Source organism: Pieris napi, chromosome Z (genome assembly GCF_905475465.1).
Source record: "Pieris napi chromosome Z, ilPieNapi1.2, whole genome shotgun sequence".
NCBI classification, from domain to species: domain Eukaryota; kingdom Metazoa; phylum Arthropoda; class Insecta; order Lepidoptera; family Pieridae; genus Pieris; species Pieris napi.
The window spans coordinates 260,935-837,650 of NC_062259.1; the positions used below are offsets into that span (position 1 = coordinate 260,935).

Here is a 576,716-nt window from a genome sequence, read left to right on the forward strand (position 1 = left end):
TTAGCCAAACGTACAAGTAATTTCCATTCATCTGCTGTATAAATTGGTTTGTGTCAGAAGTCCTTTCTATAACACTGTGGACAGAATTACCCTCGTTTTGGGTGTGTTTCAAGAAATCTATGTGTTATATTATTATATTTTGTGTTTAAAAGTAAATAATATGTACTTTATTATAATCAATAATAAATATATAAATAAATCTTATAATAAATTTTATTTAATGTTTCTCGACATTATCGTACATTGGCATAGCCCGTAAGGATAATTGTATGTATTTCTGTAATAAATAAATTATTAAATTAATGTATAGTTATCTTTTGGCAAAAGAAACTTGTGTGTGAATTGACGATTATGCTTTAAATCTCTTTGCAGATCCCTTTTCTTCAGCTGTTTTGTACTAGGTATAATTCGCAACATGCAACGATTGTTTCTCAAGAACACTTAATTTCCAAAACATATCAAATGCATCCTGTGTTTGTTCAAGTGTTGACATAGTGTAGCATTTATTTTTACTTGGGCAAATCCTACCAATAGTTTTTTCAGGTACAATAACTCGGAGGAGTATTCTTTTCCACCATTTGTTAAGCGCTTTCTAGTAACGTCTTTCCAATCATCATAAAGAGGCTGGAAACAACTGACATGAATACACAACTGAGTTGATAGAGGGACAGTTGCTCTACTCCTGTACATCATCATCATCATCGTGAGTGGGACAAAAAAATCGTTACATGCTTCACCATACCATAGGAATTTGCTGGTGATGGCAAAGGTGTTGGTCTTTTTTTGTCAACAGATCGATTGTGGAAAAAGTGGTAGATCTGATATCAAGGTATTTAAAGGGTTTAAAGCTGAGCTGATATTGACGGTCACGGCATGCAGATTTTCTGACGAGATTAAATCTGATGAAGACGCATTTTGATATTCGACCGATAAAAGGATCTTCTCGAAGAAAGCAAGTACGATGTTTGGCTTAAAATCTCTCTTAAATTATATGGCTAATATTAGCCCAGTACTGGACAGTGGAAAGCAGGTGGACGCTGCCTATTTCGATATTAAAAAAGCGTTTGATTTGGTCGATAACGACGTGCTTTTGCAGAAGTTTGCACAGGTAGGATTCACTCCACACTTATTGAACTTCATGGCTAGCTTTATGGAAGATCGAACGCAATACGTGGAATACGCTGGGTGTAGGTCAGAGGCTTACTTTACGAGATCAGGCGTGACACAGGGCAGTAATTTGGGACCGATGGAATTTATGATAATGCTGAATGACCTACCAAAAGTTGTCAAGAATGCAAAGTGCTTGCTCTTCGCTGATGATATCAAACTTTGCATGCCCATAGAAAGTACAGACGACTGTATGCGGCTGCAGGAAGACATTGATCGAGTGGTAAATTGGAGCGGGAGAAATAGATTAGAGTTTAATTTGGCGAAATGCAAAGTCATATCTTTCTCGAGAGCTCGATTTCCCACTCGATACAATTATACTATTAGTGGTCTTACGTTGGCTAGAGTATCGGAGGTTAAGGATCTAGGAATATATTTTAATGCCAATCTTGGGTTTGCGCAACACGTCGATAAAACATGTAAAAAGGCATACAGAAATTTGGGGTTCATATTGCGAATAGCTTGTGGCTTCACAAATATGAGTGCGATTAAAATTTTATACAATGCGTTAGTCAGAAGTCACTTGGAATGCAATGCAATGGTGTGGGCCCCATATGAGGCTAAATACAGTCTCATGCTAGAGCGAATACAAAATAAATTCGCCCGGTACCTCTACAAGAGACTGTACGGAGTGTATCCTATGTATCCACTTATGTACCCGACCCTGTTTGTTCTGGGTATGGTGGGATATGACCAGCTACGCCTCAGAAGAGAGCTAGCCTTGTCGGTGTATATATTTAAGATACTTACGGGTCGGGTTCATAATCCGGACATAATGGAGAGACTGAGTCTACGGGTACCAAGTAGAAACCTGAGGCGGAAGTCTCAACTTTTGGATGTACCGCGCGCACATTCCAACTTGGTTAGCGAAGCACCACTCACGCGAGCAATACACATATTAAATAAGATTTCTATAAGGTAGACTTATTTGTTTGCACACTGGCTGAGTTCACAAGAGTTGCTTCCTATATTATTAGTTATAAGATTTAGGTACATAAATATATTTCTGTTAATGTTTTGTATTTAGGTTAATTGGTGTGGGTAAAATATTGTGTCGTTCTATCGAATTAGTAATTGCTGTAAAGATAGAATAATTATATGGAATAAATAAATAAATAAATAAATAAAAATCGTCTGCATAAAAAGACATTCGCATAAAAAGTCTTTATTTTTTCTAAAACTTGGCGTGCTTCTGGAGGTAATGTTGAATGGAAAAACGTATCAGTGTGTAAAAAGTAAAATATAAATTCTTAATATCCAGCGGTTCCCCTACCTATATGCAATAATATCTGAAATTATTAGTAAAAACTGTTCCCTTGGAATCTACGCAAAATATGTTGATAAGCACAAAACTCGAAGCTGTACCAATTCGTTACCAAACTGTTATTCTTATTCTTGAACTCTGAGGAAGGTTTTTGGAGAGAAAAATTGATTTTTCTTGAGGAAAAGCAAACAGTCTCTATAGCAGAAAGTTCCATATGTTTGTACCTACTTTACTTAAAGCTTCGTAGCTTGTCGTCTAAGTAAAAAAAACATTAAGGCGAAATATTCGCGGGGGCTGATAGATATTTATCTTTAAATAAAGATATTTGTACGTTTTTGTCAAGCAATTTGTCAAATATACTAATAATGATAATAAGTCGTTTATTTGCGTAGAAAGTGATCAATCAGATTGATTAATAATAAAAACCGCTCAATCAGCCATATCAAAATAGACACGCAAAGTTATTTATAACTTGTCAAAATGTATAGTCTAAATACTCTCCCATTAAAGGCACTTTTTGAAATTTGCTTTTCGCCTTCTCAACAGCGTCGTGCAATTTAAAATTGGTTTGAATTAAGGTTACTCACGGAAGGGGCTGGGAGAACAAAATGGCGGATACCTGCCCACCTGTGGAGCTCACCTCTCATTGGTTGTTTAAAATATTGATTTATAGTTTAGGTATTCGCGTAGTGGGCTAATCAATAATAAAAAATATGTGCCTTTCTGGTACCTAAACCGTTGTTTGTAACAATAAGTAAAAAAATACAAGTAAAATCTGAAATTGGAAGTGTAATATTTCTATTATTTGTAACGTAATTGTCATGTATTTTAGAAAAGATAGCTTGTAACATATACTGTTGATATAGCATTATATATATGATGATAATAAATAAACAAATATAGCCTAAAGCTTTCGGTAAATAGACTTTTAAATGGAAAAAGTATACTTTTTGTTAAGTAAACGTAACATTTATAAAGAAAGAGGAAGGCTTTAGATTTTGGCGTAATCTAAGTTATTAAAAATTTTATATTACAGAGGGAAAACGGGCTGGAGGTTCACCTGATGTTAAGAGGTATTGCCGCCCATGGACACTCTTAATGTTCGAGCCCGCGAGTGCGTTCTTTTAATATTTCGTACGCTCTTTTCTTGTACAGCCCAAAGTCGAATTGGTTCGGAAATACTTCTATGTTCTGGTTCCACATAGTGGTGGTCAGTTGTGGACGTCGAGGTGATACAGTCGGAATTTCGTATTCTATCTCGATGTCTGATGAAACTCAGCTGCAGGTAATCCGAACAAATACCCCGTGTTATGCGATTTTTGAGTTTGGAGTCTTTTTGATCACTGCTCGCATCAGAGTGCCTTAATATAAAAAAATAACAGTATTTACAATATTCTTAACCTACGTAATACAATAAAAAATATAAAATAGAGATTTAAAAAGTTTGGTCCCTGTGGCAACATACCTTTAACGCTGGCATTTCTTGGCTTTATTGCGATACTTATTCGTTGAGGAAACCTCCAGCTCTGGGGTCAGCTACCAGGCCGCAACTTAAATCTTTAATTAGCTGTGCACTTGAACCCCATGGCCCAGACTAACTTTTCGCAAGCAAAAACTTTTCCGCCTGCTCTGCGGCCGCGCCAGCTTTTGTGCTAATCTGAGGCCAAACAGCATGCTGGCGGTAATAGCGGGAAGTCTGAATTGCCCTGACATGGGCCAACGGCTTACTTAACAGTCCACAGTGAGTCTCCGTCGCGTTCGTGAGCCTCGCTTTTCACCTCGCTCCAAGTCCTCTCTTTGCCTCATAGCGTCCGCTTCCCTTGCGGGTTCCAATCAACCTGCTTGGGAATTGGGATCCCTTCGGAGTGTATGGCCTATCCATTTCCATTTACGTAGCTTGATCTGCTGGCTCATGGGTCAATGAACTTTGTCCTTTTTAATTTTATGACTTAATATAAGGCAAACCTACTAATATATTATATAAGTATAATATTGTAACCCAATAATAACGATATGGACTTAAGATTGTCTGGTTTAATAAAAAAATATTATTAGCCACTAGGCCCCTGGTGTCAAGTTGAATAGCCTCGACATTCACGTGTCGGTAGAGCCGTTCGTGGGCTCCAGCTATCCTTTTAATTATTCTGGCGACATCCTCTACATATAAGTCCCGATGGAGGTCATGACGACGAATATACCAGGGATTATTGACTGTTCTCCTGAGGATAATTATGTGGATGTAGCTTTAAGTCAGCCCCACAGCTGGCAACCATAAGTCCATACAGGCATCAGGTTTGTCGCACATTTTCTGAAGATGTGCAGAGGTCTTTCCGGGCCTTTCGTGGACCTTTCGTGGTCCTTAAAGGGTACACGCTTGTATACCTTTTCCAGGTGTCTATTTTTTTATGTAAACCTGCCGGTTTACATAAAAAAAAAACCTAAAAAGTTTTCATTCCAGAAAACTGGGTATAGCAAAATGTGGCATGTTGGTATGCACTAAAAAGTTAGGCTAAGTAAAATCACATTAAGGATAAACGAAGCTCGCAGGGACACCTAGTAACATGAAAGAATGCTTTCAAAGAAAAAAAATACCATAAAAGTCGTTAAAACTTGGAGACGTTTTCATCTCTTAGCCTATAATCAGAGCTTTTAAAGAATAATACAAAATTGTATCTTTTTCATTTCAAAGATGTTTATGGACTAATTTAAAATACACTTTTTATGTTGACTACATTCATGTCTACGCTTTGAATCTAATGAAGCAGTTTGAACTGGTGAATCTCAGGGAACGAACCCAGTATTTAGTTTTTTCTTTGTAGAACAGAGGGCAAACGGACAAGAGGCTTACCTGACCAGTTGTGAAACAACGAGGTGATACGGATGCTAGATGGTAATTTGTATTCTGTCTTGACGTCAGATGGTGACACCCGAATGCAGGTATTAGTCCGAACAACTCCTCTGAACACTCTCCGTGTTAAATGCGGTAGAAGATGCAGAGAGACCCCGCATCTCTACGCAACACCAAGGGATCAAGCCGCTCGGTACGTCAGCCCCACAGCTGGAAATTATATCCATACAGGCATCACGACTTGTTTTGTACTTTTTGTCGTGAACTTTCTGAAGCTGAATAGTTCAAGAACAAGGTAAATACTTGCAAGAACCTTAGACCACACGCTTGTATATCTTTTCCAGGTGTCCATGCACTTCTCTGAGCAGCTCATTTGTCGTGTAAAAAGTCTTCATGACGGTATCTTCTCAGTTCTCTTCATTATCAAGTGTTTATTGGAATGGCGTGGAACCAATTTCGTTGAAATTAATTTTATGACCACATTAAATTGTCTATATGTCCGTTTGATAAGGATCTGTCTGGGGAGCAGTTGTTCCACCCTCGCTCCGAATTTGATCTTAATTGTATCATGGATTGACAGGAGATATACCAAATAGACATTTTACCAAAATATATTGTCTGGTGAACATTAAACTCGGAGCGGGGTGTTCTTAGTTGCAGATTGGAGTTTTTAGATAAAAAAAAGCATTTTATAAACAATAACATAAATACGGTCATTTTGTTTGTTAAAATGTTGCTCAATTGTAAAAAAATTGTCATCCGTAAACAAAATTTTTCTGTGACCCCCCTTTGCGTACCGCTTCAGAAGTGGTTTCGATTTTACCTCCCTATTATTTTTTTAAATTATCAGTTAAGAAATACTGATGTCTCTTATAGCCTATATAATATACAAGTTCTAAGTCATCTTTTAAAATACGCGACATGGTTTTAGGTGCTATCTTCATCTCCCTAGATAAAATCTTTTGCTTTCGGACAGGATTTCATCGAATTCTTTACCTTAGTGCTTTGACCACCTTTTCCTGCGTACACTACTCTGTCACAAACAGAGGAGGTCTCATTGTACCTATTAATAGCCCGGTACACAAATATTTTAATAATACCAAGCGTATGGAGAGTTTTGAAGCTACTTTGTGTAATGCAATCACAGCGGTTCTCTTTATCACCCCACTGCATCTGCCAAAATGAGGAAACTCAATGAATAATCATGTAAAAGTGACAGATTCCAAAGTCAAATGTAATATTTTGTTTATTTTTAATTGTTACAGTAATTATGTTGTAAAGAAATACGTGAATATATAAGAGACGAATTATAATGATAGAAATAAATTGTAAATTGAATTTAAAACTTAGTGTCCGATAAATCTGTGTAAAAACTTTCCCTTTTTGTTGTCAGTTAGAACGCGGGCAAAGTGATTGGGGGAAGAATGCCATAACTCAAAACCCTCGCAAATCAATATTTATATGTTATTTTATTTGATTATCTAGTATTATAACGAGAGGGGTCGACTGTTTGCGTAATTAAGTTTTCCCTAAGTGCTGTGATTCGCACTTCGTTAAAGAAACAAGAATTATATATAATAAATATTAAAAACATAAATAAATCAGTGGCGCTACGACCTTTTTATTTATTATTCTTATTTATTTATTACAGAAATACATACATTATCCTCACGTACTATGCCAATACGACTATGTCGATAAAAATTAAATATAATATGATATTAAACACATCATATACACAATGTCGCTACTGTGAATTCACTTTGCGAACATATAAATATGTTCGGCGTCGGAGACAGCTTCTCTCAGAGTGATTCTCGTTCTGGTTTTGCTTTTAGGTCGCCTCAGACATATTATGTATTTAAGTTTATATATTTAATTTTTTTCGACATTAATGTATCGGTTTAGTACTAAAAGTTAAATATTTTGTTCCACAGTTTCGAACTGGCAATCATTGAAGTGCTACCCCATATATGTAAATGTGTTGAATCAATTAGGCGTAAAGAAGGGGCAGACATCGATTTATATCTTCATGCTCTATTGAGATGTCTGATTTGTTACCCGCAGCGGATTTTTGGCTTTTTATTATCTTTATATTTCTATCAATATATGTAAAACTTACTTGTTGTACCTATTAAACTATTAAAAAAAGCAATATTCAAGATAAACAAACAAAAACACAATATAAACCATTCAAAAACATAATATCACGATGATATGTGAAAAATAATATAAGTTAGTCTGTGACTCTATGATGAGTAACTCCGTCGGCCATTTTGAATTGAGGAACTGTCAGCGCACTGCGGTCGTGACGAATCACAATTTGTTACTATGATCGATGTTCAAAAATTGTTGTGTTTTTGTATGTCGTTTTCCAAACATATAAAATAAACAAAGAACTCGTTATTATAACGTGCCTTATTTCGGCGTGCTCACAGTTAATAGGTACTTAAAACAATTATTATTAAGATATCCGATAGAAAACTTTTTCGCTACTCAACTTCAAAACTGTACAATGAAACGAAACTTTTAACGGTTAGAAAACTATAATGCAGACTGGAAACACTCACCGACCACCGCTTGCCCAACGCTTGTTCTTCTTCAGAGGTCCTTTCTTTAACCACTTTCTTGATTTATACAATCACTAATAACAATCATAAACAACATCTTTGAAACCCGTCCTATGATGAAACTGAAAGTGTTCTTCTTGTTCAACTTTTAATTATAAAATTGAAACTGTTCAATAGAAATTAATATGTAAAATGGCCACGACAGGGAATCCTAGTGGGGGCTGGTGCATTTTCACTTTAACTAAATATAATTCATTGACCAAGTAAGTTCCTTGCTTAAAAAATACCTGCCCTAATTGGTGTGGCCCATAGTTGACATTACACATCAATTATCCAATAAAGAAAACATCGTGACTTTAGACTCACGTGCCTCAGAACGCTGATCACCCACTTGCCTTTTAAGAAATAGCCACAGAAATCTGAGATACGGGACGGCCGTTGAGGAAGGAGCTCTTCTTTTGCTGGCTAGCTTTGCATTGTTCACCACATGGATGAACATAGCATTTTGTTTTTATATAAAATGATTGTTGACAACCCCACGCCCAATATGCACCCTTCGTACAAAAATCTTACAATACTATATAAAACCAGTGAAGCCTCACGGATGTGCCATTACGGGAACAGATGATCGCACTTCCGGTGCGCCGTTTCCGCTGACGTCACTTGTACAGAATTTTTTGTTAAAATAAACATTATTTCGAAAAACTACAATTATTGTATTGATCTGTATGTTATTGCTTATTGGAGATAAGGCCGTCTTTTGTGTGTCATTTGAGTTGAACATGATTTGTGTGTTTTGTCTTAGCTTTAACTTAAGATTATTAAGTAATTTAATAAAATGGATATTTGATTTAAAGGGAAATATTGTTTTTTCTATGAAGGGGGCAAACGGGCAAGAGGCTCCCCTGACGTGAAGCGATACCGCCGCCCATGGACGCTCTCAATGCCAGAGGGCTCGGGAGTGCGTTGCCGGACTTTTAAGTCGAATTGGTTCGAAATTACTTCGGTGGCAATTACATAATGGTGGTGTGCGGCAAAAACTGCCTTAAAATCGCTCCGTTGTGGAACGACGGACGTTGAGGTGATACGGATGGTATTTTGTATTCTTGTGTAGGTACTACATATTTATTCACTTACTTAAGACTAATTCAAATTTGTCCTTTTAATCTTCTCACCAGGCCCCTGGTGTTAAATTGAATAGCCCCGACATTTACGTGTTGGTACATTACATTTACTTTTAAGTATTGTGGTTAAGAATATTGTGAATACTGTATATATTTATTTATTAACACTTTGTTATACAGAAATACAGTACAATTAAAATAATTAAACAAGAAAAGAATTGGCCTTGTTGCTTTCGAGCAATCTCTGTCAGGCAATGTTTGTGAGAAAAAAATTATGTTAGATAAGGAGAGCGCAAGAAAACATAAGACATTTAGACAAAACTAATGGAACAAAGAAAAGAAATTAAAACCTGTAAACAGTAAATGGAGAAGGGAAAGTTCATTGGTGCACAGCCGAGGTTCTAACTTTTAAAGTACATTTAACATTCGCTCGTACGAAGGAGAACATCGTAAGGAATCGTGCTTTAGACCCAACACGACGGCGTGTGTCAGGCACAGTAGGCTGATCACCAACTTGTCTATAAGATTGACAAATCATGAAACAGATTTGATTGTGGAATATACTTCCGGTGGGGGTCTTCCCTGAGAGATACGACCTCCAACTATTCAAAATTCGAGTGTACTCCTCCTTTTTAAAGGCTGGCAACGCACCCACTAAAAATGGGTATCTATGGTCTGCGATGACTGCCCTTTTTGGCCGTCCCGCAGGCTCGTTGGCCCCCTCCCCCTATTATATAAAAAAAATATACAGAAATCTGAGACCCAGAACAAAAAGAATGTAGTCCCTGATTTATTTTATTTTTAATTTATAAATATGACTTTTGTGTTGGAAATAAATACAATTTTTACTACGTCAATTAATTTTTTTCTCCATTCTCCATTATCATAATTCAAACTAATAAAACAATTGTTTCAACGCCATTGCCCGCCCTCGCTTTCCGCCCATCATGAAGACAATCCCTCGGTGACGGTTAGAATTAAAATATAATTATCAACTTGCGAATCATCTCTCCCAAGTGCATTGTTTAGGTTATTTTTAACCCCTAACAGGGAAATTAACGAGTTGGGTTCGATGGGCTTTTTTATTATCACTACACTTGTCTACAACTAAATTAATGAATCCTTATTTACAACATTCTTAACCTGCATAGTAATAATAATATAGGATAAATAAAAAAGAAAAGCTTTTTAAGAATTGGTATGCTCTTTGAAGGACCCTTGGTTCGGAAATACTTCAGTGGTCAGCTGGTTCCACATAACGTCGAAACGTCGAGGTGATACGGATGGTATTTTGATTTGTTTAAGAGATGACCGAATGGTCCTGTTGGCCTAGCGGCTTCAGGGACTTTATTCCTGAGGTCGTAGAAGCCCGGCTCTGCCGGACCAATGGAGTTTTTATATGCGCTTTATAAAAGGAATAAAATATAAAGAAATACTTATATTATTTGTAGTGATAAAATATCACATTTTTAAAATACATTATTATGTTATTAATAAATATTAATTGTAATATTTCACGCAAATAATGATTTACAATAATATTTTTCCAAAAGTAGTACTCTTAGTCGACTTAATAGTCGATTTTTAATAACTCTAATAGGAAGATCTTTGAATGTTTTTGGTAAATTATAAAAACCTTGATTGCCTTGACGTGGCAATAAAGCTATCACTGTTTTGTATCACAATGTCAGACGAAATAGAGGGTTGCGTTATCTTTTATTGTGTCAAACAAAATTGTGAGACGAATTGGAAATTGTGGGGAATGACTTCAAATTTTATTCCCCGAACTTTGGTTCTCCTTAATATGTTTTTACTTAGCCTACCTTTTTAGTAAGATAGCAACATATGTAATTGCAATGCTACCCCATAGGGACTGGAATTTAGGTATTTCCGTGCAGTTTTCCAAATTTTTCTCTTCCTCAGAGTTCAAGGTGTAAATAAATACTCGAATTTGTCCAGCCAAAAACAGCAGTACTATTGATTAAAAATAAACTTGCCTTAAAATTCTTCTGTTTCTTAATAGTCAAGTAGGTGACCAGCCTTGGCCTGTACCTTCTGTGCCTGACACACTTTGACGACTTGGGTCTAAGGCAAGAAGATTTCCTTACGATGTTTTCCTTCGTACCAGCGAATGTTAAATGCACACTTATAAACTCCATTGGTGCATAACCGGGGTTCGACGACCTCAGAGATGAGAATCGCACGCTGAAGCCACTAGGCCAACACTGCTCTTGAAGGTAAGAATCTTCTTATTCAGTCGCACCCTTTGTTTCTCGTAGTGTTAGTGGCGCCGCACAACTTCCTCCATTCTCCCTTGTCTTCAACAAGCCTCTGCGCCTGGGTGGTGGTAACCTTTACTTGATTGGTCCAGCGAGGAGGGGATCGGCCTCGAGGTCTGGTGCCCTCCACTTTTTGTGCCGATTGAAGAGGGATTGCAAATTCAAATAGTTCAAAGAACTTAGTAATTTTTATGTTTATCGACACAATCGAATTACAAGTTCGACGATTTATCTCAATTTATAGATGAAGGGATGATACGGGGAAACGAGACAATCGTTTGATAGATGTACGAGGGGACGATGAAGCCAGATAGATATTTTCTTTTTTCCGATCATGTTTACAATATTTCCAACACAAATATACAGTATTTACAATAATGTTAACCTACATAGTAATAATAATTAATATAAAATGAAAGAAAGAAAGGATACCGGTACTTTCTACCAGGCGTTAACTTAAATCTTTAATTAGCTGTGCATTTGAACATAATTAATTTAATTATTAATTATTATCTATTTGTTAATTGTAATTATTTTTATACATTTGATAGTTTTTGAATGTGTTTACAACATTTCCAACACAAATATACAGTATTTACGATATTCCTAATCTACATAGTAATCATAATAAATAGCAAATTGAAACAAATTAAAAAAGTTTGGTCCCTATGCTAGGTTCCAATGTTTTACCTAAAATGTATGACAATTTAGGTTAAGATAAATGTTAAAAAAAATTAAAAATACAATTAAAATGCTTTCTTTAAAATCGATCAGCCCACTACCAAATCCAGCTCCGGATAAGTACCTACTGTAGACCAGTCAGTCAAGACAATTAATTCATAATAATTCCAAAAGTTTTCAAATTTTAATGTAAGGTCGGGAGTGGTATTAAAACAAACTATAAAATTTTGCAACCTGCTCTGCGGTCCGGAACATTATTATTTTTAATTAATTTAATTTATTATTTTTTCCCCTACTATTATTATTATTATAACTGTCTTTTTCTTTTTTTGCGTCTGAAGCGCAAACTAACTGTTGTGGTCTCTGGAAGAATGACCAGCGCTGTGGAACACGTCTGCTCTACAGCATAGTTACAACCATATCATTATTATTGTTAAAATGTTGTGTTTCGTAAGTAATAAATATTATGTTATGATATGATAAAAGTCCTTTACTAAAAGTATTTTAATCTTATGTCTATTGATTTCATGATTTGATTTATTTCCAACCCACAAGTATACCTGGAATTGGCGCCTGATGATAGCGGTGACCCCGGAGCTGGTGCTTTCAACGAATAAGTATCGCAATCCAGCGAGGAAATGCCAGCGATAAAGATACACAGGGAGCATTTTTAAATTCATTTTAACTGTCTATTTATCGTAATAAATATTATTATTACTATGTAGGTTAAGAATATTGTAATACCAGCCATTATGGTATGTAGCTGCTAAAAAGATAGGTTATGTAAATACATATTAAGGCAAAATGAAGGTTGCGTTTGTATCCTTAGTAGTAAGAACTTCTTCACGAGAAAAGGCTTCCTTAAGACCACTCCATTTTTCTCTATCCTTCTCCATGTCTATCCAGAACTCTTCCCCTGACTTATCCATGGCTCAAGTGGCCTGTGCTTTTTCCAGATGGACAAGCCAAACCGATATTTTCTTTAAAAAAATATATATTTTTGTGACATTTCATATTTATTTAAATGACAATCAAAAACGACTTCTATCTGTTTATCGACTCTTTATATTTTATAATACTCTTGTTAAACTTGCTAAAATAAAAACCTGCAAAACCAAATTCCCTTTGTCAATACTTAAGGACTGTATTACTTAATTTGATAAGTAGGGATTACGTAAGGGTGTGTAGGCGCCGCTGTCCATAAACAAAAGCACTTACAGTTATGAAATGCGAACCATTAATATGACAATTGTCATCCAGTGTTCTCTATTCATTTGGGGTTGAAGTTTTATTGCCGGGGGTGGTTTCCCTAAGACATAACAGATCTTAATATATAAGAGAAGTTATAACTCCAGAACGGGTGAACCAATTCATGGTTCTTTGTCTAGGAGTTATAATATTTATATATTTACGATTATTTAAAAATACTTACATTTAATAATTTAAGAAAAAAAAATCCAAAGCAAAATGGTCACAGGTTTCGTAACTGTCAAACATTTAATGTTCATTATGTCGATTCGGTAATTTAAAGAACTTATCTTGTTTAAAGAACTGTGTTGTATAACGGCGTTTAAGTAATAATAATTAAAAAATAATAAAATTAAAACAAATTTAAAAATAAAACACTATTTTGACCGGATTGAAGTTATTTATTATTATAAATTTACAACTATTTAACATAATTTTAAATTTATCCGACGGTCAAAATAGTGTTTTATTCAAATGAATATAAGTTATGTTAATCAAAGACAATACTAAATTTAAAAATAGTCCCTGTGTGCCTTTAACGCTGGCATTTCCACGCTGTATTACTTATTCGTTGAAAGCACCAGCTCTGAGGTCATCTACCAGGCGCTTAAACCTTTAATTAATTGAACCCCAGGGCCCAAGAGTCCATAGGGAACAAAATCAAAGTTGGAGAAAAGGCTTATATTTGAGCCGTTTATTATTTTACATTAGATTAGGTATAAGACAGCTACTTAACAATGCTTTTTTAAATTTGATCAGCCCACTACCGACTATATTAAGCTCTGGATAGGTAGATAGTATTATATCCGCCAAGAATGAGCCTGAACACCTATGTTGGTTTTTGATGACGGAATTTGAAAATGAGAATCTGCTGTTGGGAATCTTTAGAATGAATTAGGGCAATGATGATGAACGACAATGTTATATATTCTGTATTTGACCATTTAACAATTTGTACAAGAACCTAACACCGTCTAGAGATCTCCGTACAGTCGCATCATATTTAGTTGCCTAAGTCGCTGGTGCTACGGATGCCTATGAGAAACACCTGTAAAATATAGAAATAGGCGAAAGATCTTGTCAATCTTCTGATCCAATCAGATCCATGGACAGTGGAGGTATGTTTGAACTTACACTGATCAAGTTGTGTAGCAGGAGTTTTACAATGATAGAATAGAGGAAAGATTTGATTGCATTAAATAGAGTCCAACAGCTGGACTAATTTGAAATATTCTTTCAAAATCAGAACGCTACAATGAGTTCATCATTGTAGCGCAGACTGCAGAATATTTTCAAGGTGTGAAACTTTCAAATAAAGATTCCTATATGCTGCGGAAACTGTTGACAATAGAGCTACTAAAAATTATATTTATAAGTTTTTAGGGTATAGAACATCGTGCTATCGAATGAATACGTATGGTTACAGTTAGTTATATAAAATATAAAACAATTGTTATCTGCACAAACTTTTTAATAAATTGACATCTCCCCCAGAGCAATCGGTTAAAAGGTTCGTGGCGTCATGTGTCATAAAAATTATTTATGATCGCCAACCCTCTGCGTTGCAACAGACAAATCACTGACAGTCATATTTAAGACGATTATTTTTATTCTCGTCTAAAACTATTCAGAGAGCAGTGTTGGCCTAGTGGCTTCAGCGTGTGACTCTCATCTCTGCGGCTCTCAACGCTGAAGTCGTAAAGCCCCATATGTGCACCTTTTAATGCGCATTTAACACTCGCTGGTACGAAGGAAAACATCGCGAGTTGCCTTTGATCCAACACGACGGCGTGTGCCAGGCACAGGCCGATCACCTATTTGCCTGTTAGGGTGCGTACAGACTATGTAACATGTTATATAACTTGTGTTTTATAACACGTCCACATTATGTAACCTTGTTATTAAACATTATAACATAAAACAATACTGTACACATTAGAATAACAATGCAATATAACAATGTTATATAACCATTTTAAATAACAAAAGAAAAACAAAAAAACGTAGATGCTGGGTTAACATGTTATTATAACATGTTTTATAACATTCAGTGTCCACATTATCTGAAACATGTTGTATAGCAATGTTGTATAACATGTTATGTTATACAGTCTGTACGCACCGTTAGATTGACAAATGAAACAGACACAGAACTCTCATATCAGAAAAATCAGAAGTCCCAGACCTAAATAGTTTGTAGCGACACTGATTTTTATATGATACTATTTAAATTGATATTTTTAGTCAGAATCTTTGAAAAATTCAAATCTTGTATGAATACCTACTTACAATTTTATATTCGCTATCAAAGTATTTCTCGCTAAGTATACCTACAACTTCTCGATCTAAGCGGGCAAAATGAGATTAGGGTAAAAAACCACCTTCACCGGGAAAAGCAAAGTCTCTTACTTCGTACTTCGCTCACTCTAGTGTGTGCCCTTCAGGCGATTGACCACCCTGCGACGTCCCAGCCTTAGGTCCGAGTCTCGCAGGAGACGCCCTTGCGCTAGTCGTGCCGAAAATCTGTTAGAGCTACGCTCACCAAAATAGCCCGAGTTGAGCTGTCAAGATCCTTCAAGAGAAATTAAATTTCAAAAATTGTCGACAATATACGCCTCATAACCCCAGCACATTTTACCTGGAATTCGAACCTCAGGGATGAGCCACACGCTTAAACCGCTAGACCAACACTGCTGCTGCTCCTCCGACCTAAAGAGATTCTGGACCAGTTTTAATGACGGACGGAAGGCCTCAGTGGCTGAAGTGTAATTTTTTTACGGATGAAACGCAATAATAATAATATTAGCGTCACGAAGATGTGCAGCGTTTTTGTCGAAGAAAAGGGAGAGAGCGATTGAGACCGATTGAGAGAGAGAGTAAGAAGGGCGAATAACTTATAGAAATCTATTTTTAAAAATCAAATTTCGTAATAGTAGTTTATGCAACTGTCAAATAATAGAGGGTATTAAAACATGAGAGTTCTTATTGAGAACAAAATAAGATTACACGAGTGTTTTAATACCTAATTAAATGCAGTTGCATACACTATTTTATTTAATCTCATGGCTATAGGTTTCCAAGTCATAAAGTCTTGGTAACATTTGTCCTACGCTTTTTTTTATTTTTCTGGCAAAAGTCTATTCGTCAGTTTCGTAGCTGTTTCTAGAATGTCAATTTTCATCGGTATCGTCGGTGTTGCTTGCCATTTTTGCTACTAAACTTTTAACCAACAAAATATTACTCAAATTCGTATGTACGAAATATGGCGCCAAAATGGAAAAAGTCTGTTATTGGTATATTGGCTCGGAACCAAGGCATTGCGCGCGCAGCGCGCTCACCACAGATTATGTGTACTTAAATTGAATTGAAACCTCCCTGGTCGGGACACATTGTACTTTAATAATTTAAAAAATATTTTAAAGCATTGTTTTGTTAGGAGAATAATGCTTTAATATAATTTTTTAATTTCCTTAAAGAAGTATGTAAATGAAATATGCCAATAAAAGTCTGTACTTATTTCATTTCATAATTAGAATATTAACGAATGAGAATATATAAAGAGAATTTATGAAATATAAGTATTTTATATTTTATGCAAAATAATTTATTGCCATCTCAAATGACGAATTGTAAATTTAAATGCCACGTGTTTTTATTATAGAAGAAATATATAAATTTAAAAAATAAATTTGTATCAATTTTCGAAACTTTTAGTATTTTACTGACAGTTAAATTCCTAACATATCTTCCTTTTTCCCTCCCTCTAAGTCTCAGAAATCTAAAGTTTTAGATTAATAAAAATATGAACAAGACTTAAAAAATTAGTTTGTCAAAGAACTTTCACTTCTGAAATGTGTACTTTGTACGCACGCACTTTTTTTCAATTACAAAAGTTTGCCAACGCTCGGCACACGTACCTACCTACACAGTCCGCCTTATCCGGAAAACGTGTTCTTCTATAAGGAGGGAGAAATGGTTAAGAAATTCTAGATTCTAACACACTTTATTTATATACCTACAGAACTGAACAGAAGTTTGGCCACAATAACTCCTGATGTTAAGTGAAATGTGGTCTATTATTATTTGATATAGAATATATTTAACAATAGAATACTGTCAAGGGGATATGCCTTCCATCTCCAGGCAAGGAGTTTCTCTCCTTTGCTGTTTTTAAAAGGAACAACGAACTAAATCGTTCACGGCACCTGGGGATGTCGACAACGATGGGGTGAAATTCCAGCATTCTTCTAAATGAGCGTTGTTTAAAAGGGGATGACGGAATCAGGTTGTGTGGAAGCATTCTCGAGAGTGCAATCTATGACTGAAAGGCAGGCAACTGAACGGCAACGGTCAAGACTAACTGAAACTAATTAAGGCAAGCCTTTTAAAAATAAAAAATATTTAAGGAAACCCTTTATTTCACCCATAAAATGTAGTCTGCGTCAACTTCAGCACCCACGTCGTGTAATACGACACATTCGTGAACACGGCCAACTTCACCTCGCAGTCCTTCGGGTGAAGCGCCAAGACACCAACCAATTTATCTTCATAATACAACGGCCCAAACTCATGTATGAAGCAGTCCTCATAGTCCGACATATCAACACAGATTAAACTCTCATCCAGCTGTACACCATAGGTTTCATAACATCTGTTCCCGCTTGCCAATTTAAGCGGGAACCTGTCAAAGTCATTAATCAAATACACGCGGCGGTCCATTGTCGCCACAGTTTTCCAAATACTCGCTTCGACATCTGTCACAGGCCGATCATCGAACGTGGAAGATCGTGAAGGATAGTCTATATTAAATTTAGCCACCGCAATATCGTTGGATGGTGTCGTGCTGTTCGGATTGTATTTCTCATGAATACGCCAGTAGAGTATTGGGTAGGACGTGCTGACATTCCGCGCGAAATCATGCAGCAAAAGCACTCTGTGGGTCGCGCCTTTTTGCCGACAGTGCGCGGACGTTACCACCCATTTGACGAGTACAACACTTGCGAAACAGGCGAAGGACCACGTGGAGGAGGAGTTTCTGGCTATCGCAGCCACGTAGGGGAACCTTTCGGAGACGGCAATGGAATTGTTTTCGTTTAATGCGATCACAGCTATGGATTTCGCGACGTGATAAACGCCGGAGCCGGGATAGTAATCACGTTTTCGCTCCTCGACTGTTATTTCTGTGGCAAACTTGACCATGACACATACAGCCATTATAGCCACGAGAACTATTGATGTAAGAATAATACACGCCGCCTTCATCGCCATTTGGATTAATTTTGTAAATTTAGATATGACATTGTCGTATCAAAGAGTATAGAGCAGCTGTCAAAATCTTTGGACTCGCCTCATCTATGTCTATAAATAAAAAATATTGCCATATTAAAAATCAACTTCGCAAAGATTTGTTTGTAAAATATTTTAAATATATTAGATAATTTAGTTAAGTGATACCGCCCGTGGACACTTAAATTTCCAGAGGGAATTGCGTTTCCAGCCTTTTAAGAATTGGTACGCTCTTTGAAGGACCCTAAGTCGAAATGGTTCGGGCATACTCCAGTGGGTTGCTTCTCTATATCCATAGAGCTGACGCAACCTTGAATGCCAAAATTGAGTGTATATTCCAACTTAGGCAACAGTCCAAGTTCCATTAAAATCGCTTCATCGAAAAAAACTCATGATGCGCTGGCGATTTTTACCAGTATCCGTCTTAGTATGGACAAGTTTGCGTTAGCTCTCCAGATTTACCTTAAAATATGTCATTGTAATCCAAATCCATGCCATTTCTCTAGACCAGTGTTATCCAACCATTTTTGTACCATGCCCCACCTTACCCTTTCTAAAATTCGCAAGACAGTCCCTTGTGAAGAGGCAACCAGGAATCAGTCACCCACGTAGTCCTGGAATGCGTGGCTGTGGCTTCCCAACGAACAGAATTCGGAGCAATCTCGACCCTGCGAAGTGCCCAGGAAGCCCACAACGGACCTAATGACCGTCTAAGTATGGATATAGAATTCACAGTACCACTACTGGACTTTCTTTGTGCACTTGCTCGAATGAAGGAAAACATCTTAAGGCATGCCTTAGACATGTGTCAGGCACAAAAGGCTGATCACCTTCTTGTCTATGAAATAAAAATGATCTACGAAATGCTTCATGGTTCGAAGTTAAAGTGCCACAGAATTATTATTATAAGACATTATGAGTTGTGCGGATTAATACCTGCATCTGAATTTCATCAACGGACGTCAAGGCAGAATACAAAATACCATCCGTATGACCTCGACGTCCGTCGTTCCACAATTGAGCATTTCTTAAAGCAGTTTTTGCTGCCACCGCTATATAGAACCCAGCTGCCCACTGAAGTACCTATATCAGAACCAATTCGACTTAGGGTCCTTCAAGAAAAGAGTGTACCAATTCTTAAAAGCCCGGCAACGCAATCACGAGCCTTCTGGCAATGTAAGTGTCCATGGGCACTTATCACTTAGTGTCAGGTGAGCCTGCTGTCCGTTTGCCTCCTCTTAAATAATAATAATATTAATAATAAAAATTATGAGACTCGATAATAAATTGAGGTCAGGTCGTGTGTATTATTCGTATCAATACAATTATTCATGAATGGTGGAACAGGAAAACTAGATAATGTGAATCACAGAATTTTATTACGTAAAACACTTTATTTATATCATAAACAACACAAATATTAATACACAATCTTGCTTAACTAAATGCATTGAAATAAATAACTAAACTTAACATATAATAACTAAAATATATCAGTAAAAGGAGTCCCTTGTGGACTAAATGTATAATATAATAATAATTATAATAATGATATAGTATACTTAAATCTGTGGTCATAGATCAGACAATGATAAAGTACATTCATTCATGTATCGAGTGTTTCATATTTTAATAGAGCCTTCAAGATTTCTTAATAATATTTAATTGCTTGTCCTGTAAAGTAATGAAATTGCATTTATCATATTCTGACCTATGGTGTCACAATAAAATAATAAACTTAAGTGAATGGGCGGGTCACATGGTAAGAGGATCAGAAAAGTTGAGGAAGATAGTACTAAACTGGTGCCCAAGGTACAATAAACGCAAAAGAGGAAGACAATAGAAAGAGGATGGACCACAGGAAACAGATGATACATGGCAGAGACTGGCACAGTGCAGAGAGGAATGGCGGGATTTGTAGGAGGCCTATGCCGAAGGGCACCCAGATACCTTCAAATAATAAGACGATAGAAATAATAATAATTTATTTGCAAGAATATGGTATAAAAATGTTATGGTGGTACAATCTAAAGTTCGCTTATTCTGCATCACATAATGGCGTGCAAATTACAATAGTAGTTACTATATACATTATGAGTCATTATATTATATTAAGATAAAATATCACATGATTAAAACATATTATTACGTTATCAATTAATATTAATTATAACATTTCACGCAATTAGTCATTAATAGAATAATAAGTTATTTTCAAAAGTAGTACTTACATGAAGTCGATTTTTAAAAACTCTAGTAGGAACATCTTTTTTAATGTTTTTGGTAAATTATTATAAACCTTGATTGCCATACAAAAGGTATTTTTCCTATACAATTCCAGATTAATTTTTGGCACAGCCAATTTCTCCCCATGTCTACTTCGACAGATGTCTATTCCCGTTGACTTAAAAATATTTATGTTTTTGTGAACGAATAAGAACATTTCTAAAATAAAACGTACATACAGGGAAGAGATAAAATTTGAATTTGAGCTTCTTAAACATAGGTATACAACGATCAAGATAGTTTGCTCCACTAATTGCTCTAATACATTGTTTCGAGCCTCAAATACCATATTATTTTAGAACTTCGACTGAATTTACCCAAACTACAATAACTCCATATCTAAATATAGATGAAACATATCATGCATACATACATCATGCAGTTAATACCGTATAATGGTTACCAGATTCCCCTACCTACTCGTTTTAACACATAAACGAAGCTGTCTACTTTGCTCTGTAATTTTTCAATACTATTATGTGCTTTCCAATTACAAAATATTATATCCAGTGTTTTCAAAAATACGCGATCGTTCATTATGTCTAATTAATTGTTTTTATATTTGGTCTAAGATCCCGATATACAACGACCCTCACCGAGATGCTTATTTAATGAAACGTATTTTATATTTAATTTAATATGTCAATAAATATAATCCATATGGGTTGCCTAGCAAATTTCAGTCCAGAGTATTTTAATTAATATTTAAAAAAATATATTTTATATTAAATTAAATATAAAATACGTTTAATTAAATAAGCATCTCAGTGAAGGTCGTTGTATATCGGGATCTTATACTAATTGTAAATCCATTTGTGTTAATATAAATGTATTTAAGTATCGGAATTAAAAAGCTATTATTATTATTAATAACAATTATAATTGATTAATAGTTGCTTCATAATAGTGGTCCTAAAGATAAAGGATATTTAAGTGTACAGGGTGTAATATAGTCATATACCCCGTAGGTTGGAAAACATCGATTTTTAAAGTTTTAACAAAGTATTACACATAACGCAAACCAATTCCATTTATCGCAATTATATTCTGAAACATTGCCCTAGCTCAAGAAATAATAGAACAAAAATATAGATGAGTCAGCTTGGCTCACGAAATGCGCGAAATCGCCTCTCGTAGTTGTACGATGATTCAGATGCCGACAAAAATCAATACTTCAGTCCAAACTTACAACTGTTATTATAGCCAAACGACACCATTATTATTGAATGCATTTAGTGTTTATTGTAAGTATGGTGTTTATTTTATTGTAAAGTAAACTAAAAGTAGGTATGTTAATTATCCGTAAAGTTTATTAATAGCGAGGGAAATTTCAATTAATTTGACATGAATGTAGCGTCAAGTGACGTTTGACTAATTTCACGCCAGGGGGAGCAGTGTGCTCGTGATGTTGTTACACACAGAAGGGCGTGTGAGTGCTTGTGCTAAAAATTAAGTGCAAAGTGGTAAAAAAGAGTTTAAAATCAACAAAATCGGTGAGTAGTTGAAGATAATAACTTAGTGTATATTGTGATGTAATGTCGATTATCAAAACTTAATAGTTTTCCAATACGAAATGAGAATCCATACATCTGTCTGATCAGAAGTATAACCCGACCGAATTGAGGTCGGGTCATTAGCGTTGGCGCTCCACATATACCCGTTTCACTTGATTTGGCCGGGTTATATTCCCGCCATCTTGACCGAGCTTTCAGGATTTCCTACATATAAAAATATCGATCGAAAATTTTTAACACCTTGTGATTTCCTTATTATTCTCGCTATTAATATACATTACGTAAATATAAATATTCCTTCTCTGAAACGACTAAATTGCTATTCGAACCGTTATTAGACTTAATTGTTGTCAATTATCGATTACTGCAGTATTTCAAATTTGGGCGTAAGATGTATGGTTTCGTACTTCGAAATGCGTTAAGTATTTTAGCATTGAATTTACGTAAAAACAACCAAGTTTCGATCGGCCTTGTAGCGCCTACATATACCCATATAGAAATGACATCACAATTTTTAAATAGATCTCTCATAGATAAATCAGGATATTGACTTATTTCAATGAAATCAGCAGTTCTGGATGAAGATGACCACAAACCTTGCAAATATCATTAAATGTTATAGTTCTTATACCAAGTTAAATGAATTCATAGGCCATAGCTCTTAAGATGCTATGCTGGTCTTACCTGATGGTTAGGTTCTAATAATATAATGTTACGGATATAAAGACTTTTAAGAGAAATGTATTAGATACTTACACAGTTATAACTTATCCACTAACCTTTGTCTTTTTACCATATAACAGTTACAATTTATCAGAAAAATATGTTAAATTGTGTTATAACTGTAATAGACCTAATTTTATGTATGATCAAAAGGAATACTGTATATGTCTTTATGCCAAAGACTTATAAGTTTGTCATATTTTGCCCTAACCCTTGACTCTGAACCCTTAAGTTCAATATTCTAATTACCATTTGACAGAAATGGCTTGAATACTATATTGGAATTACTAGAAAATCTAATGTAATAGTTATGACTTGACACAACATAAAGTATGTATGTATAATAAATACTGGTTAAGACTCCCTATAAACCAAAAGGGTATGTCGATGTCAATTTGTCCATTGAATTAACATTTATCACATATTTGTCTTATTAAAACAGTAGAAATTTTAACTGTAGGACAGGGTGCCATAGTCAACTTTAGCCTGGCTGGGAGAAAAATAATAATCATTATCTGACCTAGTTTTGGGTTACTTTTATAATAAATCCTATCACATTGACTACATAATTAAGTGTGTGTAAAAATTACCAGTGGTGCTACAACACTTGGTCTTGGCTTCAGATTTCTGTTTAATGATCATTATTTTTCTTAAAGACAAGTAGGTAGACCCTACAAAGGCATGCCGGTATTCTCAAATTGGTTTTCTTCACCATACAAGCAGATGTTAAATGTGGTCAAAAATTTATGCAACCTTAGGTGACTATAACCGATTGAGCTTACTTATGAATAATTATTAAACAGGAAGCTAACATGTTGACAACTAAACAGATCAATTACACGGGTCAACACGAATTTTGAGTCTGCGTTCTGTACCTCTGATTTTGATTACTTATGCCTAACTAATTAAAGAAAAAATATTTTTATCTATTAAAGTTTGCTTTTGTAGTTACTACAACGAAATTTATTTTTTATGAAAGAGCTCTATTTACATTGTATTGTATATACATTGTGTAAAGGTACAAAAGCAAACTTTATTTATTATAAATAGAGTTTCTGCTTCTTTTTCGATGTATACAATCAGAAAATATTCACTAAATAACAGACTCAAAGAAAAATATTTTTTTTGTTGACTTGTGTTATATAAGCAAAGGTATATAAAATGCCTTTAGTCTTATATACACATGTAAAACACTACTATGCTGAGTATTATATAATATTGTATTTCGCTAGAGTAAGGCATTCATGGTAAATGCAAAACCTTTCTTGATTAATAATACCATATAAGGTGCTGGCTACATAAATAAATGCTTAGACAATGTTATTCATTATTCAAACAACAGAAGTTAGTTTTTGCATACTTTGTTATTGAAATACAGTGTAAACTCTATTTTGATGTTACAAAGAGTTTCTGTTAAATGGAAAGAAAAATCTATTTTAGATAAAAAGTTTTTTTCAGACTAGTGTTAGTAATAACATAGTATTTGAATGCTATTGCATTGTCTGTTATTTTTGTACTGTAGCAGTAGTTAGGTTGTATTTTTTACTTATTTTATTAATATCAACCAACCAAAGCCGAGTGATTTTGACGCTTTTGGGAAAAGGGGAGGGAAATCGAGGGACATTACCTGGAGTTTATAATATATTTATAACTAGGTGTGTTCTGCCATTTAACCAGCATTAATTTGGTTGATGATGTTCCTAAAGCATTTTTTTTTTTCACATTTATTAAGTGTTGTGTGATAGTGTAAGTGAAGGTGAAGGTGTGTATGTGGGGTAGATGTTTAAATGTAAAAATAATGTTTTATTTGCTAGACATGGTTACGGACTTTTTTGTAGATATTGATGTCTTCTATAAAACTGTATTACATCACTTTGCGCTATTATCAATAGTTGCCGCAGCGTAGGCGATTGAAAGCGTATAGCCCGGTATGTGAAGGATACTTGCTGTGTCAAGTATCCTCACAAACCAACATTGGGCGTGGAGAGGCTGAGGCACCGCCGCATCGCATGTCGGGAAGCGGATAATGCTCTGCTGTCTTGGGGTTATAGTGGGTATGCATAATCGCGAGTCCCACATAACCCTCCCGCACTAAGCAGTCGCATGCGCAATACCTTTCCCTAAGTTAAAAAAAAAAAAGTAAGCGGTTTAGGATTTAACTTAGTCTTCTTCACATCATAATTTCTTTCAGAACCATAAAATTTAAAAAATATTCTATACCATATGTTCATCAAGGATAATGTACGGTTCTACTCGTAAAGGATTCATTAAATCGGTCCAGTAGTTTCGGAATCATTTCAATGCAAACAAACAATGAAATCTTTCCCATTTATAATATTAGTGTAGATAATTGTGAAGTAGTATTTTTTTATAAAAGCCCAGTTCCTAAAGGTTAACGCTGAGGTTGTACCTTCAAATAGAGACAGTGTACAATGGATTGAATGGATGAAGAAGGCAATAATGTCGGGGCGCATGCTCTTTAACCCCATAGAAATTAATTAAAAAATCATGATATGTAAAATGAATGAAAGAAGGTACAAATTTTTGGTTTTAAACTAACCTAACCCGATCACAAACGCCACTTAGAATTTAAAAAAAAGCCTAAGCTAATGTAATTCACTAGGACCGACAATATCATTTACCTCATGCATACGTAATATTATTAGTTTTAAAAATTGGTAAGCACTTTGAAGGACCCTAACACGAATTGGTCCGTAAATACTTCAGTGAGAAGCTGGTTCCACATAGTGGTGGTGCTCAGTTGTGAACGAAGGACGTCGAGGTGGTATGGGTGGAATTAGACCACCTACTTTGACGTCCATAAGTAATTTACCATGAGTTGATTTTAAGTCATAAGGAACAGCCCAGTTTAATGATTACATCAGCGGACGTATACTAAATATAATATGTAGGTCGGTTTCACGTTCGCGTCAAACTGTGTAATGATTAAAAGCTTCATTGGTTAACGGAGCATTGTTGGCCTAGAGGTCGCAAGTTTGAATCATGGCTGTGCACCAATGGACTGTGCATTTTGTAAAGAAAGAAAAGATATGTTACAAGCTATCTTTTCTAAAATATATATATATTATTAGAAATATTTTGTTCTTTGTTTAGCAAAAAATTACGAGTAAAACAGAGTAATTTTCAAATAAACCAATTACAACATCAAACAAAAAGTATTTCCCTAGTTTAATGCCATTTGTACCACTGAGCCCCTGAGATGCCGTTTTGTTTACACGTAATGCGAGATGTGGAATTAATTCCGCGAAGTAACGGTGTTTGGTTCCTGTCGATACAGCGTTGAGCTGATTAATGCGTCAACATATAAATAGAATTCTTTTTAACTACTAATTATTTGTGATGCAGCAATAGCAGTGTTAGCTTAGTGGCTTCAGCGTTCGACTTTCATCCCGGAGGTCGTAGAACCCCGGCTGTGCACCAATGGACTTTCTATGTGCGCATTTAGCATTTGCTCATACGATTAATTGTGCCAACACGACGGTGTGTGTCTATTAGATTGTCAAATCATGTAACAGATACAGAAATCTGAGGCCGAGACCTAAATAGGTATAAGGTATACGCATAGGTGTTGGCCTATGTATCTCCGATCATGTTTGTGGACAAGTAGGTAATCAGCCTTGTGCCTGACACATGACTAAGACCGGTTTCCTTCATATGCTATATGGGCTTATATAAAGAACGTCCTCAGGGAAGAAAGCCTCGTACGCTAAAGCCACTGGACTAGCGTGCCTCAAAGTGGGGCGAGATAATTTGAAATATTGTTAGTATATAATTTAAAAATTTCCTTACTGTGTTTCGTTAACAAAATACAAGTAATTTCTTCCTAAAACCTATCATTAGTAACATTTGGTACAATGCACTGGATCAGCACAGCTTCTTATTTTTTCGTTGCTATGTTGTACGAATAATTTTAATTATTAAAACACCGACCAGACCTTGCGAGCCCTCTGATATCACTTAATATTGATCGGAACCTCTTCACGAGTGAAGCTTTTAGCTAACGCTTCTAAGAATATATCTTCCGTCCACCTTTTTTTAGGGCGCCCTCTTCTTCCCCTTGCTCCTTTTTATGGAAATAAATACACAACAGGCAACCCAAATTATGAAAATACGTTTTAAGCATCTTCTAATGAAATATTCTGATGACATGTTATATATGTTTGTATGTCATGGTCACTTTGAATAAACAAGTTTTGTTTAAGGTGAACATACATCTCGTTATAAAAATGGTATATTTAGTAGTGAAATTGAACCTGAGATAATTATTTGAAAGATTTGTGATAACAGGTCATCCTAATACAGAAGTAACGTTTCGGTGGCCGTGGATAACCAATTTTAATTTAAAATATATATTTTTTTAATGTAATAGTAGGCAAGCGGGTAGAAAGCTCACCTGATGTTAAGTGATACCGCCGCCCATGGACCTTCTGGCTCACATTTCCAGCAGGCTCTCAAGTGCGTTGCCGACCTTTTAAGAATTGATATACTCTTTTCTTTCTGATTGATACAAATTTAAAATTGTTGGTTTTGTAAGAACCGTATACGTTCTGTTGGACTAGAAAGCAGGTTAATGATGGATTTTGATAATATTACCGGAAGTATGTCAGAGTGGGCGCGCCCTCGCAACACCTTAGGGTTTGGAAAGTTGTTTTTCAATATCAGCTCTTAAAAAGTATGTAGGATGCAATTGCTGTCATGCACTATTATTATTTGGAAGTGTTTTGCTGAGACGGGCTAAAGACTGCAGCAATAATTATTTATTGAATTAAGCCATGACTTGTTTAAGCTATCGCGGAATATGCTTAAAGAGTACTTAAAATACCCATAGCGCTATCACTTAACATAACGTAACAGAATTGACAAGTAAAATGGTATCCAGGTCATCACAAACGCTACGAAGGTTTTCTTTCCGCAATTAAATTATTATAAAAAACTTCAATTAAAACTAATTTCAAGCTTGTACTTGAATTATATACTAATGATAGGTGTGGTGTCTGCGAAATACGGAAATTGTCAAAACAATGTCTTTAATGTTATGTAAGCGGCGCCGCAGTGGCGGCAGTCGGCGCCCGACGTCTGGGCGGCGCCCGCCTTCCAGTCGCCCAAAGCTCGACCCGGGCTGTCTGATTGATGGTTGTAGTGTTTTCAAAATTTTCTCTATGTTTTGAGAGAGGTTTGTTTACATTGAATAGGCTCCAAAAACACAGGATTTGAAAAATTCTTACGCTATTAGAACCTTACTATGATGAACATAGGCTATAAAATATTTTCAAGGAGGAAAGAGACCAATAAAGAAACCTACCTATATGCTGCGGAAATTATTGACAATAGAGCAATGTACTACTAAGAATAGGAATGTATAAGAATATAATGAACTATAATAAAGCATGCCCTCTCACAACATTGCTGTGCCTAGCCAAGGTCCTTAATCATTATTGTAATAAATTATGTACATAAGGAATGCAATAAAGTTTTGAGTTTGAGTAATACAGTTTTATAAAAGACGCCATTATCTACCCAAAAATATTCATTTTGTATTAAAAATTCTAAATGAAAACAATAATAAACCCGCTTTGTGTTTATTTAATTATTAATTATAAGTACTTATTAATTTTCAATTAATCTCGTGGCATATACAGGGTGTGGCGTAATTAATGGATAGAGATAGATATGGCTAGAGGCCAGGAGAGAGGAGGTTGTGAAAGTTTTCGAGATATTTAACAACAAAATTCAAAAAAATACAGCCTTTGTCATTATTTTCGGTGGCAGGATTGTTGGGGCGTTCTAACTTAAATTTAGTTTTTTATTATCCAAGCATTTCTGAAATCTGAAGATCTGAGAAAAACCTGCATTCAAAAATTTATCCATTTTGATGAAACGGACGTCTGGAGAGCTATAATAGGAGAGATTTTTTTTTAAATTCATTGTAATATATTTACGTCAAAGGCTGGAACACAGTTTACTAGGCTGCGAAACTAGCGACCTGAATCTCCAGGAGATTTTATTGCCAGTTCTTCTCTTCCGTTCTACGCACTTGATTTGAGAACTGGCACTAAATGAAGTTAAACTAGTTCACTAAGTGAAAGTTAGAAGCATTTCATATACATTTCTTTTTTTTGACGATCATAAGTGTACAATGTGTTATCTATATGATTAAATGATTTTTGAATGAGGTCACAGCAGTAATTAAAAAAGAGTTCCTAAATCTGGTGACGCACGCACCCATCAACATAGCTATCCATTGGTGCTGGGAGCTTTTTATAGCTGTCCTGTAGATCTTAGAAATTAGAAAATGAATTGTATTATTTCACATTTTTGCAGATATTGAGATGTGAAGAGTTGGACCACCAAAAGTGCCTTTAAGTGTTCACGAGATCGCATACGACACGAAAACGATAACGAAAAGTAAGGTAAGATTTATTTCTTTAATATATGTCAGCCAATTGTATCTTACATAATACATAAATATACTACTTTGGCGGCCTTTTAAGAATTGGTATACTCTTTTCTTGAAGGACCCTAAGTTGAATTGGTTAGGAAATACTTCAGTGGGCAGGTTCCACATAGAGTAGGTGCCCAAAAACTGCCTTTCAACGCTCAGTTGTGGGAAGGGACCTCGACGACTGATGAAACTCTGCTGCAGATATTAATCCGAACAACTCCTGTGAAAACTCTTTATGGTGAATGCGGTAGATGATGAGAGAACATCTTCGCGGAATCTCTGCAGCCGAACCTTGAATGAGCTATTGCCAGGATGCGTCCTATATCCAAAATTAATTATTTGTTTAAGTAAAGTTCGATTTCTACTGAACAGCTTTCGAATTATGTTAATAACAAATTAAGGAAAACCTCCTCCGAGCGAGTGTTAAATGCGCACACAAGTTCATCGGTGCTACGCCCTCAGGGTAGTTAGTCGCTGAAGCCACTAGGCCAACGCTGCTCCACGGATAGAACACGAAAGAAATATACTCGGTTAAAAGTGCAGTATAAAAACAAAACAACGTAAAAAGATTTCCTAGCTCACGCAGTGGGGGTTTAATGTTGCTTAAAAGCACGCGAGGGTTGTTTCTCTTCATCTCTGACTTACCCCGCATAAAGATAAATTATCATGTGGCGTGATAAAAAATTCTGCTACATGTAGTGCCAAATTTAAAGTATACAGATATATAGTTTTATTTAAATATACTCACGTCTGTCATATAGTTTTAAATACCTGTATTTTATTGTTGCTCCCACTTAGAAATTATTTTATAATTTTTATCGTCTTTGTGTATGTTATGTTTGCCTATAATAACTGCTTTTCACATTAGAAGTTGTATATTATTATTCATGTTATCAGTGTGCCGAGCTTTTGCAAGCTTTTATAAATAAATAGTTTAAAGCCTTGAATGTTTAATACAGTTAAAGCTATTCGTTTAAATGAAACAATAATATAGGTGACTATGAAAGTAATATTTTGAGTGAGATTGGTATCTGTTTCCATAAGTATTACAGCTAATATAAATTATATACAAGAAACGAATACTAAACATATAGCCAAAGATGGAATATAACAAAACAATATATATGTTTGTAGACAATATATACAAAGTTAGACTAATAATAATAGTTTATTTAATTTTGAATTACAAGTTTATACAAAGTCTTGTGTGAGGTGCTTATAATAATAGTAAAGAAGTCTTACACTCACTCATTCTGGTAGGGTAATGGTGCTCATAAATACCAGCTTCTTTCTTTATTTCAGCGAAGGGCTGGACGATTTCAATCTCCTATGTATTTCTGATCGGCTTGATTCTTTCTCCCCACGCAGACATTGCGTCTCTATGCATATTCAAAGTGTTCTGAGGAGTTGTTTGGGTTGATCCCTCCTGCCTCTTCATCAGCGTAGGTATTAACTCAAAATTTCGTGCGCATCACCTTGATGGCCTTAATTTTAAACTTTACTAAAAAGTATATTTAACATTAGAAAGTGTCCAATAAAACATACTACTTACAGTCTCTATTAAAGGGAAATCACTTTCCCTAATAATATTAACAATATACACAATTAGGAACCGTACAATTGGGTGTACCCTCATTTTTGCAGGCAGTTAAGTGATTTATCTATCTGGATTGTTTATGAACAAGTCCACAATTAACCTCTTTCCATCCCCAATATTTTCTTTGGAAACTATGACAACTTGGAACCCTTCCTGTCAACACCCTCAAGTCTTGAAGCATTAAGCTCGCATCGTCGCACAGAATATGCATAATTGTTGCTACCCTCTGAAAATTGTGATTCGTTTGAGATAGTGTTAGCATAATAGTTTATCCCGCTGTGGCATCTACCATTTTTAGTCATTGATTGACGGCTTTGGAAATTTTGACAAATGATTTAACATAGAAAAAATTTGGCGCTACATTGATTTAGGTCTGGGACGCTTTCTGTCAGAGATCTATTTCGTGACGTTTTGTTTTTCTAATAGGCAGGTGAAACAGGCCGTCCGATTCCTTCACCGTACAAGCGTGTGCTGAATACATAGTCAGAAAGTATTGGTTGACAGCCGGGGTTCAAACCTACTACATCCAGAGATTTTAAAGGATTTCAATTAAAATGTAACAAGTGACTTTTAACTACATAAATGAAAAGTAATACCACTAGGATTAAAACTCATAATACCTACCCAGAGAAGGATTTTTAATCTCTTGAGTTGTTTTAATAACGATGTTTTTTTATATTCTCAGTTAATTATAAATATGAAAAAGGGATTTTATATATTTAATACTTTTAATTATCTGCTAAGCTTTGATCAATCTAGAATCCTATATTGATTTATTATGACATGGGAGTCCCGCTTAGCGCTAAGTCACGGAACGACGATTTTTAGTCTTATTAGATGATATTGTTGCTATCTATTCATTTTGATGGTACTTAAAGCACATTTAAATCTATTTTACATAGAGATAAAGGTCAAAATAAAAGCTGCTTCACCTATGACATATAAGAACATAAAATAGTATGTCTTATCTTATATTTGTTGTCGAAAATGTAGAGTTCGATTCGAATCAATAAACAATATCACAGGAAATCCGAGAGTTGGATGCATTTCCATCTTTCAGCGTCTTTTCACCCTCCGAATAACATCCCCTTTTGTGTGAGGGTGATAGAGGATAGTCAGCGCGCATGCGCGACGCAACCCCAAGCGTTTTGCGATGGTCCCCGTTAGATAAATCAGGCTTGTTGCTGGGGTCTTAGAACATTCCTTCGTGGACCGCCCGTGTAGACGGAGGTCCCACTCTCTCAATCCCGGGTTACACTTAACACATCCTTAGAACTTTGAAATTTATACCCGGTGTACATTAAGGTTCTATATTGGGACCTTAAGATTTTCCCTTATACGCCGTGGCTAAGTAATATATAAGTTGCCATGGAGTGAGAGAGTGAGGGGGAATGTAGTATTGTTTTAAGTGGGAACGAGACAGCAATATGAGCAGAACGAGGTAAGTGCCACTCGAGCCCCGTGTTCAAAGTACTCGAGAGTTACGATTGCGTTTTATGAATTATTTTATTTTTGTTTTATCAAGTTTTATTTGACAAAGTAGCAGCTATCCTTTTTGTAGCGGTGATAGCTCAATGGCTAGTTGCGTTTGTCAATACCCTCGGTGTCGAGCATTCATTCGATAACGGTTGCACCAACTTACAGTAGAAATATTATGAATACTTCCTCAGAGTGCAAAGAATAAACAAATTACATGAAATGGTCCAGCCGTGTTCGAGTTTTGCGCTTAGCTTAATCATGTTGATTTGCGAATTGCCATTTGCGAATGTGTTTTTTTATTTATATTTAGCGAATGCCACAATACCACCATGACTCCTCCCACGAACAAAACTTTATAAATAACGCTGGCGCAATCTTTGATTCCAAAGACTCATTATACTCAGATAGGGATTAAACACATGAGTGTAACTTGTACTTTCAATAGCTCTGGCTCAAATAATTGAATTTTTAACCATCTGTTGAGCCAACACTGATTCTGGTCACTCACACTTTCTTCATAAGTGTGGCGATTACCTAAAATCTAAATCGTCGGTATGCCACTCTCTTCGACATAGCATTTAGACATGTGTTTTACGTGAGTGGTTAAAATGGATTGAAAATAATATCTTGGCCATTTTAGACTCCTATATTATGACTCCTTATGTAAACCTAAAACACTAATTTGAAATATACAGTGTTAACTATATTATTTATAAATTTTAAAAGTTTGGACCCTGGCTGCACAGCACCAGCCTTGGGGTCTCCTATCAGGTGCCAACTTAAATCTTTTATTAGCGCCTGTGCACTTGAACCCCACTTTAATATTTTAAGTAAATGAAATAATAATTACTTCTATTTAAAACATGTTTTACGTGTGAGATACATTGTGTTAATAATAATTATTATTTATTTATTGCAAGAGTATAATACAAAATCATTCGATGGCTAAGTCAATTTATAACAAAAAAGATATGGTCACTATAAGTTACGTAATAACTTGAGAAGGTCCCTCAAGTTGGAGCTGAATTGGTATTACTTGGATCTCACTGTTTATGTTAGTATTGACAACACTTTTTTAACGGATTTGAAGTTATGTTTTATTATAAATTCACGTTCACGGTGACTGAAGACAAAAGGTGTTGAATGTCGAAAAGTATCACAGCTGTAGAAAAAGTTGTGTTATCTGTATTTATATCCCCGGAGTTGGTATCGACTAAAAGATGGAGCAAACCGTACGCATTCAAAAGTCTTTGTGTTGTATTTATAACTAGCGGACCTGACAGACGCTGTCCTGTACACACATCTTAAATACAAAATTTCAAACTTAAAAAAAACAAACAAAAATCATCTAATTGTAAATAATCGAAACTATTAATTTGTATGGGGTTAAAGAGCACGCTCCACCACATTATCGCATGGTAAACGAGTGATGAAATTATGTAGAAGAAAATTTGGAGCTGTTTTAAGGTGGAGCCGTGATTTGACAAATTTACCAAAGCTTATTTCCCTTTGTGCAATCAATATTCATTCATGAATGGATCTTCTAATACCCATTGACTGAACCCCATACATCATGGGACAATTTGGATTTAATTGCAAGGTTTGATGATAACATAGGTTGCGGCCGCGTGTCTCGTGCTTTGACACGTTTTTTGCTTCACAAGTTTAGATGAGAATGAATGGTAACAATGTTTGGTAGTGTGAGTTTTTAAATACAAAACAGGGGCAAAGGGGCAGGTGGCTCATCTGATGTTAAGTAATACCCTCATAGACAATGCCGAAGGGCTCGCGAGCGCGTTGACGGCCATTCTCTATATTATGTTACGCTATAGGCTGCCCGACTCTATACGACTGGCTCGTCCCTAGCATCTTTCAAAACTCTTCTTCGTTAACATTTCTTAATGATATCCTATCCTGTTCCATCTTTTGTATCGCATAGCAACTCATGAGTGTGATATCTTTTTAGTTTCTTTTATTAAATGTTTTTGTATTATTATAATTAAATATTATACATTTTTTTTAATGAGATTTGGTTATGAACTTTTTCCACTACACAAGCCATCTAAAAAAATATGATGGATAATAGCGGTAAGGCCGCCCGTTGCATCCCTTATAATTTTTATGTATTATGTTATTTGTTTTTGAATACATGTAACGAAATACAAATAAATAAATAACTTCTTTGTGCCCTATCATCCGATTAAGTCTTGGCGTTAACTAAGGGTACACCCTGCATTGAAGTTCACTCTGTACAGCTTATTACTGAGACAAAATATCTTGTCACAGTATGATATTACATTATCCACCCTACATGAGGCCATTATGTTAAAATCGACGTCCACTCCACCCTAATTCGCTAATAGAAAAGCGTATCCGATATCCGCTGACGACTTCCGGTTTCCGTTCCAATATTTCATCTATTTTTAAGAAGCAGTGGGAAATATACAAACATATTACCTACTCTTGATTGACATCGAATGGAAATAACAATAACTAACTCAAAATAACTTTATTCATAAATGTAACCAAGTACACTTCACGTCAACAGAAAAGATATTAAATTGATTCTAAATTTACATTTACTACCGGTTCGCAAGCCAAGGGCGTAGAGCAGGCAAGAAGAACTGGCAAGAAACTCTTATTAATCACAAACTTTTGAGTCATACAAATTGTTTGAACCATTTGATATGTATGTTTTTTAACAGTATGGAATTAAAGTGGCTTCATTATTATTATTATGCATTATTATATATGTAGACAGTGTAGAATTGTCTTATTCTTGATGAAAAAAGCGTACGAATTCTTAAAAAGCCGACACTTGCGAGCCCTCTAGCATTGTCCATGTCTGTGGGCGGTATCACTTAACATCAGATGAGCCTCCTTTTCTATTAAAAATTGACATAACAAGACGTCTGGCCACCAGACAGGACGGCGTCGGCGTCGTTGACAGTACGCATGCGCGAATTTGCGAATTAAATATCGACCAACAGTAGTGGCTGAGCGTTTATCAAATCTGGTTTGGGGTAAGGTTAAGAGATGAACTGAATATGATCTTATGTCAAATTCATCACTTATTTCCATGATAGAGGCGCTCCCAGACATTCTTGGGCTTAGTATGTGCCAATATGTGTGTGGGACAATTATGTCATTAAAGTATATACAATACAGATAAAATAAAGAAAAATACCAATAAATATTCCTATATGCTGCGGAACACAAAGACAAAATAATACATTATACAAAAAACTAAAGCAACCGATGACCTACCAAGCTTTAAAAATAAATTGGCAATGGGCTGGTCATCTGTCACCTGGACATCAGGTGGACATTAAAGAGACACAATAGAAAAAGAAAAAGAGTGGGCAAGCAAAACTGAAAGCGGTGAACTGATGACTGAAATAGGGATAGCAGGAAAATACTGGCTATTGGCGATATATCACCCAGTATTTTAGTGATAAAGAAAGGGTTGGAGGAGGCCTTTAAGAAGGATCCATCCACAGGCGAGCAAAATATTACTAATAACAATTAGCTATTATAATTATATGCTGCGGAAACTGTTGACATTAGAGCAATGTAATACAGTTTTATGGAAGACGTCTATTGCTCCCCAAAAGTTGTAAGTATAAAAGCTTTAGGTAAAGCTTTCCTCAGACAGAACATCGTGCTGCCGAATTAATGCGGAACCGTAGAGCACAGCTCATATTATTTAAAACTAAACCCTCATGTCTAATTTTATTTGTGTAAATTAATAAAGTTTCCATACGCACGCTGATACGCTTATCGCATCAGTGCATTGGCCTCAACAGATTCCAATGAATAAGAAAAATTGTTAAATTTAGAGTCAAGGGTCTTCAGATGGTCCTATGTCTTGGCCATGGATTAAGCATATAAGGCACTCCAACAAATAAGACCATACGAAAAAGAAGTTACACAAAGAACCAGTGGCTTTGATAATAGGTGTGGATGGCGTAACAGATTCTATAGTCAGTATAGTATAGTTAACAGGACCAATCCAATACGATAATATTGAAAAAATTAAGACAAATAGATAAGACATACAATATCGCTACTGTGTACTCTGCGAACATATAATTCAGAATCAACGTCTTAGTAAAATCAATGCAACAGATTCTGGCCCTTGGTCTGACAACCTCGGCCTTTGTATATCCCCTAGAAAGGAAAACGAGTGATAAACACTTGGGTTGCTCAACAGCGAGACTTTAGATAGTAGGCGAACTGTCCCGTCTTGTTTCTAGTTTATTGTACCCCACCATCCCTAAGACAAATGTACGAACCCTGTTTACGCTGTCATGAAGAGACAAACACGTTTGACTTGTGAAGAGATTAGATGTGCACAGAGAAATATTATACATGTTTTGACAGACGAAACACGAGACGATAATAGATTTGATGTATTGACATTGGACATCTTGACAAAGAGACAAATTGAAGTTTCGTCTTACGATAATTGATACTGTCTCATGGGGCAAGGCGCTGCAGAGATTCTATCTCCATTTATTTATATTAATGCTATACTCATTCTAATTCTCGAGAAATTCAATGAAAATAGTTTTACATGTAAATTGAGTCAACAAATCGAAATTGTTTCGAAACGCGAACTTCATCATCATTACGTAACATCTTTTCTGTTGGCGTTCATAGGTGTACTTGGCTACCTATATGAATAAACTTTTGAGCTTGAGTTAAAACAGGCGTAGCTGAGCGTAAATGGGCGAGGCGATGTTTTATACATAATACATAATTAATTTCTTTATGACCCAACACCCCAGTATAATAAATACTTTTATGGCCTATATTAAAATGATATAACCGGAGTTATGATCTTCCTTTGCATATGAATTTAATTTTAAGGGGGAATGCAGTCGATAAATTTTTATTTCTTGTACGTGTAGGTCTAATGGGTTTAGGGTTTAACCAGAAACGAATTTGCTCACGGATGGAGTTGCATTTAACTTGTAGAAGACTGTTTTTTTTATTAACAACCTTTGTGGTCTGGGACTTAGGTTTCTGTATGTAATCATTTCTAATAGGCATGTAGGTGATCAGTCTTCAGTGTCAAACACACCGTCCAAGGGTGTAAAGCCGGTTTTCTCATGTCCTTAACAGAAGTTGACAGTTGTATGGGCACATAAATCCATTGGTGCAAAGCCGTGGTTCTCCCTTTCAGAAATGAGAGACCCACGCTGAAGAATAGTTTTTTGTTATATATAATGTTTGTTAGCTGTAGGAATACGAACTAAATATATTTTTTTAAATAACAATCTCATTTCAGGAAAGTGACGTCGCATACAAAGAACTACAGTCAAACAGTTGAAGTTAGCTGACATATGTAAGTATACAGCACGGATTTTGATATGGTTTCCACCAATAGATAAGAGGATTGTGAATAACGTGGTGATAACGAATTGGAATGCTTAGATATGCCTATTAATGAGGAGCGGTTAACAAGTAGGATATAATATAATAGTTTAATACTGGCAACGCACCCGCGAATCCTCTGGAATTGATTGAAAGTGTCCTTGAATTAATAATAATACTTTTACGAAGATTCTGGTTACTTACAAGTAATTTTAGTATCATGAAAAGTAATAAAATAATGATGCTAAATATAGCTTGCGCGGCCTTTTGTGTTGTGAAATTTTTGTGTTTATTCGTTATAATAATTCATTACAAAATGTAAGATTTGGGAAACCTTTTAAGCAAAAACACCTGCGTCAGGGTTCCCAGCTCTTCCATAACAAACTAAATTATTTTTTCAATCATAATTTAATAATTTTTTAAAACTATTTTTAATTACTTTTCTTTATATTTTTTTAAAACAAAAGCATTACTCACGTAGGACATGTAGGAAAAAATTACAAGTTTTTAACTTCGAAAATCGAATCCATTAAAAACTATTTTCATTGTTAACACAGGTACAACAATGGCGACTCTGTCGCTGAAAATCTCGATAGAGGATGGTAAAGTGGTGAAGACCATCCAATTCGATCCGAGCAGCTCTGTATACGATGCCTGTAGGATCATCAGGGAGAAGATTCTGGAGGCCAACATTAATGATGGTAAGTACTCCTGCTACTCCTGCAGTTGATTGAAATACATACATTTACAGTATTAAGCCAATACGATAATGTCGAACAATATATAATATTAAATACTTAATTACACAATATCCCTACTCTGCGAACATATAATGATTCAGTAGCAACGTCTTTGTTAAATCTGTGCATCAGATTCTGGCCTTTCTCTCACAACTTCGGCCTTCGCACATATCCCCTAGGTACTAAGAAACCAATTGAAGAGCTGGGTTGCTCACCAGCAAGACGAAGTAGATTGTAGGCCAACTGTAATACCCGCTGAGTGTCGCCCTATACCCTGGCAACAATGGCATGTTTGATAAACCCTGTTCAATAGACCTTTGTCTGAATGTAGTGGCGGTTGCTTTGTGACTACTTCTCAAGAAATTTATTGTATTAAATTTCGTACTTTGACAACAAACTCGGAAACTTTAGTCATAATAGTTCAATTTTCATCAGAATATATATAGGTATATATAATAATCTGGCCACTTTTTTTAAATCACGTTCATTGTCTCTACAGCAAAAGAATATGGACTGTTCCTCGCATCTGAAGAAGATAATAAGAAGGGAATTTGGTTGGAGTCATCTCGGAGTCTGGACTATTATATGTTGAGGAATGGGGATATGTTAGAGTATAATAAGAAGACGAGGAATCTTCGGGTTCGAATGTTGGATGGTGAGTTTGTTTATTATTAATAAATCTTAATTTCATACAATAAATCCATTCCTGTTCTTCAGTAGTCCCCTTTTGTTACGTGTTTGATGTATAAATATTTTTTATATTTAATATATAATTCACTGAAGGAGGAGGAGGTAGCAATTGTGGGGGATCCAAGTGTCGTGTGTTTTTTTTAATCCACCTTTTGTTTTATAGGTACAGTCAAGACTCTGCTGGTGGATGATAGTCAAGTGGTTGCCAATTTGATGGTGGTCATCTGTACCAAGATTGGTATCACCAACTATGATGAATATGGATTGGTGAGTATTTACATAAACTAGTTTTAAAGACACCCGTGGCACCCCATTGGTGCACAGTGATTCGAACTTATACCCCCTGGGCCTGATTGCAATAAGAAAAAGAAAAAAGTCAAATTATAAAAGAAATTCCTCTATTGACATAGTGTATATTTTCTCTAGGTCCGAGAAGAGCAGAAGGAAGAGGCAGACCCATGTGAGAAGCCCAACTATGGGACTCTCACACTTCGCAGGAGACATCACGAGAAAGAGAGGGATGCGAAGATGGAACAGCTCAGGAAGAAGTTGAGGACTGATGATGAGGGTGAGTCTGAGATTGAGATAGCGTACCAATTCTTAAACGGCGGGCAACGCAATCACGAGCCTTCAGGCATGTGTCCATGAGCGGCGGTAACACTAAACATCACTTGTGATCCTCTTGCCCTCAGCTTTTAATTTCTGTCACCGGCACTGATTTTTAGTGGTTCTATACTTTATTACTCTCTTCTCTCATGTCTTCATCACGAAACATCAAGTCTGATCCTATTGTGTAATTGTATAGTATAGGCACGTTAGAGCTGTTAAAACTTAGTTTATTTAAAAGACCTTTCATAGATTGCTCTGAAGATGCTTGCAAATAGATTTTCTTCAAATTTTTTTGAACATCAGTTGTAAGACTCCTTTTGTACCACGGAATAATTGTAATTTAAACGCACAACACAGGGGCTTCCAGTGGGGACTAGCGATCGATGACCATATTTCTGTCATGAAGAAAGTTTTCTTTTACAGTTAACTGGGTGGAACCGTCGAAGACATTACGCGAACAGGGCATCGATGTGACGGAGACTCTTCTTCTACGTCGGAAACTTTTCTTTTCTGATCGGAATGTGGACTCTCGTGATCCGGTTCAACTGAATCTTTTATATGTTCAGGCGAGGGACGCTATCTTGGATGGGACACACCCTATAACACAAGATAAAGGTAAACAGGTGTTAATTTATTTAATATATAGTGCTAACATTTATTTACAAATGTTGAATTTAGTTTAGATTTGATATAATATACATTTTTCTTTTATAATAATATACCCATTCACGGGTAAAGGCCTGCTGCAGCTCCTAATATCTATATTTATCTATATGCCAACACTGCTCTCCACACATTCGCTTTCACTTGACAATTATGGTGAACATAAATTTGAAATTGATCTGAATTGATTCAGCTCTGGAAAAGAAGTATTTATTCTAGTAAAAAGGAATAAGACGTGGCAGACAGAATTTGGAATATTCTGCCGATTTGAACCTCAACCGTAAGAGATAGAGAGATCTCTTATCGCACAGTGACATCATTTTAAATTAATAATAATTTGTTGCAGCGTGCGAGTTTGCAGGCTTACAATGCCAGATACAGTTCGGTGATCACAAGGAAGACAAACACACGACTGGGTTTTTGGAGTGAGTCAATTTTTTATTATTTTATTGCATTGTACATTTTCAACACTGTCAGATAAGAAGAACAATAATTTTGAAGAATTTTTGTCTAAATTTTCTGGGTTTAAAAACTACCTGCCCTATCACCCAACTCCAGCTTAGCGATAATTTCTGGTACACCCTGTATAGAATCTAGTAGCTTCCCTAGTTTTTATCTTCCTATTTATTTTCCAGTTTAAAGGAATTCCTGCCGGCTTCGTACGTGAAGGTCAAAGGGATCGAAAAGAAGGTCTTCAAAGAGCATAAAAAGCATATAAATCTGAGCGAGTTGGATGCGAAAGTACTCTACACGAAGAGCGCCAGGGACCTGCCCACTTACGGCGTGGCTTTCTTCTTAGTCAAGGTGAGTTTGTGGATTCGTATTATATGAAGATGTAGACATTTTCCACCTTACCAAAGAGTCTTCCGAAGAGGGAATATTTTGGGAAGCGAGACATGATTTTATTTAGCAATAGTAACAATTCCTTTTCACCTTGTTTTTTACCTGGACAGCAAAATGATTTGACAATTCTGACAACCAAAAGTTTTCGTCTTCAGTGGCATAAAGGATCCTGAGCAAATGTTTTTTTAATAGTATTTGAGTTACAAACATACTATAATACAAATTATTTTTTAGGAGAAAATGAAAGGAAAGAACAAGTTGGTGCCTCGACTGCTCGGTGTGACCAAGGACTCCGTTCTACGTCTGGATGAGAAGACCAAAGAGATCCTTCAGACCTGGCCTCTGACCACTGTACGGCGGTGGTGCGCCAGTCCCAACACGTTCACGCTGGACTTTGGAGATTACAGGTATGTTCAGTTCTATTGGGGTTCCTTTTTTGTAGCCCAAGAGGGAAAACAAGCCTACGGGATGCTCATTTAAGTTGCCGGATTTTTACTTCTTTTCCATTTTGTCTTCGACCTCAGGAATGAGAAACACACTTTTTGAATTTCAGTGATCAATACTACTCGGTCCAAACGACGGAGGCCGAGCAGATCTTGCAGGTGATCGCGGGATACATTGACATAATAGTCCGCAAACGGAGGGCGAAGGACCATCTCGGGATCGAGGGGGATGAGGGTTCGGCCATGTTGGAGGACTCGGTTTCGCCTTCCAAGTGAGTGGAATGCATCCATTTAATAATTATAAGATTGTATTGTTCGGTAATTTTTAGTATTGGCAACGCTAGTCGGGTTGCCAACATTCAGCCCAATCATAAATATATTTAATGGAGAATAATAAAACACGAAAAAGATGGTTAATTAATATTTATTCTCCAGGGCAAACATAATACAGCACGACACATTCAAGTCGGGCAAAGTCAATACGGAGTCTGTCGCGAAACCAGCTGTGCTGAGACCTGGAGCTGAAGGTGAGATTTATTATTAGTTATTTATTGAAATATACATTTTGACTGGTTACATATCCAATTTCGTAGTCAATTACATTTTTAGTTAAATACTTCGTAATCAGATTATTTGTAGTTAAATACATTTGTGATCACTTCCTTAGTTACCTACGTGTGTACGTACATTAAATATTAATAATGGAATATAAAGTAATGGATGTATCATTTCCTTTAAAATTACTTAAAATGTATTTAAAAATATTTAAATGCCTATTTTATACATAACCTATCTCTAATCAATTGCCTACTACAACATTCATTTAAATATATTTAAAAAAATATATATATGTCGAAGTGATATCGTCACTTCATCGATATGGACGTCGTCCTTAATGGGCGTCCTGTGGGAGTATTTAATTTAGATTGATTCCTTCTAACCTAACACCAGCTTTAATTATAAAGAGGTTGCACCGATTTCACTTTTGTTCACATTGACATAATATATTAATTTACTAACAAATTACTGATCAACGAAGTTATTTAGATATACTTAATAAATTAGTTAAAAAACTGTTTCAATTCTAATAATTTATTAACAAATTACTGGTTCGACAAAGTAGCCAGTTTACTCATAAATTAGTTGTTTTAAATTAGTTAAAAACTGTTTTAATTCTAATTAATTCGGATTAAAACAGTTCAATACATAGTTGTAGTGCTTCTTTTCATTTATGTTGCTTACAAATCACAAAGGGGCCAAGCCGTTCGCAGTGGGCCACATGACGGGGGCCCAACAGACGACCATCTCGGGGCAGGCCATTACGGGACACACCCCACCCGCTGTCAGTATTTTTTTGCTTCTTTTTTTTTATTTTTAAGTGTAATTTGTTCTCATGGAGATGTTTTTATTTCACGCGTTCTATGGATTAGCAGTTGTCGAAATGGGCTGTGTAGGTATTGATACAAATTTATTGCGATTTAATTTTTATTTTCAATTATAAATTATTATAAAAAATACCTACTAATGTTAAGTGCTAAAGAACTTAATGTACAAAACAATAATTGTAAAATTAAACAATAATTATAAAAATTATTTAATGAATTATTCAATAATTCTGGTAGATTTTAGTTTAGTAATTATATAACTTTTTTTGCTTCTTCTTTCATTACTAAAGTTGCCTGGAAGAGTAGCTTGTTAGCGATAAGGCACTCAATTTGTATCCCTTATGATTTGTTACTATTTATTTTTTAATTCACTGCATTTTTAACGTAAGAAAAAATGAATTGAACAATTATATTATCAGGCGTCTCAAGTACAACAGACCAGAATTACATCGATTTTGAGCGAGCCGCAGCGTGCGTTGCTGTCCACAATCACTTCGGGAAGAGAGGTCATTAAACAGACAGAAGAAAGGTTGACCAGGGTGAGTGAAAACACGTTACTCTTAATACTGGAGCCAAAAAACGGTACACACATTTAAACACACAAATACAGTTAAATAAAAAAAACAGGTTTACTATTTAACAACAGTGCCCTTACTCTAACTCCTTCTAGAAATGAGCGTACGAATTCTTAAAAAGCCGGCAACACACTCGCAATATGTTTTTATTAAAATTACAATGTTTTTTTAACAACACGAGTGAGTGCATGAATGTAATGTGTTGTTGTTTGAATCTCTTAATTATCTTAATAAATTTTAAACTAACGTTTGCCAGATTTAAAAAAATCCAATTTGAAACTTTGGAATAAAAAATAATAATACCATTTAGATTTAGTTAATGTGATCCTGTCTTAACATGAAATATAATTTTAGGCGGCACTGCCAGCCCTCGGATCGGACGCGGGTTCGATTCGTTGGAAAACATCCACACTGGACAGTAGCAAGCAAGTGGTGACGTCACACATCGCGGCCATGAATGCTGCGACTGCGCAAGTCGTTACCTTGACGGCTGGTAAGTGTTAACTTTCACATGACATTACTTATTTCTAACTTTTTCACTTTGATTTTGTACTAAATGAACAAAAAGTAGTACGTTTTACTAACTTCATTAAAAAAGTCGTGTGAGGCACAGGAGGCTGATCTTCTCAATATTTCAGGACCTACAGAGGAAGTGGACCATACGGCCGTCGGAGCAGCTATCACAACTATCACAACCAACTTACCCGAGATGACGAAGGGTGAGTAATGATGTTTATTATTAGCTCCCGAATCACCTGAATTGAAGTTTGCGTTTAAAGGCAGTTTCTGGCAAATTCCATGGTCAGTATCATTTAAAATCAGGTGTGCCTCCTGTCCGTTTGCCCCGTTATAGGAAAAATGCTGTGGTAGCAGTTCCAGCCGCATTCATTCTGTTCTGTTATGTTCTATAACCTAAAGCTTTACTTAAATAAACTTTGGTAGATATTGATGTCGTCTATAAAACTGTAGTACATCACATTGGTCTATTGTCAATAGTTTCCGCATGTGGATATGGACCCCTCTCGAAGGCCTTTCAACGCTTTCCAGATGTCTCCATCTTTGCCAATTCAGAAATTTTGCGTTCTAGTGGTGAAAAGATTTTTCATCTCCTCTCTTCAATCAATCCAGTTTTGGAACCTGGAATGCAATCAAATATTTCCTCTCTTTATATTTCAACATTCTTCTAATGATTTTATAGAGAAAGCTCTATATCAATGTTGCTAGGCTTCAGCCTGTGACTCTTCAAAAAGGACGTAGAACCGATGGACTTTCTATGTGCAGACAACGTTACGCCTCTAATGAGATATTAATATTAATAATAATTGTAGGTGTCCAAATGATTGCTGCGCTGATGGAAGACGACAATGGTGACAGTCTTCTGGACGCGACGAGGAAATTGTGCAGCGCCTTCACTGATCTGCTGAGAGCTGCGGAGCCGGAAACTAAAGAGGTGTTTATTATTTTATTAATAGTTGACAGGTCAAGCTGTTTTAAAGTATTATGCCTAAGAAGTCTCTTAAAGACCCGTCCTAATTCCATATGTATGTTACCAGCCGCGTCAGAACCTACTAAACGCAGCGTCTCGTGTCGGTGAAGCTTCGACGAGCGTTCTTCACACAATCGGCGAAGAAACGCCCCAAGACAAGGAAACCCAGGTAATTAATGAGAGGAAAGCGAAAAAAGCGTTTTTGTATAGAAAATTGAATTATTGTTATGAAAATTTCTATAAAGTGTTCTTTGGTAGGGATAAGAATGAATACGGTGCAGATTTTTATGTCGATAGAAGTAATGATGAAATTAATGATAAAACTAGTGTAGATAATAATAATGATAAAAGAAGTGTAGTTCTAGATAACAATAATGACAAATATGAAGATGATGGAATTTATGAAGATATAAATGTTAATGATTGGGGAAAGTTAGATGTCATACAAGAGGAGTCGGAAAGCGATTATTATAGGAGTCTAGAATATTCGAATATTAATATACCAATTTCAATTAATAAACCAAAAACATCAGTTAATAATAACGTTGAAGACATTCTTAATAATTGTAAAGATTATTTGGATAATGAAAAACCAAAAATCCCTCAGAAAAATATTGCCGATAAAATAAACAATATCAAAAACGACTTTTCTAGCCACGACTTTTCTAGCCACGACTACGCTAATATACGTAAAACTAAAAACCAAATACTTCGCGAACAATTCTTTATGTCTAAAAAGATCGAGTGCGAAAGCATCAAAAATGACGTCACTAAAGCGGGAGATAATGTCAAAGTGGCCGGTGCGTTGAATATGAAGGTTGATTTGGATAAATATAATCGCGTTCTAACTACGACGAACACGTTTCTCGAGAAGGCCGAGGCCAGTTTCGAGAAACGCGGTGTTACAGATGGAAAGAATTTCGAGACTTTTATCAAAGAGAGCGAGAAATACTACAGCGAGAGAAATATAGGCAAAACGGAAATTAGGATTTTCTATAACCCCACGTTTGCGAAGCGTAATTGCCCGTTTTGTAACAAAAAATGTCCGAGGACGGACACGAAATGCTGTCCGGAGTGTGTCTGTCTCGAGAGGGAGTTGCACAAGGCGTTCAAAGATAATTGGTTAAATATTTTCCTGATTTTGGCTTTAATTTTGGTTTTACTAGCGGTTTTTATACAGTGGCTGATAACAAAGATGGGATGTGCTGATGATGAATTTGTAGGGAGTAACGAAACTTGTCTCTACAGTGCTCTATAATCTTTGGGGATGACGTCGCTTATATGGGGTATGGGGCTGGTATTTTATATTGGCACTTCTTTATTCTTCTGCATTTCGTATGCTGTCTGTCAAAGATGTTTTAAGCATACAATAAACCCTGATCTAGAACGCTTTTAGTTTTTTGGACATAGTCTCTGTCGGCGTGAAAAATACACCGTAAAGCAGCACAGAGATGACGAAACATCACGCAATACGCTAAATTTTGGCGCTTGTCACGAAGTTACGCGCTTGTTCAATTCTACAGCGGATTTCGATGATATGATCATCCTTTTCATCAAGGTTAAATGTTGGTGAACCCAGTTTCCGCACTTAGACTCTCATTGGGTCCGTTGTGCGTTAAGTCCTGGCGAACTAAGCCAGCCTAGCTCCTTCCAGAAGTCCTGGGCACTTCGCAGACGTCCTGCTAAGCGACTTCACTGCTCAGAGGATTTCTGTTCGTTTTTATTAATCACTGTGCTTAGATATCGTATTTTCGAGACACGTTCCAAGGTCTGATTGGTGAGGTGTATTAGTTGCGTGAAAAGCTCGGGTGTTCTGCTTGACTATCATATTGTCATAATTTAGAAAATTGTAATGTTTTCCATACCTGGCACTTTTCGAATTGAATTTTTACAAATATCCAAAATATTGAAAAGGGCACTGGGTCCATACACTTTCTATGCGTTTAAAAATAATTCAATTTAAAATCTAGTGGCAAAAATTTCCAAATTTAATTAATTGTATAAACAGTGCCTCCAGCTCTTGTTTTTATTCATTAATAGGCAGGTTGGTGATCAGCCGTCTGTGCCTAAAACATTTAGGTCTAATGACGTTATCATAAAACACCTAGAAAGTCCATGGTCCTAAGTCGAGGTCACCTCAAGACATATTCTTGGTTAATATATTCTTGATACATGAAAGCTGCTCTAAAAAGTAAACTAGTGCAGGATTAAGATGTTTATGTTTATAAATAATCATTCCATTTTATTATAAATGGAATTTAATAATATATTTTTACTGGTTTAAAATATTTATTTAAAAAAAATTCACGGCGGTAAATTCGGCGTTCACATATTCACGTCAAAAAAATCAGTGGCGAGTTAAGTTCGGTGGCAGTTGTTGTAGATATGTTTGTTTGAAGCTTGGTGTCCACTGGCTTTAATCGTTTAAAACATGAGCTTATAACTAACATAAAATTAGGGGTAATGGTTACGACGCTAACAAAAATCTAATTTGGCTTATCTAAGGGTTCATAAATCTAATTGACACTTCAATACAAGTGTAGTCGACCTTTTTGAACATTAACGGAAACAAGATTGTTGTATTACAATTTGTAAGCGTGGGAAAAACTAAAGGGCTCATTTAGGCTTCAAGTAGGCTATGATTGCTAACATTTGGTTAACGCTTCTAATTACTTACTAACATATAAGTATAATATATATATATGTAACTTAATTATGTTAGGTTACATAACTGGCGCTAGAATCTTGTAGGCCTGGTCAGATTTCTGTTTATAGGCAAGTAGGTGATCAACCTTCTGAGCCACGTGGGTCTGTCGGTATTACGATGTTTTCCTTCGAGAGAGTGTTGGACATAGAAAAATCATAATCATTCCTTTATAAAATCAACAGGAGAATATTGAAATATACAAAGGGGAAAGATTTGATTGCATTGAATAGCTTCCAAAACTGGACTGATTTGAAAAATCTTTTAACCATTAGAACCCTACTATAATGAATTTAGCGCTATATTTTTGAGATTCCGACAGTAACCCAAGGTGTGACCAATAAAGATTCCTATATGCTGCAGAAACTATTGACAATAGAGCAATGTAGTGTTATAGAAGACATCAATATCTACAAAAAAGGCTTTAGGCTATAGAGCATAGTGCCACCGAATTAATGAGGGTGGAACCGCAGAGCACAGCTAGTGTTTGATGGAAAATTTCGAAAAATTCTATAATTGAGCTATAATCGCGAAATATACATGCTTATTATTTGTAGTATTTAGTCATAAGTGGTAGCGGGTCACGATTATAGCTGCCGCTTGAAAACTCTAAAGACAAAAGTCAAAAATGACATTTTATTTAGTATTAGTTGTTAAATTGTTTTAGAACGTTAAATACTCGCTATTTAAATTTGTAATCTTTGAAATTGTATTCACCAATTTCTTGATTTTTTACCCGTGAAGAATGAAAGGTCAATGACACAAGCTAGGGTCGCTCACCCCGTTTGAGCTGGGGTCGTTCACCCGTGTTTTATAATTTCTAGTAAATAAAATTCGTTTAATAAACAATCAAACACGACACGCAAAATTGGGACGAAATTAAATGAATAGGTCTATTAAGTATGAGAGTGTGAAGAGTAATCCCCTATATAACGCGATAGACCCGGCTTCGTTATAAAAAAACGTGTTGTAGGAGTATTCTCATAAAACCGTTTGAAAAATTCAAAAACTAAGAACACGAATTTAAGAAGTTTAGTTTAATTTTATTCACACAATTAAAACAGATGCGCACGCAAAACTAATCACGGACAACAGAAATATCGAGAAATCTTCGCGTTATAATAGGAAATACAGCGTTATATGGGGGCGGAATTTGCGTTATAGGAGAGATTACTATGTTTAATAAATTACCTTCTAAAATTCGGAATATAAGGCGTTTAATCAATTTGAATGAGCCTAGAAGACTAAAATAGGGACGGCTCTTTGGTGGCGGCGTTCGTCTCTTTCGTATTATTTTTGTAATATTACAGCTACGTATATGTATATATATATTATAAAAGAATACACTTAGACAATATCAAAGCTTACATATGAAACAGAAAACATAATTCAATTAAGCATATTAATAGTTAAAAAGAAAACTGAAGTTAAACTAACGAGAACTTAATATTTTAAGGGAAATAAAGTGATGTTCCGCTTCCTAAAATATTTCCTCACTCCCTCTTGAGTAAGGTGGAAAATGTCATAAATGATTTTTTAATTTATTACTTATCATAACAATCAAATAGACAGTATTCACAATTTTCTTTACCTACATGGATTGTGTTATATTCGGCAAAAACCCGAAACATTGGCGAATTACACGTGTACGAAGTACATGGAACAATTGTGAATATTTGTCATGTAAAATAGATATCAATTTGTTTTGAGAAATGGGAAATAGCAAAACATAAACAAATTTGTATACTGTATACAGCGAGTATTACATTTGGCAATTAAAAGTTCCTTTTGAATAAGTTTTCATAGGCAGCTCTCTATTTTGTTTAGTTGTAAAACTTAATCTAAAAATACAAATATACAAAAGTCTTAAAAACATAACGAATTTTTTGTCTCTTGACAAACGAAAAGAAATAATAAAAATAAATCAGTGTTGCTACAACCTTTTTAGGTTTGGGCCTCAGATTTCTGTATCTGTTTGATGATTTGGGTTCTACGAGATCAGGGATTAGAGACACGCTGAAGCCAAAACTGCTCTCGGTCGCTTTATATTAATAAAGCTCGTTTATTTCCAATCTTTTCAAATGTTGAATATATCCTAGTAATAATAGTAATAGTTATCCTAACTTCCTTCAGTACCATTGGAACCCCGTAAAGTTATGGAACGGTATAGTTCCCTCAATAACTCTAAAATATCTTAAGACTTTTGTGTATTTGAGGGTTTAATTAATTAAAATGTTGCCATTTTTACGATAGAATATCGCTTCGGTGAAAGTTAGTACAGAGGTACCTCAACATACGAGTGAACTCGTTCTTTGTATGTCAAATTGATCGTACCCAAAAAAATCACCTCAGTTGGTTTTGTTAAGTGGTTTTGAATAAGAAAATGATTTCACGCTTTAATCCAATAGACACCATCTTCTTCGGACCCATGGTTAAAAGAGCAAAAACGCGAACACAACTTCAGCAGACAGGTCTGAGTTGGGAGGAACTGTTAGGGTAGTGTGTGATTCCTCCACATCTTGCTCTCATCTCAAAGCATAATATCGCTCAAAACACTCGTATATCGAGGTACCTCTGTCTTAAATATTTATAGAAAATCGTGTGTTATGGACCAACAAATATGTGTCTAGAAGAAAGACATTCGTATACCATATCGTAAAAATGTTTACAGTGTTTTTGTACATATTTTTGTTAATACATTTGCTTTATTACATACATTGATTTTTTTATTTACGACTAACTGTGAATGACAACAAAGTGAATGTAGTGACAAGAATAATAACTAACCATCCCTGTAGTGTATTTATGGAACTTACGAATGGGCTGACATGAAAAACAATGTTATTTTATCAAAAAAATCATAATTGTCAGTTTAATACTGTTTTGGAGTTTAATTTTGTTTTTGATTGAAATTTTTGTAATTTAAGAATTTAACACGTAAATTTCTGAAAACGCTATATTGTCTAGAGAAAAAAAAACGGAATTTAAAATTACTTTTATAGGTAGTTACTAATAAACCTGTAATGGTCAGGTCACATAGTCTAGCATTATATGACAAAAACTTTTTAGGCTAAACAGTAAACTCAAACTCAAAATATCTTTATTCAAGTGGGTAACCAAGTACACTTTTGAATCGTCAAGTTAAATTAATCGTAAATTTACATTTACTACCAGTTCCCAAGTCAAGGGCGTAGAGCGGGTAAGAACTGGCAAGAAACTTTCCGCCACTCTTTTTAATCGCCAAGCAGGATACAATACAATAATAATTTATTTTCTCCCATATAACATTTACAACAAACAATAAGATTACAGTTGAGAAGGCATTGGGAGACTGGTTTCCAAACTAGAAAAGTTTTAAGTCACTAAACACTTCTATTCAAAGTATACAGCACACTAAAGACGACGAAGTTAATAAGAGATATAAGAAAGCAATTAAGAGGAGACAGGTTTGAGACAAGAATTTGAGATTCTTTTTGAAGACAGTATGAAACTCTGTCCAATTATGTTTTTTTTGTAAATGATTGTACAGATTACTCTTAAAACACTTTCGATCAAAAATAGTCTCTAAAATTACTGACGCGGTGGAATAGAGGTGTTTCCGAAACATAGAAGTTGTATGTCGCTTCTAGATTTTTGTTGATTCGATAAGTTAAGTAGTAAACTACTAACTGCCGTCGATAGCACGCCCAAGTAATAGGAATGGGAAAATGTGTATATTAATTCGGCATGTCTTAGACAGGAATTTCTTTGTCTATAGAAATGAATAGGACGTAGACAAGGAACCTTTTCAGCTGGATTCAGGGGCAGGGGGCTCTGTCTATATAAATGAAAATACGTTGCTATGTGCAAAACTCGAAGGATGGACAAATACCAGTTTTATTTATTCCTAGAACTCTACTAGGTTTTTATGGAGAGAAAATTTCACGGAAAAGCCTAAAAATCTGTTTTTATTCGGGAAAAGCGAACTCTATGGGGTAGCATATCACTGTTCCATATGTTGGTATGTACTAAAAAGGTAGGCTAAAAAAACGTTAAGGCGAAACGAAATTCCTGAAGCTAGTAGTCAATAGAATGGGTGCCATATTTTACCACTCGTGTGTATAATAAAGCTACTTGATTCCATTCCATAAAAATTACAAATCAAATAGTCAAGACCGACTGCAACATGTGGACCGTCTTATGGCCCGCTTTAGTCTACGTTAGTTATTACTCTTTCGTTTATTTTGTGTATTTTGTTTGCCGATATTTTAATTTTATGTTAAGGACTTAAAGTAGCATTTGGAGTGTAAGGCTCAAAAATAACATTCTGCCAACGCTGATCAGCTTGCCAACAACACGTTTTAATACACATTTCGGTTCCTATCGTCTGTTGTATGACATCTAACAATATGTAATTTTGATAGATTTTTAAAGATTATTTATATCTTGACCTAGCCACCATTGTTATACTATTTGAACTTTTTAGGACATACTTCTATCCCTTGCGAAGGCTGTAGCGAATACAACAGCCGCCTTAGTACTAAAGGCCAAGAACGTGGCTGCACAATGCAGGGATGAACAGCCTCTGCAGAATACGATCATCGCGGCCGCTACTCACTGCGCCTTGGCGACCAGTCAACTCGTCGCCTGTGCTAAGGTACATTCCTAAGACCACCTTCTTCAGCCCCTTTCTTCTCCGTACTCCTTTTTCCTCCATCTCCAAAGCAAAACTAACTTAAGTAGCTTCTTTAAACCATGATTCGGCTGCGTCTATATGTGTACGATGTTCAACATCAAAAGGAAGATAGCAATTAAAATCTAAATAAATTGTACCTCATGATTTCCAGTTGAATGTCGAAAGTATGTTAAAATCTACTTACGATCAAACTAGGTTGTCGCCCCGACCCTCCACAATCCAGCGTGCAGGGAACAGCTGACGAGCGCAGCCCGACTGGTTGCACAAGCGGTCGAGCGATTGGTCGGAGCGTGCCAACACGCGCCGGAAAGTGCCGGGCCGGGAGTGGAGCACCTGACTCTCGCAGCCCAGAGGGTTACAGAGGAGCTGGAACGACTGTTGGCGCATTGTGATCTTGGTAAGAGCTTTATAAGCCTTGTATGCAAAAGGCGCTATGACAGTTATATAAAGTGTTATTTAGAGTTATCTGTATAAAACATGGATTTAAATGTTTAAACAGATCGTCGTGGTCAAGCAACAGTGATAGAGCAATCCGTGGAAAGTGTTCTAACAGCGAGCGAAAGGCTTGGATCAGCTGGAGAACCGGCAGAGATGCTGCGAAGAGCTAGAGTATTGGGACAGGCTACAGCTCGGCTTATCGCTGATATTAAGGTAATAAATGGAGATCGTAAAGGGTAGAAAAGAATGAGAGTGAAAGTTAGTATGTATATGTGTGTGATTAGTGGAGAAGAGTGTGAAGAGCAGTGGAGTGAGATTTTTTTGAGGATTGATGCATGTTTTATTGAATATGCATTTAGAAGAGCAAGAGTGAAAGTCACTTTAACTTTGAGAAACTTGTGGACAAACAAACAGCTTACATCGTGAAATTTTCAGACCGAAGCGGAGAAACAGCCTTCGGAGAGTCAAGGCAAGCTGCTGGCTGCTGCTAAGCTCTTGGCAGATGCCACAGCGAGGATGGTGGAAGCAGCCAGGCAATGCGCTTCAGAACCGCAGGTTGGACTTCAGGATGTTTAGCTATTTCTCAACTTATCAACGCTGGCGCTACCTGCCTTATGTTCTCTCAAGTTCACTCTAGTTAATTCATGATCCCTCTAGCTTTAATGTCAGCGTTGTACAGGAATGTAAATTAAAAAGGAGTTTGGATTTCAGGATCGCGACAAGCAAGAGGCTCTACTCCGTGCGGCTGAAGAGTTGAGGTTCATCACGGCTGATTACGCGCAGGGGCAGGACATAGTCAGCTCACAAGTCGCGAGATTATATGTGAGTAAAGGGAAATGGTCAAAGTATCATTTTCCTCCCAATTGCTCGGTGACTTACAAACTAAAATACCTGCCTCTTGTGACTGTTCTCTAAGCTCGTTCGTGAATAGAAGTATTTATTTCAGGAAAGCGCCAGACAAGCCGCCTCCAGCGCCAACCAGCTCGTCGCGTCGGCCCACAACGCGACGCAATACAACACCAACAAGTATTCACAGGTGAGATTCGGATCCATAGACACGAGGTTTTTAATTCCATAGACAATTTCATTTCTAGATGAATGTTGCAATAACCGTATGTCGTATCAAAAGTCGGCTACGTACTTGCGAGCCACCTGGTTGTTTATTATTTTAAATATATGAATTTCCTTATAGGAGGCTCTTCTCTCGGAATGCTCCATCCTCAGTTCCCATATTCCGAGATTGTCGGAAGCGGGGAGCGTCTTCAGCGCCAGACCCCACAACCCAGCAGCGCATTTGGACTTGGTCACGGCCTCGGAGACTTTCTTACAGGTGAGAAACGATGTTGTTATTTTACTCACCAGGTTATACAGGGTAATGGGAACCTGTGATGTTCTTTCTTTTATTATCCGACCGTTTTTTTATGTAACAAGAGGAAAACGGGCAGGAGGCTTATGCGATTTTAAGTAATATCGCCGCCCATGGTCACTCACATTGCCACAAGGCTCGCAAGGGCGTTGCCGGCCTTTTAAGAATTGGTTCTTTTCTTGAAGGACCCTAAGTCGAATTAGTTTGGAAATAATTCAGTAAGCAACTGTGTAACAAAACGTTCTTTGCAAGTAACATTAAAGATGGCATTACTTTTTTGTTGGGTAAATCACTAATTACGCAATTTTGTTCAGCCAAGTGGTCACGTGGCCCAAGCATCTCGTGCCGTCCTGCCCACAGTGAGCGAGCCGGCCGCTAACAAGCAGTTGGCTGACACTACGAACCAATTCACGGCCAGCTGTGCGGATCTTAGGTATGTATTTCAATAAAACTAAATTGCCTGCGTGGATATCATTGGTTTAGGAGAAATTTGTGGACAAGCAGACACTTGAAAATTTCTAACTGTTCAGGTCAGCCGTGAGTCGGGCCCGTGCCTCGTGCCGTGGGCTGGAGCTGGATGCCGCAGCGGAGATTTTGAGAGATCTCAAGGAGGAGTTGGACGAGATGGAGAGGGCCTGTGCCGCGTTCCAGCTCGCCCCCTTGCCCCAGCAGACTGTAAGTATCTTACCCCATTGCCCTAGTCCCTTGTTCTAACGAGCTAAAACCTTAATTTTCGCAACGATTTGAACTATTATTTAGTTTTGTTGCCAATAGGCCAATCGAAAATATGGCATACGAAGTATGTAAACATTCAGGAATTGTTTAAAATATTATTGTATCGGATCCGAATAATCCAATTCCCGTAGCTAATGATCAATTAAAAGCCGTTCGCGCAAAGTAATTGTCAGGCTAGAGTTAAAAAAAAACGCTTCACCGGGGATGTCGTGGACCTTTTCGTATTCGCTCACTCTAGCTTCCGTCCTGCCCTTCAGGCGATTAACCACCCTGCGACTGCCCAAGCCACGCCCTTGCGCTAGTCGCCCAATACCCAAGAGAAGCCCAATCGAGCTGAGCTGTCAAGGCCCTTCAGGCCAACAGCGGTATTAGATTTAAAAAAAAACTTACTTGATCTAGCTGACCACTTACTTGCCTATTAGATTGACAATTGATCATGAAACAGAAATAGAAATCTGAGGCCCAAACCTAAAAAGTTTGTAGCGCCACTGATTTATTTTATTTAAATATTGCGAAGACCAAACCAATCTGGGTTTTAGGTGGAATGGGCGTACTCCAACCTGCAATCATCCGGTCGCTCAGCGGCATCGGCCAGCGCGGCTCTGAGCGCCGGGGCCAAGCGCCAGGACTCCGCCGGCTGCGGCAGAGCTGCGTTGGACCTGGCCTCGTCTCTGAGGCACTTCGCGCCGCCCCTCAGAGCCGCTATCGCGCACGCGCATAAGGAACAACAACCCAGGTAATGTGAATGCTTCTTGAGGTTATAAAGGTTTTCTTGTTATTTTTAGTAAATTAATGCCTAAAATAAATATGTCCAAACTAGGAAAAGTATAGTTTTGACAAAAATTTATGTCGGAGAGATATCGTCACTTCATCGATATGGACGTCGTCCTTAGTGGGCGTCCTGTGGGAGTATTTAATTTAGATTGATTCCTTCTAACCTAACACCAGCTTTTTTGTTTCAGAGTTCTAGCGTCCGGTCGTCAAGTTGTGACCTCGTCTCTTACTCTTGTCGAAAATGTGAAACGCTTCTTGAACAGCTCCGAAGAAGTGGATTGTGCCAATGTCGTCAATATGGCGAAGAATGTCTCCCAGGTATCAAGGATGTTTTTTTTAGCTTAGGTCCTATAAGTTTTTCTTGTCACTATGAGCGGGTCATTCATTTTTGGGTCTTCCCTGGGAGATACGACCTCTGTTATAAAAGGCATTTTCCGTCGTCAAAGGCTGACACCCACTAAAATGGGTGCCCATGAGCTGCGATGACTGTCCCTATTGGGGCGTCTTGTAGGCTCGTTTAAACTGACCAAAGTTTCGAACCGGAATTTTACCAATGATCGGCAAAGAGTTGCTTTTAAGTAGCTGCCCATTTTAATTTTCGTAAATAGGTCGTTTAACAAAGTCGTAATAGTGACTTTCCAAATTATGGTTAAATTTTAACTGAAGTTTATTTTACAGAGCGTCGAACTCACTCTAGAGTCTGTTCCGAGTCACGCAGAACTGGACTCGGCGATGGAGGACATCAATCAGACGCTGCATATTCTTGACATGGACGACCTGCCACGGACGGACAAGAGTTACAGGTATTTTGGGGCATGGGGCAGAACATGGACTTCACTTGTGTTTCCCAAGCATATAAGCCAAAACAGAGATTTTTGTTAATTTGGAATATTGTTATACAAATAGGTGGTCAGCCGTCTGGTCCAAGATGGCCGCTACAAAATTGCGGATTATTTTATCATAACTTCCTTAATATGGGTATCAAATGACAAATATAGATATAGAGAAATATATGAAAGGAAACTATATTTCATTAAGTGAATTAAAGTACTTACATTAGATTATACTGGCAATACTTGTATAATTTAAAAGCATTTGTCTTCAGCGAACTCCAAACGGAGTTGAACGCGGCGGCTGTGGGCCTCAGTACTGCATCATCGGACGTGGTCTCCTCCGTGGAACAGGGCACGCTGAGCGCCAGCGGAAGACACTTCGGGGATGCCTTCAATCGCCTCATGGGAGTGTCTCTGGAGCTGGCCGGCCAGACCGAGGTAGGATTTTGTTGACTCCGGGATGACGTAGAAATATATAGACAATAGACTATCAATTGTCAGTAGTACGTCGCAATTGGAATTATTGTTATATTATTTATATTTACTAATATGTTTTTAGGCTCGGGAATCTCGCACTGAAATGATTCGTTCAATGAAGACGGTGACCGTGAACTCTTCGAAGCTCCTCGGAACTGCGAAGTCTGTGAGTCAGGTCAGTGTATTCGGATCCCATCCCGTTTTCAATATACTGTAGTCTTCGATCTGGATAATAAGTCATTTACTTAGATTATTCTGCTATATCTCGTTAATCAGTTATGCCAACCTTCCCCTAAAATTTGGAGGCAAAAAATGTACATTTATTTAGAGGGTTTTAATCGATATTTAGGGGTATTTGAAGTTGGTCCTAGGGCGGACATTCTGTAGGACTTCCCATCACTAGTTGGGGAGTCATTCCATAAGTTGGGGCAAATTATTAAACAATTCCAGATAGATTTAGAAGTAATACAATAATTATTGACTAATGGTGGGAAGTTGAGTTTTTTTATGTTTCCCGTGAATGTAACGTGTATTCATTATTAAAATATAACTCTGTGTGAGTATACCCAAAAAAAAATATTTCCTAATATTAACAAAACTGTAAATGTGTCATATTTTTCTTAATATTTCTTTTTATTATTTCTAAAAAGAAAAATCGTCGTCGGCCCACATTTCCATACTTAATAATATTTTTGATTTTACATTTTAGGACCTCACTCGTCCAAACGCGAAGAACCAGTTGGCGGCGGCCGCTCGTGCCGTTACAGAGAGCATCAATAATTTGGTGAGTTTTTTGTATTATATTGAAATCAATTTGTACCGTCAAAAGAACTGTCGATTAATGAGTTTTTTCTTAATCCCCTCCAGGTGGACGTGTGCACGGAGGCGGCCCCGGGTCAGAAGGAGTGTTCGGCTGCGATCAGAAGCATCCAGAGCACCAGGACCCTGCTGTCGCAGCCTTCGCAGCCGATCAACGACATGGGCTACTTTGCCTGCTTGGACGCCGTGGTCGAGCAGAGCAAGGCGTTGAGTGAGTGTGCTTCGTTACAAAATTATATTATGATTCATTATGATTCAAATAATATTAAATAGTAAAATAATAATACACTGTGAATTGTATTTCGTTGGAATGAGATGCATCTGTGATTCCAGGTGAAGGCATGTCGGGGATGGCGAGCTCCATCAAAAAAAGCGACACGACACAGTTCTCTCGAAGCGTATCCGCTGCCGGTTTAGCCGTTCAGACGTTGGTCGAATGTACCGCGCAGTCTGCGTATTTGGTGAGTGTTTTTTTATTGAATTTATAATTTATTAAGTAATTAGAATCTCATCCGCATACATATACGTACACACAGACTCCGACGACTTAAAGTATTCATATAAAAACACACACTAAATTTTATTCAGAAATAATGATATATATATTAGGCACATATTCGCCTTTAATAAGTTTGTGTTACTCAGACCGCGGTGTCCGACGAGACGTCGGTAGCCGGTCGCGCCGGTCTGGTGGATCAGGCGCAGTTCGCTCGGGCGGCCGCTGCCATCGAACGGGCGTGTGCCACCCTCAGCGATCCGAGGACTGATCAGCATCAGGTGTGTACTCAGGGTTTTACAGGAAAATAGTTAATTATATGGACTTTGTAATCTATGTTCTTTACTAATAAGAATTAGGTAGTAGGAGCGTGTTAGAAGGAGCACGATCTCGTCATCGGATATCTGAACGGCAACCGAATTGCAGGTGCTGTCGGCCGCCACGGTGATAGCGAAGCACACGAGCGCCCTCTGCAACGCGTGTCGCGTGGCCTCCGGCCGTTCGGCCGAACCGCAGAGCAAGAGGCACTTTGTGCAAGCGGCGAAGGACGTCGCCAATTGCACTGCGGCTCTCGTGAAGGAGATCAAGGCTTTGGATTTGGATTATAGCGAGGTATACTTTGTTTAGGAGTTGTTGGCCTATTTTGATGATTCTTTAACCAATATTTGTGACATAGGCTGTACACGAATGAAAAGACTGTCGTGGTAGTCGGATTTGCAGTTTCTTTCTTATAAACGCTGTCTTAACGATGAGAGGTTAAGGAACTTTTATTTTGAGGAACTCCAAAAGTTCTGGACGGAATTTATTTAGGTTTTCAGCAATATCTCGAATGGTCCATGAGGGAGGTTTAGGTGTTGAAGGTTTGCGGAATACATAGTTAGATAAACGTAATCTTTAAGGCGAATCGGGAAAGGTGCGCCCAAGCGACGAGTCCGTTGCAAGAGGCCGTGCGCAGCCTCTGTCAGTTCGCGGACAGTCCGGAGTTCGCAGCCGTTCCCGCCAGGATCTCGCCTCAGGCCAGACTCAGCCAAGAGGCTATTTTGGATTGTGGCAGGTAAAATTATTTCTGTAGTTTTGTTAACCCAATTGCAGAAACGCTTTTGTTTTATCGAATGTTTTCGTAATTAGCATGACACGAATTTACAAGTTCCTTAACCTTCCTTGTACAAAAGAACCAGAAGTTGGGGGCGATCCTTCTGCAGCATTGACCAGTACAGGTCATACAGCGATTCCGCTCTTTTGTATGTGGCAAACGGGCAGAAGGCTCACCTGATGTTATTGACCCATGGATACTCTTAATTCCAGAGGTCTGACGAGTGCGTTGCCGACCCTTGACGAATATATATTATAAGATATGAATGTTACAACACACTTCCCTTGTGATTTTTGCTGATCAAGTTTCACAATTCTTAATATTGAACCTAAACAGCTGTCATAAGTAGCTCAATTTCCAGGAGCATAATCTCTGGATCCTGCTCCATGCTGGAAGCAGCCAGAGTGTTGGTGCTGGCACCCTCGGACCGACCCCAATGGCAGGCCTTGGCCACTCACAGCAAAACTGTCTCAGATAGCATCAAACTTTTGGTCACCAATATTCGGTAAGTTAACTGTGAAATTTTTGTAGAATTTTAGTTCTTCCCTAATTTTTTTATTAATTTCATTTTGAAATCTATAGATTTCAGGAAAATTAATTGTTCAAAAAAACTAAATTACAAAATATTGTTTTAGTGAAAAGGCACCTGGGCAACGTGAATGCGCACGCGCATTGGATACGCTGAACTCGCAACAGCGGGAACTGGACCAGGTTGCGATACAGGCTGTTGGACAAGAGTTGAGGTCCAGGCAGGCTAATACTCTGCAAGGTAAGATTTTACGGTCTTCTGAAATTGAGACCTACTGCTATTACAGAAGGATTGCGGTAGCTTACAGTAGGAGTTTGTGTCTTGGACTTTGAGCACTTCCCTTTTCCACAACTGAGCATTTAAAGTCGCTCTCTGGCATTGAAAGAGTCCATGGGATGAGAATTATTAATAAAGAACTGTAATATATATTATTAATAATTTAGGCTACTGTGAACAAGTGGAGAACAGTGCAGCGGAGATGCTGGAGAAGTTGGAACCGGTGAAGATCGCAGCAACTTCTGAAGCGGAGAATTTGGGGCACAGCGTCTTGCAAATGGTGAGTACAGTCTGCCTCCTATTACATTAAAAAATGATAATTTTTTTATTAATTCATAGGTATGTACCTAATTTTATGTACTGAATAATTTTTTGGCAGGTATCATACGCCGAACCGCTTGTCTCCGCTGCTAGCGGGGCCGCGTCGAATCTCACTGAATCGGCCTCACAATCCGGACTGTTACAACACACCAGGACGGTGTTGGAGACTCTGTCTCTGCTCGTTCACGCCGCTAAGCAGAGTGGAGGGAATCCTAGGGTAAGTCAATATTTTAAAAAAAAGGTTTTTTTATCAAATAGGGGATTGTATTTTAGCTTACCATAAAACTATATCAAAGTTTAGTTTAGTAGGATTAATGTTTTTTTTATCAGGATACTTACTATCGATGCATCGATAAATATTAAAAAAAAAATTATTTCTATATTTCTTGCGAAAATGGACTTGTGTTTTGAAAGCAGTAGATGTGGTAATAAGAATTTTACACCGAAGTTACCACATACATATTTCAGTATTGATATTTAGACGTAAAACTAAAGCTACCAAACAAAAAATAAACAGTTTCAATGTTAATTGAATCAAACGTTGAATGATTGAATTTATGTGGTAAGCTAACAGGTCATTGTATAGATGATCTAATAATGAGGATTATGAAACAGTACAGGATTTATTTAATGCTTGGAAAAACAGGTAAACAGGTTACCTATTCATTTAAAAAAAATACACTTAGGACTCTCGTCTCTTTCACTCGTATTTTGTTTACACTGTGAAGAGAAGAGACGAAAGAGAGAAACAATTTCCATGAATATTATTTACATAGATGATATTGTTATAGGCGACATCGGCTCATAGCGAAGTCGAAGCGCAATGCTCGCTTGCCCGGGCTGCTCTTAACGAGTTGAGTGGCCAAGTGAGGGAGTTGAGCACCCAAAGAGGTGCCGTTGGACCTCTGTTGGACTCTGTCGCACGGGCCGTGGCTAGGCTCACTGAGCATAGGTGAGTACCTTATTTTTATTCTGCGGGAGGCATTTTATGTCGAGTCTAATATCTTTTTAATGTACAGGACACAGAAAATCTAATACGTCTCGATTTCGAATATCGTATATTTTATCGTACATCTTCCTTACCTTCGACGTCTCGATGTCTCGACCAAAAATAACTATCTATAAATAAATAAACAGATGCTGGGTTAAGGATATTCGTTTTATGAATCAGCTCAGCATTCAGTGATGAGGAGCAAAAATTGGATAAATATACAATTAAAAATGGCAAAACTATAGGCACGAATGTTTATTTACCGATAAGATAACCTAGATTAAAAAATACTGATCCGTAAGCGGTTAGGCTGGTTACCCATTCGTTAGCGTGACGTTCACGTTCTCCATCTCTTATATTTCTGATCAATCCCAAAACTCATAGCTTAAGAACGGTTTTTTGAAAAGTATATCCTTGAAATCCCACATAACTCTTGCTTTCTTGACGTAATCTTAAAGTCTCCACAGTGAGGCTATGGAATTCTCTTCCTGTCCCTATTTGCTAAGCTCAATCTTTCTTCTCTGCTGTACAACTTTCGTGCTAACTGATGGAATTTTTCTAAATTTCGTATTAACATGATTTTATTGGCGTTCCGCCAAATTGCAGTCACTGTATATTGATCCGAAGTTGGCGAACGTCTGACAGTGTTCAGTGTATACTATATTAGCCAGTGCTTAGTTAAATCACACGAAAGGTAATGTTTTAAAAGCCTGATTTCTTTAAAAATATTCTCATTGTTATTTTATTTATACTCTCTAACGATTAAACACTTTAAATGGATGAAAATACACGTGAATGACTTGAATCGAACCAGACACAGCGCTTACCGTCCATGCAGCAACAACTTCCTGCAATCAAAGCAGAACGAATTGAGGAATGGTTTTCATTTGGTGAAAAAGTTCAGCGTACCTCTCACTCTACCGGTTATCACAAGCTTCTTCTTCTTCGTCGGGACTACTATGATATATGTCCAAAGAAGCTCAGGATCTTTGGTAACTCTCTAGAGAAGCTTGTAATTGGCAAATTCGTCCTTTTCGCTGGAATCCCGAGCATATGCCTCCTCCTATTTCAGAGGCATCTTTCCTCCGTTTGAATGCTCGCACAGTCCAACTTTCATTGCCATATAAAAAATTGGGAATCTTTAAAAATGTAACTATACCGGATACACATATAACAGTATAGCTACTTTCATAGCGTTATGTCGTACGGCATTTTACTGTGGGGTGCTGCTGCAGAGGTTCAATCCATATTTGTGCTGCAGAAGCGGGCTGTTCGGGGTATTTGTTGTGTTTCTCCGAGGGAGTCGGTACGGGATAAGTTTAAGGAATTAAATATTATGACACTATCTGGTCAATATATTCTTGAAGCCTTGTTGTATGTCCAAAAAAATATAAACGATTTTAAAACAAATGGTGACTTTCACCAGTATAATACGCGAAATAGAACTAATTTGAGTGTACGACCAACCAGGCTCCAAAAGATAAACCACTCCTTATATGGAAATTGTATTCGTTTTTACAACAAACTCCCAAGCGAAATTAGAGAATTATCATTAAATACATTCAAAGCCCTCGTTAAACGAAAATTAATCAACAAAGCTTTTTATAAGTTTGAGGACTACTTAAATGATCCTAATCCTTGGGATTGAATTGCTCCAGTTCAAACAATTTGTATGACAATACTTGGCGATTAAAAAGAGTGGCGGAAAGTTTCTTGCCAGTTCTTCTTACCCGCTCTACGCCCTTGACTTGCGAACTGGTAGTAAATGTAAATTTACGATTAATTTAACTTGACGATTCAAAAGTGTACTTGGTTACCCACTTGAATAAAGATATTTTGAGTTTGAGGTTGAGTATCATTGCCGTCCCTTATTAATTCCCGACGTCCAAAATCAGCAGTTTTCCAAAATCCTAGGAGGCATCTCTCAGTTATATAAATATAAAAAAAGGAAACATTTTTTGTAACATGGTTACCATAATTGTCATGTATTTTAGGAAACATAGCGTGTAACATTTACGTAGCACATATAGTATAAAATATTGTATATGATGTGGTGAACTTTAAAAAAATAAATAGGTACAATTTTGTTCCCAATACGCCTATATATATAATGAAAGGCGACGCTTCTGAGGAAAGAAAAGTTTCTGTATTTAACTAAATAAAATATTTCAGAATGTCCCTCATCGGTAGCTATGACGAGACGGAATCATTCGTGGATTACCAAACAAGAATGGTTGCAGCCGCTAAGGAGATTGCCAGACTGGCTTCCGACATGGTAAGGATTTGATCTAAACACAGCCTTTGACAGGGTCTAACACAATTCAGAATTCTCAACTGCCACCTATCAAATCTAATAATTATTTTAAAATTCCATCAAAATATAATTTATAAATTAATTAACACAATGTTCACTGATGAACTTTACTAATAAATGAAAAGCTCCTATCCTAGAACATCACACTTTAGCAGTCAACAAGAGCTGTCAGATCATGTTTGACATTGACAGTTTACAGTTTCTGTCAGATCTCAAATGACGGGTGCACGAGTAAATTTACGAGCGCGTTTTAATTTTTTAGACGGCCAAGGCTGCCACAGAACCGGCTCGTTTAGTCGAACTCGGGAATGAGATGTGTCAGAAGTATGAGAAGTTGGCGTCGGACAGTGTTGGGGCGTCGGCGACCACGCCCAACGCGGACGTGGCCAATCGGTGAGTGATCACGTTCATTATGAAAATCTTCAAACCCTTTTCATTTTCAAAAATATAGGTTTAGTCCATTATAAGGAATACAAATAGATTTACTTGAAATGTCTAAAAACAATTAAAAGGTGAGTATCCATGGCCAGGAGGCTCACCTTATATGAAACCCCCGCCCATGGACACTTTATTCTTACGTCTCAAGTCTAGGTTAAGGCCCTAAAATTCTTTTTTTCGTAATGTTAACACGACAATATTTAAATAAATGTATTTGTCCTTCAAATTTGACCTTAATACCTGGTCAGGCCTTTGACTATTCGTTCATTTTCTTAAAATGGAAACTCTTGACTGGGATTTTTTACAATTAATAAATCTGAATATACTACTTTCTTTGTAAATAAACAGTCATTCGAAAATACCCAAATCAAAGCCTTGAGCGGGTGAGAAGAACTGGTAAGAAACGCTTCGTTTTTGGGTAACAAGGAAATCGTAAGGAGCTGTATTAATACACAATTTCAGTATTCGCGTGTGTGCCGTGGAAGTCGGTGAAGGTGTCTCCGAGCTGGTGAGGGCCGGTGGCCACTGTCGTCTAGCCGCCATTTCCCAAAACCAACGGTCCGTCGCTGATAACGCGAGAAAGTTGAATGAGAAGGTGAGACTTGATATGTTATGATGGGACGGTCTTAAAAAAGACCTAAAAAATAATATTTAAACTATCAAGGTAGGCTAAATACTATATGGAATATAAATTTAAAGTCAAACCAATGAATATCCTGGATCGGATCGAAGGACCAAATCACTTTAGTCCACAGGCGCTGCTATTTTTATATTTAGATAATTGTTCAGCACTTATTCTGTTGAGAGAAATCTTAAAGCCGCTTGATAATAGGTGGTCTCGCTGTTGAGCGCCCTTCAAGCGGGCTCCCGCGGCACTCAGGCCTGCATCGACGCCGCGGCCACCATCGCCACCATCATTGGCGATTTGGACACCACCATTTTGTTTGCCAGCGCTGGTGAGTCTTTACAAAATAATTATTTCAGATAATCAATGACGCTACAACATTTTTAGGTCTGGGCTTCAGATATCTGAACTGATTTTTATGAAATTTGGACTTAGATTATACATGATTCGAAAAGTTTATTGTAATTTATAAAATACCGTCTCAACGAAAAAGAAACATTAAAGATATAATTTACAGTATGTCTAAAATGCTGGACCAATTTTGATGAAACTTAGAATAATCTCAATATATGTCAACATAGACGGTTTGGTTGGTGTTTTTTGAAGTGGGTTCAAAAGATTATTCTACTCTCAGGCACACTTCAGTCAGAGAAGGAAGGCGATACATTCTCAAACCATCGGGAGAATATTCTGAAGACCGCGAAGACCCTGGTGGAAGATACCAAGAGCCTGGTGGGTGGGGCCGGTGGAACACAGGAGCAGTTAGCTGCAGCTGCCCAGAGCGCTGTTGGGACTATAAGTAAGTTACTTATAGGGCTATAACGTGTACGCGAATTTTTGGCATTGCGAAGACACTTCCAAAATATTTATTTTATCAAACTGCATTCGATATTAATAGGCCGATAATACACGCGCGTGTAAATCACTTAATTATAGACACTTCAATATATTATTTATACCCGCGCTCTTTGCGTATAGTGGTGTCTCTTAAATTTTAAGGAATCTTTAATAGGCTAGCAACGTATTTTAACGTAACTTAGTTTCATTTTATATTGACATATTCAAAAAACAGTTAATTAATATTATTTGCTCCGCAAAGTGCAACTTTGCGAAGTGGTGAAGCAAGGGGCCATGTCTCTCGGGGGCGGAAGTGCGGAGCCCCAAGTGCTGGTCCTCCACGCTGCCAGAGACGCTGCAGCCGCGCTGCGGGATCTGGCTGCCGCGACCGCTGCAGCCAGTGGCAAACACGTGCAGCATCCAGACATGGACCGCTTGAAGCACGCCGCCAAGGTAGGATGTGGGTTGGGGAGGAACCAGTTGAAGTTTTTTTTTTAATGTGTGTTTAAACCCCATTAATGTAGAAAAGAAATTTTCGTGAAGATATATGTTATTTTTTATGTCTGTCCCAAGACCCATATAGGATTTAATATAATTTCTTAATTAATTGAAAATTTTGTTATTTTTTTCAGCATTCGCTTTTAGATTTTATGTTTTTTACCAAATCGTGATTTTTTTTCGCTTTTCTGTGTGTCTATGTTTGTCTATGTCGATATTGGACTTTCTATGTCGTGGGCAGATTGAATCTGTCAATCGTCAGATAACTGTCAAATTGCTCATTAAGAAAAAGGATTGACGGATTCGATCTGTCAGTTTGACGTCTCAACTCCATTTTAATGTTTATCGGGTGTTTCTAGCGCCTCTCAGACCCGAAGCGTTGGAGCCTCCCGATCAAAACCAACACAATCCCAAAAGCAAAGAGACGTTCCCTTATAAAAGACTACAATTCGTGCGATTCTGAAACTGATATCTTCCAATCTGATCAGGAGGATGAGCTGATCAAGCTCTTGGACTATTCCAGTCAAGATGACGATATCTCACCCAGCATTTTCCACGATAGTTGCGAAGAACTAATCACTTATATAGAGGATTTAATGACCCAGCCCATTTCCAGAGAAATAAATGACGATGTCAATGCTAGATACAATATAGCAGCCAAAAATAGTCTATTCGACATGGACTGGAGGGTGCTTAAATACGGGGAGGGTATTTTCTTAGCAGAACTACGAAAATTTATCGATGTATGCGTAGATGTTGCTAAAAAAGCTGATAATAGAAGGAAACGTAATGCGAGGCAATTCAAAGTTGTTTCATCAGATTTGGACAGTGAGATGAAACGTCTGTCCCAAGTGGTCGAAGATTTAGATTGGCAAGACACTGTTAATACAAATTTGTCAATAAAAATAACCAAAATTGATAAACCAAATTTAAAGAGTCCGGTTTTTAAACTCAAAAAAGTAAAACCAGTCAATTTAGTCGTTAACACGGAAAATAAAGATGTTACATCTATAGAACCGTCGCAGAATAGTCCTAAAACACCTGAAAGTGGACTTAATACAATTAATAAGAAACAATTTTGGAATATGTTCAAAGATGATACAGAATGTTGGAAGGCGTTAGCGCAAAGAAATTTAGAAAGAATGGAAGAAACGAGACTGGAATTGGAGAGATTTAGTGGACACGAACTCGTTTTAGGTGAAATAAAAACAGAAATTGATAAATACGAGAAAGAGAAACATACTCTGCGTAGTTTTATCGAAGAAGTTGATCTATCAAAGACGATTAATAAAGATTTAGAATATAACAAAAAGTATGAAGATATAGTTTTAAAATTAATCGATTTTGCCAAACGAGACTTCAATTACAAAGGATTTGATCCACTGATTTCGAAACTAAAGGCGTTATCAAATATAGAAATAGAAAGAAAGCAAAAAGACTTGGATATCTACACAAAGATAGATATATCAAAGTCTACATATGAAGAATTGTGTCTACTAGAGAGATACTATAACAAGATTATCAGAACATATATTCCCAACGTAACAAATGAAGGTCGAAATAACAAAAACATCGAAATATATGACATAACACGAACGTACCCAAAACAGTACTATGCCAACAATTGGTGGACGATATATGAAGATGTGATAAAAAATCGGGAAAAACAATTCGGCAGTTTGGATGGCTGGTGGGATTTCTACGAGTCCATGATGAATAGGAAAGATATGAAAGTGATAGTCAAGGAACGCCAAAGGCCGAAGAGTCGTATGGAGGAACAGCTAAAAATTCTTGATGAAGTGGATAATACGAGGTTTCGGGAGACGGAAGCGGTTGAGAACAGTGGCAATGAATCGGTCAGAATCAAATTCGCATGGTGTGGATGGAAATATTCAAGTCCAATTTAGAAAGACCACCCCTCGTTCCCATGCCCCACCTTTGCCTTTCCAAAATTCTAAATCATTTTAATTAATCGAATTAACTTAACAAACAAGTTGCCCCCCGTGGAGCGTGGGTCCCATGTTGGGTAACACTGATCTAAAGATACCTCTGCAGTAGTTTCTAAGGTGCGAATAGCGTCTCTTTGTTTTAGAAATGTACCCGGAGAGCGTTAAAACTTCGGCTTCACATACAGACTATTGATTCGCAGTTATTAGATTTTTGACATTTTTTTTTTGTGTAATCTATTTATCGGTCGAACACGTGTTAGTGGTTTTTGTGTGCCCAAAAACGCCTCATTCAATAGTTATGTGGATGTGATTTTAATATTATTGGACTTGAATATTTTCGCAATTATCGTGTCATTGATTTAACTTGTCAGCACCACTTACTGTTATAAATGGTGTAACAAAATCCCTGTGAAATATATAGGGGGTTATAATTTTGCACTAACACTTTAAAACTTTTTTTGACATATCGGAAGTCGGTCACCGACGTGTCACGACTCTAAATCTTATCTGATCGCCTATGGGTACGACCAGAAAGCTGTCGATTCTGGTTTAGAATCGATTCTCTTCATAATATGATACCATCTGACCATATTTCTCATTTCCTTCAAGAAAATAGCGTAATTCTTTAAAACCTAGAAATTGTTGATTTACAATCCAGAAATTCTGACCCGTTATTAATTTCAAGGGATTTTGGTTATTCCATCATGTCACTATTAAACCAATGTTGTGATGTCATTTCATGTCATGGGTCGTGAGTTGGGACTGATTTTTTTAAAATTTATAAATCAGATATCAGCTTATAAGCCCGAAAAGCTTTCATCGGAGGTTAACATCGCTTCGAAAGTCCAATATTGTACGAATTTTTAAGAGCGGATCTTGAACGTTACATTATAAAAGATCTTCAAGAACAACGGGAATTTATATTTTCATATCTCGACGCTTTGATAGATTGATTTTCTACGTTTTGACCGATCCAATTCCTTGAAAAAGATTGTTTAGTTACGTTACGCTAATAGGAGAGTTTTATTAAAGCGGTTGGAAATACCTTCGCGGCAATAATATATATGATTAAACTCAAAGCTAATAAATATAATTATTTTAGCAAGAAGAACAAGCAATTAATATGTAATTGATATCGTTATTTTCGAGAAGGATTTTAATCGACAAATTGGCAGGTTCTTGTAAAATGCGAACAGACATTCCTGCAAATAAATGATTCTGTTCAGTTATAGTAAAAATTTAACGTATGAAAATGAATTCGCAAAGACGCGACGGTTAGGTAATGTACTAGTTCAAATTCAGCATGATCTATTTGGCGGGAATGTCGGGAACTCAAAAGGATGATCCTTTGGTGGGTTTTCCGGGCACTCAAAAAACCCAGACTTCATCGCTAATGGCAGATATTTGATAAAAAAGAGATATTTTGTGCATTTGACATTGATATTAAGACTATTAGTCTGGATTATAAAGGCAGGAGTTCGTGTGATCTTCCCGTATATAGAATTTTTACATATTTTCCATCGCAATTGCAGTTTTTGTATTACTCAATACACTCACTACTAAATATTTGTTTGCGTTCAAGATTCGCTTATTGAAAGCTTATGGGTTGAATCACGGAATGGATGAGTGGCAATTTCGTTTCAGTTTTTGGAAATTTTATTTAATTTGAAGTAATTCGCTAGGGTTTAATTCGAATTCGACTTTGAATCGTACCCTTACCCCCTGTCAGTTCCGTGTTCACGTACCCTCAGTACTGACTATACGTAAAATCGAATAGTTTTATGGCACATTTGGAAGTTATTATTACTAGATTCTCCCATAAATAGGTGTAAAAAGCGTTGTGGATCGAGATGGTTTGATCAAGCGATTCTTGATCATACGTTTAAAATAAGAAATTTTACATGATTTTCAAATATTTGACACATTTGGAACATCATGTTGGTGGTGGTACTCTTGGAGTACGAAGGTCGTCGATGGTTAATCAAAGTGTATTATATCAAACTCTTGAGGTGGAAAATCCCGGCTCGTTGTGTGCGCGTTAAAAATAACTTGCTGGCACAAGGTTGATCACCTACTTGCCTATTAGATTTTTTTTTTAATTTTTGACATATAACTATTCGATTGTATAAATAGTTTGTGCTACTTGCATTGGTGTTTATTTTTTCCATAGGTATCATGCGATCGTTCACGCTTGCAGGCTTTTTATTGGTTTTTCTGTAAAAAACTTCAAATTTTAAACCGACTTCAAAGTTTTCATTTCGTTGGTTGGATTTTGAATTTAAATTGCTTGGAATATTGTGGAAATAGGAACCATAAAGGTGGTCATTTTGAAGTCGGTTATTTTTGTGAAATCATAGACAAATGAACAATTGTTTGTAGGTTATGGTGACAAATGTGACGTCACTGCTGAAGACTGTTAAAGCTGTTGAAGATGAACATACAAGAGGCACAAGAGCCCTGGAATCCACGATTGAGGCTATATCACAGGAAATCGAGGTATTTATTCAGCTACCGTAGCTGCAACTGCGTCTATTCCTGCAAAAATATTTCAATTTACATAAAACCACAATGAACTTTTACCTCTCTCTATCTCTCCTTTTACACCTCAAAAATTACACTCTTGTGTCTCTGCCACACCCAACATGGTAGTAATGTTCATTGTCTTTGACACATGGAATAATGATTCAATCCGATTTTTATGGTTGACAAGGAAATCACAAAAGTCATTCTTGTGTTAGTAATAGTTAGGAACCGTTCAAGAAAAAAGCAGATACAGATATCTTAGGGCAAGGTTCTAGCGTCGCTGGTGTAAAAGTAAGGTGTTAAAAATCTGAATTAAGCACAGTTTCGCTATCTCTGATTTCAGGTCCTAATGTCCCCATCGCCCCCCAAAAGCACGGGATCACCTGAAGAGCTGGTCCGTTGCACTCGGCTGATGACAGCTGCGACGGCCAGAGCTGTGGCGGCTGGTGGCATCGCTGGAGCAACGGGGCAAGAGCAGTTGACTGCGGCCGCTAATCTGGGACGGAAGACTGTTCTGGATATGATGGCTGCTGCAAAGGTAAATATTTCAGGAGGGCAAGGGTTTGGGGCAAATCGTAACTATTTGTAATTGACCTTCGTGATTTTGCCCCATACACCAACAAAATAACGTACCATACGTTATTTACAGAGCGCAGCCCATTCAGCAGAAAGTGAAGAGCTGAAACAGCGTACCTTAGAAGCGACTCGAGTCGCAGCAGAGTCCTATCGATCTCTGCTTAGCGCTTTGCTATCTGCGCCCGCGTCGCGTCACGCATTGCCGGAGTTATCTCGGAACGTTGCCCATGCAGTCGCCGATATGCTGGCGGCCGCTGATTTGCTTAAAGGTGAGTTCTGCTATTAGAACTTAACTACTTACTATTAAACTTATTTTTGGACCCAAGACCCTCCATGATTTGAGTCATTATTTCTTATAACTTTTACTTATATATAGAATAGCAGCCTTTTAAAGACACGCTGTACCTTGATACTTTGCACGGGGGTAAAATGTTTATTCTTATATTATTCTAATTCCCGTAGGTTCAGACTGGGTGGATCCAGCTGATCCAACAGTCATAGCGGAACAGGAGCTGCTGGGCGCCGCTGCCTCCATCGATGCCGCAGCGAGAAAGCTGGAGAAGCTTAGGCCTAGAATGCAGCAGGCTCAGGTGAGCACCACTGATTATTTCTAGAAGTTTTATGGATTTTTTTCTAGATTTAACAAGAATATAGAAGATGATTAGTGTTTTTTTTATGATTTTCTGTATGTACTGAATAACACAATTTTGTTGTTGGAAATCTTTCTAAGAGACTTCTTGGAATCAAACCTCAAATCATTTTTGGTTATAGTTTCGAAATATATATATATACTTTTTCAATTTTTAACTTACTTACGATGACTCAAATAGAAACTCTGGCTACCTTTTTTTGTGTAAATCTTCTTTCTGGTATTGTTACTATACTGAATATAGAAGAACTATCTTTTGCCTGGTTACCTAAGACTAGGATTAATAATGAGAATTCCTGCCGTTTTGTACGATTTTCACACACCCACCATGTCTACACCCATCTAGAAGATTGAAGAAGATACAGAAGATGTCACGTGTCGGTGAGATATGTTTGATATTCTTGGTTGTTTCTTTGTATCACCCGGGAATCAAACATATTACACATCGATCGTGACTAATTCTACTGAAGATTTTGAAAGAAGCGATCAATTTACTGAAACAGAGTTTGGGAGTAAATAACAACACTTGTACAAATTCTCTGTAATTAAATGAATACCCTATTAAATAATATGTAACATAAGTGCTTGGACGTAAAATTAAATCCTCAAAGCTGTTAATCTTTGTTGATGTTTTATTTTCCAATGTTAATTTCAGTTCAAGGGGTTCACAACCCATGGTTTTGGCCTCATACTTCTGCTTCTGTTTCGTGGTAATTTCTCTTAATAGGCAAGTAGGTGATCAGCCTTTTTTGCCTCACTCGTAGATTTAATTCTTTACCACGATACCTTCATCAAGAGAGATCCATTGGTGCCCTGCGGGGGTTTGAACCTTCGACTTCTCGGATGAGAGTTGCAGGCCCGAGACTCTAACACAGCTCTTTCAAAAGTATAGATCCCTTTGGTCGTTTAGAACTTTGTGAACCATTAAATTAAAAGAAGAGAAGATGTACTTTAATGCTTCGATTTGACAAAAAATTGTAAAAGACAGTGTTGCCATTCCAGTGTTGAAAAAATTCTCAAATAGCTTGCCATTTTCAGGAGACTGATGAAAACCTCAACTTTGACGAGATGATCCTGGAAGCTGCAAAATCTATTATAGCAGCAACATCGGCTCTCGTCAGAGCGGCATCAGCAGCTCAGAGAGAGCTCATCGATCAGGTGAGTTTCGACTACCAGTCACATTTCGAACGACTTGATCCCTGGACGTTGTGAGATGTGGGGTCTCTCTGCATCTTGTATCCCATTTACCACGGAGGAGAGGAGTTGTTATATATATATATATATATATAAGGCATTATTTTCAAATTTATTTCGAAATAGTTTGAATACTGGAAAGTCTTCTTCTAAAAGTTCTGCATGTTTATAATTTTCAGGGAAAAGTCGCTCGACGCCCGACGTCGTCGTCGGACGACGGGCAGTGGTCCGAGGGACTCGTGTCCGCCGCGCGATTGGTAGCAGCCGCTGCGCACGCGCTCGTCGAAGCAGCGAACGCGCTCGTACAGGTATACGTTAGTTTAATACTGTTTTTTTCTTTTCATTTTATTTCTTGTTTATTAATAAATACGATTGATTTCAGGGTGCTGCGTCCGAGGAGAGGTTGATTTCGAGCGCGCGACAGGTGGCCTCTTCGACGGCCCAACTCTTAGTCGCTTGTAAGGTAAGATAACAATGATTAACAAATCATGATAAAGATACAGAAATCTGAGGCTCAGACCTAAAAAGGTTGTAGCGCTACTGGTTCTCACGTATCCCATCAGGCAATACATCCTCCTATATAACTTCAGGTAAAGGCCGATCCCACATCGGAATCCACTCGACGCCTGCAAGCAGCGGGCGCGGAGGTCATCCGGTCTACGGATGGCTTGGTGCGAGCGGCCAGAGACGCTATCCATTGCGACGACGAACGGAGTCTGGTGCTCAACAGAAGAATGGTGGGGGGCATCGCTCAAGAGATCGATGCTAGGTGAGTTTTTTTAAAGAATTGATATGGTACCCTCGAGTTTTCGCGAGTGTGTTGCCGGTATTTTAAAAATTGGTACGCTCTTTTTAAACACCACCGAATTAAAAACTTAAATGGCAATGGGTGGGGCATATTGCTCGAAAAACGGATGGCCGATAGGGCAAAAAGGTCCTGATGGAAGAAGGTGAGAAGGTCCACTAGGTGGACAGATGACCCGGTGAGGGTAGAGAGAGAGAAGGCCTTGAATGCTGAGCGCGGGGAACGGGTCGTATTGGAAGTTTAGGAGAGAGGCTTATGTGCAGTAATGGACATAAATCTCCAGACCGGAACTGTGGAACATAAAAATCGAATCAGCCTTTAATAAGTCGGTTAATACGAAAAGGAACTATGCCTCAACATTTCTATAAATTTTTAATTTATTCCAGATCCGAAGTCCTTCGCATAGAGAAGGAGCTGGAGGAGGCCCGCGGACGTCTCACGGCGATAAGACAGGCGAAGTACAAACTGCGTGGAGACACGTCCGGGGACGACACGGACACGGACGGACAAGACGTGCAACATAGGTATTGGACGAACTATCTATTTATTATAATTAAAAATAAATAAATATTCTGCTACAAATTTACTACGTACACGAATGTATACGTTAGAACGTATGTTTTTATACGTAAAACATATTTTTGTGGATAAATTGTCTGTAACACTTTCGTGAATTAAACTTAGTCTTGAATTCCCCAAGCCCCATTTGAGACGGGATCAACGACGCCTAAACTGAATCAAATATTTCAGATTCAAATCGCCGACCAGTAGTTTCGCGAACACCACTTACAGTCCAAACAGCACATACACAACGCAGAACACCACACAGAATCTAACACAGAACACAAGTGTGACACACAATACGACACACAACCTTTCGCCCGTATACTCGCCCGGGTATAACGGGTTCAAGGACAAGGGCGACAAGAGTCCGTCCTTTTCGAGTTTTCGTCCGGACGAAACTCCGAAGCAGAATTATGAGGGATTTACAACTCGGTAAGTTTTTTAAAATTCATTTGATTAATTATTAATAATTTTTAACCTTATTAAATGTTTAGTGACAAGTGTCAGGTACCCTCAACAAGAATAATTAGTAAATTAAGTGGAACAAAGTCAGTGCTACCAAAGAACATACACACAACATGAGCAAAATATTGCCATATAGTCCTCTTTTATTACCCTGAACAGTTTGTTTCCCACCAATTTTGGGGGGCAAAACCCCCTGAACATCTTATTTCTCACAAAAATTGGGGAAAACCCCTAGACGTCGTTTTCCTTTTAAATTTGTAGAGAAAACCCCTTACCGACGTGTCAAGTTAATATGTTCGTTGTGGGTCTTTGGTGGCGCGGACTCTTAACAAATGTATGGATAACTTGAGCAGCGCTTTGTAGACCATTTTGGAACTAACCGGAATACATGAAACATGTGTAACAAATTATATATTGTATGTGTGTCGAGATATACTTTTCAATAAGCTCAAATGAATTTGTGAATTTCCATGTTTTTATTATACATATCCATTCTAAACTGACCACAATCTTTTTTTTACATGCTGCTGGAATATATAGGTAGAAGGATTAAGTGCCTTTGACGAAACTTATGAAATGTGCCTATTTTAAAAATATATTTTCCTAATTCGTGTAACACATAAATGTTCTAATTCACAAAAGCCTTGAATTGTTTCGTAAACTACTGAAACTGTGATTAATTTAATTTTTAGCTCAGTAAGGTTTATAGTACTTTATATTAGACTTATGTTTAGATTAACTAGTAATAAGAACTATAGCTCTGTGACCGCTATAGACGCATGAGCTTTACAGGCAATAGATTAACCGCTTCTCTATTGGCTGGGCTCTTTGGTGTGAATTTTTAGGGAGATTTCAAAAATTTGGTATCCATTTTTGAAGTTTCTCTTAAAAATGTGTATTTTTTTAAATTGTTCTACTGTAAGCTTGCTTCGGTAGATGGTATTTTCAATTAATATTTCATTTACAGAGAAAAATCTACGAAACTTAATGACAGAACGATGAGAAACGAGTAAGTCCAAATGAACAGCTACAGATGTAAATCGCTTGCGCCCGCGTTTTTTGATCGACTTTAAACCAATGTTATTAATCGATTTGGATGATTCTTTCAAAATCTCTTTAGATTTTTCTATTTTTGTCAATATTACCATTTATAAACATTCACTTTAATATTGGCCCCAAATATCTACCTTGGTGGAGCACATATTTATTTTCTAAAGATGCTTCAAATTTACACTCTTAAGCGTCATAGTATATTATTACCGTATTTCATAACCGCACGACCATAAATGGTTGTCCAATAGTTTGACACAATTGATTTGACCTTTGGGTTTATATTATAGCTAATTCCTTCTATAACGGGGTAGTTTTTTTACAAGCGTGTAATGGCCATTAAAGTGTTATGTTTGCGTCGTGTTTGTTAACTATCTATGTCAAGCGTTTGACCCGGTCAACCAAGAGACAAAGTAATTCCAGATTGGTTCTTTGAAGTCGAATTTTGTGAGTTCAAACATCGTTCTGTACATATTGATTAATATTGTATTTCAGCTCTACTTGTGGTTTTAATCATCTCTTTAAATGCTATGAAAACAATATTAACATTTTATATTTTGCACGAATTTTGTAATCTTTATTAATTGTTATTAGGGCTGAAACTATCAAGACTGTCACTTTTAACAATGACAATTATAACATCTCGATAAACGTTTAATTAATGCTATATATGATTAATTTTTGATGTACCAACACTAGCCTGGACCTGTCCTTGAAATTTTTCTGTATAAAAACTATTTAATTTAACCACCAGACTAAAAAGTTAATTTTCTAGAAAACTTCTAGTCTAGGTCTAGTGAATTGTACATCAAATGCCTTGCACTAACGCATGGGGGTATATAGGATCAGCATGACAACAAAAAAGGCCGAGGTCCGAAATTTGATTGATGGGGAGCGAATAACGTACAGACGGGAAAGGCCGACGCCGCCACCGCGAAGGGTCTCTCTAAAGTATGAGGACAAGTAATTGGTTCGTTTTTTCCTTTTACACGGGGGTCGTCATCAAGCTAGCTTAACACCTGATGTATTCGTCTAATTACGGCTTATGTAAAACCAGCGGACTCGTTGTCCTATACACACGTATTAAATTATTTAAAAAATCATAATTTCAAATCTAAACCATTCTCGAAAATACTCCCAATTTCATCAAAATCCGTGTAGGCGTTACAAACTAACGCACAAGTTTTTTTTATTTTTATTCATTTTAATGCGATTAATTATGAAGCAAGTGTTTTAGTGTCTCTAATTAAATCCTAAATCAAGTACCATTTATTCATTAAAAAATCATATTAGGGGAAATTTAAAGGTCGGTAACGTACTTGCGAGCCCTCTGGCAAACAAGTGTCTACCTATGGTGTTTCTTAACATCCGGTGAGCTTCTTGACCGTTTGTTCCCAGTTACATTAAAAAATATCTAAACATCCTTTCATAAATGCAATCCTACCCTTGGATGAAACCTGTATAGTTTTGTTAATTCATATTCCTGCGAATAACTTTAGACGATAAATTAATATTCATTTATAATATTAAGTCTCGAAGGACCAAAATGGGGGTTGCTTAATAACTATTTGTTTCTTTGGTGCTAAGCTAGCTTGATATTTGAACATATTATACATGACACGGAAAGTATATCTATATTTTAATTGTAAAATAAATTGTTTAACTTTAGTCTGGAAAAATTGATGAATCTGTTCGTTTTAAAAAGGTTTTGTGTGTTTCCTTTTACAATTAACTTTGGTGGAAGAAGTTTCTTGTAAAAGCCCTATGCATTTATGTACATTAATGATCCTAAAGTGTCAGTGGCCTAGTGGCTTCAGCGTGTCTCTAATCTCTGAGGCCGTAGAACCCCGGCTGTGCACCAATGGACTTTTAATGCGCATTTAACATTCGCTCGTACGAAGGGAAGCATCGTGAGGAATCGTGTCTTAGATCTAAAATGGTGCGTGTCAGGCTCAGGAGCCCGGTCACCTACTGGCCTATAAGACAAACGATCATGAAACAGATTCAGTAATCTGCCCAGACCAAAAAGGTTGTAGCGCCACTAATATATTTATTTATTAATGTTGATAAATAAATCAGCAAAATAATGATAAATTTTGATAATTTCTTGATTCTTTCATAATTATTATACAGTCTGCTACATTCCGTGTTAAGTATAATTAATAGGGTTTAGGGCAAGCAGTTGCCAACATGTGTGTTAACGCATGGCATGGTGTTGGGTCCTTTAACTTTCTTACCTAGCTATAATGAGTTATGCTTAAGTAGAAATTTTGATCACTAACAAAGGCTCTCAGTTTAGATTGTCTGTCTCACTTTGAGGATTTGACCGAAATGAAGACATAGCCATCCCTTTCATAAGACTAGAAAGAGACGAATCTAAAGTGAAGACTAAAGCTAATCGCTGTCTCTTTTATTTGAATAACGGTAGATAAAGATACTTATATCAATATATAACAGCTAATCGGTAGTGGTGGTTTCAGTTACGAGACACGCCTATACGACACGCCACGCCCTGTCAACGAATACTATGACAAAAAAGAGAGGGTCGAAAATTACAAAACTGAAAATCAATATTATAAAGAAGAAAAGTACGGTTACGACACACCCAAAGCCCCAATGAGTCCCAAATTTAACGCACGCGAACTCAGAGACGATAACGAACCAATATACTCAACATTACGTAAATCACCGTTGGATGGTATCGGTGAAACGTTCAGCGAACACCAGAAGTCCACTGAGGCTATCCCCGGTGGCACTAAACACTCGGAATACTCAATCAAAAGCGAGTCCTATCAGAGCTACCCCAAAACAGAATACATCAAATCATTTGCCACATCGACACCGACCAAATTCGACTTCAAACCCCTTGACGCCAAACAGGGCGACGTCGGGAAGAACTTTCTAGAAGAAACGACCACAGAGGTCAAAGAAATCCCAAATGGTACACAGAAGATTACAACAACGAAGATCTACAGCTCGTCACCGGTTAACCTCACAAGCACGAACACAAAGTACGAACCGATCAAGCTGGACGGTATAGACGAATTGTCGAAATTTGAAGATTCTCGATACAGTACACTCGATTCACGATACAATGAATCGAAGAGCGATTCGAGTCGATTCCTGCGGCCGTCGGAGTTCAGAGCAGATGTTAAAAGGGAAATGCTGAAGGAGATTGATGGAATGGATAAGAAATTCTCGAAACAAACCATCACATCCGAGATGGTTGAGCGGAAATCTGTAATGACTAGCTCGCACAAGACAGAGTCCAGCTCCACAGTTACGAAGAAGTTTGGGAACTTTTAAAAGGTATTTCTGGTGCTCGGCTAAGAATAGCAATGTTACTGCTGTACGAATTTTTGGTGCTTTTTTTTAAACACTAAAATTTCGTTCATTATTCTAATTTTTTTTATTTGTCACTGACCTATTCTTACTTGTAGTACAGACGTCAAAAATTTGATAACATGTGCCTTGTGTGTGTCTTGTTATTATGCCAAAAATGAACAGCTGATTTTGTAGTTGCTTGGAATGATTAGACAGACATGTCCGCTATACGGCTATTAGATATATGTTAAAACATATTTAAGTATATATATTTGCAGCAGTATAGCGGACATATTAGATTTTAAGCATGTGAGCGGTGCTAGATTAGATTATGTAGATCACAAAGTGCCAGCACTAAACGTGTCCTTAAAATGCCTTAAATACAGGTTGATTCAAAATGTACACAGTCCCCAATTGGGGCATGGTCACTTATATAAACCTTTCAAATTGTAATACAAAATTGAATTGAACTCTCTTAAACTATTAAGTATTTGATTTTTCCATTTGGCATTTACAGAATATTACCAATACAGCTACAGACACACTTAGAATATTGAAAAATTATATGTTCAGACTGAAAGCTGAACATATAATTTAATAGTATATTAATAAAACCGATATCTGTGTTACAGACCGACCAGAAATCTTTGTTACAGACGCATTTATAAAATGTAGGTATAAATGTCCACGCCCCATCTGGGGACATGTCGTCAAGTTGGAAATCACCTGTATTAAATGCCATTGCATATAGTGCCTTTATTTTATACAGTATTTATATACAGCTAATATACAATATATATAACATTTATGTTTTTAAAGCATATGGAGTGCCATAATGTATAATAATAAAGGGTATTTTTATGGTGCAACTAAACTCTTAACAAAAAATAAATACTAAATTATTAATGTTTTAATATGTATAATATATTGTGAAATTTCAAATGGACCGTGTCATGTTGACTGTTGACAGTGTCATGCAATCGACAATGGATGGCGCTCATATACTACTGTTGTGAAACGTCATCATTGTTTTATTTCAGGTTAAACTAAAATCTAGGTTCTTAAATTACAACGAATTTTGTGTTTATTATGATATCAGAACCATCTGAGATTACTATTGCCACCAGCTATTTGGATTGATTTAAAGTAATTTTTACAAGCATTTTGATACATTAGCATTGTTACTTTTTAGCGTGGTTGGGTGATCGACGAACGAAGTCTCGAGAACTTGATATTTTTAGCAGCTATTTTTTGTGAACAGCCTGTTGATTAGAGCGGCTTTTAAATATTAAGATGCCCACGTGAGCACGTCCACTCCAAGGTATTAACACCAATTAGATATATTTTATATAAATACAGTGGTAATTGTAATTAAGATCCACTCTGTATAAGATTAATATAATGTTGACAGCTAATACTAAATGTCTATTTAATAGTTATTAAGATATTAGTGACTTACAAATTTGTTTTAAATTAATCGTCTAACAGTTATTTTACGACCTCTATTGATAAGATTGTGTAATACAACATGAATTTTATATTCCCTTGATTGGATTATTTAGTTAAACATGTTCATTAAACTTTGACAATTTGCTAGTTCAACAGTCGTTGCCTTTGACAGTTGACGCGATTCGCATTACAAGGGAATAATGAATTCATTATAGATCGAAGTAATGGCTTGTTCGACTAATTTATAAATGTACGAAGCTTTTATTGTAATTAATTAAGATTAATCTCATAATATTAAGCCAAATGATTTTATATAGTGATACGTGTTATTTTTATTAAATTTTATTTTATTCACATGTATTTAACATTTAATAAATTGTGTAACTCATGGCGTTTTTTACTTTCGTTTAAAACCTACACCTGCAAATTAAAAAATAACTATCTCGAGTAATTGAACTGATTTTGATGAAACTGTGTTTCCTTAGCTGCAATGAGCCTCTCTGTAAATAAAAATTTGTGACTTAACATACATAACAAATCTTCAAACAGTTATGGCGAAAACAAGTAATTAAAAATTGTATTATAAAGAGAAAAGATGTATGCCATTAAAAACATAACATGTAAAATAACAAGTCTCACATCTCGGTTCTATAACCGACAGATCCATGTAATCAGTGGCGTATCAATAGAATGGCAGGGCTGGCAAAATGCCACGGGCTCCCGACCCATGAGGGCCCCTGTCCAAGAGATATTATGTTCTACGGATGAATGTGAAGTCTCCTAGCGGATATTGGGCTAGCGTGGGAACTAGATACCATTCCCTCTCGCCTAAGAGAGGAGGCCTATGGGCCCCAAATGGTATAGTTACGCCACTGCATGTAATACCAAGTCGGTTATTTCAGGAACCTTCTGTCTTAAGTTATTACGTTAATAACCTAACGACTAAATTGTATTCAAAATGAAGATTCTGTCTGCTAGAAGTGTCTTAGGGTGCGTCCACATCTGGCGAATGTGCAGCTCGCAAACTGCTCGCGAGCTTTAAACTCGCGGCGTATTCGCCAGTGGACTTTTAGACTTTTGATGATCGTTCAGTCAGTCAGTGTCAAAATTAAGAAACTTTGACTAGTTATAATCAAATTGAATGAAATTTCCAATGCCTGCTCGGTTAAAAATTAAAGCATCGGTCCATTTATTTTTCTCGAAGCAGTTCAGGCCTTTTTCGACCTTATAACTTCGTTGTGAGATAAAATTAGAAGCCTGAAGTTTCACTATACGTCCATAAGAGGGCGAGATGCTTAGCTCCATCACCCAATGGCGATGATGAGTCACAATTAAATTTTGACATAGAGAACAACTTCGTTAGCGTAATACACAGATGATAGTTGTTGCTAGAAACAATTAAAATGTCTACTAAATTCTCCTTTTTTAACTTTAGAAAAACCAAATGTCATCGTCACTGATAGCTTCAAAATTTGTTTTGTGTTTTGATCGCAATGTCGTTAAGCTACGATAATTTTTGAAATCACCGTGACACATGCCTCTACCTGGATGCTCATGCACCAGCAGCGCAGCGGCGACAGTGCTGCTCGCCTTGCTCCTGCTGCCGGCGGAGTTCTTTGTCCCAGACCTCACACCGAAATTGCCACCTACGGCGCTGCCGCAAAACACGATCTTCGTACCGGGCACAAATACTTGGTTTTTCCTTGATTTTCCGCCCCTTGATATATTTTTAACGTTGGTTCTTATCGTGTGGGCGACCACGACCTACCTCTGCGCTTGGATACAAAGGAAAATAATGGAAAGACGAATATTAAAGGTAATCTTTAGACTGATATATTTATTTCAAAATACAGTACCTACTAACCTAAGTCGAAAAATATACAATAAATTCATAAGATACACAATATCGCTACTGTGTACTCTGCGAACATATAGAGATGTCGATAGTGCAATGACAGTAGCAATTAGCCCCTCATTGTTCCGATAGTTGCTTATATGAGAGCCTCTCAGGCCACAATATTCCGAGGATTTGACTACGCCAGTTGAGCAACAAGCAAGCAAGGCGGAAGGCATTTTCTTTTTAACGCCAAATTTATTTATTTAATAAGCAAAAAGCAGCTTTAATATCATGAGAATATTTCTCCAGTAGTTGCCTTTTAAGCAAATAGGTGCCTACGTCACTCTGGTCTGCCTGAGGCTACTATGTTTGTCTATCTATAAAATATAATAAACAAAAAGTTTGGAAATCCCATGACTGAGAATTATATATAATTTTAAATGGGTACTGAGCCCTTACACAATAGCTTCCCATAGCAACCCAGATCTTGAGAGAGTTTAAGATCCGCGCGATCCCAAGTTTATTGTTAGATCATTCACAGCTAAGGGCGTCATTGCAAGACTGTGTGAAGCGCGCGCGAGGATTGGAGGCGCAACAGGAGCAGACGGAGACCAGCATCAGACTCGCGCGTGCAGCGGCCGCGGAGTACGGGCTGTTGATGCATTTACTGCTGGCGCGCCGACGCCCTTCATCGCAATTACGCACCTAATACGTTTTACCCTTGTTTTCGTAGTGCGTTTGTTCTTTAAGAAAAGTTTTTTTTTTTTTTAGTAATTATATAATTTTTATCGCCTTTTTTTTTACTTTTTATACTGTAATAACTGCGGCAAAGACAGGGAAGTAGACCTTGGGTCTAAGGTAAAGATATGGAAGCTCCATTCATACTTAATCCTCCGTCTTGTATCCGGGGTTCCCTGAGGTCCTAGAGCCCCGGCTGTGCACCAATGGAGTTTCAAGTGCGCATTACATTCGCCCGTACGAAGGAAAATTCGTAAGGAAGCCGGCGTGCCTTAGACCCCACACAACGTCGTGTGTGTAACACTGGAGGCTGATCACCTACTTGCTTATTATACTGACAAATTATCATGAAATAGATACAGAAATCTGAGTCCCAGACCTAACGTTTAAGTTAAGTTTGTAACGGCAAATTTTTTCAACGAAAACTGCATATTTAATACTTTATTCTTGTAGTAATCCTCTCCGACTCTAAAATAAACTTCTCGACAAAAGCCAAAAGTTCTAGTAGTTACACTTAAAAGGGTAAATAAAACATCACATTCAACATTATTTATTGCAATTTATACAGTAGAAAAAAAAGACCAATTCCGTTCGCATTTTGACATCAGATGCTTTTTTTATGGAGAAGCAAGGAGGCAAACGGGTAGGAGGCTCACTTGATGTTCAAAGTCAACATTATTTATTAATTTAGGTAACACTAGGTACGCTTATGAACGTCAATAAAGAAATATATATGTTTATTAAGTGGACTTGGTTCGGAAATACTTCAGGAGGCAGCTGGTTCTTAGTGGTGGTACGCGTTACATAACATGTGTTTAATATTGTATTCATGTAAATTACAAAATTTCCGCTATATTCTCAATTTTACTAGATAAATTTCGGAAAGTAAATTTTCTTTTAAAAAGTCCTTATCTATAAACAAAGCACCCTTCACAATACAAACAGACATACAAAAATACATCAAAGCATTGTGCTATTTTTGTAATATATGAAAAATACTGACTATGATATATTTGCATAAGTAGCACAGATTTTGGAAAAAAATTCACTCGAAAAATGTATTATTTCAAATACTTAGATAAAACACCAATTAACAATTCCACTCCGCTTTTAACCTGACTACTGAGAGCTCACGGCGGTGGTTTAACATTAGTGTCCCGAACAGGCAAATTAAATACTAATTGTGGCTAAAAATAAATTTGACATGACAAATAGGTACTCAACAAATCTAAGAATAGACGAAAAATTATTTGTTAAAAACAGATCGTTAACTTAACGCATGTTGACGTTATATAAATGTGTTGGCATTTCAAACACTATATGGCCTTGACCTCAAATTGCTCGTTTTATCTCCCTCTTAACTCAATCTTCTCTATTTTGTCGCTACCCTAAATTCGTTTGATGAAAAATACTTCCGTGGCCCCTGTACACTAGCCTAGCACAGATTTTGAAAAAAGAATATGCAATCGAAAAATGTATGTCTTTTCGAATATAAAAAAACTATTGTTTAGATTTACTTTAAAGAGAAAAATAAATGTTACTCCAAAGCAGAAACGCCCAATCCATAGGTCCAATACCCCAATATTGGACATTAAGAGACTCCACAGGATCGCGTAAGTATTTATACTTTGGCCAAACGGGCACAAGGCTCATCTGATACGTGAATGGACACTCTCAAAGGGCTCGCTACAGGTCTTAATCCTTTGTAAGGACATTTCTGTATCCCCCCCCCCTTTATTCGTAAGCAAAAATGTTTTGGGCAAAGTAATTCAATTAAAACAACTATTTTTCATATATCACAAAATTATATATAACTTGTATATATCTTACATTATGTGCGTCGGTGGCAGTAAAAATTCTAATGCTATATTTATATATGTTCGTTAAAAACCTCAGTTGAACCTTCGTATTACGGGGCATATATACATATAACATTATATATGTGAAAACTACACTTAGTTATTGCTGAATACACAAGATTGTTGACTTATATTTAGACATTAAAAAATTCGCTTGCTTAAAATTATGAAAACTGTAAAAACAATACAAAAATAGCAAACGGAATGCATCACAGCGAATCTCCACGGCAAAACCACTGCGTCAAGTGGATCCTAACCACTCACCGAAATACTGAGTGAACCACTGCTATCAACTACTTACCGCGTAAACTACTGGCCTCACCGTTACTGACTTAACCACTCCGCTGTCTACTGACAGCGAAGTGGTTAAGTCAGTCAACCACTTAACTCTACTGACTCAACGCCTCCGCTACAGACTCCACCAATCCGCTTCTAACGTACACTCATCACTAAACTAACTACTGACAACTCACGGCGGTGGTTTAACATTAGTTTGCCGAACTGGCAAAAATTAAACACTAAATTGGGCTAAAATTAATTTGATATGGCAACAATATTAAAAATACTCTAAAATAGGCGTAAAAATATTTGTTTAAAAATAATCTTTAAATTAACGCCATCTTGTGTTCGAATTTTAAACACTTTATATGGTCTTGACCTGAAAATGTTTTTTTTATCTACCTTCATAACTCATATTTTGACGCTACGCACATTTTTCGTTTAATACTACATTTTTTGTAAGACGTATTGAAACTAAAAACATACAAACCATACAAATTTTATGGAAAGCCGGAATTAGATGTGAAGAAAAATTTATAAAGACGTGTTGATATCTCAAAAACTACTGCACGTATTTCAATGAGATTTAAACCGTCCTAAATTGGAATATAACTGATTGGAAATAAATGCAGGTTATCAGCTTGAATAACCTCTTTTTTAACTTGGTTAAAATCTAACCATGAGGTGGTAAGATTTATGCTGACGCCTTTAAGTAACTGTGTCCGAAAGTAACGAGATCAGGAACGACAGTTTTAAGCATTCTAACGCAAACTATTAAAAAAATGACTACACCACAAATTTTCATGCCATCTGGAGGCAAACATGTTCAAGCGCCATCTTAAGACAGAAATTCATTCAAGCACGATCTTGATTCGCGAATTCATTTAAGCGCCCACTTCAGGCAGAAAATCATTTAAGCGCCATCTTGAGACAGAAACATGTTTAAGCTATCTAGACACACAAATTCATTTAAGCGCCATCTCGTGACAAAACAAGACATTTCACATCTATCTACGATGTATGTCAAAGTGTTTGACGCTCTCGGGTATTGCGTTGGGCTCGACGGGCACTTTTCTGAACAGCTCGCCCAGAGTTTTTACATAGTTCAACTTGCGAAAGAATTTTGAGCTGAAATTAAAGAACGGATTCAATTAATCATTTTAACCGAAATAAGTATTTAACTAGTAGAGAAAGTACTGTACAATATAGGGAATATAGTGGACATAGTAAATATAAAATGTAATAGTGAATGTTAATTGTTCAATTGTGAAATTTTTAAATTGTGAGACTATATAGAAAATCTAAAATCGTTAAAATTTCAAAAAATTGGTCAATAATGATTATAGATACTTACCTAACGAACGGCTTAGTTATAACGACGAATGATTTCAACCAAAACGTTGGATGCACGAGATAAAGATGTTTCAGATTTTTTCGTAAACTGGAAAAATAATATATATTATAGAACAGTGGACAAACGGACAGGAAGTTCATCTGATTTTATGTGATACCAGAATGCAATTGCCGGCCTTATATGAATTGGTCCTAAGAAACCTAAGTCGAATCAGTTCGCAAATACTAAGATAGGCTGGTTACACATAGTGGTAGTGCCTCTAAAGGCATAGAAAAAATTAGAAGAAAACATAAGAAAAAGAAAAGATGGAAGGAAATAGGAAAAATGTAGAAGCAAACAATATAAATAGAAAAAAGATAGATGAAAACAAAGTAAATAGGGAAAAGGTAGAAAGAAACAAAACAGAGCATTAATAAAAATACAATAACGAGGGAAGGAAACAAAAAGAAAAAAGAAAAGGCAGAACGAAAACAATAGAAATACTAAAACACAATCAAATAAGAAACAAAAAGAGAAGTAAACAAGAGAACATTTACCGCCTGTCAATCAGTTTGTAACACTCGTGCAGCCAGGCGAATGTCGGCATCCGGCGTTTGCCCGCACTTCCGTGGAGGTATACCAGTATGTATTCATCGGTCACGAGGCGTTCCAGACTCCATATCACGTACCTGAATATATACAGGATGTACCAAAAGTTATCATCCACCTGCAGTCTGATGATAGGCCAGGTGGGTAACCACAGAAAATTAAAAAAAAATTGTGATGTTCTTCCTAAAACTGTGTAAAAGAAATATATGGCGCATTCCAAGTTGAATTAATTTTTTTTAATGAATATGATGAAATATATATATTTTCTGCGCTTGACACTGTCCAGACTACAGCTTGACGATCTGTATAAAAAATCATTCATGAATTTCAAAAATGAGGGTAGATCGGACGAACGTAAGTATAAGCGAGTCATTCACGGTTGAACCGTCATGCTCTGCGGACGTTCCTATGCCGCAATTGATAAATTTGGTAACGGATTGTTCTAAATATTACTTTGTGCAGAATATAATTATTATATTAATTAATTTTACCTGCTCCTAACAATACAATCATACGTTTGCACTGATTTAACTGAAGCACTCATTTCTCGCTTGCCATCACAGCGTAAACACAATGAGACACAAAAAGACGAAGGAGTAAATAAATAAAAATTGTAGGGTAACAATCAAAATCAATGAAAATTTTTATAAAGTTTTGAGAACTACCCTCACATTTGAAAATATCTCGATTAAAATGAAAGTATCTTTGTGTCAATTTAATTTATACACCTTTCTCGTGTCTACTCGTTTCAAAAAATAGAGGGTACTTACAAAAATAAATTATCCATAACATATCTATAATCCGGTCTTGCATTATCTGGTAAATAGCACGCGCTGAACACAATTATTGCTGCGCCGTCGGCGCTATAACCCCCATGTGATATAACGCGTTTAAACGGTTCGATAACCTAAAAAAAAATTAAACAATTTATCTATGCCCACATGGTCTTTATCATACGCATTGCAGTTTAAGTAAGTTATTTTTTTTGTACCCGGTCCCATATCCCAAAACCCCACACTACAATTTAATCACTTTGCTACACTTAAATAATGTTTCACTGTTGCCCAATATTTTTTTGTCCCATACCCCAATAGCATGGGCCCCAACTACCTCTATATTAACCTACAATTAACTTTAATGCCCTGATATAATAAGAGTTGTATTATTTTCTTTTTGAATAATGGTTGACCTTTGCTGTAAGAATTTTCGTCCCTCGCCCCTCGCCCCTCATCCTTAAAACCACAATATCCCTCACTACCTTAATACCTTTATATTTCAGCTCTACAAAACCTTTACATAACGTTCTACATTCAAAATATTTAACGAACTTGTCGCCATGCCCCATACCCCACTCACCTTCATATCACAATTAGCATTAACCCCACTATGCTGCACATGGAGCCACGACCTCTCATCCCGATATTCTTCACTCGCTGAATACTCTGGTATTTGATCACTACACTCACTAGCGGTTGCTGTGGACTTGGATCTGAAATCGTGTCCGAAATGTGAGAAGAGTTGAAATCAAAATCAATGCCAAGTTTAAATTTATTACAGGACCATACGAGCGTACTGGACACCCATAAAGGGCACTACATGGTCACCCATTTTAGTGGGTGCGTTGTCGGCTTTTAAGGTAGTTTGCTCCTTTTAAATTGGTGGTCGTATCTCCCAGGGAAGACCAATAGTCTATTACACAGTTCACAAATGTCTAGTGAAGTGCACCGTAGACAAATTCCAGCAATAAAAGCGTCATTGGGTTCTAAATTGATTCCAAATTATATTTTATTCAATTAACACTTTTGAATTATTAAAACACCGTGAATATTACGATTATACATGGTCATCCTTGACAATATAATTGGGTTGTTAATCGGTGCCAAGACCCATTTAGTTGAAATATTTACTTATTCATTTTCAACAGAGTTGAGTTCTGAATCAGTGCTAATCTGTCGAATTAACGTTAAATTTTTACGGTTAAAAAACATTTTTGTATGTTTATATAACTTTATATGATAAAGCAATGGAAAGAAGAAAACATAAAATAGAAAGCCAAAAAATAGCCTTGACCTGAAAAAGTTCCGACCAATATTACAGAAGGACTGAAGTTTTCTTGTATAAAAATCTTAAAAATATTTTTTTTAGTACTCCTTACCGCTGTGTCTCATCTTCGCTTGGTGGGTCTACGATATCCTTTTCCGGTTCAGATTCTATGGAACAATCACTTCCTATACTACACGTGTCGTCCAAAGGCGGCTGAAATCAATTCAAATAGGCTGTTTGACAATATATTAGTGACCCAAACATATACAAATTGATATTTTTCAGCTATGTCATCTGTCAACTTTATGTATATAAACTAATTCCTTTGACAATTCCCTGATTAAAATCAAATCTTAAAGTAACTTGGATCTGAAAAAATCAAATCTTCTGACCCACAAAAAATTTCTATTTTCTCAAAATCTGTTGAAAATCTCTCACATACTCACAATTTGAATTTTTCGCTTCGGTGGGGGGTTAAACACCGCCGGTCTTAGGGCTACAGACCCCGAATACACATCCATTAGAGCAACATATGACTTGTCATAACTCCATATTTCTGAATTGTGACCCTTTAAATAAAGATTAAATTAAGTAAAAATAATTGGCTCCAACCCTTAAATATTGACCTTGTGACTTCAGCATGCAACTCTTCTTTGCACAAGTTGACGTACTATGGCTATTTAACACCCTCTCGTATGAAGGTAAACATTAGACCCATGTGCCTCAGAAGGCTGATCCCCAAATGACAAATCAGAAAAATCTTAGGCTAATATCCAGAGTAGCCACTAGCTACTTGGTAAAGCATATTTCTGTATCTAATGTAATCTTGGGCAAGTATTACCAGTAATAATAGTGTATTACAGACAGGGTACAGTTAAGAGACCTGAACCAAGACCCTGAACCCTGACCAATTCAAAACCATTTACTGTGTCTACTGTCAGACAGATGCCTACTTTTTAATAATTGCAATTTCGCCAAAACCCTATACTCACATTCTGAGCTTGACTGAGATTGATTCCACTCGACATTTCCATTGGTAAATCAAAATTTGGCCGAACATTTGAGGGTGAATCACACCATTCCGTTGCCTGAAATTAATTATAACATCTATATCAGGGCAAAATTGTGGAAAAGAGACCAAGGGGAGGCAGCCCAACGTCACAACCGTCCAGGTACCACAAAACATGACTATATATATATCTTAAACAAATGTCAGACAAATCATCACCAAGCCAAAGTTAGATGATATGCCAGCTAGTGGTTAAGGGAGCGTTCAAGTATAGCCCCAAAACATTATTTAATTTTTATTTTAATTATTGCCATTCAAATGTAAATAAAATTTATACAGCCTAAAGTTATCTGTTAAAAAAGACAAGTGACAAAAAGATGGCGCATTTATTCCAAATACCAAATTGTAATATATATATATATATAATCTTTTAAGTACAAATTGACGCTTTGATTTGATAGTGTACAGGATGTTGCACTAATAATATAAAGACATAATTGTGTTTTTAGTAAATAAACTTTAATAATGAAAATACTTTATCCCTAAATTCCATCTGACATAAAGAAAGTCTAAAATAAGATTTAAAAAATAATTAATTAATTAAAATGTATTAACTAAATTTGAAAAATAATAATTAAAATATAAGTACGTAAGTTAAATTTAAAATATAAGTACTAACTCAAAAAAGAATATCTTATTTCTATTGATTCACTTTGACCAAAAAAAATTGTCTACTAAACAATAATTCATTTAATTTGAGGTGTTATTAAGTGGTATTATTTAATTTTAAAAGCCTACGCTCAGTTTGGTTGCAGGATCCCATAATACTTTAAGCAACAGTTTCAATTTGAAAAATCCTTTTTGGGCTGTCATTTTATTGAATAAGACCTAAACCAACCAAATTAAAGCAGTTCTTAGTAAAATACATTTGCAAATATATTGAATAAATACCCTTAATAATGAACACAAAATTTGCTTTAGTTATTGAACTATATATACATCATAATAATACATTGTATAATTCTATATCTGTACATTCCACAATTTTTATAACAAACAATAATTGTAATGTCAATACCTCTGAAAAACGCTCCTGTTCCATTTTCGGTGTACTCCGATTTCCAACCCTACTCTCAAACCTGGAAATAACATTGTCTGGAATCTCCGGTGACATTGCTATGTCTAGTTTAATTTTCCTCCTCGGCTTTAAACCATTAAACAAACTGTTGGTGTCATTAAACTCAGCCGTCACATATTCTGACACATACAAATTACTTTTTGAACTATTTTCTTGCGGTGAATATAGGCTATAATAATTTTTATCTGCCTCTATGCTTGATAGACTATCTTCATATTTCTCATCCTTTTTCTCATCTGGACTCGCAAGACCCATTAGGGGATGATTAGTTGTTAATGTTAAAGTGCATTTGTTTTTATTTATGGATGTTTCCAACATTTTTGTTGTTAAACTATTCATTGTGGAATCTTCAAATTCTGAAGAATTTGAGTTTGATGTACTGTATTTTGATGATGCTGTATCCATCTTTTCATCTGAATCTTCCCTTTGGTCACTGAAAATTTTAAAATCACTTTGTTTATGAGCACAATATGCGAATTCCTGGGGATGCACCTATAAACTTTCTATCTATGTGCAAAATTATTATCTTGGACTATAAAGGAGGAAATTAAGGACACGGGCATGCTTAGGCCCAAAACAATGGCTTGGATTGCCTCCAGCCACAATTTGCCTATAAAGAAAAAAAAATGAAACAGAAATAATTCAGCTCCAAGGGCAACTTCACTATGGAGTTTATTTTATTTGTTTATTAACACCTAATATTGCATTAACATAATTAAATGAAAAGGAGGGCAACTGGCAGCCTTATCCCTTTTTTTTAGTTTCTCTTATTTTAAACGTTGGGAACTAACTAAAATGTATAATTTTAGTTTGCCACTATAACTTAATAATAATAATGCAAGAATATGGTACAAAAACGTCTAAGGTCGCGCAAATGGCGCGTAAATTTGTCTTTAAAGGAATTTTACATCATTAGTCATATGAATTGGTCAATTCTTATATTATTTGAATCGTACATATCATATCATACTTATTTTTACTAAATTTAATTCAACTACAGTGTCACAAGCAAATAATCTTTTATTGACTTTTTAAAAGTAATACACCACTTCGATTTTTAAAGACTCTAGTAGGAAGATCTTTTAATTCTTTTGGTAAATTATTGTAAACCTTAATCAATCTGGAACTGTTTAGGAAAAACAAAAGGTGTTTTTCCTAAACAGTTCTGATTGATTTTTGGCACTGCCAATTTCTGCCTATGTGTCTTCTTACTTAGACTTCTACATTCGACTTAAAAATATGTATGTTTCTGTGCATGAGTAAGGACATTTCTAAAATATAAATACAGGGAAGAGACAAATTTTTGAGCTTATTAAATAATGGTACGCAACTATCAAGACAGTTTGCTCCACAAATTGCTCTAATAGATTTCTTTTGAGCCTTAAATACCCTATTTACTTCAAGTGAATTTCCGCAAACTATAATTCAATATCTAATATAGATGAAGTATATGCATGATAAGCAGGTAATATCGTATCATGGTTAACAGTTTCCCTTAGTCGTTTTAACACAAAAACGAAGCTGTCTGTTTTATTCTGTAATTTTTCAACATGTGCTTTCCGACTACAAAATTTATCTTGCATTATAACTAAAAATACACACTCATTAATTATGTCTAGTTTATTGCTTTTATATTGTAAGTCTATTTGTGTTTTTGAGTTATATGTCTGAAAATGGATAGTGTTAGTTTTGGTCATGTTTATTTGTAGATAATTGGAATTCATCCAGTTAATGGCGTCGTCTAGAGATTTAATAAAGTTGTTTTTTAAGTCTTGTTCGTTTTTACTTTTTATTATAAGTGTAGTGTCATCAGCAAATAGTATACAGTTCTGGTGAATTCATTCATTCATTATTTATTATGATGTCATTTATTACGTTAGAAAAAGTAGTGGGGCCAAAATACTGCCTTCTATTTTCAAGGTAACTTTTTACCCAGTTATAAGCATTACCTCTTATTTCAAAGCATTCAATTTTTTTTTAATGACATACAAAGTCAAAAACCTTTCTCATCTAGATCTAGAAAGATGCAACCTGCTTAAATGATAATGCATTTTATCATTTAAGCGCTCAGTAATTTGTTTGACTAGGGATAAGCACGCAAGGTTGGTAGAACATTTTTTTCTGAAATTGTAATTTTTTAAAATATCAATAGTCAATACTCTATTTTACTATACATTACTTTTTCAAAATTTTCAGATATTATAGGAATTAAAGTTATTGGTCTATTAGTCATTTGGGTTTTTGCTCCTTTTTTATAGTTTGATGATTTATATTTTTAGTTTTTAAGGAAAGATCCCTTCTACTATCTATAGATTAATTATATATGTTAGTGAATCAATTAGGTATAATGCATATGATTTCATTGTTTTGGTACCCAAATTAATGTATCCTGTAGATTTTATATTTTTCAATGATTTAATAATTTTTAATATATGTGTTATTCATGGGGGAAAGAATAATACTTTTATGATTTAGAGGGATTAAATCATAAAAGTATTATTTTAATTTTGGCTCCTGGCAAATTTTTTGTTTTATTTTTAGTAGGCAGTGAGGTAAAATAGTCATTAAATAAGTTGCATATTTCACTTGGATTCATATGTTCTGTTATCAATATTAATTGCTTCTATTTCTGAGTAAAACGTCATGTCTTATGTATTCTGCAAGCTGATGGGATTAATGCATATATTTTTTAAAAATAGATGGGTATTTATTAATGTAAATAAGATTAAAAATATAAATAATAAATGCATATAATTATTCAGATTTATTTTGTTTTTTATTGAGCTTATTAAAATGATATTTTACATAACATTCTTTTTTTTATACAAAACTTTTTTAGCGCTTTAATAAAGAATCTATTTTAGATAGGTTTGAATGTATTTTTAGTTTTTAAGATCAGAAAATATAAATTGTGAAAAGTGTGTAAAGTGTCATGGAAGTTTTTGAATGCTTCATTTGTTATGGGGGAGCTGTATGTTATACATACATATGTATTAATAAAAATAATTTATTTATTGCAAGAACATGGTATGATAATGGGTACAATTGCAAGTTCGCATATTCGCCACACACAATGGCGTGCAAATTTGTCTTTTATTAGTCATTTATAAATTTTATATTATTAGCCAAAGTCAATTCTTATATTATTTGTATCGTTATATCGTACATATCATATCATGCTTTATTAAATTAATATCAACTACAGTGACTCACACATATGCATGTAATATATGTATCCTACTTGCTATGCCACTTATTTAAGTTGCAACAAGTTCGAAAATGAAAGTGAAAACCCATGCCATAAGTGCCCAAGTGTATGATTTTAGAACTCTCTTAAATCTTGCTAATTGTGATCATGACTAAAGAGTATGTTTATAATCGAAACATTAAGTCAAAATTTTTTACTTATATGTCAAACGTGAATTGGCTTTTCATATAATATAGGAGTCCTTAGCAGCAAGTCTTGGCTCTTTGGAATCTTAATGTAAGACTGAATTAGATTATAAACAAATAAAAGTTCACAAGAGTAAAGATATGATTGAAAACACACGTGATGGGAAAGTAAGACGGGTAAGATTTTGATAGAAAGACAATCTTCTGCAGGGAGATCAGGAGTCAGGTCTAGAAGGCAGAAATAGGAATATAATATAATATTTGGCACCTAAGTTGGAAGGCAAAAAGTATTTTATACACAGACATATATTTATTTATGTAATATTTTAATGGTGTTAAGATATAAAAAATATGTCTGCCTCAAGTCCCATTGAGCCTTGAAAAGAATTTAAAAGAAAAAATATTTTTAAATGACCGTTAAATAAATAAACTCGATACTATGCTATATCGAATACGCCTACTTAATTTAAACATATTAACATGCGCAATATTGTTTTCATGTAAAATGTTCATGTTTGTAATTCTGAGTGAATAATGCGACCTTGATAATTAAACGAAATGGCATTGAATGCAATTTTCATATTTATAATAAGTGAGGGTGGTTTGGTCATAACACGTTTAAATATTTTAATACAAAAGAACTTTATATTCCATATACAGTGTAAATATAGACAAAGACAAAAGCATGCTAAACGGCTAAATATATAGCAAATAAACTGCAAAAAATCCATGAAATTACGATAAACAAAATTGATTTATAACAACTCACTTCATCGGTACTTGCAGAGTTTAGGTAATTTACACATTAAAGATGCACACGCTCTAGACTTTTACACTACACTAGTTTTTTTTTACTTTGATTATTGTAGACTTTTAAATTATTTATTGATATCTAAAGAAATACTGAATTAATAACATTTTCAACTCAACCGACGCTCCTTTTTGCAAAAATCAACACAATTGACAAATGACAAGTAACAAATTAGTAGTTACATTACAGACTGAAAAATGAAAATGTCAATCATTTTTAAAACTTTGAATTTTGACAATTGACAAATTGGATATATTTATAATATAATATGAAAATAACATTGGCTTAAAGGTCTCGTTACCAGGCCATAAAATTATAAAAAAAAAATATATATGAAAATAACATTTGAAAAAGCGCGGGAAACTTCGTTCATGGTAGACGTATTTTTCACGGTGGTGAATATTTAATTTGACTAGTTAAAACGCAGAGGATAAGCTGTTAGTTTTAATTTTTGTATTATATGTAATCTTTATATCATATTTGTGTATAGTGTCATCGTGTAGTCGGTAAGTTTTTGTAATTTCTGTAAATATTGTATGAACAAGCCCCCCGATCTAGGTCGGGGGATGATGGCCTTGTTGGCTTGAATCTCCCTGTGGGATCAAATGTATCTGTTGGTTCACAAGATGAATTTGACAAAATGGATACCGATTGTTCGGTATCATCTCAAACAGGTGAAGGAAGTCGTAAACGAACACGTGCGCGTTGCACGTTGCGCCTTAGTCGGCAATGTACGAAAATTAAGAAAAAGAAAGGTAGTGGTTCTAGCGGTGATTACTGTCAGTGCGAAAGCTTATGCAATGTAGAAGATGAGTCAATTTTAATTAATAAGGTTACTTTAAAACCTATATCTCAATTCACGTCATCTCCACACTTGCAAAATAATAATAATTCACATAGCACATCCTCTCGACCATCAACATCTTACACGGAAAATTCAAATATCTCTCAGACTCTAACGCGGGAAATTCAAACAACACCACAGCTTCAGTAACCAATACGGACCCCCGTTCGATTGGCCGTACTGAATATGGCTCTACCGATGTTTCCCCTTATTTAATACATGTTCAACGTATTCAAAGTTCACCTGACGACGGGACCATTCTCCATCCAATAACATTTGGCAATTTTTTAAAGCAGAACAAATTTAATAATATTATTCCCGGAAGTGTAAAGCGTATAGGAAGAAACAGGTGCGTAGTTGGCTTTTCCGATTATAAAGACGCCAATAATTTTCTTAACTGCAATCTTTTGGAAACGAAAAAGTTAAAAGCCTTCATTCCCACTTTCAGCATAACAAGAATGGGTCTAGTTCGCGGGGTCCCTATAGATTGGAGTGAAGAGGAAGTTCAACAAAATGTATCCGTACCTATAGGCTGCGGCAAAATACTTAAAATAAGACGTTTGAATCGCAAGGTAAAAATTAATGACTCGGTTTCTTGGAAACCCTCTGAATCAGTTGTAATAACATTTGATGGGCAAGTTTTACCAAAAAGGATTTTCATGTGCTATAATGCTCTTCCAGTAGAAATATATATTTATCCTACCATACAATGCTATAAATGCTGCCGTTATGGTCATACCAAAGTTCATTGTCGTTCTAAGACTCCAATATGTTATAACTGTGGAGGTCAACATGCAGGTGTATCATGTAACAGGTCAGATAAAGATCCTCTGTACTGTGTAATGTGTGAAGTCGAAGGGTCCCATTCAGCGATAGATAAGTCTTGTCCAGAAATTGTGAGACAGACAGAAATCAAAGTTAAAATGGCTCAGAGCTGCATGTCTTATGCCGAAGCCAGTAAATATTTTTCTTCTGTTAAGCCTTCATACGCAGATGCATTAAGTTCAACAATTCCGGAAGTACCAAAGCCCGTATATTCTTCCACAGCGAAGTCTGTATCTCGTAATAATTCTACTAATGCCTCATATAAAAAGACAGTATTTTTAAAACCTCACTCTCCTCCTAAACCACAACATGGTTATGATCGTGTTGCTCATAATAATATATTAAAAGACTTCCAAGTTCCAGAGCCTAAAAAGGCAGTGCTCTGGTTGGTCACAAAAATAAAGAAGAACAAAAGTCTTGATTTGATGATGTCATTTTGATGTCTTAGAAATGATACTAGCATTATTAACTACTTTAATAAACTCAAACTTACTGAAACCGTCCCACGTTGCCTCTATTAATGAAAAAATTAATCATTTAATGTTATTAAAAATAATAGATTGCAAGATAATTCAATGGAATTGCAGGAGTGTTGTTCCAAAGAAACATGATTTAATATATTTGATAAATAAACATTCTCCCGTTGTTGTTGCGTTATCTGAAACGTGGTTGAAGCCAGGGTACCTATTTAGGATCCCAGGATATACCTGCTTGTGTGATGATAGATTTCATGGCCATGGTGGCGTAGTATTACTTGTCAGGAACTCAATTAATTTTTCTGAAATAGCGTTTTCTTCATTTATCTCTAATTAATACCATTAATATTGTCGGCATGAAAATTGATAATATTTCTATAGTTTCCATTTACCTAGCTCGTTCCTCTTTTGTAATTCTCAATAGCGTTAATAATTTACTTTCTTCACTTAGTCGTCCATTCCTTCTATTGGGTGACTTTAACTCTCATCACCAAATGTTTGGTTGTGGCACTACTGACTCCAATGGTGTACGTTTAGTTGAAATATTAGATTTACATAATTTGTGTTTACTTAATACTGGCTCACCAACCAGACGTACAAAGCCTAATGAAAAGCTTAGCGCGGTTGACTTATCAATTTGTAGTCCAGATCTTGCTTTTTCTCGTTCTTGGTACACTTCAACATCTACTTTTGGCAATGATCATTTCCCGATTATCATATCCTCACCTATTAGACGCTCTCCTTATCAAAAACGACAACCTCGTGTGAAATAAATAATGCTGATTGGCTTGCATTTAAAATCCTTGTCGAATCTAAAATAAATGATATGCCTGAATTAGTTAGCGGTGGTGAGACCAATTCTTCTAAAGCTTTGGCTACATGTTTAATAGAATCTGCCAATCAGATTTTTTTTGTCAAACGAAATCCGTCTAATAAGATTCCTTTTCCTCCATGGTGGGATAGAGAATGTATGGTTGCTGTAAGTAGAAGAAAGGAAGCTGAGAGAGTCTATGCTGAGGACATGTCCAATGAAAATTTAGATATTCTCAATGAAGTTATTAGTACCACACGTAAATTCCTCAGAGATAAAAAGCAGGCAGGCTGGAAATTTTTTTGTACTTCTATATCTCCTTCTACGTGCCCTTCAGAAGTTTGGACAAGTATTAAACGTTTTCGATCTGCTTTCAAAGAATCTTTATCATCGTCTTCACTTCCCCCTTTTTTAACAAATGCCTTTTTAGACAGATTAGCTCCTCCATCAGCTGCTGAATCGATCTACTTTGGAATCGTCTTTGACAGATGACTCTTCCTCTTTAAACTCTCCTTTTTCATTACATGAATTGAAAGGTGTGCTTTCACATGTTAAAGATTCATCTCCTGGTCAGGATGGTCTTATGTACTCATTTTTATCTCATCTGTGATACTGCCTTAATGTATTTTTTAAATTTAATAAACTCCGTCATGGTCACAGGTAATATTCCTGAAACATGGAAGTCTCAAGAAGTTATAGCTATTAAAAAACCTAACAAACCTACCAATGATGTTGCCTCATATAGGCCTATTGCGCTGTCCTCCGTTTGAACTATTTAAAATTGCTGAACATCTTGTGAAGAATCGTTTGGAATGGTTTATAGAAAACAATAATTTAATAGCCAATAGTCAATACGGTTTCCGGAAGCCAAAATCTACAATAGACAATTTAGCTATATTAACCACGGATATTCGCATAGCTTTTTCGCGTGATGAAGATATTGTAGCTGCCTTTTTGGAAATCTCTGCCGCCTATGATAATGTGAACATTTCTATTCTAGAACGAAAATTATTAGAGCTACAGGTTCCTACGTTAATAATATATTTTATCATAAATTTACTATCCTGCAGATACATATCATTATTCGTTCAGAAAGATAATAATAGTACCGAGTTAAAGCGTACAGTTTTTAAAGGCCTTCCCCAAGGTTCGGTACTAAGACCACTTTTATATAATATTTACACATATGATTTAGAATTATCTATAAATTCCCATAAACATGTGCTACAATATGCAGATGACCTTCTTTTTTATTCCGTTGATAAATCTGTGGATAAGGCTTGCAATTCCATGTCAAGTTCACTTAATTGTCTTAATATCTGGGGGTCTAGCCATATTGGTGTCGAAAAGTATTCTACATACACTACCGCTTTTGCGTAATTGTACTGTCGAAAACGCTTCGTTCGTAGCCAAGAGGCATGTCGATACATTACCGCAAAGTCGACAGCGTAGATGCGAGCTGCTGTTCGTAGCACCTTATTCCGTCATATTGTCTCTGGATTTAATGTATTCCTAATGTCACTTTTATAAACAAATAGAAGTTAAAACTTTACAATATTTTTGTAAATTTGCAATTGGAAGCTGCAAAAGGGACATTAGAATGTCAGCAAGGTTGGAACAATTTTCGATTTAAGTGGAATTTACGGAAGGTGCAAAGTGAATATATGAATTTTAATTGCATGTTTAAATTAATTGTTTTGCTTCATGTTTTCTCAGAAATTTAAGGCTACAAATAAATACAATATTTTGAAATTGCAAAATCGCGATATATAATAATAATTAGTAGTACTCATACTTTGATATTTTTAGGATTTGACGGTTGACCTCACAACTAATCTGCAAAATGAAGAAGCAACATATTTTGTTACCGCTTAGAAGAAACAATAGAAATAGTACTTTGGATTGATAAATAAAGAGTGAAAATAAGGTTGACTAGAAGTTGATAAAGTCCAAGGAGTTAAAAAACAATAGAAAAAAAACGTAGACTAGTGTGAACACTGAAATAAGAAATTAGAGTTTGATTTAAGCTTTAATTAGGTTTGGTGTTTGTGCTTGAACATTTTTAATGTCAATTTGAAAGCAGATTTTATTAGTGATTTGCTACTAGTTGGAATTATCTCTGTTTATGTCCATCAAACAATTTCAGTTTAAGTTAGAGTCATAAAGGTTGATTGTTTATAATATATTTATAAAAAAGAGGGATTAATTAAAATTATAAAATAGAAACTTAGTCTTAAATTATAACCCTTAATCAACCTTTGACTCCATATTGATGCTCCAACATCTTAGATATAAATTTAAGTTTGATGCTTATTTTAAGTTAATATTTATTATGTCAATTAACTTTTGGTTATATCAGTGATTTGCTACTAGTGAATATGTAAATGCAAAATCTGTTTAAGTAAGAAATGAATAAACATTGTATGTTATGTATTTGTCAGTTTTATTATTGGTAATTTACCTTTCTTTAGTAGGAAAAGCCAATAAAGTGGTTCACAATATTAGTTTATTTTACAAGAATATACAGATAATGCATATATGAATGACCCGTACCTACTAATAGTTAGGAATATTAAACAAACAGGTAGTAAAATAAAAATGTTTCAGTTATGGTTATTTTTTATTAAAATAAGGCACCAAATATCTTCCTTAACATAATGCAGTCTACATAGAAAAATAAGCATAAGTAACAACTTATTAAACAAAACAGAACACACACAGGTGCATCAAATTAAATGCATTACTACCTAATGTAGATGTATTCATATTTATATATGTAGATAATTAACTAATAAATGTAAGTGTTAGTTTGCAGCAATGTCAATATCTTGTTTGTGTGCTGTTATACCTATACAAAAAATTGTTCAATTCATAAAACCTAATGTTAGATGTTGTGATGATTTCATAAAATTACTATGATACCTACAATTACTATGAATACATCCTGGGCGATTAAAAAAATAGTGATTGTTTCCTTAACACAACAATTGTAAATAATAATAGTTATTGTAAAGATATAATTCTTCCCAAAATCTACAAATGCAGTTTGTTTATGTCTCATTAACATTCAAACTGCTGAACTTATTAAGATTAAATGTAGAAGAACATAGTTTCAGTTACTGTTTCCTGTTCTTGAGGTAATGTTACTTAACCAACCATTATTTCATACTCCATAGCTTCTCTTTTTCTGAAAAGAAAATATTTTAGTTAGTAGTTTGATCAAATAGAAAACTGACAAACTAAACTGTAAGATCGGTCCAAGGTTTGTTCAATAGGTAACTTTAGTATTAAAACTCTTTACTTAATTCTAAACTTAAAAATATACTTAATTTGTCACTGCTGCTTATTGTCAATTAAAGTTCTTAATAACCAAACAATGTCAGTAACTCCCAAAGGACTTGAATTCAAACTTCTCATTCATTAACAATATTATAATAACTTCTCTAGTATATTAACTTAGTAAATAATTAAAGAAAATATCTACTTACCATTCCTTAGTAATGCTCACTAGATTTTATATTTCCAAAGTTCATGAAGTATAAATCCACTTTATTTGATTAATATAATAAATATTATATCATTAGCTTCTATTATAATTACAATAAAATATATTTAGAACTTCTAATTATGTTCATTAGTGACTGCTTTATCATCTGAAATATACAAATAAAATGTACAATAATTTTACTTTGTGATTACATAATATATGCAATATTAAATGGTATATGTATTTTTTAAATTAAACAACAACTTACATGCAATATAAATATCAATAAGAGATATCCAATATAACTAGGATTTACCTCTACTAATTTGCTGATTTTCTTGATATTTTCATATTTATCTGTGTCTATTATGTTATCCTCGCATTGATTCATAGAAAAACTAAAACTCTTAACTTAAAAATATGAAGTCTAGTTTAAATTATTATAATTACACGAGAACGTTAAAAAAAGACAGATAAAAAATTAAAACCATTTCGTTAAAACGTCCAAAATATGAGATGTTTTTAAAACGGTAGTCATTAAAGATGGCAATAGTTGTACTGAATTATTGCAAACAGCTTACAGCAGCTTTTGAGATCACGCTAAAACATGGCGGAAAAACGCCGTTTTTTCTACACTGCCGAAACATTAAGTGGCCGTTGGCTACCGAATAGCGTAAGCGTTAATGTGTGTCTTTTCGTAGCACTGTCATGGCGTCGCTTATTGTATCCCGACTCACGCCTTTAGGGCCTAGGCTACCGACTGTCGACACGAGCTGTCATTTTCATACAAATTTAGTTTTCGACTTTCTACATACACTACTGTTAAGCCATCTTGGCTAGACCCCCTGGTTGGTTAAAAATAACTTAGATCTATCAGTTTCCCAAAGTTCAATAGTCGTATTTTCCAAAAAACGCACAACTCCTATAATAAATGTGACCTTCAATGGTCAACCTTTGCCACTTCAAACAAAAATTAAATTTTTAAGAGTTATATTGGATTCAAAATTGTCTGGACTTACCCATTATGAACATGTTGTTATGAAATGTGCACAGCTGCTTAACATCCTGAAGTGCCTTTCAGGTGTATGGTGGAGTGCTCTTCCGTTTTCTATGAAACTTGTGTATAACGCTCTTATAAGATCTGTTTTAGATTATGGCACATTTCTATTGGATGGAGGTAGTGTCTTGGGAAGTCAAAAACTTGATGTCATTCAGTCAAAAGCTTTGAGAATTGTGACAGGAGTAATGAAATCAAGCCCATCCAATGCTTTACAAGTAGAATGCTGCGATCCTCCTTTAAAATTATGAAGGCAATTTTTAAGTGATCGATTCTTGTTCAAATCTATGCAGTTTTCTAACTATCCTCTACATAGAAAACTGCATGAATTGAACAATATTATTCAAACATCCCGTTACTGGCGTCACAAATCATTACCATGTCTAATAATAAGCTTTCGTAAATTTCTAACATCTAACACAGCCGCATTCATCGATCTCCATCATTACCCATATTTATGACACAATTCAATTCTTTAATTCTTGATCCGGATATAAGATATAATATAGGCGTCCGTAAGCAAGATATTCTGGAAGCAAATATTCGTTTCATGAGTAGCGTTGAGGAAAAAAATTGGGAAGGTTGGGATTATATTTTTACAGATGCCTCTTAAAATCTCTGCTGGTGATTGTGTTGGAGTTGGTCTAATTCATTGGCAACATAAAATAATTCAAATGATTAAACTTCCTCCTGAATCCTCGGTTTTTACTGGAGAGTGTTTTGCTCTTTTAAAAGCTTTAGAACTAGTTATTTTATTAAAATCTAAAAAATAATCATATTTTCAGACTCAAAAAGTGCACTACAATCTCTTGAAAAATTTCCTTTCCAAATGAAACTTTGTTATCCTATTATTTGCGAAATACGTGATAAGCTTTTAATATGTTCTCAAAGAAATTAAATCGTTATCTTTGCATGGATTTCAAGTCACAGTGGGATTAAAGGAAACGAGAAAGCCGATGAGCTTGCTAAAGAAGCTATAAAAGATGGAGACATAGTCCCATACATTAATTATTGTCATGATTTAGCCAATATTCTTCCCAAAACCCATCTTTGGGAGTCATGGAATGATGTTTGGTTGAGAAGCAGCAAGTTCAAAAGCAAACATTATGCTGAAATTCAACCCAGGATCCCCAGTAGACCATGGTTCTTTGAGGTTAAAAGTTCTAAAACTGTCACTTCTATCATTTCCAGAATGCGTTTAGGACATGTTTGTACACCTCATCATTTAGCAAGGCTTCGTATTGTTGATAGTAATATTTGTGAGTGTGGAGAAGATATTGGTGACCTCGACCATATTTTCTTTTCTTGTTCCCAATATGACCGTACCTCCTTTCTGAATTCCTTACAATCACTTCATGTTCCGTTTCCGACTAAAATCTCCTGCCTTTTGCTTATCCTTTATTGTATTATAATGTATTATCTTCTTTCATAATCTATAATAATATTAAGATGTAATATGTTTGTGTACATATTTTGTTTTTAACCAGCTTATCCCTTTAGGTATTTCCTTTTGATATCTTTGTTTATTTTTTCTCGCGTGTAGTTTCCCAACCTTTTACTTGAAACTGGCATAAAGTCAAAACTATTGCCATAATAAAAAAAAAAAATAAAAAAACATTTATTTTAATTTTTCATGTTATTGGTATACTTTCTTAAATTTAATAAAACTTCTACAATATTATTAAAATGATAATATTATATCGTTAGTGTGACTACTAAATGCACAGTATTTTTATTGTTGGGAAATAATTAATGTTGAAGATGAAATTTAAAAAGTTACATTATTTAAGTACCAACTACCAACCTAAAATTTTGTCAAAAACGCATAATATCTAAATTTCGTACGATAAATTAATATTTTTCTATTAACGGAAATAAACGTCATTTACGTACAATCAGATAATTATTACCAGACAAAAGTATTTCTTGAAATTTTGAACAATAGACTATTTCTTGGAATCTTATTTAAAAGCATTGATAATTACTGTTGATTTCTTCATTTTATCAAGTGCTATCTATTGAATTCTTGTCTGGATTACTAGCTGGTTGGTTATTCCTAGCAAATAAATTGGCAAGTTACGCTCTCACAACCATTATTTTATAGCATTTTGTTCTAACAATATAAATAGCCACTTTCTCTACCTCGAAAATCTTATTTATTTAAGTGCTGAAACTAATATTTATAATAGCATTTTTATCAAACGTTAAAAGTTAAAACCTTTTTGACTATAATGTTTCACCTCTACTACTATTAGCGTATTTTCTAAAACACCTTTTATTTTATAATCTGAAATTGAAAAAAATAATAATTAAATAATCTATAGTAATATGACAAATGTGCTTGAATGTATGGGAAATCCGCTGTAAAGTGGAAATATTTAATATTTTCTTGGAAAAACAAGTGTCAACTCGCTAAAGTTTACAAAATAAACATTTCGCGGAAGAGTATTTGAGGGGCCGATTCGTGAATTTTTAATCAGTGTGAGGTTTTGGTTCGAACATTCGTGTAAAAATTAAATATTTTTTAGAAAATAATGGATTGCAAAATGTTCATTTTCTTAATGGCGTTGGGAATAAATTTAATTTTGGCAGATGACGTGAGCTGTAAGTACCTATTAATTTTAGTTGTTTTAAAATTACATGCCTATTCATTTGAAAATATGTATATGAGTTTTTTTTATTACCAGTTATTAATCTATGTATCATTGAATGATGAATTTATTATTCATTTCCTAAAATGCCGCTGTAATGAACAGAATATTAATATCGTCAAATCGCAGCATTCTTGTCTTTGTCATTGAATTAAATATTACTGTATTAGCCAGTCAAAGGTCATTTTCCCTTAAAATAATATTTGTTTCGGGTAAGAGAACACAACTCTGCCAAATTAATGAAACAGAAATAAATATAATAATCTTTAATATTTGTTTTTACAAAATTCATCTCTTTTAACAAATAAATACAGTAATATGTATTTATTTAAAATATACCTTTGCTTACTCTGTTTTTCAAAAAGAATAAGATCTTTAAGTCATTTAGTCATTCAAAATAAGTGTTTATTAAAAATAAATTAAACAATTATAACCAATTCCAAGTTCCAAAGATTATTAAAAGATATACAACCTCTATAAAGGTCTTATTACATATTATTCTTCATATAACAAAACATAGAACATATAATATGATTTCAGATCAAGCTTGCGTCGATAAATACTCAAGGAAGGGATACCAGCCGTGGCAGGAATGGTCAGATCATTACACCTGCCACAGATACCGATGTGAAATACGAGACGGGAAATATTTTATTGCTGCTGTCGGGTAAGAAAAGTCAGGAGCCAAAAAACTTTGAGATAGATGTTACGCCAAACAAATTGAAAAATACCAAGTTAGATCTTATGCCACTAGCGGGTCTCGCTTGTTTCTAAGTATCTATGTCTAATAATCTATGGCCTAGTTTTGGGTGCGTAAATAATTACAGTAAATGTAAAAAATAATTGTAGGTGGTAAAAAATTAAGGATTTTTATTCGTATAATTACTAATTTCCAATTTGTTGATGCTTTCCGTAATTGGATATTATTAAAAACCAGCTCAATTTTAGTTGCCGCAAGCCAAAGATACCTGAAAATGCCCTCGAATGTCACGAATATATTGAAGACGAGAACGTTGGTATGTTTTTTAATAATTTTTAGTCTCATACACACATAATAATAATTAACCAAAGATTTCTTAGTAAAACAGTGTCTGCTGCTCCTCCTTATACCTCTAATTTGGTGTAGTTTTTTATATATTTATTTTTCACCCTCTCATTTAGTAAATTAAAAAAAATGGACGAAAGCTCTTTTATTTTTGATCTTTATTTTCCACAACTGACATGGACATTATTACGTAATTGATGCAAAAAATCCGTGACAGAATTTCCAACATGCTGTGCTCGCTTACGTTGCGTTGTGGAACTCAATGGTGAACGAATTGTACAGACACGTGGACAACCTGGTGAACTTTTCCCTGACAAGTATGTATAATGCAAACTGATTTTTTAAAAATAGTAATCATATTAACTTTGTGAAATATAACACTTTCTATTATTAAAGCAACAATTCTAGAGACAAGATAGAAAAATTGATTTACCACAGTTTGAAACGGATAAAACGAATCTTAGCATTGTAATAATGGATATGGCAAATAACAAAACAAAAACAATATTTTTTTATTTTTAAGTCCACATATTAATTCCCGAAGTCACAATCTCGCGCTGTCCAATGTCAAACTCTATACAGAAAATTATGGTTTGACAGCTGTAGTTTGACTGACCTAGTATATTACATTCTTCTTCTTGTGTTATAACACTTTTTTATTGCTGCACAGTAATTATTCAATAAGTATTCAGCACTTAACCTGTAGTTTTGTGTAAATTATATTTATAATATATTTTAGGCCATGGAAGGGCCAACAAAATGAACCAAACGCAGCGGTAGTCGGCATGGGACCAGTACAGCAGAACCCAGGTGGTGAACCCCAGAGCCAACCAGCTCCCGGCATGTTTAACAACAGAGGCGCAGGCAAGCCAAGTAATTTTTGTTATACAAACTTAGCCGTTAAAAAATATATTTTTTCTTTTAAGTACGAAATATAACCAAGTCACATTTTGTAATTAAATGTTAAGAACTACCAAAAACATATTAAAATTAGTTTAAGTAAAAATTATCCAAAAAATAACATAGCTAATAATATGTCTGCCTGTCTTACTTTACAGCTTCTTTTTATGAGACGTGTAAAAGAGACAGTACGATCTACGAAACACATTGCTCTCTTTCTATCAATTTTTATATAATATATTATAAACCGTTAACCTGACTATTTTAATTTAGCCAACGATATTCCCGACAGCGGATGGCAGCGATATTAATGGACGCCGTTACGTAGACCCATATCCATCTCAACCAATGCAAGATTCACCAAGAAAGAAGAGATCTACCACCCACCCCCTTTTTGACCGTGGATTCCTACAGGAACGCGCCTATGCCCCACATCAGATCAAAATTCACGGATATTCCCCTGAAAAATATACATCATACTTTACAAGTAGCGTCAAAGGCATTTCTAATCCTAAGCTTCACATTAATATGTCTTAATAACAATCAATGCATTATTCATTATCTATTTGTGGTTTGTTGATAATAAATTTGTTTAATGTTTATTTAATTTAATTTATTTCATTATTAAAAGTAACACTGAACATTTAAATTGAATTTTTCTAAAGGTAAACCAAAACATTCGTCAAACATAATAATTCTAGAAATGATATAATAGGAAAATAAACTTATACGTTTTCAAATAATTATATAAAATTTGAACGCATCTTTGACTTGAAAGTGAAAGAACAAATAAGTTGACACCTGACATATCGCATATTAGTTGATACGATGACAATGATGTCATTACAAAATGGAATAAATTGATATAAACACTGAATTTGAGGATAAAACAAAAATTGCGTAAATAAATAATAATAATTATATTCTAAGTATGTAGATAAATTATTTAAATTAGAGTAAGAATGAAATAAATTACAATAAACAAACATTCGACGAAATATTAGCTAAGGAATTCTTTAACTGTAAGTTTTTATTTATTCTTTTAAAATTACTAATATTAAGTAGACTACGGTATTTCAAATTATTGTTAAGTTGCAATGTAATCTACATTAGTATCTCTAAGAACCACAAAATCTCCCGTATACACTGGACTACAGCCTCTCCACAATGAATATAAACCATTTTCAAAACATGTCAGCAACAATAAACAACCAAATGTTTTATGTTTATTATTTTCGCTGTTACTATACATTATTACTGGACCTAGGCTCTCAAAGCTTTTTTTACCCCTTCACTAGGATTTCCTTAAAATATATTACATATACTTAAGTTGATGTTAAAAGGATTAGGATCCACCAACTCACTCATTATAGTAAAGCATAGTTAAAAATCAATTATTAAAAAAATTGGGTTCTATTTAGAAATACGTCGCCTGAATTTGATACTGATTATGTAGGTGTCTCAGGGGACTTTAATTGGAACCCCTCCAAGTAATTTTAGCTGCCGGAGTTGCGTCTAAGTATAAATAAAAATTAAATATAATTTTGTGTATTGTATTTAAATTTGTTAAATAAAACATACAATTTATTCGTTTCTCTTAATTATTATAATATTTCAAGCAGCGTGTATTTCAAAATATGTGAAACGAAATGCAAATGGCAGTAGATTTTGACAGAAATTACACTGACAAATTCAATCTGTTATATGATAATTGATAACTCTACCCCTGCCCCCAAATCGGGCGACATATTTCTAAATTGTTACCAAACAATTTTTAAGATCTACATAACAATAATAGAAACCATAACACTTAAAACATAGGCTGACTTTTGATAAGTGTTTAGTAAAAGTAGATTTATGCATTGATGCTCATTCCCACAGTTGGAACGAAGTTGAGGTTGTGGATTTGAATACAATTGACCTGTTTAGTGATACTTCGTTTAAGGTAGTAAATATTGTGAGTAGTCCGCTCTGTAGGAGAGGTTTATGTTTATATTATTATATAAGTGGATCTAGCTTTTTATGTCCTATAGCATTAAACTTTTTTGATTGATCTGTATTGCATATTAGTTTTTTTGTATCCAACTTCAATAAGTCGCTTTTTGCATATCAAGTATACATGTATGTTGAAATTGGATAAAATTTTAGTTTGATAATCATGTTTGACTTCCAAGCATGTATGCCTATTATCATACATACATATTATATTAGTAAGCAGTGTTACGCTAGTAGTTTAAGCCCTTTCATCCCTGAGTTTGTAGGACTTTCTATCTATGTTCACATTGAACACTCACTCCTACTGTGAAGGAAAATATTGTGAGGACATTGGCAAGCATTAGATCTAAAGAGTTGTTGGTGTGACAGACAGAATGCTGATCATCTTGTTTATTAAGAAACAAGATGAGGTACAGAAGATACAGGAAGAGCCCCAGTACTAGAAGATCCTAGTGAGAAACTAGGATTTTTTACATGTTTATGGAGACTAAAATCTAGTATATTCCAAGTTGTTTTTTGTGATATTAACAAATTTTTGCATAACATGGGACACATGACTTAATAAATAAGAAATTAAATTATAGTTCTTTTCCATTCATTTAATTTTGACAGAAATGTCTTTGAATTCTTTAAATTACATGTTACAGATGGAGCCAGAAAAACCATTTGCGTGTACAATACCGGATTGTAGGATGACATTCACAAATGAAGATCATCTTCATGTACACACACGAAAACATGATATGGTTTTACAGTTGGGTATGGAGCAGAAGGCGGCATTTGCTGGTATGAATTCTCCACATTATGTAAATGCTTTTTCTTTGTTGATGAAATTTAGACTTAATTGAATCTGCTCATTATATTTTCGAATCGTTGGGAACTTTTCACTGTTTACATATGTTTTAATTGCTTTGCTTTGTTCCATTAGTTTTTTCCAAATAACTATATTTGTCTTATCATGTATTTTTGCACTTGTGCTCACCTTATCTAATTTAACAAAAATTCTCAGTGGTTGGTAGGGATCGGTCAATAAGGCCGCCGGTTGCCCTCCTATTTTCTTAATTATTTTAATTACACTATATTTCTGTACTTGCAACGAAGTGTTTAAATAAATAAATGAAAGATTAATGTACACAAATTTTATTGGTACTTATATAAAAATAACTTTGCTCTCTAGTGTCGCAGATTAGCACTTATTAAAGTCATATATCTGCTTGTTTGCTTGTCGCTTTAAAAAAACTCTCCAATTTCACACTCTTAACTAAAGTAAGTAATTCGAGTAATTTTATTTATTCCTTAAACTCTAAGGAAGGTTTTTATAGAGAGAAAATTTTAAATTAACTTGGCAAGACTTTCAAATCAGTTTCTATTCTGCAAACAGTCTCTATGGGGTAGCATAGCAAAATATTCCATATGTTGGTATGTTGTAAAAAAGAAAGCTAAGGCTAAAAAATCTAGCTAACGACTGAAATATATCTGTTAATATATACACATATATTGCTAATTTAGTCCCAATTTAATTTCAGCTGACCAGACACCAACACCCACGCGATTTATAAGAAATTGTGAAGAAGTTGGTCTGTTTCAAGATTTGCAAAATGTTACTGTTAATCCGTTTGATGAAGGATTCAAGAGGGCCATGGAAGCCAAGTAAGTGGACATGTGTGGGGCCGTTTTACCGTTTTGCTGCTCCTCATACTTATCACTCTGATTTCCTCTTCAGGCATACAACCCTCGAATCATCTACAGAAGACGTTCTTCATACTCCACACCTGACGTTTCCCTTGGATGGTGACTGTACCATGTACACGGCTAATAACCAGAGAAATATCACAATAAGCAGGTATTTTATTTATAACATTATTCCTACTTTGACTAGGAATTTTGATGCCCACGTCTGAAAACTTCAGGATACCGCATACCTTAGACCCAAAACGTCGTTTGTCAGACACAGAAAGCTGTTCTTCTGTCCTTATCGCACCCATTCCCTAAACACCACTCGGTCTCTCTTGCCATACCCAAGTGTAGTAGGAGGGGACCATTATTCATGATCCCGCGCTGCAAAGAATACTCGTACAACCGCCAACGCGAAGTTACGCTTCTTGTGCTTATCCTTTTTTTACTCTTCTCCAACGGGGACAGGTGAAGAGTCGGAGGACTATCGGTGAATGGTGTTTCCATATTTTTACGCCGCATTCCACTTCCCCTCGGTCTACTTTTCTTTTTCTTCGTTGCTACAAATACCGAAACTGTTTTTCTTTCAATCAATCAATCAATCAAAATACGTTTATTCAATTTAGATGCTTCTTAGAGCATGCTTATGAATGTCAACAACGTTTACAAAATTCACGAAAGAGCAGGACTACGCCATCCGTTCGCAAAACTACCAGGAGGCCTTGTTCTGAGAAGAACGGGCAAGAAACTCAGCAAGTTTTGCCCTCCCTTTACATTACAATTATTCAAAGGAAAATGTCATAAACCACAACGTCATTAAAGTTACATAAGTAAAAAAAAATAAAAATCTGTTCTGTGATTTACCACATTCACCATTACACTCATATTCATACATAATTAGAACTATTGCCAAGCATTTTTATCTTCCAGGTAGTCATTGACTGTGTAGTAACCTTTACACATTAAGGTTTTTTTGATATGTGTTTTGAATCTGTTTAAAGGCAGTTCCAATATTTCACTAGGAATCATGTTATAGCAGCGTATACTTAGGCCCATAAATGAAGTATTTATTTTCTGCAACCTGTAAGACGGCTGGAAAAGTTTTCCCTTATTTCTTGTATTCCTATTGTGAATGTCGCTGTTCTTTAAAAGAGAACTAATATTACTACGCACAAAAACGATACAGTTGTAAATATATTGGGAAGGTACCGTCAAAATATCGATTTTCTTGAACAAATTTCTAAGTGAAGTGGCTGGTTTCAAGCAATAAATTGACCTAATAGCAATATTCTTCATTAATATTTCAGATCGTCAAGTGACGAATCGGGAGCTGTCAAAGAATACGAAACAACGACAATATCAAAGCTAACAAACGAGGTCACAACAATAAGTCGGCTCGTGAAAGACGAAACGAAATCTGACAAGAAAGACCACAATACAGTCTCATACAGAAACAACGTTATAAAAATACAGGAAATACGAAAAGACGGCATCGTCAACATCGAGAAGAACGATAAACAAACCGACAAAAATTGTAGAAAAGACGGGGTTGACCGGAAAAAAGACAGCCTTGACGGGATAAAAGACGGCCTTGACGGGATAAAAGACGGCCTTAATGGAAAAAAAGACTGCCTCGGCGGGCAAAAAGTCCCACCAATAATGAGTCAACAATCTTTGGATTTTGTAGTTGATAGCTTAACAGCAGAGAACGAAATTGAAAATGATTTAGAAGTGATTGTCAAGTTGCCAAGTGGAAAACGTGTGAAAATGAAGTCCGTTCAAGAAAATGCGAAGGAAAAGTTGAGAAATGTGATTCAAAATAAAATGAAACCCGTCCCCTTGATACCGTGCGGCACTTTAATACCAGTAACAATAAAACCAAGAACATTAATGCCAATACCGAGAGTGAATAGTGTTAGTGACAGAAGTGTTAGTGAAGTGAAAAAGCCTGTGGATGTGTTGCAAGAGAAGAGGATGTCTTCATCTGCAGCTTCCAAACGATATAGGTGGGTTGATTTTGGGTTCCTAAAATGCATTTTTTAAGAATTTAAAAGTATGGGAGTTGCTTAAGTATTTTTTTTAAAATATGTTTTAGTATTTTAAAACGTCTAGGCTTTGCCTAAGTAATTTTTGATTTTGAAACAAATTAGTTAAAAAATACTAAAGTAGTTTAAAACTTCTAGAGGTTTGCCTAAATAGCTTTTTTATTTTAAAATATTAATTTTTAGGTCATAATAAATTTGACAAGAATTCAAAGTAATGTAATCTTTTTGCTAGTTTTATTCAATTGGTTAAATAGTTAACATTTTATAATATTATTTTTTTAGGAGTTGATAATTTAACGACAGAGCAGTGGCTTTAGCGTGTGTTTTACCCCAAAAGTCGTAGGTTCAAACCCCGGCGGCACCAATCGACTTTCTGTCTATGTGCGCATCTCGCTCTTACGGTGAAAGAAAACATCGTGAGGAAACCAGAAAGCTACTTGCCTATTCAGACATGATCATGAAATAGATTTAGAAATCTTACACCTAGGCCTAAGAATGAAGCGTAATTGTTGTTTTAATGCATAAAGAAATCTATTTTTTGTCAGAGATCGTGTAAAACAGAGGAAGCAACGGGAATATATTGAAATGCAGTCCGAAATTCAGAGACTAAAAGACGCGAATCTGGAATTGAGCGCTCAAGTTGATTTGTATGATCAAATAATTAAAAAACATTTAAAGAAATGCCCGGCCGCTGATGATTTGAGTGAGTGAAATGTGTTTTAATAATTAAATGTGTTAAATTAAATGTGTAAATTAAATGTGTTTAATATCTATGGTGCCAAACTTAATTTAAAGGTGTGTTTTTGTTGAATTGAATGCATATTTTGTTTATCTATTTCGTATGTGCTTTTAAATACGCTGGATAAGTTAAAAAAATGTTGTTTTAAAAACGAAATTCATTGGTTTCAAAATAAAAAATTGCTTCTAAGGCAGACGAAGAATGATACTATTAGAAAACGAAATTAATTTGTTTCGAAATTTAAATTTCGTTTTCTGCCTCGAAATTAATGAAATAATATTAAGTAAAAAGCACATGTTTTTTACTTAATATAAAAATACATTTTTTTTTTCAGAAATCTTCCAACAAGAAATGGAGAAAATTCAACAGACTTGAATGATACATCCTTATAAATGAGGGATTTTTATACGGTTCTCAGCAATCAGCCCGTTGCCTAATAACTTATGTAACCTACTTACTTTTTGTTTTTTTTTCCTATATGTATATATGACGGTGTTTGGGAAGCGAAAAATCTTGCCATATGAAACTATTGTTTGTGAAACATTCCAGAATTTTATAATAAATGGATATTTTGTTTTATTTATCGATTTAAATCTCTTTAAATCACAAAACTAAACTATTTATAGACATTCGCAGTAAAGATTAACGCTTTATGTCAGAACCTTACTCGATCTGACCAGGGGCGGATTAACACATTTGCCGCCTCTTCTGACCTCTTCATTTCGATACCCTACACGGACAAAAAACGGTGGACGAAAATATTTTAGAATTAAAAGACTAAAAAATTATTCTTTGTTTTTATAAAATTCTTATCTTATGAAAAATTAAGAACTGATTACAGTCATTCTAAACCAGTTCAGTAAATTTTCTGAGCTTCTAAATAATGTAATCAATAACTACCCACATACAGCAGCATACGAATCTCTAGTAATAGTCTAGTCAACAAGTTCAAAAACGTGAAAGATAGAGGTCCTAAAAATATGAGCGATGGCTCATTGGTCTAGTGGTTAGTACCCCTGACTGCGAATCCATGGGTCCCGGGTTCGATCCCCGGCTGAGACAAACATCGATGTGATGAGCATTTGGTGTTGTGCTTAAGTCTTGGGTGTTTAAATATGTATTTATATGTCTATCTATCTATAATATGTAGGTATATCCGTTGCCTAGTACCCATAACACAAGCTTCCCCAGCTTAGCATGGGACTAGGTCAATTGGTGTGAATTATCCAATCATATATATATCATATCATATATTCGATTCGGAATCACCTCTAGAAAAATGTTTTTTGCTGCAGGTTAAAAATTGCAAAATTCCCCACTTTGATAGGTTCAGTTAAGTGGTGAAATCTAATAACGTTTAGGTATTTATTTATTTCTGTAAGACAATAAAATCATTTTTGGGATAAATTTTCCGCCCCCACAAATCGGCCGCCCTAGGCTCAAGCCTATTCAGCATGCTGACGTCATATTTAACTTAAAAAAAAAAAACTTTAAAATATCACAAATTTTCTGGCTATTCATAGACATTTCGACGGTCCCTACGTACAAAGCGACATGTCAAAAATAGAGGTTTTAAGGAGAGCGTAATGAATGTTTGAATCTCTCTAGAAATTTATCTATTCACTTTTTGATATTATTTTTTTCTCAAATGATTTATAAGATATTTGAAGTTTATGATTCGATTAACCATTTGTATATTTATACTAGTTTTCATAAAAAACTCGGTAGATGACTGTTTCTACATTATAAATTTTATATAAGCCAGTCGGTCAAGGCTAGGTTAACCGTTTATACGTAGGAGATATCAAATCAATAATATCGACAAGTTTATTTTAAATTTATTTTATTAATGATTTATTACACCACATAATTTAAATACATGAGAGAGTTCTTTTTAATCACCCTCGCTATACTGGAGAACGCAGATTTTAACCTTGTGAACCTTGGACTGGCGGCGCGGACTCTAAAATAGGTTACATTGTTGCTACCTCAAATCCCAATGACATTTTACAGAAACTTTAATAAAACAACACATTATTGTCAGCAAAATAGCTTTATTCTGTAATCTGCTGGTACATTGTAGCTATTGGCTATGAACTAATACAATACAGAGTACACATATATCTAACTATAACGCTTGAGAAATGTCAAATAGCGTGAATGCAAAATATACGGAATAATATTACATTTTATAGTTTCTATAGTTTATACTATGGACTTACCCCAGCTTTAATAGCTTTAATTATATAACTTTTTCGTCCATTAAATCAAATACGTATAGAGTAACTATTCCCGCTTTAGTGTAATAAATGGAAATTTGTATGAGTACTACAACATCTACCTATTCATAAAATGCATGACGTTTATCAAGCGTTTCCCTTTCGCTTAACATCTTTATTGATATGATTAAAATGTGATTTAAAATTAATAAAGCTGGTAGACTATGTCTGACAGGCTTCTATGTACAACTTAGACAATTGTCAAAACAAATTTCACACCGATAAACTTGAAAATTTTATGGCGCACTGACAGGCTTCGCGCATTGCGCAAACTTAAAATTAACATTGACATAGATGACAGTCTACGCTGATTCATTAATGTCACACAGCCTTATAGTCTACACTCCTTAGACTGTTGACTAGACGTAATATTTATTTGAAGCTTAGCGTTAAGTATGACTTCAGTATGTCAATACACACACGTTTTTGAAATACTATAGGCATATTTTGCGCTGACGTCATCAAAGAAATCAATCATAGATCAGTCTTACTGTCACAAAAGATTCCAAGTTGAAATCGTCAATGGCTGATTAAGTCAATTGTCAGCCGAGTTATTTTTATTGTTATTAATAAATAATATTAATTTTACAATCTTGTTATAGTAATCCAAAAGCGATGTTTAGCAAATAATTTGTCGGTCCTCTTGCAGAGTTCAAAAAGAAATACAATTTTATTAAATAGAGCGACCAATGTATGTTACCTTTGCTTAATTATTAACTAAATAGGCGAATTTCTTATAGGATTCTTTCTATTTACATGCAAAACCACACGTCTTGCCCTTGACCTATGCCGTAACTTACTTGAAAATGTAAATAATTGTTTTATGAACAAAAATCCTTAATTTAAAACAAGCGTTGAAAGTCATTTACACATAATAAAATTATTGCTGTTACATTACTAATCACAAACTATTAAAGATTAACACATCGTTTGACAGCTTCAGAGGCGAGCTAACACTGTCAACTGTCAGATTTCAATTTGGCGCTTCTACCTTAAATTTACTTAATAATATTTATAGTATAAAAGAATATCGTGAGCGTTTCACAACTATAGTACTTTTTTATTTAAACAATTGTAATACTGTCTTAAATAGGTAAGTTAATAAAAATTTATGTTGTTAATGTAATTAATGCATTTACGGAGAGCTGGAGCGCCATTTTCATTTGCAGCGTTGTATAAATTATTGGTAATGACAAGAAAACTTATTAATAATAGTTTGAATAAAAAAATATTGACACTAAAATATAATTCGAAGTTTCAACTATAAAATTAGTTTCAATTAGTGATCGTAAAACTAAAATAGTCCCGTTCAAATTTAATTTAAAACGGTGACTAATTTTGTTTTACAAACATATAAAACTAATAATAATATTAACATATTTTATGCATTTTGAACTTAAAATTTAGTGTAATAATTTCGACCTATTTTTCTTAGACACATTGACATACAAACATGTTTGACAGTTGACAGTTCCGAAATATCAAATAATCCTTGGCGCTAAAAGATTGTCTTTATTACATAGTTATAAGAGCTATTTCAGAACGAAATGATTTAGCAAGATGGCGTCGTCTCTCAGTTGTCAAAAACGTTGACAGGTAGACCATGATTACACAAGAAAAATAACAAACAGGTCACATTATTTCTTTGGAAACTGATCGGCTATTTTCATCTTCCTCCATTAAAATAAATCTATTCAGTAACCCTTTTGTTCGTAGCTTGCATTTTATTTTATGCTATTTTTCATATTCTGAAGGCCTAACTAAGTACACCAGTACATAAAGTTTGATACATTATATACAACATACAACTTCTTCACACTTAACCACGTGACCAGAACAGAGAAAAATAGCCGATAGCAGTTCCCATTTCTTTACTGTCTTTTCAAGCGAAATAACAGTGCAGTTAAACGTAACAGTGAAATTATTAGTGAAAGCTTATCTGCTACTTTAATGCTATTTTCTGTTGATCATGACATTAAATCAATGTTAGTAAATATTAGATTTTGAAGGTATAAATGACAACTACAGATAACTTATAGAACTTTTTGCAAAATATTAGGAGCTGTCATAATTTAATGTCATAAAAAATTAGTTTTGATCAACGCATTCCGCTCATGCCGACAGTGCTCTTGGGCAATCTTTGTACAAACTCAGCACTTACAAATGGGATTAATAAGAACTGCTGACTCTGTCATTACATAGCCCTTAAGATATGTTAAAATCTAAATAGAGAAAATCTAACGCTACGGTGATATGAATGGATGTACTGTAGCACCAATCAAATAATCAAGACAAGATCTCTTGACATACCTGTTGAGCAAACTGCGATCAGAATTCACTTGTCAAACTAAATAAATATTCCGACGCCTTTACAAAAATATTGGTAAAGTTATTTGGTGCATACAATTTTAATGGTTTGATATGTGTCCACCCCACTACAGTGCACGTCCATGCTTAAAATAAACATGCAAACCAAGACCCTTCGGATTAAATTATAGAAGAATTTATCTATTAATAATAATTAACACTAATATTGCATCTTTTAGAAATTTCTTATCACCACAAAACACGGAGTTGTTAAATGTTAACTCGACGAAGAGCCGATGGAACGGCATTCAATTGGTTACGACCACACTTGAGCAGTGTATCAACAGGCCCTGGTTGACCTGGGTCTTTAGATTTTTCAGTCAATTTGTCACATAATTGTCAACAAAGACCAACTACGCGAGTGTAGCGAAAGTTTTTAAATCCGTTAAAATAACAGTGAAAAATAACATCGTATAACAATACTATATCTATGAGCAACTGTTAAGTTTATGTTAGCGTCCTGTTCTAATATGCACCGCACTACTCCCCAAGTTATGCTGTATTTAATCAAAAATTGTAACAATAAATGGATTTGAACAGTTTGGAGCAGAATAATTTATTATTCGTAGCAAATAACGAAACGATATCAGAATGGCGGCTGATTTTCTGGCGCCAAATGCTTGTCATACAATTTATTTTCAATGTTAAAATTGGCAGAACATTATTGCTTTTGGTACGCTGTGCGTAGTATAGACAGAGCGAGACAACATGTTCCGTCCGCCACTAAAAGATTGTTTCGTTAGAGGGTATTAACAGTTTTTATATAAACTAAACCTGATTATATAAAAACTGTCAGAATCAGACATTATATTAGTATATAATATAACTCTCGCTGTATTCATTATTTGGGGCCAAATACTCTTTGCTCAAATTTGCCATCCATTCATTGTATTGTTGTAACATGTACCTACTAGTTGCTTCTGACAACTTCGTATCAGTTTTTGACATGAACGAAGTAGCGCGAAGTTTTCTCAAAAGTAACTTTAGGAGTAGTGTAGTGTGTAAATGCGAGCGAGAGACAAAGTAGAGGACTGATTAAAATGGAACTATTTTATGACTAAATTTACAATCGAATTTACTGATTAATTGGTGTTTATTTTCCTAACTTATGTGTAACCTAACTAGCGATCAATAGATATATATTAAGCGAAAATTATTGCACCGTGGTACTACTAGTACTGGTGTTAAGTTTGTATTTGCTTCGAAACTAAATCTTTCGAATTGTGTAGGAATATCAACTGACTATTGCCCTATCCGGACGCATGACGAGAGATAGCAGGTTGAAATGGACAAAAAAGGAAAATACAGAGCAAGAGATGGGCAGACGATATAAATATAGGAGGCACAACAGCATAAGAAAATAATCGAAGCAGCTGGAAGAGGCCTATGTGTCCAGAACACGCTTATCACCAAAACCGGCACATCTGATGTATTAGATTGTTAGATTATGTAAATTAAACAAGTGTTTATGTATATTATACTGGGTGTCAGCAATTAACACTTAATAATAATATTAATTTCCTAAACTATTAAAGCCGAAAATAAGTCTTGGCCTCCCAATACATCCCTGTAGTGTCATTCCGCCCTAGGATAATTAAACGTTAAATGTTGTGACGGAGTGGTACCCACGAAGTAGGCAACGAAAGAGGGGCAGGTAGATAGGAAGATGGGAGGACTATATAAAAGGTACCGGGCCCAATGTGCATTCAAACCTATAGAGATGCCACGATTCGAAAAATTTAGAGGAGGCCTTTATCGAAGGCTGCAAGCTGTAAATAAATAAATAGCCATTTTCCGATAGATGATAAGCATAATAAATATTACTTTTGGTACATTTACTTCATTTGGGATATATTTTAATATTCACTTCCAATTCTGCCATAAATTTGTCAAATATATTATATCAGAAATAGCACAAGAGTAACTCCGACTAGCCCATAAATACCATACCCTTTTAAAAGGGAGATTTGACATCTGACTCTGCTGATTTGACTCTGCTGCCTAGTCTCAGCCGCAATCTGCACGATCGCGTGCCTGATGGGCTTCTAGTCTAGTGAAGTCGATTATCTTTCATCACTTTTGAATGAATTCAAAAGTGCTTTGTTAATTGAGATTATATTTCCCTTAAAATATCTCCTGGGACCGAAAATCTAAGGTTTTCGTTATCAAGGTAGAAATGATTAGAACAGTCTAATGTAAGGTACGAATGTTGATGAAAACTTTGATACTAACTTATTGTATGCTTCAACCGTTTATTATTCGATCCCTCAGACACTCCAATAGATTCAGAAGGCCTTCAATCGCAGACAAAGATTGTTTCAAGAATTTTAATACAGCCTTATCCGCTTAGTATGTAGGTGGTAATACCAATAGTCAGGCTTCCCTTACATAAGTATAGCCTATAATAATTGGTTTATTTCTCACGCTTCGGCAATGTAAAACATATTCAGTGATTTCAATGTACTTTTAGATTATTGGACCTAGGTCACGCTTATTTTCATTACAACAATAGATTTAGACGTTAACTTTTAGCATATCCCACTACATTCTGCTTACTTCGTAATAATAATAGCCTTTTAATTCAGATACTTTTACACTTAAACACATTTAAATTTATTCCTTCTTTTAGGTATCTCTGTGCCCTTTTTTGGCAAAGGCCTCCTCCAAATCCCGCCTCTGTCTGCATAGTTCCACTCTCTGCCGTGTATCAGCCGTTTCCTCGGTCTATCCACCTAAATGTAAATGGTCTCCATATTATTCGTTTATTGTACCTTGGGCACCAGTTTAGTACTTTCTAACTCCACTTTTCTGTTCCTCTCGTCATGTGCAACCCAAACATATGTTTATTTATTTTTATTGTAACATCTGCTACCTTAGTTCTCATTAATGTATTCTTTATTTTTTTTTATTCCCTATCACACATCGTTCCATCGTTGAGACACCGTATGCTACGCTTTAGTGAGCGCCCAAGTTTGAGAACCATAGGTTAGTAAGTATACAAGTATTCATAATAAACAAAGTGTTCTTACACAATTCGAATCTGATTTATAATTTTAACTTCGCTCTATCGAATATAAGTACATAGATTCACCTACAAATCGGCAGTTCACGCTAGTCCATTTAAAAATTTCTACCTAAAGTGTGTCTATGAGCAAATCTTTTGGTCTAGATAAATTTAAGCGATTATTCCATCACTAAACTAATGTATTTTATCGTTTTCTATTCGTATATGCCTCAATTAGCTAGAGAATAGTAGCTAAGGAATATGTATTGCTTAAACAATCACTAGGAACGAAGGGGAAAACTCAGTAGTTACGAACAATTCAGTTAGAGTGGCCCTAAGCCTCGGTAGCTAAGACCATTTTGACTTTAACAATAACTTAATATTTATGCAGACACGGCTAAGGAAGGACATAGCGATAGCTATTCGAAGCATATATCAAGAGAATAGTTTCTATTTTGTGACATGACAACTGTCAAATGACATTTGCATAACAACGCATTATCGTTGAAAAGAGAAATACTGTATTAAATAAATCGTATTGTAAAGCGGTGGCTAGGCAACGTCAGCATTCCCCCTTCTATTTACATTCTATCTACGTATATTAATTGTCTTTGGAATAGACAAATTATATCTATAATCTATACACACTTTGTTAAACGAAACACTCAAAGCGATTCTTGGATATAAGTCCACTAAGCCTGATTAAATATGTAGTTTTCAATTTACTTCTAGACAAATATAAGTATAAGAAGTTAATAGAGATAACAGCAATAAGAGACTTGATTGACATTTAAAAACAGAAAAGTGGTAAAGTGTCAGTGTGTCTGATTTCACAAGATATGTCTTTTAGCTCTATCGATCAAAACTATGAAAATGCAACGCCAATGACTTTGACAATTGACACTTCCCATGTCAGAAATTGTTTTCACGACATGTGTTGTTACCCTAATGCAAACGAGAATGGTCTATTTACAGATAAAAGTAAATTGTCAAACAGACATAAAACTTTGACGTTCACTTCTGACGTCTTTTACGTGTACACTTTCTGTCACGCTGTGTTCAAATGTCATTTGTTTAGTGTCTAGATTTTGGGTAGAGTTGTAAATGGCCTAAAACTCACTTAAGATTTGCCAAATTACGCGCGCTTAGATTAGTATTTCGTATATCAAGTACAGTTTACTTGTACTGTATGTATGTATACTGTAAACATAACTGTCAAATAGTTCTTCATCTTTCTATTAACACTCTGTCATACAACCTTAAAATAAATATATACATGTTTTAAAAATTAATATGAGATAAAATAAGTATTAAATCCAAGAGCATCTATTCAGTTGACAATGAAAAATGGCTATGTAAAGTGTAAATTTGACAACTGATCACTTGACCGATGTCTTATATCTGTCAAAGTGTAAATTACACAGATGACAACTGATACGTTAAATCTATGTCAAACTGTAAATTTGATAGCTGACAACTAATCCCTTGACGGATACATTAAATATGACAAAATTTAAATTTGACACATGATAAATGACCACTTGACTTATCAATGTGAATGAATCGAAGTGTAATTATAATATTTAAGTAATGTTGAATGCAAGCGATTGTTTCTGAGAAATGAAGCAAAGCCTAGTCCTTAGGGAAAATGCGTTTCCGTGAAATTTCACGTTCTACATCTACATTTGGACGAAAATTAATTAAAACTAGTGTTGCAGCGTCGATCGACTCGATAAATCAACTTATTTATCGTGACTTACACATCACTTATACAATGACATTCGTACCTAATTCGAACTGTCGCATAACCCTAAGTTTAAATTTCAAAATTGCTAAACGAAATTCAAACACATTTTTACACTTCCATTAAATTTAATCACACTCCTAAATTAGCTTACTCTGGAAATATTCACAACAATCATAAATTTTGACAATTAAAATCTATATTAACTAAAGAACTCTTTTGTCACAATACTCTGGAGTACTTCAGTTAAAAGACTGGTTAGATATAACAGGGTCAATTTCCAGCCTAAATTTAAATTTCCTCTCTAAATTTCTTATTTCCCACAAAATTTCCTTCGAGTCGACCGATCCTAGCTACTTCACCTACATGCACATGCTATTATGACCAGTGCGAATGCTAAAATGTTAGAGACAGTTGCTGCGCCGTTGCACATATCCTCCTCACAGAAACACATGTGACCATTGCCTGTACTTTCCATCATGCAAACGTGGTCCACCATGAAGAGGTTTATCTGTAAATGCGACGTGCATGTTCGACGGACCACCTCGTACGCTGAAAAATAAAATATAATTCTCCAGTCCAATTGTAATAATAACAGTCTCAATACGATGTCACAAAAGAGGAGAAATAATACAAAAAATGGGCGGTCTTACTGCTCAAAGCAGACAACCAGGGTCCTGGGGTTAACGAGCTTTGGTTCAGGAGCTTGCTTGATAACTTAGCAAGACTACCTAACCTACTGCACTACGTGATGTTTTACCTAATTTGTCACTTTTTATCACAGCCTAAACACATTTTGCGATGGGCTGATCGACATAGTTAATTCTGGGGAGAAATGTATGGAAGAAACTAAGAACAGATCCAAATGGAAAGTTCAGAAAGCCTTTACCTAAAAGGGTAGATCCCTTTTAGGAAATAACAATAACTAACGTACACTAAGTGTATAATAACAAAACATTCCATTCATATGATATGTATCTTTTAACAGAATGAGTTTAAAACTTATTTTAAACACATTTTGTTTAATCTAGTAGACTATAAAATGTGTTTTATAGTCAAGAGAAAGATTTATTTTGTTTGTTAAATTAATAATAAGAACGGGTGCTTTCGTTCAACGAATTAGTATCGAAATACAGCGAAGAAATCCTGCCAGCGTTAAAGGTATACTGACATATATAAATTTGTTTTAGTTTTCTACTTATCGTATATTATTATTATTACTATGTAGGTTAAAATACTGTAAATACTGTATATTTGTGTATTTGAAATAAATATTTTATTAATTACGTTAAAAAATACTTACGGCTTTTAGAATACCGAACCATTTTGACACAGCATCCATTGCAGGTCTGCAATGGCGGCTGATCTCGAGGCAACGCCGTGTAGTTGAATGGATCCTTGCATCTGGGATCTGTCCAGCTGTCGCACTCATAACAGTATATCGTGCGTGCTGAAATCAAGATTATATTGTATGAATATAATTAAGACTAAATGTAGGGTGGAAATTTATTGACAGAGACTCAATCTTCGAATTTAGGGGGAAATTATTTGACGAACTCAATTTAAAAGTAAATTTTGTGCATCAATCTTGGACTACATTTAGGGGACGAATATTTAACCAACTAAACCTATAACTAAATTTAGGAGCCAATTGTGTGACGGCCGCAATCTTAGACTGAATTTAGGGGGACTATTATTTGACGGTCTCAATCTAAGACTAAATTTAGGGGATCAATTATTGGACGGACTGAATCTTAAACTAAATTTAGGACGGGTTGTCTTAATGTTATTTAATTCATATACATTTCTGCTACAAGAAAATAGGGGACTCTAAATATAAATATAATGATTATTAACCAATTTGAGCATTCAGCGATGGTACTCTGTACGATGTCCACTCAACATGGAAGTTGTGATCGCAATCATTATCGCTATGACAGAGTAGCGAGGCTGGTAACATTGTACTGAATCTTAGTTCAGTTTTAACTTACCTTATGAGAAATATGTCTAAAGTTATGAAAATAACTAAGTAAGCTCTTAGGGTCAGCTCAGTCGAGACTTAGACTCACGTGTAAACTAATTTTTTGACAGACGGAAGTTAAGTTTCGACTTTGAACCACCCTTTAACCAAGCATGATGCAATGATTGGATTATAAACATTATTTAAATTAAATTTAAAATCTTCTGCTCTTTTTATTCCCGTTCTATATTGCTTTAAATTGTGATTCTTGAATCTTAAGATTAGCTTTAACAACGTCTAATAAATTGACGGCTGCCCGCACGAAAAAGCATCACTCATTGTCCCGATACGCTCATTGTCCCGTTATGCTCATTATACGCTTGTACAGCATCTATCTATCTTCCACTCGATTGGCCTATGCGTCACAGGACTCACTCCTTGTATCTCCTCTTTGTATTTATACAAAATAGTAATAATTCAATAAAAAATAAAAGTGATTCAGTTTTATTCATAAAAGTATGCAACAACAACCATGTTTTTTTTAATTTTGCACTTTATTTTTATTTTATTTCCCTTACTTGATAGCCTGGAGGAGGTCTACCCCTTGCATTACTAATAATTATTAATTTTAATCTGTTAATTGACGAAGTTTTAGTATTTCCTTAAATTCTAATTGCCCTTCAAGGATTTTATATTCTAACGCCTTTCAACTGTTGGATTTAATGAATAATAATTAATGATAAAATGACAAATTGTTTGAAGTTTTTGAGTCTTGAAATAAGTCTCTCAACGCATTCTTCTAGCGTAAGTGAATCCATTAATACCAAGTTGGTTAATTCAGTGTCTACTTCTCAAGTTATTACGTAAATAACTTAAGCACATTTTCACCATATCAATATTAAACACTAATTATATTCTTGAAGCTTCTATGTCTGCTAAAAGTGCCTTAGAGTTTTGAGGATGAGTCTGAGAGTTGAAAGTATAAGAAACTTTGATTATAATTCTTAAACAACTAGGTCAAATTCAATCAAATTTCATATAAACCGTGTTTATACAATTTTAATCTTCTATTTTATCGACAACAATAGGGGGTCGAAAATGGCCTGAACTGCTTCAAGAAAAGGATGGTACGGCCGTTCTGCTTTTTTGTTCGACTTGGCGAGCGCACTGCCGTACCCCCAGATACCTGCGTCGTGTTGTCAATGTAATTTACATTATTGCCTTCTGAGGCACGTGGGTCTGACGCCTGTATGTTTTGCTACGAGTGTTAAATGTCACAAGTCCTTTGGAGCCGGGCATCTACGACCTCTGGAATAAGAGCGCTGAAGCCAGGTCAACACTGCTCTAACTGTTTAATAGTTTATAACATAATTACCATAAAATCTAAAACCGGCAAGTGCTTTGTGAACTGAAATCGATTTGTCTTAACACGCAAAGGTTAAAAGCATTGAAAAGCTCACGAAACACGATAAAAATGTAATTACATTTATTTGTAAACAAAAAATTACCTGCTTTAATGTACTAAAATGAATAATTATTTTTATTGTTCAGTGTACCAGGATTGATTCATTCAATCAAGTAGATTCTTTTAGTATTTTATATGTTTGTTAATATAAAAATATATCAAATTATAGTTGTTTATTAGTGTTTACCAGTTGGATTTTTTTTCCCGAAGTCTCCTCTGTCATGGTGCCCCCGGGGCCCTCCCCTTAATTCGGTCCAAATCGTGTATGGCCAGACCAAGAGAATGAAATATATTAAACGATAATAATTAATGTTTAAATTAGACTATATTTGGGTAAAAGAACAGAAGAAATAAGATATAAAGATAACGACTAAAATAGAGGACATTATAAAGAAAATAAGGCAATTGAAATGGCACATGACGAGAGATAGCAGGCTGAAATGGACAAAAAATATTACAGGTTAGCAACCACGAGATGGAAAAAGGAAAAAAGGAAGGCACAACTTGGACATTTCTGTCTTGACTTGAGCATAAGAAAATAATCGAAGCAGCTGGAAGAGGCCTATGTGTCCAGGACACGCTGATCACCAAAACCGGCACATCTGATGTATTAGATTATGGAACTTAAACAAGTGTTTATGTATATAATATATCACTATGCCCTCAATTTGACAGCAGTAAATGTAAATTAAGAAACAATTTTACTGATGCCCATAAGTGTACAGCCTCACACACCAGCCAAAGGACAGTGAAATTTAGACATAGAATTTCTAGAAGACGGTTAAAAAGAGAAATATGTACTAGATCCGGCCGGCAACATTGGCATTGAGAGTGTCCAGTGTATTGCTTAACATCAGATGAGCCTCCTGCCGAAAAAAGAAGTCAAAAGTAGCGTCTACCTATATTAATAAGTTAGCATTAATCTGGATGTCTTTTAAGAAGCTGAATCACTACAACTGAAGAAACTTTCGTCTGTGTTTAGGCTGTCATGAAAAGAGTTACAACTTCTTTAGTATTTTTTTTTTTTTTTTTTTATATAATAGGGGGGCAAACGAGCTTGCGGGACGACCAAAAAGGGTAGTCCACGCAGCCCATAGACACCCATTTTAGTGGGTGCGTTGCCGGCCTTTGAGGGAGGAGTAGGCTCGTTTTTTTAAAATTTGGAGGTCGTATCTCTGAGGGAAGACCCCCCCCGGGAGCCGATTCCACAGTTCGCTAGTTCGCAAAAGAAAATGCCTTGTGAAGCGGACCGTGGAGAGATATTGTCTTTGGTGCACCAGTAAAATAAAAGTTCTGTAATGAAAATCATAAAACTTAGAACAGTCTTCGATAGATGATAGATAAGTCTGGAAGCTTTCTCGTGGGGTGGTGGGCATTATCAAGGGTGAGAAGGTAGAAATTATGTTAAGCATATAAGGTAGGTATAGGCTTATGAATCCAAAAGTAATCAATAAAAACATAATTAAATTACTTCTTGTGTGGACATGTTTGCCCCGTCTGACCTCCTTCGGACAAGCAAAAAAGCTGGGGCGGCCACAGAGCAGACGAAGAATATAAGAGGCTTTCCTCCAAATTCGATTTTGTTCCCTTTGGAGCCTCTTGGGCCGTGGGAATTGCGATTCAAGTAAACAGGCGCTCATTAAAAATTTAAATTACCCCTGAGCTTATCCTTTTCTCGCTCAACGAATACAGTGAGGAAATGCTGCCAGCGTTAAAGGTAAACTGCCACAGGGACAAAACTTTTTTAATTTGTTTTCATTTTAATTTTCTTTTTAATTATTATTTAAGGGCTGATTGTACAAAAAAAATAATAATTCATTATTAAATTGAGCAAAAAATAACCTTAAGTATTTATAATTATTCGGCAGCAGAAATAAAAGATGTTTCCAAAGTGTAGATGTTACTCGTATTAGGTTAGCTATTTACATTCTTAAGGCCGATTTACATTATCTTAGTGTTTAGGAGAGTGCTTTAGGATAGTACTTTAGTTGAAACATGTTAACGCTACTTGCTTTAGTAAACGCTACGCTAAAGAACTTGCCTTTCAAGTTGTACTAAAGCACCCTCCTAAACACTAAGATAATGTAAATCGGCCTTTACTTAAGACAGAAACTCTCTCAAGTAGGGACTGAATTAACCGACTTTGTATTACATGGATCTCACTTTTTACGGTTATTTACAAGTTTTAGATGGCATTGACTAGAACTGAGCTCTAAAGAGTAAAAACTTTTTGTCTCCACCTTATTTCACTTAGAACGAGAGATCCACTTGAGGATAGCGCTATAAACTTAAAAGTTGGCCTAGTGGCTTCAGCGTGTCTCTCATCCCTGAGTTCGTAGAACCCCGGCTGTGCACCAATGGACTTTTAATACGTATTAACATTCCCTCGTACGAAGGAAAACATCGTGAGGAACCGTGCCTTAAATCAAAAAAGTTGGCGTGTGTCAAGCACATGAGGTTGATCACCTACTTGCCTATAAGACGAATGATCATGAAACAGATACAGAAGAATCTGAGGCCCAGACCTAAAAAGGTTGTAACACCACTAGTTATTATTTAAATACTATTTTATAGATGAATATGCTAGTAATGATACACCTTTCCACCTACAACTATTCTCTAACATACAACATACAAAAATCAATGGAATTCAAGGAGATTGGTCTATAGTTTATGAATTAACTAATAGAGGCAGAAGGTTCAAAATTATGCCATGCATAATTTTGTCTGTGGTAAAAAAACAGTAACAAATTGACAGCTGTCAATTGTCAAAACTTGGCGGTCTTCGGAGCGTTGTTCGGCGGACGATTTTTACACACTAATGTTTGCAAAATAATTAAACTGGCGACATAAAAACATAGTATGGTATAAACTCATCTCAAGTCACATCAGCGTTTAAAACAACTTCATATCGACAAACAAAATGGCGGTGTATCTGTCAAATGAAATATATTGAGTAGAATTTTGGACTTTTGTTAATTGAGATGTGTTCAAAACTAATTACTTAAGGCATTTTCCAAGAGGTTAGGGTTAAATTCAGAAACCAATGCATCTTCGACATTTCGCTTGCCCCGGGGAACAAAGTCGTAAAAGCAAAAGAAAAAAAATTTCAGGAAAAATAAAAGACAGTAATGCTATACTAGGATACTAAGTACATTACATATACAAATATAATATATTTAAAATGAAAGCAATTTTTTTCTATTTGACGATTTAATCATTGTTATGTATTTAGTGTAAATAGTTAAAAAAATAACTAAATGTAAATGTGTTTAACTGTTTAAACATAATTACGGATGACACAGTAACCGCACATTACAACGGTAATTTTGACGAATGTCGAACGTAATAGTTTATTACCACTATATATTAATACAACTCTCTTTTTATATTAAATATGTCGCATTTACTTGTATAATTATTTAGTAGAATTACAAACATCGTCGTATTATAATAATAAAATGTTCTGCAAAAATTCTGAAAAAAAATACAATTATCATCCCAAAGAAGCCAAAAATTAGAAAAACATTCGAATCGACTGTGTTCCCCGGTAGCAAGCGATTTGACGTTTCTGAATTGTAATGCAGGATACGTCGCCATTACACTAATACTTGACAGCTCGTCACACACACAACTTTTTACTACAGATACGGAATAAGCATAGTAAATGTATACTTACATCTATCGCATTCAGCTTGTATTAGGGGAGTGAGTGTTATAGTCCATAATGCTGAAAATCCATGCTACCGTTAGTTGGGAACAGGTAACAACATTTTTGTGAGTACGTCTTATGGAATTGTAAAATTGGACCGCGGCGAAAAGACTTGTATCCAGCTCACGTCATTACAGAACGATTGACTAAAATTTACGTGTTAGAGATGTGTGATACTCGTAACGAATATAATATGTAAATTTTCATAACTGACATTATTCTACATTAATATATAGAATACGCCATAGGGAATCTTGGAGTACAAGTGCTCACCTAATTAAATATTTAAATTAACGCCGATTTGCTCCAGTTAAAACAATTTGTATGACTCAAAACTTGGCGATTAAAGAGTTGCGGAGAGTTTCTTGCTAGTTCTTCTTGCCCGCTCTTGACTTGCGAACTGGTAGAAAATGTAAATTTAGAATCTTTTCTGATGATATTAAGTGTATTTGGTTACCTATATGAATTAAGTTATTTGGAGTTTCAGTTGAGTTTGAGAGTACTATGATAGAGCGTTGAAAAATGTTACATCAGCCATCGTAGCCAAAGTAGTCGCTACGTTTTCATTACAAGAATTAGAACACCAAGTCCATTTCTAAATTCAAGGTTTTGTCACACAATTCACTATTCTAGCGTTTAGTATGACCGATAAAGGTTTTAAATAAAAATGCATGTTTACGTCAAAGGCCTTTGAAGACTGACCTCATTTCGAATGCGCTCGTTTTTGTTTCACGACAAACGGTAAATATTTAAATAACACTGATTACTCTTTTGATGGTACAAAACTGTCCCAAGACCTCGACACTAATAGGCTAGCGTGACTGCAAGGGCCACGTGTTGTGTGATGACCGCTACCACCTCCTTCTATTAATTATAATAGGTAAAATCCATGGTAAACGGCATGGTGGATGGAAATCATGGCTTCGCAACGTTGAGGTATCCGGTATTGCGACTGCGGAAGTGTAACTGCTTCTGGCACAAGACAAGACACGATCCAAGAGACTGACGGCCAACCTCCAGTTATGGAGAGGCACTGAAAGGTGAAGAAAGAAATAATGTTGATGATTAAACCTCGTGTTACTAAACTAAACATCCATCAGTGTCTCGGAGTTGTGGAAGAGAGACACCTGTGTCGCAATTCAATGTAACTTTCAATATAATGAGACTTAGTATCGGATTTTTTCAGTTACTTTGCAAATCCGACTACTAGGACAGTATTTTAACTCGGGTTAATACAGCTTCCTTTTGGTAAGAGAATTTTCAAAATATCTTCACTAGATCCAGATATAACCTCACAAAGTTAACCTATAGTTTCGTATATCCTCTAGGCGTAGAGGGCGTCCACAATGCTCCACCATCTCGTTCTTTCTTGAGCACTTAACTTCGGACCACATCAACCTTGCATGTCTCTGCCACATCCGAGCATCGCCAGGATTGTTTAGGGTTACGTTTTCTTTCTCCTTCGGGAGGCCAAAGTGCCTGTTAGATGTGTTTGGGTGTTGTAAGATCTGGTAGCAATTAGGCGTTTTCAACACTGGTAGTATATGAGAAATCTTCCCAGGTCAGTAGATTCCCAGGATCTGTATGACTGGGTTACCATGACCTGGATTCATGGTGAGTTTAGTGGGTCTCCACGATTCGCACCCAAACAGCAAAACACTCTTCAATGTTCACACGAAAATTCCAATGTTCACCCCTCGTGTGAGATTTTTCGATAGTATCCTCATCATTCCACCGGACTCAGACACGATACTTCAGAAGTAGACGCTCGCTTAATGGACTCCGAGGCGAGTATAAGAGCATTTTGATTCCTCCCTTCCCGTACCCATTTCCTGGGTGTCCCCATATTTATTTTTAGTCCCACCGTAGCTGCATCGCTCTCCAGGTCAGCTTGCATATTAAGCTTGTACTCCCAAATCCACTTTATTATTAGTATCTTAATTAGCTTACAGCAGAGCTGGAGGAAAATAATAAACGGCTCAAATATAAAAATCTTTCCTTCAACTTTGATTTGTTCCCTTTGCAGAAGAGACTCTTGGGCTCTGGGGTCCAAGTGCACAGGCGTTAATTAAAGATTTGGAGCTGGCGCCTGGTAAATATCGCAATACAGTGAGGAAATGCTGCGAGCGTTAAAGATACACTGCCATAGGGACTAAACTTTTTAATTTTCTTTTAATTAATTTTATTACGTAGGTTAAGAAATTGTAATTAATATTTTAATATTTATAGGCGAGTGGGGGACCGTCGCCTCTCATACGCTCTTGTTGCAGTGAGTGACGCATTTCACTATCTTACTGCAGAAATTCATTTGCTTCTTAATATGTATTTCGATCGATTTTTGCTCCTGATATTATTTGTTTAAAATTAACCATTACAAATGTATTATGACGACGTTTCAATTTCAGCAATCTTTGACGAGATACGATACCTGGATTCGAGTCTTTTCGCCAAAATTGGATACGAGTTTTGCGTACGTAACGTACATCAAAAATACAAAATAACGCCATTTTCCGCGAAGTTATTGCCGTTAATTCAGTATATAATTTGGTTTGATAAAACGTACTCACTTTGGAAGAAACAAATCTAAATAATGAATTTTCAAGAGGAAATTTAGAAAATTCTGATTGTAACTGAAATTTTTGTTTCGTTATAATTCATTAAATTTAATATGATGTTATACTAAACCCTCCTCAGAAGTCTATTAATAATTAAAATAACCATTAAAATGTTTCGTCTTTATCAATAGTAAAGTTATAATTATATGTATCCAAGGGCTTAGCTCTCGATATAATCTCAGTTACCAGCAGAATGGACCAGGTGTTAAAATACCAATCTGTGTTACTATACACATATGCATGCATATACCCATTCCTTACGTCACACGCATTCCCGTGAAACACGTGAACAAACACATAAAATATCGATAATTTTACATCACTAGAGGCATATCAGTACGCACCAACGAGGCAATTTTCGATCGATAATACGATGTTAATAGTAAAAGGTCCCCTAAATATAGACATACACACAAATATTAAGTTACGAGAGGGTAGACTAGAAAATCTGCTAATTAACAAAAAGGTGTGCCCTCCAATAGGTCACACCTCAACATCTGGTGGGATTGTGGCCAAACGTCGTTCCCGTCCTAAAAAAAAGTTTGAGCAATATTTAATTATTAAACTTGACAGATGCTGTTGTGGACTTTGACCTATCAAAGATATTGCTATATAAACTACAGTACTAATATCCCTAAAAGGGGGGTTAGTAGACCCATACCTCGACATCCCTTCCACTACTGAGCATTTAACGGCAGTTTTTGGGTACCACTATGTGGAACCAGCCCACTGAAGTATTCGACTTAGGGTCCTTCAAGCGCACTAATTTTTAAAATCCGACCAGCATGCATTCTGGCAATATCCATGGGTGAATATATAAAGATGTATTGTTTCATCTATCTTTCATAATGTTAAAAGTTCAAATGTGTATTTAACCACAAAATTAATAAAAATTACGTATTTTTTTCAATTAATCAAATAAATGTTTTTATTCACCCTGTGTTACTACGACCGAGTTGAAAAAAGTACTTTACACGCAGGTGACATAAATATATGACGCATTGAGCCAGGATTCCAAAGTGATAAAAAAATACTAACGACGTTGATTTATGGGACACCCTGTATAGTCGCCATCAATAACGCTTCAACACCAACGCTTTTAAACAAATTCTTTTTACTACTTTTATTTAATCTATACCTTAATGACTTTCTCCCGAAGGGGTGGGCAGAGACCACGTATCTCCACTTGCAACGGTCCTGGCATACCTATCTCACTTTCATAACATTCACCACACTCTAGTACCTCCTGGATTTGGTAGATGTTCCTCATTCATCCATTCATGGCAATACCTAAGCATTCCCTTTCGCATCCCCATCTTCTCTTTTAATCCACACTGTTCACTATTACTACTATTAAAATACAATTAAATCGCGCATTCGTATCTGATATTTGCCTCTAACGATATATATACCGATGATCAGACATATAAATTTACATTACCAGTTCGAATACATGAGTTAGCCTTCACGTCGTTCACTCCAAACCATGACATAAGGAGGACTGTAAAAGAAAAGAGAATTCCTTATTATTACACATTTACAGCCCAGCTATCGCCGCTTCTAAACTTTCAGTAAAAGTATTGAGCGTGAACTGAGTGTGAACACAAACTAGAGACGATATTGTAGAAATTCAGGGCAATATTTCAGCAAATTCCACCTCGAGCTTCTAAAAGAAGTTTTTGGGTACCACCACTATGTGTAAGCTTCAATTCGAATTAGAGTCAAGATGTGGAACCAGCTGCCTACTGAAGTATTTCCGAACCAATTCGACTTAGGGTCCATAAAGAAAAGAGCGTACCAATTCCCAAAAGGCCCGCAACGCACTCGCGAGCCCTCTCGCATTAAGATTGTCCATGGGCGGTATCACTTAACATCAGGTGAGCGACCTGCCCATATGCCCCCTGCTCTATAAAAAAAGCGTACCAACGATCGTGCATTCTAGTAATGTCCATGGGCGGTATCACATAACATGCCCAGTCCGTCTGCCCCCTGTTCAAACACCTGTATAAATAGAGGCACGCAAAAGATATATAAATAGAGACATAAAAAAACTCACCCGGTACAGGAAAAATCCAGCGCATTTTCATCCCGTTGGTTTCACGATTCAGAAAACCATCACACAAATAACAGATTAATTAACCTGCAAATAAATCTATCCACTTTAAACAGAACATCAGTTAGAGAGCATTTAATTTACAGGTAGTTTGTTCATATTTACGGACCAATTTAATACCGTAGACACTAACAAACACCCTTTTAGTTTTTTTTTATTGCACCGAAAACGGATTAAATTTCGCTTTTTTTTAATTAAATTTTGGCTTTCGTTTTGTTTTGGTTAAATTTCAAATTTGTTTGATGTGATAACTATTTTTTCTATTATTCATTAGTCCCTTTACATAGTAAAAAATATAATATCAATCGCCCCGGGGAGCAAAGTCGTAAAGCACTATTACAACTGTTTTAACGTTTTTAGTTTTTGACTTTCTTGAAAAATTGTAAATTTTTACAGAATTTTTGCAAAACATTTTATTAAACCACGGGGATGTCTTTATTCTACAGAAATTATTTTACCTAATTTTACTTACCTGAAATTATATTTCTATATATATTATTATATTATTAGATAGCAAGATAGTTATAGTTTTGATTTAAATTCTTCCAAATAATCATAAAAGTTAATGCGACAGTTTAAAAACAAATAAAGAGTGCTAATATGTTTTGTTTCATCAAATATTTTACGTCATCGGTCATAGTTTTTTTTAAATTCATCAATCTGAATGTACCACTTTCATTACAAATATACTATGTATTATTAACTTATTATTTAACTTTCTAGCTCCTCCGAAAATTGAATTACTCTATAAAGGAATGTATAAATGTCATAATTGCATAGTTAGTGAATGAATGCAAGGCGCTAATTAAATATATAAGTTGGCGCCCCAGAGCTGGTGCTTTCCTCTAAAAATGGTAAAGCACAGGGACCAAACTTTTAAATTTGTTTTAATATTCTATTTATCTTTATTTTTTATTTTTTATTACAACGTAGGTTAAGAATATTGTAAATACTATATATTTGTGTTGGAACTAATTGGTAATGCTAGGCTTTTAATAGAAGAACTATAATAATATTACAAAGAGGAAATGTAAAACAGAAAAACAGAAGACGGCTGGACCAATTGGAGTAAGGTTTTTATGGAGAGAAAATTTGGTTTTTATTCAGGAAAAGCGAACACTCTCTATAGGGTAGCATAGCAATGTTCCATATGTTGGTATGTTACTAAAAAGGTAGGCTAAGTAAAATCATATTAAGGCGAAATGACGTTTGTTCGTTTAGTAATGAACTTGAGTGATGCCACTCATGGAAATTTCCAGAGGGCTCGCAAGTGCCGGCCTTTCAAGAACAGGTACGCTCTGAAGGACCCTAAGTCGAATTGATTTGGAGATACTTAAGGTGCCTGGTTCCACATAGTGTGGAAGGGACGTGGAGATGGACTGGAATTTCGTATTCTGCCTCGAACAGGGGGCTAACAGGCAGGAGGCTCATCTGATGTTAAGTGGCACGGCCGCCTATGGACACTCTATAGTTCCCTGGTCTATAAATACTTCAGTGGGCAGTTTTAGAATGTCTTCTGTCCGATGATGAAACAGCATAATCAAAGCACTTCTACTAGCTAAGATGTATAACAAAAATAAATTTATAATAACGCGTCCCGAAATTGTGTCACAAATCGTTGGAAAAACTTCAAAAATAAAATTGGTGACGCAAGAAGCAATTTCTAATTCTGGATTATTATTTTTGATCAATGATTATGACAGTCGAGTTTATTTTTTTCTCTGCCATATAGGATTTATATCGAGGTAGAATAATTTGTTCGTGCCGAGTTCACAAGAGCTGCTTGGTAAAACAGTAGCAGTGCAGTGTTGGCGTAGTGGCTTCAGTGAGACTCTCATCCCATGGACTGTCTATGTTCGCATTAAAAAGTCGCTTGTACAAAGGTAAACAGCGTGAGGAAAACTTGCCTAATGATTCTAAGGACACTATTAGGTTGTTTAACGATAGGATTGCTTTTTATTATTAAAAAAATAAATATTTATAAAAGGCCGATAACCTAATTGCAAAGCGCAAGCGAGCTGTATCTCTGGTAAGTCGCGGAAGCGCCGAAACAGCAGGTGGTAAGTGGAAAGCTCGATTGTCCATTGCAATGCATGTGCCTTTTAATAGTAATATAATATTTAGGACAACATTGTAACTGTTCAAAGTAGGAGAGATACTCTTCCCTCAAAGGCCGGCAACGCACCCACAAAAAATGGGTTTCCATGGGCTATGATAACTGCCCTATTTGGGCGTCCCTTAGTCTCGTTTACAACTACTTTGTCTATTTAAAAAAAAAACTAACTCTATATTTTATATTGTAGTACCTAGACTATTATATATCCTTAGAAAATCTATGTTAGACGTCACCAATAACATAAATTAAGCCAATTTCTTCACGGACTATATGAGAGCCAAGTGGTTCATTCGAGATGTAATTTCAAATTCTGTCCAAGGCTTGCCAAGGCTTTGCCAAATTTCAAGTACATTAAAAAGTTTTCCGAGTTGTCAGGGGTCAGGAGATCGCAATGATTCATGGCGCGTTGCCAGTTCCTTTTGAACTCGGCTGGAGATTTAGGCATACTGGATAATAGCTGTGCTCTCTCTTACACGGATAATACGGCCAAATTTGGACCTACCACCAAAGTTAGAAGTGTTAAGATTAGGTTAGAGGAGTCAAAGAAGATAAGGGACAGGAGGCTGGTCACATTGAACAAAGTGATAACCGCCATGGACACTTGTACATGGGGCTAGCGGGTGCGTTGCCGACCATTCAGGGAATGGGCATTTTTACCCTGAAGCCACTAGGCCTGCTCTATTGCTCCATATAGCTCTACGTCATTCACAAATTTAATCACAGAAGATGAAGAGACCTTTAAACACGACTTGTGTAAAGGAAGTGGAAGTCTGGGCTATGTTCAAACAAGCCTATTTAGAAAATTATCAAACTAAGCTCGTTCTGTTAACAAAATAAGTTTAAGTTAAGTTTTTACTAATCTGTGAAGATATATATATGTTAAAAATAAAAAAAAAGTTGGCATACGAGTCTTTGAATACATGCCCCCGCGAACTGACACAAAAGGTTGATTTTATTCTGAAAAGGCCGGCAATGCCCTCAGATGAGCCTCCTGCGCGTTTGCCCATGTTATATAAAAAATATATAGACTCCAATTGTGCACAGAGATCAAATCTACGTCCTCAAGGATGATAGTTGTTCTCTAAAACTACTTTAAATTATTCAAGACAATTGACAGTTATTACTTTTTCTAATAAATAAAAATGATTAAAGAAGAATCAAAAGATCAGCAAAGGAGCGGATCTCCTTGCCCCCTTCTCTAGACAGTATTTTGATAGGCATCTCCCGCACATCAGGTGAGATTCTGTCATTTTCTGTTAAAAAAATAGGTCTGTGGCGCCACTGTATTATTATTGATAATCCCTGCCCCCGCAAACTTCGTTTCGCCTTAATATGATTTACTTAGCCTACCTTTTTACTAACATACTTATATATGGAATTGTTATGCTGTCCTATAGGCTGTTTTTTAGGCTTTTCCGTGAATTTTTCCTATAAAAACCTTCCTCAGAGTTCAAGAAATAAATAAACTTACTAGAATTGCTCCAGCCTAGTTCGCTTTTCCAAAACAAAGGGTTTGGCTTTAGAAATACGTCGCCTGAATTTGATGATACTGAGGTCTCGGGGGGTACCTAAGGGTCTCGGGGGACCTTGATTGGAACCCCTCCTAGTAATTTTGACTGACGGAGTTGCGTCTAAGTATAAAAAATTTTAAATATAATTTTATGTATTAAATTGAAATTCGTTAAACGAAACGTACATTTTATACTTTTCTCTTAATTATTAAAATATTTCAAGCAGCGTGTATTTCGGAACATGTGTAACGAAATGCAAACCGCCATTTAAAATGTATATTTTGACAGAAATTACACTGACAGATTAATTCCGTTGCTTTCAAGTTTACGTGATTGTGCTTCTGCGTTTATTTTATTTGAATTTTTTGGAAACTTGGCTATATTTTTAGGCTTTGTTTGAATTGCTTTTCTGTACGACCTTGGCATACATACTGGACACTAACTACTCGCGATCACAGCTTGTGATGGCGTCTGGAAATAGTGGATGTGGACATGATCCAGAACCTGAGCTGTCTACGAGTTCTAGGCTTGGTAGACCGGCTTTTGTGGATGACTAAGGGCCCGTTATCGATCGTCACCTCTGTACTGAAGTGGTCATGATGTGGAATTTGACAAAAATTTGAGTACTAATGAGCAGTGGCATTCGCTGAAGAAAATAAATTAGTGCATTCGCAAAAGCAATGTAGAACACATAATAAATAGGCGAATAATAATTTGGTTCTTGGTGTTCTACGAAAGGAAATCGCAAAGCGAAATCGAAAGTTCTTAGAAATACAGGAACGTTTTTAGATAATATTAAAATAGATTTAGTACACGAGTTCTATTTGTTATATACATATTCGCAAAATTGGAGCTACAACACAGCCATTAATGAAGACCCTTATAAAGAAAACGGACAACAATGCAAAAGCCGAGCCACCATAAATGATTGGAATAATCATTGCAGGGAAACTATAGTTATTTATCAAATTTATAAAAATCAAGTAGTAAGAAAGATTGGTAGCTCAGGGAAGATAGTCCAGATTGATGAATCAAAATTTGAGAAACGAAAATGCAATCGAGATAATTGTTTTATAGCACTATTAATCAATATTTACTACATGTTAACTGTTACATTAATATTTATCTACATGTAAACTAGATCTTGGTTAAGTTAGGTCCGCATATTTTATTTAACATCGATTAAGTCAACCTCAACTGTTGTGTTACTAGCCTGTTCTACCCCTAGTGTTATTTATAACCCGTAGGGGCGGAGGGAGTGCAGCCCCCACCCACTGGAACAAAGCACAGGCATTATGCAAGCTGTAGCGCTAAGGCTGGCCGAAGGCGACCAATAAGCCAGAGCTGCAGGGGCTGCATTTCCCGTAGCGCCGGAAATGTCCAAAAAAACCTATTATTATCACCGTAACGTAATCGGGTTTCCCCAGGTAAAAAAAAACGAAATAACCATCCTCCTCCCCCCCACCCTACTCGCAACCCCCAATAATGGCGACGTATTTCTATATGTTTAGCGTTTTGCGCTGAATTTTTATTAATATAGGTACATCTAAGCCTCGTTTCTGAATCTCACATGTTAATTAGATATTGTGGGGTTCAAACGCTCAATGTGAGGACGCTTAAACACCCTACAATGATGTCAATAAATGTTACGTAATGCTTGCAATATGGTTTATGGTTTTCGTTCAACGACGCAATTTGTTTTTAATTAAAACATTTTAAAATAAAATAATATTTTTGACTTATTAACGTTGTTATTTTTAAAAAATCTCTTTAAACATTGTTATAAGATATTTTTATAATATCTGTAGCTATTTTTAAACAATTAAACACATGATCGTATTTGTTTGACTAGTTCTTGAAAAGAAAATTAGGTCACAAATGATAAATCGCGATAAACAATTTCTGACAAGAATCTTTATAAATACCTGATATAAATTTATTATTGCACTAATAAAATGCTCCTTTTAGTTCATTTGTTGTTAAATTTATAGATTAAGTAATAGTTAAGTCACAAGCCAACGTACAACTGCGCAGAGAATATTGATTTTACACGAATGTTACCTAAGAGGCGGGCAACCAAACATTTTAGTTTTTGAATAAAGACGTTTTATAATTTAATAGTCTGTACAAATATTTCTTTCATTAATTTCGTAGATTTTTATGTTTTGTATCATATTTAAATTTTTTTTATTATTAAACTATCTCTTACCGATAGAAATAACATTTTACACACCACAATTTAACACTGTTATTAGCGTTAATAGATTTTTAAATATAATTTTTTAATTTTTCATAATGATTTTTTGTTTATGTGATTTCATGATTTTGTTCAATGCGTGCAGCGCGCTCGGGGCACACGAACGAACTGGTGTTGTTAGTCGCGGCATACGAATTACCTACAAATTTCAATATTATTTTATGGATGAAGTTGAATATTAGTTTAAAAATATTATATATATATATATAAATTCAATTGTATTAACAAAAAATTATGACTTTTGAATATTAATTATAGTTTTAACATAACTATGTATATACTTTTTCATATTTTTTATTATGGTAACAAAAATATTTTTCAGAAAACTACTAAAGATTACTCTTTGAGTTAAAAACATGTTTTTTTATGTAATAGAAGGCAAATGGGCAGGTTGCTCACCTGATGTTTAGTGATAACGCCGCCCATGGACACTCACAATGCCGGTAGCCCGCAAGTGCTTTACCAGCCTTTCAAGTTTTGGAACGCTCTTTTTTTTCAAGTGATAATAATATATTTAAGATTACTTAATGTAATACAGCACGCGAAATTATTTTTGTTAAATTTAAATTATTTATTAGTATTTTAGTTTCAGGGACATTGGCATATTTGGGATTACGATTATAAGTTATCTAGGATTTTATATTACAACTAAATAGCCGCATACGTTTACGTGAATGCATCAAAATAATTATAGTTTTAGTCATCAAAATTGTATTTTTTAATCGAATAATTTTTGTATAATTTGTGGGAATTTTTTTTTTTCTGGCAACACTGTTCTCTCAGCATTGGTTGCGCTATGCCGCTATGCGGATTCCGAAATGTGTGTCGCAGTACTTATGGTAGTGCGTTAGGATTTACTGTAATTTCTGTAGATATACCGTTATTACAGTAGACTTTATTGGCTGGTTAACGTGGTACTCACAGTCGTCTATTAGTATTAATATATACTAAAACTAGCAGACTCCGCCAAGCGTTGCTGTGGATAAGATTTTTGATATATTACATAGTAGTAAACTATTCATGGGAAACGGCAGGAGAACACCAGTCCACCATGCTGTTTTGGTGGTTATGCCATTAAGTTGTAGCTTATGTGACACGTTGGTACTTTCAACACAGCGACACACACGGTGTGTAAATTTGATTGAAATCGGTTAAGTAGTTTAGGAGTTCATAGCGGACAAACAACGTGACGCGGAATTTGTATATATTAAGATTAGATCAAGAGTTTGTTAATTACATATTGATTCGAATTTCAAGTAATTTTCTTAGAAATGCAAATAACTGCATAATTCTGGTTCAAATGACGTTGCATTTTTTTTAGTTTTTAGGACAGGTATTAGAAATAATTAAATATTTATATCGCGTTATCACAGGAAAATGTTTCAAAGAAATCTTTTGGTAGAATCATTCTTCAAACCTATTATTAACTAATTTACTAACTTATTCTAACTTAATCTAAACGATGTATATAGTTTGACAATAACAGTTTGACAATTGACTTAGAAGTCTATAGAATTCCCTGCGGTTAAGTCTATCTCAAACAGAACAGATTATAATACGGTATTTCAATAAGGAAATAATTATTTATTTACGCACAAGAAATTGAGTATACAATTTAAAAAAAAATTAACAAAAATGTATAGCTCCAGTTCTATTGACATTTGACACTTCTGTCATGTTCTATTACAGTTACATCGACATGAGACATCTATATTCTACACGTGCGGTGACGAAGTATTTCCGACTGCGAATAAAACATGTTGTTATTATTATAGCCTATTTATTTTCATAATAAATAATATATTAAACAAGTATATCATGTGATTAATTATGACATAATATGTGCATTGTGCGTGCATAAAAAATATTACTTAGGGCCAGTTTTTTGATCCGTAGTAAAAAATGGTTTTACCATTTGTTACATTAACTATAGTCAAATGAATAACCATTGGTAAAATCGTAAATGCGTTTTTCAATGCCTTTTTTAACTATAGTTAAAATTAACAATTTGTCAATTTGTTGCCAGTGCAATGAGCAATGACATCCCAAAAAATGTGGTTCTTTTTTGTGGGGAACATTTATTTTGTATGACAACACTAGACATATTGAGTGAATGAAATCCATTTTTGCCATCTTCATTCGTTATTTGCATTTTGAAAGTGTCAACTGTCAAATTAATCTAAATAACACGATATAAATAAAGTTGTTTTTCTGTTTTTTAATACGGTTTACACCTTTTACGATACTTAAATATATAAATAACGATGTCCGCAAACAGCCAACGGTCAAATAAGTAAGTAAAAACATATTTTCGTGTTATTTATTCCGGTTTATCTTGTGTTTCGTAATAGAAAGTAATACATTTATGTTTTGTTAAAGGGACCATACTGCTAACTTCGCCAAAAAAGAAACTGCCAAACTGGTGATGCTTCTCAAGGATTACACAGTCGTAACCTGCAAACAACTGATCACTGCAGCAATCTACAAAAAGATGCAGCTTGGAAATCTCTGTGACGTTTTCAACTCAGATGGGTCTAGACACCGAAGTGTTAAATTTAATATACATTTAATGAAGGTGTAGGCACATTTTTATATTTATTCTTGTATAGCTGTGTCCTACAACAAAAAGAAATTTTTTTTTAACCCTTTGAAAACAAGGAAGCGGATTATGATCCACACGGATAAAAAAAATTGAGTTTTTGAAACAAAGACAAATAAGAGAGGATGATTTGTTCAATTATGCTAAGGAAGAGCATCAAAAACATTTGCTGCACCAATGAGAGGCCCACCAAAATGCATACTGCATAAAGAGGAGGTGCACCAAAAAGTGATGCAGCAGATGGAAGAAAGGCACAATAAGTATATGTAGCAGCAAAAAGAGTTGCATCAAATTGAGGTGAAATGCAAGAAGGAACAATTAGAAAATATTTAATTGCTACTTTAGGGTTTCATGTAAATTTTGTAATGTTTTTTTAATAAAAATGGTTTGTATTTAAGTTATAATTAAACAGTTTATTAATCAAGTCACATGTTTTATTTATAAATTCTTGTAATAAAGTAGGTAGATGCTAACTCACAAATGTAATAAAAGCCCTAAAGAATATCATAGGTCCCTAACTAATGTGTAGCTGTAGTTTTTAGTATAAGTACATACTTGTATATACTTATAATAATTATAAGTTAATATTATTAGTAATATATAAATAATATTAACTCTAATTCATTATGTATTTTATTGCCTATAATATTAACTTATAATAATTATAAGTTAATATTATAGGCAATAAAACACGTCATAATGAATTAGTAATATACTTAATTGTATACTGCTGCGGTTCTGTAGCTAGTAATGAAGCAAAATAGGTTTGTATGAGCTGCTGTCTATATATACTCTTGTTCTTGTATTTTATTTAATTATAATAATTAAAAGTTAATATTATAGGCAATAAAACACATAATGAATTAGTAATATACTTAATTGTATACTGCTGCGGTTCTGTAGCTAGTAATGAAGCAAAATAGGTTTGTATGAGCTGCTGTCTATATATACTCTTGTTCTTGTATTTTATTTAATTATAATAATTATAAGTTAATATTATAGGCAATAAAACACATAATGAATTAGTAATATACTTAATTGTATACTGCTGCGGTTCTGTAGCTAGTAATGAAGCAAAATAGGTTTGTATGAGCTGCTGTCTATATATACTCTTGTTCTTGTATTTTATTTAATTATAATAATTATAAGTTAATATTATAGGCAATAAAACACATAATGAATTAGTAATATACTTAATTGTATACTGCTGCGGTTCTGTAGCTAGTAATGAAGCAAAATAGGTTTTCTATGAGCTGCTGTCTATATATACTCTTGTTCATTGGCAGTTTAAGATCATTCCCAATTTCAGTAACAATCCAGAGCACTGTTCCCTTCGATAGGGGGTAACAGTGACAAAAATCTACATCATCCCAGGTTTCTAATGGCGGATGACATTGCCTAAATATTTTTGGTCACTCATTAACACATTCTCATATAATATTATCGTCTTCTTCATCGTCTCATTAATTAAAGTATCTCAATATGTCTAAATTCATCATTAGATAGTAATAAACGTATTTATCATAGTTTGATTTCTGTGACAAACAGCTGTTACTATATAAATTACCAGCGGCCATCTTTTTAACCCTCCGATACTGAGTAGTTAACTTTTTTGACAAATGGTTAGATATTTTACCATTGGATGCTGTTACCACGGATCAAAAAACGCATTTTGCTGATATTTAACTATTAGTAAGGATTTTTAACCAATAGTTGAGTTAACTACGGATCAAAAAACCGACCCTTACTATTAATAATTCTTAAATTTTAATACCAATTATTATTAATAATTTTAATGTATATTACATTCTAAATGATAAATAAATTAAAAAGAATCAATATCAAAATCATTTTTATAAATCATTATGGACCCCTCTACGTGTAAAAGCCTCCTCCATTTTGCTCCAGATCGCTGTCTTTTGCTTTGGTGAACCAATTTTCACCAGCTTCTCTTTTTCTACCTTCTAATCTTTTATTTGTTGCCAGGTAGTTACCCTTGGTGTCCATTTTCCTTGTCCATGCGTGCAATTCCATTTTTGTTTTTGAGAATATTCTAAAGCGTCTATTATTTTTGTTGTTTTCCTTATTTCCGTATTTTTTTTCCGGTGTTGTCTTTGTATGTTTAGTAGACTCCTTTCCATCGCTCTCTGCGCACTTGTATTTTGTTTTTGGTGTAGTTATTGTAAATCCATGTCTGGCCATATGTTAGACAAGGTAGGAAATATGAGTCTATTATTTTTTTCTTAAGTAATTTTGATTGATGGGTTTCTTTATTGCTCCAGAATTTATTCCAGGCTATGTTGACTCGTCTTTTAACCTCATCTTCGTGTCTTGTCGTTGAGAAAGATAATGACAAGGCCGGCAACGCACTTGTGAGCCTTCTGGCAATATGACTGTCCATGGGCGGCGGTTAACATCAGATGAGCCTCCTGCCCGTTTGCCTCCTATTACATAAATAAAACTTGTTGACCCAGGTAAACAGATAGGGGGTCACCCTGACGCCTCTACTGATATTTCTTTCAGGACCTTGGCTCTCTAACTTTACACGACTTTTGCTTTTGTAGTAAATGTCTTTTATTATAGTACGGGAGGTAGCAACGTTTTCGAGAAAGAATTTCAGGTCAGCTGATTTTGTGATATGTCTTCCTTCTTGCACTTCCGGTTAGAGTCTGGGCAATCTGGCTGGCGGTAGCGGTTGCGATCCTGGATTTTAAAAGCATTTTAAGAAGCGTAATTTTTAATTTTTCGTTTTTAAATACGTCTACCTGACATACTTTTTTTACTGCCAGACATTATTCACGTTACTAACTATGTGCCAGACACGATTTTAAGTTTTATTTTTATAAAAATTTCAAAGTATTTTAGAATGTCTGTAATTTTAATATTATGTTATTTAAATATAAGAAAAACTGAAAATGAATTTGCCAGACATTAATTCGATTGTTAAGTCTTGAATTAAAATGATAAAGTATTGCAGTATGATGAAGCATTGCATTTTAAGAATCATTTTATATATAGGAATCTTTATAGATTTTTTAATTTGGGTTACACTGTCGTAATTTCATTTTTTTTTCAATCTGGGAATGTGAATGTCCATGAGTGACGGATATCATTTAACGTGGTCCTTCAAGAAAAGTACAAATTCTTGAAAAGCCGGCAATGCATTTGCGAGCCCTCTCACCTCTCTCATAAAGATTAAAGAGTCTCCGTGGGTGCTCACATCTGGTAAGACGTTTGCCCCCTGTACTATAAAATATCCAAAATGGTGACTACGGATTAAATAAAACAATTTTAAATCCACATAATATATATATTTACAGTAATCTAATATACGAAACATTACGTGATAAATAATTCTGTTTTCTTTGAATTCCTTCAACATATACAACAACTGATCAACGAAAAACTTTATAATATTATAAATATTGGCCTAGTGGCTTTAGAGATCGTAGAACCCCGATTATGCACCAATGAACTTTTAATGCGCATTTAACATTCGCTCGTACGAAGGAAAACATCGTGAGGAAACCGGCTTGCTTTAGACCCCACACGACGGCGTGTGTCAGGCACAGGAGGCTGGCTACTTGCCTATTATATTGACAAATCATGAAACAGATACCCATCTGAGGCCCAGACCTAAAAAGGTAACGCCACTGATTCATTTTATTTTAAGTGTTTTCATATATTGATTACAAATAATTAACCCAAATACAAAAATCAAGTAATTTTAATTTATTTATCGCGTAATGTAAACCAATTTTATTGGTAACCTAGTGCGTAGTGAACACGAAATGTGGTTGTACAGTAGCAAAATAAATATCACAGTGATAATGATACTGTCCCGTGGGGCATGGGAAGTGGCGAGATTGTTAAGCCACTTTTGGTGTATATAATAGTTTATTTGATGCAGAGGAAAATATATAAATAAAAAGGAATCGCAAAACTTAAAAGACCAATTCGAGTTTTTATTTATTCCTTGAACTCTGAGAAAGGCTTTTATTTATTCCTACAGACTCTTGGGTCGTGGGGTACAAGTGCACAACTAATTAAAGATTTAAGTTGAGGGCTGGTAGATAGTGCCGGTGATCTGGTGCTTTCCTCAACGAATAAGTATCGCAATACAGGAGGAAATACAGCTTTAAAAGGACACTGCCACAGAGCTAAACTTTAAATTCGTTTTAATTTTCTAATTAGCATTAATTAAAATGTCGAATCTTGACAGACAAAATGGCGGATTACGATCAGCTGTTTTATTAAAATTGAATTCAAGACAATTACGTTATGTGAATTTCTTAACTAATATTGGTTGTTTGTAAAGTAGGTTTACGATCGAGATGTTTACGTGATAACGTCTTATTGGTGATATAAGTTTTTGGGAAGTAAGGAATTAATGAAGATAACAATTTTTTCAAATTTTAAATTACATCTATCGTTTTATTCACACTTTTGATGATAAATTTCGGGTGTAAAATGACAAGTTTACTTATTCGACTATGATATACATTTTTCTTCATACATTCACGGAATGACTGGCAGCGCTCGAGATGAGACGGGAGATCGGTCCGTCTCTCTCTCGTTATACCTGCGATCGCGCTCGTGAGGTTTTGGTGTGACACAAGTTTCTGAACATGTCACCCGACTAAAACGATTTTAAAGACGTTATCACGTCAATAATTTTATCCATAGACCAGAACCAGACATTTTTTTAATTGGACTATTTTATTATATGTATTAGTGTAAAATTTATGGTTTTATAGATTTTTTTACTTGCAAAAATAAGTACAATTATGGTACGCAGTGAGTACATTATATTACTTATGTTTAATGTGTAAATTAGCCTCCAACCTCCCAACTCCGTATAGAAAATAAAAGGTTCGTTCGTTCTTTCAACGTTCAAAATTTTAGAGAATGAATAAAAATAATAAAACAAAAAACAAACATAAAATGCATCATTTATTTCACTATTGTAAAAAAATAATTATAAATAGAAAAATATGTCCCATGCCCCCCCAGGTTATGGGGCAGACCGCATCTGCTTAAACGTTACCTCTTAACCATTTTTACCGGAAGACCCGGCCACTAATCACATATAGTATTACAGTATACACGAAAAGATATATTATAATATATACATAAGCATATTGTCGCCTTATTTTACGTTAAACTTATTTAAGATCTGACATTGACGAGACAATTATGACATGTCATTTCATAGATTCATAGTCAGAAAGAGAACCATTAATGAAAAAGTAGCAATTTCATTTAATGACAAAAAATTATTTTTCTGAGTATCAAGATGTCGAACGATATAATTACTTATCGTATCAGGTATCGTCAAAGGTGTTTTAGCATTTTCAAATCCCAGGCACTTCTCTTTACACACAGATTTCAATTGTCAAATGTCATCGGTAATGTCAAGTTTTAATATTACTCAACATTAACAACACAAGATATCACATGTCATCGCCAATGTCAATTCAATATAACTTCTGACAGTTGTCAGGTTTGACATATACATTTATTTTACGTTTGTGTTTACAACATTTATACAACTCGCTTATCGTACAAAAACGTGAAATGATTATTTTATTATTTACATTTCGAAGGAAGCTATTGTGTTAAACAACTTTTTACTATATATAAGATATAATAGTTTTACAACTAAAAAGTTTAAGGCCGGCAACGCACTTGCGAACCCTCTGGCATTGTGTGTCCATGGGCGGCGGTATCACTTAACATCAAATGATCCTGTCCGTTTCCTCCAGTAATGTAAAAAAACGGAGATTTGGTAAATTAAGAATCACACTTTTAATTCACACCCAATAAGAGTGCGCCTTATCGCTTATAGGCGATGTTTCAGGGCATATCTCTTATGTTACAATCTCGTCCTGAGCGCTGTCAAATATGTCAAACTTCATACGGACAATAATATTTATGTTTGACGATACACGGGCCCTATTTAAAAGCGGTGTCAATTACAATATTTTTTTTTTAAATTTCAAATTTTGACCTCTCCAGCCTCTTAAGTTTGTTTTAAATATATTAAAACCAGAAAAAAAAACAAATATGAGATAGAAAAAATATTAAATTTTGCCAAAACAGCAACCACTTAAATCGTCAAAATATATTAAAAAAAACCCGCTAGGGTCCGACAGACGTTGTCCTGTACACACGTCTTACATACATAATGTAAATCATTCTCGACTCCACTTGAACACACAAAAAATGTCATCAAAATCTGTCCAGCCATTCAAAAGATTTATATATAAACCAGCTGTTTATTTGCTGTAAAGATAAATAAACTAGATACCGACTATAACGCCATCTGACGGGCAGATTTGTGAATCTAAACAATCCAGGGCGCAACCCAAACGCATACAATAAAATTCATTCAAATCAGCCCAGCCATTTTATAAGAGTTCAGTGACATACACATATACAGTAGAATTATATATATATATATATATAGAGTTTATAAGGGTTAAAACAGTTTTATAAATGTAATAATTATTATTAAAAGCATTTTAATCCCGTAATTTAATATGAAAATTTCATTTATGTCATATTATCTTAGATATAGATGACAGATTAAGCACTAAACTACAATTGACATGTGTCAATACAGTCCGTGCTACCAATGACATATAGCAATATATGTCAATTGACGTAACAATAAATGGTCAATGCCTGACAAACATCATAGTGACTAATGAAACATGTCAATTACCAAAGTGACTTACAAATGTCAAAAACCAAAGTGACCTATGACACAACATATACCAAAGTGACTATAGACACGTCATGTCAAATACCAAAGTGACTAATGAGATATGTCAGTGGAGTTGTAAAGTCCTTTACCTAAACATACGAAGTATGTTTCATATGATGTTACAACAGCGGCAGTAGCGTGGCCTCGCGCCGCCACCTGCCACCGGCGGAGTCACGGGCGCGAAATAAGCGTGCACCTTGATGTTCGGTAGGTGATTCTGAAATAAACGATTACATTTAAACAAAAATAACAAAAAAACAAATCAGTGTCGCTACAACCTTTTAGGTCTGGGCCTCAGATTTCTGGATCTCTTTCATGTGTCAATCTAATAGGCAAGCCGGTGATCAGCCTTCTGTGCCTTCACACGCCATCGTGTTGGATCAAAGGCACGATTCCTCGCGATGTTTTCCTTCGTACGAGCTAATGTTAAATGCGCATTAAAAGTGCATAGGTGCACAGCCAGGGTTCTAAGACCTCAGGGATGAGAGTCGCACGCTGAAGCCACTAGGCCAACACTGCTTTGGCAAAATATCTCTTACAGCAATGCAAATTCCACTACATTTCTGTGTATGTAACAAGTATAAAAAGATGCCTAAAAAACAAACCATCCCGAGCGCGAATTAAATGCGCATCCTTCTCTACCCTCTATTTATAAAATACTTACCCTCAATTTTCGTATCGCGTTCCTCGTCACCATCTGACAGTCGTACAGCTCGATGAGCTGAAGATTGTGACACGAGATCAAATGCTCTAACGCGCCATCCGTCACCAACGGGCAGTTATCTAGACCTGTAAAATACCATTTTAAATGTCCCATACAACTTGCATCTAATACTGGCATTAAAGTTACGAGTGTCAGGCACAGAAGGCGGATCACCGGGTCTATTAAAAAGATCACGAAATACAGGAATCTGTAGGCAAGAGTGGTGGTCCACCTCTGTTACACAAATTTATGAATAACTGGATCATATATTTTCCATCTCCATAAGAAAAATACAAAGGCGATATCATCCCCCGCGGACACATCTACATTAAAATTAAAAAATATCTATGAAAATGAATACATACCTAACACGGTGAGGTGTTCCGCTGCGCACGGCGACATTGACAGTTGTTTGATTCCATAATCCGTTATTAATTCGCAATGTGATAATGTCTGAAAATATTTGATTTACACTACTGACAATGTAACTTCTGACAGTCAATACTGACACTATAAATGTCAATACTCATGAGATTTAGTGTAAATTACAGTGTAACTTCTGACAGACTGGCAATACGGACTCTATATATACACACTAAAATATTTTGTATAATTTTTCCCCCAGAAATTCTACCCATCCACCTCTCTAACAGTTCACTTCAAATATTACCCCAACTGCTCCTCATTTAAAGTGCTGCAACGTTTTCTGTACCACCTTTTTCCTAGTGTAACATTACGTAACCACCAAGTGACCATTTTTACATAACGCGTGGTTCTAAACCTCCCCCCTTTTGTCCCTAAAACACGGGAAGCTTCCAGGCGATTAAAAAGAGTGGCGGAGAGTTTATTGCCAGTTCTTCTCTTCCGTTCTACGCCCTTGATTTAAGAACTGGTAGTAAATGTAAAATTAGAAGTATTTAATATGTATTTCTTTATTGTGTATTGTGTACATTGTGTTACCGAAATGAATAAATGATTTTTGACTTTGACTTGGAGCTACTCCAAAGTTTATGTATAAAGCATACTTTGCCAAAGAGTATTATTTAAACTTTTTTAAAATAAATGCATAAGAATACTTACAAGTTTCTCTAGTCGCGGACAGCCCATGGCCAAATGCACCAAGGTGGTGTCAGTAATGAGTACACATTCCTCTAAGTCCATTCGTTCAAGCATTCGACAGCTCTGCAAGAAAATTACAGGAGAAAAACATTAACAGGAGGCTCACCCTAATGTTATGTGATACCGCCCATGGGCACTCTCAATGTCAGATGGTTCACTATGAATAGCCGCCTTTAATCACTAACATTTCTCGAGGGCTCACGAGTGCGTTGCCGGCCTTGTAAGGATTGGTTACGCTCTTTATCTTGATTGACACTAAGTCGAATTGGATGGGATAATTCAAAATGGCGGATTGCAGCGTGTTTTACCGGCAAAAAGCAAAAGGCCGGCAATTCATTTGCGATCCCTCTGGCAATAGTAATAGGCGGCGGTATCACTTAACATAATCCTTCAAGAAAGGAACGTACCAATTCTTAAAAGGCCAGCACTTGCGAGCCTTCTGGCTTTGCAAGTGTCTATGGGCGGTATCACTTAACATCAGATGAACCTCCTGTTCCATAAAAAAAAACGATTTTCCAACAATACAATATAAAGGTGATATCTCTTTCTAAGAATTCTACATATGAACGAGCAACCGAACCCTATCACCAGCTTGGAAACCAAAATGGCAATGGGCTAGTTATGTCACCTGGACAACAGGCGGACATCAAAGACAACACGATACAACACCCAGGAAAATAATGGGCAGGCAAAAAGACGGTGGCTTTATAGAGATAGAAGAAACGACTGGCTATTGGAAAAGTGAGAAAAACATTTAAAATAGAAATGTATCATTATTACTCACCCTAGCGAGAGCCTGGAACCCCGCATCCGTCAGCTGGGCGCATTGGGCCAACTCCAACGTGACCAAATCTGGACACTTGGTAGCCAAAGCGCAGAGAGACGTGTCTGTCAGACGGGTACAACCCGACACGCATAGACGACGCATGGCACCACCGAGCTTCGATATCGAATCGTCTGTCAAGTTCTGTTTGACATTGAAGTAAAGTGTTTAATTGACAGTTCCCTTTTAAATGTCAAATCATGTCAGGTCTGTTTGACATGGTTCCGTGTTTAATTGGTAGTTTAAGCAAAATGCAATGTCACACAGACGTGAATTCTACATTTAAGTCAGTGCACTTTTAAATGTCTAATTACGTCAAGTGTGTTTGTCATTAAAGTTAAGTGTTGATACAACACAATTTGAGAGAAAGAAACATTATATCAGTATTCCCATTCAATTATTTTACTACTAGCTACCCTTAGCTCATGAACCATTCTAGATATTGCTAAAAACCGCACTAAATTCCGTCCAGCACTTTATGAGTTTCACGAAATAAAAGGCATTTTATCAAGCTCCACCTCTAGAATCATTTCTCATCGTCAAGCGTACGGAAGAAACTGCAAATCCGACTACAACGACAGTCTTTTCATTTGTGTTCAGCCTATAACACAACTCACGCTGTCTATTGGTAAAATAATTTTCCCCCTAAACATAACATAAAAATCCTTATAATATACTTACATCGCATCCCTGAACATTAAGCACTTCCAGATCTACACAGAATGTCGCCAGACAGGACACGGCGCGATCGTTAACATTTTTACAACCTGAAAATATTAATTGGCGCTTTCATTTCTTTAGAGCAGTGTTCTTTAGCGTCAGACTCACATCCCTTAGGTTTGAACCCCGGCTGTGCATCAATGGTCTTTTCTATAGCACTCGCTCGAAGGAAAACATCGTAACACCGGCATTAGAACCACGCGCCTCAGACGGCTGATCACCTACTTGCCTATTAAGAAACAGATACAGAAGAGAGGCACAGATATAAAAATACTTGGTCACGTGACACAAATGACCACAGACGAATCGAAGATGATGTGTTTTCACCTATCCTGATAATATCTATGTAAAAATCGAAATAAAAAATGTTTGCTATGAATACGTTGACGTATATGTGTTTACAAGCATGATACGTCATAGTCGGCGCCATCTTGTTTGCGTTTTGGGTTCTTGAAATTACGAATTTTTAATTGGTTAGTCATTAGTAAATCTGTTTTTTTATTTTGTCAAAGTGCCTCTTCCGTTACTGCTAATACATTGGGTACACATATAAAAAATATATATCTTATGTCAAGTAAATACCTCTGCAAATAAAACTCTTCAATTTCGGACAGCTCCTCGCCAAAGCCTCAACCCCATTCTCCGATATCGACTGACACCACGACACATTCACGTGTGTCAAAAGCTGGAACACACAAAATATTAAACCTCCACTTAATCAATTTGTTTATTTTTATTTATAATAAATAAAATAAGTGTGTAACTAAACAAATAAAAAAAAGAGTTAACAATAATGTTAATTAATGTATAGTTTTATACAATTACTATATTTAAAAAATTAACAATTTTTTTTAGGTTCATTAACTGGTACTGCATATCTTTGTTTTTATAGTTTCGGCGAGAATCGAACCCTTTTTTTAATAGCAAAGGAGGCAAACAAATCGCAAAAAGTGCAGTTTTCACCTATGGACACACATTTTATTGGGTGCGTTGCCGGCCTTTTGGAATTTAGGAGTATGCTCTGTGTTTCTGGAGACAAGACATTTTACTTACTGGACATCCATCTGATAGCGCCTTCAAGGATATATCTGTTACACTTGGACACGAGTCCAGGTTTATTCTGAAACACGATAAAGTTTTCTTTGAAATAAAGGAATAAAAAAATGGTTTTTTTTTTTCATAATATTCCCGGGTTTAACATAATAAAATTTTCAGTTTTTCGATTATGGCAATATTTCGATATTTTTGTGTGTTTTGAATAATTTTGACTACTAAAAAAAATCCAGTTTTTGGTAGAGGTCAAAATAATTGATTTCTTTAATTTTTTTCAGGATTCTTGGCAATTTATCCATATTTTTTTGTATAAGTGTTCCCTTTTTTCATTCCAAATTTTTGAAGGATTTTATTATATATGTATATAGAGACTCTTTCGAATAGGCTGAGCTCTGCAGCATATGCAGTAAAGAAAATCCGACAGTTTACTGATGAGGACACGGCTAAAATTGTGTACCATAGCTACTTTCATAGCGTTATGTCGTACGGCATTTTACTGTGGGGTGCTGCTGCAGAGGTTCAATCCATATTTGTGCTGCAGAAGCGGGCTGTTCGGGGTATTTGTTGTGTTTCTCCGAGGGAGTCGGTACGGAATAAGTTTAAGGAATTAAATATTATGTCACTATCTGGTCAATATATTCTTGAAGCCTTGTTGTATGTCCAAAAAAATATAAACGATTTTAAAACAAATGGTGACTTTCACCAGTATAATACGCGAAATAGAACTAATTTGAGTGTACGACCAACCAGGCTCCAAAAGATAAACCACTCCTTATATGGAAATTGTATTCGTTTTTACAACAAACTCCCAAGCGAAATTAGAGAATTATCACTAAATAAATTCAAAGCCCTCGTTAAACGAAAATTAATCAACAAAGCTTTTTATAAATTTGAGGACTACTTAAATGATCCTAATCCTTGGGATTGAATTGCTCCAGTTCAAACAATTTGTATGACAATACTTGGCGATTAAAAAGAGTGGCGGAAAGTTTCTTGCCAGTTCTTCTTACCCGCTCTACGCCCTTGACTTGCGAACTGGTAGTAAATGTAAATTTACGATTAATTTAACTTGACTATTCAAAAGTGTACTTGGTTACCTACTTGAATAAAGATATTTTGAGTTTGAGTTTGAGTTATAGTCTAATAAAAATCCATTATTTTGTAAAGATTACTAAAATCATTTTTCTTTAATTTTTTAAGCTTTCTTGGCAATTTTTCTATATTTTAATAATTTTTTGGGTGTGTTTAATGATTTGTTGTCTTTTTTGGGGCACGCTTATTCTTGGCTATATATATCGGAGAATGTCGTTTCAAAAAAAATAGAATTTCTTCAATTTTAAGGCAATTCCAAATATGTATAAATATTAGGCCCTCACCTCTGCAGCTTGCTACACCTCCTGCCAAGGGCTTGACATGTGTGGTCCGTGACCTTCTTACACTTATTCAAATTCAGATCTTCGATATTGGGGCAAGACTGAAAAATATCAACAAATATATCACCGACGTACTCGGTCTCATCCAGCATCCTCTTTGGACACTTTTGGCACATTTTTATAAAATGTAATCAATCCCAGAGGACTTGCGAGTTCGTTGCCGGCCTTTCTCTTAATCTTTTAACAGAACGGGGCACACCTGATGTTAAGTGATACCGCTCATGGACCCTCAGTGTCAGAGGGTTCGCTAAGTATCCTCTTCGAGGGACCCTACGTCAAAGTGGTTCTGGTTCCGCATAGTGGTGGTCCCCAAAAATTGCCTTTAAACGCTAGTGGCATACGAAATACCATCCGTATCCCCTCCACGTCTGATGAAACTCAGCTGCAGAATTGGAACAACTCCTCTGAACACTCTCTATGGTACATGAAATAAATTACCTGCGCAAGAGTCTTCATAGACCCATCTGCAATGCTCTCGCACCCACGTAACGACAATTGACGAAGGAAGCCCCCGCATCTATGTGATATATTCTCTATAACAGACCCCTGGAATCAAAAACATCGATTTATTTTCTGACAACACATGTCACTTACACGAGAAAAACTTTATTTATTTATTTATAAAAAAACATCGTAATTTCTTTAAAACTTTTTTTAAACAGCCAATATTATCATAGTAGGGTTCTAATGGAGCCCTATATAAAAATTAAATAAACGCTCACCTCAACATCCCTCTGGAAGTCGAAAAGATCGATCCTCTGCCAATTGGAGCCATCGAGAGCAAGTATATTCCATAATTTAGATACCTAATACAATAAAATCACATTAAACAAATTTATTTATTTAAAACAAAGTCCTGTTCGTCCGATTTCCATGGTTTGTTATTTGATTATTCGTTTGAAAAGATATCCAATACAATCTTTCGATTCAACAATATCTAATATATATAAAATTCTCGTGTCACGGTGTTTGTAATTCAACTCCTTCAAAATGGCTCGACCGAACCCCTATTTTTTTATATATTAAAAATGTTTCCTAGAAATAATATACAGTGTAAAGTCTTTATAACGTCATTCGTTGTAGCTAAAAACTCTTTATAACGTAAAGATTTAATATGTTTGGTGTAACTCAAAACCCATACATTAATTCACACTTTATAACGCATCAGCCATTCTCTATAACGAAAACATATTTTCATATTTGACATCAACAACATACTTAAGTGTAATTGTTTTTATAATCAGCTTACAAAACTAAACTTTTGAGGTGGGGTCATAAACAGCCGTCTCGCCTTTGTTATTGTTAATTGCATTAACTCTTGTGCCATTATTCTTAGATTATATTGCCTTTAGGAAATTTTGGTCTCAGTTACTAAACGCACCACAGTCACCTATCGTGTATTATCAGTCGTAAACAAACAAACCTATTGATAGTAATAAAATTAGAAATTATTGTATTTAGTTACATTTGTTTGTATAATCCCTATAACGAAATAACTGCTTGCTCCCTTGAAATTCGTTATAAAGAGTTTACACTGTAAATGGCTAAACAACGTTTGCCGGGCCAGTTAGTAAGCATATTGTATTTTAGATTTTAATTTGTCAGTAATGAATAAGACATAAGACTCTCGACTTGACACTTAACAATTTAAATCTCTCGATAAGTTTCCAGTATTTAGACTAGACTGCAAAAATATCTACTAACCTGTGCACAGCGACATAGCGAGACCACATCCAAATAAGACAATATTCGGAGAAGCAATTCTTTTGGTAATTTTTTATTTATATGGCTCTCATCTTCGCCCGAAAACCGCGCGATCTGAAACAATACATACCTTTTATCACCACACAGCGCCAGTACTACATATGCAATGGTGTCGCAGTATAAAGACAAATATTGAGGTTAATCTCTATAAAACGTGGCGTTAGTTTATTAGAAACAAGATGACCAGCCTGTGCCTGACACACGGCATGGATTTCTGGGTGCTTCATGTTTTAGTGGGTGCTTTGCCGGCCTTTATAATATATCATGTTTTCCTTCTTACTCAGGGATGAATCACACTATTAATCCTCGTAAGTTTTTATATATAACAAGTCAGTGCAAGAATCTCTTATCGACAATACATAAACAGATATATAATACTTATACAGTGATACCGCCCATGAACATTGCCAGATAGCTCACTTGTTAAGAGGTACATTTGAAGGACCCTAAGTCGTGTGCATAATAAATTTTATGTACCTTTATTTAATAATTTTTCTGTCTTATTGATAACTCATTTCATAACTTAATTTGCAATGATATAAGATCCAAGTTGTTTAATTTTCTATGTTTTGTTTATTAATTATTGTTAAGCTGTAATTATAGAAAACAAATTCAAATAGGTTAAAAGAACAACAAGTGCTTGCAACGTCACGTCAACAACACGTCTCAATAAATAAAATAGTTCCTTTTTTTTTTAAAAAAATCCGCACAATCAGCCATATATAAATAGGCGATGCGAATGTCATAATAAGAAGTCATTTATAAGTAATTGTTAAACTTCTGGTCTAAATACTCGGTCTCGCTATAAAAGCACCATGACTATAAAAACCTAATCACCTTCCCCTTGAAAACATTACATGGCAGCGATCTATAACATCTAGGAAGGTGATTAAATATTCTCATAGCCATGGTGTAACAATTTTTGGAATATAGCGCGGTGCAACATGCAGGCACCCGCAGCCGTGATGGATCACTGCTTCAAAGATATACAACCTTTTGTAAGAAATAACTGCTTTTAGTAGTAAGACCACCCTTTTACAAATCACTAATACCTGTTTGGCATTGGTTTGAGATTTAAATGTTCATGCTAAAACGAATACAACATTATTCTATCAATATTTAATATCTATCAGCAAACTATTATTCATTAACAGCTTATATTTCATCAAAGGTCATCCAATTGTGGTGTTCTCTAGCAGTGCAAATCCACATTTGTTTATTGCTATACATAGGTACATCCGAACAAATCCAGTAAAGAGATATTTAAAACAATACAATATAAGAATGAAAAAAGAAAGGTCCAAAGAGTCGGTAGACCAAAGAAAAGGTGGAACAACAATCTAATTGAGGTAGGTAGGTTATTTGAAAATTTTCTTTTCTTTGGTCAACCGACTCCTAGATGATAACAGTTGTTTTTATGGTGTAAAAAATATTACTACGAAGATAATATCACAGCTTGTGACAGCCACAGAAGGCTAATTGCCTACTTGTCAATCAAAGAAACAGAAGCAACCTGAGTTGTCTTAGTCTTTTTGTGGTACTAATCAAATATAAACTATTAATTTACACAAGTAGAACTACGTTGTAAATCGTGTAAAATAAAGGACTGTTTGTAAACATAATTATCACTTTTATCGCTTTATAACACTTATCTTATCATAAAGTTGATTATTTAAAACAATGTATTGTTATAGCTTAGACAAAAACTAAAAATCAATGTATACTTGAGTTTGTAATGCACAAGGTATTTTTTTACGATTCTGGCACTTGCTTACTTGGAATTAAAACCTACATGATCAATAAATGGGTACAGAAATATTTTCCATTTACCCATGGATGATGAATGCCACCAAATTTTTAATTTGTGGTAGGAAAAATAATATAATTTTACCCTCATGCGCCTAAAGAAGTTTCACTTCAAAAACAAACAGATTTGTTTGCCTTATACTATCATATTATTTACATTTTTATTAAAAAATATTCTTGATAATGCAATGCAATATGTAATATTTATAATGAATGAATTTCTGCACTATTTAATTAATGTCTATTACATAAAATTATGTCAAGTTCTCACACAATTTGGTGTAACGGTTGACTCGAGTTGATTGAACTTAGGTCGTTACACCGGTTAAAGATTAATTATATATATAAAAGATGTTTTTATAAGACGAAAATATCCTTCCCTACTACTTCTATACGTTTATTACGCAATTGTGAGCTATATAAATAAATAGCGGTGATTTGCGTTCAAAGGCAGAATTGTCTTTAAAAAAAAGCATGTGGGAACAAAGAAAACTGGATGGGGTCAGCTGTTATGAAAATACAAACAAAAGAAAATCAATGGCTTACCTCGAATTTATTCCGAGTGGAATAACTCATACTGGGGTATGGCGTCACTTTAGCCACTATGTAAGAAAATCAGCACGCTTTTAAACACTAACACAGGGAACAAGCGAAAAATTTAGCAAATATGGGCGATGTTATTAATTTTTTCACTGTATGTTCTTCGGACTTCGTTTTACTTTGAAATTCGTTCGGAAATTATTCGAAAGTAAACATGATTGTCATTTAAAATACAACTTATTTTAACTCAATTGAGAATCAGCTCCATTAACTATAACAAAACAGAAGCTTACAATTATTTACATTTACAACATTACAAATGTTCATTTCGATTTGTTTTATCAAATATTATTATCTGATATATTGTGATCGTTCAGAAACGCAAAACAAAATTCAATTTCAAAGTCAGATAATAATAATGACATTGACAATAACAACTTTGCTTCATACTGGCATTGTAATTAAGAAAATCGTGAATACAGAAAAACTATGTCAATATAATTATTACTAATATAATATTTTGATTAATGTGTTTCGCGAAAACATGAACATTGCTGATTATAATGTGGTAATTATTATTCGTTCATATCTAGTTTGTGGTTTATCATTCGTTCATATGGTCCACAAACCATACCATACCATACCATCATATCTAGTTTGTCAAGCAAGCACAGAATACAGATGTCATACGGCAGTTTAGCGCGAATTCAAAATTTGGTGGATAATTTCGTAACTTCTTGCTAAATTCCTATATCTGACTGCATGATTGAATCGTGAGAAAAATTATGTATATGATATAAATATAGCTAATTTTTAAGACATTCGATTATACCCGTTATATTTTATTTTTTAATTTTAACACTGCTATAATATGTCTAACATAATGACAAGGGACAAAAAATGGATAAAAATATATTATAAATTCTTGGGAAGTTTTATTGAATACGATGTTGTACTTACTATGTATTTTATAAAATATTTTAAATGTTATTACAATGTAATTGATATTATTAGGTCCTATCAAAAGGCAATCAAAGTAGAGAGCAATTATTATATTTGGGTCTTTTCTAAAATGTAAAAATGTTGCTAATTGTTGCTCTTATATATGAGTAACTTTTGCGGTTGACTAATATATTCAAAACATCTAATTAGATGTCATTCATAGTATAAAAATTAAAAAGGGCGAAATCTGTCGCAGCTGTGTTGCTCTGTATTGGCGCGCAAACTAAAACTGCATCGCACCACTCGCTATCGTTATTTACATTTTATTTATAGACAAGTCTAATCGCACTCTTTTGTCTCTCTTTCCGTTAAATTGCGTTTGAAGCGTGAAGTGTCGGATGAGTGCGTCACTAAAGAGTATAAATAAATAAAGTTATATAGGCAAGAATTTTTAACTATTTCGCACGGTTAAATAATTACACAGATCTTATACGATTAGTTAAATAATGTTTTGCATTTATTTAGATGGAACTTAACAAGGGAGAATGCTTAACATTGAATAACTATATATAAATATATAAATTAATAACAAATGTTTAGACGTATGACAATTATTGACACAGGATACTTGACAGGTCACTGGATACTTGACGCGAACTATGAGTGCCGTTTGTCAACTTTCTGAATCTTAGACAAGGACTTGCAATCATTGTTATTTCAATCTTTGTTTCATTCTTTTCATTGTTATTTTTTATTATTATTTATAATGTACAATGTATCTTTGCATAAATACTTAAACTTCCTGATTAATTAGTTAAATTTTTACTCTTTATTGCTACAAATGGATTTTGAACGGGATTTTCTATTTTCTCGAACGGATAATTTGGGTTATCCTGCCAAAAAGATGGTATAGTGAATCTTTTGTGTTCGTCGAATTTGTTGATTCTTGCTATTTCCTCGGCTGTCAGTGAAAAGTCGAAAATGTCAATGTTTTCCTTCAGACGCTTGACTTTAACAGTTTTCGTTACAGGAACGAGTTTTCTGTCGACCTAGAATTAGAAAAATATGTATATGTTTAGTTTTATTGCACCGTTTAAGCTAAAGTATTCGCCTGTCTGAGAGCAATGTCATCCCTGAGGTCATAGGAGCCCCGGCTGTGCACCAATTGACTTTTTATGTGCGCATTTAAAATTCGCTCGTATGAAGGAAAACATCGCGAGGAATCGGGCCTTAGACCCAACACGACGGCGTGTGTCAGGTACAGGATGCTGATCACCCACTTGCCTGACAAAAGATCATGAAACAGATACAGAAATCTGAGGCCCAGACCTAAAAAAGGTTGTAGCGCCACTGGTGTTGTTTTTTTATTCATCTGTCTGCCATTCTTAACAGAAAGAGATAAAAGAAATTATATGACTATAATTTATGACTTCTAATATATGACTTTGACTTTGATCTGCTTATTAAAAAAATATCTGAAATCTGATTCTCCAAGATACATACCAACCACCTCAAAACGACTTGAGGAACGGTCTTCCCATACTTCCTAGCAATCTCCACCAAGATGGGGTCATCCATCTTTGGTCCAGGTAACTGCATACCATATCTTGGAACCAGTGAACCGAGGGGTGAATACCCCATCACGGTAATTCCTTCTTTCTGGGCGAAGTTCACCAGGTCCTGTTCGGTTATTTGAGGGTGGTTCTGTAAAGAAGCATTAAAACGGAAATTGAGAGTAGTTTCAAATAACGCGTTGTGTATGCGTCTGCGCAATACTCTAAATATTAATAAATTCTAATCTTATGACTGGTCTGAATTTCATGGTGCAAGAAGCAAATGGGTGGGACTATAACCCATATAGCATAGGGGGGCAAACGAGACTACGTGATCCCCAAAAAAGTCAGTCATGGCAGCCCATGGACACATTAGTGGGTGCGTTGCCGACCTGTCAGGGAATGGTTCGCTCTTTAAAGACTCTCTTAAATCATATCGGAAATATCTGTACTGGCAGCTGGTTCCATAAAGAAGTGAATACTTACTTCTATCTGAAGTACTGCAGGTCTAACACTCCCTTCATCAAGCAATCGAATCAGCTGGGTCTGATTAAAATTGGATACACCGATGGCCTTAGTCAGCCCGAGGTTTTGTGCGTCTTCCATTCCCTTCCAGGTCTCCATATAATCCACATCATTATAGCTGTAATCCTCCTGAAATTATTACTTTAATTCAGAAAAAATTTCTATCACATTAATTTTGTATAATTGTCGCCACCGCAGCCCATGGACACCCACTTTTAGTGGATGTATTGGTACCTCTTGATTAAACTAAGTACAGTAAGTCACCGTCGACGTCGAAGGTGAATAGAGAGAGCAATGGAGCGAGAGCATCCTAAAAATAAAAAAGATACACAAAATACGAAGTGACCACATCAGGGCGAAAACCAGGGTCAACGACGCGCTGACATGTTGGTCAGCGCGTGACAGCTGAAATGGGCAGGACATATTGCAAGGTGCACAGATAAAAGATAGACCGCCGAAGCCATCAGCTGGAGCGGGCCTCCAGGAAAAAGAAACGTGTAGCCTTCCCACGTAACGATGGGCTGACCACATCGTAAATGTGAGGGTGAAATGGATGGAGGAAGCTAAGGATAGATCCAAATGAAAAGTTCAGGGTTAGGCCTTTACCCAAAAGGGGTCCCGCAGAAGTAACTAACTACTAAGGTAGACTACGAATTAAATCTTATTTCGGTCATACAATTCGCAGAGGCGATGAGAATTTCGAGGCCGTTCACCAACCAGTTGGACCGATCAAGTGAAAGACTCATCATCCTCATAACTATACACTGTCAAAAGAGAGGCGCTGGACAGAAACCGGTGGAAACAGATTGTCCACTTCAGATGCTTCCTTGCTGACCACGACGCTCAGACACGATCTGCCGACTGAAGCGAGAGAGAACGTAGACTAAGTGTATAAGAACAAAACTAACACCCATCAGTGGCGCTACAACCTCTTGAGGTCTGGGCCTCGGATTTCTGTATTTGTATCATGATCATTTATCAACCTAATAGGAATAGTGATCAGCCTACTGTACACGTCATGTTGGGTCTAAGGCAAGCTGGTTTCCTCACGATGTTTTTCTTCGTACGAGCGACTGTCAAATGCCCCCATAGAAAGCCCATTGGTGCACAGCTGGGGTTGAAACTCAGGGATGACAGACACGGTGAAGCCACTAGGCCAACACTGGATTAAATTTACCCAAATGAAAAGACTTTCGTGGTAGTTGGATTTGGTAAGTCGTTTCTTACGAACGCTGCCATAACGATGGGAAATATCTATATGGTTCTAACTTAGAAGCTGGATAATGCCTGCAAAAGTCCAGCCTAACTTTTTTTTTGTCAAACTCAACTGGTACGGAATTTATTGCGATTTTCATTGATGGTTCATGAGGAAGGTGCGAAGTGTGGCACGTGCGAAGATGGGGCGGGAAAGAAGAAATATCACATTTTAATACTTACATTAACTGCAATTGGCCAGTGCATGAGATACAAATCGACATAATCCAAACCCATCTTCGTCAAGCTGGTCTTCAAAGCTACAGGAACTTGTTCTCTTCTGTGCTGTGTGACCCACAACTAAAAACACACTTAATTATATTATCTTGCCTTTTTCCCGAGGTAGGCAGAGACCACGGATCTCCATTTCCCACGTTCCTGACATACCTCGCCTCGCTTTCATGACATTCACCAAGCTCGGTTAGGGGTACTTTTGACCTGTCTCTTCTCTAGTACGTCCTGGACCTCACCATCCACGGTTGCCCTGCACATTCTACTTATTTTCGTGTCATTCATCTTTTCCTCTTTTAACCCACACTGCTCATTATTGATTATATCACACACTACACCACACATTCTTCTTAACGCTCTCATTTCCACAGCATTTATTCTTTCATTCTTTCTCTGCCACACCTAACATTCACTACTGTATGTTAACGTGATAAGCACTCCCCTATGGCCAATCGAGCCTCGTTTAAGATGAAGAAGAAAAAATTCACCATTTACTCTATTTCCAGCACTAACTCATCTCTCTATATCATCATACTTTCCATACGAAGAAAACACTTTAGCCCAAATTTGGTTCACATTAGTGGACGATAATTACAGATATAAGAAAGAAAACATATTTTTAATAAGGTTCCTCCTAGTCAGCTTCCGACCTGCCAGACCTGGAGTGAAATGAAATCGACATACATTGTAGAATTGTACATCAATTTACTTTTATTTGCACTGATTTATTTAAATATGTTTATGAGCGTAGCGTGACAGTGATCGTAACGGGACAATGAGCGTAACGGGACACTAAGTCAAGCTTTTTAGTGCGGCCGGATTATTAGACGTCAGGTCAAAAAATATTTCATATATTAAGTTATTCTTTTATTTAAGTGAACACATAAATATTATTCAAGAATATACCTTAGTAGTAACGAACGCGTCCTCTCTACTTATTTCTCCCTCTTCAATCTTCATACGGATCGCTTCGCCAATTTCGGGCTCCGTCTCATACAAGGATGCGGAATCAAAATGGCGGTATCCCAGCTCGATGGCTCGCAAGACGACATCTCGAAGTTGCTTATTAGAGGAGCGGACTATTCCTTGCTGAAAACATTGATATAGTGCTATAATCTATGGTTATAATCTACCTTACAATAATAATAATATAGAAATAGCCAGCTCTGGGGTCATCGGTACTATCTACCAACTCAACCAAGTGCCAAATTAAATATTTAATTAGCCCAACCCCTTAAACCCCACGGCCCAAGATTAAATCAAAGGGAACCAAATTAAAGTTGAAGGAATTTAAAAGTTGTTATGATTTACACATAAAAATGCCCAAAATCAGATTAATTCAAAGAATAATCAATGCTTTTAACACACAAATATAAAGTATTTACAATTCTTAGCCTACTTAGTATTAATAATATAGGATAAATAGAAAATTTAAACAAATTTAAAGAGTTTGGACTGTGTGTTTAATGCTGGCACTTCCTCTAAGACTAGGCGCCAACTTAAATCTTAAATTTTTAAAGGAAGTTAAGGTTACACTGCCACAGGGACCAAAGCTTTTAAATTTATTTATATTTTCTATTTTCCTATGTTATTATTGCGTTTAGAATATTTAAAAGTCTGTATATTTGTGTGTTGGTAATAAATAATCGTTTTAAGTTTTGATGAATGTTTCAAGAAATAAATTATTTAATTATTATTACCTCGTCAAATCCCAAATATGATCCGAGAGCGATCGCTGGCATATCTCTTCCATTGTTTAATTTGTACTTGAGCACAGCAGAGGTAGCTCCCATCTGTAATTATTCATACATTTCAATTGTATAGCGAAAAATATATATGTCGGGGAATGCTCGGATTATCAGGAAATGATGATGATCATGGAGATCAAAAGATCGATTTAATTGATTGATAATCGAGATTACTGCTATTACTTTTTAGAGTCACGATTTAATTAGTTATAGTTTGGAATCATTAACGAATAAAAGTACGAATATTGTTACGACCAATCAGAGCCGAGCAAATGCTTCGAGTGGGGTCTAATCTTCATCTTGACTTTGGACAGTACGTTCAGGGAACGCGGGACAGTACTGATAGAGTATTCAGTGGAGCATTGCGGTGATGAGGCGTCGGACCGAGTTGGGTTAAAAGTAAGATCGGTGCCTTGAACCCACTGCTCGTTATAATTTGTGTGTGTAAATGTATTTGCGTGTTGTTTCCACGTGAATGTAAGTGCTTGCTTCTCTTGCACCATGCCTCCTGCTGATAGAGGACAAATTAACAATTCAAAAGGTAACAGTTTCCCTTAATCCGTGTCAAGAGCTGCTTTACTGCGAGTCCAACATCCGAGTTGCCCAATCCGGTGCGAAGGTCACAGCATGTACACTCCCGAACCCTCTCCGCGTTCTCTTTAAGTGATACGACGACCTCACTTGAAAGTGATAATGAAACATCACTAGCCTAACTTAAGACAATTTGTATTCATAGCAATCAAATATAGACTAATAAGTAATTTAAAACCTAATTTCCCATACATTTTTTGGTCCTTCGGGAACCAAGGGACAATTATTGTGGGTCAAACAGCACAAAAGAGAACAAGTTCTTGTCGCTTTAAAGGCCAGCTTAAAGGAGATGGGTTGGAACTATGTCGATATATCTCATGCAAGTGGAGATTCGTAGTTTCTGCTGACTCCAGAAAGAAAAAAAATATTTTACTCGTAATGAAACACTTGTATATTTTTCTGTTTGATTAGTGTTAAATTGCTTGAAATAAAAAAACTTACCATTTTCAACATTGTAAGCACAATTCACGAACGAAATCAAAGTCCGAAACAAATTTTAAAATACCGTCATTAGAGATTTTAAAAGTGATATTTTTAGTAGGCAGGCAGTAGGTTTTGGACCATACCTTTAAAATATTTAAAATTAATGATTTATCTGAGCATTACTTAATAATAATAAAAAATCGATGAGAAAAATTGAGCTTCAATGTTCCTGCTTACCAGACTCGTACGCTTTGGTTCACGTTCCTCACATCAACACCAACTATGCAAAACGCAGTTTTACGTCCGGACATATAATGACTATTTAAATTTAAAGCTTGACTTGTCTGAGCTATCGTGGAAGTTTAAAAGGAGTATTAAGAATATCCATGTAGCGCAATTTCTGCATGAATTGATGAGCATACCTCACGTTCATGTTCACGCTCACACTTACTTTCATACCATCGCACAACACACCCGATTTATGAATTACTTAATTTAGTATTTAATAATTTTTATCGATATTTTCCTTTCGTGAATGAACCTTTTGTCTATATCTCTTTTAATCTTTAGTATTTTTTGTTACAATTTATGTTAGCTGTTGGGTTTTTGAAATAATTAGTCAAAAATACGAATGAAAGGCGTAATTTTCACTACCTTAGTGGCCCGTTAAAGGAGAATTTGCAATGCAGTCATGAAGTAATAAAGAAATGAAAAATAAACATCGCTTATCTATGGTTTTTATAGAAAGAGAGAGAAAATAATTAATTAATGCGAGATTAAATGGTGCCAGCTGCATAAGAAATTATTAAGAAGTTTTTCAAGTAATTTTTATTAACTTGTTTGATACAGCGCCATCTGTGTTTTGCTAATTGAACTTGACATATTGACGCGATATATTTCCTATTGTATAAAGGTGTGTTGTCACGGGTTGTTTCTTTTTTGACAGAGCAATGAGTTTCAAAAACTGTCCTGGGGCCTTAGTCAAGATGCCTTAACAGTATATAATAAATTAAATTTCAATATGTTGCTGAAATAATAATAGATTTATTCTTTCGAATAATAATTTTATTTGTTACAGCGCCATCTGTTTTCTATTGCCAGAAGTTCTTCGTATCAGGTCTAGTTCTGTTAAGTCCTATTAGGACAATGAATAATTTTCGAAAATATTTTACAAAATGAAACCGTTAGTATATGTTGCTGAAATAATTATAGATTTTTCCTTTAAAATAATACTGTCATACAACATAATTACTAACATGAAAATATTGAAACAACGAGCTTTCTACTTACCGTAATTTTGTGTATCGCGCTCATAATGAGTTATGAGGTTTAAGTTTCTATTTAGCTTTTTTTTATCTTTGCTTGTGTATAATTGATGTGTATGTGTGTAAAATTTGTCACATTTTTTTCATTTTTAACAAAACTACAAAATATTGAATAATTAATCCTGAATAAATTATAGAAACAACATTTAAAAAAATCAATAGCGCACAATACAACCTTTTTAGGTAACTTATTAATCCAATAGGCAAGTAGGTATCAACTATCAACCTGTGCGTATTGGATCTAAGGCACGATTCCTCACGAAGTTTTCCTTTGTTCGAGCGAATGTTAAATGCGCACATAGAAAGTCCATTACATCCGGGGTTCTACGACCTTAGGGATGAGAGTCGCACGCTGAAGCTACTAAACCAACACTGCTCACTGATATTATAAAGAGATATTTGAATCCAAAACTACAGAATTTGAAAAATTATTTCACCTTTAGAACCCTACTATGATGAACATAATATTATGGTTGTATAATATTTTCAGGTGTGGAAAAGAACAATAAAGATCCCTATAAGCTGTGGAAACTGTTGACAATAGAGCAATGTACTACAGTTTTATAGAAGACATTAATATATACAAAAAAGTTTTACATTTAAAAATCTGAGGAAAGCTTTAGGCTACACAACATCATGCTACACAATTATTCAGCGAAGCATAGCTAGTAATGTATTATAACTCACTATTAACAATATTATTAAACTTCTAATCATTTTCACTTTGCACTAACAAATTACATCAAAGCACTTATTACAGTTAATAAAATAATATTTTAAATGATATTGAACTGTTAACCGAGATATCCCTTATCTACAAATAACAACTTTAGAGTAATTTAACTGAAGGATGTTTCAATTACATTTATCTATACATTATTTTAACATTATCTGTGCTCTGCAGTTTCCTTTAATTCAGCAGCATGTTCTATAGCACAAAGCTTTAAATAGGCTTTTAAATGAAAATATATTTATTGTTGGTATTGATGCCTCTGTAAACCTGTACTATATTGCTCTATTGTCAATTGTTCCCGCAGCTTATAGGAATCTTTGTTGGTCTTTTTCAGTCCATTTATCTTTAACAACTTTCTCTTTATAATCTAAAACAGCAAAACCTGTCTCATGCTCAAACTGAAAGTATATTTCTTGTACAACAGTAGTACCTGTAATCATAAGTATCATATATGGAACCAACCTACAACGAAGCGAATCCTTGTGGGATGCTGCACTTTCTCATTTTACTTTATTGTGTCATAAAGTTTATCATCTTTCTTCCTTATTAAATGTATTAATTGACAATTCATTTACATCTGCAGTTTCCATATTAATTCGGTTTTAGCATGATGTTCTTAAGCCTAAAGTTTTAAATATACTTTTAAATGCAAAGCTTTTGAGTACATATTGAAGTCTTCTATAAACTGTAGTACATTGCTCTATTGCCAGTAGATTCCGCAGCATATAGGAATTTTTATAGGTCTTTTTCACACCTTACACTATCGTAATTTCATACAATAACTTTTTTGAAATTTATAGCCTATGTTCATCATCATCATTCTAATGGTAAAGGATTTTACAATGTTTTGAAGTCTTACTTAATACAATCAAATCTTTCCTCTTCATAAATCATAATATTATGTGTTATGATTAAGATTATATGGTAATTTTTTTTAAATTTGATATAATATTTTGTGTCTAAAGTGCCCTGTAAACGATCAAATTGTTTGTCAAATTTTACGTGTTTGTCAAATTATTTGATAGTGTACTGCTGTGTTTGACGCGTTTGTCAAACATTCTACGTGTTTGTCGTGTTTGATGAAAATCTGGATTGATGTCGAGTTTGAAACAAGATCTCACTCGTTATATTGACATCAAGGAGGACGCTACGCTCAGTGACAATATGAGTGTCAATATTACTAACAAAGAATTTATGTTGCATTTCATATCTGTTTATCCTGATTTTTTGTAAACCTATTTCTTTTTAGTAAACCTATGTTATTTTGTATATCTTTTAGCAAGAAATAAAAGGCTTTTTATTTTATTTATTAAATAAAACCGTATGGTGTATACCGGTGTATAGTCAGTAAATCTTCAAAAGTTTTATGGTCCATGCGCAGGAAGTTTGCGTAGTCTTTAGGTTCAGTGCGCAATATTTCCCGTAGCAAATTCTCGTATTTATCTCTTAATTTCAACCATTCTCGACTCCATCGTCTTCTTTTTTTTGTCTTGATACACAGTGCTAGAGTCAATGCCAAAAATGCGTCATCTGAATTACTCGCGCTCGGCACGGCGACGTCACATCCCGAAAGGAGAATCTACTAGAAATTTAACAAATTTGATAGATATTTGGTTTGATCGTCTAAGCTATTGTTTGATGAAAACGTGAAGTTTGACAAACAAGTTTGTCAAGCAAATTTGATCGTTTACAGGGCACTTAAGGATTATTAAATTTCTTACACAATACTTATCATTCACATCTAAAAATATGGTATTTGACAGAACTATTGTGTTATTGAGTATTTTATCTGTGTAAAACATAGGTTTAGTAGTAAGTATTATTAAAAATTATATGTCAACGTCTGTCTAATGTCTAATAGTAATAGTGACCAGTGTTTCCCAACGTGACGCCCACGCCCCACAATGGGACAATTTTTATTGTTAAGAGGGGCAATCGAAATCAGCTGGATATTACACAACGTGGAAACTGGACACTGAAGCTAATCAAATTGGAACCTAACATAAAACCTCTGTGCAGCAAAGATCTCACTAAATTAATGTAGAAAAATCTTTATTAAAATTATTTGTAATTTTAAATCCAGTTTTTCATTATGTTTTTGAAATTTACTTATTGTTTAGTTAACAATTCCCTGGTGATTTCTTCATAAAACCTTAAATCTTAAGTGAACAATTAAATTTTTTAATATATAAATTATGTATGTTACATGGGGGGCACACAATTTTTAGGTAGGCTAAGTTGGGGAATGATACAAAAAAGTTTGGGAAACACTGGTCCAATTGAAAAACACTCAGTATTTTTATTTCAGTCATTTTATTTCATTCATATAACAGTTAAATCACAAGTAATAGATTAAAATATTAACAAAAATACTATGTTTAATTAAATAGAAAAAGACGAGAGCAGTACTCAAAGAGCAGTGAACTTGATAAAGTGTTGACATTAAGATTACAAATTGCCCTTACAAATCACTTTAAATTAACACTTGAAGGAAAACATCGTGAGAATTAGATATTCACGGACACAGAAGACCGATGTATGTACTTGCTTGTAGCGCTGGACATCGTCAAACGAATAAAAAATAAAAATAAGCGTGTGCGTGGCAGTGGCGTTACAAAATTTTTAGGCCTGGGCCTCAGATTTCAAGTTCCTCTTTGCCTGACACACGCCGCCTTTTTGGGTATGAGGCAAGTATTCCTCACGATGTTTTTCTTCGTACGTTAAATGCGCACATAGACAGAAAGTCCATGCACAGCCGGGATCGAATCTACGACCCCAGGGATAAGAGTCGCACGCTGAAGCCACTAGGCCAACACTGCTTAGTGCTTATGCTACCCTATAGACTGTAATTTTTCTCTCAATAAAAATCTTTCTCAGAGTTCAAGGCAGATCAATGAATAAAACTCGAATTTGTCCAGCCGTCTTCGGGTTGAGTTTAGCAACATATTTTGCGATTCATTTTAAATATATATTGCTATTAAGTAGCTATTTGACAAGTATCCTTTTCAGATTTATTAGTGACTATAGAACCTATACAAATTGTTATTTTTAAGCATTTGCTATGCAAATTCAATTAAACATAAATTCAAGAACATTCGAGTCGCTCTGACTGTGCTTCTTTACTCCAAAGGGAATAAAATCAAAGTTGGAGGCAGGACTCTTATATTTTTGCGCTTTGCTAACCATGTCGGGGAGTGTGGGCCTTTTTTTGTATGGAATCTCGCTGTTGGCCCCAAAGGCTTACCTCGGGCTGGTTCGGCGAGCGTAGTTCGGCCGGAATGGGCGTTTTCCCGCGACTAGCGCAAGGGCGCCTCCTGCGAGACTCGGACCTTGGCTTGGGCCGTCGCGGGGCGGTCAATCGCCTGCAGGGCAGGACGGAAGCTCACTGGAGTGAGCCAAGTACCCAGTAAAGGTCCTCGTCTTCCCCGGTGCAGGCGGTTTCTAACCCTAATCTGATTTTGACAATTCCTTGCCGCGCGGGTTTTCTATTTGTCGTTAGCTACGGTGATTGGAACATCCGGATCCGATAGAACATATCGGGGCCTCCTACGGGCCTTATTAGTCGGGATAGGATAATAATTGGTGATTTTGCACCAACGGGTTGGGATGATTGTCGAAGTGGCGTGTGGACATCCATTGGGCTATGGTAAAGAGTTTGTGGTATATCGAAAAGTTGTCTATATTATATCCACGTCACCCGACCCGTAATCCTATATATACACTGATATAGCATCAAGTACTTACTGTCAAATAAAAAATCACAGAACACTAAAAAAAAACTTGAACGACTCCTTTGCACTGCTTTTGTTAACTGCCACCGGACGCTGTTACAATCTTTTTGTAAACAAGATAAGGTACTATGGTGTTGTAATGCGTTTAGGTAAATTAAACTACGCCCTATTCACCATTATTTTGTTATTAATTCATATTCCAAGACATCGGTGGAAGATGCAGAGAGACGCCACATCTCTACGCAACGCAAAGGGGTCAATCGGAGTGACTGGACGTCGACGATTCGAATCTCTCTTCGTTGATTACGGTCAAGTGGAAGGAGCTAGGGAGTTCCCGCCCAGAAGTGATAATTGTGGGGCTGAATTTGCGCGTAATAGAGTTTCTAGCGGTGGCCTGGAGTGAAGTACCATCTCGCCTTCCTGAGCACACCAAGCTTTTCAGATGCTTCGCATTCTGCGCCTTTCGAAGACCTGTTTCCTTCACCTTCCTTCCATCAGGTCCTTGATCATTCGATAACCAGCCTCGCTCTAAAGAGTTATGAGTTCACGTTTAAAGTTCAGTTAGCACCTTGGGGTTCTGCCATTGTACATGTCTACCACTTGAGCCTATTGCATGATTTTACGTTAACATATATATGTATGTAGTGTGGTCTAATTATGCCCAGCTCCAGAAGCTTAAAAGTTTCCTGGCCACTTCGCAGGCGTTAGGGAGCGTCACTACTCCGAGGATTTCTGTTCCTTGGAAAGCCATGCAAACCAGAACTACGTGGGTGACTGAATGCTCTGCGCTGAAACAGCCTGACAAAGAGATGTTTATTAAGGAGACAGTGGACGGTACAGTATAATACCCGAAACAGAACAAATCTAAGAGTACCACCACTCCTTGTATTCGTTTTTACAACAATCTCGCAAGCGAAATTATAGAATTATCACTGAATATATTCAAAACTCTCGTTAAACGTAAATTAATCAATAAACCTTTTAGAAATTTGACGATTATTTAAATGATCCTTGGGATTGATTTGCTACAGATCAAACAATTAGTATGACTCAAAACTTAGCGATTAATAAGAGTGGCAGAGAGTTTCTTACCCGCTGTACGCCCTTGCGAACTGTTAATAAATGTAAATTTCGAATAAATTTAACATATTTTTTGTTGACGTTCATAAGTGTATTTGGGTTACCTATATGAATAAATGTATTTAGAGTTTGAGTTGCATCAAAGATAATTGACTTAAAAAATGTAATTGCTTCAAACGCTGTTACAATTTAATGTAATATTCTTTATAGCAATATAATATTTTAAAACGTCAAAGACAATTTTGTTTAGTAACCAAAGATAATTGATACAAATAAAAATGAATCGCAAATGTTTCTAAGCGAAAATGGTCCACAATTTGAGTTTTATTTATTCCTTGAACTCTGAGAAAAGTTTTTATGGAGAGAAAAATTGCAAAGAAAAATCTAAAATGCCGTTTTTATTTGAAAGCATAGCAAAATGTGCAACAGTGTACCAGTGTTTCATTCAATCCTGACCTTAACTAAACAGTTATCATAAATAATAATAATAAAATAGTATTTAGTTATAGCTAATGTTCGCTAACGCAACGCAACGTTAGGAAACGTTTTTCCAACGTTAGTGGACCGGTATTGCGACTGCGTAAGAGTTGCTGCAACTGGCACAGGACAAGTGACGCTGAGACTCACCAAACGACAAACCAGTAATGGAGAGGCACTAAAAAGAGGAGCACCTGGACTGTCCATCGGTAATGGAAATTAACTTAATATAATATTTCGTAAACACTTTTCTTTCCGACATTACGATGTTATTACCACCTTAAGTAGAAAATCATTTCAGTACATTAAAAATCTTCAGATAGCTGCCATGAAAATTGTTTTTATATTCTGTATATCAGTGGTTGTAGCCGGGCCAACGAAGAGCTACAAGGATCAGTGTAAGTGAGATTTCTCTAACTTTACTCCGCTGAAGGTACTTCCTACAATCCTCTACTGGCTCACAGTCGAAATCGTGGTCATCTATTGGGCTGAGGAGCGATGCTCGGTCGTGTCCGGAGGATCACGTTCGGTGGTGGGGCGCCAAGGAGTAATCTCGACTTGCGCCTGTCGTGGCGGTGACTGACCCTATTTTTTGGGAGTGGAATCTCGCTGTTATCCTGAGGAGCTTCGACAGCTCAGACAGCTTCCTGACATTGATATTCAAATTATGACGCTGAACTTAGTTTAATATTTTGGCAATAATTCGGATACACGCGATTTCTTGTATAAATCGTGAATACTTTGAAAATCAATCTTGTTCGACACATTATTAACAATGTAATTTTTAATATTTGTAATAATATTATTAGTTCGCTAAATATTTCTTACAGACTGCACAGACCCTAGAACCATGGAGAAGCATGAAGTGTACCAAGAGTGGGCTGATGCATACTCCTGTACCAGGCATAGGTGCCAGCCTGGAGGAAGGAATCTTGCTATATATACTGTTGGGTAAATATCTCTGGCCCTGCCCTTGGTAAATGACATGATAGACGCCCTTGAAAACAATAATATTATCTAGAGATTCTTATCAATTTTAGCCACACCCAACCCTTTGAATACATTTGCCCCCGTAATGATAAAAGAAAATAGTCCCAATTTTTACTAAAAAAACTTATCAAATTGTGTTCACGCTGTGTAAAGAGGTATTTATTACTTATTTTATCAATAAAAGGGTTACATGTTGCAATAATATATTTAAAAAAAATATTGGTTGTTTGTAAAGTAGGTTTACGATCGAGATGTTTACGTGATAACGTCTTATTGGTGATATAAGTTTTTGGGAAGTAAGGAATTAATGAAGATAACAATTTTTTCAAAATTTAAATTACATCTATCGTTTTATTCACGGAAGATCGGTCCACTCACTCGAACGCTATGCCAGCCTCCGCTCGTGAGGATTCCGCGTGACAAGTTTCACGGAATGACTGGCAGCGCTCGAGATGAGACGGGAGATCGGTCCGTCTCTCTCTCGTTATACCTGCGATCGCGCTCGTGAGGTTTTGGTGTGACACAAGTTTCTGAACATGTCACCCGACTAAAACGATTTTAAAGACGTTATCACGTCAAAACCGTGAGACATACTCTGTATAAAATACAAAATCATACATATATATGTCGTGGGCTTATCGTTAGATTGGCCAGATCGAGATATGCCCAGGCAGAACGTGATACTCCGGCACATCATGATCTGGCCATCCAACACAGGGCATATCGTTCAACACTTAACGTTTGGCGATTTGGCCAGAGATACTTTAGGCATATCGATTATGTAGGGTGTCCAAGGTTTTAGCAAATAAAAATAAAGTTAAGAATTAAAATGTTTATTAAAATTGAAAATAATTATTGTTATGAAGCTCTAACTTAACATTATTTTTTAAAATTCCAAATGTGGCACATAGAATCACAGTTCTTTGGAGAGAAAATAACAAAACGCCTATTTGAGGCAAATAAAATATGTAAATAAACAGTAAGGTTTAATAAAATGTTAACACAGCCATCACGTAGAAAACGGCACGTACGAGCAACAGCTAGAATTAAATGAAAATGTTAAAAAATAATGAATAACATTAAAAATGAGTTATTTAAATAATAAAGTGTAACTAAATAATCAGACTCATTAATCAGTTGAAAACAAACTTATATTAATAGGAACGTCAAATAGTTTTTCAAAGAATAGTTACCTATTATTTGTTATTAAATATGACAAACATTAATAACATCGTCAAAAAATTCTAAAAATGGCACATTCAATCACAGCCCTTTGGTAATAAAATAAGATAACAAACCAAACGTTCGTAACATTTAAATACCTAAAAAATCTTTAGAAATAGGTAATACAACCCGACAACCGCCATGCAGAAAGAGAAATTAAATTATAAAATGTTTATAAACATTAAATAGGTACCTACTTAAAAAATGTTCCTCAATCAGACTAACAACAGACTTAATCAGTTGAAAATAAACTTTGTATTGAATATTAAAGGAAAGTCAAATATTTTTTGAGATATCTATCATTTGTTGATGCATGATATACTTTGATGACATTTTGAAGTGCAGAGAACATTATTCTTATAACATGCACACCTTTTGGTGTGACATTGATTTCTGGCAGGCCTGCAGGAGCATTTCTGGAAACCTTGACCTCCAAACATGGACTGACATGTGACTGCATGACGCAATGTTATAAATGATTCAGAAATGTCTCCATTATAATCTTTGGCTGAAATTTGTAATTCTTGTCTCGGGAACCAGTTTTTTATTGTTCCAGAAGTAGTACCAATTTTAAATACACCATTCCTAATGTCAACAATTTTACCTGCGATGTTCTTGGTATCAAGTGGTCCACGATCAAATTTTGGAACATTTATCAAGACGCTATTACCAACTTCTAATAACGGAAGCTTTTTGACTGTTTGGTCAATCATTTTTTCTGCAGCCCGTTTGGTACCTTTAAGAGTTTGTGCTTGTAAATCAATAAGGTCTACCTGACCTCGTGAGTTGAAATCTGGTGATATAATTGGTTTTGTCACTATACCTTTTTTTGGCATGGAACGTTTCATTTCACACACTGCACACAATTTAATGTATATTTCTATAGCTTTTTTCGGTATGTGAAATTTGTTTTTAATACTATATATCATTTTTTCTCTGCCACCATGCCCAACAGCTTTGTGAACTTCTGTTAATATATCAAAATATTCATCTACGGCGACTATGCGCACTGTAGGATCATCGGCAGTTTTTCTTTTGAAAATTAAGTAATCTTTGTCAGAAGTTTCCATGACATCATATTTTGCACTCCAATAATAGTCCGAAGAGACCCGCTGCATGGTCACCCTACTTCTTTTTATTTGTTCAATAACCTAAAAAATAAAATGGAACTTTAGCGTACAAACATTAGTTACTTAATCAATCTAAGAATTTTAATACATAATGACATGAGAGAAACGCATCACCTACACATTATTATGCAAAAATAAACACTTGTTTATCAACTAAATACTAACCTCTAAAATACGTTGAGAAGTCCATGGTTTTTTTACATTGTGCGAAGAATCTTTATGTCCCTCATAGAAATCAAGTAACTGATGGTAATATTGTTCTTTAAATGCACTTTTTGTTTCGTTTTCACTGTTCATTTTGATAATATCAACACCATATTCACTTGTTTGTAACGCCGCCATCTTCCGCTCGCGTAAACAAAGCCGAGCGCGCGAAGACAGCGCCACTATCGGCGCGAAATGCAACTATTTCACGATCCGCCGTGTTGTTAGCTCGGAATATCGACAAATACGTTATTCTCGTCGATCTGCCCAACCTTTTACTTGGCGCATCGCGATATGCCCGGCCGAATCATGATGTGCCGGCGTTTCAAGAAGTGCCCGGGCATATCTCGATCTGGCCAATCTAACGATAAGCCCACGACATATATAACGATAGAATTTTAACGGTAGAATAAAACCAATTTAAAAAGTTTTTTCCCTGTGGTAGGTAGATCAATAATTTCTTTTAATGCGATACTTATTCGTTGTAAGCACCAGCTCTGGTGTCACCTACCAAGCGCCAACTTAAATCTTCAAGACACTTGAACCAACTAGCACATGACTACTTCAAAGGAAACACAATCGTTGGAGTAAATTCACTTATTTTGCCATATGCACTACGGCCTGGCCAGCTTTTGCTGTCCGAGGAAGGTAAGACGGAGTTGTGTTAATAACATGAGTTATTTTGTTAGTTGCAAGCGTGTAGAAGCTCCAGAGTCAGCGATTGAATGCGAGGAGGTGGTGGAAGATACCAACATGCAGTTCCCATATTGTTGTACAAGACTTAGGTATGTAAAATTATGTATCACCTTTTTTTTGACGTTCATAAGCGTATTTGGTTTGAACCGAGTTTGAACACTTGCTCGAAGGCATGAAGGCATGAAGTAGTCATGTTATAAATCCCAAAAATCTACAAAATAATTATATATTGCAACTTATCAGATAAGTAAAAAAAATTTAGTCAAACCAAAAACAATAGAAACCAGACGAGATTGACAAGAATCACCCCGAACTGCGCAATACTTATTAATGTTTTGTTATATACGTATTTCTTTTTTAATAAGTGGAACTAAACTTATTTACAATATCTGGGGGGACGGCAGTGTCGATCAAAAAAGCGGCACGGACAGTAGGGAACTTCTCTCGAAGCAGTTCAAGCCATTTTTGACTCCCCATAACTTCGTTGGGGTTATAATTAAAAGCCTTAACTTTCAGTCACCAAACAGGGATTGTATAAACATGATATATTTGATTTAAACAATTATTATAATTACTAGTCGAAGTTTCTTAATTTTGTCACTCACCGACTGATCATCAAAAGTCTAACGCACTTCTGGCAGATATAGAAGCTTCAAGAATACAATAATTGGTGTTTAATATTGATGTGGATGAACTTAAGATAGAAAATTTTAAGTAACTGAATTAAACTTGGTATTCGATTTGGATCTCACTTTTTATGGTAGAACTGTGTTGCGAGACTTGGTTTTTTCCAAGGAATATGTTAGATGGCATCTTGTTTTATGGAACAGGGAGCAATCACGAGCTTCACCTGATGTTAAATAATACTCCAATTAATAATTAAACATGAATTACAGATGCCTCGTCGTAGTACGCGGTGAAGTCTGGACCAAAGTGCTGGGACAACCCTGGGAAAATCTGCCTGCAGCACCCTGGAGTCACATGTATAAGATGAAGAAACCGGCTCCTGCTGAACAGCCTAAGTAATAATTATAATATAGAAATCTTGACATAGACCACCACTATGTGGAACCAGCCCGCTGAAGTAATTCCGATCCAATTCGACTTAGGGTCCTTCAAGATAGCGTAGTAATTGTGAAAAGGCCGCCAACGCACTCGCAGGTCCTCTGGCAATGTGAGTGTCCATGAGCGGCGGTATCACTTAACTTCAGATGAACCCGTTTTCCCCCTGTTACATAAAAAAAAGGGTGCGTGTACTTATGTACGCGCGTAAGAAGTTATACTTATTTGGCATTATTAAAAATAGTTTTTGATTGCATGCAAATAATTAATTACAATTAAATAATCAAAGACTGGAAAAGGAGTCATTATAGTCAATAAAGTTCAGTTTAAATTTGAAAAATTAAATAATTAAATATTTATTATTATTCTCTTACATTAAGTGTAACATAAATTCTATTATTATTCGAATGTTGTTTTTAAATTATGTCCAACGCCGTAGCATCTTCCGTGGGCACCTTCATTCTGTTAATTTTGTGTAACGGTGCGCGCGCATCGTAAAATTTCACTCTCATCAATTTTTCATAACGCGCCTAAAGAACTATAACTTCAATAACTAGAGTTACATGCTATTGGTGTTGTGAAAGACGACCTGTCTTCTCTTTAGTGGCATTTCGCTGTTGGCCTTAAGGTCCTTAACAGCTCAGCTCAGGCTGTCTGGTGAACGTAGCTCGGCCGGAACGTGATTTTTCGCGACTAGTGCAAGGGCGTCCTGCGAGACTCGAACTTCGGCTTGGGCTGTCGTGGCATCAGATGAGATCTTTAAGCCAAGAGCGAGGTTCCATTGAAGAAAAGACAGGTCGTCATTTCGAATGAGCTGTCTAACCAAGTAAAAGTGGACTCTGACGAATTTAAAAGGCTAAGTATCTCTTTCATTCCAGGGGTATCATACAAGGACCGATATACGAAATACAATCTGAGAATAATGAAGATAAAGTTCTGCGGTCATCAAAGGTATCCACCTCGAAATCAGATTGCCAAGACATAGCGATAGCGCCTAGAGTAGCTGTATCACCTGACTTTGTTGTAAGTTTCTCCTCATCGGATTTAGTATAATGATAAAAAAAACAGTGGCACTACAACCTTTTTAGGTCTGGGCCTCAAATTTCTCTGTATCTTTTTCAAGATCATTTGTCAAGCTAATAGGCAAGTAGGTGATTAGCCTCCTGTGCCTGACACACAACTTTATGTCTATGGCAAGCCGGTTACCTCACGATGTTTCCTTCGTACGTGCGAATGTTTTTTTTTTTGTTGTTAAATACATATATGTAAAATTATAAAATTCTTTGTTCATAGATCGCATTACAGACGACAAATGATGAAAAAGAAAAGAAGCAATTTGAGAGTTTAAGGTTAGTTACCCCACATTCTTAAATAAATTATAGATTAAGTAACTCTCATATGTTATAAGTAAAAGATTTTTAATGTTACAATGGTTACCTGATTTAAAGTCATATGTTCCCCAAGTGGGGCAGAAAACCAGCCTGATCGGTCCTGAGCAGCTCTCTTTATTTCACTTCACGTCATTCCTGCCTCCTCTGCAATGATGTGTCGTTGTCAGGTCTGCTTTGGGCGGCCATGTTTCCTTTTTCTTGAGGATTCCAGTGACTAACTTGGCAATGTGACTTAGATCTCTCCGGAGCGTATGCCCACCCATTTCCACTTTCGGCGTTTTCTAGCCAATTGGCTTATTGCATATCTCCCATAGCTGATGATTAGAGATTCTCTCGGGCCAGAATGGTTACTGTTTAGGTATTTTAATTTAAAGGAGGAAAGATTTTCGTCGTTTGTTCTGTGATAACGCTATGATTAAAAGAGTTTTTTTATGGTATTTCAGACGCAAACACAGTCGAAGAACGACACCTGTTCCAGAAGAGAGCGACAAAGATCAGAATATAGATGTAGGGGTTACGGAAATGGTGAGTTTGACTTTTATTCGATAGTAAAAAAAAATAAAAATGAAGTTGTGGTTTGTGATACCGTTTCTTAATAGGAAAGTAGGTGATCAGCCTTCTCAGGCACGTGGGTCTAATGCCTATATTACGATACCTTTCTTCATACGAGCGAGTGTTACGCTACTCTAAGTCAAAGGCTAGATTGTATATCTTTGCTGTAGAATGATAACCTCGTATGTCCAGAGAACCAAACATTACAGGAAACGAAAAAAATGTTTCATTTCGTCAATGTTCGTTAAAATAAATAGTTTTAGACAGTAAAAAAGACTAATGTTACTTACCAATCCCTTACTTCATTAGATTATACCAGTTAAATGACATTAGAGTCCCAGAGCAAAAAATAAATGGTTTTTTGACATAGGACGTTATCATTCTACAGTGACGATATATTTCTTTATATGCATGTCAGTCTAATGCCACACCACACCACATTACATCACATTTTGTTAATGTAATTGTAAAATGGTAATATACTGAAAAAACAAGAAGAAATTCCGTCACACTGTCTGCCTTAGTGTACGAAATTGGTTATAACGGTTCTAATATATAAACTTTATCTTTGCAGATACCCTCAGAATCAGAAGAAAAGTATTACAGACACGGGGTGACTGAAAAGGGTATTAAGGTATGATATTACTCACTAGATGTTAAGTGATAGCGTCTTCTGCCAGAAGGCACGACCACCTCCGGTTTTTTTAAGAATTGGTACGCTCTTGAAGAAGCCTAATACAAATTGGTACGGAAATACTTCAATTACCAGAGGATTCGCCACATTGTCAGAGGTTTCACCAAATTGCCAAAGGGTTGGCCACATTGCGTTGCAGACCTTTTAGGATTTGGTGCACTATTTTCTTGTAGTATCATGTTAAGTGGTACCACCACCCATGGACACTCACATTGTCATAGGGCTCGCAAGGGCGTTTCCTTTTAGGATGTGGTACACTCTTTTCTTAAAGGACCAAGTTAAGTGGTACCGCCGCCAATGGACACTCTCACATTGCCAGAAGTGCGGTGCTGGGCAGGTTTTAACCAACCATCAACAATAGTCTATATGTAAAATAGGTATTTCTTTTATAGAATCAAGAATGGACAGAAATACCCCAAAGCCAATGGAATGACCATGAAAAAGATGACGCGCTGGTAGTTATTGTGAGTTTTTTCTTTGTACCTGCCCTCCAAAACGGCCGTCCATTATTCAGAGACTAAATCAAGGTGACATCGGTATCTTAGAAATTATTTATTAGAAGTTATAGTGTGTGCAAGAACTAAATATCTTGCTAACGTAAATATATTAAACATCTTTTCAAGTATTTTTACACGTTACAGCTTTAAAATTATCAGAATAGTAGTTAAGTATTTCTGTCAATTGTTATTGAAATAGCCATTTTGAACCTCTCAACGCTAAAGTAAAAAAAGACTGGGAGAGAAATGCCTATGCTAGGGCATCATCATCATCAATAGATGCATTGCACCCTATGGACCTAAGCCTCTGCAAGTATCTATCGCCAATCTATCTCGTGCTTCTTGCATCCAACTTCGAACACCTGTTTCGAGGTCCTTGACAATTCCATCACAGCAGCAGTCTGGTTGTAAGTTCAGTAAAGACCGTGGGTGGCTCTGCTGTTGTCCGCCATTTGATGCTAACCACATGAGCCTATTGCATTTTATGAATTGATGATGTTGGTGTCGTCATTGATGTTATAATGTTCTTCATTCACAAATATGTACCGCAAACGAGGCCAAAAATTCTTCGAAGAATCTTCCGCTCGAAAGTAAGGAGAGCAAGCCGTTTTTGCTAAGGACCAAGGTTTCAGAACCACAGCAGAGTTTTGTATAGAACAAGCTTGGTATTCTTTTTCTGCGATTTCCTATCATGATGCATCTACTGATCATTTAAGAGCATTTTCTTCTTAAGTTATTAGTACAGCTTCTAGTTTAATATTTTGATTTATGACCCAGGACACAGCAGATGCTGAGGAAAAGCAAGAGAAGCCGGCTCTGCAGGCCTTGGTCGATGCAATTGGAAGTCGGATGAGAGATATAGAAAATGTCGTCCAGAAGATGAGTGAGAAAGTACAGAATAAAGTCGAGCCATTCGCAAGTTTGGAGAACAGGTAATTGATAAATCTTCTTAACCTGCAAAGTAATAATAATAATAATTCGAAATTGATAAACATAAAACCTTTAATACTGGCATTTCCTCGCTGTATTGCGGTACTTATTCCTTGAGGGTTCACCGTTGTCACCAGGCACCAACTTAAATCTTTATTAGCACCTGTGCACTCGAATCCCACGGCCCAAGATTCTCTACTCCAAAGGGAACAAAATCGAAGTTGGAGAAAAGACTCTTATACTTGAGCCGTTTATTATTTTCCGCCTGCTCTGCGGCCGCCCCAGCTTCTTTTCATTCATCTTCTTTTCTTCTATTCTCACCACGTTTCTAACCAACTTTATAGAATTTCTAGGCAATCTGAAAACGACGGAAAAACAGAGCAAGAAGAGAAAGAGTATGAGAAGGATAAAGCACCGAATAAAGATGATCACTACAAGCGGTAAGTGTTTTACAATTTAAATAATAATAATAAATCATTTTAATAAAAGATACACAGTACACACACTTCAAATTGTATATAGAAATAATGTTTTAGTTTTATTTTTAATTATTTGAAAAGTAAAATATTTTTTTTCGGGGTGGACACCCCTCATCACTTAGGGGTTTGAAAGGTAGTATAGTATAGTAGTAGATCCTCAGACTTACTGAATATGCATAAAATTTCATAAGAATCGGTCGAACCGTTTCGGTGGAGAACATTGTGACACGAGAATTTTATATACAGGGTGGCCAAAAAGTCGTGGATCAAACGCAAATAGGGGATAGATGAGGTCATCAGCGGCAAAAAATTGTTCTACGGGAGGTCTCTAAGGTCAACCCTTGCAGAGTTATGATTTATTTTGGTTTTTATATGAAAATTGACTTTTTTTACTAATTCTTATTGAAATTCGAAAAAATCTACATCCTGTATCTTTTTCATTATATCCACTAGATTGGTACTGATGAGTTCTTGCATTAGACATACTATTTATAGTTGTTTATTGAGTGTATTGAAGATAATATTAAGTTATACGATGTAACATTTTTTCAAATCATAACTTTTTGTTTATTTCGGACCCCACTGTGAAAAAAAATTACTCTACCGAAAAGTGACCCTGTATTACAAGTTTGGGCGCATTTAATATGGATTCTGAAAAGGTATTACACATGGCCATGAGTCGCTCTAATATCTTTCTAGGACGAAAAAACAACAACGATTCGGACTTATGATAGATTATTTACCTACCTGTGACCAGTACTGTGTGAATCAGACTAAATTCAAAAAATTGGACAGATGGCTGGAGGGTTACGTAGGAATTTGATTAGACGGTGCAGATTAAGTATTATGGTCAGAGTCAGGAATTTTGAGCATATTTTATTGTAAAATATTTTGTTTCCTACAAACAACCATTGAGAAATAATTGTTTTAATACAATTATTATTTCACAATCGTTGTTTGTAATTCTTCCTAGAAAGATATTAGAGCGACTCATGGCCACGTGTAATACCTTTTCAGAATCCCTATTAAATGCGCCAAAACTTGTAGTATAGGGTCACTTTTCGGTGGAGTAATTTTTTTTCACAGTGGGGTCCAAAGTAAAGAAAAATTTGTGATTTGAAAAAATGTTATATCGTATCACTTAATATTATCTTGAATACACTCAATAAACAACTATAAATAGTATGTCTAACGCAAGAACTCATCAGTACCAATCTAGTGGATATTATGAGAAAGATACAGGATGTAGATATTTTCGAATTTTAAGAAGAATTAGTAAAAAAAAGTCAATTTTCATATAAATACCAAAATAAATCATAACTCAGCAGGGGTTGACCTTAGAGACCTCCCGTGGAACAATTTTTTGCCGCTGATGACCTCATCTATCCCCTATTTGCGTTTGATCCACGACTTTTTGGCCACCCTGTATAAGATAGGTCTCAACCGACTGGCTTCATCTCTCTCTAACAAGCTAAATATATTTAGCTAATATATTTTTTATAGGTTTTCAGTGAGAAATCGAAGTAGGTACCTAGGAGGTACGACGGAGACGAGTGATCAGCCGATATTCGTTGATGATGGGTACTTCAGTGATGCAAGCAATGTTATTAGGCGTGCTAATCCACCAAAGGTATGCTTTTTCGGTTTTAAGTAATACTTCCAAACTAACCGTGACCCAGGACTCATCCTGAAGCGTCTGGATCTGGAGAACACTACTGTTCCACAACTTAAGGCACTTTTAGCTGTGTATATTCCACTACTAAAAAACAGGGTATCACTTGAGAGCTTTTTGTTACCCTGTTCTATAAAAACCTTGCAATATTGTAAATACTGACAGTCGAGATTCAAATGATATATTATAGGGACACAAGATGTCCCACAAATCAACGATAATGGTTTGTGTTTATGAACATAATTGTGTTACCGATGTACAATACAGACTAAATGCGCCATATTTTTGTCACATGAACAGTCTTTTCAGCTACATTGCGTATCGAAGTCGCGCAGTGTCTAAATTTTAAATTTAAATGGCAATAATTTTCAAAATACATTTAATTTTAACAAAAAGCTACCATTACAGATTGACCCAGTGCGGCATAGTGACTATTTACATCACATCAGAAACAATAGATACACATAGAAAAATCAATAAAACATTAATATTATATTAAAACTAGCTGACCCGGCAAACGTTTTGCTATTGTATATTATTTCTAGGAAACATTTTTAAGTTCAATAACTATATATACAATAAAAAATAGGGGTTGATCGTAGAGGGGTGACAATTAAGGGTTTGCTGTATCATAAAAAAATAAAAAACTTAGGGGCGGGACCACCCTTAACATTTAGGGGGATGAAAAATAGATCCGATTCTCAGATTGACTGAATATGCATAAAACCTTTCATAAGAATCGGTCAAGCCGTTTCGGAGGAGTATGGGAACTAAAATTGTGACACGAGAATTTTATACATTAGATACTAACAAAAAGATTAACTATTTCTTAATAGGAACTGGGAATCAGACAGTCAGTATCAGTTCATTAAACGGACAATTAAAAACGTCGGTTAATCATGTTCATTATTTCCATACATTGTCTGCCTTTTCGAGAGGTTAGTTTTCGCTTTTCACGAACCAGGCGGTCCATGTCGCCTCCTTACGTAACCCTGAGACCTAGGCACTATTTTCCTTACCATATCATAAATCAATAATTCAGTGGCGCTACAACTTTTCTAGGTCAGGGACACAGATTTCTGTATGTTTCATAATCATTCGTCAATCTAATAGGCAAGTAGGTGATCAGCCTCTTGTGTCTCAGACTCAGGGGTTAGAACACTACAAGACAGCTTAACATTTGTTGTGAAAATTTCAGGAACCACCCACATACATGGCCCCGGTTGAAAATCGTCGCCACCACGAGATACTTGAAACCAAACATAAAAAGAAGCATCTTCATAAGAAACATGGAAAGGTAGCTTATAATTTAAAAATAGCCATATTACATACCCATAGCGCTATAACCTTTTAGGTCTCGGCCTCAGATTTCTGTACCCCTGATCTAATAGGCAAGTGATCAACCTTCTGTGACACACACCGTCGACTTTTGGGTCTATGGTGGGTTTCCTCACGATGTTTTTCTCCACCATACGAGTGATAAAAGCGACCATAGAAAGTCAAATTTCATAGCCAGGGATCGAAACTACGACGTCGAACCCTAGGGTTGAGAATCGCACGTTGAACACTGCTACTTTTGAAGTCAAAAACGGAAAGTAATGGGTCGGTATTTTTTGAGTGTATGTTGTAGTGTAGTGTGTAGTTTGTGTATATTTTCTGAGTTTCATCACCGGACCTCGAGAATACGAAATTCCACCCGGTCTAAGGCAGTTTTTGCCGCGCACCACCACTTTGTGGAACCAGCTGCCCACTGAAGTATTTCCGAACCAATTCGTCTTAGGGTCCTTCAAGAAAACATGGTACCAATTCTTAAAAGGCCGTCAACGCACTCACGAGCCCTCTGGCATTAAGAGTTTCCATGGGCAGCGGTATCACTTAACATCAGGTGAGCCGCCTGCCCGTTTGTCCCCTGTTCTGTAAAAAAAAAAAGATCAAGCGTGGGGGACCGATTTGAATCGAGGTGTCAATTAATTCGGATTTACGACTACCAAAGCATAATATAAATAAAATATTACTAATTTTAGTAATTAAATATTTACCCAGAACCTAACCACGAAAGAAACCCCCCGGATAGATATCCGGGGGGTTAAAAAGTTATGGGGAATAAGGAGATCCTTATTCCCCATAACTTTGGGGCAAAACCAAATTGTAATCACTAAGCCCTCTAACATTTTAATTTCCCAGGGCCACAAGAAACATCACAGCAAAGACGACAAACGAAAACACAACAAAATAACTTCAAATGAAGAGAAGAACATTGTTTCGTTGGAGGACACAAGTGACAATAAATAGTTAATTACCATTTAAGAAAATAAATTAATGATTATTTTTATGCGTTTATTACGCATTTTTTTACAGTATTTAAAATTTTCTTAACCTACATAGCAATAAAATTAATAAATAGAAAATAAAGCAAATTTAAAAATGTTGGTCCCTGTGTACCTTTAATGCTGTATTATTTGAGCGCACGAGCTCTATGTTAAATGTACCTACTATCTACCAGAAGCCAACTTAAAACTTTAATTAGCACCCTACGGCCCAAGTCTCTACTCCAAATTCAATTCAAAATCATTTATTCATATAGGTAACACAATGTACACTTATGAACGGCAAAAAAGAAATACATATTAAATGCTTCTAATTTTACATTTACTGCTCACTTTTCAAATCAAGGGCGTAGAAATTAATATTAATAAAACAAATTAAAAACAAAGAATAGTCCTCTATCAGCAAGAGGCATGGTGAAATGGGGGCACACACTTACATTCTCGTGGGTACAACACGCAAATACATAGTCGAAATAACTAACATCCCCGCATACACGAATTCGAGAACAGTGACCACAAGTAGCACCCGTTCACGAGTATGACGGTCCAAAGTGACTTAAATCAAAATTGGAGGTTACTCTTTTATTTGATGAGTTACTTATTAAGGGTATGTTCCGATATACACTGCGAGTACTGTATAGTGCTCCCACTGTTCAAAAATTCGTTCCGCTATGGACTGCCAGTATACAGCCGCAGCGTCCTAGGGAAATATATGACGTCACAAAGCCCCGCTATACTTCTACTGCGAGCACTGGCGTTTTCGAGGTAAGGTACTCACAGTGCTTTGATCACGTGAACAATCAAAACCACTTGAATGCCTAACGGCTGATATAACTTACAGTTTAATAACAAACATTTAAAATTCTAACTTACTTTCTTTGTAGTATTAATTCAATTGACAGTTAATATTAATATAGATTTTTTTAATGCGATAATACTCCAATAATAGTTTTTCTTGTTGAATTGAAAAACTTTAATGCACTCATTTGAAAACTGTGTCGAAAAACGAAGCTGACTAGTATACTGGGACTGCGTTCCGTTTTAAATTGTAACCAGTATAGCTGGCTATAGAGAAACGGTTTCACAGTATACTAAATTGACGGTACTCTGTACAGTGGTCGCAGTGTATATCGGAACATACCCTTAATCATATTACGTTACTTTTTATTTTTTTTAAACATTATTCATTTCTCTGTAGGACCAGTGTAAGGCTTAAAATAAAAGATTGAATTTTAATACATATATTTTACACTGTTAAACTATTTTATACATAATTGGATTGATTATATCATTTAATGTAAGTTTTCGATTACAAGCTTGTCTGTCTGGTACATATTTCCAATTATTGTCTGAAACAAATACAATAAATTAATACACAATTTTTTTTCATTTTTCATTTAATTGTATTATCATATTTAATTGTATAACAAATGAAATCATATAAGCAAGGATACAAAGTTCCACAATATATAAATTAAAAATGGTTAGAATGATTAGTTAGCTAGATTTGTCTCTTTGAATAGCAGAATGAAAATCTATTAAAAATATAAGATTATAAACCTTGGATTGCCAATATAAATAATAATATAGAAAACACAACAACTTGGCATTTGCATAGACATTTCCAACATCATAGACTCGAATGACCCTATGACATTTTCTTCAGAGGCTCTTAGAAGGTACAAATGTCAAAGATTGACAAACTTCACTATGAAATAAATTACCTGTCTCTTTATAATTTCAAGATTTTCTTTGGCAAACTTAATTTCATTGTTTATAGCTTTGCCATCACTTAATGATTTATTTTCTTTGAATGCATCTCTCACTCTTCTGATTGCATATGATCTGTAAATGAAATGATTTTTTATTATTGCCAGCTCATTAAATATGAGTTGTGAGATCCTTAATAACGATAAGGCATGCAAATTTAGGCAAAAATGCATGAAAAATAACCAGTATTAACCTTCTTATTATATTAAACTCCTTAAGCACCAGATGGAACATTCTAACCCAGTCTTTGAGTCACATATTATCTCAAAAACATTACACTCACAAGTCATACTTCATTATACTCATTACTAGACTATTTAAAGTTCTTTTTTGGGAAAAGGGATACTCTTCTTTAATAAAAACCCAGAGGCTCTTTTATCTCAGCCTTTTAATAAATTTAAGAAATGTATTAAAGAAAAACTCCGTAAAAAGCCTTACTATAAAGTAAACAATTATCTAGTTGATAAAAGGGCCTGGGACTAGTGCTAGACAGGCTATTTCAAATTAATATATGATAGTTGTTTTAAAATAAGTGTTGTTTGATGATTTGCTATTTTAAAACAATACTGAGAGTTTTATACGCTGGCTTTTTCTCTCGGCCTACACCCTCTGTCTTCTTTGCCAATGAGTAGAGATGCCTACAAATTCAAACTTAATGACGTGGAATAAGTGATACATGTATCTTATGTTCCGTAATAAACATTTTTTTATTTATTTATTGTTTATTTTATTATGCTTGGTTACTAAGTTTCAACTCTAAATCTGAAACCCTTCAGACAAAAATTTAGTTTGTCGAATTAAGCATTACATACTTGTTTATAGAAAATTTTACAATAAAAATACATAGAAATGTGTCTGCTACATTTTTTTATATAACAATGCTCTGTTATTGAATGTATCTTTAAACATGCTTTTACACAATGACACTGTTTAGATGTAAAAACCAATAACATTTATATAATATTAATGTAATATATGTCTTTGCTTGTGAACCCAATATTCATAAAATGGGCTTACATAGCAAATAATGGTCTACTTTATACACCACTTACTGCAATGCATTAGCACCATGGATTTAATAATCATACATATAAATACTTTACTCAATATTAAGTTACTTCATGTGAACTCATATGTACTGTATGCATATTGGTAATCTCTTTACTAAGTGCGTGATTAGCAGCAATAATTAAATCAGTAAAAACTTGAAATTTTTTATAGGTTACGTAAATTTAACAACAGACCTTATATTGTAGCTTGAAAACTTTTGAGATTCCCTTAGCAAACATTTATATAACGCTAAAATTTGAGATTTCGGAACAATTGCACTCATTTTAAACAATTTTTATAACATTAAAAACAAACGACAATGATGAAATTGTTTTATTTATTTACGAAAATCTAATGTCAAATGTCAATCTGCGATGTGCGAACGATATTTGTAACAATAAATTTTAAACAGCTGAGCTGACCTATATCAGTTGTCAAAATGTCAGTTCATATTTCAAATGTTGGAAAGACAGGTAATGTAAATGTCTATTGCATAGACTTAATATTCAGTTTTAATTTTATTAACAATACTGAAAACAAAACAAGAACTTTATTGTTATATATGATATTTCAAATTTCTAAGAAATTTAATTTTTAAAATATTTGGCTAAACTAATGAAACCTAATTCACAATAATAAATTAGTCTCATAATACTGTCACAAATAGAATTCAAATTAAAACCAACTAAAATCATGTTTGATTTCACTCGAAAACCAATACGGAATGAAATTAATATTTTTATTTAACAAATTATAATTAATTGAATACAGTAAAACTATCAACTGTTAAATTTTGTAAAAATATTAGCAGCACAACACTTATACCAAATTACTTCATTATGGTTTACTGGATACCGTTAGAAAATAAAACACCTTTTCAAGATCAGATATTCGTAGCCACCTTAATTTAAAACATCTTAGAAATGTTCGCTAGTCTTCAGAATGTATTTCGTAAATCGTAGTATTAAAATTATTATTCAGTGGACAAACGTCATTTTTATGAAAATACAAACTGACAAATTGACAAATGTCAACAATTCATAACATGATTGAATCTGACGGCTGACTCAAGTCAAGTAATCAACTTTCGATTTCACAATTCACACTTCAGTATCAGCAAGTTTTCAGGCTATTCATGTTAATTAAATAAACAGTCCACCTTCAACGTAAATAATTAAGAACCAATGAATTAAAGTGAAGTTTTTGTTGTAAAAGTCCGGCTACTGTACAGAGTAAGTAAACCTTTTTAATAACTGGAGGAATGTACGCAATCAAAAATTAAATATTCTATAAGATTTTTCAAATAATTACCAAGCACTTCGTAAAAAATTCATCAAACATTATTATTGAGCTATTTTGAGACTTTAAATTGGTTTACAGCTTAGTTACGTAAAATTCGTACTTTAGACGCTTCGTAAGTATTACTACTTATGTTGTCATGTAATGCGCTCAACGCTCTAATAACTAATTAGTAATTATACCATAGTTACGTAAATATTAACTGGACAAACATCCTTGGATCGATCAATCATTAACTATGCATGTTTTATTTAGAAGCAGACGTTTTTTTAATGTTTGACTTTATATATAAATTATTAGACCTTATATATAACATGAAGTGTATTTCAAACTTACAATTCAGTTCTAAGTAAAAAAAAGTTGATGAAAACATAAAACTTTGCCCATACCGATAATGCTCTTTATATGAGAAAAAAGTATACTTTTTTGATTTTTTCAAAACATTTACTGCTTAAGGATTGTTTTGACAAGCTATTTTTATATCAATTCCATTTTGAAATGTAAATTCTAATTAGTACAGTTATATTAAACAAAACTGAACAGGCACTATATCCCACCTGCTGTTTAGTGAAGGTGGGAGGTGGCTATCTAAGAAAGATTTAAGAAAGTAAAAAGCACTCTTTCTCTGCATTGACAAGAAACAACAATCCAAATTATCCAGTGTGGTACTTAATATTGGCAAGAAAGGGTGGAAATTGAAGAGTGAAGCTTTATAGTGGTCATTACAAAGAATTCTTATAATTAGATTATGCTTAGGTTTAGATTTTAAAGTATTTTTTTTTAAATTTGGTCTCTTGAGCTCATATGGTATGGTTGGTGGACACAGTTTCGCCACAGCATCACATTTATCATTCATCGATTATGTTTGTGATTGATTCCTTTGTGCTAAAACAGCCTTTGCACATGGGACTGTTTGTTGCGCCTAGGACAAAATAATGTTTATTAAGGAGACAATGGCCTGTAATTGTCCCTATCATTGGTTTGAGATTAGTTCTATTTAAGCTTAGAAGTCTTACCACATAATAAAAAATAAAAAATTATCCAAAAAATAATATTTTTTTGGGGTGGACACCCCTTATCACTTAGGGGTTTGAAATATAGATAGTAGGCGATTCTCAGACTAACTGAATATGCATAAAAAAATTATGTCGTTTTGAGTAGTATATGATAAGAGTAGTACGGGAACGAACATTGTGACACAAGAATTTTATATATTAGATAAATAATTTTTTGAGGGCCTCTTATAGATGATTGGCTCCATCTCTCTATATCTTAAGCATTTTTCTCCCAAACTTCTCCACCAAATTCTTTAAGTTTGTTAGCCCACCATGCAAAGGGGTGACCACCTACCTCTCTTTTCCCTGGTGGCTCTTTCCACTTTGTTACCCTCTTTCTCCAAGGGCCATTGTTTGTGCGACTGGTGAAGCGCTTTTCTATTTAATTTTTATGCAATGGGATAATGCAGTGCATCAATAACTTTTATTTCATATAAAATATTAATGAATATAATGCGAAATATACTTTTTGACACACAGAAATCATATTTAGCACTAAGTTTCCTTAAGAAGGAACAGATGTGTGCAAATGATTATCACTAATTAACAAAAGCAAAAATAAATGTTGTAACTAAATGTCAATGTCTTTTCAAGGTTTATGAGTCATATGAACGGTGAAAGGTTTCATTGTCCCAAATAATTGCCAAGTGTTAACTTTACATAGAGGTTGTGTTCCAACCCCGGCATTACAATGGATTCTTGTTTTATTTTTAATAAAATTTTTGATGTAAAAATTAGTGTTTTAATTTTTCATTAGGGGACAGGCATTTGAATATTCTTTTGGAATCTCAATTGGTTGAAAGGGTCAAATTGTGTTTTTTATTGTCTCTTCTGAGACATCATTGGGCATTAAAATCTAAGCTAAACTTAATAATCCAATAACACTACTGATAATCTATTTCTTCCACTTACTATCTTAAAGTTAAAGAAGAATAAACAAAATAAGAAAAGTAGCCAAACTTATAGATCTACTTGTATCCAGGCTAAACCTTTAGAAGTTATATATCCCAAAACTCAAGAGAGTGTTTCGGGATGTATATCTTCTAGGCAATTCTAGGCAATTCGTTAAGGATCTCCGCCATTAAGTTGTGGAACAGGCTGCCCAACTCCATACGATTAGCTACCTCCCTAACGTCTTTTAAAACTCTTCTCCATAAACAATTCTTAACCATATCCTATCCTGCTCAATCGTGACTTTGAAATTTTAGTATTTCCTTTTCTTTAATATTGCATCGCAATTCATGAATCTGTGAGATTAGGTTTTTAGTTTGTTTTATTAATTTTTTTGTATTATTTTAGATTACTGTTCTATAATATTTTTTTTATAAGATTTGGTCATGCACTTCTTGAACTTTATCCATCATGCATGAAGTGTGAATAAATAATTAAATATATCATTGCCGTGTAATGCTTTCAAGGGTAAGGTGATAAGACTCCAATTATAAACAACTTTACGGTTCTTATTATTATTATGACATTTTCCTCATTGAATGTGGCTGATTGTGCGGACTTTGTTTAATTAATCAATCTGAAACAGTAGTAATGGCCTAATGGCTTCGGAATGCGACTTTGAATCCTGAGGTCGTAGGCTCGATCCCCGGCTGACCACCATTGGACTTTCTATGTGCGCTTTAACATTCGCTCGCTGCGAAATATGAGCTTTGTACCGTGGTTCACATAATGTTGACGAAATCCTGAACCCCATAAATATATGGGAATTACCACTGTCTAGGTAGACATTAAAAGATAAACCGAACAATACAAAAGGACTTCATCAACACGTTAACCCATCGGGATTCTTAGAGACGGCGGTTTTCGGCTGTCTCTAAAATTTGTTGTATGCATTAATTAATTTAATATTGATATATTTTCCAGCATTGATGGCCCGCGATGATACACAATGGGATGATGATGTTGGTCAATACTCAAGCAGGGAGAGTGATGACAGCCCTCTGTTATACAGGTGAGGTTGGAACTTCAGTTGTGACACACTTTCACTCGTAACCTAACGGTTTTTAATGTTTCATAAGCTACTCTCATACCTGAGGTCATAGAACCCTGGCTCCAATGAACTTGTGTGCATTTAACACTCGCTCGTATGAACATCGCTATACCGGCATTAGACCCACGGGCCTCAGATGGCTGATCACCTACCTACCTACAGAAATATGAGGCATAGACTTAAAAGCTTGTAGCGCCACTGTTTGTTTTTATTAATAATTGTGTAAATTTGCTGAAATATAATGTAAATGAGAAGTTGGGAAAAATCTCCGTTTTGCGATTTTGACCTGCTCTGCAAATACTGTACCCGAATGTATTTAAAATATTATTCATTTTACCTAGGAACAGAGAAGTTTCGTTTTAATAGGCAAGGCCAACTGACACTTCTAACTTTATTGCCGGTAATACGAGAGTTAATATTTGGAAATGCATTCATTCGTAGACACGACTTTAAGGTGCCTTCAGGAACTGTGGTGAACATTGCTCTCAAATACTACTGAACTGGTTGATGAGTTGTTCCATAAGTGGTACACTTATAAAGTAACGTAAAAATCAAACATTGTTTCCATGAGATTTATGTGGGATGAAATTTATCACGTATTCCAACAGCATTAAGTTTTTCAGTCGGTTAAAATGTTGATTGTTTTTCAGACATGACAGAAGTCGACTGGTTAGAGAGAAAGCTGATAGAAGATGGCCGGTGACAATTATAGCGAAATTTTCACTTTTCAGCACCGCCATGATATTGTTTTGCGTGTTTATGTATATCCCAGTGTACAATAGAGCAAATGACCAGATGCCAAAAGGTATGTTTTATAGAAGGGGGGGAAGGGGTCGGGCAGGAGGATCTGAAGTTAAGTGATACCGCCCATGGACATAGAAAGAAGGCACGCCAGTTGCCGAATATTAAGAGGTACACTCTTGAAGAACCTAAAATCGAATTGGCCCGAAAAAAAAATCCAACCACTAATTCTTAGTGTAAAGGGTGTTGCTAGGGTGTAGCAGCTATCAATTGCAACTACGAAAAGAAAATGAACATTTCGATAGAAAAATCAATATTAAACTTTGCTAATACCTTAGTTCATTAGAAAAGGGCGTGGCCAGGGTGAGGCAGGTCATCTACTACTCCCTAGAAGACCATTTTAATTTGTAAATTTTTTGTATGTTCTTGTGAAGTTCGTTAAAATCAGTTTTGCCAATGTCAAGGGTGTTGGTGGTGGCAGGGTCAGGTAGGGGCTGCTGGGAATATTTCAGGGTGTGACCTGGTACTTATTTGATGAAGGTGTAGCAACAGCATGATGTATAATTTCAGTTGCGGTAGCAGGCTGGTCCGTTCATACGAATCGCGATACAAAAATCTATGTACAACCCAATAATGTTACGACGATACACGAGCCCATATACATATGCCCAAAGAAAAATCGGGAAAAACTATTTCTACTCATCGTAGTGTGTTCGTCGACAACGAACTTCGAGAGGCGGGTCGCAATACGGGAGACTTGGGGTAATTCGACAAACTTTGTGGAAAGTGCGAAGATATTTCACGCGGTACACGAGAAATTTAAGAATTATAATTATTCGTATGACCTGTACGCGGAAATGAATTACACGGATCGGCGGAGACGGGATGTGGAGGCAGAAGAAGGCGTCAGTGTAACGGAAAGTGTTGGTAACAAATCCACTAATGATTTTGAACTTAAAGATGAAGTGGGATTAGATAAAACAGATTCAGCAGTAATTGACACTGCAACGGTGTTTCCGCTTCTAGAAGATAAAGATTCTGTTAATCAAGAAGAACTACAGCGTACAGTTATAACAACGAAAAACATACATAGAAAGAGAGATTTAACCAGTTTCAATCGGATACTACCGGAACTGGCTAAAGCGTTAAGCGTTACCATGACAACGGACGACAAAATGCTGCCAGAATTCGATATGAATAAAGAAATTGGCGGACAAGAAAACGAAGTAGATTACAATAATTATGATTACGACACAAATATAATGAAAATACCACCACGAGGCGAAGAGAACTTCGATCTGGAGAATGTTATAGCAAAAATCAAAGAGAATTATCCAAAAAGTGATGTAAACTTCAAAGTTGTGTTTCTTTTGGGGTTGCCAGCTAACGACAATAGTAGCGAGGTTCAGGATAAAATTGACGAGGAAGTGGATAAATATGGCGATATTATACAGGAAGGTTTTATCGATTCATACAATAATTTGACTTTGAAATCTATAATGATGCTAAAGTGGGTGACAAATAATTGTGGTGATAGCGGTAAGAAAAAATCCAAATTTTATAACTAGAACTAAACTTTTAAATGCAAAACTTCTTTGTAGTTAACCTATGTTCATCCCTGATGATTTAGGACTGTAGTGGTGATATAATTTTTTATAGCAACACCAAATCCAGACATTTGACATTCATAGGGTCCTTTAGACCTTCTGTAAATACATTCTTTTGTAAAAATCGAATCCACTGACAGATGACAGTGACAATCAATTATGACATCATAAATGTTGCAATTTAAAGAAATTAGTTGTCGCAATATTTTTATTTTATTTGTCAGGTTTTACAAATAATAACTTTAGTGAAGGTAAAACGAAGGATATAGTATATAGAAGTGGGCAGTTCTGGTACCACCATAACTTCCTCCGATATCTCCCATGGTACACCATTCTCTATCCTCTCTTGGTCCTGTATACGACCTTGGTGCCTTCCTGTATCCAAATTTGTCTCCTTCATTTATCTGCCCTTGGCCCCCTCCCGTATCTGCCCTTGGCACCTTCCTGTCTCTACCCTTAGACCCCATCCTGTATCCGCTATTGATGCTCTTCAGTATCTCCAACTTTGGGCCCCATTTTCTGTTCTCCCTTGAACACTTGCATATTTTTATGAGCGGCCTTTCATTGTTTTTTTTTTCCAGTTCGATATATATTAAAAACTGATGACGATATGTATATTAATGTACCGAATTTGATGACGAACCTTCAGAATCGTTCAAAAATTCACGACCAAACGAAAGAGAAGGAATATCTGTTAATTGGTGATTTGATTTGTGGAGCTCGTCCCGTCTTGGATACGAGTAACAAATGGTAAGGAGTCGTTATGTTTAGTGCAGAGAAATTGTCATCTAGTTCTAGAAATATAATAAAATGATGAAATTTAGAATTCTAAATTGGAGTTCGTTCTGAAAATATAAAAGATGAAATATTAACATTTAAATACCTGGTTTTGCAAATATAACGATTAAATGGATATCTTAGTTTCTGACACGTGAGCAGTGAGTGTTAAAAGAGTACCAGTCTTAAATAACACAAAGACGTAGAGTATACTATTTGCTCGAATATTTTTCTTGGATTATATGTAACATGGGGCAAACATACATCATCTGATGTTAAGTGATATGCCCATGGACACTCACATTGCCAGAAGCCTCTTTTTTTGAAGTCAAAAATCATTTATTTATATAGTTACCAAAATGAAAACTTATGAACGTCAAAAAAATATATAAATGAATTGCTTCTAATTTTACATTAACTGCAAGTTCTGAAATCAAGAGCGTAGAACGGAAGAGAAGAACAGGCAATAAACTCTCCGCCACTCTTTTTAATCGCCAAGTTTTTTGTTTTACACAATGTTTGTAAGGAGCTGCAACCATTATATCATGTTCTACATGACATCTTAAGTAATGAATAGTTAATTTATAACAATAATATAAATTAAAAACAAAGATTTGTCCTCTATCAGCAGGAGACATGGTGAAATAGGAGCACGCACTTACATTATTGTGAGAACAACACGCACGAAGTCAAATTGGTTCGGGATTACTTGTCGCCTATGGACATTCAATACCTTGGCTTGCGAGTGCGGTGCGGGCCTTTTAACAACTGAAGGAACCTAATTCGAATTGGTTCGGAATAATTTGGTCGTATTCGATTAATCTGTGACCGTTTTGTGGCACGTGACTGCTTAACGCATTCTTTATACTCTATTTACATGGACATATCACTTTACAGGTACAGCCCGCGTTATATGTATTCCGGGAGGGTCTACCCGCGTTATTTGTCCGGTACCGGCTACGTTTTAAGTACACCAACAGCGCATGCGCTTTACCAAGCGGCGTTGCGAACACATTACTTTCACTTGGAAGATATTTTCATTACTGGTAAGTATCAGGTACATACATATTTTAAGGTCAGCGACGCATTTGCGACATGTCACTGTGTTATAAGATGTGGCTTTGTTAAAATATTCATTAACTAGCGGACCCGACAGACGTTGTCCAGTTTTAACTATGAATATTTATTTCGAATTGGTATAATTAACTAAAAAAATATTTCAGAAACAAAGTGTTTATTATTCTAATGCTTTATGATTCAACATTCTTTGTTCGTTTTTCTAGACATCACTAAATTCAGTAAAACTATTGTATTCTTTTTTTAACCAAGTATACCAATTAGTGTTATGTTAGTGTATTTTATTAATATAGTAACTCCTATCGAAGCACTTGTTTTAAACGATATTTGCAGCACGCATTCTGTCAATGTTATGTCAATAGCCTTAAGGTTACATCGAAAAAGTTTGAATTGTAAAAGCGCTATGCACTGGAAAAAAAATTTGCTATCTGTGGTGGTATTAATATAGTGGTTAAGTACTCTTAAATTTTCTATTTTTTTCTTTAATAAGTACCTTTTCCTGATAATAACAAACACAACAAAAAAGAATTAGTGAAATCGGTCCAGCCGTTCACGCCGACGCGTGATGCCGTGACCAAGGGAAATAGGGATTTATTTTTATATATTATATAGATTATTATAGATAATTATTTGTTAAAATATTTTCAAGCGAAGGTTTTTGGCGAATAAGCGAATTTATTGTGTATGTATAAATATGTATTAGAAGGTCGGCAACACATTTGCGACTTGCTAGTTTGGTATCACTATAAGGTAAGGCTTTGTTAACGAAATATATCCAAGCGAATGTTTTTTGCGAAAGACAGCGAATTTATTGTGTATGTATAAATACGTATTAAAAGGTCGGCAACGCATTTGTGGCATGTCACAGTGGTATCACTTACCATTAAGTACGGCTTTGTTAACGAAATATATTCAGACGCATAAATTTTTTATCATAGATTTAAAATATAGGCATGGTTTGGTTTTTGGCGATAATAAGCGAATTTATTGTGTATAATAATAAATATGTACTAAAAGGTCGGCAACATATTTGCGACATGCCAGTTTGGTATCTCTATAAGGTAATGCTTTGTTGCGAAATCGCAGGAGCATCAGCTCTGTATGTTGCAATGCTCGTATCAAACGATTTTGATTGATCACAAAATTGTATGTAACAAATAAATGATTTATGATTGCCCGTGCGAAGTGGCTGGTCATTTATAAAACACATTTAAAAATCTACTAAAGCCTTTAGAGATCGACAACATCTAAATTTTTTGAAATTATACTTCTTTTGGCTTTTAGTAAATTTTGCGCGCGCACACCGTCACAAAAAACCGACACACTGAATATCTGTTCGAACGTCGGTAAAACAGTCTGGGCCGCTAGTTGGCACTTGTTCTGTTTTATCGACAAGTTGCATTGTCTATCATGGCGTAGTGTTTTTCAGAGTCGTGTTTATTTAAACCAAAATAATGAATTCTATATGAGAAAACCCGTTCCAATGTGATAAAAAACATAGTGTTTATTGTAAAATATCATGATTAGTACATATTATATCGTTTCGATTGGAAGTGACCATTAAATTGGACAAGAAAATTGCAATTCAAAGAGGGAAACCCCCCTCTAAAGTGCTCGAAGAAAATTATTACCCCAAAATAGTATAACTTCTAGCGCGTGTACTACATAAGAATACACACCTTTTTTTTGGTAAATTAGCTCGCCATTATGACAGAATATGCGAAAAATTTATATTATATCATCTAGGTATATAACCGTTCCTGTAAATTAAGATTGCAATAAGATCTGGTAATTTAAAGGCATGTGCTCCCTTCGAGCGTCACCGCGTATAACGCCGCGTGACGAACCGGGCTTTTCCTACAACGGTGGAGGCGGCGCTTGCGCAGTACATTCGAAGCTGACAGCGCATCGTGTCACGCCGTACCGTATGAAGAGGGTCGCTATGTTGTTGAGAGATTTGGGATATGTTGATAGGTGAGTACAAACAAACCTTTCATCTTTTAGTCGATACCAACTCCGGGGAAACAAATACAGATAATACAACTATTTCTACAGCTGTGATACTTTTTGACATTCAACATTGATACTAATAATCTTAATTTAGAATAATTGTGTTTTTTTTCAGATGTGAACGCTTGCGGCTAACTCAGGTAAGAAAAGAACGCCTAAGACCAAAACAACCGACGATAAAACTACCTAAAATTGCATTAGGCCTTATTTAGCGTTTTTGTACATACATTTCATGCTAAAACGTCAAAAGTTTAAAGTGTAACTTCTGACATTTTCGCATTCGTAACAGTATACACTTTCGAAAGTGTCCAATAAAACGACAAAAGAAACGAATAAAACGAAACAACGTAAAAGTACAATTTGTCATGAAATGTCGAATGTGTGCTTCTGACATTTTCGAAAATGTCCATAATAACTTATACGTAAAAGTACAATTTGTCATTAAATGTCAAATGTGTACTTCTGAAATTTTCGTAACAGTACAATTTGACGTATTGAATTGTTATAGTTTGTAAATCAGCAAAAAAATATATGTATTCCATACATATATTTCATAAAAAGTAACCTTTCAACTAAATAATTCTTAACTCTTATATGATTGACAATGTCCAGTGTCGTTTTCCCCCTAAATTTGGCAAATGCCGAGAACACGAAAATATATTTAATTTATATAATGTGATAGAAAGAATCTCATTTTAACGCATCCAAAATATGGGTCGATACAAATTTTCTACTCTAAAATAATTAGTTATTCGATAAATAATACAAAATGCACGGAAAGAAAACTAGGAATTTGTTGTCGCTGTTTTAAATTACGCTTGTTCATGGACAGGACATAATCCTGAAGTTGGTCTGGATTCTTTTACCATTAGTGTCCAATAATAACGTGCTACATAGGTACAATTTGTCATACATAGTGTCAAACATATTTGTCATACTTCTCAAATGAGTACTTCTAACATTTTCGTAACAGTACAATAATCTAAGGCATATTTTACAAAATATTCCATCCAAAATGTATGACAATTGAAGTAAACATAAGTGTTACAAAAAATATTAAAAAATACAATTAAAATATATACAAGATAAAATAAGCATACAATAAAATAGAATTGAATTGTCATAGGTAAAAAATTAATATAAACGACCCATATTTTGGATAATCAAGGTGATAGTTTTATTTAAGCATTTATCTAAGTTTAACCTAATCTCGTAATATCTGTGACCCTAGCACGACTAGTACAAATTTGTTTAAAAAATATAAACAATAGAAACTTATGAAAAGAGAAATGCTTCTAATCTTGATTTGAGAGTAAGAAGCACTCCACCAATATTTTTCAAAAGGTAAAGATTATAACCTTCGTAATACGTTTACGAGACGCTCAGGAGTCCACGTATAGATCGTGCTAAGGAAAAAATTCTATTCGAGGATTTGAATCTCATTGCTTTGTATTAAGGTACATTTACTTATTGCCTCGAATATTCTAGCGAAAAAATGTTAAATAAATTATCATATATATTTATTCCGCATATATTGTATATAAAAGTATTTTTATATAACATACTTGGATATATTTTATACCAGCGTCACGATTACTATCTATTGCAACGATCACTTATTGAGTGTTTTAGTACCGAACGATACAATAGCAGTTTAGCTTTATCCATGATATATATTGGATTTAAAAATCAAACTATTTCTGAAGTAAGTGAGATAAACCTAAGGTTTCAGCGACTCTCATCCTTCAAGTCGTTTTCGATAGTCGATTCGATCCCGGGCTGTGCACCAGTGGGCTGTCTATGTGCGCATTTAACATTCGCTCATACGAAGGAAAACATCGTGAGGAAACCGGATTGTCTTAAATCCGAAACAACAGCGTTCAGTCAGGCACAGAAGGTTAATCATACTGCCTATTAGATTGACACGATCATGAAAAATATACAGAAATAAGGCTCAGACCTAATAAGGTTGTAGGCGCCAGTGGTTTGTTTTTTGTTTTATTTATGAAGTAATATGCCTTTAGTAAACAAGATTTCAAGTTTAAGCAGAAGCACTAGAAATGTCAAGGTTTCAAGGGCAACGTTGAAAATTTCCAAGACTTATTATTTGCGTTTTAAACATCAAACATCAAACTCAAACTCAAAATATCTTTATTCAAGTGGGTAACCAAGTACACTTTTGAATCGTCAAGTTAAATTAATGGTAAATTTACATTTACTACCAGTTCGCAAGTCAAGGGCGTAGAGCGGGTACGTCCATTGAATATATAAAGCAGCGTATTCCTTACACGGGCTGACGAATTTCTGGTACCCAGTTTAAAACCCATGAGTGACGCTGGTATAGGGTTTAAATTTCGTTTTTCTAGTATTAATGAATAAACCTCCAATAGTGCCAACCTAGTATTTAGAACAATAGCATTGCGTCTCTGTAATAAACCAAATTGGTTAGCAACTAGCTGTTATGAGTGGCTTTTAAAGTTTAAGTCCCCAAAGGACCGATTTCATTAATAGATTAGAACAACGAAACATTTTAATGTCTATGGGAGAGATGAAATACACTAAAATCATCGTAGACACGCCAGAATTCATCAAAATCTGTCAATAATAAAACTACAGTGTTTTAGTGAATTTTAAACTTTCCTATAAGTAGTATTACTAACATAGAATATTTGAAAAACCTGTGGAAGTCAACGTACAAACAATAATAATACATTGACTTGAATGAATAACTCTATACAGCAATAGTTTCTTGTATACCCATTATTATATTATAATTCATGTTATGAATACGATCGTTAAAATCAGCTAAATTGTAAAAGCCACAATAAATCAATAGCAGGTTATTGAAGGTTATTCACCTTCCATATTTAACCTTACATGTCAATGACCTGGAGTCATTGAACTCATGTGGGTTTTAAATATTGTTTAACGTTGAATTTTACAGGTCGTTATTAGTATTATTAATATGGTGTGATATCATTTCCTTCCATAAGGGAGTCGGGTGCCTTGATATATAAGTAATATTTGGATGGGGTACAACGTATCGTAAACATATATATGTAGAAATGCCATATAATGTCATGATTTATGCATATAGAAGTATATAGAGCGGGCATTGAGTTTGTGTCATATCTTTGTCTTTATGCTTCTTCACATTTAAATAAAAATATAGAACGAATTAACGCGAATTTAATGTGATGTCCGCTCTTCTATTGATTATAATTAAATATTTATAAATGTATGTATATTATTAATTCAGTATTAAGACATTAACAAATTCTATTTGTGTTTTGCATAATTTGCATAGTGATGAGTTTTTTGATAGTGTAATCGCTGTAAGAGATATCTCGTATCTAATTTCAAAGAAAATAGATTTTAGTGTGACGCATTGGCGCATTTAGCACTGTTATTAAAGCGGTTCTAGATTCACATAAGTAATACTATTTCTAAAGGAAAGGTTAATGTGAAGTAACACTTGCGTTTATGGTCGTTCTTTAAACTTTTCTGTACATATTCGCTAAGAACAGTTTACTGTATTGAACGAAGAGCGACTCCAATCATCGACAACCAGTCACTTTCCGAACGGCTTGACTTTGTGTAGAGATGTGGATCTTCTCTGCATCTTCTAGTTTACCTAGATTAATACTACCCCAGCTTACTACGGAGACTACTGATGGTTAGTCATCATATAGTCATAGCACCTCGACGTCCGTCCTTCCACAACTGAGCGTTTCTTAAGGCAGTTTATGACGCGCACATAGTGGTATGTGGAACCAGCTGGCCACTGAAGTATTACCGAACCAATTCGACTTAGAGTCTTTCAAGAAAAGAGCGTTCCAGTTCTTAAAAGGCCGACAACAAGCGAGCCTTCTGGCCATTGGGGGCGGTATCACTTAACATTAGGCGAGCCTCCTGCCTGTTTGCCCCCCGTTCTATAAAAAAATAGAAAATGTATTTGTTTGTGATTGGATTTGCTACTGTGAAATTGTCAAACGTTATTTTTTTTTTATCTCATTTTTCGTATCTATGGGCCATGAGCTAGAGCATTCTAAATACCATTTGATTCACTGATATATTATGATAATTGACAGCTCTATGGTAAGCCATGGACGAGTGGTTTTTTTTTTTGTTTCAATTTTATTTTCTCCCCCTTTCCAGATAAAAACTCACCGTGAATCAAGAATGTTTATTATTTACAAGTATCTCCGATTGGTCGTTGGCGGACGATGTTGAGGTATTTTGGACCACCTATAACTCTCATGAATCTCTATTCTAAGATCTTTATGTAATGTCATCTCGAAAGAGTTGCCAACGAAACCAGGCTAGGCACTTTAATCTCTTCGTGTATTTTATGTTTGCCTATAAGTTAAGTGCTTGTTGCGTTAAATATTGCATTTTATTTTTCTTGTACTAGTGTATCAGTGCCGAGCATTGGCAAGCTTCAATTCAAAAATTCAACAAAAGCTTCAATCGAAAGCATCATCTTGTCAATAGATTCCGGGTTTAAATATTACTAATTGCAGTTTACTGTTTAGAAAAAATGGTTTGACTACATTTAGAAATCTGGGAATCCTGTTCAAGGACTCTTAAAGATCGTCATACTAAAGTGTTCGAAAATGTGAGTTCAAAATATTGTAGTAAAATGTTTTACGGGCTGTACTTTGCTAGTGGCAAGATTATTTTTTTTATATCCTATGGCAATAATTGGGAGTGGGCGTGGTTTACAATCATGCAAGTATGGCTCTCGATAGAGATTACTTTATAATTTAATTGATTATATAGCTTGTGTTTTCTCATATAGACTGTTAATTGCTCAAAATATAAATTTTAATACGATTGGCTAAGTTGATCGAACATTTAAATAGTACAAGGGTTTTGGACCTTTATAGGAAATTAAATAAAAGTGGAAGTAAACTTAAGTAGCAAAAATGAAATAAATTTATCTAAGACGGTTGTGACATAATTAATGTATTACAAATGACAATTACAACAGTATGGTCTATAGAATGGGCGTTGCATTTTTAAGCGATGACTTTTTTCTTAGCTTTAATTCACAGACTACGTAGGTTTGTAGGTTTGTCAATTGTCTAATCATTTGTGGTTGTCAAATTTGATATTTAAAATAAATCTGTGGTATTTAATAGGCATAATTTTTTACCAAGTTTAATGTACTAACTTCTTCATTAAACATTTTCACGAACTTTATTACTTAGTCAAACTCTTGGTACCTTCTCCGAAATTCGTTTAATTGGGACTTCGGTCAACTTCGTAAATTCGTAATGAAGCGTCATTCATGATGCATTCAAGCGTCTCCAAATCTTAAAGATCATGATTACCTACCCTTAAAATTTCAGTCAGTATAATGATACCAGTGATGCCAATTTGGGGGATTTTCCCCCAAATTTAAGGGGAATCAAGATGCTCTAGGTTTTTAGGCGGTCATTTATTTAGGGGAATTTTTCGGTGGTACAAGATTTTTTTAAAACGTTTCTATACAACATATAAACCTAACCAACCAAATATATATCAAATATAATCTGTTATTTCTCCAAGGATGAAATAACAGCTATTAATACTTAAATATATTTTTAATCGTTGAGGGTACAACAAAATCTTTTGGGGTTTTTAATCGAAATTTATGGGAATTTGAAGTTGGTGCTAGGAGGAATATTATGTGGAAGTTGGCATCATTATAGTCGATCTACGTTATCCACTTGCTACGCACCACCGCCATTTTTGGTCCTTCGGGTCAGATTTCTGTATTGAACTCTATAGGCGAGATACCGGTGTCTCAAGTTTTTAAGTAAGGGTATTTAATGTGATCTGATCCCTGTAAGTCAAAATACAATTCGCTTTTGACAGACAAGTGTACAGGAATTTCAGATTGATTTAATTTTAATTATTTTTCATATTTGTCGCTAAATTAGCTACTTTAAACATTGGCGTTTCATAGGGCAAAAATTATTAGTTTTATTTATATATTTTGTATAACGTTTGACAATTTTTCTCATATCTCAACTAATCCATGACTTATTTCACTTCTAGTTAATTTAACGTATCGATTACCCATCAAATTCCTAAAGTGACGGGTGTTGCTCAACCTACTTAATCGGTTTATCGTTGTTTTGGCAGCAAAAGTCGCTTTATTGATCTGATCGCAGTGGTTTCAATGTAACAGGTACCCATCAAGTGCATGACCACGACAAGTGTTGCTTAACCTTAATGATTTCAGTTCTGCTAAATTAAGTTATTGTTTCCTATTAAAATCATTCCTCTCGAACGCCTTATAGAGATATTTTATATAGAAAATGTTATTATTTGCGTTGTAATGAATAATTAAGATGATTATCTCGTAATTAAATATTTTATCGGATTGTTGAATTTCTATCCACAGTTTAAATAATATTTGTAAAATTCGCGCCAAAATCTGTGAATACTTCAAACGTTTTATCTGTGGTGGTAATTTGTGATTTAGCGCCAAAACAAGTATTAATCTGTTGTATTGTTGATTTTTAGTCTGTGGACATATGAAAAGAATTTGGCGCCGATTTTTTATAATAAAGTACCAACTCTGTATTTGATTAATTTATTTTGTATCCCCAAATAAAGTTATATGAATGATAAATCAAGTTTTAGTTTTAAAATAGTGCTGTTTCGTTGTCGTGTGCCGAAAAAGATGGTTATATGATCTCACAATATGAGGGAAAGAGAAAACTCCACAACTACAGCGAGGTATTTTTCAGTCCGATATAGCATTTAGCATGAGCAGTATGGGCCTGGTGGCTTCAGCCTGCGACTCTCATCCCTGAGGACGTAGAAACCCGGCTGTGCACCAATGGACGTGTCTATGTGCACATTTAACATTCGCTCGAACGGTGAAGGAAAACATCGTGAGGAAACTGGCTTGCTTTGACCGAAAAAACCGGTGTGTGTGTCAGGCACAGGAGGCTGATCACCTACTTGCCTATAAGATTAACAAATGATCATGATAGATACAGAAACCTGAGTCACAGACCTAAAAAAAGGTTGTAGTGCTGTGTTATTTTTATATTTTTTTGTACCATTTCGTAGTTTTTATATTCGTCTTGTAGAGAAAGAAATAAATTTTATTAAACATAATAAATTTGGATGGGACACTAGCCCCCAAACAAATATTCCATGTGTCGTGGGCAGCAAACTCTCCTCCATTTGACATATTAATGAGTTTAGGTACTTGACGTAATAATTTCTACATTAACCTAGCGGGGAATCAGGGGTCGCAAAAAGAAAGGGTGGTGATCCATCCCTGCAAGTATTGGTCCCGATCTCATCTAGCTATTTCTTAAAGCGAATGGCCCGTTATGTGAAGGTACTGTATCAAGTATCTTCACAAACCAACAATGGGCGTGGAGAGGCGGACTCAGACGCCGCATCGCATGTCGGGAAGCGGATCAGAGTCTGCTGTTACCGCATCCCGCCCAAGGCGATTCTTGGTGGCGCCTTGGGGTTTTAGGGGACATAACGCTCCCGTACTAAGCAGTCGCGCCGCGGTATGGTATGCGTAATGTATTTCCCCAAGTAAAAAAACACAATAATTAAACTACAAGAATCCTTTTTGAGCGTAGGACAGGTTGAAGATATGTTAGTTTTGAATGGTAAGTGAAAATTTTTCTTTTAAGAAAGTGTCTCCTTATGTATGATTTTTTTTAAATCCTCCAGTTAGCGGCTGTTAAATTATTTTAGGTTAATTTAAATGAATTGTATTTTGACGTAGGTATAGTATTATGCAATGTAAGAAATAAGTCTTGACAGATTCCAGTTACCTTGATTTTTTTTTATTTCATGAACTGGATACAAGTCTATTGGCCGAAATCTAAAATTCTTTCGTTGTAAAGAATTGCTTCTAAAGTCCTAACTGTAAAATAAAAAAAAACCTGCTCTAAGGGCGCTAAATTAACGAATATAGCAACAAAAAATAAATGTAAATTGATGACATTTGACAGATTCTTTCAGAGTTTCTGACATTGCGAGAAAGCATTATTTCTGCACACTTAAAAGTCAAAATATTACTATGTTTTCCCCGTCTTTAAGTTCTTGTCAAGATGCCATACGAGAATTCCATATTGTGATGTATTTATAAAATAAAATATATTAATAAAAGTTGTTTTATTTATAACTAAATGCCTGCCTCATTAAATACATACACTATCCAGTACCAATATATATATCATTCCTCCTTGATTTTGTTACCTTGGGACGTTTTTAAGTGTACAGCCAATTAAAGATTTAAGTTGCCTCCTAGTAGGTGACCCCAGAGCAAGTGCTTACAAGGAATTACAGCATTATACCCCACAGACCACAGTTAATTATAGGACACGATTATTCAATAGGGCAATCCTGTTTAAAAAAGAAAACAATATATATAAAATATATTTAGACCAAAAACAATATATGTATACAAATAATTCTGTTTACAATTTAGAAAAATTCAACATTTTAAATTTCATTTTGGTAATTATTTGCAACCAAAATCACAGATATAAGAATTTATATATTTTAGCATGAGTTGTCTTGCTCTCCCGTAAAACGTCTCGCGTTCGAAGATATTCAACAGTGTCAGATCTCTTGACAGGAAATTCGCCGTTTTTGGATCTGTGAATGTCAATAAATTAAGCATAGATAATACATTGGTTAAAAAACAATCTATAAATTCTTACATATTTATATTGTTAAATAACATATTATAAAGCGGTATTGATATCGCTTGCCCCGGGGAACAAAGTCGTAACCCCAAAATCTATTTTTTCAGGAAAAACAAGAAGGTACTATTACTAGGATACTAAGTACATTGCTTATACAAAGATATATTTCAAAAAAAGTTATCATTACAGTAATTTATCTAATAAGACTGAAGAGTTTCACTGTTTAAACATAATTACGGACGACACAGTAACCACACATTACGAGTGCCCTCGTTTTGACGAATATCTAGAACGTAATAATGTATTACCACTCTTTTCACCGAAATATTATGACCTTGGTGAAACAGACATATATTATTACCACTCTTAAACTGTCACATAGCTGAACCTAGGACCTCAGAGATGAGAGTAACACACTGAAGCCACTAGGCCAGCACTGCAAGTTACTAAGGACAGAACGCAAAATCCTGGAGCCGACAAGGCGGGAGGACTGGTCACAGAGACTCCGAAAAAATGTCGAAATAAAGAAAGAAATAGCTCAGTCCATATAGGCGAAAAAAGGCCTATTGACTACATTGGCACCATGAGCGCATGGGCCAAGATAGGGCGGTGAAGGAGGTTCACAGAGCCGCTCTAGTGGTCGAAAACCTCTAGGTCGGCCTTGGAAGCGCTGGTAGGCAGAGTGGAGGAGGACCTGCTGCAGCTGAAAGCCAGCAACAGGCGGGAGGTAACACAGGACAGAGAGCGCTGGTAGATTCCCATGTCGGAGACCAAGACACTTTTTGAGTCTCAGAGCCAGCAAGTAAGTAAATGTCTAATGGGGAAATAAATCACACGTAAAACTTTTGGATGTTTGAACAGAATTGGTCAAACTGCTGGATTAATTCTCTCACCATTATGATGAACATAGGCTGTAGAATTTCAAAAATGAGAGAAAAGGTAACCCAAATTATCAAAAAATCCCTATACGTACGCTGTGGAAACCATCGACAACACAGCATTGTACTACAGTGTTATAGAAGACGTCAATATGTGCAAAAAAGTCGACTAAATAAAATTAAACTTCGCTAGTGTAACCCAAATAAAAAAGACTAAGAAAGACTCGTATGTGCTGCGGAAACTATTGACAAAAGAACAATGGACTACAGATTTATAATATAAATAGCTATAATAAATAATTAAATAATTTTACTTTTTAAAATTTCCATCTTTAATTTGCTTACTTGTCAGCTGTCACTTACCATTCGGATTAATTTGAAAGATCGGCAGCGCTGTCACATCTGCAAAGGTGTACGCTGAGCAGACGTCCATGTTGACGGCATTGCGTATGTTCATTGTTAGACGAATCAAAGCTAGAATAATTATTAAACCTCTGTAAACTGCAACTAAATACAGCTTAGACTTAATTATAGAAAGCTATCGTGGGAAGCACAAAAACATTGACACATCTTACAACCCTTGGCCACAGATATCTATTTCGTGATAGAGCGTGGAACGTGTGTCTATGGCCGGTTTTCTCATAATGTTTTCCTTACTAACGAATTAGTTATAAAGCTCATCGATGCAACTTTATAAGAGGCTCGTCTGATGTTAAGTGATACCGCCCATGGACACCACCGCCAGAGGTCCCACAAATGCCTTGCCTTTTAATTGGTACGCTCTTTTAACGCTCAATTGTGGAAGGGACGTAAAGGTGATACGGGTGGTATTTTATATTCTGCCTCGACGTCTGATGGAACTCAGCTTATCTTCTAAATACATACGATAGGTCCCCTTATAATAATATTCAAAACTGGTGTCTTCAGCCAAGGAACGATGCTGTAGGAGTATCCTGGTCGACTCGAATGCGAGGAATGGACAGTCTATTGCGATAACAAGTACGTCCGTCTTAGTGTTATAGCTGAAATTGATTTTATCATGAATTAGGGGGACGTTTGTAGGGGGTAATCTCTGGTATTGAACAGATTTTGATATTTCTTCGATTAGATAATGCTCAGCGGGACATACTTCGATACCCGTACCGACAGGATGGTATACTGTTCCTCCAACCTAAAGGGTGGATCCTCTACCAGCGAAATGTCGAGATGTATATAATATGGTCAGTGGGAAATGTTTCGATAGCGCGTTTTAAGGTGTGACGTCATCGCAGTTTTTTAGTCGCTTATTGTAGATGTCGCTACTATACATTATAGAAATCTAAAACAACACTCAAATCATTTAAAATGAGTCTAGAAACACTCAGATAATACTTACAAGAATTCCGAGATGTAGCATTTATTATGATTTCCAATTTTCAAGTTCCTATCTATATATGTTGAATTAAAGTATGGGGTATGAAACACGAACGTTGGTATCGTGTACTGAGTGGGAATTGAACCTCGGACATTCGGATTACATCCTGAGTTCAATCGGAAAATTTCTCGCACACATGGGGTGTTCGAAAACTTGCACGGCCGAACTATGCTTGACGGACCTATAAATATACTTTTTACATAAATCAAGTTAATTTAAACACATTTATTATATATATACAATTTTTTTTTATAGTTTTTCTATATCTATATTTGTATTTAGATAGTATTTATGTCAAATTCAAAAACCCGCCAAAACGTCAATACACAATGGCATCGCAGTATGTCTTACCAACACTACACAGAACAATATTGTGTTGTACGTGTTAATTAAAAATAAATACATCAGTAATCAATCGTTACAACCATTTTAGGTCTGGGCCTCAGATTTATGTATCTATTTCGTGATTAGCCTCCTGTACCTGACACACACACCTACTTTTTGGGCACGTTTCCTCACGATGTTTTCCATCGTACGAGCGATGCGATGTTAAATGCGCATTAAAAATCCATTGGTACACAGCTGGGGTTTGAACCGCAGGAATAAGAGTTGCATTGAAGGCACTAGGCCAACACTACGTGTTAATTATTAATCTTAAATATATAATATTTCGATCAAAAACAGTCGCCGACGAAATTTTAACTCTTCGATGGTATTTAATATTATTAATTTTTAAGATATATAGAAATTAAACTCCACGATAGTATTAGGATTATTTTTATGATATTAGACAGACGAAGACATGAATAATCTGTTACCGTCATGTCATGTGAATACTACTACTTTTTTTACGGTTTTTTCGTTAATTCTTTTAAGCTGAATTAAATTTAGATAATTCTTAAAGTAGCCAAGAAATCTCAAACAAGGCTCGACTGGCCATAGGGAAGTGCGTATCACATTAACATACAGTTGTGAATGTTGGGTGTGGCAGAGGAAGAATGAAAGAATAAATGCCGTGGAAGAGAGTGTTAAGAAGAATGTGTCATGTATTGCGGGATAGGATCAGTAATGAGCAGTGTGGGTTAAAAGTGGAGAAGATGAATGACACGAAAACAAGTAGGATATACGAAGCAACCGTAGATGGTGAGGTTTTGGACCAAATCCACGAACTAGGAAGAGATAAGTATGTGTGAATAATACGTGAGCAGTGTGGTTTCAAAGAGAAGAGAAGAATACGAAAGGGAATGCTAATGTATGGCCGTGAATGGATGAAGAAGTGGTAGGATATACAAGGCAACCGTAGATGGTGAGGTCTTGGACCAAATCCATGACGTACTAGAGAAGAGACAGGTCAAAAGTACCCTTAACGAGCATGGTGAATTACAAATGGATGAGGCGAGGTCAGGACTGTAAGTGGAGATCTCTTGTCTCTTTCATATTGGTTTAACGATAAAATGGAGGGACAGTGGGACCCATTGACACTTACCAGCTAAACACGCTGTAATAGACAGGAATAAAAGTATTGCCAACATTATGGTGTTACCACAGTGAAACGAATGAACCAACTGATATTTTCAGTTAAAAATTAATTATTTATATGCTGTTTAGTCAGTTGTGTAAACGTATGCTTTTGTTTAAATGAACAATAACAATTATTAACGAATATTTGTTTCTAGAAATTCTTTGTTTAAAGCTGGTCAATTCGTGCGTGCATCGAAAAAATAATTACGAATTATGGACTACAAAAATAACGATTACAAAAAAATATTTTGTATAAAAATATATTTATTTGCTGGCTTCAATGTGACTTTCATCTTTCTGAGGTCATTGAAACATTCGCTCGTATGAAGGAAAACATCGTGAGGAATCGTGCCTTAGACCCAACACGATGGCGTGTGTCAGGCACAGGAGACTGATTACCTACTTGCCTATTAGATTGAGAATCATGAATCAGATGCCTATCTGAGGACCAGACCTAGAAAGGTAGCCCCACTGGTTTTATATCAATCAATAGAAATAATGCGTTTGCATACATATAATTAAAAAACACATTATATTTTACAACCCGGGATAGTAGACCTGTCATGTCCTGACCTGTCACGATAGTAGACCTGTCCAACGGCTTTAATCATGAAGTATTTCTAACTTCATGACTTACTAGAGCCTTCGGTCCAGGTAGACTGGTTGAGGATCTTCCCCTTAGGTTGGAAGACCAACTTCCTGACATCGTTCACGTCATCCTTTAAAGCGTGCTATCGAAGTATTGCCCGCTGAGTTTGTACACAGTCAGGGGATAGGAAGATCATCCCAAACCGTTGGTCCTCGTCGATGTCCCTTACTTCACCTTGTTCCCTTACTTCTTCACGCTCGCTCCAGTGAGCTTCCAGCCCTTCAGAGGCCCTAGCCGATGTCCGAGTCTCGCAGGAGAAGACCATTTACAGCGTCAGCTCCCCATACCTGCCTCTGCTGGCGCTCTTATACTGTTCTACAGTACCCAAAAGGATATATGTATTAGTTTATTTTAAATACTTACTTGGTCAAGTATCACCAATAAGAACGAAGAATCAATGTTAAGGGGTTCCTAGACGGGCCATTTATTCACGAAAATGTATAGCTGGAAGGGAGCCAGCATTTACGGCTAGACAATGAAATACTCGGCATTATTTTAGTATGGCTGTTATATATTGCCAAATGTTTTTTGTATGTCCGATGAATGTTTAGTGTCCAAGCCGTATTGTCGCTTAGCAATCGAAAATACTGCAATATTTCCTAAGTGCGTCCCATTTTCTTGCTAAAAATGGTAGTAATAGCTAATGTTGTAACAGCATGAATAGCTTTTCTCATGTTAGTATTTATTCTTTGTATTATTGGTCCAATCTTGTGAATAATGTGATCAAACTCTTTGACATTCGTGTAAAGTTTTTAAATAAGTAATTGTCTTAATTTCAGACTTAAAATATCGAATCTAGGACCTATTACGCCTATTGAAATAAGGTCGAATGCTCATTTTTCTGTTTTTTTTTTGTTGTAACTTTGCTTTTAAAACAATATAAGCTGCAACGCCTATGAGTTCGTCCGCCATTGCAGCCAAGAAAAGTATGCAGACCGTGTAAAGACAAAATAATGAGCGATATACTGTTGCAGAAATATTGCCGATATACATTTTTCAGCCAATGCTGCATTAAGTCTGAGTTTAGACATAGACATAACATTTATTACAAACGAAAACACACACACATAAACACACAAAGTAACAATATTTATGTGGTTGTGTGCAGATGTTTATGGGTATCTCTTTAGGTAATTACACTTTCTTTAGTGAGGCTCATGGAACGAGACGTCATTTATACTAATATTATGATGGATTATTTTATCTGAACAAATAAATAAATAATAATTAGAATGTTTTATGTATTTTCGGGATATAGTCTGCAAAAAACTCTAACGGCATTATGAGAATTTTCCCAAGCATTTAAAATCTCGGAAATTAATTGAATGCCAGCACCGGCTGTGGAGCGACCTCTTGTAAAACCTAAGCCGGTTGCAGACTGAAAACTAAGCTATGCCAAGGCTAAACTAAGCTATGCCAAGCAAGCTAGGCTAAGCTAAGCTAGAAATAAATAGCGTGCACACCAACAGCTAAGCCAAAGCTCAGTCAGTGTGGCGAAGGATGTGCAAATGGTGTGCGGGGTAGCGGGAGGGGCTTAGCTTAGCTCGTGTAGCTGCGCATCGGCATACACAACAAACTTAGCTTCGCATATTTTAGTTAGCTCACATAGCTTAGTTCGCATAGTTTGCGGTCTGCACACAAGTATGGAAAACTACGTCAGCTATGCGAGCTAAGCTAAACTAACTTAGCAGCTTAGCTCTTGGTCTGCAACCCGTACTATTGATGAAATGTTTATAAGTAAAACAGCCCACGACTTAAAAATCCTTTTATTCATAACTATACATAATATTAAATATTAAACTGATGTTGCATCGAGCAAGCTAATAACATTAAATGCAAACCGGCGAATAGAGGTGGGTTAACAATGACAACTGTCATCTGTTAATGTTGACGGATTGTTAATAAATTAAAGATCTAAGATCCGATTAGATGCAATGAACGTCTAGTGTCTTCGTCAATTTACTTTCGTAAACGATTTAAGCCGTCCTCAGTCACTTGCCATTTGTCAAGTTTCCCACCTCTATCGTATTAGAATTGTCCCTATTTAGGTGATTGACAATGTCTAACATATAAGTTGTAATACACACAACGCGCCAAATACATAAATTGTAATATATAATTCCGTTTTCTAACAAATCGAACAATCTAGATTGCGATGAGATTCTCATTTGAATATGGAATCCTTCATTCATCAGCTTACCAGAAAAATAAATTGATAGGAGTCTTTTTGTCGCCACCATGCGCTGGTTAGAAGAGTTTAGTCCAATGCACGCCCCAGTATGATCTATTGCCCGCTTTTAGCTATTGCCGCTCAGTTTATAGTTTACTATTAGAATACTATTGTTTTAATTCCATATGGGCACGGAGCATTAATGTGTTGTCTCTGGTAAGTTGATGTTTGAAGGATTTCTTGATTATGCAATAATTAACTCGAATTTAAATTACAAAAAGCTGTTTTTAACAACTTAAACGAGAACATATTAAATTCCAATTAAATACAAAAATCACAATACTTTTTATCGGATTAAAACGGTAATAATTGTCAACTACCGTCACTACTTTTTACTGGAGTAATCTTATCTTGAAATACACATTTATCAGACATTTCACGCAATTTTCAAGATGCATGGTCAAATACTGGGGTTAAATTAAAGAAAGAAAAGTTATTCCAGAAAGATGAAAGAACAAAGTATGCCTTGACAGCACCACGTAGTATAAGACGTGCATGGTCATTCTACAGCAGTGACCATACAAGTCGTAACACAATGAGTCGGTTCTTGTGATAATATCCAATGTTTACGCACTCGACGACTTGCATGGTCAAGAGTGACAAAGTAACGCGTATACGTGTAATTCAACCATACCACAAGCTCTTTCAGTGGCTCCATATAAAACTTGATATCCGCGTTTTAATCCGGTAAATATTTTTTTAAATAAGAAAATTACAATAGTTGCTTATATTACAATTTATATCAACTAAGCGACCGAAGCTATCTACATTAAAGGTGACATACATACAAACAAACGTCGCTTAGAGCAAAGCAGACTTCAATATTTATCATTCTGACCGTTGTCATTAGGCTACACCAATTATGACAAATGTCATATAAGACTGACAGATGTCAATATCCGACATCATTTATGACATGACATTTAATACTGATAGTAGTCAATATGCGACATCAATTGTGACATCTGACGTATATGCTACATCTTTTATGACATTTAAGACTGACAGTTGTCATGATGAACATCAATTATGACACCTGATATATAAGACTTTGACAGTTGTCATTGACATATTTCACCTTACGTTGGTTTAAACAAGTGTTGTATTGTGGTTTAAAGGTCATAATCGCGTTATCATATTAATAATACAGTGTAAAATAAGTATAAAAAAATACATTTACAGACAATAGCAAATGACCTGATGTGGCAAAGCATTTCGCAAAGCGATTAAAAGTAATGAAATATCAATTAATATAAAATAGGGAGATTTTATATACGTTAGCAAATGACTTGATGCAAAGTTATAGATTTATCATCATCAGTTAACTTTACAGACTTACAGACGGTAACAAATGACCTAATGCATGGTGACAGTTTTACAAAATAATAAGGAACTACTTTAATATACTCAATATTATACAGACGCTATTAAACGACCTGATGCATAATTTTAAATATAATATTATTCCTTTTTAGACAGACGTTAACAAATGACCTGGTGCATAATTTTAAATAGATTCATTACTATACAGTCGCCATCAAACGACTTGGTGCATAATTTTAAATAGATTCATTATTATACAGACGTTATCAAATGACCTGATGCAACATTTTAAATACCAACATATTTCTCATCTCTTAAAACATGAAAGTCTTTTATTACACAATAAATAAAAATTAATTATTGAAATCTGCCTTACAGTAAAATTAAAACAAAAAAATTTGGTTTTATTCCTCAACATTCGCTTCGATGTGTTGCCCTAATGGGGGTATGGGGCAGACAAAGCAGAAGCCTTTTCTACTTCATTGTCTTTTAAATGAAGACAGTACGTCATATTTTGTGAGGGTAGTTTCAAAAATCATTGAATCGAGCAAGGTAGCATGGTTTATAATTATTGCCGTCTCCCTTTATAGATATATAAATTTATTCACTATTCATCTTAGTAGAATCTTACAAAAGACAGGGTAGTTAAAAAAAAGTTTTGAACAATTTTTTTTGCAATTATCATTATTGAAACTGTTTTATTAAACTGATGATTTAATCTGAGTAGAATCTTATGCCCCATACCCCAAATCGGGGATATATATCTGTCGATTAATTTGGCCAAAAGCCACAAAATGGCCATACTAGATTATATTGCTCTATAACCGGAACCTACATTAAATATAGCACTAAAAATCGATACAAAATCACCCATCCAAAAACAAAATTCTACAATCGTCGCTTAACCATAGTAATTGTATAGATTAGCTTTTATTACATTTATACAGAAATGCTGTTTAGTAGAAAATGCTTTTAAAAATTTTACGTGTATATGATATAAAAAAGGTAGCCTTTGAGGTCCGGGCCTCAGATTTCGTTATTAATGGGCAAGTAGGTCAGCTGTGCCTGACATTAGGGCTGCCAGTATTACGATGATTACCCCCTTACAAACATTTATTAATTTAAACTTTTAGGGGCAGCGATGAGAGGTGCATCGTCAAAACGCTAGACACATTGAAATCACAAAAAAACAATTGATGAAAAGTTGATCAAAACTTGTCAAAAAAACTCACGAAACCTTTTCAAAAAAAAAGAAAAACAAAACTGTTTTAAAATGTGTTTGTTTGTTGTGTTTACATTTGTTTAGTTTTCATAGGTGACCATGCATGACAAGACTCGTCTGTTTCAATATTAAAATAATCTGTCCCACCACTGAGCATGGATTGACATACACAATCATTTTTAATAGTATAACTGATATTTAAACAGTTTCTCAATCTTACGTCGAATTAACCTTCCTGCATGGTCACTCATTAGTACTAAATAAGAAACCGTCATTTATATAAACAGTCCAGAGTTATGTCAAAAAAATGATATACGGTTATCACACCGCTAAACTTTGACACAACACACGTGTCACGTCGTTTAATATTAACTTAAAAAAATACAAAAGTTTTAAAAATAAAAACAACTTAAATATATATTTTTTACTATTTCCTATACATAGTAACGGGTCAAAACATGAAAATGTTCTCCATAATTTTAATTTGATGCACCATGGCTAGACAGTATGAAAAATAGTGTTATTAAATAATAATTAATTCATTAATTAATGGAATTAATCTACATAATATACAATAGTAAAATAAAATGTAAAAATTAATAATTGAATAGTGTTCGTCACTTGACACGTGTCACAGATTAGATAAACGTCGGAAAGTGTTTTGATCGAGATAAGTATGTGTAATTAAAAAGAACAATTAACACGTAATAAACTTTTTTTTACAAGCGTGTTACGAATGAATTTTTTATTTGTGTTTTTGTTTAATCTAAGAACGATAACACGTAAATAGAGTGGCGGATAGTTTATTGCCAGTTCTTCTCTCCCGTTCTACGCCCTTGATTTGAGAACTGGCAGTAAATGTAAAATAAATGTTCATATATTATATTGACATTTATAAGTCTACATTTTGTTACGTAATGTTACGTAAATCAAAGAAAAATGTAAAGTAATATTTGCCCCATGGTCCATAAGATGTAGAATTTTTAAATAACACCATTCCTTGTCAAATAATAAGAAAAATATTTTCGATTACTTTATTAACGTTCGATTCTTGGCAAAACTAAAAATCATATACACGTAAAACTTCGCGCGTTCGCAGACACATATGTACCCTTACATAATTTTAATGACCAAAGAAGCTAAACACAAAGGTCAATTTATTAAAAGCGTTGATATTAAAGAACATATATGGTATAACATTGGGTTAGATCAAATTAGGTTATATGTGGTAATTAGGGTGTTAAATCGCAACGCATGGTCACGGGGGTCGGGTTCATGCAGCTCATGAAAGGTCACCTAAGATCAACCGGGTCACGTGTCGGTCTGCGTGGCGCGCGTGGCCAGCCTCTGCCGACGCTACGACCCACCGCCTTTCGTCGCTTCTTCCTTTTGCTTGTTTATGTATACCTGGTGGGTGAATAACATTTTTGATAATATTAAATAAATATAAAATATAGGTATTACTACTAACTACTGCAACTAATTCAAGTGTTCAATTGGCCTGAGAACAGTATTATTTATTGATTTATTAAATTTCACCACATATAATGATATATCTACAGTATGTTAGAAGCTTGTATGTATGTTGTAGCATTGTTTCTACTGTGGGGTGCTGTTGCAGAGGTTCAATCCATATTTGTGCTGCAGAAGCGGGCTGTTCGGGGTATTTGTTCGATACGGAATAAGTTTAAGGAATTATATATTATCTGGTCAATATATTCTTGAATCTTTGTTGTATGTACAAAAATTATAAAAATCTTTAAAATAAATGGTGATTTTCACCAGTATAATACTCGAAATAGAACTAATTTGACCAACGAACCAGAAGATAAACCACTCCTTATATGGAAATTGTATTCGTTTTTACAAGAAACTTCCAAGCGAAACTAGAGAATTATCACTAAATAAATTCAAAGCTCTTGTTAAACTTAAATTAATCAATAAAGCTTTTTATAAATTTGTCGACTATTTGAATGATCCTAATCCTTGGTATTGAATTGCTCCAGTTCAAACAATTTGTATGGCTCAAAACTTAGCGATTAAAAAGAGTGGCAGAAAGTTTCATGCCAGTTCTTCTTGCCCGCTCTACGCCCTTGACTTGCGAACTGGTAGTAAATGTAAATTTACAATTAATTTAACTTCTTTTTGACGTTCATAAGTGTACTAATTTACCTATAGGAATAAATTTATTTTGACTTTGAGTTTGAGCTATATTTTCTAAAATAATGACAATTTTGGTATGTTACAATAAATAATAAAAATACAAGTCTCTGCCTGAATTCTTTTTGCAGGGTCTGATGTGCCTCCATTTTTTTTACATGTTTTGTCATTATAAATAAATATAAAAATTTAATTTTACTCCCACTTTTATAATCGATATTAGTAGTGTAATAATCTCTATGAAACATAAAAGTTAGCAGAGTTAGTAATGTGAACGCAATGTTATTTTCACCTTTGCATGGTCACCTATATTACAACTGTTTTCGTATATTTAATAAATAATACTCACATCTAATAACCGCAGCTTGCTAACAGATAGATATTTGTAGTAGGGCTGCATTCTCTCCTTGCCGAGTGCGAATGTGAACGCCACCATACTGAAGATAGCCGCTTTGCGCACTGCTGAGTTTTGGTGGTCAGCCAGCTGGAAATCAAAAGTCACCTAAGGTCAAAGAAACTCACTAAAAGTCAAGTTCAATTATGGCCAGGTAAAGTCAACAAACGTGACGAACGTTGTATTAAGGTCACGAAAGGTCAATTAAGGTCAGGAAAAGTCAAAGATAAATTATTTTAATAGATATTACATTTGTTTATTAGTAAATCTTTTATATAAAATTCTTGTGTCAAAATGTTCATTCCCATACTCCTACGGCTCGACCAATTGTTATGAAATTTTTTATGCACATTCAGTAAGTCTGAGAATCGGTCAACATCTATTTTTCATCCCCCTAAATGTTAAGGGTGGTTCCCCCCCCCCCATTTTCTTTATTATTTCTTTATACAGCATACAAAAATACAAACAACCCTTAATTTTCACCCTTGCACGATCAACTCCTTTTTTTATTATAGTAGATAGTTATTTTTATTGAACTAAAAAAATTATTCCTAGAATTTATAGAAAGCTAGTATTTAATAATAATTACTTGTCCTACGCCCTCCATTATAGGTGAAACGATTTCATCAGACAGCTCCGAGCTTCGCGCCTTCGCAACTTCCGCGGCTAACTTCAGAGCGCACAGTGATGAAGGGTATCCTTTGGTTCTTATAACTGGTTTTAAGAGGGCCAGAACCTGGAATAGGACAAAATATGTTCAACATAAAAAACGAATTAACCAAAAAATTATTAATAAAATAATTTGGCAAAAATAATAATCATATAAAATTATTAGTAAAAACAATAATTGGCAAAAAGATAATTAGACAAAAATAATAGTTAGCAGAAAAACAGACAAAACTAAAAATTAGTTAGGCAACAGAAAAGAAGGAAGAGAAAAAGTGAAAAGAATACTCAAAAAAGTATGATGCATTTCTCAAGCATAGCAAAACTATATTATTATATGAACCTATTAATTCATTAATAGTAATGAAACCAGACTTTTAATCCCTTTCTGAATTAAACATATCTCATGTTTAGATTTTTATTTATATATCTTTAAAAACACTTTCAATTATTTTTAACCAATTTCAGATTATGATTAATTCTATAATATTTCAAGTATAATATTTTTTGGAACAATTACAGATTTAACATAATTTAATTTTTAAGATTTTACACTCACGTGCTGAGCCGGCAACGCAGCAGCGATATGCGGCATCCCATTGTCTATGGCCCTCATGACCTCCTTACTGTGAGCACCGTACGCGTTGATCAACTTCAGCAGAATCAGATCGAAATAGTCCAGCCATTGCGAGCGTGTCTCTGGTCTCCGACATAACCAGATGAGGACCTTCACTGCTTCAGCGGCTGTTCGCTCATGGGCGTTTGCCCATCCTGATAGATAATTTTAAGCTTTATATTTTATAAGACATTAATTAAATCTTTTTTATAAATGGCGTAATTGAAAGCATTGCTATGTTTGCTCATAGGCGTTTTAACTCGCTCCTGTTATTTGAAATATAATTGATATTAATCACCAAATTCATGTATTAAAAAATAATCCTCACCATTAAAGTCGGTTAATATATTATTTACCTGAATTCGACGCAATATCCGCATTCTCTTTGTCTGCAACATTTTCCTCAACTGAAATAGCCGCCAACGACACTCTTAGGATATTCCTAGAACAATTTAGTTAAATTAATAATGTTATCTATATATATATATATATATATAATGAAAATGGTCGTCGTTTGAGGCTCAATCACGCCTAAACCACTAATCGATTTTCGAAATATTTCAATTTTCTTAGCGGGAAGTTAAAAAGAAGAATAATAAAAATATGAAAAAAAAAAAAATAATGAAACATAAAATTTATTTTAATTCGTCCAGCAAAGCGGGCGCGAAACGGCTAGTTATTAATAATTTCAAATAAACCAGTTTGTTTCAATAATTAAAAATAACTATTATTAACACAAATTTTAACAAAATGTTTTCTTTGTTTTGTTTCTCATTTCTCAACCATTCAATCACAATGTGCAGGGAACAGCTAGTATAATATATATATATATGTATATCTTAAATCCAATAAACTCACTTGAAATATTCGCAGGGCTTCTTACACTCGCCGTACTTGAGGATCTCGTGGGTGGCGACGAACAGCCGCTCGCAATGTTCAGCCGGATCCTTCGACACGTCCACTTTGCTCAACGCCTCCAGCACCTCCGTCTCTCGGAGACCGGCTGAATGAACGATTCATGATTGAAGAATGGTATAGTGATAATTTGGTGGTCGACAACTCTTGGGTCTTGGGTTCGATTTCCGTCGAAAAAAAACTGCCTAACTGCATATAATTTATTCTGTTTTTTTTTGTTTAGACAAGAAAGTCATCAGCCTGTGGCATTTGTGTCACAAGTCCATTGGTGCAGTGATTCGAACCTACGACATTAAATTCAAACGTATCTTAAAAACTACTAAGGGGCGAAAGCAATTTTCGAGGAGGAAGAGGGAGGGGGGGGAATAAAATGAAGTTAATCTTACGTAATACTTGCACGGTCTTTGATTTGAATGCAACTCTTCGTTTCCAATACCGCACTCATCCTTATATACCTTTAATAAAATGCTCCAGCGGAGATGGTGACTTGAGATACCTTTTGGAACACTTGAAAAATCACTATTCGACAGGCGTGACCGAGTATCGACTTCACGTGGCCCCTGCCACGGTAATCTCACCCCGGTCACGTGACCACTTCCATACAAATTCCTAACATTAGTGGGTCAGCTGAATTATCTAACAGGAACCATTTGTATCGGCGCCTGCGCCCTTAAAAGCCTCCAGAAAAAATACCTTTTGTTATTAAAAGACCGTTCTCGTCCATTTCGTGTGGCTTCATCTTGTCCCTCGCCATATTCGCTGAACTGTAGTCTCTGGAAATTAAACACAAATTAATATTGCAACATTTATTCACTCGGGCGCTGTCAAAAAAGAAAACAGTTTGACACCCTTATTGAAAACATATGTTTATCAAAGTGAATGAAAAGTTTATTGAACGATTGACCTATGAGTTAATGAGCTACATATTACTGATTTAAGAAATTACAAAACATAAACATTACTTTTTACTATCAGTATTAAGTGAATGAAGTGATTACTGAACGATTGACCTTTGAATGATTACTTAAATTACACAATTATTGAATGAACAAAATTTTACTTTTGTCTGACATTATTAAGTGAATGATCAAATTACTGAACGATTGACGTTTGAATGAATACTTAAATTACACAATTATTGAATTAACAAAATTTGACTTATGAGTGACATTATTAAGTGAATGATCAAATTACTGAACGATTGACCTGTGAATGAATGAATGAATGTCCGAATCAAACAATTTAAGAAACAAAATTCTTATCTTATTCAAGAAATAATTACCCGTGACCATGAGTACAATCCCTATGAGGTATCGGCGACGACTCCTTCGTGCTATTCGCTTCTTCAGAACTATCCGCCGATGCGGCGCGGCCTATATCACTGGAAATATAATTATAAATATGAAATAAAATGTAAAATCACTGATTATAATTTTTAAGTATCTTTAAATTAAAAAAAATCTTATATTGGACGTGGACTCTCTAGTCCTGTAATAACTCCTGCGCATCATCTGAGTAGAATTTTAGCGACGCCATCTACTGACAGCATGATAAAAAATATTTTAATTCTTCTTCTTCATTTCTGAAGGCCAGACAACTTCCTCCACAGTCCCCTTGTCTTCGGCAAGCCTCTGGTATCGTAGTACCCTAACAGGCGTAAGACCTGTAAGGGTACTTGATGGGTTGGATTAGGGGATCGGCTTCGAAATCTGGTGCCCACCACTCTGCCAGTCACGATGTTTTTCTAGACTTATCTCTGCTGTTACATGTCCAAAAATTTATTGAGGGCGTTTAAGTGGTTACGATGACTAGTTTAAACTATATACACTATTTACACTAGTTTCATTATTTATTCACGCCTTTTTCCCGAAGTAGGTAGGTGAAGACCACGATTCTCCACTTACAGTCCCTACCTTGCCCCATCCAATTCACCAGGCCTACGTCCTTGGACCTGGACGCCTCACCACCAACGCTTTCCTTGTCTTTGATCATTCCCTTGTCCCTTGCCCCCTTTAATACTATTTTCTCACCCGGTATAATGTCCGTTGGGGACATTCGGTCCTCTCGCTGACGACGTGGCATCCGACATTTGGCTGATTCCAGAGTCCTTGCTGGACATAATATGATTGCCGCAATCCGCTGGAAATATAAAAATAAATTAATTAAGCTGCTTGGGGATCAAGTATTACGTAACGAATTTGGGAGGGGGGGTGAAAGAGGGCAGAAAGGGGAGGGGTCAGATTTATTGATACAGTTTACAAACTCTAATGTCATCATTATTTAGATTAATATTATAAACTACTGAACCGATTTCTATGAAATTTAGGCTTTTCTAAGCCAAACTTTTAGTTTCCGAACACACACACCCAAAAGTCAAAACTTAACCTCCTTTTTAAATCCGTAAAACCCTTGAACGGTTAACCAATTGGACTAAGGGTCCTTTAAAGAGCATACGATATCTTAAAAGGCCGGCAACTTACTCGCTAGCCCTGTGGCATTGAGTTTCCATGGGAGGCGGTACACCTAACATGGTACTTCAAGAAAAAACAGTACCAAATCTTAAAAGACCGACAACGCACTCGCGAGCTTTGTGGCAATTTGTCCATATCACTTAACATCACTTGACCCGTGTGCCGGTTTAAAAAAAAAACTATCGGTCACCCATACAAGAAACAACCGCGGCAAGTGAGCTTAAGCTGAACTCACCGTTAGAATGCTGCGCGGTGTACGTGTGTATCTCGGAAGTTGTCTTCCTAATCCTCGAATACACGTCCTCTGCGTTGGCCGGATTTGAAGTCGTGCTTGATGTACGCATTGGGCTATCGCTACCGGCTGAATAAAAAAAAATATTGTGACTACCCTTACATATTTTTTTTATTAGGATATTAAATTTTTTGTTCCTAACGCTCCCGTTCAAGTACAGAAATGTATAGAATAGATGGTGGAGAAGAGCTGGGAGGGTGAGGTTCTGCAAGGGATGAGATTGGGAGGGAAAAAGGAGGTGTTGCTGAAAGTGATAAGATGGGCAGGGAAGAGGGGGGTGAGGCTACAGAAAACCGTTACTGCGCGTCCAAAGAGTGGAAAGGGCGTTCAAAAATTGGGTTACATAATACTTGAACGCTCCCTTAACATCGAAATCGGTCAATCCGTTTAGGAGTTTGATTACACACGCACATAATATTTAAGATATCTAAAGATGATTTGTGTTTGGGTATTAAAAAATACACATATATATATATATATATATATATATATATATAAATCTGCGCGTGTGTAATTAAACCCCTCTTAACATATATTGAAGGTTTTTTTTTATTTAAGACGTGGGTACAACTTAGGATATACATTATATATTAATTATGCTACTTACTGCTGGAAGTCCTCCTCACGTGTTGTTGTAACACCCCATTCACCATTGCTTGCGTATCAGCCGTCAATTCGCTCATGAGCGCTGTAAACTGTATTTAAAATTTTCTTTTTTAGGGTACCCTCAATTGTGGAAAACTTTTGGATTTCATTTAATTTAATATGTCTAGTTACATAAGGTAAAACATAGATGGCGCTTATGTAAGTTTTGTATGTTACAGTATTCTTTTATTTTACTATTTCTGTCCATATTTAAAAAAATGGTGTGTGTACTTATGTACGCGCGTAAATATAATAAATACTTCTTTGGCTTTCTTTATTTTTTTTCATTTTTTTTTTATATTTAATAATTAATAATAAATATTTAGCGTTAATCATTTAACAATATTTAATATTTAGTATATTATTCAATTATTAATTAATATTAAAAATAAGTATTATTTATTATATTATTAATTCAATTTAATAACTAGGTATGTTTCATAACCTTTTAACTAAGTAAAAATAGGTCTTTGTGAAAAAGCTTTGCTAAATTTCTTTGAAAAAATAATTAAAACTCCTTTAATTGTTTAAAAGGTACTACAAATGTCATTATGGTCATTCAAAATTCTTCGCATAGCTGCTTACGTCACGCATATTCTATTTCTTTTTACTTGTAGATTGTCTTATTCCCATCTCGCTCGCGCACGCTCGGCGTCTATACTGAATTTTGTGTCACGGTGCGCGCGCATCGTCAAATTTCACTCTCATAAATTTTTCATAACGCGCCTAAAGAAGTATAACTTCAATAAAAAAACTTTTCTTTAGGTAGATTTCTGTTTTATCTTTCTATTAGTATTTTTTTTCTTGAGATATTAAATTATTGTTTAACAATGAAATACTTACAGGCACAGGATTACAGTCGTACAGGGCTGCGAGGGCTCGTCTCGCCATGGTACGAACATCTGCAGACCTGGAATCGTTCGCCAAGTTCGCTACCTTGGTTAAAGCCCGACCTGCCACACTTGTGCTACCACCTGTCACAATAAAAATAGTTTAAGTTTTCATATATCGTTGAAAAAACTACTAAAATAAAAAAAAAAACAGTGCGTGCGTACAAAGTACACATGTCAGAAGTGAAACCTCTTTGGCAAACTAATTTTTAAGTCTTGTTCATATTTATAAAAACTTTAGATTCCTAGTTGAGAGAGAGTAAGAAGGCCCTTCTCACTCTCTCTCTCAATCGGTCTTAATAGCTCTCTCTCTCTTTTCTACGACAAAAACGCTGCACATCTTCGTGACATTCCGTTAAAATTTTTACTCTCATGCGCCTAAAGAAGTTTAACTTCAAAAAACAAAAAAAAATAGTGTCTAACCTTGTAATGCAACAGCCAAGCTATTAGGCGTACAATAGTCATGCGCTAAATCCGTCAAAAATTTCAGAGCCGCCGCCTTTGACTTCGCCGTTGGAGCTGTAGCGCTATCTGCTAGGAACCTGTTAATTAATTAAATTATTAAAGGGTCCGCTCGGTGGATGGCCCACCGGCCCACGGCAACACGGTGAGCGTACGAGCAATGGCCGTTCTAAATGGGTATCACCCATTTATTAATACGCAAAGGTATCTTACGATATTTATAGAAAATTAATTTCTTCATAAATCAGAGCAGAGTAAGACATCTATATGGTCCAGGACCATATCATAAGAGATATTATGATAGACGTATTGTACTCGGATGATAGACCTATTATACCCGGATGATAGACGTAGTATATCCGGATGATAGACGTATTATACCCGGATGATAGACGTAGTATATCCGGATGATAGACGTATTATACCCGGATGATAGACGTAGTATATCCGGATGATAGACGTATTATACCCGGATGATAGACGTAGTATATCCGGATGATAGACGTATTATACCCGGATGGCACGCTTATTAAAACCGGTACACAATTCGATACGCAGTTGACACCCAAATGTGTATTGTAGAGGTGGTAAGTGTTGCATTGCGTTCATAGCACGTTTATGGTATGAGACGGTGTGAGAAATACCTGAATATATTATACAATTGAAGCTCAGCTGGATAACACTCGTGTATGACATCCAAAGTCTTCATGATTTTGCTTTGGACCGATCCCAATATGTCCGTACCGAGCTTTGTTAATAATCTGAAAAAAAATTATAATCAATAAAATAGCAACACCCAATATAAACATACAAAATGACATTTGACAAAAGTCAAGAAAGACTTTCCAACAAATATAAAAAAATCGTTTTTTGATTTCATATATCGATAACGCTTAACATCAGATGAGCCTCCTGTCTATTCGCCCCCTGTTATATAAAATAAAAAGCCGACAACGCACTCGCGGGCCCTCTGGCATTGAGTGTCCATCGGTATCACTTAACATCAGGTAGATAAAAAAGTACTTCGTGATTTTGTAAATCTTTCTTTTTTTTAAATCGAATCAATATTTAACAGATGACATTCGAAATGTTGCCATTTATGGAAATTATTTCCAAGTTTTATTTATTTATATTACTTTCGAATAACACCTACTTTAACATGAGCTGATAGAGCCAGTCTTTCAAATGCTGGGCGTGGACCAGCAATAGTTCACAGACAGCGTCCAACAGAAGCGAGAATACTTTTGTGTGTGCATCCACGAACATCTTGTTCAGAAGTTCTGTCAATCTTTTTAGCTGCTCCTCGGTGAGGAGCATCCCGCTGTTCAAATACTTAGCCTGAAAATATTAAAAATAGTTGAAAGGTGGGTCATCGGGGTTCTTTAAATAATAGAGGATTTTAGTTTTCCTCTATATTAACCTCTAGTGTACAACAATAGAATATAAGCGAAAAAATTAAATGTTAATTGCTATGTAACGAATAATATCATGGAACAGTTGATTAGAGAGCCAAGGTCTAGCTATTCTCTCGGGGCGTAACTCTGACGATTTAGGAAATCGCCACGCTTATAAAACTGAGAAAGCCTGTGTCAGCAAAATGTACAGCCTTGGCTCATACAATAGTGTTTTATAGTCATCCCAAGTCCAGTCCGACAGAATGTCCCCACTAGGACCACCTCTAATACTCCTAAATATCAATTAAAAACCCCTAAAGTTTTTGTATCGATGATTATAACTATAAGATATTTGGTGTAGTTGGGTTAGAGGCTGAATGTAAATCCTTACAAACGTTGTGTAAAAAAAAAAAAAACATGGCGATTAAAAAGAGTGGCGGAGAGTTTATTGCCAGTTCTTCTCTTCCGTTCTACGCCCTTGATTTGAGAACTGGCAGTAAATGTAAAATTAGAAGCATTAATATTTATATCTTTAATGACGAATCACAAGTGTACATTGTGTTACCTATATGAATAAATGATTTTTGAATTTTTGAATAAATTGTACAGAATAATGCGTTTTTTAATTAAAAAAGTTATAATTTCTTGAATAAATGTACACCCCCTGGGCATCTCGATTACCCCTAACTTTGGAGGAAAACCTCCCACTGTGGGAATAAGTTAAGAATATTCGGGGTTATTTTTTTTTTTGGAACTGCATCTCGCTGTTGGCCTTAAGGGCCTTTACAGCTCAGCCCAGGCTGTTTTGGCGAGCATAGCTCTACCAGGCTTTAGGACACGAAGCTCACTAGAGTCAGCGAAGTCCTAGTAAAGGATCCTGAGTTGATTTGGGGAGAACCAATTATTTCTTGGTGTCGTTTATGATGCACGCTCCCTCGAGAAGGGTGTGTATAACCCGTTCGGGGCGTATGCCCCCTACGTGTGGCGTTTGTTGTTCGCGGCCTACTAATACAGAACGGTACGGGGGCGGGCCTATAGCCTTGGGGCTCTACTTATGTGTGTGTGCATTCGTGTGCCTGTGTATGCGTGTACATAAAATACATACGAGATGTGTTAGTCCGTCCTTGCGTTCTGTCCAGTGCGTACACGCACACAGGGCGATAATGTTATCGGGCGTCGGGGGTGGAGGGGGCGAAGAATCCCATCCCAGGCGTGAGGAAGACCAGGTCAGGCTCTGAAAAATTATTTTCTATATGCATATATAAACCAAAAGGACATTCCTACGTCCAAAAGTTAAGACATATTTTTGCGTCTTCACTTCTTTAGGCTATATTTTTCTGCAGACATTCCTGTGTCCGTTCTGGATTATCCCTTAATAAACGTAAAAAGTCATAACAAATAGGTGTTATATATTTTCCAACTGCAAAACAGACATTTATGTGTACGTTCTTTATGATAACGTAAAATAAAAATAAAAAATAGGTGTAATATATTTCTCAAATGCAAAACAGACATTTCTGTGTCCGTTCTTTTAATAACGTAAAATAATTATAAAAAATAGATGTAATATATTTGCCAAATGCAAAACAGACATTTTTGAGTCCGTTTATAATTATTATATATTATAACGTAAAATAATAATAAAAAATAGGTGTAATATATTTGCCAAACGCAAAAGCAGACATTTTTGAGCCCGTTTATAATTATAACGTAAATTATTTACAAATAATAGATTCAATATATTTGCCAAATGCAAGACAGACATTTGTGTTTTATATTTGTCAAACGCAATAGCAGACATTTGTATGTCCGTTCTTTATTATACCAAATATGAATAACAAGATATGGGTGTGATATATTTTCCAATGGCAAAAGCAGACATTTCTGTGTCCGTTCTTTATGATAACGTAAAATAATAATAAAAAATTAGTGAAATAATATATTTGCCAAATGCAAAACAGACATTTCTTTGTCCGTTCTTTATGATAACGTAAAATAATAATAAAAAATAAGTGAAATAAGTGAAATAATATATTTGCCAAATGCAAAACAGACATTTCTGTGTCCGTTCTTTATGATAACGTAAAATAATAATAAAAAATAAGTTCAATAATATATTTGCCAAATGCAAAACAGACATTTCTGTGTCCGTTTTTTTATGATAACGTAAAATAATAATAAAAAATAAGTGAAATAATATATTTGCTAAATGCAAAACAGACATTTCTGTGTCCGTTTTTTTATGATAACGTAAAAGTATAATAAAAAATAAGTGAAATAATATATTTGCCAAATGCATAACAGACATTTCTGTGTCCGTTTTTTATGATAACGTAAAATAATAATACAAAAATAAGTGACATAATATATTTGCCAAATGCATAACAGACATTTCTGTGTCCGTCCATAATTATAACGTAAACGATTAACAAAAAGTAAGTGTAATATAATTGCCAAACGCAAAAGCAGACATTTGAGTGTCCGTTATTTAAAATAACGTAAAATAATAATAAAAAATAGGTGTATTATATTTGCCAAATGCATAACAGACATTTCTGTGTCCGTTTATTTGCCAAAAACAAAAGCAGATATTTCTGTGTCCGTTAATTTGCGAAACGCAAAAGCAGATATATCTGTGTCCGTTCATTGGCCAAATGCAAAAGCAGACATTTCTGTGTCTGATCATTATTATAACAGAAAATAATAATAAAAAATAGCTGTAATATATTTGCCAAATGCAAAACAGACATTTCTGTGTCCGTTCTTTATAATAACGTTTTACTGTATTCTGTGTGGACATATTGTGTGTCCGATTAATACTCACATCATGTCTCCTATAGGAGTCCAAACTCCGTTCCGAACACACACTTGACGCTTCAGAATCGTCATCTCTTCTGTCGCACGCGGAAATGTCTTCGGGGCTCTGAAAAATAATAGTTTATGATTTTGTGGGTTCTAACCCCCATCGTATTGTATGAGGATTTACCAAATTTAAGGTTTATATAGCAGCAGTTTTGAGATCGTGCGTTCGAACCGCCAACAATGTTTTTACTCTCGTAGAGCAGATATAACAACAAATTTAAGTTTTATATATAACTAGCTGGCCTGGCGAACATCGTACCGCCTAACAATCGATTCTTTATTTTTTTTAAATACTTATTCTGCTATTCGGGACACTGGTCTAGCTAAGATAAAAAAAAATAAAGTTGATAAGACAACAAATACATTATGTCAAAAAATAAAAATTTACCTTCCCGGAACCCCTCCACTAACACTTCAACTTTATGATATGGTATTAAAGTTCTAATTGACTTTTAAGTATTATTACGAATATTAGGTATGGGAATATAGAAAAGTGTTGTTTTTAGACTTGTTCACTCAATTTTTTTAATTTTTCTCTCCGTAAGAACCATCCTCGTACTTCAAAGAATATTATAAAAAAAGAATTGGCCAAATCGGTCAAGCCGTTTTCATGTTATGCCGTGACAACGGAAAACGGGTTTCATTTTTATATATATAATACAGTGTTACTCTGAGGTCGGGCGTTCTAAGGCTTGTATGACACTCACTCTCAAAGCAGCTTCCGCGTCCCTTGACTGCTGCAGCAGCCGAATGCTGCTCGTGGGAGGTCTTTGGGACCTCTCCACTGACTGTTTTCGGACCACACCCACCACGCTGTTGGATCTGCCCGATCTGCGACAGAATTTAAATATACTTTAACAATGACGATGTTGCCATATTTATGTCACCGTAAAATTGTAAACACCGTTAGATTGTAATCTATCTCGCGAGATTATAAACTGTCGAAAGATTGTGAACCTCAACGAACTGCTTACAATTTAACGTATTATTATTCGGTAGTTATATGAAATTGTTGGAAAGTAAAATTTATCTGTAATTGACCAAAGATTTTTTTGTTTGAATGATAACTAAGTTAGTGTAGTACAATCTACCGAATAATAATACGTTAAATTGTAAGCAGTAAGCTGAGGTTCACAATCTTTCGACAGTTTATAATCTCGCGAGATAGATTACAATCTAACGGTGTTTACAATTTTACGTTAACATTTATACCATATATATGTGATAATGTTGCCACATAAATACGATATATTGCCCCGAATTAATGATTAAACAGATAATATAACTAAATAATAAAGCTTTTTTGACAGGATTAAAAGAGAATTTAGTTACATAATGCGTTTCAAAAACAATAATTAATTGTTTGTTGTTAACCAATTATTAGAGGCAAATAGTTGCAATGTTTATACCATATATTGTCACGAAGTATTACTCAAATCTAATAAAATAAATTAGAAAAATACACCTATTACAATAAATGTTGTCACTTACAAATTTGATATTACAATTAAAGCCAAAATGTTGCCATAGCAGGAATCACTATGGCAACATTGGCCAAATTATTATTGAAGGTATAACTAAATAAATTACAAAACATTGGACCTTGTCAAATTGAAGGAACTGATGAAAAAAAAAAACTAAATGAGTAAAAATTGTGAATTTATTTCGATAAACCGAACTTTCGAATATAATAGAACAGGTTACATGACAGAGAATAAGTTCCAAAACTACTGAACTGATTTGAAAAATTCTTTCTCCATTATACCACTACTACTCCTACTAAATTAAAAAAGATTCCTTTAGGCTGCGGATACTTTTGTCAATAGAGCAATGTACTACAGTTTTATACAAGACTTCAATATCTACAAAAAAGTTTTGCATTTAAAATTCTGAAGAAAGCTTTAGCAACATTGTGCTACCGAATTAACGCGGTAATAAAAAAAATAGATTTCAAGTTAAGTTTAAGAATATATGTTGCCATAACAATACTTTATGTTGCCGTAACAATACTTTATGTTGCCGTAACAATACCATATATTTCCGCAAATTTCTCTAAAGTAAAACAATAAATCAGCAAAACGCTTACCTTGTGGGACTCGTCTCCCTCGAACCAGCCAAAGACCGTGGTATACCAGATGGTCGCCTCCTCGTGTTCAATGAGACTGGCCCACTTCTGGAAGACGGTGAGGAAGACCTCGACGTTGCTAGAAAAAAAAAAGCAAAAAGTTGCAAAAAGTGCCTTAAACAACGCTGAATTGTGGAAGGGACGTCAAAAAGTATTTATACGCCAGTCACGTGACAAATACGAATTAGTGACGTAACATGCTTGTAAATGAGATGTTTAATCCTAATACTGAGAGTTCTATTTCGGCAAAAATTATAAAACATAAATACTTGACGTTTATTACAAGGATGTTACGTCAGATGCGACGCCATCTTGTTTTTTTAATGAATTCATAATCTCAACATTTTCTATATACTCACGTTGTGACTGAGAGACCCCAGGCCTGGAACGAGATCGGACAGTCCTCTCGGGGCTCGGGGCCACTGTACCACTCACTGGAGAGCGTTTGGCGCGAGCTGCAATTGCAAGAGTGCTGTTTAGATTACTTTGTAACGTCATAGCTAAATATGGTGACGTCATAGTGGATTTTTAGCGAATGCAAAATTTAGACGCCATGTTGTGACGTCATCTGTCAAATATAGTTTTAAAATAATCATGGAAATAGCTACAATCAATTCTACATATAATGAAAAATAATTGTATGTTTGTAATGAATAATCTTAAAAACTACTGTAAACAATTCTAATATACCTTGTTGTGCTATTTCTCCTTCTTCAGATAGGCAAGCAAAAAAATAAGGAAATTAAATTAATACATTAACAAAGTTAAGCAACCTCCGTCGCGATTATGAATTGAATGGGTGCCCATACATTGTACACTAATTTATAAAAATATATCAAGGTTAAGCCGGTCTCGGCGAGGTTAACAATTGGATGGGTAATACTTACGCAAGCTAGCAGTCCCGGCGGCGACTTTATTCCTCGCGAGATGCGAATACATCGCCCTCGCTTTGGCCCGTTGAGCGGCCGCTGCGTCCACTGCGCTTACCGACCTCGCTGCTACGCCGGCTAAAAACGAGGGTAGTTAAAAAAATATATCATTAAGATTACACAACACCTTTAACACACTTACATCCAAAATAATAGCTTTAAATATTTTCTTCCCCACATGGGAATCGAACTTGGGGATCTTTAGTATTTGTAGCAACAAGACCATTTTTTTTAATAAGTATTAATTGACTATAGTATTAAATTTTTGATAATTAACAATTAAACGCTGCAAGTGTTTATTTATTAAGAATGTTTATAATCAATAATAAATTATTACATATAATTAAACTCTACTATATTATTATATATATAATTAGTCATTAAATACTATGTGAAGCACAAAGCAATAACTACGCGATAAGGTCATTTACCTTACATGAATGACCTCATCTCGGGGCAATGACCTTTCACATACAGGATGTAAAATATAAATGAATGAAAATACATTTAAATGATTTATCACTCAAAACATCATACGTATATTCACTTATGAACATAATTAAAAAAGACGTAAGACACAAAAATAGATGTGGAATAAGAGAATTAAGAGATTTTCACGTAAAACTATTTCTTCCAGGGCAATAAAATACAGAACTTAAAACGTAGATCAAAAGATACGAAAGAACACGCGGAGTGCGGGTGCTGTCGATGAGGACCCAGTGCGAAAAGGCCCCCCCCCCTAGCCCAATTTCAAATACTCCTAAATATCGATTAAAACCCTCTAAGGTTTTTGCTGTCCACGCAGTTTGTGAGGCAGTAGTGGCTTCAGCGTGTCTCTCATCCCTGAGGTCCTAGAACCCCGATTTTGCACCAATGGACTTTTAATGCGCATTTAATATTCGCTCATACGAAGGAAACATCATGAGGAATCGTGCCTTTGACCCAACACGATGGCATGTGTCACAGGAGGCCGATCACCCACTTGCCTTAAGACAAACGACTATGAAACAGATACCCTTATAGGCCCAGACCTAGTTGGTTAGGTTCTAGGCTTAATATAATTTCTAAAATATCCCAAGACACCATGATTGCCCATAAATTGTGGAGAAAACGCTCACTCCACTGACCTTCTGCGCACGAGATTATACAAAAATGGCGAAATCCTTAAGTGTTTCGAACCAATAATATGACAGCAGTTTTCGGAAGATTTTTGCGTGGATGGATTCTAATCGGTCCCCAAAGTGGGTCGATTTTGGATGAACGAACATCAATGCAGGCGCAATGGACTACGTGAGCCAATCATATGACAGCAGTTTTCGGTTTGCTTCGGATGGATTCTAACCGTGACCCAAAGTCACAAAGAACTTCTATTAAGGTCACGTGTATAATTTAATAGTGGTCAGGTATGCCTGACACATGCAACTTATTGGCTGTATGGCGGAGTTAAAAGTATCCCATCTAATTATTTTTATTTATCCAGGAATACGACAATTTAAGGCAAATGAAACCATAGCTGATAAGCACCTTTAGCAGACACTGGTATATGAGACACCGGAGGGCGCTCCTGCGAGGCACGTCTTCTCCTCAACGAATTACTTCGATAAGTTGACAAATTCTCCGTGGATGCTATCCGAGCAGCGTGAAAACAATTTTGATTTTGAATTAAATGTACTTTAATATTTAAATTTAATAGGCCAAGGGTAAGAGGACGCTATGGAAGACTCTGGAAATGATATATCCGTGGATGGATAGGTTTGGATAAGGTTGAAAGGGGTTCCGATCAATGGATAAAGGAAGTTGGATAATAACAAGAAAAATGTAACAAATTTAAACTGTATATTATTAACAATTATTGTAATTTAAATTAAATACTAATTTTATATACGTCAAATTGAAATATAAAAACCTTATTTCAACTTTTAAAAAGTTAATAATTAGAAATTAAAAAGATTTCAACTAGATATAATACTTTCAATAAAAATGAATATTTTAAAATTTATTTTCAACCTTTGAAACGTTACTAATTAAACATTTTAAGACACCAACTAGTTTATTTAAAAAAATAAAATTTTAAAATCAACTTTAAAAAGTTATTAAAAATTAAATCTAAAAAGATTTCAACTAGTTTTAAAAAATTCAAATTAAAATTGTAAAAAGCAAAACAATTTTTTTAATCTCAACCCTAAAATAGTACTAATATAATTTAAATCTAAAATGTTTTGAATAATTTTTATATAAATAATTTCAAAATTAAAGTACATTTAATTCAAATATTTTCCAAAATAACAAATTAGCTTCTAGCAAGTTATATATTAGCAAAAATTAATGAAACGCACCAGAAACACTTGCCGATGGGCTCCTGGGGCTTATCATTCTCCTCTCTGAAAAAGAAAATATATTAAAATCCTTAATTTAATTATTTCATTTTTTTTTATAACTTTATTCCTGCTCTAAGCAATAATTTTCTTTTCCTTTTTAATTAATTATTATTATTACTATCTGCCCCCGCGGACTTCGTTTCGCCTTAATATGATTTTACTTAGTAACCTTTTAAGAATTGGTACGCTCTTTGAAGGACCCAAAGTGTAGTTGGTCCAGTAAAACCTACCGCCCATGAACACTCAATACCAGTGGGTTCTCGATTGCGTTGCCAGCCTTTGGAGAATTGGTACGCTCTTTGAAGGACCCAAAGTAAAAAATAAAAAACCCACCAGTTCCAATATGTTGCAAACTATCGACACTGCCAACCCTCTCTCGTTCGATCTGCTTTTGCGCAGCCGAATCCAACTTCAAGAACAATTGCTCGGCATCCGATGGGAAATGTTTCTTGTACGCCCAGTACGCTCTGCAAATGTAATTTATTTAAAATCGCATATAAAAATATACGCGTATAAACCACAAATACGCGTGTCATGTAACAGTACGCGTGTCATAAAGGTAGACGCGTATCATAACGGAATACGCACAAAGATACACTTAAGGCTGTTCACGCCTCAGAAGATCTATGAAACGAATATTTAATGTTATCGGAAGATTCCATAGAATGTTTTTTTGCCAATTTTGTTCCAACATGAATAGTTTTAATGGTGGTGCCATTTAAAAAAAATGTGTGCGTGTACTAGGTGTACACACGTGAGAAGTGAAACTTCTTTATGACCTTATTTTTTCGAAAAATGATCTACTATATGCAACTTTACAGAAATTGGTTAAATAAAGTTAAATTAGATAAAGTTTAACAAAAGGCTTTTATTATCATAGATATGATACTTTACTTATTACTGTACTACTATGTAGTACTAAGATTATTACAGAATTTCATTAATTGTAGTAGAATTATTAGTATTACTATCATTGTTATCGTTATTATATATTTTTGTTACTAATGGCTTCGAATCTCTTCGGATCAACCGTGGTAGGGACAAGAAAAAGATGGCGCGTAACCTGCTACAAAATTTCTCCCATATGTCGAATAAAGAAGTTTCACTTCAAAAGATGGTGCGTAACGGAAAAATGTGACGCGTAACGAAAAAATGTTACACTAAATTTTTTTCCAACCCAGATAAAGAAGTTTCACTTCAAAAATAATGTTTCAATCACTGTTAAGAATTATATTTATCATCAGACTTCAGCCTTTGGTTATCATGCGCGTTTGTTCCGTTCATCATACGCGTACAATACGCGTAGCATACTTATAATATTTATACTTTGACATTAGTACGTCCGTGGTACGACACGGTATGGTACATACCTTCGTCCATGATTCCTCGCTGTACTATCGGCATCCACACACGCCTTCTTAATTGCCTCACTGATGGCCTGATGCTGCTTCTCTATTGCCACCGGGGACCACTGGTCTAACAGAAGCACTAGGACCTCGCTGCAAAAAAAAATTACAGACAACTATTTATAATTACGTTCTATAGCTGAAATTAATATTTTCACATTGAGTACATTTTCATTAGGGATGTAGAATTTTGAACATCACAGGGTGTATAAAATTAATTGACATTTTAACAACCACTCTCAATGCCAGAGGGCTCGCAAGCGCGTTGACGGCCTTTCAAAAATTAGTATACCCTGTATCACTCACCTAAGCGTAGACCGTATCTCCTTTGACTTATGGGTGGTGAGATTTGTCGTTATCACCGGTACGAGCCTCGGCGAATGTACATATATAACTATGTAACGCACACATATTGTGCCAGCCGAAGACACCACCTGAAATAATATACATTATTAACATCCAATATTTGAGGAGGATACGATAACATATACAATTTGTGATCAATTTGGGCTATTTTAGGGAATGCCAAACATTTATGAAAATGTTAAAAACAATACAAGTTAAATTTATGACATCGGTTTTGTTAAGTCGATGATGTATACAGAAACAAACAATTCGAAAATATGTACATAGAAAATTTAAAACACCTTTTGTAAATTCACATGTAGTGAAAAACAAAACTATAACTTAAAACAATAATAAATTTACACACTCATACACACGAAAATTTAATTCATGATATGTAATGATTCACAGGAATGTAGTATAAACACACAAACATAAAAAAATACATAACAAACACACAAAAGAACTCACCTTGGCCGCATTTTGTATGAGATTGATAACCTCTTGTAATATATAAAGACAGAACTGATCCAACTTATTCTTCAACAGCTTCGCCATGTGCGCTATAGTTATACACGCTTCCCTTACGACCTAAAAAAAAGTCCAATAAAAAAAAAGGTCCAATTTAATAGCCCTTCCCTCCCCATATGTAGCTCATAAAAAACAAAGGCATGTCATTGTATCTTCTTCTTAATAGGCAACAATGAGGCACTTGGTTCCAATTCCTCAAAGGGTTTCTCACCTGACTCCTCAAATCCTTGATAACGACTAGAAACGGTACGGACAGTTCCTTCAGGTGCGCGGCGAATTCGGTCGGATACTGGACGTGCGCGTTCGCAACGAGCAACGAACGGATTTTCTTCAACTGGAACAATTTAACATATACATTATTTACTTCAAAGACCGTGATTGTGAAACGTGCACAAAGAGCACCACCCAACAACTCCAGGTCTTCATGAATTCAAGTATTACGTAAGCAGATTTACTGCAATTTATCCCCCTCCCCCTCCTCATGTCAGCAAAAGTAAGCAAAGCTCTCAAAAATACCATTTATATATACCAAATAGCATAAACGTATTAATTTTTTGTAGGAATCTTCAAAAATGCATTTCGTTTTCATGCATAGACAATGTGTGGGTAATATGTGTAAAAAAGTAAATAATTGCTTTTGACGTAATCACCAAATAATAAAATCAAAGACCCCCCCACTCCCCCTATAGTGCTAACGTAATACTTGAACGGTCCCCTACGTGTTTGGAATATTCTGGGCGGAGATAATCTTAAATCAACTATATAGGATAGCTCCCATCTATCAATCAAGCATAATTGCTTAAAGGAAGCTGGAAAGACGGGGTGAAATCAAGAGATGCCCAGGAAAGGCTTTCCACGCTGGATACCCTCTGCTGCCTGGGAATGAACAAGGGACGACAATGTTAACATTATGTAAGATTACTAACAAAGTGGAAGACTAACAGATTAGTGTACACTATCACTAACGAGATAGTGTACACTAACACTAACGGGAAAGTGTACACTAGCACACACGAATCAGTGTGCACCATCATTAAATCGTAGTAAAAAATTGAAGGGAATACAATAGTGTACATTAAAAATAAAATACATACCGCATCGACCCTTTTCTCCCAATCTGCCCCTCTGTCGCCCAATAAAGCAGCCGCGTGGCGGAACAAATCCTCCAAGCCCCTTGCCCCATACACAGCGGCTGGGGCAATATGCGCAAAAGCAGCTTCAAACGCTTCACACGAAACGGCCCCAGCTTCGCCTGAATTGCTTGCGGCGCTCGAAACTAAAAAAAAAATACAATTCGTTTTCTAACCAACTTCAAAAAAATTGCTAAATTTCGTGTACAAAGTTCTCTAAAACTAGTAGCAGAAAATTTAAATTAACTTTTATTTAGAAACAGTCCAAATTTCATCAAAATCACTGCAGTAGTTATTGAGATATCCACGCATTTGCGAGTATTTAACGAAAACTTATTTTTTCAAATCACCTAATTAACTTGGCACTATCATTTTTAAATTGAATATCTACATACCCCATACCCCATAGTGGGGCAAAGAGCCTCAAACAACAAAATATCTTACCACTAGACGCACTTGTGAGTTTCACTGGTGGCTTACGACTTGTTGGTAAATTGTATAAACCGCCCACTGTTCGCTTCACTTCACATGCTGTTATGAGCCATGATTGAAAATGATGAGCGTTGGTTGATTATGATCAGCATTTGGTTGACAGTGATGAGAATTTGTCGATTGTGAAGAGCATTGTTTATGACGGTGTATTGTGACGGGCATTGGTTGATTGTGATGAATGTTCGTTTGTTAAGCGTTTGATTGAGTATGATGAGTAATTACCGTTTAAATCGAATATAATGTATGTGTGTTGTTTTATTAGGTGATGAGTTTAATAATATGTTATTGATTGAAGATGATGTGTTTGTTACCAGATGCGATCAGATCCGTGTTACATGAAAAAGAAGAAGTGGTGTATTAGTTAAAGAATATGTCAGCGCTTAATTGTCAATCAATTTGGGTGACATTTGTCATAATTATGACAAACGAACACTATGCGTCACAATTTAACATTCTATACTTAAATTAATATATAGTAAATATAATACTAAACACTGCCACGGGGACATATTTTAAATTATTATTACTAAGTTTAAGAACACTGTAAGTACCCTATATATGTATGTGTAAATATAAAGAAAAACTTCAAACCTGCTAGACAAAACAGATTTCTAGCTTAGCAATGAAAATAACCTCTAAAGAAAGAATCAAAATTCAAAAATATTGTCTACCCTCATTTTCACTGACCTGGTGTTGAGGCACCACTGTCCCCATCTCTACTTCTACTCGTAGGTAATGTCATTGCACGTTTCACTGACCGTGATACGAAGTCTGGCTCATCTGTACCCGCGTTTGCTGAAATTAAAAAAGTGAGGGTATTTACTTATTATTACACACTAATACACATACAGAAAAAGTCTTCTACACTAGAACACACAAAACATACATAAATCAAGTATGGACTTATAGGGCATTATTATCCTTGGAGCAGTGAGGTTGTTAAGCCTGCAAGCCCTTCCAGGAGACTTCTGGGCTTTAGGAAGGAATTAGGCTGGCCCAAATAAAGGTCTAAGTGTGGGAATAAAGTGCACATACAATATACAAGGGATTATAGAAAAAAATTGAGGTCCGTTTTGGTTTCTAACAGCTTTTTCTTTTTTTGAATCAATTACAGATTCGCTCTTTGAAGGACCCTAAATCGAATTGTTCGGAAATACATCAATTAACAATGCAGAGTTACGACGCTCCATACCTGAGGGTAACATCAGCCCAGCCTCTCTGGCCTCGTCAAACTTCTGTTCCAGCAGTGCCAACTTCTGCGCTGGCAACAGTTCTTTCTTCTTTAAATCTTGCCTTAGTCTTTCACCTGTAATAGAACGATCATGATATGATATTGCTAACTTTGAATGTCAATTTTTTTAATAACAATGTTAAAAAATTGGAAGGTCAAATTTATTTTTTAAATTTTTCGCTGCTAAAGCGGTAAGGGGAATTGTCAGAGCAATGGAAGGATCAAGGATCGTCCAAGCGTAGGGTTGTCTCTCTCCCTAAAATATGGCGAGGGGGCCAATGGCTGGCCATGCGTCATACTCGTTAACGGGTGCTACTTGTGGTGACTGTTCTCGAATTCGTGTATGCGGTGATGTTAGTTATTTCGACTATGTATTTGCGTGCTCCTATTTCGCCATGCCTCCTGCTGATAGAGGACAAATCTTTGTTTATTTACTATTATTACATAATTTGTCATGTGGAATATGGTGTAATGGTAGCAGCTCTTTACATACATTATGTAAAACCAAAAACTTGGCGATTAAAACGAGTGGCGGAGAGTTTATTGCCAGTTCTTCTTCTCCGTTCTACGCCCTTGATTTGAGAAGTGGCAGTAAATGTAAATTTACAATCAATTTCACTTTTTTTTTGACGTTCATATGTGTACTTGTTTACCTATATGAATAAAGTTATTTTGACTTTGAGTTTAATATAATAGGAGTTTGGCTGAGTCTGTCGTGTTTTCCTTCGTACTAGCGAATGATAAATGCGCACATAGAAAGTACATTGGTGGACAGCCGGGGTTCATCGAACTCGGGAATGAGATTTCACTTACCCACATGCCGATAGACATCGACAAGCAATTGTGCTGCGGCGTCTCTCACTGCGCTGTTCGGGTCTCCGACCAGCGCAGCCAGATTTGGTATGCACGAGCGAAGTTGGAGTTCTGTCGCGCCATGGCTGAAAATAAATTTGCAGTTTACATAATTATCGACCAATGTCTCTCTTTGATATCATAATTTAGTTTTGCTTTAGCCATTTTTTTAACAAGAAACTAAAATAATTATTAGCACAAGAAAGGTATTGCTATCCCTACTTTTCTAACAAAGAGTCAATGACCTCGATACAAATGTATTTTTTTGCACAAGAATTGTCTTGCTGTCGCTATTATAATTACAAGAGGTGAATGACGTAGAAATTTAAAGAATTATTAACACAAGAAAGGTATTGCTATCCCTACTTTTCTAACAAAAAGTCAATGACCTCGGAACAAACTTGTTTTTGTGTTTTTTTAGTTTTCTTTTTAAAAAGCTTAAAACGATTTACATAATAATAAACACATATTTATATTTATCAAACTTACGTATCCAACAAGGCGGCTATACACTTCAGAGCTTCCTCCCGCGTATGCGCAGCCTTGTGTTGTAACGCGGGCGTCAGACGTGCGAGTAACGAGCGTGGAGCGACAGCCTTGCAATCGTCTAGGCTCGTTATACACGAACGTGCAGCCACGCGTACACCCTCCTTGGTGTCTGCCAATCTGAAATTGTAACATGTGTATACTCTCTTGTCTGAGCGTCGCAGAAAAGAAACATCTGGATCAGACTATTTCCACCGGTTTCTGTCCAGCGCCTCTCTTCTGAAGTGTACAGTTGAGGACAGTGAGTCTTTTTTCTTTACTCGGTCCACATGGAAGCTTTCATGGAGAAAGCAGCACACTTAGTGACGTCATCCTACTAACTGTAGCGACATGTGGAAGAGGGAGATCTTTCAACCTAAAGGGTGGATCCTCGAGGTCATAGTAAGAATGATCTCCGACCGATAGACGTACCGCATAACCACGTAAGGTACCTAAGGGTAAAAGACTACTGACAATATTGGAAGATGGACTTGGACTTTTGTAAAAATATAAGACTTCCTTTTTATAGAACAGGGACCAAACAGGCAGGAGGCTCACCTGATGTTTAGTGATACCCGTGGACACTCAATACCAGAGGGCTCGCTAAGAATTGGTACGGACTTTTCTTGAAGGGCCACAGTGATACCGCCACCCATGGACACTCACATTGCCCAAACGCTCTGAAGTGCGTTGCCTCTTAAGAATTGGTACGCTCTTCTCTTCTTACCTGTCTATAATATGAGGCAATACTGTAGGCACATAAGGGGAGAACTCTTGCCCCATACGCTCAGCTATCGCAGCTATCACCTCCAATCCATTCTGGGCTACCTGAAAATTGAAAAAAAAAATCCGATTAATTTATAATGTTATATAAAACATTAAATTTATGTAATTTTATTAATTTTTTCGAAATTATGTTCTATATACATTTTTGTCATAAAATGAATTCAAAGTGTCAAAAATTGGCTATGTTTGGATTTTTTTTTCTATCGAGCGAAGTTATTTAAATCGGGTATCGATCTTTTAAAATGGATACATAAACTACTCAACTCCACCTTTTATTATGTATTTTGGAGTTTGGCGACCAGATTAGTAGAAATAAGTAGAAATGGGCGGGCCATACCGCTCGAATGAACAATGGCAGATGGACAAAGAGGGTAACAAAGGGCAAGGAAAGGGCCACCTGGAAATTGATAAAAATTAAATCTTATGCCACGGCCTCCATTGCCAAGAGTGCAGGTCGTTTTTCTAGCCACACCGCGCTCAACGACATCACTCTTGCCTCCATCAATGTTCCAGCCATTTTGGAGCCATCAGGCATCGCAAGAGACGATGGCAAGCGGCCGGATGAGATGTCATTGATCCCTTGGAAGATGGGACGGACTTTGATATGTGATGCTCCTTGTGTGGATACGCTAGCCCCGTCTCACCTTTCTCGGACAAGCAAAAAGCTGGGGCGTCCGCAGAGCAGGAGAAAATATTAGAGTCTTTGCTCCAACTTCGATTTTGTTCCCTTTGGAGTAGACTTTTGGGGTGTGGGGTTCAAGTACATAGGCGCTCGTTAAAGGTTTAAGTTAACCCCAAAGCTGGTGCTTTCAACGAATTAGTATCGTAATGCAGCAAGGTAATGCTGCCAGCGTTAAAGGTACACTGCTACAAGGACCAAACGTTTTAAATTTGTTGTAATTTTTAATTAATCTTATTATTACTATGTACGTTAAGAAAATTGTAAATACTGTATATTTGATTGTTATGTTTAGGTTTTAATAAACAATATTTTTAATATTCGTACAAGTTGGTGCGTGTGACACACCCCAAGTGAATCAGAGTGCGGAAAAGACCTATTGTTTAGCTGACTGTATGAGAGATCGAGTAAACAATCATTATATATTACGTATATATTATATACGTGAGTTACGTGACCTGTTAGAAGCCACTTGGAATCTAACTCTATGAACTGGGCCCCACAAAAAAATACTCTTAACGTTGGAGCGTATTTAGTATACATTTACTAGATACATACATTCCTGTGTCATGATTCCTAGCTCTTCCATAAGCAACTTAAATAGTAATAATTACAATTTAGATTTTTTTTAACTGATTACAACAAATTCTTCTCCCAATTTTTGACAGCATACTATAATCGTGGATGCATGTGAGTGAATGCATCATACAATAATATTATATATCACAAAATTCAACGAAACGAATAAATTGTATTTTTTTATTAATTAATTTTATTTAAAGCGCTGGGATCGCAAATTAACAATTTCTTGCTACCTACTAAAATTGGTGTCCAAGGGCAACCACTGCCCTTTTTGGGCGTCTCGTAGACTTATTCATATAAAAAAATTACCTTAAAATTGCCCCCATTGAGCCAAGCGACCAGCGAATCCAGCAATGGTGCTGCTATATCGTGGGTGATCTCCTCTCGTCTGACGAGCGACGTCAAACGCTCGCCCAACAACTGACGCATGCGCAGGTCTGGCTTCCCCAGCAGAGGAAGTGCGTCCTCTAGAGACGCTGGCTGGGGGTAGTGAGACATCTGAAAAGAGAGAAAAGTCTTAAATCTAGTTTTAAGAGCGGTAAATAGTAAAATATGGACCTTAAGGTATTAATATAGACTTAGGCCCGTACCTATGTTTTTTTTTAATGCAGCTAACACAAATTATATGTATATCTATATATATATAGCCAAAGATGGAATACATATTATTATACAAAAAGATTCATTTACGAAAGGAAAAAATATATCAAAAACTATTAAATACGTAATACCATTGTGTGTGATGGTGCGAAAGTGAGGGTATGCATGTAGGGTGTGCTCACGATGCAGGTTTAGCGCTATGGATATTATTAATACTCCTTGTTAGCTACTCTAATATAACATCAATCTTAAATCCAGTTTAAAAGCCATTTTTTCTGTAAAGTATGACACATTCGACTGCGCTAAAGAGGAAACTAGAATATATACCTTAAACCTTAGCACGAAGTATGGCAAAATCCAAGATATTTATGACACACGGGAATCAAACTCAGCGCAATTTCTGAACCATCATATATTAACAACTTATAACGTCTGGTATATTTATAGGAACCGTAAGTGAACAATAACTTTCCGTTCCCGACCAAAAAGACCCGTTGGAGGCCCCGAGTTTTCCTAACGGATGCGGATGATCCAATCATGATAGCTAACGACAAATTAGAGTCCGCCCGCGCGGAAAATAATAGTCAAAATCAGATTAGGCTAAAATCCGCATTCACCGGGGAACTGCAGGCGTGGACCTTTACTTCGTACTTCGCTCACTCCAGTGAGCTTCCGTCCTGCCCTTCTGACGATTGACCACCCCGCGACGGCCCAAGCCAAGGTCCGTGTCTCGCAGGACGCCCTTGCGAATTAAACCCTTACGGATACAAAAAAAAATACCAGAGCCTCTTGATGCAGTTAGAACTATCTGAAGCCTAACACAATTTAAAATTAAATAAATTAAGTTTATATGAGATTTTTTAAAAGTACACCACTCGCTACAACCCTGTCAGGACCTCCGATTTTTTAATTTGATTTTATAAGATATTGATGATAAGTAGGTGATCAGCCTTCTGCGCTTTAACTTCATAAATTCTACACACATACAATTATATTAGAACATAAAAATGTCCAACAAGAGTTATGTTTGAGTAGGAGGGATGTTCAAATAAATCATACTGTTTGAAGGTGTGTCCACTGGCTTAAATCATTTAAAACTGAGCTTATAACTAAACATAAAATTAGGGGGGGGGTATTTGTGGGTTCTTAATTGCGACACATCTTTTACCTATAAAGAATCTAAGTGTAGTCAACCTATTGGACATTATCGGAAACGAGAATGTTACATCACAATTTATAAATGGCTCATTTTGGCTAAAAGTGTGCAATAATTGATAACATTTGGTGTGCGATACTAATTATTAACTAAAATGTATATGGAACCCAACTAATGTTAGATTACATAACTTTAGCAAGGATATAAATTGACACAAGCAATCAGTAGAAAAAAGAAATTAAAATTAAATAGTAACTTAAATCTCATTAAGAGTGTGATATACCAAATTTAAGTTGTAAGAAGATTGTAGTAAAATATATCAATATTTTAATTAATGTTAGTAATTCAATTGTGCCAGCCAATTCACTGGAGCATTAAGAGTATCAGACAAGCGAGTCGTTAGGTATACACCCACACACTCACTCATGCACACAGTTGTTGATAACAGTTGTAAGAACAAAAATATTTAAAAAAGATGTCATTAAATTATATATTTTTAAAGAATTTACTATTAGGTTAATCATGGAAGAGCTGGGAACCCCGACACAGGTATTTTTTTACTTAAAAGGGTTCCCAAATACATTAAACTGATTTGTGGTCAAATGTTTCTTGTATACTCGCGCGGTCAGCTGTGTATGTATGTGTACTCGCTCTAAGTGTTGGATTTTGTTTTATATAGTAAGATAATGAACAATATATATATATATATATACCACATCATAAATGCTAGAATAAACAAAATCTCACCTTTAGTTTCCTTTTACTGTATTCCAGAAACACCAATATCACCAGTTTCAATCCATACCACCATTTCACTCACTTACAATACACTACAATAGTGTCACACTTCACTACACTAGCGTTACTAAGATCACAGATTCATCAAGGCATAATTTGCACTGTGGATTTGTCTAGAATCAAAGGGTTACATCCGGTTATTAATAAGTCTAATTGACAACTCAATAACTCAACAAGAGACAGAAGTTAAAGTTAAAAGTTAAAACTGTGCTATTGATTTAGTTTTTAAGTATGCCTCCAGCATTCCTCCGGGTCATATAAACAAAACAAGTGATTGTTCAGTCCAAATTTGTAATAACACTTCTGTCATTACTATATGCAACATTGATATAAAATATTCCAGTAGCGCTACAACTTCTAGGCCTTGGCCTCAGATTTCTGTATCTGTGACTAAGAGGCCTCATTGGCCTTCTGTGCCAAATTTGATAAAATAATAAAAGATAGTTTTATATAATAAATGATTTCTCTCCTTTTGCTTGTATTTATATATATATTTATTTTATAATAGTATACTGAATTTATGTTATTGTAATGAAAAATCAATAAAATGAAGTGGAAATGGGCGGGGCACATAGTAGAGGAACAGAAAAGTGAAGAAAGGAGGACCCAAGGTCAACAACAATATAATAGAAAGCTCTATAATTACTCATAACATAAATCATACTATATATATATAAATATGTATTATTATGTGACCAATTTAGGTAGAGCCATACAGGATAGTTGAAATTTGATAATCTACCTACAGTGGCATTTGAATTCAGGTTAACTTTTTAAACTGAAATTAATAGTGCTCAAACTTTATTTAAGGATATTTGATAACTCATGAATTATATTTATTATTTTTGACACAAGAGTAACAAGCTGTACATTAAAGTAATAAGCAATAGATAATATACTATATAAATACAGGTCAAACTTATAATTTCCATTTAATGTTGATAAAAACATATAATACATATCTTTATGTTAGATATATAGTTTATTATAGACTGGCAAGAATTGTAATAGCAAATGTATGTTAATTGTTTACTTTACTGATGTTTTAAGATAAAAAATTAGGCCCACATACAGCATCTGGCACCTACAGCATTGAATGGACCTTGCATTGGCCTTTATTTATGCTAATCTGAGTTATACATATAAAAGTACTTCTTTCTGAATAAAATGAATACTAGTTTGTTTCTGAGATTAAATTTAATTAATAAACATTAAATAATGCACATGCAATTTTTTTTATTGATTAAAATAAGCAACTTAAATTAATTGAAAAAGTTTGAGCCCTGTTTTAGTGTGCTTAAAATGCTGGCAGCATATCCTCACAGCATTGTGATACTAATTATAATATTAATATAGATTAGTCATACAATATTTTATCAGCAAAGGACACTTATAAAAATGATATACATTGTAAATTAATATGTATACATATGCATACTCACATATTACAGTTTATATTTCTTTAGGGTTCATTAATGTCAATAAATCAATATATAAATATATCTCCAGGATTACCTCAACAATTCCAGATTTGTCTAATTGTGTGTTGTTGTAGTATTCTATATGAACTACAATAAAGAAATGGACTCATTATCCTATAATTTATGTAGGTCAGATATTCCCAATCCGGGGATAAAATTTAGGGATAGGCCAGTAGAAAGAAATCTATAACAATGTTTTGAGTTTATAAAACTATATTTATCTACTGAAAGTTGGAAAATGTAGGTTATCTTTGCTTCCCACAATTATGTTTTTGAGAAAGTTGTGTGAAAAGAATTTATTGCAGTTAATTTATTAACTAACTTCTGTTACTATAGACAAAGTAACAACAACAAAAAGTCAACCCTGGTGACATTTATAGTCTGTAAGGATACAACAAAAACATATTTTGACACAAAGACCTAGTAAGGTCACTACCAACCTTGTATTATGTATCTTACAAGGCTAACTCCGAACTTGACCCTATATAAATAAACTTCATTAATGGGGCATGGAGAACTCATTTCTGTGTGTTTCATGAATAAATCTTGCTATACATAATCAGTAATCTAATCTCTTTTCACCAGTGACAAATGGTCCTATGGTTATATGAATTACTGAAGTCAGAAATGTAGTAGAAAATGCTAATTTATAGATTATTTATATAAGTTTATAATGTCTTCTCAACCTCAGGAATTAAATTTACACAGGTATGTATATATTGTGTTAATGAATGAATGGAAAACTTTATAAGTAGTAAGCAGTACCAGTTTCAAAGATTGTTATTTAACACTTGCAAAGCTAGAATACATATTTTTAGTTTTCTGAATCAGTCATAGGCAAGTGACAGTTATATTCTTACTTCTGTTAATGGAAAAAGCAAGTCTGTGTGAGACTGATGCCTGCTAAAGGTAAAAGTACCTGTGTTACAGGTCATCAGGCCTTCACTACTTCGGATTGACAGAAGATACAATACAATATATAGTATATAGAGGAAACCAGATAAATAGAATATAACATTGTATGCCAATATACCATTTATTTTTTATTCTTAGACTCTTATGCCATTCAACTAGTATAGTCATGAAGAGAAGACTTATTTATGTGAATAAATAAGTCCTTTTTACCATCCAAAACTATGGACATAAACACATAATAACTGGACATACGAGGTTATCATTCTACAACAACTTCTTTTTTGGTATAGGTTAAAGGGTGCCCAAAGGGTCAACTTTTTGTTAGACTTTTCTAACATTCTTAATGTTTTTGGAAAAAAGTTAACAACTATACGACTATTACTACAACTATAATACTATTTTTTTAATTACATAATTATAATGTAGACTAGATTGTTCATTTCACTTTTGGTAGGACTTATATGTATCAAGTGACCTAGCAGTGACCACACCAACATGACCAAAAGGAGGCTTAAGTCAAGGACACTACCTACCCATACAAATTATTGATGTATATATTTGCAAATCATTATAATTGAGTGTTTGAGCAGCAGAACTAACCATTCATACACATGATAAAACATAACAGGATACCTTATTTATTAGGTGATCTGTTGTTAGAATGCAAGCAATGTATGTACTAGATTTGCACTCATTTAATAACAAGACTAATTTAGGGCAACATGTGTTAAGTTCTATCAAAGATCAGGACATCTTCAAATTGGCCTAAATTACTAAATTACCAACAAATTGTAAAGGTTCAGAAGTAGAATTTAATTTATGATCCGTAACATACGTACATACATCTACTTTTCCTAAGGGTAATAAAAATCGATTGTTAGATCGGAAAAAGATTTTCGTAATCTTTTTCACATTTACGCAATGGAAATCGAGCGAATAAACTTTCTACTCCTTTATGTACTTGCAACTTACCCTAAGCAATGCATTATTTATACTACATGATGTCACCAATCAAGGATGTCTCATGTCTACGTAGTACTGTGTGTATTATAATTATTGTATCTATTTGGTACACGCCTTAAATGGAACTATAAATCTAAAAGTCGATTTATGTCGATGAATTGGTAGTAAGCGATGTTAGAAACGCGATACTTTTCGTTGGAGACCGTTTTTAAAGAAATTTTACGCGAAATTGCAACTGACGTTTCAACAAAGCAGGCGCTGTCATGTTTTATTTCGGTTTTCTCCTTATCTTAAAATGAAATTATGAATACGGGAATTCGGTTATCTTATAATTCGTACCTGATACAATGAAGGTCATAAGCAAATATTTTGTAATGTAAAGATGAGGAATGCTGCAGGCACGGCCTTTTTAGTTGACCTTTCCAACACTTTTTACTTTATACTACGATAGCACAATCACTTTTAACTTTCCATATATGTTTTTTAAGATACACTTAATTTAATAACACTGATATAACACAAACGTTTTCGTTTGGAGAATTATTATCTCACCGTTTCGGATCAGAAAAAATTATCGGTAGGTAAGCGCGCATGCCCAACAAAAATTTACATCACGTGACCTGTCATGGCGTCATCCATAAAAGATAGCCACAGATTACAATAGTGACTCAACCTTAAAATCAATGTCGCAGATTATGTAGCTGGAAACTGTCATTTTATGAGTATGTTTTAAATGTAACATATAATTATTATAGAATTTAGTTTATGTAGCTTAAAATGAAATGAAAAAGAAAATTATTTAATTATTATTAATCTCTTCACAGTCAATATTACTAAATAGAGTTTTGTGCCACCTAGCATTACAAAGCGGCAGTTATACAGCTTCAGCAGCATAACAAATATGTACCTAGATAATTTTTACTTGTAGGTACATTAAAGTTTAAACTATGTATAATGAAATTGAATTAAATTATATGGAAGAAAATACTTCTACTAAGACTACAAAACATAGCTAAATAATACAATTATTCAATATTACAAAAGCCGTAGTAAAATTAAAAAAAAAAAACTAGCGGTTTATGTAATTACAACAACGACGCTTAAATGTGTATTTGATAAACAGAATGTTTCCGTTTAATATATTGTTTCTATGTATGTTTGTCGTTTAATTTATCAATATTAACTAAAAGTTTGTGTGTGTTATGTGTTCAAACGAAAATGTTACCCTCTACATTTTACTGAATTTAGGACAAAACGAGATAAGACGAGATGGGCGCGTGTTAGTGCCCTCCCTCACCGGGACGCCATGGCGACGTGGCCAACGACGTTACTATGGCTACGTTTGGCGTCTCTGCATCGCCAGACTGAGTCTCCAAAACGCGTCGCCAATGCATTCAGTTCTGTCTCGACTCAAAAATCGAAATCTAAAATAAATTGTAGTAAAATTATCAGTAAAATTATTAGTATTATTTTATTTAATCATTTTAAATTCATTTTTTACGTAAAATATTGATAATTAGGAGAGCAGGAGCCTTACTAACAATTTCTTTCAGGATAACTAAGTAAAAAACTATGAAAAAGTAAAAAAGTGCTAATATGTGTTAATTCGGCAACTGGTTGACGGCTGAGTGAGTGACGGAACATACAAACACGTGCAAACAACTGGCGACTTCGCCAGGTAGCCAGCGTCGCCAGTCGCCGCCTGCGAAGCGGTCTACTCTGGCTACGCTTCCAAATTAGCGTCGTCGCCAGTCGGTCGCCAAGTGAGTGAGATGCCATACATGTGAATACTAATTTTTTGGATACGTAGGGCACCTAATGTAATTAGTTAAAACTTAAAATCAAAGATTTATACAAAAAAAATCGTAATTTCTTGGCCCTCACGCTAAGAGAAGTTTATTTGGTTTCGCCTAGCGTCCTTCGTTGCGGACTTTGTACATTTCATTAATATTATCTCATGTCTCGCAAGAAATTTTTATTAGGTTCTTATTGCAACGCCATTAAATTTTATTGTTTTATAACTTCAAATACTTTTGTTTAATCTGTCACTTTGACTTCGACATTTGACCTTATCATGAAATATCCATTTTAATAATTTTTGGCATATTTTGTTACATTCTTAAAATGTGTATACCTATTATATTATTTATCAAAAAGCTTTGTATTGCTAATAAACAGATATAAATTAAAACCATTACTATTTTTCACAAAATTTGTAGGCCATGCCAAAAAATACGCATTCAGCGACCGCGCTAAATATTTAAATCATTGTGGAAGAGAAGCACTTTGTTGACAAAACGAAGCTATTCGCGCCATTGGACTGCATTTTTTTTTGAGTTTATGGCCTGGTATAGATCTGGCTAGACCTTTAGGCCTATTGGACTGCATATCGCTCGGCGCAGTGTTGCAAATTCAGTATATTTGATTTATTTTTAAGCAAAAAACATGGAATAATTTTTTCAATATTTATATAATTAACATATTTTTAAATATTTTTTAGTTATATTAGGCTGGCGTTAGAAATAAAAGACAAAAATATCATCGATAGCTGTCTCTACTAGTTCTTAGTCTAGATTTTGATTAATATTACACAGATTAGAGAAAATATTGTGAAATTACAAATAGATACTCTCAAAGTGAAACACTAGAGATGGTTAGTAATATATGTATTTAAGTTTTTTCAAATAGATCTTGAAAATAAAATTATTTTTTTCTATGTCGGCAACCACATTCTAAATTTTGTTTATTACATTCGCAAATCAACTCAAGCTTTTTAAGACACGACTCAGACTTCTGCACTCTTTTACACGGTTTTATTTCAATCATTTGCCGTTCATAATTGCAATCAGGTATTCTGTCACTAGAAATTTGGTATCTATTGTTTTCTTCTATTGGTTTGAGTGCTTCTTTTTTAGGATTACGATAATTTTTTTTCACTTGATTTACATTCTGCGATCCTTTTGGTCGTCTTGAGTATGTACTTCTACCGAATACTTCACAGTTCACATTTTCATTAGGCGTAGACTCAACCCGAATCCCCGCTTCAAATTCCGACATATAGCTTTGTGTTTCTTCATCTTGATCTAAACTTGAGTACCTGTCTACGGTATTACTAGACTGGGGTAGTGTTTTGTTTCTGTTTTCATCAGCGCGTGTTGTTGATATTAAAGATCGATTGTCATTTGTTTTATTCTCATTTGTGTACACTGGTGGCGTTGTGAATACAGCATTTGAATGTGATTTACGTTCTGCTTCATTGTTTCTAAGCTTCTCAATAAATAGATCTATTTGAAATGCGTCAACACTTTCGTCTATTTTCTTAAGGAATTTTTTGATTTCCTCCTTCATTTTTTGTTCTATTTCGTTGGTGTGGCCAGATTTTTCCAAGTCACTTAATCGCCTGGCTAGCGGTGCTTTAATTTGAGACTTAAACTCTTCATTTTCTTCACGAATGGGTAGTTCATTTAAAAACTTCTTTACTTCGGACTTCATGCGTATTTCTTCAACTTCGTCTGCGATAATTTTATCTCCTGGATCGGGAACTTTTGATAATTCACAAATAAGTTTATTACTCTCGAACACAGACTCATTGTTTCCAGCCATACATTTCTTGACATCCTCAGTGATCATTATCTTGTATGTTTGTTTTCCATCTATATCATCCTTATAATAGTGAAAAAGCATAAAATTATCAACTATATCATTCACTATTTCCGATTTTGAGTCTTGGCTATTTGAAGTCTCCAAAACATTATTCACAACATTTTTGAGATCATGTTTATATTTATAGCGTGAATTCTCTTCAACAATTAATGGTTTTATGGCATTAATTGCGTCTATCAATTCTTTCTTTTTACTCTCTTTGTTTTCAACAATATCACAGCACGATGGAAGTGTTGCTAATATACTGTCTAGTTCTTCATCAAGTGCGTTGTTATAATTATGATGGTCATTAAATAATTCTGGATTCATGTTAAGTTGGCTAATTTTCATAATAATTTTGATTACAATATTATCTTTAAACGCTTTTGCATTATCTATTTCTGTCTGAGTTCTGGCGGGAATGGATAAATCTCTGCACCAATCTTCAACAATGTCAATAATTTTATCGGCTGCTTTCTTTGTATCTGGTGGACGTACTTGACAACAATTAGGCAATGGAGTTTGAGTTTGACCTTCATGATGAGGAATAAATGTTCGAGAGTTAACTTTCTCGATAAGCTTCGTAATGTTTACTTGAGAGACACACTTCCTAATGGCAAATGTCGATTTTAATTTTCCTCTCAATTCGCTGGCATATTGGTCGATGTAAGCCTCCTTTCCAGGGAGCAATGGTAACTTTCGCAGCCACTTTAATATTTCCTTTTGCATTTTCTCGTCTGGGCTTGCTTCACTATTCTCTATTTGATGCAATCTTTTCGCTAACATAGAAATTATCTTATGTCGTTGGAGTGCTTCTGTCGCATTCTTGGCTTGTGTTAACGGCATTTTATCGAACCATATTTCTATTTCACATCGAGTCTTTATTTCTTCTACTTCTTCAGATACGGAGTCATCACTGGGGACTGGAACTTGAAACAAGGCGCTGTATAATTCAACAAACATTTGTTCTTTGGCCATGGACATTGGGTTTCGTTTTAAGGCACTCTGGTGGTATTTATCGATTTGTTCACGAATTTGTTTTTCATATTTTAATTTATTGTTATTGCTATAATCAAAGTTGTCAAGAATAAACATTGTTGCCAAAAGATCTTTATATATCTCAAATTCAGGATCTTCGGATTGTGTCTTCGTCACTGGATTGGAGAGAGACATCGCTATTTTATTTTCAAGCCGTTGTTTGTATTGACTGCCTGATAGCTTTTGATTCAATAGTTTCTTGTTATCCATAATAATTTGTAATAATTTATTTTTCAACAAGCTCTTTTTGTTTAATAGATTCTCGTTTGGCGGTAAAGTATCTATCAAGCTATCTATTTCATGTCCTAAAGCATCTCTATACGATTCATCATTATGCATAGAACTATTATTTATATCTCCTAGTTTCTGATATAGCTTTGTGGTTATAGTATCTTTGATGATATTAACATCTTCCACTTCGCCGTCAATTGGTAAATCTCTGCACCACTTTTCAATCGATTCAACAATAACTCTTGCCGGATCTGGTTTCTTTTCTTTACTTTTACCGTGACTACAACATGGTACGGGTGCCTTACAAACTATATTTGCTTGCTTTAGCATCTCTCTCTCATTCTTATTTGTTCTTTCAACTCTATTCAGTAATTGTTGAATCACCAAGGGCATTTTAATATCCTTTCGAGAGTCTAAAGAGAAATTTATCAACCATCTCTCCAAATAGTTTGAGAAATTTGTTTTTGCAGTTGCATTATTAGGCTCGTGTTTTAGTAAATTACTGTACTCTTGCAATGTATGTATTAATTCAATTATTTTTCTGTTTCTAGTCGCGGAATCTTCCTCATCTATTACAGGTAATAACGGCAGATTATGTAACCAGTCAGACACTTCTCTAGCATATTTTAATTCAGCGCTAAAGCGGCGTTCTTGATCAGGAATTAAGGAATCATTTCCTAGTCTTTTATAAACTTCTGTAGTATCAAATGCGGCTGGATCTTCAACTATCAAATTATTCACTTCTTCTAATAATCGGAATGAACACACTTCTAAAACGAGTTCATTTTCTGTTAATGTTTCATAATTGTCACGTATAAATGATTCTATATAATCACCCAAATTTGTAGCGTTGATCGCAGAATTTACTTGTTCTGATTCTGCAAAGTTACAGCAAGAACGTGCCTGTGTAGTATTCTTAATTTTATATAGTATATCCTCTACAATAACATCATAATTATCTTTGTAATCTGGCAAAATAGAAATCGGCAGTTCACTTACAAAGTTGTTAACTAAATTTTCTATAGTATCTTCTATTTGACTTTCATCTACCAGATAAATATTTTTAGCAAGTTCAGTTACAAGTTCATTGCGCCTTTTATTTGTAAAAGAGTCGCTTAAGGGAACATCTTGGATGCTGTCTGTTATAAGTATAATATAGAACAATTCTTTATCCAATTTCTTAAATGTTGGCGTCTGCAAATTCCTTTCTAAACTATCATAAACTTCTTTTCTCGAGGGAATACATAAATTTGGGAGTTCCGACTTAAGTAAGGTCGCGAAAATACCTCTGGTATCAGAGCTGTCTTCTTCATCATTGTATTCAATGTACTTTAATATAAGATTTTTCATAGCTCTTTCGGGTTCGATTTTTGAGCCACAACATATAACTATCTTACCCTTTTTCGGTTCATTCAGATATACTTTCGGTATATCATTTATATCATTAACTAAATCTTCAATGTACGATTTTGCTTCATGTGGTCTTTCAAAGAAATCAAATCTGTTTAACCATTTACGAATTATAAACGCCTTGAACTTATCTCTCTCACTTTCATCGCCTACATCATCAAGTCTAATTTCGTCATAAATTTCTGTAGCTAAATATTTAATATTTTCTTCTCTCTTTTCGTCAGATTTAAACTCCTTGGGTAAGGTATCCAGCCACATGTTAATAGCCTCAACTATTTTATTGACGTAAGTTATTTCATAGGAACTAAGTTTCGGAACTTCATTAAAGTTAACGATAGATTTGCCTTGATTTGTAGGATTACTCATCTCTTGTTCAGACGCAAAAATAGTAAGAGTTTCTGAAAAAGCGGTTGACCCAAAACTGTTAGCAGTCATTGTTCCATGTTCATTGTAATCTAAGTTTTCTTGAATACCCTTTACATTCTCCACTATAGTGTTAACCAAGTCAAAAATGTCTCCTAACCTTAATTTTGTTAGTGTATTTATAGCTGAGAACAGTTCTTCTTTAATAAGTTTATTATTAGTTTTCTCGTAAAGGTTTTCCAATAAAATACTTATTATTTCATTAAAAGTGTTATTATCTACATTTAAATCTAAAGCTTTGAGAGATTCATCAACAACATTTTGAATTTTCCTTTTATCAACATATGAAAACGTTTGTGTAAAGTCTGCATCCATACAAACCAGTCTATTAAACAGATCATTTGCTATCTCATATTTATGGCGTGGCTCTAATATAGCTGTACTTAAGGGCATCTGACAGAGTACCATTGATATCTTCTTTTTTAATCCCATTTTATCTTTCCTAGTTTTACCAACTAAATATTCATTCAAATCATCCCACAGAATGTTAACAACGAATGTTTTATCTACATTATTATTAATGAAATTGTAGTTCTTGTTATCCATTAAAAATCTCATCCATTCCTTGACTTTTTGACTGAACAATGTCTTCTTATCGTTAGACAAATTTTCACATGCATTAAAGCTTGTTGATACTTGTACATTCATTACGTTTTTAGTTTTATTATTTAAAAATATTTCAGGACCAATGACCTCATTATAATATTCAATTACTGTATTCGTTGCATTATTTTGTTTATTTAGTAAATCATTTATTAAAGTACAAGTTGCAACTTCTTTTACTTCGGGCTTTTCAATTTTAATTTCTTTTACAGAATTGTCTTCAAGTTGTTCTTCACTTATTTTGTTTTCAGCTAATTCATCAGTGGTTTCAACAGCCTTGTCCTTTTTCTCATTACTATGATCATTGTTGAGGTTGTAAACGCGATCTAAAATATTTTCTTTAAGTCTGTCATTTAGTAATTTATCTTTTCCTAACCTTGGCAATGCGTTAAGAAAACTGTTAACTATATTTTCGAGTTTAAATTGATAGTCTTCGTCATTTATATTTTTAAACAAATCATTTATGTGTTCTACTAGTAGATTTAGTAAATTTTGTTTTTTAAATTCGAATATTTGATTCGGGTATACGGGTATTTCTTTCGACCATTCGATGACAGTACTCCGAAGTAATTTGCTATATTCATTCTTGGAAGCGATGTCATTTCTTGCCGGGTTCCTGTATACCTTCGCCGGTCCATCCTAAAACACAAGAAATACTTTACAATTTTATTTTTTGAAGAATTTGATAGTTTTCACCACTAGATGGCAGTTGTTGCATATAAAACGCGGTATTATTTAATTATTTATTCTCACTTCCTTACATTTATACAAAACAAATAACATTCTCCTTACAAGGGGCCATCGTATCTGCTGCACGCAGCGAGTAGAGCCTACGTCTCCTCGCGCGCTGCGGCCCCCACCTAGGGCTATAGGCCCACCCCCATACCGCCCTGTATCAGCAGGGTGCGAAACAAAAGCACCACCCGAAGGGGGCATACGCCCCGAACGGGCCAAAGGTCACCCCTCTCGAGTCTCCTTACAACAAATCACAAACGTAGTCGATAATTAAAACGTGTTGACTTTAAGTTTTTAATTGAATACGATAATATGTCACTGTCCTTTTGAAGTTTACCACTCACGTGTAACAAAATATGAAATGCTAGGCTATGCTTGTTAACAATTAGACTAAGAAAACTAGTGAGCAAAATGTAGCCTTGGACACCAAAACTACTTTTATTTACTGCATTATTATAACTTACTTGTAACTGAAATCGTTCATCGGCGGACATATGATGCTTAGTAAAATGCTGGTTCATTCTTTCCTTTATAAAGGGACACTCGTGTTGGCTGCAGGACTGTAACATTGATTACAAGATGGCGCTGATCCAAAAGCGATGGTGCATTTTCACATTGAAAAATTTTTTTGGTTTCCAGTACAGTATTTTAATTTACAACAATAAAACCTTTTTATAAAATTACTAAATAGGTACGTATAGAAAACTTTATTTAATCATAATCTGTGGAAGTTGAAATTGACAGCTGGCATATGAAAATGCGGTTAATTTGTGATAATAGTTCATAAGAACAAGACCTGGCTCATGGCTGTATGGACTGACTAAAGTCTTTGCTAGATAGCTAGATATTAATTTATGATATAATAGCTAGATATAATAATGGCTTTCCCATTAGGGATAAATTAATATCTGTCTGTCTGAAAGACAATAAGACAATGTCTGTATAATTATTGATTAATAAGTTTAATTGTCGTGTTTGAGTTTGTTTAGTTTAATTTTAAATAATTTGTATAGTAAGAATGATTTTATTGTTAAATTATACATCTAATTAAATTGTCTTGGAGTAGTCTTGCCTGATTGGGCCGAAGGGTTCAAGACGTGCTAATTAAAGATTTAAGTTGGGCCTGGTAGGTGAAACCAGAGCTGGTGCTTACAATGAATAAGTATCGCAATAAAAGATATGCCATCATTAAAGGTAACCTTTTTTATTATTATTTACCCGTCCCCCATACAACGCTGTATTCCTCCCCTATAACGCGGAGATATCTCGATATTTGTGTAGTGAATTTGTCAAGTCCATAATAAGTTTTGTGTGCGGACCTGTTTCAATTGTGTAAATAATTTAAACTAAAGTTATTAAATAGGTTGTCCTACTTTTTAATTGTTCAAAAAACGGTTTTACGAGAATACTTTAGGATTTTCTATAACGCGGTCCGGGTTTACAGGGGATTACTGAATGTACTGCGCAGTAATCACACATGCGCTGTAGCGTCCGCTGAGGGCTTTGCGACGTTGCCGCGTTTATTAGATTATAATAAATACTTACAATGCAAGATTTTATCTTCTCATGTATAGCCTTTAGCCTCTCCAAGTACATAACATCAATATCGTTGCCAAAATCCTTGTTTTTCATATCATTTTGTTTAATAAGTTTAGGCAGACTTGCCGACCCTGAAAAGACAAACTTAACGCTAAAAGAAGCGGCATGTGACATTTTTTACTGAAATCAGTAAAAATAAGTCACCCCGTCGCAACGGACGTAACGCAGCCCTGCGATTCTGTAACTCACTTTTCGAACTCACACGGCGGTTTTCGCTGATAAACAATAAACTACAAGCTCTCACCTTTTCAGAATGCCAAATCATAAAATGAGTGCTTCACGACTGATTTCAGAGCGACCGCCAATGCGAAAACCGCTGTGTGAGTTCAAAAGTGAGTTACAGAATCGCAAGGCAGTACTATATTAAAATTCCTCGGCTTTACGATTTACAATGAGTGCTGCCTTTAATTGCCAACAACTTTTAACTATATTGTTATACATTTGAAAACAAAGAAGAAACAAGAGTTATTGGATACATCCTCTGTTGATTCTTATTTTTTATAAGGCAGGTTTTTTACCTTTTCGTCATTTTCTTTTCATACATTATTTAGCCATTATTCGTTTGGATTAAATTATTGTTTTTTCGATATTTAAGCTGTAGCCAGGCTTGTATATTTGGTTTAGTTTGTTGATTGCTTTCGAAGCTTAATATAAATTGTATAGAATCAAAATCCCCCTAAATAAATGTACCCCCTGAAAATACCCTTGGATCTTGTTGTTTGTCATCTTGTTTCCCCTAAATTTGGGGCGAAACACCCAAGTTGGCATCACTGTCGATCTCTTCGGACCGTTAAAACGCCGCGTTCCGATCTAGCAAATTATCGGATCGTCAAAAACCAGATGCCATGGGTGGCGGGGTCACTTAACACCAAGTGACCCTCCAGCCCGTTTGCCCCTGTCAATAATAAAAAAGCATACCATTAAAAACAGTGGGCGTCGACAATGAATTTCGTTCCATACTGTACAAAGGTCTGTGAACAAAATATTATACCATTAATTTCCAGCTGTAGTGTTCAGCTCAGAGGTCGTACGAGGCTCTCAACCAACCGAACGCGAAACAGATAACATTGTCAAGCTGGCAAGTCGGTTCTCACGGGTCTAGCCTAGTGATCGTCCGGCAACCCATCGGGGCAACATCGGCCAAATGTGGCTATACAAAACATGTTTGGCTATATGGCTGGGACATTACTGCAATATTGCATAGTGTGGCTGCTATTGTTTGCAATGTTGCCGGGCCACAGTGTTGCAGCCATCAATTGCAGCAAAACATGGCCCGTTCAGAAGCGCCATAACAATTACAGGCTATCGAAATGATTGGGTAAATGTTTTAAATACATTGAACCGATTTTTATTCACTACTGGAACTGGGTATCATCGTTGAATAGCTGTTTATATCAGCGCCATCTATTAGAGATTCTGTAAACTAAGACGTGATCTAGAAATATATTTCCCTTTTTCTATAATGGAACACTGTCCATATTATAATTTATTAGTTGGACAGATGGCAATAAAAAATGTTAAGGATTGAAAAACAAAATTTATAAACATTGCATAGTAAGCATCAACAACCTTAGCTATGCTGATGATATGGTGCTGCTGGCTCCGACAGCAGGGGCGATTACAGAAATGCTGCCTGTGTGTGAGGTATACGCTGGTAAGCATGGCCTCATTTACAATGTAAATAAATGTAAATACATGGTCTTTGGGGGAGAAGGTATATGCTCGGGGATGTTTCATAATATTACTCTAAATAGTCTTGGCATCGAGAGAGTGAAGGAATTTAAATATCTTGGGCATATGCTATCTGAAAATCTAAAAGATAATATCGATATAGAACGGGAACGCAGGGCAGTGGCGGCCAGAGGTAATATGTTGGCTCGTAGATTTGCTCGTTGTAGTAAACAAGTGAAAATCACCCTTTTCAAGGCGTTTTGTCAAAACTTTTACACGAGTAGTCTATGGGTCGACTGTACTGTCAGGTTGCTAACTGCCATGCGTGTTCAATAATGCGTTTAGGATGCTCTCGGGACTGCCTCGTTTCTGCAGTGCTTCGGAGATGTTCGCCCAAGCCCGTACAAATGACTTCTGGGCTATTATTAGAATTAAAACAAGATCTCTGTTGAGCCGGGTACGAGGCTGTCGGAACAGCATCTTGAAGACTGTGGCAGATAACCTGTCTTCGCCTATCATAAAGCATTATGTGCGTACACTTGTCGGTTCAGATCGACGAGTGTATGCATAGAATGTTTCATGGGTTGTTATGTTTAGCTTTTTAATAATAATATACTAACACTAGTCAGTAAGTTTATACTAACATATTGATGGATTATTTTATCTGAACAAATAAATAAATAATAATAATAATTAGCTATAACATTTTGCTAATTAATATTGTCTCACAAGATTGTGGAAGTAACTACTACGCCTGGGACTGGTTCTAATAACTTTTATTTTGGTTGTAAAACATTTTATATAAAATAATATAAGAGATAAGTGAATGAGAGAAGAGAAACGTGTTCAGTCGATCCTGAATGTGCTACGCATATATACAGGTGGCTCAAAATCAACATACACCTATCCCTAGGCACACACAGCTCAATTTCTCAATGTGAATGTGTCGCTCTAACCGAAGCAGCCAGAGCCGTGCAGCGGTTAGGAATTATGTAGTAACTTTTGTATTAAGTTCGTTCCTTCTGTTACACGGAACAATAATAGAATCTTTTTTAAAAAAGATTTAATGATTTCAATTACTAGTATATTAACTTAAAATACTAAGGAAGTAGTATAAAACATGAAATAGTATAAAATACGAGCGCGACTGTTCGGATGAGAGTTAGGAAATCGACTAACTGGATGGGAAATGAGAGGTTGTTTATTCATGGGAAGAACTGATGACGAGGATAGAGCTTAGGGTATGTCAGCAATATGGGATGCAATGGGGAGATGTAACAGTTAAACATATGTGCTGACTGCTGATGGCGCTATAAATAAAAAGACAAACATCAAACTGATACTAGAGTGTCATGAAGCACTGGAGGCAATAACAAGCAGGGTTACCCTACAGTGGATAGACCCTTCCTCTTGTCAGCAAAAGTAAGCAAATCTCTTAAAAATAATAGTACATAAACGAATTAATTTTTTTTAGGAATCCTCGAAAATGCGTTTCCTTTTCAAGCACAGACAATGCCCTAACCTGAACCTGGTTTTGTTCGCCAGAGATCAGCTGAACTCCAACATCAACGATACTCGCGAAGCGCGGTTAACCAGCTAATGACAAAGCGACTTCTGAACCGCAACAGAACTAATCTCAAAACAATGATAGAGACAATTACAGGCCATTGTGTCCATAACAAACGCTCTTTTCTTGAAGGACCCTAAGTCCAATTGGTTCGGAAATACTTCAGTTGGCAGTTGGTTCTACATAATGGTGGTGCGCGGCAAAAACTGCCTTAAATATCGCTAAGTTGTGGGACGAACCAACTTATTCTTCGGACACGTATCTCGGCGTGGTGATAAGTCCATAGAAAGCCTTATCATCCAAGGGATGGTGGTAGGCACGGTGCGGAAGTCACCTACGCGTTGGACTGACGAGATCAAGTCTAGTAGGAGGTTCACTTAATGAGTGCAGCGGGATAACCTCTAATAGGCAACGATGGCTAAACGTCGTGAAGCGCATCACATCTGCCCCTTCTAATACTTAGAAGACCCGAACATAACTCTTGCCACTGGTTTCTTTTGAAGTGAAACTTCTTTAGGTGCATTCGAAGAAAAGGGAGCGAGCGATTCAGACCGATTGAGAAAGAGTGAGAAGGGCGAATAACGTTATAGAATTATATTTTTTTAAATTAAATTTCGTTAAGAGAATTTATGAAATATTAGTATTTTGTATTTTATGAAAAATAATTTATTGAAATATCAAAATATGACGAATTGTAAATTAAAATGCTACGTGTTTTTATTATCGAAGATATAAATTTTAATTTATTATTTGTATTAATTTTACACTTTTATTATTTAAATGACAATTATCTTCCTTTTTCCCTCCCCCTCTCGGAAATCTAAAGTTTTAGATTTTAGACACCTTTACTCCGGCCAATTTAGACATTCGAAGGTACATTAAGTCCCAACAAGCTGAAAATCAGGAAAATTGTTCAAAACATAATTATAAATAATATTTAAAAGTTCCCCACCATTCCAGTCTATGGAAATTCTTTTATTCAATGTTAAAGGTCAATAAAATAAATATTTTCCGTTTAATTTGCCACCAATTAAACGGTTTTATAAAGTGATAGTAATTATTATGACTGATAAATCAGTCATTTCCAAAAATTAGGCTTCTATTCCAATTTTAAAATTAAATACCTGTACTTAAAACCTGAAAATAATAGTTTTCTTATATCTTGTAGCTCGCATATTTTGCAAGCGCGTTTCACATTACATGTGGCGACATCTCTGGTCAGAGGTGGATACAGTTATGAACAGCGGTGCCTCGTTTATTATTATTATAGCCTCTTTATTTCCATAGTGAATAATATATTAAGTATATCACATGATTAATTATTACATAAGAATATTATGTGCATGCATTAAAAAAATACAAAATTACTAGGTATTTATAATTCTTAAATTTAAATTCCAATCATAATTAATAATTTTAATGTATATAAATTTAAAATGATAAATAAATTAAAAATATTCAAAATAAAATTCATTTTTATAAATCATTATGAACCCCTTCGCGTTCTGTCTGTTTCTCTTTTGCTTTGGTGATCCAGTTTTCACCAGCTTTTCTTTTTACTCTACCTCTTAATCTTTTATTTGTTGCTCCTTGCCAGGTACTACCCTTGGTGTCCTTGCCCATGCGCGAAATATGACCCGCCCAATTCCCTATTTGTTTTTGAGAATATTCTAAAGCGTCTATTATTTTTGTTTTCCTTATTTCTGTAATTCTTTTCCGTTTATGAACAGCGGTGGTTAAACTTTCCAATATGGACCATCGATTTTTGAGGTTTTTGGGCGTGGAGGGGGGAAGGGAGGAAGGACTAAGTAATGAAAAAGATGATTTAAACTTCTGTGTAATTAATTCAAATTCTTAAACAAACCGCACATTTTCTATTGGTTAGTAGAGATTCTTGTTTTTTTTAGCATGAAAAATCGATGAATAAAAATAATCAATTTTTATATATTTATCGATTATTTCCTAATTTTTGAACTTTAAAGTTTTAGAATAATAACCCCCAACTACTTTCACGCGACAGTTATTTAAAAAAAATATTAATGTACTAATCTAACCTTAACGAACTAGATAATAATTGTTTTTTTTGGACAGCTCCGGCGCTACGGGAAATGAGCCCCTCCACCCTTGCGTACCAAAGCACAGGCATTTTATTCAAGCCTTTCCATGTCCTCCGCGCCTCCGTATTTTCTATATGCACTCTACTCAGAGTACAAAGTAGCGATATTGGGTATCTTATGTATTTATTGAAGTTATACTTCTTTAGACGCGTTATGAAAAATTTATGAGAGTGAAATTTTACGATGCGCGCGCACCGTGACACAAAATTAACAGAATGAAGTTGCTCACGGAAGATGCTACAGCATGGGACATAATTTAAAAACAACATTCGAATAATAATAGAATTTATGTTACACTTAATGTAAGAGAATAATAATAAATATTTATTTATTTAATTTTTCAAATGTAAACTAAACTTTATTGACTCTAGTGACTCCTTTTCCAGTCTTTGATTATTTAATTGTTATTAATTATTTGCATGCAATCAAAAACTATTTTTAATAATGCCAAAGAAGTATAACATCTTACGCGCGTACATAAGTACACGCACCCTTTTTTATATACTGAGACATTTTCGTATTGGTTTAATACTGTAAGCAGAGTGTATGTTTTGTGAACAATAAATTATACTTTTTTCTAAATCGAGACATTAAGTTGAATACACACAATACAAGTTTATATTTTACAGACCTATACTAGAAGCTGCATTGTTCGGTTAGGTCCCAACACCTGGCGTTTCGCATTTTTATTATACATAATAACACACCCAAAGATTTATATATAGTTACATGATTGTAGACTTTTGACATTGACAGTTATCAATAGATACGATAATAATATAGAAGTATCAAAATTTAATAACAGCAAAGAGGTTGATAAAAATTAATCGCAAATGTAGCTAAGCGTTAAAACTCTTCGGTTGGATGAAATTTAGTATTTTTATTTATTCCTTGAAATCTAAAGAAGGCTCTTGTGAGGAGAATAAGTTGGAAAAATTGTAGTGAAAAACCTAAAAACTAGTTTTTATTCGGTGTTCAATATGTTCAAAGTGTTCAATATGTTGGTATGTACTTAAAAGGTAGGCTAAGTAAATAATCATATTAAGGCGAAACGAATTTGCGGCGCCTAGTAATGAATAAACTCAGAAACATTATTCGGTAATAATCACGCTACAACCTTTTACCTCTGGGCCATAGATTTGTGAATCTGTTTCATTATCATTTGTCAACATAATAGGCAAATAGGTCAGCCTCCTGTGCCTTACCCCCGCCGCCGTGTTGGGTCTAAGGCAAGCTTTCCTCACAATGTTTTCCTTCACCGTTCGAATGTTAAACTCACACATAGACATTCCATTGGTGCGCATCTAACCTATGACCTCAGGGATGAAAGTCGCTCGCTGAAGCCACTAGGCCAACACTGCTCTTCCACAGAGTTATATTTAAGTTAAATCTCTGTCGACTGATTTACTTTTCTTGATTATGATAGAACATGAAAGAACGATATTCAAGAAAAGAGTTTCTATAATCAAACATTTGACGGATGTAAATTTGTTGTTGAAAAGAAATTTGTGAATTAAATTTTCTGTGGGAAATGTAAGTAATTTTATCAATAATATAATGTTGAATATGAGGAATCTTAGTGTGAGGACATGGAACTCACCTGCGTCAGCAAGCCATCACCATATATAAAACTTCCCCAGGCCTGAACCTAACACTGTCAACTGGCTGGCTGCACACCGGCCTGACTCCTGCTACTCCGTTTCTCGTATTATGAAGATGACAGTAAGTCAAATTAGCATTAACAATATAAATATTCTTAAAGTGATTAAATTAACATTAGGGAGTTTTCTTGCCTCATGAAACAGATACTTATAGGAGCTAAATGGTTGTAGCGAGAATATCGTAATCAGGCAAAGGCTGATCACCTAATTGTCTATTAAGAAATAGGCAAAATTCTAAAGTCAACTCAAGGTTGTAGACAGCCTGTTTTTGGCAAGTCTAATGCATAAAACTTTTTGATTTAGCGAGGGTCGTTTTCCGTGTCTCATGCCCTCTATTTAGCAGCCTTAGTGATGACTGCTATGTCATATTATTGGTTCAATGGGGTCAATTTTATTAAACCTAAAATTTTAGTAAATCTTTGAAAGTCGTATACCTACTAATATTATAAAGAGGAAAGATTTGATTCCATTCAATAGGCTCCAAAACTACAGAACTTATTTCCCCATTAGGACACTACTATGATGAACATACGCTATGTATTTAAAAAAGTTAGAGTATAAAATTACGATGGTATAATCCGAATGAAAAAGACCAATAAAGATTCCTATATGTTGCGGAAACAATTGACGTCACTATCTACAAAATAATCTTTTGCATTTAAAAGTCTATTCACCGAAAGCAGACCACAGCTAATATACAATATAATGAACACTTTTGTTCTGGTCCCTCGTCAGTACATCCCTCTGCCCCAAAGCTGAAATGGACAGTGACGGAATGGTGGCGGTTGTACGAGGTCTGGGCAACTCCGCCCTGACAGTTACGTTAGTTGACGGATGTCGACAATACACTCTGCAGCCTGAGGGTTATTCAATTCAATATATGTTCTTAGTATAATTACCAATTCAAGTAAGGGTCATTTAAAAAAAAACGTACCAATTCTTCGCCTGCAACGCACTTGCAAGTTCTGATGACTGTCCATGGGTGGTATCACTTCACATCAGATGAGCCTCCTGCCTGTTGCTGTTGTATAATAAAAGTTATTAAAATTTGCACTTCGTGGGACTCTCACTTCTCACTTCACTGTCGCACATTTAAAGGCCGATTTACATTATCATTAGTGTTTAGGAGAGTGCTTTAGGATAGTACTTTAGTTGAAACATGTAAACGCTACTTGCTTTAGTAAACGCTACGCTAAAGAACTTGCCTTTCAAGTTGTACTAAAGCACTCTCCTAAACACTAAGATAATGTTATTCGGCCTTAACAGTCGCATGGTGAAGGAATACATCGTGAGGAAACCTTAGACCCATGTGTCTCAGAAGGTTGAACACCTACTTGCCTATTAGGTAATAAAGCCCAGGCTTTGAAGGTTGTAGCGCCACAGGTTCAGCTATTAATATTAATATTTGTAGATGAGATAAGTTATAGATGTCGCTTCTGTAGAGTCGGAGAGGATTCCTGGCACAAATCCAATTTGTAACTAGAAATACTAGAACATGAATTTTCACAGTTTTAGCCACCAATGAAACGCGACAAACATCAGCGCAGTGTCATGACGCAGTTCGCAGTGACAGCTGTGCCCAAGCCACTGACGGCAGATATGCCAGCACATATAGGGTACAAAAATTATTTGTTTCCCACATATTTTTTGTATGCCAGTGCGCAATCAAATAGGTCTATCTAGATTCTAGATGGAAATCTTATATTTATTTATTCTTAAAAATACATAAATTATCCTTACTGTACTATGCAAATGCAATAATTGGTAAGTTTCAAATTTATTTTTATCGTTCTTTACGACTTAATACCTAAGTAATATTAAGGAGGCGCATGGCTTTGGACCCCTTAAAAAGATGATGAATGATTATGTATGCATGATATAAATGATATTGTCTCAGTTCCCAGTGTAGTACGTCGTTTTGTGGGGTTAAATAGCATGCACCACCACATTATTGCATCGTGCACTATTGCCGAGTGATAAAATATATAACATTACCCAATAATGTCGAAAAAAATTAAAATATAATCTTAATATATATAAATTACGTGTCACGTTGTTTGTCCGCGATGAACTCCTAAACTACCGAACCGATATCAATCAAATTTGCACACCGTGTGTAGTTTGATCCAACTTAAAAGATAGGATAGCTTACATCTCAATTTATACCCGCAATATTATTTTATTGCAAAATATATTTTGTTTATTATTTGATAGTCACAATTCTAACAGATGGGCGCTATGTTGAAAGTACCAACGTTTCACATAAGCTACAATTTAATGGCATAACCACCAAAAAAGCATGGTGGTCCCCATGGCTGGTGTTCTCCTACCGTTTCCCTTGAATAGTTTACTTCTATGTAATATAACAAAAACCTTAGCCACCGCAACGCTTGGCCGGTCTGCTAGTGAATTATATAATATTAAATGCATTTTTAGATGACGCATTGCCACGTGAACCCAACGTCGCCCCAGATAGAGGTGACAGAGTTCCCACCACAACGAGCTGAATTATGTCCAGGTTAATTTAAATCAAATTATTTTTAATAACAAATATTTAACTAAATATTGTCTCCCAGAAGAGCGGTACGCACGAACTGCGTCCACAATTTGCAGTCAAGTTATGGTACTTAACCAATTCTTAAAAGGCATTTGTGAGCCCTCTGGCATTGAGTGTGTCTGGGGGCCATATCACATCGGGTAAGCCTCCTGCCCGTTTGCCCCACGTATACGTATATCTATAAGGAAAAGGATTATCGTAATCCTTTGTTACGTTACGAGGACGTTGAACAATTAATGAAGATGAACGGGACACCTTGCGAGGAGCTAATTGACAAATCTTTGTTTTTAATTTATTTTATTATTATTTGATTGACAAAGACAAGAGAAGGGACGATGGATAACGATTTGCAGGCAAGGTGTGGTCAAGAGTGGGGCGAGATACGGCTAAAGGCTGTTATCATTTATATATTCACGTCTTTTTCCCAAAGGGATAGGCAGAGCTGGCTGGATGGATGGTTTAAAAGCCGGCAACGCACCCAATAAAAATGGCTGTGTATGGGTTGCGATGGCTGCCCTTTTTAGGCATCCAGCAGGCTCGTTTGCCACCCTATTATATATAAAAAAAAAGATGGATCCCCACTTGCTACGGTGCCCTGACCTCGCGTTATCCACGCTTGACATCCACTATGCTCCTCGGTTAAGGGAACTTTTAATCCCTTTTAATTTCAGGTCAAGGCAATTTTGAAATTGGTGGTAACGGCAGTGGTGAGAAGTACCACGCAAAGAAGTCAACCACATTCAGGGGCGGGATGAGTTGGCCTGATAAAGGTAGGTTTATGGACTAGGCCCATTTTGTTGGACTTTGTGGTAAAGTTATCTTTATTAATGTTTTTTATGAAATCATCGTAATACGAGTATATTCAATATAAAGAAGATCCCTCTTCAGTACTCATGTCTAAGCGTCGTGGTCAGCTAGGAAGCAACTGGAGCGGACTATCTGTTCCATCCGCTTCTGCCCAGCGCCTCTCTTATGCCATTGTCTAGTTTTGAGGAGGGTGATCTTTTGCGTTCCGCGTTACCAATCAAGTAAACTCAAACTCAAACTCAAAATATCTTTATTCAAGTAGGTAACCAAGTACACTTTTGAATAGTCAAGTTAAATTAATCGTAAATTTACATTTACTACCAGTTCGCAAGTCAAGGGCGTAGAGCGGGTAAGAAGAACTGGCAAGAAACTTTCCGCCACTCTTCTTAATCGCCAAGTATTGTCATACAAATTGTTTGAACTGGAGCGATTCAATCCCAAGGATTAGGATCATTTAAGTAGTCCTCAAATTTATAAAAAGCTTTGTTGATTAATTTTCATTTAACGAGGACTTTGAATTTATTTAGTGATAATTCTCTAATTGCGCTTGGGAGTTTGTTGTAAAAACGAATACAATTTCCATATAAGGAGTGGTTTATCTTTTGGAGCCTGGTTGGTCGTACACTCAAATTAGTTCTATTTCGCGTATTATACTGGTGAAAGTCACCATTTGTTTTAAAATCGTTTATATTTTTTTGGACATACAACAAGGCTTCAAGAATATATTGACCAGATAGTGTCATAATATTTAATTCCTTAAACTTATTCCGTACCGACTCCCTCGGAGAAACACAACAAATACCCCGAACAGCCCGCTTCTGCAGCACAAATATGGATTGAACCTCTGCAGCAGCACCCCACAATAAAATGCCGTACGACATAACGCTATGAAAGTAGCTATGATACACAATTTTAGCCGTGTCCTCATCAGTAAACTGTCGGATTTTCTTTACTGCATATGCTGCAGAGCTCAGCCTATTCGAAAGAGTCTCTATGTGTGGGCCCCATTGGAGTTTACTATCTATTGTTATGCCTAGAAAAACAGTTTTGTCAACAAAGTTTAGTTCACTGTCCTTAATTTTCAGGTTACCAATATCTCGCTTTACGCTAGTAGTTGTAAATCTAATACATTTTGTTTTATTCTCATTAAGCAATAAGTTATTTACATTAAACCAGTTAACTATACGAGAGATAGAATTGTTTACATCGTCCAATAATACGTTATTCCTATTCACTTTAAATAGAAGTGAAGTGTCATCAGCAAACAATACCATCTCATGAACTTCGTTGACAAAGAATGGGAGGTCATTTATGTAAATCAGAAATAAGAAAGGCCCGAGAATCGATCCTTGGGGGACGCCCATTGATACCTGCGAACCCGGAGAGGTGACTCCATTGACATAAACTCTTTGGATCCTTCCCTTTAAATATGAATTCATCAGGCTGGAAGCTTTGCCATCAACGCCATAGTGTTGAAGCTTTCCAACGAGTATATCAGGATGAACACAGTCAAAGGCCTTTGACAGGTCACAAAAGACGCCGACTCCATCATATGATTCTTCCCAGGCGTTAAATATGTCCGAAATCAACTTCACACCGGCATCGATTGTGGAGCGACCCTTAGTGAAACCATACTGTTTATTATGTAAGAGTTTATTTTTATTAAAATGTAAAGAAAGCTGGTCTAGCATTATCTTTTCAAAAACTTTGCTCAACGCAGGGAGCACGGAAACAGGTCTGAAGTTTGACGGATCAGACTCACTACCTGCCTTGAACAACGGTGTAATCTTACTTAATTTCATTTCGTCCGGAAAGACTCCACAATCGATACAGCTGTTAAAAATTATAGACAATTCAGAGCTTATTACATTAATAACGGAATTTAAAATGACTGTTGACATACCCCATATATCTTTACTTTTTTTAAAATTAATAAGCTTAAAAGTTTTAACGATATCATTACAAGTTATATGTTTAAACTGAAATTTAATATTACATTCAGGTACACATTTTTCTAGCAATGAGATCGCAGCAGCAGGTGAAGAATCTAGGGACTTGGTCGTATTTAGCGGTACATTTGTAAAGAACTCTTCAAAAGACCTACCTCCAAGTTCCCATCGCCTCTGCGCATTGTATGGCCGAAATAAGATATATTCAGGATCGATGTATTGGTGCGCATCCACCGCTGTTATCCATACCCACTAAAAATCCAAAGAAGAGAAAAAGAGTGGGCAGTCTTAAGAACGTGGGCTGACGACATGACTTGACAAGAGATAGCAGGAAAAGATTGGCTATTTTGGGTTTGGATTGGCAAAGAGACATCTAGAAAGGATTGGAGGAGGCTTTCGCCCAACAGGGGTCCATCTTCACAGGCGACTAACATTTATCTACTAACATTTAGCAATAAGTAAATACTAACATTTGAAATGGCTTAACTTCCATTGGAAATAGAAATAGAAAAGACTTTATTATTATAAGCAGCCTAAGAACTTCAGAGAACATCCATGAGATTTAACATTCGCTCGAACGGTGAAGAACAACATCATAAGGAATCCGGCTTGCCTTAAACCCAACACGACAGCGGGTGTCAGGCACGGACGGCTGATCACATACTTGCCCATTAGATTGACAAATGGTCAAGAAATGAATAGATAAGCCTGAGATCCAGCCCTAAAGTACACGAAATTCGTTTCCAGGTTCAGTATTCGCATCTCGTCCCTCTGTGCAGCCGGACTCGTTCGCCAGTTCACTTCGGAAATATCCGAGTATGTCTCCGGAGAGGTCTTCAGAGATTTTGGAGCGATTAGTCTCTTTTGCACAGAATAGAAGTGGTAAGCAGCTCCATTTAAAAAATCATCATAATTAGTGTTTCAGTGTTTGACGGCCTCATTGTTCTAATGTCTTCGACTGGAGATCATGGTTCGATTCCCGGGTCATAGAGAGACAATAATTGTAGGCTCTAAGTTCAGCAGTTGGATCCGCAGGGTAATATTTCTATGATAATTTTACTGTTGTCTTATAATAATTCATGTATCAACCTACAAAATAGAATGAATAAAAAAAATATCAAGTACAGTATATATTCGGGTTACATTAAGTAGACCTCCATGGAAGGTCGTGTACCATATACTTAATTTATGTGACGGCCTCCAAATTCGTTCATTTTATCTTCTATTTTCTAATCTTTCCCCGCTATGATATTTCACCTTCCCAGGATTTTCTTCCCAATATATATACGTATATATATATATTTCAAGTAAGGGTCCTTTTGGCCCATCATAAACGCGGGCATTGTAACCCCACAGAATAGTTAGTTTAAGATTTCGCTTGATAATAAGCGAAAACTTAAACTACTGAATATATTTTTTCATTAAACACAATATTTTGGGGATGTGTTAAGAAGTTTAAATGGTTTAATTAATTTATATTAAACATAGTTGCATTGTTTAGTTTTTAATCAATTTAAGGTTATATCTCATTGACATGGGGTCGTTGACCTTCGTATGTCTTTGGACTCAGGGTCGTTAACCTTCAAATGTCTGAACTTCCAAATATTATACAATTTGACTTTTTAGGTTATTAATATATAAGAGAATATGGTTTATAATTTTTATGTTCAGTTTATTTGCGGTGTCAATTATAAATAATTGACATTATTATTAAAAAATACTATATTTTTATCCAGGTATCAAATCCAAATCGTCATCACCAACGCGCACCGTTGAGTCGGACAGTCAAAACATCAGTTTGGAATCTCGAAGGAAACAAATACCCGACCCTGAAGTTAATCTTAGGAGACGGTATGTGTGTGTGTGTGTATGTTAAAGTGTGTACCTTAAGCTTTGACTTGTTTAAGCTATCTAATGCTTAAGGAGTATTAAGAATATCCATAACGATCACCTGCATCATGAGCACATCTCCACGTACACACCTTCACTTTTACACCATCACATTACACAACTGAATTAGGTATTACCTACTTAGTTTAGTGTTAAATATTTTTTATTGATTTTTCCCTTTCGTAAATGAATCTTTTTGTACATTATGTAGTCCATCTTTCGTTACAAGCTTAGTATTTTTATTATATAATATATTTATATATCTTAGCTGAAGAATTATAAATAAAAATAAATAACCCGTCAATAAAACATCTAATAACTCTTGCCCATACAAGACCGGAATGTCTTAGGCAACATATACAAATTGGGGAATTGTAATATATTCTTTATAAAGATTACGGATCAAACTGACGAGGAGAAAGCTCGTCTGATGTTAGTGATACTGCCCATGGACACTCTCACTGCCAGAGGGCTCGCAATTGCCAGTATTTTAGGAATTGGTGCGCTCTTTGAAGAACCCTTAGTCTATTTGGTTTAGAAATACTTCAGAGGGTTGGTTCCACATAATATTAGGGGCACCAAAACTCTCAGTGGTGGTACGGATGTCAAGGTGATAATAGGACAAGGAAAAAGTAAGGTTATGTTACTATTTCCAGCACAGAAGAGTCGCCAACAAGAGATGGCAGAAGAGAAGAGTCGTGGCGAAGAAATACATTTTGTAGAAGCCATGATATCAGATATTTAAGAGAAGTTACCAAAGCTGTAAGAGAAGGGATACGATCGCATGTGAGTCTTGGTCATTTCAGAACCTTTTTAAGAAAAATACCAGTGGCGCTACAACCTTTTTTCTTAGGTCTGGGCCTCAGAATTCTATATCTGTTTCATGATCATTCGTCAATCTAAAAGGCAAGTAGGTGATCAGCCTCCTGTAACACGCCGACTTGGCTCTAAGGTTTCCTCACGATGTTTTCCTTCGTACGAGTGAATGTAATGCGTACATAGAAAGTCAAGTGGTGCACAGCCATGACTCTCCCTTTCAGGGATGAGAGACACGCTGGCGCCACTAGGCCAACACTACTCTCAGCTCTTTCATAACAAAGTTAATATATATGTATGAGATTATGTATAAAGAGAATTATTGTTTTATTAGAATGGCAACACTAAACATAGACATTACAGGTTGTAAATTGTCAAAGTCAAAGTCAGTAATGCGTCGAATCATTGGTTCAATAAATTAGTATCTCCTGGACAGGCGTACAAAAGGCAGCATCTCACTTGATCAGGTGACATTGGGGCCAAACATCTGTCCAGTTTTGTATATAAAAAAAAAGGAATCGATGTTTGAGTTCAGTTGCTGTCAGACAATAACTTGGCAAATATTAATCGAAGCTGCGACATGTATATGTCGCCGGCCTTTAAATAACAATAAATATTATATGTAACGAGGAATCGATTGACTTACAAATCTAGCTATCGTGTTTTGGAATATTTTTGTTTTCAGAATTATCCAGAAAGATTGATTCCAAAACGCGACTCTACCCCGGAAAGAAAAAACGCAAAGGTACTTTTTACTGTACAGTGGTATCTCGACATACGAGCTTTTGTTCCGTTACATTTCTCGTATCTTAAAGCATTTTTCCCCATCGAAATTAATCCGTTTCAGCACCCAAAACACCACCTCATTTACGGGATTATAAGAAAATGATTTTTTTAATGCAATAGGAAGCAAACGGGCAGGAGGCTCACCCGATGTTAAGTGATACCGCCGGCCACGAACACTCACATTGCCAGAAGGCTCGTAAGTGCGATGCCAGCCCTTTAAGAATTGGTACGCTCCTTTCTTAAAGGACCCTTAGTCGTAATGGTTGGAAAATACTTTAGTGGGCAGCTGGTTCCGCATAGTGGTGGTGCGAGGCCTTAAAAAACGCTCAGTTGTGTATGGTACGTCGAGGTGATACGGATGGTATTATGTATTCTGCCTTGACGTCCGATAATGAAACTCAGCTGCAGGTATTAATCAGAACCACTCCTCTGAACACTCTCCATGGTAAACGCCAAGGGATCAAGCCGCTCGGATAGTGATTGATAGTCGACGATTCGAATCGCGGATTTCACGCTTTAATCCAATAGACATCATCTTCGGACCAGACTAGCAGACTTAGTGGTAGAAACTGTGTAGTGTGCGATTCCTCCAAATCTTGCTCTCATATCAGAAGACTCGTATATCGAGGTACCACTGTATTTTGAAAACTTATTTTTTTATTTAAAAAAAATATCTTTAAAGTAAAACAAATTTCGAATGTATTATTTACGTTTCCATATTCACTTTGATGATTCTATCGGGCTTTTACATTTTTTTAAATATTATTTAATTTTTTTCAGACTCGAAATTCTGTGAATATGGAAATACAAGGTAAAAAATTTGTCGTATTTTGATATTTTTTTGTATGCAGAGAATTTTCGGAACCTAACAGATAGATAGAGAATAGATGAATTAGAGCGTATTTATAGTTTTAGTAGTAATAAAATATAGCTCAGTTCTAACCATGTAGAATTTGTCATGGGGAGTGTTCAGAAGAGGTTTGCGGATAATCGGACGTCCGTCGTTTCACAACTGAGCGTTGAAAGGCAGTCTTTGGGCCCCACCACTATGTGGAATTCGACTTAGAGTCCTTCAAGGAGCGTACTCTCAAAGACCGGCGATGTACTAGCGAACCTTCTGGCATTTAGAGTGTACATTGATGACAGGCAATCCGAACCAATTCGACGTAGGGTCCTCTGATATTGTCCATGGGAGGTATAACTTAACATCAGGTGAGCCTCCTGCCCGTTTGCCCCCTGTTCTATAAAAAAGTACGTCCTGTCAGTGTACCAATGAATTGATAGCTATAGAACAGACATGTTTTAGACCCAAGCTACATGAGTCAAGCACAAGGCTGATCACCTACTTGCCTAAAGAAGCAGATACAGCTGATACTATTTAGGGATGTAGCGTCAATGGTTATAATGACAATTGAAAAGAAAAGCGTTTTAAATGGATGATATCACTGTTATTGTTTTCTATTTTAGCCGCAGTACAAATGGTCTCCCGTGAAGTAATCACTTTGCCGACCAAAAAGCCATCTCAAAGAAATGTGAGTATAATAAACATACATCAAAACATAATCCTATCTTAACAGGTGACCCTACATCGACAAGAATGAAATAAAAAAACACGAAATAAGAACTTAATGGAAAAATCCAAAAAATGTTTAAATAATAGAACTTTGGTCAGATCACTCAACTCGTTAACTGAAGTAATTGGAAATCATTCTGCCGCACCCAACAGGCACTAAACTAAGGCACTGTAGTACTTCTCGGCGTACTCCTAGCTCATTGTAGCCACTTTAATAACATACTGTTAAAAAAATTACATAACAAACGTTAGTTATTGTTATTTTCATAGACCCCTTTTGGGTAAAGGCCTCCTCCTGAACTTTATATTCGGATTTGTAATTTGGTACTCTCCATTTCTCCCCAGAAACCTTAACTATGTCATCAGCCCATCGCTTTTGCGATCTTCTCACGTTTCATTTTGCTGGAGGGAACTCCAGCAGGTAGCTTTGGCGGTCCAACTTTTATCTGTGTACCTTGAAATATGGCCTGCCCATTCCATTCCAGCTGTAAGAAGCTCGTCTCAGTGATCTTAGTTTTCGCGCTGATGTGGTCACTTCGAATTTTGTGAATATATAGAACTACAAGCTCTTGCTTACAAGAGTAAGAATGAAATTGGATAAATGTTAAATTCTCTTTACAGATAGCGATATCACAAACGCCATCCATGTCAGACGACCCAGAAGGTAATCAAGAATACTCAAAACACATTCAAACAAAACCATATAATATAAATCGCATTAAAAGGAGTCTATCAGATGAAGAAGTTAGAAGAGATGATTTACATAAAAAAATCGGATATAAAAAGTTTAAGAATTACAGACCAAATTTAAGTAATATTTTCTATACAGAAGTAACTAAAACACTTGACGAAGATTTTGCTGAAATTTTAGATGATTGGCTCAGCATAATTCCTTTAAAACCTATAGATTACTTCGGAAGACAGATAGACAAGGAATATATTTTTTATGATTTATTTGAACGGTTGAAGAAGACGTCCAGTAGCTTACCAGAGCATAATAGAAGAGAGAAGATAAAAAATGATGTTATTGAGCTTCTGAATGAGTATCCGGTAGATTTCAAAGGAAATAAACTAACGTTTTTCAGTAAATTGGCGGATATACTTATAGATAAAATTAAAAATTTACGCAGAAATGTACGAAGCAGTTTGAATAGCTTGTATGATTTCCCTATAATGAAGAAAAGATATATTCCGCCAACGGATAGTGAATTACGAAGTTTTTTGGTTTTAGAAGTTGAGACATTTGTCAAAAGAGTGGGTTTAATGCTTGGCAGGTATACATTGCTTGCTTTAGAAGAAGAGTTATTAGATATATTAATAGTATTTATGGAAAATCTTCATTCAAGCGATGACGAGTCGTTCAAACAAGATGTTATTGCTACAGTTGTTGATCACGGATTTTCGGAACTTCAAGCAGTGCGATTTGCACAAGTTTTATTAAGACATCTCAAAGAAACATTTATTAATACAGAGAAAACTAGACCGGGGTTGGTGGTTATGCCTAGTTTGGTAACACGGAATAAAACCCAGTCAGATTCACTAGAAGAATACCATAAACAGCTTTGTGAGCAAATCAATGAATGGCTTACCTCTATAGAAGCAATATTGCCACGGATTAATGAAAGGGGATTCAGACAAGTAGTAGTCAATGATTTAGCAGGAGATATTATAGACAGACATAAGTATTTAGAAATGAATCCTTCGACTTCGGAAAATGAGTTGGAGTACTTGAAATATCAAATCTTCAAATGGATAAATAAACTCGCAAATGAAGACACGTTACGGCCAAGTGAACATGCCCCGGATTTAATGAGGAGAATTCAAAATATTCCCATACCGATATCGAGATTTAGTCACACTCAAACAAATCAATCTCTCGTTTGTCCGGAAGAATCGTGCTCAATGCAAACTATAGAACCATACAGAAATGAACTCAACGCTACCAGGACGAATGCAAATATTAAAACTGCAAGTCTAGAAACACCTAAAATCCCGAATAATTTAATGTCAAAGATTGATAGAATAAACAATGACTATGAGCAGTTTGTGAGGGAGTGGGTTCTAAAGATACCTATTCAAACGTCAACACCTGAAGAAGCCGCTTTAGCGGAAAAGGCAAGATTGGGAATTAACAACGGTCTCTGGAAAGCAATAACGAAGTTGAAATGTGATCCGTCTATTGTTGGAAATAGATTTTATTTGGAAGACCTTCTAGATGATGAAATTGAAGAGTTATTAAACTGTCTTCCACAGTCGCAAGAGCTTTTGTCTAAGAAAAATCTACTTAAGTTGGAACTCATCGATAAAACTACAGAGACGATGGAACGTATTCGAGCTGAAACAGCTAAAAATTATCGTCAACAACTTCAGAATAATGTCGATTTATGTCTGCAAGAAGCCGGTCTTAGCGTTGGATTAGATAGTTCTGAAATGGCTCGTGAAGAATTGGAAATAATGAGAATTGTTGAACTTTTTATTTTACAAACAAAATTTAGGGACGATGATGTTGCCAAGTCAGAAGTTTATAGAAAGAGGCTACTCCAGCAAGCGAAACTATTGATAGACGATATAAAACGAGCCCATCACGGAGAAACTAATATTAATTACGCAGTTATTGTATCAAATATTGTTACTTCACTACAACAAGTCCCGATACCAGGAGATAACACAGTCAACGAAGAAGTTGACATTATTTTAATGGAATCTGAAGTGGAACGCTGGTTCAACGACTTACCCATATTCAGAGACTTTAACAACCCAGTGGAAAAATTGCAATGGAAGAAACAAACTGACAACTTAGCTAAGCGAATCGGAGAAATAAGAACTACAGTATCTGCCGATATGCGTGAGAATGTTTTGCGGAATCTGATTTCGAATTTCATAGACAAAACTCCAATACATAGAGACGAGATGTTCAATAAAGAGTTTATGGTGGATGAACTGGTTAATCGAATAAAAAGAATTGATCAGTCTACTCTAGATGATCCTGGAGATTTTAAAGAGTTTTGTCGAAACGCTCCCCCGAGTTCCAGTTATGATAAGTTTTTGAGGTTCGAAAATGAACACTTGAACGATGAATCTGTTAACTACGACGCATTTGCTAATCGAAAACCCTTGAGTTCTTCCTTGAGAGATTCTGGAAACGACTCGTATAGAGAATTTGCAGCTGCGAAACCTAGAAGCTCCAGCCTCAAAGAAGATAAAACTGTACAAAAGGACCAGATCCCACAAATAAACATACAACCTGCTACTCCAGAGTGCTGTAAAGGCCGTGCCCAATCAGATAAGAAATCTCCAGAACCGGGAAGACAAAGGAATTTCCTCAATTCATCCCGAGGAATCGTTTTTAATGAAGACAGCCCTAGTCGTGCAATTAAAGAAGATGTCAAACAAGAGAATCAAATAACATCCGAATGTCAAACTATTTACGCTAAAGTACCAAGTTTCGAAGTTGGTGATGTTGAGTTGAGCCAAGATGGCAGGCAGAGGACTGTTGCTACTAATACTAAAAGCGGAAAGCGATGTATCGATTTCGATGAACTTAAGTGTAGGTGTATCGAACGCTTTTTACGCAAGCGTTGTCGTTTTGAGGATTTAAATGATGTGTCTTGTTTCCCTTTTATGTTTGCTTGTCCTTGTTTCTATTAAATTTTTTGTATCGTCACTAAATTTTATTTGAATTGAAGACACTTTTATAGTATTATTCTATATTTAGCCTGTTTTTTTGTTTTACGTCTGTGACCTGTCTATTTTGTACTTGTTTTTGTTTGTAAATAAACTATCTACATTTGAATTTTCTTTTAAATATTTAAAATGATTAATGTTTTTTATTCCTTTTCAGTATTAACTCTTAGTGAGTCCAGTCCTAAACCAACTCCAATTGTAAGTATAACATATATTATAATAATCAATGTTAGGTTTTACAAAAATGTATACATTTTTTTAGTTTCAGGTCGCCAACTACGCCGCATGTGTACTTACAGCCAAAAATAAGCACGATATTAAACACACCCCCAGTGATAAGAATATAGTAAACAGTAATAACCCACATACAAACCCCGAAAGACGAAACATGTTAAGATTTATTCATGACATATTTCACGATGAAATTAAGAGAAAGCTTTGGAATGAAAAGCTTTTAAAAATAATACAGAAGCTCAAAATGCCAAACGGTGAAACAGAGTTGAGGAAACGTATATATAAAATACTCAATGAAAGTGAATTGACGATTGAAGAGAAACAATTCTCTATTGACCACATCATCGAAGTTATGAAGAATTTAAATGTTCCTATCAAAAGAGATTTCCAAATATTTCACGTTCATGTAGGAAAATCGAATATAAAAGCGTTAGCCGAGTCTTGGGTGACAACTCTGCCCTTGAAAGACGTGTATTTGGATCGTAAATTGGATAAAAATAAAATAATACATCACTCAACAAAAGTGTTACTTCGCGAAATGGATAAGTTTAATAAGATACCTATTATTGCTTTGAAAGATAATATATTAAACGCCTTATCTGATATACCAATAAAGGTCGACTTCCATGAAAAGAGTAACTTTTTAACACAAGAAGTCAATAAGTTCATTCAACTTATAGTTGACTCCAAAGATGATTCTATAGATAGAGAGATATTCAATGTATCACAAGAAAAGGAAGTTGTTACAAGAAACAAAAAAATACTACAGTTGATTGACAAGGAGGTGACCGATATATTTGACAAATGCAATTTTTGTAAAAAATCGCAAAGCGAGCTTTTAAAACTGAAGGTGTTAGACACGATTGAAAATACATTGAACAATGTTAACATTGAAAAGCGAAATTTAAAGCTTAATATTTTGGATATATTAAGGAGTGATGGTAACATGAATCAGCGGGAGGCAAACAATTACACAGAACTCATTGTTTACCGCCTAAATACTGTAGTTAATGAGTACTCAGAAACTCCAAAATGGGTTAGAACCATACTAAGAGCCTGTCGTTCAGATCCAATATTGAAAAAGAATTATGATTTATTTGACGATTCTAAATTACAAAACAGTCTTACAGAACTAATTGTCAAATGGTTAGAGAGCTTCCAACTGGAAGTACCAAAGCTTAAAGAGAAAGAATATATAATTATCGCCGCTAAAGAATTGTCTAACGCAGTACAAGCGAGGTGCAGGTTTTTACAGAACCACCCACGAAGAGTGTCACCGAAAGCTGAAACCGAATTTCTTAAATATCTAATTTTGATATGGATTAATAAAATGCTTGGTCATAACAAAGCAGAAGTATTGAGAAACGCGAATATTCTCCTGAACAATATACTACAATGTCAGCATAAAGTTCTTGTTAAAATTATGAATGCAAATTCTTGTTCAAATATTGTGGATCTCAAGAAATCCTTAGAAATATCTGATACAAATGCATTACAATCATATCGCCAAGCTTCAATAAGTATAGTTAATTTTGCCAAAACAACTCCTAAAAGCAAGTTCATTCAAATTGAAGGCTCCAGTCAAACCTTTAATGATTTAAATACAAACAACTATTTAGATTATTATGAAGCATGCGTCGCTATTTCAATTGATAGGAAATACGTGTACGAATTTATGCCCGTACAATTTATTTATAAACATTACAATGGTGTCTTTCAAAATCATTGCCAAGATCTCTTAAAGGGATTGCCGTTAACTGAACATCTGATTACCAAATTAACCCAAAATGTTGTTAATATAATGTGGAAAGTTTATTACTCCCTTATATCTGACCCAAAAACAAATAGTGAACATTTTGAGATTATATTCGAACGGACTTTTGTAGAGTCTATCAAATCCGAGGTATTAAAGCTTGATTTAAAAGATGGTTGGACGAAAACACTATCGGCACACGCTAGAACTATGTTTCAATGTGTTTGTAAAGAGCAGAGAAGTTGTATTCATAGGATAACATATCTAGAAGTGATGTATAGAGATTTAGGTATAACATCAAAAGATCACGATATTTTGCTTATGAATGTTCTGGATAATTTAATTTTACTTACCAAATTCGAAAAAAAAGATCCGTTTATAGCATACATATATAAAGAAAAAATTAAAGATTCCTTGACAGCGATTATAAATAATGTTAAAAATGTAACTAAAAAGCCAACTGAATTAGATTATATTCATGATAAAGTATTTGATATATTCGATAGAATAGGTCTACATGGAGAAAGTGTTAGTTATGAAGCACAAGCAATTATCACTAGAAATCAATTTAAAGATTGGTTTAAAACGCTACCACTCAAATGTAATACGAATGATGTCTTACAATATAAACTTATGACCGTTTTAGCTAAAAACATTCATATATTATCAACGATTGCCGATAAAGACATGCAAAAAGAAATAGAAAAAGAAGTTATTGGATTTTTAAACGCCGAAATAAATGGAACAGATGCCTACACAGATTTTATCACAAGAAATGAAAATTATACATTTGGTGTATATTTACCAAAAATAAACGGAACGCGTAAAATAGAACACGTACGCTTCGCCGATTCGTGTACCCAGTCCTCCAAGAGTAATAAAAAATCGAGTATTTTAAAGAACAGCAATAAATTCAAAGCGCAGTGCTATTGTATGAAAGATAAATGCAAATGCTATGATTGTGTTAAGAAGGAGAATGATAATAATAGGAAAATAAGAGGAATACCGAAAATAGAGGCAGTGGCTGTTCAAGTTGATATTCCAGTTACCAAAGAAACCAATACAGAGCACCTGATTATTCCTGGTTGCAGTAAGAATATTTAATAATTGCATTCAAAGCACAGTGCTGTATGACAAATGCAAATGTCATGATTGTGTTCAGAGGGAGAATGACAATAGGAAATAGATAAATTGCAGTTACTTAAGAAAACAATACAGAGCACTTGATTATTCCTTGATTGCAGTTAGAATATTGAATAATGACAAGCCAACTTATATTACTAATAAATACTTTGTGATTTGGACAGTCTTTTACGGGGTTTATGCTAGCCCATATTCAAATACATAATTGTTGAATACTTTTTTGGTATATGTAATGTTATCATTTTGAATAGTTTTAAAACTGTTTCGATTTTGTTTTTTAGAAATAAACAATACAATAATTTCTGTTCTTTTTCTCTTAAAGCCTGGTATATATGGAATTTATAAGAGTTGCGCAAATTTGAGATCTTTTGAGAACCTCTTTAATATTATATCAGTGCAGTAGAATATTATCTACTATATAAAAATTAGTCGGGTTTTCCATCCTGACGCTATAACTCCAGAACGTACGAACCGATTTTCCCGATTTCGGGCTCCGTGAGGTATAAACCTAAATTTTCTTTGCTATAAAGCAAAGAAAATTCAGGAAAAATTTCATCAGAAAAGCGGGGTCAGCAAACAAAATGTTACATAAAACGAAGCCATCTGGTGGTGAAACGGAGTTCGCCAAGTTTGCTAGTTTCCTATGATAAAAATAAAAATTAGCCTTTCTCCGAGTACATAATCAGGATTACATTGAGTCCAGGTCATGTTGAACACACGACCTCCGACGGAGTAAAGGTTTCCTCCAAATTCTTAAGGCGGAAACATACTACTAAAACGCGACGCGACGTGTCGTGTCGACACCCGATGTCCATCGTGCACATTACCAACACGCGACACCACGACACGCTTGCAAATTCAAAAGTCATTTAGCTGATTTATTCCTCCGCGCAATGTGCCAGCAAGTTTTTACCAATTTGAGGTTCAGATTCGAGGAATGTTTCCAGCGCAATGGTGCACACCTGGATGATGTTATTTTTAAGAAATAAATTTACCAGATGTCTATTTTAATTGAAATAAAAAATTTTGTGTATTGTATTTAGTTTTTTTATTATATTTTTTTCAAATTCGCCCACCCTGTATTTTTCTAATAAACTGAATTGATTAGCAGGTTATTTGTATTAAACTAACAACATCCTAACTCCCTGTTTTTGTCCTTGTATTGAGGTAATCTCATGTCATATAAAACAGAATATTGTTTCACCAACTCAATTAATTGTTCGTTGTTCATTTCGCCAAATAAATCCAAAAATATAAGTATATAAATTGACATTCGTGTCAAAAACTCGAAAGCATTGACGCATGACGTCATCATCACAACATCCACAACTCGCCGATCCAAATCGATTGGATGTTACCGCGTGTATTCACATGGCGTGTTGTCTATGTGCATCTGACCATATTAAATATATGGGATTGATAAGTACTGACATGCGTCGGATGGCGTGGTGTAGCGTCGCGTTTTGGTAGTATGTTTCCGCCTTTACACTTGTCTCTCATCCTCCACACAATTTTCCAATCCTTCCCGGCTATTCCTTTTATTCCATCTTACCATTTGCAACAGCTAACATCAGAAGTAGATATAGATTGTAAACCTATTTTAAAAGAGTAAGTGTGGAGTTTCTTGCCCATTCTTCTCCACACGAAACTACCTTTTGGAAGGGCCAACTAGAATCTTCTTTCTATTTTATTTGACGTTCAAAGGTGCCATTTTATGTGGTCTAATTGAAATAAATGATTTGACTTTGACTTTGAAGATGCCTTGGAATGCCTTGCCAGTTTGGCAATGAGAATGATATCGGAAAATTTTGATAAGTTATCATTAATTCAAATAATATTCAACGTTACATTATTCAGAGATGCTATCTATACCGGCAAATTTTGTGAAGGGCGGATTGACGCATGCCTTTGTGTTTAGTTACGAAGTGATATCCCACAAACACAAATGTTCTCTGTACACAGAAATAAATTGAAGATTTTGGTTTTTTAGTTAAATTCATTGTTAGGAATTACCTATCAAATTCCATAAAATAACAACAATGTGTGTTTACTGTTAAACGTGTATTCAAAAACTGGATTGGCCGTTCGCACTATTCCAGTGGTGCTGGAATAGGTGACCTGGAATGAAAAATAGACTGTCATTCCAGTCAACTGGACTGGATTTATACTATATCATTCCAGTGAGTATGGTACATTCCAGTTCTGGTTCACATTATTCCAGTAGCATTCCAGCGCCGGATTGGAATGCTACTGGAATAATGTGAACCGGGCATTAGAATGAGCGTCGAATCATTTTGTTTAGTCTTTCTACATAATATATACTATATTCTATACATTTCGCCAAATTCAACAAAAAAGCTAACAATATAGGAGCTTAAGTAAGTCAAAACCTTGAGCTATTTAAAGATTGTATTTAATTTTATTTTCCTGTAATTGTAATGTGTCTGTGTAATATTTCCTTTTTGAAAAAATCTCATAATTTTTTATATTAGAACGTAAATAAGATTTAAACGAAAGTAAAAGCACATCATAAACATTTAATACAAAACACATTCAAAACTGTCTATGAAAATACAACTGCGCAGGATGTGGACAGGCTCCACTGTAGCATCTAGAACACATTCTGTTATGATGCTGACAATTCCTAGATCTACATTTCGTGATTACACGAGCTCCGCATTTACAACATTTCACCATTTTACTTTCTTGTCTCAATTCAAACGGCCTTTGAAATGTCATTCTCTCGAACGGTGCTGGGAATCCAGCGATAACTGGTCGTTTATTGATTTCAATGTTAGGATGTCTGTTACCAATGCTGTCTGTTGGAATTTGTGGATTACGATTTTCTATATGAATTTCATGCATTCCGGTAGAATGTACGTCTTGGGATTGTGTTTGTTGAGGATTGGAAACGTGGTGTGATGATAGATATGTTGACTTTCTCTCGAACGGCGCTGGGAATCCTGCTATAACTGGTCGTTTATTGATTTCAATATTTGGATGTCTGTTGCCAATGCTGTCTACTGTAATTTGTGGATTACGATTTTCTACATGAATTTGATGCATTTCGGTAGAATTTACGTCTTGAGATTGTGTTTGTTGAGGATTGGAAACGTGGTGTGATGATAGATATGTTGACTTTCTCTCGAACGGCGTTGGGAATCCTGCTATAACTGGTCGTTTATTAATTTCAATATTTGGATGTCTGTCGCCAATGCTGTCTACTGTAATTTGTGGATTACGATTTTCTACATGAATTTGATGCATTTCGGTAGAATTTACGTCTTGAGATTGTGTTTGTTGAGGATTGGAAACGTGGTGTGATGATAGATATGTTGACTGGTTTATGTTCTGTGGCTGCGTGAGTTCATTTATATTTGAAGTGTTAAAAGGCTGGTGTACCCTAGACGGCTCGGAGTCCCAATGGTATTCTTTAACAAGTACTTGTGGTGAAATATCAACATTAACAGCCCTCTCTACGGGTCGATCTGGTATGGTCTGAGTACTTGTAGTTACAGGAGGAGAACTGGTGTCAACGTATTTTACTTGTGAGTTTTGAATTTCATTTAATTGTTGTCTTGCTCTTATTCTATTTAAATAAGCTCTGTCTTCTGCGCTTAAGTTACTTTGAGGCATAAATGGGGTGTATTGAGTTCCGTTTTCTTTCTTTGTTTGGTTATCCACATTCTGTGTAACATTAATACTTATTTCATTTCGCGGACTGCTGGCTTGTGTATGTCTTATGTTGTAATGAAGAGCCTTGGCTTCGGTAGCGATATCTATATGTTTTCCGCTAACAAAACTGTATTCTTTTAACCAGTCTGATATTGTTTTGAAAATTTCAAGATCTTTGTTGGACGGATTGTTTTGTAGATTATATATATTTGTCGATAAAATCGATATTCTGTCTCGGGTATTCATTGAGATGGGTTCTGGTGGATGACTGTTACTAAGCCATTTTTGAACTTCTTCTTGAATTAAAGAAATATTGTATGATGGCTCCAAGAGTTCTTTACTCGGTACGGGAACTTGTAATAGTGCAATGTAAAGCTCTCTATTTAGTTCATGCACGTCTAATTGAGATCCGGGATAATGTTTTAAGTAATTATTGCAAAAGGTGTTAATTTCTTTTTGTATTTTAATTCTATATTTACTACGGGCGGTCTGATCGTCTGCGCAGAAATGGAGGCTTACAAACGCATCCGCTAGGTCATGTTTAAAAACTTCGAATGATTCATCATGTATGAAAGGAAATGTTTGTGATATAATAATGCGCAATTGTTTTTTGTACGTCGACGCTTCAGGAGTTTCGCCATTACTGCCACTACTAAACAAATTCAGCCGCTCCGCCAAGTCCTCTATTTTTCCCATGAAGTGTGTTAATTCCCGGTCACTCACCACATTATTCAAACGTTTGAACACTTGAAACTTGAGATGCTCCAACTCCGCACTCTTTCTAACTTTACTGTTCGATAGTTTCAAATATTTCTGTCGATCTAAAATGTCTTCGGCTAGTTCAGTGATAATTTTGTTTTTTAAATTTTCATCAATGTCTAGTTCTCTCAACCAATCACTTAGAATTCTCTTTACAGGCATTGTCTCTCCAGTCTCTTCTCTATGGGTGTCACTAGCTACCTCGGATTCATTATTAATTTCGTGAATTGACGGTATAGATAACGATTCCAATGATGGCTCAATCTCTCTGTCCGGTGTAGATGTCGCTCGCTGTGGTTGGTCTTCGTTTTGGCCAAGAAACTTGTCGATATTCTGGGATATATCCTTGGCAATATTTTTAAATACTTTGTGCTTCTGTAACGTTTTCGGCTGTTCATCTTCATCGGTATTTTTGGAATCGTCAGTGTATATTTTATCACTTTCTTCTTCACTTGCATATTCTTGATGACTTTCATAGTTCCTGCCCCCGTCTTTATAATCTGATGTGAGTTTATTTCGAGGAATATAAGGCGTAGAGAACCCTACAATCTTATCTACAACAGCGCTTGCTATATCATCGATGTCCTTGTCCGAAAACTTAGTGTAATCCCTTAAAATGTGGGATATAGGTGCTTTTGTTTCTGCGTGAGTTGGTTTAGGAATGTCATTCAGTTTCTTTTCCACTTCATCTGTTATTCTTGATATAAGCTCTCCTTTTGTTTTCTTCATATAATTCGACGAATACTTGTCAAGGACTTTGGTAACGCCATTGTGGATATCACGTTTGGGAGTTTGTACTTTTTTCCACTTTTTACGACTCTTGGGTGCTAATTGGTTTGGATAACTTTGTTTTTCTTGTCTTGATGAACTTCTGGAAGATTTCTTACTAGGACTTGGACTGTTAGTACCACGTGGCAATTCGGCTATGTGATTATTTGGAGCGCGTCTCATTTGCGACAACACGCTTTCTGTTAGATTTTGTCTTTCCCTCGGTGGAATCACTGCGCCCGTTTCTTCATTTAACTTATGAACCCATTTCCTTATTGCATTATTTACCATCCGTTTAAGGGTTCTATCGTCATATTGTTTACTTTTTATATCTTCAAGATCACTTACCAACTTTTGTACTGCCTGCTTGTACTTATCTAAATTCGTTGCATTAACATTTACTGAATTTTTTAACCACTTCATGACTTCTGTATCGAGATCTTGTCGACTAGCACGAGGTGCGTAGGAGGACACAGTTGGAGCATTTTCTCTTATTTTCTTTACCAAATTGTTCACTAAATTATCAATGTTCGATCGCGGTAAACGTATATTATTATCTCGTAATAAATTTGTCAACCAGTCCTTAATAACAGAACGTGTATCAGGTGAGATCTCATTTGTATTCCCTTCTCTTGCTAATTCATTAAGTGTATTTTCTAGATTTTCAACAGCCAATTTATTTTTATGCAAATCCATATTTAGTTGCGGAATATCTTGTAACCATCGGAAAATGTTATCTTTCATTCTTTCTTTTTTATCGGGCCCTTCTTGACTGGGGCTGACTGAATGACTGACAGTGACTCTTCTATCTCGGTTTGCACCTTGCATCGGCTGTAACTTTGAAACAAGCTTTCTCGTGAGCTTATTAATAGATCGTGAACTAAGAGTACCATCTTTATTAACGACGTCATTTAACCATTTCTTGACTATGCCTTTCTTCATCTCAGGGTTTTTAGACTTAGCTAACGATTTCACTAGGGGAGCGATAAGCTTTTTTCTTTCATGTATCGGTAAATTCGATAATTCAGGAACATCTTCGAGCCAGTCTAAAACCGCATCTTCTATATTGCTCACTGGGCCTTCTTTCTTACCTCCATCAAAAGAACGGCCTCTGCTACTTCTGGGGATGCCTTTATCCATTGACTTCTTTGTTGATAACTGAGTTATATGTTCTGTAACATCCAATGGTAACTGTTGAACTAAACCAATTATTTCGTCTGTCAAATATTGTTTAAATTCTTCTTTCGGTAACGCTCTATTCATTATTACGGGTTTCAACTTTTGCGCTACAGCCTTGGTTATTAATTGTTTGTTCTTATCGGATATATCGTATTTGGATAGTATATCAGATACGAGATCAGCTATATTGTGTTGCCATTCGTCTTGGACTAGCAAATACTTTAATTTATTCGTAAGATTTTCACTCATATCGTTAACAAGAGATTCGCGTTTATTTTGTAAATCCGGGATATCATTCAAGCACTTTACAGTTTTCTGTTTAACATCAGCTATATTCAAATTTTCAATATCTTTTAGTTCATTTATCATTCTCCTAATAAAACCCTCTTTTTGATCGCTGGATATGTCCACGTTGTAAAATGGTGGAACTTGGTTAATCCATTCCTTGATAAGTTTTTCAACACGAGACGGAAGATCTTCAGGTTCGTTTAAATCCAAACCTGGGACTAGTTTCTTCAATATATCCTCAAAGTCTTGTTTGTTGTCTGCTTGTCTCTCAGTGGATTTAGTTTTGCAGACACACTCTTCTGGCGTTTGACAGAAGCAGGATTTCTGTTTCTTCTCTGCGTGTGTTTCAATACCCTGTAATGAAAACGTTATACTTACTTGGGATTAACAAGAAATTATTAAATACCGCAAAGAAACACATAAAAGGCTTGGAGAATCTTTGATCGAATTTTACTCTGATCTCATAAATGACACTGTTTAAAGTTTAAACTATGATTGTCCAATTACATGCTTACAATGCTTTATAAAAGCATACATAATAGATGGAATCTTTTTAGCAAGATCACAAAACAAGTGGAAATCTTACGTGACATGTTCCCTCAACACTCGCGTCTCTGGTTTCGCGAGGAGAAATAGCTGGAAAAGAATTATATTTAATTTATAACTCTCAATCCTTGTAAACATTGGGCAAGCCGGCAGAACGCCCATCTGATGAAAAGTGATGCTATCGCCCATGGACACTCACACTGCCACAAGGCTCGCAAATGCGTTGCCGGTCCATTAATACGCTATTTTATTGAATCGGAGTCGAACTGGGTCGAAATACCCAACTGCCCTCTGAGGGGCAGCTGGTTCTATATGTGCGCGGAAAAACTGCCATAAGTACGCTCAGTTGTGGAACGACGACGGACGTCGAGGTGGTCCGATGATGAAATTCAGATGCTGGTATCAATCTGCCCATCCGAACACTCTCCATGTTAATGTCCATGCAGTAGAAGATACAGAAGATGAAGAGATGTTAATAAATCTTATCCATAATCGTACTATAAGCCACAATATGTTAAAATATATTTAGAAACACTCGATAAAATGTTCTTATTATATTTATAAATAATAATAAATTATGTACCTTGAACTTCAATGCTTTTGTTGTCTTGAGGCTGTGAAATTAATATTTATTATAACTTAACAGTAGATACATAATCTATGTAATAACTTTTTTTTCTTAAGACAATTCACACCAATTGACCTAGTATGGGACTAAGCTAAGCTGGTGAAGCTTGTGTTATGTGTACTAGGCAACGGATATACATACATATTATAGATAGATAGACATATAAATACATATTTAAACGCCCAAGACCTAAGCACAACACCAAATGCTCATCACATCGATGTTCGTCTCAGCCGGGGATCGAACTCAGGACCCATGGATTCGCAGTGAGGGGTACTAACCACTAGACCAATGAGTCGTCAAGAAGAAATGTCATCCATTGATGTCAGCACCAAGTGACCTCTTTTAGTCCTCTCTGGGATTCTTGAACGTATTTAAATTGTTGATTTAAGTATCTCTTAATTAAGGACCCTGTTAACTTAGAGTTTGTAATAGCACATTGGTCTGGCCTTCCCATGTTAGTAACCTTTTTCTAACAAAAGCCATCGCTTAATAACATCTACCCTAATTACGGAATTATTACTGCAGAGGTTTGAGCCCAGAGGATTCAATCACACGTAGCCCTGGAGTGCGTGGCTGTGGCTTCCAAACAAACACAAATCCTCAGAGCAGTGAGGTCGCTCCGTGAAGAGTCTAAGTCTATAAGTAATATCAGCTAATTGCGGAAACTGCCCTGCGATTCTGTAACTCACTTTTCGAACTCACAACTAATAAACCTACAAGCTCCCACCTTTTCAGAATGCCAAATCATAAAATGACTGCTTCACGACTGATTTGAGAGCGACCGCCGATGCGAAAACCGCTGTGTGAGTTCGAAAAGTGAGTTACAGAATCGCAGGGCTGAGTCCACACTACAGCTAATTACGGCATTATTCCAGATTAAAATTACCTTAATTTGGAAAGTACGTGATCGGCAATGTCGCTTGTGATTGCTGAATCGACTCTTGATTTTCGGACAAATCTGTAATTTGTTTTAGTTCAACCACATGGCAGACTCATCAATGCCTATCACAGATTATTGACAAGTATTTTTAAAGATCTATTATCTTTTAAATCGTCAATATACCATCGGAATTATAGTTTACAGAAAGTATAAATATCCAAATTAGTTTAAAATCAACTTGATCCAGTAGAACCAACTATACCTTTGGTGAATCATCACACAAGTCCAGTAATTTGGTGCAAATCGCCCGTTTGAGTCCCGTCAAGTATCGGACTTCGAGTCCCGGTTTCGACATACTTGTGTTTAAGTAATTATACCTTGTGTCTATTTCTGGCCTGAAAAGAGTAAACTTTTAAAAGAACTTAGAATTGAACGAATGATTAAAAAATTAATCGAAGCTGGAATTAATATAAAAAATAAAACTTGAGGTTCGTTTATTTCTCGAAGGAAGTCAAAGTCAGAGGTGAGAACAGTACTCCTTGTGGATCCCTAATTTGAGCATGATAAAGATGCAAACAATGGCCGGAGTGAAGTACCGTCTCGCCTTGCTGAGCACGCCAAGCTTTCCTTTCAAATGACCGCGAAACTGAACTGAAGTTTCCGGACGCTGGCTGTGGCTTTAAGGAGAGTGTCTTCGAAGAGACTTTTTTAGCAGAAAAAGCGCAATCTTGTGTCTTCTTGGAGTTAAAATTGGACTAGATGTGGTCGGCTTCAGTCCGAGACTCCTCGTACCAGAGTTTCAACTTCAGGCACAAGTTTGCTTCGTACTCATCGACAACTGCCCGAGAAATACCTGCCCGGCCAATGAAAAGAGTATCCCCCGTGCTATCATTAAAAGTGTTATATGTTATCTATATAAACATATATATATATATATATATTTACTATATAAACAGCGGAATTTTTAAGAAACCGTGAAATATGTTTAGAAGTACTCACCTTGTATTAACAAGACTGGAAGACCTCCCGAACAAGAGAGACACAGAGCTCGTCACAACACCAATAGATCTCTTCGCACTTCTCTTATGATTCGAACTCTTGTACAGAAGTGATCTCATGCTTCTAGACTTTGATTTCTTGCTAACTGGATAATGCAATAAAAATTAACCCTATTGTTATTGTTTGTAAACGTTGTTATGAAAGTTATATCCGTAGTTCAAAAGTCAGTGCAAAGAGGGACTCTATCTTCATTTGTTTTTAATATGTAATCTGTATCAGCAGGTTGCCAATATTAATACAACACCCGAAGGGGGCATGAGCCCCAAACGGGCCAAGCACAAGCTCACCTCTCTCAAGGGAGTGTGTGTATTGTAGTTTAATGTATTTTAATGTAAGTTCTTTGATAATAAAGCAGTTTAAACATTGTGTGGTGTGTCATTTCATACGTTAGGTTATTTTCGTTCCTGGTGCTGAAACCAGGGACCTATAGACATGATATATGACTGTAAGGATTATTTCCTGACAAACTAAGTAATATGATAACGTTACTCACAACTCCTGCCTTGTGCGTAGCTCAAAATCCGTTGGACGATTTCATCTGATTGAGATTTCTCTAAGCCAGGATTGGGGTACTTCCTCAACGACTCCGCGAAGGCATCCGTATTGTGGAACATACCTGACAACATATATCTCTTACACATATAACATTTCTCCGTCAAATCGAACCTTATAAGAGCATTGAATAATATGGCATACCTCTTGGATTTGTTTGTACTTTTTGTATTATTGGAAGACATATACAGAATATGGCAGAATAGACGAGGTTAGAATTCTAAAGTCTCGGTTCAAGCGAGCAGTGTGACTGAACAATTATACGTTAGTGTTCATGATGGTTACGTTAGGAGGCGAACTCTAAAAAGCCACACATGACAATATATGGAAATAATAAACATAGATTTACACACGTTTTTAATTGTCCGTTGAGTGACAAAATGTCTGCTTCCCATTTTCTAAGAAATATTTAATCTTTTTGTTAATATTTCAATCTAATTATGTTGTGTTGGTTTTTTCTATGTGTATGTTTTGTTTTGTATGTGATGTAAATAGTTTGGATTGGCCGGTTTTGGTAGCTTATTTTGTTGAAATAAATATAGAATCTATAATAATGACTCCATTTCGGTCCCCTAATTCAAAACACTGCCCTGCGATTCTGTAACTCACTTCACGAACTCACAAAGCGGTTTTCGCATCGGCGGTCGCTCTCAAATCAGTCGTGAAGCAGTCATTTTATGATTTGGCATTCTGAAAAGGTGGGAGCTTGTACTTTATTGTTTATCGCAGAATCGCAGGGCAGGTCAATCAAAGTCCTTTCATGTCTCTGTTAGGTACTTACGCGAAATTGCAGACGATCGCTGTGGATGTTCCCATTTCGGTGGTGGTGGATACTCCATAGAGTAGGTGTCCTAAAACATTATTCTTAATTAATCTTAAAGTAAAGTACTAAACTAGTGCCTAAGATTCAGTAAACGAAAAAGAGAAAGACAATTTAGAAGGTGGATACATCAAATTAAGGAAACAGCTGATACATGGCAGAAAGTGGCACATTGCAGAGAGGAATGGCGGGATTTGTAGGAGGCCTTTGCCAAAAAAGGGCACACAGATACATACAATAATATAGAAATGTAAATGTGTTTATATTTAAAAGTATCTGAAATAAAAGGCTATTATTATTCTTGGCCATACCTAAGGCCATGGATGAATGAGAAGCAGGTTACGAATAGGATATACACAGCAACCTTGAATTGTGACCCCTTGAACCAAGTACAGCCTGGACTAGAGAAGGGGCAGGTCAAAGTACCAGAGCATGAATGTAATGAAGGTGGATGAAGCAAAGTAGTGTTGTGAATATGTGTGTAACGGTGAATGTGGTAAATCACAGAACAGATCTTTTTTACTTATGTAACTTTAATGACGTTGTGGTTTATGACATTTTCCTTTGAATAATTGTAATGTAAGGGTAAAACTTGCTGAGTTTCTTGCCCGTTCTTCTCAGAACAAGGCCTCCTGGTAGTTTTGCGAACGGTTGGCGTAGTCTTGCTCTTTCGCGAATTTTGTAAACGTTTTTGACATTCATAAGATTCTAAACTGAATAAACGTATTTTGATTTTGATTTGAGTATGTCAGGACTGTAACAAGTGGAGATCCGTGGTCTCTGCCTACCGAAAAGAGGCGTGAATAAATAAATACAAATAAAATGACTTACATTCTTCTTAAAACTGCTACCATCTATTTGAACCGCACTATCAGTGTAGCACACGTCTGTATTTGTTTCAACATTTGATTGAACTGTACGCGTGGGTGATTTCTTACCTAAAACGTAACATCTTTAAACTAACACAATAGTGGAATATAATATAGTAATAATGCGGTGAAGGTATGGTCTCACTGTGTTCCAGGTCCTATTTGGTCATATGTAACTTCCAAACGTAAAATTGGGGGTAAACGCAAGCCTGGTAGTGCTAGTATCCGAGACGGGAGTCAAGAAGCGATGATTGGCTGGCGACCCTAGTGAGGCATCCCAAAGAGAGAGTCTCCATTCATTTGTTTTGTTTATTATAATGATTTAATGCTGAAATGTCATGTGGAGCCGTACCAGCATTGTAAAAGGAAAAAAAGAGCGGCAGAGAGGTTCTTGTTTCACGCCCTTGATGGTAGGACTGTTGTTAAATGGAACTTGAACTTTTTTTTATGCTTAAAAGCTGTATATTTTATTAAAAATATAATGTTTTTAAATTATATTCTTGTTTGATTCGCGCTAGGTCCTTCCAATTTAGGTTAACGAATTGCTAGCTATGCTATATTTGAGCTGTTTAGGGGTGTAGGACTTCTTTTTGGCTCCTAATGAAATGCTTCATCTGCCCTGCGATTCTGTAACTCACTTCACGTACTCACACAGCGGTTTTTGCATCGGCGGTCGCTCTCAAATCAGTCGTGAAGCAGTCATTTTATGATTTGGCATTCTGATAAACAATAAACTACAAGCTCCCACCTTTTCAGAATGCCAAATCATAAAATGACTGCTTCACGACTGATTTGAGAGCGACCGCCGATGCAAAAACCGCTGTGTGAGTTCGTGAAGTGAGTTACAGAATCGCAGGGCTGGACTTTGGATGCGTACTCGTATATCAAGTCATCTATTAAAACATTCAAAACATCTGGAGAATACCTACCAATAAACCCCGGTCTTATTGGATCCGCACATACCAAAGCGATAGTCACTTCCTTGTCTCTCAAACCACGCAGCATCACGACTTCTCCACCGCCTTGCATCTTATAAACTGTAAGATTTAACAAACTTTCTTTTATAATAACAAAATCATTTAACAATATTCTTAAACAAGACATTACAACAACAAATCACTCTTTATATACACAAACAAGTTAACACTAACTAATTGAACAACAAAATTTCAAAGCACAATCTTCCACTACATAATATTATGTCACAATCTATTTATTTTTCACCAATTGTCTCCTGAATAGTTCCATTGTACGGTTTCTTTTATGAGGACAAGCTTCAAGAATAGAAACAGAAAGAGACCAACGCATTACGCATGCAGAAAGCGTTCGTTTGGACATTCTCACACATACTTTTCCTCAAGTGAATAAATCCAATTGCCACTTAAACATAACTTACACGAAACTTCAACAGATTGAGGACGATGCAAGTGAAGTCGGGTTGAAAGCAACTCTCAATTTCACTACTTGTACTTGGCCTGAAAATATTTATCGATTAGCTATTGTGATACTACACTGTAATAAAAGAGGCGCTGGACAGAAACCGGTAGAAACAGATTTTCCGCTAGTAGTTTTTCCTTGCTGACTCAGATTGAAGAGAGATAGTGATACTACAATCGTGCCGGACTTCCGCCATATATTTTGAGCCTAATATCCAAGTAGTAAGGACTTTAACTAAAACAGACCTAACATATTAGTTTTCTTTGTTACGCTTCTAACTCATAATACTTACATTATATAAATTAATTTTGGATTAAAAAAGTTTAAACAATAATTTTGTATACATTAATAATATTTAGTACATGTCAAGAAATTGATATCATAATATCACAGATCACGATTTATTTAGATTCTTTTTTCTTGATGAAAAACTCTTTCCTGATAGACGTTATCTTTGGCAATTTCTTATTAATCTTTAACGGTTATTATGTTTACAAAAATATTGTTTACATAATGTAATCACATTGTTATTAATTTAATTAAGTAACTGTTCGCAGTGACTATTCATACGAATTTTTTAATTTTAAAGTTAAAGAATAATCAACATTGAAATTAACCTAATTTCGTGTCGATAGATTATAGGGTTCCGAAAATTTTGAAATTATCGATACCTATTCATTTGTATTTCCAAATTAGTACTTTTATTTCATTGTTTGCAACTTTCTGTATTATTTAATTCTTACTAGACTTCTTATTCTTAAGTGTTTACTTTAATATCCAAAAAGTACCCAAAAACTAATCAGAGTTATTAATTTCTTGTTTGTACATAAAGAGTAATTTGTTGTTGTAATGTCTTGATTAAGAATATTGTTAAATTCTTTTGTAATTGTAAAAGGAAGTTTGTTAAATCTTACATTTTATAAGATGCAAGGTGGTGGAGAAGTCGTGATGCTGCGTGGTTTGAGAGACAATGAAATGACCATCGCTTTGGTATGTGCGGATCCAATACGACCGGGGTTTATTGGTAGGTATTCTCCAGATGTTTTGATTTGATTTAGGCATTGAAAGTGCAGCCAAGAGGAAGTCCTATACACCTAAACAGCTCAAAAATAGTATAGCTAGAATTTCGTTAACCTAAAGTGGAAGGACTTAGTGCAAATAAATATAAACCAAAGTATAATTTAACAAATTTATATTTTAAAAAAAAACAGCTTTCAATCATAAAAAAAACTTATTGAAAACCTTTCACTGGCATTTTCGCGCTGTTGGGATACTTATTCGTTGAAAGCACCAGCTCTGGCGTCACCGGTAATAGGTATCTACCAGACGCCAATTTAAATATTTAATTAGCGCCTGTGCACTTGAACCGGATATATAAAGGTATGTATTTGCCGTATATTAAATTATTTGATAATAATATAATGGTTATGTAGTCTTAAAAATCGTTTTGTATTAAATACAAATTTCCCACAATATCGTGGGACAATAATTAGCAAAATGCTAATTCTATTGACAAGCGAATCAGCCCGCCGTTTTTTACATCAAACAATAATAACACAGACTATAACGTAAAGATATTACCAAAGAGGTTAGTGCGCGAAGGTTTCATTCGCCACACTTTTATATGTCCGTCTCTATTTACGTCCTTTGTTGGAAAACGATGGAAGATCTAATGTCTGGTTCATATAATTTCATAATAGGAGTAACGAATGAACAAATTGCGTTGTTAAAAAATTGAAATGTTTTGTAATTATTAATAGTTTACAAATTAATAAGTCATTTTATTGTACAAAATACTTTATTACGCTCTATAAAAATACATTAGGTAATCAAAATTTTACAAATATTATAAACTTAGACTGTTACAAACGTGGACATACATACACACATACACTTATTTGCAAAACTTAGCACACATATTAGGAAACGTAAAATAAAATATCAAATTTCAATAATATCACACGTTTAAAGTTTTAATTTGCAGTTGCAGTTTTGTTTTGCATATTTTAAGAATATCAAACTAATAACCGCCTGCTTTTGAAGTCGGCCAAAACGCTTTACGGTAACTGGTCAGCATAGTCATTACATCGCATGGTCATGGGGTCATTGACCATTTCTTTTAAATTAATTAATAATTGTGACAATTAAATGTTATATATAATATAACTAAACTAATTTATTCTTAAATAAGTACAATCTTTCTTTCGAAGTTGTCTTTAAATTCTTCAAAATCACAACGGATTGATATCATTATTATTATTATTTGATTAAAACTTTTTTATTTAAAATAATTTTTTATAACCTTATAAATAGGGTTCAATTTCCATTGTATCTCGACAATAACGGTTATAATATGGTAGAATATTATCAGGTATTTCGAATGTTAAGATAAAAGTTTCAACATAGATGGGCGTAAGTGTAAATAAACGAACTAAAGTGGTAACCACGTCACTATGTTATAATAAGTTTGATTGATTTCAGTAAATTAAATTTTTGTTTGTAATAATTATTTCTTTAGGATACATTTTTAATTTTTATAACATTGATCTTTAAGTTCTGTCAGTTTCATTTATTTTAAATTGTGACGGGAGTGATAAAGATAAAACATACCTAATATAAACTTATATAATAAGCCTTAAACAGCTGTTTAGCTGTTTAAGGCTTAATGTACGGTTATAATGAAGCCTACGTAGCAAATATATGGAAAATCTTAAAAGATTAAAATGGGTTAACCATTTAAAACCGGAATATATAGGTATTTAAAATTTTTCCCACTTATCTTTAGTACAACGCATATCTTATTTAGTTATTCCATGGACGGTTATATATATGTAGCTAACTTCATACCATATTTTTTACGTTACATTCATATTTGTTTTCACTATATCAAACTTCAAGTCAGTCGTTATACAGCACTTGGTAGGACCGCACGTGTCCAGTTGATACAAAAACAACGCAAAATTCGTTAAGGAAAACCGTTTGAAAAGAATTTAAAAGTTTTAATTATCGTTTTTATGTTTTAAATAGTATATTTATTTGTTAATAATTAGTGACAGAAATGGAAGACGTGTATACAATAAAAGTGAAAACGAAACCAGATCCAAGGAACTTGTATCCATCGGAACGTCGGTATTCTGCGTCGACCGTGTCTGGCTTTGCTTGGGTTCACATTGTTCTGGCGATAACATTACTAATATTAACAAGCCTAACATTAATCATACCAAACGAAAATTCAGAATTTACTAACATATCTAACTTCAAGAATTCCACAAACAACGATAATTCATATCTGTTAGTGATGGCGCCAAGTTTAGTGTCAATATTCGCGTTGACAGCTGGTTTGACTGCAATTTTGTCTTCTGTGAAGTGGTACATTGATAAAAATATAGCATTGTTTTTCATAGCGTCTGTTGTTGCGTTTTTATCGTGTTTATTAGCCATTTGTTTGATTATAACATGGGGATTAACTAATAATGGCGAGAGAGAAGTCTTTGTGTTAAAACACACCGATATACTCAATAAGAATGAGACCCACTTGGTAATTAATCGAAATGTTACCGAAGAACAAACTAAATTGTTTACAAATAATGTTTTGTTTGTGAATATTTTGATTGCTACGATATTAGAGTTGATCTTGTCGATTTTAAGTATAAAAATCTCATATAAAGGTATGAAAAACACGTATAATGTTGAGGATAAACGCGGAGATTGTGTCCAAGTCGTGACAAAGATAAAAGGAACACAGGGAAGAAAATTTCACCCCAAACTTAATAGGATTTTTCTTGCCCATAATAAAAATGGTTTTTATTTGAAGAATGAAAAAGCGAAAACTCCAGAGACAAGTTCCGAGTTGTATAAAGAACGAATGATGGATTTTTTGAATGAGTCCTTTGAAGGGTCATCAAACCCGGAACAATCCAGTGAGCAATCAGAAACAGCCGTAAAACCCGGGACCCCCAATAAACGAATAACACCACTAAGTTGGGGAGATTCACCAGATCATAGTGTGTATAATCAAAATACAGTGAATTTTGAAAGAGTTTTCAAGTTTCACAATGATAAGACTGATAATAAAGAGTGACAAATTTGTTACAAGAATCAAAAGCTTAAATATCTACATAAAAATAGGCAACTCAAATATTGGATAAATTTGTATTAAATGTGAGAACATAACTTATTAACATAATACATTATGTATAATTTAACCATAGCGCTAAGAAAACCTATGATATAAATAAATAGTGAAAATTGGATTAATATATAATATGTTATGTGATATTTATATGATATCTTGCCCACAAATAATATAATATTAATTGGAGCTGAAAGGTCATGGGTTAAGCGTAGTATGAAATTGTTCAATTAAAATACATTGTTTTTTGTCTTTGTATAAACTTTCATTAATATATTAAACTATGTTATCACATAATGTAAACAATTATATATTTTTTTTATGTAACAGGAGGCAAACAGGGAGCACTTGCAAGCCTTCTGGCAACACATATTGCCAGAAGTGGCACTAGGCTTGTAAGTGCATTGCCGGCCTTCAAGACAAGAATGTGTACGCTCTTTTCTTGAAGGACCCTAAGTTGAATTGGTTTGAAAATACTTCAGTGGGCAGCTAGTTCATAGCGGTGGTGCGTGGTTGGCAAAAACTGACTTAAGAAACAACAACTCCTCTGAACACTCCATTCCCTGGCAAGACTATAAGAATAATGATAATCATCTCACAAAAAAACTTGAATCTTACATAATAGAAATAATTGATGAAGTTATAAATTATATTAAATAGAATTATATCACAATGATAAGTATAGATAGAAAAAACCTTATTTTAATCAAACAGATGTCTATCTAAGCTCAGAAAGTATATGGTATGACCATCATTTCTGAACCAATACATTTTTAGCATTAAGGGAAATACTAAGCATACCTCTTGACTGGAATCTAATATAGCAAATCTCTCTAGTTGTAGTCTGCTGTATGTATGTTTGGTCTAAACCATAACTACTGTTGCTTTTAAAACATCACTCCTTTCCTATATACAAATATAAATAATACATAGTTACCATGTAAGTTGGCAATACTACATGAGTAGAAGTTTTAACAAATCTATTTGTTCTAAACTTGTCAAACTACATGTCTTTAATTGGAATTTTGTGGGTCTTAAGGCCAAGGCATGCTAGTTTTCTCACTGTTTTCCTTGATCATGCGAATGTTAAGTATGCATCAAATGGATTGAACAATTAGTCTGATCCTGAAACAACTAGTTTACCACTGCTGAATATTGTTAATAGTGATAGAAATTATTTTGTGATATTTTATAATTTTTTATATGACCTTGTATTTATCTTATAATAAATTTATTTTAAAGATTAATCTTTTATTTGCGAGTTTTACTATCTTTAAAAGAAATTTAAGTCATAATTGCATACACATATTATGTATGTTACTATTTATTTTCCATATGCCAGTTCATTACCGGCTTTTAGAAATTCATATTCGTTGACTATAAGGCGAATTGGTTCGGGAATACTTCAGTGGGTAGCTGGTACCACAGTGGTGGTGCGCAGCAAAAACTGTGCCTTTAGAAACGCTCGTCGAGGTGATACGGATGGTATTTTGTATTCTACCTTAACATCCGATGATGAAACTCAGCTGCAGGTTTGTTAATGAATAGTTTTGAATCGTTAGTGAAAATTTAGTTTCTAAAGTGGTTAAAGAAATCGCCTCTGATAGACCACAAGCCCACGAACAAAAAATACCTGTGAAATGACCCAACGTGAATTACGTTTAGAAGGCTGTTACTATATCTGAAAATAACTCTGAGCAATATGCCGTAATTTCTGAGCGGTACATATGAGTATGTGAGTGAATGGAATTTCTCAGGTACAAGTGAGGAATTTCGACTAATTATTAATGCACGGCTTTGTTATAAGTGTATAGATGATTAAAAATAAATGTCGAAAAACCTAGTGCCGTACTAAAGTGATGGTACCGGAAGTCGGTGCAAATTTTTAATTCGACGATAGTTGCAGAAGCAATATAGGTCATTTATTACTTAGATTGTTTTGATAATAGACAACTATTATCAAAACAATCTAATTTTTACTTTTCGTTACGTTATAATGTTAGTCAAACAAAGGTGAGACGAAATCCCAAACTATCCTAAAGGCAAAATATATTAAAACACAAAACAAGAAAAAAATATTTTATTCATTTGAAATCTTAATACTAGTGTATTGTCTTTTATTGACATAAGTTTTACACATTTAAAGAAAACACTTTTTTAACATCAGAAAAATTTAAAATTATGTAAAATAATTGTAAAGTTATAATAAAACATCTTCAATCTGGTAAAAAAGTGTTTTCTTTAAATCTTAATACTAAACGAATTATCATGTCAATTAAATCTAATTAAAAGTAAATAGGAAACAATAATGGTGGGTAAGTCACGCTCTTCCAATTGTCAAGAAGTATTAACAAAAACAGTGTAGTTTTATTGGATATTTAGATTTATGCCCATAAATCAACTTAGGCTAGTTTTGAAAAGAAAGTATCTATGCCTTTGAGATGCTTTGTGGTGCTGAAAGCAAATGCTCAGAATACCGTGGACTGCGAAGAGCACCAATACATTGATTCTGACCCAACTCCGCATACAAACTTGCCAGTCTACCATATGCCGACGAATTGTATTATTGATCGTGGTTCACACAAGGCAAAAGATCACGTGGTAGTTCACCAACCAGATGGACCGATCAAGTGAGACTTAGGCCCTTTCTCCACTGCTCCGGTCCGGTGTCAGATACCGGAATGAGTCATGAGATAAATATCGGAAAGCCGGATTGCGCTTCTCCAATATATCCGATCCGACAATAATCGATACTTATATATTTATCATGCAACACCTATATTAACTAAAACCCATATACTTTATTTTATTAATAAAACGTTCTAAATTCTGAATATTTTATTGCCCTGGCAAGTCAATTACTTTTTTTATATTGTCTATCTTAAAATATTAAAATCTGCTTAGTAAATAGTTCACTAATACTATGGTATAAAAATATAAATAAATAGCAACATAATTTGGTTTGGTCCAGGTTATCCAGATTCTTTCAAATTAAACAAACTATAAATAATCCTGTTAATAATAATTTATAACCACTTGGATATACTTGGACCGATAAAACACCGCGTTCCGATCTAGCAAGTTATCGGATCGTTAAAAACCGGATGCCGGAGTAGTGGAGAAGTACGTAAGTACTGTTGTGAGTTTCTAAATCGGTAATTAACGTGAAACGGCCTTATCGTCCTGATACACTGTCAAAAGAGAGGCGCTGGACAGAAACCGATGGAAACAGATCCGCTCCAGATGCTTCTTTACTGACCACGACGCTCAAACATGAGCCGTCGATAAAAGAGAGAGAAAGAGGTATGGATTAACATTAATATTATTGAAGTTATACTTCTTTAGGCGCGTTATGAAAAATTGATGAGAGTGAAATTTTACGACGTGCGCGCACCGTGACACAAAATTAACAGAATGAAGTTGCCCACGGAAGATGCTACGGCATTGGACATAATTTAAAAACAACATTCGAATAATAATAAAATTTATGTTACACTTAATGTAAGAGAATAATAATAAATATTTATTTATTTAATTTTTCAAATGTAAACTGAACTTTATTGACTATAATGACTCCTTTTCCAGCCTTTGATTATTTAATTGTAATTAATTATTTGCATGCAATCAAAAACTATTTTTAATAATACCAAAGAAGTATAACTTCTTACGCGCGTACATAAGTACACGCACCCTTTTATTTAACAAAATCTGTTGATGTTGCAGGTCAGATAACAATAATTAAAAACATGCGAGGTGGCACCATATTAAACATTTTATCAACGAAAAAACTTACCACGTATAATAAAATAAATGCTAAGCTCTCGTTAAACGTCAATTAATCAATAGAGCCTTTTATAAATTTGTCAAAGTTATTGTGTTAAATGTTATAGAGGCCATTGGTGCACAGCCCCAGCGAACTCAGGGAGGAGAGACACGCTGAAGCCACTAGGCCAACACTGCTCTTGTATTTATTAATGATGTCTTATTATTTTGAATGGACTATCTGACAGTAATACGTAAGTGTTATGGAGTAAATAACTTGTAAATAATCATTATTCAAAAAATAATATGTCAAGTGCACTAAAGACTGTTTTGTAAAGGAATATTGACTTTTTTATGTTACGTCATGACGGATGCGACGCCATCTTGTTTAAGGCGTTTTGTCGAGATTTTTTAAACTTTTAAAAATAGAATTGCAAATAATCTATATAGGTTATATAGACACGATGCCAAAAAGCACATATTTTATTGTTATGTCAGCCATTTTTAATTTTTATGCTAATTCGAGATAAACTTCCTTATATCAAAATCGATTGTTTTTGACATATATTTTATGTATTACCATATTTTATTATGATTTTTATAAAATTATTTAAAATATTTTTTGATAATTCATTTTTCGATGGAAGGTTTTTTTTAACCGTACGTATTTCGGAGGTATTTTTAATACTTTTTGATGGATTTTAGGCGAGTGGCTCATCAGTGAAGTAGGGATGTTCCAAGCAGTCCAGTGCTGTTAGCCGCTTCGCGGGGTCGAAGACAAGCATTCTCTGGAAAACAAAATTAATATTAGGAAACTAATTTCTGTGCTGTCAAAGGGTTTTGTCCCTTGCCCCACTACGCCCCATATATTTGGACACCGAGTATCTATGAAATATTATTATTATATACCGTCAGACCTTATATGACTGAATTTAAAAGTAATTTTATCCTTTGCCCCATGCCCCATCCACTAAGATTTCAAATGAAATCATAGATTATTCCTTCTCCACTCGGATCCAGATATACCATACATCTATTCGTGCAATATCCCATGCCCCAAAGCCTAAATAAACATATATCGTCCTATGCCCCAAAATTCACCTCACAACTGTTTATGGACTGCCCCATACCCCAATACTAACCTGAATAAGATCTAGAGCCTGCAAGTGTATCCTAGGTAACACAATGGCTAAGTCCATGGGAGGGTAGTCGGGAAAACTATCAGCCATTATTGACACATTATCCGGCCATTCGTGTTTAGGCGGCCGGCCTATTAATCTGAAATTTATTAAAGAGAGATCAGTGTCATGGGTAGCGCTATCACTTAACATCAGGTTCTTTTCAGAAGTATCATAATATTATTCATATTTTCACGTCAAAAAATTAAAAAATAACTTTTGTATCACGTTAATTATATTTCAAAAATTTGACAGATGACAGTTTCAGTAACAAAAACATTATATTATATATACATTATATTCACTGTGTGTGAAGCATCACAATATGAATACACGTCAAAAAAGTAAAAATAACTAGTATCAGTTATTTTTTTTTATGAAAAACTTGACAGATGACAGTATCATAACCAAAATAATTGTCTTCGGAACCATCATAATAAAAACGTCAAATATATCTCCATTTTTTTTTTTAAATATATCCGCTATTTTTTTGTAATTACTTGACAGATTCCTTGACATATGACGATTTCATAAACAAAACAAAAATATAACCACAGTAAAACGTAAAAAAAAGGTTTTTCATTTGATAGATGACACTTTCGTAAAGAAAAAAAATTGACAAACTCACTTGAAAATGCAATGCAATTGATCCGAATCACACGTTCCAGGTAACAAAGGCGACCGCGTGTGCAATTGCGCGAGGACACACGCGCATGACCACACATCTACAGCCGTATTATACGAAATACCTAAAAGCACTTCCGGCGGCCTATACCACAGTGTGACCACCTGAAAAAATCGACATTACCTTAAAATTGCTTACCCTTATTATCTATACTAATATTATAGATACTAATATTAAAGAGAAAAGATTTGAATGTGTCTTTGTGACGAATTGGCTCAAAACTACTGGACCAATTTTAAAAATTCTTTCACCATTTGATTCCTACATTATTACTGATTAATATAGGCTATTTTAATCGCAAGAAAAAAATATAATCCCTACTAAAACTACAATAATGATACACAAGGTGTTAAAAAAAAATGCCTATAAAATATCTGTATCGCATGCGCTGCTATTGATGATAGAACAAAAAATGTTGCACAATATTAAAAGACATATAAAATGTATAAAAAATGTCGCAATAGCATGTGTCTAACTATTGTAGTTATGTCACTATAACTGCTTTTAAACATTTTGAAATGTAATAGAAATTCCGATCAAATAAATCAGTGGCGCTACAACCTCTATCGGGCTTGGCCTCAGATTTCTGAATCTGTTTCATGATCTTTTTTAAATCTAATAGGCAAGTAGGTGATCAGCCTCTAGTGCCTGACACACGCCGTCGACTTTTTGGGTCTAAGACATGTCGGTTTCCTCACGATGATTTCTTTCATCGTTCGAGCAAATGTTAATTGCGCTCATAGAAAGAAAGTCCATTGGTGCACAGGCGGGGATCGAACCTACGACCTCAGTTATGAGGTCCATACGTATCCATACGTAAATTAATGATGATTAAATAAATAAAGGAATGTCTCAAGCAAGGCTGTTGAAATACCTATAAATTACTCTTTTTTAATTAAAATAATAATAATAAAGGATATTCCATTCGCAAAATGATGCGCCGGAGAGCAGGAGAGGGGCACATCTATGAAATAGCTAAACATTCGCGCTGTGGGCTCCCTACGCATACGTAATCAATTTGAAGAAATATTTTTTTTGTTTTAGCACGAGTTATATAACTTAACATTAGTTAAGTTACACATATATATATGTCGAAGCCAACTAGCTTAATTAGCCGTTCAATTAAGAGCCTAGCCGTTTAACTAGCGGCCTGAAAGATGTTCAGTCAGTTGATTAAACAGATAGGCATATGTTCGGGCTGCTGCCAAAACACTTTAATAATTGATAAATAAAAGAATGCTTTGCACTTAAAAACTAATTTAGGGCGGCGATCTAACTATATGTACTTATGCTATTTTACAAGGTGTTCGGTTACTTTCCGAACAGCATATGACTTGGATATAAATAATGAAACCTAAGCATTAGCCAGCCAGTTTATTAAATGTTGTAACAAATGCTGCGGCTGAATATATTTCAGGCCGTTAGTTAAACGGCGCCGTTTAGTTGAAAGGCTATGCTGTTAAACGAGCGGCTAATTAAGCTAGTTGGCTGCGAAATATATATAGTAAATGAATAGAAGCGCAAAGTTAGCCATGTTAGCCATCGTCGCACACGGGAACAGAAACCCAAGGATGGATGGAGTCTCATAAATTGTAATACAATATTCTTGTATCGATAATGTCCAAAAAGGTAGAATTCACTTGAATTTATAGTATTATTGAAGTGTCGCTTAGATTTATTACTCTTACATGAGCCAAATTAGTTTTTGTTAGCGCCGCAAACCGGCAGCTCATTGGTCTAGTGGTTAGTACCCCGGTCCCGGGTTCGATCCCCGGCTGAGACAAACATCGATGTGAAGAGCATTTGGTGTTGTGCTTAGGTCTTGGGTGTTTAAATAGGTATTTATATGTCTATCTATCTATAATATGTATGAATATCCGTTGCCTAGTACCCATAACACAAGCTTCACCAGCTTAGCATGGGACTAGGTCAATTGGTGTGAATTGTCCAATCATATAAAAAAAAACCTTAATTTGAAACCATTAAAGCCAGTTGTTACCCAGCTTCAAACAAAGAGTTTTATTTAGACATCTCCATACAAAATCGCCACCAAACATAATTCACGTTTTTAATTATTTTCAGACCTACTAAGACCTGAGTGCTTATGAACTACGTACATATGTCAACCTTCCAATTAAAAAGTTCGTTTCAGAACTTATAAATTACTATATTCAAACATTTATATAAATAGAAACAAACAATATTCCTAGATAAAGAAAGTCGCAGCTATCTTAAAATAGTTCGCAAGCGAGGTTAGCAAAAATACGTCGCATAAGGGAATCTTCTGAAAATTCAGATCGTTTCGCAAGTCAGAGAGAGTACATATCGCAATCGCAAGCCTCAATGGAAGGAGAATCCAGCGCCGAACGTTCGCAGCGCGTTTCTGAAAATACAGACAGAATCTCACGAGCACGTGCAAGGGAATCTAACGCTGAACATTCGCAGAGCTTCGCTGAGAATATAGTTAGAAAATCGCAAACGTGTTAATAAAATATTATATAATATAGCGGCTTATGGCACAGAGAGATAGGCAACAGTTTCAAATCAAAATACGTTTATTCAGTTTAGATGCGTCGTAGGGCATGCCTATGAATGTCAAAAACGTTTACAAAATTCGCGAAAGAGCAAGACTACGCCATCCGTTCGCAAAACTACCAGGAGGCCTTGTTCTGAGAAGAACGGGCAAGAAACTCGGCAAGTTTTACCCTCCCTCTACATTACAATTATTCAAAGGAATATGTCATAAACCACAACGTCATTAAAGTTACATAAGAAAAAGAAATTGTTCTGTGATTTACCACATTCACCATATATATTTACAGACACAATTGCTTTCTTAATCACTTACATGCTCAACATATGAGTATTTTCTAATTATTATTAGTATACCTATACTTGAAACCTCAGTGAAATGTTTTTGAAAATTACCCGTTGAAGTCATTTATTATGTTATCATTTTGTTTTCTTCAAGTACCCAGGAGCCAGCGCTATACTATTGCTAAATATATTATTATTTAGGTATGTCCTGCATTTGTACAGTTGCATTGCTGCTGCATTTGTGCAGTTTATAAAATAAATTAATATTGGATCGCCAAGGCATTCAACCCTCCTGGAGACCTGAGGGCCTATTTTAAGGGTGTTTGGGGGTGAGATGTATTTAGTGGGTAAGGTCTCGCTACCTTGAATAGCAAAAGGCTGGAGTAGACCCAACCTCACAGTCCTCACGTCAAGTTCGACGCCCTTGGCGCGGGGTTGCGTAAGCGCATTTACACCTCATTTAAAACAAAAGGTTATACATGGCGACATAAGTGTGTGAGTGTGTTAAAATGACAATTAACACGTAAAAATTATTTGTTTACTAGCATGTGACGTAACTGGACCGACGCCATCTTGTTTAAAAGCGTTGGCATATGTGTGTGTGTAGATTCTATATTCTTTGGTTTTTAAATTATCACAAAAACCTTACCACGCTAGTAAGCTTCATATCCGTGTCGTACGTCTTAGCTAGACCAAAATCCGCGAGCTTGACACGACCTGATGACGTCACCAGAAGATTGTGGGGCTTCAGATCCCGATGGACGATGCGATGCGAATGCAGGAAGTCCGTCCCTGACAGTATATCATAAGACATGCTCTGAAAATACAGGAAATTATCAACCCTCAACCCTGAGGCCATAGAATCCCGGTAGCACCAATGGACTTTCCATGTGAACATTAGATCATATGAAGGAAAACATCGTAACGCACCCTAATCCTATTATTCCCGAGTGGTCCAGGTGCTTTCTTCAAATACGACTCCAAATCCTGCTCAACATGTTCAAAAACCAGGAACAGTACCAGCTGACTCTCACGTTCCAACGACTGACCACCATGGCAGACGTCGAGTAACCTGTAATGAGGGTGAAATGGCTTAATAATGATAAGTTGAAAAAAGAAAAGAGAACATATGTGAACAAATTATAGCCTAAGCCTCCACAGACTTACGGTATAGTAGCAAACCCCATAATAATGCTATACACCTGCCGTGGCCTGGACCTACTGGAAAGAGATCTATAGGATGACATAAGAAAAGATGGACAGATGACATTATAGAACTGGCGGGGAAAACTGGATGAATGTTGCTCAAGACAAAGAGAAATGGAAAATATGGAGGAGGCTTTTACCCTTAAAGGGACCATACAAAAACTAGACCACTAAAAAACTTTTTTTTTTTAAACTTATACTAACACACCTAATACTAATATTAAGAAATTTAAATAAAGCTTTAAATAAATAAATAAATACACCTGCCATAGATAAAGTGAGGATTCACTAATGCCATCGGGGGTCCCTTTTGCCAGGGCCACAAGTCGAAAAGCATAAAAATTTACTCTGGAAATGCGTTCACAGGATGTTGACTGTTTTAATATGCGATTTTTATGCAAAAGTATGGCAGACACTTATTCCAGTTCCTACTTTATACAAGCTTTAGGACTTCCACATGGTAACTTTTATTGACAGTCATAATAATACCTGACAATATTAGGATGTCGATAAGCCTCCAATTGTCTCAATAGCGCAATCTCTCTTAACGTTGATAGTGGTATTCCGTCTTCGGTTAATGCAACTTTAACTTTCTTCATAGCAACTATTTGACCACCGTTGTGAAGATCACGTGCCTTGTATACTGTTCCATATGCACCTGGAATTTAGATAGAATGGAATTTAGACAGTATAGTTCCATATGAATATAACATTCAGTAATCACAGAAGCCTGAACACCTACTTTTCATCAAGTATGAGGATTTTTCAAAAGCATTATTTAAATAGTTTAAACATATACAAAAACAGCTGAAAGTATTAATGTACTTTTTATTAAAGAAAAGTTACTTTTTGGAAATAATTATGAATGTATAAGGTCATGAAACAGTGGGCTAATCAATTTAAAAAGAAAGCATTGTTAAGTGCCTATCTGATCAATGAATCCACCCGCTATTATACTAGTATTTTTTATTACTAGTAAAATAGTAAAATTTGAAATTGGAAGAGTTATATATCTTTTTATTATTTTACTTTTAAATTTATTGTAACATTTATGTATACAAGAATTGTCATGTATTTTAGACAATATAGTTTGTAATATAGTAGTATACTGTAGATATTGCATTATATATGATGTGGTGAACTTCAATAAATAAACAGTAATTTAAAATATGTTTTGTTGTTAACATTATTACATAATTAAATTTAAGTAATAGATCATAGAAGCGGACAGTCAACATATTTAAAAAACTTATGTATCATTGTTTTATATGATTAAATATATGTATAACGATAATATATAATTATAATTACATCTCATATCTAAACTATCTATATTATAATAATGCTTTAAACTAAAGTTTATAAAAGCATTGTTTACTAAATAAAAAAAATGCGCGTGAGTTGCCGGCACATGGCTGTTAAAAAGGTTATATATAATAAACAAAATAAATAGCACTCACCTGTGCCGATTACATTTAATTCTTCATACTTTTTAGCTGTTTGAAATAAAGCACTGACATCATTAATTGATGCCATATTTGGTATATTACTGGCACTTGGTCCAGACATTGTAAAATCCAGTTTTTTAACAAATTAATAATACAATATCCAGTAAAATCATTCACGCAAAACAGCCGAGTTTAGTATATGGAAACTTACATCGTACCAAACAAGTTTTAATAAACAAAACTTGAACTGAAACTAAAATAGTTTTCACAAGGACAAAATGTCGTTAAGTTTTGTTTGGAGGGGTGCCCGGGTACCGGGGTATGCAAGACGCAAGTTACAAAACACCTGGCGTGTAATGCGACTAATTTGAATCTAATGTTCCCATAGTGAAACATATGAATTTAAGGAACATTTTTATTGGTAGCATAATACTTCACATATTTTGCTTTATTTTGGTCAAATGACATCTAGTTACAACATGCTGAACTAAGAGGGACAATGATGTTATTTTGAATATTGCACTTTTCGATTGCGTTTAATATAAATTACCTATGTTTATTTTAAATGTTTCATATAAAAGTAAAAATAAATGGAAAAATATTTATAAGTTGTTTTCCAATAAAATTTTCGTATTTTCTGAACTAATGTTATAATAATTACGGCTATCAAAATTTTATCTCGGTAAATAGAAAACAGTATTAAATTTAAATGTTATTTAATATTAACATCGAATATAAGGTAAATAGGTAAGGAAAATATGTACTACAATTTAGCGGCATCTAGTTCTTATAAGTATTATTAAAAACTGATTCAGTATTTTAACATACATACTCTAAAAACGTATTTTATTCGATTCGTATTTTTTATTTTTTCGTATTTCACACCTAAAATTCAGGACACTTTTTTGAGTCAAAATGAACTGCTTGCTGCTGCTTGGAAGGTAAAGAATAAAGTAACTTCTCAGAATTATTTGCCCATTTTAAAAGATCAAACCCACCAGGTGAAAACATTTTAATAAGTTGAGAGGATACTTGAACTGCTTCGGGAATCGAATCGCAACTGCAGCAAATATCGTCCATATAATAATTATTACCGCGATCAAAAACGTCAGCAGCCAAATGATATTTACCCCTTTCATCATCGGCAAGTTGTTTCATAGTACAAAGCGCTAAATATGGGCTTGAAAAAAATCCAAAACAAACGCGCTTAAATTCAAATAATTGTAACGGATCAGATGGATCATCTATAATAAACGCGTTGATATTTATTATATTTAGGAAGGGTTTTCAATTGTAGATACATCTGTTTAACGTCAGCGCAAAATGCGATAGGGAACGTTCTAAACCGAAGTAGAACTGCTAATAAGTCAGGCTGTAAGTTGGGACCGACATGTAAAATATCATTAATTGATATGTTATTATGTATCAGTCTTCGCGATGGATAAACATAAAAATTAACTATATAAAAATAAGAAATAAAATGAAATGTCAACAATACGATTAAATTCAAATATAAACAGATTTATTACTAACGTTAACAGTCACTTTTTTATAAAAAAGTGATGTAGGTAGATATTAATTACTCATGATCATTCTCACCAAATCGGGCACAATCTATTATTAAATACGTAAATACGAAATACGGGATACGAAATGCGGATAATAGATATATAAATACATATAATATTTAAAAAATCTATATTAAATTTGTCGTTATACAGGTAAGAAAATGCCTACCGGCAATTTCACCTAACGGACAAAATTGAAAAAAATACGAAAATAATTATGCCTAACTGCACTTACTGTGGTGGTGTGTCCCACTCCAAGCACTGGATCCTTAAAATGGTGAATAGAAATAAATACGGTACGGTTTGCGGTATACCCTAAGTGCGCACGCAACGGCGGTTAAAATTTTACTATCCCTGCGCCATCATGCCGGAATGCCACTTACCATCTCCGGTTCGTGTGTCAAAGAGAAAATCGACAATTGTCATCCTTCTTTGACTGACACCGATTTGGCGATTAATAAGTTAAATTTGTAAATATGTAACTGGAAATTTAATTACAGTGCAACCTTAATATAACGTACCTCAATATAACGACTTCCTCGATTTAACAAATTGTTCGTAATCAATCCCCTTGAATCGGCCTTAAGAGTCAGTATAAAATATACCTTTACATTGCGAACATTCTTTGCGTACAACCTCTTTATAACGAATTTTCAACTATCAAGAAAAAGTATTCATACCTCTAATTAACGAATTTTGCCAACCCAAAACCTTTATATATAAAGTTTCCACCAATAATATAACTCTTAATCTTATAATGTGATTCATGTCTCGACATGTTTCGACACGCTTTTGTTTGTAAAGTAAAATCATTGTTGTTTTGATGGAAGTGAATAAAACTATTCTTTTAGCTCTTTATAACGAATTTTAGACCAATCTAACCTCAACATAACAAACCTCAGTTCAACGAATTACTTGATAAATGATATTACGAATATTTTCTTGTTCCCCTTCGATTTGTTATATCGAGGTTGCACTGTATTCCTTATGCTGTTCTTGATATTTCAATTACTTCTACATATTAATAAGGTCATATTATCTAAATTAGTTAAATATAAAACAAAAGTCTTCTTCAAAAGTTTGTCAAGCGGGCTCGTCCGGGATTTGAACCCGGGACCTCTCGCACCCGAAGCGAGAATCATACCCCTAGACCAACGAGCCATATCGAAGGACGTTGAAATTAATGTAAAGTATACGTATACGACTTGAACTGTTATAATATAATTGCTATGTTTTTTTTTATGTTTGTATATTTAAGATCCACCAATCTTTATATACAAAAACGAATCCCTATTTCCCTTGGTCACATCGGCAAAGAGGATGGTAGAAAAATAAATAGCGTTTAAAACAAAGACATCGATCGGAGTTATTATATTGATAAAATACATATAAAATCATTAAATTTATTTAAAAAGGTAAAATATCTAATAGACTATATTCATAACTAGATCAGCACACTACATCAAAAATCTTTTAGAATGGGAGACAAGAAGAAACTTTATGAGCTTATATGTAGGTATATAATATCTTTATATATATAATTCTGCTGAACGTGTGTATGACACTGAACTCCTCTTAAACGGCCGGATCGATTTGAATGATTTCTTTTTGTATGCGTTTGGGTGACGCCCTGGGTGGTTTAGATTCACAAATCAGCCCAGCAGATGGCGCTGAAGTCAGTACTATCATACTTTGTTTAAGGGGTTAAATATAATGATCACCATAAAATGCTTTGATACCCTTAGTTCTTTTACCAAAAATATATACTTAACACCAGATAAATAACGTCTAAAATTACAATAGTACTAGCTATTTTAGTCACGACTGCACTTCAAATTGTATTCGAACACCAAATGTAGTAAATGATCACCAAATCTTAGCGAGCAAATTAATGCGCTATTTCTGCCTAAATAAACCACTATGATTGACATAAAATGTAGGCTTATTACCAAATGAAGCATTATGATGCCATATTAAGTTATGTCTGCGGCTTACGATCCTCTCCCACCACACTGGGACATCTCGTTGGATTGGCGATTCGGCTTAAGCACGTCCAGCCACCTTCAGAGGCCAGAGCTATTCCGATTGGCATGAAGCGCAAAAGAGGACGACCAGCCAAAGCTAAGAAAGCATTAATTGTGCAGTGAATTAATACAGAAGACTGATTCTTCTTAAGATTTTTTAAATGCTTATTATTAGTTTAGTTTTAAGATCTTTGAACTGTTTATTATTAGTTTTAAGAGGACTATCTTTTTAATGATTGTTTCAATAATTAAAAAAGGGATTATTGAAATTGTAAGAGTTTTATTTTTTATTTTAGGTATAGCATTTGGTTGTAAACGAAACGCTCAAGATAATTTTTTTTTGTAGTGGTTAATCAATTTGGAGACAAAAAGGTTAGGAGTAAATTTACTTTACTGTGTTTGGCAAAATATTTTTTTTGCCGAGGGTAATTTACTTTAATCGGATAACGAGATTTTATTTTTTTGCATTTCATTTTAAATTAAAATATGGTTAATAATTTGGTTTTCATTAACTATTTTTGGGCTAACAATGAGTTTTTTGGAGCCAGTTTGCTTAAATAGGATAGCGAGATGTTAAAACTTAGGTTGTAATTTTACATTAAAATGCGGGTTTAATTTTGGTAATCATTTACTATTTTTGTCTGTTATATGTTACTATACCTGGTGGTAAGTTAAACATAAGCCTTTGTTTAATATACTAATCGCTTGAAATATAATGCAGGACAACGTTTGTCGGGTCCGCTAGTAAGTAATAAATACAATAAATTTCATTTATAATTATAAAATTAGGTTGAAAATCAGCTTCCTGCAAGACCTATTGTTTAGCCGGGATTCGCAACTATCTTCGATCTTTTTTATTTTTATTACAATCAAATCAAATAAAATGAGTAAAATAAAAATCAGTATTATGAATAATATTAAAAAAGGGACTGAGGTGATAATAATCTATATTTTTTGTGTAGGTACTAGATTATAATATATGTAGGTACTAATTTATTTTTGGCATAACAGATCTTCAAGCCCCGAATAACTAAATGTTTTGCCTTTGTAAGAGAATTAAATGTAATGAATTTATTACATTTAATTCTCTTACTAAAACAATCAATAGAAATAAAAATATTGATACTTTTTAGTGTATTAATTATAGGGAAATTTGTAGTTACAGCTTAATTTGTATTAAATTTATAAGTAAGCATTTAGTAGTATTATATAATATTGTGTAAACTACACTTTAATTAAAAAACTAAAGTCGTAATCGCATTGTAACCTCCTTTGATTTATAATTCGTTTAAAAGTCACGAAAAATATATATCTATTTGTCAATATTTATTACTTACACTATTCTGTGCTTCTATCAATTTTTTTTATTTTTATTAATTATTTAATTCAAAAACAGATACCTATCTTTACAATGCCAATTATAATAACTTTTAATAATGTATGTACTTATGACTTGATTTCTCATGTATAGCTTCATAATTATATAATTCATAATTAATCTTAGTGGAAAAGTTTTCATAAAAAAGATTATCAAAAATAATATAATTTCTTATTAAATATTTTTGGCACAAACGTAAAAGTAAAATTACATTAAGTACACCTCTTGGTATTCAGATTTTATTAAAAATAAATGGTGATTTTGAAATTTAATGTCTATATTTCCGTAAAGAAATATTTTTTTGAAGAAAACATACCTATATGTAACGTCATAGTTTTTAGAAAGTTGAACGGAGAAAAAAATTACCGCTACACGGCACCCTATATCTATCCTTATTACTCCAACGCATCGTCTATGATTTGTCTCTTTCCGACAGCATAACATTCATTTTAAAATCAGTCTCTGTTAGTTTCGTATGCGTGCGCCGGTCAACATGGCGGATGTGTTTAAAATGTCAATAAATCAATAATTATAAACTATTTAAATATATAATAACATAATAAACATTAACAACGAATAATTGTGTCAAATTAAGTGTGTTTATAAGTTTGTAACAATTGTGCAAGCGGAACTCGTGGTGAAAGTTTGTGAGAAAATGTGATACGTTTTTTACATTATTAACATACTTTTCATATGCTTTAGATGAAATTTAACATAGTTACATGTGAGTATTCCTTATATTATACTATAAACATTGATTTATAAAGTTTAAAACAATTAACTTTTAATTAGTTACGCATTTGACTTAGTTACGGAAGAAAGTTGATCTAAGTGGATTCTTTTGTTTTTTTGGTTAAATTTTAAAAGTGAAACTTAAATATCTCAACTGACGGTTCTACTTAGTAAACTCCTAAACTTAGTGGATAGTAATACCGCGTATAATTATATGTTACAAAAGTTCTGTAAAGAGATTCTAATTGGATTCCAATTTCCAAAACGGTTAAAACAAATTTTTAACGAGAAATTTGCTTACTAACATAATCACGTAGGAAATTGACTACTGCTTTATCTAATTCCAACAATATTAGGCAGTGGAAATGTTGCCTAGGGCTTCAGCGTGTGAGCCCCATCTCGAAGGTCTTAGGTTTAAACCCTGGCTATGCACCTATGGACTTTCTATGTGCGCTTCTAACACTCGAACGAAGGAAAGCATTATATCAACGTGTGGCAAGTTGAAATGATCACGGAATAGATACAAAATCTGAGACCCCAGATTACAAGTATTTTTCATAAATTATTGTTTCTATTAAAAGCTAATACTATACAGCTAAACAGAGTTAAGTGAAATCGGCCGAGGACTTCAGGTTTCTGAAAAATATGTCAATAATATATTTGAAATGAAGGATTTTTATGATCACACATTGTTCGTCGTATTGTCGTATATTTTTGATTAAAAAATTCCATAAACAAAAATAATCGCAAAATATGTTGCTATGCGCAAACCTCGGAGACGGCTGGACCAATTCGAGTTTTATTTATTCGTTGAACTTAAGTTTTTTATAGATAGGAAAATCTAAAAACCAGTTTATATTCATGGTAGGGGAGCCCACGATGCTAAATGGGGATTTACTCGAGCGTCGTAGAGACCTATTGGGATGCAAAGCTTAGATAAAAAGAAGAAAAAAATGTTATATGATAAATTCCTTTTCATCGGTGGGGGAAGCGGCTATAGATAGTTAAATATGTAAAAAAAAACTGTTGCATGGACATCCTCGAGCGCGTCAGATATTGATAGCATCTATGCCCTACGTATTTTTAATAATGTACGTATGTTAATCTGATCGTTTGCATGATGCGGGTGGTTGTATTTAAGGGTTGAAAATTAAAAAAAAAAAATTTTTATCGAGCGCGTCAGATTTTCTAAGGGAGTGTTAAGTGAACCAAAAAAAAGCTCTCATTCACTAATCTGACGATTTCGATGGGACGCAAACCCACAGCCATTTTCTTAATTTGCAAAAAAAAAAATCGCAATTTTGAAATACTCAAGCGCGTCAGATTAAGATATATGTGGTTCATCTTTATGTTCTAAACGTACTGTCTCATAATCTGACGATTATCTAGAGGGATTCGCCTGATCTGACAAAAAAAAAATAGAAAAACGGTTCACCTAAAGGGCCATCCCTGCAACTTCCCGCTAATTCCATTCCTGGGCGCTTAAAATTGATATTTTGAGCTCGCTGAGTTCAAAGAAATAACATTTCTATGCATTTGAGCTCTCCCAGCTCGAAAGTCTGATAGAAGTTTCATAGAACACTATTTTTGGAATTTTCAAACCGCAATAACTTTTGAATGGATCAAGCAATTTTCACGCGGTTGGCGGCATTCGACGCAGTTTTATCATCCTCATAAATAATATTGCAATTTTAATTGATCGAACCACAAATTTCGGAGTAATCCCGAAAAAACACTTTTTCGGGTTTCTTTCGTGTACGATATCTCTCGAACGAATCAACCGCTTTTGACCAGCTTGGTGGCGATCGACGTGGTTTTTCAAGCTCAAAGGCGGATTAGTTTTTGAAATTGATCGATAAAGAAACCACTTTAAAAAAAAATATTTCTTATTTTTTTAAGATTTTTCAAAATTTCTCAAAATCTATCGGTCCGAATTGGTTCAAATTCACAGGAAATGTAATTTTGAGGGAAATATTTAGAACGCCGTTTAGTAGATTCCGATCGGTTTAAGGAAATGTAGGCATCACGCAGCTGCACGCATTTAACTTTATCGACGAATTTTTGTTATTTCGGCTTGCGGAAATCGTCAGATTATATATTTTTCATTATTCTTGAATTATTTCCTTCAAAATAAAAAAAAATTAGCTACGCTCGAGAATGTCGAGATGACGTTTTTTTTTACAACTTTGTTGCCCTCCCCTTTTTTTCCGTCACTCTCAAATTGTCAGATTAGTGGAATATACACTTTTTAGGATGTAATTAACTCACCCTACCTTAATCTGACGCGCTCGGCAATTTCTGATGGTCAATTTTTTTTTACTAAACTGATCCTGTCTCCTTCACGTGCGGCCTTATATATGGGCCTCATATTTTGTGGAGGTACTTAACCGGGTACAAGGGGGATACCCCCTATATATTAATCTGCCGCGCTTTAGTAAATCCCGAAATCCCCTCTTGGGCTCCCCTACCATCAGTAAAAGCGAACTCTATGGTGTAAGTACCTACAGCAATTCCATATGTTGGTATGTTAATAAAAAAACGAAGTTCGCCGGGGTTGTAAATATTAATAAACTGTTAAAATTAAACCGACTTAAAATGCGCTAAAAAGTATCGAATAAAAATATTTCTTTAAATTGATTGGTGTTGTTTTATAATTGTCCAGTGATGCAAACTTTATGGTTCTTGGGCGCAGAGGCTTTCGTCATTTTTATATGTATTAAAGGACGCAGTGACACACAACTGCAAGTCTGGGACTCAGATTTCTGTATCTGTTTCATGATATGTCAATCCAATAGATAAGCAGGTGATCAGCCTCCTGTGCCTGACACACGCATTCGACGTTTTGGGTCTAAGGCAAGTCCATCCTCGCGATGTTTTCCTCCACCGTTCGAATGGGCACATAGAATGACAGTCCATTGGTGCACAGCCAGGGATCGAACCTACGGGTATGAAAGTCTAATATTGGAGATACACTTATTGATATCATCATAGAAAACAATTTATCCGAACTCGGGAACGGCTTACAGGTTTTAGATTTTTTGTATTAGTCTGTCCGGACAATAACTAAAACGATTTGACGAAAAAATCAAATAGCAATACAAAATTGTTGTGTTTCGTTCGTCGTTTCGTCGTCATCAGTGGCGAATTAACAAATATGGGAAATCGTTTTACGCTAACGCTACGCTATTCATAACTGCCCTGAGATTCTGTAACTCACTTTTCGAACTCACACAGATTTTTTCACAGCGGCGGTCGCGTTCAAATCAGTCGTAAAGCAGTCATTTTACGATTTGGCATTCTAATCAACAATAAACTACACTTATCAGAATGCTAAATCATAAAATGACTGCTTCACGACTGATTTGAGCGCGACCGCCGCTGTGTGAGTTCGAAAAGTGAGTTACAGAATCGCAAGGCTGAGCGTTTCTCTTTCGTTTTTGCCACCACCACTGTGCGGAACCAGTTGCCCAAAAGTATTTAACCAATTCGATTTAGGGTCCTTCAAGAAAAGAGCGTACCAATTCTTAAAAGGCCGGTTACGAGCCTTCTGGGTGAGTGTCCATGGGCGGCGGTATCACTTAGCATCAGTCGAGAAAGAAAAAAAATACAAGAGCAGTGTAAATTTAATTTATTTCCTAGACATCATGTATTTACATTCTATATTCGCGGAAGCTTGACCGACCCCTTCACAAAGAAGAAAGAAAAAAGAAAGAGACACTTCACAAAGAGTCCCCTGGTGAGTGTGCTGCGATATTGAGGGCAACTGAGGAAGTTGGATCTGGTTCTCTTCTTAAGTTCTCATGTTACATACGTGCATATTGTCTTTATTTTAATATGGGATGTCTGAGAGCAAAAATAAATATACCCCCAACTCTTGAGATCCTGCAACAGCACCAATATGCTGAACATTCGCTTGTATGGTGAAGGATATCATACATTTTATATGATAGGAACAGCTATAAAATACCACTTATTACGTTGCCAGGTTTCAAGAATACATGCCTCCATGAATCCCTTATTCACGAACAGAGCCTCAAAATTACATACGAAGAAGTCTGGAAGGACGGGCTGAACCTAGGGAACCTAGCTACTAGCTTGTAGTTAATATGATAAAGTCGTGAATGAACCACCCATATTGCGTTGCCGGCTTTTCTAGAAGTAGCTATGCCGCAGCAGGAAACTCCTATCGAGGACCAGAGACTAAATATTGTATACAAAGTGTATTGTATGTCGGGAAGAACGGGCAGACCCTAGGGCTATCTACTAGGCTTTTTGTAACAGGTTAATACGATACAACATGACTGGGTTTTCTAGGTCGCTCCACCTGCTCACACCGTTATAATGAATTCATAAATTGTGGATTGTGTTCAGTGGTGAATTTAATTATTTTATTCGTCATACGGCTGCCAAACGTGGACTTAACCTAATAAAAACCAAACTAGTAGCATGCCAGAAAGCAACGGAAAGAAGCGTACTTAAATTTAAAGCGAAAAATAAGAAGAAAAGCAAGATGCCTTACATTATGGCCTAAAACAGAAATGGCAATGGGCGGACTAAAAAGAAGATGAAGATTGTATGGAAAGATTCAAGGGAAAGGAGAAGAGGGCGCCCAAAAAAAAGGTGGATAGAAGAAATAGAAGAGAAAGAAAGCAATAGACAGAGTCAGTTGGAAAAATCTGGAGGAGGCCGTGAAGGGTTCCAATCGACGGTACTGAAGGTAGCTAGGATAACTAGAAAAAAATGTATAAAATGAAAAATTTACACAGCTGTATATTATGTGCTTTTTTGTCATGATGGGAAATTAAACGGGCTTTATTATTATTCGTCATGGGATAATACGTGAGCAGTGTGGGTTGAAAGAGGACAAGGGACAAATAAGAACTTATAACTTGAATTCTGAGGGTTATATATATATATTTTATAGAGAAAAATCACAGAAATACCTAAAAAGTTTTCATTCCGTAACAGTCTCTGGGGTAGCATAGAAAAATGAGCCATGTTGGTATATGTACTAAAAACGTAGACTAGGCATTAATAATTAACGAAGTTCGCGGGGGCAGCGTATAAATAAATACCATACAATTATTCACGTAGAACACAACGTGTCTATGACAGAGCCACACCCAATTTTTATATATTTTCGGAGTTCATAAGTGACATAATGGTTCGTCTCGAGAACGTGTGCAGGTGGGAACAGGTTTTGTGGTATTTGGGTTGCAAGCGCGTGCCCTTGCTGGCCTAGTGTTGGTATTTATTAATTATACATAGGGTGGGAAAGGCACGAACTGTCTCGTGTATGTGTGTTTGAGCCAGAGAAGACTCTGAGGCTGTGAAAAGTTGAGTGAATGTAGATAAGGGTTTATCTGAAAGATAGAAAATACTTTAATATCACTAAATAAATTCAAAGCCCTCGTTAAACGGAAATTAATCAAAAAAGCTTTTTATAAATTTGAGGAATACTTAAATGATCCTAATCCTTGGGATTGATTTGCTCCAGTTCAAACAATTTGTATGACAATACTTGGCAATTAAAAAGAGTGGCGGAAAGTTTCTTGCCAGTTCTTCTTACCCGCTCTACGCCCTTGACTTGCGAACTGGTAGTTGTTTACCTACATGAATAAAGATATTTTGAGTTTTTGAGTTTATACATATTTAGGTAAAAAGATACGTGTACTAGGCCCCACTAGTGTGGGATTAGCAGGTCTTCTAAAGTAAAGTCTTTACCGAAAGCTTTAGACATCGTGCTATCGAAGTAATGCAGGAATAGCAGATAATAATATTTTTCATTGAATTGGAGATTGAATGTCTTAGTTTATTTATTAGATAGATAACAATTAAATAATAAAGACTAAACGAAACAAAATATTGCCTGTGCACTTGAACCCACGGCCCAAGAGTCAAAATTGGAGGAAAGACTTTTTAGCCGTTTATTATTTTCCTGGATACCTTTACAACTTGAAAATAATATTATGTTCAATATTCTATTCTTTCTATGTTTATTGCAACACTGTAATAGGCCGTGACGCATTAGCTACATATGTAGGTGACGCTACTGGAAAGTACAATTTCGTAACTGAGTACTAGTAATTTGCTAACACAGTTCTTACTACTCTTAAGTATTTGAACTTCAAGAACCAATGAGTCTACGTCCACATGGGTGTCCACACTGAGTCTCCATCGCGTTCGGTCTTGAGCCTTGTCTTTCTCCTCTCTCCAAGTCTTTCCGGCTCTCTGCCTCATCTGCAACTGCTTAGGCAGTTGGATGGATCTGGTCTGGTGCCTTCTTTAGTTCTCATGTCATTTTCTCACGTGTATTATAAAGAGGAAACATATGTGTTTATGTATGTATGTAATGTTTTCACACAAAAACTACTGGACCGATTCCAAAAATTCTTGCGCCATTAGAAAGCTGCATTTACACTGACTGACACAGGCTATATTACATTTTTTTTAAATGTATTTACTTATTTCCTACATAATTATTCTATCTTAACAGTACATAATATGGTAGAACTACACAACACACACTACACCGATAATTCTACAATTAAAATACATTAAAATATATCTAATATATAAAATTCTCGTGTCACAATGTTTGTTCCCACACTCCCCCGAAACGGCTCCACCGATTCTTATGAAATTTTTGTACATATTCAGTAAGTCTGAGAATCGGACAACATCTATTTTTAATCCCCCTAAATGTTATAAGGTGTTATGAGGCAGTGACTAAAACTTGTTTTTAAAACTAACAAACTTTATTTAAAATTATGTTTACAAAAACTAACGTTGGAGTTCGAATATGGAATAGAAGTGCCTTTGAAAGGATCGGGATTTGGTACTTAAAGGTTTGGGTAGGAGTAGGGATACATTAGGGGAACAAACAATGTCATTAGGTACTTAACTATAACTTATCACTACATGAACATATGGTTAAACTTATACAAGGCAAAAAATAACAGTTGAAAGTTTAATAATATAGTGGGGACCACATAACACCTCCCCCCTTAAAATAAAGGTTGCGCCTGTTGGCGTGAACTTTTTGAAGAAGTTTGTTGGGCGTCCTCTTCCTCGTCGTCCGAGCTGATGCAAGCCGTCGTCGTCGTCGTCGTATTGTATGTAGACATCGGGATTTCTATTTGTTGTCGTCTTCGGGATTGGTCGAAGCAATTATTAAATATTTGAATGCATCCTTGTTCGTGAGGGTTTCTTCTTGGGTAAAAGTATTTGAAGAGGTTGCAACAATTGCAAAACTTGTAAAGAGTATAAATAAGAAGGACTGATCCAAGTGATAAACTCATTAGAGTGAAATTGTATGGATGTTCTTGAATGATATATTTGTCTTGATTTAGTATTTTAGAGTGATGTTTGATCTCGTCTTTAATAGTATTGAGAGAGTCTAAGGAAACATCGTTAATTTGGATAGGTACGAGTCTTGGATTATAAAGATCTGGAGTTCCTTCGATGCAGCGATTTTCCACGTCGACAGTAACAATGGGATGACTTATGTTTTTCGATTTCGAGTCTTCAGCGATGAGTGTAACCATTGGTGTATAAAATTTGCATGCAGGTTGTAGCAGAATTATTCCGTGTCCAAATATTTCGCCATGTGTAGTTTTTCCGTTGCATTCCATAGCATATGTAATTTTCTTCGAAAGTATGAAAATCCATTTGTTATTTTTTAATGGATGAAATGTGTTGAAATGCGCAGAGAATGTGGATACCTCGCAGTTTTGAGGTATGTCTTTAGAATTCGTCAGCAAGATGGAGACTTCGCAGATTGGTTGTGCGTTTGAGTTGAAGATTGTGACCTTACTGCATACATGAAGGTTTGGAGAGAATTCATGACACTTATCCACGGAGTTCGTCGTCAGGTAGCGTTGACTGTTTTGTTTTTTGTTGGAAACCAATAAGTCAGTTTCGTAGAGTGCTTTAGACTTTTTTAGAAATGGTTCCACTTGAGAACACATTGAAATAGCTTCGTTGTAAAGATTGTTCTTATCGGAAATGTCACAAGAAATAGCAATAAATATGTCTTTATGTCGTTCGTCTAACAGCTTATCTGGTGAAATATGTAGATTTGGAGTGTCGAAACTATAATCTGAAATTTCTGTAAAGTGTTGATAGTTTAATTGTAAATAGTCGTCGTGAGAATCGATTTCGTTCTTATCAGTATTTTTGTCACAAGTTAAGTCAATAGTATTTGTGTTAAGAATTGAAGGCCTAGAGAGTGCGTCGGCATTAGTATTATTTTTACCAGCTTTATAAATTACTTCGTATTCATATTCTTCGAGTTTGAGACGCCAGCGAACGAGACGACTTCCAGGGTCTTTTATAGAGAAAAGCCATGTTAATGGTTTATGATCGGTAACGATCTTGAACTTTCTACCAAATAAATAGGGACGAAAATGCTTAACAGCCCAAACTATGGCTAATAATTCACGTTCAATGGTGGAATAATTTGATTCTGCTTTGTTGAGAGTACGTGATGCATACGCAATAGGTAGATCTTTACCTATTTGCCCTTGCGATAAAACAGCGCCAATCGCATGAAGAGAAGCGTCTGTTGTTAAAATAAATTCTTTAGTAAAATCAGGATATTGTAAAATAGGAGGATTGGTAAGGAGATGTTTGCATTCTTCAAAGGCTGATTGTTGAGTTTCACCCCAAACAAAAGGAACATCTTTCTTAAGGAGACTAGTTAAAGGTTTTGTTAGACTACTAAAATTAGAAATGAAACGGCGATAATAGCCGGTTAGGCCAAGGAAAGACTTGATGTCTTTGCATGATTTGGGAACTGGAAAATTATCGACTGCGTGAACTTTATCAGGATTAGGTTTTACACCTTCGCTAGAAATTATATGCCCTAGATAGGCTACTTCTTTCCTAAGGAATTCACACTTATCTGGTTGAACTTTTAAGCCATTTTTCCTAAGTCGATTGAAGACTTCGTATAGCTTTTGTTCGTGTTCTTGTAAACTAGAGGCGAAGACTACTATGTCATCTAAGAAGACAAAGCAACGTTCACCTTGTAATCCATAGAGTACGCTATCCATAGCACGTTGAAAAGTTGCTGGAGCATTCTTTAATCCAAATGGCATTCTTAAAAATTCATAATGTCCATACGGAGTATTAAAGGCAGTTTTAGGAATATCGTTTGATTCGAGTTCGATTTGGTGGAATCCAGAGGCGAGATCTAAAGTAGTGAAGTAAACAGAATGTCCTAACTTGTCGAGTATATCTGTAATGTTAGGTAAAGGATAACTATCACCTATGGTTATATCATTAAGTTTACGATAATCGATAACGACGCGCCATTTTTGTTTGCCGGAGGCGTCTACTTTTTTAGGGACTACCCAGATAGGACTACTCCATGGTGAAGTACTCGGACGTATTATATTTTCATTTAGCATTTTATCGACCTGGGTTTTTACTTCTTGTTGATGTATATGTGGAAACCTATATGTTTTCGTATTAATTGGAATATTTGATGTGGTAGGAATAGTATGCTTAGTATGGTTTGTAAATGTCAGTTTGTCACCTTCTGTATAAAATATGTCAGAATATTCAATTACGATTTTATTTAGGGAGTTTGATTCTTCTTTGTTTAAATGGTCGCCTCTAATGAGGGACCAAACTTTGCTCTGACGATCTGTTTGGGAAATACAATTAAAATTATTTATCTCATGTTGAGTTTGTTCCTTAGTATGTTTGTCAAAGTCAAAAATAGTAACAGGGATGGAAGGAGTGCTAATAATCTTATCTTGTTTGTCTAAATTAATGCAAGTTGTAAGAAAAGAGTTGTTTGCGACGGTCACTAATGAGCGTGGAATAATAATGCCATGATCTAATGTATGTTTTTCAACGATTGCTTCGCCAAAATTCATAGAATTTGTTGTACATCTAATTACTGTTTCCGATCGTTTGTTAATTACTTGTTTTTCGAGGGATACAGTATAGTTCTGTGGATTTAAATCTTGTAGTTTTTCATGTAAATAAAATAAGTCATAACTTTTGACGCCAATTGTTAAGATTTTCGATTGTACTTCAATTTTACAGTCATATTCAGTCATAAAGTCATTACCTAAAATACCGTCAGCTTTTATGTTAAGGTTTGCAACATGAAATTTATGTTTAGGTAAATTGTCAAGGGAAATATTTGCCGTTCCTAAGGTCAGCATCTGAGATTGAGAACTGGAAATACCTTGAATAGAAACTATATTTAATTCGTTAATGCAAGCTAAACCTATTTTATCTTTACGTATGACAGATATACCAGCACCGGTATCAATTAAAAGAGTCACAGGTTTATTATCTATGTAAAATGTAGCATGTAAGAGATTTTCTGGAGGAATATCATTTAAAGCAGAGATTGAAAAAGATTTAATATTCTTGTTGTTTGATTTCGACTTACGTTTATTTTTTTTATAATGGTATTTTGAATTCGATTTAGTAGTAGTATGAGATACAGCGGGTTTACAAGATTCAGCGATATTTTGAGATACAGTGGGGTTAGAAGATACAGTGCGATTTTTAGATTCAGAGGATTTTGGAGATTCATCGTGCTTATAAGAAATAGTAGAATCCGTATTATGACCAAAGGTTTGGGACTGGCTACCCTGTTTGTAGGTCTGTATAAAGCTAGCTTCGAAATCTGTCTGTGTGCAAGCTTCTTTGCATTGCCTCCGATAGGCTGGTTTATTATGCAAGGATGCAGGCACAGTGCTTTGTAACACTCGACTTGATTTTGGAATTTGAGGAAGCATTGAATAGTCTAAAGAGCTGGGTTCATCGAGTAGGAGCTGGTAGCGATTTCCAACGGGTCGCTCATTTCGTTGGTCGCTTCTAAGTTTAAATGGCGGATTGGTGCAGGGAGAGCGCGTTGTTTATTTTGCTCGTTGTATGCTCTCTTGCGACATTCGTTTATTGAATGCCCAATATTTTTACAATAAGCACATGTCTTTGGAGAAAATCTAGGATTAGGAGGCCTGAATGGAATATTTGGGTTTCTAATAGATTGGTAATTATTTTGATATGCATTACTCCTAATTGCTGGCCTAGGAGTTGGAACTGGTCTAAATAAAGATTGCCTAGCTTTGTTCATAGCCCTAATTTGATCTTCTTGCATTGCAAAACGACCTGCTTCTCTCAAGGTATCGAAACCTTTTGTTCTGAGCATTATACCCATGTCTGTAGAGAGACCGTTGAGGAATATGCTTAAGGCGGTTTCCTCGGTGGTTGCTACACGTCCGTCTAATGTTGAATCGCAAATTTCTGAGTGTAGTTTTTCTAAGATTTTGCAACGACAAAGATCTACTCTATGATAAAATTGGGTTAAGGACTCATCATGTCTCTGGAAAATCGATTGAAGTTCTAAATTCAAATGTTGAATCGTCTTGGTATTCGCGAATCTCTCAATAAGAAATCTCTTTAGTTCATCCCACGTCTCGTAAGTTTTACACCGAACTTCTGAGGCCGCGATGCCTTTAATATTATTTAGAGCACAAGTTAACAAAGTCTCCCGTTCAAACGGAGATGACAGTTTAAACACAGTATCACAGGACCTAATGTAACCGTAAATTTCATCGTGATTGTTTGTGTCGAATATAGGAATAAGATTTATAAGAGTTTGAATATTAACTGGTGATGCCTTCATTATGCTTTCGGTCTTTAATGACATGATGATTATTAAAATGTAGAATGCGTGTGTAGTTAAATATGAATAATGTAATTAAATGAAATATAAGATATAGTAATACAGGATAATATATATAAAACACACAAAATATGGAAATATAGGAAAAGAATGAGCCACAAGTAAAATGCCACTTACCACAGTAACACGAACCACAAGAGCATAGTATCGGCGAAAACTATTAAAAGCCTAAGGCTACCGTACTAGGCGATGCTAGTCCTTTGTACGTTTGCTTCGTCTTACTACACAAGTAGATCCTACCGACTGCGCCAAATTTGTTATGAGGCAGTGACTAAAACTTGTTTTTAAAACTAACAAACTTTATTTAAAATTATGTTTACAAAAACTAACGTTGGAGTTCGAATATGGAATAGAAGTGCCTTTGAAAGGATCGGGATTTGGTACTTAAAGGTTTGGGTAGGAGTAGGGATACATTAGGGGAACAAACAATGTCATTAGGTACTTAACTATAACTTATCACTACATGAACATATGGTTAAACTTATACAAGGCAAAAAATAACAGTTGAAAGTTTAATAATATAGTGGGGACCACATAACAAAGGGTTGTCCCACCCCTAAATTTTAATTTTTAGACAAAACTTTTTGTTTTTATTTTTTTATGATACAGCATACAAAAATACATACAACCTTCAATTGTCACCCCTACCATCAACCCCTATTTTTCATTATAGTAGATAGTTATTTTTATTGAACTAAAAAAATGTTTCCTAGCAATAATATAGATGGCAAAACGACGTTTGCCGGGTCAGCTAGTATATAAATATATATGGGTACATATGGACTGAAATAAATATAAATATTACTGCAATTCTGTCCATTAATTAATATTCGATACGTGTTTCTCGATACGTAACAAACGGTAACTATTTTAATATTCAACTCTCGTTTGACCTCACAAACGCGGCCAGGAACTTTGGTATTCAATAGTAAGAATACGCCTGTCTTTATCCCCGTAGCCTACGAAGAAGAGATATTCTAGAAGTAGAGTTTGATAATGCCTGCAAGTCTTACTGATATCATTTCTATTGCTAATATTTGCCTGGTCAAGTATAAAAGAAATAACCCTTGGTGCAGGTGACTAGAGTCCAGGTGAAGTTTGTGTGGTTGTTGTTTCTGGATCTTTGAAAATTCTTTTAGCAAGAGACAACCATGTTTGTTGTGTTGTGTTGAAAAGACTGTCGTGGTAGTGGGAATTGCAGTTTCTTACGGAAGCTGCTTTGATACCCTCTCCCACTATCAACATACACACACACTCACCTACATACACAACACTCACTTACACACACTCTCACATACACACTCACACACACCCTCACATACGCCCATACAACTTTATTTGTGCTAACTTCTAATTAGTTAACTGTTTTGTTTTTCTTTTTTAATTAAATGTTAAATTTGTTTGCCTACCCATATATGTATGTACTTTTTGTAAACACTCAATATGACTTTGCTGTGTAATGGAAGCCTGGTTATTCATATCACAGGTTCTTGCCTAGTTTGGAAACCAGTCTCCCAATGCCTTCTCAACTGTTATCTTATTGTTTGTTGTAAATTTTATATGGGAGAAAATAAAAATTATTCTTATTCTTATTATGAGAGACATGTTCTAGAGCTTCATCATGCCTACAAGAGTTCAGCCAAGTAGAGCACGAATTTATTTCGGTTTTCACCAATATCTAGAATGATTCATGAGGAAGGTTCAAGGCTTTTGCGTCACGCCCGTGCGAAGTCAGGCCTGGTGATAAATGTTGGCGAAACGAAAAACCTTGAGTAAATGGACCGTGGGGTTTTCATCTGTTACGCAATCAGAAAGGAATTTCTGGTAAAAGCCTGTAGCTGAGTTTCATCATCGGACGTCATAATTCTAACGTATCACCTCGAGGTACCTTCCACAACTGAGCGTTTAAAGGCACTTACAACGCTCCACTTTGTAAAACCAGCCCATTGAAGCATTTCCGAAACAGTTCGACCTAGTTGCTATCGAAGTGTCTATCCTGCCCTTTTGCCCCTTGTTATAAAAAACATACAACAGTGGAAAGGGGATTTGTAGAAGTTAAAGCATTAAAAAATTATCTATCGATTTTTTGTGTGGACTAATAATGTCATAGAAACCGGTTTGATTTTTTAAACACTAGTAATTATTGATCGTTATTATTGGTAAGTTCTAGGGTTTTAATTATGTGTTTAAATTCCATAACATATATTGTAGATATAGCATTATGTGGTGAACTTAAATAAATTAAATTAACTAAAGCAGAAGACACAGATCACAGCGTTAGCATAATTTGACAGACAAAGGTAATTAGTAATTAGACTAAAATTGGGATAGCTGATGGCGGCGCGTATCTCGTTCGTATATTATATTAAGTTTTTCATGTAAATAAAAATACATTTATTATAATGAGAAAAAAACACTTCTTTAAACATTTCAATTTCGTTTAAAAAAATACAATTATAAATAACGGCTCGTAGTTGCTACGGTTGGTTTTACTTTCTCTCATTTGTGTCATGTTATGAAATTGTGACACTCGCGTGAGTCACATCCGTTTGTGTAACTTTTGACTTCATTCACAAAGTATATATATGTAGTATAATTATGTGTATTATGGCAATGAAGTATAAATAAATGTATATCCGACTCCAATATTAAATAATATTTTATATGAAGATTATCTAATAATAATCACAATGAACCCGTACCGTATTAGAATTATATCTCAGAAAAGATTCTAGAAAGTCATAGATATTGATGTCTTCTATAAAACTGTAGTACATCGCTCTATTGTCAATAGTTTTCGCAGCATATAGGAATCTTAATTGGTCTTTTCTTGGGTGACACTATCGTAATGTTATACTAGTGTAAAGTATATATATATAGCCTATGTTCTAGTAGGGTTCTAATCAAGAAAGAATTTTTCAATCTCAGTTTTGGTGCCTGTTCAATATTATCAAATCTTTCCTCTTTATAATATTAGTGGAGACTATTATTGACACTTGACAAATGGCAGATACAGTGAAACTGTCAACAGTAGAAGTATGTTGACCTTGGGGAAAATATATCATTTAAAAGCCATTAAATAGAGGATTCATATGGGTCACACAACCACATTATCAAGTCTCAAATGAGTTAATCACTGAAGAAAAAAGTTATGGACGTTGTGACACAGCTGAAATAATAAAGAAAAACATTTTAACGATCAGCCGAAAGGGGCAATAGGCTAGACATCATCGCCGTCGTCGGGGCACCTGGCTGCGCCTGGCCCACGATAGACACGAATAACACTGGTTGGAGGCGGCCTGGGTCGCTGGATTAACCAAATTGACAATGCCAGCATGTGATGGTCCCTAAATGTTTCAATGTATTTTACCTACTATTAATAGTTATAAATTTAAAGTCAAAAGTCAAATTTATTATCGATTTGAACCACCTAAAATGGCACTTTTAAAAGTTTAATAAAATACAAAGATGATTCTAGTTGCCCCTTCCAAAAGGTAGTTTTGTGTGGAGAAGAATGGGCAAGAAACTCCACGTTTACTCTTTTAAAATAGGTTTTTCAATATTTTGCATGTACATTAGTTAAATAATTATATGTGAAGACAATGTACTCCTAGAATAAAACAACTATACTAAAAAAAGTTAGTAAACATGTTCTTCACAAATATCGAAACCGTAGAATATTATACATTAAAGGATAATAGAAAAGCAATAAAACAGTGTGTGAGATAAAAATAAAATTACTGTTTGTGTTATTATAAAATAAATAAACTTCAATGTTCATAATTAAATTTTAGAAAAATAAGGCTGTTCAAATCGTTTATTAGTAGTCATAACAATCAAATATACAGTATTCACAATTTTATTAACCTTCACCATAATAAAAATAAAAAACTAATAGGATATTAAAACAAATTTAAAAATGGTCCTTGTGTTAATGCTGGCATTTCCTAGCTGTATTGCGATGCTTATTCGTTGAAAGCACCAGCTCTGGGGTCACCTACCAAGCGCCAATTTAAATCTTTAATTAGCGCCTGTACCTCACGGCCCAAGAGTCTCTACTCCAAAGGGAACAAAATCGAAGTGGGAGGAAAGATGTTTATATTTGAACCGTTTATTATTGTTATTTATGAATAAGAGATGGACTTTAAAGATATAAATTATCGTTTGAAATATTTAATTAATATGTTTAATTGTTAAAACGGTATTTATGTGGGTTTCTTCTGTTTCAGGTTCGATGTGATGTGTTAGTCAAGATGGGCGTAAAATGGCGGTTGAAATGCCGCATCTGGGCGGTTTTAGCAATCATACAAGTCGTTCACGGTAAGTGGTTATTGTTATGTGTCCGAGGTTAGGGTGCTGCGCCCTACCAGGCCTCTTCAAAGTCTTAAAACCCCTTCCCGACAAAAAAGGCCCGTAGGAGGCCCCGACACAAATTAAAAGCCGCGCTGCCGATTTTAATAAAAATCAGATAAGGGTAAAAAACCGCCTTCACCGGTGAAGGCGTGGAAATTTACTTAGTACTTCGCTCACTCCGGTGAGTTTCCGTCCTGCCCTTCAGGCCATTGACCACCCCGCGACGGCCCAAGCCGAGGTCTGAGTCTCGCAGGAGACGCCCTTGCGCTAGTAGGGCTTATAAAATGGCTTATCTATTTAATGTGGCTTGAAAATGCGCCCATTCCGGCCGAGCTATGCTCGCCAAAACAGCCCGAACTGAGCTGTAAAGGCCCTTACAGCCAACAGCGAGGTTACATTAGAAAAAAAACTAAAAAGAGCCTGGTTCTTGGTTGTGAATAAATAAATCCTTGCAAGGGTGTACAGGACGGTACCACAGGGGCTAATAGACCTTGATTAAAAATTACCGACACTAAATGACCGCCATTGAGTTTCATACATAAATAGATTTTGTGGTCATTCGTGCGTGTCTCAAGGTCGTGAGGTGTGGTCACAGTAAGAGTAGCTACAATATATATGTTTCTATATATCTTTAAATAGGCAGTGTATATGTAGAGGGTTATATATGGCCTATTCTTCTGGGCTGTGAGGCTTGGACAATTTAACATACCCGCTGGCGCTTAGAAGCATTTGATATGTGCTATCGTTGCATGCTTTGGATAGGCTATATCCAGAAGGTCCCTAACGAGAAGGTTCTATAAATAATAGATGAAAGATGCAAACTGAAGTCAAGAAAGATCATTGTTTTTTTCATATAACTGTCAAAATTCATGGCGCAATTATTTTTAGGGTTAGTTTAATCGCTCTGAACGCTGTCAATAACGTCATACATATGTCAACGACCTATCATTGATTACAAGCGTTGAGCGCTTTCGTAAAAACAGCTAGATCCGTGTTTCCCAACGTGATTTGATTATTAAGATGACTATTCGAAAATTTATTGAAATTATTTGGAGTTTGTATTTCAGGTTTTCATTTAGAAAATTTACGTACTATGTTTGGTTAACAATTAAAATCTAATTCCTAAAATCTATCTATTTAAGTTTTAAAATTTTTAATATTAAAAAAATATTTGTTCAGCTCAATTCAACGAATAAGTATCGCAATACAGCGAGGAAATGGTGCCAGCGTTAAAGGTACACTGTCATAGGGACCAAACTTTTTAAATTTGTTTTAATTTTCTTTTTATTAATTTTTAATTTATATTAATCTTACTATGTAACTAAAAAATTGTAAAGCTATCTTTGTAGTCGAATTTAACTGAAGGGTTAAAAAAAACTATATTACAATGGGGCACGGCACTAAGGTTTGGAAACCTAAGATCCTAATCTAGCGCTTTTAAATGGATTTAGATAATTTCAACATTTACAATAAATAAAGACCACCATTAGAACCCTACTATGATAAACATAGGCTATATATTAAAAAAAGTTAGGGTATGAAATTAAGTGAAAAGTGAAAGAAAGTGTAAAGATTAAAGAAAAGACCAATAAAAGTTCCTATATACAACCAATATGCTGTGGAAACGATTGACAATAGAGCAATGTACTACAGTTTTATAGAAGACGTCAATATCTACAATAAAGTCGACCAAGGAAATTAAATAACGCAGGTGTAATCTAAGAAAAAGACCTATAAAGATAAACTTAGGCAACCTTTAAAAAAAAGCAATGGCGCTACAACCTTTTAGGTCTGGGCCTCTTAGGTATCAGTTGTACCTGATTGGGTCTAACGCTAATATTACGATTTCCTTCGTGCGACTGTTAAGCTACTGTAAGTCAAAGGTAGGTGATCAGCCTTCCGAGGCACGTGGGTCTAATGCCAGTAATACGATGCGAGCGAGTGTTAAACTTAGAGAACAGTGAACAGCCGGGGTTCTACGACCTCAGGGAAGGTTGTAGCCACTGACTCAGTCACAGATCAAAGTCCATACTCGGTGAAATTAGAAGCACTTTCACTACTTTCATTTTCCTGTAATGTATATTTGTATGTTGGTTTACGAGATTTGGTATTGGCCGAAGACCTTTTGTATAGATGTAGTACCACCAATTCCTGGTGCCTTCGAACTGGAACCTAACAATTATAGAACAGGGTACAGGCTGGAGGCCCACCTGATGTTGATATATGACCAGTATATATTTGTATGTACGAATAGAGTATCAGTGGTTACTTGGTCTTGGCTGTAGAATTCTTGTATGACCGTTGCCGAGAGCAACTGGAACCCAACAGGAAAATCACCTGATGCTAAGTGATAAGTGGCCTTGGACAATATGAATGCCAGAAGGCTCCCAAGGGTTGGCAGGTTCATTCACGTCGCTGTATGGGTTCTATTTTGTGGTCATTTACCATCTATTTTCCTCGAATTAAAATTTTCACTTATAGTCACCCCGATCACCTTCTGGTGTTGAAAGTGAATGGTTCCCTGGACAGGTAACGTGTCCATACTAAGACGGTTACGGGTCATTAGGACACTTTGTAACCAACGGATACTGTTTGGACAAGTAATAGAGATCCAGAAAATTGGACCACAGACCTCGAGGTAAATCGCTGGACCGATCAAGTACAGGCTCTTCAGGCTCAGGCTCCATTTCACAAATCATGATGTTTTTATTATGTTCTATGGGGTTAAAAAGACACCACATTATTGCATGGTACACCATTGCCGAGTGATGAAAATAGGTTCCAGCTGGTTTAAGGTGGAGCCGTGAGTTTCAGTGAGAAACTGTTGAACACTTCAAATTATAGAGAGGAGGGAAGCCCGGACCTCAAATTATCGTATGTTGGCGAGCAATTAAATCAGTGACGCTACAATCTTTTTAGGTCTGGGCCTCAGATTTCTAAATCTCTTCATAATGTGTCTTATAGGCAAGTAGGTGATTAACCTCCTGTGCCTGACACACGCCGTCGACTTTTTGTGTCTAAGGCACGATTCTTCACGATTTTTTCCTTCGTACGAGCGAATGTTAAATGCCCACATAGAAAGTCCTCAGGAACAGAGTCGCACGCTGAAGTCACTAGGCCAGCACTGCTCATAGCATAAGACAACAATAATCAAAATCAGTTAATAAAAATCAATCAACATTGATATTTATTAACACTACGTTGCATACAGAAATTTAATACAATTGACATAATTAAATGAAAAGAAGGGCAACTGGCGGCCTTTTATCGCTTTCGAGTGATCTCTTCCAGGCAACCAATGTGAGAAAAAAATTAGATTTGGTAAGCTTAAAGAAAAGTTACATAAGACATATTTATTAAGACAAAACTAATGGAACAAACAAACAAATTAAAACATATGTAAACAGCGAGTACAAAAGTTACAATATGGATATGCTTGTACAGTAGAGATTTAAAGAAAAATAGAGAAGGAAGAAGTGAATTTCTTAGCCTCAAGCCTTAAAGCATTCGCCAAGGATGAGTTATTTTTAAGGGACCCGAAAAAATTCGAAGTCAAATTCATTTATTTATTTAAGGAACACGATGGACACTTATGAACTTCAATAAAGAAATACATCATAATAATAATTTATTGCAAGATTATGGTACAAAAATGTGTAAGGTGGTATAATCGTAAGTTCGATATTCCACACATAATGGCGCGCAAATTTGTCTTTTAAAATAAAGTAATTTTAAATTTTACATTATTACTCATATGAATTGATCAATTTTTATATTATTTGTATCTTACATATATCATACGTTATTAAAGTTATATGATCTACACAGTGTCTCACGCAAATAATCATTAATTGAATAATATTTTTTTTCCAATAGTCGATTTTAAAGACTCTAATCGGAAGATCTTTTAATTTTTTTTGGTAAATTATTGTAAACCATAATGGCCATACAAAAAGTGTTTTTCCTAAACATAATAAATGCTTCTAATTTTACATTTACTGCCAGTTCTCAAATCAAGGGCTTCTGGCATTGAGAGTGTCCATGGACCGCATCCATAACCTAAGTCTGCCCATTTGCAAGTCCTATAATTTACAGATACTCCTGACCACATATATATTATACATGTCACAGTCCACTGGTTAGCAATCTAACACATATACCGTAAAAATAGCTAATAAATTTCCTATCAAGAAATACCACGTCTAACGGAATTAACTGTACACACCGCGCCCATTCAATAGACTGGAAAAAACTAGAAAACCTGATGTGTTAAATTAAACATTGGAAGCTTAACAGTCTTTAGTAATGATTGGAAACACGAAATACTTTCGTTAATTAAGCAAGTACAATAGACACTCGAATTTGAATCATTGGATTTTTGTTACTTACTCGTGAATGGGTGCTACGTGTCGTACTTGAATTCGTGTATGCGGTGATGTTAGTTGTTTCGACTATTTGCGTGCTCCTATTTCACCGTGTCTCCTGCTGATAGAGGACAAATCTCTATTTTTTTTATTTTATTATTATTTGTTACTTAAGATGTCAAGTGGAACATGGTGTAATGGTTGCAGCTTAGCCTTACAAACATTATGTAAAATAAAAAACTTGGCGATTAAAAAGAGTGGCGGACAGATTATTGCCAGTTCTTCTCTTCCGTTCTACGCCCTTGATTTGAGAACTGGCAGTAAATGTAAAATTAGAAGCATTTAATATGTATTTATTTTCCATGTTCATAATTTTACATTGTGTTATTTATATGAATAAATGATTTTGATTTGATGTATGGTATCTCTAAGGCAGTTAAAGATTTTGAAGGAGTAGATTTTTCTGAGAGCCTCAGTCCCTCGGACCCTCAAAATAAATCACTGGCAATTCAACCTTTTTTCGGTCTGGGCCTCAGATTTCTCTATCATTCATGATTTGTCAATCTAATAGACAAGTAGGTGATCAGTATCCAGTATCTGACACACGCCGTCGTGTTGGGTCTAAGGCACGATTCCTCGCGATGTTTTCCTTCGTACGAGCGAGTGTTACACAAAGAAAGACAGTCCACTGGTGCACAGCCGGGGTTCTACGACTTCAGGGACGAGAGTCGCACGCTAAAGCCACAAGGCCAACACTGTTCACCTCACGTAGACCCTCCAGCTGCCCTCTTAAAAAAGAGATTGGCGTTTGTAACACCAGCAGAAGGGTGCCGCTATCCCAAGCGCAGTTAAACCAACGTTATGTCACGGAACAATTACCGCTAGCCAATTAGATTCCCAGTAATTGTTACGGAAGCGATGAGAGAATTCCGCTGTATTGTGCCAGTTAGCGTGGAAACTCCACGATTATTGCACTCTTGAACCAGCCTTGGACCTTAATCTAGCCTAGCTTAAGTTAAATTAATTTTTAATTAATTAAAAAAATAAATTTCTCCAGTGGCATCTCGAAAAAAAAAGTTACCAACACACGAAACCAGGCTAGTGAATCAAGATGTTGTCATTGGAGAATGCCGAATGCCCCAACCTTTTATCAAAATTTAAATTTCGTGTACCCTCTAGATAGGTAGGGACCCCAGGTATCCCAGCATTCCATTTGTCCCTCCTTTCCGGAGAACGCGTTTCTGTTAAAACTCACCGATGTCCAGATTGGGCATTCTAATAAAGCAGCCCGGTCTGGAAATTCACACGTAAGAATTGATTTCCATATGCTATGCACTAAAAAATGTATTTATTTTTCTTGTACCAATGCATCAGTGTTTGAGCGTTGGCAACGATTTATAAATAAAAATATGCATATATATATATAAAACTAAACGCACGCGTAAATATTTGACATTATTCTACATAAAAATCAAACACGTCAAAGACTCTTGGGCCGTGGGGCTCAAGTGCTAATTAAAGGTTTAATTTGGCGCTTGGTAGGTGAACCCATAGCTGTTGCTTTCCTTGCTCAACGAATAAGTATCGCAATAAAGGAAATGTCATATTAATGGTACACTGCGACATTTTCTATTTATTATTTTTTAATTATTATTACTATGTAGGTTAAGAAAATGGAAAATACTGTATATTTGTTGGAAATAAATGAATTATTTCGTTTCATGTATTATATAACCAAGCTTAGAAAACTTCATGACGGGGGTCTGAGGAAACTGCGACTTTCACCAAACAAACAGTTAACATGATCAGTCAGTCGTAAAGATGCAAGTTGGCAAACACGCGATTATAGAAATATCTTATATGATAAAATACTGCGTTAGGCTTCAATTCTCTTCTTGATCTTGCTAAAATCATACTATTTGTGTTCAGTTTAATGATAGGTTTAGGATGTTGATAGGGCTCCCTGGCTAATGGAGTGCGTCTTGCTTTGACGGCACGATGCGCGTGGGGTAGAGTCTAATCGAAATAAATAAATAAATATATTTATTATCCAAATGCTGTGGGGCGATTGTATAAGAAGAACGATTTGGTTTGAAGAAGTTTATTCTTATTAAAAACATGTCACTTACATGAGTAAAACAAAAGTCCATGGGCGGCGGTATAATATATCAGTAGTATGGATTCCCGGGCACTGCCTCACCCACTGCTTCGGTAAAAAAAGCTGTTTCGGAGGCAGCGCCCGCCTAAAAAAAAAAAAAAAAAAAAAAAAAAAAAAAAAAAGTTTGTACTCTAACCCCACTAAACAGGACGTGCGGAGTCGAATGCACTCACTCCTGAACTGATAGCTCTAACCGTTCCAGAGATAGCTTTCCCAAAACCTTGCTAATTACTTACTAATCACCACCTTATCAGTTACTATTTCCTGCACGAAATCCCCACTCATTATCTAATTACTTAATGACTCAGTACGAATGCATCGTTATCTACTTTCCTACATTCACTAACCCGATCTATGGCTCTAAAAGAAAAATAGAATAATATAATATAATAAACTATATCTAACCTAACCTTACCTACGGGTCTAAGCAAACAACAATAAATATACCTACATTAACACCATTATCTATAATAAAATTAGATGTAAGGGTTACATATTTAAATAAAACATTTTTATTCCAGGTATTATTCTTTTATTTATATGTCCATTATATTTCTATACAAATTTACTAGCACCGTATCATTGTTCTCTGAGTCACACGTAAAATTTCTAAGGAAGTCTTCTAATCTCATCCCCCTGAACTTGTAATATATGTATACCAAACAGTACTCTCCGCACACCGCCGACAGGTAATCCTGAACCGTAAGGTTATTGTATCTCCACATGCAACAATTCCTCCTTAAAAATCCTTCTATTGCTTCAATAGGTTTACGTCCAAACGAATCAAAGTATTCCCCAACTCTTTCGACGTTTATATGAATAGCCACCCAATGAGACCCCGGCTGTGAATCAGGGTCAAGATTGCATATGATAAGTGCTGGCACCTGAGCATACATCGGCAATCGATTTGAAGGATATACGTTGCTCTGGAGGCTGGGATGTATTCTACGAAGACTCATTTGCACTTCTAGTGTGTTCATACTTTAATACGCGTTTACTCCCCTACTCTTTCACTCTTTTACTGACTACATTTATTACTATCAATTCATATTTATACCAATGTATTTAAACACACATAATATGATCTCAACATAAGTAATGAGTCTCTTTGTAAAAAAAGTAATGAAGGTAAATAAAAACCATGTCATATTCGATTACATTATATTTTATTATTCTTAATATCATAATAATTACATAAGTGATTGCTTAACTACTATAATCCACACATACATTTCTGTTCTTATCTATTTCTATAATATTTGAAAACTCTGCGTAAACTACACAGTTAATTGTTTCAGTCAATGCGCTCTCGAATCTTACTTCCATTCTTACACTACCATGGCGTACAAGATTCCAATGCACATTAGAGTTAGCCGACAAGTCAGGTGTTAAATCAAAAGCTAGTAAACAGTATCCATTTGAATATTGTTCCCTCGATATTCCATTACCTTCGTTAAGAAAATGTATACCGGTGCCTGAGTACAGGGTGTGGTATGCGCTAGTAAATACATCGTTTGGAAATGATGGTTGTAACGATTTTGAAGGTATCTGTTGACCATCTATATATAGGCTAAATGAGCAAATACCAAAATTTTCAAAGTTGAAAGGATTTTTAACATAACTACCGTTGAATGCTGTATTATTCACAAAACCTATAATACATCTCTTAGGAACCTGTCCTAAAAATATATTGTCCAGTGTTTTACCCTGCACACCAGCTGGTATGGTCAGGACTTTCACTTCACCTCTTGTAATAGGATATTTAGCCGTAGTAGTGGCAAGAACCTTTTGATGAGCTATTAGTATTGATGGATTAATTTTTGCTCTGCGTATTATTAAAGTTGCATCTGTTATACAGACTTTGTACTTATTATCTGCATTCTGTGACATGAGGTTAAATGTTTCTCTCGATCTAACTAATTTTATAGATAATTCGACCCCGTTCATGAGGAATTTATCTTGATTGAATATATCCCCATGTAAATGCCCAATCATTTCAACATCCTTTCCATCCTTTGAAAGTTGTTGTCTTTTGTAAAAGCCCTTGTTTGCCTCATTAGTTTCATTCATTTTACCAGCTGTATCCTCGTACCACAAACCACATGTCAAATGTGATTGTTTGGCGGATGATGAATAATTTAATAGAGTTTCTATGAAAGCGCGATATGCATAAGTATTATTTGGGGGTGACACAAGTTTTTGGTTTAGGTAAACATCCAATTGGTTAAATAAAGAATGTAACCAATTATTGACTGGTGCCACTACATTAGCTGCATTAACTGCAGAACCGTCTTGATTTTTAATTTGAGCCTTGAGATGGAGTAGTGTATGCGAAAGGTCTATGTAGTCATCTCCTGTACCAGGTACTTGGAATTCGATAGGTCCATCATCACTTAATGAAGAAATTGGTTTGTAATGTATCCAGTGTCCATATTCGATACTTGTTTGTGTGGAAGGAAGAGCAAACAGATCCAATTCAGATTTAACGCACTCACATGAATGATTATGAATAAATGACATTATGATTAGTTTGAAAATATATCCTTGGAAATATTAATATTTTTGTTCCTTGTTTTCTTTGAAGCGCCTTTCACTTTGAGGGGTGAAACTCGAATGAGCTCATTACAATATTTTCGTCTCTTATTAACACCCGATCCAGTCATAAGTTTATCAATTTTGGTATCAACTTTGTGTTTAAGGTTAGAACTAGCCTCTTTCAATCGATTTTTAATGGATTCTTTAATAGGACGACTAGCTACAACATCTGACAAAAGCCCAATACCGCTGTTAAGTGCTTCTTTTCCAATCACCTTAGCACCACTAGTGAGTAAAGGTAGCACACTTCGAAATAACCCCCCAAGAAAACTTCCGATACCATGACCACGTTGATGTAAGGCTCCTTTGTAGATTACATTTATACCAGACCCAGCTTGTTGCGAATAATAATGTTCATAAGGACATATAAAAGTTTCTTGAGGTGTATACATTTTAAAAAGGAAATATAGATTATATTTTTTTAAAATGAAGTTTCACACACGATGTACCGAATTGAAATGGTACCGCATTTCCCGTGGTTGTTCTTATATCTATCTCAATAACATCAAATTCTCTTCTCATTACCGGTAAATAATGTGGTGGTGAAAATATATGCATTTTATTTGAACCATATATGTATTTAGCAGGATCTAAGGGTATAATTCTCAATAGGGGTGTCATGACATCACCAACAATTTGTGGTTCTATAATATCGCAATACACAAATAATTGTGATGGTAACCCCAAATGGAGATTAGCAGGGCGTTTACCGATATTATGATTTACTAAATTGGTATCTGGCTCAAATCCAAGTTGAAAGCTCAAATTAGGTGATAGAGATAGTGAAATTATTGATGGATCCTTTACTGCAACAGAGACAAACTTTGACACGGTGTCCTGACGAAAACTAACTTTCTCTTTCGAATTTAAAGCAATAAGAATATTTTGTATATTATCATAGTTGGTGGCTGGTATATGGTTCTTATACATTAGTGTGGTCTCTTCATTATTGATGGTAGTTTTTTTACTTATGTATATGATATTTTCATGTTCTTGCACGGAGAACATAGTAGAGGGATATTGAAACTCAACTATACCTACCATCCATTCTCCTTCTAATGTTATGGCTTTAGGTAGTTTTGTAGAAAAATTTGATGTCATATTTCCCGGGAAATATTGTGTGGAACTATTGCTGAGTAAAGTTAAATAGAAACTTTCCTTCATTGTAGATTTTTAATATTCGACAGTAAGACCCAAGAATTAAATTTGTTAGGATATCCTTTCCATTTAACTAATACTTCCTTTCTAATACCGCTTTTACGTGATCTGATGATTTTATCAATTTTATATTCGGAAGTGGGGGAAAAAGTTATTTTTTGTAATTCTTTTTCATAAAAAGTTCCTGTTATTGATTCATTTTCTAAGTCGTTTAAAGTGTATACAACCCACGGGGAACGATCTATAATCGAAGTAATGATAAAAATTTCATTACTCCAATTACTTTCATAACCTTTTTGAAAAACATGTTTGTATTTTGTAATTCTTACATAGTCACCAACGTTAAACTTAGGTACTTTGTTTAAACTTGAAATATAAGTCTTTTCATCATAATATAAATTCCGCCAAACTTCCATAATGTTTTCCATTTTAACATCACATGGTCTCATCTTGATACTAGAGTGCACACTGTGATTATAAGAACTAACCAAATCTTGTAAAATATCTATATAGCGATAAGTATTCTTATGTGTAAAATAACGCCACATTTTCATTTTCAATGTTCTCTGAAATCGTTCTACTATACTTGCCTTTATATCTGGATTATTTGTAGTGTAATAATTTATATTTTTACGTTTTAAATAAGTTTGGACATCCTTAGATACAAATTCCGTACCCTTATCTGATTGAATATGTCTAGGAACAGTTTTAGCTTCATCAAAGATGCTAGTAAAACACGTTTTTATTGTGCATGAATCCTTCTTTTTCATTGCTCTAACATAAGCATACTTACTAAAGGCGTCAATAACACACAAAATATATTTATATCCATCATTATATTCTATGTAAGTTCTTAAATCACTTAAATCAGCTTGCCACAATTCATTAATATTTGATAAAATATATTTATTACGTGGGAATTTTTTTATAACCGGTTTATGTAATGTATATGTTTCTTGAGACTGCAACCATTTTGAAACGTCACTTTTTGAGATTTTTCCATTCATTGCCTTTGTTAACTTATTGACACTGCTGTAACCAGCTGGATGTGAAATATCATAATAGATGCGATGTAACTCTAATACGGGGTCCATTTCTCCCAATCACTTTTGTTTCTCAATTTATTGATGTGTTTAGATTGTGTTGGAGTTGGGGAAACCTCAGTTTGTGATTCTTGAATCAATGTTTTATCTTTACTATTAAGGTCAGATATATATTTGATTCTTTTCAGATTACCAATGTATGTTAGCGGTGTATTTATATCATTTAAAAACTTGGCGAATATTTCCCAACCGATTGGATCAGATCTCTTCGAGGGTCGTAAGATGTCATTCACTAAATCTATAATATTACTCCCTGGTATTTCTTGTCCACTAATGAAAACTGTTCCATTTTTATTCCATTGCAATTGATCTGTTTTATTTACTATTGTATCCATCAATAATTCACCCCTCCTCATATAAGTTTTAGGAATTAATTTTAATATTTCTTTTGGTTGTAACCCATATGCGATGTCTTCACCCGTTGGGAGTTGTTTAACATTTAGCATTTTTTCATTTTCACTAGTAGTTATATTATTGATGTTCCGGTTTTCATTAGTATTATCATTTATTACCTTTTCAGTTATTGTTATTTCTTGAGGTTGACGTTCTTCCATGGAGTAATGTAAGTATCTTTGTAAAATTTGTAGATAAAGCGCCCATTTTTCGCGATCATCCAATTTACTTGATATAATTTTTTCCATTTCTAAATCCAATCTACTTTGCGGTGTTGCTTTATTTTCATTCTGATGTTTAAGTTTATCAATAAAGTCTTGCTCAACAAGAAGCATTTTTTTTGTGTTCATTGTGATTTATTAAAACAACTTACAAGGGTACTTAGAATTGTACCCAAAATTATGGGAAGAAAGGACCCTCCTTTTTGTATTAATATATTTTTCCTGTATTCAAAACTTTTTCCTTTACTGATCAGATTACGTAAGAGATTTTTAATTTTTTTTAATTTTGTTTTTGTATTCTCTTTTAAAGGTACTTTTCCTTGTAAAACATTGTGAATACATTCACATATACAGTTAATTTCTTGATTATTACAAGACTTCAGTAATATCCTACGATGTTTGGGTTTTAATTTATGTAAAGCTGATAACAATTCCTTATGCGTTGTTATTCGTTGATACATGGTTCATTACTGACTTAGAGTGGCTGATTACAAAGATACTTATACCTTTTCATAGGAACATATATTGTACAAAAATTACTAGATTCAAATATTTTAGATTTTATGCGGCGAGCATCATCAGTGTTTTGTTTCAAATCAATCATTAAATAACCATGAGCTTCTTTAGTAGCATCGGTATATGAATCTTCAATAAACTTCGTGTCTTCCGGTGAAACTTGTCTAGCTAGAAATCGTATTTGAGTTTTGTCACGGGGATTTTTAAAATAAATAATATAACTTGAATTAAGTGAAATGTCGCGCTGTCCTCTTCCTTGATGAAATAAGTTTTGGGTTATGTAAAAAACACTCAAATTTCTATGGTGACTACCTTTTGTAAATATATCAACAACTCGACCATCAGATTCCCTCATTAAGTCATCTATTATAATCAAATGTGGATTTTTACCATCAAACATATGCAATTCCGGTAGTCCTTGGTGGTAATTTACTCCAGGTATATTATATAGCGGCTGCATTTCATCATAACACCATGTTATTTCTAAAAAAATCTCATTACATATACTACTTTTATGCTTAATGAAATTTGCAACAAAGTTAGATTTTCCACATCCACTAGGTCCTGCTACGATGGCAGCAAAGGGATGAATAAAATGAATCATTATTTTTTGACTTCTGTCTTCTTCAGGGAAAGGAATAAAACTAAGTTGATATTTTAAAAACAATTTATTTATATGAAATATACAAAAAATGTAAGTGTTATCATCAATCACAATATTAATGTACAGTACACGTTTATACATTATACATGTACAAAACAAATTTATTTTACATAAAAATATACAATTTGTTATATTTACAATACTTAATTACATACTATTGATTTGGTAATGACCTATAGGTAACGTATCGATTTTGTTTGGTAAAATGTACCGCTTTGTGTCATTAAAAGATAAACACACCTTATTTATTTCCTGTGTAAAAATTGTATGTTTTAATGATCTAAACCGATACATTTTACAATGCTGTACGTTTTTATTAAACAAACATGACTTATAATTATCCAACGTTAATTTTTTAGTGACACATTTGTTAACACCCTTCGCCTTAGTAATAATTTTATCATCTACCTGTAATGCATACATTTTTGATCGCAAACCCACAAATTCTGTAAAGATTTTACCACAATTTTCATCTTTGAAATAACCTAATTTTTTCTTATTTACTTGAGGAAAATTAAAAACATTGTTTGGATTATAATCTGATGTATCGAAATGTGTACAAATGTCTGGCTTTATATCATTATAAAAGTTACTAGTAAATATTTGATAAATGAGACTGTCAGTATCTGTATACAGTAGTTTCAGATTTGAAGTAAATTTCTCTTTCATGTAATTATAGTGGAAATCATACATCAGCGTTTTAGATATATCTAATATACAAAATCCGAGATAAATAGGTTTATTATAAATTAATTTCATTTTGTTTAATTGAATTGCAACAAGACTATCAGAAAATATTGAAACACTGTGAAAATGTGGTTGAGCAATTAGATCCCCAGCCCCCAATACTTTGCCCCTATTTTCCCAGTGGGTTAACAGTTTAACGTTAACTCGTTTCTCAATATTTTCCATAGTCTTACCAAAAACTGCGTTGTTCATGAGTTTATAGAAATCTTTCTCAAAATCAGAATTAGCTCGAGTTCTTAATTGTGTATTAAGGTCTATATAGTTCTTTAACCATGGACTCTGCTTAAATTTTAATATTCTATAAACTTTTAATAATTTTAAACCCATTTTCAAACATTGAATTAAATTTCGATAATGAATAATATATTTGGATTTATTTTTTAAGTTTGGAATCAATCTAATTTCCTTAGCGTCCCCAACTGGTATATTTTCTGGACAAAGAGGTAAATCTGAATGTTTATCATGTAAATCCACCGGATACTCCAGATCTACCTCTAAGATAAAACCTATATCTGATGAACAACTAACATTAAAATCCGTATCAGCACTAACCCACTCAAAACCACCTGTAGGTAGATATTGTGACATTGCCCAACCATATAGATTATTGGCATCGAAATACATTAAGAATGACTCTTTATCTTTCGCATTATAGTCAGACATGTAAACATTATTTGCTTTTGCATAGCGAGTGCTACATTGCGAAACACCACCACGAATTCCTGATTTAATAAAAGCAATCATATCTATATCAGAAAGTAATTCAATCTCTGTTTTAGTATGTTTTAACATAGCATCCCAACTTAATCCAGGTGCTGTATAGTAATGAGCCGGGTCTAAATCGTACGTTTTAATGCAAACACGCCTAAAATTTTCAAAAATATCTGCTAACAATAAAACATCAGTTTTTAAATAAAGATTTGAATAATCCAACATATTTTTACAATTGAAATGATTCCAAACATCTTTAGCATGGTTGTAATCTTCATTAGAAATAATGGAATCTGTGAGACTACTGTAAAAGTGTGGAAGATCTGGAAGTTGATTGTAGTTTAATGTATCAAAATCTTTAATAAATTCATATGGAAATACACCTTTTTTAGTCAGCCGTTTAAAGTCTTCTGAATTGGGAAAGCATTTTGATAATTCATTAAAATTATTTTTTGTTAAATTTTTTGCTAAAGTATCTAAGCTACTGGGTAAAAATTTTAGGGAATCCACAAAACGTAAAGTTACATTACTGTTATTGATTTTAAGAACCTTTGAAAATGATATGTATTTTTCTTTGTTTTGTGGGAGAACTTCTACCTGACCTTCATCAAAGTTTAAGGCATGTACGATAAAATGTGCATCATAATGGCTTAAATTGTGCAAGAAGACTGGTATAGTGTAAGGGACTCTAAATTTTTCTGAACAAACTTTATGTATGACCCCAACAAATTCCCCAGTAAACCAATCGTGGTAAATCATTGAATTCCCACACAAAATTTTATTACAAATATAACAATGAATAGATTTGCTAACTATATCTTGCTGAATTGGTGATATTTTATTAGCAACTTTTTGGAAACCAATTTTTTTAACAATTGTTGTCAAATTATCTTTCAGGGTTTCCATAAATTTTAAAGCACAGTTTTCACCAGTATATGTTACATATTTAGACAATTTATCATCGTATGAGCATTTAATGTAGTACCCAAAACTATACACATTATGTTTTTGTACATTTATTGTATGTGATTTTGAAGGATCGTTTGAACATGATGCTAAGGGACTTAAAAAAGCCTCAAAATCCGCATATATAACAAAAGGTAACATCAATTTACGTTGAAATTTATCAAAACTTAATTTATTTTCAGATACAATATCGCCCCACCAATTTTTTTTATTTTTATCTACGCTTGGTATTTGTGTACAAATATGTCTGCAATCATTTTTTTGATGGTTATTTAAACGTTCAGATGTTGAAAAATATTGTAAACAAAAGTCACATAGATATATAGCTTCCTTGGATTTCGAAACTTGACTACTTATTAATCGTGACATATTTTTTATATAACAATAATGACCGATTTTACCCTGTGTCAAATATAGTAAATTTATATGAGTCTGCATTTTATTCTTTGTAAAATACAATGGCCCAACAATACAATGCTTTTTTCTTTGTTCATTATATTCTAACCCAAAAACATTAATGCTTACATTATTAAGACTTTCAATTTTGTGTATATCCTTTAATTTGACTGGAAATTTAATATTACCGAACTTTAATTTATGACTGTATTTGGTGTATGATGATACTCTATCCGAATTTTTATGAATTGGAAATAAAGCAGATAACAGTGCCCACTTAAAACAGGCGTCATCAGTGTTTTTAACATTTATCACAGCTTTTTTTATTTTTATATCATGTGGTAACTCAATAAAGGATTTTCCTCTTAAAGGGTTAAATTGATTTAAATTCATATCCAAATGTAAAATTTTTTTCAGACTCCACCCACTATCCTTTCTCTCGAATGAATTTATATAGTTTATTAGAGATTTTGTGAGAGTTGTATAAAATATATTTAAATCATCACCAATACAAACAATAAAATTCATTGATTGGAAATCAAAAGTGTTGTTAATGTTTTTTGTCTCCTGAACAAAGTCACCATATAAAATGAAATTTATTTTTAAAATTGTATGATCTTCTATAGATTTATTTATTATTGTAAATATTGTATCTTTGACAGATGCAAGAAATAACTCTGGTGTCTCAAACTGTAAATCATTTTGATTTTCTGAAGTTACTCTATAGGTTATTATTCTATTACCGAACGCAGTCTCAATTATCTTAACATTGGGTTTTATTGAATGTTGTTTTTTATTTACATTATTTTTATGTGCATTGCTCCTTAGATGATTAGCGAAATATTTTTTGGAAACATTTCTATTACAAATACAGCAAAATTTCATGTTAAAATTATTACCTTCATTCGATGTTGATTGCTCTTGTGAAGACCGTGAAAGATCCATGTTCGATCCAGATTTTATTCTTTTGATGTCAGCAGAGTTAATATCAACAGCTGCTTTCCTTTTAGTTCCACGACCCATTTGATCAACCCTGTCGAATAAAATTTTATTAAATTTAACTGTTAGAAATGCGAATAGAGAAATAAAAATAAAAAAAATAAATATATATAGAAAATATGATTATTAAATATACTCACAGTTTCCCATCGAATTCATCACATAGCACCATCATTCTTTGATCATAAAATGGGTGATTTAAATCATTTCTTTCTATTTCCTCACAAACGTTGAAAAGTTCAATTGTATCAATGGATAAGCTTTCAAATTCATGATCCATTTCATCAAAAAAAACACTAACACATTCTTGAGACATTGTATATATGTATTCGTTTCACAACTGTTTTTTGTCTCACACTTTTAACCTTAATGCGCAAAGGTCTTCAACAAAAAGCACAATGATTGACTTTGTACAATGCAACATAGTATTTATACTAGTGGAAAACTGAAACATTACTTAATTATATAAACATATGGTATTAAAATCTGAAGCATGAAGAAACTAAATGAAACTAATTTTTAAAACTGTAACGTTTTACACTATCTTCCTCGGATATCCCCTTTGTTATGTTGTATACAATATCCTTTATCTGAACATCAATGTTGGAATCGTTTTTCATATAATATTTAACACGAATATCTGCATTTTTCCAATGTTGTGCCACTGGGATTTCTTTCAACTTTTTTAAACTATATAATTCCATTTTCACAAGTATGTCAGCGTCCATTCCATCATCTTTATCAGTCGATATATATGAAATGCTTCCCTCCTTCCCTGCACGGCCAACACTTGAAGAAAGTTTAGTTTTTTTCTTCTTCCGGTCAGGTTCTTGAAGAAAAAAGTCATCTAAACGATTGGTCTTCTTATTTTTATTTTCTGTTATGTTTAAAACCTCTTCTTCATCATCAGATAAATTATAATAATTATATGGTCTGAAACATTTATCCACATCTTTCAGGTTGTATGAAGACTGAAATATAACATAAACAAATCAAAATGCGTTTCAAAAAATAAATAGGAATTATTAAAGAATTTACTGAAACCAAATTTATAAAATTTAAATAACTTACCTCCATTGTTGTTTATTATTTCAAACTTTCAACCACTTCACTTTTGCCGAACTTAGAGCACAATACTAAATCTTTCTACAAGTATCGGGTTATATAGACTGGTAATGGATATCATTATCTAGTTACGATATTCAACTCGACTGCATGTTTGAACAAGTATCCATACCTATCAGTAAAATGTGGATAAGAAATACAAAGGGCACTCTAAATACCCTTTGCAATCTTAATAGTCATTGCATTTTTAAAATATTTTTGAAATAGATAATAACAGAAATGTGTGTATCTAGTAGTTTAGCAACCGTATGAACACACTAGAAGTGCAAATGAGTCTTCGTAGAATACATCCCAGCCTCCAGAGCAACGTATATCCTTCAAATCGATTGCCGATGTATGCTCAGGTGCCAGCACTTATCATATGCAATCTTGACCCTGATTCACAGCCGGGGTCTCATTGGGTGGCTATTCATATAAACGTCGAAAGAGTTGGGGAATACTTTGATTCGTTTGGACGTAAACCTATTGAAGCAATAGAAGGATTTTTAAGGAGGAATTGTTGCATGTGGAGATACAATAACCTTACGGTTCAGGATTACCTGTCGGCGGTGTGCGGAGAGTACTGTTTGGTATACATATATTACAAGTTCAGGGGGATGAGATTAGAAGACTTCCTTAGAAATTTTACGTGTGACTCAGAGAACAATGATACGGTGCTAGTAAATTTGTATAGAAATATAATGGACATATAAATAAAAGAATAATACCTGGAATAAAAATGTTTTATTTAAATATGTAACCCTTACATCTAATTTTATTATAGATAATGGTGTTAATGTAGGTATATTTATTGTTGTTTGCTTAGACCCGTAGGTAAGGTTAGGTTAGATATAGTTTATTATATTATATTATTCTATTTTTCTTTTAGAGCCATAGATCGGGTTAGTGAATGTAGGAAAGTAGATAACGATGCATTCGTACTGAGTCATTAAGTAATTAGATAATGAGTGGGGATTTCGTGCAGGAAATAGTAACTGATAAGGTGGTGATTAGTAAGTAATTAGCAAGGTTTTGGGAAAGCTATCTCTGGAACGGTTAGAGCTATCAGTTCAGGAGTGAGTGCATTCGACTCCGCACGTCCTGTTTAGTGGGGTTAGAGTACAAACTTTTTTTTTTTTTTTTTTTTTTTTTTTTTTAGGCGGGCGCTGCCTCCGAAACAGCTTTTTTTACCGAAGCAGTGGGTGAGGCAGTGCCCGGGAATCCATACTACTTATATCACTTATCATCAAGTGATTCCCTTAACCCCTGCTTATATAAAATTTAAAGGCCGGCAACGCACTTGCGAGTATATGTATTTCTTTAAACTAAAATCGTTTCATGTACGAATTCACTTCAGCACTCTTACTCTGTACCTTCCAGACGTCTTGTATGTAAGTTGTATGAAGTTCTCATCAGCCTATCGTAAAAGAGTGCCCTGGGCGGGCAGCGATTTCCTTTTCTTATCCCTGGTGGTTCTTTACTTGGTGTATTTTTGTAGAAGAGCAACCTGTTTTTGATATCTTAGTGGGCCTTTAAACCACAACCTATTCGTTTTCCTCTTCACTTATGTTTTATGTATGTTTTAAATTTCACATGGTTTAATAGATCTCTCTTTTCAGGTTACGAAATGTACACCATATCTCAACTGTCACCAAAATCAGCACACAACGACAAATTACCTCAAGACGTACTTAGAACAGAGCCAGAAAACCTCGCGTTCAGAATAGAGCCTAGCGTGAAACTCGAAGAAGACTTGACACCAGTTGAGGCTAGCAGGAATCCTAGATCAATTAACACAGACGAAATAGCTTTGAACAACAACGAAATCGACAACGAAGTAGTTCACAATAAACGTAAATACTACGATATTACCCCAACGAAAACTATAGATTATTACAACGATGACGCAGCTATGTTGCTGTCATCTGGGTTTGGTGATAAATTAGACTTTAAGTTTCCGGGGGAAGCGAAAAGGGCTCCGAAGGGGCGTGCACTGACACCTACGGAGCCCAAAGTGAAAGCTACTGTGCAACCAATCCTTAGGGAGGAAGGGCGACAAAACACGGAAATACAAAATATAATCACTGGCATAGTTAAACTGCTAAATGGTAATGTAAATGTGCAGGCGAATTCGCAATTACTGAACGGTAGACCGCGACCTATGGCGTCCAGAATTAATAATCGTGGACCGCCTAGAATATCTGAAGTGCCTCTACCAGAGTTTGATACTGTAACACACTCGTTCGTACCGACGAAGACACCACCACCGTACCCGTTTGAAAGACCTCCTGTGGAACAAATCCCGCCTAGACCGTTCCATAGACCCATTCCGCCCTGGCAAAGACGACCACGTCCGCCGAATAGACGACCTAATCCCGGTCTACCAATATATAAACCACCTGTACTAGAAGACAAACCTGAAATAGAAAATGTAATACCAATAGAATTCACTACAGAAAAGAATGTCACTGATACTACCACGGAATTTACTACAGCGAAAACAACAGAAAAGTCAACAGAAGCACTAATAGAGAAGACAACAGAAGTTCTGGAAACAACAAAGAAACCAATTGAGGTTACCGAAGCGACCACAGTTAAAACGACAACTGAAAAGCTTGAAGAGATTATAAATCATACGGAAAATACAAATAAAGAGGAAGTAATAGATAAAAAGGAAATCACAAACAAAAAGGAAATCACAAACAAAAAGGAAGTCACAGACAAAAAGGAAGTCACAGACAAAAAGGAAGTCACAGACCAAAAGGAAGTCACAGACAAAAAAGAAGTCTCAGACGATATCGAAGTGACAGACAAAAAGGAAGTAACAGACAAAAAGGAAGTGACAGATAAAAAAGGTGTAACAGATAAAGAAATTAAGCATGATTTTGATGTTATACAACCGTCCATTACTGAAGTTTCCGTTGAAGCTACATCGACTACTTCTACCGAAGTACTTGGTGGTACAACTCTAGGTGTTACTACGAAAACGGATGCTGTCATTGAGGAGACTTCGATCAATACTCAGCCAATAGCAAGTAAGAATTTGTTTTTCTACCTAGTTATATATTATATTATATTTCCGACTTTTGCCGCGTATCATATAAAACCAGCTGGCCAATGAAGTATATCTGGACAAATTCGACTTAGGGTCCTTCAAAAATCTTACCAATTCTTAATGGACTCGCCAGCCCCCTGGTATTGAATGCTCACGTTCTCTATCTCTTATGGTCCATCCTGTTCAATCCTAAAACTCCTTACCTCAAGAACGATTTCAAATTTATGGGAGACCATTGCTCCAGCCTATGCTTTCCGAAAACTATATCCTTGAAATCCCATCACCTAACTCTTCCTTTTTTTGGCGAATGCCTCTGCAGTGAGTCTTTGGAATTCACTTACCGTCCCTGTACGCTTAGCTCCTTCTCTATCTTCCTTTTAATCTCTGCATTAACTGTTCACATCGTATCCCTAACTTTCCTGCTAACTGATCTAACTGAAATCGTGATTGATGTGTCCTGTTCTTTGTTTTTTAAGTTATTGCTTGCCTGGAAGAGATCGCTCAAAAGCAATGGGACCGCCAGTAGCCCTCTCTTTTATTTAAAAATGAAACTTCTAGAACTAGAAAAAATTATTCACATTATCAATATACGTAAAATACCTTACAGCATCCCAAGGTATCCCCTACCAGCCGTACCGTCCGAGGCCAGGAATAGTTCTGGATGACACGGACTTCAAACCTCACGGAACAAGGCATCGAGACGCCCCCGTCATCACGGCCCCAGAACATCTCCCGGGATACGGAGAGATATTTGACGTTACTGTGTCAGCTATACAAGGACCGGGGGAGAAAGGTTCAGGTGAGTTCTTTTGAACTTTAAAGCTGATTTATCCAGGTAACGTTTGTGAGGTTGTTGGGGATAATTTCTGGATCTACTTGATAAATATTTTACCCATAGATAGTCACGTTATTTGTGGTATAGGCTGTATTAACCCAAATGAAAAGAATGTCGTGGTAGTCGGGCTTGCAGGTTCTTACGAACGCTGCCTTAACGATGATATATTCTAGAAACTGTAGAGCTGGATAATGCCTGCAAAGATCTTATTGATATAATTTATGTTGCTAACATTTGCCAGGTCAGTTAGTATAATAGAAATAACAGTGACCCTTGGAACAAGCTGGAAACAACAGTTTTAATCCAGTCTAAGTTTGTGAGGTTGTGCGGGGTAATTTCTGGATCAGCTTGAAAATAACAGAGGCGCTCCAACCCTTGGGGTGGGATACAGACTTAGCTCGAACTATATCAAAATCCATTATGTTTTTGACGTACATTCAGCGTTAAGCGTTAATTCAGTAGTAAAAGTCAAATCTTGAATTTCAGTACATATAGAGAATATAAACATACACAACGATGACATCATAGTATCTCCCTCGGGAGAGCAAGGATTTGTGTCAATCGATGGGAAGAGGACTTACCTCAACCTATTTGACACGAGCACCAGTATAAGTCCCACGAAGGTGCAGCAGCCGCAACAGCAGACTGGTGAGTTGAATAAACAAATATTGTTTAATTTATCTACAAGGGGGCTTATATGTTTAATTATATTTATTACCCTCCCGTCTCGCTCCTATCTTGAACCCATCTTGATCTTATCTCGCTTCTCTATCACTCTATCTCGAACCCATCTCGATCCTATCTTTCTTCTGTCTCACTCTGTATCGAACCCATCACGGTTCCATTTCGAACACATCACGGTCCTATGTCGAAATTATCTCGATCCTATCTCGAACCCATCTCAATCCTATCCCGCACTGTTTTCCGTCACCGTTCGAGCGAATGTTAAATGCACACAATTTGGTGCACAGGCAGGGATCGAACCAACGACCTCAGGATGAGAGTCGCACGCTGAAGCCACTAGGCCAACACTGTTCAATCATTCATATATCTGTTCATTTAATTGATTAAAATTTTACTATCAATAAATAGTGACAGTACCACCCCAAACGGCCACGCAATTGGGGACAGGTGTGGCCGTACCAGCTGATGATGTGCAGGCACCGATACGGAGACCAGTCCATCGGCCACAGACGTTCAGACGGCCACAACCAACTGTTAGGTGAGCTTTGTGTAGTACTTTTTTTCCTTTGTTCGACTTTATTGTATATATTGATGTCTTCTATAAAACTGTAGTACATTTGTCAATAGTTTCCGCAGCATATGGGAATCTTTATTGGTATTTTTCACACCTTACACTATCGTAATTTAATTTCTTTGTTAGACTTTTTTGTAGATTTTGATGTCTTCTATAAAACTGTAGTACATTGATCTATTTCCAATACTTTCCACAGAATCTTTATTGGTCGTTTTCGCGTTACACTATCGTAATTTAATACCCTAACTTTTTTGAAATATATAGCCTATGTTCATCATAGTAGGGTTCTAATGGTGGAATAATTTTAATCCCAGTTTTGGAGCCCATCAAATCTTTCCTATTTATATTATTGAATATTTTTTTTTCAGAATCGATACATGCATCGTCGGCGATGACTCCACTTGTGATCAGGCGCAGAACGAAAAGTGTAGGACGGAAGCTGGTAGGAATTGTTTCATGATATAAGCTGCCCCTACGAACTTCGTTTCGCTTTATTTTAATTTTTAGTACCGTTTTTAGTTACTTTTTAGTAACATAGCAACATAATATGTAATTGCTATGCTACCCCATAGAGACTGTTCGCTTTTCTTTCCATAAAAACCTTCCTCGAGAGTTCAAGGAATAAATTTAATAAAATTACTCGAATTGGTCCAGCCTTCTTCGAGTTTTAATAGAATCATATTTTGCGATTAATTTTTATTTATATTGATTTTATACAAGGTAATTTTTGGTATTTCATGTATTTTTAAGGTTTTAAGGTTCTTTAAAATGACGTTTCCATAAAAAAATTTCATCCCCTCTTTCAATCCCTTACAGCCCGTTTACGTTATAATCTCTGTAGAACTTAATTTAAATAGCTTCATTAAAAATCTCAAATTTTACTGCCAGTTCTTGTTAAAAGAAAAGAACTGGCCAAAAATTCTAACTAGTGGCGGTTCAAAAAATATGTTTTTTTGTATGTACGTCTTCCTATACAGGTATTTCCAGCTGCCAATGCAGACCTGGTTATGCACGAAGAATACATCGTGACCCATGTCGCCGTGTGGTCTCTTTATTAATGGAACTGAGGGTGGATCGATTGTATGATAGAAAGGTAGGTTCCACAGGACCCTTGACCTTGGCAAATTAGAGGATTTAATGAAAAATCTTAGTCGCACCTAGTAATCCAAATGTCATGTCTGGAGTTCATGTATTCTATGCATTCACTGAAATAAGCCAGTGACGCAACAGCCTTTTAGGTGATCAGCCTTCTGAGGCACGAGGGTCGAATGCCAGTTTCCTTTCCTTTCGTGTTGGACATAAAAGTCGGAAGTCAAATGGGTTCGGAAATACTTCAGTGGGTAGCTGGTTCCACATGGTGGAAGTCAATTAAGACAAAGTTTAGGTAACACAATGTACAATAATGAGCGTTAAAAAGAAATATATATTAAATGCTTCTAATTTTACATTTACAGTCTTGATTTGAGAATCAAGGGAAGAGAAGAACTGGCAATAAACTCCTCGCCACTCTTTTTAATCGCCTAGTTTTTTGTTTTACACAATGTTTGTAAGGAGCTGCAACCATTACATCATGTTCCACATGACATCTTAAGTAATTAATAATAATAAAATAAATTAAAAACAAAGAATTGTCAAAGGGGTTATTTAGTTTTTAAGTTTACGCGATATGTGTCATGGTCATGCGTTATATAGGGTGTAAAACTTTTTAAAACATTTATTAATACAGGTAATCTGGGATGTAAAGCTGATGGACAAAGATTCGGAGCCCTACCAACAACTAAGCTATGAAGCGGTCAGAGCAGTAAGTATTAATAATAATAAACATGTATTCATCCACACCTTAAATGCGCAAATAGATAGTCCATTGGTGCACACCCGGGGTTCTTCATCTCAGGGATGAGAGACACGCAGACTCCATTAGGCCAAAACTGCTTCAAATAATTATATAGAAATATTAAATAGGCCCTTACCTCCATTTTACTGTTTTTTTTTCTAGATCGACTCGGCATTTTCGATGACTCCATTTTCGGATGACTTTGTGTCGGGTTCAGTTAATGCCATACACAAGGGAGAAGAAAATCAAGTATTTGTCAACTATACAATATTGGTAAGTGAGGTTTTATTATCGTATAGGGTGATTTTTTTAATAAAGAATATGGTTTGTTTGATAGTTAAGTTGTTTGTTAAATAGGTGTATCGTTTGTAAAGTAGGTGTATGATATGTTAAATAGGTGTATGGTTTGTTTAATGTGTGTAATGTGTATGGTTTGTTAAATACGTGTATGGTTTATTTAATGTGTGTATGGTTTGTTAAATATGTGTGTTATTTGTTTAATAGGAGAGAATCATAATTAAATAAATTTCAGATGCAAGAAACAGGGGAGACACTCCGTGCGGCTGTCGCGACAGACATACAAAAACACATATTGGGTGTTATACGTCGTCGATCGAATAATGTGGGTACTTCAGCGCTCTGGGTCGATTCGCCTGCGGGTAGTGTCCTACCGCTCGAAGGTATGTGTCTTCACTGAGATGTTGAACAACAATCTAGCCTAACTAACTAATAACTAATTTAAAACCTTATTTACTAAAATGATATTTACATAAAGTGTCCAAGACACTCTGTTCTTGTGTATTTTTCACTTACCATTTAAGAGTAAAATGCACTTACACCTATTCAAATGATTTTGTCCTTTTCAATCTTCTCACTAGGCCTGTGGTGTCGAAGAAGTTGAATAGCCTCGACATTCATGTCATGGTGGAGCCTTTGTTCGATACGATAGAAAATTAAAACAAATTTAAAAATGGTCCCTGTGTACCTCTGACGCTGTGCGATTGCGATACTTATTCGTTGAAAGCACCAGCTCTGGGGTCACCGGTAATATCTACCAGACGCCAATTTAAATCTTTTATTAGCGCCTATATACTTGAACCCCACACCCCAAGAGTCTCTACTCCAAAGGGAACAAAATCGAAGTTGGAGCAAAGACTCTTATATTTTCTCCTGCTCTGCGGACGCCCCAGCTTTTTGCTTGTCCGAGAGAGGTGAGACGTTGCTAGCGTGTCCACACAAGTAGCATCACATATCAAAGTCCGTCCCATCTTCCAAGGGATCAATGACATCTCATCCGGCCGCTTGCCATTTGTTGCATAATAATTTTTCTAATAAATAAATTAAATTAAAATTTCAGATGTCGATGAATGTTCAGCCCCGGAGCTGAATGATTGCCACAAATTGGCCTCTTGCACTAACACATGGGGCGCGTTTAAGTAAGTATTAGTGTATAATTTACACTATAAAAAAGTTTTAAGGAATGACTAGGAATATTTATAAACATCACAATAGTTAATTATAATTAATAATTACACAATTCAAACGCATGGTCACGATAATTGGAGAACTATTCTCACTATGTAGTGGAGTAGATTTTAAAAATGGTTATTTTCAGATGTACCTGTCCAGATACAACACTTGACCCTGCAGTGACCGTAACCCGGTCGGGTCGAGATTGTCGCGAGTGCAGCTCGTCGCATTGCAACGAGCGCGGTGTCTGTCGCTATAATAATGGACAGCCGTACTGTAGGTGAGATAAAAACCGGTATTTATTAAAACCGTTGAGATTTAAAAAAAACGGTATTTTAATAACCGCTAATAAAGTTTTAATTCAAAAAAATATTACAAATTCAGATTTGCAATGTGAAAAAAAACCGGTAAATGGAAGTTCCTATGATTAAATATAGGCTTAATCAGACTTGATAAGATGAAATGTGAAATCTGATGAATTGTAAATTCAGGTTCGAAAAGATAAAAAAACTGGTATTTTATTTTAAAACCGATTCGTAAAGTCTACACATGAAAACCGGTAAAATTGAAACATTCACCCTTTAACACACCTGATGGAGTCATGGAGTCATAACACAGTATCTTTTTAATTCTAGCTGTTCCAGCGGTTACTACGGCTCCTCCTGCGAAGTTGACGGTGAAGTCGTGGGCGTGGCAGTGGGCGCGTCCCTCGCAGCCGCACTTGTCATTGCCCTTACCCTAGCTGCTCTTACTGCTTGGAGGTGAGTAGGAGAGGAGGGGATACAGAGACCTAAAAAACCGGTGAACGTAGGGTTTATTTCCTGTTCACCTCCCGGGCTGGCCAGCTCCCCGCGTCACAGAAGCTAAAGCAGCAGTCATGTTGACCCTGCTGCCATCATCATTAGGTCCGGTTTGGCCGGCCACCTTGGGCCTTGGGGATTGCAGTCGAAAGCTTGTTTGGCTTGTGACTTGGAGCCCTCCAGAGCCTGTGGCCCATTCACTTAAAGTTCTGTCTCCTATATGGTGCAGAGAGTATCCAGAACCCGAAGCCGGACGGTCTTTGGCCATTTGACTCTGCTCCAGGTCTTTCGCCTCTGCAACTTCGTTGTCAAGTCTATTTTTTTTTAAATCAAAAAATCGCCAAACTGTATAACAGTTTGTTGGTGATCATAGCGTACTAATGTCTAAGTACTTCTATTAATGTTATTAATTTATTGTATATATTTATTGAATATTTCTAACTTATAAAGTAATACTGTAATACGTTCTAATTATCTGTTATTATAAACATTTATTTATTATAATATGTTGCTCTTATTGCTAAATCACATATTTATTGTCCTTGTTTATGGTTTGTCCTTGGGAATTCCAGTCTAGCTTGCTTGGCTGTGTTTAGGTTTTTGGCTGTTCATGCCGATCTGGATGATGAAGTGTCAAATGATTCGAGTTTGCAGCGACTAGATCCTATCGGCAGATAATGTCTTATAAAAAATGTGAAAAGAGAGCAGTGTTGACCTAGTGGCTTCAGCGTGCGACTCTCATCCCTGTAGCTACCTTTTTAGGTCTGGGCCTCAGACGGGTATCTGTTTCATGATCATTTGTCTTATAGGCAAGGAGGTGATCGGCCTCCTGTGACTCGCCGCCGTGTTGCTAAAGCAAGATTCCTCACGATGTTTCTCTCTTATCTCTTCTTTTCTTCGTACGAGCGAATGTTAAATGCGCTCATTAAAAGTCCATTTGTGCACAGCCGTGGTTCTCCCTCTTAGGGATGAGAGACACGCAAGCCACTAGGCCAACACCTATTCCAATAGCATCTGACCTGGGAAGAGTACAAATGCTGGAGATCGTCCATGAATAAATATTTAAATTGAATTTCAGCCGCAAATGGAGCCGCGAACAGAAGGCAATGGGCATGGGGTCGCCCGTGTTCAACTATATGACGGCCAATACTGTGAAGACGCCCCCAGTCGGCCAACCGCCTTATCAGGTATGTACCAAGCCGAAGTGGAATGATGGAGTAGGCTGTGGTTAACCATAGAAAAATAATAATAAAAAAAAGTCAAGTATTTTTAAAATGGTAGGTAGATATGTGAATTATTTTCATTACTATTCGACCGTGTTGAACATGCACTATTAAAGTGATATAAAAAAAATGGGTAATGATTTAGAAATACGTCGCCCGACTGGGGGTTGCATTATAAAAAAAGGTGCGTGTACCTATGTACGCGCGTAAGAAGTTATACTTCTTTGGCATTATTAAAATAGTTTTTGATTGCATGCAAATAATTAATTACAATTAAATAATCAAAGATTGGAAAAGGAGTCATTATAGTCAATAAAGTTCAGTTTACATTTGAAAAATTAAATAAATAAATATTTATTATTATTCTCTTACATTAAGTTTAACATAAATTTTATTATTATTCGAATGTTGTTTTTAAATTATGTGTGTGTATAAGTGTAGTGGGCCGTGGGCAACTTCATTCTGTTAATTTTGTGTCACGGTGCGCGCGCATCGTAAAATTTCACTCTCAATTTTTCATAACGCGCCTAAAGAAGTATAACTTCAAAACATTTTGTTTTCAAGCAATTCTCCGTAGCAAAAGCGATAATTTACTTTAATAATAAAGCAGCAGCAACAAATAAAAGAAAAACAAAAATAGCCAACTAAACAGAAAGAACAGCGAAGTTTTTTATTTATAAACATATTTCATAGCTTTAATTAGATCCGTAAAGGGGTCTTTTTTATATTGCCGTCAGTGCTATTATGATTTTCTTTTTTAAAAATTCTTTGTGTATGAGTGCCATCTTCAGCTACAAAGAGGGATCAGATTATCAGGATCTGAGTAATTGTCTTTTTTTGCACCCATGTAACAAACAATCATATGCTTTCCAGAAGTCGGTATGGGTGGTAGTGCCATCTTCTACAGGTTTCTGTATAAGTGATAGTAATACGTATCTTCTATCATACTAATGACCTAATGGCCCTCAATATGTCGTCCTAAAACAATTAAAGAATTAGATAATAAGCTAAATGAGTAATAGATTTTTTAGATTTGTGATATGTAGCCCATCCACCCTTGCGTCCCAAAGCACATGCATTTTATTCAATGCCTGTGTTTTGTTCCAGTAGGTGGGGGCTGCTCTCCCTCCGCGCCTACGGGTTTTAAATAACACTAGGGGTAGAACAGATAACACAACATAAGATTGACTGAATCGATGTTGTCATAAAGGCGGACTTAACCAAGCAGTGTTGGCCTAGTGGCTCCAGCGTGCGACTCTCATCCCTGAAGATCGTAGGTTCGATCCGGCTGTGCACCAATGGACTTTGTATGTGCGCATTTAACATTCGCTCGAACAAATATGAATTAATAGTGCTATAAAATAATTACCTCGATTGCATTTTCGTTTCCCTAATTTTGATTCATTAATCTGGACTATCTTCCCTACTACTTGATCATACATTTGATTTATATTATAGTTTCGTTGCAATGATTATTCCAATAATTTATGGTGGCTCGGCTTTTGCATTGTTGTCTGTTTTCTTTAGAGTCTTCATTAATGTGTTGTAACTCCAATTTTGCGAATGTGTATATAACAAATAGAACACTACTAAATGTATTTTAATATTTACGAAAAACTTTCCAGTATTTCTAGGAACTTTCGTTTTTGCTTTGCAATTTCTTTTCGTACAACACCAAGAACAAAATCTTTTATTCGCTGATTTAGCGATTTTCATGATAATTTCTTTCTACATTGCTTTTGCGAATGCCCTAATCCATTTTCTTCAGCGAATGCCACTGCTCATTAGTACTGACATTTTTATTAATTTTGTCAAATTCCACATCATGACCACTTCAGTACAGAGGTGACGATAGACAACGGGCCCATAGTCATCCACAAAAGCTGGTCTTCTACCAAGAATAGAACTCGTAGACAGCTCAGGTTCTGGATCATGTCCTCCTCCACTATTGCCAGCAGCCATCACAAGCTGTGATTGCGAGAAATCTGTGTCCCGTATGTATGCCAAGGTCGTACAGAAAAGCATTTCAATCAAAGTCCAAAAATATAGCCAAGTTTCCAAAAACTCCAAATGAAATAAACGCAAAAGCACATTCACGTAAACTTGAAAGTAACGGAATGAATCTGTCAGTGTCATTTCTGTTAATATCTATATTCAAAATGGCGGTTTGCGTTTCGTTACACATGTTCTGAAATACACGCTGCTTGAAATATTATAATAATTAATAGAAAAGTATAAAATGTACGTTTCTTTTAACACAATATAAAAAAAAATATATACTTCCGGCAGCCAAGATAGGGGTAGGGGTTCCAATCAAGATCCTACATACATACATAATCAGTATCATCAAATTCTGGCGACGTGTTTCTAAATCCAACCTAAAAAATTTACTATCTTGAATAGTTATAGTGAAAATAGACATACAAATTTATTCTGAACTCTAGAGTGGTATAACACAATTTTTTTCTGGGATTATTCACAACCATACCACCCGCTATTTAGCCCTATTTAGCTTCACGATGATTCATGGGACGCCCTAAATAACAGACGTTGCGTTTTGGCGCAATGGGGCAATATAGAAATAGTAATTAATGAGGATAATTAAAACAAAATGGGATCTCTTGTGTTTAAAATATTTAATACCCGTAAACATTATTTATTCATTATGCATGGACATCTCAAAGACTACTGAACTTATTTTTATTAAATTTGGACTTTTCAGTTAGAATATGCCTATTTATATAAAAGTTAAGGGTCTCGGAAATAACTTTTTTTAAATATATATAAAAGGAGACAATGGGAATCGCCTGATGTTAAGTGATACGCCGCTCATGGAAACTCTCAATGCCAAAGGGCTCGCGAGAGCGTTGCCGGCCTTTTAAGAAGATTATATAGGCCGAATAGACTTTTGAAACTGCTTAAAGAGAGCTGTTTTGTTTTCTATCTATATCTATCTATTTTTTCAGGTGACACTGGAAGAGAGAATGCGTTGGGCTCAAATTGCTGAAGCGATGGCTCAAGCCAATCACTATGCTGTAAGTGAAAAAAAAAAATTTTTTTTGTTTCTAACATTATATGAAAATTAAATATTTTGTTGATAGTAAGATTTATTTAAATTGTGAGATATTGTTTTTTTTATATTCATATTTTTTATTAACTTTACCACACGTCCTGTACGTACACAGGTCTTAGATACAAAAGTTATCTAATTGTTAATCCAAACCATTTTCGAAACCACTTTAAAATTCATCAAAATAGTTGCAGCTCCTTAAGAGTTTATTTACAAATATACGCACAATATCTTTTTAAACAAACTCTTTGAATAATAAACTTTGAAAAAAAAAAGATAAAGGTGTTGCAACGTCCGGCCTTTTTTGAAAAATAATGAACTGCTCAAAGAGCTTTAAGTTATAATAGCTTTTTTTACAATTAACACTAGCTGACCCGGCAAACGTTGTTTTGCAATGTATATTATTTCTAGAAAACATTTCTTTAGTTCAATAACAATAACTATATAATATAATAAAAAATGGGGGTTGATTGTAGAGGGGTGAAAATTAAGGGTTGTATGTATTTTTGTATGCTGGATCATAAATCACTTAGCGGTTTAAAAGATAGTAGCCGATTCTCAGACTAGCTGAATATGCATAAAGAATCGGTCCAGCCGTTTCGGAGAAGTATGGGAACGAACATTGTGACACGAGAATTTTATATATTAGATATAAATTTTTACAATTTTTTTTTTGTTTTTCATAAAAAAGTGAAAAAAGATTAAATTTTTCCAATTTTTTTTTTTATTTTCAGCAACCAGACCCAGTCCAAATGGCGACACGGCCCTCTTCTGCTATGTTCGGATACCCCACCTTGCCGCCAGTACCATTGCCCAGGTAATTGTTAACTCATGCACAATTATTGAGGACATAAATAAAAATAAAATTATCTAAAAACGATTTAATTTTTTTAAATGAGTGGCGCTACAACCTTTTTAGGTCGGGACCTCAGATTGCTGTATCTGTTTCATGATTTGTCAATCTAATAGGCAAATAGGTCAGCCTCCTGTGCCTGACACACTGTCGTGTTGGGTCTAAGCACGATTCCTCACGTTGTTTTCCTTCGTAAAAGTCCATTGGTGCACAGCCGGGGTTTGAACCTCAGGGTTGAGAGTCGCAGGCTGAAGCCACTAGGCCAACACTAATCACTTAGTTAATTATTATGTTTGGAGACACAAATAATATAATTTGAAACAAATACTAAGTCTTGAAGTTTAATTGTGCAGAATTAAAGTACATCTTGAAAGTTGTACATTTAAAGTCATTTAAAGTTTTATTTTACATTTAATTTTTTTTAAATCGTGTGTCATATGTAGACATTTATAAATAAATACAAAAAACGTGTGTGTACTATGTGTTACGCCAAAGAAGTATTTAGAAATAAATAGTATTTTTTAAAATATTTATAATCGAAATCGTAACAAAATACGAATTTATTTGAAAAAAATATTTATTTTTCAGAATGGGTTTACACGGCACGATGAATACAGTCAATTCAAGGATGAATTCTGCTTCTCATCACAATCTGTATGGTATGTATAATATTATATATATATATATATTCATTCGTTCTTTTTAGCAAAAAAAGTGCGTGCGTACAAAGTACACATGTCAGAAGTGAAACTTCTTTTTAAATGAATTATTGAGTAATTAAGCTGCCCAAATCCCGTAATTTGATTTTGCCAGTCTTTCTATATTAATAAATAAAAAGGCTAATTAAAAACCAGAACTAAAATTAGTTGTCGTTATGTATATACAAATACCACCATAAATATGGTAACAATTACCAAATAATATAACAAATTCATTATTATCATAATTCTCATTTTACAAAATAGCCAAATGGGTCTTAGCAAAAAAGTCTTGGTTCTGTGCCAAAAACAAAAAAAAAATGGTAATTTAATTACTTAATAAAATAATAATGATATTGATATGTATTAAAAACACCATCGGTATTCAAGTCTCAATCGCTGTCTCCCTTTTCTTCGACAAAAACGCTGCACATCTTCGTGACGTTCCGTAAAAATTTACCTTCATGCACCTAAAGAAGTTTCACTGCAAAAATTGTTACGAGGGTACTTCAAAAAACTAATTAGTTACACTTAAATTTAACAGTAGACCAATCACATGGCATGGGAGTCCAATATATGTATAATCTTTTCTTATTTCCTACATTTCGGGTACTTCAAAAATTTTGTACGATTTTTTTGACCTAATTTTAAATTAATAAAAATTTCAGGTTACACGAACCACATGGCGTCAGAGTCCAGCTCCGACGCGTCGAGTCACGTACAAGATCGCGCCGATCTTTTGGTCCCAAGGCCCAAGTCTCGCGCCAGGAGTATGCATGTAAGTATAAAAGGGGGTTTGGGGGTTAAAGAGACTGAGACATGGCTAATATTAAATTCGGGAACAGATTATCAAAGCTTCATCCATATTTTCTCATTTCTCTTTGTCAATCCAGTCTTTCGTTTCTATTACGTCATTACTCCATCTCTTCTGTCGTCCTATACATCTCTTTCCAGTAGGTCCTGTTAATTCTGTTTCAAGTTTCTATCTTTTAGGCTGAAATTAATGATGCTTAAACGATTTCATGTTTTAATTATTAATAATAAAAGCTAAATATGTGACCTTGCAACAAAAAACCTTTAAGAAAAGAGCTTACCGATTCTTAAAAGGCAGACAACGCGCTTGCTAGCCTCTGGCATTGAGAGTGTCTATAGGCAGGTCACTTAACATCTCACACATATACAGGAACATTGGTCCTTCGAGCGAAAAATTGAACTACCAGGTCACTTTACATCGACAAAAAAAAAACAAAACAAAAATGTTTATTGTTTACATTAAATACATGAATTGAGACAACCCCCCGTAAGTAGTCAGACACACTTGTGTTGACTCGCTACTTCTCTTATTTATACAATATTGAGACAGTTGTTAGAAAATAATACGAAACAAAACAAAACCCAGCTAAGAAGCAAAACCTGTAAAAAATAAAATAAAATATAATTCTCATAGTTTCTCTGAAGATTCTATGAACTTATTCTATGCATGCGTGTTTGTGTGTGTATGTGCGTGTGTGTGAGTGAGTGTATGCTTGTTGTTAATTTTATAATTATGTATCGAAATCTCGATTTTCTACTGGTCTCTTTTTTCTCGTTTCTTTTCTACAAAGTTCAGGGAAGTTGCAATTTCCCAGCAGTAGATGACGTTAATGATTTAGAAGTTATGGAATTCGGAACAAGTTTAAAGTCATTGTATTTTTTTCCAGAACCAAACCGGAATCTACTATGATGTTGAATATGAAAATGCTCCAGAACCGATTTATGGGTCGAAGGGTATACCACTGTCGACGTATACAGTCAGCAGGGGACCGCCGTTCTATAGATAATTTGGAATATTCTGGAATTTATCTAGCTGGAATTTTTTAACACTGGATATTCTATATCAGCTAGTAGTTTTATTGCAATTTTAAAACACGATTAGATTTTCATTTATGTAACTATGATAAATTTTAATATCTGGAAGTTTTATTAAAATCTGGATTTTCATTAACATTATCAGGAAATTTGTAACAAGATATTATATATTTTATACTAGATAGTACACATAATATTTTGCACTTTTAAAACATCAATATTACTGATTTAACATAATAATTTATAATAATAATATGGAATTATTCAAAACAATCTAATAAAAATTGCTGCTGGATATATACTATTTTTCATATAATGTGAAATACTAAAATTTCCTCCTTGGAGTTGAATTTTAATTTAGTACTTATACTTATATTAAGTACTTTTTTTAGAAGAAAAAAAATTAATGTTCACACTTTGGCTATTTTTATTGTATCAAACTAAATTATTATAATTTTTTACATAAATGCTCAGTTTTTTAAAATAAATTTTGATAGTGTAAGACTGTAACATCGACTATTTGTGATTTTTTTTAGTTTAAGAATTATATGGGAACATATACTGTACGAATTAAGTTATATTACTGTATTCAAAGAATTACCAAGCCCTTAGTATGGAGGAGGCGTAGGGCTGGACTCGTCTTTTCAATCTGGAATCTGGATCCTGTAACATAATCCCTCGTTAGCGGTGTGCGTAGACCCGTTCGGGGCTGTTCCCCCTTCGGGTGGTATGTTAAATCAAATCCTGTGGATTCAGGGCGGCACGACTTCACTGATGATACGAGGGCTATATCCTTGCTATGTTTCGCTATCGCGTTTTAAACTTACTATCAGTAAGCACAACGCCATCTGTTGATGAATATAAAAACTAAATTTTCCATTTATACACAGATCTGTCTATTGTTTATTTAAACAAAAGTTGCTGCTTCGATGCTTAAAATAGAAGATTATTAATGTTTTTAGTTAGTACAGACATTATGTCTTCTTTTAACTAAAAAATTCCGTTTTATATTTTTATAATTAGACGATTTATAAGTATCAAAATGGATGTATTCTTTGTAATCATAGTTATATCGACATCACAGTGTTAAAGTCAAAACGGATATAAATATGTCTGTTTTAATTACGTTGTCTGAAACAGACACAAAAATGTATTGAGAAGCAAATGTTATATAATAGCGGACACAAAAATATGTCTTTAGGATATGATTTACGGTTAATGACTGTTTGGCGTTATGTAAATATTATTATAGCCAATATAAGTAACAAAAACCTAATAAAAAATATGTAATATCTGTATCTAAAGAATAAACTATAAAACAACAATGTATTTTTCCCTTTCATTAGCAAATTGTTCAAAAGTAACTCCATTATACATGTGAAGTACTCAATTTCATAATAAAAACTTTCAAGACGAGTATTTAGAGATATTTTGTCATATTAATACGTAAATATATTTTATTAGTTTTTTTACAATTGTTAAACCTTTACCATGAATAAAAGAACTATTTACTGTATAATTAAATTTATAAAAATCAAAACTTGTTGAAATAATAAACTGCGGCCTTATTCTGTGATTTCCAATATAGTCCAGTCAGTCAAGACAATTAATTCATAATAATTCCAAAAGTTTTCAAATTTTGATGTAAGGTCGGGAGTGGTATTAAAACAAACTATAAAATTTTGCAACCTGCTCTGCGGTCCGGAACATTGTTAAAAATGCAATAAATGATAATTTGCTCAGTTCTTGAGACCAAAATTCCAAAAGTTCTGCAAAGTTGGAGTGGTGTTAAATATATTATTTTACATCACGTGTCAAATTTGCAACCAATTTAAGTGTACGGAACTGTTTCCTTCAGTTTAATAAAGAAAATGTTTTTCTTTATTAAACTGAAGGAAAACGTTCCAAAAGTTCTGCAAATTTGACAGATATATCGAAAATAAAATAAATAACAAAAAATGTTCCGTACACTTAGGTTGGTTGCAAATTTTATACGTGATATGAAATATTATATCGAAAACTTCCCCAAGTTTGCAGAACTTTTGGAATTTTTTTCACGACCATACAGCAAAAATTAATTTAATTGCAATTTTAACAATGTTCCGGACTGCGGACAAGGTTGCAAAATGAGATTTATTGTCGTCCCAATGTACCATTCACTTGACCGAAGTTTGAAAACTTTTGGAATTATTATCAAATTTTCGATTTCGAATGTCTATAATGACTGGTGTAATAGCTATTTAGACGTGTATGTATGCAAGTTCTATGTTTAATATCCGTAGCGCAGATGTAACTTTGGGATCGCGGAACAAAACTGCTATGAATATATAGCGCAATTTTTTAAAATAAAATTTTGTGGGTTTTTGTTACAATAAAGTCATTTAGTTATTAATTATGCATTTATTTGTATAATATAAGTTTATTTTAATAAATATATATGATATACGTTTGTTTTTATTGTATTTAATCATGGTGCCTACAGATTTCTGTTCTTGTTACTATGCCATTTGTGGAAAGAAGGTATTTAATTAAAAACACTCAATATATATAAAATTATTTAATAAATGCACATATCAGTCTAAAATAAATAATTCAATGTAATATTAACCACAAATAGATTGTGAATAAATTATTAATTCCATTATCATTATTTTATGGAGAACATTACATTAAAATTGAGTACTTTAATTAAAATTTACTATTGTTTTAACTGTAAAATCTATTTAATTTGAACAAGCGCCATTATTAATTCACTAACCAAACAGAACATTATTAATTGTTCAGTCCCTAAACCCTTTCACAATAATTTAAACTAAAAAAATGCTATTTTTGACATCAGCGCCATCTAGTGGAAAGTGTTCGTTCTAAGATAACAATTGTTTAGAACGTTGTAATTAAACCGGTAGCCGGCCTCGGGCACATCATTGGTCACCAAATTGTCGCTGTGGAAGTGCACATATATCGGTCCAGGGGGCGTTGCTGCAAACAATATGACCCAATTAACATAGTATGTTACATTATTTATATGTTATATAGATATATACATCGAACTACAAAAAAATTTGCAATAGTTTCTTTTATAAAATCCAGCAAAATTAACCATTTTACGGTTATTTAATTATTATTCCGGGAATCGAAAAAAGACTTAGATGCCTAAAGACTTACATGCAATAATTTGGTTGGAAGCGCTAAGGCCACAATACTTGGAACCCCTAAGGCCGTCAGCAGTTTCCGCTTCAGGAATGAAAAGGTAGTCTTCAGACTGACTGGAACCTTGGGTTACTGGATTCATCTGACAGTCAGTGTCCAAGTACATGTTGTCTTCCGTCCGGTATGCCATTTCGAAGCTAGCAGCTGTTAATCTGGATTTTGGAAAAATATATTGTTTTGAATATAACTCAAAAACTACTGCGCCGATTTTGGTGAAAGTTTAATTTGAGTGTCCATGGGCGGGCGGTATCACTTAACATTTAAGTGGTGTTAATTAAAAGGCGGGCAACGCACTCGTGAGCCGTCTGCGATTACGTCATTCATTAATAATTTAAGTTAGCTGTAGGAACAAAATAATATAAATCAGTGGCGCTACACCCTTTTTAGGTCTGGTCCTCAGATTTCTGTATCTGTTTCATGATCATTTGTCTTATAGGCAAGCAGAGACTGATCAAGAGTTCCGACCGCTTTAGGCTAATTATCAGGATGCGCCCTCGCTAGGTGACCGGTGTATTACGGTCGGTCTCAAAAGTTTTGTTATATTAGTTTTGACTTTGTTTACTAGAAAATTTTAACGTGATTATGTAAGTAGTGTATAAAAGTTTTCAGATCGATCTGCAAGCGAAACTCCTTTAATTTGCACGACTTGAAACCATTTTTTAGCTGATCGTACACAAAGGCGAAGCACCTCACGCATTATATGACCAAAATCCTGACAAGGCTGCAGGCTATCAAGTAGAAAACCAAATCCATGTTGCATTACTTCTATTGGCTTAGCTTCTATGGACAACTTAGTTGTTGCCGCAATAGCCGCACTATTTAGGTTAATAAATCATGGACGTGGTCATCTAGTGTGTGATGTTGCTTCGACTTTGAAGTTATTTTTAAAATATTTACACTTCTGTTGTTATTTTTAATACAGGTGAAATATTTTTTCAACTGATTAATGATTTATTTGAAAATAACAGTAATTAAGTACCTAATTATTATTAGCTTCTACATATAAAGGCCTTTTTCATGCTTTAGCGTTTGTATATTTTTACACAGTTTTTTTCGAAAATCACTTTCTATGTACATAAGCGAGAGCGCTGCAAGTTTTTGCTTGCGGAGTGTGACAAATAACTTTTTACACGCTTTATATTAGCTTCACCTGTATGTATGTATGTATGTATGTATGTATGTATCGACGTAGGAAAGCATATTTGCTGTAAGTAGACAAAATACCTAAAGTGACTTTTTCCTGCCATTAGAATCAGAAAAAAAAGCCGCATCGAATGACCCGGGTCCTGTGTCTCTACGATGAAAAAAAAATTACATACGCCGTTGAAAACGCCCGTACTTATATTTTTTTTAGCAAGATTAAATGCTGTATGTAGACCAAAATCTAGTCATTTCAGACATGTTGTACTTACAGCAAAAGAAAAACTGCATTTTTTTCTTTACAAATACTTACTTCTTCCCATTTAAAAACTTAACGCTACTTACAGCATTTCAGCTACGTGTGATTTTTACATTCGTTTACTTACAGCAGTTTTTTTTTTACCATTTACGACATTTTATTTCAAGCAAACATTACATTACCAAATGACCCACTGCATTTCTAGATCTAATCATATTTATAAACTAATCTTACATCTTGAATTGCAATTGAAAGTACCCAAATACATAAATTTACTGCATACAGCATATTTACCGCCTGTAAATTGATAATATTTCCGCGAGTACATTTTTCTTCCTTAGTTACAGCGTTTTAAAGGTTTGTGATTTGAAAAACTGTTTGCTGTAACTAGCCAAACACGTACTTATAGTAACTTTGGTTAAAAAGTTTACATTGCAAATGGTGACTGGCAGTTGAATAAATATATGTTTCAAAAATGGTAGCAATATCATGGATAGGTCAGACACTATTAATTTTTTTCCGAAATTAATAAAGTTTTTTGGCTCTGGTGAACAATTGCAATATGTCTACTTACAGCAAATGTGCTTTCCTACGTCGGTATGTAACCGACTCCTTCGGACTCGATTTTGACCCACTTTTAACGGACAGATTTAATTCAAACGCAATCGAAATGAATGCGCACCTGTCAAAGATCGATGACAATGCAATAGTCCGAAAAAAAATGAAAAAAAATAAAAACAATTAAACTAAAAAATAAATAATAGTTAAAAAAACTATAAAACACGCTTTTAAAGCACATCAAACTAAAAAGTGAAAAATAATTCCTAATTTAGGCTAAAAATGGTAATGAACAAAAAATACTGGTATTATTGTGAAAAAGCGTGGGGCGCTCTGTGCCATATTTATCGTCTATCTTGCTTGTAACTCAGTTACAAGCAAGCAACTAATTAGGATACTAAAACTGCTTGTAGATCCAGTTCACAGTTCATTTAGTGTTTTGTCTCGGTCTAGTTGAAATATGCAGGGGATGATGGTACCGAAGACACGATTTCACCGCGCCCGCGCCCCCTAGATCGTCGCGCCCTAGGCTACAGCCTAATTAGCCTAAGGGTTAATCAGGCCCTGTAGGCAAGTAGGTTAGCATCTGTGCCTGACTCACACCGACCTTTTGGGACTAAGGCACGATTCCTCACGATGTTTTACTTCGTACGAGCGAATGTCAAATGCGCACATAGAGAGTCCATTGGTGAGCAGCCGGGGTTCTACGACCTCAAAGATTAGAGACATGCTGAAGCCTAGCTAGTGGCTAGTAGCCAACACTGTAGGAATGCGAAATATAGGTATGTTGGAAGAGGAATAATAAATATGTTGGCAGATCACTTCTAGACTCCGTGTAAACCCCAGTGTACAAATGCACTTTTCTATCAAATCTTTTCTTCACACAAGTGTTATAGTGTGTATATCCACTTACTTAATCCCACAGACGTCAGAAGTACGCTTGAAGCACGTCGCATACGCAAGATTGGCGATGTATGGTCCAGCGCCGCGGTTGTAATTAAATGATTCAAAGAATCCTGTTCGGTCTGGGTAGTACTGCAGACAACCAGGTGGCGCTAAAATAAATTATTTTGTCGGTAACAGGTTGCTTTTTCCCCCTCTTATTTAGTGATAATTAATCCAGGGAGTACTTTATATATAATATATTTTGTACTATATATTGCTTGCCCCGGGGAACAAAGTAGCAAAAGCGAAATATATTTTTTTCAGGAATAGGAGGAATTATTTATTGTCAAATGTGCTTTTTATGAATATTTTGATGTTATTAAAAGAAATTAATATCAACTGCCACCTGTCAAAGATATAATGACAACTGTCAAGTCAAGATGTTCAATCTGTGCAAGTAGAACACAGTATATACAATTTCTTACCTATTAAATACTCGTCCCTATCAGCTGAAGAACTGAAGGGCGTGGCTGGTAGAGAAGATGTTATTGCTTCAAGGAAACCATCTCGGTATTTGCTAAAAAAGATGAATTTTTACATATACAATATTTAAAGTGGAAGAGAGGGCGATATTGTTTAGGCAACGCATTCGCGAGCCGTCTGGCATTGAGTGTCCATTGGTATCATTTAACATCAGGTGAGCCCCTTGAGCCTTGATCTATATAAAAGGCCGGCAACGCACTCGCGAGCCATCTGCCATTGAGAGTGTCCATGGGTATCACTTAACATCAGCTTCCTGACCATTCCTCTTCCTCCAAAAAGTCCCCCAAAGCGTCAAGTTTGTTCTCCTGTCATTCATGTTTGGTAAGTGTGTGTTTGAATATTATGTCTGAGAGCCTAAAAGAATTACCCCAAAGTGTTGAAGCACTCCAGCTGGGTGACTTTGATCTTCCAGGTCGCTTGAGGAAGATTTGGCTGTGTGTTTCTGTCAGCAATTTTGAAGTTCAATCGGATGGATCTACTGTTCGTGGACGCGTTCACGCGGACATACACTGAAAAAATACAGAAGATTTCAAAGTCCTTCCAAACGGCTGCTGTGTATTGTTTGAAGTGTTAAAATTCCTACTGGATTGTATATAGTTGGGATGGGGTATAGATGCTATTTGTGTGGACAGAGTAACCCTGTCTCACCTCGGACAAGCACACAAGGCGCGGCTGCAGAGCAGGAAAATAATCAACAGCAAAAAGAGTCTTTCCATTGATAGAAGAAAAGAGGCTGCAGCTGAAAGCCAGAAGTTGGCGGGAGGTAGCACAAGACAAGGAGCGCTGGAAAATTCTCATTTCGGAGACAAAGACACTTTTTGGGTCGCAGAGGCAGCGGAGTCAGTAAGAGTCGGATGGACACAGAGCGGAGGATATAATATAACAAACACATGCTGGATTAATTCTCTCACCATTATGATGAACATAGACTGTAGAATTTCAAAAATAAGAGAAACTGTTACCCACAAAAAAAATACAAAATACCAATGTACTACAATTTTATAGAAGACGTCAATATATACAAAAAAGTTTTGCATTTAAAAGTCTTTAACGAAAGCTTTAGAACATCGTGCTTAAATATCAATATATACATACTATGTTGTGCATTATTATCGCCACATAGTGGTGGTAGGATGTCGGAGTTTGCGTGTAGGTTCGTCACTTGGAATATATCGTTTCTACAGGTGTAACCTGGCCGATGTGTCACATTTTCCACTGTTTCCACCTGGAATTAACAAAAATTTATCCATATTTGGGTCGTACCTATACAACATATACTCGTATTTGTGTGCATTTAACACACGAAAACGTAAAGAGACAGGACAAAGAGCACAGAAGGCTGATCACCTACTCGCCGGGGATAGCGCCTTGGATTCATTCACAAACATACACTATATATCATTAATAATTTATTTTTCATTCATATAGGTAAAATTATTTAACCAAATTTATAAATAAGCTGTTTATTTGTCCCCAACAATTTTAATATTTATTTTGGCAAATTTTCGACTTTTTCATATACCGTCATATTTAAGTCAATTAACATTAAACCATAAAGATATATACACTCAAATCTTCATCAAGAGGTACTCTATCTATTATTTATAACTATATTAAAATCCGTTCAGTATTTTTTAGTATTTCGCGTATAGACGCGGCCAGAAGATTGCAAGCTACATGATATCTATCGCCGTCTATATAAACACGATTATCTCATAAACTACCGAACGGATTTTGATACAGTTTTCATCAACCGATAGAGTGATTCTTGGTGAAGGTTTTTATGTAAATTGACTATTAAAAACAATTATTAAACAGGTCACTTGAAATATAAGAACTTTCAAATTTAATCACTCGCGCTCTCTGGCATTGAGTGTCCATAGGCGAAAGGTATTTCAGAACCGACTTATTGTATTTCCTATTTTACAACTAAATTAATTTAATATTGGTAGCGCCATCTATGTGTCAGCTTACGAACTTTCAATCAATCTGTTATGATACTTACGGTAGTTGGTGGAGCCAGGTTAAACGTCTCGAAGTCAATTCGTATTTGACAAACGTTATTATTATTAATTTCCACGTTATAAGAACATTCCAGTCCTGAGGATTCCCGATTCAATGGAGGGTTTATGAATACAGCTACTTTTGTGTTCGTCCTTATGTCGCAAGCGTTTACTAAAAATAAAATAAAATTGTACAACCGAGAAATTTAAGGCACTTTACTATGTGAACTTAGGGTCCTTCAAGATCGTGCCAATTCTTAAAAGGCCGCACTCGTGAGCATTGAGTGACCATAGGTGATTTAAGATTTAGGATTTTGTATTGGCAAAAATTTAAAAAGCTGTTTCGAGTTTTAAATACTAGAAATTTCTATATTCTTTTTGTACTTTGATTGTTTTATAATCAGATTTATATTCCATAACTTTCAATAGCTATACATTTTTGAATACAATTTCGGAAGATCAGAAGAATGAAAGATTAAATACTGCTTATTATAAGTTACCTTTAAAAAACTTTATATGAAACAAAAAATACTATAAAATATATCAAACTTATGTAGGACAGATTAAATACAAAATAAATATATGTCACTATCAATCTAATATGTCTATCTATCACGAATTAATAATTCAAAATAAAATGTCATAGTTTTGATTGTACCGAGATGGCTAGGTAGGTCTATAAACAACAGCCAGACCAATGCAACCAATGAAAAATATATCAACTTGATGTAGGACAGATTTAATTATGTAGAAACCTATGGCACCATACATTTAATATGTCATAGTATATCTGTCGCAGCCAACTAGCTTAACTAGCCGTTCAATTAACAGCCTAGCCGTTTAACTAGCGGCCTGAAAGATGTTCAGCCAGTTGATCAAACAGGCAAATGACTTGAATCAATGACAATTCATTCCATGCCTTTCCTGTTTATTTCTATTTAGTTCCACTTTCTGCCACCGTCAATATAGCGTCGGTAAATAACTAAGAGTTGGATTTAGAAACACGTCGCCTGAATTTGATGATACTGATTATGTAGGTATCTCGGGGGCCTTAATTGGAACCCCTCCAAGTAATTTTGACTACCGGAGTTTCGTCTACGTATAAAAAAATTAAATATAATATTGTGTATTATATTGGAATTCGTTAAACGAAACGTACATTTTATACTTTTCTATTAATTATTATTATAATATTTCAAGCAGTGTGTAACGAAACGCAAACCACCATTTTGAATGTAGATTTTGAAAGAAATTACACTGACAGATTCATTCTGTTACTTGCAAGTTTACATGAATTTGCTTCTGCGTTTATTTTATAGGGATTTTTGAAAACTTGGCTATATTTTTGGACTTTGATTGAATTGCTTTTCTGTACGACCTTGGCATACATACTGGACACTGATTTCTCGCGATCACAGCTTGTGATGGCTGCTGGAAATAGTGGATGTGATCCAGAACCTGAACCGTCTACGAGTTCTATGCTTGGTAGACGATCGGCTTTTTTGGGTGACTTTGAGGACAATGGGCCCGTTGTCGAAGGTCAACTCTGTACTGAAGAAGGTCATGATGTGGAATTTGGCTAAAATTAGGAAAAAATTCAGTACTAAAGAGCAGTATGTGGCATTCGCTGAAGAAAATGGATTAGGGCATTCGCAAAAGCAATGTAGAACACATCGTGTTCCCATGAAAGATGCTAAATCAGCGAATTAAACATTTGGTTCATGGTGTTGTACGAAAGGAAAATAAAGCAAAATCGAAAGTTCCTAGAAATATTCGCAAAATTGGAGCTACAACACAGCCATTAATGAAGACCCATATAAAGAAAATAGACAACAATGCAAAAGCCGAGCCACCATAAATTATTGGTATAATTATTGCAGGGAAGCTATATTTATTTATACCCCTAGAGTGTTATTTGAAACCCGTAAAATGCCTGTGCTTTGGTACGCAAGGGTGGAGGGGCGGCATTTCCCGCAGGGCTTGAAATGTCCAAAAAACCTATTATTATCACGTCAACCGTAATCGGGTTTCCCCAGGTAAAAAAAACAAACCATAAAAAAAGGTTAGGTTAGGGTAATATTTATTTTGTTTAAAAAAATATATATATAACACTCTTCGTTCTGTCACACGATCGTACGAATAGCCTAAGTATTAGCTTGACAGTTTAATAAATGTTGTTACAAACGCTACGGCTGAATATCTTTCAGGCCGCGAGTTAAACGGGGCCGTTTAGTTAAAAGGCTAGGCTGTTAATTGAACGGCTTATTATGCTATAATTTTAAATTAACGATAATATAGTTTTATAAATAATAAATCTGAATATACCACTTTCTTTGTAAATAAACGATTTATTATTTTTATTAAAACATTTAAGTTAAGAAAAACTTGGAATACACACTTAAAACAACCAAACTAACAATACTTAAATATTGGAATAAAATTATTGTATAACAGCGCCCTCTATGTACTCACATGAACAACACGTAGCGAATACCCCACAGAAACCTATAGCTTTCCCGCCCTGTGTGTTACATTGATTTCTGGATAAACATACACCGCCAGTCGACCTGTCTGACCCTAGACACTGTTCACCGTTGCCAACCGTAAAAATACTTCCAGGGGCTTGTCTTGCAGCTGAAAATAGATATACTTTTAAAATATAATGAATAACGAAGACAATAGTTGTGGTTTTTAGTTCATATTATATATAACGGATGTACGGCGTGTTTACTGTACTGTATACTCTTTATTATTATTGTCTCATCTTATTACGGTTTAATATATTTATTTCTCAGTAAGAATATTACAACATTCACTTACATGAGAAAATATAGGTACGCTTTTCAATTAATTGTACTCTCATAGATAAAAGTACAGCAATCTTAATGATTAAATAAATCAATGTAATACTTGTCGCTTTTCATCGCAGTGTCGACATATTTGGCAGAAAGAGACGAAATACTATTTAACATTTCATTTACTTGATATTAGCGCCATCTAGTATCAAATAGCAGAACTTACATCTAAATAACGTTGTCGCTGTTCCGCTACTCGCCGCCGCTAGAATTAGCAGCAATGTGTATGTAGCTTCCATAATTGAAATCTGTAATGGATGTCTCAGAGTTAGTAATCATTTTAAGAACTGCTTTTGTAAAACTTAAATGCTATTCAAAAAATAATAAAAATTTGTCGAATCATGGCTCCACCTTAAAACAGCTCCAAATTTGTTCCTATCGTCCTTTACTGTCTAATTCAAATTCAAAATCATTTATTCATTTAAGTAACACAATGTACACTTATGACCGTCAAAACAGAAATATATATGAAATGCTTCTTATTTTACATTTACTCATTACTGCCAGTACTCAAAATAAGGGCGTAGAACGGAAGATAAAAATTCAAAATTGGCAATAAACTCTTCGCCACTCTTTTTAATCGCCAAGTTATTACTTATTGAAGTAAAACTTCTTTAAGCACGACTAGGGAGTATCTCAGATTTTATTTCTGACGATTGTAACGATATATCATATAACTATATATTTAGTCTATAGCCTGTGTTGCTTCGGCTATTTAAAATAACAACGATAGCGACTTTTATAAGACCGTCAGCGCCATCTAGTGGTGCATCATTTGAACTGATTTAAGTCAGTTTCTTGGTGTTTATTTAGGATAGCATTCACTGGTTTTATTTGATACTGATTCTTGTAATCATGTTACTATTAATATATTTATACTTAAAATGAAAATCCTTACTAGTAAAATGTGACCAAATTCGACTAAAGAGGGAATATATACGGCCAGTTTTTTGCTTAATGTCAGTGTAAATTTTACCATTTTGGAAGAAGTAAATTAATACCAGATTAATTATCGTAAAAATCTGGTCTATTTTATATAAAAATAACAAAGTTGTATAACCGAATAGCAAAGTGAATAAACAAAATTCAAGTTTTGAAATAGTAAAACAATATTTTGCAAAGTTTTTTGAACATCTCTAAATATACTTATTGATTTATTACTTTTAAAATAAGTAAATTAGTAATAAATTTTCTGACGATTGCGACAATCTATATTATTCAATAACAAGGTTATATTGACATGTGCTGATCAACCTCCGTATTTGAATAATCTTTGTAAAGCACATGAATAATAAATAATTATAATATGACATTTATTATTTCAGTTAATATTTAATAATTTCAGTGATATATGCCGTCAACGCCAAAGAAGTTTTACTTCAATCGCGCGTAAAGGTTACACGCACACACTTATTTTTTGTTTTACACAAAGTTTGTAAGGAGCTGCAACCATTACACCATGTTCCACATGACATCTTAAGTAATAAATAATAATACAATAAATAGAAACAAAGTACTCCAAGTAATATTAAGGAGGCACATGGCTTTGGACCCCTTAAAAAATGTATAACTGGTAATATTTATTTTATTTTAAAAGGCACACTAACGAAACACATAAAAAAACTTACAGAGAACACATGACATAGAAAACAAGATAAATGCATGTGCATTGTGCATCAATAACAAGTGTGCACAACAATAAGTGGGAAACTTTACAATGATGAAGAGAAAATAACTTAAACATTAAGAGTAAAAAACAAACGAGATTAAAAAAAATTGCATGATGTAAATGATATTATCTCAGTTCCCAGTAGGTCCCAGTGCTAACATTAGGTTAGGTCAAAGCCAAAAATTTGTACCTTCTTTCATTCATTTCACAAATTGTGATGTTTTAATTAATTTATATTGGGCTAAAGAGTCACCACAACATTATTGCATAATACACCAATTGCCGAGTGATGAAAATATGTAGAAAAAAAATTGGAGCCGTTTTAAGGTACCACCTTAAGGGGGAGCCATGATTCGACAGATTTACCAAATATATTAAGTTAAGAGTTCTTTAATCATCGGGAGAACTGTCATTTTAACCGTCTCACATAAAAAACTCCGCGCCTATGTTAGTTTGTAACTCAAAAAATACCGAACGGATTTCTATAAGGTTTTCACTAGTGTGTAGTGTGAATCCTGATGAAAGTGTAGGTATATAAATCTTTATGGTTTTTAGTTAAATTGGCTGAAATAAAATATTGTCAAAGATGTTACCATAATACAAGAAATCCGACGTGTTTAAATTCTAATAAAAATATTTTTAATTTAATTTTGTGTTTTAAATAATTGAACAAATTTATAGAGGTCCCCTAATTAGCCTACCTTTTTAGTATACCGACATATGGAATATTTTGCTATGCTACTCCGAAGGGACTGGTTTTTAGGTATTTTTTTCGCAATTTTCCTCTCCATAAAAACCTTCATCTGACTATAAATAAATACTCTAATTGGTCCAGCCGTTTTCGAGTTTTGCGTTTGGCATTTGCGATTCATTTATACAGTTATACTGAGTGGGATCACTCTGCATCTTCTACAGCATTTACCATTGAGGGTGTTCAGAGGAGTGGTCGGGCTAATACCTGCAGCTGAGTTTCATTATCGGATGTCAAGGCAGGCTACAAAATACAGAGGCTCAACTGATGTTAATTGATACCGACGCCCATGGACAATGCCAGAGGGGTCGCGAGTGTGTTGCCGACCTTTTAAGAATTTTCTTGAACCCTAAGTTGAATTGGTTCGGAAATACTTCGGTGGGCAGCTGATTCCACATAGTGGTGGTGCGCAATAACTGCCTTAAGAAACGCTCAATTGTGGAACGACGGACGTCGAGGTGATACGGGTGGAATTTCGTATTCTACCTTGACGTCTGATGGAACTCAACTGCAGGTATTAATTCTGATCACCTACTTGCCTATATCACAAATGATCATGATACAGATACCCAGAAAAAACTGTAGCACCACTATTTTTTTTTCATTGGGTCACCTGTTAGGACAGCCTGTGTATATAAATAAATATATATACAATAGAAGTTCTAGAATCTTCGAATGCTCTTTCTGTCTTCTAAATAAAGACAGGTTCTAGACAGGTTAGCGAACTTTCAACTATCTAGCAATAACTGTAACTAATTACTGTTAAAATTGTTTTCAACTAAAAATTTGACAAACGAACTTTCAAAAAACAGCTTTATTAATTTCCTTAAGGACAATCAATTGTTTACTTTCTAGTGAATTTTTAATTTTTAATTTATGAGCATAAAGACTTTTTAAATTAATTTGTTTTTTTTAGGTTCGTACACATTATTAATTAATTAAATTAAACCGAATTAAATTAACGGTAAGCGAACTTTTGTGTTTTAACTAAAAACTTGATTTGAACTTCCCAAACAGCTTAACTATTGAATTTCCTGACAATAATTAATATTAATTGAAACACACAAATATGCAGTATTTACAATATTATCTACATAGTAATAATAACATAGGATAAATATAAACATGTTTGTGAATTTTGGAGTTTTATTAAAGAAACTTTAGATTTATTACCAATAACAATACTTTTTAAATGTGTAACCATTATTTATTAAATTATCGAAACTGAATATTAATATTCACGCTCAACGACGTCAATTTTAATTAAACCATCGAAACCTTCCTTATCAATTAATGGACACTATATCAAAACCCGTCAGTAGTTTTTCAGTTAATCGCGTTTAAGTACACGTTTGTATTTAACGAAATAACTACTGTACTGACCAAACTAACAACAGTAATCTATACTAACATTATAAAGAGGATAGATTTGTATGTAAGTATGTATGCAACGAATTGGCTCAAAAAGTACTGGACCGATTTGAAAAATTATTTCACCATTTGATTGATATATTATCACTGATTAATATAGGCTTTTAATTGAAAGAAATATGGATCCCTACTAAAACTACAATAATGTTACCCAAGGTGTAAAAAATGCCTGTAAAATATATTTCATCGCATGCGTTGCGACAACTATTGATGATAGAACAAAAGATGTTCCACAATATTAAAGAACATATTAATATCTACAAAAAATGCAAACAACCCGTGCGAAGCCGGGACAGGCCGCTAGTTAATAAATAAAATAATAAAAAAAAAATTATATATGTAATAAATGAATGAACATACCTCTGCTGTATATGTCCGCAACTAAGAACTGGTCATTCGTGGAAAGTGGTTTTATACCAGCCTATGACCGCTCATTATAGTCTAAGAGCTGAGCTGTGTTCAGGAAGGTGTGTTAAAAACTATTTTTATATAGAATTTCGAGCACACTAAAAGCCCCAAAAATTGCAGTCATAGCAACCCATTGATTCCACTTATATGATTATATATGATTGGACAATTCACACCAATTGACCTAGCCCCATGCTAAGCCGATGAAGCTTGTGTTATGGGTACTAGGCAACGGCAACATACATATTATAGATTTATAGACATATAAATACATATTTAAACACCCAAGACCTAAGCACAACATCAAATGCTCATCACATCGATGTTTGTCTCAGCCGGGGATCGAACCCGGGACCCATGTATTCGCAGTCAGGGGTACTAACCTCTAGACCTCTTACTTTAGTCGTTTCTCCCAGGGAAGATCAGCGGGATTCGGTTCCACAGTTCGCTAAAAAATGTCTTGAAGCGGACGATGAAAAAAGGGGAGAATAAATTATAAAAGCACGTTTAAAATCTTGACAGAAGTATATTATACAGCTTAAGTTTTTTCTTGTTATCTTTATATCCCAGTTTCCTTCAGTACCCTTGATCGGAACCCATTCTCGGGTAAAGGCCTCCTCCAGCATGTTCCAAATATCTTCACGGCTTTCTCTCTACATTGGCTCCCAAGTACGTTGCCGGCCTTTTAAGAATTGGTACGCTCTTTTCTTAAAGCCCACCCAGAGGTGAGAATTCACAACTCTTAGACTATAGTCTATGCAGTAATTTGTGTAATGTGTGTTTATAGAGATTTAATATACATACAGTTAGGTGTTCCGAAAGGTTCTAACGCCGCGTATTGAGCTATGTTGTCCTGGTATGTATTAATAACATATGCAGACTGTTTCTTTGATATAATCAGATTTCTGTTGAGACTATTATCGATAAAATTTATTAATAACAACTTTTACATTCAACTTTGGAGTGTTTTTGGGCTTGAAGCGCTAATTAAAGATTGGTGCTTTCAACAAATAAGTATGGCAATACACCAAGGAAATGCCAGCATTATAGGTCTACCACACATACTTTATTAAATGAGTTTCTTTTTTCTATTTATTCATTCTTAATTATTATTATGGCTAGTATGTACGAGTCCCATCCCTGAGGTCGTAGGTTTGATCTTTATGGACTTTCTATATACGCATTTAACATTCGTACATCGTGTATACAAGGAAAACATCGTGAGGAAACCGGCTTGCCTTAGACCCAAGTCGCGCGTCACAGGTTGATCATCTACTTGCCTATAAGACAAATGATCATGAAACAGTGATAGCGCCGATGATTTATTTTAAAGATTAATGCAAATACTGTATATTTTTGTGATTTTGTCAGACACGTCTGTTTTTTTATATTAGTAGTAGAGTTTCAATTTAATTGCCCCCACTCATTAAGTGGTAATTACGCCGCGCATTACGCTATTAAGTTCTCGATTTTCTTACTAATGAACCATGGCATGGCTGTATATTTTAAAATAATTTGGAAATACTAGCCTTTTTCCAGGTATAATGATGGTATTTTTAAATCCGTCTAATTTCTTTATATTTTCAGAAACTGGAACGGTAAAATTTAAGGAAAGGCCTATATCACAGTATAACAATGTATTTGTTGATAAATATAATATTAATTCCCTCGGATAAAAAGGGCAGCCGCAGAGCGGCGGCGGCGGAAAATAATAAACAGCTCGAATATAAGAGTCTTTCCTCCAACTACGATTTTGTTCCCTTTGGAGTAGACTCTTGGGCCGTGGGGTTCAAGTGCACAGCTAATTAAAGATTTAAGCGCCTGGTAGGTGACCCCAGAGCTGGTGCTTTCATTTTCATAGTAAATCCTTTCTATAACATATATTCATAAGTGATTGTCCTCGTTTTAAGAGCTAAAATAAAATATTATTTATTTATTTTACTATAGAAGTACCACCAGCTTTCCATAGCGTATAGAAGTTAAATAAATCATGAATTCAATAGAATTTTTTTACGTACGGAAATATATAATGTTGTGGTCATTATAATTGTTTAAATACCTCACGAAAGGTGCTAATTAAAGATTTAAGTTTGCGCCTGGTAAATGACCCCAGAGCTGGTGCTTTCAACAAATAAGAATCGCATTAACGGAAATTCCCGTATTATTACACTGCCACAGGGACAATTTTTAAATTTGTTTCAACTTTCTATGTGTAAATTTTTGCATGTTTGACATTTTTGACATGTTTACATTATCTCAGGATAGAATCACAATCCTGGTACACTGCTCCACACTGGCTTATGCCGAGTGAACACAGTTTTTGACGTGATAACGTCTTTAAAATCGTTTTAGTCGGATGACATGTTCAGAAACTTGTGTCACACCAAAACCTCACGAGCGCGATCGCAGGTATAACGAGAGAGAGACGGACCGATCTCCCGTCTCATCTCGAGCGCTGCCAGTCATTCCGTGAATGTATGAAGAAAAATGTATATCATAGTCGAATAAGTAAACTTGTCATTTTACACCCGAAATTTATCATCAAAAGTGTGAATAAAACGATAGATGTAATTTAAAATTTGAAAAAATTGTTATCTTCATTAATTCCTTACTTCCCAAAAACTTATATCACCAATAAGACGTTATCACGTAAACATCTCGATCGTAAACCTACTTTACAAACAACCAATATTTAAAATATATTTTAGAAATTTGCTGGTTATTCTTGCCATAATATAACTTCTTTTTGAATTAATAAATGTCTATAATTAAATGAATAATTTCGGGAGGTCTAAGCTAAGAAAATAGTTTATTTGCTAAGGCAACGATCGAGGAAGTGTTTGTTTTGCTATCAAAGTGCTCACGCGCACCGGTAGAACCAGTAATTCATTAAATATTTATACATATAAAAAAGAAATGTGTTTGTGATAGATAAATACAAATCTATTAAGCGAGTATAAGCTTTGTGCGAGTTACGTTCGGTGGCGGTTATTGTAGATATGTTCAAATAAATGAAACTTTGTTTGTAGCTAAGTCAACTATAATCGTTTAACAGATGAGCTTATAACATAAAATTAGGGGTACTACTGGGGTAGCGACGCTAACAGAAAACTTATTTAAGGGATTTTTAAACTAAGTGACACTTTTGTTACCTATAAAAAATATAGTATATTGCACATTATCAGAAACGAAAATATTATATTACAATTTATGAGCGTGGGAAAAAAATTGCTTATAGTATTTGCATATCTAATTAATAACTAAAATTGAGTTTTGCGAATTTAGACCCAATCCGAGGTTGATCAACTACTTGCCTGTTAAGAAATCTAAGGCCCAGACCATAAATATTGTACTGAATTTTGTTATTTTAACATTGGCAAAAATCGTGAAAAAAAGCGCATTTAGAAACGTGTATTAGGCAACAACAAAAAAGAGTTTATTGCCAGTTATTTTCTTCCGTTCTACGCCGTATTAGTCCGTTCCAGATGTTTCCTTGCTGACCACGACGAAAAAAGCATTTTATTTCTTGAAAAACCAAATTATATCTATTTTACGTTTTTTGGGACACGGAGCTAACAGGCAGGAGGCTTACCTGATGTCAAGTGATAGCGCCGCCCATGGACAGTCAATGCCTTGGACTCGTGAGTGCGTTGCCCGCTTTTTAAGAATTAGTACGCTCTTTTCCAAGTCGAATTGGTTCGGAGATACAGTGGGCAGCTGGTTCCGCATAGTGGTGGTGCGTGGCAAAATCTGCCTTGAAAGAAGAAGTTTAGTTTGCAAGAACACCCAGCAGAAAGCCTAATCTAAAATCTCCAGGTATCTCTGTCAGAAGACTCCAGGTATCATTGGACAAGCATCCAGCTCCAGCCAGCCGTTTTGATAATGTCATCTGCCCATATAATCGGTCTTCAGTATCGTTTCGATGTTGGGTTATTTACGTAACTGAAGACAGAAGTACCTTAAAGTAACTGAGTTGAACTTGTTATTACATGGATCTCACGATAGAAGAGCTGGGTTGCGATTTTTTTTTACAGGTAACATAATTTAATATAACAAAAAAACAATAACTAAAATATATTATTAAAAGGAGTCCTAGCAAATTAGCTATGTCAAAGTCAAAATCATTTATTCATATAGGTAACACAATGTACACTTATGAACGTCAAAAAATATGAAATGCTTCTAATTTTAAATTTACTGCCAGTTCTCAAGGGTTTCAAATGTCAAAAATCACGGGCGTAGAACGGAAGAGAAGAACTGGCAATAAACGCAGCGTTCCCTCTTTGGATAATACCAATAGGAATACTAAATCTTTGTCCGAGGAAGGTGCTAGCTCTTCGGACTCCTGTGATGTCGACTAACCTTTTTGCTATTTCCTTAAATAGCCTTAGTAAAACGCCCTGTATTTGCATGCTTTAGTTTTTGTTGTGTTCATCTTGTCCTGTCTTTTGAGAGATATTTAAAGATACGTATTTTTTATCGCTAAACAAGTTTAAGTAGCTGTTATTCTCTATTATGATCCATGAGTTTCTCTACATCAATTAATTGCTTTACAAAACGGTCTTAAGCCGTGTACAGACGAGTATATTTTTATTGCACAGGCAGGATGATTTTAAGTGATACCATCATCAAGAAAAGAGCGTACCAATTCTTAAAAGGTTGGCAACGTACTCGTGAGCCCTCTAGCATTGAGTGTACATAGGCCATACATACATGAGTGTACATAGAAAAATATAGATATCTTTAAAAAGAATAGTGGCTTCCAAAATTATAGTAGGTACTGTACGTAATAAAGACAAAATTTGCGCACCAACCAGAAGGCTGCATAAAACGAGTAATTCTTTCCAAGGCAATTGTATACGTTTTTTCAACGAAATCCCTAGTGAGATACAAGCGTTGTCAATAAATAAATTTAAATCGTACATTAAAGTAAAACTGCTTCCTAAGGCCTTTTATAATATAATATGTAAATGAATATTTAAACGATCCTAGTGCTTGGATATGAGTTGCTCCAGTATAAATAGGTAACGCGACTGAATCTCTCGGCTGCATTTCCAGACTCTGGGGCGATCGTCAACATCCACGACTGTTTTAATGTAAAGTGGGAACGAACCGTGATCCATGTGGTATCAAATTATTTCAGTATAATTGGTATTAATATTATTTTCTTATGTAGCCAAGTTCACATTTCAAGGATCGTCATGCTCTTGCTTAAGTGTCATTACTTGTGCCGGCGTCCATGCGTCGGGTTATCTCTCTCCTTAAAATATGGCGAGGGGCCGCTGGCTGGCCATGCGTCATACTCGTGAACGGGTGCTACTTGTGGTCTGGTCGTACTTGAATTCGTGTATGCGGTGATGTTAGTTATTTCGACTATGTGTTTGCGTGTTGTTCCCACGAGAAGGTAAGTGCGTGCTCCTATTTCACCATGCCTCTTGCTGATAGAGGACAAATCTTTGTTTTTAATTTAATTTATTACTTAAGATGTCATGTCGAACATGGTGTAATGGTTGCAGCTCCATACAAACGTTGTGTAAAACGAGATTAAAAAGAGTGGCGGAGAGTTTATTGCCAGTTTTTCTCTTCCATTCTACGCCCTTGATTTGAGAACTGGCAGTAAATGTAAAATTAGAAGCATTTAATGTATATTTCTTTTTTGACGTTCATAAGTGTACATTGTTTTACCTATATGAATAAATGATTTTTGACTTTGACTTTGTCAATACTGTAGGTATATTTGTGTTGGAAATAAATAAATTAAACCTTTGAAAAACTATCGTCTATAAACAGCCTAAGAATGATGGTCACTGGTGCATCGGTTATCGAATCGGTGATGAAACAAGGCAATGACCTGACGGCCATATTACAAATTACGTTTAGGCTATTAAAACAGCGATTTCTCATAGTTTTAAACAATTAAATGTGATATAATAGATACTAGCTTTCGGTAAATAGACTTAAAAATCCAAAAAGAATATTTTTGAGTAGATATTGATGTCTTCTATAAAACTGTAGTACATGGCTCTATCGTCAATAGTTTCCGCAGCATATAGGAATCTTTATTGCTATTTTCCTGGGTTATAAGTAGTACAGTACAAGAGCGTATTATTTCTTAAAAGGGCTCTCTAAGCCCTCTGGCAATGTGAGGGTCCATGGGCGGCAGTATGAGATGAGCCTCCTGCCCGTTTGTCCCTGCTCTATAAAAGAAGGTTGTCTATGAGAAAGACCGGAAACGCACCTTCTGGCAATGACTGTCCACTTTACATTAGATGAGCCCCCTGTACGTTTGCCCCCTGTTCGCCAATATTTTTGTTATAGTTACGAAAAGTATTAAAAAAAAAGTTTAAACTATATCAAGAGCGCATCGCTCTCGCTTGCGCTTAGCAAACGCGTGTCACTCTCATGGCTCTAAACTAGAACCAGTCCTAAACACCTCTGTACAGTTACACAAACATTTGAAGGGCTCTGCAAAAAACGATTCGATTTTGTAGTTTACTGACCTCTAACAGTTTTAGACGGACTTATGTGCCTGACATAGGTCCATGACATTTCCTCGTTCTCATTTCTGTATACTATTAATACGCAAGTATGTGATCAGGCGTCCGTGGCTGTTATCATTGTGTCCAAGACATTTCCTCATTATTTTTTTCATAAAAACGAGTGATCAGGCGCCTGTGCCCGACACACGCCGTCATATTTTTATGATGTCTTTTTTCAGTGTTAAACTCATATAATTAGGGATAAAGGGAAGAAATTGTTGCGCCATGGCTATCATACTATTCAATCACCATCCCAGAAGTTATATCACTGCCATGTGATGCTTTCAAGGGGAAGGTGATTAAATTTTAATGGCCAGCCTTTAATGGGAGATTGTTTAGACCATAACTTTGACAATATTTATAAATGACTTGAATGTTCTTATTATGATAATTAATGTGACATTTGCATTAATGTCTGATTGTGCGGTGTATTTTTATATTTAATCAATAACAATAAATATCGCTTAGCAATAAATTCGTAAAGGACTATTACGACTGTTTTAATGTTTTCCGTTTTCGACGTCTTTGGGTGATGAATAACTGTAATTTTTCAGAATTTTTGTAAAATATTTTATTATAAAAAACACCAATACCAATTCTTAAAAGGCCGGCAACGCACTCGCCACCACCCTGGCATTAACTGGCCATAGGCGACAGGTATTTCCAAACTAATTCCACTTAGGGTCCATCAAAGAGCGTACCAATTCTTAAAAGGCCGGCAACGCACTCGCCACCACCCTGGCATTAACTGGCCATAGGCGACAGGTATTTCCAAACTAATTCCACTTAGGGTCCATCAAAGAGCGTACCAATTCTTAAAAGGCCGGCAACGCACTCGCCACCACCCTGGCATTGACTGTCCATAGGCGACAGGTATTTCTAAACTAATTCCACTTAGGGTCCTTCAAAGAGCGTACCAATTCTTAAAAGGCCGGCAACGCACTCGCCACCACCCTGGCATTGACTGTCCATAGGCGACAGGTATTTCCAAACTAATTCCACTTAGGGTCCTTTAAAGAGCGTACCAATTCTTAAAAGGCCGGCAACGCACTCGCCACCACCCTGGCATTGACTGTCCATAGGCGACAGGTCCAAACTAATTCCACTTAGGGTCCTTTAAAGAGCGTACCTTTTCTTAATAGGTACTGGGGAGCCTCTGGCTTTGTGTCTATGGGGATCACCTAACATCAGGTGAGTTTCCTTTGTTCTTTAAATTGTGTTTGACTGAGACTTTGACAGCGAATGACAAACAAAATCTAGACATCAATACTTTAATCTTTTATTTAAATATCCAGTCAAGTGGAGTCCATGAAAGAAAACTCACTGCTGATGCAAATTTTAATCCTAAATTATTACTATTTCTTTTATATATAGAGCTGCTAAAACAAAAACCTTCTCCGAGTCTTTTATTCTCTCTAAGGGCCGATTTACATTATCTTAGTGTTTAGGAGAGTGCTTTAGGATAGTACTTTAGTTGAAACATGTAAACGCTACTTGCTTTAGTAAACGCTACGCTAAAGAACTTGCCTTTCAAGTTGTACTAAAGCACTCTCCTAAACACTAAGATAATGTAAATCGGCCTTAAGCGACTTCACTGGTAGAAGGAAGAAGTGCGGAATGCACGTTAGTGGGCATCACATCCACTAAGGAACGTTTAAGTCTAGCGCAAGATTCCAGATAAGATAATAAAGTGGCACCAGAAGAAGAAACTACTTAAAAAGTGGGGTTTAGAGTTTGACTCCTTGAGAAGCCCCTGACGACACAGCCCGAGCTGAAGAGCTGTGTGAGCAGGCTAGGGTGAAAAACCATATGCTCATTGCGTCAAAAGACTCTCCCTTCAAACCAACCAATACATAGTATAAGTTCAGGTGGTATTTCTGATGGCGTTATGTTTTGATTATAATACAGACTACATCAGATCTTAGAACAGAACCTTAAAAGAAGAATAGGAGAACTTAAATTTCCTGACCTAATCCTTTCCCTTTCCACCTACGTTCTTTTGGAGAAGAGTTTATGGAATGTTATTTCTTTTAGAATTCATTTCTTAATAAAGGACCGTCGGAGTTATTAATAAAATCTCTAAACAAGATATCTCTTCTTTTACCTAAACTTTCTTCTTTCAAATTGCGTTTGGTGGGATGAACAGAGTCATGCTGCTTTACCACGGTGCTAATACCTAACAACATAACCTCTGCATGTTAGGTTAAAATTAAACTAAATTTTAATGAAACGTAATATCAGCTCTAGAGAGATAATATAGAATGCAACCGCGAATGATTCGCGCCACTTCAGTCAGTCCGCAATAAGTCTGGATTTGCGAGATCTAGCTGTGCTGTAGGTAAACAGTTGATTCTGGATATATATGGAAGTTCAATCAAGTGGTTAACATAGGTTTTACAATATATAAGCAAGCGCTACGACCTTTTAAGGTGTGGGCCTCAGATTTCTATATCTGTTCATCATTTCTCTTATAGGCAAGTAAGTGATCAGCCTCCTGTAACACGCCGACTTGGCTCTAAGGCAAGCCGATTTCCTCACGTTTTCCTTCGTACGAGCGAGTTCTAAATGCGCACATAGAGAGTCCATTGGTGTACAGCCGGGGTTCTGCGACCTCAGGGACATATAAATGAAAAAAGGATTTTTACTTATTATATATTTAATTCGTGGCTTTCGGTAAAGACTTTTAAATGCAAACCTTTTTGTAGATATTGACGTCATATATAAAACTGTACGCAAATGTAGCAATGTATCTATTGTCAATAGTTTTCGCAGCATATAGGATTCTTTATTAGTCTTTTACTATATATTACTCTTTACTTTTTTGGATAACACTATCGTAATATCATACCCTAACTTAATTGAAATACATAGCCTATATTCATCATAGTAATGGCGAAAGAATTTTTCAATGTATACATGGGCTATCAGTTAACATAATGTTATATATAATAAAATGAAATTAACAAAATTTTGTAATTTAGAACTATGCATATGAATTTAAAAATATACCTTATACATAAGCAAATCAACTCGATACATCGATTACAACGAAAATATAATATTGAACAACTGTCATTTTTGAATATGTTTTTTTTTAATTAATTTGATATGAGCTTAAATCATTACTTATAGAAATGTGTGCGGTACGTGAGAAAACCGTAATTTTATTTAAGTTTTAATAAAGTGTTAATTAATCCGAAATACTGTTCAATAATGTGTTCACTCAGTGTAAACTTCTAGCTAAGAATCGCGCCATTATGCCACGTCTAAACGCGATATACTCAAAAACTACCCAACGGATTTTGATACAGTGTTCACCAATACATAGTATAAGTCATAAGAAAGGATTAAATATATAATTATTTACGTTTTTATCTTAATGGACAGAAAGATAAGCCGTTAAATGGGTCGCAAAAAATCTTGTCAATACGCGAAGTAAAATTATTAACTCCATAAGACATATATAAAATCGTCTATTTCTGAACAATACAACAGCAAGGGCTAGATTTATCACAATGAAACTTTTAGGGGGAGATGATGAATGCAGCCTATTGTTTGCTTATAAATTGAAGTACGTCGATAGATCCGACTAAATCTTACTTATAAACGTCTCTCAACATGTAATTGTTTTAGATAGAACATGGGGCAAACGGGCAAGAGGCTCATCTGATCCTAAGTAGCCCATGGGCCAGAAGTCAATGGCTAGAAGTCTCGCAAGTTCCTTTTAAGAGGTACTCTTGTACTAAGACGAATTGGTTCCGAAATAATTCATTACGATTTTATTACTAACTTTTCTATAAATTATGATCTTGGACAATACAGCGGCAACCTTTTTAGGTCTGCGCTTCAGATTTCAAGATCATTTGTCTAATAGGCAAGTAGGTTTCTCCTGTGCCTGACACACGCCGTCATGTTAGTCAGGCAAGGCAAGCCGGTTTCCTCACAATGTTTTCCTTCACCGTGTTAAATGTGCATAAGATAGTCCAATGGTGCACAGCCGGGGATCGAACCTAGGACCTCAGATATTAGAGTCGCACGCTGAAGCCACTACTTGCCTATAAGATATGAAACAGATACATAAATCTGAGGCCCAGAACTAAAAAGGTTGTTGCGCCACTGATTTATTACTTTTTTCGTTTTCTTTAGAAAAATCGTCGTGGTAATTCGGTCCCACTTAGGCATCGAACCCGGGAATACTGTCAAATTCTAGCCGCTATTTATCGTTACTTTAACAATAGGGAATTCCCGATTAATGCGCTAGTCATGTCCACCTCGGGGCGTAGTTAAAAACACAGTTTAAATTTTAATCACAATTCCACTGTTGAAATTTGAAACGTATTCAATAATTGCATTTGTCTCATGTCTGGACCTTATTTAATATTTTGTATATAATCACAATATTATATCAAAAACATAACCTGTAAAAAAATCTCGCAACGCTGTTCTTCTACCGTTTCGTGCAAGAAGAAAGAGATCCATGTAATACCATGTTTAATTGAGTCACTTAAAACCTTCTATCTTAAGTTATAACGTAAATAACCTAACAACTTATTGTGACCATATTAATAATAAACACCAATTGTTCTCTTGAAGTTTCTATATCTGCTAGAAGTGCCTAAGAGTTTTGATGAGTATTCAGTAAGTTACAAAATTAAGTAACTTTGACTAGTTATAATTCCTAAACTACTGGTTCATATTGAATTAAATTTGATTTCTAATTTTATCCACAACGAAGTTAAAAGGTCAAAAGTGGCCTGAACGAGAAAAGAAAAGGATGGAAAAGGAAAGATTACTTTATAATATACGTACATATACATGTATATATATATATCTTAAAATGTAGTCTCAGTAACCAACCTGATTAGAGAAATATATTTTCGGTATGTTTTTAGATCGTAAACCCCTAAGTGATAAGGGGATTTTCTATTTAGCATTGAACCAACTTTTGAAAACCCCCGTAGCTATTTTAATATAATATTTAATAATAATATATATTTAACACAGTTGCCCTGAAGTATTTCCGAAATAGACTTGAGGTAACTATTTCTATTTGTGTCTTCACTGAGACATAACTTTACGATCTCACTTAAGACAAATAAGTAATTTAAAACCTAATTTACTAAAAATAACATTATTAAAAACACTTAATATAATATAAACTATAAAGGGTCCAATAACTTTCAATCTTTCAATCTTCTCACTAGGCCCGTGGTGTCAAATGTCAAGTTGAATAGCTTCTTGGTGGAGCCTTTGCTCGTGGACGTCTACATTAAGGTTCCGATGGAGGTCGTTATTGCGAATGTACCAGGGAGCACCTTTTGCCCTGAGCACATGGCTTTCTGCCCGATGAAATAATTTTTGTATTCTATGGCAAAATTTTAGCGCCTGCAAAATTAAAATAGCAAATACGTATTGGATAAACGTGTAAAAATATTTGCATTTTTTCGAAAGGAAAATACACTAGTAAGATATTTAAGAGTAGTGATGGAGTGGAGTCGCTGTGAAGATGCTTACAGTAAACAACGGAAAGCTGCATACCTGGGCAATAATAATAAATCGTTTATTTGCAAAGAATGTGGTACATTAAGATTTATTAAATTCTTTAAGAATTTCTTTTCAGTGTAACTGAATAACTGTATAAGTAATTAATTAACAAAAGTTGAAATAAAATTACAAACAGTTTTTTTATCTACTTTTCGGTATAGTTGATTCTACCCATTTGTGTTTTTTTAAGTTATACTTCTTTTGGCGGTTTAAGGGGAAAAAGCCGAAATCCACCGTCCGTACCGTCACAAAAAACCGACACCCTGAATTTAGCATACGTCAACATCTTAAAATAAAAAAAAATGATTTCTTTTAATATGTAGAAATAATTTTTATGTGATATTAAAATAAACATTATTTATCTAGATAATGCGTTATAATAAAACTTATAAAATAATATAAAATGTATTAATTACTTTTTTTCTATTGTTAGTGAGTTTTCTACAAACGTAGAATAAGGCGAAAGATATTTTTTTTTAAAAGAAGTATAACTTCTAGCGCGTGTACATAAGTAGACACAAATGTTTAACACAAATTAATCTAAACATTTTCTTTTCCAGAGGGCTCAAGAAACCACAATAAAACTATTTGTTATATGGACGTCTGTAAAAAAGTTAAAAATTCTCATTTAAAGTTACGTAAAGTTGGAAAAAATATTTGAATGTCGTCTCCAAGTTCCAAAGTCTAAACTTCCGTTGACTCAAATCGCCTAGGGCCAACCAATTAGTGAATTCCGGCTTCGCGATCTATTGTCAACGGTAACCCTAATGATATTACAACTGTTTATATAAATGTTGAACCGACTTGGAAAATGTACTGTGTACAAAGAACATCACAAATATACGGTATTTACAATATTCTTTAATCAACAAATATTAAAACAAATTTAAATATGGTACCTGTGACAGATGGTGCTGGCATTTTCTTTACAATACTCAGCATCACCAGCTCTGGGTTCACCCCACCCCAAGTTCGGCTGGTTGAACCCCACGGCCAAGACTTCTGCAAAGGGAACTAAATGAAAGTTGGAGAAAACAATATGGTTAAAAGCTAGATTTCTATTGTATGTTATTTTTAAATATTTTCTTCACAAACATTTCTTATTTATAAAGGCTGTAAACAGTTTTGGAGAGCTAATACCAAGTGATGAACCTGGTGGCTTCAGCGTTCGACTCTCATCTCTGAGATCGTAGAACCCCGGCTGTGCACCAATGGACTTTCTTTGTGCGCAATTAACATTCGCTCATACGAAGGAAAACATTGTGAGGAAACCGGCTTGCCTGGCTGATCACCTACTTGCCTATTTGATGGACAAATGATCATGAAACAGATACAGTAATTTGAGGCCCAGACCTAAAAACGTTGTAGCGCCACTGATATATTTCATTTTAGATATGACTTTAGCGTATATATACATCATAGAGTTTCGGATTTTTATCGGATTTCCCGAAAACGAATAATCAGGTCTAGATTATTGATTTAAATATGAATTTAATGCTCATGTCTCATGGACATAGGCTCAGTAATTTTTGTATCGACAGTGTAGTTTAATTGTAATATTAAGTTTAGCCTGGCTGTCTTAGGGTGATGTTTATTGACAAAGCGCCTGTTAAAAAAATATTAGCAAATACCACTATAAAAGCGTAGGATCTTTTGATACATGGGTCTAAAGCAGTGTTTCCGCTTCTCAGTTTTGTGTCATGCCTCACCGTACTCTTACTAATTCTTATTTCCCAATATAATACATAATTAAAATAAAAAATCTTTAAATATGAAACTTAAACGTTTAAGGATGAAATGACTAGGGAAATTGACAAAGCACAGAAAATGTTCAATACATTTGAAAAACTGAAATCAAAGTACAATTTTAGTAAAGATTTTCTTAATTAGTGAGATCCTTGTGGTACAGATATTATATTAGGTTTCGATTAGGTTTTTAGGCCGATTTTTTAAAATATTTTTTTTTTATATATGATTGCCCGTGGGCGTGGGTTTCACGATGGGAGACACTGGTCTAAAGGTTTCCTAACGATGTTTTCCCTCATGAGAGAGTGTTAAAGTCCATTGCTGGTCCTCTGTCGTATGCTGCAACTAACAAAGCTGGTAGAATACAAATTCACTTTAAAATATATTATAATATTAAATAGACTCCAAAATGTCTATATTAATACTATTATTGTTTGGTCGTTATAAGAGAGTTAAATTATTAATTTGTGGGTTTTGAAGATGAATAACAATTTGGAAGTCCAAAATTTTATCATAGAGACCACGATTCATTGATGCCCGATGTAACGATGTCCAAAACAGATCCACGATCCACTGAAATTAAAATTCATGAAGAGAATTTATGAAATATTAGTATTTTATGCAAAATAATTTATTGAAAACTCAAATTACGAATTGTAAATTAAAATGCCACGTGTTTTAATAATCGAAGAAATAAATTTATAATTTGTATTAATTTTCGACACTTAATATTTTAATGACAATTAAATTCATTAAATTCCTAACATATCTTCCTTATTCCCTTCCTCTTAGTCTCAGAAATTTTTAGATTTGTATTAATATGAATAAGACTTAAAATTAGTTTGGCAAAGAAGTTTCACTTCTGACATGTGTACTACGCACGCACTTTATTTTTGAATAGTTATATATATATATAACTATTCAAAAATAAAGTGCTATAGTTTAGTTTTTTATAAATGTTTAGTCATTTATTTTAGAAAAGATAACTTAGTAACATATACTGTAAATATAGCATTATGTATGATGTGGTTAACTTCAGCAAATAAATAAAATAAATAAAAGTTGGACTTGCATTTATTAATATGTATTGTTAAGTGACCCAGACACTGACATTGCCAGAGGCTCGCAAGGGCTTTTCCGGAAAATTGTGTATTAGCCAATTTGTGTATCGTAGACTTTGAAAAATCAAAAACTTCTTACAACTTATTTAAATTTTTTTCATGGCCACTAATTGCTAAAAAAATCTGTCAGGCGCTATAAATGTTTACACAATTTTAGTGTACATTACGAAAACCTTTTACCTGAGGCTCAGACCTGCCGGCTAAGTAATCATTAAAGAGAAATGAAGTTCGCGGAGGCAGCCAGTTAATAAATACAAGCTGAACCGGCTTTTATATGTACGTGGGTAACACTGAAAATGTTTAGAACTGGCCAGTTAAAAACGTTGCTAATGAAAACTTTTTGAATTTCAATTTTAGAACTCTTTGGTAATCTAATGTAGTATATTGCATTCATTTGTAATTTGTTTTTGCGAATTGGCGGCAAATCTAATACTCTCGTTACACGTGAAAATGAATCTAACACGAGAAAATTTTCGGTCAGTGATTTATTATGACTTTCGTTGTGGGCTTACTCAACAACAAAACTATGATAGGCTGCGATTAGCATTTCTTAATGAAGCCCCATCTCGTGCCACTATTTACAATTGGTTTAATGAGTTTAAGCGTGGACGTAGCAATCTCAATGATGATCCGCGTGAGGGACGTCCATTAACAGGGACTACTGAAGATAACATCAGTGCTGTGCGACGCATGATAGAGGAAGATAAGAGAGTGACCTAACAGATACCCACCCCTAAATTTTTATTTTTTAGACAAATCTTTTTGTTTTTATTTTTTTATGTACATGCAACCCCTATTTTTTATTATTGTAGATTATTTTTATTAAACTAAAAAAACTAAAGTAATGTGGTGGTGTCTCTTTAACCCCATAGAAATTAATTAAAACATCATGATTTGTAAAATTAATGAAAGAAGGTATTCAAGGATTTTTTAATTAAAAAAAACATGAATTGAGACAATATCATTTACATCTTGCATATTTTCAGGTTTTAAATTTTTTAAGGGGTCCAAAGCCATGTGCCTCCTTATTATTACTTGGGGTACAAGTCGTGAAGAATGATAGAAAAAAAATTGGATCTGTATTAAGGTGGAATCGTGATTCAACATATTTATTTCGTTTTTGGTGTATTATACAGCTAACATAAATTATATACAACATCGCAAGAGACGATGGCAAGCGGCCGGATGGAATGTCTTTGATCCCTGGGAAAATGGGACGGGCTTTAGCATGGGATGCTACTTGTGTGGACACGTTTGCCCCGTTTCACCTCTCTCGGACAAGCAAAAAGCTGGGGCGTCCGCAGAGCAGGAAAAATATAAGAGTCTTTGCTCCAACTTCTTGAGGTGTGGGGTTCAAGTATATAGGCGCTAATTAAATATTTAAGTTGGCACCTGGTACTACCGGTGACCCCAAAGCTGGTGCTTTCAACGAGTAAGTATCGCAATACAGCAAGGTAATGCTGCCAGCGTTAAAGGTACACTGCCACAAGGACCAAACTTTCAAAAATTGTTTTAATTTTCTTTTTAATAACTTTTATTATTACTTTGTAGGTTAAGAAAATTATATATACTGTATACTTGATTGTAAATATGTAATATATTCAATAAAATTATATACAATAAAACACAATTTTCAAAGGCAAGCCATTTTGGGTCAGTATTTAAACCAAAAGCTTTGACAACTATATAAATAGCTTAACTGTTCTTGTTGTCATGACATCATGATACTAAGGGTCTGTTTCACAATATACGGATAAGTTCTACATAAGTTCCAAATTAGCTATTTATTACTTATTGGTAGGATAAACACTATTGTTGCGTTTCACGACTGTCAGATAGCGCTATTCGTCACATAAAGTCCATCATAAGTTATGAGTCCGATGAAGTGTCAAATAGCACAATTTATCTTCCAAATAATTTACGTGTTGCATAGCTATTTGGTACTTTATCCATACATTGTGAAACAGACCCTTAATATGACAATTGAATGCCAATTTTTATATGGCTGATTGTACGGTGTTTTTAAATTGCTTGATCCATTCAAAAGTAATTGCGGTTTGAAAATTCCAAAAATAGTGTTCTATGAAACTTCTATCAGACTTTCGAGCTGGGAGACCAAATGCATCGAAATGTTATTTCTTTGAACTCAGCGAGCTCAAAATATCAATTTTAAGCGCCCAGGAATGGAATTAGCGGGAAGTTGCAGGGATGGCCCTTTAGGTGAACCGTTTTTCTAAATTTTTTTTGTCAGATCAGGCGAATCCCTCTAGATAATCGTCAGATTATGAGACAGTACGTTTAGAACATAAAGATGAACCACATATATCTTAATCTGACGCGCTTGAGTATTTCAAAATTGCGATTTTTTTTTGCAAATTAAGAAAATGGCTGTGGGTTTGCGTCCCATCGAAATCGTCAGATTAGTGAATGAGAGCTTTTTTTTGGTGCACTGAACACTCCCTTAGAAAATCTGACGCGCTCGATATTTTTTTTTTTTTTTTCATTTTCAACCCTTAAATACACCCACCCGCATCATGCAAACGATCAGATTAACATACGTACATTATTAAAAATACGTAGGGCATAGATGCTATCAATATCTGACGCGCTCGAGGATGTCCATGCAACAGTTTTTTTTTACATATTTAACTATCTATAGCCGCTTCCCCCACCGATGAAAAGGAATTTATCATATAACATTTTTTTCTTCTTTTTATCTAAGCTTTGCATCCCAATAGGTCTCTACGACGCTCGAGTAAATCCCCATTTAGCATCGTGGGCTCCCCTACCATAATTAATCAATCTGAATGTACAACTTCTTTTTATAAAACATAATTTTATATGTAAGGTAACATATGAAATATATGTTAAATTTTTGAAAACCGGACCCGTTCTCTCGTATTGCCATTAAGCAAAATAGGCAAGTAGAAAATACTGACTAAAAAATATATTTTTTTGCGAATACTATTCCACTGGCCGGCTTTGAGTGGTAATAGTGATGTTGTGGTATCGATATTAATTAAAACATTTTATAAAAATATATTTGTATTTTTAGGTCATCGTATGCAATTTTTTTTATTGAACAAGTTGCAAACGTACAGGAGGCTCATCTGATGAAAAGTGATACTCACGCCCATGGACTCTAAATGCCAGAGGGCTCGCGAGTACGTTGCCGTCTCATGAAGGACCCTAAGGATCTTAGTCGAATTGGTTCGGAAATACTTCTGTGGACAGCTCGGGCTCAATGCTCATTAAATGTCTCCTGACTACGAATCACCACTTCGTTGTCGAAATCCCCCCTCTAGGTGCCGCACTACACGATTAGGTTTGTCGTTTTTAATATAAAAAGCAAAGGAGTAGCGTCCTGGAAAAGCGTATTTCACTAAAAAAAGATATTTAAATGTAAAAATGAATTCAACATCTTGCTCTTAATCGAGTTAATCACTGTATGTGAAAAGCTTTTGCGTAAAGCGCGGGTCCAAAAAAAAATGTAAAACATCGATAAATGCTATCGATACCCGGCCATCACTCGCCTAATATGAAGAGTACGTGAATTTCGTATTTGTAGATTTCAAAAGTGTTTTGAAACTGTGTTTTTAAGTTTGACGTATTTATTCATATGGAGTTTTATATTTCAATTATCAGTGCAGTCTGAAGTCTCGCTTTTATAGAAATTATTTTCTGTATCCGGGTAATATGTGGAGGTGATCTTTCAACCTAAAGAGCAGATCTCTGCCGGTCTAACCACTGACTGGCAAGTAAGTCCCCAGTGCCTCAGCGGGAAATACTTCGATACTGATTAAAAAAAATATCAAATCAAAAATCATATGTACACTTATGAACGTCTAAAAATAAATATACATTAATTTTACATTTACTGCCAGTTCTCTAATCATGGGCGTAGAACGGATTAGAAGAACAGGCAATAAACTCTCCGCCACTCTTTTTAATCGCCAAGATTTTTGCTTTACACAAAGTTTGTAAGGTGCTGCAACCATTACACCACGTTCCACATGACGTCTTAAGTAATTAATAGTAATAAAATAAATTAAAAGCAAAGATTTGTCCTCTATCAGCAGAAGGCATGGTGAAATAGGAGCACGCACTTACATTCTAGTGGGAACAACACGCAAATACATAGTTGAAATAACTAACATCACCGGATACACGAATTCAAGTCCGACAGTCACCACAAGTAGCACCCGTTCACGAGTATGACGCATAGAGAGCCATCGGCCCCTCACCATATTTTAAGGAGAGAGACAACCCGCCGCGACACTTAGAAGTAGGCAGCGGCTCTTCCGACCTAAAGAGAAGATCCTCGGCCAGTCTAACCACTGACTTGCAAATCCCCAGTGGCTGATGTCCCTCGACCGCGGGAAATAGAATCTACGAATCTATTATACATAACAAAACCGTGAGGACCTTGCTAAGTAAGTTACGAAGTTAAAACGACAAGTCACTTATTTTATAAACGCAACACCTGAGACGCAGGGTTACTTTGAACCTTTAAACCGAGTTTAAACTTTTAACTTAAACTTAAAATAATAAATAAATAGGCTATTTGACAAGATTGACAGAAGGCTGTAGGAACTAAATGTATACAATTTGTTAAATAATTTTATTAATATAGGTAACCAAGTACACTTATGAACGTCAGAAAGAAGTTAAATTGAGTATTAATTAACATTTACTACCAGTTCGCAAGTCAAGGGAGGAAGGGGAAGATCGCCACGCTTTTAATCGCCAAGTTTTGAGTCATACAAATTGTTTGAACTGGAGCAAATCAATCCGAAGGATTAGGATCATTTAAATAATCGTCAAATTAATAAAAAGGTTCATTAGCTTAGGACGTTAAAAAATATTAGTAATACGTATTAATACTATAATATAATAAATTGCATCCTTTTCTGCTAACCTGTAAATAAATAATAAATAAAAATAAATCAGTGGCGCTACAACCTTTTTAGGTCTGGGCCTCAGATTTCTGTATCTGCTTCATGATCGTTTGTCTTATAGGCAAGTAGGTGATCAGCTTCCTGTGCCTGACACACGTCAGGTTTTGTCTGTGTTTACCTTCGTTCGAGCGAATGTTAAATACTTATAGACAGAAAGTCCATTTGTGCACAGCCGGTGATCGAACCTACGACCTTAAGGATGAGAGTCGTTGTAGTTAGCCAACCACCACCACCGATTTAACGTTTCCTTATTCTGGTGGCAGTGCAGTGCTGGTGCTTTTGTTCAACGAGAAATCTTCCAAGACTTTGTTACTTATACTGTAAATTTTTAATATTGCTATTTTTTTTACTAAATTTATTATTACTTTCTTTTTATTTTGATGCGTCTGACGCGCAAACTAACTGTTGTACTATCTGGCAGAATGACACACTTAAAATGTACCTGATTTCTTTTTTTTCATTCCATAATTTTTTGTTACTTTTCTTTTTTGATTGTAATTATTATTTTGTGTGTTTCTGGTGATGTGTTTCGTTAGTAATAAATGTCTATGTAAAAAAGGGACTGCCATAGAGACCATTTTTAATATCGTTTTAGTTTTCTAATTATACAATTATATAACAAAATAATAATTATTATAACGTATTCAAAAAAATATTTGTTTGTTAATAAAATTTTGAGTGTTAAACCTCCGTTAACCTCAGTTAAACCAGGGTTAGTGGAACACAGCCATGAAATTGTCGTTCCCGACAAAAATGGGAAAAGTTTAGGAACTTTTCCACAATATATAAGTTGTTAATTAAGAATAAGTACAAAAAGTGCGTTTTCCAAGCATTTTTCGTGAATTTTCTATATTATATCTATATATTATTTATTATTTCGTACGTTATAATATAATAAAAATAGCAAAATATGTTGCTAAGCGCAAAACTCAAAGACGGCTGGACCGTTTCGAGTTATTCTTATGCCTTGAACTCTGAGAAGGTTTTTTATGGAGAGAAAAATTGCATGGGAAACCCTAAAAACTAATCTCTATGCATTGCAAAATGTTCCATATGTATGGAGCTACTAAAAAAGCTAAGTAAAAAAAAGGTACAGTCCCAATGAAGTGTTCTTCCTCTCTCTTCAATCCCTCCTTATTTATTTTTTGAAGTTTACCACATCATACAGGAGGCGCAAAAGTACTGGCACTAAAGAAAATTAGTTTATTTTTTTTATATGACATTTCCTGTCATTCTGTTGTTGAAAATTGTGTAGTGAACAAATGTAAAATACACTGAAAACAAACATGGACCGTTTTACTCCCCAAGAACGTGGAATAATCGTGTCAATGTTCTTACGGAATAATTCATCAGTGATAAAAATACAACGTGAATTGCGTCGACGATTTCCCACCGTCCGGCACCGATTGGTCGCACAATCCGACGCTTTGCCACACGCCTTGAAACAACTCGCTCAACATTGGATAGACCTAAGTGGGAGACCAAGAACAGGCCGTTCAGCTGAAATATCGATGCTGTGCGCGAGGCGACGTGATACGAAATTGGGTATTTCCTTTCACCAAAATACGCTTTGCGCCACCCAGTACTATATCTACAGTATGTTACAAGCTTTCTTTTCTAAAATATATGACAATTGTGGTAAACATACATTTTGTCAAAAATTAAAATAAAAAAAATCCAGCAAAACGGGTTAGGTATGAGGAAGGCAAAACAATGTATTATTTTTACTGAATATATCCAGCTCCGGATAAATACTGTTTAATCCATTATAATCGCGAAGAACTCGAATGAGGTGAACTCCTATGTTGGTTTTGTTATATTCCTACAGATAACATAAATTATATACAACGAAAAACATTTATGCTTAACACATAGACAAAGATGGAATACATAATATACAAAATATATTCTCGTGTCACACAATGTAACAAACATACTCCTCCGAAACGGCTCTACCGATGCCTATGAAATTTGTATGAATATTCAGCAAGTCTGAGAATCGGACAACATCTATTTTTCATCCCCCTAAATGTTAAGTTCCCACCCCAAAATTTTTGTTTTATTTTTTTAGTCATAACTTTGTTTTTATTTTTTTATGATACAGCCCTTAATTGTGGATCATCCACGATCAACACCTTTTTTTATTATAGCAAAAATATATTATAAGACAGACAATAAATTATAGTAAAGAAAATATATTTTTACAATCAAGTATTACAATTTTCTTAACCTAAATATTAAATTTATTTTTTATTTTAATTATTCCTATTATTACTTTGTAGATTATAATAGTTACTTTCCTAGAAATAATATACATGGCAAAACGATCTTTGTCGAATCAGCTTGTACAATAAAATACAAAAAGATTCATTTACGAAATTGAAAAATCAATAAAAAATATTAAATACTAAGAACTTAATACCTAATTCGGCTGTGTTGTGTGTTTTTTTTATGCAATAGGAGGCAAATGGGCAGAAGGCTCACCTGATGTTCAGTGATACAGCCGCCCATGGACACATTGCCAGACGGCAAGTGCGTTGCCGATCTTTCAAGGATTGGTCCACCCTATGTCGAATTTATTCGGAATCAGTGGGCAGCTGGTTCCAAATGGGCGGCAAAAACTGCCTTAAAAAACGCTCAGTTGTGATGGTCGCTCATGATGCAGGTGTTCGCTATGGATATTCTTACTCCTTAAGCATCAGATAGTTTAAACAAAATTAATATTGACTAACATCACATATTCTTCAATCAAATGAATCTTAACGACGAAAATATGTATGGAATAGCTAAATGGTGAGATTGTATCTTTAGTATGTTTTCTTTTATAAAAATTCAAAGTGGATCTCATTTAACACGTTGCCAATGCGAAGGCACGCGTGACCTCATATAAGGTTTATTAAACACCTTAAAATAGTTGACTCAGTGGTAATAATGCCGTGGTCGGGCCTTCAATCCCGGTTGCAGAAATCTCTTTCGTGATCACGCAATTTTTATCTATTATTTATTTTTATCAAATTTAATCTTAGATATTATTTATACACTAATGTATAAAAAATCGTTTTTTTAAGTTTCACAATCAGTCTTAGGGGCCTTTGATTTTTTTAATTGGTGATTACGTCAACAGTAATTATTTAATTTTTACATAGTATATTACCCACAGATGCTTGAAAACGAAACACATTTTCGAGGAACAAAAAATTAATACGTTTATGTACTATCATTTTTGAGAGCTTTTCTTAAATTTTCTAACAAGACGTAGGGGTGGGGGGTAATACATGAACGGCCCGTTATAGGCAAATAGATGATCAGCCTGATGTGTCTGACACACACCGACTTTTTAGGTCTAAGGCCTCACGATTTTCGATTTCACGATTTCATTGGTGACGGCCGGGAATGGAACCTACGACCTCAAATGAGATTTGCATTTGTATTCTTATCCTACTAATTAAAAATGTATAAAGAGAAAATTAAAACATATTTAATAATGGTCCCTGTGGCAGTGTACCTTTAATTCTGGCATTTTCTTTACAATACTAATATTCGTTGAAAGCACCAGCTCTGAAGAGCTAATGGTTAGAATTATTAGTTTGTTAGGTTTGTCTTTTTGAATAGTAGAATAAAAATCCTAAATACATAGATATATAATATAATCCTCAAACCCCATGGACCAAGCTCTTCTGAAACCAGCGATGTTTATTAAATTTTTAAGTTATTTGTCGAGTGCCAAGCCAAAATTCTCGTCTCTCAGCGTTTGTAACCAAATTCTTCTGAAACGACCGATTTTTATGTTCTTTTTTGTTAAATATTCTCAAAACAGTATTCTTCAGTCGAGCCTACACAAAATGTTATATTTAATTCTGTTTAATCATTAAATATTTCATTTGGCATAATTACAGTGCCACATACTTTTATTGGCCGGCGGGTGAAATTGGTACTACCATCACCATTTTGAAATGTCACACTAACATATTCAGTTAGCTCTCAAATACAAAGCGCGGGGTCTTTTGTGTTTACTATCTACCAACATCTAATAAAAATCAAACCAAAATGTATTTATTACTTGCATTATTAATTAAAATGGCAAAGTTTTAATTATTGAACGGTTCTGATTGCTGATTGAGACATCTTAAAAGATATTATAGTATATAAGTGATATAAGTTTGTGTTACATTTATTTAAGCCTAGAACTGAACTTTCTTGATACTAGTTTACATTGTTTATTAAGACATTTCAATAAATTCTTAAGTAAGCCTGCATGATTTCAAATTATTTCCCTTATATTATGGTTAATTTTTATTTACTGGCAATGCTATTATCCATGAATTGACATTGCCATATAAATTCTATTTTATTTTATTTTTGTTTTATGCCATGAGATTCCGTTACCACGACTTACGAGTTTCATTCGTGTCGTAACTTTGCTGGTATGTCAAAGCAATTTTTACCAATGAAGTTAATTGAAATGCCATTTCCACGCCCAAAAAACCATCTCAGTGTTGTGTGTTTTTAAATAAGAAAATGATATCACGATTTAATTCAATAGAAGCCAGCTTCTTCGAACCATTATAAAAGTAAATGTGATAATGTTTTGTAAATGTACAAAAAACGCGAACCCAATTTATCAAAAATTCTACAAGTACAACTTGTAACTTAAAACACTGGTAGGTATATTAGGAGACGCGTATATCGAGGTAAACTTTGTTCACAAATTCGGGAATAAAATCGTATCCACCACTGACCAGAGATGGCGCTTTATACGTTTAAAACGCGCTAGCATTACAATTTCGCTGCAAGATATAAGGTAACCTGTTTCATATTCCTTGTCTAAGTGTCTATTTTTTACTATAAGGCAAATTTTTGTAATGACTAATATTTGAATTAGTCATATAATATCAGTATAATTTCTAGAAAAATATTAAATAAAATGTCCTTTAAATTAATACAGAACCGGTAAATGGTAATGAGTAATGACGATTGACGACCTCCTTCTGGAGTCTGGACCTCATTCAGTAGAGGACGTCACCAGTCACCACACCATAAAGATTGCTGAAGCCCACGAAGAAAAACTCTACCATCACGTGAATGTCGAGGATATTCTCTTGATACCACGAGCCTAGTGGGAATATTGAAACGAACGAAACCATTTGAATTAGTGTAAGTGTTAGTGTAAGTAAGTCTTAAGTGCTAAGCTAAATTAAATCGAGGTTGTAGTTAGGAAGGTGGAAAATAAACTAAATTGGACCACAATTTTCATTTAGGTGTCTAAAAATGATTAACAATTTAACCATAAACTAGACCTAATTGTATTACTCGTACAAGAACCGTTCGTTCAACGACAACTATTGCAGATAAAAAATGGGCCGACAACGCATCCTGACAAAATGATAAAAATGTTTTGAAATGAAAAAAAAATAGCAATAAAAACAGCGCTGTAACCTGTCAGGTCTGGGCTTCAATTGAATAGGCAAGTACCATCTTAAATGGCACTTTTGAACGTCAAAAAAAAATACAAAGAATATTCTAGTTGCCCCTTCCAAAAGGTAGTTTCGTGTGGTAGAATAATGGGCAAGAAACTCCACACTTACTCTTTTAAAATAGGTTTACAATATTTTGTTACATTTGTTAAATAATTATATGTGAAGACAATGTACTCTTAAAATAAACTACTATACTAAAAAAGTTAGTATACATGTTCCTCACATATTTACAAATATCGAAACCGTAGAATATTAACATTAAAGAGTAATAAAAATATTAAAAAACACAACAAAACAGTGTGTGAGATAAAATAAAATAATTACATTTGTAGCATTATAAATTAAAAAAAAATTACAAAAATATGTTAAAGCAAAAAATCAGCAACCAATTTGATTTTGTCCAGTCGTCGTCGTCGTCTTTAATACCAACATCTAATAAACTTGTTTAAAAAAATACTTGTTTTAGCTATCGCGGAATATGGTTAAAAGGAATACTCCTTTAAGAATATCCATAGCGCAAAATCACTTGCATCATGAACATACCCCATATACACACCTTCACGTACTTACCCTCACTTTTACACCAGCACACAACACAGCCAAATTAGGTATTACTTAGTTGAATGTATTTAATAAAAAATTATTTGTTTGATTTCGTAAATTTTTGAACCTTTTTGTAGTAGTGCAACTGTTTGTTATTATATATAATTTATGTTAGCTGTAGGATTACGAAATAAATAAATAATAAAATAAATCTTAAAAGATATTATATTAATGGTACAAAACAGGTAACAAAACCTATCATATCAGTTGTTCCTAAGTTTGTGTCACATTTATTTAAGCCTAGAACTGAACTTTATTGATACTAGTTTAAGTTAGCCTGCATGACTTCAAATAATTCCGCTTATGACGGTTAATTTTTATTTACTCTTATTTAAAGACTTGTTAGCAATTAGCAATACTTTTTGAAACAAGATGTTCAAGAGGGACTGGTGACTTGTAATAACAGGTTTTCCCAACCTTTTTCAAGCACCAGTCTCTCAGTATAATACATAGCCTTAAGCTTATTGTCAAGTTTATTATTATTAATTAAATTAAGTTAAAGTTAATTAAAGTAAGTTTAAGTTAAAGGAAGTTTATCATAAAGCAATGTATGTATAAGATAAATAAATTCTCATTCTCAATTCTCATTCTCATATTACGCTCTTACCTGCTAAGAAAAGTTTGCACTATACATGCTTGTAAACACGAGAACAAACTCTATGTTTTGGACGTGTTATAAATCTTACTACACATATACTTATATGTGTATATCTATATATATAAAAGAAAATCGTGTTTGTTACAACACTTATAACTCGAGATAGGCTGGACCGATGTTAGTTATGTCTTTTTTGATGGATTTTTCTCCACTCCGAATAGCAGAATAAGTAATAAAATATCGGATAAGTTATCGAATAACAATAAATAAATTAATTAATTTTACGAATGCACACGGCATGTGGTGACATTTGTTGACAAAACTACGCATCATTTTACGTCGAATTCGTGTCACTTCAAGAAATTCCGAACTTGAGGTAAATGAGAAGATGCATAACCAGGCTTTGATCTTGATCGAAAACATGTGTTACCTCATCAAAAAATGTTGTAAAGCAGAAAGTGCTTTAACATGCAGTATCGCAATATTGGCGATAGAGAGAAGAGGCCTAATGTGTAAAACTGCCATTCTTCTTTTGCAATGGCAAGCAATAAAACATTTCTCTATTTGCAAAAAAAGTTATCACCTTAATGAAATCCTAAAATAAGTTTAACTAAAGTAACAACGATATTATTATTAAGGCGGAACGAAGTTAGCCGGGTCAGCTAGTAATTATATATATTTCGATCAAAAACAATCTCCAACGAACTCCGAGATAGTAAACGACCAGACGTATTATTTATAAGCTACTTCATTGTTAATTCGACTAATCTGTGATGGTTTTGTGTCACGTGACACTCGATGTCAAAATGTCACCTTTAAAGTGTGGGAGAGTATTTAGACCATACGTTTTGACACTTATAAATAAATTAACTGTGATAATTAGTATAGACATTTGCATGCCTATTTTCAGGGCCTGCCCCTCTCTGCCGCGATGCTCCTGTCTATCTTTAATTTTAGATGATGCCGTCGAATCTACGTCCGTTCCTGTCCCTGAATAAGCAAGCAGAAGCGAACTGGTTTTACCCATTTAACATGAAGATTCGTAAAAAGAGGCGCTTCGCAGGTTTCGCGCAGGCTCTGCAGAGGTAGCGCTCCTGCCTATTTTAATATCTGATGTACGTTTTTTACTATAAATCAATATGAATGTACCACTTTCATTGTAAATAATCGATTTTTTTATTTATAAAATTTCATATTTTTAATTATGAATTTTTTGATATATGTACAAGTTGTTTTCTCTAAATTAAGCAGTGGTGGCCTAATGGCTTTAGCGCCTATTGGGTTGGATGCCTTGGCGAACTCCCAGGGCCCATATTCAGCGCGTGTGGAGGGCTGAGGTGTTTTTAGTGGACAGTCCTTCTTACCCCGGTGCGCTTCTTAACCCTGATGTCATGAGCTCGAATGACGGAGGTGCACCAGATTTTTCTATATACAACACTCGTATGGTGATAACATCGTGAGGAAACTGGTCATAGAACTGCATGTCAGGCACACCAACTTGCCTATTAAGAAATCACAAAACAGATGTCTGAGGCCCAGACCTAAAAGGTTACAGTACCCTCAATAATACTTTCTATTCATTAGCATATTATATTTTGTGCTTAGCCCTTTATGGTACACTAAGTTTTTCATATAAATATATTATTTTTTCGTATTTTTGTCATAAAATAACCCAAAATGGTCTGAATCACAGGGCGGTTAAAAACCTAGGCTGGACACCTTAGATACAGCGGCCCACAGGTGACAAATGTTCTATAATAGGCCATATAAATATACCTTATACTCAGCCATAAGTATATTAAAATTATCTCATCTGATGGTATATCGATTAAGTTCGTCGTCCTTGAAGTTGAGGGGGTTGATGGCTTGTGGTGACTGGTCGTACTTGAATTCGTGTATGCGGTGATGTTAGTTATTTTGACTATGTCAAATACATAGTCAAAATAACTAATTGTATTGTTCCCATGAGAATGTAAGTGCATGCTCCTATTTCACCATGCCTCCGGCTGATAGAGGAAAAATCATTGATTTTAATTTATTTTATTATTATTTATCACTTAAGATGTCATGTGGAACATGGTGTAATGGTTGCAGCTCCTTACAAACGTTGTGTAAAACAAAAATTTGGCGATTAAAGAGTGGCGGAGAGTTTATTGCCAGTTCCTTTCTTCCGTTCTACACCCTTGATTTGAATTGAATGTGAAATTAGAAGCATTTAATGTATATGTATTTCTTTTTTGACGTTCATAAGTATACATTGTCTTACCTAAACGAATAAATAATTTTTGACTTGACATACAGTTTTTAATTGGAAATATTTTAATTTCTGGTTCTTCCCCTCACAAAGGTATTAACTATACAATATAGGGCGTTGCCCCGTTTCAAGGGGGGCAGGGTGTTAGAAGAAGGTACCTACAGAGGAAAATGTGTTGTGAAGTGAAAGCTTCGGGCAGCTACCCCCTGCTTGGCCACCCCTGGCGACGTCCTTACCAAGTGTACAGCTTGCCAGCCAGTGGACTGTGTATTTAAATTTATTTGTAATAAATGTCTGGAGTATCTGAATACTATATGTAGTGTATGTGTGTGCAAGCTGCACTAGATAACTTAATATATGAGAGGTTGAGATGTTAGAACCTAACCATGCTACGGATCCCTAAGCCCTACAGAAGTACCCCAACACATAAATAGTGAATATTTAAATAAGTAAAATAATTTACCTATTATAATTGACCTATTCTTTTATTGATAATAGTATTTTAATTTATTATAATTAACAGTGAAAATAAAATGGCAGAGTGACAGCACACTTGTTCTTTATTTTACGTCTTCCAAAAAGTAGGTTTTTTTTTTTTATTTTTTTTTTTAATGGGATCTCGCTGTTGGCCTTTAGGGCCTTGACAGCTCAGCTCGGGCTGTCTTGGCGAGCGTAGCTCGACCAGAATGAGCGTTTTTCCCGCGACTAGCGCAAGGGTAGGTTTTATTATGGCTGGCTTTGGCTTATATAGCCTCATCCCCTCCAAGTGGCTGGCATTTGCGGTTGGCAGACATGGCGGTTGGCTGGAGTGTTGGTCAACATGGCATGGCTTGGCTTTGGCATTGGCTATGGCTTTGGCTTGGCAGGATGTGACTGGCGACGTCACGTCCGCTACACTATATTTAATAGTAACTAGCTGACCCGGCTAACTTTGTTCCGCCTTAGTCTAATAATATCATTGTTACTTTAGTTAAACTTATTTTAGAATTTCATTAAGGTAACAACATTAATACAACTTTTTTTGCAAATACAGAAATGTTTTATTGCTTGCCATTGCGAAAGAAGAATGGCAGTTTTACACACCTCTTCTCTCTAGCGCCAATATTGCGATACTGCATGTTAAAGCACCTCAAGATCGGAATTTGACGTAAAATGATGCGTAGTTTTGTCAACGGATGGCACCACATGTTGTTTGCATTCGTAAAATTAATTAATTAATTAATTGTTATTCGATAACTTATCCGACATTTTATTACTTATTCTGCTAATCGGAGCGGAGAAGAATCCACCAAAACGGAGATAAATAACATCGGTCCAGCCGATCCTAAGTTATAAGTTTTGTAACAAACACGACTTTCTTTTATATATATAGATTTTATATATTACTAGACGAAATTTTGAAGTCTCTATAATCGATACTAATATTATAAAGAAAAGATTTGTATGTAAGTATGTTTGTAACGAATTGGCTTATAAAGTACTGGATTAAAAATTCTTTCACCATTTGAATCTTACATTATCACCGATTAATATAGGCTATTTTAATTGCAATAAATAAGGATCCCTACTAAAACTACAATAATGTTACCCAAGGCGTAAAAAAATGCCTATATGCCTATTTTTCATCGCTTTCGTTGCGAAAACTATTGACGATATAACAAAAAAATGTTTCACAATGTTAAAGAAAATCAATATTTACAAAAAATGTCGCGATAAGATGTGCCTTACTATTATAGTTAGGTTACTATAACTGCTTTTTTAAAATTTAATAGAATTTCCGACTAAAATCAGATCAAATTATACCTTTGCCTTAATCCTTACCTAAATAAATACCTGTAAATTACTTTTTAGTTAATTAAAATCGGACATTCCATTCAAAAGATATTACGAGTTTAATAAAATTTAAAAATTAATTCGCCGCAGTGACGCGCCGGAGCTCCGAAGCTGGAGTGCAGGAGAGGGGCACATCTATGAAATAGGAAGGGCCGCGCGGATGAGGCTCTCTACTCGCTACGCAGCGGACGTAGCCAACGATGAGTTATTTTGAAGGAATATTTTTTGTAGAATGTAGAACTACTAAGTGCTTATTACCAAAACTTCTTATTAGAACTACGTACAATGTCGACGTCCCAATTAAAACGTTCGTTTCAGAACTAATTATAAATTACTTTATTCAAACATTTATATAAATAGAAACAAACAATATTCCTAGATAAAGAAAGTCGCAGCTATCTTAAAATAGTTCGCAAGCGAGGTTAGCAAAAATAAGTCGCGTAAGGGAATCTTCTTCTGAAAATTCAGATCGTTTCGCAAGTCAGAGAGAGTACATATCGCAATCGCAAGCCAGAGAATCAAGCGCTGAACGTTCGCAGCGCGTTGCTGAAAATACAGACAGAATCGCTGAACACTCGCAGAGCTTCGCTGAGAAAAGAGTTAAAAAATCGCAAACGCAGCGGCTTACTATATACTATAGCGGCTTATGGTACAGAGAGATAAGCAACAGATTCAAATCAAATTATGTTTATTCAGTGTAGATGCGTCTTAGGGCATGTTTATGAATGCCAAAAACGTTTACTAAATTCGCGAAAGAGCAAGACATAACATATAATTTATTACAAACAAAAAAACACACATAAACACACAAAAAAACAATAATCAAAGAAAAAAAATAAATAAAAATTATCATGAGAGATATATAAAAATAATAAGACCACATCAGCTAGTTTGCGCCTCAGTCGCAAAAAAAGAATGCATTAATACTTAGTAGAAAATAATAATATAGTAAAAGTTAGCAGTGTAGGTAATGAAGTCTTGTGTAATGTGTGATCAAAACTGCCAGGCCTTGTTCTGAGAAGAACGCAAGAAACTCAACAAGTTACCCTCCCTCTACATTACAATTATTCAAAGGAATGTCATAAACCACGTCACTAAAGTGACATAAGAAAAAGAAAATTGTTCTGTGATTTACCACATTCACCATTACACACGTCGTTAAGAATTTATATTATCACACAACATATGAGTATTGACTATAGACTGTACAGTAATAGTAGATATATATCTAATTATTATAAGTATACCTATACTTTAAACCTCAGTGAAATATTTTTAAAAATTACCTGTTGATGTCATTTATTCTGTTATCATTTTGTTAGCAATCATGAAGTCCCGTACCTAAAGGGAGCCAGCGATACATTTTGTATGATATTGTACGTTTATGCCGATGTTATGTATGGTAATGTTATATATAATTAAATATATAGCCACTTAAACCATGCTTAGAAATCACTACTGATTGTGAACCCTACAAAAATTCGTTCGTTTTCATTTGACAGGGGAGTTAATGTTTTTAACAATAGATATTCGTTTAAAAGCTACTCTGAACAGACGTTTCTAGTTACTAAGTGTCCAATTAATTTTAATATCGTTTAATATTTTTCTGGATTATCCAGGATTCTTTACTGGGTTCGATTCTCTGAGTAATTTCGTGGCTATAGATTACAGCAATTACGGTGCAATGTTTGGAAAATGTTTTCTATAAATAAAACAAATAATTAATCAATATTTCTTTATTATATATTTTGTAACACTACATACCAACTTTAAGACATAATATTTAATAAGTTTAATAACACACAAAATACAGTATTTACAATATTCTTAACCTTCATATTAATAATAATAATTAAAACTGGACCTTGGGCGGTCCTATGCTGGCGAGATATATATATATACATATATATAATTATATATATGGCTATAATTAAATAAATAATAGTTTAATACAATTTAATAAAATTAATATTTTAATTTTTATTGTTTAATTCTCTACTACAATTTTTCTCATTTATTTTTTTTACAAAACAAGTGCGGTATCGCAAACTAACTGGTACACACTAGAATTGGTTCGGAAATACTTGAGTTACAAAAAAAATTGATAGTACATCAACTGACGCGTTCATTGATTTCACATATTTATATATTTGGTGACTCTAGCGCCTCAAATGTCTGTATGTATTTAATATACAAGTAGGTGATCACGAGCGTTTGTTGCGCAAATTCCAGCAATGTTCAGCCGATCTTCTCTTCTCTCGTCGTAATTATACAAGTTATGCCCTTATCAGTTCTCCGTCCAGTAGTATAACACACAGGGCAGGAAAAGTGACAAGGGCACAACTATGTATGTATGTCTGCATCACTGTAATCTGTTAATGAAAGACTAGTACATGACACCCCGGGGAACATAGTCGTGAAAGCATAATCAATTTTTAAGGCAAAAAAAGAAGGTAATGCTATCCCTCTTGCGCAGACAATAATTTCCGTAGAATAAGGACATCCTCGTGTTTTATAACAAAATGGCTACTTCAATTTTGGATTCCGACTTAACAATGCTTCCACCAAACTATTGACAAATGGAAATATCTAGATTTTTTTTAATACCACTGAACAAACGGCGTTTATATAGATTTTATAATAACTTTTTAACATTTGCTGATAAATTAGTTTTAATTTTATTGACATATTACTGAAGTCACACCCAACACAGTTTAAACCTCTTTCTAGACAGCTCAAGCACAATTGAAAGAGACGCAAGACTAGCAATATTAAATTTTATTTCACTAATATAATAGCGTTTGTCAAATTTAAAATAGGTGCGAACATATGTCAATAGAATTTTGACATAAAAATCACAAAATTTTTAATAATATACAAGTTATAGGGGTCGGATCCTGATGAATGTCATAATCCTGCCTCCGAAATCATTCGGAGCCAAGAAATGAATGTCTGCAAATCTGAAAATGAAAAATATTGCATCAAATATAATTCTGATTCCTAGCCTTTCACGAAATATATTAAACTAGAAAACTCGCAAGTGTTTGACTTTATCTCCATAGCTTAAAGAACCGATTTGGATTTTCTAAAAGATATTTCAAATTAAAGGCCATTTCCTCAAACACCAGCAACACAACCGTGAGCCTGAAGGCGCCTAAGCACTTCTTCTGGTGCCCCAATAAAATATTTCTTAATATTGTACTGGACCTATTTCAATAATTCCTGGAGACAGCTAGCTGCTATATGTAAACTGTAAAATCGAATAAAAACCTATCTCAGAGGCTGCTGGCGTCATGACGCGGAATCATGGTAGCTTGTAAACTTGGAGATGACGGCTCTTTGTTCTTTGTAAAATATTAATAAAATTAAAATACTTTCCCAATCACCATCTTGATACTGCACGGGATATTCCGGAAAATCTGTAAGAGAAAAATGAAAATTTTAATAATTATTACACCTTAATTTTTCTTTAACACACATTTAGATATTAGGACTTTCGCAAAGCGCACAAAAGGAGCAAAAGGACAGGAGGCTCATCTGATATTAAGTGATACCGCCCATGGACACTGCCACGGGAGGTCTAAAAGTTTGAGATTATTGAGATGATAGGGACTGAACGAAAACAACCTAACAAAGAGATCCCTCTCATATAACATATAACTTCTAAAAGCCTTGCACAATATATTTAAATCGTGAATATGTTTCTAGGACGTCGCAATGATTTCGCGTTTTATACATCACCAACGCAATCTATTAATTAAAAAAATAAATTAAATGACGAATTTAGACTGATGCTTTGTTAACACATAATTTTTATGATATAATTCGTAATTTTATAAATTATTTTATTATTATTAATGGTTTTAATTAATAAAACGTTTTAAGATTCAGAGAATCATCTCACTAAACATTCAGAGGGTTTGAGCGAAATCTATCTACAAAATACCTACCATACATCAGGGCGGGTCGCTAGTAATCGATAAGTTAGCGAGATAAAGGCGTGGTCGCTATTTCCGTAATACATGAAAAACTAATTACAATCTACATAATATACATTACCTCCGCTTGTTAAAACAGCAAGTATTTCAAGAAAAAAATCGATTTTGAATAACGAACGCGTCCGCCCACGACGGCGTCCCGACGGGAACTGACGTGCGCTCTGCTCTGCGCATTCAATACGGCCACGTCGCGAAATGCGAAACTAGATGGCGCTGTGTGCGGTAACGCCTAATTGCATTATATCGCGAAATTGTATGCGACATGGGAGAACGGTGTGTGGTGTGCCGTCGTAGCTATAATAATAGCTACAACGCCATCTTGACCTGAAATCGCGTTTTATTTCAGCAATCATTATGTTTTATGGACAATCAGCGTTTCGCCCTGGTCGTCTTTAGGTCTACGACGTTTTCCTAATGATATTTTTGCTTAAGAACGTAAATCAAAATTAAGTCTAGTTTCAAGAGCTGTCAAATCTTACCTTGTGACGAGATTGTGACACTCTCAATGACAAAGGGATCGCGAGTGCGTTGCCGGCCTGTTTTTCTTTAGAAACTCATTCTAGTTCTTACCATCTAGTCGCTAGAGCTGTCAACTCTTAACATAAGACCAGATTGTGACTCGATACGAATTACAATATAGACCTAAGTGTCAAATCCCACTTGATCATTAGTGCAAAGGTTTTTAAGATACTGAAGGTTGAGTCAATCACTAGGAAAACTCATGTGTTCCAACATGTGTTAAAAATCGCTCACGTGGAACGACGAACGGCGAGATCATACTACTAAATTTGGTTTCAATCAGGTTCGATTTCCGTTCCTTGTGACTGTAATTAAATTTATGATAGGCTGCGAGGAATGACCAATCATCTCATGGCAATGAAATTTCACTGTTAGGTCAAAGATGTCGGAGACCAAAGCTAATTGCGCGTAGCAATTCCTTTGTCGGCCTTTAGAGGCTCGTACAGGCCCAGACATATTTTTAATTATGGCAGGCTTGCACAATACTGCTATGCTATACATAATTACTTTTACTATTAATTGAAATGTCGAGGAATATTTAAAATTGCAATAGAAAAAAGGATAGAAAGTTATTATAAAAGTATCCCTTCAGTTTTGGCAAATAGGTAGTCAGGCTTTTGTGGCGTCATGTCGCGTCTTTAAAGGCTTGTAACCAGACATATAATTATTGTAAATACAATACTGTTACGTAGGAACATCATTATGTTATATATTATATTAACGATGTTTTCTGTCGCAATAGAGTGCTGGCGTGGCCTGATTTATGGTTTTTTAACTAAAATAATTATGAGTAATTTTATATTATCGTAGTAAGCAAACTACTACTGTATATTATGTACACCTCAAAGGTGTCGTGAGATTCAGAAATGAGACTTAGACATTATCTAGAACGTTAAACTTAAATCTCGTTTCGAGAGCTGTTATTTTTTCTGTATGAAGGTTGACAAATTTGACAGCGACACGACTACGAAAATGGACCATAGTTTATAAGTCTCGTTTCCGAGTCCTGACTGAATATGTCTGTATGTCGAAATCCATCATTTACGCTATAATTATTGTATTTTGAATAAATGATTGTCTCTTTGCTAGCGTCGCGTTCGCTAGTCATACTAATACATAAAACCTAAATTTGACTTCTACCTTCTCTGAATACAAATATAAGTGATAGTTTTTGACACGGGAGTCAAACATGGCGCTAAGTCTCAACATCTCACCTTTTGATACAATATTACTTTAGATTTCTTGGATATGTATGTAACAACTTTGAGTGAAACAAGTGAGTAATTACTTTTATATAAAAAACCAATTCAGACCATATTAAAACATTATTCCATACTCGCGAAGTGTTATCGGCAAGGTACAGGGGCGTTGAATAAGTGATGGAGGCTGTGGGGCTTGTCTATGGTAACAATATTGTCTGTGATTTTTACTCTATAACTTTGTAATGAATTTGCCTCAGGCTTTAAATATGAATGTGAAAATTCTAGTTCCTAATTTAAATTTAGAATTGTATTAATTCAAATTCAAACTCTCCGACACTCACTCGCCGAGTGTTTTTTTTAAGGCTTGTCTATAACAATATTGTATATGATTTTTATACTATATTTCGGAAGTTATTAAAATTCTAATTCATAATTTAAATTTGGAATTCTATAAATTCTAAATTCAAACCCTCCGCCACTCCTCACTCGCCCAGTGATAACACGACGTATGCCTAATCAATAAATACGAAAATATCACCTCCAGCTTTACCTGGTGAGAGATATATATATAGTACATGAAAAGTAGTTTAATATAGCGTTGATTAACACCGCCCATACTTCCTACACCGAACTAGAAATTTTTGTATAGAACAGTGTAGTTCCTTGATCCTCGAAAACCAGAAAGCTCAGACACATAATATATAATATATTATGTATCTTATACTCCTAAAAAGGCACTCTATGTGGCATATCCATGGGCATATCACTTAACCTGTAAGCCTCCTGCCCATTTTCATGAAAATTACTTCATTTGAAACCTTCAAGACGTTTCAATATCTTCAATTAGGATTCATCAGCATGAATCTCTCTCGATATAAAAATGTCAGTGTCTGCTCCATGCCCTAAGGGGGCGGAGGGGGGTGGTATAGCCCTAACCACACCCTAAACTAGAGTAATATCTGTCAGACGCAGTATTGTGTTTATAGCTTCGAATTTATGATCAATTGCGCGCGAAACTCAACTTTAACGACTTAAAAATCATTTTAACAAACCGATAGACCGACCTGTTAAGTGATACAGTCCATGGATAAGCCAGAAGGCTTTCATTGCCGGCCTTTTTTGGTACGATTTTTGCTCCTAAGTCTAATAAATATATATTATATTTAATAAACAATTGTAAGAAAGACTCGTAAATATGGCTATGTCAAGATTAGCATGACTAATGTCAAAAATAAATGTATTTAAGTGACAGAAGCACTGTCTCTGCCACTCTTTTCAATCTCCCAAGTTTCTGTTTTACAAGGAACTACCATATATACAAATGGCGCAACAATTCATATCTAGGCCTAAGATTTTTGTATCCCTGATCATTTCTGGCAAGTAGGTGATCTCCATTCTCTCTAGTGTTAGCGCACATAGACAGTCCATTGGTGCACGAGGATCGAACCTACGAACCCTGATACTCTGCTCTTAGGTTTACACTTCTAAAATAACTCACAGCCTTCGCCGTCGGTTAACTTCCGATTTCACGTTTAAAACAGTCCGATCAATTGGACCGGGCATCGTAAATCATTGCTCGCCTCATTTGTTGCAGCTGACGAAGTTTACGGATGGAAAGACCCGGGTTTTTTACCCAGAAATTGATTTTGCTAAAGTTTTCTGCTAATTGAGGGGCTTGGCTATTACAAGATTGATATAATATATATTTTCTGCTCTGTATATCTTGTGTTGGTCTAGGTTTCAGCGTGCTACTATCGCAATTTCAATCCCCGGAACCAATAGACTGGAGGAAGTATGGCTTCAGCGTGCAATTGCTATCTCCGGCAAATTTTCTCCTTACACTCTCAAAATGTTTCTTGCAATTTTATTAATTTTAATGTCTTTACAGATTAGTAAAAACGTTCTCTCTGGACCAAAAACAATAGAAACTGAACTGCGAGTTTGAGCTGAATACGATTATTTAAACTCGGTCAATTCCTACCTACCTACATAATACAGATAACCTAATTGACTAAAACGAATATTTCAGAAAGTATCCAATAACACTACTTAGGTACGTATAGTCTCTATTATGACACTTTGTTCTTGTGTACTATTTTAATACGATTAATTAATTATATTGTTTATTAAAACCTAAACATAACAATCAAATATACAGTAATTTAAAAAAAGGCATAAAAAGAAAATTAGAATAAATTTAAAAAGTTTGGTCCCTATGGCAGTGTACCTTTAATTGGTGTGCAGCATTTTGTAACTATATTACGATACCTATTCGACGAGGAAAGCACCAGCAGCGATTAATTACACTTAGAGCGCAAAGAAAAATCTTAAATATACAACATATAATTACTATAATGAGAAAAAATACCATAAAATCATAAGCTATATTTAACGACAGTCATAATTCATTTTTATGATATAAAATGGTTTTATCAGGATCTTTTCAATGGTAAAAGCTATTGGGAGTTTTCCTTCTTACAGGGCAGGATCACCTATTAAGTGACACCGCCCATGAGCTCACAAAAGACTAGCAAATAAAATGTTGCAGCTGGGTTTCATCATCAGACGTCCCTTCCACAACTGAGCGATTAAATACAGTTTTTGCTATGTGGAACCAGATGCCCACTAAGGTATTTCCGAACCAATTCGACTTAAGGTCCTTCAAAGTATATCAATTATTAAAAGGCTGGCTCTTGCGAGCCTTCTGGTATGGGTGGTATCATCAGACCCCTGTTCTATAGAAATCTTTCTTTATACTGTGCTATCTATCTGCTAAAGTATTTAAACAAACAAAACTTTGTCGTAATGAAATGGTTTGATTAATTTTATAGTACACATGAAGTTCTTTTAAATAGGGTTTTACATGTATTAAAACAGTTTGGCCGCCCATGGACACTCAATGCCAGAGTGCGTTGCCGGCCTTTTAAGAATATTACCTACGACGTGGGTGGACTGGGCATGCAAATGAGTTAAGAACTCTTGACTTTCTGGTACAATGACGTCCATTGGGAAACATTACTCCTAGTGATGTATATTATTATTTTTTTGTATTATTTTATAATATAGTTTTTTCCTATTAGGGTTGCCTAGAATTGGTCGCTTGTTCAAGCCCCCGTTGTATAGTACCGAAGTATAGAGTGTTTTTATAAGTGTTAGTTGATTGTCATAGCATTCTCTCATATACGCTGGTCAATCTTCATCATATTAAATATTATATGCCCGCAGTTTCGTTGATTATAACAAAACCGGTTATACACTGTGAATAATTAATCCCACATCCTAGCAATTTGATGATATGGCCCACTCTGGGACCGTAGAGGAATCTAATCAAATATTTACTCTTTATTGACGTTTCTGTTATTTGAAATAGCGCCATCTAGCGGCGGTTTGCTGTACTACGAGCGGGGTTCAGTGCATGGATACTATGTTTTATTATATTTATGCTTTTAAATATCTTTTTACACGGTTACATATAAGAAAAGAACGATAGAAAACAATTTGCTTTTTAAGGTTGAGCCGTGATTCCACAAATTTACGAAAATAAATCAAATCGACTTCAACAAATTAAACATGTTTATAAGTTGGGATAATTGCATTTTTTAAGATCTTTACACTAGAGCAAAACTTTTAACCATCACGTTATTTTAGGTATGCCTACAGCTATCTTCCAAATGCAGTCAGAAAAAGAGACAGAGTGGAAAACCATTAGGAAATGAGCGATTTTCCAGATGACGTGACTCAAAGGGAAATGCATTCGCAATTTCACTATCCATTATCAAACACAATTTGATTTCTCACTAGGCCCATGTATTTTTCCATATTAAATAGACTAAATCTTCTCTTCTATTCATACCGCATTAATTCGGTAGCAGGAACTTTTATAGCATTAAATGGACTTCTATAAACCTGTAGTATATTGCTCTATTGTCAATGCTTACCGCAGCATATAGGAATCTTTATTGGTCTTTTTCGGGTTACACTATCGTAATTACATACCTTACTTTTTTGAAATATAATATAGCCTTTTTTCTACATTGTAGGGTTCTAATGGTGAATTCTTAATTTCCATTTAATGCTCTCAAATCAAAGAAGATCAAGAACTGGCCATATTCCGTCACTCTTTTTTGTATAGAACAAGGGACAAGCGGTGAACACCTGATGATAAGTGTTACCGCTCATGGACATTGCCAGAAGGCTCACAAGTGTCGGCCTTTTAAAGTCGAATTGGTTCAAAAATATTTCAATAGCCAGTTCTCTGCTCAAAACTGCTTTAAATGCCAATGATTTGTTAATATTTGTAAGCACCAGAAGCCATAACTACGAAGTTACACAAGGAGTTACTAACGCAGGCAAGAGAAACTTTCGTAGTATAACTCAAACAGTTGTCAGCCACAATGCTAACATGAAAAACTCCAACTAATTAATCAAAGGGAGCAATGTTTACAAAGCCTAAACAAACAGGTGTCTTATGTGGCCGTCACATTTATTTATGTCCATACATACATTATTATTCATTTCGTACTCCTACCGCTAACATATATTTAATAAAAAACAATTATACTAAACATACAGCCAAAATGTAATACATAATATAAACAAAGATTCAAATATTACAGAAGGAAAAAATTATTGACGCCCGATCTCATTGCAAAATGGAAATGGGCGGGCCACACCGCTCGCATGAACAATGATGGACCAACAGGGTAATAAGGTGGAAAGGGCCACCAGGGAAATAAAAGGGAGGTGCAGGTAAGTTGAAAAATGTTCAAGATAGAGAGAGATGGAGCCAGTCGGAGGAGGATTATAAGGGATCCTTAAACATATAATTACTATTGTATACAATTTTGGAAAGCGAACTCTATGGGGGAATAGCAATTCCATATGTTGCTATGTGAAATCATATTAAGACTAAAAGAAGATCGTGGTGGCACCTAGTTCTCAAAAATACCTCACCCATTATGGGCGATGGGGCAAGGGGCCGTGACAACATTTATCTTCCGTTTTCATTAGTAAATTTACCCCTCTGAATATTAGTTTGAATAGACAATGAATGATGTATATTGGTTAGAGACGGCGGAGGTCGGCAGCTTCGACCGCACGAGATCTTTGGCATGATTTTCAACTATCGTTATATTTCCGTTAATTAACACAAAACCATAATTAATAATCACTCCAACGATTGCTAAAAACTGTATAAAAATCCGTTCGGTAGTTTTTGAGTTTTTCGCTTTCATACAAACGCGGTTAGGTGACAATTTAAGTTTAAGTTCTTTGTTAGGGTGTAATTTTACAACAAATCGAGTTCTTAAGTTAACAAGACAGAAATCAACAATTAAAATCAATTAGTGTATTTTTTAATCGTGATATTATTCATCCACTCATCGGACTTTCTTCCTATGTGCGCATTTAATACTCGCTCAAACGGTGAAGGAAAACATCGCGAAGAAAACAACGCGAGGAAAACATCGCAAGGAAAACATCGTGAGGAAAACAAGCCGGTTTAGACCCAAAAAGTCGACGGCGTGTGTAAGGCACAGGAGACTGATCACCTACTTGCCTATAAGACATCATAAAACAGATTCAGATATCTGGGGCCCAGAGCTAAAATGGGGTTGTTTTTTATATGTAATAGGAGGCAAACGGGCAGGAGGCTCAGACACTTTCCACGAGGCTTCGCAACCCATCCAACAACAAACCTCCCCTACCAACGCTTAACCTCTGCGATAGTTGTCGACTGACCGGAGATCAATAACTCCCAGCCTATTTGAAACAGATTTAATAGTTCTAACGATTTTTTCGTACTATTACTCCCAACATCCCTTAAACTTTTGATTAAGTTAATTTCCGCCTTATCTACATTTACCTAAAGCTCATTTTAGCTTTTAATTACGCCGACTAAATCCCTAATAATCCCCGCACGGCAAAAGTAATCTTAAACACGAACAATAAAGTCCATTTTACCGCAAAAACCTACAACAATAAACACATCTGCACATTTTGAAATAGAATTTTGTTTTTGAATACGCTTTTGTTCACTTGCAGATGGCTTTTTTTATTTTCGCATTTCTCAGGAATTCGTAAGACAGATGTAAGAAAATAAATTCCTTTTCAAATTAAAAAAAAAAACCGAAACCAGTATTTTTATTCAAGCATAGCTCCCGTGGCCCGTCTGGAGTTTTAAGTTACGATTTACAACGAACCAATTCCCTTCTACTCCTCATAACCCACCACATGTATTCTGTAACTCCCAAAAGTGGTAGCAATTTTAACGTTCCATTCTGAAACTCCTAGGACCCTGGAACTTCTATATTTATTGTGTGACAATATGGTCCAATCTAAAGGGTGAATCGTCGACCAGACAACCCAAGGCCTGACTCCCAAAGGCCGCAGTGCCTTTTTATAAAGAGGATCTCGCTGGCCTGACAGGTTTGGGCTGCTTGGCTAGGGTATATCTGCCTTCAAGGGCGTTTCCTGTGAGACTGGAACCTCGTCTTGGACCATGGTGGGCCACTTGCCTGGCGTGAGCGAATCACGAAATATGGTTCCCCACCTTCCTCCGTATGTATTTGACCCAAGTCCGTAGATGTCTAAGTGTTGTATATCTGTGGTCTTTGATATTCAGGGTGTATGGAAAGTCCGGGTTATATAACTAAATACCTAGAAGACATCGTTGGAATAGTCCAAACTATGGTTAAAGCTGTCAATGACATCGCAATTGTAACTCAACACTTACACAGGCAAAATGCAGCAGCTTGTTAATTAAAAAACTCAAAGAACGCAGTACTTATAATTATGACAATACCAAAAATAAGAGTCGAGTGAAAAAATTTTAATTAAGCGATAGGTACCGACACAAAGCAAGTAATTATGAAGAGAAAAAAATGGAACAAAAATATGCCTATCTTGTCGAGTGGTCTTTGTGTATATTTTTAACCGACTCGAATAAATGCTCAACGACATTTCGCGTATATACGAAACAAACCTCTTCAACTGTCAATTAACAGGTCTTGGGTACGGTCTATGGTAATCATTTAGGTAAAATGGTATCCAAAGTTGCGACCCGACCCAACCTCGTACGGGTCACAACCCGTACGAGGTTGGGTCGGGTCGCAACTCGCAAAATATCGCTTAAAGAATCGCAGAGACATTATATTAGAAGCGCAAGCAAAATTGTCAGGAATCATCTTAACACTAGCAGCCAATAAATTGTAAAACGTCAGTTAAGTAATAAATGTGCCCTTTAGTTTTTCATTTATAAATTGTAATATAACATTCTCGTTTCCGAGAAACAATAGGTCGACTACACTTATATACTGGGAGTTATTTTCAGTCTTTACAAGCTAGCTTTAAAACGAGATTTGGCACGAACTTTGAACTTTGTCCCCCCCGTCTGTGAAAAGACCTTAATAATTTGTCAAATAAAATTTAAATAAAATACATACTGAAGTCACTCCACACGAATACAACACAGTGACAAGTAGAAATTTGAATATGGAACGAAATTCGAATGACAAGCACAAAGCACTGTAACGCGTAGCAACAGAACACTTCAAAATTTGAATTTCAAAACGGTCCTACGCGCTCAACACGTGCGCACAGGACGTCCGCGGCGTTTAATTTGCGACAGGATGCGTCCAATCGCGCGCCTCCCCTCGACGCGGGCGCATAGGGATACCAGCTACAATTATTTAATTTCCTATTAAATTTGGGTAACCAGAAAGGTTTCATCAACACTGTATTTAAATCTTCTATATTATAACGTTATTTGGGAAATTAATTTTAACCCGTAGTTCAACTACAAAGCTTTTTATAGCTATTTGATACGTAACTTGACAGAAGTACGAAAAATTCAGTTAATGTAATATTATATTTATTATTGTTATTATAAACATTACGTTCACAGCTGGGATTGAACCTAGGACCTGCCCTTACATCGTCTCTAGTTCACGAGTGAAACTTCTTGCACCCTTCCATCATCCCTAGACAGTATAATATGGGTTCATTTAAGCGTGTATATTTTCTAACACTTCATTAGTGATAGTGAAATGTTTGAGAGCAAAAATTAAAATAAAATTCATCTAAAAATTCGCGTAAATTTTCAAAGCTAGCAACCCTATGCGCACACGCTCTCCAGCCGCCATTTTGTTTAACGATTGGCTCAATGACTTACTCGCTAGGAATTTTGATTAGGAATTAATTGTACGAATTTACTATATTTGTATTTAAAGTATCCGTCTCTCTCTACCACAGTAAAACACAATTTGCCAGAAAGATACGAAAAATTTGTTATAATTTTAGTTTCATTTATGACTACGTTACACAGAAGTTGCCGCAGCATATAGGAATCTTTATTGGTCTTTTTCACACTATCGAAATTTCATACACTGTTTAAAAATATATGTGCCTATGTTCATCATAGTAGGGTTCTAATGGAGTAATAATTTTTCAAATCCTGTAGTTTTGGAGCCAATGAAATCAAATCTATTCCTCTATATAATAGACACGAACCACTCTGTATAAATATCATCTTTTCCCAAGTCGGTTAAGGATTCATTATAAAGCAAGTAATAACACTCGGAGCTCAAATTGGAATCCTAGGGGACCTAGGGCTGGTACATTTATTTATTCAACATAATGTGAAAGAGACCAATAAAGATTTCTTTTGCTGCGGAAACTGTCAATAGAGCAATGTTCTACAGTTTTATAAAAGTTATCTACTCAAAAGTCTAAAAAAAAAATACTATAATGTAAGGTGTGACTCTTTCTGTACAAATTGTGTTGTACTGTGATGGAGAGAGAAGGAAACAATCTTTGAATTTAAAGCTTTAGGCTATAAAACATCGTCCTCCCGAATTAATCCTAGAACAGCAGAGCATTATTCAAGTTAAAAATACTAAAAATTAATGAATACGTCTGTATACGTAACAACCCTGAACGGGGGCTAAAATTATAAAAGCGATGCTCGGAGCTGAGGGGTTCAAAAACAATAGACTCGTTGGAGATATTTTGAGACGGCAAAAATCGATCATTCAGTAAATAAGTAAAAAAAAAACGACTATTATTCCCATTTAGCTAAAAAGCCAAAATGAAAGTCCTTATGGTCTATATCTAGACTGTTAATGAATCTACGAAAATCCCTTGACATTACTAAGAAGACAACCTTTTGGTCATGGGCTCGCGAATGCGTTGCCGGACTTTAAATAATTTTTACGCTTTTTTTTGGAGTACCCTAAGTCGAATTAGTTCTGAAATAACTGTCGCCTATGGACACTCAATGCCAGAGGGCTCGCGAATGCGTTGTCAGTCTTTTAATTGTTACGCTCTTGAAGAACCCTAACTCGAATTGGTTCGGAAATACTTCAGTGGGTTGCTGGTTCCGCATATTCCAAAAACAGTTATGGAATCCCGTCGAGGTGATACAGGTGGAATTTCATATGCCTGATGGTGATAAAACTCAGAACAGAACTCTGACTTATGGAGACGGCATTAATCCGAAGTCCGAGTCCAAATTACCATGTAGTTTCCGTCCCGTCCCAGTTTTTTTAATATTTAACATTTAAATTAATTCAGGGTCTATTTAAATTTTAAATATATTTGACAAGATACACATCATTTCATATTTATAAGTATAGAATGTCAAAGCTGAATGTCAGAGCAGCGTTGGCCTAGTTCAGCGTGCGACTCTCCCTGTGGTTTAAACCCCGGCTGTGCACCAATGTACTTTTAATGCGCATTACATTCGCTTGTACGAAGGAAAACATTGTGAGGAATCGTGCCATAGACCCAACACGACGGCTTGTGACACAGGAGGTCAAACAAATACAGAAATCTAAAGCCCAGACCTACAAAGGTAGCTCATTTCTGAATATCCACAAAAATCCCTATTAGGTCTGGTACTCTGTGACTGATATTTTATAGCTCATGCATTTGTGCCAGGTGTAATGCCAGCTTCATCACAATGTTTCCTTCCCTTCGCAAAGGCACCCAAGTCTCCATGGAACGTCACATCTATAATATAATCGCGTTCATACATACAGACATGACGTGATGTTTAAGAACTTAATAAATTATAACTTACCAATGTTATGCACAGCCCTCAGTAACTGAAAGAAAAAATCTTGTATTATATAACTTGTCTATTCCAGCTTCAACATAGATCGCTTAGAAATCTAGTCATCTCTTTTTATCACAGTGTTAAAACATTGTTAGAAAGAGACGGATACAGCAATACTGATTTAATTATAATAATGCGTAAACTAAATAGACGAACAGAAATTTGAAATAGTTGCATTTACTTTAACAAAAATAAGGCGAAACAAATTTAATAATCAAATATATTATTAAAAAAACAAAACAAAGACGATTAGATATTTAAAAATCGAATGCGTTTTTTACAAAAAAACAGGGCGAATCAAATTTAAAAATCGAATATTTCAAATGTTCGAACGGGAAGTGACAACGATAAGCGATAGGAAGCGCTGACCCCAAACGATAACGGTCGACATTCGAATTTCAAATTTACCATTTTTTATTTCAAAATTCGATTTTTATCTGCGCACAGTAAACACTGTGCATTACAATGGAAGATTTTTGATACAGTTTTTACGGTCTCCACTGTTTGATATGTAATCTTTAACTAACATTAAAAAGAGGAAAAATACCATATAAATGTTTATTCTGGACCCATTATAAAACTTCACCATTGTCCCTGATTTAAGGGCTAAATTTCCAAAATATTTTCATTTATAAATAAAATCGTTTAAGACCCTATAAAAATAATCAATCCAACTTACTAAAGATCTAGTGTTGTGTTGAAGTGGAAAGGATTCTCAGCGCTAAGTACGACTTATATGTCACAATCCAACGACTCTGTCTCTAAAAGTTCAATCCCTAAAAGGCCGACAACGCACTCGCGAGCCCGAGCATTGAAAGTGGGGGCCATATCACTTATCAGATGAGCCTCCACCCCCTGTTTTATAAAAATAGTTTGATCAATACCGTTTTTTTATGACAAGGGTATCCTTTTGATATAATCTACTGTCAAGTACAGACCTATATAACCAATAGATAAGCATTTGGTCCATGGACAATTTAATTGTTAGATAATTGAAATAAAATTTTTCAACATCTTATCAAACGTCAAACACACTGTGCTATCAGTGATATCGTCTGGGTTGGATTCATTGTATCCCTCATACTAAGAGATATATATATTATATAAAAGATTTGATGTTCATTGTATTGCTACAATTAAAACGATTTGAAGAATTCCTACACCATAAGATACCTTATAAAATATTTTAGAATAAGAATCTGAATGAAGCCTTTGATAAATTAATACAAGGTGTGAAAATATGCGTACTCTGCGGTTATTATTGACAAAAGAATACAGTTCAGACACCTCTGATTTGAATTTTTCGCGAATATAACGAAAGAAACACTACTTATTCAGAGATATAGCCGGCTGAATTTTAAAGAAAGCATTATTATGTGCCTATCTGATACCTAATCCGCTGCTTTGCTAGTTATTTTTTGCTATCAAAACTATATGTACAGTTTATGTTACAGGATAGCTTGTAACATATACTGTATATATAGGATTATGTATAAGGTGAACTTTAATAAATAAAGAGCAAACTGATGTAATCGTTTTATAGCAGATATCATCTACAAAAAAGTCTGTCATAATAACTATTATCTATATAAAAATGGATAGCAAAATATGTTGCTAAGCTCAAAGAAAGACGGCTGGACCAATCAAGTAAATGTATCCCTTTTTGAACTCTCAGGAAGGTTTTTATGATGAAAAATGTTAAAAACATATTAAGGCGAAACGATGTTCGTGAAGCATAATTAAATTTGCTAGTTAAATAAACTGAACCGATTTTCACCATCATCCCGGTAAGTATTAATAAAAAATATAGCCGTAAATATACATTTGGATTCAGAGACGTTTATATACCAATCGAACAGTATTTTTAAGTTTTACTTGTGTAATGTGTTAAACATGACATTATCTGTATTGTTCCGTTTTCTGGTGTCGATAAAGTCGCCGATTTCCATAACTAAACCCAAGTTTGAATGGATTTTGACATGCAGGAGTCATGGTTAACAGAATCTCGTCTCCAAATCTCACCCTTAGACGACCTGGGGCGATACGTTTCATTCACAACATTAAACGTTACATTATTTGCACTGTTTTGTTTAGTTTCCATTTTCTAGTGTCGTTCAAGTCACCGATTTCCATAACTAAGCCCAAGTTTGAATGGATTTCACAGAATCTCGTCTCCGAATCTCACCATTAGACGACCTGGGGCGAGGCGTTCCACAACAGAATTAGTCAAATATGCATTGCAACACAAGTCCAATTATAACTAAACGCAAATTTCGTTACATTTTCGTTTGGTGTCCTTCAAGGTATAATAATAGACACAGTTTCATACAAAGTCGACGCATTGACGATTTCTTTGTAATATGAGTTTAAATTACAAATTATTCTCCAGTCTGTTCGCTGGATCAATGATACATAGGGTTGTACAAAATTATTAATAACTTAGATTTAGCCCCAGAGCTATATTGCACACTGAAGCCACCAGGCCAACACTGCTCTTGGGATACTATGTTTTTGTACTTTTAAAAGGTTAATTATTTAAATTTGGCTATACATAAGCTGTAAATAAATAAACAATTAACGATTGTATTCTTACTTTATTTCGTAAAGTAATAATGTTCAGCCCTACCACGCCATTAGGCCCGCATCGGGGTCAACTGTTGTTTGTGCGGCCATATTTGAAATTCGTAAATGGGACGCGTATTTGGCCGTTACATTTTTGCGGTAATTTAATTAAATTCGTTAGGTTGTGATTATAACTATTATATAATACTGTGCTCGGTTTTACCCACATTAATTCGCGATGTTCTATAGTCTAAAGCTTTCGGTAAATAGACTTTTTAATTAAAAAAATATATACATTTTTTTCTAGATATTGATGTCTTTTAAAATATTCTGTAGCAGCAAGGATTTAGGATTCTTATTCTTAAAGGGCCGGCAACGGCAACTTGCGAGTCCACTGGCATTAAGTTTCCATACGCGACAGGTATTTCGGAACCAATTCTACTCAGGGTCCTTTAAAGAGCGTACCAATTCTCAAAAGACGCGGCAACGCACTCGCGAGCCCTTATGCACTGAGAGTGTTCATGGGCGATATCACTTAACATCAGATGAGCCTCCTGCCCGTTTGCCTGCCATAAAAAAATCTGTTTATAATAATAATTTATTTGTCACAAGTCTATATTGTTAGTTACTATATTGTCCTATATCTGCCAGCTTTAAAATATATAAGACGAAAAGCCGTTATTTTTGAATAGAAAATAATTGTGTGTATTGTATTCGCGAACATTGTTCGCACACTATTGTTAACACACAGCTGCCCTTTCGTTGCTATGGCAACCGAAAACTCTCGAAACCCTTTTCAAAAAAATATATAATAAAACCAGTATTATTTTCGTATATCATTTTAAATCGATAGAAATTTAACTGTTGAATTTGAAACAATGCAGCGCATTTAATTCCAGAAAAAATTGTGGACAAGAAATAAACTCCAAGCTTTTACTGAAATATCAAAATAATTCTCCAGGATCGAAATCACAATATATTTTTGATTCATATTTGAAATTACCTCCAACCGAGTATAACAAAAACTTGTGTTTTAAATCGATAATTGAAGTTTGTTTTAGGGGGAACATTAGGTTACAGAAGGAGACAGGAAGCGCTTTAAAACGAATCCTAGAGTTAGAAGACGCGGTGTAAATAGGAGAAGATCTTCAACTCCTTTGTAGTATGTACTGCTCCGGAGCTTTTTGAGCGAGAGAGAGACCCCGGAGCCTCTACAAAGCGGCTTTGTTGGTACTACACGAGGTGGTTTTAATAAGGGAACATAGGGTAGGAATTGGCACTGAGATCCTTCTATACACTTCACTATATTACATCGCATAGAAAGATAGGTGTACTGGAGTTTGAACCTTGACAAACACCTAATACAATGTAATCATGTTACTATTACTAAGAAATCAATTGTTTATATTATTAAGATAGAAAACGTCTTACGAATGATATTTGATACTAGGAATGTGAATAACTGACTCAATATATGTAGAAACATTTGAAACTTCAATATAAACAGAGAACAATAGTTATGCCGTGCGCAGTTCTTCTACATTCATACAAGACATTAAAAGATCAACGGAACTATACAAAAGAAAGCACTTCAAAGCTTCGGGCTTCTGAGAAACGGCGGACAGCGTGTTTCGGCCGAATAGGGCGAGACTTGGAGTAGTTTGCGAGTTACGGAGGGAAAACCAATTATTGGATTTGCATTCCCTAATTCCCTCAAAATCATACCATAAAATCTGATAAAAGCCAAGAGGCTGATTGCAGATGGTAAAACAATTTTAATTCAGTTTCTTAAGGGACCTTCTGTTTTCAGTTATTACGTAAATAACTACTTATTGTGACCATATTAAAATTAAACACCAATTGTATTCTCGAAGCTTCTATGTCTGCTAGGAGTGCCTTAGAGTTTTGATGATCACGTAAGTTACAAAATTAAGAAACTTTGACTAGTTATAATTCCTAGAATACTGGTTCAAATTGAATTAAATTTGAAATATACCGTGTATATACATTCCCTGCTTGGTAATGCAGGCTTCTGATTAAAAATTTGATACTTCTCTCGACTCTTCGCAGGAGACTATCTGAAGCGTGTAGGGTAATATAAAATAAATCAGCGGCACTACAACAGCGGAACCTTTTTAGGTCTGGGTCTCATATCATATGTTAATCTAATAGGCAAGTAACAGCCTCCTGTGCCTGACACAAGCGTCGTGTTGGATAGGCCCAATAAGGCACGATTCCTCACTTTTCTTTTGTTTTTTGTTTTACCTAGTACGAGGGAATGTTAGTCAGTCCATTGGTGCACAGCATTGGTTCTCCCTCTGAGGGATGAGCCGCACGCTGAAGCCACAACTGTGATTTAAAGTACTTAGAAAATATTATATAGCAAAAAGATTCTGTCAATTTTATAAAATTCACTGTACAACTTGGCCATAAATAAATACCAAAACTAGATTGCGCCCTTCAAACAGATGCATAGGCGAAATCGATTTGTTCCCACGTATTGTGCCCACGTGCGGGGCAGATGTGCGGAAGTGGGGTGACGACCCTTCAACCCAAATTGGGACTGAGTCGTGATTACAAATCTCATTTTAACAAAATCAAAATTTTTAGCAAAATCTTTGATCTTTGAACAAAAACCTGCTGGACATTTTCACTCCACAAAGACCTTTCTCCAAGATAAACAACTTTGCTGTGTTAATGATTTGTTATTATTATTCAAATTCAAAATCATTTATTCATTTAGATAACTTATGAACGTCAATAAAGAAATACATATTAAATGCTTCTAATTTTATAATATTCTCAGTTCTCAAATCAAGGGCGTAGAACGGACGGAACGGAACGGAACTCTCATAATGAGAGCGAAAATAAAATATGATTTTTGTTTAAGCTTGTTATTATTAGTAAAAGATTTTATTAAAAAAACCTTTCCTTATATTGTCATATGAATGTATCAAATTAAAGTAATGAGGCTTTTCTCAAGTTAAACAATTTCAATATCAAATAGTTCAACTTAGACTAGTTTAAGTTATTTACTTTACATTTTTATCTATTAACATCTTATGTTTTCTATACATATTTGGCTTTGTATATTGCTTAAGTGTTTTCTTTGATAATATATGTGTTAGCTGTAAGATTGCTAATAAATAAATACCACATTTCTGATGAAAATCCTTTTAAAACCGAAATCATATCGACCCTACACCTCCAATCGCATACCATCCGGGCACATTCATAGAGAATTAACCAACTCACAAAAGAAGGGTCGAATTCAAAAACTACATTTATTCTCCAACACGTATTTAGACGTGGTACACAATTTCCTAGGAGATTATAACATTAATAAAATGAATAGCAAAACATGTTGCTAAGCGCAAAACTCGAACACGACTGGACCAATTCGAGTTAATTATTTATTCCTTGAACTCTGAGGTAAGATGGAGACAAAAAAAATGAAAAATTGCACGGAAAACCCCTAAAATCCAGTCTCTAAGGGGGGTAGCATAGCAGTGTTCCTTATGTTGGTATGTAAAAAGGTAGGCTAAGTAAAATCATATTAAGGCGAAACGAAGTTCGCGGGAGCATAAATTCTGAGAAAGGTTTTTATGGCGAGAAAAATTGGGAAAATTGCACGGAAACCCTAGTTTTTATTAGGGAAAAGCTAGCTCTATGGGGTAGCATAGCAATGTTCCATATGTTGGTATGTTACTAAAAAGATAGACTAAGTAAAATCATATTAAGGCGAAGCTAGTTAAAAAAAATATAAACGACCAATTTTGACATAGTCCAAATAAGCCAGTGAAGGGGGTCTTCCCCTCAAATTTAGGGGGAACAAAGTTGTGCATGGCGGGCACATTTATTGCGAAGATTTTTTTCCTAAACGCACGATTCTATACAATTTGTATTAAGCCTAGAAACCAACCAACTAAACAAACTAAACTCCAAACTAGAACTGAGATATTAAAATAATACTCCACGATCAAAATCATCGTATTTTTTAATGTTTAATTGATATTTAGGGGTATTAGAAGTTCGTCCTTCGGGGAACATTAGATAGGAGTTGGCATCACTGAAAGAAGCCCATGTTTAACTTCAGAGCCTGTCTTTTTGACATAGTTATAGACTTCTTCACGTAACTTATTAATTTAAATTTCTTAACATAATGAAATATTCCGAATTCTAGGCACGCTAATTAAAACTTCACGATTCATATAAAATTTTAAATTAATTTTTCTCGTCTGGAAAAGGAGGTCTAGTGTAGTTCTTGCCTAGGTTTAGTGGTTAACATCGACTGCAAATCATTAAATTAAGTCTTCAAATAGTAAGTAAGCAATTAGGTGATCATCCTCCTGTGCCTGACACAGGGTCTAAGGCAAGCCGGTTTCCTCACGATGTTTTCCTTCGTAAGCGAATGTAACGCACGTAGACAGTCCATTGGTTCACAGCCGGGGTTCTAGGACCTCAGACAGACACACACAGACACGCTGAAGCCACTAGGCCAACCCCGCTTTTTTACTGCAAATCATATGTGAAAAACTTTGGGATTTCTCATGATTTAAATATATCCACTATGAGCAATCAGTAGGGAGCAGGAGAGGAATAAGCATGCGAGTCTCAACGTCTTAAGTTCAAATCACGACTACAATTACGCAAAAGAACCATAGATTTCTGTGTTACTATATTTTCTTTATAGGCAAGTAAAACCACACCCTACATAGCTATCCTTTTTGAAGTCGGTTAATAATTATCAAGAACACAGATGGCCTGAACCATTACTGTGAACCCACTGTTAAACTCTGCACGTGACTTAAGTCAACAAACACTTATCTATATATAAATAATTGATAATAAATTATCTAGCATGGCAACGTCATTATATAACCAAAGGATTTTATTTAAAATATCTTGGCAACACCCGCTCGTATAATGGAAAACATCGTAATATCGGCAGATCAAGCAGAGGCTGATCACCCACTTGCCTATTAAGAATTGTGACTGATATCTGAGGCCCATACCTAGAAGATTGCACCAATGTTCTTTTATTAACGAAAAAAAATTAAGTTTTGAGTCTATACGTAAATACAAACGTACTAATTATATTACTATAGATTACCGAGCAGTAATTTTGGGCGATTTTTAATTCACTGAAATTATTTTGTATGTATTTAGGAAAATGTACTGTAAGTACGCCTTAAACGAGTGCTAAGGGCTGGATTTTTTCGTATGATTCGTGGATATTTTGTCGAAATACTTTTCAATTGAAAACACCTATGTATCAGGATTTAATTAAGGAATCGAGGAACACTTTAAGCGAATAGCCAAGCATATTCGGTTATTAATCGTTATAGTTATTAATGTAATAAAAAACGTACTTTTGCAATACAAAAAGCGTCTCAATTTGTACTAGAAGTCCCGCGTCCCGCGGCAATTTAGGCCTACTTCCTGAAATTACTAATACTGCTAACATTATCTGACGGAATTTTCCTCATGCATATCAGTAGGTACATTTTGGAGGCGTATGTCTCATAACACAAAAGGCCCAAAATACATGTATTGTACAGTTTCACAGCGATTAGATTAATAGGTATCTATGAACACTAACAAGATAAACAATTTTATAGGTTAATTACATAATTCAAACTTACCATTGTAAAAACAGACGGTGACCATTAAAACACGTAAGAAAATTGATTAAAACAACACAAAACTTGGTTTAATCACATAATTAATATTAAATGCAGATGAAATTCGTTATTTCTTCGAGTGACGCGCTATGACTGACATCTTGTGAAAATAGATTGGGATTTGGGGGTTATTGTTCGTAATAGCCGGCGATGTCAGCGCTGCATAATGAATTTAAAGCTATACTGTGTATAAAGCTTAATTGATAATTAATTACAAAAATACAGTCATATTTATGATTTGCATGTAAAATATTGTCAGTAAAATGGTTCTTGTGCTAATCATGGTGTGACTTTCGAAAAAATCGTTGTTTTGTAAATGATTCGCTAAAACTTATTTTAAGAGAGAAATATATAAAATTTCACTAAAATATTTTGAGCTAGCATAGAAGTATCATAAAAAAATCTTTTCACCATAGCACGAGGCATAAATAATTAGTTTTTAACACAAAAACACGTTAGATTTACGATAAATGAAATCAATGTTTGAAGCGCTGTAGTAAGCGCAAATTTCGCTTGTATACTTAATTCCATCCGATAACCGTTCAACCAATCACAATAGAGTATTTTATGAACTATGATTATGATTACGTAATGTTTTATAATTAATTGTTACATTGATGGCTTTAACAAGCTTCTATGGCCTAAATTTAATACTGATAACGTAGTTCTCTGATATAAAACCAAATTTTTCGTTAAATAGTTATAAAAATACGTTAATTTATCTACAGTTCCAACTAGACGCCGACTATTAGCAAATTATTAAATAACTCTCGAATTAAAGTAAATTTAGCTATAAATAAGAATTGTAATATATTTACTACTGCGCTTATAACTCGCATGTCACGTGATCCGCCATCTGTCTGAAATATATTTTAAAGGCGCATCGAAATCGTTATTTATCAACCGAATAGTTAAATACTAAAATAGTTTTATATGAAAACTGCTTATGTATATTAAAAGCTGTCAAAACCGACATTTCCGTAATGACGTATCATTTGATGTAATAAAAAATCATACATTTTATGCAGTGAAATTTACTGCGAACTTTTTATAACAGTGATTTTAAAACAATACCAAATTCCTAAAACGCTTTAACCGTACGAAATATTTAACCTCAAAGGTAACAATTTGCTTTGTCTTTACCGCAAGATTTTAACTGATTACAGTTTAACACAATTTAACATTTCCGCCATTTTGTGGCAGCCATTTTCTTGTCAATTCGTGTATGTCAGATGTCAATATCAGTTTGAAATTTGTATACGAATACTCTTTGTCTATACGCAACTGTATTATAGATATATATATTCAATTGAAAACGTCGGGTTTCGATATTAATTCTGTGTGTTTACAGGTTCGTACCGGTGTACAGTTTTTTTCTGTTTCTTCATTAATGGTGCTTCATGATTAAAACTCAGGAACAGTTGACCACTAGCGGTTTTTGCAAAGAAATTTCCTACTTTTTGAACTTTAATTAGAGAAAAAACTTTTTTAAACTTTGAAACCACAGAAACTTCGGACGATTTCCGCTTACCACGCTTAAAAGTGTTTCTATGTCCGACATTTTCCGAGTTTTCACAAGTTTTCTAATACAGTCTAGCGGTTAAATAATAAATTCTTGCTGAATTTACTATAGGTTCAGACCTCGGCTGTGGACTAATGGACTCGCTCGCTCGAAGGAAAACATCGCAATACCGGCTTTAGACATACGTCGTTTCACAACTGAGCGTTTCAGTTTTTGTTCACCACCACTATGTGGAATCAGCCTATTGAAGTACATCGGTGGGCAGCTGGCTTCACATAGTGGTGAAGAAAAACTGCCATAAACGCTCCGTTGTGGTCACTTTCGCCGAGTTCAGGCTTGAAACTTCGTATTTCATCACGTTGAGGCAGACGTGAAGAAACTCAGCTGCAGGTATTAATCCGAACAACTCTGAATCTTAAGGAGTCCCTACCGGATTAAGCCGCTCGGGAAATAATGTGCCCCATATTTGGAATAAATAAAACGCTATCCATGTTTTTGTCAATTGCAGCTACCTATATACGTCGTTCATCAATAGTCCCTGACGTACTTCCAGATTTTAATCACTGCTCTTTCGCGATAATCCCCAGTGCATTTGCGAGACAAAGAACGGCATTCATTGTTAGGAATGTAGGTCGAGTTAAAACGTTTTTGCGACGTTGGATATGAAATACATATCTGGGATTAAACGAGCGATTTAACATAGTACACACATATAGTGGGTAATGCATGACATATATAATACAAAAACCATTTCTATTTCAGTTCTCTTTAGAAATTCACATTAAAGTTTGCAAGCCCGCGTCTAAACAAGATGGCGTCCCAACAGGGAATATCGTTATGCTTGTTAACATTTTTAGTTAAGTGAAACCGCCCATGGACTAGTGTTGCCAGCCTTTTAAGAATTGGTAGACTCTGGACCCTAAGTCGAATTGGAATATTTCAATACGCTGGTACCACATAGTGGTGGTGAACAAAAACTGAAACGCTCAGTTGTGGAAGGGATAATACTTGGACACTCACATAGCCAGAGAACTTGCGTTGCCGGCCTTTAAGAATTGGTACGCTCTTGAACGACCATAAGTCGAATTGGCTGGTTCCACATAGTGGTGGTGAACAAAAACTTAATCGTTCAGTTGTGAAAGAGACGTCGAGGTCATACGATGAAACTCAATGCATGTATTAATTCGAACTCTGAACACCCTCCATAGTAAATGCGTTGGAATATGCAGAGAATATGTTTTTTTTTTAAATTATTAACCCCTATTAAGGCTTTTTTTATAACCTCAATGAACATTAGTAATTTGACTTGGCCGTTATGTCACGTGATCAAAGGCATACAGGTATGCTTTGATCTAGGTATTAGTCTAGGCATGTTGAGTAATAAATTCTAGACGCTGTAAATCAATAACAAGGCCGTACGAGCTTTGCCTAAAAGCGTAGATTCTATAGAACCATAGTCCGTCTACGCCTAAAAATAATTAATTTAAACCACAGATATACTGTACTTACAATATTCTTAAGCTACAAATAAAAATCAGTGGCGCAACAACCTTTTTAGGTCTGGGCCTCATGGGTATTTCATTTATCTTTCATTTCAGGCAAGTAGCTGATCAGCCTCTTGTGCCTGACACACGCCGTCATGTTGGGTCTTTGTTTACCTTCGTACGAGCGAATTTTAGTTGCGGACATAGAAAGTTGTTGGACATATTTATAAAAATTAATAAATAAGAAATTAATACTGTCCTGTGGCAGTGTACCTTTAATGCTGACATTTCCTTTATTGAAAGGACCAGCTCTGGGGTCACCGGACCACCAGGCGCGAGCTTAAATTTTAATTAGCTGTGTACTTGAACCCCACGGCCCAAGAGTCTCCACTACAAAGGGAATAATTGCATGGAAAACGTAAAAACCAGTATCTATGGGGTAGCATAGTTATGTTCCATATGTTATGTTACTAAAAAGATAGGCTAAGTAAAATAATATTAAGACGAACCCCTACTAATCTGTATATTCTAATAGAGTAAAAAAGCTAGAATTACTCTCTATGGCTGAATAAGATGAAATGAATCAAAGGGTCTATAATTTTCCTTACATTATTACATTGAAGCCGCGTTTGTATTGACGCGATTAACTCAGTACCGCACGGATTTTGACAGGGTCTTCACCAATAGATAGCGTATTTCGTGACGAAGGTTTTGGTGTATAATATTTTACGGTTTTGCTTATTGACAAATGATCATGAAATCTTATACTATATAAAATTCTCGTGTCGCGGTGTTTGTAGTTAAACCTCCGCAACGGCTTGACCGATTCACATGAAATTTTGTGTGCTTATTGGGTATGTCTGAGAATCGGACATCTATTTTTCATCCCACAAATGTTATGTTATCACCCCTAAATTATTTTTTTTTTAATTTTTAGATATTTTTTTATGATACAGCATTAATACAACCAACCATACAACCCCAAATTTTCACCCCTCTACGATCAACCCCTATTTACATGGCAAAACGACGTTTGCCGGATCAGCTAGTATAATATTATATAGAAACAGTTGTAGCGCCACTGATTAATTTTTCACTCAATTAATAAAAAATGTATACTAAGGTATTATTATCTGTAACAGAGACAAATTAATTAATGACGTATTAACAAGAAAGTATTTACAATATTCTTTACCTACATAATAATAATTGGATAAATAGGAAACTAAAGTATTAAAAAAGGGCATTGTGGCAGTTACTTTATTGAGGAAATCACCAGCTCTGGGCACAAATTAATTTATTAACTAACCTTTTATTTGGATAAAAAAATATTCTTGAAGCCAAAGCTTGGCTTGATCAACATTATCGGACTCTATCAGCCGTTTAGAAGTGGTTTGCCATGTTTATCGAGGCGAAATAAGTCGATTACTATACGTTACGTACGTATGAAGAGGTAATCGCCGAAACTGAAGCATAATTTTAGCAAGACAAAACGTACTATAAAAATGATATCGAATGTTTGACCGCTATAATCGTATCGCACTCGAAGGCTGTATCAAATCAAAATAGAAAAAAGCCTCTATAGCCTACCTATTAATTGTATAGCAAAGGCTGAAATATATTTTCTAGTATCAGTTATTAATTAATATTTGCAGAGGAAAATATCGCGTCAGTGATTCTGAAAAATCTTGTGATTTCCGCGGTGTTGGAGTGTTTCAAGTGGTGGCGTTAATTTAAACTACCGTGGTTATATTTACAGTTCAGTCTGTATAAAAGTTATTATAACTAAATAACTTTTTTTCTCTAGCTGTGCTCACGATTTATTCGACAGTATGATGTGAAGCCGGTAAATAGACTTTAAATGCAAAAATAATACTTTTTCGTAGATATTGATGTCTTCTATAAAACTGTAGTACATTGCTCTATTGTCAATAGAGTCCGCAGCATATAGGAATATTTATTCGTCTTTTTCACACCTTAATTTCATACCCCTAATTTTTAAAATACATAGACAATGTTCATCATAGTAGGGTTCTAACGGTGAACAATTTTTTCAGTTTGAAGCATAATAAACAATCAAATCTTCTTTATAATATTATTGAAAACAAAATGATATTCTTTTACATTAGATACTTTATGGTACGAACGAAATGAATAGTGAATAGATAAGAGACCTAAGGTAACAGACAAGCTAGGAACAGATGTTTAAGGTGGTGGGATTTCAAAGGATGTCTTCACCACTTTAAGAGGAAGCGAGAAATGAAGACTGAGCAATCAAATCTAATTTATTGTAAGACATCTTAAATACTACTGACATCTACACATACTTCTTGTGAGCTGTGTTCTTCAGCTGTTTGGAAAAGTTTGTGTCAGGACTAGTTTCAAGATGTTTTAATAGAAAATAGTATTCTTAATAGTTATTAGTAGTATTCATCAAATAATTTAGTTTAGTGTTTTCTTTATTAGTTTCTTTGAATTCTGGGCCTCAGATTTCTGTTACTGTTTCATGACCATTATGTTACAGGCAAGTAGGTGATCAGCCTGCGCTTGACACATACCGTCGTGATAAGCCTAAGCATCTTCAGAATTTGGAATAGTTACGTGAGCAGCGGTTCAAATGAAATGTTCAGGTTTAATTCCTTTACAAGCGAAATGCTAGAGGAAGTTAACAGGCCCAAGCTCCAAGTCTAACATAGCGCTTAAGCCGCGTGAGCTTAAATATGTCCGTTTAAATTTTTAAATTAAATAACTAAATCCCACAAAGGCGCGTAATCCGATTACCTGTGCCTAGTTCCCAACTAAAATATCCTTTAATGATAAAATTAAGCTCTTGTTTGATTTGGCTATTAATGGATGTGTGAGGCATCTATATAGTTAGTTAGTGAGGGGGTGTTTGGATCTACTGAACGGATTTTGATAGATTTTGGTATATACTAATAGCCAGGTTGTTTGTGAGTGCTATGGGCTATATATTAATAATTGAAAATGACTTTTTCGTAGTAGACGCATTTGTAAAGTCGAAGAAGAAACGTGGCCTACAAATGCTACCTTGGGAAGTATGAGTTCTATCGAAATGTTGTAGAGTTTGATAATGCCTAAAGACAGCATATGTCTGACATTTATATAATATAAAAACAAGACTCCGAAAGCCTTTAAATCTACGGAACCGATTTTGAAATGTACCAAAAGAAAGCCAGGTTATTTGTGAGTGCCATATTAACCCGAATTAAAAGACCTTGTTAGTCAGAGACTGGTAGAGTACCTCTTTAATTTGGAGGAATAGTCTTCCTTCACAACGAAGAAGAAAAGTAGAATAAATTCTTTGTAATTCTTCTCTTCTCAGAGTTGAGATTGAAATGTAGCAAATTCTAATTAGATAATTATTGTTCGTGTCATTTACTGACCAAACCTTGCAGGAAGCGTAACCTTCGTAACTTTACAATCACACACACATGTTTGCACACACACAACACATTGTTATTATTACTTTTTTCTTTGTCACAATTTTATATTTAAATAATATAACTCGTTGTTGTTACATGCCAACCCTAAAGCACTGGTTAAGGGCAGTTATCGCCGGTTGAAAACCGGATGTAACCGGATGTAATATGTTTTAAGGCTTTAGCGGTCATTTGGTTTAGATAAAGCCTTTATTGGGAGGTTTATGTGGGTTTTAAAGCTTTTACTGTTTGTACAGATTTGCAGGAGAACTATGGTTGTATATACCTATGTTTATAAAAGATGGTCGTGTTTGTTACACTACTTATTATAACTCATGAACGGCTGATCTGATTTGGCAGAAACTTAGTGGGGAGGTAGCTTAGAACTAGAAGGCATAGACATAAGAAACAAGAAACTCTCGGCCACTCTTTTTAATCGCCAAGTTTTAAGTCATACAAATTGTTTGAAATTGGAGCAAATCAACTCCAAGGATTAGGATCATTTAAATAATCGTGAAATTTGTAAAATAATCTTTAATTTTGCTTAGGAGTTTGTTGTAAAAACGAATACAATTTCCATATAAGGAGTGGGTTATCTTTTGGAGACTGTGTGTGTGTATCGTGAATTTGTGGGGCTCTGGGCGATGACAGGGAAGTCCCCAGTAATAGACGCACACGCGAAAAAATATACCCACCGAAAACAAGCGCAGAGTTGATTGATCTCAGGGATTCCAACATTATAATTGTCTTTTTAAAATTTCAGATATATTTTAAAATTAAAAATATCGCTTATTGTTTTCAGTGGGTACTGGGAGCCTTTTGTATCCACAGGATCCTTGGCTGCAGCCCAAAAACCCTTACGTATCTGCCCCTGTGCAGGCCCCGCTGGAGTTTACTATCTATTGTTATGTCTAGGAATATCGCAATATGCATATATAAAATTACAAGCTCTGCACAAATTAACAACGAAATTATTAAATCTTGTGAAAATAAATTTATGCTCAAGAACGTCAAAAGATTATGTTAATACATCAGTGAATGCTGTATTCATTTGATTGTACTTGCAAATGAAACTGTGTAAAAATAGATGGTGCTTTGTTTTGCATAATACCCCAGCGTGGACTCCGCTAACATCAGTTTCAGTAGGTACTCAGTGTTTCTGTTATTCATTTCGTAACAACATATAGTCGTATATAGATATACAAAACACATTTACGATAGGAATAAATCAATGAAAGTTATTTAAAATGAAAATAAAAATACCTAATTCAAACCCCGGCTGTGCACCAATGGACTTTCTATGTGCGAATTTAAACGCTCGAACGAAGGAAAAACATCCAGAGAACACCGGCTTGCCTTACACCCAACACGACGGCGTGTGTCAGGCACAAGCCGATCACCTACTTGCCTATAATACAAATAATCTTGAGGTCCAGACCTTAAAAGAATGTAGCGCCACTCATTCATTTATTGTCACTATTAAAGTTAAATATTTGTTCGTAAATTAATCGAAATTCTGCCAAAATACATGATCAAACGTAGTTGACATCTCCAGGTGCTGTTGCTCCATTTGTATCGTCATTTCTTGAACAGCAAAGAGTAGAACTCCTTGCTCCCTTCCATTCATAGACATAATTGTTTAAAAGTTTAATATGGGTTGAAATAATCATTAAATGGGCATCTGTCAGTTTCAATTCTATCAATAAATTTCAGAATAAGTAATACATCAGAACTCTGGTCAGTCTCAAAGGGTATGTCAGTTGTATGTCAGATTATCGCACGTATTTCGGGAGCGTGAAACGTTCGTTTTAATTGTATCAAAGTGTTAAGGGATTTCTACTATAGTTCACGTTATAAATAATAAACCATTAGCCATATAAAAATAGGCATGCAAATATATTAATTATCATTAAATACTTAATTGTTATATATTGTTGTAAATTTACGATTAATTTAACTTGACGATTCAAAAGTGTACTTGGTTACCCACTTGAATAAAGATATTTTGAGTTTGAGTTTGAGTTTATTAATTATAATTCCCAGGCAATACAAGCCCCTTTTTAAAATTAAAAAATCAGTGGCGCTACGACCTTTTTAAGTCGGGGATTTTTTTATCTGTGTAATGATTTGTCAATCGAATAGGCAGGTAGGTGATCAGCTTCCTGTGCCTCTGCGTCGACTTCTTGGGTCTAATCACGATTTCTTACGATGTTTTCTTTCGTACTAGAGAATGTTAAATGCGCATTAAAACCATTGGTACAGCTGGGTTTTGAACCTCAGAGATGGGATGGAAGTCGCATGCTGAAGCTTCTATTGATCTTCAAAATATTGTGACAAAGATGCCCCATACCCCATTGGGACTTGTAAAAGTATTGGTTAATTAGAGATTTCCCAAACTACTTCACGATCAGCAAGTGCCTCGGTACCCGATTGCTAATTGGCTGTGCATTGTCAACGTTCTAAGTTTGAAATTTTAAAATTGCTTTGTTGAATTTCGAATACGACGGACGACTGGCTAAGTTCGAATTCGATGGTCGCTATTTGAATTTCAAACAAACAAGTGGTTTTTTAAATTTGGAATTCTCAAGCTGAAGTAGAAGGTGATCGTGGATTTGAATTACGAACTAAGACAAATTATTTTTAATTTGAAACGAGCAAGCTGAAATTCTAGGTTGAATTGAATTTCGAACTAAAACAAACATTTTTTTTAAATTTCGAACCCTTAAACGGAAATACTAGGTGATTTGAATTTCGAACTAACACTTGTTACACACTATGTCATTACGAATATTAATAATATGAAATTAGCATCATAATTTCAAACTCATACAAAAGTTCTAAGGCTATATATTTCCAAACTATGTGAAATAGCCCAACAGTGTATTATTTATGTTATTATGTTGTTATTATTATTTATATAGGCCGCTAGTATTATTTATGTGCTCTATGCCGCTACAATAAATATTGAAATAGCATTACATTTCTAGTGATACCCCACCGCCATCTCATGGATTATCACCTCGCTTGAATAGTCAAATTTACAATTCAATGCGTTCAGAAACAGAAATAGCTTGCATTGTCAAGCGGATTTTATGAATAATATCTAAAGATATGTTTATATTATATACTAGTCTGGATATTGATGTCTTCTATATAACTGTAGTACATTGCTCTATTGTCAATAGTTCCCCAGCATATAGGAATCTTTATTGGTATTCATTTTATTGGGAAAACTGACAAGAATTTAAAAATGTAAAATAATCGCTTGAAACTAGGAAAAAAGTCGTAAAGCACTGATGACTGTTTTAATATTTTCTCATTTTTGACTTCCTTAGGTGATGTGTAACTGTATTTAGTTTCAGAATTTCCCAAAACATTTATTCTACGGAAATTATTTCGTACACAATGTTAGTAATACTCGTTTACCTAACTTTACTCTCCTGAAATAGATCGCAACAACCATAAAGATAGTTTTAGTAAATATATCATGGTCATAATATTTCCGCGAAAAGAGTGGTAATAAATTATTACGTTCTAAATATTCGTCAAAATTACCGTCGTAATGTGCGGTTACTGTGTCCTTCGTAATTATTTAAACAGTGAAAGAATCGTTAATCATTTTGCTCTTCAGTCTAATTAGATAAATTACTGTAATGTACATAGGCTCGCAAGTGCGTTGCTGGCTTATTAAGAATTGGTACGCTCTTTTCTTGAAGGACACTAAGTCTAATTGATTCGGAAATACTTCAGTGGGCAGTCGGTTCCACATAGTAGTGTTGCGCGGCAAAAACTGCCTTAAGAAACGCTCAGTTGTGGAACGATGATACGGATGGTATTTTGTATTCTGCCTGGACGTTTTGTAACTATATGTATTAACTAAATTTAATACATATAGTTACATTACGTCAACACTAAATTTTATTTTCAATAATGTTTATTGATTAACTATCTACAATGTGACAACCAAATGACGCTATACTTAGGGCTAAGTCCCGGCTATATTATATATATATACGACGGTATATATCTATATATTTCTCATCCCTTCACGCCCTTACCCTTAAAAGCCCCGTGGCACTAAAAGGGGAAAATTTGACATAAAACGAAAATGTCATTTTGACATTTAAATGGCGGGCAAAAGGTTTTTGAATATCGCGTTCCATTGTCTGGAAACTAAAGAATTATAAACGCGAAATTATTATGATTGGAGGGTCTTTTATATTAGACAAAATGTTGCTGCTAGTTTTGGTTTCCTCACGCAGTTTTCGGGTTCACAACCCACGACCTTAGGGATTAAAGGCACGCCTACGCTAATATAAAGAGGAAAGATTTGATTAAGCTCCAAAGCTACAGGATTTGAACAATTATTTCACCAGTAGAACCCTACTATGATTAATATAGCCTATACATTTAAAAAAAAATAGGGTATTAAGTTACGATAGTATAAAGAAAAGACCAATAAAGATTCCTATATGCTGCGGAAACTATTGACAATAGAGCAATGTATTACGAGTACAGTTTTTATAGAAAACATCAATATCTACAAAAAAGTTTTGCATTTAAGTCTTTACCGAAAGGTTTAGGCTATAGAACATCGTGCTTACTGATTTTATGCAAGAACTGCAGTGAATTTCTTAGTAAAAAGGATGTTATCAAAAGTATATCAGTAAAAAGGTGGTAATTTGAATTCCAGTTTAGAACCTATTCAATGGAAACAATTAAATCTTACTTTATAGAGATGTTTTTGACAATTCACTCCAGAACGCTTAAATTACCAAATGCCAGAGACATGATTGATTTCATCATTTGAATGTCTAAAGAATCTTTTTAAACATTTTATAGAGAAAACGCAGCATCATTTCCTAATGTTATTATTGAAAAATCTATTGTGAAATGTCTCCTTGTAAAGATACAAAAAAAACGGCTCAAATATAAGTAACTTTCCTCCAACTTTGATTTTGTTCCCTTGTAGATTTGGCCGTGGGGTTCAAGTGCACAGGCGCTAATTAAAGACTTAAGTTGGCGCCTAGTAAGTGATTTCCTAAACAAATAAGTATCGCAATCGAAAACATCGTAACACCGGCATTAGACCCTCGGTTTTAGAAAAGTAGCGTCCGTCATCTTGTCATTAGGTTCCGAGGTTTAAATAACATCTAAATTCGGATTATAAGTAACAATAAGCGTATCTAAATGAGCGTGTATGTATAGACCACGATCGAATTACCTGTCATTATAGTTGAATGTTGGATTTAAATAGATATATAATTTCGCATACATACACTACAGATTTTTAATTAAAGTGTTCATTACGCATCCCCCATCTTTTGTGTTCTACCCTCGCGATTGTATTGTTAACAATAGCTGAAAATATAGTTCACTGATTTTGTAATTAATGTTTTAAAATCTCAACCCTACCGTCGTGGGCGAATCGATGTACATATGGGGATGATGAGGGGGAGTCCAGGAGGTTACCCCACTAACACCTGTCTGCCGGAGAGGATTAAAGGCACGCTTCCGCTAACGCAGCCTGTGGGTGGCTACACTATTAACCTGGTCGCGCTGTAATTTTCTTCATGAGAGGTTCTTTGTTCACAGTAGCATACCGATTACGCAAACAATAATGAATTAATACCTGCTTTGTATTAATACATGTGATTTATATAATAATAAAAAAACCCTTCAATATCGTACTAAGACTTATAAAAATGAATCACAAAATAATTAATAATTAAATAATTGTTGCTAAGCAAAAACTTGAAGTCTGGACTAATTAGAGTAATTTTAATAATCTTGAGAAAGGAAGGCTTTTATGGAGAGAAACATTGCACGAAATTACCTAAAGTAGTCTCTATGGAATAGCATAGCAACATGTTTCATATGTTGGCATGTATCTACTAAAAGGTAGGCTAAGTAAAATCATATTAAGTACGAAGTTCGCGAGGGCAGCTGGTTAAAAATGTATTTTTTTAAAGGAATAAGGTACATTTTAAGTGTGTAATGTGTGTGTTGTGGTTGTAACAGGCACTGGCTCAGCATTAGAGACCACAACAGTTCGTTTGCGCCTTAGACACAAAAAAAGAAAAGTAGTTCAACAATGCAACTATTGCTACATATTTATATCTGATAAAAGCCAAGAGGCTGATTGCAGGGTTATAAATTAAATTAATAAAGGCACTTTCGAGCCCTCTTGCGCATGGGCGATGGCATTACTAATAAGGTGCGCCTCGTGCCTGTTTCTCTATAGATGCATGTGTAACCATTTAACCATGCTTCGTAAACCGATCATTCATAATAGAACGAAAATTAAAACATTTTCCGGGGAATAGCTCAAATCATTTAATAACTCCGCCGTCAATAATTTGTTAAAATTAATTATGAAATCGTTCAACAGATTCGTAATTAAATTTGCAATTAATTTTAATTATTACCCGAGTAATCAATGTAATTTAGAAGTACAGGCTTCAGCGACTCTTATCTCTTATCAATGGAGTTTTTAATGGAAGTTACCGGCCTTTGACATTTGTCAGACAGGGGTCAAATGGGCAGGAGGCGCACCGTGTATACTCTGAATGCCAGAGGGCTCGCGAGTACGTTGTCGGCCTTTAATGGATTGGTACACTCTTTGAAGGACCCTAAGTCGAATTGGTTGGGAAATACCGGCCTGATTATGACATGAACCTATTAAGTGAAAGACTCATCGTCCTCAAAACTAGACGCTGTTATGAGTGTGGCGCACAGAGACCGGTGGAAACAGATAGTCCAGATGTTTCCAAGCTGACCACCACGCTCAGACATGAATCGATTGAAGAGATTCTTATTAATTTAGAAAAGAATATAAGAGTATTTCATTCAACTTTGATCTTGTTCCCTTTGGAGTAGTTTTGGTTACAAGTGATTTCAAGATTTAAATTGGCAACTGGTAGGTAGAGAGTTGGTTCTTCAATGAATAAGAACCGCAATAAAGGAAATGGCAACACTAAAGGTCTACCACAAGGACAAAACGTTTTAAATGTGTTGTAATTTTGTTTTTTTTTAATTTTTAATCACTATTATTAATTAGGTTAGGAATATTGTAAATAATTTGTTGGAAATAAGTAATTTTAACATTCTTAGAAAAGATTAATGGATCGCGATCGCTGTTAATTGCATAAAGAACATAATTTAGATTAAAGCCTTTTAAATCGTTAATCTAAAGTTAATTCATTTAAACCGGAGGCAACCAATCAATTAGGAAAATATCCAGTGAAGAGTTAAGGAACGTCCATCATCTGAGTTAATGGGTTGAAAATTGAATCCTCAAGTAGCATCTTGATTACACGAAAGGTATGTAGATGTATAGGAATTTGTCTGGGATTCTAAGTAATTTACCTCAAGAGAATGCTCGCTAGACGGAAAATGAAGCCGGGAAGTCAAAGCTTCAAGGCAAGGAACACACACACGGTTTTTCAAGTCGGTAAAAAGAGGAATTATTTGTCTGATAAAGTTTTTCTGTTTAAAATGGGGCGCAGCATAGCAACGAGCCTATGGGTCGCCCGTCTGGCGTTGCCATGAGGGAGGAGTAGATATCTCTATTTATTATCTTTTTTTAGGTCGAATCTACCAGGGAAGACCTGGAGTCGATTCCACAGTTCGCTAGTTCGCAAAAGAATCTTGTGAAGTGGGCTGTGGAATACTTCCAGCCATTGTGTTATAATGTCGTAAAATTATAAATTACACGTATAATTCGTAGAAGGCTCTACGGCGTAGACCTCCAAACGAAATAACTAGAATGTGAAAAATTGCTACTATTTAATTTTTTTTTTATATTTTGTGTGACATTTATGTTTTAACGGAATAAGTTTAAGGAATTAAATATTTTGTCAATATATTCTTGAAGCGTTGTTGTATGTACAAAAAGATATTTTAAAACAAATGGTGACTTTCACCAGTATAATACTCGAAGCATAACAAATCTAAGAGATAAACTCCTCTTTTTTTTATAAATTTGTATAATCCTAATCCTTGGGATTGATTTGCTTTATATCAAACACCTTGTATGACTCAAAACTTGGTGATTAAAAAGAGTGGCGGAGGGTTTCTTGCCAGTTCTTCTTCTCTACGCTTGACTTGAAAACTAGTAGTGAATGTAAGATATGTTGTTACAACTGTAGATATAGTAAACTTCAATAAAATAAAATAAAAATTACTTAAGTATCTGACTTGCAGGAGATAAGCGAAGCATATCTTTCAAGTACACTCACTTGAATATGAAAATCTACATCTCAAGTATCGTTTCGTAAAACATATATTATTCTCTTAGTATTTCCATTTCTTTGATATATTATGTCTATGAAATATGGATGTTACTTTCATTGTCTTGAAATTTTGGAATATATCAGTTTAACTAAAGTAATTGTTGAGTTTTGATGTCATTTGTTTCGGGTCTGTCTCTAAATAAACATGATTGTTGATTTTCTGATTTGTTTAACTGACGTTTTATTTGATTAATAATATTGAGAGTTTGTTTGTTATCTTCTATTTATTAGAGACTTGTAAGTAGTGGACACGTTATGTTAAATCCTTATAAGTTAATTACTTATAAGTTAGTCTAGATAGTAATTATCTATGTATCAGTGAAGACACATCTATAAAAAAATTGAATTGTTGTAAGAATATTTTGTTTAATTAGGAGTTAGATTAAAACAATTGTTTTAAGGGAATTTTTATGAAATATGGAACTCTCAATGTTATATATTTCAGATTGATTACTTATTCATTAATTTGTTTTCACATATATTTTAGTTTTTTTTGTTTTAAAACCTAAGCTCAAAATAATACAATAGAAGCAACACATTGGAGTTTCGTATTTGGTATGTAATAATATGTTTGACGCTGTATTGAAATATTACATTTGTGCCGATTTATCGATAAAGGAGATCAAAGTAAACGCTATATTTGATGAGTCAGCATCGATTCAAAGATACTTTATTTCTTTCTACATTTTTAGTGAGAAAATTTAAAATTAAGTTAAATAAGTTGTGTATGGTGTTACAAAAATGATTGGCTCAAATATAAATAAAGATACATTTCGTGTAAAATTGATTTGGTGATGAGAATAGGTGATCAGCATTCGTCTCACACACGTTACAATAGCATAGACAATGGTCGTATCTAAGAAACAGCTACCCAGAAAATTTACTTTTTTACTTTTTTTTTAAATAAATCGTTACGAAAATTGCTTACTTAATGTATAAAGAAAAAGAAAATGTCCTAACTCTTTGACGTAAAAAGTCCATTGGTGAACCAGGGATCGAACCTACGACCACATGGATGAGAGTAGTCACACAACTACACACTCGTACACACCTATATTATTTACTAGGGTAAATTATTCAATTCACTTTTATAATAAAGGCTGTCTCAAGAAACAAATGCAGACATCAGATAACCCTCCAAAGGTTATATTGAAAAAGCTTTTCTGATCGACGACAGAATCCACGATGGAAACCCTTCAATATATTAGCATATTTGTCTGTTCGCAAATCTGCTGACTTCATTGTAGTGAAGTACTCTTGAATGTGCATTTTCTTGCATATTTATGACGTGAATAATTAAGTTTTATATATAAAGCTGAAAGGCTATACTCATTATATATTTATATATTACTAGCTGCTTCCGGGAACTTCGTTTCTCCTTTATGCCATTTACCTTTTTAGTAAATAACAACATGGAACATTTTGCTATGCTACCTCAGAGACTGGTCGGTTTTCCGGAATGAAAACTTTTTAGGTTTTTCTGTGATTTTTCTCTATATAAACCTCAGAGTTCAAGTTATAAGTTCTTAACTAACAAATAAAAAATAGGGTTTGATCGTGGAGGGTAGATGGAAAATAATTGGTTGTATGTATTTTTGTATGCTTTATCATACAAATTTGAAACCAAAAAGTTTTGTCTAAATAATAAAATCAATTTTTTTGGGGTGGACACCCCTTATTACTTAAGACAGATAGTAACTAATTCTCAGATTTACTGAATATAATGTAAGGAAAATATAATATATTTTCCTATACAAACTCTTGTGTATATTGTGTTTTATATAAACTCTTTTGTAATGTTGTCTTTGCCGTCTGATCGACGATGTTTAATTTATGTCACTTGACATAATATATGTAAGATATTTTAATTTTTTAATTTTATTATTTTACTTTATAAAACCTAGAATAAAGGCTTTAAATGTTGTTTCTTTTGTATTCACAGAGAAACGCAGTTGCGCCTTATTTATTCCCAGTATAAGCGATTGATACTATTATATGCATAGAAAAATTCATAAGAATCGGTCGAGCCGTTTCCGAGGAGTATGGGAACGAACATTGTAACACGAAAATTGTATATATTAAATGTATTCGAAAAATCATTGGCGCGTTATTCTATCTTACAATAGTTACAAATATATTTTTTTAGTTAATAATTAGAAGAGCAAACCAAATGTAAGCAATCATTGCCATTTCAAACCAAAATGAGCCCTTTAGTTTTTCATTTAAAATACAATATGTCGACTATACTTATATTCTTTGTAGGTAACAGAAGTGTAATTTAGATTTCAGAACCCATAAATAAGTTACAGATTTTTGTTAGCGTTGGAACCCCACCTCTATTTTTATATTTATAAGATCTTGTTTTAAACGATAAAAGACAATTTACACTTAGTTTAAAACAAAGAGTTTTATTTATTCGTTCATCCCTCCAACAACCGCCACCGAACTTAATGAAAATAATGTGGTATAAAAATGTTATGGTGGTACAATTAAAAGTTCGAATATTCTGCCACAAATAAAGGCGTGCAAATTTGTCTTAAAAGGAATTTTACATAGAAATTACATATACAATATGAGTCATATATAGTAAATTTCTATATCATTTGTAGTGACAAAATATCAAATTATTAAAATGTTCAGCTCTTTATCGGCCTCAGATTTCTGTACCTATCTGTTTTGTGATCATTTGGCTTATAGGCAAGTAGGTGATCAGCCTCATGTGTCCCACATCGCCGTGGTGTTAGGACTAAGGTAAGGTTCACGATTTCTTTTATTCGAGCGAATGTTAAATGCGCATATAGAAATTCTATAGGTGCCGGAGAATGAACCTACGACGTCAGGGATGAGAGTTTCTCGCTGATGCCACTAGGCCAACTCAGCTCATCATATATTTATAATATTAAATGTTTTCTCGGAGTTATTATTTTTAGTTCTGCCTAAACATTTGCCTGCTCTACTTGCGAACTGGTAGTAAATGTAAATTTAGAATCAATTAATCTTTTTGTTGACTTTAAAAAAAATGGACGGATAAAATTTGGTGGGAATATAAATGACATTCTTTATTAAAAGAACATCTGATCATAAGCAAGATGAAAGGATCCAGCCAATCACACGTGGAATTTCAGAAAACTATGTCTAATCTGACAGATATGAACCCTACAGAGAGACATAACAGGCGTATCTCCGGACAGAAATCGTAAATTAATTTCAGATGCCAAAAATTTTGCCTGACGGAACTAAGTTCGAATCCGAACAACACAGAGATATCTTACATCTCTACGCAACGCCAAGGGATCAAGCCGCTCGAAAAGTGACTGGTCGTCGACGATTCTATTTTTAGATAACTTATTTGTCTCTTGCAAAATAGAGAAATACCAATTATATTAAAACAAACAAAACGATTTTGAAGATAGAAAGATGTTTGACAAAGGACACAAGGCTTTTGATAGAAGACACGCAATGGAGACAGACAAAGGTTTAAAAAAGTCAGAAATAGACGGAAAATGTGGAAAATTATAGTCGCGAAGGCATTCAAAGGCTATACAATTTGGTGGAAAAAATAATAAAAATCTTTTGATGCTGCAAACGGAGATTCACCTCTTAAACCGCGATTTAGAACGAAACAGCGATATCTACGCCATTCCTGCTTTAATTATTTTCTACCTGGCGACGCTATCGAACAAAAAGAAACTTTATCGCAAGCGCTCTGAGCTCAAATTTACCTACACCGTAGTCAAATCGATAATTCGCGTAATGAGCATCTTAACTTAAACTCACCTTCATGGACGCAGGCACCACACAGAAATAAATAAAAATAAACGAAAAAAAATAAATAAAAGTTTATTAAACAAAGATAAAATAAAAGCGAAAATTCTCGAGCGTATAAAAATACATATAAACACAATCGCACAGTGCAACTTGCACTGGCGCTCTGAAGATTTGAGCGTGGCTGGCTGCTTATATACTGTCACACGGGTCGGGGGTACGCGCGGCCATTTTTGACCGTTGTCATGGAAACGGGGAGATGGCCTATTACGGAAGGGTGGCGGAGATTAGTCGTAGCGATAGCAGCGTCAATTCTTACAAATGTGTACGTGCTATTTTCCAACCGGATGCACAAACTTTGCCTAGACGAATGTATGGTGTCTATGAAAAGTAATAGATGACAAAAACGAAATTATAGCGCGTTTAATTGTATAGTAAGCCGATATGTTGCTTAATCCGTATCGTGTGTGATCCTTTGGCGTTGCGACCCCACATCTCTACAGATGTGGGGTCGCTTTGCATTTCTACCGCATTTAACATGGAGTGATCAGAGTTGATTGGATTAATAGCTGCAGATTGTCGAGGCAGAATACATAATTCTACCTGTATCACCTCTCTACCATATCTCCTCCTACAATGCAGCCAAGCTACGTACCGACTTAGCTACGCTGCGCCGTAGCTACGCTTAAGCAGTACTACGCTCTGTTACAGCTACGTTATGATAGAGCTACGCTGAAACATTGCTACGCTCTGGCTTTGCTACGTTATTCTACGTTTGGTAAACCTACGCTCCGGCAGCTACCTAGTCACCAAAACATCCCAAACTGACCTGTGAAGGCCCTTCAGCGAGATTCCATTCATAAATCTAGTCGGAGTTCATATTGGCCTCGGCCAATCCGTTTAGGAAGAGGAATTTTAACAAATACAAAATGAAAATATATTGTAATGAACGAGTTATGGAAATAATAACCCATAGTTAAAATAAAATATGGGTTATTATAGCGGCAGCATACAAAGCTACAGGTGTGTCAAAGATCGATGGAACGATGTGTGTTGGGGAAGGAAATAATAAACAAAATATAGAACCACTAGGGTAACATATTAACAATTAAACTTAAGTAGAAATGGGCGTGGCAAAAGGAACAGAAATGTGGATCAAAAAAGTACTAAACTGGTGCCCAAGGTACGAAAAAGAGGGAGACAACTAAGGAGGTGAAAGAAACAGCAAGTGGTACATGGCAGAGAGGAATGGCGGGATTTTGGACGAGGCCTTTGCCAAAAGGGAAATAGAAACGTGGTGAAATGTAAAAGTATATGAATTAAAGGCTAAAAAACAAAATAAATAATAAACAGAATATAAGAGATATTGTTATGTAGTCAGTACTTACACAGTTTCCACCCTCCATCTCACACGGAAAGCACACCAACACAAATTACGCATACACAAACAGTCCGCTACTGTTCAAGGGTTGGTTTTATCGAAATTAAAAAAATAGTTTCATATGACTGTATTATATGTGAAATCTTGCGTAATATATATACATGTGAAATCTGCGAGGTATGACAACAACGTGGTATACAACATATATATATTTAAAATAATTATGCTTATCTTAAAGGATTTTTCGATTTTCGTTATTTGCATATAGTCTGTTAATCTAGTTTAGATTTCTTTGACCAATTTGCCGAATTAAAAAGTTGCTACTACCCACCGCTAGATGGCAGACTGCGAAGGCGAAATCAATGTGATTCTAATGAGTAGATTCTCAACGCGGTACAACCCCATTTTACATGTTTCTTTTATTAGATGTATTATTTTTTTTTATGTTACAGGAGGCTCATCTCGCGCAGACATTCACACTGCCAGAAGGCTTGCAAGAGTTCTGCCGGCCTTTTTAAAATTGGTATGCTATTTTCTTGAAGGTCCTTAAGTCGAATTGGCTCGGAAATACTTCAGTGGGCAGCTGATTCCACATAGTGGTGGTGCGTGGCAAAAATTTCCTTAAATAACGCTCAGTTGTGCAACGTTACTTAAAGGTTTTCTTAAAATATTTCTATAAAAAAAAAAATAGTGGCGCTAAAACTTTTTAGATCTGTGATTTTTGTATCAGATTCATGATCATTTGTCTTATAGGCAAGTAGGTGATCAGCCTCCTGTGACACACGCCGTCGCCCTAAGGCACGATTCCTCACGATGTTTTTCTTCGTACAAGCGAATGTAATACGCACATAAAAAGTCCATGTGCACAGCTAGGGTTTGAACCTCGAGGATGAGAGTCGCACGCTGAAGCCACTAGGCCAACACTGCTCATCAACAATTTATTATTTCTATTAATTTGCTATTGTAAGAGAATAGAATAGATAGACTTTATTTTACTTTTGACAATCTCTATTTTTCAATGGAACTATGATTGAAAATTAAAAACATAGTTTTCTGCATGTTAAAAAGTATATTACGGAGTTACTTAATTTCTAACTAAACATAAATACATGTCATAATTAAATACTTAAAAAGTACTCACGCTATAACGCGTTTTCGTATATCGGTATTTCCGTCCCCTATATAACGCAGTATTTCCGTGGAGATTTCTCAATTATTTTGAACAGGGGGAAATACTTCGGTGGGCAGCTGGTTACTATGCGTTACTATGTGATTAGTGGTGGTGAACAAAACTGTCTTAAACGCTCAGTTGTGGAAGGGACGTCGAGGTAAAATTTTTAAATTAGAAGCATTTTATGTATACATTTTTTTGATGTTCGTAACTGTACATTGTGTTACCTGTATGAATAAATTTTTTTTTCGCCAAGGGGTCGAGCCGCTTAGTGAGGTTGGTTGTCGACGATTCGAATCGCTTTTCGTTGAATACAGTCAAGTGGATGGAGCTGGTACTGGTAGGCTCCCGCCCCGAAGTTGGAACTGGTTGAAGTTTCTAACTGGTTAGAAAACAATCTTAATATATCTAAAACTAAATTTCTTGCTTTCTCTATAAGTAACCACACGGTGCCTTTTCACTATCTCTCCAATTACATACTTGCAACAAATCTATTATGTCTTGCAACTGCTCATTTATTTCTCGTGTGAACTGTTTAAAGTATTTGGGTGTTCACATAGATCACAACCTCAATTGGTAGGTTCTACATGCAGATAGACAAACATTCAGATCGGACTAGAAAACTAATATGGATATTTAAAAAGTTAATACATGTCTGTGATCGGAATCTTTTGATCACTATCTGCAAAGCTTTATTCCAATCTATTCTGATCTATTGCATTCCAGTGTTGGGTGGTGCTTATATAACAAAATTAATTACCTTGGAGAGAACGCAAAAAGCTTTGCTGAAGGTGATGTTTTTCAAGAAGCTTACCTATTCAACTTTTGATTTATACAATTCAAGCAATCTTCTCACCATCCGCCAATTGTTCATCCTTAGATGTATCCTTAGAAAACATACTCTAATGCACTTCTCACACCGCCAATTTTCTTATCTGTCTAGTCAGCTATACAACAAACTTAATAGAATCCTTGATATTTACCCTAAACTATTATTTGAAATTAAAACATTAATTACCAAGTGGCTTCATTCACTTAACTACGAAGAAACTGAATTGCTAGTTCAAATAGAATTTAACCATTCTTTTTTTTAAAGACAATTCACACCAATTGACCGAGTCCCATGCTAAGCTGGTGAAGCTTGTGTTATGGGTACTTGGCAACGGATATACATACATATTATAGATAGATAGACATATAAATACATATTTAAACACCCAAGACCTAAGCACAACACCAAATGCTCATCACACCGATGTTCGTCTCAGCCGGGGATCGAACCGGGACCCATGGAATCGCAGTCAGGGGTACTAACCACTAGACCAATGAGTCGTCATATTAAAAAATTCTTAATTTCCTCATTGCACTATTTACACTATTTTACACTACCACCAACTACCTCACACCCCATCCATCCCTTCCTTAAGATTATCATTCTGGTGCGTACGAATATAAACCTGTAAACCTCAACAATGTAAACCTCCTTAGTTTTGTAATTAGTCTTAGATTTCTGTTTAATATAGTATTTTAGTTTAAAAAATTGTTAAGTTATTATTTCGTTATACCATTGGAAGAGCGGAGTAACCTGATGTACAGGTCTCCCTAGACTTAGTTCAGGGGCTCCAATATCTGTTAAAATGTAACTTGTTAATGAATAAAGATTTTTAAATTGAATTGAATTTGAAGAACAGTACTCCACGTGGGGCCGAATTTGCGCTTTAAACAGTTGCAAGCGTGACTTGGAGTGAGACCTTCTAGGCTTACTGATCACACCAAGTCATATATAGTGTGAAATTTATAATGATTTGTCAAGTGCATAATTAGTTTTGAGTACCTTTGCACGTGTTTCAAATGTGTTATACAATTAAGCTTAACTTCCTATTTAATATTGAACTGTTAGAAAGACAGTTTTACGAGAATACGCCTACGCGATTATCTATAAGACATAATTTGATTTAATAACATTAAAAGTTTTGAAGTGATAACCTCCCCATTAACCATACCATACGTCTTAACCATTGTGCGAACCTCAACACTGAGATATTATACTCTTGTATGAGGCACAGAAGGCTGATCACAAGAATAAATATAACGATAGATACAGAAATATGTGCAACAACTGGCTTTTAATTTCGTGTTTAGTTTTCATTTTAATTATTCTTCCAATAACTCCGCTACTCGACACTAGATGTCGTAGTAGTATTTTAAATGTAAGGAAAATTTAAATAATGTCATCATTGGAGATCTCTTGCCAGTGTTTCGTTCTTATACCAATTAAATTGTCAAATATATAATAAACATCTTAATATTATCGTCCATTATCGTCAAATCAAAATCAGCAGAATCTTCCAAATTCCATCTGTCACCAATCTAGGAGTTCAGGCACCTCTCATTCGAATTATTTGCGAATATAACAGAATAAACACTAATTCAGAGCTTGACAAATTCGGCAGTCGGCTGATCATTTAAAAAAAAAATTGGAAGTCTGATATTTTTATTTATGTAAAATTTAATTTCGCCGTGATTGTCATGTATTAGAATTGCTTGGCACATAGTCTGAGTGTTATGTTTATGGTGAATACATAAATAGTTGTATGTTACTGTGTTACATATAGTGAACGTTCCTAAAACTCTTGCCTATTTAGTAAATGCTAATTAATGTCTACATTTAAATGAATTCAATTATACAAAGAAACAAACACAAAAACGTGTGTATTACAAAGACACTTGTGTATTCTAAAGATTCACTTTACACAAATATTTTATAACATTAAGTGTTCATTAATGGTTGTAATTATTAATAAGTCCATTGATGGTGAGAGGGAAAAAATTTACCACCAACTATTGTGACATTTATATTTCGGACAATTTACATACTATCTTTATAAATTATAGCATATATGTTACGATATATGAGCTTTATTATTGTAAAGTTTTATTAAAATCTATTTATAATTTTTTCCATGAGAGTATCGAACATCTCAACTTTCGCGTTTAAAATTAATAGAAGCTTTTTAAAGGAATGGAAAGTCGGTCGGCCATTTACGTCAATACGTAAACCATTTAAAAAAAAACACACACATTGTGTACAGTACAGTTTACAGTGATTAGTAAGGAAACACAACGATACCGCGATTGAACTAACATGTAGCGCCATCTATCAAACTATAGGCGAACATAACATGAAAAGTATTATCTTATTACAAGCGATTTGACTTTATTTTAGAATATAAAATAAAAGGATTGTGTGGTTTTATGAAACCACGGTAAAAGTGAAACTTTTTTTCACATTATAGACATTTAACTAAAAATTTTTGGAATAATATTCCATTAAGGGTATAAAAATTGCTTTATCAATCTTAATTTTATACTTGGGAAATTGGAATGATAGTAGGAAATAATAAAAGTAGACTTAGTCTCCAACTAATATTTTTATTAACTCTCTGTCTTAGAGACTCCTATTTGTCAAAATCCATCAGATTCACTTGTATTCGGAACTCTCGAAGTCTTGAGCTTATGTCAAATGGAAATCGGTGACTGACAGCGAATCTTGCGCCACCTAACGGACAATTATGTAATTAAAGGTACAGATATAAAAGTTTATTATCACTATGCTAACTTAGCATGAGATATAAATTTCTTATTTTTTTAACACACAAATATGCACACACACTTTAATGTATCAATAGTCCCTATCAACCAATTGTTAGACCTTCCGAAATCCATTTATAACATCTATACTAATACTAATACTAATATTTATAAAGAGGAAAGATTTGATTTTTTTGTTTGTTTGAAATGGATAGGCTCCGAAACTACTGGACCGATTTCAAAAATTCTTTCACAGTTGGCTACACTATTCCCGAGTTATATAGGCTATGTTTCATTTTCAAAAAAATCAGGGATGCTTACTAAAACTTGAATAATCTAACCCAAGGTGTAAAAAAATAACAAAAAACTTCCTTCAATCGCGTGCGCTGCGAAAACAATTAATGGTAGAACAAAATAATGTATTAATGTTTTTCAGGACACATCACTATCTTTTAAAAATGTCGGGACAGCATGTCTTTATCTTTTATAGTTACGTCACAATAAGCGTCCTTTTATTATTATTTTTTTATTAAAATACCACCGCTAGAAAAGGCTCTTTATACCTAGGTATTGATCCGTATCAAAATAAATACCAACGTTTCACATAAGCTACAATTTAATGGCATAACCACCAACAAAGCTAGTGGATTGGTGTTCTCCTACCGTTTCTCTTGAATAGTTTATATAATGTAAAATAACAAAAATCTTAGCCACAGCAACGCTTGGCCGAGTCTACTAGTCAGTTATATTATGGCAAGAGTAACCCGCAAATGTCTACAAGAAATTAAAAAAAGCTGAGGCTTAGGTAACATTGTACCAGGATTTATTCATCCAACCCTGAGCTGAAGTAACTAAACATAATAATAATAATATAATTATTAATAATTGAGCAGTGATGGCTTTCTTTCTATGTGCACATTTAACATCCGCTCTATCGGTGAAGGAAACCGACATGCCTTAGACCCAAAAAGTCGACGGCGTGTGTCAGGCACTGGAGGCTGATCACCTACTTGCCTATTAGATTGAATAATGATCATGAAACAGATTCTGAGGCCCGGACCGAAAGAGGTTGTAGTGCCACTGATTTTATTAATAATTATTCTATAATAAAGCCATTTTATTTTGCTATTTCTATCAAGTCATCAACTCCACCCCATCCTATTGTCTACCCACACTTTTTACGGGTGGTCACATCCATTGTGTTTTTAATTTTCATCTGTTGTCTAGGTATGGTGTTACGTGACCATTGCCAGCCCGTTTCCATTATATGTTGTTTTAAAATATATATATATATTTATCTATAAGCAGCTTACTAAAAAGTTCTCGAAGAAATATTGTTCAGTTCGCGAGCAAAGGCTTTCCTTACAAAATTTAATAAAATAAAAATCCCACGAAATTGTCAATATTCAGTTAATCTTACAAATTGGTAAATTATTGCTCATTAATTACTGTATTTGGGCGTTGATAAAATCCCCTAATTAAATTATGATCTTCATTAACGCGTACAATAGACGTGCAACGGTAATGAAGTCTAAAATAAATTAAGAAAATTCTTTTTCATAAGACATTTTAGTTGATAACCTGCATGCTGCTAATCCGAATCTTTGGCCACCTTTATCATCCAGATCAGTCCACGAATGAAATTGTGTTGAAAAAAAAAATCCGTGGCACTACAACCTTTTTAGGTCTGGGCCTCAGTATTTCCGTATCTGTTCATCATTTGTCTTAAAGGCAAGTAGATAATCAGTCTCCTGTGCCTGACACGTCGTCGCATCTAGGCAAGTCGATTTCCTCACAAATTCTCCTTCGCCGTTCGAGCGAATGTTAAATGCGCAGATAGAAAGTCCATTGGTGCACAGCCGGGGTTTGAACCTCAGGGATGAGAGTCGCCCGCTGAAGCCACTAGGCCAACACTGCTCACAGATTTTTTCAAATCTAAACAGCTGAAGATGCGCAATACACCAGCTCACTAGAATAATATCATGTATGTGTGAATAGGTGTAATTAGTATTTAAGATAATGTCTTTGAATTATAAATCAGATATGAATATTGCTCTGTCTTATTCGTTTCTCGCTTCCACTCAAAGTGGCGAACACTACTTCAAGCCCTTAATTATCGTGGTGAGCCTGCCCGGTAGCTTTGAGATAATCCCACTACCTCGAACCTTAGACCCTATCCGTAGGGCTTTGTTACCTTAGGTCTCTTGGTGCAGACATCCCGTACTCATTTATATATTTATATATTCACTATTTATGAGTTAGGGTACCTACGTCTGTAGGCCTTAGGGGTCCGTAGGGTTGTTAAGTTCTTACATCTCACCCTCTCATATATTTCGTCATCTAGTGCAGCTTGATACTCCTGACATTCAATAGATATAAATTTTAAACACAGATTTCACAGTCCACTGACTAGCAAGCTGTATACCGCCCACGGACCACACCAGAATTTCCAATGCCTTTTAAGAATTGGTATGCAATGTTATTTTACTTGTCATATTTCGAGATACATCATACACATCATGATGAGTAAATTATCTTGGTTATAATGTTCTTTGTACATATGTAATAATATATTATAAATATTTGAAAGTCAAAAATCAAAAATCATTTATTCATATAGGTAACACAATGTACACATATGAACTGCCATTTCTCTCCGCCACTCTTTTTAATAAGTTTTTTGTTTTACACAACGTTTGTAAGGAGCTTCAACCATTACACCATGTTCCACATGATATCCTAAGTAATAAATAATAATAAAATAAATTAAAAATAAAGATTTGTCTTCTATCAGCAGGAGGCATGGTGAAATAGGAGCACGCACTTACATTATCTTAAAAGAAAGCTGTGGATTATCAAAAAGATACTAAAAAAATAATTAATTATAATAATGTTTAACATTCGCTCGTACGAAGTAAAACATCGTGAGGAAATGTTAACTTAGACCAAAAACGACGGCGTGAGACACAGGAGGCCTATTAGATGATCATAAAAAAGATACTCATCTGAGGCCCAGACCTAAATAGATAGCACCGTTTATTTTGAACTAATTCATCAAAGTATATAGTGACGATATGGACCTCGTCTTGAGCGGGTTTAATGGGCGTTATGTGGGTAAAGTGCGAGCACCAAAGACAGGAATTGTCGCAGAGTATTTAATTTAGATTGATACCTTTTAATTACAAATAACACATTAAATTAAATTATAAAGAGCAGTGGGTTCAAGGCACTCGGTCCAACGTCTCATCACCACAATTCTCCACTGAATACTCAATCAGAACTAACCTGTGTTCTCTGACCGCCATATTCAAAGTCAAGATGGCGCCTCTGATTGGTCGTACTTTCGTACTTTTATTCAGTAATGATTCTAAATTATGAAACAAATAATAACAAATCGAATCGAATTAAAATAAAGTAAGATCCATAAAAGTATTAGTGAATCCCAATTATTAACCAAAGCAACAAAATTAACGGTTAATTGACTCGATCGGAGCATTCCCTGACATATACAATGGTTTTAACATAGTTGGGTGCATTTCAACGTTATTTTGTTCCCTGAAAACAAATCTGGTGAATTCTTGCCGTAAAATACTTTGTTATTAAAAAACTCCATATGAGTTTTAAAGCAATTACGAATATTCGGTACAGTCATGTGGAAAAATCGCAATTTTTTTATATTACTGGGGGCAAACGGGCCAGGGGCTCGCGAGTGCGTTGCCGGCCTTTTAAGAATTGGTAGGCCCTTTATTGAAAGACCCTAAGTCGAATTGGTTCGGAAATACCGGTCACCTATGGACACTCAATGCCAGAGGGCTCGCGAGTGCGTTGCCGGCCTTTTAAGAATTGATCCGCACTCGTAACTTGTTTAATAACGATGTCAGGCATAGAAGAAGGGCTAGCTACAAACCCCTGCACCAATCTTTCTGTGAGGATACTGGCTAGACTCACACAAAAGGCTGATCCCATAAACCATCAGTTCCGGACCTCGAGGCCATCGTAACATTGGAACATCGGACCATCTGACGTCGGGGCGTACCAAATTCTATCAGAATCACCTCCCCTCCACAACTTTTTAAAGGCAGTTTTTGCCCAGCAATGGGGAACTTACCACTGTAGTATTTTCAAAACAATTCGACTTAGGGTCCTTCAAGAACCAATTAAAAGGCCGACAACTTCCTATAATATCTATAAAAAAGTTGCCCTTTTAAGAAATCTAAGGCCTAGAATTATAAGGAACTATTAATTATTATTAACTATATACCTATCTTACGACAACATATTTATACATAAATTAAACCATACAATTACATTTTGTTAGCGATGATACCAAACGTTTGTTTACACTTTTTTTTACAAGTTAATGAGTATGTTCCCGACTGTACTGCAGTTATCGTTTTGTTCGCAACTGCTTGATGAGCATTTTTCGCATACATCGCGTACAGTTAGCGTGAAAAGTGCATTTGTAATTTATTTAAAATATACTTGTATAAATTTATTAAATAATATTTACGCTAAACTAGTAATAAAAATATAATAATAATTAATTTTTTCCTTCCTTCGATCGCTCGCTTGCTCCCGAACCTGTCGTAGCAGATGAACAGTTGCTCTGACAATCTACAGCTGGATGATTCGTCAGAGACTTAACTGAAACGTAAATTTACTACCAGTCATCAACCAATCAATCATTTAATCAAGGACGTAGAATTCCTGGTGTAGTACCTACCAAGGAACTCTTCAACCCTCTTTTTAAGCCTCTTTCTTATCTCTGCCTTTTAATAAATTTAACAAATGTATTAAAGAAAAACTGTGTAAAAAGGCTAACTATAAAGTTAAGGATTATCTAGTTGATTAAAGGAGCTGGGACTAGTGCTAGACAGGCTACTTCTAATTAATTTGCGATACTTGTTTTAAAATAGGTGTTGTTTGATGATTTGCAATTTTAAAAGAGTACCGAGACTTTTTTACGCCGGCTTTTTCTCTCGGCCTACACCCTCTGTCTTCTTTGCCGATGAGTCTACAATGTCTACAAATTCAATGACGTGGAATAAGTGATACCTGTATCTTATGTTCCACAATACATTTTTTTTAATGATAATAACAAATATATCAACAGACAAATAGCACCAGATCAATTGAATATAACTTCAAGCTAAATTTATTTATATTCACAAATTTATGTAAATAGTTTAAAATACACTTTTGTACGCGACTGCACCTGTCGCTGTGAAACGCTAGCTCATTTGTCTGTACGTCTGCGAGAATCTGTTAAACGGCCCGAACAATTTCATTATTGTTAATGGACTTTTATGATTGTTGTAACGCAATTGTTTAAAAAATAATTCAGTGGTGTTATAACCCTTGATATGGGTTTATCATTTTTAAAATTCCACTTTTTTCTTCTTTTCGAGGATAGCTCCTTCATCCGTGGTTCGATCTTGATGTTTAAGTAATTAAATGATTTGTATTTTAAGGTACGCATACTTCATTTGTCTCAATGTCTCTCTATCTTGAGGGTTTTTCTCCAAATCTACTCCCCCAAGTTCTTTAAGCTTGTCAGCCCACTGTGCGAGTTTGACCTCTCATTATTTGCTACTCTCTTACCCTTACTACTACTAGTTCTTAAGAAAAACACCAAAATAATGTCAATTTATAATTACATACAACGAACAAAACAGAAATCCACAAAAAACTTAGAAAAATATCAACAATAAACACAAATATACAAACGGCCATATCGTCGTCTTTCCTATCCTTCGAATGTTCAAGGCAAAACCTATCAAAAATTGCGCAGTAAATCAGCAAACTCGACGACAATATAAACGATAAACACACATGCAATATAGTCAGATATATGTATATGTTTATTAGTAGTATCTTTTTGAAATGAACCGCGGAGAAAAGTAATATATTTGTCAAAAATATAGCCCACATTATGGCAATAACACCCCATTGGTATACGAAAAGGGCCGTTTCCGAGCGTCTATTCAAATGCGGTTCGCGGCCTGAAACAATTAAAAGGTTTTTTTAGGTACCTATAAGAAGAAGAGAACAGGATGCTGAGCTGATGATGAGTGATACCGTGGTCTCAATGCCAGAGAGCTCGCGAATTGTCGGATATTTACTGCTGGTTGCTGCTTAATGCCGTGGAATATTTGTGGAAGGAAGGTCCTGCTCTTCCTCTGAGAGGATCCTGCACCACTAAGCCGACTTCGAACACCTGTTTTATCAAATCTCGCTGTAGGCCTGAAGGGCTTTGACAGCTCAGGTTATTAGCTACAGAATTACCATGCTGAACCCCATGAAAGATTGAACCCCACAGAACTACCGCCTGAAACCCCATTGACATCCAGGCAACACCTGCGAAGCTCAGACCTCGACTTGGGCCGTAGATGACACTTGCCAGAAGGGCTCAGAAGCTTTCAGGAGCTAGCGAAGTCGAAGGGACCTCGTTTTCCCCGGTGAAGGCGGTTTTAACCCTAAACTGAACTGAACAGACGAGGCCTTTCTCTATCATAATAGGGAAAACCTCAGTCTAAGGCGGGAGTATATTATATACTTAGCGGGAAATACTTTGCTACCGCGTTTCAGGGTATGGCTTTATCTAGGCAAAGATTGTTGGTAGTATATTTGTTCTACAATTATTCATTTTCGAAGGTGCAACATAGTATTCAACTAGTATATATATTACCTAAGATATACATAATTGTCTGCATCGGTCCAAAAGCAAAACCCAACATAACACAAATCAAAGAGATAACATACGAAGCGAAACGCCATGTCCAGAATTGACAAAATTTGCACATTTTTTCATAAAATCATTTTTGTTTGTGTCAAATATGACATGACTGCGACACAGTTTGTGACAGACCACAGAACTACACAAAAATAAAATATATGTCAATTTTTTTATTAAACAAATATGCAGTATTTTCTTGATCTACATAGTAATAATAATAATAATGAGAAAATTGAAACAAATTTTAAAAGTTTGTTCCTGTTGCAGTGTATCTTGCTTGGAGCATTTTAATGCAAGGACAATCAGATACTTATGAAAATATGTTATAGAAGATATACACGTGTTAAAATGACATGGAAACTTATGAAGGCGCCAACAGATCCATGCAACTTCATCATTAGCCCGCAATATCGCAGAACACTCGTGAATGAGAATCTTTGTCAGAATACGCATTCGTCTATGTGTCGAAGGGACATAGGTCAGCCAAGCATCATGTAAATACATAATTGCGTAGGAAAATAACAAATACACAGCAAGGTTGCTAAGACTTGGTGAAAGGTTTCTTGGAGTTGCTGATATCCACCGAGTCATTGCTGAAACCCTGAAGTATTGAAAAGTACTTTAAAAGCTTACTTTTTTTTTTGAAGTTATACTTCTTTTGACGCGTTAGGGAAAATTATGAGAGGAAATTTTTACCCTGAAGTTAGCTATACTCAACATTTTATTTTGTGATATTTCAATAAACTTTATTTAACTAGATAATGCGTTATAGTAAAACTTTCAATGTAATAAATATCTTTTTCCTATTGTTCGTAACGTTTTTTCTACAAACGTACAATAAAATTTTTGTAAAGATTTTTATCTTGTTACGCCAAAGAAGTATAACTTCCAACGCGTGTACATACATAGATTAGAATATTGACAAAATAACTACAGTATAGAAACTGGAAGCATGGTTGGCCTAGTGGCTTCAGCGTGCGAACCTCATCCCTGAGGTCGTAAGTTCGATCCCCGGCTGTGTACCAATGGACTTTAACGTTCGCTCGTACGAAGGAAAACATCGTGAGCAAATCGACTTGTGTTTGACCCAAAAAGTCAACGGCATGTGTCAGGCACAGAAAGCTGATCACCTACTTGCCTATTAGATTGAAAAATGATCATGGAACAGATTCAGAAATCTGAGGCCCAGACCTAAAGAGGTTGTAGCGCCACTGATTTATTTTATTTGTAAACGCAAATTCTCTCTTCTGTGTCCGTTGTACCCCACAAAATGAATGTTTTACATGAATTTTGGTTCAATATGTAACCTGATTTGAAAAGAAAATAGTTTTGTCTGTCAAAGATTTTCAGTCAGGTAAGATAAAGATCAAATGCGATATTAAACTGAAGGAGACAGTTAATTTTCTGCCTGTTACCTGCACGTTCGCCAATTTAACAGCGATCTCCAATGTATCGGGTTTTAGAAAACAGTTTATGAACATGTTGATATTTTCCACTTTATCAAGGGTGGGAGGAACAGTTTCTAGAAGGTCTTGGACTTTATTTATCAGTAACAAAAATTATTAGAAGATTATTAATAATATTTATGATTATATGTACATATTCATATTTCTTAAAAATATTAAGAAGATATCGTTTAATATTTCATTTTTTTTGTGTTATTTAAAAAGACACACTCGGAGGGCTCGCGAGTGCGTTGCCGGCCTTTTAATTTTATAGAACAGAGGACTAAGGGACTCACCTGATGTTAAGTGATACCACCGCCCATGAACACTCTCAATGCCAGAGGGCTGGCCAGTGTGTAGTCTGCCTTTTAATTTTGCAGAACAGAGGGCTAAGGGACTCACCTAATGTTAAGCGATACCGCCGCCCATGGACACTCAATGCCAGAGGGTTTGCGAGTGCGTTGACGGCCTTTTAAGAATTGGTACGCTCATTTCTTTAAGCGGTGGTGCGTGGCAAAAACCGCCTTAAAAAACGCTCAGTTGCGGAACGACGGATGTCGTGGTGATACGGATGGAATTTTATATTCTGCCTTGGCGTCCGATGATGAAACTCAGCTGTTTTCTTTATTATAATATACTTTAATTGACGTATGTTTTCTGTATATAATTTGTTTAATGTTACTATTTCTATGTATATTGTCTAAGTGTGTGTGTGTTACGATAACTATTAAATAAATAAAACTAACTTTAAACTATATTTTATTTGACAATTTCCTTCACTTTTGGGCGGACTTGAGACTAAGGATTCCTGTCATTGGCTTCAACATCATCATCCGAGTATCACCGTTGTGTTACGTGGCCTTCCAGCTATCTGCTGCTACATTTTGATGATCATCAAAAGTCCAGCACATCGAAAAGATGATGTTTCACCAGTGTACGGAATCGATTATCAACTTGACTTAGTTTAGGTAATTTTCTAAATCGTTTTTAAATTAATTCCGGACATTATAATATTTTATAAATTCTATAAAATAACAATATCATACTTACACATTATAATCAATTACACGGAATTTACAATTTTCTTAACCTGCATATTAATATTAAAAAATAATTAAAAAGAAAATTAATACATCTGTGGCAGTGTACCTTTAACGCTGGCAGCATTTCATCTTTTATAATATATCTATATATTTGAATAATAGGTCAAATCCTTTTCTCGATACAGTTCAGGCCATATCAGCCTTATAAAGACGGTATATTTAAAATTTCATTAAATTTGAACCAGTCGTTTAAGAACTAGTCAAAGTTTCTTAATTTCGTCACTCACAAACTGGTCATCAAAACTCTAAGGCACTTCTAGCAGATATAGAAGCTTCAAGAATACAATTGGTGTTTATTATTAATATGGTCACAATAAGTTGTTAGGTTATTTACGTAGTAACTTAAGACAGAAGGTTTTAAGTGACTGAATTAAACATGGTATTATATGGATCTCTCTTCCGGTAGAAGAATTACGTTGCTTTTTTAAGCTTTTGATGGCACAATTTAATAAAACACAATAGGTCGATACCCAAACGGCCAGTTGGAGCAAACGTCATTTTAAATACATTTGTCTGTACTAAATAAATATTTGTAAAACCATCGGAACCTTTCTTCGCCTATATGAAGTTGACACCAAATATTTGAAGCAAGGGTTTTATTACTTCCCACAAACGTAATATAGGCCTATAGACAGACAAACTACAGAGGATATTAATGGGCTATTTGACCAGAGTGTTGGCATAGTGGCTTCAGCGTTGGATTCACATCCCTGAGGTCGTAGAACCCAACCAATGGACTTTCTACGTGCGCTTTAACATTTACTCGTACGAAGGAAAACATCGTGAGGAAGCCGGCTTGCCTGGCGTGTGTCAGGCAGGAGGCTGATCACCTACTTGCTTGTTAAATTGACAAATGACCATGAAACAGAAGAATTTCGAACAGATGAATATGGTGGTAGATATGTGGTCGTGTTTATTATCAACCCCATACAGTTTGGACAAATTTTTTTGTAATATTAAATATCAATATTAAAGTATAGGATTGTTTTCTATTATATATTTACTAACAAATATAAGGTATTTAGAATATACTTAAGCTACATAGTAATCATAATAAATTAAAATTAATTTAAAAATTGTCACTGTAGCACCTTTAATGCTGGCATTTCTACTTGGTACTAAATGATTTTAAAACAAATGGTGACTTTCACCAGTATAATACTCGAAACTGAACTTATCTAAGCGCAGGCTCCAGAAGATAAACCACTCCTTACATGGAAATTGTATTCGTTTTTACAAACTCCCTAGCGAAATTAGAGAATTATCACTAAATAAATAAATCAATAATGCTTTTTATAAATTTGACGAATATTTAATGATCATAATCCTTGGGATTGTTTTGTAGGTATGACTCAAAACTTAGCGATTAAAAAGAGTGGCGGAGAGTTTCTTGCCAGTTCATCCTGCTTCTATGCCCTTGACTTGCGAACTGGTTGTAAATGTAAATTTACAATTAATTTAACTTCTTTTCTAATGTTACGTGAACCTATATGAATAAAGTTTTTTTGACTTTGACTTAGATTACTGCCAGAATACCGAGTTCGTAAAAAATTGTCTACAGCTTACAAGAGGATAAACCCCTATTATAGCCCTAATACATTTCTGATACATTCCCCATGAAAAGATGTCATAGCTCAGTACAGAGGTAAAATAGCTGAGATAAGCAATAATTGCTGCGTGTTTTGTAGCCACTTAGAGAGTTCGATTCAAAGCAATGCAGGTACAAATCGTTAGCATATGTTTTTCCCAAGAAAGATTTTGGCCTAGTCTTTCGCCTAGAAGCTTAGTATTTACATTTTAACCGACTAACTAAATTTATATAGCAAACGTGTGTAGAGTCGGCTGAAATTTAATTAAAATAATTGATTTTACGAAGAGGTAATGATATCAAAACTGCGCGTCAAATTGAAACAATAGAACGTGGTGAAATAAGTTTTCGTTTGTAAACGTGTGCTGTGGACTTGAGTACATTTGCAATTCCTTTTTTTCCATTTTTCTTTTTTTATTTTCTATGTCTTTATTTAATTTTTCCCACTTTTTCAATTTCTCCTTTCTTTTTTTCAATTTTAAATACCATGAGAATTTTAAAGACATGAAGTTACCTGTCTACCATATGCCGACGAATTGTATCTTATTCGGCCATATGCGCAGAGGCGATGAAAACTTGGAGAAACTGATCGTGGTTGGTAAGACAGAAGGAGAAAGATCACGTGGCCGTTCACCAACAAGATGGACCGATCAAGTGAAAGACTCATCGTCCTTAAAGGCCGATTTACATTATCTTAGTGTTTAGGAGAGTGCTTTAGTACAACTTGAAAGGCAAGTTCTTTAGCGTAGCGTTTACTAAAGCAAGTAGCGTTTACATGTTTCAACTAAAGTACTATCCTAAAGCACTCTCCTAAACACTAAGATAATGTAAATCGGCCTTAAAACTACACTGTGATAAGAGAGGCGAATTGTTTTCTTGAAGGACCGAATAATTGGTTCGGAAATACTTCAGTGACAGGTGGTGGTAAAATCTTATGAAATATAGTACGAATTTGACACAAGTTCAAAGTCACAATGGCTCAATCTGGAAATTTAATTTCCTATATATTGTGTGAGTTACATTTGTTCCAGACTATTGTTTGATGGAAACGCTTCAACCCAATCGTGTAATGAAAAAAAAACGTTTGATTTTGTTTTGAAAGTCGTTATAACTTTTTGTGCAATGTTAGCCCAGTGGCTTCAGTGTGTGACTCTCATCTCTGAGATCGTAGGTTCGAGGATAAATAAATCAGTGGTGCTACAACCTTACTTGGCAAGTAAGTGACCAGCACGTCCCTGTGTCGTGGATAGCCAAGCTATCATCCTAGTGTGGGGCTAGTGCAATTTATTTTACCTAAGTATTCTGTTATTGTGTGTAAATAATACAGTTTTTATTGTATACTAGGCCAGTCTCTATGGGGTAACATAGCAAAATGTCCCATATGTTGGAATGTTACTAAAAAAGTAGGCGAAATAAATAATACTAAGGCGAAACGATATAAAACCTTACACACACACAGATTTATTTCTGGTTAAGACTACCTACTGTAAATACTGCATTTTTTTTTTTTTTGTTTTTTAAAAGACAATTGACCTAGTCCCATGCTAAGCTGGTGAAGCTTGTGTTATGGGTACTAGGCAACGGATATACATACATATTATAGATAGATATACATATAAATACATATTTAAACACCCAAGACCTAAGACACCAAATGCTCATCACATCGATGTTCGCCTCAGCCGGGGATCGAACCCGGGACCCATGGATTCGCAGTCAGGGGTACTAACCACTAGACCAATGAGTACGTCTATATATTATATCTGCATATTCGTGTGTTGGATATAATTAAATGATATGGTTTAAATAAAGCTTTTCTATAAGCGAGACATGTTCGAAAACGTATTCCAATTTCCCCGGACCACACGTCCGCTCGAAACAAAAGTGCAGACGTAACTGCGATACACGTTGGAAATTTAAATTAAACCGGATGTATGCGAAAGATGTTTCCTGTTGCGTTCCATTTCACTTTAGTTTCGGTTATCTTTTTGTATGGAGACGCTTTGTTAGATTATTCAATGGTATTTTAGAAAGTTTGTTCTACAAATGTCCGATTTAAACCCATTGAATTCGTACTTCCCAGACGTATTCGCAACGGCTTCACTGCTACTAATAAAGCGGCAGTGGAGTACTGTTCTCACCTCTGGGCGGGGGCTCCCCAGTACCAGCTCCTTCCACTTGACCGTATTCAACGAGCGGTTTGAATCGTCGACGACCAAACTCTCTCCGAGCGGCTTGATCCTTTGGCGTTGCGTAGAGATGTGGGGTCACTCTGCATCTTCTACCGCATTTACCATGGAGATCATTCAGAGAAGTTGTTCGGATTAATACCCGCAGCTGAGCTTCATCTGACGTCGAGGCAGAATACGAAATACTATGCGTATCACCTCGACGTCCTTTCCACGGCTGAGTGTTTCTTAATTCAGTTTTGGGCACCACTAGTATGTGGAACTAGTCCACTGATTTCCGAACCAATTTGACTGCGATGAATGATGTACGACGGCGAAGGACAAATTCTGCGATTAAAAATGTGTTTAAAAAATTGTTTTGCCTACTGATTCCTGACTCCCACATAAGATTCTTATAAGCTCGTACTAAGCCAAAACGATCCTGTCAAAAAATATAAATACATACGATACACAATATCGCTACTGTGTACTCCAACACAACACAATCAGAAATATTCCGATTTAATAATAAAAACTTTTATCTCTCTGCTCTGTGATTCTATTTCTACTATGTATATGTGTCTTAATAATAAATATCACCAGCGCCTCTTCCGTCATATAACTGGAATTTTACCAAATTATTCGGCAGAGTAAAAATCTAGACACATTATTATAATGCGTCGAACGTAAACAAATTTGCATAGACTATATTTAACGTTTACCGATAACGCTCCCATGTTTGTAGTTGGCGCTTGTTTGACAGATGACAGCAGTTTGCGCGGGAAGCGCCATTCAAAATGGCTGACGCGTGCCTTATCTGATTATCGAAGTATGTTTCCGTTTGGAAACGGTTTTGACGTTTATAACGTGGTGATATTATCAACAGGACTACGATGAAAGGTGTATTATACAGAATTAATTGTTTGTTTTCCCCAAAACAAGGGAACCGATTTGAAAAACTCTTTGACTATTAGAATTCTACGTTATTCCTGATGATGACAGCTATAAAATATTTTTAAAAACTTTAGGAATACATATGAAAACTGCGATAATGTAACGCACGGTGTGAACCATAAATGACTCAATCGCGTACACTGTGGAAACTATACACAATAGAGCAAAGTGATGTACTACAGTTTTATAGAAGACATCAATATCTGCAAAAAAGTATTATATTATATGTTTTTATTTATTTCACATATTGAATCATGATTAATTTCATCCGGAGCATGGTGCAATTTTCTTTGAAATTGCCTTATAAAAATAGGTACCTATTTGATTTTTAAAATAGTAATTTAAGAATAGTCATTAGGTACAGTAGATATAGCTCCTACGGTGAAGGCATCTTCTGTTCATATTTTATTTGAACATTGACCAACTGCTGACACCTCTCAAGTGGCTATTCCCAATACCAGCTGAAGGTGCTCCAACAGCTCACAAGAAGTACGTGTGAATACGTGTAAGTAGTATTAATAGGCGGCGGTATCACTTAACATCAGATGAGTCCCTTAGCCCTCTATTCTATAAAATTAAAAGGCCGGCAACGCACTTGCGACCCCTCTGGCATTGATAGTGTCCATGTGCAACGGTATCTCTTAAGATCAGGTGAGCCTCCCGCCCGTTCACTCCCTGTTCTATAATAAAATTCTGTATGCAGAGCACAAACAGAAGAGTACACTAACGTAACGGAATCGTTCAAAATCGTTACCTTTGATAACGGAGACAAGCTCTTTTCAATTTTCACGTTAAAAGATTTCCACTTTAATTTTATATACAAGTATGATATTATCTTTAGCCGGCTTTAGCAACAACCTTAGACGGCGAGACAAACCCATCACCCTCTGGTGAAATAACCTGTGACAGAGGTTATTTCACCAGCGCATTTAGTCAACCCCCTTCCTACTGGGAGTACCATCCTTCAGATGATTAGGCAGGTACCACCGGGGCAGTACCACTGTCTCTCAGAATACCGGATACAAAGCCATGGGGTTGGGGAACAAAACCTCATTATTAGGACTTTACGCACAACGGACTAAATCAGTGTCTAAGTCCGGAAATTGAAACCACACTAGACCAGCTCCTTCCACTTGACCGTATTCAAGAGCGGTTCGAATCGTCGACGACCAATCCCTTCTCGAGCGGCTTCATCCCTTGGCGTTGCGTAGAGATGTGGGGTCTCTCTGCATCTTCTACCGAATTTACCATGGAGAGTGTTCAGAGGAGTTATTCGGATTAATGCAGCTGAGTTTCCACTCCACCTCGATGTCCACAACAGAGCGTTTTTTAAGGCTATTTTTGCCACGCACCACCACTATGTGGAACCAGCTGCTCACTATCAAGCTGCTTGCATCATTTTTCTATAAAAATACACTACAAAATATATATGTAATCGGGGGGGGTCTTCCCTCAGAGATACGACCTCCAAATTTTTAAAAAACGAGCCTACTCCTCCCTCAAAGGCCGGCAACGCACCCACTAAAATGGGTGTCTATGGGCTGCGTGGACTACCCTTTTTGGTCGTCCCGCAAGCTCGTTTGCCCCCCTATTATATAAAAAAAAAAAAAAAAAAAAATATACATATAAGGGAGATAATTAAAATTATCACAAATAAGTCGTGACATTGGGTTGCCGGCCTTTGCCTTCCTCGTATATGAGCTCGCTTTTTTAAGCTGTGTAATCAGATTTATGATTATCATTAAAATGGTAAACTTTTTCAAAATAATATCGTTTTAAGAGATATCCAGAATGTTAAGTATGAATTGTATTGTATGGATTTGAAAGCATTTTATGGATAAGCGTGACAATTTATGGTGGATTTTTGTCCATACACTAAGGTGATGGCGATTCCTGGGTCAGCTGAATGGAAGAGAAGACAGCTGGTGAGGAAGTCAGCCAGCGACACCCTGGCGCATCAAAAATGCAGGTTATGTTTTTTTATAAAACAAGGTGCAAACGGGCTCATCTGATGATAAGTGATACAGCCACATGGACACCCAAGGAATTATTGAGAATTGCTACGCTTGTACGCTCTTGAAAGACCCTAATTTTGAGTCTAAATAAAACTTGTTTTCTTATCCATAACATTCCATCCATAAATTAAAAGTCCACGAGCGAATATTCAAATGAGGTACTTGTTGCTTTACGCTCCCCCAGATGGGGTTCTTAAGTCTGGATTTAAATTCCAGATGTTTAACTGTATTTTGAAACTTTTTTTAAATGGAAACGCTCAGATGCATTATATTATACAAACAATACATATAGAAAAATATATTGAACAGTAATCGATTTAAATATTGACAAAAAGACAATTTCTTGCAGTATAGGAACAGGAATCAGTGTTGGCCTAGCCTACCTGAGGTCGTAAGTTCGATTCCCGGCTGTGCACCAATGGACTGTCTATGTGCGCATTTAACTGTCTGAATAGTTTTTGTACCTTCAACGAAAACTAATGTCTCGAAAAGGGCACCTTTGGACCTTAGATTTCTGTATTTGTTTTATGATTGTTTACCCCTGTTTTATAAAATTAAATCTGAATCCGATCTATGAGAAAGCATCGCATTGGCAAGCCTTCTGCCATTGAAAGAGTCCATGGTATCACTTAACATCAGGTGAGGGTCCGCCCGTTTGCCTCTGATCTATAAAATTAAATTTTAATTTTAAAATAGAATTTCTATAAGGTAATTCACCCTTCTCACTCTCTCTCCACCGGTTTCAATCGCTCTCTCCCTTTTCTTCGACAAAAACGCTGCAGATCTTCGTGACGATTTCGTAGAAATTTACCCTAAAGAAGTTTCACTTCAAAAAAGACAAATTAAGATTTTATTAATTTTTATTGTTTATTTTTTAAATTAAAAACAAGGAAAAAGATAGTGGGGCTAACTACTAAAATATCTTCTGGCAATCCTAATAAAAATTAACAGTAAAAAAAAATATTTCGATCATCAAGAACTCCAAGTCAGTACTGGTTAGACATTTTCAATACTGCATCGTTAATTCTACTAATCTGACGTCGGTCACGTGACTGACACACACTTCTTAATGGTTACAAGTTATTTATTTTAACGCCATGTTTTATACAAATTATTCTAAAAACACTTTATTTTATACAGTCAGAGATTATTACGCTGTCGAGTGGTTTTTCTCGTTGAAAACCACTCCAACGGGGGCACGGTAGTGCGCCCTCCAAGTGGAGGGAAAACGCGACATTCCCATCCTTTTCTCGAAGCAGTTCAGAGCATTCACTATTTTTCAAGTTACTGAGCGTTTCTTAAGATGATTTTTGGCCGCGCACCTCCACTATGTGGAACCAGCTGCCCACTGAAGTATTTCCGAACCAATTCGACTTAGAGTCCTTCAATAAAAGAGCGTACCGATTCTTGAAAGGTTGGCAACGCACTTGTGAGTCTGTTCAAACACGGTATATTTCAAATTTAATTCAATTTAAACCAGCAGTTTAGGAATTATAAGAAGTCAAAGTTTCCTCATTTTGTCACTGACACTCACTGACTGATCATCAAAACTCTAAGGCACTCCTAGCAGACATAGAAGCTTCGAGAATACAATTGGTGTTATTGATATGGTCACTATACGTTTTTAGATTATTTACGTGATAACTTAAGACCGAAGGTTTTTAGTGACTGAATTAATCTATCTATTTAAAAAAATTACTTAAATATAACTTTGGTCCCTGTGGCAGTGTACCTTTAACGCTGGCACCAAACTTTTAAAACTTGTTTTATGTGTCTTTTTATTAATTTCAAATTATTCTTATTATTACTATGTAGGTTAAGAAAATTGTAAATTCTGTGTATTTGATTGTTTAGTTTCCTAATAAACATATCTAATTTGAAAGATATTTGTTTAATATACAGGCAAGAGTAATACCACTAGGGCCGGACATTTCTGAGTCATACTCCTGTTTAAAATTCTGGTTTACATATTTAGTCTATGGCTTAGCTTGAATTCTATATATGAGTATAATATTGAAATATTCATAACAACGCAGTCTGGAGAATATTGATTTTTCATGGATAAGACACGCCCATAACATTGAAAAATGAATTTTGTGTTCTCGTAGATGTGGTATTTTTGACATCAAAATCCAATTCGGTTTTGACTGGCTGTCAGTTTTTTAATGTTCTTATGTCCGAGAATATATATTAACACTTGCTGATAAAGAAAAATGATGCTGAGAACCGAAAATCTAGGTTTATTTTTTTTTAAAACAGGGGCCGGAGCATCACCTGATAGACACTCAAGTGCCGGCCTTTTAAGAATTGGTACGCTCTTTGAAGGGCCCTAAGTCGAATTGAGTCGGATATACTTCAGTGGTCAGCTGGTTCCATATAGTGCGCGGCAAAAATGCCTTAAAAAAGGTTGTTCTTTCAAATTCATTATTGATAAAACTAAAGCGAGAAAAGTTAATGTTTTCATAAAAAAAATGTGAGTGTTCGTGGGCAGCTGTACCACTTAACATCAGATGAGCCTCCAGCCCGTTTGCCCCTGTTAAATAAAAAACGTTGCTTTTTGTACGCGAGTAGTTAATATAGAGTAAAACTGAAATCCTCTATTATTTAAGGCACCCTGATGACCAAGGAACCGTATAATAAGGATGGACCCAATTTAATGATTAGGCATTAATGATATGCCCCTTTCATTCACCTTCCAACCCCCCATTTTCGATATTTGTACTGAGCAGTCTGGATTAAAATGTTATGAATATGTCATATATGTATGATATGTCAGCAATTGGTGATCTGACGTCTACATACCTTTGGGAAAAAGGCTTGAATGTATAAATACATTTATTGTTGGTTGATTAATAAGATTTAGATTGGGGTGTCAAATGATTTGGATTTGCGGGGATTAGATTCCCATAAAAAAGGGGTTTGTGATCAGATGAATAGTTTTCAGGATATTAAACGGAAATCTAATCATAGAATTGTTTGTTTATTTGAAATGAATAGGCTTCCAAAGTACTAGGCTAATTTAAGAATTATTTCACCTTTAGATTCTTAAATCCCTGATAAAAATAGGCTTTTTATTACAAAAAAGTTAGTGTATGAAATTATGATAGTGTGACTCGAAAAATACCAATAAATATTCCTATATGCTACGGTGGCAATGGAGCTATGCACTACAGTTTTGTAGAAGACACCAGCTACTCAAAAGTCTAACAAAAAATTAAATTACGATAGTGTAAGGTCTTTTTCCCACCTTACACTATAAAAAGATTCCCAACCCAATAAAGATCCATGCTGGGATACTATAGACAAGAGAGCAATTTACTACAGTTTTATAGAAGACATCAGTATCTACTTAAAAGTTTTTACCGAAAGCTTAGACAATAGAGAATCGTGCTACCGAATTCATGCGGGTGGAACAGCAGACCACAACTGTCAGTCTATAATTTGATGGTCTAATAACCTACATTGATAAATGAATGGGTTTAAGATTCAGGATGAAAGGAGACGTTCAGTTGTATATATATGAACCTAACGCCAACTTTACATATATAATTATGATGGAATATATAACAGTGCACTTATAAAATGTAAAAAATTAGACTTAAGCAGCTCCGAAGTTCCTACATCCTACATCCGAGCCACACCCACATTCAGCCACGCCCAATGATATGAGTGGGCGTGGCGAGTGGAACAAAGAACAATTTTCATTGTTTAGTTTTGAATGGCTTTTATGGAAAAATATAGTACTTATGTGGCAGTCTCAGTGGTCAAACAATTTCCAACCTTGAGGGTATTATAGAACAGCAAAGGGATAGGAGGTTGAACACCGGCTGTCCGTGGACTAAATGGTGACACTCGTATGAAGGAATCGAGAGGAAACCAGCATTAGACCGACGATCAGGCACAGAAGGCCGACTTACTTGCCTATGTAGATCACAAAACAGATACACAAATCACACAGACATTAAAGGTGGTGGTGTTTTGCTTTTTTTTTTTATAAAACAGTGAGCAAACGGGCAGGAGGTTCATCTGATGTTAAGTAATATGTCCATGGACGCTCAGATCAGAAGGTGCGCCTTTAAGAATTGGTACGCTCTTTGAAGGACCCTTAGTCGAAATTGTTCGGAAATACTTCAATGGGCTGGTTCTTCAAGGTGGTGGTACCCAAAACTGCCTTAAAAACGCTCAGTTTTGGAAGGTACGTCAAGGTGGAGTAGAATTTCGTATTCGGCTTCAAGGTCTGGATGACCAGCTGCTCAATAGGCGTGCGATTTGGAGAAATTATCCAGTCTTTCAAAGAGGGTGCACTTTCCATTTAGCCTATTAGCTTTGAGGGATAGTTTTCAGGGTTCAACCTCCCTGCAAGTATGTTCTCAGCAAAGCCAACAGCGCTTTTTTAGAGGAAAGGGGACAAACGGGCAGGAGGCTCACCTGATAAGTGATATGTCCCATGGACTCTCATTGCCCGAGGGCTCGCAAGTACGCTGCCGGCTTTTTAAGTATTGGTACGCCCTTTTCTTGAAAGACCATGTAACGTGATACCGTCGCCCATAGACACATTGCCAGAGGGGTCGCGAGTGCGCAGCCAGCATTTTAAGAATCGCTATGCTCTCAGAGGAGAAACACTGGTAATAAACTCCGTCATTTTAAGTCGTATTACAGGAACTGCATTTTTAATTTTTTTTTGCTCCCCGTTCTATAAAAAAGACAGATCTTCGTACTCCGTATATTCTTTAACACATGTAATTGGACAACAGAAGAGAAATTAAAGAAGACAATCTGGTCTTCCAAATGACTTCATACCCTGGAACACCCTAACGAAGTTATTCCAGCTAAGACTATCTAACACTTGTCCTTGCCACTGGGGACTTCAGGTCAGCCATTAGGTAGACTGTTCGAGGATCCTCTCTAAGAGGAACAGTACATCTTCCACTTCCACCAAATACTTTTAGTGAATGGTTCTATATAAAGAAAATAAAGGTTTTCGACTTTTAATGTTGATTTGCGCTTACGCTAATAATTAATATACAAAATTTAATAACGGCTTAGGATTACTGAATGCAGAGCAGTGTTGGCCTAGTGGCTCCAGTGTGCGACCCTCATCCCTGAGGTCGTAGGTTCGATCCCCGGCTGTGCACCGATGGACTTTCTTTCTATGTGCGCATTTAATATTCGCCCCAACGGTGAAGGAAAACATCGTGAGAAAACCGACATGTCTTAGACCCAAAATGTTGACGGCGTGTGTCAGGCACAAGAGGCAGATCACCTCCTTGACTATTAGATTGAAAAATTATCATGAAACAGATTCAGAAATCTTAGGCCCAGACCTAAATAGGTTGTAGCGCCACTGATTTCTTTACTTTCTTTAGATTACTGAATATTTATTTAATTATTTATTTATTACAGAAATACATACATTATCCTTACAGACTATGCCAATACGATAATATCGAAAATATAATAAAATATAGATTTTATTATATTAAATAATATATTATATTTTTAGATCTGCCAGCTACCTCGGACAAAGAATTAGTCTAGCAATTCAAAGGGGGAACGCTGCCAGTATCTTCGGAACCTTGCCTAAAGGGACGCCTTTTAATGTTATATTTTAGTTTATGTTAAGTTTAGTTAATTATTTCAATGTATATTATTTTATTATTAGTTTTATGTGTCTATATGATTACAATATGTTTTTATCATAACTATTTTAAGACTTTATTTAATACTTATAATTTTATAAAATATATAATATTAAACACACAATATACACAATATCGCTACTGTAAATTCACTCTGCGATCATATAAATATGTCCATAGTGCAGTAGACAGCATTCAGTAGGCGCAACGTCTTTGATAACGCGGATCTGTACAACAGACTGGTTCTGGCCCTTGGTATCGCAGACAACCTAGGCCTTCGCCGCACATATCCCATAGGTTCAAAGAAACCCAGTTCTTGGAGCTCATCTGGGTACACTACCCCCCCAAGACTTTCAGTACATAGTAGGCCAACTGTATGTCCAGTCTGGTTTCCAATTGTAACCCATCATCCCTAAGACAAATAATGTTGGGTACATAAAAGGATAGATATAGACGCTTATATATATATATATATGTAAAGCTATTGTATATTCCACTTATGAACGTCTATATTTAAAACACAAGTATACAAAATCAAATAACGGCTTTAGACTACAGAATGCAGAGCAGTGTTGGAAGAGTGGCTTCAGCGTGCGACTCTCATCCCTGAGGTCGTAGGCTCGAACCCGGCTGTGCACTTTCTGTCTATTTGCGCATTTAAATTTCGCTCGAACGGTGAAGGAAAACGGCGTGTCACAGGCACAGGAGGCTGATCACCTACTTGCCTATTAGATTGATAAATGATCATGAAAAAGATAGAAATCTGAAGCCAGAAGTACGACTGATTTTTTTTTTAGTTTAAATCAACAGTTAGCAACCATAATATTACTAGCTTTATTTATGAAGATTTCCATATCGGCAAATGACACTTCGATTTCAAAAAAGTTTAGTCACATCACGTGAGCGCACTCCACTTTAGAAACATAAAGTGACAATGATAAAAACTTTATTAAACGGTGACAAAATAACCCGTGTGCGCTTTGTAATGGGCTTGTTTATATATGTCACCCAGTTGTCACGACGTATCGCGCAACTCCCTACATATCCACTTTCAAAATTCAAAAATCATTTATTCATGTAGGTAAAAAAAATTACACTTATGAACGTCAAAAAATAAATATATATGAAATGCTCCTAATTTTACATTTACTGCCAGTTCTCAAATCAAGGCCATAGAACGGAAGAGAAGAACTGGCAATAAACTCTCCGCCACACTTTTTAACCGCCAAGTTTTTGTTTTACACAATTTTTGTAACCTGCAACCATTACACCATGTTCCACATGACATCTTAAGTAATCAATAAAATAAATTAAAAACAAAGAAGTGTCCTCTATCAGCAGGAGGCATGGTGAAATAGGAGCACGCACTTACATTCTCGTGGGAACAACACGCAAATACATAGTCGAAATAACTGACTTGGTATGAGTGTTAATTTTACTACTTCTGAATTAATTTTCTAGTAGCAACTATATGTATGCGTTCGTCAGTAATTCGTCTGTAACTGGACACAACCCTAAACAATTTCCAGTTATTACCTTTCCACTCACGTCCAGACACTTGTTAATAATCCAAGCTCTGACTGCACTTTACGATCGGATTAAATATTAAGTTTTAATATTGTAGTGCATTTTATTGCGAAAACAATTTTCTTTTATTGCTACAAGATCCTACCATCTGTTTCCGACCTGAAATAGAAAACTGAGCTCTCAAATACTTGTCCATGGGCGGTTAATAAAGCCCGTTAATTCAGTTTTAACCCAAAATACCTGACCAGAATAGCACGCACCAAGAGACTTAAGGTAACAGACGTAGTCCTAGGGAATCTCAAACCAGAGGTCGTAGGTTCGAGCCCCGGCTGTGCACCAATGGACTTTCCGACTGAGGAAACCGACATATCTTAGACCCAAAAAAACGACGGCGTGTTGATTTAAAAATGATCGTGAAACAGATTCAGAAATCTGAGGCCAAGACCTAAAGAGGCTGTAGCGCCACTGATTTTTTTTATTAGATATAAGTGGTATTTAAGAAATCTCTGTCGTCATATCTCGCTTCCTCTCAAAGTGTCGAAGAGTAATGACTCTCGTGAGCCGTGTCACCAGTTGGTCAGTGTACAAATGAAATTCTTTCACATACGTTTAATTTAACATACACAGGCCACATTTTATTTGTTACATTAGTATATATATAGTCATAATAAAATGTAATCATTCATGGCATAGGGGGCTGGGCTGATGGCGTGGCAGGATGCGGACACAATGCTGTTACCGTGTCCTGCCTCGGGCAATAGCTGGTGGCGCCGTGGGGTTTTAGTGGGTATGCGGCAGTAAGTCACACATAACCCTCCACCACGAGGCAGCCGTGCCATTAGAGGGTAGGTTATGCTGAATTCTAATGGCAATGAAAGATTGGTCACCTGATGAAAGACTTCATGGTCATAGTCAACAAAGATCACCTGATCAGTCCTCTTCTTAAGATAGTATTATGTATTCCTTCGTGTTGATGAAGGATCACGTCTAGGCATGGGTCACGGCCTGCACTGTATTGCTTGAAGGCGATTAAAGTGTATCGAGAAACGTAAAATGTTTTCGTTGGAAACATATTTATATCCACTCCAGGTATCAAATTTAAATATACATAGAGTACGTGCTCGCTCATTACAATACAGGGTGGTATGTAAAGAAATTGTATAAGGAATTTGCGTTAACAATATTTAACTGGGTCTCGTGTCCATCTTAATTCACATGGAACCAGGAGGCTACGATGCTGACCTCTGTAGTTACAATCAGTCCGATGACGTCACACCTTAAAACGCGCTATCGAAACATTTCCCGCTGAGCATAATATATACATCTCGACATTTCAGACCAGTCTGTGATTTCACTGGTAGAGGATCTTCCTTTTAGGTTGGAAGAACAGTATACCTTCTTTCCTCCATGTCGGTAAGATCAGACATAATTGGTGCACTGAGATCAGAGATGAGTCGAAAACCATACCTCCTCGTTCGCTACTCAGTGTTTGCCTGCCCCAGTGCCGTCTTGCATCAGAATTGATCATCACAATTGATCTACTTGGTGATTAGTCCGTCAGTTCTTCTTTTAGAACTAGGACCTTGCAAGAGGACCTTCCTTGCTCCATACGCAACATCAGTACGATTACTTGTCGATATCAGCCATTAGGCCAGTGGAGCCCCTGTCTCCTCACGCGCTGCAAACCCATTAAGGGCTAAATAGCGTGCGTACTCCTACGGGGCATATGGCCTGAACGGGCTAAGCACACCCCTTGCGAAGGAGTATTCACCAAGCACATTGGAGCCATTACCTTGAACCAGTCAAACCACTGACTGGCTTGAAGACCCTTTTCCCTTTTGTGGAGGAACAGCAGCACCTTCCTGAACAAATCGCTTATAAGGATTTTTGTTTTGTATACATTTACCGATGTTGGTAAAACCACTTAGCAGTATAAGAATTGAACATGCTGTATACAAAGTTGTATCGAAAGTAACCGGCGCGGTAAGTGCTGTATTTCCTACGAAAATTATAGCATTGCCAACGCTAGGGATGTGGTAGTGTCGATAAATTATATATTATTTTATATATTATTAAACTTCGGATAAAAGTTATAAAAAAATTGCAGCTCCTTACAAACATTTTGTAAAACAAAATCTCGTCCGTTCTACGCCCTTGAATTGAGATCTGGCAATAAATGTAATATTAAAAGCTTTTAATATGTTTATAGTATACATTTATTGACGTTCATAAGTGTATATTGACTATTGGTTGACATATATGAATAAATGATTTAGAATTTGTCTTTGGCCTTGGCCCTCCTTATCTCGAAGCAGTTCAGGCCATTTTCGACCTTATTATCGTTGTGGATAAAATTAGAAGCCTGAATTTTCAGTTACTAAGCAGGGACTGTATAAGAACGGTATATTTCAAATTTTATTCAATTTGAACCAGTAGGAATTATATCTAGTCAAAGTTTCATAATTTTGTCACTTACGGACTGATCATCAAAACTCTTAGATACTTCAGCAGGCATAGAAGCTTCAGGAATACAATTGGGTTTTAATATTAATATGGTCACTATAAGTTGTTTGGTTATTTACGTGATAACTAAAGACAGAAGGTCCCCTAAGTGACTGAATTAAACTTGGTGTTACATGGATCTCAACTTAAAGGTAGAAGAACTACGTTTCGAGAGTTAAGGTCGGTGGCGTTTGTTGGAGGGATGTTCAAATAAATGAAACTCTTTGTTCGAAGGTGTCAACTGGTTTAATCGTTTAAAGCATGAGCTTATAATTAACATAAAATTAAGGGTGGTGTGTTTGCGACGCTAGCCTAGCAAAAAACTGTAAAACTGTAACTGTGTAACTGGGTTCTTAAAACTATAGTGACACTTCTATAACATATAATGAATATGATTTAAGTCGACGTATTGGACATTGTCGGAAACGAGAATTATATTACAATTTATGAGTGTGGGAAAAACTAAAGGACTCCTTTTAAAATCAAGTGTGCGATGCTTGCTATTTGGTTTGCGGTTCTAATTATGAACTAAAATATATATTAACTTACCTTATGTTAGGTTACATAACTCAAGACTTGGTTTTTTTTACAAGTTATTATCTTAATAATAATAATAGCCTTTTAATTCAGATACTTTTACATTTAAACACTTTTCTATAAATCTTCTTTTATCTGTTTGCCCAATTGGCAAAGGCCTCCTCCAAATCCTCTCTGCACTGTGCCACTCTCTGCCACGTACCACCTGCTATTCCTTTATCTGTCTATCCGCTTTCTAAGTCGCCTTCCTCTTTTTTGTTTGCTGTCAAATCAAATACCAAAGTAATTTTTCTAGTGTTTATCGACAAATTCACATCTCTAACCGTTGAGTGCAGTCCCGGCGTCATAATATCGATAATGTACGCTAATTACTATCGATATACCATTGTACCTCACTGTAGGAGCTTAAAATGTATGGGGGGCTATTTGTATTTCAGTTCCACTTATAATTTAGTGATAAATATTTTGCTAAAATGTTTTTAAGACGTTTGTGATCACGTTGATTAAGCAGCAGTGTTGGGCTTCATACCCCGCCCCTCCCAGCTCTTCAAACCTGGCTTAATGGGCCTTTTCTGTGCCAAGATCCATTCCACATCATCCCTTGGAGAACGTCACTTCATGTCTTCAGCTACATCAGTGATCGGGCCATTGCTGGTGACTTTGGGACCTTCTAACAGAAGGCAGTCGTTCATATTACCCTTCATAAAAGTGGGACATCAGCGTGCAACTTTCCCAGGGGTGTCAGGTAGACCCACAGGTTCAGAAGACTAATCACTAGCCTTGCCTACAACTGAGGGAAACCTTTAATGGAAGGCTGGTATCGCGGTTGTATTCGAAAGCGTACAATTTTTTAAAATACCGTCTTTGGTGAAGTGTCTGGAATTGAGTGTCCATGAGCGACAGGTATTTCGTTCAAGAGCGTACCAATTCATACAAGGCCAGCTACGCCCTCTGGCAGTGTATGTTCATGGGCGATCACTTAACATCAGGTGTGCCGTCTGCCCGCTTGCCCCTGTACTATAAAATGACGTCTGCTATTTTTTATTGAGACACTTTTAATACGTTTCAATAGAATTAATTTATTTTGACTTAAATACAGATGGGGTCGCAAAGTTTGTGGAATATATAATTTTATGAGTTTTTATGAAACTTGAGAGCTATTCACCTACACTTATTTTATAAAAATATAATATTTGTTTGTTGTCATTGAATAGGCTCCATTCGCGTATTTTCATGGCGGGAGTTAAAAAATCCTTTCACCATTAGAACCCAATTATGATGAACATAGGTTATATTTCAAAAAAGTAAGGGTATGATAGTGTAACCCAAGGTGTGAGCTGCGGAAACAATTGACAATAGTGCAATGTACTACAGGTTTATAGAAGACATCAATATTTACTCAAGTCTAGCAAAAAAATTGAATTACGTCATTGTAACCCAAATGAAAGTCACCAATAAAGATTCCTATATGCTGCGGAAACCTGACAACAGAGAAATGTTCTACAGTTTTATAGAAGGCATCAATATCTAGATAGACATCAAAAAAGTTTTGCATCGTGCTAGGAACGAATGAATGCGGGTGGTACAGCAGATTCCAGACCGAGTCTAGTCAGCCTAGGTCTAGGTCTTATGATTGCTGAATCTTCTTGAATTTTAGTAGCCAAGTAAAGAGGCTTCTGGGCCTAACACAGGTCTAATGCCGGTTCCCTCACGATGTCTACCTACATACATGATAGGGATACCCTACGACCTCAAAGTTGTTTCGTTCTTAATTTGTTGCGTGAATTTTTTATAGCCAAGTAAAGAGCCTTCTGGGCCTGATACATGGGGTCTAAAGCCGGTTTTCTTACGATGTTTTCCTTTATACGTGATGGGAGACCGACCAAACGAGCTCAGGGTTGTGAGGTGCTCGCTGAAGCCACTAATGAAACACAGTTTATACTAACAAATATATTTCTAAAAATTAAATTTTTTTCAGCGTCGTCTTCTTGGCCTCATCAAGAGCCTTGAAGTAAACATCTTTTAAATTCCTCGTATGTTTATTATTAATTAAACTACCTTTTACACTATCATTAACATTATCATTAGCAACATTTTTATCATTAATTTCACTAGCATGTTTAGCTTTCGTCATTTTAGTATGAATTGTAGTTTTTGTATGTTTTTTTTCAAAATTTAGGTATTTGTTGAAAAATCGTCTCCTTCTGTGTATATTTCTCTTGTTTCTTGTCTCCCTCTTTCTGTAGTTTATGGCCTGTAGAGAATAAAAACGTTAACTTGGATAATTCTTCATGAATCAATCTAGATATTGGTGACACCCGCAATAAAATCTTTCCAGTTGTTTTTGGACATGTTTTTATATAAAAGTTGTTTTTTGTTTATTTGTAACAGGAGGCAAATAGGCAAAGGCATCTGATGTTAAGTGATACCGCCCATGAACACTCACATTGCCAGAAGGCTCGCAAGTGCGTTGCTTTTTTCTTGAAGGACCCTAAGTCGAATTGGTTCGGAAATACTTCAGTGGATAGTTGGTTCCACATAGTGATGGTGCGCAGCAAAAACTGTCTTAAGAAACGCTCAGTTGTGAAACAACGGACGTCGAGGTGATACGGATGGTATTTTGCTTTCTGCCTGGGCGTCCGATAGTGAAACTCAGGTATTAATCCAAACAACTGTGAACACTATCCATGGTAAATGCGGTAGATGATGCAAAGAGACCCCACATCTCTACGCAACGCCAAGGTATCAATCTACTCGGAAAATGACTTTTCGTACAAGATGCGATGTGCATTAACAGAAAAATAGTATATTATGTCCTTAGAAACGTTATATATACTCACCTCATGTTCATTTATTTTATCCAATTTTCTATTTAAATATTGTAACTGGTTTTCTAAATACTCCTTGACACCCGCCATTTTGCTCTGAAATTCACACAAGGAATATAAGTAACCTAAACATAACAATGAAATAAAGTTGGTGGAATGACTCTTATATTTGAGCCGTTAATTATTTTACACCTACTCTGCGGCCGCTCCAGCTTTTTTGCTTGTCCGAGAGGGAGGTGAGACGGGGCTAACGTTGTCTTAAGTGATGGCCCATGGGCACTATCATTACCAGAAGGCTCACAAGTGTGCTGTTGGCGTTTTAAGAATGGGTACGCTCTTTTCTTGAAGGACCCTAAGTCGAATTGGTTCGGAAATACTTCAGTGGGCAGCTCAAATATCAACATGTGAACTATTAAATATCAAGTTTTATCTGTCATATGTCAAAATACTTTAGTACAACCTTATCATCATCAGACATCCCATCGTACTGCTGTATCAGGTCTTGAACAGCGCGGATCGTGCCCAAGCATTCCGTTCTGTCCTCTTGGTGTGTGTCCTCCGTCAGAGGCAGGTCGTAGGCCTCTGGAGATTTCTCTGTTCGGCAATTGACTTTATAAAATATGGTTTAATACATTTTAGATTCTGACCATTTCAATTAAGGCCCTCACCATATCTCCCATCAGACAACAAATTATTAAAACCAGATACAGCCAGGTTATCGACTGAGGGCTGCTCGTCTGGTGCCACCAGCCACTCCAAAAAGTCCCTTAGATCTGCTGGTAGCTCTGTAATGAAGTCGTTTTTGTAGCTGTCAATTAATATAACATATTTTCAAAGACAACACCACAACAGAAATTTATAGAACAGGGGGTGAACGGACAGGAGGATGATGATGTTAAGTGATACCTCTGCTCATAGACGCTCTCAACGTTAAAGAGGGCTCGCCAGTGTGTTACAGGCCTTTTTTATAGAACAGGAGGCAAACGGACAGAAGACTCATCTGATGTTAAGTACCACCCCTCATGGTCTAAGATCCCGCTATACAACGACCTTCACCGAGATGCTTATTTAATGAAACGTATTTTATATTTAATTTAATATGTCAATAAATATAATCCATATGGGTTGTCTAGCAAATTTCAGTCCAGAGTATGTTTAATTAATAATTTAAAAAAAATATTTTTTGAAACATTTCACCGGTATGATTATTAGATAAATTCTATACCAATCGAAAGTATGAAGCCCATAGAATATGCAAACTTTATGCTGCCCATTCTTTTCCGGTCACAACTATCGGGTTGCCAGGTATAAACAGGTAAATCTGTACTAGCATTTGCAACGGTCTGTTTATTGAATGAAATTTAAATGAAATTAAAGATTATTTTATTCTGAACACGGTGGTATAGGGTTGGCTGCGAAAAATCAGTCCAGAATTGCGGTTGTCGAATTTTAAAAAGTAAAATATTGCTCCAAGTGAATGTGTGCGACTGAGAGGTCCCAACCGACCATCCCATGCGATAGAAGAGGACACAGCATAGCAGCTGTTTAAAGTCCACCCACTTAAAGAAAGAGAGTGCGCATGCTATTTGGGCTTGGAAAAGAAAAGGATAGCGATGGACTCGTATATACTATGCATAATTTTGGAGTAGTTTATTATTTAAATAGAGAAATAGTTATTTAATTTTTTTTTATCAATTAATTATTTATTTGTATATTTTTTGTGACACTAAAGTATAAATATGTCACCGTAAAATTGTAAACACCGTTAGATTGTAATCTATCTCGCGAGATTGTAAACTGTCGAAATATTGTGAACCTCAACGAACTGCTTACAATTTAACGTATTTTTATTCGGTAGATTGTAATCTATCGAAGTGAAACCGTCAAATTGTGAAACGGATCGCACCTGCAGTACGCTGAGGTTCACAATCTTTCGACAGTTTATAATCTCGCGAGATAGATTACAATCTAACGGTATTTACAATTTTACGTTAACATATACATCTTTAGTAAAAAAGAAGGTTATAGTGATTCATATATAATACTAGCCTGATTAAAAATATTGATTGAAAAAAATTAAAAAATTTACTAAATGCAAATTATAAATCTATAAATGTAAACAGAGAAATTGAAATCAATTGAAACTATTGGAAAAAATTCAAAACCCATAAAAGTGATGTTTTTTAATCAGGGTAATCTTGCAAATTTTATTTTTATTATAAGAAGACAAAATAAAAAAACAACAATTAAAAAATTACTTCTATTATTGTAAAAAAATAAAAATACAATTTTTTTTTTAATTATTCAGAATCCAGTCCAGAATCCAGTCATCGGACATAAAACTACGATCTTCAACTTCTGAATCTTCTTCGTCATCACTCTCTGTTTCACTTTTTTCGACAATGTCTTCTATCTTTAAAGGTGTATGATCCCCAATAAATCCTACTGGTTTTAAATATTCATCTAAGAACCATCCGCAGTTCTCAGGCTCAAGTTTCACATATATTTATAGATTTATAATTTGCATGTAGTAATTTTTTTAATTTTTTTCAATCAATATTTTTAATCAGGCTAGTATTATATATGAATCACTATAACCTTCTTTTTTACTAAAGATGTAAATATACTTTAGTGTCACATAAAAAATATACAAATAAATAATTAATTGATAAAAAAAAATTAAATAACTATTTCTCTATTTAAATAATAAACTACTCCAAAATTATGCATAGTATATACGAGTCCATCGCTATCCTTTTCTTTTCCAAGCCCAAATAGCATGCGCACTCTCTTTCTTTAAGTGGGTGGACTTTAAACAGCTGCTATGCTGTGTCCTCTTCTATCGCATGGGATGGTCGGTTGGGACCTCTCAGTCGCACACATTCACTTGGAGCAATATTTTACTTTTTAAAATTCGACAACCGCAATTCTGGACTGATTTTTCGCAGCCAACCCTATACCACCGTGTTCAGAATAAAATAATCTTTAATTTCATTTAAATTTCATTCAATAAACAGACCGTTGCAAATGCTAGTACAGATTTACCTGTTTATACCTGGCAACCCGATAGTTGTGACCGGAAAAGAATGGGCAGCATAAAGTTTGCATATTCTATGGGCTTCATACTTTCGATTGGTATAGAATTTATCTAATAATCATACCGGTGAAATGTTTCAAAAAATATTTTTTTTAAATTATTAATTAAACATACTCTGGACTGAAATTTGCTAGACAACCCATATGGATTATATTTATTGACATATTAAATTAAATATAAAATACGTTTCATTAAATAAGCATCTCGGCGAAGGTCGTTGTATAGCGGGATCTTATACTATCATAAACCGTACCTACCTTTAGTCAAATAGGTTCGGAAATACTTCAGTGGCCAGCTGGTTCCACATTGGTGGTTAAACAGGTTGTAGGTCAAGGTTGGGTAAGAGTTGGCGAGAAAGGCCAGAATGATCCAGTCAACGGCGGGTTCGTTCGTGTCATGTGTCTCTAATATGCTATGTTTGATTTTTTATGCCATTTAATTATTCTTTTAACATACTAGTACAAGTCCTCTGCTGCACTTGAATATCCACCAGGTCTCCCATAAGCTGGATTAATCGTTGCATTAGACCCGTGGCTTGGGAATCATCTTCGCGCGCTAAAAAAGTTAAAGGAAAAAACTTAACCTGTGGAGGTAGGTTCTGGTCTAGTCTAACCTAGAGACAGATCAGCTTAACCATAGACTGGTAAATTTCGGCTCTTTCTCTAAACCAAAGGGAACTTCAGGCCCATTTGTAACGGGATGTCACTCCTGGCATGAAGGTCCTTAACAGCTCAGCTGCAGAATGCTTTTTCCAAGACGCGTACGGGCGTCTACTGCGAGACTCGGACCGTCAAAGGAATCCAAATGGGTAATATGAAAGTAGAACTGCTAAAAGTTTTTCGTTGTTCGTGCTTTTAAGTCTGGGCTGGGTGATCAGCCTTCAAAGGTAGGTGAGTCTTATCCCAGTATTACGATGTTGTCCTTCATTAGAGTGTTCAATGCGCACACAGAAATTGGTGCCGCAGCCGACCGCCGCTTCTACGACCTCATGAGAGTCACACGCTGAAGCCAACACTGCTTCAAAATCTTGGCGCAGCAAAACTTATGGGCAGAGCTGAGCTGTCAGTGATATTATCAAAGAATTTTTGCTAACAGATCCTCATATATTTAAATGGTACCTTCAACTTTCCGCGTACTCCTAACTGCGTTCACCGCCTCTCTGCAGACGTGCTTTAAATTGGCATTTAATTTAGCAAAACTCTTGGATACATCGAAGTCTTCGTTCTAAAATACGAATATTCCAATGTTAAAATTTGGAATTTGGAGACGTTCGACGATTTTGTTCGGAGATTATAAAGAGTGGGAAGTTTCTTGCCAGATCTTTTTGCCCGCTTGTGCTTTGACTGGCCTTGACTTGCGAACTGATAGTAAATGTAAATTTAGAATCAATTTAACATCTTTTCTGTTGACGTTCATGATTGTACTTGCTAAGCTATATGAATAAAATTACTTTGAGTTTGAAAAACTGCCTGCTACGAAAAACTTCAAGCCATTACTTATAACAATCCACTTTCGGATTGTCATCGAGGATCGAGGCACTGCAAAAGCGTGGCAGTCCCAATATCATCCTTAACAACCCGGCAGTTAATCTATAGTGCTTGTGTACTTTTGGCAGTAACTCGTAAAGTTGTTATACGGGAATATATACAAGGGGCAATCCGAGGCGCTATATATAACTCCTTCTACCTCAATAATAATGTAACCATTTAGTTAGAATAATCATAAATTAACTTATAAAAATCTCACATTAGTTTCAATGTTTCGGGTTGGCCTATTTCTTGGTTTATCATGTCTGTTAGGCGATTTTCTGCAAACAAAATATCTTCTACATTTCTCAGTTCACTTCAACAACGATTTCATGATTGGGTATTCATGTCGTCATGGTGAGCTATCTAAAGCGACTAGAATCGGTCACTATGACGCCCCACTGGGACATCCAATTGTTTAAAAAGAGCATAGTCCTAGAAAGAGGCCGGCAACGATGCGATGACTGCCCTGTTTAGCTATGTTTGCCCCCCTATCTATTAAAGTAACGTGGTAAGCTTATAGACTGAACATAACATTAAAACATTCACTTTTGTTAACATGGTAACGTCTTTTTAATGGCAATAATAAATCTACCTTTAGAAGAAGGCTTTAAGAACCTAACAAGACCAAGTTTAAAATATATTTTTTAGACCTGGAGGCAAAAGGCAGGAGGCTGATGCTAACTGATAAAGACAAAGAGACACACTACCAGAAGGCTCGCAAGTGCAGGCCTCATTGTGAATTACAGTGATTCCAGAAAACTCTAGCCCATAAAGGGTTAAATACCGCGATGCAAACTGTTACAATTCCTGGTTCAAGCCTAAGATTGTATCATTTTATGTTCAGCCAAGTAGGTGATCAGCTTCCAGACACCACCACCTTAAGACACTATTCGTTAGTTCCTTCAATTCTTAAAGGAGCCCTCTGGCAATGTGAGAGTCTATGGGCCGCCGTACCACTAAATATCAGGTAACCCTCTTGCCCGTTTACCCCCTCTTACATAAAAAATATAGTACGAGCTCATTACACAGGGTTTCACACCCATGACAGTGTATCTCAATGGACTGAAAAATTCTCATATCGGAGACCAAGAAACTTTTTGGGTCGCAGAGACAGCTGAGTGAGTGAGTGTGTGTACCGCTGGATCAATAGAGTGGAAGAAGACCTGCTGCAGCTAAAATCCAGCAATTAGGGGGAGGTGGCACTGGACAGGGAGCGCTGGAAGATTCTCATTTCGGAGACCAATGCATTTTTTGGGTCGCAGAGCCAGTGGAGTGAGTGATTGGTGTAAAAACTATTCTGCTATATTCTATAAAACTTACGGAACTTTTGTAAAAGTATTCACGGTCTTCTCAATATCATACTTAATCTTATCAGCTGCAACTTTAACTTTATCTTGTAACCAGTTCTTTGATTTTATCAGAACACCCTTATCTTTGTTGGTAACATCAAAGTAATCCATTTTAGCTCCATATTCATCTTCATCATAAATGTCGTTCCAGAAAATGAAATCTGCACTTCGTTTTACAATAGCTTTAGTGGTATTTGGCATAATTGTCGTTGTATTAATAGTGGTGTTAACTGAAAATAAACAATCACACTTGACACCTACGCATTGTTGGAAGCCTATCATTCTATCCACAATGATCGCGCATTTCCTATTCTATCTATATTATTATTACCAATTTAGCTCTAAAACAAGGGAGCTATATATATTATCATTACCTTTTCTAACAGTTAACAAAAACTAGCCAGACCATTTATGTTTGGACTTCGTTCTGTATATGTTTCGTATTTTTTTAAAGACGAGTGGTTGATCAGCCTTCTGTGCCTGACACACGCCGTTTACTTTTTGTAAGGCTGGTTTGCTTACGATGTTCTCCTGTGCAAATGGAGTGCAAACGATCCATTGGTGCACAGCTGAGGGAGAGCTTCAACCACAAGGATGAGAGTCGCCAGCAACTAGGTTAACACTTTTCTTATCACAGTCTAAACCTAAATCTAAGTCTGAATTCGTATATACAGGGATGTTAGTTATTTCGACAATGTATTTGCGTGTTGTTCTGTTCGTGTGTGCTCTTATTTCACCATGCCTCCTGCTCATAGAGGAATTTTTGTTTTTAATTTATTTTATTATTACAAATTACTTAAGATGTCATGTGGAACATGGTGTAATAGTTGCAGCTCCTTACAAACATTGTTTAAAACAAAAAAATTGCCGATTAAAAAGAGTGGCGGAGAGTTTATTGCCAGTTCTTCTCTTCCGTACTACGCCCTTGATTTGAGAACTGGCTGTAAATGTAAAATTAGAAGTATTTCATATATATTTATTTTTTGACGTTCATAATTGTACATTTTGTTACCTATATGAATGAATGATTTTTGTACTTGATTTTTTTTGAATAGCAAATTATATCCTTCCTTCCTTTCGTTTCACTTATATATTATCTCTCTTTTTAAATATTATAGTAAATATTTCTCGTTTGATAATATATTTTACACCTCATATGATCTATTGATCAGGACCTGGGCAACTCCCAGTGGAGAGAACTAGAAGAGGCCCACGTGTTTCACTGTAGACCATTCCCAACTTTTTTTGCGCCCAGCCCCACCTTAGCCATTCTAAAATTCTTATGCCCCAATATACATACATATTTTTTAATATTAAAAAATAATTGATTAAAGAACTTAAATTATAGGTTTTAGGAAGAAATAAGTAAACATTTTCAGAACGTAATATTCATTCATATTCAAAATAATCCTAATAAATTTTTGAATAGCTTTTAACAATCAAATTGCCCCAACTTACGAGGGGACTCTTTGTGTTGAAGAAGTCGCATGGGTCCACCAAGCATTTATGAAGGAATAAATATTATTATTAACCCAGCAATATTCTGAAACGACTCGGTGACTGTTTGTTGCTGAAAATGTCCGCCGTGTCAGATTAGCTTACTTTCCTTTTTTACTAACTAAAACATGTGTTCCCTTTTAAAAATAATTGTGCCAAACATATATTTCTACAAATACAATTTATCCAAATATACCAATAGCTGCAGACGTAGTGATATTTTCATCAGATACATTTGCTTGCAGAAGCATTCTTGATCTATGTCCAATATTGTCTACCATATCATTGTCGTAAGTTGGTAACAAAACTTCACTTTTATTAACTGGTTCAGATCTGAAAATATACAAAAGTTTAGTAAACTAACTAAACTTTTGTACTGGTGATTAAATAACAAGACTAAGTACCGGAAAAGAGGAATAGGAACCTGGAACATCAGAGTACAGCCTGGAAAAACCCAGAGTCTTGCCGAAGACAAGGGCGAGTGGAGGAAATTGTCCGGCGCCTTCAGAAATGAAAAGTGCTACTGAAGAAGAAGTGATGGACTACCTACTTCTATAGTATCTATTTTCGTACGTGTTCAAATCTGACCTTGAAGCGTCGGCCATTTTGAAAAACCAATCCGCCAATAAGCTCATAAACTCTCCCAAACCTAGTGACGTTTTCTCTTCATTCTTCGTATCCATGGACTGCAATGTTGGAGTTTCTAAAAGATTTTCTTTTTCTTTCTTATCTTCTGTTACCTTTGGTTTTATTTCTACAGCCTCTGTGTTATCTATAGATACATTATCTGTACTCATGTCTATAGACTGCAGATTTCTAGATTTGAATTTAAAAGGATTATCTTTTTCAAATTTCTTTTTATCATCAGCATTTGGATTAATTTCGACCGCTTGTACTGTGCTGTCTGGTTTAAGTTTGATATCTTTATTATTATCAGTGAAGAAATGTATGTTCATTCTAGCGTTGCATATTTTTGGTGGTTTAACTGGTGCCAATGGTTTTACGATTTTTACGTGTTTTTCTAGAATTTTCTTAAAACTGTTGTCGTTGGCAGGACCAGGGCGGTACTCGATTCTAAATCCTTCGGATGGTGAGGTGAAACCTGCATGGAAGATTATTATTACTCACTGGTAATAAGGTAAATCTTAAACTTAAGAGTCAGCCGCCTATTATTGTCATATGAACATAATTAGTGCCCAGGCGACTGCGTTGGCATGGTTTATGAAACAGTATACCTACTATTAGACGATAGAGCAGAGCTGGCCTAGTGACTTTAGCGTGTGACTCTCATGAGGTCGTAGAACCCCGGCTGTGCAATAATGGACTTTCTATGTGCGCATTTATCATTTGCTCGAACGGTAAAGGAAACCAGACCCAACACGAATGCGTGTGTCAGTCACAGGAGGCTGATCAACTACTTACCTATTAGATTGACAACATATACAGAAATCTAAGGCCTAGACTTAAAAAGGTTGTAGCGGCCACTGATGTTTACTTTTTATTCATAAACCATATTAAATTCTGATACGTTGTTTAAAGATATATCCGTAGAGACCTTGTTTATTTAATTGGAGGTTTTTAAACATCAAAGCAATATAAAAATGAAACACAGATTTGCATAGCTATAACAACGCAATTTGAACGACAATTAACATTAGAAAATAATGGAAGCAGCTGGAAAATGCGAATGTGTCACAGGACACGCTGATCACCAAAACTTGCAAATCTAATGTATTATAGGAAATACAACCTTACCATGTAAATTCCAATAGCGATACCGACCCGAACACTAAAATGAGTTTTTGATTTGACAGTACGCAGTAAAGTGGTACCAGGTAACATAATACCAGATTACGTGGTAGATAAAAGTTAACGAAGGAACACCACATTTGAAACTTAGAAGCTACTTTTGCAAATCCAGATATGTCCTTATTTATTACAGGAATCACTATAATATAATTACATTTATTTGTGTCCAGCATTTATAGTGTCTTAACAAATGGTTCAAACGGTGTACCAAACACTTGATAGTGTATTGGAAATGGGTTAGTATTACCTTTTTTACTACGTCCGTAATTTTTTATAAAACGGTGATCAAGAAAAGGTTTTTCAGTGTTCTTCTCTTTAGCATCCAACACACCATAATCGCTATATGCTTGAGCCAGACCAACCAGTTTATCAAATTTGCTATCTATATAATCTTGTACATACTCCCGATCTGATAGTTCTCTTTCTCGTTTATTATACTCTTTATCATTACTTTTACTTGCTGGTATTTGTAAGTTGTGAAGTGCAGCATCTCTTATCATTGCGTTGATTTCATCTGGGTACAGCATTGGTCCTTTCCAATTTAGATTATATACGTTTGGTAAGTTGTGTGACTCCTGTAATGATTTATATAAATTATTCTAAAAATTACCAATTTCCAATATACTCACATTTTCCTCCAGTTACATGGTTGTACAAGATGCCTTACATTATGCCCTAAAACAGAAGAGGCAATTGGCGGGGCATACAGCAAGACGCACAGATAAAAGGTGGACTTTAAAGACAACTATAAATGACCTATCCTAAACCAATTCAGCGCAAACAGGAGTATTAAGAATATTCATAATATATATATATATATATATATATATATATATATAATATTCATAGCGAACACGTAAATCACGAGCACACCCCACACACACTCACGTACATACCCCCACTTACACACCATCGCACTGCATAGATGAATTAGATATTATGTATTTAAATTTTTTTAAATTTTATTCCTTTCGTAAATATTTAAACGTTTTTTGAATATATTATGTATTCTATCTTTGGCTACTCGTTGATATGGTTTGACATATACATATGATATATTAACTAACAATAAAATGTATGTATAGACTCAGACGTTCAGATTCGTATTGAAATTGAAAGATGCGCCCGGCCAAAAAGGTTTGCCATCTCTGACATGTCAAAAAATGATAGCTGTCAGAAACTACGGAATTACGGAATTTAATTTCAGAGTATACAATATACATACATCACGTTTCAGTCTTTCCAATTGTTGATCGATATCATCATCATGTTTATCATCAGACAGCACTTCCTTCATGTCTTCGTAACCTAAATCTTCTTCTTCCACCACTTGAAGTAGTTTACGCGCTTTAAAACTCATATCTTTTGAATACGTGCTGAAATAAAGATCAATGTTAGTTGTGTCAGTATTTTTTCTGTCAGTATGTATTTTTGGTAAAAGGTTTTTGGACAGCTCCGGCGCCAAAAAAAAACATAAAATTAATGCCGCGGGGGCGTTAATACGTAAGTACCATATTTTTTATAGAATAAGGGGGCATACGCGCCTTACGGGACGCCCATTTCAGTGGGTGCGTTGCCGGCCTTTTGGGAGCAGTATATGTGTGTATTTAAGGAAAACAGCCCTACAACCTTATAGATATAAAATATCATTTGTTTTTCAAATAGGCAAGTAGGTGATCACGTTTCTATGCCTGACACATGTAGATTTCTGGGTCTAGGGCCAGTTTCTTTACGATGTTTTTCTTCACATGAGTTCATGTTATATCCGCAGATTCAAATAACTTTGGTGTACCACAGGGTCGAATGTCAGGATGAGAGTCACCAAAGCCACTAGGTCAACTGCTACTTACTCATATTCACGAGCACCTCTCACTTCAGTAACCTCATTTTTCGGCTCATTTTCTGTCGTCATATCATGTTTAATATTATTATCAACCTTATTTAGCATTTCATCAAATCGTTGGCTGATTTTATAAAACGGATGATTAAATTTTGCTTCATGCTGTTTCTCGTCGTGTGGATCGCATTTCGGATAATTCCGCCTGATAGGTCCATATTTGATAACAAACTTTTCTTCTTTCACAAAAACACCGTCTGCTGGACTGCTTGCGTTTTTCTTCTTTCTTGATCTTCTTTCGTGTTGTTTTGAAAGCTTGCCTGGTACTGATCGTCTGAATCGATCATAATTATGCTGGTAGTTGTAGAACATGGAATCTTTAAGCTTTTTTATCTGTGCGTCTGTTTCTATTAGCTTCTTGTAAAATTCTGAAAATAATTTGTTAAAGGTTCATAAAGAAAGAACACACATAATCAAAAGCACGTTTTGGTAGAAGATAAAGTGGTAGCCCCGGGGGAAATGGCCACGTCTCTTTCATTTGTCATATTAATTTTTGGTACTTGTTAATGTATAATATAATATATATCTACATAACACTTATAATAATTAAACTACTGTTTAGCTGCCCACTGAAGTATTTTTGAACCAATTTGACTTAAGCTACCTTCCTCAGTAGCCCGCAATGTCGCAGCACAGTCGACGCGATGTGGCGACTCAGTCTGGCGACGCAGAGACGCCAGTCGTAGCCATGGTAACGTCGCTGGTGACGTGGCCATGGCGTCCCGGTGAGGCAGAGGCCTTAGGGTCTCTTTGTTTTGTCGAAGTAAAATAGGTCCACATTCAAAAATTTCAATCGAAACAAATTTAAAAAGTTTGGTCCCTGTGGCAGTAACTATAACGGCAGCAATTCCGCAAGTATTGCGATTCTTATTCGTTGAGAAAAGCACCAGCTCTGAGGTCGAGGTCACCGGTTTTATCTAACAGGCGCCAACTTAAATCTGTAATTAGCGCCGTGCACCTCACGGCCCAAGAGTCTCTACTCCCAGCCCCAGCTTTTTTGCTTGTCTCAAGGAGGTGAGAGAGGGCAAACGCGTCTACACAAGGAGCATCCCATACCCAAAGCCCATTCCATCTTCCAAGGGATCAACGCCATCCCATCCGGCTGCTTGCCATCGTCTCTAGTGATGCCTGTTGGCTCCAAAATGGCTGGAACATCGACGGAGGCAAGAGAGCGGCGTGTGATGTCGTTGAGCGCGGCGTGGCGAGAAAAACGACCTGCACTAATCTCTCTGAATAAATATAATCACCTCTGAGCTGGTCACTGTGTCGGCTGTCGGAAATTTTTTCTCTACTCAAAACTGATATTAGGTCACCACTGACGCCTTCGACATCTTCCAATGTGTTCTGCAAGAAAACAATGTAAAAGTGTGTAATTTTTTTTTTTAATTTTAGAACAGCCCTGCGATTCTGTAACTCACTTCACGAACTCACACAGCGGTTTTTGCATCGGCAGAATCGCAGGGCAAGTGAAACACGGCCGCACTGTCACATAATACATGGACACTCTTATTGCCAGAGAGCTCGAGAGTGCTTTGCCGGCCCTTTAATTGGTACACTCTTAAAGGATCCTAAGTCGAATTGATTCGGAAATACCTGTCGAAACCAATTCGATGTGTTTCCTCACGATGTTCTCCTTCGTGCGAGGGAATGTGATGCGCACATAGACAGCCCATTTGTGCACAGCCGGGGTTTCAACCTCGGGGATGAGAGTCACACGCTGAAGACGACGCTTAAAAATCAATGGCGCTACAACCTTTTTAGGGCTGGTCATGATCATTTGGTAATCTAATAGGCAAGTAAGTGCCTTCTGTGCCTGACGCACACCGTTGGCAGCCCTTTTCCTCACGATGTTTTCCTTCACCGTTCGAGCGAATGTTAAATGCGCATATAGAACGAAAGTCCATTGGTGCACAGCCGGGGATCTAACCTACGACCTCCGGGATGAGAGTCGCACGCTGAAGCCACTAGGCCGACACTGAAGACGACGCTTTCTAAATATAAAAAACGAAGCTACCAGTCTAGTTATAAATACAGCAATGACCTGCGGTTTTACTCGCGTAGATATCGATCTCGTGGTAGTTTAAAGTCTTCTAAGTCGGACTATATTTTTGTTAAGTTTAGTTTTTAATTACTTCCTTTCAGATTATTAGATACACACTAACATTCATAATCTAAATACAGATTATACTTTACAACGAATATATATCTAAGACATTTTAAATTCGTAACCTAATTTATGTAGAATGTCCGTTAGTAAATTTTAAAATACCCTAATACGATTTTTTGCGTTTTCTGAGAAGATTTACTATGGTAATATATATATATTTTTTTACCATAGGAAAGCAGGGATTTCAACGAACTTAAAGCACACCAACTTTTTGAAAAAAGCTGAAATTTTGACGTCAGAATTTTCGATTGAAAATTAGGGTGTTTTTTCAATATTAATTCAAAATAAGGTGAACAAATAAATATTTTTAATCAAATAAATTACAGTGTATTTGGGACATAGAAAGGTAAGTTTTCACCAAATTTCGTTAAAAAAAAAATATTTTTGTTAAAGATAAAAATAAAAAACCAAAAACTTGGTTTTTTTAATTTTTCACATAAATTTTGAGGTTATGTGAAAAATGTGTGAATACAAAAGTTTTAGATCTTTTTATTACCTACAACTTTGCCATTTAACTTTCTTCGATAGGACTTGTAGTTTTGCCGGAAATCGAGATAAACCGTTTTTTACCCTTAAAACCCCCCCCCCCCCCCTTCCCCTTCCCGACCTCAGATCGACCGTAATTTATTTTTCCTTTCATTTTGACCATATTCCCCTGCTTTTCTAATGGGTTTCATCCTACTGTAATTTTTTTCACTTATTATTTATTTTAAAGGCTATCTGCACTGGTCTACTACAGGTTGAACAATTCTTGGTTTCAAGTAAGTAAAGGAAGACTTTTTTAAGTCCAGTAGTTTTAGTGTCAAAACATTACAAACATACATACAAAAACACAAATGTTTCCTCTTTATAATATTAGTAAATAGAAATAAGTTAATAACTCAATTGAAATCACTAAGTAATTTACATTTCCCCAGCCAGCCCCGCGAACTTCGTTTCGCCTTAATATGATTTTACTTAGCCTACCATTTTATATCACAACATATGGAACATTACTATTCTACCCTATAGAGACTGGTTTTTAGGTTTCCGTGCAGTTTTTCCGTGAAAACCTTCAGAGTTCAAGGAAAAAAGAAATACTCGTAGCCTGTTTTCTGCGCTTAGAAACATTGTGAGTATTTAATAGATATATTGAAATTACAATAATTAATAATATAAACGATATATAATGAATCCATTGACCAATAAATAAAATATTTGATATTCAATCATTTCAGAACCAGTGGTGGTACCTTTTAGGTTACATATTTCTGTATTTCATGATCATATCTTAATAGACAAAGAGATGAGAGAGAGAGAGAGATCAGACATGACACTTGGGTTTAACTCGTGATAATTTCCTTCTAGTATTAAATGTCGGCCTAGTGGCTTCAGCATGCGACTCTAATCCCTGAGGTTCAAACCCCGGCTGTGCACGAATGTACTTTTAATGCGCATTTAACATTCGCTCGCTCGAAAGAATACATCGTGAGGAAAACTCACCTTAAGGCCGATTTACATTATCTTAGTGTTTAGGAGAGTGCTTTAGGATAGTACTTTAGTTGAAACATGTAAACGCTACTTGCTTTAGTAAACGATACGCTAAAGAACTTGCCTTTCAAGTTGTACTAAAGCACTCTCCTAAACACTAAGATAATGTAAATCGGCCTTTAGACCCAACACATCGGCGTGTGTCACATGATCACTTGCCTATTATATTGTCAAATCATGAAACACCTGAGGCCCAGACCTAAGAAATATTACAAGTATCCAGAATAACACCAATTAATTAACTGTAAACATTATAGACTCATTCTGAAAAATTAAAACGTTATATTTAACCGTAAAACGCTGTTCCCACCTGGGCCAAAGTGCTTCGACATATTTATTGTGAAGGGTTAAAATTGCTAATGGGCTTTTAAAGACCCGCTGCAATAAAGCTTTTCTTGGCCAATGTTTTTTGAAATTAAATTCACTCCAGCTTCACAAATGATATACTCGTATACATGTATCATTTGATAGAGGCTTCAAACATATGTAGAAAAACATCGCGAGGTAGCTTACGTATGTGTGATGGCTGATCACCTACTTGCCCATTAAGATCACGAAATATACAGAAATCTGAGGGCTTGTTATAGATCGTTTTTCATAGGGTAAAATCGTGAGGAAATTAGTCCTTCGACTCACGTGCCTCAAACGCATGATCACCTACTTGCCTATTAAATTATCACGAAATATACAGAAATCTGAGGGCCTGTTTTGTTTTCGTATGGAGGAAATTAGTTCTTAGACTCAAAACTTTAATGATATAAATTGAATGTGAGATCATATATTGTAGCACATATTTAAAAACATCTAAAATCGATACACCCAAAGCAATTTACAAAGTAATAATTTCTAAAGACCCTAATTTTCCGACTCCCTCACTCGTATGAGTTTGATACGAGACGGGACATGATTTAAATGACATTTATAGGTGTATTTCTCCCTCTTATATGTGACGTTGGAAAGAGAGGTTAATATATGCTCGTTGTACGTCACCTGTTAGTAATGACTGCTTAATTTGAGTCTGTATAAGGCGAAGTTGTTCGCGGTGTTAAAATAAACTTTTCAAATTAAACTAAAAGTAAAAACTGTTTAGTGTGTTAAGATGTACAAATATTTTAAAACAACACTGAAATAACCAAAATATACTAATAGACACTGAATTACAATTCATAGAATTTTTTTCTGTAGTAGAAGGCAGGACCTTCACCTGATGTTAAGTGATAAACCTATGATCACTTACATTGCCAGAAGGCCCTTTTCTTGTAGGACCCTAAGTCTTAATTGATTCGGAAATACTTCAGTGGGCAGCTGGTTCCACATAGTGATGGTGCACGGCAAGAACTGCCTTAAGAAACGCTCAGTTGTGGACGTCGAGGTGATACGAGTGGAATTTTGTATTCTGCCGTGACGTCTGATGATGAAACTCAGTTGCAGGTATTAGTCTCAACTCCTCTGAACAGTCTCCATAGTAAATTCGGTAGAAGATGCAGAGACCCCACATCTCTACGCAACGCCAAGGGATCAATACGTACGGTAATTGACTTTTCATTTGCGGGACCATAATCCACATTATTAGGCATATCTGTTGCCGTGATACAGCAGAAAATTGTCAAAACCATTATAAATCATTAATATTTTTTTATTATCTTAGATTAATATCTATAATCATTTTATAAGATTAAGTTTTGCTCTTTACCCATCATTTTTTGTTTTTTTTTTGTTTTTTTCCTTACTAGTGTTGCCCGGAAAATATCGCTTGTTAGTGATAAGGCCCGTTGTATCCCTTATAATTTTTATGTATTATGTTATCTGTTAGTATTAAGTGAAAAAATAGAACACAAGAAGAGAGTGTCTTCCCTTTAATAGAGGAATAGAGTGTAATAGAGACTGTAAGTGTTATTGGACACTTTCTTATGTTAAAAATCCTTTTTAATAAATAAGGTAAAACCTTAATTACTTATTAGTCTTAAGTTAGACTAGATTGCAATGTTCCATGATGTCTTAGTAAAGACACATGTACAAAAAAAATCTATAAATGCAACGAAATGTAAATAAATTAATAAAAAAAAAATCTTGTTAGGTCAGCCTTCTGTCCGTTTGATAAAGGGCGTTATATATAAAAACAAATACATGGCAAACCGCGTCGCCTTAACCCAATAAATATATATTTTAATACGTCTTAGAGAACTTTGGGAATTCGTAATTAATTTATCGATATTGAAATTTTGTAGAAATCAGTAATATACTCGAGTTAAATTCGGTGGCGGTTTCAAATATATATTATATTAAATGAAACATATTGTTTGACGCTGGGTGTCAACTGGCTTTAATCGTTTAACACATTAGCTTATAACTAACAAAATTAGAAGTAGTGGGGTTGCGACGCTAACAAAAAACTGCAACTTATTTATGGGTTCTTAAATCTAAGTGACATTGGACATTATCGGAAAAGAGAATGTTATAGTACAATTTATGAGTGTGGGAAAACTAAAGGGCTCAATTTGGGTTGCGTTTGGCATTTGGTTTGCGCTTCTAATTATGAAATAAAATATATATTAACTTATCCAATGTTAGGTTACATAACTCTAGTTTGAAAAATTATTACAACGCTAGCCTAATAGGCGCGTGAATATAAAAAAGGCGCTACAAGTTAGGTCTGGACCTCATGATGAGGACTTTATAGGCAAGTAGTGATCAGCATTTCTTCACTATGTTTTGCGTACGAGCGAATGTTAAATGCGCACAAAGAAAGTCCATTGCACAGCCAGGGATCGAAGCTACGACCTCAGGGATGACAGTTCCTCGCTGAAGCCAATAGGCCACCACTGCTCTTTTTAACATGTTAAAATATCTTTTTGTATAAAAAATATATTGTATAATTTATTTATACATATTTTTAGCGTTTTTTTAAATTTATAATTAATCTAATTTTCTAACAATTTCACGCTTATCACATTTCTGAATACCCACAGTCAAATGATAGCCGTAAAAAATGCTTTTATTATCACGTATACAAGTATGAAACGAAATGGCTAAGTTCAGTTGTAGTTAAGTCGTTTTCGGGGCAGTCTGGCGTAACTTGAGACTAAGAGCCAACGGAAGCGCGAATATTTGAACCCTAGAGATGCGGCCTATTGGAGGGCACGTCTACGGAATAAATAAAGGGCCAAGGAGTTTGATAGTTCCAAACGTAAAACGTAATTTAATCTATAAACTATAAAAAATGTCGCGACAGCATGTCTCTATCTTTTATAGTTACGTCACAATAAGCGTCCTTTTATTAATTTTTTTTTATTAAAATACCACCGCTAGAAAAGGCTCTTTTTCGTACCTAGGTATTGATCCTTATCAAAATAAATACCAACGTTTTACATAAGCTACAATTTAATGGCATAACCACCAAAAAAGCATGGTGGATTGGTGTTCTACTGCCGTTTCTCTTGAATAGTTATTATATACTATTATGTAATATAACAGAAATCTTAGCCACAGCAGCGCTTGGCCGAGTTTACTAGTTTATATATAAAATTCTCGTGTCACAATATTCGTTTCCGTACTCTTCCGAAACAGCTCGACCGATTCTTATAAAAAATTTTATGCATTCAGTAACTCTGAGAATCGGCTAATGTATTTCAAACCTTTTTTTTGTTTATTTTTTTTATGATACAACATACAAAAATACATACAACCCTAATTTTATCCCCTCTACGATCAATCCCTATTTTTTATTAATTAAAATTTTATGACTTGAACTCTGAGAGAAAAAAGTCACAGAAAAACCTAAAAAGTTTTCATTCCAGAAATCTGGGTATAGCAAAATGTGTCATGTTGGTATGTACTAAAAAGGTAGGCTAAGTAAAATCACATTATGGTCCAAGATCCCAGGGCCGCCAGACCTCACGTATTTTCTGACGGATGAAATGTGGACGATTGGGTAGTGTTAGTATGTACTATGATCGTATGCCTACCTGCTAGCTTGGTCAAACGGCCAATTTCCAGGTATCAGGTAATCAAGGTACACAAAAACATTACTTACTTCACGTAAATTCTCATGGCTGATTTTTATATATGTTTTCGAGTGTATAGTTAAAAATAAATTGTCAATACTCCCAGACACTTTCCGTCGGCCATATTGCTTAACAGACGCTTTAAGGGTCTCAAAATAATTAGTCAACTTCACGTAAATTCTGACGCTCCATTTTTATATATGTTCATTCGACAACTATTTTAAAAGCTTTGACAAGAAGACAGACCGATCCAAGGGGCCAATCATCCCCTAAACTAAATTTTAATATCTCTATGAGTGAGAGAGCATTATCTACGCGCATGAGACTGAGTGAGACCGACTGCGCTGTTAAAGCCATGAAAATTACTTGAACAGATATTTTATAATTTTTAGAACTTTTGTTGACAAGTAAATTATAGCAACAAAAATAAGAAAAAAACACATAATAAATAATACTAAAGTTAGCCGACATTTTTTTTTCAATTTATTAATTAGAACTAAAAAATATTTTTAAAAAATACCGCTTATATTTAAATAGCAGCAATTTTTTTAATTAATTATTTATTGGAAATTTGGAAACAAAGTGGAAAAATATTAATTCTTCAATATTTCTTAACAGTGGCTTTTAATCTTCATTATCATCATCATCAAATATCAATCTTGAAATTGAATATCTAAATCGTGATCGTCATCATCAGCATTATCCTTATTTTCTTCCTCTGTAAAAAACAAGTTAAACAATGAAGGTCTGAAAAAACTAAAAAGATACAAATAATATGAGAAACGAAAATAATTTACCTGATTGTTCTTCCAGCGACTCACTGACAAAACCCGGTAATTGATCTCCATCGAACCAATGAAAATCATATTTACCATCTTGTAGTGTCCAGCCATTGTTTTCGGGGTTGAAAATATTTATCATCTTCATACTTGCATTGGTCCAAAGCTAGCCCGTCGAAACTGTTGCCAAAGCTCACTTTTACAAGGTGGTAAGTTACTGGCATCGAAGTTTCTTAAATTCTTTCGATTGAATTCTTCATTTATATCAGATACCATGTGTTGAATACACGTTCTTCTTCATCTACATCACCAACAAAATCCAACGTACCAAAACGGTGAAATGCTTGTTGGTACTCTTCATTTTTCTTCAAAATATTAAACGGCTTTTGCTTGCCCTTTTTGAATAATAATAATTTTTCAAGTAATTTTCATGGCTTTAACAGCGCAGTCGGTCTCACTCAGTCTCATGCGCGTAGATAATGCTCTCTCACTCATAGAGATATTAAAATTTAGTTTAGGGGATGATTGGCCCCTTGGATCGGTCTGTCTTCTTGTCAAAGCTTTTAAAATAGTTGTCGAATGAACATATATAAAAATGGAGCGTCAGAATTTACGTGAAGTTGACTAATTATTTTGAGACCCTTAAAGCGTCTGTTAAGCAATATGGCCGACGGAAAGTGTCTGGGAGTATTGACAATTTATTTTTAACTATACACTCGAAAACATATATAAAAATCAGCCATGAGTATTTACGTGAAGTAAGTAATGTTTTTGTGTACCTTGATTACCTGATACCTGGAAATTGGCCGTTTGACCAAGCTAGCAGGTAGGCATACGATCATAGTACATACTAACACTACCCAATCGTCCACATTTCATCCGTCAGAAAATACGTGAGGTCTGGCGGCCCTGGGATCTTGCTCTATTAAGGAGAAACGAAGTTCGCAGGGACAGCTAGTAACATGAAAGAATGCTTTCAAAGAAAAAAAAATACCATAAAAGTCGTTAAAACTTGGAGACGTTTTCATCTCTTAGCCTATAATCAGAGCTTTTAAAGAATAATACAAAATTGTATCTTTTTCATTTCAAAGATGTTTATGGACTAATTTAAAATACACTTTTTATGTTTACTACATTCATGTCTACGCTTTGAATCTAATGAAGCAGTTTGAACTGGTGAATCTCAGGGAACGAACCCAGTATTTAGTTTTTTCTTTGTAGAACAGAGGGCAAACGGGCAGGAGGCACCTAAGTGATACTGCCCATGGACACTCTCAATGCCAGATGCCATGGCTCGCAAGTGCGTTGCCTTTTAAAAATATAAGAAACTTAAGTCAAATTGGTTCGGAAATACTTTAGTGGGCAGCTGGTTCCATATAGTGATGGTGCGCGGCAAAAACTGCCTTAAAAACGCTCAGTTGTGAAAAGGAACGTCGAGGTGATAGGGGTGAAGTTTCGTATTATGCCTTGACGTCTGATAATGAAACTCAGCTGCAAGATCATCGAACAACATACATGAAAATATCTAAGACATATTACACGCTTTATTTTTTAATATCTTTAGCGTGCCACGATTATTTCCATTTTTTAAAATTAATTCAATTAACTTAATACTAGATAGTTAGATTGTCACACGTATTATTTCCGGAACGCACAATAAGTGTTACTGTTAAGCATTAAGGACTGGTCGTACTTGAATTCGTGTATGCGGTGATGTTAGTTATTTCCACTATGTGTTTGCATGAGAATGTAAGTGCGTGCTCCTGCTGATAGGGGACAAGTCTTTGTTTTTAATTTATGTTTTTATTATTAATTATTTAAGATGTGATGTGGAACATGGTGTAATGGTTGCAGCTCTTTACAAACGTTGTGTAAAAAAAACTTGGCGATTAAAAAGAGTGGCGGAGAGTTTATTGCCAGTTCTTCTCTTCCGTTCTACGCCCTTGATTTGAACTGGCACTAAATGTAAAGTTAGAAGCATTTCATATACATTTCTTAATTGACGATCATAAGTTTACTATGTGTTACCTATATGATTAAATGATTTTTGACTTTTGACTTTTGAATATTAAAAGTCAGTCTAACATCGACCGTACCAGAGTTGTGTTCTTTAAATAATTAAAATAGTTTTTAAAAACATATTCTCCCTCCGTTGCAATTTGACTAGATAAGCAGAGACAGATGTAATAATAGATCGAGCAGTGTTGGCCTAGTGGCTTCAGAGTGCGACTCCCATCCCTGAGGTCGTAGAAGGCTGTGTACCTATGGACTTTTAATGCGCATTTAACATTCGCTCGTACGAAGGAAAACACAGACCCAACACGACGGCGTATCAGACACAGGAGGCTGTTACTTGCCTATTAGACTAACCCTAACGCCAGTTATGTAACCAAATCAAGTTCATATATATTTTAGTTAATAATTAGAAATGCAAATATAAGCAATCATCGCACACTTGAAGCCAAAATGAGCCCATTAGTTTTTCGCACACTTATAAATTGTAATACAACATTCTCGTTTTCTTGATACAATAGGTCCACTTCTTTATTCTTTATAGGTAACAGAAGTATCACTTAGATTTCAGAACCCATAAATAAGTTAGTCTAAGTTTGTGTATAAGCTCTTGTTTTAAACGATTAAAGCCAAAATTGACAGCTTCAAACAGTGTATTTCATTTATTTAAACATCTCACAACCAAACTTAACTCGCCAATTTTAACTTAAAAATAAAAACTTTTTCATTTTTCTATTAATCTACTGTTAGAAATATAAAAATCGTGATAAAACCTCCCAGACTATCAGGGCTCTTACAACGGATTGTCCTTTACAAAATGAAATCTTGAATGGGCATTTTTTTATTATTTCGTCTTTGTCTGCGGTCTGTCTACTTTGCAAGGCTGACTCTCAATGGACAATATAACTGTAGAAACAAATACGTACAGTACAAACAAATAAATCTAAAGAATCTCGTGTATTTATGGGACGAACAGGTGGACCACTAAGTGTTACTAATACATTTAACGATTTATCACATTTTATTTCGCAATAGTAGAAATTTAACAAATTAATCAAGTTTCGTAAGATTGTTGTGAAACTAATGTTAGTTTCACAACATAAAAAGCTATGTAGCTTTTTATGGAAAGGAAATCTTAATATATATATTTCTTGTGTGCGTGTGTATGTGACTGAACTCCTCCTAAACGACTGGACCGATTTTGATGAAATTTTTTGTGTGTGTTCAAGGGGATCTGGGAATGGTTTAGATTCACAAATCAGCCCGCCAGATGTTAAGGGTAGTCCACCCCTAATTTTTATTTTTTTATTTATAGATAAAATTTTATTTTTTATTTTTTTATGTTACAGAATTAAAAAATACATACAACCCCTAATTTTCCCCCCCTACGATCAACCCCTATTTTTTTATTATAAATGATATACATGGCAAAACGACGTTTGCCGGATCTGCTAGTCCCAATATAAATTTTGGTACCTGAAGCAGGCGGATTAAAAATTTTGGTGTAAATTGGCTGTGCCAATAATCAATCTAGAACTGTTTAGGAAAAACACCTTTTGTATGGCAATTAAGGTTTACAATAAATTACCAAAAGAATTAAAACCTACTTCCGACTAGAGTCTTGGTGTATTACTTTTGGAAAATATGTACTATTCAATAAATGATTATATGCGTATTATATACTATTCAATATATGAAATGTACGATACAAATAACTAATAATAACACAACGCCATTGTATGTGGCAGAATATGCGAACTTTCGATTGTACCACCTTACACATTTTTGTACCATATTCTTGCAATAAATAAATTATTATTATAAGTTTAGTAATGCATAATGGTTGGAGTATGGAGTTTTAAAACAAATCTAAGCTTACGATCAAGCACGCTTCAGAAGATAAACCACTCCTTATATGGAAATTGTATTCGTTTTTATAACACCGAAGCGAAATTAGAGAACTATCCCAAAATAAATTCTCATTAAACGTAACTTAATCAATAAAGCTTTTTATAAATTTGACGATTATTTAAATTATCCTAATCCTTGTGATTTGCTCCAGTTCAAACAGTATGACTCAAAACTTGGCGATTAAAAAGAATAGCCGAGAGTTTCTTGCCAGTTCTTCTTGCATAGAACCCTTGACTTGCGAACTGGTAGTAAATGTAAATTAAGAATCAATTTCACATCCTTTCTGTCGTTGATAACTGTACTTTGTTATGAATAAAGTTATTTTGAGTTTGAGTTGAATTTTTCCACCTGAACTTTCCATTTGGATCTGTTCTTAGCTTCATCCATTTCTCTCCAGAAGCCTGAACTGACATCAGACCATAGACAACTCTAAATACTTTTAAAATACCGTTAGTATTCAATGTAAAATTTATATAAATACACAACAACCGCCACAGACTGTGTCCGCCCTTTTTAATCTTACTCCGCCGTTGGCATTGTTTGTTTTTGTACTTTTTTGATTGATAACGATTCTGATGCAATGATACATGCAAAGGGTGGAATACTATCAAATGAAATGTTCATACATATATGCATATGAAACAAAGTTGTTATAAATAAAATAAATCAGTGGCGCTACAACCTCATTAGGTCCTTGCCTCAGATTTCTTAGGCTGTTTCATGATCATATTTAAATCTAATAGGCAAGTAGGTGATCAGCCTCCAGTGCCTGACACACGCCGTCGACTTTTTGGGTCTAAGACATGTCGGTTTCCTCACGATATTTTCCTTCACCGTTCGAGCAAATGTTAAATGCGCACATAGAAAAAAAGTCCATTGGTGTACAGTCGGGGATCGAATCTACGAATTCAGGTATAAGATAAGACAAGAGCAATCTTTTATATTATTATAATTATTATATATATATATATCAAATTTTAATATACTATTTATACTAAACTACTATATACTAAAGATAGGCACTTATCAATTTCTTTAAAATTGCTCAGCCCACGAATATTAATTAGGTCCTTAAAATATGAAATTGGCGTTTTGTATAGGTGGAACAAAAAGTCGTTTTTGAAGTGAAACTTTTTTAGGCGCCTGAGGGTAATTTTTTTACGGATGAAACGCAATAATAATAATATTAGCGTCACGAAGATGTGCAGCGTTTTTGTCGAAGAAAAGGGAGACAGCGATTGAGAGAGAGTGAGAAGGGCGAATTACCTTATAGAAATTCTATTTTTAATATTACAATTTCGTAAAGAGAATTTATGAAATATCAGTATTTTATATTTTATGCAAAATTATTTTTTAAAATCTCAAATGTCGAATTGTACATTTAAATGTGTTGTAGAATGTTAAATTTATTATTTGTTTTAATTTTCAACACTTAATATTTTAATGACAATTAAATTCCTAACATATCTTCCTTTTTCCCTCCCTCTAAGTCTCGGAAATGTAGTGTTTTAGATTAGTATAAATATGAACAAGACTTAAAAATTAGTTTGCCAAAGAAGTTTCACTTCTGCCATGTGTACTAAGTGTGTGCGTACACTTTTTTATGAATTAAGACAGTTGACACCTTGGCCTAGCGGCTGGCTTCAAATAAACTGTTTCATTTAGACATTTATTTAAACATCCCTTCAACAATCGCCACCAAACTTTAGTCGGTTTTATAAAGTGATAGTAATCACTAATCATTATAACTGATTAAATCGCAATGCGAATATATCAGTTCCAAAAATTTAAGTTGTAGTTCTGTATGACAATAATATGAATCAATTTAATGACAGTTTTCTTATATCGTTTAGCGAAATTCACTTGCCATCGCGTTTCACATTACATGTAGCGACATCTCTGGTCAGAGGTGGATACTTTTCTGAACAGCGGTACCTCGATTGTTATTATTATAGCCTGTTTATTTCCATATAGAATAATATATTAAACAAGTATATCATATGATTAATTATTATATATCTAATATGTGCATGCATTAAAAAAATACAATATTACTATGTATTTATAATCCTTAAATTTAAATTCCAACCATAATTAATAATTTTAATGTATAAAAATTATAAATGATAAATAAATTAAAAAATAATCAAAATCATTTTTATAAATCATAAATCATAACCTTTCTACTGATAAAGGTCTGCTCCATTTTGCTCCACATCTGTCTGTCTTTTGATTTGGTGATCCAATTTTCACCATTTTTTTAAAATAGAATGAAGTTTGTATGCACTTTTGCCATCATCCATTTATTAAAAAAACATTCGAACGGGAATCAATAAAATATGTAATTCGTGTATAGTCCGGTCAATTTAGACATCCAAGGTTACAGTAATTCGCACTTGGCTGAATATTGGTAGGATTACTCAATACACTATTATAAAGGAAATGTGAAAAGTCCTCATCGATCCGGCACGTGCAAAAAAATTTACTCCGGGTCAAAGATCACAAAAATGGGTTTTTCGCGATTTTCAGCAAAATGGTAAGTTTTATCATAAAATTAGATAGACAAAAATTGTAGATCAGATAATTATCTATAAAAAATGTCCAAATACTTTTTTCCTAAGAGCCACCGTTTTTGAGATATAAGGATTCAAAAAGTTGAAAGAGTTGTAATCGTCATAATATGCACACGTTTCCACGCCACCTTTGAGGTAGTGTACTTAGCGCTTTTTTTTATGTGGTTTCCCCGGTAGGCCTATTCCACTGATCTTTTATGATTCTGTTTAATTTGAAACTATTGAATAACTGTAGATATTGACAAGGGTTGAAAATGATGAAAGGGGTGTAAATTACAAAAAATAAGAAAATTTATCCGTCTGAATCTAAATCATCATTAACTTCTGCTTTCTCTTGTTCTTGTTCTTCTTCTCTTACTTCTCCTTCTTCTTCTTCTTCTTTATCTTCTTCATTCTGGGTGTTAATAAATTGTCCCAATAATAGCCGCGTACTGACTGAGCGAGCAGCCTCGCGAGGCTGCCTCGCGAGGCAAATCCTCGGTCGGTCAAGACGTGCCTCGCCCGAGGCAAACGCACGCGCTGCCTCGCCCGAGCGTGCCGCGGCCCGAGCCGAACGTTGTCGGTTTTTGTCGATGTTCAAAGGCGCCTCAGTACGTTTGCCGCGCTCACTCAAGACGGTAGTGTTTTGCCTCGCTTATTCGTTGCGTGTTAGTTGTGCGTCATGGATAAAGAACAGTGTCTTAAATTAATACGACTATATGGTGAATATAGACGACTTTGGGATGCGCAATGTCCTGATTACACAAATAGAGGACTAAGGGAAGATGCATGGAGAAAAATAAGCCAGGAAATGAACCTTCCAATAGCTGAATTAAAGAAAAAAATGGACTCTTTACTAGGGTCTTACAGGAGGGAAAAGTCGAGAGAAAAAAAAAGCCGAATCACAGGATCAGGTATTTATTATTTAATGTTTATGATTAGGGTTAACAACATTCATTTTATTATATTCAAAGTTACATCGGTTTTTATATTATTTCTAATATTATTTCTAATATTATTTTTTTTTATTTTATACTGCAGGTCGTGGTGAAATATATGTTTCGAATTGGTATGCCTATGAAGCCTTCAGTTTTCTAGGAGATAGAAATCACCCAGGAAATACACAAGATACTTTAGGTGAAGAAGTGAGTACCTATTATTTACTGATAATTATTCTGCCAAGAAATTGCTCCGTTTGTTATGAAATGTCTCCCTAAATGTGAACGTATTTCTTTTATATTTGTTGATCCTCGCCGTGGTATGGCTTGAATAGATAGCATTGATGACATTTCTGTATCCTGTCGCCATCGGCCGGGTATTACTGTCCCTTCAACTTCGGCATCGAATGATCCTGGGGGAGTGAACCTTTGTGAGGAAGCTAAATCTCTACGCAAGTAGTTATATAAGCATATGGTAGTCAATACGACTTTCGTAGCTTTTTCTGGTTCTAATAGTAGCGGCTTCCTCAGTACTCTAAAAACGGAGCTTAAAATGCCAAAGGCATTCTCCACAACTCTTCTTGCTCTGGACAGCCTGTAATTGAAAATCCTTTCCATTGAACCTCTTTCTGGAGTACCTTCATAAGGTTTCAATGTGTAATCATTGAGAGCAAAAGCTTTATCGCCTAGAATAAAATAGGGCACTGCAATTTTATACGGTATTTGTAATATTTCTGGTGAAGGAATGTTCAATTCCTTCTTTTCGACCTTTTTATATAAATTGGTATTTTTAAACACACCGCCATCTGATATACGTCCTTTGCTGCCAACGTCTACGTACAGAAATTTATAGTTAGCGTCAACTAAAGCAAACAGCACTATACTTGGAAACATTTTGTAACAGTCATAATCATTGCCACTATTTATCGGCGACTGTAATATAACATGCTTCCCATCCATTGCTCCTATGACATGTGGGAAATTCCATTTGCTCTCAAACTCTTTCGCTATGGTAAGCCACTCTTCTTCGGATGATGGTATCTGTAAATAAAATTAAGTAATAATTTCTATCTTTACAGAATGCAAGTCTGGATAATACTCGAAATGATGACGGTTATAACGAAGAAAAAAATGAAACTTCAAACTCGACGACAACGGAAGGACCTAAACAAAAGTCAACTAGACCTAAAAAGAGATCCAAAATGAACGAAAGTGATGATCTTACTGATAACGCCATATCTGAAGCATTAACACTCTTACAACAGTGTGCAAGCGATAATATATCAGAAAAAAATGATCCCTATAATGTGTATGGCCAATATATAGGAAATGAGTTGAGAAAGTATGATAAAATTACATTAGCATACGTAAAAAATGCAATAAATAAAATTATCTTTGATGCAGACATGGGAGCATACAGTGGTTATAGTTATTATACTCAATCATATGGTGAACACGATAATTTAAGATATATGTCTCATCCCTCTTCCTCATCGACGCCATCTACATATTCGATGCCTGCTGCCTCACCAATGCCTTCTACCTCACCGATGCCTCCTACTTCACCGATGCCTCCTACTTCACCGATGCCTCCTGCCTCATCGATGCCTTCTACTTCACCGATGCCTGCTGCCTCACCAATGCCTCCTATCTCACCAATTTCGATGCCTCCCCCTCCTCCTTCTCCAGCTCCTCATCATTAAATATTTGTTTGTTTAATTTTCTTATATTATTTGTCCAATTTTCTAATCAGATTAATAAAAAAATAATAAAAATATGTAATTTTATTTTACCTTAACATAATCCTTTAACACCTCAATTATAGCATCACAGACTTCAGGAACTATAACCGATATCCTTTGTTTTGATATACGAAATAGATACTGTAGACTGGTATAAGAATCTCCTGTGGCCAAAAATCTCAACGTCACTAATAATCTTTCCCTAGCGGATATTGCTTCTCGAAAATTTGTGTCCTTCTTGCTTATTTTGGCGTGTATGAGAGAATACACATTGTCAAATTCGATTTTACTCATTCGAGTGAAATTTTTTTCTTCGTCATCGAAGCACAACTCTTCAAATAATCTGTTCCCAGCCTGTAATCTATTTTTGTATAAGAGTTTAATCCAAAAACGTTTAGTTTTCTGTTTTCTTTTTTTTGCAAGCCTTAGAATTATTAAAAAGGCAGTGGTAGCGACAGCTTTCCGAATGTGCGGCCTCATGGTGGTCTCGGGCAAACTATACGGGCACGCGCGGTCTCTATTCGACTTCAAGTTAAACTGAGCGTCGATGCTCACGATGGCTCGGACTTGCCGCGCGAGGCAGCCTCGGATTAGAAAACTTACAGACCGAGGCTGCCTCGCGCGGCAAACGTTGCGAAGCAAACGTCCGAGGCTGCTTCGCGAGGCTGCTCGCTCAGTCAGTACGCGGCTAATGACACATCGCATGTCTCTTCGTCAACATCAAATGAATCTTCAATTGTTGGCAATTCAACATTGGAGCATGACCGGACTTGACAGTTAGTACATGCTACAGAACAAAACAGTCCAACTTTTTTTGGAACCACAATTAGCACTACATCCCTTTTTACAGTTGCAAAAAATGGTGTTTAGTAGTTTTTCTGGTGCAGGTGGAAGTAAAGTCTGAACTGGCTCTAATGAATTGTCGACCAACTTCCAACCCCAGTCTTTTCCAACAGCACGAAATAGGTTAGAAAAAATAGGTTACAATAAACACGTGTTTTCACTCCAGAGCGATGTTGCTGAAGGTTACACTGGCGTAGAAAATAAAGGACTGGGTTTTTGTTTTACCCGAAATTTTCATATTTTATATGTGTAAGTCACACTGACCGATAGAACGATATTTTTGCTTGTATTACGGCTTCAGTGATGTATATATACGTGGTGTACATATTATGACGATTACAACTCTTTTAACTTTTTGAATCGTGATATCTCAAAAACTGTGGCTCTTAGGAAAAAAAGTATGTAGATATTTTTTATTGATAATTATCTGATCTACAATTTTTGTCTTATCTAATTTTATGATAAAACTTACCATTTTGCTGAAAATCGCGAAAAACCCATTTTTGTGATCTTTGTCCCGGAGTAAATTTTTTTGCACGTGCCGGATCGATGAGGACTTTTCACATTTCCTTTATAATAGTGTATTGAGCAATCCTACCAATATTCAGCCAAGTGCGAATTATTGTAACCTTACCCCTATTTTTTAGTCTAATTTGACCGGATTAGTATTAGGACCTAATATATAAAACAAAATTCGAACACAAACTGGACGGATTTTCAGGGTTTTTCATTTGTTGTATTTGAATAACAAATCCAAATAGAAAATGGTCATGTGTTTCTTAACTGTTAAACTTTTAATATTCATCGCGTCGATACGGTAAACTCTTCCCTTAGAAAACCTTTTAAGGTCTCAACAAGTTAATATTTATATTAAGATATATTATAATGTCAGTAATTAATAACATATTGGCTGTCAAAAATTTAAGCGTTTTTTCAGAAATGTTGTGTAAGGAAAATATATCAAACTTAAATATACAACAATCTTTTTAAAATTCATTTATTGACGTTTATCACATCATACATAATAGTATATTAACAGTATATCTAGCTCTATGAAGCTTCTCTAAAATATATGACAATTTTGGTAAACAGACATTTTACGATAAAATAAGTAAAAAGACTAATAATTTTTTGCAAAAGCAAAAAAAAAGCGTGGGTTGATCAGTTCTAATGAAAGCTTTGTTAAGTGCCTATCTCATAACTAATCCGCTGCTTTGCTGGTAATTTTCTTTTTAATTAACAATAAGGAACATACTAGAATTTTTATTCTTTTTTTAATTTTTAATTAATTTAGTTAACCAAAATCATATACTTAGTCAGGCCATAAATACTACAATTGAAAATTAACCAAATATTACATTTGATTTTGGAATCTGTCATTTTGTATGATTGTCCAATCGGTTTTCTCATTTTGGCGCCAATACAATGCGATATTAAAATGGAGTGGAGTGATAAAGAGAACCGAATCGCTGTGAATGCATTACTTAAAGGATGTATGGAGACAAATGCAATTTTTAAACTCTCTATACGCTTGGTATTAGTAAAATATTTGTGTACTGGGATATTATAATAAGTACAATGGGACCTCCTCTGTTTACGCCAGAAAAAGATCCGTTCACGTAGTGTTCGTACGAAAAAGGTGGTCAAAGCAGTAAGGGAAATAATTCGAAGTCATTTCGAAAGCAAAATATTTGTGTCGAACCACGTCGCGTATTTTAAAAGATGACTTAGAACTTCTAATAAGAGACGTACGGGTCATTTATTAACTCATAATTTAAAAAAGAATAGAGTGGTAATATAGAAACAACTACTGAAGTGGCACGCAAAGGGAGGTCACAGAAAAAATTTGTTTCTTTTGATAAACAATAAACTACAAGCTTCCACCTTTTCAGAATGCCAAATCATAAAATGACTGCTTCACGACTGATTTGAGAGCGACCGCCGATGCGAAAACCGCTGTGTGAGTTACAGAATCGCAGGGCTGGCCTCCACGTTTAAAGGTCTGTATTGCAGCCAATGGAGAACACTTCGAATAAGCTTTTCATATTTTAAACTGTTTTATATTTATGTACTAAGCTGATACACTGTAAAAGTAATAAATGTTATTTGTCATAAAAAATATCGTTTTCTTTGTTTCACTATTTATGGCCAGACTAGGTATTTTAAAAATTATAGCTGTTAACATATATGAGTATATCATGTAGTATCATATATATCATATTAGATATAATATGTATGTGGTATAATTAAATAACTTTAACAGATCGTCATGATCGTAGAACAATGACGGATTTAAAAAAAAACAAAATCCACTTTGTATCATATACTAAATTGACTAAATATTACGGCTACATTAAAAAAAATTCCATGTGTTTTAAATTTCAAATTAATCGATAAAGTGACGGATTTGTTAGACGCTTATTGATTTTTCTAGAAAACTGTGTAATTTAATTATAATATTTTTAGAAGAAACCCTATTGTTTGCTTGTATGCCAATTTTCATAATTACAGAATATGAATTAAAAAGTTATGACCTAAAACTAACATGATTATATTATTTTAAAATGGCTGCCCTTTACTATTTGTCAGCTATCCGTCACTATTCTACGACTGTGACGAGATACTGTCTTATTCACTAATCAAACATATACATTTGAACATACAGAAAAACTCGGTTAAAATATCGTTTATTCATTAAAGCCGCAAACCCCTATATTTGTCACTCAAATCCCTAAACGCTTAAGTACTATAAATTGCTAGTTTTTATAGAAAAAGTTACGATACGCGACCAAGAAATGGCCGATACAAATTTACTGCATCAAATTCCGTAGGAAATTTAATAAATTTCTGTTATTTTTTCCACTCACAATATTTTTTTCAGCGTGTGACTCTTATCCTTGAGGTCGTAGGTTCGATGGGCGCATTTAACATTCCCTCGTATGAAGGAAAACATCACAAGGAAACCTTGCAAGGGCTTGCCTTACGACACATTCCACGGTGTGTGTCAGGCACAGGAGGCTGTTACTTGCCTATTAGATTGACAAATGAGCATGAATAAGATACAGAAGTCTGATGCCCAGACCTAAAAAGGTTGTAGCGCGACTGGTTTACGTATGAATGGACTGACCAGGCTTCCGCACCTGAAACGTGGGTCTAAAGCCGGTATTACATTTTCCTTTGCGTCCTTAACATTGGTGCACAGTCTACGACCTCAGTGATAAGAGTATCACACCACTACCTTACCTTTTTTTTGAACAGCGAGCAAACGGGTAGGAGGCTCACCTGATGTTAAGTTGCCGGCCGGTCTTTTAAGAATTGGTACGCTCTTTACTTGAAGGACCCTAAGACTATGACTTACCTATGGACGAGAAGAACGTCTTTTGGGGCTTATATACGCCCACAGCGGAGCCCTAATAAAGAGTTGCGCATTAAATCATTGTACAGACCTCACCTTAAGACGACACAAAATGATTTAGAACACCACAGGGTGTTTCAGAACGCGTTCTATTAAACTTTTACACAAAAATATGAAAACCGTAGAAATTCTTAAAAGTTCTTTTACAGCGAGCCTATCATCGTCTTAAAGGCAATTAGGTAATCAGCCTCCCGTGCCTGACACAAGACGTCGACTTTTTGGGTCTAAGGCAAGTTGGTTTCTATACAATGTTTTCATTCGAGCAAATTTTAAATGCGCACATAGAAATAAAGTTCATAGTGTACAGTCACGGATCGAACCTACGACTTCAGGGATGATAGTCGCACGCTGAAGCTACTGGGTAACACTGCTCTGACATCACTTAAAAGCCTTCGTGAAAACCTAAATACTTCCCTTTGGAGTATTCCCCCCTTCAACGAGCCTTCTAGCATGGGCGGTGTGTATTGTCTGTGGTCATGAAAAGTCTATGGTCAAATCGAAGTCGCACAGACAATGCAAAAAGCATGTGTATGTGTAGTGTCAGAAATTGTAAGCTTTAAAATATTTTTTAATAGATTTAGCCAGCCAAATTTTCCTTCCTTTGCACAGAATCAAACGGACATCCTCAGGGTACATTAAGCCACTGGTAAACCCAGCAACGCGGTTACGAAGAAAAAGTGCCACACCCTTTACACCTTACCGACTTATTAATATTTATTACAAGGGTTACACTATACATGCAATAACCGATTCTACTACTTGAAACCAAGGTCGAAAATCCCTCACAAGTGTGCACGAAATCCAACCCCATTTTACTTCCAACCCTATTCCCTTGAAATAAAGTCGACAATTGTATAAACCGTCAGTCACGCAAGTGTATCATTGTTTTTCGATGTTATAAATATGGCTTTTAGGTTCTGTCTCTGGGAACAATATTTTATAAACATTGATTTGTGGAACATCTAAGGGTTGGACTCCAAATTAGTTTTCTCCTGTGGGTTATAAAGTGACAAAATTTACGATTGACTCAGTGTAAAACGAAATTGATATCCAGATAATCCAGACACTTTAAAACACTTTGGGAATAGCTGATATAGCTGAAGTGAGCTGGAGGCTCACCGTCGACGTCTTCTGCCCAATCCAGAATTGTTTTGAAACACTTAGCTAAAGCTATATTTTTGGAAAGAGGATACCTTGCTCTATCCAGCTTTCTGGAGCGAGGGGAAATGTGAAGTTCAAGACTGATATAACTTCACTGTGGACGCCCCTTGCCTCATCCATGGGCCATAGGACTTTAAGTAGTAGTAAGTGAACTAGTGTTTTTAATTAAACATCGAAACATCGAGACTTTCAGGCTTACCGGAACGAAATGTCAAGCTCTATTAAAAAAACTGCCCCATCCATGGGCCATAGGACATTGAGTAGTAGTAGTAAGTTTATAAATCTTTCTGTGTACGGTAAGGTATAGAATATATATTAATATTAATATACTTAAGACATAAAACTTTCCCACAACAATATCATTACTTTATGGACTAAATTTTAATTTTTATAATAAACAGTGGGTCTACAATTTAGGTCCAGCCCTGCGATTTTGTAACTCACTTCACGAACTCACACAGCGGTTTTCGCATCGGCGGTCGCTCTCAAATCAGTCGTGAAGCAGTCATTTTATGATTTGGCATTCTGAAAAGGTGGGAGCTTGTACTTTATTGTTAGTTTCAGAATCGCAGGGCAGCGCTCACATTGTTTCGAGCCCATAGCAGCTGTGCCTACATGGGTCTAATAACGTTATATAAAGAAAGGTCATAATATATAAAAACCTATTATTTATCATATTTTTTTTATTACTCTTTAATGTATAATATTCTACGGTTCGATGTGAGGAACATGTATACTAACAATACAATAATTGACTTATCCGCTGCATTGCTTAATTTGTAATACTTTGTTAGGCACAATAGGTAGGTAATGTTTTTTAGCATAGTAGTTTTATTTAAGGAGTACATTGTCTTCACATATAATTATTAAACTAATGCATACAAAATATTGTAAAACCTATTTTAAAAGAGTAAGTGTGGATTTTCTTGCCCATTCTTCTCCACACGAAGCTACCTTTTGTAAGCAGCAACTAGAGTCATCTTTATATTTTATTTGACGTTCAAAAGTGCCATTTTAGATGGTCTGATTGGAATTAATTATTTGACTTGACTTGACCATTAGAAAAATGATACAGAAATGTGGGGTCCAGACCTAAAAAGGCTGTTTAACAAAACTTCAATACTCCATACAATTTTGAATGAAAAATATAAGTTTTATAATAATTCAAGCTACAGACCGGGGTAAACAAAGCCGATGCTCGCCTATTGTCGTGTACCGTCAGCAAAAACGTTATATTAACGTTTAAGTCCGCTCTGATATCTAAAATATATAAATATTTTTTTCCCCGGGAAGTAAAACCGTAAAGCACAATTTCAACTGTTTTAATATTTTCTCATTTTTGACTTTGGGTAATGTATAACTGTATTTATTTTTAGAATCTTTGCAATAATTTTACTATAAAAAAACACAGCGTCTTTATTCTACGGAAATTATTTTGTGCACAATGTTGGTAATACTCATTTACCTAATTTAACTTTCCTGAAACAACCATAAAGATAGTTTTAGTTTGGGTTAAATAAGAATCATAAAAGTTAATGCGAAAGTTTAAAAACAAATAAAGAGTGGTAATAATATACCTCTGTTTCACCAACGTCAATATATCCGCGAAAAGAATGGTAATAAATTATTACTTTCTAGACATTCATCAAAATTACCGTTAATATGTTCTAACAGTACAGTCAACGACTAATCACATGCCTATAAAGAAAATCACGAAATAGATACTGCATGTGTTTATTTAAAATCCTTATCTATTTGAGAAAACGGCTAGACAGTGTGTTTCTCTTTCTAGCTTCAGTCTCCTTTAGTTACATTCTCTTATTTTAGTGCATTTTGGACAGAATGTAAAAGAATATTATTCGTTTGGTTGGGTACGCATGAACAAGATAACAAGTGACAAGGCTCAACAGGGAAAAAGAAAGAGAAGTTATCTCTTGGACTTGGGCTGACAAGCGAGAAAGTTGGTGGAGAAGATTAGCAGATAACTCTAGAGATAGAGAGAGATGGAGCCGTTTGGAGGAGGCCCTTACCTACCTTAGGCCTAAGATAAGGCTCATCTGATGTTAAGTGATAGACACGTACATTGCTAGAGGGCAAGTGCGTTGCCGGCCTTTAAATGTAAGGTTTTTAAGGTATGTTTAAATATTGTTTCAAGGAATAGATGAATATTAAATCTTTTATGTCTTGTTTTCTTTAACATATATACTCGTATGTAAAATTATATTTTTATGCAGTCCAATTCATTTCGCAGACCGACGCAAACAATACCGATGCGCTTATCATGTAGGGTTAGCAAAAAAAATATATTCCTGCTAAAGCAGTTGATTTTTTTTTTATAAATGTACCAACCTCTTGGTGGTGAATTTTGTTTTATATACATTTTGTTAAGACATTTATTAAAATATAGGTGCGAGGTGCGTCGTTTTGCCTTTCGTTCTTTAATGAGTATTTAGACCAAAAGTTCGACACCAATTATAAATAACTGAACTGTTTTTATTATTATTGTTACATTTACATCAAAAATCACGTCAAAATGGCGACGACAACATGACAAGAGCAAGTCATGAGTCAATAATCACTACCGAATAGCCACGAAATGAGGCAGACTAGTCAGATGATGGAGGGAAGATCTGAAGACCACAGATAGGGCTGTGCGGGTAGTTGCCGGGATAAAAATAAGTGCAGTGAGCTGAAAGAGGGTTACAACAAGAGCAAATATTGTGTTGTGTTTCACAGAAATAAAAAGTCAAAAAGTATTGTTTTGAACAAAGAAACTTTTTTTGCAAACGGTACATCCGGTTATTGTGCGGTATCCCTCTCCTTAAAGGGATTTAGCTGTTACTATTGAAACTCGAATCGTGAAAAAATCATAAGATTCTTGTTTGGGGTAGGTGAGTTCTAGTCTAGGTAAAAGTTTGTGAACTCGTAAGGGGTCATTTCTGGATCTACTTGAAAATTCTTTTACCAATAGACAGCGACGTTATTTGTGTTATAGGCTGTATAAACCAGAATGAAAAGACTGTCGTGGTAGTCGGATTTGCAGTTTCTTACGAACACTGCCTAAATGAGAGAATTTATAGTCACTCACAACTCAAAAACTACTCTGCACATAATTTATTCCAGTTTTCACCAATATCTAGAATGATTCCTGATGAAGCGGTACCAATATCGGTCACAAGCTGGTTGGTTTAAATGAATTAGGATTTCTATCTATAAAAATGTTTAGAAAACCAATAGTACTGGACAGTTGTGATTGATAAAAATACCTCCCTGTGTAGTAAATCAAAGCCCGACAGACAAACATAATGCACAATATGTCCTTCGGGTGTCTGCTTTTATACCTTGGAAACAATATTTTTTGCCGACTAACTTTGAGCCTGGATTAGTATTGTCCAAACTCGTCCAACGTAACAACAAAGGGGCAGGAGGCTCACATGATGCACCGACCGTGGACACTCTCAATGAAGGCTCGCATATTAAGAATTGGTACACTCTTGAAGGACCAAATGGTTCGGGAATACTTCGATAGGCTGGTTCACCATGGTGGTTTCCAAAAACTGTTTTAAAAGACGCTCAGTTGTGGACGTCGAGCTGATACGAGTGGAATTTAATATGCCATATTGCTGATGCGGTAGAAGATGCAGAGAGACTCACGCCAAGGGATCAAGCTGCTCGGGAAATTTATATGGAACGGTGTTCGCCATGGTATCAATGGATGGTATCCAGGATTGCCATCAGCTTTGCTTGAAAGTTAGAGAAGAGCTTAGGTACAAGCTCCGAATAAAAAGTCCATATTTAATATAATTAACCCACTTTGGATCGCTCAATTGCCGCGGACGATTGTTGTGAACGTCTTGGTGATACGGGTGGATTTTCGTATGCCTCCACGTGCGATTGTGAAACGCAGGTACTTCCTGTCCAAGGACACATACTGGTAGAAGGCCCGCAATATGTTGCCGGGCTATGTAATGTTTGATAGAAAAAGTACATTCAGTTTACCAGACCATCGCCTCGATGTCTCATGAAGAACTCAGCTGCAGGTACTTATAGGGAACAACTCCTGAAGTTTGGTACTTCATGAATCGATTACATTACTTTTAAATTTTTAGTTTATTTTTTTGTATATTTTTAGATTAAGGTTGGTAATTCTCATATATTTTTAAAAGATTTGGTTATGCACTTCTCGCCCTTGATTTGAGAACTGGCAGTAAATGTAAAATTAGAAGCATTTCATATATAATAGCTGACCCGACAAACGTCGTTTTGCCATGTATATTATTTCTAGGAACATTTTTAGATCGATAAAAATAACTATAAAAAATAGGGGTTGATTGTAGAAGGGTGTAAATTTAGGGTTGTATGTATTTTTAAATGGCATATAATAAAAAAATAAAAAAAGTAATCCATATAACAAAATCATTTTTTTTTGGCGTGGATACGTCTTATCACTTAGGGGTTTGTTTGTTTTTTTTAAATAGTAGCCGATTCTCAGACTTACTGAATATGCATAAAAATTTCATAAAAATCGGTCGAGCCGTTTCGGAGGAGTATGGGTATGAACATTGTGTCACGAGAATTTTATATATGTAGAGAATTGACGTTCATAAGATGTGTACACTGTACACCGTGTTACCTATATGAATAAATGATTTTGACTTTTTGACTTCAAAAAATAAAATAAATCAGTGGCGCTACCTCTTTAGGCCTGGGCCTCAGATTTCTGAATCTGTTTCATGATCATTTTTATATCTAATAAGCAAGTAGGTGGTCAGCCTCCTCTGCCTGACACACGGTTTCCTCACGATGTTTTCATTCGTACGAGCAAATGTTAAATGTGCACATAGAGAGTCCATTGGTGCACAGCCGGGGTTTGAACCTCGGAGATGAGAGTCGCACGCTGAAGCCACTAAGCCAACACTGCTCTGCTTTTTGAAATATACCCATGATATTTGTTTACTTTTTCCTTAATAGGGAGATTGCTTGTTAGCGATAAGGATACCGTTGCATTTCTTATAATTTTTATGTTGTTTTTCTTTAAATGTAACAAAGTGTAAATAATTAAATAAATGCGGTAGAAGATGCAGAGAGACCCCACATCTGTTCGCTACGCCAAGGGAATACTGTATCAAATTTAAATAATGATTTTACTTAAATTGCTCACCTACTTTAAGACCCGCTACATAAACGTGATACAATCGAACGGATTTTGGTACAGTTTTCATAAAGAGTACAGATTGTGGCGAAGATTTAAGTTTATTTATCGGCCAAAATCTCCTACACAATGAAGTTCCAGATAAATTCCTAGAGAATAGTAGTCAATGTGCAAAAAAAAAACTCACCGTTTCCTCTCTGGTCCCAGCAAGATCTGTAAAAAAATTAAAATTACTTCCCTAACTGATTTACAAAATCAATGAGACCGGTAACCCATCATAATGGTAACCACAGCATGTGTCGCTTAACTTTAGTAATCGACTATAATCATGTCTGATTTATAATGTAAAAATCTTCATCTTTACCAATTTTCATGTAACCGGTAAGCCATCACAATCCTGACACATTTATGTCTGGATTACAGGATAGAAATAATCTTGGAATATGTATAGTTGATAGTTCTACTAGGCTGGCAGAGACAAGAAGATGTGAAGATTGTTGTATTTCTTGTTTAAATTTTACTAAATAATTCCTTCACTAAGAGGTTCTTCCGAGCCCATTTGTGACATTAAAAAATCAGTAGCGCTACAACCTTTTTAGGTCTGGGCCTCAGATTTCTGTATCTATTTCATAATCATCAATCTAATAGGCAGGTAGGTGATCAGCCTCCTGTGCCTGACACACCCCGTCGTATTGGGTGTAAGGCAAGCCGGTTTTCTCACGATGTTTTCCTTCACAGTTCGAGGGAATGTTAAGTACACACATAGAAGTCCAATGGTGCACAGCCGTGGATCGATAGGACCTCAAGAGTCGCACGCCGAAGCCACTAGGCCAACAATACTCTTTGTAACATACCTGATCCTAAAACGCCCGAAAATCCAAAGGGATCATCCCAGGAACTCCTGAAATGTATTTTTTTAATATAAGAACATCTACGTAAAAAGTGTTCTTGTCTTATATAACCACGACTTGGACTGATAACTATGAAAACTGATATAATATAGTTTACATACACACGTGCTCGGAAATAGCATGGACTGGAGCAACATCAAATATTGCGCGATCCCAATCCGACGTTTTATTATAGCACAGGGGACAAACGGGCAGGAGGCTCACCTGATGTTAAGTGATACCGCCCATGGACATTGCAAGAGGGCTTTTAAGTGCCTTTTAAGAATTGACACGCTCTTGAAGGACCTTAAGTCAAATTGGTTCGGAAATACTTCGATAGGCTGGTTCACCATGGTGATTCCCAAAACAACGCTCACTTGTGGACATCGAGGTGATACGGGTATTCCACCCGTATCACCTCGATGTCCACCGTTTCATATTAGACAGATTATACTGATACTCAGCTGCAGGTATTAATCCGAACAACTCTAAACACTCTCCATGATAAATGCGATAGAAGATGCAGAGAGACTCCACACTCTACGCAACGCCAAGGGATCAAGCTGCTCGGAAATTTTGTATGGTACGGCGTGGTTTACCATGGTATCCAGTCAGGATTACCATCAGCTTTGCTTGGAAGTTATAGAAGAGCTCAAGTATTGACAAGCTCTGAATAAAAACTTCAAATTTAATATAATTAACCCACTTTGGATCGCTCAATTGCCGCTTGATCAACTGCAGCTTCTTCCCTCCATCATTTTTTACCGTTTCAATGGCCGATGATTTGAATACGAGGAGAAATGCCCCCACAACCGAAGCAGAGAACAACACCAGCAAGCATGCAATACATGTATACTCTGATGCCAGAACTTTCTTCAAACTGAAAGGAATCCATTTACAGAAATTTGCAGCTGAATTAATGAACATGTTCACAGTTCATTAAAAAGTTGTAAACAGAAATGGGTTTAATGGATTTTTAATCGACCTAAAAACATTGAATAGAGTATTGTTGGTCTAGTGGCTTCAGCGTGCGACTCTCATCCCTGAGAGGGAGAACCACAGCTGGACTGTGTCCATGTGCGCATATAACATTCGCTCGAACGGTGAAGGAAAACATCGTAGGGAAACCGACTTGCCTTATACCTAAAAAGGCGTGTGTCAGGCACAGGAGGCTGAACACTCACTCGCCTATAAGATTGAAAAATGATCATGAAACAGATACAGAAATCTCAGGCTTAGAACTAAAAAGGTAATCTCAAAGATCACGGTGGAACGATTAAGTTAGTGTCAGCTCTCTGTATCACATACTCCGTCGGCTTTTTGGGCTTTTAATTGATCAATTAATAGGGGATGATTTAGTTAAAATTTCATCTCACGCGCACGATACACACGAGCAGGTATCATCTGCCGACTTCGGTGCTTTCCCGCCCTGGAAAAAACCGTTAATTTCAATTATTTTAGGCGGAGTACTCCAATTCGTCATCTCTATTAGTCGTGTCAAATATAAATGAAAAGAAGATTTGAAGATGAGCTCGCTCGTCTACGTTAGTGAAAGTAACCTGTGTCCAGCAGGTTTGAGACAAAGCTGTGTTGCTTCTACTGCAAAATGGAACGGCCCGGTCCGTGATGAATACTTTCTGGCATCACAAACTAACAATGGGCGTGATGAGGGGAACGCAACCGACCGCATATCAGAATACCTACGGATAAAGCTTTGATGTATCGGCGGATAGCGGACATCAAAGCCTGTAGAGGTAAAGGGTGATTGGTGGTGCCTTGGGGTTTTAGTGGGTATGCGCAATGCACTTACTTAGATTAAAAAAAACTAACATGTGTCCACCAGGTTTCCTTGACTCCCCCATGTCCCGGCTGAAATAAAAAATATATTTAATACTAACTACTAATAATTAATGTAAATTTTTTATTCTACATTTTAAAAAATACGCCATTATCCAAATATTGAAAATATGTCGCAGCCAACTAGCTTAGTTAGCAGTTCAATCAACAGCCTAGCCTCTTTACTAAACGCCGTTTACCTAGCCTGAATGATGTTCAGCCATTTGATCAAACTGCTAGGCAAATAATGAATAACTTGAATCTATGAAGTTTCATTCAGACTCAAACTCAAAATAACTTTATTCATAAAAGTAACCAAGTACACTTATGAACGTCAACAGAAAAGATGTTTAATTCACATTTACTACCAGTTCGGAAGTCAATGGCGTAGAGCGGGCAAGAATAACAAACAAGACACTCTCCGCCACTCTTTTTAATCACCATATCACCAAACACCAGCAAATCAATCCCAAGTATCATTTAAATCATCTTCAAATTTATAAAAAGCACAATAAAATTTATAAATTATTGATTAATTTACATTTAATGAGTTTTTATTTTTATTTAGTGATAATTCTCTAATATCGCTTGGGAGTTGTTGTAAAAAAGAAAAAATTAATTTCCATAAGGATTGGTTTATCTTCTGGAGCCTGGTTGGGTGTACCCATAGATTAGTTCTGTTTCGAGTATTATACTGGTGAAAGTCACCATTTGTTTTCAAGTCGTATATATTTTTATGTACATACAACAAGGTTTAAGGAATATATTGACCAGATGGTGTCATAATATTTAATTCCTTAAACTTACTTGCCTAGTGCAGTACTAAAAAGTGTATTTTCGTTCAAAATCTAATTAAAATCTTACTTCACTCTTCTCATCCATGCTTCGTTCTTTGGTCTTGTACCGGTCTGTGCTACTGGAGTCGTAAGTCTTCTAAAACATATCACTTATTAGCCGATGTCAACCCGAAGAGAAGTTTTTTTTTGTATGGCAGACGATTGGCCACAATGCCACCAGATTTTATGTGAGGCCTATTGGATGGCACGCTTTTCCAGGAGTGCCTGTTTAACCGCCGCTTAATTCCACCTATATTGTATATGTATGGTATCTGGGAATGTCGACAACGAAGGTGTGAAACTCCAGCATGCTTCTAGGTGAGCGTTGTTTGAGAGTGAATAAAATTGTGTATGTCCATGAGCATTCTCCGGAGTAAATAGAAGACTGATCTATAGTTCGCTTAGCCCACCTCTCAATAGCATCCAAGACACCCATTTGACATTTGGCAACACCGGCCCAGAGATGACTGAAGTACTTTATACACTTCTATTATAACGTTAAGCCCAAGGACATTTCAAGGTCATATGTTTTACAAGGGAAATTAAATTAAGTAAGAAAAAGTTTCATGACCAAGTTCTTCAAAACTTCAAGTCTTATAGACAAGTAGGTGATCAGCCTCCTGTGCCTAACACACGCTGTCGTTTTGGTTCTAAGGCACTGCGGTTCCCTCACGATGTTTTCCGTCGTACGTGCGAGTGTTACATGCGGAGATAGAAAGTCCTTTGGTGCACAGCCGGGTATCGAACCTGCGACCTCCTGACTCTGAAAAATGGACACAAAGCCTCTCAGTAATAATTTATATAAACTATATAATTGCTTACTTGTTCTGTTTTCCGAAAAAATTTTCTTTTCTTGTCTTTTTGTTTTTCTTTTAACAATGTCGCTTTCTCTGGATCCCTGAAGTATACAATATATTAATTCACTGCATCTACTGTATTTACCATGGAGAGTGTGAAGAGTTGTTCAGATTAACATCTGCAGCTGAGTTTCATCATCGGACCTCGAGGTAGAATACGAAATTGGAACACCTCGACGTCCACAACTGAGCGTTATTTAAGGCAGTATTTGAGCATCACCATTATGTGGAACCAGCTGCCCACTGAAGTATTTCTGAACTCATTCAATTCTTAAAAGCACTGCACTAGCGAGCCTTTTGGCATTGGCGGTATAACTTAACATCAGATGAGCCACCTGCCCGTTTGTCCCATGTTCTATAAAAAGGCCGGCAACGCACACGCGAGCCCTCTGGAATTGAGAGTCCATAGGCGATATCACTTAACAACAGGCGAGCCTCATGCCCCTTGTTATTTAAAAAACATTTTTGTCTTAATCTTTGAATTTATTATAGTATTATTAATGAATTATAAAAAAAATTTTATATCATTACAATACGGGAATTTATAGGAAACACGCGCATACGCATACCAATGACGACGTTGGAGTCGAGAGGAGGTGACAGTAAGACCCACTAAAAACTCCTCAACCCTCCCTAAAGCTCACCAAAACATTCAAGACAACCCATCATAAAACCCAGTGGTGCTACAACCTTTCACTTCTGGACCTCTGCTTTCTATATCTATTTGGTGATCATTTATTTACGGCAAGAAGGTGATCAGCCTTCTATGCCCGGGTTCCTTAAGAAGTTTTCCTTCCATCGAGGCAGTTCCTTCAAACGCGCACAAAATCCATTGATACACAACTCGACATCAGGTATGAGAGTCACACAAGACCCTACACCAAGAATGCTTTTAAACCTGTTTCTGCCGACACCAACTATGCAAGCTCAGTTTCATTCACCAAGCTATATGATGCTGAAGGAGTATTAAGGATATCCGTAGAGAACCCCTGCATCATGAGCACACCCAGCACACCATTACATTCATACCCCCACTTTAACACCATCGCACAGCACAGCCGAATTACTTGATTAAATGTATTGAATATTTTTTATTGATTTGTCCTTTCATCGAAAGACCTAATCATAACAATCACTAATAGAATCTCCAGAAAAGTTTAATACATACTGAAAATCCTTGAATATTTTCAAAACTGGAGACTGCGTCTCCTTGTGTTCTTTCTTGCCGTGGCTGAAAGATTTCAACACAATTTAAAAACGTATTTTTTATAAAATAGGGGGGACAAACGGACTCTCGATGTTAAGTGATATGCCCATGGACACTCTCAATGGCTAAATCCCACCAGCAGTCGATTCCACAGTTCGCTAGTTCCAGCCATCAAGGTTAAACCGAAAGTGTGAAAAATACCACTTAGATATGGTATTTGCTGTGGAAACCTAACAATAGAACAATGTACTACAGTATTACAGAAGACTAAAACAGAATACAAAAAAGAATGGCATTTTAAAGTCTATTAACAGAAAGCGCTAGGCAGGCCGTAACAGGTAACAGAACATCGTGTTACCGAATTAATGGGGAAACCGCAGGACAGTCACGATTAAAACACGGAAAATGTCTCTTAAAAGCTTTCCTTTATAGGAATTCACAGCTGTGAATGATGTAGTTCCACCGTCAGGAAGAACCTTACCAGGAGTCATTGCAGACTCACAAAACCACTTATTTTAAGTGGTTTTGGGTATCAAATTTATTCTAGGAAATCATAAGTAACTATATAAGACAAATAGATAATAATATTATGTCGAAATATATATTAAATACCTTTTCTTGCTCGCTCCCATCACAATAAAATAATCAAAATGTCACAAATGACATATCCACGACATTTATGGTATTAAAAAGTTTGTATATAATTTTAAAACGACCTCGGGATCTTGATGTAGACATCACCGCAATAATCAAAAAGATTGCTGGAGCCCACGAACAAAGAAAAAGAAAAAGATATTCAACTTGACACCACGGGCCCATTCGGGAAGATTGAAGTGAGAGTTAAGGTGATATCAGACGGTTCACTCGAATGATTGTTCACTCGAGTGAATGCTTAATTTTTTTTTCATTTTTTCATTCTATGTTCACACGGCTTAGACGAAATGATACAGAAATGAACATTCATTGTTCTTTCTTTTAAATATGTCATCGAATGAAGTCGTACATCTTGGAATTAGTTTAATTTGTGATCATTTAATCAAAGAGTTGACAAAAAAGAAGCAAAGAAAACGTCGACGGTGGTCGGTGCGACCATGGATTGAAAGAATAAATTTATTTAAAAAAAAAGTAATGTATTTTGATCGTTACACTTGAACACCAGTTTGCTGCATGAAAACAATATAATAACACACAGAAAAAAAAAAGTTATAACTTCGTCGACAACGTGATGTCCGTCGGCTACAGGACTCGAAATAAAATGGCCGAATCCGAATGAACGTTCTCTCAGTGTTCAGACCGTTCATTTCTCGTTCTTTCGGAGTGGGAATGAAAGATACCGGATGACAATATCCAACACTGTTGGATCGGTTCACTAATGAATTCATTCGGCACTCGTGTTTCATTTTTTGTTCAGACATTTCATTTCGAGTGAAATGTACCGAATGAAAGGTGAAAATGAACAAAAAATGAACCGTCTGATATCACCTTTAGCGCATTGCTGAAGTGCTAAGTGAAAAGAACACAAGAACACTGTGTTCTTGTCTTCTATATTTCTATTCTTATATTAAATTTATTTAGAATTACCTATATTCTTCTATAGAGACTGTAAGTATTATTATTGGACACTATCTTATGTTTATTTATTACATATTAGTCTAAAATTAGGCTAGATCGTAATGTTCAATGATGTTCTACTTTGTGAAAACTTATTATATTTTGTCCAATGGCTGGATAATATATATAATTAAAAATAATGCTGGAGCCCACGAACAAAGGCCCATGATATAATTGTCAAAGCTATTCAACCTCTTGACACCACGAATTGTCACCAAAATTTGGCAGTTGAAATTTTTGTTTCGTTTTACCTATGCATTAAAATATCGCAATAGATAAATTATTAGTGTAGTGAAATAAAATACCTAATTTCCCCCAAGGGTCGGGTAAATTTCTCGCAATTATACTCCCACAATGTTCATGGTTTTATTGCGCACGCAATAACTTTGAGTGATACTTTTGATGCGATGTTTTGGGGTAAGTACGTGGAGAGAGAAAACCTTTCTATCATATTAAAAACCTCGTTCTGCCTATCTCTACAATAGTTTAATTTTTTATTTAAACTAAGGGTTTTTATTAAATTAATTATATTTTATTTAAATTAGAGGGTTTTCCCTTAGCTTGCATAATTTTACCTACCCCAAATGTACAACGATTTCAAACCCGGTACACTCACATATATATATGTCGCAGTCAACTAGCTTAGTAAGCCGTTCAATTAACAGGCTAGCTTTTAAAATACACGGAGCCGTTTACCTATAGTATAACGCAATAATAATTAATAATTTGATGACTCATTGGTCTAGTGGTTAGTACCTCTGACTGCGAATCCATCGGTACCGGGTTCGATCCCCGGCTGAGACGAACATCGACATGATGAGCATTTGGTGTTGTTAGGTCTTGGGTGTTTAAATATGTATTTATATGTCTATATATCTATAAAATGTATGTATATCAGTTGCCTAGTACCCATAACACAAGCTTCACCAGCTTAGCATGGGACTTGGTCAATTGGTGTGAATTGTCTTTAAATAAAAAAATTGAAATTTGAAACAAATTTAAAAAGTTTCGTCTCAGTATTTCGAAACTTATCGTTGAAAGCACCAGCCCTGGGGTCACCGGTAGTATCTACCAGTGACATTAAATTTATAATTGTTGAGATTTCAAAGAGATTTAACCAAATAACAACTAATTGGCCACAATAAAATTTATTTCCAAAAAAACTAGCGAATTTTACCCGAAGTTACATTTGATCCGTACCGAACCATTTCTCTCATCTCAATTCGTACTTAGCCATTCCCCAAGAAGGTTTATAGACTCTGTACCTGAGATATGGCCGAAATAAACATCTTTAAACGATTTAATACCGGTAAATTAGTGTTATTACAAAATAAAATCGGTTTTATCTACGTTTTTTTAGGAATGTTACAAAAAATAAATACCCAGAGTTTGCACGACTGGATTTGATTAAATATATAATAGTTAGACAAATGTTGTCAAAGACGTTTTTGTAGATATTGATGTCGTCTATAAAAGTGTAGTACATCACTTTGCTCTATTGTCTATAGTTTCTGCAGCGTACGCGATATAGTAATTTTCGATCACACCTTGGGTTACATAAATATGTATTATGTTTTGGAAAGTAAACAATAACATTTGTTAATTAATTGTATTTGATTAAATATGTAATATGAACATAATAAAATAATTAAAAAGGCTTTATATTTCTTAAAAAAGAACAAAGTAAACTTAATACTATTTGTCTATCTTTATATGTATAATTCTTCTGTGAGTGTGTATGTCACTGAACTTCTCTCAAACGACTGGACCGATTTTGATGAAATTTTTTGTGTGTGTTCAAGGGGATCTGGGAATGGTTTAGATTCACAAATCAGCCCAGCAGGTGGCGCTGCAGTCGGTACTTTCATACTTTAATATCCTAATAGCTTGAAATATCATGCAGGACAACGTCTGTGGGGTCCACTAGTTTACATATAAAAATGTTATGTTGGTCTGTGTACGCTTCAAAAACACAAAAAGATTTGCACCGATCGAGTAGAAATTTTAGCATGATATATAATCCGCATCAAGGATTGTTTTTATCTATTTTTGTTTTATTTTTAAGTAAAACTTCTTTCAGCGCGACCAGGAAGTAGCTCCGTGTTTTTGTTCTGCCAAACTTTACTCGGTTTTATATTGTGATACTCGTAGTAATCATTAAACTGATAAATTCGCTATGCGAATAAATCAGTTTTTCCAAAAATTGTTGCTGTAATTTAATTTGATGTAAAATTGTATACTGTATGAATAATAATAGTTTTGTTATATCTCGTAGCGAGAGTGACTCGATACCGACTTTTACATTACATGTAGCGCCATCTCTGGGCAGTGTGGAAACTGTTTATGAACAGCGGTGCCTCGATTAACATTATTATTAAAGCCTCTTTATTTCAATAGTGAATAATATTATATTAAACGAATCAAAATCATTTTTATAAATCATTCTGGACCTTTCTACTGGTAAAGGCCTCCTCCATTTTAATCCACATCTGTCTATTTTGCTTGATCCAGTTTTCACCAGTTTTTCCTTTGGTCTACCTTTAAGCTTTTATTTGGTGGTCCTTGCCAGGTGTCCCTTGGTGTCTAGTTTTCCATGTCCATGCGTGCAATATGATGTGCATAACATTTAATTAGATACCAAAGACGAGATATACAATATTATTTTTAATATTTAATCAATTCAGTGATATATGCCGTCAACGCCAAAGAAGTTTAACTTCAATCGCGCGTAAAGATTACACGCACACACTTTTTTTTATTTTCGTCACAAGTAGGTATTGCAAAATTAAACTTATATGAAATGTTTTCTTTGTTTTGTTTCTCATTTCTCAACCATACAATCACAATGTGCCACAGCGAAGCGTAATAGGTACAGTATTTACATATACTACAGTATTTACATTTTAAGAAAATGAATTACACATTTTTTTCCTATTTTTTATTTCTATTTCCCAATTATTTCGCAAGAACCCTTCTGTGAAGGCCAAGGATCTCCAGGTATCTCGGTTTTAGGTGAGTTGCACCCAGCTCGAGCCAGCCGTTTTAGCAATGTCGTCTTTTGTTTCGTTTCCCAATAGGGCCTCCCCACCGGGTCACCCTTATGGTCCATCGATCGTCAGAGTATTGCTTCATGCCCTGCCCATTTCCATTGAAGCTTTAGAGTTTAGCGCATCAGTAGGGGAAGTAACGCTTCTTATGTTGAGTGTCTTATTTTACTAATTTTTCTAATGTATGCTTGCTCCGTTCTAGGCCCCTTTGACAAGTTCTGATTTTTCTTTTTATCTTCTCTGTATATTTCTTAGTCTGGCAAGCATAAGTTAGACATGGCAAGAGACTGCTTGACATGGCTAGCATATAGTTTCATATACTTTTCTGTAGATATTGATGTCATCTATAAAAATGTAAAACGTCACTTTGCTCTTTTGTCTCTCGCCAATACACTTAAGTACATGAGTTTCCATCTAAAATTGGAAGTTTAATATTTTTATAACATATTTTTTTTTTAATAGATTGTAACATATACTGTAGATAAATAAGGTAGAATGAATATATAAATAAATTACTTTTTTAAACACTTAAAAATTGTATTATTTCTCTAAAGCTTAGGGTGCGTCGACCGCATCTCCCAATACCTAAACATTATTAAACATTTATTTAAAAGACCCTAAGGGCACATTTCGTATATTTGAAAAGCTATTGCAAAGCTATCTCTAAGAATAACAATATTAAAATTCTTTTATGATAATATATTGCGATGTCTCTGCGTAAATTTTCTACCAGGCGTAAATAAATTTAAAAATACTGGTAGGAATGGAACAACAATTAAAAATGTTTTCTACTATGTTATTTCTATATATATATAAACTATTTATTTAGTCTATGAGTTAGAAGATATAAGATATAGATTGATAGAGAAAGAAAGAAATATTTTTATTACATATAAAAGGGTGTTAGTTAAAAGAGAGAGTCGGTGCCCTGTATTAGCTAGTCTATTCCATTAGATATATTATTTGACTTAATAAATTCTACATAACACCTAAAATTTTATAATTACACATGAAAGTTGGCTGATCTCCTACTTGCAAAAAGGGTACTACTTTATATAAAGTCACTTCGATGTAAGTATTTTTTTAATTTGTGAACAATACTGTCCGTTGGCCCATGGGCAAAATAAAAACGACGATGTCAGTTGGAGAAAACTAAACCTGATTACGAAACAGTTACAGTTCTGAAGACCTGAACGTAGCCAATGTTTCTTCTTCTCCCCTCTTCTAAAAATAGACATTTAAAACCTTACGAACATATAAAACCATTAACGATCCGTAGTTCAAATATTGGTACGCCAATAAAAGTACAATATTGCGGTACTAGGCCGTAAAGTCAGGAATCGAATCTACCAGTAACCCTTGGGCGTCATGCGACGTCTGTAATTTATGACCTCCTGTCACTCACATATTAGCTGGTAGGGTCGCCACTGCGGAAATAAAAATAGACATTTTGATGTTAGAAGATTTTCTTTTTATAGGAGGGAGAGGCAAGAGGCTTCTGATGTTAAGTGATACCGCCCATGGACATTCACATTACAAGAAGGCTCGTTGCCGGCCTTTTAAGAATTGGTACGCCTTTTGAAGGACCCTAAGTCGAATTGGTTCGGAAATACTTCAGTGGGCAGCCGGTTCGACATAGTGGTGGTGCGCGGCAAAAACTGCCTTAAGAAACGCTCAGTTTTGGCACGACGGACGTCGAAGTGATACGGATTTTGCATTCTGCCTTAACGTCCAACTCCTCTGAACACTCTCCATGTGGTAAAAGATGCAGAAGAACACCACATCTTTACGCAACGCCAAGGGATCATCATCAAGCCGCATGCAAAGTGACTGGTCGTTGACGATTCGAATCGCTCTTCGTTGAATACGGTCAAGCGGAAGGAGCTGGTACTGGGGAGGTCACGCCCATAGCTGAGAACAGTTCTTCATATGTTCAAATAGCTACAATTTGAAGTGTTTGTCTATTGAATTACTAGCAATTCTGTGGGCATTTTTATATTTTTATACGAAATTTTAACAATAATTTTCACCTAGAATCGACTTCCAACTGTCAAAGAAACAATTAATATGTAAAGAGCTCGTGTTGAGTGAATTCAGATTATTATAGATATTGAATGCTCGAATCTGTGCAGTATCGAATAGCTTTTTTTATTTATAGCAATTGTTTATCGAATTAATAGTTTTTTTAATCAATTACTAGTAACGTATTTGTGAATGTCTTTTTCGAGCAGGATATTTTGCCTATTGTAAAAATTTCGTAAAAAAATACAAATCCAAGATGGCGCGCGCCAGCCCTGCTTTAAGAGATGTTTTCGGCTCACCTACGTTTAACCTGTTATTTTATTTATCAGTCGTCTCACATTTACATCCGTGGGGTTTGGGGCGGATCAAAAATGTACGGTTATTAGTTCCTTTCGTAATTGTAATAAAATATTTAGTTTCCTTTTTTACGTACAGACTTTTCTAAATTCGGAACATGTTTTTTTTTATGTAATAGGAGGCAAACGGCAGGAGGCTCGCAAGTGCGTTGCCGGCCTTTTAAGATTTGGTACGCTCCTTTCTTGATACTATGGCGACATAGTTTTTTCATTAAAATCCCAGAGAAAGACCGTTCTTCTTTTCAATTATAGATCCTCCGTCCTTGGAGCTATCTGGATGACAAAGGCGTGAAATGATTCCGATTTGTTGGGAATATGTCCCATAGAAATGATTTTGTAATTAGATCCCTAGTTTTCAGGATATTAACTGAAATGTCTCACGAAAAATCCCAATCAAGTTATCAATTTCCAGTACATATTGGTGTCGTATATTTTATGAAGCAGGAAGGTTATCTTCCATCCTGAAGGGAGACTCAACCAGTCACTTTGAATACAGTGCTAACCGTAGTCTATGGACTCTTGAACTTGGGGCTGTGTTGCCGACCTTGGAAGGAATATTCTAGAAGGCTCCAAAGCTGCTGGTTCCACAAAGAGATGTGGCAGAAAATGCCTTAAAAGCGTTGTGGAACGCCAGACGTCGACGTCATACGGAAGTTCAGCAGGTCCGATCTGTTCCACTTGATATAAGTGGTCCTCGAAAAAAATATACCTATGTTTCAAGGTCTCATTAAGATATATAGAGCCTCTAAGCCAAATAATATGTAATACAAATCCAAGAAAACACCTTTCACAATTCAATTATCGCTAAGCAATGGTGACTCATGTTGGATAAAGGGTGACATTCGTATGACGCAAGGTATAAGATTTACGCGATTTCCGCTAAAAAACCGCTTTGTCGCTACTCTTCTCTGCGAAGCCACTCTCCTTTAAGCCACAGCTTGCCATTGGGATACTGGGCATTGACATATAACGTTCAGTTTCGCGGTCATTAGGAAGGGAAGCGAGATGGTACTTCTCTCCGGGCCACCCCTTGTAACTCCATATAGCGCAAATTCGCCCCACATGGACTACTATTCTAACCTCAGAGCATGAGCTCCCCAGAACCAGCTTCCACTTGAAGGTATTCAGCGAAGAGCGATTCAAATCGTTGACGACCAGTCACTTTCCGAATAGCTTATTCCTTTGGCGTTGCGTAAAGATGAGGGGTCTCTCTGCATCTTCTACCGCATTTACATTGGGGAGTGTTCAGAGGAGTTGTTTGGATTATTACCTGCAGCTGAACTTCATCAGACGTCGAGGCAGAATACGAAATTCCACTCGTATCACATCGCCGTCTCTTAAACAATTGAGTTTTAAGGCAGTTTTTGCCGCGCACCACCACTATGTGGAACCAGTTGCCCACTGAAGTATTTCCGAACCAATTCGACTTAGGGTCCTACTAGAAAAGTATACCACTTCTTAAAAGGTTGCAGTGCTCTGAAACTTTTGGCACGATTTGAAAAATTATTTTACTGTTAGACACCTACGTTATCGCTGATTAACATAAGCTATAGAATTAAAAAAATAAGAATCTATGTGAAACCTTCGATAATGTAACCCAACCACTATATCGCTGAAGAAGCTATTGACAATAAAGTAATGGACTGCAGTTTTATAGAAGACATCATTATCGACAGTAAAGTCGAATAGAGAAAAGAAATTACGATAGTGTAAGGTGTGAAATAGATCAATAAAGATTCCTATATGCTACGAACACTATTGACAATACAGCTTTATAGAAGACATCAATATCTACAGAAAAATTAAATTATTTAATTTAAAAGTCCATTTACACCAGTCCATTTTCACATTCTACAATGGAATTAATCCCTTCCTTTGGTAAGTCCCTTGTTAGTCTGTGTGAACAATAGAAACTTACAGGTTTTATACAGTTTTACCAATAGTATGAATCCTAGGGAAGGTTTAGATGTAAAATTATTTTTGATATCTCAAATCTCGTAGGTGACGTTGCTAACGGCCAAAACCAATATGCAATATCAATCCAATTTTAGCTGTCATAGACTGACAATTCAATCCATTTCTAAAGAAAAGCATGCCAATATTCAATACATGGACTGAGATACCAATCTAATTATTCAACCAATCGTTCAGAGGGCGGATAAGAGATTGAAGATTGCCCTCTGTATGAAAATGAATGTTTACTCATGCCAACAACCTATCTGTCCATTTTGACAGTGCTTCGATTGGCCAAATCAATCTCGGATTGCTATCGATGAAACTCGTATGATTTGGGTTTGGGATTGCGACCTAACTTAATATTCATTGGGAAAATTTATTCATCTTCGTCATCTTCCAGTTCTAGTGATAGTGATTTGGAAGTTTAAATGCAATTATCCGATTGGGATAGTAATTCTGAAGCTGGAAGAAGACAACGTACTTCTGTGCGAAGACATAAGAAGACAAGAATTTATTATAGCCTGAATGACGCCGAATTCACATTTAGATTTAGGTTAACAAAAGAAGCTTTGGAGACACTTTTACACAAAGTGATGTCTATCATATATGAATATGACTTCTTGCAGGTTTCATCTTTTCATCAACTTTTGTAAAAAATAAAAAAATATTAGCTACAACCAAAAATATTTGTTACTATAGATACTACCTACTAACTCCACTTCAAAACTTCAAGACTCCAGCAGAACATCTTTATAACGAATCTCAAATACGAAGCAGAAATGTGGTGGAAAGGACATTAATGGTGTTTGGAAAAAATCGGTTCCCCAAAATCGGTTTGTCAAAAAAGGTTTTGCTTCAAGTATCTCGTGTACAAGCCGTGATAGTGGCATGTGCAGTGTTGCACAATATTGCTATTGATATGCGAGATGAACATTTTGAACTACTGCAACAAGTAGATGAACAAGCTGATGATATTGACAAAGCGCAATTGACAACGTGGGAAATGCAAGTGTGCGAAGTAATCTTATAAGTGATTATTATGCTTTATTACTATAATATTTTATAAATTACAACATTTTTGAGATAAATTAAATAAAAATTCAATGCTTTTATTTAAATAAAAATACAAATTTTTAATACAATACATCCTCGCTCCAGGCACAAAATCTATTATTTTTCTAATTTATTTAACAATATATTTTTTTCTATGGCCCATAATTCTCTTTTATGCTCTCTTTCTTCCTCTTCAAATGCCCATTGCTTTCTCTTATTTAGAAGCTCTTCCTTTCAATTGACTTTCATTTCCTTCGACAGACAACAATATCATGTCTTTGACTTTTTCCTCGATTGGGGGTAAGAGGAGTAGCAGCACTAGGGCCACCTCCTGTACGATATGTTTCAGCATGTATCAAGGCAGACTTTTTTCTTGTAGCCCTCTTTAAGCTTTAGCACTGCGAAAGCTTACCCCGCTTGTGCTATTAAACAGCGCCTCCAGCGTCTTCCAGCACTGCTCTTTCTCCTGTCAGGTGACTGAGTCACTCTTTTTATTTTCTAATATATTTTTATGGTCAGCAACAAGCGAAGTTAGAAGGTCAACTTCTTCCCGGCTGAAATTGACGCTTCTTTCACGTTTTTGCGTAGACATTTTTTTAAGTTAAGGAACCAACCTCGAATCACAACAAACAACATACACAAACTACTCTGAGAAAATTTATATTTGTAATAATATGTACTAAAATACTCAATAACCTAACAAACAAAAATACCATATGACAATGACAGCCCGTTTCATTACAAGTAATATTAAATGACCAACAAAAAGGTTAAGGTTCTATGTTTTTCTATAGAATTTTGTAACTTTATTTGTTCGTAACAAAAAAACAAACAAAACGTTGCATAGCTATTTGCTACTTTATCCATACATTGTGAAACAGACCCTACTTACCCTACTTTTCGTCTTACTTATTTTATTTCGTTCCAAAAACAGCAAACTTTTGGTATGCTTGAACACAACATATTGCATTGAACGAAACGCGGTCGAGAGGCAAGGATCACGCAAAAGATTGCTGTCAATCTTTTGTCAAATAAACAATCGGATAGCAGAAATGTTTATTGGCATGCAGATTGGAGATCGGTCTTTAGATATGAATCAGTCCAAGATTGGTTATAATCATAGGTTGATGATACATTATTAATTTTGGCCGTGAGTCGCCTCCGCCTATACTTTAAATCCATCGATACATTGATGACCCACCACGGATAGCTGTGTGACATGTGTTTTTACGATTGTTGCTCTTTTACGCCCGTATTACCTTTATAGGTGTAAGCGAAATTGAATTTGAGGTTGTAATTCGTATCACCAACTAATCTAGAATATTTGTTTATTAAATTCAGACAAATATACAGTATTTACAATATTCTTAACATAGTAATAATAATAATTAAAAATCGATCAATAGAAAATTAAAAAAAATTAATTTCGGTCCATGTTCCTTTAATGCTGGCATTTCTTTTGCGACACTTATTCCAAGGAATAAGACACAAACTGTTCCAAATAACAGCTGAAGATGTATACCAGCAGCTCACAAGAAGTATGTGTGAATAGGTGTAAGTAGTACTTAATGTCTTACAATAAATCTGATTTGATTGCTCTGCCATTGCTCGATAATATAATGTATACAATAAACAATTTAAAGTATAATATTTTTCTATGAAGGATGTATTTATCAAATACCCTCTGCTCAGTCATGCTCTAATTGTTTGGGGCCGCGGTGCCCTGGGATGGAGTCATGCAACTTGCGTTTAAGTTTGCTAAACGATTTTTTATTAATCTGTTTGATTGCCTGATTATTGATTTAAACGGGCAGGAGGCCCGTTTGCCCCCATTGCTCACCTGATGTTAAGTGATACCGCCGCCCATAGACACTCGCAATGCCAGAGGACTCGAGATGTCAAAGTCATTTAGGTAACACAATGTACACTTATGAACGTCAAAAAATAAATATATATATGAAATTATTCTAATTTAACATTTACTGCCAATTCTAAAAGGGCGTAGAACGGAAGAGAACTGGTAATAATTCTCCGCCACTCTTTTTAACCGCCAAGTTTTTTGTTTAACACAATGTTTGTAACTGCAACCATTATACCATGTTCCACATGACATCTTAAGTAATTAATAATAATACAATAAATTATTCATCATCATCATCAGGAGGCATGGTGAAATAGGAGCACGCACTAACATTCTCGTGGGAACAACACGCAAACACACAGTCGAAATACTTTTAAGTATGTCTAATTGAAGTACTTCATTGTTTTACTTCACACTTTAGTACGTTTATGTACTATTATTTTTGAGAGCTTTGCTTAACTTTGCTGACAAGAGGAGGGGGGGGGGGGGGGGTTAACTTGCAGTAAATCTACTCACGTTACTTGAACGATTGCTACTTAACACCGCATTATTAAAAGCTTGTAACATATACTGTAGATATAGCATTATATATGATATCGTAAATGTATAAATAAAATGCAGTTTTTATTAATGTTTCAAACCTTTCGTATAACGCCGTCCGAAAAGTGTTGAAATACACGCTTTTAAAATCCATTTAAAGGGAAAATCGGTGATTGTGGACAGAATATAAATAAATGCTTCGTAAATACGGGTTGTTTATATATTGTAGACATATTTATTTATTCGCTACACGTATACATATATAATATAGTAAATTTTTTTTATGTACGTGATGATATTAACTGGTACATTGCCAGAGGACTCGCGAGAGCTTTTTAAGAATTGGTACACTCTTTTCTTGAAGGACCCTAAGTCGCATTGGTTCGGAACTTCAGTGGGCAGCTGGTTCCACACTCAGTTGTGGAAGGGACGTCGAGGTGATACGGATGGTATTATTCTGAGTATGTATTCTGCCTTGAGAAAAATAACTACTCTAACGCCGTGTGTTAAGCACAAGGGGCTGATCACCTACATCCCAATTAGATCACCGAATCACCGGGAGTTGATTCCACAGCTCGCTAGTGCGCAAAAGAAAGTGACGCTGTTTTTCTTCACCGAGCGAATGTTAAATGCGCATTAAAGTCCATTGGAGTAAATACGATCGAACCCACGACCTCAGAGATGGGAGTCGCACGCTGAAGCCACTCGGCCAACACCGTTCATGCAGTTATAATTAACTAGCTGATGACTCATCGTCTGCGCAGGATTCAAATAGTATTTGTCCAAATGAGGTAGCGTGCAAGACATATTTTATCTACTTTTAATGTGCATTTGAAATAAATTATAAATTTTTATTGTTTTATTGTAATAAATTAAAAATTATAAATATTATTACACATAAAACAGATATATACCGTGTCAGGATTTTTTATATGACTATTTCAGATAAACATTTCCATCATACATTACAAATGTACCTAGTGGTTTTGGCAGCGCACGCCAGAATAGCTCGCAGATGGTAGAGTTTTTCCTACTTGATATTTTGGACAATTCACGCAATGTCTTTATAAATTGTAGCCTATGTGTTATTCTGATGTGTAAGCTATATTATTCTAAAGTTTCATTAAAATCCATTCAGATTTTACGGGAAAGAGTTACAAATATCCATCCATACTTACAAACATTTACACCGCCGTTACAATATAAGTAGGATAATATAATACAGATGATGTAATGTATTACTAGACTTGAAAGTAGACAAGTCCAAGTTTGAAATTTCTAAATACATATAAATTTTTCTGTATATGTTAGTGTCACTATTTTGTGAAAAATGCATTTAATTCCTTAAATATTCAAGATTTATTTTATATTATTCGTCTTCACAGAGACGCGTGAGCGATTTAATAAAATGTTTGAGTGAACAACTGTTCTTGTCACTGGAATAAAATTAACATAAAAATACATTTTAATGAATCGAGTCGACCCGCCCTTTGTTTTGATTAGTTGTATGATTAAACTCGTGTTATAAGGCTGGATTGGACAACGTTTTAATGACTACGATAGAAACATTTAAAAAATCTCCGAAATATAATATATTTGTTAAGTAAATTATGGGTAACTCGAAATACGATTCGAATTCGTTTCGTAATTTTACTCTTATTTCAATGAGCCCAAAACACCAGGCCGGCAACGCACTCGCGAGCCTCTGGCAATGTTGTCCCCAGTTTGAGTGAGCAACCGTTCTTGTCACTTGAATAAAATTGACATAAAAATACATTTTAATGAATTTTGAGTCAACTCCCCCGAATTTTGATAAAGAAATAAGATTTTTTCTGGGATCTTTGATCTATATGTTGTCTCTCTGTCCTCAGTCAAATATGACCTGACACTTTAACTTTTCTCCCAAATTGCTTGTACCTCAAAGAAAGAAAGAAAAAAGCAAAAAACGCGAACCCAATTTATCAAAAATGCTTCGAAGAGAAACAAGCAAACAGACTGAGGTCAAAGGTGGGAGAAAATGTTAGTGTGGTGTGTGATTCCTCCAAATCTTGCTCTCATCTCAAAGCAAAATATCGCTGGCTCGGCTGCTCGCAACTCGAAACTCTTATATGGACGCTCGTATCAGGGCGCCATTGTGCACAAGTTCGGAGATTTATAGTATCCATCACTCAACAGAGATGGCGCTTTATGAATTTAAAAGTCAGTATCATTGTATTCGCAGAAAGATATAAGAAAACCTTTATCATGTATGTACATCGACTTATTAGTAAATGGCAGTAAAACTGTTCCTAGTAATTTTTGAAATGACTGATATTTAAATCAGTTATATAAATTCAGTATAATGTCTAGAAAATTAATAAATAAAATGTCCTATAAATTAATACAGCACTGGTAAATGGTTATGACGACCTCCTTCTGGACCTTATTGTAGAGAACGTCACCAGTCACCACACCATAAAGATGACTGAAGCCCCGAAGAAAAACTCTACCATCACGTGAATGTCGAGGATATTCTCTTGACACCACGAGCCTAGTGGGAACATTGAAAACGATCCCTACATCCTAGCCTATCAGGCACGTAATTGGACGCTGTCTTAGTTAGTCTTAAGTTAGGCTAGGTTAAATGATGTCTTTGTGTAGAGACAATTTATAAAAAAATATAACTCTAATATTAACAAATGGAGGTTGCAGTTAGGAGGGTGGAAATTAAACAAAATTGGACCACAATTTTCATTAAGGTGTTTAAAAATAGTTAACAATTTAACCATAAACTAGACCAGTAATGTTACAAAAACCGTTCTGACAACCATTGCAGTTAAAAAATGGGCCAACAGCGCATCCTGACAAAATGATAATGTTTTGTTTTTTTGTCAAAAATAATACGCTCGCTCGGCTGCTTCTACTACTCTAGTTAACTCAAAGCACGTATATCCCAGCATCTTTGTCCATCAATAGTATCCACCTCTGATCAGAGACGTCCATAATCAACATAAAACGCGGTAACTAGTGTATTTCGCTGCAAGACATAAGAACATTATAAATTTATTAATATTTATATATATCAAGTCCCGTTATTTAAGAATACATATATAAACTCTTCACAAAACAATTTTTGAAATAACTGATTCCGTCGCGTTGCGATTTGGATCAGTTATTATATTTAGTATCAAATTAAACGATTTTAGTTCGGCAGTAGTTTGGATGTTCAAACTTCAAAATTAAAAGCTAGGCCTCAGCTGTCTTTTTTCTAACTTCAAGAAGTTACAAGTAACTGGCAAGAGTTAAATTCTAATTATAATGATTTAATTGTTACAAAATCAAAGCAAATTAAATAGTTTGGTGATTAGCCTGTTGCAGTGTACCTTGCTGGAAGCATTTCGTCGCTGTACCTATATTGCGATACTTATTTATATTTATATTATTTAATTAACTGTGCACTTGAACCCCACGGCCCTAGAGTCTCTACTCCGAAGGGAACGAAATCGAATTATATTTAAATACTAGCAATTTCTGCAATCTAAATCACATAATTCTCCTTCACCAAGAAGTTAAATATATATATATATATATGTGTACGACGACATCAGAGCTATCGCTCAAGCAAGGCAAATCTTGAAACACAACTGGATTAAATAATATTAAACAATGGTGTAACAAAATTCTTAATCTCACTGGAATAATATAATCCCAGACAGATGTTACGCGGGGAACGTAAACGGTTTATTTAACTGAGAGTTAAACCGACGTAACTTTAACTTCAAAGATTAAATTATCAATAAGATAAAATATAACTGTGACGTTACGCGTGATGAAAGATAATAATAATTTAATTTAATATATCTTTCCTCCAAATTTTGTTCCCTTTGGAGCGGTCTTGGGCCGTGTGGTTCAAGTGCTAATGGAAATTTTGATGAAATAAATTAAATATATTATGTTACTTATTCCATATATACTTTTAGATCTACGATTGTATGTTTAATGCTGAAAATGCTGGGCATTTGAATTATCTTTGTGTACATATGTATATAATTAAGTGTGAATCGCAAATGCCAAGTTCAAAACTCGAAGACGGCTGGACCAATTAGAGTATTATTTATATAATGGAATCAATCGCTTATACTGGGAATAAATAAGGCGCAACAGCGTTTCTCTGTGAATACAAAAGATTTATTTACAAAAGAAATATCTATTAATTTACATTTAATAAAAAATATATATTTACAAATTATTGACTCACCTGTGAATACAAAAGAAACAACATTTAAAACCTATATTCTAGGTTTTATAAAGTAAAATAATATAATGAAAAAATTAAAACATCTTACATATATTATGTCAAGTGACAAATTAAACATCGTTGATTAGACGGCAAAGAAGAAAAATAAAGTATAAAAAGAGTTTGTATAGGAAAATATATTACGTTTTCCTTACATTTATAGTCACATGAAGGTTTTATGGAAAGGAAAATTGCAAAAAAAATACCTTAAAACCAGTCCAGAGTTTGGAGTGGCATAGCAAAATGTTCCATATGTTACTAAAAAGATAGGGTAAGTAAACATATTAATGCGAAACGAACTTCGCTGGGGCTTGAACTATGAAGGTTTTTATGGGTTGAATAGAGAAACAGCAGTCTCCGTGGCGTTCCATATGTTGGTATGTTACTAAAAAGGTAGGCTACATATCATATTAAGGCAAAACGAAGCGGGGTCAACCAGTATTCAAATAATAAACAGTATTTTCATGAAATCAAAAGTGTCTACTTTGGCTGAAAAGAAATGATAGTCTTGGTGTTCCCTCTTCCTCTCTCCAGCGTGTTACGCGCACAAAAATATTCATCTAAAGTCAACTAACGCAGCATTTGAATTGTATGATTCTTCTATTGGTGCCTCTCTGGATGTTGACAGTCATGCTATGGATAAATAAATCAAATTCGTACTAAAATCTATCGAACAATTATTAGTATTGAAACAATTTCAGTTATCCACAAACTCGGAATGTCAGACTGAATTTCAATCTAGACATTTTGATCAGTTTATCCTGTCGTAAGTCTGAGCTAAAATTATTTATTTCGCAAACATAAATTATATATAACAAAAAACAGTTATACTAAACTAGCATTTAACAATTTTAACTACGTAATACCAAATTCAGCTGTGGCGTGTGATGGTATGTGGGGTGTGCTTATGATGCAGGTGCATATTGAATAGTCTTAATATTCCTTAAGCATCAGCTTAATATAATCTTAATATATATAAATTACGTGTCACGTTGTTTGTCCGCTATGAACTCCTAAACTACTCAACCGATTTCAATCAAATTTGCACACCGTGCGCGGTTTGATCTAACTTAAAAGATAGGATAGCTTACATCTCAATTTACACCCGCAATATTATTTTATTGCAAATTATTTGTTAATTATTTGATAGTCACAATTCTAACAGTTGGCACTGTGTTGAAAGTACCAACGTTTCACATAAGCTACAATTTAATGGCATTACTACCAAAAAAGCATGGTGGTCCCCATGACTGGTGTTCTCCTACCGTTTCCCTTGAATAGTTTACTACTATGTAATATAACAAAAACCTTAGCCACAGCAACGCTTGGCCGGTCACTTGTATATCTAATATAATCGTTGTATATCTGTAAGTACATTTAAAAATACAATTAAGAAATATATAATAACTGTGCAACGGGCGGCCGTTTTTGTCTCTTCCGGGCTAAAAATTCTAATAAATTGAGCAGAATTTCATGTCTATGATTTCCCCCCTTTGCGTTCACAATCGGAACACGTATCATTTGGTGGTAACAATCTTGGTATTCTGGGAGGGCAATTCTGCACTTTCAACCATATCACCTGGACATCCGTACACAACTTAATGTTTCTAAGGTATGTTTATGTGGAACCAGCTGCTAATACCAGGTCCTTCAAGAAGTGTATCCATTCTTACGAGGCAGGCCAACGCACTGGCATTGAGAGTGTCTATGGATATTACTTAATATACACATTTTCGAAAGTATAGTAGCTATATGGATTCCTGCAAGTACTTTGGTATTCAATCATTAGAATGTAGACGCAAACAATACGACCTTATGTTTTTACACGCTATTTGCAACGGTTTAATTGATTGTCCTGACTTATTGTCGCTTTTACTATTTCACACCCCTTCTTCATACAATACAAGGCAAACCGAAATATTTAAAATTCCTCGGTCTAATACACTATTTACGTAACTCAGTCATGTATCGTATACCTTCAGATTATAACACAAATTACTAGCAAATAGATATATTTAATGTTACTAAAAAATGTTTAAAAAATAATTTAAAAAAACTTAAATAATTTAAAAATTCTTCCTTTGTATTAAATATATATTGTGATGAGCAATGAATCTTAGGTCTTAGAACTTAGAATTTATTATAAATACATATATTCTTTGTATATTTTGTATTTGTATAGGTGAAATTGTGCTTTGTGTATGTTTAAATGTGTATTCCGTTTTGGCTATTGTGTACAGAGTAATTGTTTGTATATAGTTTAATAAGTAGCTGTAGGAATACCGTTGATCAAATAAATACCTCCACAAGCATTGATTAGTCTAATTAAATGTTTTAAACGATAATTTAATTATTAACTAACAAAGAGGAAACATTTGATTTCATTGAAAAGGCTCCAAAACTGGATTTCAAAAATTCTTTCACTATTAGAATCCTACTATGATGAACATAGGGTATATATTTCAAAAAGTTAAGGCCTGAAATTACGATAGTGTAAGTTGTGAAAACGACCAATAAAGATTCCTATCTGCTGCGGAAACTTAACAATAGACCAATATACTATAGTTTTATAGAAGTCATCAATATCTACTCAAAAGTTTTGCATTTAAGTACTAGACTTATAGAAAGCTTTGACTATGGAACATCGTGCTACGAATTAATGCGGCTGGAACCGTAGAGCACAGCTAGTTATTTATAAATTATGGTCATATTATGGGGTTATTAATAGCCAAGACTAACATAATTTGCAATCTGAGGGGATATTTAATGCAGGGGTATGTAGTACTCGACTCACACCAGAATCTCTGACATTCAGAGACTGGTTGAGCAATACCCACAATAACCACCTCGAGTAGTTCCTACAAAACTACTCGAGGTGTCTCCGGAGTTGCATCAACGGCATGTTACGCTCAAAAACCTCCGGAAGTACACACTGCATAGGTGGTAGGAGATGGACATATGTTCTCCTATTTACTCCGCGTCTTCTAACCCTAAAATTCCCTATTTCGTTTTGCTGTCTCCTGTTTTTCGTATCAAAACCATCAAAGAACTTTAGCCGATTGAAAAGGAATGCATTCAATTACGCTGTATGTAGCGCCATCTGTTATTGAGTAGCGGAACACTGTGTTAATTTTGCTTCTAAATTTCTGTTAAAATTAAATATACCTAATGTGTGATTTTTTTTTCGTTAATACCCTTGATAAAAATTTATTTTTTCCCTTATCAGTATAACAGTTACTTATTATACAATATATAAGACAAATATCGTAGTCATTCTCATAAAGGGTACCAACATTTTTTATATTTGACTTTTTAAGGATTTTTTAATTTTTAATATATCATCATCTAATATATAAAATTCTCGTGTCACAGTTTTCGTTGCCATACTCCTCCGAAACGGCTTGACCGATTTTGATGAAATTTTTTGTGCTTATCCGGTATCTATTAGAATCGGCCAACATCTATTTTTCATCCCCCTAAATGTTAGGGGTAGTCCACCCCTAAATTTTTTTTAATATTTTCTAGACAAAATTTTTAATTTCTATTTTTTTATGATACAGCATTCAAAAATACATACAATCCTCAATTTTCACCCCTCTACGATCAACCCCTATTTTTTATTATAAATGATATACATGGCAAAACGACGTTTGCCCGGTCAGCTAGTTATATATAATATTTGCTGGTAATTTATATAAAAGGTAATAAAAAAAAACTAAAAAGGTCTAAAGACGATGGCAAGCGGCCGGATGGAATGTCGTTGATGCCTTGGAAAATGGGACGGGCTTTAGTATGGGATGCTACTTGTGTGGACACGATGGGCTCGTCTCACCTCCTTCGGACAAGCAAAAAAGCTGGCGCAGCCGCAGAGCAGGCGGCTCAAATATGAGACTCTTTCCTCCTACTTCGATTTGGTTCCCTTTGGAGTACACTTTCGGGCCGTGAGGTTCAAGTGCACAGCTAATTAAGATGGCACCCGGTAGATAGTACCGGTGACCCCAGAGCTGGTATTCAACGAATAAGTATCGCAATACAGCAAGGAAATGTTGCCATCGTTAACTACGACTGCCACAGGGACCAAACTAGTTAAATTTGTTTTAATTTTCTATTTATTAATTTTTAATTATGATTATTACTATGTAGGTTAAGAAAATTGTAAATACTGTACTTCATTGTTATGTTTAGGTTTTAATAAACGATATTATATTATGTACGTTACAAATATATTAAATATTAAAGACACAAAATTCAAAATTTTAACAGAAATATTTTAGAAAACGGAGCTTTACTTGATGCAATCATGTTCCGCGACATAGGGTCGACTTAGAGGCCTTCAAGAAAAGAGCGTACCAATTCTTAAAAGGCCGGCAACGCACTCGCGAGCCCTCTGGCATTGAGAGTGTTCATTCTATAAAACACCCGAAGGGAGACCATGTTGTTGACCAAATTTCATTCGTAAAAATACGCATAGTTTTTTGAAAGTTGAATGGATGGCGCAAAAGCAGTAACCACAAAAAGTTGTATTTTAGTATTCAAGTTCTAATTGTAGTGTGTAACAAATCTAATAGGTAGCGCTGAAATTAATTGTAATATATTGGACATCATACATTACAACCACAAGATGTAAATAAGGAATTGTTACTGTACCACAAAAAGTTGTTTAATAAGATTCCAGATCTCACTATAGTGTAAAACAAATCTAAAAGATGACGCTGATATAAATAGTATTTGGGATTAATAATATCATCATTTAATACTAAAAATGAATTAGTGTGCTTATATACTCTTTTCTTATGTGGTTAAATAACTCTCTTCCTTAACGAAGATTTAGATTAGAGATAACTTAGAATTCAGAAACAACGAAACATAACAAAAAATCAATAAGTAATGCTACTTAGAGAGCAGATTAAAATACGAATACGACGCTGATATCCCAAAGCTATGTTTATTTATTAAAGTTCTCCACATATAACGCTATATCTATAGTAAATGTTAAAAGCTATCTTTTCTAAAATACATGACAATTATTGTAAATTGTGACAGAAAATGTGTAAAAGCGTGAATCTTCAAGAGAAGTGAGTACCCATTCTTAAAGGACCGGCAACGCTATCTATATTTTGTACTCTGTCATCAGTCATCTGCCCTCAGTCAACTATAATCTGTCACTTTAACTTTTCTCCCAAATTGCTTGTATCTCAAAGCAATTTTCCCCATTGAAATTAATTGTAATGCCATTTCAGCACCCGAAAAACCACTTCAGTGGTACAACCATTCAACTTTCAAAAAACTATGCGTATTTTTACGAATGAAATTTGGTGAACAACATGGTCTCCCTTCGGGTGTTTTATAGAATGGACACTCTCAATGCCAGAGGGCTCGCGAGTGCGTTGACGACCTTTTAAGAATTGGCACGCTCTTTTCTTGAAGGCTTCTAAGTCGATCCTATGTCGCGGAACATGATTGCATCTGTAAAGCTCCGTCTTCTAAAATATTTCTATTAAAATTTTGAATTTTGTGTTGGTCAAGAACTGGAAATGATAAATGAAAAGCGATCAAATAAATAAAATTTTATTATCGGTTCAATATTTCAGAACAATACTTTTTCCTTCAATATATGCATATTTCTTTAAGTAATATATTTTCATTTTCCATTTTTATTTTGCACTAGCAAACTCGGCGAACTCCGTTTCGCCACCAGATGGCTTCGTTTTATGTAACATTTCGTTTGGTGATCCCGCATTTCTGTTGAAATTTTTCCTGAATTTTCTTTGCTATAAACCTCACGGAGCCCGAGACCTTTCCAACGAATGCAAAACCGTGGAAATCGGTTCGTGCGTTCTGGAGTTATAGCGTCAGGAAGGAAAACCCGACTTATTTTTATATAGTAGATGTGTAGTTGACAAGTTGTTGCAAATATATTTGTTTAGATTTTTCAACCATTAATTCATTTTATAATTATTAATACATACCTCCACTTTCACGTCGTACGGATTACCTACTCTGGTTTGTGGTATTACTTTTCCAAGGATGGTTCGTTCTCCACCATCATGGATTTCGAAGACCTCTAGAACATGATGGCTTTGGAATAGTTTGTGCCCTACTAGATTAATTGAACATCATGTTATAAGTAATACGATGATCTAAAATTAAAAAAATACGCAGTAAAAATGACATGCAATGAATTTAAAAAAAAATCATGGTTCGTGTATTTACTTACCTTTCGAGACAGATTTTCAGCGGAAAAAGCCTGCGTAAATATTCTGAAATCTACACATAATAATAGTATGGTAATAATTGTGTTAAAATGAACAATCATCAATAAGGTGCAGTGACTTTTATGCGAATCAAATGTTCACTCCTTTGAGAAGCGACCTCGAGTTGCCGCCGTCAACCGACCGATGGCATTGCCGTAGCTTCGCCACGATATCCAAGAGGCCTGTAAGGAAAACAACAAAAATAATTGACGCTTTAGAATATTCTCAAAAACTAAAATGTTATTGGGCGGGTCGTATTGCACGCATGGTCAAGGAACACTAGACACCAAGAGTACCTGGCATGGACCAACAAATAAAAGATCTTTTATTTGTTGGTAGGTAGACCAAAGGAAAAATGAATTGATGAAAAAAAAAAGAAAAGCTGGTGAAAACTGGATCAAGCAAAATACAGACAGATGTCGAGCAAAATGGAGGAGGCCTTTACTAGTAGAAAGGTCCATAATTATTTATAAAAATGATTTTGATTCCTTTAATATAATATTAATCACTATGGAAATAAAGAGGCTATAATAATCAAGACACCGCTGTTCATAACAGTATCCACCTCTGAGCAGAGATGTCGCTACATGCAATATCAAACGCGGTATCAAATGAATGGCGCTGCAATATATAAGAAAACTATTATTTCAACAAGTTACAGCTGAATATCAATTTTATTTTGTATATTATTGATATTTTATTATTTGGAATGGTAATACATAAATTTTTGAAATGACTTGATTAATTCGCGTTGCGAGTTTATCAGTCATAATGATTACTTTCACTTTATAAAACCGTTAAATTGGTGGTGACTTAAACGGAAAAGAATTTTTTTTTACCTTTATAGTATTGAATAAAAGAATTTCGGGGATGGGGAACTTTTAAATATTATTTGTAATTATGTTTTGAACAATAAAGAGAGTAAAGGTGTCTTTATTCAGGTGTCAGAAGTGAAACTTCTTTGGCAAACTTATTTGTAAGTCTTGTTCATATTTATACAAATCTAAAACTTTAGATTTCCAAGACTTAGGGTGGATTCGACCAAACAAGAGTAAATCTTAATCTTAGAATAAATCGTCAGTTAATCGAGAGTAAATCAATTTTACGTTTCACCATCTACAAAATCTAAGAATAGTGGGCCTCTTCGGGAATTGTTACTATACCGCCGTTTCGCACGGAATAACAGCTATTCCTAGAATAATTTAATGGCGTCAGTCAGTCCAATCATCTGATTTCTGGCATTTCACATATATGTATTCTGTGTTTTAATTTCAAGTCAACGCAACGCACTAACTTAATAGTCTAGCATTGTATAATGAAACGTTTAAACAATTTATTATTTATTTTCTATAATATTAGAATAAAATTCAACTAGGCTGAATTCAAAGTTCCTTTATAGACGACAGCCTTAAACAAACAACAAATAAATACTTTTTGTAGTCGTGTGACACCTGCCTAACAGCTACATTTTTAAACTATACTCCGGCATCCGGTTTTTATCCCGATAACTTGCTAGATCGGAACGCGGTGTTATATCTGTTAACGTAAAATTGTAAACACCGTTAGATTGTAATCTATCTCGCGAGATTATAAACTGTCGAAAGATTGTGAACCTCAGCGTACTGCTTACAATTTAACGTATTATTATTCGGTATATTGTACTACACTAACTTAGTTATCATTCAAACTTCTTTGGTCAATTACAGATTAATTTTACTTCCCAACAATTTGATATAACTACCGAATACGATACGATACGATACGTTAATTTGTAAACAGTTCGTTGAGGTTCACAATCTTTCGACAGTTTACAATCTCGCGAGGTAGATTACAATCTAACGGTTTTTACAATTTTACGGTGACATATCCAAGAGGTTTTAAATTGTTATTCACAGGTTTTTTTATAGTTTCTTTAATTTGAAAGAATCTGGGTAACCTGGACCAAACCAAATTATGTTGCTATTTATTTATATTTTTATACCATAGTATTAAAGAACAATTTATTAAGTAGATTATATATATATATATATATATATATATATATAGAAAGAAAGAGTGTCGGCACAGTACCCTGCTGGATTCCTTCTTCTTTACACCAATTAACTAAACACTTCTCAGAAGTATATTCTTTTCTTCATTGAAGGCCTATCGGTACTATATATATAATTGTTAACAATAAACAGCAAATTCAAAAGTCAACAGTTTTAAAGAAAGCGGTGGGGCGTACAAAACGAAAACCATATCGCGGGTCATCCAAAATACAACAAATGGCCTCTTTATATTTTTCTTTAATGTAGACTCATCGTCTTGCGCGCATAATCTAAAGAAAAGTTTATTAAACTAACTAACCTAACTACCGACCTATACAAATGTAACTATTCGCTAGGTAGGAGACAGAGACGTACTACAGGTCGTAGATAGGTACCCGTAGCCGTACGGATCACACGTGTAACACCGTTTGATCCAGAAAAAACTTCCTAAAGGCCAGTGGAGCGGCTATGCATTGTCAACAATAACAGTTACAACATCGCCGTTAGAAATTGGGTAGGCTGGCGTGTTCCACTTATTTGCAATGTATGAAAGTAATCAGCCTTCCAGCGCTTCCAGAAGGACTGCACTAGCTTATGAACTAACTCATGGCGTGAAAGCAAATGTAATCTATCTTCTTCGAATTCTCTAGCTGGTAGAAACTTAGCGGTGTTAAGTTTAAAAAGTGAGCGGGTGTTAACGCGAGAGGTTCCGAAGGATCATTTGATAGCGTGCGACACAGTAGCCGCGAGTTTATCACTGCCTCGATCTGTGCAAGTACAGTGCTGAATTCCTAGAACTCGCACTTGAACTTTATGATATGGTATTAAAGTTCAAATTGCCTTTAAATATTATTACGAATATTTTGTACGGGAATATAGAAAAGTGTTGTTTTTAGACTTTTTCACTCAATTTTTTTAATTTTTCTCTCCGTAAGAACCATCCTCGTACTTCAAGGAATATTATAAAAAAAGAATCAGATAAATCGGTCAAGCCGTTTTCATGTTATGTCGTGACAATGGAAAACGGGTTTCATTTTTATATATATAGATATAAAATCCTCCTCCGAAACGGCTTGACCGATTCTCATGAAATTTTGTGTGCATATTGGGTATTTCTGAGAATCAAACAACATCTATTTTTATCCCCCTAAATGTTAAGGGTAGTCCACCCCTAAATTATTTTGTTTTTATTTTTTTATGATACAGCATTAAAAAATACATACAACCCCTAATTTTCACCCCTCTACGATCAACGCCTATTTTTTATTATAAATGATATACATGGCAAAACGACGTTTGCCCGGTCAGCTAGTATATTTATATATTCACTATTTATGTGTTAGGGTACGTCTGTAGGGCTTAGGGATCCGTAGGGTTGTTAGGTCCTTACGTCTCACCCTCTCATATATTTAATCATCTAGTGCAGCTTGCTCATATATATATTACATATACTATTCAGATACTCCTGACATTCAATACATATAAACTTTAAACACACATTTCACAGTCCTCTAACTAGCAAGCTGTACACATCCTTTTGTATTATATTAATGTTTCTGCATCTGTATATGTCTGTATCCTCAACAAATCATAAACAAGAAAATCCCTTTGGATGACCTTTATGACTTCATCACCTTGCTCTTGGCCTATTTGCCATGAGCATTGTGTACTAAGGTAACTTGCACAAGCAAGCCGTTCCATATGTCGTCACTGAAATGATTAATTAATAAATAACTTAAATAATAAATATCATATTATAATTTAATTATATTTCTTGCTCTAAAAACTCTTTTGTTCTGTGCGCGGTGTGAGAACTCGCATTAAAATATAATTTCTACTGTTCGTAGTTAGCTTAAGGTGGTCTGTGATCTGTGGTTCATATAATATTTTTGTTTTTCGCCAAAACGCCCAGTTAATGCCTACAATCTGTATACACGCCACACAGGTGGCGCTATTTCAAATGAAAAGTTGTAGTCTAGATTTCACATGTCTAGATAGCGTTTTCCACATTTTCCTCTTAACTTTATAAATAAATCCTTATATTTTCTATAACATTCAATATAAACAAAATCTATTTATTGATAAAAAATATAAAAATCGTTCCCAATCGGCCATTTAGTTTACAAAATCGTGATTTGAACGCATGTTTTTCTGAGGGATATGTTCAAGTTTTTAGAAAGGTCTATTGGAGGGTCCGTGGTTACAGCCGTAAGCGGTGTTGGTGAGATAGCCGCTCTAAGTACTCACCACCAATATGTTTGTCGCGACTAAGCAATCATTACTATATAGACTTTAATGTTGTCATACACGAAAAAAGATTAAGCGAGACTTCGTTCTCAACACCTCGGTGGTAGCCGATTTGACCCTCTTTTGGACTAAAATCTTGAAGAAAACAATAAATAAGTAGCTGACCCCGCGAACTGTGTTTAGAAATATATATATAATAATATATCTTTACTTTGCCTACCTTTAGTATTAAGTATTTTTCTCTCTATATTTTTATATAACATTCTTCAGAGTTCAAAGAATACATATTTAAGGAATATATCGAATTGGTCCACAATCCGAGAGTAGTGTTGGCCTAGTAGCTTTAGCGAGCGCCTCTCATCCATGAGGTCGTAGGGTCGATCTCAGTGCACTATTCGCTCGAACGGTGAAGGAAAACATCGTGAGGAAACCGGCTTGCCTTGGGAACAAAAAGTCGACCGCTTGTGTCAGTCACAGAAGACTGATTACCTACTTGCCTATTAGATTGACAAATGACAATGGAACAGATTCAAAAATCTGAAACCTAAAAAAGGTTGTAGTGCCACTGATTTATTTTTTATATTCATCGAATTGGTCCAGCCATCTTAAAGTTTTGCGCTGATATATATATATAAAGTTACAATTAATTTATGATTTTACGAAATACAATTTATATACGTGTATAAATATAAAGATTTCAAATAGAATATATTTAATTAGTCAAAGTATATGTACCATTGGTATTAACGCACTTTTGCCATCTTATAGGTAGTTGATTGATTCCTTAACCAAAAGCCATTCGGACGGGAATCAAATAATATCTTTGAAGGCGATTTCGAATGCCCCATCTGAGTTGAACTTTTACCTTGCAAGAAGTTATCCAAATTTCGAAAAAAATGGTAATCTGTTGGAGGAGACCATCACCAAAGAGGAGATACTTGAGGTCGAAGGGGCCAGTATGACTAAACGTCAATTTCATATGTAAGGACCTAATATATTATTTCTGACATTATTCTACATTAAAATATGCCATTATTCAAATATCCTGCCACAATCTTACAACAAGAAACGGTTCGGTGGCCGTTATACACAATTTTATATAAATTGAGTACATACAGGGCCGTCTTAAACTAAGCTGGGGCACACTAGAATTTGTGGAAAGTGAAAAGTGCGAATTATAATAACATTATTTCCTAAGTATGACCATTTATGATGTTAGAATGCTGCTGGTTTTTCGGTTACGATTACGATAACGGTTTCTTTCGGGATTTCTGTTGAGCAAAATCATCTATTATAACCTTTGTGTGTTTTTCAAAGCTATACCTTCTGTTAGAACCTAAATGTTTACATATCTCTTTAATTCCATTTTTCCAAGTTTCTGGTGGGCGTCCTCTCTCTTTTCTTCCCATTGGGCCATTCCAACCATGCCATCACAAATGCGGGCAATGTGACCGGTCCATTTCCCCTTTATCTTTTATTATTATAGTATAAGATCTGGTGCCCAAGGTACAAGAAACGCAAATGAGGAACACAATTTAAATGGTGGAAAGACCAGGTTAAGGAAACAGCATAGCAGAGTGGCACAGTGTAGACAGAAATGGCGTGATTTGGAGATGATAGTAAGTAAACTAAAAATGTTTAGTACCAATTCTTAAATAGCCTGCAAGCGAGCCTGACAATATTATATTATTGGGTCCATGGGCACTATAACTTAACATCAGGTGATCTTTCTGCTCGTTTGACCCTGTTATATAAAAAAAAGTATTTGGGTGGGGCAGTTGATGAGACCTCCTTCAGAGCCCTTACAAATAGTGATACCTGGCTTGCCGAAGTTGTGTCAGCTCCCTGAAAGACGACAGGATACTGAAAGTATCGAACTTGCCTACAAGTAGGTAAAAGCTTGATACAGGTCGTTCTCGCTGGATAAAGCTGAAGTACTGTTTATAGTTAGCTTAAGGTGGTCTGTCGTCCATAATATATTTTTGTTTCCCGCCAAAAGGCTCAGTTAATGCCTACATGCTTACACAGGTGGCGCAATTCCAAATGAAAGGTTGTAGTCTAGATTTCACATGCCTAGATAGCGTTTTCCACATTTTCCTCTTAACTTTATAAATAAATCCTTATATTTTTTATAACATTCAATATATACCACATCAATTTTTAGATAAAAAAATAAAAATCGTTCCCAATCGGCCATTTAGTTTACAATAATGTGATTTGAACGCATGTTTTTCTGAGGAATGTGTTCAAGTTTTTAGTTAAGTTTGTTGGAGGGTCCGTAGCTACAGCTTCGGCTGTATGCTATGGACCCTCCAATCCTCTTGCGGTGATGGCAAGATAGCCGCTCTAAATACTCGCCATCAATGTGTTTGACTCGACTAAGCAATCAATATTTAATAGACTTTTTTAATGTTTTTTTTTTAATCTTATTTATTTTATATGCCATACATCTAATGATTAAGGCGGCTTATAAATTTAAAAACGTTGATTAAAGTTTAAGTATTACTCTAACAGTTTACTAGTTAACGAGCATTTTTATAGTATTCAGATTCAATGAGTCTATAATAAAACTTATAAATCTATCACTTAATTCGGCAGTGAACCCTGAGCTTAATATTTGATGAAGAAAGAAGAGAAAGTCGCCAGTAGAACATCGAGTTTCCTCAAGGAAATCCAACCTAGCTTTTTCGTTGATTTTACACTCGAGAACTAAATGTAGGAGGTCCTCTTCTCTCTCACATCGTGTGCAATTTGGGTCGTCTCTTTTTTTCATAATAAAATTAAACTTGTTAAGTGGCATGTGGTAAGTACGGGTTCGGAAGCAAATAACTAAATCATTTCTATTGAGAACTCTGGAGTAAAACCAAGGCTCGCGTGGAGGTTCGTCCACAATGGTCCTGTACCAGATGCCTTTGTCCTGAGGGCATTCGGGGGATGTTCTGTAGAGCTTTGGATGCAAGAGAGTCCACAAACTCGTTACCCCTGACACCCACATGTGAAGGAATCCATTGTAGACAAACTTTAACCCCGTTACGTATCAATTTATTGATAGACTTTAATGTTCTATAACAAGAAAAAGATTAAGCGAGACTTCGGTCTCAACACCGCGGTGGTAGCTGATTTGACCTTCTTTTGGACAAAAATCTGCGAACGAACGAAACGAACTGCGTTTAGAAATTTATATATATATATATATATATATCTTTACTTAGCCTACCTTAAGTAGCTACATACTACCTAATATATGGAACATTTTAAAGGTTTTTAGGGTTTTCCAATTTTTCTCTCTATAAAAACATTATTCAGAGTTCAAAGAATAAATATTTAAGAAAAATATCGAATTGGTCTGTAATCCGAGAGCAGTGTTGGCCCAGTAGCTTCAGCGTGCGACTCTCATCCCTGAGGTCGTAGGGTCAATCTCCGTGCACTATTCGCTCGAACGGTGAAGGAAAACATCGCGAGGAAACCGGCTCGCACACGAGGATGTTTACGTACTAGCCTATAAGGCAAATGATCATGAAACAGATACAGAAATCTGAGGCCCAGACCTAAAAAGGTTGTAGCGCTAATGTTTTTTTATTTTATTTTTTAGTTATTTATAAACAATTTACTTATTTACAAAGCAATAATCAAAATAATTGTACGTCAAAAAAAGAAAATTAAAACAAATTTATAAAATTTGGTCAGAATTTCCTAGCTGTAGTGCGATCGTTGAGCGAGGAATGCACCAGCTCTGAGGACATCGGTACTACAAGGCACTAACTTAAATCTTCCCAAGAGACTCTTCAAACTACAAAGCGAACAAAATCAAAGTTCTTTGACCGCCCCATCTTTTTTGATTGACCACGGCAGGTGAGACGGGGCTAACGTGTCCCCACAAGTATTATAATTGTTTAACAGAATATAATTCTCTCAAAGCTCGTGACTCAAAATGCATGAAAAATTCATATTGTTAATGATTAATGAGTTCTGAATTTTTAAGTGTGGTAAACACTAAAGGGCTCATATTGGCTTCAAGTGTGCGATAATTGTTTACATTACTTACAATATATATAATGTATATGAAACTTAACTAGTTTCAGGTTACATAACTCGTCGAGCGCTTTTTTATGATTGTCATGTTCTTTGGAGACATACGGGGACCAGCCGGATTGGGGAGTATTTTGTTAGCGTGGCAATTGTAATTGTTGTCTTTTCTTTGGTTTCCGCTTTGCTGTTTTGTACAGTTAATTAAGAATTATAAACCGTTTCATTTTTCGATATAGGTGTAGAGAGCGCTCGATCAGAGAGAAGTGAAAGCTGGGAATTCTTCATGAAACATTAGTGAAAGTATCTCTTTGCTAACCTGAAGGGCTTACAATATATAGGACAGCAAAGCTCGGGCTGTTTTGGCGAGCGATGCTAGACTAGAAAGGCATTTTCCCGCGACTAGCCAAAGTCTTCGTCTTCTGCGAGCTTGGGCCGTCGTGCGGTGGTCAATCGCCTAAAGGCTGGACGTAAAGGAACACGCCTTCCCTAGTGAAGACGGCTTTTTCCCTAGGTAATCTGGTTTTTATTTTGCCTTGCTGCTCAGGCGGCTTTGAATCTGTTTTTAAGGTTATTGGAACATCCGGATCTGTTAAAATGACGTGTCGGCGCCTGCTACGGGCCTACGCCTGCTACAGGGCTAAGCGTGCTACGGGCCTACGCGTGCTACGGGACTACGCCTGCAACGGGCCTACCGCGGCTACGGGCCTACGCCTGCTACGGGCTTTGTCGGATGGGCGTAGAGAGTGGAGCGAATAGGCGGTCCAGGTTTTATTGGTGGATGTCTAGGTACGCAGTTTTTTTTAACTCAAGTTTTTTAATATCGTGTTGTGAATCTGATGTGTCACGTGACTCTCCGGAGAATAAGTAAGCAGTCAGGTACAAAGGACTGATCACCTACTTGCCTATTATTAAGCCTTTCTTCTATTTCCAACCTTAACAAGAATATCAATCCACTTTTTTGGAGATAAACCTTTTTTTGTTTTTGGTTCGACACAGACGTGGTCGGCGGAGCCAGCAGCGTCTTAGCGCGAATCAAGATGTCCTGCTGGTTTTTTAGGGAGTACGTTATTCAAGATTTTTTAGAGGACGCTTTATTAACGCTTATAGATTCTATATCAATTTGTAATAGGCCTAAATAAATAAGAACAGCGTCCGCATGTACGTATGTAAGTATGTACGAAATAGCGCCAAAAGGGAAAAAGTCTGTTATTGATCTATTAGCTCGGAACCAGCGCCCTCACTACACACAATGTGTACTTAAATTGAATTGAAACCTCCTTGGTCGGGACACATTGTACTTTAGTAATTAAAAACAATATTTTAAAGCATTGTTTTGTTAGTAGAATAATGCTTTAATTAATTTTTTAATTTTATTAAAGAAGTATGAAAATAAAATATGCCAATAAAGGTCTCATATCTCTGCAATCATATTCCGCGACATAGGGTTGACTTAGAGTCCTTCAAGAAAAGAGCGTACGAATTCTTAAAAGGCCGGCAACACACTCGCGAGCCCTCTGGCATTGTGAGACCCCCTTTTCTATGAAACACCCGAGGCGAGACCACAGTTGTTGGAATTTTCAATCGTAAACTATTATATTATATTATACTCATAGCTTATTGAAAGTTAATAGATAGCGCTTCTTGTCTGTTAAAACAGCAGTAACCACAAAAAGTTGTATTCTAGAATTCAAGTTCTAATCGCAGTGCGTAACAAATCCAATAGGTGGCGCTGAAATTAGTTAACATATATTGCACATCATTATGTATATAATATATGTTATATACGTATATATATAATAAAATTCCAGGTCTCACCATAGTGTAAACCAAATCTAATAGGTGACGCTGAAATAAATACAATACGTATTTGGGATTAATATATTAATTGAATACTAAAAACGAAATCTGCTATCATTTCATTTGTACTTAACTTCTTAAATAACTCCCACTTCTTTACCGAAGATTTATAACTTTAAATTCAGACCCAACGAAACAAAACAAAAATTCAATAATATTATGCTACTAAGAGATAAGAATAAATTACGAATTAGGTGCACGAAACATCTGCGATCGATGGCAATAATATTCCTTAGCTATGTTTATTTATTTACTACTACAGTATATGTTACAAGCTATATTTTCTAAAGTACATGACAATAATAGTAAACATAATTGTTACAATAAGTATTAATATTATAATAATACTTCCAATTTTAGATTTTACAGTGCTAAGAGTGTCCAT

The 576,716-nt window shown here is 35.2% G+C and overlaps 24 protein-coding genes, 4 long non-coding RNA genes and 1 other non-coding gene across 72 annotated transcripts; 12 read left to right on the plus strand and 17 right to left on the minus strand.

The window, feature by feature from the left end:
• Positions 1 to 17,599: 17,599 nt before the first annotated feature.
• On the minus strand, positions 17,600 to 18,476 carry LOC125062278 (serine protease 3-like; the record flags this gene model as incomplete). Its single annotated transcript, XM_047668061.1, has 1 exon — positions 17,600 to 18,476. A coding segment is annotated over one exon (876 nt), but the record flags the coding sequence as incomplete, so codon positions are not given.
• A 3,663-nt stretch (positions 18,477 to 22,139) lies between these two features.
• On the plus strand, positions 22,140 to 81,517 carry LOC125062767 (talin-1). Of its 13 annotated transcripts, XM_047668914.1 has the most exons (63): positions 22,140 to 22,246; positions 29,333 to 29,416; positions 37,823 to 37,879; positions 38,466 to 38,609; positions 39,148 to 39,303; positions 39,502 to 39,605; positions 39,765 to 39,906; positions 40,371 to 40,562; positions 40,957 to 41,035; positions 41,246 to 41,414; positions 41,688 to 41,860; positions 42,007 to 42,168; positions 42,332 to 42,423; positions 43,150 to 43,238; positions 43,701 to 43,820; positions 44,211 to 44,349; positions 44,495 to 44,575; positions 45,185 to 45,306; positions 45,410 to 45,511; positions 52,512 to 52,682; positions 52,917 to 53,118; positions 53,221 to 53,372; positions 53,595 to 53,714; positions 53,871 to 53,981; positions 54,106 to 54,195; positions 54,352 to 54,489; positions 54,840 to 54,958; positions 55,056 to 55,200; positions 55,800 to 55,996; positions 56,223 to 56,352; positions 56,713 to 56,837; positions 57,140 to 57,305; positions 57,427 to 57,519; positions 58,054 to 58,128; positions 58,212 to 58,374; positions 58,497 to 58,624; positions 58,809 to 58,940; positions 59,086 to 59,271; positions 59,559 to 59,713; positions 60,114 to 60,257; positions 60,388 to 60,521; positions 60,725 to 60,837; positions 60,937 to 61,095; positions 61,670 to 61,830; positions 64,042 to 64,144; positions 64,446 to 64,576; positions 65,084 to 65,216; positions 65,454 to 65,577; positions 65,881 to 66,045; positions 66,346 to 66,536; positions 66,941 to 68,437; positions 70,910 to 71,026; positions 71,397 to 71,591; positions 71,703 to 71,898; positions 72,092 to 72,219; positions 73,317 to 73,436; positions 73,652 to 73,780; positions 73,855 to 73,935; positions 74,063 to 74,241; positions 74,664 to 74,801; positions 75,028 to 75,273; positions 77,200 to 77,307; positions 78,837 to 81,517. In XM_047668914.1, exons 4-63 carry the CDS (start codon positions 38,474 to 38,476, stop codon positions 79,660 to 79,662), a joined length of 10,374 nt encoding a protein of 3,457 aa, XP_047524870.1. In that variant the 5' UTR covers positions 22,140 to 22,246; positions 29,333 to 29,416; positions 37,823 to 37,879; positions 38,466 to 38,473; the 3' UTR covers positions 79,663 to 81,517. The 13 variants fall into 13 exon arrangements, with proteins under 13 accessions (XP_047524870.1, XP_047524858.1, XP_047524859.1 ...); XM_047668902.1 differs by lacking the exons at positions 22,140 to 22,246; positions 29,333 to 29,416; positions 37,823 to 37,879; positions 38,466 to 38,609 and adding an exon at positions 76,274 to 76,315 and having other exon boundaries at positions 39,153 to 39,303; positions 78,837 to 79,665; positions 80,873 to 81,517; XM_047668903.1 differs by lacking the exons at positions 22,140 to 22,246; positions 29,333 to 29,416; positions 37,823 to 37,879; positions 38,466 to 38,609; positions 43,150 to 43,238 and adding exons at positions 43,330 to 43,346; positions 76,274 to 76,315 and having other exon boundaries at positions 39,153 to 39,303.
• Positions 81,518 to 82,498: 981 nt separating this feature from the next.
• On the plus strand, positions 82,499 to 83,712 carry LOC125062680. The gene is made up of 2 exons (XM_047668750.1): positions 82,499 to 82,945; positions 83,508 to 83,712. Exons 1-2 carry the CDS (start codon positions 82,664 to 82,666, stop codon positions 83,673 to 83,675), a joined length of 450 nt encoding a protein of 149 aa, XP_047524706.1. The 5' UTR covers positions 82,499 to 82,663; the 3' UTR covers positions 83,676 to 83,712.
• A 526-nt stretch (positions 83,713 to 84,238) lies between these two features.
• LOC125062549 lies at positions 84,239 to 96,343 on the minus strand. Its single transcript, XM_047668551.1, has 10 exons — positions 96,137 to 96,343; positions 91,915 to 92,407; positions 90,820 to 90,915; positions 90,274 to 90,396; positions 89,940 to 90,040; positions 89,141 to 89,273; positions 88,555 to 88,691; positions 87,733 to 87,864; positions 87,197 to 87,283; positions 84,239 to 86,970 (listed from the first exon to the last, which is right to left on the minus strand). The coding sequence occupies exons 1-10, from the start codon at positions 96,139 to 96,141 to the stop codon at positions 86,850 to 86,852; spliced, it is 1,428 nt and encodes a 475-aa protein (XP_047524507.1). The 5' UTR covers positions 96,142 to 96,343; the 3' UTR covers positions 84,239 to 86,849.
• Positions 96,344 to 98,437: 2,094 nt separating this feature from the next.
• On the minus strand, positions 98,438 to 98,959 carry LOC125062874. Its single transcript, XR_007119351.1, has 2 exons — positions 98,716 to 98,959; positions 98,438 to 98,625 (listed from the first exon to the last, which is right to left on the minus strand). It is a non-coding gene; the product is annotated as an uncharacterized LOC125062874 (long non-coding RNA).
• A 1,644-nt stretch (positions 98,960 to 100,603) lies between these two features.
• On the plus strand, positions 100,604 to 101,020 carry LOC125062550. The gene is made up of 2 exons (XR_007119291.1): positions 100,604 to 100,783; positions 100,944 to 101,020. It is a non-coding gene; the product is annotated as an uncharacterized LOC125062550 (long non-coding RNA).
• Positions 101,021 to 105,529: 4,509 nt separating this feature from the next.
• Positions 105,530 to 108,923, plus strand: LOC125062639. Of its 4 annotated transcripts, none has more exons than XM_047668680.1 (6): positions 105,530 to 106,282; positions 106,870 to 106,996; positions 107,278 to 107,345; positions 107,592 to 107,691; positions 108,114 to 108,238; positions 108,567 to 108,923. In XM_047668680.1, the coding sequence occupies exons 1-6, from the start codon at positions 106,213 to 106,215 to the stop codon at positions 108,809 to 108,811; spliced, it is 735 nt and encodes a 244-aa protein (XP_047524636.1). In that variant the 5' UTR covers positions 105,530 to 106,212; the 3' UTR covers positions 108,812 to 108,923. The 4 variants fall into 4 exon arrangements, with proteins under 4 accessions (XP_047524636.1, XP_047524638.1, XP_047524637.1 ...); XM_047668682.1 differs by having other exon boundaries at positions 105,531 to 106,282; positions 108,548 to 108,710; XM_047668681.1 differs by having other exon boundaries at positions 105,536 to 106,282; positions 108,114 to 108,247; positions 108,548 to 108,710.
• Positions 108,924 to 109,110: 187 nt separating this feature from the next.
• LOC125062638 lies at positions 109,111 to 115,306 on the plus strand. Its single transcript, XM_047668677.1, has 7 exons — positions 109,111 to 109,296; positions 110,917 to 111,055; positions 111,796 to 111,919; positions 111,993 to 112,112; positions 113,251 to 113,949; positions 114,534 to 114,691; positions 115,062 to 115,306. Exons 2-7 carry the CDS (start codon positions 110,917 to 110,919, stop codon positions 115,100 to 115,102), a joined length of 1,281 nt encoding a protein of 426 aa, XP_047524633.1. The 5' UTR covers positions 109,111 to 109,296; the 3' UTR covers positions 115,103 to 115,306.
• Positions 115,307 to 119,717: 4,411 nt separating this feature from the next.
• On the minus strand, positions 119,718 to 141,984 carry LOC125062352 (protein quiver). Of its 7 annotated transcripts, none has more exons than XM_047668209.1 (6): positions 141,847 to 141,984; positions 135,930 to 136,013; positions 135,315 to 135,374; positions 131,226 to 131,276; positions 125,425 to 125,571; positions 119,718 to 124,673 (listed from the first exon to the last, which is right to left on the minus strand). In XM_047668209.1, the coding sequence occupies exons 2-6, from the start codon at positions 135,958 to 135,960 to the stop codon at positions 124,480 to 124,482; spliced, it is 483 nt and encodes a 160-aa protein (XP_047524165.1). In that variant the 5' UTR covers positions 135,961 to 136,013; positions 141,847 to 141,984; the 3' UTR covers positions 119,718 to 124,479. The 7 variants fall into 7 exon arrangements, with proteins under 7 accessions (XP_047524165.1, XP_047524162.1, XP_047524160.1 ...); XM_047668206.1 differs by having other exon boundaries at positions 135,930 to 136,032; XM_047668204.1 differs by having other exon boundaries at positions 141,823 to 141,984.
• Positions 141,985 to 144,022: 2,038 nt separating this feature from the next.
• On the plus strand, positions 144,023 to 144,777 carry LOC125062800. Its single transcript, XR_007119331.1, has 2 exons — positions 144,023 to 144,163; positions 144,250 to 144,777. It is a non-coding gene; the product is annotated as an uncharacterized LOC125062800 (long non-coding RNA).
• A 4,628-nt stretch (positions 144,778 to 149,405) lies between these two features.
• Positions 149,406 to 161,774, minus strand: LOC125062357 (F-box/LRR-repeat protein 20). Its single transcript, XM_047668220.1, has 13 exons — positions 161,206 to 161,774; positions 158,794 to 158,907; positions 157,812 to 157,895; positions 157,528 to 157,635; positions 157,033 to 157,130; positions 155,657 to 155,723; positions 155,186 to 155,288; positions 154,565 to 154,650; positions 153,845 to 154,027; positions 153,022 to 153,123; positions 152,307 to 152,394; positions 151,903 to 152,027; positions 149,406 to 151,455 (listed from the first exon to the last, which is right to left on the minus strand). Exons 1-13 carry the CDS (start codon positions 161,233 to 161,235, stop codon positions 151,348 to 151,350), a joined length of 1,296 nt encoding a protein of 431 aa, XP_047524176.1. The 5' UTR covers positions 161,236 to 161,774; the 3' UTR covers positions 149,406 to 151,347.
• Positions 161,775 to 162,114: 340 nt separating this feature from the next.
• Positions 162,115 to 174,344, minus strand: LOC125062359 (aldo-keto reductase AKR2E4-like). Of its 5 annotated transcripts, none has more exons than XM_047668224.1 (7): positions 174,269 to 174,344; positions 167,405 to 167,497; positions 166,611 to 166,793; positions 165,657 to 165,773; positions 164,181 to 164,348; positions 163,645 to 163,845; positions 162,115 to 163,190 (listed from the first exon to the last, which is right to left on the minus strand). In XM_047668224.1, exons 2-7 carry the CDS (start codon positions 167,495 to 167,497, stop codon positions 162,948 to 162,950), a joined length of 1,005 nt encoding a protein of 334 aa, XP_047524180.1. In that variant the 5' UTR covers positions 174,269 to 174,344; the 3' UTR covers positions 162,115 to 162,947. The 5 variants fall into 5 exon arrangements, with proteins under 5 accessions (XP_047524180.1, XP_047524177.1, XP_047524181.1 ...); XM_047668221.1 differs by lacking the exon at positions 174,269 to 174,344 and adding an exon at positions 170,479 to 170,628; XM_047668225.1 differs by lacking the exon at positions 174,269 to 174,344 and adding an exon at positions 170,229 to 170,247.
• A 1,562-nt stretch (positions 174,345 to 175,906) lies between these two features.
• Positions 175,907 to 189,671, plus strand: LOC125062672. The gene is made up of 14 exons (XM_047668738.1): positions 175,907 to 176,210; positions 176,643 to 176,763; positions 180,050 to 180,145; positions 180,953 to 181,078; positions 181,997 to 182,141; positions 182,412 to 182,467; positions 182,953 to 183,034; positions 183,636 to 183,695; positions 184,148 to 184,219; positions 185,030 to 185,184; positions 185,527 to 185,622; positions 187,165 to 187,291; positions 188,532 to 188,630; positions 189,518 to 189,671. Exons 1-14 carry the CDS (start codon positions 176,141 to 176,143, stop codon positions 189,623 to 189,625), a joined length of 1,413 nt encoding a protein of 470 aa, XP_047524694.1. The 5' UTR covers positions 175,907 to 176,140; the 3' UTR covers positions 189,626 to 189,671.
• A 3,884-nt stretch (positions 189,672 to 193,555) lies between these two features.
• LOC125062222 lies at positions 193,556 to 209,673 on the plus strand. The gene is made up of 9 exons (XM_047667989.1): positions 193,556 to 193,712; positions 196,710 to 196,797; positions 197,487 to 197,641; positions 198,148 to 199,116; positions 199,766 to 199,934; positions 200,859 to 201,007; positions 202,838 to 203,012; positions 203,164 to 203,188; positions 207,207 to 209,673. Exons 2-9 carry the CDS (start codon positions 196,715 to 196,717, stop codon positions 207,279 to 207,281), a joined length of 1,800 nt encoding a protein of 599 aa, XP_047523945.1. The 5' UTR covers positions 193,556 to 193,712; positions 196,710 to 196,714; the 3' UTR covers positions 207,282 to 209,673.
• A 1,768-nt stretch (positions 209,674 to 211,441) lies between these two features.
• On the minus strand, positions 211,442 to 215,635 carry LOC125062223 (fibrohexamerin-like). The gene is made up of 5 exons (XM_047667990.1): positions 215,508 to 215,635; positions 213,983 to 214,202; positions 213,493 to 213,629; positions 212,971 to 213,081; positions 211,442 to 211,679 (listed from the first exon to the last, which is right to left on the minus strand). The coding sequence occupies exons 1-5, from the start codon at positions 215,551 to 215,553 to the stop codon at positions 211,543 to 211,545; spliced, it is 651 nt and encodes a 216-aa protein (XP_047523946.1). The 5' UTR covers positions 215,554 to 215,635; the 3' UTR covers positions 211,442 to 211,542.
• Positions 215,636 to 217,942: 2,307 nt separating this feature from the next.
• Positions 217,943 to 255,281, minus strand: LOC125062170 (CLIP-associating protein). 10 transcript variants are annotated; one of them, XM_047667860.1, is made up of 39 exons: positions 255,190 to 255,281; positions 251,228 to 251,391; positions 249,034 to 249,222; positions 247,405 to 247,505; positions 246,642 to 246,818; positions 246,114 to 246,238; positions 245,262 to 245,375; positions 244,757 to 244,864; positions 244,022 to 244,108; positions 243,542 to 243,723; positions 242,659 to 242,781; positions 242,388 to 242,507; positions 241,878 to 242,005; positions 241,536 to 241,664; positions 240,499 to 240,632; positions 240,124 to 240,168; positions 239,312 to 239,413; positions 237,746 to 237,865; positions 237,549 to 237,569; positions 237,218 to 237,313; positions 236,820 to 236,937; positions 235,441 to 235,564; positions 234,696 to 234,794; positions 232,977 to 233,105; positions 231,631 to 231,815; positions 231,122 to 231,238; positions 230,439 to 230,557; positions 229,969 to 230,099; positions 229,088 to 229,175; positions 228,424 to 228,549; positions 227,748 to 227,856; positions 227,000 to 227,098; positions 226,411 to 226,490; positions 225,661 to 225,805; positions 225,159 to 225,244; positions 224,746 to 224,957; positions 224,110 to 224,256; positions 223,476 to 223,610; positions 217,943 to 222,373 (listed from the first exon to the last, which is right to left on the minus strand). In XM_047667860.1, exons 3-39 carry the CDS (start codon positions 249,220 to 249,222, stop codon positions 222,323 to 222,325), a joined length of 4,401 nt encoding a protein of 1,466 aa, XP_047523816.1. In that variant the 5' UTR covers positions 251,228 to 251,391; positions 255,190 to 255,281; the 3' UTR covers positions 217,943 to 222,322. The 10 variants fall into 10 exon arrangements, with proteins under 10 accessions (XP_047523816.1, XP_047523817.1, XP_047523815.1 ...); XM_047667861.1 differs by having other exon boundaries at positions 255,056 to 255,248; XM_047667859.1 differs by having other exon boundaries at positions 254,977 to 255,248.
• A 1,908-nt stretch (positions 255,282 to 257,189) lies between these two features.
• LOC125062825 lies at positions 257,190 to 270,419 on the minus strand. Its single transcript, XM_047669000.1, has 5 exons — positions 270,305 to 270,419; positions 265,237 to 265,289; positions 264,265 to 264,389; positions 263,184 to 263,279; positions 257,190 to 262,623 (listed from the first exon to the last, which is right to left on the minus strand). Exons 2-5 carry the CDS (start codon positions 265,274 to 265,276, stop codon positions 257,341 to 257,343), a joined length of 5,544 nt encoding a protein of 1,847 aa, XP_047524956.1. The 5' UTR covers positions 265,277 to 265,289; positions 270,305 to 270,419; the 3' UTR covers positions 257,190 to 257,340.
• A 679-nt stretch (positions 270,420 to 271,098) lies between these two features.
• Positions 271,099 to 288,826, plus strand: LOC125062773. 8 transcript variants are annotated; one of them, XM_047668921.1, is made up of 15 exons: positions 271,099 to 271,206; positions 271,314 to 271,395; positions 272,070 to 272,197; positions 272,844 to 272,950; positions 273,771 to 273,852; positions 274,563 to 274,661; positions 277,395 to 277,529; positions 278,384 to 278,498; positions 279,194 to 279,323; positions 280,039 to 280,098; positions 280,920 to 280,950; positions 281,607 to 281,671; positions 282,334 to 282,376; positions 285,554 to 285,594; positions 285,659 to 288,826. In XM_047668921.1, the coding sequence occupies exons 3-15, from the start codon at positions 272,095 to 272,097 to the stop codon at positions 288,485 to 288,487; spliced, it is 3,840 nt and encodes a 1,279-aa protein (XP_047524877.1). In that variant the 5' UTR covers positions 271,099 to 271,206; positions 271,314 to 271,395; positions 272,070 to 272,094; the 3' UTR covers positions 288,488 to 288,826. The 8 variants fall into 8 exon arrangements, 7 of the variants coding, with proteins under 7 accessions (XP_047524877.1, XP_047524878.1, XP_047524874.1 ...); XM_047668922.1 differs by having other exon boundaries at positions 285,665 to 288,826; XR_007119327.1 differs by lacking the exons at positions 280,920 to 280,950; positions 285,659 to 288,826.
• Positions 288,827 to 291,045: 2,219 nt separating this feature from the next.
• On the minus strand, positions 291,046 to 302,027 carry LOC125062845. 2 transcript variants are annotated; one of them, XM_047669038.1, is made up of 12 exons: positions 301,949 to 302,027; positions 301,482 to 301,589; positions 300,515 to 300,621; positions 299,645 to 299,714; positions 298,805 to 298,927; positions 298,252 to 298,396; positions 297,515 to 297,647; positions 297,259 to 297,330; positions 296,325 to 296,355; positions 295,782 to 295,831; positions 291,861 to 295,549; positions 291,046 to 291,659 (listed from the first exon to the last, which is right to left on the minus strand). In XM_047669038.1, the coding sequence occupies exons 2-12, from the start codon at positions 301,579 to 301,581 to the stop codon at positions 291,080 to 291,082; spliced, it is 5,100 nt and encodes a 1,699-aa protein (XP_047524994.1). In that variant the 5' UTR covers positions 301,582 to 301,589; positions 301,949 to 302,027; the 3' UTR covers positions 291,046 to 291,079. The 2 variants fall into 2 exon arrangements, with proteins under 2 accessions (XP_047524994.1, XP_047524993.1); XM_047669037.1 differs by having other exon boundaries at positions 291,046 to 295,549.
• Positions 302,028 to 304,878: 2,851 nt separating this feature from the next.
• On the plus strand, positions 304,879 to 307,375 carry LOC125062717. The gene has a single exon (XM_047668803.1). It carries the CDS (start codon positions 305,048 to 305,050, stop codon positions 306,068 to 306,070), a length of 1,023 nt encoding a protein of 340 aa, XP_047524759.1. The 5' UTR covers positions 304,879 to 305,047; the 3' UTR covers positions 306,071 to 307,375.
• A 3,164-nt stretch (positions 307,376 to 310,539) lies between these two features.
• LOC125062674 (cyclin-dependent kinase 6) lies at positions 310,540 to 319,146 on the minus strand. Of its 2 annotated transcripts, none has more exons than XM_047668743.1 (7): positions 319,021 to 319,146; positions 316,259 to 316,427; positions 315,494 to 315,635; positions 315,213 to 315,380; positions 311,690 to 311,850; positions 311,026 to 311,161; positions 310,540 to 310,671 (listed from the first exon to the last, which is right to left on the minus strand). In XM_047668743.1, the coding sequence occupies exons 2-7, from the start codon at positions 316,366 to 316,368 to the stop codon at positions 310,585 to 310,587; spliced, it is 804 nt and encodes a 267-aa protein (XP_047524699.1). In that variant the 5' UTR covers positions 316,369 to 316,427; positions 319,021 to 319,146; the 3' UTR covers positions 310,540 to 310,584. The 2 variants fall into 2 exon arrangements, with proteins under 2 accessions (XP_047524699.1, XP_047524698.1); XM_047668742.1 differs by lacking the exon at positions 319,021 to 319,146 and adding an exon at positions 317,230 to 317,540.
• Positions 319,147 to 319,874: 728 nt separating this feature from the next.
• Positions 319,875 to 319,946, minus strand: Trnap-cgg. The gene has a single exon. It is a non-coding gene; the product is annotated as a tRNA-Pro (tRNA).
• Positions 319,947 to 322,639: 2,693 nt separating this feature from the next.
• LOC125062291 lies at positions 322,640 to 374,254 on the plus strand. The gene is made up of 20 exons (XM_047668096.1): positions 322,640 to 322,911; positions 338,865 to 338,955; positions 358,703 to 360,118; positions 360,746 to 360,937; positions 361,460 to 361,621; positions 362,066 to 362,195; positions 362,600 to 362,673; positions 363,209 to 363,324; positions 363,958 to 364,032; positions 364,228 to 364,338; positions 364,598 to 364,745; positions 365,423 to 365,501; positions 365,681 to 365,815; positions 366,171 to 366,296; positions 367,414 to 367,522; positions 370,525 to 370,593; positions 371,363 to 371,445; positions 372,070 to 372,140; positions 372,848 to 372,957; positions 373,880 to 374,254. The coding sequence occupies exons 2-20, from the start codon at positions 338,889 to 338,891 to the stop codon at positions 373,997 to 373,999; spliced, it is 3,393 nt and encodes a 1,130-aa protein (XP_047524052.1). The 5' UTR covers positions 322,640 to 322,911; positions 338,865 to 338,888; the 3' UTR covers positions 374,000 to 374,254.
• Positions 374,255 to 376,569: 2,315 nt separating this feature from the next.
• Positions 376,570 to 389,743, minus strand: LOC125062791. Its single transcript, XM_047668951.1, has 10 exons — positions 389,692 to 389,743; positions 385,647 to 385,728; positions 385,098 to 385,259; positions 382,628 to 382,797; positions 381,718 to 381,847; positions 380,990 to 381,131; positions 380,565 to 380,656; positions 380,108 to 380,249; positions 377,193 to 377,389; positions 376,570 to 377,006 (listed from the first exon to the last, which is right to left on the minus strand). Exons 2-10 carry the CDS (start codon positions 385,717 to 385,719, stop codon positions 376,873 to 376,875), a joined length of 1,242 nt encoding a protein of 413 aa, XP_047524907.1. The 5' UTR covers positions 385,720 to 385,728; positions 389,692 to 389,743; the 3' UTR covers positions 376,570 to 376,872.
• Positions 389,744 to 422,342: 32,599 nt separating this feature from the next.
• Positions 422,343 to 444,564, minus strand: LOC125062507. The gene is made up of 4 exons (XR_007119279.1): positions 444,453 to 444,564; positions 436,210 to 436,234; positions 423,683 to 423,831; positions 422,343 to 423,372 (listed from the first exon to the last, which is right to left on the minus strand). It is a non-coding gene; the product is annotated as an uncharacterized LOC125062507 (long non-coding RNA).
• A 52,752-nt stretch (positions 444,565 to 497,316) lies between these two features.
• On the minus strand, positions 497,317 to 538,461 carry LOC125062489. The gene is made up of 16 exons (XM_047668471.1): positions 538,421 to 538,461; positions 537,754 to 537,779; positions 510,607 to 510,703; positions 509,313 to 509,727; positions 508,688 to 508,838; positions 507,710 to 508,037; positions 506,242 to 506,755; positions 505,850 to 505,986; positions 504,128 to 504,386; positions 503,025 to 503,085; positions 502,397 to 502,502; positions 501,735 to 501,833; positions 498,850 to 498,966; positions 498,642 to 498,775; positions 498,194 to 498,277; positions 497,317 to 497,607 (listed from the first exon to the last, which is right to left on the minus strand). Exons 4-16 carry the CDS (start codon positions 509,669 to 509,671, stop codon positions 497,317 to 497,319), a joined length of 2,640 nt encoding a protein of 879 aa, XP_047524427.1. The 5' UTR covers positions 509,672 to 509,727; positions 510,607 to 510,703; positions 537,754 to 537,779; positions 538,421 to 538,461.
• Positions 524,857 to 527,047, plus strand: LOC125062492 (myosin tail region-interacting protein MTI1-like). The gene is made up of 3 exons (XM_047668473.1): positions 524,857 to 525,229; positions 525,357 to 525,460; positions 526,333 to 527,047. Exons 1-3 carry the CDS (start codon positions 524,998 to 525,000, stop codon positions 526,954 to 526,956), a joined length of 960 nt encoding a protein of 319 aa, XP_047524429.1. The 5' UTR covers positions 524,857 to 524,997; the 3' UTR covers positions 526,957 to 527,047.
• LOC125062491 lies at positions 525,316 to 527,674 on the minus strand. Its single transcript, XM_047668472.1, has 2 exons — positions 527,047 to 527,674; positions 525,316 to 526,294 (listed from the first exon to the last, which is right to left on the minus strand). Exons 1-2 carry the CDS (start codon positions 527,473 to 527,475, stop codon positions 525,476 to 525,478), a joined length of 1,248 nt encoding a protein of 415 aa, XP_047524428.1. The 5' UTR covers positions 527,476 to 527,674; the 3' UTR covers positions 525,316 to 525,475.
• Positions 538,462 to 539,051: 590 nt separating the features above from the next.
• On the minus strand, positions 539,052 to 543,837 carry LOC125062501. The gene is made up of 8 exons (XM_047668481.1): positions 543,805 to 543,837; positions 543,154 to 543,216; positions 541,951 to 542,026; positions 541,157 to 541,225; positions 540,287 to 540,325; positions 539,833 to 539,885; positions 539,163 to 539,336; positions 539,052 to 539,088 (listed from the first exon to the last, which is right to left on the minus strand). Exons 1-8 carry the CDS (start codon positions 543,822 to 543,824, stop codon positions 539,052 to 539,054), a joined length of 531 nt encoding a protein of 176 aa, XP_047524437.1. The 5' UTR covers positions 543,825 to 543,837.
• Positions 543,838 to 576,716: the final 32,879 nt, after the last annotated feature.

Coding starts and splice junctions, on each gene's coding strand:
- LOC125062680 (XM_047668750.1), top strand. CDS start 82,664: ATGCCTCTACCTGGATGCTCATGCACCAGCAGCGCAGCGGCGACAGTG. Junction 82,946..83,507: donor TGGAAAGACGAATATTAAAG/GTAATCTTTAGA, acceptor GATCATTCACAG/CTAAGGGCGTCATTGCAAGA.
- LOC125062767 (XM_047668914.1), top strand. CDS start 38,474: ATGGCGACTCTGTCGCTGAAAATCTCGATAGAGGATGGTAAAGTGGTG. Junction 39,606..39,764: donor ACTATGATGAATATGGATTG/GTGAGTATTTAC, acceptor TATTTTCTCTAG/GTCCGAGAAGAGCAGAAGGA. Junction 56,838..57,139: donor CGGACGGACAAGAGTTACAG/GTATTTTGGGGC, acceptor ATTTGTCTTCAG/CGAACTCCAAACGGAGTTGA.
- LOC125062359 (XM_047668221.1), bottom strand. CDS start 170,508: ATGATTAGAAGTTTAATAATATTGTTAATA. Junction 165,774..166,610: donor ACGCGTTCGTTACTACTAAG/GTATATTCTTGA, acceptor GTGTGTTTTTAG/TTGTGGGTCACACAGCACAG. Junction 164,349..165,656: donor ACTGGCCAATTGCAGTTAAT/GTAAGTATTAAA, acceptor TAATAATTTCAG/GAGGATTACAGCTATAATGA.
- LOC125062492 (XM_047668473.1), top strand. CDS start 524,998: ATGGATAAAGAACAGTGTCTTAAATTAATACGACTATATGGTGAATAT. Junction 525,230..525,356: donor AAGCCGAATCACAGGATCAG/GTATTTATTATT, acceptor TTTATACTGCAG/GTCGTGGTGAAATATATGTT. Junction 525,461..526,332: donor AAGATACTTTAGGTGAAGAA/GTGAGTACCTAT, acceptor CTATCTTTACAG/AATGCAAGTCTGGATAATAC.
- LOC125062357 (XM_047668220.1), bottom strand. CDS start 161,235: ATGAGTTATTCCACTCGGAATAAATTCGAG. Junction 155,724..157,032: donor AGGTGTAGCAAGCTGCAGAG/GTGAGGGCCTAA, acceptor ATCGTGTTTCAG/AATAAACCTGGACTCGTGTC. Junction 155,289..155,656: donor CGCTATCAGATGGATGTCCA/GTAAGTAAAATG, acceptor TGTGTGTTCCAG/CTTTTGACACACGTGAATGT.
- LOC125062489 (XM_047668471.1), bottom strand. CDS start 509,671: ATGTTCTACAACTACCAGCATAATTATGATCGATTCAGACGATCAGTA. Junction 503,086..504,127: donor AATACTTTTACAAAAGTTCC/GTAAGTTTTATA, acceptor TTTTGTTTGCAG/AAAATCGCCTAACAGACATG. Junction 502,503..503,024: donor CCCGAAACATTGAAACTAAT/GTGAGATTTTTA, acceptor TTCGTATTTTAG/AACGAAGACTTCGATGTATC.
- LOC125062773 (XM_047668918.1), top strand. CDS start 272,095: ATGGACAGTGACGGAATGGTGGCGGTTGTACGAGGTCTGGGCAACTCC. Junction 280,099..280,919: donor CGGAAAGAAAAAACGCAAAG/GTACTTTTTACT, acceptor AATTTTTTTCAG/ACTCGAAATTCTGTGAATAT. Junction 281,672..282,333: donor AAAAGCCATCTCAAAGAAAT/GTGAGTATAATA, acceptor TTCTCTTTACAG/ATAGCGATATCACAAACGCC.
- LOC125062825 (XM_047669000.1), bottom strand. CDS start 265,276: ATGGAACGAAATTCATTGTCGACGCCCACTGTTTTTAATG. Junction 263,280..264,264: donor AGAAGATAAAATCTTGCATT/GTAAGTATTTAT, acceptor TCAATGTTACAG/TCCTGCAGCCAACACGAGTG. Junction 262,624..263,183: donor ATGAACGATTTCAGTTACAA/GTAAGTTATAAT, acceptor CTTGTGTTTTAG/GATGGACCGGCGAAGGTATA.
- LOC125062674 (XM_047668742.1), bottom strand. CDS start 317,338: ATGTCTGGACCAAGTGCCAGTAATATACCAAATATGGCATCAATTAAT. Junction 316,428..317,229: donor ATTAAATGTAATCGGCACAG/GTGAGTGCTATT, acceptor TCTAAATTCCAG/GTGCATATGGAACAGTATAC. Junction 310,672..311,025: donor AGGCTCTAGATCTTATTCAG/GTTAGTATTGGG, acceptor TTTGTTTTCCAG/AGAATGCTTGTCTTCGACCC.
- LOC125062223 (XM_047667990.1), bottom strand. CDS start 215,553: ATGTTGGCAATACTTTTATTCCTGTCTATTACAGCGTGTTTAGCTG. Junction 213,630..213,982: donor TGCTACATCTCGGAATTCTT/GTAAGTATTATC, acceptor AATCAATTTCAG/CTATAACACTAAGACGGACG. Junction 213,082..213,492: donor TTATTATAAGGGGACCTATC/GTATGTATTTAG, acceptor TAATTATTCTAG/CTTTGATTCGTCTAACAATG.
- LOC125062352 (XM_047668209.1), bottom strand. CDS start 135,960: ATGAAAATGCGCTGGATTTTTCCTGTACCGG. Junction 131,277..135,314: donor TAACTCATGTATTCGAACTG/GTAATGTAAATT, acceptor ATGGATTTTCAG/CATTATGGACTATAACACTC. Junction 124,674..125,424: donor GGTTCGGTATTCTAAAAGCC/GTAAGTATTTTT, acceptor TTTATTTTTCAG/CGTACGAGGTGGTCCGTCGA.
- LOC125062170 (XM_047667860.1), bottom strand. CDS start 249,222: ATGTCTCACTACCCCCAGCCAGCGTCTCTAGAGGACGCACTTCCTCTG. Junction 237,314..237,548: donor AGGAGAAATAGCACAACAAG/GTATATTAGAAT, acceptor TTGCAATTGCAG/CTCGCGCCAAACGCTCTCCA. Junction 226,491..226,999: donor GATTGTACTCATGGTCACGG/GTAATTATTTCT, acceptor TTTAATTTCCAG/AGACTACAGTTCAGCGAATA.
- LOC125062291 (XM_047668096.1), top strand. CDS start 338,889: ATGGGCGTAAAATGGCGGTTGAAATGCCGCATCTGGGCGGTTTTAGCA. Junction 362,674..363,208: donor AAAGTGTAGGACGGAAGCTG/GTAGGAATTGTT, acceptor CTTCCTATACAG/GTATTTCCAGCTGCCAATGC. Junction 371,446..372,069: donor CCGCCAGTACCATTGCCCAG/GTAATTGTTAAC, acceptor TTTATTTTTCAG/AATGGGTTTACACGGCACGA.
- LOC125062491 (XM_047668472.1), bottom strand. CDS start 527,475: ATGAGGCCGCACATTCGGAAAGCTGTCGCTACCACTGCCTTTTTAATA. Junction 526,295..527,046: donor TGTTAAAGGATTATGTTAAG/GTAAAATAAAAT, acceptor TTTTATTTACAG/ATACCATCATCCGAAGAAGA.
- LOC125062549 (XM_047668551.1), bottom strand. Junction 89,274..89,939: donor AGCGAAGATGAGACACAGCG/GTAAGGAGTACT, acceptor ACACGATTTCAG/ATCCAAGTCCACAGCAACCG. Junction 88,692..89,140: donor ATGCTAATTGTGATATGAAG/GTGAGTGGGGTA, acceptor ATTTTTTTTTAG/GTTATCGAACCGTTTAAACG.
- LOC125062639 (XM_047668678.1), top strand. CDS start 106,213: ATGGATTGCAAAATGTTCATTTTCTTAATGGCGTTGGGAATAAATTTA. Junction 107,692..108,113: donor GGTGAACTTTTCCCTGACAA/GTATGTATAATG, acceptor AATATATTTTAG/GCCATGGAAGGGCCAACAAA. Junction 108,248..108,566: donor CAGAGGCGCAGGCAAGCCAA/GTAATTTTTGTT, acceptor TATTCCCGACAG/CGGATGGCAGCGATATTAAT.
- LOC125062222 (XM_047667989.1), top strand. CDS start 196,715: ATGGCCCGCGATGATACACAATGGGATGATGATGTTGGTCAATACTCA. Junction 196,798..197,486: donor GACAGCCCTCTGTTATACAG/GTGAGGTTGGAA, acceptor ATTGTTTTTCAG/ACATGACAGAAGTCGACTGG. Junction 199,935..200,858: donor TTGGATACGAGTAACAAATG/GTAAGGAGTCGT, acceptor ATCACTTTACAG/GTACAGCCCGCGTTATATGT.
- LOC125062638 (XM_047668677.1), top strand. CDS start 110,917: ATGGAGCCAGAAAAACCATTTGCGTGTACAATACCGGATTGTAGGATG. Junction 111,056..111,795: donor GCAGAAGGCGGCATTTGCTG/GTATGAATTCTC, acceptor ATTTAATTTCAG/CTGACCAGACACCAACACCC. Junction 113,950..114,533: donor GCAGCTTCCAAACGATATAG/GTGGGTTGATTT, acceptor ATTTTTTGTCAG/AGATCGTGTAAAACAGAGGA.
- LOC125062501 (XM_047668481.1), bottom strand. CDS start 543,824: ATGGGAGCGAGCAAGAAAAG. Junction 542,027..543,153: donor AAAATATTCAAGGATTTTCA/GTATGTATTAAA, acceptor TGTATACTTCAG/GGATCCAGAGAAAGCGACAT. Junction 539,089..539,162: donor CGGCAATTGAGCGATCCAAA/GTGGGTTAATTA, acceptor ATAACTTCCAAG/CAAAGCTGATGGTAATCCTG.
- LOC125062672 (XM_047668738.1), top strand. CDS start 176,141: ATGAAAATTGTTTTTATATTCTGTATATCAGTGGTTGTAGCCGGGCCA. Junction 176,764..180,049: donor CTTGCTATATATACTGTTGG/GTAAATATCTCT, acceptor TTATTTTGTTAG/TTGCAAGCGTGTAGAAGCTC. Junction 183,696..184,147: donor TGACTGAAAAGGGTATTAAG/GTATGATATTAC, acceptor TTTCTTTTATAG/AATCAAGAATGGACAGAAAT.
- LOC125062717 (XM_047668803.1), top strand. CDS start 305,048: ATGGAAGACGTGTATACAATAAAAGTGAAAACGAAACCAGATCCAAGG.
- LOC125062791 (XM_047668951.1), bottom strand. CDS start 385,719: ATGGAAGCTACATACACATTGCTGCTAATTCTAGCGGCGGCGAGTAGC. Junction 380,657..380,989: donor GAGTGCTTCAACACTTTGGG/GTAATTCTTTTA, acceptor CATCTTTTTTAG/CAAATACCGAGATGGTTTCC. Junction 380,250..380,564: donor TAGGGACGAGTATTTAATAG/GTAAGAAATTGT, acceptor AATTTATTTTAG/CGCCACCTGGTTGTCTGCAG.
- LOC125062845 (XM_047669037.1), bottom strand. CDS start 301,581: ATGCAAGGCGGTGGAGAAGTCGTGATGCTGCGTGGTTTGAGAGACAAG. Junction 300,622..301,481: donor AATAAGACCGGGGTTTATTG/GTAGGTATTCTC, acceptor GTTACGTTTTAG/GTAAGAAATCACCCACGCGT. Junction 296,356..297,258: donor CACGTACTTTCCAAATTAAG/GTAATTTTAATC, acceptor TTAATTTCACAG/CCTCAAGACAACAAAAGCAT.